At 36.8% G+C, this 576,716-nt stretch overlaps 1 protein-coding gene and 1 long non-coding RNA gene across 7 annotated transcripts; one reads left to right on the top strand and one right to left on the bottom strand.

The window, feature by feature from the left end:
• Nucleotides 1–108,067: 108,067 nt before the first annotated feature.
• LOC132417736 (uncharacterized) lies at nt 108,068–354,145 on the top strand. Of its 2 annotated transcripts, none has more exons than XR_009517915.1 (3): nt 108,068–108,098; nt 189,121–189,228; nt 354,007–354,145. It is a non-coding gene; the product is annotated as an uncharacterized lncRNA (long non-coding RNA). The 2 variants fall into 2 exon arrangements; XR_009517916.1 differs by lacking the exon at nt 354,007–354,145 and adding an exon at nt 338,934–338,950.
• TUSC3 (tumor suppressor candidate 3) lies at nt 148,029–331,087 on the bottom strand. 5 transcript variants are annotated; one of them, XM_060001508.1, is made up of 11 exons: nt 330,761–331,085; nt 269,696–269,865; nt 253,469–253,586; nt 248,950–249,090; nt 244,877–245,017; nt 224,720–224,809; nt 176,623–176,686; nt 165,444–165,518; nt 161,795–161,885; nt 155,045–155,107; nt 148,029–148,503 (listed from the first exon to the last, which is right to left on the bottom strand). In XM_060001508.1, the coding sequence occupies exons 1-10, from the start codon at nt 330,896–330,898 to the stop codon at nt 155,089–155,091; spliced, it is 1,047 nt and encodes a 348-aa protein (XP_059857491.1). In that variant the 5' UTR covers nt 330,899–331,085; the 3' UTR covers nt 148,029–148,503; nt 155,045–155,088. The 5 variants fall into 5 exon arrangements, 4 of the variants coding, with proteins under 4 accessions (XP_059857491.1, XP_059857492.1, XP_059857494.1 ...); XM_060001509.1 differs by lacking the exon at nt 155,045–155,107 and having other exon boundaries at nt 330,761–331,082; XM_060001510.1 differs by lacking the exons at nt 148,029–148,503; nt 155,045–155,107; nt 176,623–176,686 and having other exon boundaries at nt 330,761–331,086.
• Nucleotides 354,146–576,716: the final 222,571 nt, after the last annotated feature.

The raw sequence follows: 576,716 nt of genomic DNA, 5'->3' as shown, positions 1-576,716 counted from the left end.
TAATTTTTGCCAGTTTGATTATTGTGTGTCTTGTCATGTTTCTCCTTGGGTTTATCCTGTGTGGGACTCTGTGTGCTTCCTAGACTTAGGTGGCTATTTCCTTTCCCATGTTAGGGAAGTTTTTGACTATAATCTCTTCAAATATTTTCATGGGTCCTTTTTCTCTCTCTTCTCCTTCTGGGACCCCTATAATGTGAATGTTGTTGCATTTAATGTTGTCCCAGAGGTCTCTTAGGCTGTCTTCATTTCTTTTCATTCTGTTTTGTTTGTTCTGCAGCAGGGAATTCCACCATTCTGTCTTCCAGGTCACTTATCCGTCTTCTGCCTCAGTTATTCTGCTATTGATTCCTTCTAGTGTAGTTTTCATTTCAGTTATTATATTATTCATCTCTGTTTGTTTGTTCTTTAATTCTTCTAGATCTTTGTTAAACATTTCTTGCATCTTCTCGGTCTTTGCCTCCATTTTTTTCCCGAGGTCCTGGATCATCTTCACTGTCATTATTCTGAATTCTTTTTCTGGAAGATTACCTATCTCTGTTTCATTTTAGTAGTTTTTCTGGGGTTTTATCTTTTTCCTTCATCTGGTACATACCCCTCTGACTTTTCATCTTGTATGTCTTTCTGTGAATCAAGCCTCTGGATTTCTGACTTAGTTATGAAGAATCCTCCTTCCCAGGATTGTACAAGTAGAGTCTCAGTTTTTTTCCTAAAGTGTTTTGCTTTTGTTGTTTTATATTTTGCATTTAAATCTTTAAATGTAAGAGAGAACTAGATTTATTTTCTTCCAAATGGAGATAGAGTTGTGTCGTTATCATCATTACATAACCTGTTTAATTCTCTCTGAATCAATATAACATGATTTTTATATGTTGCCTTCACATATAGGGGAATAGGCTGAATTGTCTATTCTGTTAATCTAGCATCTGTCCCTAGGCTAATAATATATTGATTTCATTATGGTAGATTCATAATTCTTTCAAATACCTAGTAATGAATGTCCTTTAAACTGTTCTTTTCTTTCATAATTCTCTTAACACTATGATTGAGCATTTATCTTTTCATATAAATTTTAAAATAGTGTTGTCCAATTCCAAAAAGAATCATTCTGGTGGAATTCTAATTGAAATTGCATTAAACCTAGAGATTAATTTTGGAAGAAATAACATAACATAAGATTAAATCTTCTGCTCTGAAAACAAATATATCTTTCCAGTTCTTTCAGAATTTGCTTATTTACTTCAGTATTATTATTTATGTATAGCTTTCTTCCTATGAATCCTGTTAACTATTGTGAATAAAATGGTGGTTTATTTTATTTTATTGCATTTCCATTTTCAGATACTTACCGTTAGTAGGGATAAAATGTATTGGTATTTGTATGTTGTATGTTATAACGTTGCATATTAATCAGCCTGGGCTTAGTTAAATGGAGCTCCTCCTGAGCCCAGCTGTGCTCCCACCATGATTGCAGCACCTGGGCAGCTCTGCTTCAGCATGTTGGCTAATCAAAATCTCTTATTAATTATAGAAAATTTGGGTGTTTTTTTGTCCTTTTATCTGTTTGTTTCTAACTAAATGTGTTCTGGATATGTAAACATATCATCAGCAAAACAAAACTTCTCTCTTCTGATTTTTTTGTTTCTGGCATGCTGAATTCATTGATAGAGTTAGAGACTAGTGCTTTCTGTGTCCTGATTTTAATGACATGCTTTTACTGTTACATTATTTGCTATATCTGTGGGCCCCATTTGTCAACTCTGTGGCAGTGCTGTCTATCAGCTAGATATCACTGTAAAAATCACACCCAAACTTAGAAACTTAAAACAGTACCATGTATTTCCTTCACAATTCTACAGATTGTTGATTTAGGCTGGGCTCCATTGGTTGGTTTTATCTACTGGATCAGCTGGGCTCACACACATAACTGTAGTCACCGAGAGCTCTCTGCTTCTGTGATGTGCCTGGGTGTGAGGTGAGGTGACAGGAGTTACTCGCCTACACACCTCTCATGATCCAGCAGACTAACTTGGGCTCATCCCTGTGGTAGCTTTAGGCACCAAGGAAATCCACAGGCCAGCCTCTCTGTGTCACATTTGCTAATGCTCCTTTTCCAGAGCAGATCATTAAGGATAGTTTGGAGGGTATGTGTGAGCACTACCACGGGGCACCAATAGAAGGAAGAGAAAAGTTTGTGGCCATTTTTGCAGTCAACTACACGGTAAGCCCTTTAAAGACAGAAAGCAAATTGGAGGGTCTGCAAATTTTTATCTTGGGCCAGGAATGCTTAGAACAGATCCCCTGGATCTTTTAGGGTTTGGATGGAGAGTCTGCTCTCCTGTGAAAGGTGTGGGGAGGAGGGAATGGCTGTCTCCTTACTACAACAGGGGAGAAGCAACAGGTGAAGAACCAGCTTCCCTCATTATTCTCACATAGCACTTACTAATTATGAAGTTCTCAAACCTCTAGGAAAATTAGAAGACTGGAAACTACCTTCTCTTTTTGATTAACCTAGCTCTTGCCTGCATTGTTTAAAAGGGAGGGAAAATTGGAAGAGGGGAAAGCATCCTCCTTTAATTACCTCGCCTTTAGTCTGCTTTCATTAAAAGGGCAGGTGCTTTTTTGGTAGTCTCAGCTTATTGCAAACTGAGGCAAGGTTGAAAATTTGACATGCATGCATGTCAGGCCAGCGCAAGGGCAGCATGGTTTATGGGATGGCAAATGAATAGGGAATAGGCTCTTTTAAGAATACCAAAAATGCCCTGGAAGTATGACCAGACTTGGGGCTCATATATTAGGATTTTTCTCAAGTCTTTCTCTAAATGTGTGTCTCACTTCTTTTATAACTTGAAGAACAACCTCAACAAAAAACTCATTGTGTATCGCCTGAAAATTAGTCATTATGGTTTGCTTGAAAAACAGAAACCACAAGGATTTTTAAGTGGTTAATTTCTTTAGGGATACTGCTTTAAACAAATATTGTTCTACATTAAAAAGCACAAACTGTTTAAACTTCAAGGAATTTTAATATATGTATATGAATATTTTGATATGTATTGAACTTTAACTTCTTTTAAGTAACTCCTCCATGCTGACTTTGAACACGTGCTTCTGATACAGGTTTCCCATCATAGTAGTTTACCCTAGTGCCACAAGGAGGAGACCCAAATGGCACCCATCTGTTACCCAGTCGCTTTGGTTCAAAGAGAAATACATTCCAGGGAAAGAGAGTCCCCATCCATGTCTTCTTAAGCTATAACAATGATAGATTTCAAGATCACTTCCTTGTGAGGTCTTATAGAGAAGACAGTCTATGACAGTGAAGCCAACTGAACAGAAGCAGCTGGTGTGGGAGATGCTGAGAAAGCCTTTATGTTGTTGGAGTCCTTGTATCAGGGGTTCCTATATCCAGATCTGTCCTCACCTTTTTCTGTGATCTGCTTTTTGATGAGATAAGACATTAAATTCCGCATTTTGCTTAACTAATTCAAGTCTCATTTCTTTCCTAGGCAATGGAATTACTCTGAATAACATAATGGACATGCCAGTGTGCTTTAAATGTGAAAAAAAATTTCTACATTTTTTCCTTTCTGAGGGAGTGATTGGCTGTCCTTAAATCTATTTCTGTTTAATTGGTGTTTGTCCTTTCTAAATTGGGAAAGAGCTCCTGCACTGTACATTTCAAGGTCTTTGGGAGAGTTGTGTTGACACAGAGTCTCATGGTACCCGCTCAAAATCTACAGCTGTTGAGAACTTTCTGTGGAATACCTCGTTTCAAAGATGCTTGTTTACTGTTAATTTATCTGTCCTTGCATAAGGCTGAGAAAAATGCAATACTGTCTCTGTGGCAATTTACCCCTTTGTGGAATTGGTTTTGTTTTGCAGGAATTTGTCTCTGGGAGACTTTTTCCCCTCCTTATATATTAAGAGGATGAGGCAGTTAGTAAAGTCTGCCAAAAGTCCAGATTACAACTACTAAAGTTTCAGAGAGGCAGGCATGGCAGTTCCTCAAATACTCTGAACTAGCACTTTCCATCTGGCTTATTGTTTGTCAAACAAGTTTTTGTTTTGTTCTGTTTTTTAAATAAATGGCATATTCATAATAGAGAGTTTAATTCTTCACAATTTTGAAATTTTCTTACATGATATTATTCACTGGATCATGTGTGCATTGTTATTTTGTAGCCTAAATCTAAGTGGCTACATGGTTTATTTCCTTAATGGTTGTGCAAATACATCAATTTGTTTCATAGGCGGATATTTTATTCCATTAAAAAATTAGTGCATTTTCACTAAAATTAATATGTCTGCAACTTTTTGGTTTTTGTTAGTGTATTTTTGAACAACTCTGCAGTTGTAACAAAGATAGCTGGGAAATAATTTTAATAACATTGGGCACGTAATATGGCACTGTAATTAGGACGCTATAATCAGGAATATCTACCAGTGATCCACCGGTCTTTGGGCTACTGATTGATTCTTGGGGACCCAGGTTTTATGTGAAGATTTCATGGGCTTCTTGTCATTGTTTCCCAGAAGTTTCTGAATATGAGCGATCTATTTGTAAATTTGGTAAATATTTTGGTATTAATTTTATTCTGTTTCATTACATTCTTGACTGGCTTTGGGGAAATAGAGAAAATATTAAATTGGGGTAATAGGTATTTCTACATACCCAAAGGCCTCTGAGAAATTGGAATTAGGTTAAAATGTTAATCAGGAAATACTCAGATAGTAAAATCATCCATTTGTGACTGGTCTATTATTTCCAAAAGTAAGTCTTTTTTTTTTTTTTTTACCTTAATCCTTCTTTTGCATCCCCAGGGAACAAGCATTTTATTTTGGACCTCTTTTTCCTATGGATGAAAGAAAGATCTTTAAACCATTTCTTACAAAACTTCCTAGAAGTATAGATTGGCATAGATTTGGAGGTGGTATAAAAGGAGGTTGTCTGCATCAATTTGTCACAACAGTGTGCAGTTTGCCAATGGGATATTTGGTTAAGGTTAATAGGTATTGCAGTATGCTATTAAATGGAGGAGAAAGAATTAGCATTAGCACTGCCTGTGACAACAAACTGAGCAATGACACAATGACAAAAGGAAATAGATTCAAAAAGTAGGGCTCAAACAGAGGCACCTAAAGACCCAGAAGTCATACAGAGGAAAGAAGGTGAGAGAAAACTTTGTTTTCCTCTAAGGCCAGTACTTGACTAGATATGGGTAAATCAATTTACTTGTGATGCTAGGAGATTTCTGCCTTTGAATTCTTAGGTGTTTCAATAAGGGAATGACTGAACATTCTTTATATTTTCAGGAAGTTTGTGCAGTTTCAGATGATATAGATTTGTACTTATTGGAGCCAGTTTGATCACCCTTTTTTTCTCAAGGTGCTGCTTGTTCAGCAGTTCCAGGATTCCAGGGCCAGTGTCTCCACTGTTCACTTGGCATTGCCTCATGTTCATGGAGTGGCTGCCACAGCTTCAGCCATCACTTCTGCCTTCAAAGCTGGAAGGAGGTGGATAGGCTTTCTAAGCAGTACATTTAGAAAGCTGAGATAAACTGGGCACTTTCCAAGGAAAAAAAAACTTTCCCAGAACTTGCACTCTCCAAGAGAGTTTCACTTATTTTTACTGGCAAAAATTAGGTCATATTGCCAGCCCCGGCTGCAAGGAAGGCTGCAAAAGTGGGGAAACTGAATGTCATGATTCCCACAGCCCAATCAGGAAAAAGCAGTGCCTAAAGTGGAAATCTACTAAGGCGTATGCAATACAATATGTCTAGCATATAACATCATATACTTATATATATATATATATATATATATATATATATATAATATGCATATATTTACCTTAAGGTAGGATGTCTTTAAATAAATTGACATCTGCCTGATGACTAACCTTGGTCTGTTTCCTTCCCAGTATTCAAGTTAGAATGTCTCTGAAACAAACATGGCCCCAGACCCAGGTTTGGCAAACGTTTTCTTTAAGGGCTGTGTAGTAAATATTGCAGGCTTGGCAGCCACACCGCCTCTAACACAACTACTCAATCCTGTTGTAGTGCAAAGCAGCCATGAGCAATATATAAATGAAGGAGTGTGCTATAAAAAAAAACCCACTTCATTTATGGAATGAAATTTGAATTTCCTATAATTTTCTTGTGTCATGAACTATTATTCTTGATATCCTTTTCAACTATTTAAAAATGTAAAAGCTATTCTTAGTTCTCAAGCTTTACAAAAGCATGCTATGAGTTATAGTTTGCTGACCCTTGCCCTGAACTGTACACTTAGTAATAGGCACTCTAAACAAGAATATAAATGGAAAAGCGGGAAAATGTTTCAACTGTCTATTATATAATATCTAGAATTCGATGTTTGGCATGAGGCAGCAAGGAACGTGGCTATGGCCCTGAAGGATCCAGAATATTCCACTGTGGCATAAGGATTATTTTGAGCTGAAGACATTTGAAAATCAACAGCTGCAGGAAAAAGTTGGTATGGTTTTCTGAACGCCGCCTCCCATCTGCCTAAGAGCAGAGCCTCCCTAAAGAGTTCAACTGTGGTAAATCCCCTCCCCGGGAGTTTCTCGACCAAGGAAGATTGTCTCCTATCACTGAATAAGAAGTCATCTAGGGACTTCCCTGGCAGTCCAGTGGTTAAGACTGCGCTTCCAATGCAGGGGGTGTGGGTTCGATCCCTGGTCGGGGAACTAAGATCCCACATGCCGCGTGGCACCGTGGCCAAAAAAAAAAAAGTTATCTAAACAGATATTCTTTTCTCAAAACTATCATATCTCCCATCTATTCTCCCAAGGACCCATTTATCTTCCCTAGAAGTCACCTGTTTCCCTATAAATGCTCTTTCTTACACTCCCCTTCCCCTATCTAAAATCTAACTGCCTCTTTGAGCTACATTTTCTGTGAGCTCCCACATAAATAGATGAATAGACTTTGTTTTTTCTCTTGTTAATCTGCCTTTGTCGGTTTAATTCACAGGCTCCCAATTCTGAACCTAGAGGGTGGAGGAACAGTTTTTGCTCCCTGACAGCTCACAGCAACAGCAAATTTAAGAAGCGATTACTGGAATGACATCTAGATCCAGTCTTTCTCCCTGCTGTTGAGTGAAAAAATAATAATAATAATAATACACAACCTAAAAGTTGAGAATTATGTTTTATTGAGGACTTAACCCCAGGAGACAGCCTCTCAGATAGCTCGAGGGACTGTTCCAAGAGGTAAGGGAGAAACCAGGATATATAGGAGTTCTTGCAACAAAAATCAAGTAGTCAGAACATCGTAAGATTACTGTTAATTAAAGAAAAACAGAATACTCAAGTTAGTGAATTTAGCACTTTATATATGGGAAGATGCAAGAGTCTGGGCCCATTGAAATCATTCCTTTGATACGTACCTCAGCTGTCTGGGGCCAGTATCCTGCTTATCTCCATCCTGAATTCCCCTCAGGGTGCACAGCCAGGGCGGCTACAGTGACTGATGGCTTGATGCCAGGCAACATTCATTGCTTACTGGAATGGCAGGCAACGTTTTTTGTTCCCATATCCATTGGCTGTTATTTTATTAATTTTTCTTTTTTCATGAAGGGTGGTTGAACTATATGAAATTCCCGTTTAATATCAATGGAGGAGATCAGGTCATTTATTTCTCCTTAGATCCATACGTATGATGTTCTATAGTAGATTTCCTACATTTCAAACACCCTTAGATTCCTGGAATATATTCTACATGTTCATGTTACATTTTTACGCACATTTGAATTCTGTTTGCTAACAATCTATTTAGGATTTTTTGCACCAATATTCACAAGTGACATGGATCTGTGTTCCTTTTATGTGCAATCTTTACCAGTTTTAGAAATGAGTTTTCCATGATAAAAAGGGACTAATTCTGAGAGATGACTGTAAAATGTTACAAAGCATAAAGTTCTTTTTTTCCCTCTTCCTTGATGGTATGATATCCCCTCTGAGCTAAATGGGAGAAATACATGTCCTTCGCCCATGGTTACCAACAAAGAATCATGCCAACAGTAACATCACCTAGTTTTATAAGGTGGAACAGAGCTTCCCTGGAGGTGCAGAGGTTGAGAATCCACCTGCCAATGCAGAGGACACGGTTCGAGCCCTGGTCTGGGAAGATCCCACATGCCGTGGAGCAACTAAGCACATGCGCCACAACCACTGAGCCTGTGCGCTAGAGCCCGAGAGCCACAACTACTGAGCCCATGTGCCACAACTACTGAGCCTGTGCTCTAGAGCCCGTGAGCCACAACTACTGAAACCTGCGTGCCGCAACTATTGAAGTCTGCGTGCCCAGAGCCCGTGCTCGGCAACAAGAGAAGCCACCACAATGAGAAGCCCGCGCACCACAACGAAGAGTAGCCCCTTTTCGCCGCAATTAGAGAAAGCCCGTGCGCAGCAACGAAGACCCAACACTGTCAAAAATAAATAAATAAATAAAATAAATTTATAAGGCAGAACAACCTGTCTGTCTTAAGTTCCCTCAGGTCCCACGTGGGCCCCCCAGAATATCTCTCACAAAAATAATGTAATGTGACGTCAAATGCTAAAATGGATTTATACACATTTCCATCCTAATGGAAGGAGGTATCCAGCGTCTCATGTTCAGTCGGCAGTACTGAGGCTTTGGTGTTGGCCTTGCTCTTCAGATAAGCTGTGATCATTGGACCATGTTCCATTCGTGGGACATGGGAAAGAGAAAGGAATATTCCTAGGCGTTAACATGACGGAGGAAGATCAAGATTTTGGGGTGTGAGGAATTAGAGCTATTTTGCAAATGTACCTAAAGTAATTCCTTTTTCTTAAATTATGTCAATTATTTCTTAAATTGTGATTGCTTTCTCATGGACAAATTATTTGGCATCTATGGATTCATTTAGGATAAGCACTAATGAAATATATAGCATGTTATAACACCAGTATATTCTAATCATGCATATTTTTGTCTTATTTAAAGAACTTAACAAATATAAGTTGCATATATTTTACAAATGGTATTTCTTCCTTTTCCCATGATGAGCTGTTTTCGTGAGAATTCCTAGTTTAAAAGCTAAGTTTACAGTAATTGACTCATTATATTTTTGTACCGCAGAGACACAGTGCAACTTTGTTGTTTATACACAGCTCTTTTTCAGCTATGCCTGAAGATAATGTCATAATCACTGTCTGCAGGACCATCTTATAATAATCAACAATATTCAGTAAGTGTTCAGTCTCAAGTTATTTACATGGTAATAAAATCAATGAGGTGATTTCAAGAAGCAAGGAGTTGCTATGACTACTGTTTCCAAAGTTAGATGATATTAACCAAAAATTGATACCTTTTTTTCATCCTTTTCATCTTGGCCATATGGTCAGTAAAAACACAATGATTAAACAAATATTAGAACATAGATAGATACAGAAGAAGATAGATTTGGACAAATGCCTTCTGCCCTCCAGGACTGACTTGTGTTACTGGCCAAAATGTATGTATCAGGGATATCCCAGGGCCTGTAAGTGTTCATCGAAGGAAATTTCTTAGAAGAGAGAGAAGGTAAAGTAGTATATCCAAGGATATAAAACCTCTGGCTCCTCACAGAAGCTCGACCCAGAGAAAGAAGATAGAACCAGTGGTGTGAGTTACTGATACAGACTATCAGTTAGTGTTACTTTTTGTATTAAAAGACAGATGAAAAAAAGTATCTGGTTAATGTAGGGGAACAAAATTTGCCACCCCAGAATGTCTCTCTGGCATGCAGATTATTTTGAGCAGAAAACAATCAAGGCCTGAAAGACTCAGGAAGAAACTTTGACCTTCCCCCTAACTGCCTAGAGAATGTCCATAGAGAACCTGTTCCAAGAAGGGAGCATCGCCATAGACAACTATAGTATGAACTAGGTGTGTAGACAGGGAGGAACCCACCAAAGTCTGCTTGTTAAAATTCCTGTGTCCCACTGTCTCTGCAGGCCCAGCAGACATTTATGTACCAAACATTTGCTTTTCCATCTTCATGTCAGTTGCTTCATCCCCTTTGAAGTCCCAAATCACTACTCCCAACATCCTCTTTTGTCTTTAGCTGAAGATGGTGTTCAAGGTGAAGTCCTCAGCCATTTTGGCAAGTTACTCAGTTTGCCTGGGCCTCTCCTGTATATACATGCTATTAAGCTTCTGTGTGATTTTCTCCTGTTAATCTGTCTCATGTCAATTTAATTCATAGACCAGCCAGAAGAACCTAGAAGGGTAGAGGAAAATGTCTTCCTCCCCGACAAGATCATGAAAAATCAACTCCAGTTATTTATTTATTTATTTTTAAAGGAATTCCTTTATTTTTATTACCATTTTTTATTTATTTATTTTATTTTTGGCTGTGTTGGGTCTTCGTTTCTGTGCAAGGGCTTTTTCTAGTTGCGGCAAGCGGGGGGCCACTCTCCATCACGGTGCGCGGGCCTCTCACTATCGCGCCCTCTCTTGTCGGAGCACAGGCTCCAGACGCGCAGGCTCAGTAGTTGTGGCTCACCGGCCTAGTTGCTCCGCGGCATGTGGGATCCTCCCAGACCAGGGCTCGAACCCGTGTCCCCTGCATTAGCAGGCAGATTCTCAACCACTGCGCCACCAGGGAAGCCCTCCAGTTATTTTAAAATAAGTTTTAGGTAGGCTTTCCAGGGAATATTTACTTCTAATATTAATGAGAGTTTTAAACTGAGCAGCGTTTGTTTAAAAGCATATTTAAAAAATAATATGCAGGCATACCTCATTGTGGTTTGCTTTACTGTGCTTTGAAGATACTGCATTTTTCTTACAAAATGAAGGTTTGTGGCAACACTGTAGAGCGCGTCTGCAACAAAATCGGCACCATTTTCCAACAGCATCTGCTCACTTCATGTCTCTGTGTCACATTTTGGCAATCCTCACAATATTTCAAGACTTTCATTATTATTATATTTGTTATGGCGATCTGTGATGAGTGATCTTTTTTTATTGAAGTATAATTGATTTACAATATTGTGTTAGTTTCAAGTGTACAGCAGTGATTCAGCATTTTTTCTGATTATATTCCATTATAGGTTATTATAAGATATTGAATATAATTCCCTGTGCTATACAGTAAATCCTTGCTGTTGCTTATCTATTTTATGTACAGTAGTTTGTATCTGTTAATCCCATACTCCTAATATTACTGCTACAACTTGCTGAAGGCGCAGAGGATCGTTAGCATGTTTTAGTAATAAAGTATTGTTAAATTAAGGTATGTACATTATGTATTTAGACATAATGCTATTGCACATTAACAGATTATAGTATAGTGTAAACGTAACTTTTATATGCACTGGGAAACCAAAAAATTCATGTGACTCACTTTTGCTGTTATACTCACTTTATTGCTGTGGTCTGGAACAGAACCCGAAATATCTCCAAGGTGTGCCTCTATCAATGTTGTATTGTTCTCTAATTAAGATACAAGACATATTTTAAAGTAATGAAAATCATGTTTCTATAGGCTAATAGTTCCTTGACTCTCTCAGTTCTAAGAATACTTGACTCCGTTCCAGAAGCCCAAATTAACAGGCACAACCTAAGCTTTGTTATCACCCGGAAAGGACTTGCTAACATGAATATCCCAACCTCCATCCTTCCAGATTTTTGCCTCCTTACCACTACAGCTATTCTTCTACTTTAATTAGACTCTTAATTTCTCAATTCCTCCATTTTCATCCTATCATTTCCCTTTTATCTTCACTTTCTTCCTAATCCATTTGGTCTATCACCTCAACTACACCCTTCCCAATGTCCTGATTTCCCTTGTTTTCTGAGCCCTTCATAAAACCTGGCCTAGAAAAACACTCCAATCACAGATCTGCCTTCTGTGTATTCCTCCTGGTCTCCAGGCACTGCTGAAAAACTGTACATTCACAAGATCTGGTGCCACTGAAGCCAACAAGTCTAACTGGGCTTTTTACACTTCCCATCAATCCTTCTATATTTTCCTACTCAACTTCCTCTCCAAAGTGGCTATTTTAAAACTTGTCTCCTCTTCTCAGGCCCTCTATCCTCATCAACACCTCCTTTCTCTTGCCCTTGTTCGGCATAGACCCTAATCCTTTTTTATCTGTAGTTCAAGAACTTCCTAACTGGTCCCACGGCTTCCTGCCATGTCTCCTTTCAAACATATTGTTTCTAAATTTTCAGTGGGATCAGATTTAAAATTGCTCAGTGATTCTCCATTGCTATGGTGACAAAAATCCAAGTTTTCTAGGATGTGAAGAATTCTCTAAGTTACCTGCAGTTCCCAGATACGCCATCAATTTTTTTCTTTCTTTCTTTCTTCTTTTGCCTTCAAGACATTGAGCATACCTCTTCCTCTGCCTGTCAAAAATGAAAACAAGTTGCCCTAATCATCTGCCTCTTATTTAGGATTTTATTCAGATGTTACTTGTTTTAGGAAACCTTTTCTGATCTTCCTAAAGCTGGGCTGGCTCTTCCTTCTATTTCACCACATGCTACCATGGAATTTTTAAAAGGGAGATATTTCCTTTAAGATACAATGTGCCATTTCTCCAAGTTTCCAGATGCCAAAATAGCCTTTCTAATTTTAGAATTCTCTCCCCAAGTAACTTTTTTAAAATTGAAGTATAGTTGATTGACAATATTATATTAGTTTCAGGTATATAATATACTGATTCAACACCCAAGTGATTTTCAAGACTCTCCGTGGAAGGCTTACCTGTCTGTAAGCAGTCCTGGTGACTGCTTGATACTTTTGCCAGAAATCCTTCCTCCAAACCAAAGAAACTCATGTTTTCTTCTAACCAACTTCTTCAAGATGCTCTAAGTGTAGGCAAAAGCCACTCATTTAACTCCTTTAAAATAGAGTCAAGAATAATTTATGTTTAACAAACTTTACAAAATATTTGGGAATTAAAGAAATGCTTTGTCAGAAAGATACTCAGATTGCTTGTACTTCCTTTGGGGATCATATGCCCAGATCCGAACTCAAAAGGCTCTCTGACTTTCTTGCCTTTGATTTCAGGCCTCAGTTCCCCACAGCTCCAGAGAAAAGGACCTTCCTCTTTTTCCAAGACAGGGTCAGCTCATGTCCACCCCATTGTGATTAAAATATCCTTTTTGTGTGACACAGTCTCCGTGGTCCAAATAAGGCAATCAGACTGGTTGATGGTCATTTCCAGAAGTTTTTTTGTTTGTTTGTTAAACAGTCAGAAATAAATTAATGTATGTGTAATCAAATGCACTGAACCAATTCATGTTCATAATCCTCCCTCTAGTCAGGGAAAAGGAGGTCATATCTGCACAGCTTTTAGGACATGGTTGCCGTCTCATCCTCTTCTGTCAGTAAATATTTGAATGAGAGATATGCTCACCGCTCCCCATCCCCCGAGAACAAGTAAAAATTTTCAGAAAAAACCACACGTAAATTCACACTTAGGGGAAGAGGAAGTCTCCAACTCTACAGGGCTTTAATCCTTTCACAGGAACTCCTAGTTACTATTACATAAGATTCACTTTTAACTTCTCAAGCGGTCTGAAGCATCTCCATTGTTTCATTGCTGGTTTCACAGTTTTCTAAAAATAATGAGTAAATCTTTGTATGTGTTTGTGTAACACTTTCTTATAATTTTCTCAAAATAATTTTGTTCCAATAATGTCTCCACTTCTAGAGAGGAAATAAAAACCAGTAAGCAATTCTAAAAACTCTCCAGCTTCAAAAACTTGTCCCACTGAGTGCTTCATTAATTATATATAACACAGTATTATGACTTATTTGTTACTCTTCCATCTCTTACATTTTCCTGAGAACAAGGACCGTCATCCTGTTTCTTATCGTATCCCTCGCACTAGATATGGGGCTTGGCATATAGTGTGTTAAATAAATGGAAGGACAAATGGATAAAACTTTCAACTGCCTGATGTTCTAATGATTTATTTTTGCCACCCACAAATATCTCTGCCTCAGCTTTTTCTCCTCTTCTAGTCAAAGAAGTTGAGTCATCTTTCCTTCCTCCAGTTTCGAGCTAATTCTTCACCTCATACTCTGGATTCTCTCCTCCCTTGCTTCTCAGCCACTCGGATCCATCAGTGTTCCTTTATCTCACATATTTATACGGACTAAGCAATATACAGAATTTCAACTCTACTGGCTCCTTCTCTTACATAACTTTGCTAGAGTCTCCGCCTTCCTTAGCCCCTCCCCTTTTACTTCGCTCGCGAATTACATCCAGCCTTTCTTTCCTGTCTTGCAAAAGTAGACACCGTTCTTTGCATCTGTCTCCTCACTTGATTTTTACTCCTCAAGCCACCCCTGGAATTTGTTTGTTTTCCATTATCACCAGAGACTTCCTAGCAGCCAAACACAGTGTGTATTTTCAGTCCATTTTTTGCTCAACCTGTCTGCCCTATTGGGCGCTGTCGATTATCCTTACATTTTTCACAGTCTTCCCTCTTTTGGAACCCATAACACCGTGATGTCTTGGATTTCTTACTACGTCTCTACCTGCTCCTCCACAGCTTCATTTGAGGCTTCTCTTCTTCTGACTGATAGTTAAGTGTCAGTGTCCCCAAGGGTCCCCTTCTTGACCCTTTTCTCTTTCCATTCTCTCTCTAGTATAATTTCATCCTGTCACTCTCTGCCTGTGGCTTCCATAGGCAACATCCTTCCTGAATTCCTGAACATATATCCAGTTCCCTTCTAGCAGTCTCATATGCTTTGATAAACCACAACATCTCCAGCTCAACTTCTCTGCAGCTGAATTCATTATCATCCTTTGTAGCCCCACAGCTGTATCCCTAAATTCTCTGTCTGTTCGTTTTACATGCTCAGACACTGAAAGAAAGGAAAATAAATAAAACCCAGCATTAATTTGGGCTCTCACCTCTCTGTCATGATCTCTTTATTCCCTCTCAAATCGAATCCACTTTTCCAACATTCTAACTATTCCTCCAATGTACCTGTGTGTTCTCATTGCTACCCCTTTATCCATGCCCTCTTCATGGTCGACAAACATTGCAATATCTTGCTACCTTCTCTCCTTGCTTTCAGTTTCACTACCTCTAATCAGTTCTTCACTCTTTTGTCATTGCAGCTTTTCTAGACCATAAATCTTATGAGGTCGTATTCTTTCAAGAGCACTACAAAGTGTCGAGGATAGAAGCTGGCATATGAAGCTGTTTATGATCTGGTCTGACTACACACATCTCACACTTCACCCTCCTCCACGTTCCCCCATTTCTTGCTCTTCAACAAGACCTCCTCTCCCCCTCAAAAAAATCCATTGTCAAGTCACACCAAACTTTTTACCACCACCCATCCCCAGCCCCAGGAAGTCATGCTGTCCTTTGTTCAGAGATTTTGCTCGTGCCGATTCCTCTGGTTGTTCTTTCTACCTTTTTTATCTGACAAACTAGAGATTCAGCTCGATATTTACTTTTTCCAAGTAACCTCACTGACTCTTGGAGCTATATTAGGTGACATTCCACCTTCTTTTAGAGTACCCTATGCATGTTCTAACATAATATTTACCACAAGTTTTTACAATAAATTTTATTGTAATTTTATACTTCCCAGTAGAGTAGGAGTTTTTTGAGCTCAGAGGCTTTGCTTTTCCACTCAATATTCATGATGTCACATACAATGATGGGCACATAATAGGTACCCTGCAAATGCTTATTGAATGAAAGCAGACTTGTCTGAACCAGCAAATCTACTTAACTAGCCGTACTGTGTAGAATATTGGAAAGGAACAAAGATGCTAATGTTTTATTTGAGCCTTTGTTCCATTTTCCATGGAAAAATCCAAGGCTAACATAAGTGCCACAGGCCATCTTGCACAGGCCATTTAGAGTTTGAAATGTAACCCACCTATCCTCAATAGGGGATGTCGAGGGAACAGGGCTGGAAAAAAAAAGATGCATAAAGAATGTAGAATTCTCTCAATCCAAATTGTTTCTCATTGTTTATGGATGTACTGATTCATTCCTTATTCATTATTGAGCACCTACTGTATGCCAGATGTTGGTAAATGCCACGGTCCCTAGGATGAGTAAGACTGCCGTAGAGAAATTCATGATAGAGTAAAATATACTTACAAAGTAATTATTTAAAATATACATATGAATTAATAGAGACATTATTCCTCATATTCTTGTGAAAGTACAGTGAAAAGAGCACTCAACTAGGTGATAAGACCAAGTGGAAATTAAATGTTTAGGAAGTTGTCACGAGGGAAGTAATATTTGAGCACCGGAATGAGGTTGCCTGAAACATCACTCCGCTAACATTCCCCAAAACCACATCCCTCCATTTGCTCTGCTTACTGTTGCAGGCCCATGTAGCAAGCATCCCTTATCCACACCTTTATATCCACATCTTCAACTCACCTTTATAGTTATGTTTATATACTTGCAATTTTGTTAATTTTGTGTTCCCATAATTAGATTTTACAGCACCTTAAATACAGGCTCATATTTCCATAATCCTAATACTAAATTATGTCCCTGTGGGTGCTTATTAAATACTTATTAAATACTTAACGTTCCTACCATCATTAAATTGGAAGAGTCAGGTTCTACATTTGGTAATTTTCACTTTTTTATTAATTTATGAAATGGTAAATTATATTGTTTCTAATGTTCTCTAATTCATGTTCTGCTTTTTGATACATAATTATTCATTATAAATTATCTCTTCCTTCATAATTTCAATCGTTTAAGGGTACAGTATATAAATAGTATCAGCAAATAGCTTCTTAATTTGTTTCATATGTCAGGGGAGTAGGAAACTGCATTAAGATTCCTTAAATCCCAACAGAACGTCTACATAGAATAGACTGTTATCCTGTAAAGCCCTTAGTATCCTTCACAGTTTAGTAGAACTAATGAAGAAGCTGTAAGAGGACATAGCATAATAATATCAAAGAACTGGGTAATTAGATCAGCGAAAGCCAATCCAGATTCTACCAGTTGCTTTTACATGAGCTTGAGAAAGTTGTATAAATTCTCTGAGTCTCAGTTTTCTCATCTGTAAAGTAGGATGAATATGAAGATCAATAAACCAATGAGCAGAAAGCTCTTGGCAAAGTGCCTGGGCACACATGTATTAATGGCTAGTTATTGCTATTAGTGTTGTTATTTATAAACTAAGATTTCAGTATGATATCATAATTGTTGTGAAAGAAAATACAGGATTAAAGAGACTGCATACCTAATAGCACATATACTGCTTGTTTTATCATAAAATGCTACCTCCACAATCATATCAAGATTATTTTCATTCTGCAAAAGAAAAAGAAATATTGGTTGCAAAATTGACTGCACAACTTTACAGAGAAAACCACTTTCACCTGAGGCAAGTGAATGGTTATGAAGCATTTTGTTCACTTTAACAATTTCTCTACTAATGAAAGTGGAGTCTGATATATATATATATATATATATATATATATATATATATACAGATTAAAGTCAGTAGAACTTCAGTGAACAGATATTTCAGATGGCCACATCATACTTTTAAAGGAATAACTACCACATCATACTTTTAAAGGAATAACTATTTTGTAACTACAGTTACAAAATAGCAATTAGAGATATATGCTAGATTAGGAAAAAAAAGGAGTTAAGAAAAACTTTGCAAAGATACTTTTTCAATATGAGGTCAATCAACAACCTGTGACTGAATCTTCCAACCTTTGATGGCATATCTGGTACAAGTCAGACTGAAAAAAATAGACACCTCAACAGATAAGCTCTATAATTTTAATATGTTTATAGTAATAATACCTTTATGGATTAGATCATTTTATTAACAAGGGGGAAATATAGAAAATCAATTTTAATTTTTGTAGAAAATCACTTTGTATAGTGGAATAAATCCCAACTCCATGGCTATCTGTTTAGAGAGCTCATTACAAGTAAGATGAGGATTTGTAGCCTCAGACAAAGAGATCCTGGCTCCTATTAATCTTACTAAGGTTAACATGAGAATATCTAGACTTTCCCTTGTATGTTTTCTCTAGGGGAATTACCTTTTAAGTTCTTAAGGATCATAGTTTCTCTTCACACTTTTAAACTTCAAAAAAATGTTTTTATAATCTTACTTAAAGGTTTGGCCTACTAATTCACAAGTTCTTTAGAGCCTTTTCATATCTAAATTGTTCCATACCTAAACTGAAATGTATCTTCTTCTCAACTTTTATATAACAAAGTTTTATTTATCCATTAGATCACAAAGTTCAGAGAAGCTGACAAATCTTTCATATGCTTCCAGAGGAAAAAAAATCGAATTATGTAATTATGTCAATATCTTCTATTTTTTGTAAGCTATTTTAATGACATATTACCTAATATTTAAATTAGTTAATGTGGGAGAAAAGGTAAGCATTTAACTTCAATAAGGTTAATTTTTAATTCAAATAAATCTTTACTTTTCAGAGAGAGTACATTTAACTCCAAATGAGTGTTTGAATTATTATGGTTAAGGGGATGATGACATTCTCCATCCTTAAGTCTTCACTAAAAAATTATCAAACACTTCACTCCCAAGTGCCAAAATTATATTTATTAACAGTAATTAGTCATGATCAGGGTTATAGCCTTCATTTAATGAATATAAAAGTACAGTTCTTCTCCAGAACTAGTTTCTCTTCAAACCGTTATTTATTCAGTATTTCTTCAACATTTCTGTAAAAGAGAAGCTGAGGTCTCATGGAGGACTGGAGGGGGAGGGAGAGGAGGAGAGTTGGCGGTGGGAGGGGAGGGAGGACGCCTACTAAAGATAACTACACTCATCCTCTCTAGAATCCCAGCCACTCTGATTTGGTCCCCAAACTTGAATACAACAGCTTAGCAAAACAAGGAGAGTTAACCAATCCCACCCTTTAAAAAGGTTAGCAAACATCTCCTTTTATCTGAGCATTGCCCCAGACTCTGCTTTCTACTTCCCTACTCAAATATCTTGTCAAGGAATGCCTTCCCACTGTATATACAGCACTGTAACTAAAGTCTTGGCAAACCCTTTTTCCTACCTCCAGAGTCCAATGATGTTGTATTCCATCAACAGTGCTTTAGTGACACTTATGGATGATACCATGAAAGCTTACACAGCTAGCCCATCCCTTAATCCACTGCAGCTACACTACTCATTGACTTCCTAGAAACTTTCTCTACTTTGGCCACCATGATACCATAATCTCCTTATATGACAATCCATTTTAGGTTCCTTCACTATTTTCTATTCCCAGTTTCTGAATGTATTATTATATTCACCAACATTCTACTTCTAAACAAAATCTCCCTAGATAGACAGTCCACAAAGATCTGGGTTCTCCTCTCTTGTCTTTCTCTCCCCTTTAGTAAAGCTCATCTACTTTTTTTTTCTTGGCTGTTATCAACCCTTCCTCTGAGTTCTTAAGCTACAGACTTAATATTCTTTTCTCTGCTGGATTTTTACACTTGCATTCTCCAAAATGCCTGAAGCTGAACATGACCAAATAAATTCATAAACTTCCTTCTAAAACCTGCTTCTTGCCTTATTCCGATTCTGTAAATGGCTTCGACATCCCCAGCAGACTCAGATCAGGGTGGCCTCATACCCCTCCCACTATCTAACCTCCTGCATCCTATCCACACCCAATGTACTTCCTCCTTTTCATTTCCTCTACCTACTGGTGCTATAGCTTCAGTATTTCTTACCTACAGGCATTGTTGTCAGAATGACTCCTTTTAACCTCTTCCTTCCTTTAATCCCTTCTAAACTGCTGTCCAGTCTCTCTAAAGTACAGCTTGTTCAGGGATTCTCCACTGTCTACAGTTTAAAGTCTAAATGCCGTGTTGTTTCTAGCTGACACTTCCTTAGTGTGGATTTACCTGTATTCACCACCACTGCTCATTTCATAACCTAGGCTTGAGCTTTGAGAGAAATCCCTGCACTTTGCCTCCCACAAAGTTCCTCTTGCTCAGGCTAGATCCTGTAGCAGGAATGCTTTACCCCAGCTCTGAAGGCACGTTGAGGCATTTTTTGATTATCCTTCCTAACTCACCCCACCACAACCATTCAGTTACTCGGTAGAACCTGACTATTATTTGTTCATTTATAGTTTTTTTACATTTTGCAATTCTTTCTGAGTGTTCATTTGTTTATTCTACTTCCAGAGTTAAAGGAACTAAAGGTTTTTGTTTGTTTTTTGGTTTGCTTTTTGATTTTTTTAAAATCACCAATATATTTCCAGTATGAAGCAAGCTTGAAAAAGATGAAAATGTGTATTGTAGTTCTACTATGTGCTAGGTGTTGTATTCAGTGCAGTGAGATAATCTGGCTCCATGGTTTGGACTTTCAAACCATTTTTAATATGGTATTTTAATGATAATTATATTGACGTTGATAAACTTTCATCTAGAAGTCATTTTCTGGAAATAAGCTCCATTTAGCCAATTTAATTTTTTAGTAATTGATGCAAATTTCTCAGATTTTTCATTTTTATTATCTTACTAAAATTATTTGTATCAGTTTCAATTTTTTTCCCACTGAAGGTTTCTAACTAATGTTTGATTCTTATTCAATTTTCTGTCCATATCAAATTTTAAAGTATTACAGTTTTCTATTATACATTTGTTGGCCATTTTCTTCTGCTAAGTCCAACTCCTCTAGGTCATATGTAGCAATTTAAATGTTGTCTCGATTATTTGTTTCCTCTATTTTTCATCAATAACAAATATTAAAACTTGTAATTTTAGCCATGTTTAGTTTAATTTTTTGTTGATTATTACTAATGATATTTATTATGGGTTGGAAATAACTGATAATTTTACTGATTCATTAGGTAGGACATGAGAAAATATTGATTAATTTGGTGAGAGAGAAAGAGGGGGGGAAAGGAGAGAACAATCTGGAGACATTAACAAACCGACTCACAGGGAGGGACTCATCTACACAGAGAGAGGAGGATAGGCTGAGACATCTCTGGTCACCTTGAACTCTCATCTCTGTCTCCTTATCTCAGCAAGTCCATTGTGTTGGTTTGAGCTCCTGGCTTTGTGTGTGTGTGCACGTGCACACACTATGGTCCAGAAAATACCTCAGGGCAATTGTGGCACTTGCCTCATTTGTTTACTTTCTCTTAGGAATCACAATTCTGCATTGCCTATTGTCCAGTGTGTGAAACACTTATTTTATATATTTCATTCTTTGCAATTCTTTGCCGTGGAGGACTAGTTTGAAACTGGTTTCTGTAACATGGTTGAAAGCAGAAGTCATTTCCTCTGTTTCTGGCATGTCTTTTGCATTGGAGTCAGACTCTAGAATGAGTCTCAAAAGAGCTCATGGGAGCTTTGTGTGCACAGAAAGTTGAGTGGAATATGTGGTAGATTTCATGTCATTCAAATGGGTGAGGCTCAGCTAAGTGGAACAGTTCAGTCTATTTAGAGAAAATGGTTGACTCTTCTTAGGATGTGAAGATTGGCTGCCTGCCTTTCACTTTGGGGAAGACCATTGAGGGAAGATGGTGAGAGTCTCTCTCTACTCAGTACATCATTTTTCACTCACTCCCCTGTTTTCAGTCCATTGTTCCTGCTTCCCCTTGTGCCTGGTGTCCCTGAGTTAAGAGCCTTTCTGTTTTATCTTCTCTAGGGAATACACCCCACAACTCCTACTGCTGAGGGGGAGTATAATCATCTGGCTCCTTTGGGGTAGAGGAGATGTCTGTTGGCTCTACCTTCAAAAAATACCTAGAAACTAATGACATTCCAACACTTCCACAGCTACCAGTCCAGTCCTAGCCACCTGTCATGGTTAATGTTATGTGACTACTTGGTTAGGCTATGGTACCCAGTTATTTGGACAACCACCAGCGTAGATATTGCTGTGGAAGTATTTTTTAGATGTGGTTAAGCTTTAAATTAGTTGACTTTGAGTAAAGCAGATTACCCTCCATAATGTGAGTGGGCCTCATCCAATCTGATGAAGAAGATCTTAAGAGCAAAAACTGAAGTTTCCCAAAGAAGAAGCAATTCTTCCTCAAGTCTGTAATGTAGTAACCCTGCCTGATTTTCTACTTGATCTGGCCTGCCCTTCAGAATTTGGACTCAAGAGTGTAACATCAACTCTTACCTGAATGTCCAGCCTGCCAGCTTATGGATTTTGGAATTGCCAGCCACTATACTCATGTCAGTCAGTTCCTTAAAGTAAATCTCCCCCTTCCCCCCTTCCTCCCTCCTTCTCTCTATGTATATGTAGGTATATGTATGTATCCTATTGGTTCTATGTCTCTGGAGCATCCTAAGAGCCACCATCATTCCTCACCTGAATTTTCTTAACCACCTCAAAACTATTCTTCCTTCTCCCTCGCTTGATCCCTTACTGTCTACTCACCACTTAGCAGCTAGAATCATCTTTTTCAAACACAAGTCTCTATCTAGACTAGATGGGATAAAATGTAAACTCCTGACATTGGACAGAAGGACTCGCTCTAGCCCCTGCAAGCTGTCCAGCCTTACCTCTCATTATTCTAACTTCTGCTTAACCCACGCCAGCTATCCTGGCTTTCATCCATGTCTCTGCCACAGGAGATTTTCACTGGTTTCCATTGCTTAAAATGTTCTTCATCCAGTTCTTTACCCCCCATCCACTCTCTGCTCTGATATTATCTCCTCAAAGAGGCTGCCCCTAATTTACCCACTCACTGACCAAGCCCCTTCTCCACTACCACTAACCATCACTCCTTATTCCTTTATTATGCTTTATTTTGCTTCATGACACTTAATACAACCTGAAATTACATCACTTAGTTGTCGATCTACTTTCTGTTTTCTGTGTTTGTAACCAAAATGAAAGCCTCACAGGGGCAGAAAAGATGTCTTAGTCCCCATTTACGCTCAATGCCTAGAAAATATTTGGTATATAGTGATGGCTCTAATAAATATTCATTTAAATGAGTAAATGAATAGTCTTTGTCTGAAATTTTGTAACATGATGCTTTAATAATATAGTTATAGGGTTATTTCACCATCATTAGGCTGAATAACAAATTAAAGATAGTCTCCACTTGAAGCATATGTACATTATACAGAATGTGAATAGTTTAACATAAAATTATGTAAGAGAATTATTAAAGGAAACGCACCAGCTCATCGAACTTATCCCACATTCTAGGAATCTGTGGGCTTCAATGGTTTGACAAGTTCCCTGACATCTCATAGTCACAAGCACTTTATAAACCCACCAGAGCCTTTTCCCTCATTACATTTTCATCTCTCAGCAAGGGATAGAGTCCCATGTCTAAGTAACATTGAACCCAATTCTCCTTAAGGCTTAACTCAAGCCTCTTGTTCAGCTGAATAATTATGCCAGTCTTATCTTGATTTGCTGTCTATATTATCCAAATTGTCAACCAGTCAAGTGATTCCTAAGGCAGAACGTTTAGTGGTGAGAGAATGGGACTCAGAATCAAAATACTGACTCTGGTCCACACGTTACCCTGGTAAGCCATGCAAAACCAGGCCTCACGGAGCAGAACATGGTAAGTATAACCATTTGATCCATTCGAGTTGAGTGTGTGTACATGTAATTAGCATGTGCGTGTGTGTGTGTTTATGTGTAAAAGAGGAATAAAGAGAAAATCAAATAAGATACAAGGCACAGAAATACTTTGACAACTGGTACTTATAATATCAGAGTGAATCATTCCTGTTGAAGAATGAAGGACTAACACTCATGGAGGAACTCATATTCTAGGAACTTCTCTATGTGTTGACATCCATTATCCCAGATAATCCCACAGAAGCCACATGTGGTTGGCGTGACTGTCCTCATCATTGTGTATGTGAGCACACCGAGGCACACGGAGGCTGATGTGCCCAAGGAAACCCAGTTAGAAGGAGGACATCAGACTTCAGACTGAGCCAATCTGCCTCCAGAGTCTGCCAATCTGCCACCATATTATACTTTGCACAGACACAGCCTTAGAAGACATTTTGGATAATTTTTCCTTTTCAGTTCTCTATGAAATGAGATAAGGATGCGAGGTGCAGCATAGTGGCTGACTCATGGTAGGGTCCTTAAATATGAAAGTCTTTCCTTCCTTCCAGTTTACAAACCCGCCTCTTCTGCACTTGTTTCTCAGTAATCACGCAGGTTCTTCCCACAGGCACTGTTGGCCCCATTTGGTCACTCTACTGAGTTTAGGTTTGTCATATGATAGAGTTGGTGTACATATGTTTCATCTGAAAGAGTGGATAATCCTGAGAATAAATACTACTATTTTTGTTGTCATTTCTAATAACCAGGACCTGTGCTAAGTAATCGTTATACATAGTAACTCATTACAAAAAGGCTCGAAATTCCTGTGTTAAACATTTTTTCTTTATCTTTCTGGAATTGTTTTGATAAATGTTCCAACACTTTTTTTTTTTTAAAGTAGGAGTTTATTAATTAATTTATTTATTTTTGCTGTGTTGCGTCTTCATTTCTGTGCGAGGGCTTTCTGTAGTTGTGGCAAGCGGGGGCCACTCACTATCGCGACCGCTCTTGTTGCGGAGCACAGGCTCCAGAAACGCAGGCTCAGTAGTTGTGGCTCACGGGCCTAGTTGCTCCGCGGCATGTGGGATCTTCCCGGACCAGGGCTTGAACCCGTGTCCCATGCATTAGCAGGTGGATTCTCAACCACTGTGCCACCAGGGAAGCCCTCCAACACTTTTGTCCACCTTCTGGACTTGCTGATTGTCATGGGATGAGGGTTTGACAAGCAGAAAAGGAAATCTCTGCCGTCATTCTGCCAGCCCTCACTCCCCTCCCCAAACAGCCTTCAAAGTAAGCCAAAGGTAGGTTTATCCTCAATTCTTATTCAAAATGCAAGTTTTTACTTTTTTCTCGTGAACAAAACTAAGCATTTATTTCTCCCTGCCTACACCCGAGGAAATGACTCGCCGGGGGTTAGATCATATGTGGCCCCAAATCCCTTTGATCCCTTTGGTCATAGTTATTCCCAGGGAAAGAAAATCAGAGTATAAGTGAGTAATCTCTTCTTGGAGTGGGGTCTGGGGGGAGGGGTGGGGGGAGCAGGGTTTGATCTTCTTGGATATAGGTAACCTTCTTCAGATTCATTCTTTTTGCAAAAAATAAAACTGCAATAATGATTTTATGTTTCCCATTTTCCCCTTTTTTTCTGTGAAGTTTATTATTTCCACGTTAAAAGATTTTTTTGAGGGGACTTTTTTTTGCATTAACCACACTGTGATTCTGCAAAGCTACCCAAAGTCGGACACCATCAAAAGTCATAAATGTGCCCTATGAGTTCTGATTAAACAAAAGCTACGAAGCCCTAGTTATATACAAATATCTTAGGCAATAATGTTTATAAAGCTGTGTGCAATAAAACAAATGTAAACCGCACGTGCAGCATGAGAGTGATCAAAGGCTGCACAGGGACAACCACGTAGGGTCCGTTTGTCCCCAGAAGCCAACACCAGCCCGTCCCTGGAATCAGGCCACTTTTTTATACTCAGAAAAGAAAAAAGCTGAGGGAGAATAAAGCATCATCTTGCACAAAGCACATGACAGTCTACTATCTGTACAGTAGTTTTGTTCCTACCTACATCTGGAAGGGATTTGGGACTCTGATTGTAGAATTAGATATTAAGCTCTCTGAGCCAAGATCTGGTCCCTACCTAAGTTGCAAAGGCCAGGCATGCCCAGCACAGTGAATCTTAACCCAGGCGGCTCCATCAGCAGTCACTGGTGACAGCTTACCACAAAATCATAAGCAGCATTTTCTTTAAACCATGGATTTTAAAAGGACATCCAGAATCCTAGCAGCTTGCTCACCACTTACAAGAAGTCTAGAGAAAATGGAGGCGTTTTGAACCAAATCCCTACTTAGGAAGCCCTTTAGGGATATGCAGGTGCGTATGAGCCCTTCGAACCACTGAAGTCTCCAATTGGTCACAGATGCCAAATTAGCCTCCATCTTTGACATAGTGACCAAACAGAAGTTGGATAAAGTAACATCTTGATGTGAAATGACACTGCTGGGCATGGCGATGCCCCTATAATATATCCAGTTACATAAAAAATAGGAAATAGCAGGTTCTTATTGTTTTTCTCTAGGCTGAATGGTTTTCTTCTTTTTTAAAAAAAAACCAATATTCTGCATTTCTCCTTTGAATTGTCTATTATTTTAATTAGAGAACTGGGGAAATTTCTCTCCTGCTAAATCTTCCCATCCCTGTTGAATTCTAATGATTAGCTTTAAGCTGTCAGTACAGAAGTGATATTTGCCGCTGCCCCTGTCACGTGGGTGGTTTTTTTCCTCCACATCAAATCCAATTCCTTTTTTATTTTTGCTCTCAAGTGAGCAAATTAAGAAGAAGGTAAAAGGCATAAATTTTCATTACATTCCAGAAAAGGAAATTGTAAACTTATTACTTAAGCTCTACCAGGCAAATTAAATGGAAGGGAAGTCCTTATTACACCAGAAGGTTGGATAACTTTTTAACAATTGGGAAGAGTCCCTGAGAGTGTAAATACTCTAATTTCATACCTGACCCAAATATGTCAGGAGTGATATACCTTTTACATTTGAAGCATCGCTCTGTCTTATTGTAGAATGGAGTAGGCTGTATTTGAAGGCAAGTTTTTAAATAAAACTTTCTGGACTCCTTAAAATTCTGCTTTCTCATGATACACATGAGCTTGCTGTCTTTTCTTTAAACTTTTTTCTTCACCCACATTTCTCTCTTCAGTATATATTAAGTAGAATAGGCTCATTTTCCTAAGGGTATTTTTATTCCAAGTTTTAAAATTATAAATATGAGGTTTGCCATTTTTTTTGGCCACAATTGGTGGGAAAGCAATTATATGACAGAAAACATTGCAGTGAAGTGTCAATGGCAATATTGTATCATCTTCCCCCAAATAAGTTCAACGCACCTTCTGTCACCTGTAGCTATGAGTATGGTGATAAGGGCACGTATGCAGGCCACCATTACACAAGTTATTTTTCAAGCTCTCCCAAGATTGGTGCAAGATTTTATTCAGCAAAATTCACGTTGCCAACCCTTCTTTAGAAAACCTGCATCATATAAAATCAGTGTGTGCCGGTGACGTTCACCCACATTCTCCATCTGTGCATCTAAGTACTCTCAGTTAAGAGGAGAATTCTACTGAATTCAAATGTAATATAGTATATTTTATTACGTGGACTTTTTTTTCACATATGAGTTTATGTAAATTTAAAAGAAATACACTGAATTAATTATATGGTTCTTTAAAACACAAATTTGCCTGTGTTTTGTATGGATTTTTAATTTTTATTTTAACATGTTCTCTGGTGGGCATCACCATAGGCCATTTTAACTCGTGTTATATTTGTGACAACATGTATTCAGAGGGCAATGCTAGCTCGACTTTCAGCAGCACGTTAAATTTTAGAAATGTTAAGGAATTTAGTGATGACCCCCATTATCAAAAGAACTACTTAGGAATTATTTTTACTTCGTATATGAATTTTTAGAGACGGAATCTGGCTCTCCAAATTGTTAACTGTTGACATAGTAATGGTAGAAGAAATAAAACCATTTCATTTTACATTACTGTCTCTGAAGATCCACAAATATTTATATATGCCAATACTATTCACCCTAAGATATATGGAGTGAAAAAGTAACTCAACAAGTTTGTGATGTTTTATCAGTATTTGGGAAGGTCTGATATGGAAATATCTAGAATAGCCTTCTAACCGAAAACTCTTTTATATTCAGTTCCCATAGAGCCAATACAAACTTACCTTCATGGCTCCTACTCGCCTGTCTTTTTTCCTTTTTTCTAAGCTCCAAGATCGCAGTAAGGGGAACAGGGGATCCTGCATAGAACACAGAGACCAGGCTCCTCCCTGCTGTTGGCAGGAGTGTTCAGGCCTCACTATGTTCTCCAGACACTTCCTGGACTCTCACTTCACAACCCTTTACCTTGTTGTAAACACTTTCTCTTGCAAGTCTGGGTGCCGAGGCTCCAGTTCCAAGTAGCCCTTCTGGAGAAGGTATTGGTCAAAATCAATATTTTTTGGTTGTTGGTTTGTTGTTTGGTCATTTTGTTTTGTTTCAATAGGGTGAAATTTATTTTAGTCATCTGTCTTATTCAACTCACAAACATAATATTTGCTACATCCATACATTTTAGCAAGAGAAGTAAATAACAAACAAGAAATATGATTAAGCAAATTATATAACATTTTGTAGGGTAAAAAGTGCTATGAAGAAAAAGGTAAAAGAAAAGCTAGTTAAAAGGGATCCAGTCTTCAGGGTGAGGAGGTTACAATTTTTAATAGGGTGGTGAGGGAAGGCCTCAATAAAAAGTGACAGTTGAGCAAAGACTTCTTTTTAGTTATGATTCATCAAAGAAGGTGAATTCTGAGGTATGATAAATACCTGCAAGAAAACAGAATTAGTCAATTAGCTGGGTACAGCTAAATTACTGAATGTTTGGTATTCTGTGAGTGTAGACCTGGTTTTTTAATATGCTATGACAGGATACAATGAAACCATGCCCAACACATGCTCAGTACTAACTCCAAACAGACAGCGCCAGGTGACCAGAGCTAGTCACAGCACTTATTTTTAGGGAAGATTGCTCACCGAGAGAAAAGTTAATCTGTTGGCTCTAACTTGTAAATTTGACAACTAACTCCTTCTTTTGGTAAATACACACTTACTTTGGAAGGACCCAAGCAGATTTGTCTTCTCTTTTTTGGTATACTGTCTATCACTGAGAACCCCTTTCCTGTGTATTTAAAGATACAAAATTAGTACCTTCATCTCAAACCCACCAGATTCAATAATGGGAGCTACCACCTTGCAGAAGTTTTCCTCCGAAGTCCTGTGGTTCTTCACGTTTTCTCCCAATTAAAAATTCATATATCTGTTGGCAATTTTTTTAGCAAGTATACTCCGTTGAAAAGAAAATATAATCAGCGCTAAAGTTACTGGAAATGGACAGGTCAAGTGAACCTATTAGCTAATACATTTCTAGAAATGCATGCTGTTTTGGATGAGTTATTGATTTCAGCTGTAAACAGTCTATGGCTAACTTGCTTGTTTCATTTCTTAATGCTAACAGACTCATTTGTTAGAACCAGTATGCCACTTTAAAAAATACATTTGGAGGTGACTTTTGAGCACTTATCTGCCAGGTCTGTAAGTGTTTGGAGCATTAATTACAGAACTCATGAACAGCTATTAATGGATTTTCTCTCTCATAAAAGGAAGAGTCTATAGTCATACGACAAAACAATTACAGTTATTGTTATACTGACATCTCTAAAAGTATAGGGATGAGATGAAATGATGCTTCCTACTCATCAGAACAGACTTAAGCTGTGCTACTTTCTCTTCAGTTGTCCTTTACTATTCTTTTTATCTACTGACATGCCCTGGCATGAAATCTACTAAAATGAATTTGAATTGCATTTATTTATTACCCTGGGTTAGGAAATACTGCCAATCAGTAATAAGATCAAGATTAGAGAGAGACTTTTTTTTAACCTTTTGAAGTTTTTACCACCTGAAGTTTGGGGAAGCATGCTTCTGCTGTATTGTTCTGGTGACTAACCAATCTCCTCTATGACTAAGATGTGTTGCTTCTGGCTGTGGAATACAATGTAATGCGTTTTCAGCTTGTATGAAAGGTAAAGTCTATTTCTTGAGGACTCTTCCCATTACACCAGGTAGTGAAAATTTCAGTCTTCTATCGTGTGTCTGTGTATGTATATGCATATCTACACTTAAAAGTATTCTGGGTTTTGTGGACGGGATCGTTTAATTCTTCTGAAATAGTCTGTTTTGTCTTTTAAAACTATAGGTATTCCCCACAACCAATGTTTGCTTTCATTGCAGTGTCTAAAGAAACTCTCAGAAGATTCCTGGTAACATCCCAGACATATGAAGTAATGCCATTTTAGCAAGTTGGTAAATTTAAGTAGAGTTTAGCGTGTCTGTTCAAGTAAAATACGTACACTATACATTAAGCATACTTGAGGTCTAGAAAATAAAAGCCAAGAAAAGTACCTCAAGCCAGGCAGTAGTTTTCTCTTTTTGCAAACGTTTTGCTTCTTCTGCTCTTTTCTAGAGTGGAGTCTGCAACTGGCTCAAGAAAAGGTATTTAAATTCACAATCTCAGTGAGCAGTATTGCTCTAAGATTGAAAGGAATGTCTCTGAGGGGCCAAACTAAATATTGTGTGAAGAATTTATCTCTTGGGCAAATATTTCCCATTTTCAGTTTCTTACAGCTCAGTCCTCTCCAAGAAAGTTTCCTAATACTTCCATTTACAATTCGAGTGCTATTCCTGGCAGCATATCTGCCTCCTCGGACCACACACTTGTTCCTACCTTCCCATCCATGGGGTCATAGATAGCAGCATGAGTGGACAAAAAGCTTTCCCTGAATTTTGGACATATTATTATTAACTTGAGTGCAATGTTGAACAAGTAGAAAAAGAACTACTTCCCACTTACGTATTTAGTGTTCTCATATCTCGTTAATTTTTGACCCTTCCTTTGGGTGCTTAGTATTGCTGCATCATGAGTTTTATTGCTACGGTTTTTGTGTGTGATCATATTTCCAGGACAATGTGTATTTCAAGAGGTTACACCTAATTAGGTTACACCTAATCAGAGTTTACCAAAGCAGTGTCGTGTGTTCTTCACATGCATTCAGCACAGGGAATCAGGAAAGGAAGATATTTTTACTTCCATGTTACAATTGATAGTGGTGAGTCTAGGAATTCAAAGCTAATCCTTTTACTCCAAGTCTAAAATGCTTTCGACTACTTAGTACTCTCTGTTCTGATAATATATACTTTGCTTGATACAAACCAAGAAGCATTCAATTATAGACTGAAATGCAATTAATTTTCATGGCCAAAAGATCTCAATCTGTAAACTCAATTCCTGTTGAGATTACTTTCCTGAGATTCTTACTCTGGGAAAAAGCCAGCAGTATGCCTAAGGCAATATTTATTTCCAGTACCTCTTCAGAAGTGTCTTGCCCATCACTGTAACTAGTTACAGTCCCTAAATGCCAAACCTAACAAAGTTCACACAAGACCAGATGATAAGGAATACAGGCAGACCTCAGAGATATTGAGGGTTTTGTTTCAGACCACCACAATGAAGTGAACATTGTAATAAAACTAAGTCACATTAATTTTTTGATTTCCCAGTGCATATAAAAGTTGTTTACACTATACTGTAGTCTAGTAAGTGAGCAATAGCATTATGCCTAAAAAAAATGTATATACCTTAATTTTAAGGTATGTTATTGTTAAAATTCTAACCATCATCTGAGCCTTCAGCAAGTCTTAATCTTTTTGCTGGTGGAAGATTTGAAAAATTGCGAGAATTACCAAAATGTGACACAGAGACATGAAGTGAGAAAGTGCTGTTGGAAAAATGGCACAGATAGACTTGCTTAATGCAAGGTTGCCACAAACCTTCAATTTGTAAAAAATTTGCCATATTTGCAAAGTGCCGTAGAGAGAGGCACAATAGAATGAGGTCTGCCTGTACCTTCATGCCTATATATTAAAAAGCTGTATTCATATACCTATAAATATTAAATCTGTATTGAGAAGTTAGAATACGTATTCATTCATTAAATTTCACTAATGTACTCAATAAACCTTATCTGGTACCTTCCATATTCCCACATGGAAGTTTCTGGAATACTATCAAATATAAATATACTGTTGGGGTAAAACACTTGCTCCTTCCTGATGTCACAGCAGAGACACAATATTACCTCTGGTTATAAGTAACCAACAAACTCTGGCATAGAAAAGACAGAAATACTGAATTTGTATTCAGTGGTGGTTACTTTCAAAGGTTATATGTAATTATATAGGTTTAAGTTTATGATTTTAAAAGTTACCTGAGCTTTTATTTTGAAGCTCATTCTTTTTCTGAATATAGGAAGTATCATTTGCCTTTCCTGTGAATTGATGAAACCATTGATGAAACCAAATGAAGTTAAACTTACTTCTAAGACTCCCGGAGAGCCACAGTATGGCACGTTGTGTACTATCCCAATGACTGATTTCGTAAGTGAAAGAAGAAATATGTGAGAGTTTCTTCTAGTTTACATTGCCAAAACTGAAGCAAAACAGTGTATAGTATTATCAGTAGACCAGGCAAAAAATAAATCCACTTTTCCTCATACTCTGCCTCAAATTTCCAAGAAAGCAACATTTATTTTTCAAACCAGAAGAAGTATGTTTGACTAAAAATTCTCAGGCAAGAAGCAAAACATGAATCCCAAAGCCAGTAGCCCGTTCTGAAGGAAATACAGAAGATGAAAATCACAAAGGAATTACATCCTTATAATGATTATGGAATTTTGAGAGATGTTTTAAATGATAATACGGATTTGTTTATTTTGTTACACCTTACATTATTAAAATACAAAGCAACAAGATAACACGTATAAAAATAAACATCAATGAAATTTTAAAATAGCAAATATAGGAAAAAATCTATTTGAGTTTTTTATGAAACAACAACAAAATAACTTCTTTTTTTTAATTTATTTAATTTAGTTTTGGCTGCATTGGGTCTCCGTTGCTGCACGTGGGTTTTCTCTAGTTGCGGCGAGCAGGGGCTACTCTTCATTGCGTGCACAGGCTTCTCATTGAAGTGGCTTCTCGTGTTGCAGAGCATGGGCTCTAGGCACGCAGCCTTCAGAAGTTGTAGCACGCGGGCTCGGTAGTTGTGGCTTGTGGGCTCTAGAGCACAGGCTCAGTAGTTGTGGCACGTGGGCTTCAGTAGTTGTGGCTCACAGGCTCAGTAGTTGTGGCGTACAGGCTTAGTTGCTAGCATCATGTGGGCTCTTCCCGGACCAGGGCTCGAACCCGTGTCCCCTGCATTGGCAGGCGGATTCTTAACCACTGTGCCACCAGGGAAGCCCCCAAATAACTTCTAAGCTTAAGAAATTTAACAGTAAAGAACACCAGTCTATCAAGCAACAATATCTATAAAAGCTCTTTTAAACCTCATCAGGGTGGATAGTAATAAAGAGACAGAATATTTAATATGCCCTGAAGATCCTGAATAGGAGAAGCCTTGGCTGGAATATGTCAGATGGAATGTCGCCGCCGAGGAAGAGTGTGTGGGGTCCCAGCACGTGGAAGTGGCTGATAGACTCCCATGCACCACACCTCCTGCTGTTCACCCCTTGTGTCATCCCCTCCCCTTGAGTGTGGGCAGAATCTGTGACTTGTTTCTAACCCATAGAATATGGTAAAGGAGATGTGATGCCATTCCCGGGATTACGTTGCATCCTCTTGCTAGCAGGCTCTCCCTAGTCTCTGCTCTTTTTGACTTTGAAGATGTAAGCCACCACGAATAACCCTACAGCTGCAAGGAACTGGATGCTGCCAACAACCGTGCAAGAAGGGAAGCAGATGTCTCCCTAGATGAGCCTCAGATGAGAACCCAGCCCTCTATGATAACCTTGATTACAGCCTTGGAAGAGCCAAAGCAGAAGACCCAGCTAAGCTGTGCCGGGACTCCTGACCCACATAAGCCGTGAGCTAATAAATCTGCGTTGCATTAAGCTGCTTTATTTGTGGCAATTCATTGCACAGTGATAGATAACTAATATAATGGCATCTAGTCATTATAGGCATTAAAACATCTGTGCAAAAGAATCTACCTAAAATGTGTTATTCCAAATAATATTCAAATGCCTCCAGGTCTTACAGGCTTTGGGAGAGAGAGAAGTGGCATAAGTGTTAGTTCAATGTTTTTTTTCATTTAGACTTTAGTGAGGTTTGGGCTATACGAAATTCTATCCCATTTCCAGGAGACAGAGGAGGACAGACTTGGGCTGCAAAAGAGCCACATCTTGTTCTTCACGTTGCCCTTCCTCCCTCTCCCCACCAGCTCTCCCTGTGTCCTCCGGGTGATGGGGCACTAAGCTGTCCCTCTTTTTCCTAGTTTTTGCCTAGCTCCCTGGGCTCTGGCTCGCATGTTAAGCTCAGCTCCTCCAAACTTCATTGCTCATCAGCAGACTCTTTGGACAGAACAGGTAAGTGTATGGTGAGGTGTTAGAAGAACAACCAAAATATTTCAACAGTACTGCCAACCTGCTGACCTCCGGAAGACTTCAGGTGTTTTTTTGTTTGTTTTTTTTATCTTTAAGCCTCCACATCCTGAATCACACATTTACGGAACCCTAGCAGTAGCTGGAATGTCTATGGAATTGAATGAAAGATGTCACAGAGATTGATGGTAACATCTTTTCCCTTGTATGGCTTCACTGATTTTAAATCAAGTTGAGTACCGACCAGACTGTGGTGTGTGTCTGAGTTTAGAGGAAGCAGGAAGGATGAGTGGACCAAGAAGACAAACGGAGAGAGAATGAATAGAATGAGGTGCTGAGGTGAAATGATGGACAAAGCAGGGTTGATCAGTGTATCAGTGAACTAATCTCAGCTTCTTCCACGACCACTCAGTCCACCATTCATACCTGCTGCTGTCTGTGTGATTCGCTCAGAACCCCTGTGTGATTCGCTCTTCACTGACGCTCGTGACCCAAAGTTTGAAAACCTACTCGGTAATGAGGCCGGCATATCCTGAGTGATTACCAGATGCCAATTACTATACCACACTCTTTAAATATATGGTTTAATCCATTTAATCCTCACTACAGATTTTTAGCCTAACTTGACATGAGGGAATTGAGACAGAAAGAGGATTAAGAACAGCCTGAGCACCAGAGCTCCTAAAATGACGAGCATAGAAAGAAACCCAGGCAGTTGGACTCCAGGGACCAAGCTCTTGACCACATTCTATGAAAATCTTCAGGTTTCTCTGAAATGAGGGTTCCATTACCCTCAAAGCTGTACATGCTTCGGTTGGTTATTCTGTTTTACAAGACTTTCCTAAGACTATTAGGTTTATAATTTTCTTAAGGCATTAGCCTTGAAAATATTTCTGCCAGCGAAATTGTTTCATGCTTCTTGCACTAAAAACAATATACATTTCCATTTATTTTCATTATAAGACATAGCTTAGGATACACTAAATGTAAGTGTCTTTATACTAAAATGAAATTACATCAAAATAACACAGCTACAGAAGTTGTTCCCATTTCATTTTCAAGAAGCAAAAATTCTCATTATTCTAAGGGACATGGTCCTGAGATTGGGCACAAAAGTAAGGGAGTCCTAAGGCATGTTACCTTTTACTAGACGGAGCTACAGGTAAGTGCCTTTTACTCATACTTACAGCACCATTATTTACCAAAGATTTAATGGGCAGGTAAAAGATTCTGAACAGTGGTGACATGCTTTGCTCATTCACTTATGAGCTATCTGCTAATGCCAACAGAGATCAGACTCAGTGGAGAGAAAAGTGGTTGGTAAGATGAACAGGTCACACCATTGGAAAAGAAGATGTTGGAAAGAGCTGAGTCTATTTTTAACAGCTTCTGTCTCTAAAACACTGCTTCTCTCATTGCTGCTGGACACAGATTTGCCAAAGAAGCCACAATCAGAATTGGTCAAAACTAATGAGCTTTAGTGAATTCATTTGGATTAGAAGAAAAATGGTTTCAGAGACATAAATCCGGGAAAGCATCGCTGATTTCCAGATATAACTGAGCTGTGCCATGGGTTTAATGCAAAAAGTTTTCACCCCAGATTGTCTGTCTAGAGGTGATACATTATCTGATTGATTCAATTGTCCCAAAAGTCTGGTATTATGAGACATTTCTTCAACAGTCATTATTACCATTAATCACTGACAAATTTCTGTGAAATTCCTAGCATTTTAAAATATGTATATAGCATTACAATATACAGACATTTCCAATAGTGCTGTGGACTTTCTCATGACATATATATTTATTTATATACATATAATTCTGTCCAAGGTTGAAATATAACTATGCAATCATAATAAAATCAGAGAGCTCTTTAAGAAAATTTTCTAATTTTGTAAGTTTCCTTTTAAATCTGATTTGCATTATTATTATGGAAATTAAAATTTTACCAGTGTTTTCCTTTATTTATGTCATAGTGCACGGTGTACATTTCCCCATAAAAATCTATATTCTATTTTCCTCCTTTCAAAGACAAATATATTTTAATACAAAACTAGACTTTAAATAATAATAGTTTTATGCAAGAGAGCTAGCATATAAATATACTAGAAAGAATATTGATCAAAAACTAATGAATACAATTCCCGTGGCAATAAAATGTCAAGAAACTGGTACTGTTGATAAATGCTTATGAGAGGAGCTCTCATTTTTTTTCGGCAGCCAATAAAAAGATGCAGTTTCTTTAGAGAGAAATACAGTTTTCCCCAAGAACTCAAAGATTGTACTATTTTGTTTCTTATTTGTCAAACAAGAACTGAAGATTTCAGAGTAGGCACAAAACGAGTGAAAGTTTAAAACTGACAAAAATCACAGGAAAAAGGCTTGAGACAATAGGACTTAATCAAGTAACCAGGGACCTGGTAATACTCTGGGCCTAATTGTGGTCAACAGGGAGAGACTGGTTATTGAAGAGCTTCCATAGGAACCATGAGGAGAAGCCATCAGGCTGTGCCTCAGTTTGTGAAAGCAAAGAATGGGACCCGGTCATCTGTGAGACCTACAATTTGGAAATGTTGATCTCAAAAATTTGAAGAGAAAAGGACCATAAATCCTTGGCAAAAAACTCTTTAATGAAAACCCAGTAAGATTCAAAGGCTCTCAGACATTTTAAACATTAAAATTAATGTTTAATTTTAACCAAAATTGAAAATACTCCTGATGAAGGATGATACAAATATATCTAAAGTAAGATGCGCTGGCATCAGGGTCTTTGATGACTTGGATTTTTAATGAACGTGGGGAAATTTAAAGGAAAGGGAACAATAACAAATGACTAGAAAAATGTAAAACATATTGGTGCTTATCTCTATATGGTGGGGGTAATCTTGTGTGTGGTTTTTAATCCGTTGGTCTTTTCTATCTAAAAAATTTTCTACAGGAACTTACACTGCTTTTAAACTTGGAAATTAACAATAAATGTTATTTTTAAATGGAAATATAAGATCATCACCAAATACAGAGGGTGACACAAACATACAAGAATTGTACAAGGAAAGCTGAGATCCAATATGAACTTCTTTAGAGAAGGAAGGAAGAGAGGGAGGGAAGGAGGGAGGAAGATGTTAATCATAGAAACAGCAGGAAATAATAAGAAAAAAAATTAAAGCCAACTATCAACAGGATTGAGAGACAGATATTTGTTGGTGAGGAAAGAAATAGAAGTCCTCAATTCTTACTGTGTCTCTCTTTTTCAGTAAAGGAGGTTGATCTTTGTGTTAGAACAGGAAGAATAAATATTGAAATGAAGGCCTGGTCTGAGAGAAGAGACTCTTTCAAATGAGGTCAAGTCTTCCATCCCAAGGAAGGTTACTACTGATCAGAAGACAATCTATTGTATTTGAGCAGAAAAATGAATCAGATTTAGTTATAGAAATAGAATATAAATGTAAAGGTAGGGGTGCTATTGAAGGACACAGGTAAGTAGATTGGACTATATTTACAAGAATGAGATTCAATTGGTAGAGTTAATCTGATTGAGTTTATGTTTCTAAGACCCTCTCACAGTTGCCTTGGCAATGAGGCTCTGACTCATGCAGAGAGGAGAAAAGCAATGAACAATAATGTGGGCTTCAGCAGTGCATGTTCTAGTTAATTCTATTATCTCAGAACGTCAGAAAAAATATTTGGGAGAGGTTTGTGCTGCGGACACATGATGAGTTCAGGAATAAATTATAATGGATTCTAAATAAAAGAGAGTTTAGGGACGTCCCTGGTGGCGCAGTGGTTAAGAATCTGCCTGCCAATGCAGGGGACACGTGTTCAAGCCCTGGTCCGGGAAGATCCCACATGTCGCGGAGCAACTAAGCCCATGCGCCACAACTACTGAAACCCGCGGGCCTAGAGCCTGTGCTCTGCAACAAGAGAAGACACCGCAATGAGAAGCCCGTGCACCACAACAAAGAGTAGCCCCACTCGCCGCAACTAGAGAAAGCCTGCACGCAGCAACGAAGACCCAACACAGCCAAAAATAAAAAAATAATTAAAATTAAAAAAGAGTTTACTGAAAAATCTGCTGTCTGAAAAATCTCAAGTGCTCTAAATCTGTTCTGTCTACTGCAGGCGTGGTCATGGCACTAGTAAACTAGGTCTTCACTTGTCTCTCTTGCCTCTGCGAGCCCTCCTCGCTGTGCAGTGTTGTATGGGAAGGAACCTCAAATCTGGAAAGGGGTAGAGCTCGTTGTTTTTTTTTTTTTAATTTTTATTAGAGTACGGTTGATACAATGTGTTTCTGCTGTACAGCAAAGTGAATCAGTTATACATATACATAGATCCACTCTTTTTTAGATTCCTTTCCCATATAGGTCGTTAGAGTATTGAGTTCCCTGTGCTATACAGTAGGTCCTTATTAGCTATCTTTTCTATATATAGTAGTGTGTATATGTCAATCCCAATCTCCCAATTTATCCCTCCCCCCTCCTTTCCCCCCTTGGTAACCATAAGTTTGTTTTCTACATCTGTGACTCTATTACTGTTTTGTAAATAAGTTCATTTGTACCATTTTCTTAGATTAAAAAAAAAACCGGGGGGCGGGGGTAGAGCTCGTTTTACTGACAGCTTTGGATAACAAGCTTGAGTTACTTGCCAATATAGCAACTAGTTACCTTCATTTCTTTTCCTGTCCTCACTGCCACAAAGGAAGTTCAAAACCGCCTAGAAAGATTTGGAAAAGGAGTAATCGCAGAGCACTTATAAGTGAGATCTCACTGTCAGTTATTTTTGAGAAATCTTGGCAAATAAGAGAGGCACTTGGAGGCTGCACATTAGCAAATTTTAGTCCAATTTTACAAAATGGGGAGAAAAAATGGATTTCACAACCTGAGACTTCACCAATGACAGCTGTTCAAAATCTGTAATGGAATATCAAAAGAAAGGTGGATTGGAATAATCTGAAAGAGAAAGTATAGTGATGAGAGAACAGTTTGTGTCATACTCACTCAACTCATTTCTTTGTTTTGCTATCTAGCAGATAAAGAAAGTACTTTCTGTACTTCAGCAAAATTTTGATAAGGTTTCTCATTATTTTCTTGTACACAAAGCAGATTAATATAGCTTTGTCCGGGACTATTTAGAAACATTAAATAACTACATTCATGGAGTTTTGATCTTTGGAGTGATGTCAAATTGTAGAGAGATTTCTAGATGAGAATCCCATCTCCCTGTTCTCAGCCTCATATCCTTACATTTGTATTAAGAGAGATAGAGTAGGTTCATCAATATAAGAGTGGCATAAAGCTAGGAAGGATAGTTAATATATTAGAAGATCAAAATCTGAAAATACCATTAAAATTTGCACTGATAGGTTAAATCCCATAAGATGAACTTTACACATGAGAACAAAAAGCACTTGAATCCAAAAAAACCAATCATTACATTAAATAGATGAACAAGACACCATTTAGCATTAGCACATGTGAGGAATAACAGAATAATTTTAGTTAAGAGTAAGAATCATATGCATTAACAGGACTATTTTTAACCAGATATAACTTGAGAGACTTGAGAGAACTATAGTATTTAAGATATACCTCTTTTCACCTGCCTAGAGAAATATGCCTTTTATTTTTTTAATTGAAATATAGTTTCTGTACAATATTATATGTTCCTGGTGTACAGTATAATAGTGATTCACAATTTTTAAAGGTTATGCCACATTGTAGCTTATTTTATACCTAATAGTTTGTATCTCTTCATCCCCTACCCCTGTATTGCCTCTCTCCAGTGGTAACCACTAGTTTGTTTAGACGAACATTCCTGAAAACAGGCAGAGAGATGGAACGGTGTCTGGAGGGAAACCACCAAGTGGGATGAAGTTTAAAAGCCATGAGAAACAAAAATGTGCTTGAATTTGGATTGTTTATTTTGGAGGAGACTAAGGAATACATCCAAGTCATCTCCAAATATGCAAAGAATGATCATACAGAACAAGAGTTAGACTTTTGTTTTGACTGCTGCACAGCAAGTGGGATCTTAGTTCCCAGACCAGGGATCGAACCCGTGCCTCCTGCATTGGAAGGCAGAGTCTTAACCACTGGACCCCCAGGGATGTCCCCTAGACGTTTTTCTTTTTTGCCATAAATGATAACTGAGATCTGTAAGTAGAATCAACAATGTAGTAGACTTCATCCAATATAAGGAAAATCATTGCAACAGAGAGGTCAAAACAGAAAATCATTGCTTGGAGACAGAAAGTTCTATTCAATCACAGACCAAATAATTTGGCAAAGATGTTACAGAGAGGATTTAATTCTTCAATGGATAATTGTCAAATCTGGCTCATTTATGGAATCATCATGGGGTATATTTTAAATGACAGAGTCTAGATTTCTGTCCTCACCTACAGTTTCAGAGTTTCCAGGGCTGGGGAAGTTTGTATTTTTTAAAAGCATCCTAGGTGACTCAGATGATCATCGCAGTTTGACAAGCACTAGATCTCTCTAAGGTCTTTCCCAGTCAGATTTCTTGATCAAAGCAATCAAGTTAGTTGGTTGCCATCAAAGTCTGTGGTTAAAAAAAACAAACAAAGTAACCATTAATGAGAATGAAAATGAAGGGCATGAATATTATCTTACATCCTAGTTTTCTTATATAAAGTTTGACAGTACACAATGACATTTTAAGAAACATTTTTCAAATCTGTTTAGTGATAAAGTTTGTCATGTTTATGTTTCTTCCTAGATGTACATGTACAGGTAAGTAGGCATATGTATTTGTGACAATAATGTGGGTATTTTTTTTTTAACCATAAAGACTTGAATAAATTGTCCAAAGCTTCTATTGACATCTTAAACCGCTTTTATAATAGCCCATTTTAAAATGCGGGCTGTGGTCCATATATATTAATGCATTTAAACAAATGTTCATGAAATTTAATGTTCTTCCAAAGGAGTAAAATTAATTGGCAGCTGAAATTCTCAGTAAGAATTCTATGCAAATTATTATTCAGAATTTTGAAATGGTAATTTTATGTAAAGCTTGTATTTCTATAAGGAGTTTCACAGAACCATATTTTTAAAGAAAGAATTAAAGTACAAAATAAAAGCTTAGCCAAGGAGACCTCTTAAACTTACTTTAGAATATGACAGTTCTCTAAAATATTTTAAAGCACATGATAACACGCATTATTTTCTTTACTTTAAAAGTGTTGCAGAATTCCAAAAGCAGCCTAAGTGCTTCCTCTTAATTTGCATCTCCATAAACAAGGCAGATGGGTCAAGAGATGAAACATGTTTATGGAAGAAAATTGTGATAATTAGAAGAACAATTCAAGGGAAAGAAAATTTTCAAGACTTCAGCAGCAGAAAATGCACATTTCTGGCCATGCAGCACTGTGGGTAAGGAAGGGCACACCCTGCTTTATTGAGGGAGAAGATACTTCTGATTCACTGACCAAGCAATAGAATCAGGTTTCCCTTGTGAAAATGAAGTGCACTTAGAATACACCGAGGGCAAAATAAGGATTTCAGGGTGCAGAGACAAGGATGTGAAATTCAGTTTTTAAGGTTTTGTGTTTGCTGCTATCAGATATGTTATAGTGAACATTTTTACGGTAGAACAATTATATTACCAAATCACTGACGGTCAAAGAAAGGGGAGGAGAAAAACGCTGGTAATAGCTGTTACCTACTCTATGGTGAGAACTTTATAAACTATCAATTTAATATCCACAGCAGCTCTTAACAATAGGAAATGTTAACCTCATTTTACAAATGGGAAAACTGAGGCCCTGGCAGACCCCAGGATTTAGTTTTCAATTCAATCATAGAATTATGGGATGCCAGTCAATTACCCTTTCTCTATCACTGTGGGATCCCACACAGCTGGTGGCACGTTCTAGTCCATTCTAGACACTTGATTAATTCAAATCATACATAAATGTGCTGTTAATTTTAATGTTGTAAACTGTGGACTTGGACAGCAATTAAACTCTTGTGTGTGAGTTTCCTTATGCTAAAATACGGATGATGATAAACATATTCATTTATATAAGCCTAATTGATTGTTGCAACCTTACAAAGTGTGCATACTTATTATTCTTATTTTAGGATAAGGAAACTCACATACAGAAGGGGTAACAGCTGCCCAAGTTCACTTGGCTAAGGCGTGGAGCAAGATTCTGATTGTGAAAAGCTGACTTGAGAACCTGCACAAGGAGCTACTTTAACGTGTTGCCTCCTTAACACGGGTGTCTGCACAGGTGATATCAATAAAAGAAGCTGAAACGGCAGTTTTTTAAAAAGCATCCCTGAAGAGATGAGTAAGTGTAATTCAATATTTTATATCCTATGATGTCACCTACATATATATTGCATACATATATGTGTATAAGATTTTAGTGATAAACCAGTAATACAATTGTTACCAGAAATGCTTTCTTCATGTTTATGTCACCTCATTCTCCCAGCCCCTAGCTTTGCATACTTCCTTTTATTCTCATTCTCCTGCTCTGTGACATCTTTATACTAAGTAATTAGAAATGACAACCAAAAGGCCCTGTTGGATATGAGGCTTCAGAAGGGATTTTGAAAGGTTATTGGCCCATAGAATTGGAGAATTTGCACCTAAGCCCTATCAGCGCTGATGATCCGAAGGTGCTGCAAAGCCTGAATGGACTGGATGGCCAGCAAGTATAAACTTAGTCAAGATTTAAGACCATTGGGTCAAATAAATTATTCTGAGGCTTTATCAATAACAGAAATCACTGTAACTAGGTAGCTATTTAATCTCCCTTCTTTCTCCTCTGCTAATCTTACCAGGCTAGAAGTTTGTAGTCTCATCTAAATGCCAGTCAGCTAGAAAAGCGTTGCCAGCTGTGCTATACTACAGTATATATAGCTCAAAGGCATAAACAAGTTAAACAAAGCATCCTTACGTGTCAAAATTTACAATCACAGATTTACCTGAAGTATGCTTCGTTTCGTGTTTTTCTACTCAAGGCACTGGGGACCCTAATGAGCAAATTAAAAATTTTCACAGCTGAGATCGCTTTACTGGTTCTTCCCTCTGAGACTAAAGAAGAAAGCATTTTACTGGTATACCACTGCCATCTTAAAGCGTGCCCCTGTCTGTGAGTGGTCTCCAAGGCCAGAAGCAGGACCACGCCCTGACTGGGCTATTCACGGGGAGGCTGACTCCACCCTGGCCTTCGGGTTGCCGCAGAAGCCCTACCTGCAGGGAAGCAGTAGCCTCCGGGTGGCACATCCTGAAGCACTCCTGCCCGACCTTCAGCAGATTTTCACCCTTGCTGAACTTCATCAGACATCTTTTTAGTACAGACTTTGTGAGCTCAAGGAGACCTGTTTACTCAGCAGAAGGTACGGCTTGTGAGGATGACTGATCTTTTCTCTTTCAAAATGTAATGGAAAATGTAAAAGGGAGCTGTAATCTCAAAAGAAAATCTAAACAGGAACCAACACAGTGAAAAAGCCACGAGTTTATTTGATCAATCAAACACCAGTTCAGTGGGGGAGAAAAAACAACCCAAATCTAAAAAGCATCTGGCATATAAATTTTTAAAAACAAATGTAAACACCCACAAACTAAAGTTGATTGACTCAGATAGGTAACTTTTCATTTATTTTTGCTAGGGACATATAAAGGCACGCTAATAAGAAAGAAACACAAATTACTCTCCTAGGAAAATAAGAGTCACAATGAAGCACGTGACACTACTTAGAGTCTTACCTTCAAAAAACTGAAATTGAATCTGGTCAGGAATCTAGATCCAGCTGCCAGTTTATAGGAAATGCAGAGGACAGAGGACCGTATTAAATATATCTACCTATAGAGATGAGTTAGCAAAATCCAGATTGTGGGACTCAGCTGAACCTAGTTTCTTCGTCTTGTAAATTGCAAGGGGAAAACATGAAGGAGAAACAAAGATTCTTAAAAGCTAAACCAAGCAATTTCAAGGTATGAAACTTGTTTGAACAACCTGTGGGAAAAATATAGAAGATGTTGGAATATGGAAATGTTGACTGGGTATTTGATGCTTCTAAGGAATTATCGTTTTAGCAGGATAATTGTTTTCTTGGCTATGTTTATTTTTTTTTCCGACACTGCATTTTCTTCTTTGTAGCATTTCCATTTGGCTTTAAATATAACTGTAGATATATAGTTTCTTTATCTTTGCTGAAACTGCCCAACTGTTCACACGTGTTGTCCATCCTCTCCATTTACCTTATTTATTAGTTAATAAAGATTTATATATTTATCATTTTTAACCCTCTCTGATAATTTCAACCTCTGGGCAGCCCAGCCTAGGCTGGGCTGTAGCTGCATAGACCCTCTCTGGAGGATGGGTCTCTTTTTATTTCTTCTTCATGGTGTCTCATAATGTTTTATTGTATGCCAGACACTGTATATAAAATAGCAGTAAAAACTGAATTAAAGGCATCCCCTGTCTTGGGTTAAGCTTGCCCGTGTGGGTGGAGGGGATGTAGTCGCAGCTGAGTTGACCTCACCTGTGGTTGAAGTGGGTCTGGGCGTTCCTGTCGTCCTGGTTAGATTCAGTTCCTCATTGGCTTCAGACGTTGGGTGGGCAGTGTCAGAACCTCCTCTTAGGCAGGACTTGAAATCTGATTGACCAGGGAGTTTTTCTCCGTCCCTTTGCCCGGCCGTCAGCCTTCAGCGGAGCCAGGATGTAGATGGAGGGTCCCAGTCAGCTCTCCCTTCCCTCTCCCAGTCACTCCGAAGGGTCAGAGACACCTGTAGGGATTCTCGCAGCTCCTGCTCTGCCCCCAGCTTTCCACAGGCCCAGTGTGGCTTAGAGGACTCCCTCTCAGCACCGCTCTTCCCCTCCCCCATTCACCCCCCACCTCAGTCCCGCGCCCCGCTGTCGTGGCAACTCTAGCTCCTGCTTTGGAAGCTCTCTCTCAGTTCACCTGCCCTGCCTCCAATCTCCTGAATGAGCCCTTGATGAAGAACCATGGGAAAGAGTTGACAAGTGAGTCCTTTTTTTAAAATTTTTATTTTATATTGGAGTATAGTTGATTTACGATGTTGTGTTTCAGGTGTACATCTAAGTCATTCAGTTATACATATATCCATTCTTTTTCAAATTCTTTTTAGGTTATTATAGAATAGTGGGTAGAGTTCCCTGTGCTATACAGTAGGTCCTTGTTGATTATCTATTTTATATATAGTAGTGTGTGTATGTTCATCCCAATCTCCTAATTTATCCCTCCCCCCAACCCACGTTTCCCCTTTGGTAACTGTAAGGTTTTTTTCCCCCGAAGCCTGTGAGTCTGTTTCTGTTTTGTAAATGAGTTCACTTTGTATTATTATTTTTTTTAGATTCCACATGTAAGTGATATATGATATTTGTCTTTCTCTGTCTGACTTACTTCACTTACTATGATAATCTCTAGGTCCATCCATGTTGCTGCAAATGGCATTATTTCATTCTTTTTATGGCTGAGTAATATTCCATTGTATATATGTACCACATCTTCTTTATCCATTCCTCTGTTGATGGACATTTAGGTTGCTTCTATGTCTTGGCTATGGTGCTGCTATGAATATTGGGGTGCATGTATCTTTTCAAATTATGGTTTTTTCTGGATATATGCCCAGGAGTGGGATTGCTGGGTCATATGGTAGTTCTATTTTTAGTTTTTTAAGGAACCTCCATACTGTTCCCCATAGTGGCTGCACCAATTTACATTCCCACCAACGGTGCAAGAGGGTTGCCTTTTTCTCCACACCCTCTCCAGCATTTACTGTTTGTAGACTTACTGATGGTAGACACTCTGACCGGTGTGAGATGATACCTCATTGTAGTTTTGATTTGCGTTTCTCTAATAATTAGTGGTGTTTGACTGGGCTTCTAGGGATTGTAAACCATCAAGCAAGATTACATTCCGCCTTTAATAATTTAGTTGAGTCGTCAGCTGATATCTTTTTATCCTGTCTATGGTGGGTTTTGTTTTTTCCCTCCTCCCACTGCTCTGCCAAAAATCAAAGTAACCTTGATCTCTAGGCTTCTAAAGGGACCATTTTAGATTTTAATACCATTTATCCATTTTGTAGATTTTATTTTATTTAGATTACTTTGCAACCTTAGATATAACTTTTAAAATAGTTTTACAGAGTATGTAGTTTGTTCTTCATTTTAGAATAAGAGCCACATTGTCTGACAACTTTCTGTGTCTCCGGTACAAGTGGAAGTTCCCTGGTTGAATCTTTATTCTTTAGAGATACAGACTGAAACAAATGTGGAAGAAGTGTCATAATGTCTGGGAATTGCTTTAAAATAGTCCAGTGAGGGGACTTCCCTGGCGGTCCAGTGGTTAAGACTTCACCTTCCAATGCAGGGGGCACGGGTTCAATCCCTGGTTGGGGAGCTAAGATCCCACGTGCCTCGCAGCCAAAAAACCAAAACTTAAAACAGAAGCAATATTGTAAAAATTCAATAAAAACTTTAAAAATGGTCCACATCAGAAAAATCTTTAAAAAAAAAATAGCCCAGTGAGGTAGGAGGTGAGTGGGGTGCAAGTGAAATGAGCTAGTGTTGGTATCGCGTTGAGGACCTGGGTGTTAGGTAAATGGATGTTGATGCAACTATTCTCCCTACTTTTGTTTATGTTTGAATATATTGATAGTTTCCATAATAAAAAGCTTTTTAAAATGGATACTATAAAATTTTAATGCCTTGCCGGTGATGGGTCACAAAATTATCTCTAAGTTTTCCAGTGGCAAACACATAAAAGAAAATCTAGCCAGTTACAGAATTCAAAGTGTCAATAAAGAAATGGGGGGAGAGTAAATTTTCAAATGTTATCCTTTGTTTTAAGGCTACACAGAAATCTTTACTGAGGGTTCTCACAAAGAGAAAACTGGGAAAGGTAATAACAAAAAGATGTTCATAACAACGTCCTCTCAACACAAACAGTAATGAATTTCTTAGATCTTTTATTATAGCATCTTTCAATAAGGGTAGATGACATCACACAAAAGTATAAGTCAGCAAAGATAATTTAACAGATGACTCATAAACTTGCTGCACTTGCTCAGATTATCTGGGAAAACACACCAAGTTTCTTTCCTTCAACTGGTCCTCCCTAAATATTGTTTTTTTCCCTAGACTGAGCTCCCAACTAAAGGTGCTTAAGTATTCTTCTAACCTTCTCTTCCATCTCACCCCAGGACAGCCTCTGGGTTCATAGGGGAAATTTATGTAACATCATTAGGAAGGAAACAGAACATGTGGGCCTCCTGCTATCCTCTGGCTGCCATGGTGATATCTCATTCCTCTGTCTTCCACTCCTAATGTAACCCTTTATCCTTTCTCTGGCAGTTAGGATGATTGCTTTCAAACAACTCAGCCCTTTTATCTCTTGCTGGTTCTGTGACCTTATACCTGTATCCTGTAGACTTAGGCATTCAGTGGTCTACTCCTTTGACTGTGTTCCAGGTCCTCTAGCTCCAGGCTGCCATCATCATCATCTGGGGAAAAAACGACTCAATTCTCAACCACTGTCTCACCCCCATTCAGAGAGCATCTCTTACTGCATCTCTTTCCCCCTGAACCTAGCAAGTCCCCAGTTGGAAAAGAGAGATTTATCCCACGGCTTCTCTCTGTGGGAGCTCTCCACTCTTGCTCATTTGAAGTGATGCCATGGATTTAGAGTATCATGGAAATGACCAGAGAAGCGAGACAAAATTCTTTTTATCCCCTTATCTGCAAACATTGTACTTCTATCACCTTTGCCTCCTCCATCTTCTAATTCAACTCTGCTAGGAGGCAGGAACAAAATCCTTTCAGAGTCATTCTCTGCATGTATCTCCTTTCCCTTAGAGCCTTTCCCATCCCCAGGCAGGATTTTCATTTCAACCATAGACTTAATTCTTATTCTGAAATCTTTTCTACTCTATGATTAATTTTTTAAATGCTGTGCTCTAGTTCTCTAAGCCAAAGCCCAGTCATTCTGGACCAAGTTTAAATTTCCTGAATTTGATACATTTGACAAACATATTAAATGGTGGAATTCTAAAATATTTCCTTTTAGATTGGGAGTGAAACAAGGATGGTCATTATAATCAGTTTTTTCAACATTATACTGGTAGCCCTAATCAGTAAGGTAAGGAAAGAAAAGATAATAAAAAACATAAAGATTAGAAAGAAACGAATGAAACTGTATTTGGAGATGATATGACTGTGTATATACTGCGTATATAGAGAATCTACTTTTTAAAGAAACTATAAGAGTTTATTATAAAGTTTAATATGATTGTTGGATGTGTGGTTGATATACAAAAATTAATTGCATTTTAAGCACTAGAAACTAATAGAAAATAAAAATGTTTTAAAGTAGTATCAAATTTATAAAATAACTATCAATAAATCTAAAGAAATATGTGCCAGACCTCTTTGCAAAACACTATAAAACATTGAAAGGAATTGAAGAAGAAGAAAATAAATGGAAAGATAGTCCATACTCAGGCATTAGAAGTCATATTGAAAGATATCAGTTCTCCTCCAAATATATTTATTGCAATCCCAAATTCCCAACAGGAATTTTGCAAAAAACTGACAAACTAATTCTAAAAATTATATGAAAAAGTGTGTGGTCAAAAAAGCTGAGATACTCTTTAAATAGGATAGCAGTGTGTGAAGATTTGTTCCACTGGATATTAAAATACAATAAAGTTACAGGAATGAATATTGCATTGCACTGATGGAAGGATAGACAATTAGACCAATTTAGTAGTGATCAGAAACAAACCCAAATGTGTATTAACAACTTATTTATGATAAAGGTGGCACTGCAGAGTAGTAGGATAGGGAGGACTTTTAAATAAATGATCCTGGAATAATTGGACATTCATAAGTGGGACATTTTGAAAATCAATGCCTATCACATACCAAACACAAAAATCAATTCCAGGTGGATTTTTTAACCTCATAAGGAAGACAAATCATAGAGAATATTTTCATAAAATAAGCATGCTCCTTAAAAGAAACATTAAAAAATCAATAAACAGAATGGAAAAAATTGTTAGCTTTGCCATATTAAAACTAAGACTTTGTATTCATCAAAAGACAAAGTAAGAGATTTAAAGGGCAAGCCACATATAACTGACAAATGACCTCTGTCCAGAAGAAGACAAACAACCAAATAGAATGAACAAGAGACTCAGTTACTTAACAACAGTGGGTATCCAAACAGTCAATAAACATATGAATAGGTGCTCAATTTCACTAGTCACCCCAGAAATGCATATTAAAATTCCATGCGATACCATTACACACCCAGAATTAGTAAAAATGAAAAGAATGACAGCAAAAAATGTTGACAAGGATCTGGAACAAAAGGAATTTCCTACACTGTTGGTAAGATTGTATAAATTGGTACGACTATCTTGCAAAGTTGTTTGGCAGTATCTACAAAAGCAGAACATACGTGTAGTTTATAATCCAGCACCTCTATTCCTAGGTATGCATCCAGCAAATTGCTTGTGCCTGAAGGAGAATGATAAAAATTTTCATAATGGTATTGTTTGTAAGCTAAAACCAGGAAACATCCAAGATGTCCCTGAGCAGTAGAATGGATTAATATATGGTGTTATTTTTATCAGTAGAATATTATAGAAGAAAATTACATATGAATGAACTACCATTACACTCAACAAAATGACTGGCTCTCACAATCATAATGCTGAGAGCAAAATAAGCCTGCTACAAAAGATCAAGATCACATACTACATGACTCCATTTAACTATAGTATTTAGGGATACATGTTTGGGAGATAAAACTGTAAAGAAAAGCAAACGTTGTGGTTGCTTTTGTTGGAGAAGAAGGTAGGTAGTGATTGCAAAGGGGCATGAAGGGAGGTTGTCTGATGCTGGTAATATTCTCTTTTTTCATCTATCGTTGTAACACTAGTGTTTGCTTTGTGGTCACCTATTGAGTTATGCATTTTTGTTTTGTAAACTATTCCGTGTGTGAGCTATATTAAACACACACACACACTAGTGATTAACAGGAAAACTACATACTTGAATAAGTCTTTATATTTTGATGAAGAATTTAGCAGTGGGAAATTGAGTGGGAATAATGAAGTAAATATAATACAACCATTTGTAGTAAAGTGTATAATCAATTAGCCAAAAGTTCAATGAAAACAAACAAATCTTCTTTACCATAGTCAACTATGATTGAGACTTGTTCAAGTATGAGTAAAGCAAATATTACAGTTTATCCTGATGTTTTATAAATATATAAATATATGTTATATATTCAATAAATTAATGTTTTCATGAAAGTGGGCATTCAAAAAAAGGAACAGTTAGCATTTTAACTTGGAGAATAGATTCCATGAAGGCTTCTTGCAATGAAGGCAAATCCTTTAAGTAAATGCCAACTGAGTTAAAAAAAAAAAGTTCCTGAATGCATATGAAAATAACCATGAAAATGTGAAGTATAACCTGGTTTCATTTGGGGGAAAGGAAAGGAAGGAGAATATCACAGTCATTGAACATTCAAAAGAAATAGAAATGTTAAAAGTGATGGAGACTGAAGACATTTTCGGGCACATCCAGATGGAGAGCATAACTTGTGTGTGCAATGAAAGGAAGATGGGAGAACACAGCAATAAGATATTATGTTGAAAAGAAATTTATAAGGCAAATCCAGAAAAACTTGTCGAGAACATGTATCAATCAAGAAATTAAATATTTATTAAGTACCTGCTCTCTGCAAAGCACTATGCTAAATGCTAATGGATACAGAGATACATGTGTGTATGAGAGAGAGAAAGAGGGAGAGAGAGTGTGTGTGAACCACCACAGAAGCCAGGATACAATTATTCTGTTGTGAATATAAAGGAAATATGCTTTACTACGACTTATCTGAGGTAAGCAGAGAGAATTAGTGGAGAAAGTGAGATTTTTACTGGGCCTTTAAGAGAAACAGTAGAAGAAGGGCAAAAGCATGAAGGCAGAAAAGAACAAAAAAGAACAAAATGGAGAGAGATAAGATTGGAATGTTAAATTAGGAACATATATAAAAGAAATTTGTCAGACAAGCAATGTAACTTCTTTCTATGGGAAGCCATTGAAGTTTTTGAATGAAACAGTGTTATAAAATTCTTTTTGTTTTTATCTAATTATTTTTATATCACTAGATTTATTCCAAGACTAAGTTATTTAGCAATGTTTCTTTAATTTATATATTTTGATGCTAAAAGACAGTTTTGGGTACATAAATATTTGTGACTGTTTTTATTGTGGATAGCACATTTTACCAACATCATCATAGCTCTTTTATAATGCTTGGCCACAAATTCTATTTTATCTCTTACTATTTTTGTCAACCCAGCTTAGTTTACTGTATATTTTTCTATTTTATATTTGTAGATACCTTTATCTTTAGCCTTTGTTTCAGGAGTATTTCTTTAAACTCTACAGTTTCACTTGTTCAAGTACATGTGAGTCCTTGTGGTTTAAGATTTAATAAACATGCTTAGTCATGTGAATAGTTCAGTCCAGTTTCTTAGCTGTATTTCAACATTTCTGGCTTTTTGTAAATGCCGATTCTTTTCCCCCCCACTGTTTTTCACTAGACTGATCAAGTTGGTTTTCTTTTAGGAATTTCCTATAGGGATTTAAACTTTTTACATTGACTAAACAGAAATTTGGATGGATGGATGGAAATATTTAATATCATAAATATTTTTGACATTCCTCATGTTAATTTAAAATACAATCTTAGTATAAATCTCTATGAGATAATTTTTGGTGGGATGGACCTTGATATTTTTAGAAAGAAATTCCCCCTGAAAAAAAGTAAATGTACTAGTATAGAAAAGAAAATGTTGAAACAGAAGAAAGGTGCTTTACTATTTATAATATTAAATGTATCATGCCTAAGCAATTGGAACAAAAAAAATTAAATTATCTATCTTTAAATATAATTCCCAGGCAACCACTAATCTACTTTCTGTCTCTATGGATTTATCTATTTTTGACATTTCATACAAATGGAATCATACATTGTGTGGCTTTCTGTGTTTGCCTTCTTTCAGTTAGCAAAATGTTTTCAAGGTTTGTTCTCATTGTAGCAAGTATCAGCACTTCATTCCTTTTCATTGCTGAATAATATTGCGTTGTATTGATTACTACATTTATTTACCCATTTACCAGTTGATGGACATTTGAGTCATTTCCAATTTTGGCTATTATGAATACTGCTATAAACATTCATGTACTACATTCATGTGCTATAAACATTCATGGGGTTTTTTTGTTGTTGTTTTGTGGTACGCGGGCCTCTCACTGTTGTGGCCTCTCCGATTGCGGAGCACAGGCTCTGGACGTGCAGGCTCAGCGGCCATGGCTCACGGGCCCAGCCGCTCCACAGCATGTGGGATCTTCCTGGACCGGGACACGAACCCGTGTACCCCATCGGCAGGCAGACTCTCAACCACCGCGCCACCAGGGAAGCCCCATTCATGTATTTTATGTAGACAAATATGTTCAATTTCCAAGGAAATTGGGATATACCTAGAAGTAGAATTACTGGGTCATATAGCAACACTATGTTTAACATTTTGAGAAACTTCCAAACTGTTTTCCAAAATAGGTATGTGATTTTGGAATCCCAACAGCAATATAAGAGGGTTACAATTTCTCCAAATCCTCACCAACACTTGTTATTGTCTATCTTTTTTATTCTGATCATCAGAGTAGATACGAGGTGATATCTCATTGTGGTTTTGGTATGCATTTCCCTAATTATTGACGTTGATCATCTTTCTATGTGCTTTTATCTATTTGCATACCTTTTTTAGAGGAATGTGTATTCAAATATTTTGCCTGTTTTTTTACTCAGCATTTTGATTATGTCATCTCATATGTCATCTCCACAGTGTCTGATGAAAGGTCAGTTATTAAGGATGCCTTGTACATGCTGAGTCTTTTATTTAATAATTTTATGATTATCTGTGTCTTTTGACACTTTGACTTTTTGCCTAGTTGTTATCTTTGAGTCTATCCTACTTAGAATTTATTGATCTTCTTGAATGTGTAAATTAAGGTTTTTCATCCAATTTGGAAAGTTTGGGGCCATTATTTCTCCAAATATTCTCTCTGTTCCTTTCTAGTCTCTCTTTCTTGGACTTCATTATGTGTATGTTGGTATGCTTGATGGTAACCCACAGGTCTCTAAGTCTCTGTTCATTTTTCTTGGATAATTTCAATTAATTAAAGTTCAGGTTTGCCAATGCTTTCTTCTGCCTGCTCAAATCTGCCATTGTTTTCTGTATTAGTTTCCTAGTGTTGCTATTAAAAAGCACCATAAACTGAATGACCTAGACCACAGAAATGTATTGTCCACAAATCTGGGGACTAGAGATCTGAGATCAAGATGTTAACAGGATTGGTTCTTTCTGAGGTCTGTTAGAAGAATCTTTCCCATGCTTCTCTTCCCATCTGGTAGTTTGCCAGAAAGCTTTGATCTTCCTTGACTTGTAGACACCTCACCCCATCTTTACCTTGATGTTCACACAGGTTCTATAATTATGTCTGTCTGTCTCCAAATTTCCCCTTTCTATGAGGAAACCAATCATATTGGATAAGGGCTCACCCTAAGTCTCTTATTTTAACTAGATTACCTCTGTAAAGACCTTATTTCCCATTAAGGTTTCATTCTCAGGTACTAAGAGTGAGAACTACAACATATGAATTTGGGGTGGGAGCATGAGGGGATATAATTTAATCCATACCAAGACCTTCTAGCGATTTTTTTTTCATTTCATTATTGTTCTTTTCAACTACAGAATTTCCTTTCGTTTTTTTTTTATAATTTTTACCTTTTTATAGAAAATTTTCTTAGTGAGACATTATTCTTATTTTTTTACGTTTTTAGATATGGTTTAGTTTAGTTCTTTGAACTTATTTATAGTAACTGATTTAAAGCTTTTGTCTAGTAAATGATTACTCAGTTTCTATTGACTGTTTCTGTTTTTTTCCTCACTGTGTATGTGCCCTAATTTCCTGTTCCCTGTGTGCTTCATAATTTTTTTGTTGAGAACTAGACATTTAAAATAACACAATGTGTGGACTCTGTAGCAGACTCCTCAGCTGCCCCCACCAGATGTTGTTGCTGCTGGGTCTGTTTGTTTAGTGACTTTCCTGGATTAATTCTGTAAAATCTGCATTCTTTATCATGTGCATCCACCAAAGTCTCTGCTCAATTAGCTTATGGTTATCTGATGATTGGACAGAGATTTATGTAAATGTCTTGAACCCGTAAGCCTCCCAGGCTTTGCCAAGGGGCTCTGCATGTGTGTGTGTGCATGTGTTGGGGCATGCCTTCCATGCTTCTGCAGGCAGTTTACAACTCTGTCTTAGCCTTCATATCCAACCCGTGCAGAGTCTCATGGTCAAAAAGAGCTGAGATTTTAATGCCTTATGAAGTCTTCCCTTGGCATTCACATAGCCCTACATATGTGCATGGCCTTCAATATTTCCAGGAATATGACGGAGCTTTTCAAAGCCCCCTATCAACATTTCATTCCCCAGTCTTTCTTCCTAGGATTTTTTGGGTCAGTCTTCTGCTAATCCCAGTTGGTATTGCTCCCTCAGGCAGCTGTGATATTAAGCAGTTGCCATTGATATTTTTCAACAAATGCTCTAAGGATAGGGCTGTTCTCACAGAGTGAGTCCTGAGTCAGATCAAATAAAGACTCCGGGCTTTTCCAGAGAGCCACCAGACAGGGAAAATAGTAACAAATTTGTGGATATGGGCTTTTTGGAAAACTCCAGACCTATTCTGTTCCATCCTGTGGCTGCTACACTGCTGATTTTCATACCTACCATGGTTGTAAGACTATTAATTTTCTTTTTTTGTTTTTTAAGCTTTATTATACTTTATTCTGCATTTATTTAAAATTTTTTTTAATTGAAGTATATGTAGTGTACAATGTTAATTTCTGCTGTACAGCAAAGCAATTCAGTTATATATATGTACATTCTTTTTTTAAGTATTCTTTTCCATTATAGTTTATCATAGGATATTGAATATAGTTCTCTGTGCTATACAGTAGGACCTTGTTGTTTCTCCATTCTATATATAAAAGCTTACATCTGCTAACCTCAACCTCTCACTCCATCGCTTCCCCAACCCCCTTCCCCTTGGCAACCACCAATCTGTTCTCTATGTCTATGATTCTATTTCTATTTCATAGATAGGTTCATTTGTGTCATATTTTGGATTCCACATATAAGTGATATCCCATGGTATCTGTCTTTCTCTTTCTGACTTACTTCACATCATATGATAATCTCTAGTTATGTCCATGTTGCTGCAAATGGCATTATTTCATTCTTTTTAATGGCTGAGTAATATTCCATATATGTACCACACATTCCATATATGTACCACATCTTCTTTATCCACCTGTCGATGGACATTTAGGTTGTTTTCATGTCTTAGCTATTGTAAACAGTACTGCTATAAGCATAGGGGTGCATGTATCTTTTTGAATTATAGTTTTGTCTGGTTATATGGCCAGGAGTGGGATTGCTGGATCATATGATAATTCCATTTTTTAGTTTTCTGAGGAACCTCCATACTGTTTCCCATAGTGGCTGTACAAATTTACATTCCCACCAACAGTGTAGGAGGGTTCCCTTTCCTCCACAAGCTTTTTCCTCCAAAGGCTTTGACTTTTTGTCAAGGTTGGTTTTCTATGTATTCTATACATAGTAAGGAAATGAAACTTAAACACTGGAGTCAGTAAGAGCTGGAATCATATCTCAAATCCACCATGACTTACCAGCAGTAGGACTTTGAAAGAATTAGTAACATTTTCCTCAGTTTTGTAATTTGTAGAAGCTAATATCTCGGTTGTTTTCAGCATTAATAAAATAATGTATGCATATAATACATAATTCATATCTAATTAATGCTAGTTTTTCCCAAATGGTATTTAATGCCCAGTATTATCTCTCATAAGGCAAATTTGCTTTATTTTTTTCTAACTATACAAAAATATTAACTTTAAAACATATTATGGCTATTATAATAACCTTCAAGTTTGAAATATGTTTTTTAGATAGTTACATAACTTTGTGCAATTGACTACTCCTCTTCAAGTCTCAGTTCATTAATCTGAAAAAATGGAAGGATTACTTAAGAGTATTTCAAACTGCTTGCAAGCTGAGAATCTTTATCACGGTTCTCTTGGTTGCCTGAAACAGAAAACCACATAAATCTAGCTTAAACAAAAATATATTTTATTGAAAGTATACTCTGATGTATCACAAAACAAATGGAATGTTGAAAAACAGGACTAAGGAAGGGTGGGAACCGGGGGGTTCTAGAATCTCAGGAGAAGAAACCTGTAAATCTTTATTATTCTGCAGTTAACATGACTCCTTGTTGTGAATCTCTGTACCGCTCAATTCAAACTTTCTTGAGAAAGAATCTGATTTTCTCATCTTGTGTCTACCTCAGTTTCAAAGAGTGTTGGCTAAGAGATTAATATTAAGATAGCAGAAATATAACCATTGATATCTACTCCTACGGGAGGTGGGGGATGATTTTCAGAGAAGAGTAGTGAGCTGAATAGGTAGTCCTAATAAATTATCTTCTACAATTCACTTCTTGGAGATCCAAAACAGGTAGGCTCTTCTTTCTACACATGTGATTCTAAAAATGCACTCACTTATCATGATTCACCTCTCCAATGTACAAACAGAAATGCATGTGTCTCCTCCCCAAGAAAATACAATGAAAGGCCATAAATATTTTGCATCCAGAAGAGATGTCATTGAACAATTATTATTGGAGTCTATGATTTCCAGGTGATGTTCATTATCCCTTAGTTCCATTGCCAGCTGCTTTATTATTTGTAATCTATGGACTCCATAGTAAATTTAGTCACAAACAAGGGGAGAAAAATACATGTGTGGTTTATTTGTGAAGAGAGTTATTTTGTTCCTCTATAATCAATTTAATTCTCTCAAGTAATAAAAAATAAATACAATGTTATCCATAAGAATTTTTATGAAGTTTGACTTTCCAGTTTCAAAATATTCTGAAAAATATATCTATTCATTTATATTTTAACGTACTATACTAAAAAACTTTTAAAAATAGATCATATTGTATAGTCATAGGAAATACCAACATTAGCACACTTGAAAATAAAACACTACTTTAAAATAAACCATTTGATCATCTCTTCATCCCCCCCAATATTATATTTAAAGGGTAAAATGAATTAAAATAGGTGGAGAAAAAAATTGATTGCTAAGAAACCAAGCAGTAACCATTGAAAGACTCTTATCTGAAGAAAATCAATTATTAATTTTTCAAAAAAATAAACCTCCCTACCATCCATTTCTCATAGAGTCTTTGAGTTCTCATAAATTAAATGCAAATTTTCCCCTTTATAAAAACTATTGTCAACTTTATCATCATGATCAATATAAACTCATAATAGCAAACATATATTGTGCTCATATATACAACATATATTGAGTTGGTCAGAAAGTTCGGGTTTTTCCATAACATCTTAAAGAAAACCCTGAAGGAAATTTTTGGCCAACTCAATATATGAATAAATGCATTTTGAGGTTGAATGATAATCAACCAGTCAATATTCTTTCCCAGCCATCTTCAATCTTCCTCACTTTTCTAAACTGTCACCTATGCAGGATTCTTTGACCCTTGGCAGAATGGATTTCTCAGAAAGCCCAAACTCTTTGCCAGTAGAGCAGTTCTTAACATGGGCTGGAAACTGGACTTGCTCTGAGAGGTTTAAAAATTACTCATGCTTGAGCCCTATCTGTGGAGATTCTCATTTAATTGATCTAGAGTGTAGCCTGAACACTGGAAGTTTTAAAAGACCTTCAGCTGATTCTAATACAAAGATAAGAATGAGAACCATTGTGCCAGGAGACAGTTTTGAAAGGTTAGCTTTCAGTTCACCCATTCTTACAGTGAAGAAATTGCTGGGGTTTTCCCCTGTGAGTTGCACCTGGTGGGCTAGCAGCAATATAGCCAGAATCTTCAGAGGAAAAGGGAGGGACAAGTAGGGTATTAAAAAACAAGAACAAAAACCTTATCAGGGTGGGTCTGAGTGTCACCCAGATCAGGTATTATCATTGGCACCTTGATACTTCCTGGGGCCATGATAGCCAGAGAAATTTGTGCCCCTGGTTGTCAACTGCTGCCATGCCTCTTACTCTCATCTGTGTATGGTAGGTACATTCTTGTCCTACACTGAAGGAGGCGGTCCCCTTTGCCTGTATCTGCTGGTATGTTTCAGTCATCATCACTGGTGTGACAGCTACCCACTCGTTCAACCTCAGACTTTTTTTGGCTATATTTTCTACCAGTCTTTCTACTGCTTGGCCATGCGTGTGAGAGTAGCCATAGGTGACCGAAACATGAGTTGTTTGATTCAGTCACGTCTGCTTTCCTTCCTCTCAGAGATTGTCTCAAGTATGAGCATATGATACATTTCTAGCCAAAAAAAGACCTGAGAGAAATTTGCTGAGGGGCACAGAGGTTGCTTGGAAAGGTATTCTCCGTGAATAAACGAGATATATGGAAAGTCACTATTTTCTTTCACTGGACATTTTCACACCAGCCTGTGATTTACAGCATGTGGTAGCCGTCACACACCCAGAAAGAAGGTTCAGTCCTTAATGATATTCTTAAGCTGCTAACTTCACCTATTCTGAATACTCTGTACGTTAGGAACTTTTATAGTATGGAACAGTAATTCTTCTTTATTGCTTAAGCCATTTTAAATATGAGTTTTCTATAATATGGAAACAGAAGCATCCTAAAGGATAAAATCACTTCACAAATGGCATTACTAAAAAAGTGTGAAAAGTAGCAATAAATTAGCTCCATGATCTGGCTCACTAAATGATTTCAATTTTCTGTTCTGTTACATATTTACATTTTTTACTTTACATTAAAAGCGCAAAGACAGGAATTCTAAGTAAAACCTGGCCCATCACCTCATAATTCATTGTATTACACTTCATTTGTTCCAAGTGTTTTCCTAATCTTTAAAGTTCTTCACAAGAGAATTCTAACAGTTCCTCTGATAGCACAGTACAACCTCATTACTGTTCTAATGTTGACATTCAGGAAATATTTCCAAATCACGAAACAAAACAAAGCAAACACATATACAAACAAGATAAAAATAAAGAAATCCATCTTGCGTGGTTTCTACTTCCCGAAAGGGCAATATCTTGACCATCCCAATGAGTAAATATCTTATTTGAGACAGTCCTAACAAAGATCATTTTATGATATCCTATAGTTACTACGTGATAGGAAGTCAGTCTTTTATCTTCCTACATTTTAACTGACTTCATTATAGAATGGAAATACTTTTGCCTATATGGGTCTTGAAAAGGAATATAAAGTGTTTTCCTTGGCTGTGCTATTAGATATGAAGCTGTCTGAAGCCTGTCAATCTCTTGGGAGAATGTGACATGAAAAGCTTATGGGATGTATATGATGTGATAATAGTTCTCCTGCACCTGTGTAGTCCTCTCAATTCCACAGAAAGCTCAGAAAGACTCTACTTCCTTCAAACTTTCTGAAAAGTGCAGACTAGATTTTAAGAAAAAAATATTTGTGATTCCAGATCTTTTTGAAAATTCTTAAACAGGGGTAATGGATAGGACTTTGATAAGTTTATCTTGAAAACAATACAGAATAAGGTCATAGAGACCTAATGTCTTTAAAACCTTACGTACCCATATTACTAAGTAAAATTCTTTAGGCTTAAGGTGAATGATCCCAGATGAAGTTCATATCTTCAGGAAGGTGTGAAAAGCAGCATAAACAGCAAATATGTTGATAAATGTAACAAAAAAAAGTTATTTTTAAAGTTTCTTTAAAATACTGTTATTAACTGTTTGAAGCAAAAATAACAATAAATGGCAGGGTTTATAATACATAGAGAAAATACATATTAAATAGGTAAATGACAAAAGGAAATAAATGAAGTTATACTGTTATACAGTTTTTACTGTGGACTGTGATAAGTTGAGGCATATTTTAATCCCTAAAGAAACCACCAAGATTGTTAAAAAAAAAAAAAAGAAAAAAGGAATAACTAAAAATCCAATAGAAAAGAAAAAAATTGAATATTAGAATAAAAAACACTTGTTTAAAAGAAGTCAGGAAAGAAAGAATAAAGGGAAAAAGAGCGGATGAGACAAATAGGGAACAAATAGCAAGATGGTAGACTTTAAACCCAGTCATGGAACTCTGAAATAGGAAATTGGTACCCAGTTCACATTTATATCAATACAGTGGTGGTCTGCTATGAGTATTAGATCAGTGATAAGCAGTTAGTGCTTTTCTACCCACATTGTAGCAGCAATATTTTATTCTATGCACACCTTTGTAATTGTGTATTTCTTCTGGCAGCGACCCTTCCCCTCACTGTTACCATCTGCGTAGAAAAGCTGTCACTAATACACTGTTATGAAAAACCCACTGGCTACATTACCCAGCTTTCCAGAGAAGTCACGTTCTGATCCTTAAAATTTGAGAAGGTAGAAATGGAAGATTCTGATCTACTCTAGCCCTAAGTACAAGGAAATTTTAATTTGACCATTGATATGTTTCTACAAATCAGATTTGCACAGACCAGATGTTCAGCTTCAAAGTAAAATTATCTCCCTAAGAAAGAAACATGAAAAGTGGATGCTACATACATCTGTAAAAGGAACACTAGTTACCAGTTCTCTTCTGAGAATAAAGTAGAGGATAGAATAAATTTCAGTAAGGAAACACATAACTTTAATCTTGTTATACTAATATTTATTACACATTAATAAATTATTAAATTTATTCAGGTTGAACCTGGTTATTCTACTATAGCAAAAAACAAATAAAAAGATATGTAAGTTATTATTAATCAAATGTCAAATATAAGAAAATCAAGCTTGCTTTCCTGGTTATATGTATTGTAGTCTAAAAACATATTTACTTTTTCTAGCTTTTAGATCTTTCTTGATCATATTGGACTTTATGTAAACTAGAAATAATACTTTGTTGTTTTTAACCCATTGATTTTGGGGGGCCTGTTTGTTGGAACAGTTCACTCTGATACTGCCTAAATAATGTTTACTGATGGTAGACAATTTCACATTTTACAGTATGTTACTAATATATCAACTTGATTAGATATGAATTGATCATTTTCATAAATATGAAGTAGCTCTTCAAAAAAAGTGTCATCAATATTTTTATAAAACCAGCATGAATGAGAGTAACAAAGGAGATATGTCAGCTTTTGATGAGTAGTTCCTAATTCTCAACAAAGTAGCTATTGAAATAATCATAATATGGGAGCCCATGAGTGGGAAAGGGGTGAAAAAGTTCTAATTTAATAAGAGAACTGTTTTCTATGATTAACAAAAGTAAAAGCAACAAGGTTTTTTTTTTTTTTTTAACATCTTTATTGGGGTATAATTGCTTTACAATGGTGTGTTAGTTTCTGCTTTATAACAAAGTGAATCAGTTATACATATACATATGTTCCCATATCTCTTCCCAACAAGGTTTATTATGATAGTTTTTAAAGTAATGGGTGACGGTAATTTGTAAAAAGCTCAAATCTCATTGCTTGAAAAAGCCTATTAGTATGGCGGCCAGGTGATTGCTCCTCAGATAACATAGACTATGTATTGAAAAAGGAAGTAAAATTCAGCAATACTCAAGTCTGTGATTTTAGTTCCTCTAAGAAAAACTTTCTTCTTCTAAGAAGTGCTGTTTGAGAAGTTCTTCTTTCTCTTTTCTTGGCTTGTAATACATGACTATCAATGTGCTAAATGATAATAATAATGAGTTAAATAATGCCTCACTTTTGCAGGATTCTTGACCATCCATCCATTCATTTTGTTTTAGAAACTTTTTTATATGCTAGGCCTTGGGAATTTAGAAGCCAAAGAGACCCTGACATCAGGTGGCTAACAGTCTACTGGCAGGTAGTAGTTATGAAAAAAATCAGTATAAGGCATAATACTGGTAGTATATACTGAACAGAATATGCTTTCTCTATATATGGGAATGTACAAGATGGAGGGATTAATACTTCCTGGGTAGGAGTGAGAATATTGGAGAAAATTTTACCTTCACAAAATTGTGCTCTCCCCTTCTGCCTTTGGCATCTAATTCTAGCCCTCTTATGCTCTGAGTTCTTTCTGAAAGCCAAATTACTAGACAGATATTTTAAATACATTAAATTATTAAATATTCTGCAGACAATGTTTAAATCTCTGGTGAATTTGGAGATAATTTATGTAATTTTTCCCAAAATGCTTATACCTACAAATGTTACTACTGGCCAATTCCTCAAACCCTGGGGATTTTATTAGGTGTTCTAATCATAAGTGAGCAGAGAAGCTTTGCTCAAAGCCACTCAGTTCTGAGGGCTCGGAACATCTGATGAGGGTGGTGCTCAGAATCACACCCAAAGATGCCGATGGAGCTAGGAGTGAGATTTTTCTGCATTGATTTTCATCTCAGTTACAGCTTTTTCCTGGTCATCAAAAAATAAACAAACAAAAAAACTGGAAAGGAGAGAGAGAAGTGGGGGAGAAACAGACAGTGCACACACATCATCGCTTTTAAACTCTACAATGTCCATGTAGGTTTGATATCATTATTGCAATGCTACAGAAAGGAAAGCATCATTTAAACAATAAAATAATTTGGGAGTGACACAGATTAAACAAGTGGCAAGGACAAAGCTAGAATTGAAAGCAGGGGAGTCTGCCCAAAAGCCTCTTTCCAGGACCTTGGCACCATATTGCCTCCAAAGTGGCAGTAAATCTGCCAGAAGTCTGTGAAATCTGATGACAAATAAACCATCTTTGTCAATGCCATTGCCAGCCTTCGACATTTCCATGCGCTTGTCAATAGAAACGCTGCCGAACTGACTTTATTCCAGTGGCATACGTTTTTCATAGTGAAGCCAACTGACCATCCCTGAATATCTAAAAATCAGTGTCATCCTGAGTGTCTGATGCCAATGCACCTTTGCAGTCTTATGAAGAATAATGTATTGCTTAACTTTGTTAGGTGATTTAGATAAGGTTTGGAAAGATTAAGCACTTTGTTCAAGATTACAGAGCCACTGACAGATCCCACATACTGTTAGATTCCAAAGTCTATATTCCTTCCACTGTATTACATTCCCTCATTCACTACAGTAAAAATTCTACAGATCAGTATTTAAGCCAGTTATCACAAATAGCACAACTGCTAACAGCAAATAAATTTGTATGCAGTTTTGAGTAATCCTTTCATTTTCCTTCTCTAATAATAATCTGTAGTTTATACATGAGGGGAAAGTTGGTTTTATTTTGTTTTAATTGCCAGTCTGGGTAGGGGCCACAGTTGCAAAGCTCATAGAGCACGTTTGAAAGATCAAAATCTGGGACTCAGAGAGGTAGATGAAAGGAAACTTGTGAACCATGACTCAGCTAATTCACATCCAAGGACATTCGGTAGGAATGGTTGTTTCTTATGTTTATTGATGAAGTAGTCTGTCAAGAAAAAGAATGTGAGCTTCCCTAGCATCTGGCTGTTCTCTGGAGTTGAGCCTGCTTGGAAGCCCTCTTCAGATTGGAGGAGGGAAATAAATCTTGCGCAGAAATCTATTTGTGGACCCTGCCAAATAATTTTTGCCTTTGGGTTCTCCTATAGCATTAAAAAACCTGCAACAGTTCAAGAACTTCATTCCTTTTCATATAATTTATATTTTAAGAGGATTCAGAGGATTTCCTTGAGCCAGTTTAATTCAGCAGGGTCCAAGAACCAAAGATGAGAGTGTCAGGGACATCTTTTCTCATGGAGCAAAGCAGATGGGGCAGGTAGGGATTTCTGAATCCCAAATTCACCCTGCCACCCCATGAAGGCAGTCAATGTGAAGTTGAGGTAAATTTCAAATTAATTTTTCTTCTGATCTACCTAAAAATGCCACAGAAATTTGCATTAGACTGTGTAAAACAAAGAAGTAGGGTAGTGCTCAAGCTGTTCATATATTTCAGTTTAAAGCTATCTCATTTGTTTTAAGGTGATGTTTTCTGCAATCCCTTTCTTATTAATGATGTGATTACTTTAAATGAAGACCATGTACAGCAATAAATGGAAAAAATGAATACATACACTATTATTTTGTCCTTTTTGTTCATTGGGGAAATTTGTACTAAATTTGTCAGTGTCCATTTCTCTTTATAAAGGTAACATTTACATGATCAATTGCTATATTAGCAGGTGACATTTTGTTTGAGAGGAGAACTACATTATATATCTTTTCTTTTGGTTATGCAAATTCCAACAAAAGTAATTTGATGTTTTCTAATTCTCACCATTATATTTTTTAAAAAGTAATAATTTTGTTCAGCAGTGAATATGTATGAATAAAATTATTTTTCCCTATCTGAAAAATAGAGGTGGCTGCATGACTGTTTCAAGGTCCTTTACTGGATTTATTTTTATTTTCTTACTAAAACGTCTATTGTTAGATGACAATTCAGTTGCTTGTTAACTACTTGAGAAAAAGGCTATGAAAATATTTAAATGGATTTATAGTTTTATATCCTAAAATGAAGAGGTGAACAATTATAACTGTGCTGAGGAGAAGGCTGTGTCTCACTGGCTCCTCTTTCCTTCTCCTGCTAACTCTGGCATCTTGGACTTGGTGGTGATGCCGGACACTCGGCCTCTGTGCACCAGTGTCAAATCGAACCTTGGAGACAGAGGTTTATGTAAAGTAGAATAGAATAGCTTTATTGCTTTGCCAGGGAAAGGGGGACACAGGGGGCTCCTACCTCTCAAAAACTGTGGGTCCCAACCCAGGGGAGTTTGGTGAGGAGTTCTATGGCAATGGTTGAAGGGTGGGGTTGCTGATAAATTTAGGGTATGTGCAGGGCCTGCACTCCTTTAATCTGGTCTCAGGTAACCTCTTGATGAGCTTCTCTGGTTCCTTTAATCTGGTCTCAGGTTGTCTTCTCTGAAATGAGGAAGCTGACATCTTCCATTTGTTGGGTTTTAGATCTGTAAAGAGCTCAAAGATATTGCTATGTGTATCCCTTGAGGCAGAACCAGGACCCTGTCCCAAGGCTGCACCATTGTTTCTTGGCTGCCCCTCGCTTGTCTCTGCATCCCCTCCCTCCCCTGACTAGCAAATGTTCCAGTCTGCCCTTTGGAACTCAAGGAAGGTAATGGAGGCTGGAATCTGTTCCCTACAAACAAGGAACAGGGGACACAGAAAGGCTTCTGGCCCAGGAGCCCCACAGGGTCCTGCTCGATTTCACTGGCACTAAATGAAAGGGGGCTGAACTGCATTGACATGAGCATTTCCTGTGCAGCAGCTTGAGAGCAAATTCAGAATCTCACATACGTGCCTATCTTTCTTCTGTGAGTGTGAGGACAGGCTCTGACTTGACCCCCTAATAACCTACGGCATCTGTTTGTCAAATGATGGCCAGGTGAGAGGGCAGAGGGAAGTCAGCTAAAGCATGGGGGAAACATCTCTCCATCAAATCTAATAAGCACCAGCATGGGTTACTGAAGGTCTGTGGTGTTTAAAGTTGTTTAATGGGAGAGAATAAATGTTTGCTGACTTTATTTTTCATAAACTTGTTTGGACCCCAAAAGGCATTTTCTGTAGATGTCTTGTGACATAACAAAAATATTTGGCCCATGAATTGCCTGAAATAAGTTTCTAGACAAAAAGTACTAGAAACTCAACCTATCACAGGTAAAACATGGAGTGAGGTTTTTTGTTTGTTTTTAACAGAAGTGGACCTCTGTCCCCCCAGGCATAATGGTGACTCCCATGGCCTGAGGTGAGGACTCTGATGGTGGGAGGGTATGGGGTGGATCCCTCAGAGGATCAAAGAGTGAGAAGTTGTGGAAACACCTAGGAACATTGCTTGTCCTAGACAGTCCTTTTCTCATAATGCTCCAGGGATGGACTTGTCTTCCTCTCTTTTTTCTGGTGGTTGTAACATGGAGAGCCATAGCACAGAGGACCAGGGTCCTGGCTTTGGGCCAGATTGTCTGAGGTTTTATCCTGTTGCTTAATATGTATGTAATATGAGGCAAGTTTCTTAATCCCTCTATGCCTCAGTTTCTGCATCTATAAAAAAGGAATAATAATAACACCTACTTCAGGTTATTGTGATGATTGAGTTAATACCTATAAATGCTTAGAACATTGTCATATTGTTAGCACTCAGTAAGTGTTATCACCTTCCCCTCTTGCCACCTCAATCAATACCAGAAACAAATGTTTACTTCTCTTTGCTTTTTAAAACAGTAGATAAAATCAAGGTCATACGTGGATTTTTAAAAACAATTTCACTGTCCTCTTAGCTATGTCTGTATGCCCTTCTCCCATAAGGCAAGAAAATGAGACTTGGGCTAGAGTACTGGCAGGTTTGGTGCAGTGAATCAGATTTGAGTCAAGCCCGGGATCAGGGGAAGGAGGGAGAGTAGATAGGATGGGGCTGGGGATCATGGCAGGAAGTAGAGAAGCAGTGACAGAGCTGCAGGGCAAGGAAGAAACTCATGAGGGCTTCAAGTTTTCCTCCCCTCGTTCCTCATTGCCACCTGAACCACCCAGCACAGCTCCCTCGGACCAGCGCTAGGGTGAGATGAGAAGTAGGAAAATCAGGTGGTGGGATCCAAGACAAAGTAAGGCAGGGAGCAAGGGGAGGCATAAAGTGTAACATAGTTTTTTAAAAAATGAAAGTATAGCGATAAGAAGAGAGTAACTATTCAGAGGCCAAGAAATTTGAAGAGTGTAGTAAAGGGCAAAGAGGACGATGCTGTAGCTATCCACTATGCAGGGTGGCCTTTTATTCAGAAGCATCATACCTAAGTCTGGCTTATAAAATTTTGGAACTTACTGCTCCTAAAATGATATCCTGCACATAAGTCACAATGTAAAAATGAGTTATGTAATAAACTTTGAGCTGAGAGAGACTGTAAAAGTCAAAGTGAACCAAGATGGTTAAAGTGTTGATGGAGCAATGGTGCTTAAACTAGGTTTTAAACGAAAGAATTCTATATGTGTGCACCAGACTCAAGAGCTAGGATTTTCGTGTTGTATTTGGGAGAACTGAGAATGGTAAATATTGAGTGGAAATTCCGAACATGGTGAAGATAAGATAGGAAAACTAGACGCAGGTGACATTGAAAAGAACTTTGAACTGCAAGATGAAAGTTTCAAAAGACAATCGGTACACATGGAAAGCTGCTGAAATCTGAAGAAATCATAATCATAAATTAGCAACTGTTTGAATTAGCACTGCTGTAAGATATTACTTTCAATGCAATGGGGAGGTTAGATCAGAGGCAGAAGATGCTAGAAATACGTGTATTGAGGGAGCAATCAGAAAGCTAATATTGAAATGCTAACTGTAAAAATGGAGAGCAAGGGTCAATCCAAGGTGTCAGAGAAACATAGAAATGAAGAAGTCAGTTAACCTTGAACTGAGAGGTAGTGAAGAACTATATCTATAGCTCCAGGATTTGAGGTTAGAGTGGTCAAGGTTCAATCCTTGGTCAGGCTGCTCACCTGTTCTTTGTCAGTAGAAAATTACTTAAACTTCTCTGAGTGCAGTTTCTTTATCTGTAAAATGAGTCTAACAACATGCACCTCACAGTTGTTTGTGTGTGTGTGTTTGTGTATAAAAGTAATATGTAGAATTCATTCACTGTGATCCCTGATTACAGTAAATTGCTCAACAAATATTTGTCATCACGTCACTGTAATGCCCATAAAATAATGACCTGTTGTATATTGTCTTTTTTCTCTAGAATGTAAGATCCACAAATGCAGGGACTTTTGTCCTCAATGCACAAAGCACCCAGCACCTAGAATAGTGTCAAGCACAAAGCAGATACTAAATAAATAATGAGTTGAACGAATTACCTTTATGATTTGACGTTGGGAATTGGAAAAATAACAGGACTTTGGTCAAAATAGAGAAGTCGAAAGAGGAAACTATTTTGGATGTCAGATGACGAAACATATTTTTATAGATAATTAATTTTGAGCTGTCGTGAAAGCATTACCTTCCAGTAAGCACCATCCATTGCCTTATACATGTTACATCTGTTTACCGGGAACAATCAGTGAACCTTCCAGCGTCACCAGGATGTGGGAAAGAATGTGCTTGCCAGCTCTCATTACTCAGAAAGGACAGAGCTTCCTCAGTGTATGCAGGATTTGATAACAGTGAGAACACAGAGAACAGGAATTTGAGGGTTTCAGTTCACAGAAGCTAGTTTCATAGAAATGAAGCTGACCTCCTTCTGAAGAGTATCTGCCCCTTTCTGTCGCTTACAATTTTTTTTTGTTTCAATGTTATCTCAAGATTTTTGTTTAAATTTTTTTTACCGTAACCTTTTCAAATTAGTTGGTTATCACTCTCTGATATCTTCCTGAATTGCTTCATTCCATTCTTTTAATTAAGGCTGGCTGACAATTCAGGTCAGACAAATAGAATTTTTTAAAAGCCAATAATAATTCGTGGCTATTTAATTGAAATAGTGGGAAAGATTTGATAAGCCTGAACTTTTTCATATAGGGGTAAGGCTGAAAACAATATATGAGAAATGAGCAAATCAAGATAATACTTGAGCGATGAGTATGCTAATAGAAAAATATCACCAGTGAGTGAAATAAGTAGGAAATAATTACATAAATATCAACAAGTAACATGTGTTATACACTGAATAATATAACTAAACTGAAACAGCCATTTTTATAACCAACTGCGGGAGAACAAACCCAAAATGGAGAGATTTACTGAGAACAAATATTCACTTTGAGGTTAAAGGCACTGCCTCAACATTTCTGAGTGAAATAATACATTTTGTATGGCTACTAACATTACATAAAATAATTGATTTACTATTTAATTTCATAGTTTCAGAGCACCATAAACCTTATTGAAAGAGGCAGGTTGATTTGGACATTTCAGGGATGTAATGTTTGAAAATCAAGCTATGGCCAAGGATAAACAAGATCTAACAGCTTGATAAATCACTGTCACCGCTCCAGCAGGACAAAGATAGCAGATGTAGAAATAGAGGCCCCAAGGAGACAGAGGACATTGAAGATGAATGGTATCAAATGTTACCTTTAATGGAAAACAACTTGGACAGAATGCTTTAAGCACTCTGGTTGCTTTATTGCAACTTCCTTGAAACCCTTGTCTTGCTTTCCTTCACCACTTTCAGACTGATGCACCAGTCTGTACTCCACCGCTCTGGAGCTCAACACGGAGGTGAGCCACTCAAAGTCTATTTTTCCAAGATGTTTTGCTTTCTGTTTGAAGGCTTCGACCAAGAGAAGGCTATGGAATCAGAACAGTTCATTGTTTCAAGGCAGAGGGCAGAGTCACTCAGCTGATGGACACCACGCTGGGCTCTGCAAAGCCCCGTTCGTTACAACCCTCTTCGTCCTCCTCCTCCGGGCTCTCCACCAGCGTTTGCAAGTGTGAGAAGGAGACTCAAAGATGCAGAAGACCCTAGTCAAGGATGCCCAGTTGTAATCACACCTTGTTGCAGGGGAGATTGTACCTCCTCATGGATTTCTGAGGCGTTATATTTTTTATTTTATTGTACTTTATCTCCTACAAACTTAACCCAGTTCCTTTTCCCAGAGCCAAGCACATTGAATTGTCAGGTTCACCATGCAGAAACTTTCTTGTTTGGAAACTAACAGACCTTTCAAAGGAAGGTGTGTGTCTTTCATAAAATGAATTCTAAGGTGATAAAGTTTGTGCTTGTACAAGTCCCCTCTGTGAAATAAATGTTATTCTCAATGTATGATTTTAGAGATAAAATGATATATGCAATATAATCAACCCCAAATATTTTGCTAGAAGTAGAATAAGTTATATGACAGTTTCTAAAATGTCCCAAACTGAATGTTTGATTCTTGACCAAATGGAATATCTTTGATTTTTAAGCCCTGGAGGCTGTTACACAAATCGGAAATATTCTGTATTCCTATTGCTAACTAAAGAATAAATGTTTGACCTGTTACTTCATTAAAGAGTGTTCTGGGCATGGGAGGGATATAGAAATATATCATCTCTGCTTATAAAAAGCTTTCATCATCTCTGCTTATAAAAAGCTTTCCATTTAGGTAAAGAAGTAAGACTTGATACAAAAGAAAATACTATGTGGTACTCTGTGAGGTTAAGTGCTAGGTAAGTTCTAGGATTTAAAACAGGAAGTACCTTAGAGATCAAATAATTCAACCTCCTTGTTTTATGGAATATACATTTCGTCCCAGAGAAATCATCTCCGCATGGACATGGAAACCTACTCAAACCGATTTGTCCTAACCCCAGGTTGAGAGCTCCTGACCCCAGCTTTTCTCGTTATGCTGGCATCCTCTGGTTCACCAGAGACAGAGAACTTGCACTTACTTCCCTTGTCGAGTAGCTGAGGATGACCTTACAACAGGCCAGGGTCGGCAAGGAAAGTAAGAGGTGTGCTCCCAGCACCCACCTGCATTGAGTCCTAGAAAGGGAAAGGAAGGAAAAAGCAAGTTTACAAGTATTATCTGTCCCCTGTGTCCCACCGCACTCATCCATGGTTTATACTGCAGCCATTAATATTTGCTGAATGAAAGAATCAGTGATCTCCTTTATTTCTCACAACAGTCCTGCGAAGTGTGTTTATTCCTTCAGTAAGGACGTTGAGGCTATTTGCTCAGTCAGCAGCGTTTGCTCGTAGTCTCCGGAGTACCAGAGCTTGTGTGAAACACAGTGGTACAGAGAGACCGAACCACCACCTCAATCCCTACTCGATGAGAAAGCAGACATGTTGGAGAGTGAACTTCAAGAGTTGTGTGTACACTCTGCCTCGGAGCTTTATTCCGACAAACTCAGAGAAGTTATGTAACATTTTTAAGGTCACAAAGCTTAAAAGTGGAGTTAGCTTTCCAAATCAGAGCTTTTACAAAATACTTTAAAATCCCTGCTCTTTCTGTTACTACTCAGAGCATGCCCCGTGAAAGGGCAGCAGATAGAATCAGTTTGTGTTACAAAATGCAGTTGAGAAGAACGGAAGTCAGTGGGGACAGGAGCACAGAGGACAGAGGAAGAAATAGCCTGTATACATACTGTGTCCAGGACAAGGACATAGGGACAGCTGCTTAAAAGGGCTCAGACCTGGGCTTCCCTGGTGGCACAGTGGTTGAGAGTCCACCTGCCGATGCAGGGGACACGGGTTCGTGCCCCGGTCCGGGAAGATCCCACATGCCGTGGAGCGGCTGGACCCGTGAGCCATGGCCGCTGAGCCTGCGCGTCCGGAGCCTGTGCTCCGCAACGGGAGAGGCCACAACAGTGAGAGGCCCGCGTACCGCAAAAAAAAAAAAGGACTCAGACCTGAACACCTTGAGTGAGATATCTGTACCCAAAGAGAGAAGGTTGGAAAATGAGAAGCGGCTGGGAGAGCAATGGGTACTATTTCTAGCAGCCCCAAAATAAGAGAAGTGAATCAAGCATACCCAAGGCAACTTTTTCTTTGCTGCAAAATTGATATAAAAACATATTCTCTTCTCCCCTGTCTCATACATACCTCACATACACGCCGGCGATTCACAATTCTTCCTGTATACACGCCAGAACCCGGCGATTCACAATTCTTCCTGTTTCTCCGTCCTACCTTCAATCCCTGGCAATCCAGGCACACCTGTCTAGAAATCTCTTTGAAATGCATGGGATAGAATGAGGTATGAGGATATACTGACTTTCAGAAATCATGGGCCTTATTCTGTGCTTGCTCTACACTGGGGCTTACACTGGGGTACCCCAGCAGTTCCTCTTAGGGGTCAGGGCCTTCTCCTGTCAGTCTGAGAATTAAGCAGGTCTGTGGACTGTGGCGGAAAAAGCACATATTACATCATTTCCCTCCCCCAACTCTGGCTTAAATTTGTGAGCGCACAGGCTGTCTGCTGATGTTTCCTATGCTTAGGTGACACACACTTTAAAAAAACTGAGCTTGTGAACTTATGTCGGATGTCAAGGCAGGGGTTTCAACTGCTGTGTCCATAAGAACCACCGTGAAGAAGGAGTCTCGTCCTGAAGGCAGTTGTGTAACTCTCTCAGATGTGAACTGAAACACTGGCCTATAATGTTCAAATATATACATTCGTGTAGAGAAAGAAGGAAAATGGAAGAGTAGAGGGCTCGTGGGTATTGTGTCCACTTTTCCAGACTCCTAGAGCAGAACAAAATACTGCTCCCCACTAAACAATGACACGTCAAGACTTCAAATGGATCAGTTATTTCAAGGGATCCAATTTGCTCCAAACACATCCTGTGCCCTGAGAAAATGTGACTAAAGTATGAAACTGTAAGACTCACAGAAGCTTCAAGTAGTTTAGACAGAAAGGCGGATTTAGAGATCATCTGCTGCAGTGGTTATTAACCTTTCAGGGGAAGAAGAGAATCTGATAAAATTTGGGGACTCACTTCCTGGGGAAAAAAACCCCACAAAAGCACATTAATTCAGTTTGCATGCAATTTCAGGGAGCTCAGGGATTTCTTTAGCCCTTGCTACCAGAGGCAGAATTCTTGAGCTAGTGGAACCCTCAGTTAAATTAGAACCCCTCACTTTTCAGAGCTCTAGTGCCTCTCCCAGGGTTACCAGGTACCTGGTGCTGGAGCAGGACAGGGGCAGAGTAACCTAATACTTAGTGCACATCTAATTAGAGCTACCACGCAGATGACGGGAAGGCAGTATCTGAGGGATGTAAAATTGTCTCATAAATTAACCATCAGACTTTTTCTTCTTGTAATTCAAGACTATGCCCTACTGACACCATTTTAACCTTCTAGATGAGTTTAAATTACAAGAGAGTTTTAATTAGTTGCCCTAATTTCCATTTCCTAAGTTAGATATTCTGATCTACTGTTTCCCTTGTATTTTTTATTTTATTTTATTTTTGGTTATTTTGAAATGTCAAGATAATATATCTCTTTAAGGTAATATATCTCTTTAAGACCACTCTGATCACTCCAGGGACAGTTCCCAGGGTTTTAGGTATTCATACTGCTCTGTTATTGCTTTAAAGTAAAATGAGATTCTAGAATAAATAGGCTTTAAAATATCTGAGCTGATGTCACTTATATTGAAATTCATAGGATGCTAATCTGAAGTTGATGTTGTCAGGCTTTCTGAGAGGGAGGTGTGCTTATCTTAACAGATTTAAGGAATGACTTTCCTAGGACCAGTAGACAACTGGAGGTTATAAAGTTAGGAATCATTTAAATAATGGAGATTATCAGTATAATAATATGTAACCATAATCTCTGCTAGTTTAGCAACATCAATGAGCAGGAAAAAGAGACAGAGTTCTGTTATGGGCATGTGGTCTACCTTCCTCCAACTTCCTTCCTCTCTCATGTTCTTTGTCGGACAACAGCTGGGTTCATCACACCTTCCCTGTTTTATCCCGATCATGGAGGATTCTGCTAAATTGGGAAAAAGAAAAAAAACAAAAAGAGAGAGAGAGAGAGAGTATTGCTCCTTTAGAAATAGAATACATTGGGAAGATGAAACATTTACAGATTCCTTGAAATTGATTAGGACATTTGAGAAGATATACTAGAAATTAGATGTCCTTTCTACGCCCCAACAAAACAAAGAAATTTATTTACTAAACACAAACACCATAAGTAGTGCTTAAGAGAGGATTATCCTGAGACTTTATGCAGTGTTTGTGGAAGATTTGAGTAACGGTTTAAGACAGATCTTACGAGTACCTCAGATATTCAAGGGTAAAGCCGTCTCTCATAAGACATTTTGGTATCCTCAATGTTCAGTGTGAAGTCTGGCACCTAATAGGTGAGATATATATATATATATATGGTGTTGAATTGGTGTTTACCTGTGTCAGGTGATTTTGCAGGGGTGCCGAGAAGGCCTTATCTCTTCTATGCAACTGCCCCTCAGAATCTGAGACTCCACTGCTATTCGTTCATTCTTATAAGTTTTGCTTCTTACACTCATAATGTTTTTTTAATAATTAGTTAGAAAATAATCCTGAAAAACTTAGCATGCGTAACATGGTTTTGTCTCGTGACTGTCTAAGCGTGAAGATAATGTGCCACAGCTTTCTCCAGGTTTATTTGACCCAGAATCATTTTTCAAGAAACTTATTTCTTTGACTAGTTTGTACAGAATACCCCTTGGTAATGGATACTATGAACTAATTCACTCTAATGTATTATAGTTTTATGTCTATAACAAGGTTGGGGCAGGAGAATGCCTAGTATGTAGAGAAACCACATGATGATGTATTTGAAATAGTGAAAGGAAAGGAAAGAAAAATATCATGAGCATAAATGCCATCATTTTGCAGAGGATGGATCACTTCTCCTAAGCCCTCTCTCCTGGGACATATACCAATGTCCCTATGCTGCAGTGACTGCTAATAATGTTAACAACAATAACCATTAGAGCTTATGAACAGTGTCAAAAAACAGTATGAATCTTTTCTTGTTTCTGCTTGGTCAGGGCCTTCTGATCACACGTTGCTGGCAACCTGGCTGAAAGGACAAGTAAATGACAAAAGCCCTGAAAATTCAAGACAGTTAAGTCCCCCAGGGAGAGATACAGGTTTGTCTCTCCTGGAGCCATTTGTTTACATTCCAAAGGGTTGTAATCTCTTAAGGACTTTCCCTTCTTTTCTTCCTAGAGGGGATCTGTTTACTTTCTAGAGAAAGGTTTTCTCCGTCTCTTAGGAGGGCATCTAGTTCCTACATAAATTCTGAGACTGATAATTTCGGGGCTTCTCTCCTGTGCGCAAAGCCTGCTTTTGCACACACAATATCTGCCCTCATCATGTTGACCTACGAAGACCGGAGCACAGGAAACCGATGCTAGGATCACCAATAAGTAGATAATCAGCCTGCCTCTGATCCAGAAAGCTTGTGGTTACTGTCAAGATAAAATAAGTAAATATAGATAATAAAAGGCATCAAGCCTTTATTATGTCACAGTACTGGGCTAAGTGATCTATGGAAAATATTGTATTTAATCTTCACAGTAACCGTATGAGGTATGTATTAGGAATGATTTACGGATGAAAAGATTGAGGATCAGAACTAATATGTAATCAGCCTAAGGTCACTCTGCTCTTAATTAACTGGGATGGACTTAAGTCACACTGACGCTTAATCACTCTGTTAGGATGTAGCTTCTTGAGAGCAGGGATTTTATCTGTTTTGTTCATCCATGTATTGCCAATGCCTAGAAGAGTGCTAGGCACTCAGTGCATACTCAAGAAACATTTGTTGAATGATTGCTCCATTGCTGTCAGGAGTTAGGAACGTGGGTAACATTCTTGAAAAGCGAAATTTCAGGTGGCAATTTGCTTACAGCCATCCTACGGGATAATGATTTAATTTAACTATGCACACTCTTTTACAGTTTTCTCAGAAAAGATTAGGAAAATGTTTAAGACCTTAAAATAAGCCACAGGTAGAAAACACTTAGATTTGGTGTACATGGCTTATGTGTAAACTGAATTCATTCCAAATGGAGTAAAGAAAAAGCATTTGCATTACACACCAAAGAACAATGTTGTCTCATAACAGAGTAAAGATTAATTTCTTTTCATCATAATCAGTATAACAGTTTTCTAAAAGTAATAAAATTTAGTTCAGTTTGTCTAATTATATTAGAATAAAACTTACATGAACAAAATTTACATACACATAGAATTAAAGGGAGGATTTGGACCTTGGGTAGTAAATTTATTTACTGCACATTTCCATGTAAATCCATTAATTACTACAGTGAATTGTGTTAAAATGTGTAATCCAATCCCCAGTCTAGTCAACCTATAGAATCCTGAGTTTGGAACCATATCTCTGAACATATAGAAACTGAAACAAATGGATTTAAAATTTTTTTGAATAATAAGGTATAGCTCCATGCAATTTTAAGATTTACAGCAGCTGAAGAGCAGATGAACAATAAATTGGGACACTGGCTACATGGCTGTGATCATTAAACTAGGGAACAACTGCAGCTAATAAAAATATAAACAGAGGTTTTAATTGTACTAAAGGGACTCCTAGCACTGTTAGTAATGGATCTTGAAACATACAAAATAAATGTCTTCTAGCAACCACTTTCAATAAAACAGCAGACCAAAAAGAATTTTTTGCTTCAACCTAACCCATATATGCCCACTGTATTTGCATTAAGTTAGTAAACTTGCTTCTTATTAATTACATCCTTAACTAAGCTCAGGGACCTACATACATTTTTAATGATCACTTTAGCATTGGCATCCAGTTGGATGTATGATTAATTTAGAAAGACAGAGCCCATTACTGCTTCTTTCAAATAGTGAAAATCATGGGCATGATGGGATTTTCTCTGGATAAACATTCTAAAATTATTATCACATTTATTCTGATTCTATTTGAGCTGGATCTATTTCTTAATTCCAGACTGTAAAGCTATTGAGTGTTAATTAAAAATAATCTTACGAGACTTTAAAAATTAGAAACCTCTTCTACTTTTCTCCTCTTCTGTGCCTTGTTACAATCTTCTGCTTTTACTGTAATTACATTTTTAAATAATTTTGTCTATCAAATTTCTATGCTCTTTACTCCTGAACTTAGAGCTTATCTCTTACCAAATCTCTAACATTTTTCATTCTTTGCTTCTGCTCTCCAGAATTTTGTTTTTAAGTAAAGGTTCCCATTGAATGACATGTCAACTTCCTGAAGCTGTAAATGGGTCAAAATTTGGGTCTGAATGTGGAGGTGACTTTATCACTCAAAAATCTGAAGAGAGGTGATAGAAGGAAGTTGTTCATGGTCATTATATACAGCTGAGTCTGGAAACTGAACTATCTTGGCATTATAATTGTGGCTTTGATTAACATAGAAATCATCTAAAATTCTGAACCACGAAATATCTGAGGTGGCTTCCAGGTACTGATAATCTAAATGGGGTTATATGATCCAAGAGAGGACACACTGGTTGTATATACCTACAAATGCATGAAAGTGTATAAGTCTCAGAGGTAAGTAATGCACTCTGAGGTGCTAAACCAAATTCTTTGTTTATAATAATAGACAAGAGTACAAAGGCCAACAAGATATTTCCCGAGCACAAACAATGGGTTCTTTTAGACAATCCACATTTGCAGGAGGTAGTCTGTTGATGAGGCAAGAGGCAGAGACAGAGACTTTACATCATGAACAACTATAGAATTGACTAAATCTATCCACTGGCAAAGAAGTAACACATAAAGGAATAGCAGCTCATGACTAAAATTCCCACTAGTCTGGAACACAACCCTAGACTCTTCTTTTATACAAACTTCTGATAAAGATTTGGCTAAAGAAACACTGATTTTATTCAAAGATGAACAATAAAATGACCCCCAAATAAGATATCAACCAAGATACTACAGAAAAAGAAGAGGGTTGAAAAGCAAAAACAAACAGCAGGCAAAGAACACTCACCCAAAAATGGTTTTTACTGAGCAGATAAAAATTGCAATTAAATGTTTCTCATGAATTTAAAAACAATATCTCTGATGCAAGAGTACCAAGTAAAAACAGTATTTCAAGTAAGTGATAACAGGACACCAGAAAAAGATTAAATGTAGGCTGGGCTGGCAGATCTCAAAAAAGAAGTAGAAAAGGGGAAAAAAAAATCACAGAACTAAGGGAGAAATTGGAAGCAACCGAAGGATAATTGACACTGCTGAACACAGTAAGGAGCATGAAGGAAAAAAGGAGAGAATCAGCAAAATTAAGTAGAATTTAATAAAGAATTTAAGAGGGTAAAAGAAAATGATAGATTTGGAAGACAGGCAAATGAAATCCAATGTATATATAATTGATCTGATAAAAAGAAATAAGGACAATAATAAAGAATATATATTTAAATATGTAGTACAATAAAACTCTCCAAAAAAAAAAAGAAGAAGAAGAACAAGGCTTAAATTTACAGTTTGGAAAAGCCTATTGTGCCCTAAGGAAAAAGTGAATGAGAAAAATGACTTCAATAAATATCTTAATAAGTTACTTAATTAAAAAAGATATAATCCTTTTTCAAATCTCAGTTAAAATCAAAGTCACTAACAATAAAAAAATGTATTGCCATCCTCAGACTTATCCATCACAGCATTCAATGCTAGAAGGCAAGAGAACAATAGCTCCTAAGTATTTCTCAAGAAAATTCCTCATAGACTCAGAGAAACAATGATAAATGAATGAAAAAAATAAGACCTAAGTTATTGAACATACAAAAAAAGTTGGGTCTGTGTACCCTTCTTTCTTTCAGAATCAAGAAATGAGTGGAGAAACTATGACAAATGCTAATTGTTAATATTAAATAAATTCAGTTCTAAGATTCAAATAAATGTAGATTACAGTTGCATAACAGAATGCATGTCTTATAAACTTTTTTGATCTAGAAGTGGTGTAGATAAAAAATGGGGTGGGGAAGAGAGAGAAAGTGAGAGTCAATATAAATATACAAATTTATTAATCTTTTACAACTGGAATGAAAAATAGATTATTTAAAGTTAGTAAATCAAGTAATAAAGGTGGAAGTAAATCTGACAATAAAAATGTAAATACTTGGGACTATAAAATGAGATTATTTAAATGGTGGAAGGAGAATATAAGTAAATATATTAATATGCCGTAAGAAGTCAACTAAAAGAGTTTTAAAACCTAAAACTTTAATATGCCCTGCAAAGTCAAGCAAAGGAATCTTCAAAGTTTTCAAGAAGAAATCTGGATTAGAAGTAGTGGGAAAGAGTGGGCCAGGACAAGACAGAATAAGTGACAAGTGAGTGGGCCAAGCTTTCTGTCTCTGGTATCACAGTTGAACTGAAAAGTCAGATATCAGATAGTATCTTATACTTTGTTTTCCTAAATTTTTCTAAGGAAAATATTTCTTGTTTGCTAACATCTTATTCTTTTTTTGATCCCAAAGCAACGGGAAATGCATGCCTGTGTAATTTAGGTTCTCTAGGAAATAAGTAAAAAAATACAGTTCTCATTTGTTCACTATTTAATAAAATGAAAGCTTGGTAGCATATTTCAGCAATTGGAAAAGTTGCAAGAGCAGCATTTGGGGGGAAAAAAAAATCTCGTCAGCAGCCCAGAGTCAAATAGCATTCTATCAAATGGTAAAGGAAACCAGGACATTAACTAAAAGGTTTAAGAGTCTGTGGGCACCTACTGATTTTGAATTGTAGATTCAAAAATGGTATCAAAATCTGTATTAGTTTCCAGGAGGGCTGCTATAACAAAGGATCACAAACTAGGTGGCTTAGGACAACAGAACTTCTGGGGACCAGAAGTCAAATTGACAGTGGGGCCCTGCTCCCTCTGAGGCACCAGGGAAGGATCTGCTCCAGGCTTCTTGTCTGGTTTCTAGTAGCCTCGGGTGCCCCTTAGCTTGTAGGTGGCTGTCTTCTCCCTGTGTCTCTTCACATCATCCTTCCTGGAGTACCTGTCTGCCTCTGTGTCCAAATTTCCTCCTTTTCTGTAAGGACAACAGTCACATTGGATTAGAGCCTACCCTAAAGACCTCATTTAAACTTGATTAATTCTCTAAAGACCCGGTTTCCAAATAAAGTCTCATTCTGAGGTACTGGGTTCTAGGACTTAACTATATATTTTGGGGGATACAATTCAATCTCTAATGGTCTACCCACCCCCCACCCCCAAAATTCATGTCCTTCCCATGTGCAAAATACATTTACCCCACTCCAACATCCTGCAAAGTCTCCATCATTCCAGCATCAACTCATATCTAAACTTTATCAACATCATCAGCTCAAAGTCCCAAATTTCATCTTCTATATTATCCAAATCAGGTATGGGTGAAAATCAGGGTATGACTGGTCCTGAGGCAAATGATTAAGTTTACTGATAAAACTTATGAAGGACAGTCTGGCTTAGAGAAGAACTAAGCCTAAAAACCAAATGTACAAATTAGCAAATTCTGGGGGTAAAAAAATATGTTTTAAGTGCTAGAATGGTGAAGCCGTAGCAACAATTTCAAGCCTAAACTCTTTTCATCAAGATGAAACCTATCATGTTCTAGTTTTCAGAGGCCGTTTTTTTACTCATATTAACCTAGAAACAAGGTTTTATCTGTATACTAGTCAATGAGATCAATGAGAAAAATGTCATCTATCTAAGTATCACACAACAAAACCCACCTTCAACTCTTAGCAATATGCACTGAGCCTCTCTCAATCCACTCCATCCAGGCTGTTTCAAACTTGCACTCAGTGGTCTTCAAGCTTTTTTACAGAGGAAATTCCCTTCTCCTTTTTAAAAATAGAATATCTGTGAATACCAGGTATCACATTAGAGTTTGGTGGAATATAATTTGATAAATATTTTTCTAATCTATCTTAAGTAAACATTGTTCTTCCATAAACAGTATTTTTTTTTAGTCTTACATAAGTGAGAATTAAAGAATTCAGTATTACACACAAGATCTCATGCTCATTTTACAAATGTTCACCCTAAAGCCCAGTGTTATTCCATCAGTTATGATCGTACAGAGGGGTGTATTCAGGGTGCCTCATTTGCCTTTGTATCAGGAAGAGACAAGAGACAGGAGCATGCTAGTGTCAGAAGTGTGGGGACAAATTAAAAGGGAGAGACTGAATAGACAAATGGACGACGGCCAGACCAGGCCATAATAACAACAGCACTCGGACCACAAGCCCTGCAGCTGTCAGCCCAGAATGGTCAGGACCTGATCAAAGACTTGGACTTTTCTATTTTTCACCACTACTTCCTACTCAGGACCAACTAGAGAAAGCCAAGTAGTTCCTCAACCAATCACATAAGATGTGCCCTTTCTAGTTAGCTCATGTCCAACTTCCCCAGGCCAACAGCCTTCCGTCGCAGGGTACCCGAAGCCTTCCCTCTTTTCACCACAAAGCTTTCTCACTGCTCTCACTGCCTTTGAATCTCTGCTGAATGCAAGTGGTTGACTTCTGTGCTATAGCAATCTCTGAATACATAGCCCCTGCCTGTTTTTACTTGAGTGGTCTTCACTTATTTCCACAGAACACTTCACCTTATAAGCAGGGGAAAATGGCTCAGATAAAAATCCAGACCTGGGGTCATTTACTCTTGAGAGCATCAGGACACACCTCCCCGCCCCACACAAATGAGCAGTGTTCTCTAAGCAGCGCCATTATATTTATGTCTTGTGCACAATTACAAAGCTGGAAGATCCTTATTTTTTTGTTTGCTTTTTCAGGAAAGAACATACTGAAAAAGCAATGAGAATATTTTAGAAGTATTCACTTGTCACGTATTTACTATTTGGAAGCTGAAGAATGACTATGGTTGAAGTGTGACAGGTCAAATCCCATTTGCGCTCGAAAAAATCCCAGTGATCCAGGGTGACCCCATAAATTCCAAATGCCCACTGCTGCCAAAAATGTAATCTTACAGAACTACATTCCTAAGTGATCCCTAAAACTTTTCACAAAGTTACATGAACTCTGTTTAAATTAATCAGAGTCATGCATCATGTTTATACACTGTAGACTCTGAGCTCCATTCACAAGTCAACGTACCTGGACCTAGAAATACACTGTGAAGTGGGAAACATCACACTGATGACATTTTCTTAGCAGCTAAAACTGGGTCACATTTTCATTTTAATGTGTTCAAGTTTGTAAGTGAATTTTCCCAGGCAAAGAATTCTTTAAATGTGTTCAATCTTTCCTGAAGAGTTTAAAAAAAAAAAACGATTAAATGATTGAGTAATTGATCACTATGAATCATTTCATCAGAATCATTATACATTAAAGACAGTGAGCTTAAGGTAAAATAGCTAGGGTTTTACCAATAAAACAGTTGGGCAAACGACACATAAGAGGTTCTTTCTGCCTTGTAAACTTGATGTGTGTGTATCTCACAGAATCTGTAATACTTCAAGGCACATATCTGTATGCATGTCTTCCTTTTTCTAGTGGACCTTGATCTCCTTAAGAATAAAGACTGTGTCTTATGAGTGCTTGAGTATCCCAGCACTTGGCTGCCAGACTAAACATAGTAGGTTCTTAATAAATGTGGAATAAAAGAGTGAGTGAATGAATGAATGAAATTGTCATTGTCTTTACTCCCCTCCCTTGGTACTGACTAGAATTTCTGGCAGTGGGTATAAGGAGTGCCTGAGAGAACATAATAGCATGGCTATTTGTTTGGTAAAAGCTGAGTTCCCAGTCCAGTGAATATTAGCCTTGAAACTTTAAGTGAATAAACTGCAAAGAGGTTGAGCTGTGTTTCAAGTTTTTAGTTCACATAGTGAGAGTCAAACTTGTAGTTGAGCGCGGCAGAAATGGCAATCTAAGTGCATTTCACCAACAGGTACTAAAATTTTTCATTTCAATTTAAGAGAGGCAGGAAATGCTACACCTTGGGAGAATTAAGAGATTGGCTTAAAATTGTGTTGGAAATTTTGTGATAATTACATAGGAAAGATATAAATAAATAAATAAAATCAGTGAACATCTCCATAGATTTTTTAAGTGCCCCAGAGCACAGATTATATATATGAAGACTATTAGTTTATCCTCATGCCTTGTTGACGGATTTACCTTCTTTAGGAAAACATTGCTGGGAGTTAAGTATGTTCACTTGCACTCACTGTATGAACAGACATATGGAAAGTACCTTACTCGGGAGATTGTGGGGTGATTCATGTAACAGATAATAGTTGAACACTAATAATAACTAGATATCATTTGCTCCTGTGATTTATTTAGTTCTGTGAGACAACAGATCAATTCTCAGTTTGGCTCTGCCGTGAGTTAGGGCCACCATGTACTATTGAACTCCTTCCTCCTCCTTCTAAAACATGGGGTAACACTAGTTGATTGCAAAAACCTTTTCTTGCTCTATAATTTTAAATTCTTTGAGAACCAAAACTTTGTAACTTTAGAAAACATTGCTTCTTACATCTACTTTTTCTTAATCCTGAGTCAGTATGAGAAGGGCATCATATTCAGTTCTAGATTATATTCTCCCTTAATGGAAACCACAATAATAAATAACACTGTACAGAAAAGATTTGTAATAGAAAGATTCTGGTTATTTACTGCTCATATACCAATAACGTGGGCTGCTTTATTCTTTAATGAGCTGAACTTTCCAGTCTCAGTTTGATTTGGCTGTAGGATTAGAAACCTGATTTCTGCACTGTTATTTCAGATCTGATTGTTAATTCTCTCTAAATAATAGAAGTGTTTACATAGAAGTTATTATTCTCTCTAAATATTAGAAGCGTTCCAAACAGTTTACATTGGAAAAGTTTTACTTTGTCAAAGACTGCTTTTGTACTCTAGATATGTGCCTAAGAATTTTGTGAATTCAGATTTTTATAAAGCATATACTTCAAACACATAATGGTATCTTTTATTTGGAAGAATCTACAATAATAAGTAAGACTTACCCAAAATTCTGACTACAGTACATACAGTGTATGACTCTGCTCATTTTATGTGTTTGCTAAATGTATCATATTGTTATCTTTGAGTGTGTACATTTCAAGACTTGGTCTCTTTGTTCTCTGGTTGTGTGGAAACCAAAGTGCTAATGCTGTGGAGAAAGTAGGCGAGCCAGCCACCCAATACCGTGAACAACCTAAATCCTGTTTAATGTTTTCACAGTTGTGCTTATTCCACTACCTCATGCTTCCAAATAACAAACAGAGAAAAGCCCGACTGAGTTTTTAAAAGAGAGAGTCTGCAGCGACTGAGGGTCCCTTTCAGTTAATAACAAGATTATATGGGAATTATAGATGGACTTAATATGTTTCTTATAACAGAGAGTTCCAAATTACTAATTAGTAACTTCAGTTTCTGGCCTTCACCTCTTAGATTTTACTCTCCAGCAAAATAAATGAGAAGAACATTTGGGAGCAACAAAAACAGAAATAAAAAATTTAATTTTTCCTTTTCATGTATAACATCAGAGAGCTGGTAATGCTAGGTACTGTAAATCTCCAGTTCTGCTGGAAGCACAAACTTAGTCTAAACTACGGTTGTAAGTTCCTTATATATCATTTGAATGGCATGGAATTACGCACTGAGCGTCAGAACATGCAGCTACTCTGCGAGGGCTTTTAGTTAGTGGGAATTGCAAGTGTGTGAATAAGTATGTCATTTTCCAGGCATGAGAGGTTAAAATGCAGATAAAATCCTTCACTTAAAAGAGTTGTATGAGTGAACTGTTTGGGGAAAATCACCCTTGGGATAGGAGAGTCAGCCCTTCCAGGGCTCATTGCCAGTAGCTACCTATGCCGGGGTGCTCCCCAGATCTATCTTGTCCTATCATATCTCCCTTCTGAATTTATTATCTGAATGTTCACTGTGAGAATTATAAGTTATCAGATGGCATAAATTGAGGATTTGTTCTCAGGAGAATAAATTAAAATGTATTGCTATCTTTTCCATGATATTCTCATTATTCAAGTATTCCCAGCCTGTCCTTGAGTGGTGGTTGGCCCATATCAAGGAATGGAACTTTCCATTATGCCTCTTAAAACTCATCTTCAATCCTCTCCATGATCTAAATCTATTGAGATAATTTTGGAATCTGACTCATGAACTAGACAAGTTTATAGAAGCTCTCAGAGACCTCCCTCCAGGTTATATTTTTCCAAAGATGGCGGCTAACTGGGGAAATGCAGTCATTCGTCCTAACTGCCATTCATGTTGTAAGCTCACCAGATCCACTGGGCGAATTGCCTCAACTGAAATTTGGGTTCAGTATATCTAGTCCCTTTTTCTCTTTGTTGTGACAACTTTGCCAGAAGAGGCAATGAAGTTTGTCCCATGACCTGATATTTATGGGCCAGTGTTGGCACTTAAGGAGCACTTCCTCCACATTAAGCACCATATAAGACCACTTATTCTGGAGTTTTCCCTGAAAACAATGCCAAGTTTGCTATTCTATAATTTGTAGTGCTCACCTTTAAAAAACATTTAGTGATACTGTCTGCGAGTTCTTTAATAAGGGGCTGAGATGCAATTTATCTGAATCAAGGGATTTGAACTGTTGTTCAAAGGACAGGGAAAAGAAAGGCAGAATGCCCAAAGAAGTGGGATTCACTGAACATTAGAAAGATAACTCTAAGGTTTGCTCCGGGGATAGTTACAGATTAACCTGCGAGATTGCTGACAGGTACTGGTTCTACTTGTTCTTCCTATGGCCTTCCTTTTCCCTGCTTGAATTTCTCCTATATTTTGCTATTGGCTTAAGCTTCAAACACAAGTTTTTTATACTATTGTTCCATTCAAAAGTTTATAATAGTCACTAATGCTCTACTGTACTCAGGGAAAGCACACCTACCTCTTTTAAGGCTCTCTGGAATCTGACTCAGTCTTTCATATTAAATATTATTTCTTATTATTCCCTCCAGAAACTCCATTTGATTCAGGATACTGACTTTTTTACTGTCCCTTCCCCCTCACCTCCAGGAACCCTCCATGATTATGTCTCTGGATTTGGTCCTGCTCTTCCCCCTATGAGAATTCTCTCTACTGTCTCTTGAGTTATTAATATTCTATCCATCCTTCAGAACCACCTCCTGCATGATATCTTGCTTGAAGTTTCACAATCACTTTCCTCCTGAGATTTTTATGTACAAAGCATTTATTGGCAGTTTATTATTCAATTAACACTTTTTTAATATACCACATTATCTCATTATTTATAGCAATAGTTCTTTAATTATAGGAGCATTTAATTTGTGTTTTTATATACCATTTGTTTCATGATTTACTTTTTTATCAACTAAATGATAAACAATTTGTGGGTAACCAATATGTCTTATATTTCTCTCCTCCTCAGTAATCCTTAGCACAGAGCTAACTTTACTGTTATCATTAAGTTTATAGTAAATACGCAATATATATTCAAATTCTGGGCCATTGGGTTTTCAGCACACCTCTAGGTATTCATGAATATTTTTGTACAATCACTTCTCTGACAAAATTTCCCACTCTTTATATTTAACATTGTTGAAATTCTAAGTCCAAAGGTCACCTAGAATTGTGGGTTTGCTCAAGGGAAAAACTGGCTAAGGCAACTCTTCAGGTAACGGAAACAAACTAACAGAAAAGACAAATTATGTGGGTGTTCATGTGTAAAATTTTCACTCAGCTTCTGGGCAAATGGATATTTGTGGACTTGAATAAATTCAATCACTTAAAGTCCATCAGCATCAAAATCCCCTGAAAATCGACTAACTTTTGCCTTAAAAAGTATATTTATTAATGATGCATTGCATGGAGATGGTTAAAAATGAGGTATTGGTATTAACATCTTAGTTGATTGAAAACTGCATCTTATCACTTCTCCAATTTGGTACTCATGTTCAAATGTGAATTTGTTCCTGCAGAGGGTCAGGTAACACAAAAATATTTATTTTGGTGGACTTGTGTCTAAAAGAAAGATGCTTTTATTGTGAAACTCAAAAATACCACACACGTACTCTGTCACAGAAAAACTAAACATAACCACGTCAGTCAAAAAGTAAATTGAGTTCTTAATCTCAATTCTGGCAAGAGAAACCAACTAATGCTATATTAAACTAAATAAAATTGAAGCGTAAATTCTTTAAAAGAAGTACCAAAGGTACAGATACTATGCACATACTTTTCTAATATAGGACTAAAATAAAACAAAGGCATATATGTCCAGACACTGTTCTAAGTACTTTACGGAAACGATAGCAGTCACAAATCTACCTATTGCTATCTCTGAGTCTATTTCTTTAACAAAAAACAGATATATTAGAATAAAATACTATTTTATAAAATTGTGCCAGTTATGTCAATGTGTACATTCTCATTTCTTTCAGATTTTGATTTCTATAGAAATCGTAAAACAGACATTAAAAAGTCTTCTGAATGTTGCCACTTTCTACAACACCCTCTAAGTGTTTTTGCTGTTTGTGACTCCTTGGAAACTTTTCTTCTACAATCCTCTAGATGAAGGAACTCAGATGATTTACACTGAGTACTTATTTGTTTATAAGATTTATATTCATGGCAGCAAATACATTTCAACTTAAGATGCACTTTAATGCCTGCTGACAATACAATTAAAACTTCTCATCTAAGTTGGATGTCCCCAAAACCTTGACAAGAAAACCAATAAAAGTAGTCTTGCATCTTATGTCCTATTTCTTTGGAGAACAAAAGCAATGCAAATTAAGTCAATGAGAAACCATGGGCAAAATATTTTAATGGATCATCATCAAAGAGAACATAAAATCCTCTGTTCTTCAAATACCTATTGCTGTTTTTTTTCTTTTCTTTTTATTTTTAATCTTGCTGAAATCAGTAACTGGAGAACAGGTTTGGCCATTTTATGAAGGCTTTTGCTAGACATATGCGACATCCCTCAATGAAACTTGAAAACATAATTTACCCCAGATAGTTCTTTTAACAACCTTTACAACATCATCGAAGAACTATATGCTTAAAAAAAAAAAGTTCATTGAGCTGTGTGTTCACTTCCTCCACCCCCCACCTTGTCACTTGCTTTCTTTCCATACTTAAATTCAAAGGTCAATAATGATATTCACCTGGTGGCTCACACCCTCTACTTCCTCGCCTCACTTACTTTCTTGTGCTTCTCTGCAAACCCCAAGTATTGGTCAAATCCAGCTCTTTGCGCATTCTTCACACCATGCAGCTGAATGAATGTATCTGGAGAGAAACACACAACTATGCTGCCTGGTATCACTCTAATTTCCACGTCTACAGCCGACACTTTATGTGTTCACCAGATCACAGTTTCCTGTCCTTTTTCTCCCGGGCACATAGCTTGACCATCTCCTAATCTCCTCTGCAGCTAGCAGAAGATTTGGGGCTGATTTCTAGCCTTTGGAGTGTGAGCACATGGTATGTAAACCACTTACAGGTCCGACTCCTAAAAACCTAGGAAATTGACCAGGTCCTCTTTTCTCCTCTGCCGGATACAGGAAGAAATTTTAGTGAAGGACTTCGAAGTTGGAAATGGGTTGGGGAGGGGGAGTGGTTGAAGACACAAGCTAGAAAGATCCATCATACAAAGCACCTCTTTCCCCCACCCACCCCCTGCCCTTTGACCTCTCTGCAATGTGATAAGACAGAGGAAAACAAAAAGCCTTTATTTAGTTCTTAGATTAGGGAGCTGTTTGTTAGAGCCATCTGCTTACCCTTAATACCATTACCACAAACAACAGGCCCTTAATGAATCAAGACAACCAAGCTACTTTTCCCAGACGGCCTACACTTCCAGTCTTCGAAATGATTCTTTTATACCTTTTCCTCTTTCCTCAAATCTCCAGCACGCCTCTCCCTTCATTCTCTGCTGATGAGCGATCAAAGGAGAACTAAGCTCACCCTATCACACTGACCTGCTTACCAGCATCTGTATTCAGCTGCTTTCCCTAGAGTCAGTGCTCACATTTGAGATCTCCCTCCAGTATGCACTGGCCCCAGTGCCCTGTCACCTGCCCAAGGAGGTGAGAGTCTCCCATCTCTCTTGCAAAATCAGTTTCTTTCTATTAATTTTTTCTTAACCATATAACATGCTATTCTTTCTCTCATATTGACAGGAAAACTCCTAAATGTAGGTACTTATGCTTTCAACGTCCAATTCTTCTTTCAGATTTTCTCAAAGTTTCTCCAGTCACTGTTTTTTCCCCTCTGCTTCACTGAAGCTGCTCTTCTCTGATCCCCATGTTCTAACCTGTGGTCAGTTCTCTCAGCTTAGCTGGAAAAGGAGTAGCATGTGACATGGTTGGTTGGTTCCTCCTCTTGGCTTCCAGGCCCCTGCAATTTCATGGTTTTCTCCCTACCTTACGGCCTGCCTTCCTAGATCTGCCTCATCACTCTGATTTCTTATTGTGGGTCACTTGTGGGGCACAGTCTTTGATCCTTATCTCTGTCTACACTCACACGCTTGGAAGTCCAATACAGCCGTAACTTTACTGACACATCCCAAGTTTACATGCCATCTAGACTTCTATCCTGAACTCTTTTTATCCAACTCCCTACTTGACATGTTTACGTGAATGCTTTGTAAACATCTTAAACTGAGTATGTCCAAACTGAACTTCATATCTTCCATACCATTAACCTCCTCCACACACACTCTTTCTCCTCAGTTGATGACACTTCCATCTTTTCCACTCATTCAAGCCAAATTTTTGTAGTCATTCTTGATGCCTCTCTTTTTCTTTTACCTCATGTTCAGTCTCTCAGGAAATCCTGTTGGTTCTTCTTTCTCTGAATTCGTTCTGCTTCTCACCCTCCACCTGTAACCCTCTGATACCAGTAAGAATCACATCTGCCTGGATTATTTTAATACCCTTAGAGCAGGTTTCCCTACTTTCATCCTTACCTCCCGACCATCTATTCTCCAAATAAGAGCCAGAGTGACCATTTTAATATATAAATAAAACTTCCAAATTCTCTTCATTGAACCCTTCATTGTAGGGTTCAAAACTCTATGATGGCTTTCCATCTCTCTCAGAGTAAGAGGCTGAATATATAAGAGGACATGGGCAGACCATGTATGATGATAGAACTCTGACCTAAAAACTCTGTAGCAACTGCCCAGGGAGCCCAAACCACAGGTTCTGCAGTAACCCATCCAGGAAGCCATACCACAGCCTCTGTAGCAATTGGATCAGAATAGTCAGGACTTGCTCAAGGACGGAGAAATTCCCTACTTTTCACCCACCTGCTTCTAACTCAGGACCAACCATATATATGCCATTATATACATAAATTATGTAATATATATTCTATTGTAATTTATGTATTTTATGTCTACCCCCTCTACAATATGATGGTCATGAGGCATTTTTGTCTTTTGGTTACTATCATACCCTAGTGGATGGAAAAATGCTTCTCGTGTTCTCTGAATACTCCATTGCTTAGGTACCTTACACGGTTGACATGAAAAACACAGGTTTGAACTGCGTGGGTCCACTTACACATGGAATTTTTTCAATTGTAAACGCTACAGTGCTACACAGTCTGCACCAGATTGAATCCAAGGATGCAAAACCACAGATACATAGGGCTGACTATAAGTCATACGCAGATTTTCGACTGTGCCGAGTGTTGGTGCCTCTAATCTCCGCGTTGTTCAAGGGTCAACTGTACAACCTGTTTGTGTTGAGTGAGATATTCCAGAACATAATGATCTGTTTTCATGACATTGGAGCATAGCTAAATATTCATGTATCAATTCTCCATAGAGAAAATGAAGATTGCAGATTGCTTTTTCATAAACTTATTTATTTGTTTTTATTTTTGCCTTATTGGGTCTTTGTTGCTGTGCACAGGCTTTCTCTAGTTGTGGCGAGCAGGGGCTACCCTTCCTTGCGGAGCGCGGGCTTCTCATCGTCGGGGCTTCTCTTGCTGGGGAGCACGGGCTCTAGGCGCACAGGCTTCAGTAGTTGTGGCATGTGGGCTCAGTAGTTGTGGCGCACAGGCTTAGGCGCTCCGCGGCGTGTGGGATCTTCCTGGATCAGGGATGGAACCCGTGTCCCCTGCACTGGCAGGCGGATTCTTAACCACTGCGCCACCAGGGAAGCCCTGCAGATTACTTTTATCCCACATTGTAGCTTAATGGTTGAATATGAGGTGTATTTTGGTTTCATGCTCTGCAAAGTAAGTTTTTGCCATGATATTCAACATCTTCTATATAATGACTTGGTATGGGAGAAATATTTCAGAAGATAATCCTGTAAGCCAGAGGCCCTCAAACCATAGTGTGCATCAGAATCACCTGGAGAACCTATTAAAACACAGGTTTCTGGGCCCCCTTCCCAGAATTTCTGATTCAGTAGGTCTGAGACCTGACCTGACCATTTGCATTCCTAACAGGTTCTCAGGTGGTGCTACCGCTGCTGGTCCAGGGATCACACCTTGAGAATACTGTTCTAAGGCTCGCTACTAAAACTGTGATCCATGGGCCAGCAGCACAGGCATCACCTGGGAGCACGTTAGGAATTCAGAAGCCCGGCCTGTATCCCAGTACCATTTAATAAGAATTTGCATTTTAACTAGATGACTTAACAAGGTGCATTCTCCAGATGATCCTTATTCCTATTAGAGTTTGGAAAACATTAAAGTTCTAAAGAATAGGAGGGGTATAGGGTTGAATGTTTTCTGAAAGGCTGGGCAAAGTCCAGCACTGCCAGTTGTAAAGAAACCTGAATGGTGCAAATCTCTAGGTACACACACACACACACACACACACACACACACACACACACACTTTTTTGTAGTCTACAAAAACATTCTTTAAAAAGACAGTGTGCTGCAGGTGGGGAGGAACTTCAGCTTCCATGAAAGCACAATCAGCAACCCCTGTGACAGGCCAATCAGAAACAAGGAAGAGATCCTGGGGCAGTAGCCAGCCAACGCCAACACCCACATGCCTAGAAGTTGTTACAAATGAGAAGCTCTGGCAAACTTCCATCTCCCATCTCTGGCATTCTATCTCTTGGGGGATTTAAAAGACTTCTGCATGGACTGCTTCTGTTTTCCATGTTCTTAGTTGCATGAAAGAAGTAATAATGGCAGGTCTGAAAATGATAAGTTAAAGAATATTTCTCAACAATCAACTCAGGCTGGGGGCAGAAATGACCAAGGAATGGTATATATAGAAAGATGTTTTCTATCCCTTTGATTTTTCTTTGTCCAACGTCAAAAACTCTTATTTAGGGCTTCCCTGGTGGCACAGTGGTTGAGAGTCCGCCTGCCGATGCAGGGGACACGGGTTCGTGTCCCAGTCTGGGAGGATCCCACGTGCCACGGAGCCGCTGGGCCCGTGAGCCACGGCCGCTGAGCCTGTGCGTCCGGAGCCTGTGTTCCGCAACGGGAGAGGCCACAACAGTGAGAGGCCCGCGTACCGCAAAAAAAAAAAACAAAAAAAAAAAACCTCTTATTTATAGGAATAAACCATAAAAGACTCTCAAGAAAGGCTTAAATATCTGAGTAAATGTATCCATTTTATCCCCTGCTGCTTATGATACAGCATTTTTCAAAATGATTATGTTCTTTTTATGATTAATATTTTAAGATAAAATTCAGTATTAAAATGATAATGGGACAAAGCTTGTGACAAGAAGCCTGTGCAAAGCTATTAAGTTCCTTAGGGGACATGGTTTACTAGGTAGAGGAAGTTTACACTAAAGATAGTAGATAATTGTTATGTGCTCACTTCTTTTCTAATGCAGGTCAGAAAAGAAAGCATCCCTAATCTCTACAATAAAATATGGGCTAGTACTGTAATAGTATGTGGGTAAGCTAGTATGTGTAGGAGGCTTTAAAAAGATACTACTCTAAACAGTTTTTAAACTTATCTATTTTTTTGTGCTACTGAAATTTCCTGCCAATTTTTATTTTGGATTTTATTATTTGCTTATATTTAAGCTGCTTGGTTTAATTTTGTTTTTAGCATTTGGAAAAAAAATGTACAGTAGCTTGAACACTCAGTCTTTGCCAACCTCCACTGAGATCAAAGATTTCATTATAAATAAAGGAAAATGTATTGTCATATTAAATTCTTCAGTTCTCATTGCTGAATGTGACCTTTCTTTAATTATAAATGTTTTACTTGATTTCAGAAGTTACAATGTATGTTGAAAGAAGTTACAGATTTTTACAGTCATATATAGGCTTATAAAGTTATTTAATAGCCTTAGTAACAATAACAGATTTCATAGTGTTTTAAACTGCCTTGTATATGCCTATAAATTAGGATACTAATATTCAATTTACTAAGACATAAATCATTTCAATGAAATATTTCTTATTAGGCTTTACTTCTCTTTCCTGGAAAAGAATGATTAAAAATAGCCACAAAAAGTGCATAGCCTGAAAGAGAAATCTTATTTTCAAAAATGAAGCACTTTTTGAACAATTTGAAAATGACTAACCCCTCATTGTTCACTTGCTGCCGTGTTTATGAGGATCTAATGAGGGTAAATTTTGGAAGAAAGGAGTGAACATCAACATTGGCCTTGATCTTTTATTTAATTTTTCTCTGTCTTTTCCCAGCCAATATTTCCATGAGTTGTTTGTAAGGATCACATATTTAGCTAAAGATAAAGTGAATATTGTTTTTAATCCAGCAATTACTTACAGGTGACATAGTACACACATAATACTTGCTTACGCTTATTAATTTTTTAAAAAAATTATAATGCTGAATGACTACTGAGCATGACTGTGATTAGCAATTTTCTGCAACGTTTAGCCAAATCCTGGTTATGTGGTTATACAAATAGCTTTTCTTTGGAGAAGCTATGCTTCATTTGAGTTACCTGAGAAGTATATCTGCTGTCTGATTAGTGTTTCTCAGACTGACGACAGGGTGGATTATCTGACCAATGGAGATATATTTCTGGATCCAAAAAAAAAATAAAGTGATTAACCCTGTGTTTATTCAGTAGATGCAATCATAGCCATGCTTCAAATGAGGAAAAATAGGATTTTCCAGATAGGCCTCCAAATAGGGGGAACACCATTTACAAGAATGTCCTATCACTCTCTTCTCATCCAGGGAACCACACGGACTTTCATTTACATGGTGCAGGAAAACCAGCATGTTTCCTGCTGCAGGGTCATGATCTTCCCTTCTTCCCCTCCTCAGCATCTCTAGATGTCCAACTCAGCTCGGGGCTTCTGCTCTATAAAAGTTCACTATTCTTTAAACAATTCTACTCAAGGAGAGGCCATGTGAGGACACAGCAAGAAGGTGGCTGTCTACAAGTGAGGACGAGAGCTCTCACCAGACCCTGTGCATGCTGGCTCCCTGGTCTCAGCCTTGCAGCCTCCAGAGCAGTGAGAAAAAAAATGTCTCTTGTTTAAGGCCCCTTTTCTGTGGCATTTTGTTATGGCAGCCCAAGCAGACTAAGACACCATCCAATCCCAACTCTCTTAACAAATTTGAAGTTCAGTGAAGATTCCCAATCCTAAACACTTTCATTTAACCTCGCTCAAAGCATGAGGGATTAGTTCCTCTCTATAGTCTAACAGAGGTAGTAAGTATTCAATAAACAAGTATAATTTCTGGGGAAGGAAAATGTTTTATAGGAATTTCACATTATTCCTATTGTTTTCCATATTACAATATGTACAATTCATCTATGAGAAGGGGCACCTGAATCTTAGTGGAATTGGCTTGAGAACCACAGACAAGAAAGAAGAAACGTGTTAAATGCCTGGTGATTTTTGGGGCGCTTCGTGAGTAGAGTATGGGGTTTTACCCAGTGTCTCCCGTAGTTGCCTGCCTCTTTCTATTGCAGATTTAAATACGTTTAACGAATGTTGTGCTTAAAGTTAAACTGAGGTCGCAGGCATTCCTCATTCTACTCCTATGTGATGTGTCTTCAGAAAACTATGTGGATGGGTGAGAATCACATTTAATAGCACTGTAGTTTTCAGGCTCTAATACCTTCTCATGCAGACATGATTCAAGATTTTTCCCTAGGGAGAACATTTGATCAGAGCTGAAGGCTTAGGGGACAGATGAGAATTGCTAAGTGACTAAGAGCAAATGTAACTTCGGTTGGCCATGTCTTTCCAGGCTCCTCGTGGAGCCACCCCACTTTTCATCTGGAGGTTCTCTTGTAGCTCTTGAACCCTGTGAGGCAGGAAGAGGGTTCGCCCTTCACGGACCACTGCACCCAGCCTTCACAACTCTCTCAGGGCCCTGAGAGTACTTGACTTTCTCTGTGTTTGTGACCAAGTGGCCTGCCTCCAATTTACCCTGCCATCTACACATCCCGAGCTGTCATATTTACTAAAAGCTACAAGATCCCAAAATGGACAGGTCATTTTGTTTGATCTCCTGATGAAAGCGAGTTAAAAGGACTTAACAAGAAATCATAGCAGAGCTCAACAATTCCTACAATAAAATTTGTGAAGCTGTTTCATCACACAAATATTATTTCTTCAGTAAATACGCTTTCGGCAACCATGTGCTTTGTGGCATTTTCTTTAAACTGTCCCCCTCACTCCCCCCAAACTCCTTACCACCAGGATTTAGAGCACTAAACAACATAGTAAAAGTGTATCCCTGAAAAGTTAAGAAACACCACAGGTATCAGACTCGCTGAAGGGTTTAATGGACAGATTGACTTGCTATCTTCACTAAATGCCTCTCTTTGCAGCAATGTGGGAGTCTACGACAGCTTTGTGAACCATCAGGAATAATCGTAACTACAATTTTATTAGTAGCTGGGGGTTAGAGCTATATTTCCCCCACCTTCATTTTCAGGCAACTTTGCTGTGAACTTTTCTGCATCTTAATCTAGGAAATGAGCTCAGAGCACACACTTGCTATCCTGCACTAACGGTACACACTAGTCTGTCAGGCATTATTTACAGGAAATGCTTGATACTTGTTCTGTGCTTTCAGGATCTTACCAGTCAGACTTAACAGACTTTTTTTAGCCATACCCTTCAATGCAAATATTTACATTTAGTTAAGTGTTTTATTCCCTTCATACAGGAAACGTAACTTGAAAAGACAGAAACATTCGTACTTAGAAGAAACACTTGCAAAGCTGTGCATTTCAAATCTGTGAATTTGGCAAGTGTGTCTTTGTTGCCTTTAATTTCCTCCGTCTTCCTCTTTCTTTACCTGCGAGCCTTCCTCCTTCATCCTGGGACCCTCCAGGTTAGATGGTGAACACGGGAATGGCATACCTTAAACATCTCTCAAGCACCGGGATTTTTAAAAGACAACGAAGCCTCATGAGGGAATGGAAGTAAATTTTTTTTTGTGGGAATGATGTTTCCTGGCAGAGCAGAAGCAAACTATGTCTTTTCTGTGACACATAAATGCAACCCCATCTTTATTATTGGGACAACCTGACTGTGAATCGGTACTGAAATCAAACTAGTTGTATATTAGAAGGATGAGCTATACCAGACTTAGAGGCTTCTAAAAATAAGCTGTGGCTTAAGTCGAACTTGTTATTGACATTAGTATTTTGGAAGGACTCAGAATTGTTAAAAACAAGATAACAGGCCCAAAATGGAGTCTGCTAAGCCCCATGTCACCAAACGGAGACTTAATTACTGTTCCAGATCTCCGGGAAATGGAATCTTATACCAATCAGGACTGATCTATGCTGATTACCTGATCGGCTCTAGGGAGGCCACCTGCTGGAGAGACCCCTGCCATCTCTTGGAAGGAAAATAACCTTGCAATAACCGACCTGCTTTTTCGCCTGCTGCTCTCTGCCTATAAAATCTCTTGCCTTGTATAGCTCTTCGGAGCTCCTCTCTCTCTGCTAGATTGAAGGCTGCCCAATTCATGAATCATTGAACGAAGCCAATACAATCTTTAAAATTTACTCAAGTTGAATTTTGTGTTTTTAAAAAAGTGTAGTGTTTCAAGCCGTAGATTTTGAAAGAGAAAGAGCTGGTTGCACGGGTACAACCCAGGGTGAGTGGTTTCCCCTTTGCTCCATGTCGTTTTGGTTGTTGTTTATCTGTTAAATGGAAATGGCAGTACACACGTCTACCTCTCAGGCTTCTGTGGGAATTGAGTTGATGAAGAATGCAGAGTGCTCAGCACAGGCTCACACCGGGGAATGGTTTTCCCTGACCCAGGAAAAGGCGGCAGGGTCAGTGCTCCCTTCAAGAGAGGTTGAATTCAGTCTGAGAAGGTCATTAGCATTACTGAGGGGGTAATGGAGCGGGAATTATTTATTCCCTAGCAAGGAAAGAACTAAATATGAATACATCGAAACCTGCAGCACACGGCTTGTTTTCTTTCTCATCTTAGTCCTGCTCGACTGCTCCCTCAGGCCTTCCCTTCCCTCCCAACATTCTAGATTCCATGGTCCTTTAAAAACATACCCCGAAGGCTTCCCTGGTGGAGCAGTGGTTGAGAGTCCGCCTGCCGATGCAGGGGACACGGGTTCGTGCCCCGGTCCGGGAGGATCCCACGTGCCGCGGAGCGGCTAGGCCCGAGAGCCATGGCCGCTGAGCCTGCGCGTCCGGAGCCTGTGCTCCGCAACGGGAGAGGCCACAACAGTGAGAGGCCCGCGTACCGCAAAAAAATAAAAATAAAAATAAATATTTCTACATTCTATAGAGCAGGCTGGCAAGGGAGCAGGTAGCACAGGCTGGGGATAGGTAGTCATAAAAGCAGCATTGCTCTGAAGTAGCCTCATCCCCAGGAGAAAGCATTTGTTATGCAGTTTCCAAGTGGTGTTGTCAAGGAAAAGCTACAAAGAGCTAATGTGCCATGACTCTTGCATTTCTGTAAGTCTTGTGAGCAAGGCGTGGGTTGTTCTGTACCATCTATTCAAGGGACAGCCTTAGAGTGAGAGGTAGGGTCTCTGCAGCAAAGGACGTTTGCTTACAACCCTGGCAGATAGTGGAGTCTGTCCCTTGGAGCCAAGGGCAGACATGCTTACTGCCCGTTATACAAAATTGGGGCTCGGGGGTCCTCTCCTGTAGTACAACCCACAGCACTTGGAGGTGTCATCTGGCCCTCTTTGTGTCGCCCTGTGGGAACTGGCATGAAAATGCAGAGTCTGGGTACAGCTGTTGCTTTACATAATACACTGTCTTTCATCTCTGGCTGAGAGTTTCAGGGCAACCACCACCATCTGTGACACCGTGGCCGGCTAACTTGTCAACTTGCAAGTAGGGTAACATTTCAGACCCTTCACAGTCCTCGACAGTTCTGGTGATGAGGGTGGGATGCTGAGAAACAGATGCCTTTCTAGCAGATAAAGAGTGAGGACCTCACGGGCTGATTAACAAGATTCAACGGGGGTCCCTGGGAATTGGTAGTGAGATTGTTGACCAAATCCTGTGGGTAACTGGACAATAAATGGCCCTTCCCCCATTGTTCATTAATGAGGAGAGGTGGTCACAGGATGAGTACCCGGAAGCAGGTTTAAGAACCGCTGCCTGAGTGGTATGTCGTTTTGTAGTTAACTTTCCTGCAGACAGAGGAACTTCCTTGAGAACCTGGTGGCCGGCTCAGGCCCACTGCATCGTAACAAGGGCAGCTAGGAGTCATCCTGGCAGGCAAAGTTTCCTGACTCTTTCAGAAAATAGTTACAGACGAGTATGACTATGCCGAGTGCGAAAGGAGAGAGATTTAAGACTGCTCGAGAGCCAGCTAACTGCTAAAACCTGAGCTGCTTCCCGTGGACCCTGACGGGGTGGAGCTCGTTAGGGCAGAAAGGCAGCAGCTGGGCCTCTTTAAGCTCAATCACCTCTGAAACCCTTCCCGGCAACTGCAGGGCTGCTTGAGGGCAGCAGTGCGAGGACTCACACGTTTGCTTTTTGTCTTTTTGCCGTGGATTCTCGCTGCGATGAGGAAACGTTATCCCTCCCGAGCAGATTTCTCTGAGACAATGAAACTCCTGGGGAAACCATACAAGCGGCGCCGACTAGGATTCTGGATCTTACTGCCTGGAATTGGCTTTCTGATACCGATACCAGAGCCCCGCTGGAGAATGAGAAACTGACCCCAAGAAATTTAGGTAAATTCTTGCGGTCATCTCACCACCAAGGAAAACTTGCTCGTACTTTGAAATGAAGCAAGAGGCCGAGGTGTTCGCGCGGCAGCGGGGCCGCAGGTGCCCCGCGTTAAAGCGGGCGCCCTTAAAGGCCGCCGCGGCGGGAAGCAAGTGGGAGTCGGTCGCGCGTGCGCGCGCGGTCAGTCCCGGCTGGAAGGCAGGCCGCCGGCCAGGCTGCGTCCGGGGGTCTCGTCCCCCGATACAGGGCCCCGGGCCGGCCGAAAACACCCGAGGTTCACGTTGTCGAACCAGAGCGGCAACTGCACTGCTGGGAGCTGAAGGTAAGTACGAGGCCTCGAGTGATGGCCCGGGGCCTCTCTTTCTCTGCCCGCCATTCCTCACTCCTTCTGCCCCGACCTCAGCTACTTTAAGCAGAAAGAAGGTTAGACGTAGACTTGTGGTCTCCCTGCCCCCAAGGGGGAAGCAAAGACTCTTCGGGCCCACCTGAGTGTGCTTGGGGGTGTTGAAAGGGGAGGAATTCAAACTTTTACGAGGTTTTGGATAAAGGTGTCTCAGGTACTGTTCTACCCAGACCCATGGAAGGAAAAGGTGCTTAGAATCAGCTCCTCAGGTTCGGAAAGAGTTCAGGGTGGGACAGGGAAGCAGATGTGAACTTGCCAGCCTGTTCTGTTGATGGTTCTGTGTCTGAATGTCTAGTCACTGATGGGTGAGCGTTGTACTTCCTGTCCCGCAGGGCTGGGGGCAGTGCGCTAGACTGGCAGCAGTCGCGGGTAGAGGACTGAAAGTGCAACATAAAAACTGCCCCCAGCCTTCACCTTTGTCCTCCCCGGCTCTGGAAGAAATAGGGTGGCATTTCAGAAAGACAAAGGAAAACCGTAGGCTTGACCAAGGACTTAAAAGCAAAGAAGGGTAGGGAGAGATGCAGTAGCTGCATACAAGAGCCTTACGCTGTCTGCGGAAAGCGAGACGATAATTGGCCAATTATCACCAATTGAATTCAGCTGTTCCTCCCCTAGGCTGGCCAGTTGCTGGCTTTGGGAGAGTCGTTGAATCCTTTACACAGATTGGTAGCTCTTGGTGCGTCCTGTCCACTAAATGTCTAGGCCTGGTTTACTGATGGTTTCGCTGAGCTGAAACCCGCTAGTATAACTAGGCTGCTGCGGCTGTTTCCTCTCAGTGACGATTATGCAGAAAATAGGTGTGGCCACTGTGGTCAGTGGGCGTAACTTAAGGCCGTTCTTGGAGCTCTGGCTGCTCTAATACTTGGTGAACCTTGTTATATTTTTACTGACTCTTAGGCTGTTGTCAATGACATAGCCGTTTGGTTTGCCACTTGGAAAACTATAGAGTGGCAGATTAAAGATAGCCCTTTTGAGCTCAAGAACTGAGGAAATAATTCATAGCTGCTAATCAGACCTTCTGGGTCACTCATACAGAAACACAGTACAGCTTGTTCTCTAATGAGACCAAGAGCAATCAAGCCCCAGATTGTCACCCTTGCTTCCTAGATCCGTTGTGATACCAGGCGTGATAACACAGCCACCAGTGGAGACTGGGTACCAGGGAAAGAACACTTTTCTGATGCAGAGGCAAGTAATAGGAGCCAGGCTCATGACTTACGGAACTTAAACAGTTTGTCTCGAGGGAGGTCACATTTTTGGTGTGTTGCTCCAATCCACTCCTGAAAGGCTGACTACACTGAACTCTGGACCTCTTGGGACTATGGGTGGTGCTTCAGTACTGCTGATACATTTTCAGGTTGCATTGTTGCTGTTCCAGTCTGTTCTTCTGACCCTGTAGGGTAGACAAGTGCCACTCAGTTGATGGTATAAACCTAAGGGACAGGTTTGTTAACTGGAAAAAAAAAATGCACAACCTAAAAGGTGAGAATTATGTTTTATTTGGTGGACAAAACTGAGGACTTAAGCCGGGGACACAGCCTCTCAGAAGGCTCTGAGGGGCTGATCTGAAGAGGTAGGGAGGAGCAGGATATCTAGGAGTTTCGGCAACAAAGATCAGGTAGTCAGAACTTCAGAGACTGTTAAAGAAAACCCGACATCAAGTTAATGAATTGAGTGCTTTTCTATGTATGGGAACATGCAAAAGTCTGGGCTCAGCTGAAATCATTCCTTTGATAGGCACCTCAGCTATCTGGGGCCAGTATCCTGTGTTTTCTCATCCTGAGTCCCCTCAGGGTGCAAAGTGTGTGTGCGGGGGGGGGGGGGGGGGGGGAATGCCTGCAGTGGCTGATGGCTTGGTGGGCATCCTGTTTCTATCCTGAGTTCCATCAGGCCTCACAGTTGGGATGGCTGTAATGGGATGGCTTGATGGCTGCAACATCCTTTGTTTACTGACATTGCAGGCAACATTTGTTCACTCAACAAGTTGAACTCACTGTTAAACCCAAGTTCATGTGTCTGATGCATAGTGAGGCCCAGCACACCAATACGTCAGAGTTGGGAGCAGAGAAAGGTTTATTAATTGAGAGGGCATTGGACCGAGAAGATGGGAGACGTAGGTTTGTCTCAGATCCATCTCACAGGCTGGCCGGGGTGTAAGGTTTGTTAAGGCAAAAGGGGTGAAAGGGAGGGGGGCTCGGGGTGCATGACCAGCTTGTGCACGGCTCTGATTGATGCGTGTTTTGGGCATCACCGTCATCAACCTGGTTCCAACCAGACTGGCATCTAGTGATGGTGGTCAGCATATAGTCACCATCCTCCATGTGGGTCAAGGTCTTAGTTCCTGCAGAACTCAAAGACTGCCACGTGTATCCCTTGAAGAGGAACTAGGACTGTGTTTTATAGCCAAACTATTGTTTCTTGATTGCTTTTCCTTTCTTCCCACATTCCCTCACTTCCCTAATTAGTAACTGCTTAAATCTGCCCTTTGGAACTCAGGGAAGGTCTAGAAGCCTAAGGGCTTTTTCTACAAACTAGAAATGGAGAACACAGAAAGGCTTTTGTACCCAGGAGAGCCCCGCAGGGTCCTGCTTGGTTTCATGACCTCAAGCAGTCCCTGCAAAACAAGGATTGTTTGGAAACCCTAGTGTCCACCAGCCAACTGGGAGGCCCCATTGCGGAGCCTGGTAACCTTTGCCCCAGAACTGGAGTAGGTACCACTCAGCAACATTCTGAGTTATGTAAACACACTTTCCTTCTAGAGGTACCATGTCCTCCCAGGTCTATGCTTCTTGGGTGAAGACAAGAATTTCTTACCTCCTTCCTGAAGACACACCTTAGAGGTGGACTCACACCTTAAAAGTGGACCTCTCACATGACCTCAGGTCTTGTCAAAATTAGGCTGCTCTTGGTTAATCAAAGGAGCTTCCTGGAGGGGTAACTGACACATTATTTATATGCAGCCTGCAGGGAGTTAACTGTACATTGGGGATCTTCCATTTAGAAATAGGAGAATTTGTCTCTGATTTTAGCTGAAGTGACCAGTTTTGCAAACTTGACCCTGGAAGACCATACGTCAGTTTCAGCTCACTGGCCTGGGCTGTTACAGAAGACCAAATTGCCCTGTACTTTTCTGTTCATAGATCAAGGCAGGGTTTGTGCCAATTCTAATGCAACTCATTGTACTTGGCTTAATGTCTTGGGCCAAGTGGAAAGGTCGATACAGAAACCTAGAAAGCTACCTGATGTTCTAATGCAAACCCTGATGGCCTGTGGGATTTGTTCAGACAGTTGTTTCTGGGATTCTGGGGGCCATGGTCAAGGTCATTACTGACACTTAAAGTTCTGTTGCTAATAGTCTCAGTTAAACGCTGCCTAAGACACATGAAAGGGGTTGTCCCAGCCTGTCAGTCACATAGCAGAGTGGCTATCAGAGTGGCATATGGAAAATTCATCAGAAGCCAGGATGGTATAGAAACGAGGGGCAGGTGTCGTTGGGAGAGGACTCCTCATCGGTCTCTCTCATTTCTGCGCATCTTGTGACTCAGGCACCGACTTCCTTTCATTCTGGATTCTTCTAAAGGATGTTGGTACAGAAAGCAGCTATGGAAGATACAGGTTGTCTCTCTGGAGCAAAGGGCAGGCATATTTACTGACCAGTATAATAAAGGTGATGATGCCATTTGGAGCAAAGGGCAAACATGCTTACCGCTCTTTTTTTTTAAACTGGGTTCCAAAGTTTAGAGTTCCTCTGTAACCCACTGCATGTACAGGCATCATCCGGCCATCTTTGTGTTGCTTTCTGGGAATTGAAGCTCGGGAAACCAGCAGCAAATCCAGCTATTGTGGCTACTGCTATTGCTTTGATTAATAAACCATCCTTTATCTGTGATGAGGCATCTGATGTCGTCTTCTACATCCATGACACTGTGGCAGGCTACCTGTTAGCTTGCAGGCAGGATAAAATTCCAAATCCTTCACAATCCTTTTTTTTTTTTAAACATCTTTATTGGAGTATAATTGCTTTACAATGATGTGTTAGTTTCTGCTTTATAACAAAGTGAATCAGCTATACATATATCCCCATATCTTCACCGTTCTTAACAGTACATTCCAGTGAACTCAAATTATGTGTTAGACCTATTCCTTTATTTGAGAGGAATCATCAATTTTATATAATAAAAGTGTAACCTGATTTTCCAGTTAGAGAGGAAAAATGGAAGACCCAACAGTTAACTCTCTAGAACAGAGTTTGTTAGAAGAAACAAAACTTTTATACTGGCTGTGTTGTTAAATAGACAAAATTTACTCTCAACAAAAAGGCTGGGTCCTCAGAAAAATGTGATGGGCCAAGATGGGGGGGAAAAGACCAGGACGAAGGAGAGTGTGATTCTAAAGGACCGAGCCAGCGTTGAGGTCCCACCCAGATTCTGTAAGAGCCTTTATGCAGCAGAATGAAGAGTGTTCCAGAAGAGCTGCAGTGGAAACACACCGTTCATTGAGTATCTAGCAGAGGGAGAGAAGCATCCGGATACGGCAGGCATCACTCAGGGGCTGGGGAACACCATTGTCCCTTCTCTGACTCTTACTTCCTCAGGAGGAAGTATCTTGGACCATCCTCCCCCTCCCGCTGGGCTCTAGCCACACTGGTCTTCTCTGGTTTCCTCTAACACACCAAGCTTTTTTTCTTTAGAGGAGCCTTTGTACGACCTATTCCTTCTGCCTGGAATATTCCTTCCCATGACCTTTGTAAGACTAGTTCCTTCTTCCCTGCATTCCGTTCATTCAACCAACATTTAGTGACACTCTATATGTGCCAGTTTTTTCCCTACCCTGTGATGATAAAGCAATAAAAAGCAAAACCAAACAGAAAACAGGAAACTATTTAAAAAAGGTCTGTCCTTGTGGAAGTTGTATTCTAGTGGAGTGTGTAAGGGCAGACTATCTATATACTGTATAAATAAACGAACTATTTGGTGTTTCAAGTGACAAATTGGAAATGAGGAGAATGAAAGTTGCAAGGGAGATGGTGGGTGCCAGAGTTATAAATAGGGTGTAGGGAACATCTCACAAGAAACATTGAGATAAAGAACTCAGGAAGTGAGAGAGTGAGTCACAGAGAGATCTGGAGAAAGCTAGGTCAAGGCAGAAAAAAAAAAGTCAGAAGTGCAAAGGCCCGGAGGTGGAAGTGTGCTGTGCCAGGTTCAAAGAACAGCAAAGAAGCCGCTGTGGCTGGAGCAGCACGAGAGGGGGATGGAGGAGAAAGAAAGTCATAAAAGTACCAAGGCCAGATCTTGGTGGGCTTTACAGTCAGCATAAGGACATGGGCTGTTCCTCTGTATGGTGGGAAGCAGCGTTTCCACATGTGGCAGATTGGGATGATGACTGATCAGGGAGAGAAGGAAATGTGGCAGATGGAGGAGAGACGGGGGTGGGCTGAAGCCACATCTTAGGGTAAAGTTGAGGACACCTGATCTCCTGCAGGGGGGGAGGAGTAGCCTTATGTAGGAGCCCAGAAGGTTCATCTAGAGCAGCAGGAGAAAAGACAGCCTGAATGGGTAGACACAGAAGCTGGGGGCCTAGCGAATATCTCTTGTGATAACTTCTAATTCCTCAGTGAGATAAGCAGCAGGGGCCTCAGCAGAGAGTAAGAAAAGGATGTATTGGGGATTTGAAGACACAGTAGGTATGAAATGGAATAGGGAAAGGTCATACGATTGCAGTAATGTCAAGGGCCCCATAGAGGGCTGTGATCATGAATTTCAAATGAGATGCCTACACATGGTCATGTCTAGCTCCAGGCTAAATTCAGCTGTGGGTACAGATGTGAAGTAATTAGTCATCGTTCTTACCTCAACGTCAATGTTACTTCCTCAGAGAAGTCTCTCTTCCCCACTCGATATTGTCCACTCTGTGATGTCAGCCTATTTGAATTCTCTGCACAGCATGTGCCACTGTGTCTTTTTCTTGTTGATTTAGTTGCCTGGATGTTACTATTTCTCATAGGAAAATGTGAAAGCAGACATATTTTCTTTCTCATTCACTGCCAAGTATTAAACATTACTTGGTATATATTGTGTTCAATAAATATTGAATAAACGGTCACTTGCTATAAAGGTGTGCGTGTGTGTGCGTTAGAGGTTGGCTAATAGCAGACCCACTTGTTTTCTGAATCATAAGTCCAAGCTGGAACGTAGACATCTAGTCCATGAACCACAACTCTCATCCAAACAGGATTGATAACACAAATGGAAAACCTCTATAGCTTTCAAGAAAGGAAAGTCTTGGACAACACAATTCAGTATTTAATATTTTCATTCAGTAGGTGAGTTTTCATACTAGAAAACAAGAGGTTATGAAGGTTGGCCACATAGGTGATGCCATAGAACCAGATGTGTTGTTTAAAGTAGTTTATAGAGTGGTAGAACAGCGTGGAAGGATCTTACCGTGAAGGTAAGAAAAAAACATAGCTAAAGAAGACCCGTGACTTTGTCAAGAGGTCAAACTAGTAAATTTTTTAGACTGTGAATGGTGGGGCTTAAATGAGCTTCCTTGATGTATTACCTTCATTTTTTTTTTCGTGTGTGTAGGACAAGAGGAAAGGGAATGGTGGTGTATTTCAGCATTAGCAATGGTGTGAAAGTTATTGGGAGAAAATTAGGCCTCATGTAAAGGGGAAAAAATTTCTAACAGCTGGTCAACAGCAGAACGGTATTTCTCAAAATACTGGGCTTCCCGGTCCTGTTATCCAAACACGAACCAGATGAGGTGATCTTGTCCAGGTTTACAGTTCAATCCTTGCCAGGTATTCAGGTGGGCAGATCTGTGTATATATATTAATGTAAAAACAACTCAAAAAGTATGTTCTACCACTTTATACATAAATGACAGGATTACCACTGCTCACCATTACATATAATCAATCATACATTTAAAGGCACATTTGTGTGTGTGTATGTACATGTGTGTAACAAAGAAAGGGCTAGTTACCCAGTTTGCATGTTTTTATCATTCAGTTAGCATCTATACTAGCAAATGGACAAAGAAAAGGGCAGATGGATTTGGTGAAGGTAGTTCTTCTAGTGATTCTCATAAAGTACTGGGTTGGGGGAAGGTTGTGGATCTTTTCTCTAAGATAAAAGCACTGTTCTTTGCATCCCCGCTTCCATCACCTTGATTTTAGTTCATATTTTTGCCTTGAGTATTGTAGCTTCCTCCATGCCTGCCCCAACCTGATCGATTCTCCACATGGTAGTTAAAGAGCTGTTTCTAAAATACACATCTAACTGTGCTACTCCCCTGCTTAAGAACCTCCAGTGATGTGCCAGCAGACTCGGTATCGAGTCCTTCCGAAAGGCTTTCAGGCTCCCTCATGATATGAACACTACAGATGTCTCCACTCACATCCCTGGTCTCTCCTCTTCTCACCCATGAGATCTCCTCTACGTTCAACTAATTTTATATCCTCAAGTTTACCTTGATTCTCCTCAGGTTTGGGTTTCTTGCAGGAGTTCTCATTTATGTGCCTTGCCTGGAAAACTCCCACCATGCTTCAGGAATCACAAGGCATTTCACCAGCACCTCTGCCCTTCTACATGTTGGGTGTCCTTCTCGTGTACTCACGTAGGCCTATAATTTTCTTTTTCATTGCCATCTGCTTTTCTTTTTCCTTGTCATTTTTAAGCTCATCAAGAGCAGGGGCTGTATTTGTCACGTTCCTTACTGTAGCCTCAATGTCTGTCGTAGCATAGGCTCATGGTAACTGTGCAGTGTACCTTTGTTGAATGAATGCATTTTTGCTCTTTGTCATAGATTTGAAGTTGATTATGTTTTAATTATATATCTGCATATCTAATATATGATACTGTCACAGGTGATCTTTATTTTTGTTTTGTTAGGATGATTTGCATTTTCAGAATGTTTTTAATTCATAAAATTTCATGGCTTCATTATGTTAATGGCCTTAATTAGGTATCTGCATGAGATTCTCTATCAGCAAACTTGTGAGCTGTCTCGTAAGACTGGCTGATAAATCAAATGAGTCTACAATTAAAAGGCAAACATAACATTACCGAAGTGGATAGGTTTAGACAATAGGAAACACTGTGCGTGGAAGTGGTATTTTCTGTTACTTCCTTGTGCAGAGACCTAAGGCTTGCCTGTTCTTGGTCATGTGATCATATAGGGTACCAGGTCCGTTTTACGGTGTGCTAAATACTGCAGACAACCACTGAGACACAGGTACTCTCCTTCTCTGAGCCAGTGACACGAGGCACCTCAGTGGAATCCATGGTGGCAGGTATGAGTGACACAGAAAACACAAAGAGGTTTTTTGCCGAACACTCGGGGAAGATGGAGGTGATGCTATTCTTAGTTCCGGGAGTGCTTGAATGACACCAATTCTGTTTCCTTGAAATGGCAGGAGCTTTATTAGACAAGCATATGTGAAGCTAAGCCTGAGGGTAGGAATTCCTGGCAGCTGAGGAAAAGAGGAGGCTTGGTTTGCCGATGCCATCTACTTAGTTTTCCTAATAATCTAACACCTGCCAGTGAGACTCATCTCGTCTCCCCAGATAGCTGAAAATTGTAGAAACACCCAACAACAGCTTCTTTCAGGCCTCTCACTCTCTTGTAGGAGACTGACTTTCTAACTTACCTATTTGCTTTAAAATGAGGATGCCTGTCTCTCAGCGTTTCCTGGGTGCCTACAGCATTCTTGGCACACTCTGAAATCAATTTAATTAAACAACAGGCATCTGAGAGAAATGAACCTTTGACCTGCTAGAAACGTCAGTGAAGATTACTATCCGTTTCCAGATAGGCGGCCTGGGTAAGAGCTGATTAGCTTTTAACCAGCTTTAAAATTTAACTCCTAGGTAAGCATTTGCCTCCCCACAAGAGTGGAAGGAGGCCTGATGTGAAGTCATCATGATTTAGGTTAGTGTCTAGCTTATTTGGATTTAGTGGAGTTAGTTTAGACTAAGTTCTTTCAAATCAGAATTTTCTCCCACGTATTCTCGGCTGGTTTTCAAAGGTCCCTGCAGCCATGGTCTGTTCAAGCCCTGATCATCCCGTGAAGGCAGGTACTGGGTAGGGCAGAAGGGGACAGGTCAGACGGTTCAGGGGAGTTTAGAAGCGTTCTCCTGGAACGTACGTACCCCTCCTGAGTTACGCTTTATAGAAGAGAGAAAAGGAACATTCGCGGAACAGTGATTTACCTGTTGTGACTATATAACTCCATTCATCTCTCTGAATGGTAAATGGTGACCTTCCTTAACAAATGCTAGGGCTTATGAGTAAAATTCAACCTTAATTCAATCAAGCATTAATTCTTGGAAGAATGAGAAGGAATTATATGAACTGTGTTTTTAGTATTAAACCTGGGAAGTGGGTTCTATTTTCAGACACTCTCAGTCTGGGATAAAGGGGAATGACCAGTCTAGTGAGCGACATTTTTCGGTCAGATTGATTTTTGTTGTGTGTTAAGATCCAATACAGGAAGCAGCTCTTACGAGGTGAAAGCATCAAATTCTAATATTTTGGAAATACATATTACAAGAGAAAGAAGGGATTGGTTATAGTGAGAAAAATACACAGCAGTCACTGATACTGGTCTCATTATTCTAAGAAAGGTTTTCATTGGCAGTATAAAATCCTTCAATGTATTTTCTCGACAGTTTTACAAGACTTTGACCCCAATACAACAGGAAATATAATCAATGACAAATATATAATCTGGCAGGATTTCACACAGACCAAATCACCATCTACTTTGTCCATTGCCTTTCATATTTCTTGCCTAGCTTCATTGTCAAGGATTGGTTCTAATCCATTATCGACCAGTGCATTGATGTTTCATTATTCTATAATTAGTGTGTGTGATGCTGATAATGAAAACAACTTGCTTATCTTACTTTTAAAACCATGTTGAAAAAATATCTCAGAATTTAACATTACCTGGATTAATAATTTCTAAGGTAATTTATTTTTCTGAGACATAACTGATAGCCTGATTTTACCTCAGGAAAATAATAAATTAAGCCACAGAAGGATGAAATAAAAATTACATGAAATCTGAAATATCTGGAGAATGCCAAAGTTCTACATCTTGAGATGCAGTGTGGTGGGGTGATGGGATAAAAAGACAAGCAAAACATAAGAATGCAGCAAATAACAAGAGACCAAAATCCATTAAGCTTCGTGACTCCCTTTACACCTTCTCTGAATTCCATACCATATCATTCTACCCTAGTCTAATCTCTAACTGGTTTCTAGTATATTTTGAGTGTATTTATATGTGTTTGTGTGTGTGAAGACTAGTCTATTCATGATATATATAGAAATATATCATGCTTTTTTTCTCTATTTATAAATCAACAAAAGAAAGAAGAAATTTTTACTCTTGGAAATCCTTGTGATGAAACAGGAATCACCTATTTTCTTATCATCCTTCTGAATATGTTCCATCCATTTTTAACTTCTACATTCTATTATCTTTCATCTTAAAGACCTTAAAATATTTTTCCCTAAAAGTGGTCTGCACAGGGACATAGTATGCCTTTAAGATAAATGTTTCCAATTCATAAACATTTTGGGGGTAACATTTAGTAACTTACTCTTTCATTAAGATAGTGTCATAAGGTCTGAGTAAGTTTTGTTTCCAAAGATAGTTCACTTTTATCAGGGCCTACATTGGCTCTTGATAAAACCTGGATCAAAAATATGATATGCATGAAGAAACATTTCAGACATGGTATGAAGACAGATGTTTTCAATTTAGGATATAAATGAGACATTATAAATAGTATGAGAATAACTTGAAGTACCAGATAAATGTGCTGGGTAAATACCAGCCAGGAGTTTTAAAATAGAACAGTATCATTTTTCCGAAAAAGTTTCAGGAGTCCAGCAGAGCTAGACTGTGTGCTGTCTTCTCATCCCATTTAATAATGCATTAAAAATTTTTGGAAGCTTATTCTGAATCATACGAGAAAGCAAGTTTAGAGCTAGAAGGGACCTTCACTATTACCCAATGAAATCTTTCCTTTTACAGATTAGATCAATGGCTTCTCAGATGTGTATCTGATTTTTTTTCCAAGGTCACATGTGTCTGGTTATGATAGAAATATGATTAAAGTTTTTTAACCTCTAGTCTAGAGTTGAATTGGTGGTGGTGGATTTTCTTATTATTACTATTCTAAAGACACTGTCCAGTAAATCACACTTAGCATTTTGGAATTATCTTTATAGGTTCTGTTTGCATAGATGTTTTGTTATTTCTGTTTACTTCGTTGTAATAATTATGCACATATAATTTTTTATTTTAATCCTTTTTCATCTAAGCAGAGTTTTTGAACATATTTCACATCTTTATATCTTTATGAGGTTTTCTCTTTTTTTAATGAAAATCTATTTCTATAAGCATTGTAAAAGTAATATGAATGTGCATTGACAAAAATCAGGTAGGATACCCACCAAACTATGAACAAGGGCTACCTAGTGAAGGGGAGTAGTAAACAGGAGAGGATTTCACTCCTCACTACAAGTTGCTCTGCGTTGACGGGACCCTACGTGAGAAGTTAGTACATTTGCAAATAGAAAGACAGCTAGGTAAACACATGAAAATTATTCTCCTTATAACAATTTCAGCCAATTCAAAAATGGACGCAACTAACCATTATCAACTACCTGGTAGGTATACACCTTCCCAAACCTTTGAAAAATATATTTGGGTGGAATATTTCAGTTATTACTTTAGAGTAGCAAAAGAATTTGGCAAAAACCCATTCAGACAATGAATTGTATTAAAAAATGTAAAATTTCTCCTACTCTCCTTTCCCTGTCAACCTTCACCCTGTGTCCCAAGTATCATTCGCATTAAAATCCTTTAATCATTGCCTGTTGAATTTTTTTTTTTTCCTGATTACCACCATGTTTCTAAACGAGTTTATCTTCTAGTTATTGATTGGTCATCTTGAGGTAATATCAAGAGAAAAGCTCCCCCACTTCTGAACTGTCTCTGCTCTTGTTAATCTAGTAAGATCCTGACAACTTTCTGTCTTACTGAAATCAATTTTTAAATATTTCTCTGCTGTTGGTGATATCATTTCTGGTTATCAAGCCTGTTTCAGATTTATTTTTTTCTGCATGTAATGAAGTGTCAGGGGTCTTTTGAGAGGTGTGAAAGACATGTGCTTAATCCACCATCATAAACTGGAGTACAATATTAATTTTTTAAACTATAACCATTTTATCGTATAAAAAGCTTATTAGTGCTGGTGGCCAGTGTAATTACAGAAATAATTAATACAGAAATAATTATGTGTTAATTAAAATACGTATATTAATTTTTTAAAAGCTCAGGAATATGTAAAGAATTAACACTTAATTACCACTGAAATTAGATTGTAATTCATGTAGTAACATTAAATATTTTAGCTACTGGTGTTGGAAATTAGATCTTTACTAGATTAACACAGCATTATCCCTTTTTTGGAATGGTATAAAATAGTGCTAATTTGGCGTGAGGTAGTAAAATGAAGAGAATTCAAGGAACGTTGAGGGTTTGGGGTCCCTCCCCCCGCCCCAGGGGCAGATGGTGGTGGTGATAGTTGTTGTTGTCTTTAGAAAATCCAAATTTACCCTCTAATGTTCCTTAGTTGTTTCATGTTCTCTCCTTAGAAGGTAGAAACTATGCTCTTTGTAATGTTAATCACAACAAACATTAACTAAAATTGAAATATTGTAACTCTTTACATTTTTCTATGGAAATAGTACTAGATAAGTTTATTAGTCAGTATTTTCTTTCATCTTGGTTATGCCACTTGAGAATGCAGTTTTCTTTGATAGTAGGATAAAAATGAGTATAATTAAAGGGAAATTCCATAAAATAGTAATTTTAATTAAACACTTCTGCTTGTACAATATTTGGGGTAGAGGAATGGTTGAAGTTTACAGTAAAAATGCCAAGCAGCATTAGTGTCATAAGCAAAAGTTTATATTTGAATTAGAAAAACTCCTTATAAAAATTCAGATCCTCATATTTTAGTATCAACTTTTCACCTGTTCTTTTATTCTAATACTAGAATGCCGAAAAAGATGTAGACAATAAAACTGAACAACCTGAATTCTAGGAGTTCTAACTAATTTAGTCATTAAATGTTGAAGTACCTACTGTATGCCAGGCACATGAGATTTACTGGGTATATACTACAAGGATAAGTAAAAATATCTGTAGAGAGAGTTAGGGATGAACAGTAGTATATAGATTAGGGAGCCATTTATCAGGGACTAGGTGACTGACTGGATGTGGACGCGCCCCATCTGCTTTTATACCTGGCAGATGGTGATATTTAGTGAGATATAATCACAAGGGCTCACAGATTACTATATATATTTTAAATATTTCAAGGTATTTTATATATTAAATATATACAATATTTATATTAACACATATCCTTTTATTTAGAAGAGTATCATTCTAAACTGTGTCAGGATGTCTACTTTCTTGTTAAACCATGGAGATTATTTTGGGTTTTACATTGAATTTTTGCCATATACTAATTTTGAAGCCAGTAATTTAGGTGCCTTTTAGAAATAGCATCTACTAGATCTATTGAAGCACCTTAAAATAGCATCTACCAGATCAATTGAAGCACCTTAAAACAGAGGAATTACTACTCTGTAGATCAGTGAACTATAACAGAACTTTGTTCAAAGACTTTCTGTAATAAAATGTCTTACTCAGTTGCAACAACAAACCCAGGATCTAAAAGTCACTGTGTCTTTATTTCTTATCCTTCATAGTCATGGCTTTGTTTCTTTCCAAACACATGATCGCTTCCTTGACTGCACTCTCGCGTTTATTTGCCTCTCTGAGGCATTGTTAAAATCCGCTTTGGGTATGTTGCCTTGCACTCAGATGACAGTTGAAGACTGTGTGAATGGGATGCAAGAGAACACCATCTTTTCCTTTCAGTAAAACTCAGTGTCATCGGGTCTTCACCAGAGTACTGCTTGCTTTAGCTCTATGTGTCTGTGGCCTTTGACACTTGGCTCTTTTAGTCCCCAATACATCTGAGCCAAAATAATTCAAGGGATGATTTTGAGAGACTATGGTCTAAAAAGTAGTTCTATAAAAATTGGTATTTTGTGGTATGATTGAAGTAATCCTTTTATCATTAAATAGTATTGTGACCTTGAGCATCTTAAAAAGAAACTAAAAAACGTATCATAAAAGAGAAAAAATCCTAATTCCGTTACTCTGTGACAATTATTTAACATTTTCATCTATTTTCTTTTGCATATGTGCATATGGACAACTCTCTTGTTAAATGCTTTGAAGAAATTCTTAAATATTAATCGAAGCAAATGCTCTATTATCCTTTATATTAAAAATAATCTAATTATAATTTTAGTTGGAATTAGGAATAACTAACTTCTCTATATTGCCTACTCTTCCTAGCCAGGAACAAGGGCTCTCCATTTATTCTCCTATAATTTCTCCTTACAAAGAACCCACATAATTCTGTTTAGGATCAATTCCAAGTGTTCTTTTAAATTTTAATTTGGCATGGATAAGTTTCTTTTATTGAAGTATGGTTGATGTACAATATTATGTAAGTTACAGGTATACAATTTAGTGATTCACAATTTTTAAAGTTTATACTCCATTTATAGGTATTATAAAATATTGGCTATTTACCCAGTATATCCTTGCAGGTTATTTTTTTTTTTGCATTTTTGCATTTTATTTTATTTTTTTATACAGAAGGTTCTTATTAGTCATCAATTTTATACACATCAGTGTATACATGTCAATCCCAATCTCCCAGTTCATCACACACACACACCCCCCAGCGGCTTTCCACCCTTGGTGTCCATACGTTTGTTCTCTACATCTCTGTCTCTATTTGTGCCCTGCAACCCGGTTCATCTGTACCATTTTTCTAGGTTCCACATACATGCGTTAATATACGATATTTGTTTTTCTCTTTCTGACTTACTTCGCTCTGTATGACAGTCTCTAGATCCATTCATGTCTCAACAAATGACCAAATTTCATTCCTTTTTATGGCTGAGTAATACTCCATTGCATATAGGTACCACATCTTCTTTATCCATTCATCTGTTGATGGACATTTACATTGCTTCCATGACCTGGCTATTGTAAATAGTGCTGCAATGAACATTGGGGTGCATGTGTCTTTTTGAATTATGGTTTTCTCAGGGTATATGCCCAGTAGTGGAATTGCTGGGTTATGTGGTAGTATTTTTAGTTTTTTAAGGAACCTCCATACTGTTCTCCATAGTGGCTGTATCAATTTACATTCCCACCAACAGTGCAAGAGAGTTCCCTTTTCTCCACACCCTCTCCAGCATTTGTTGTTTGTAGATGATGTTCTGATGATGCCCATTCTAACTGGTGTGAGGTGATACCTCATTGTAGTTTTGATTTGCAGTTCTCTAATAGTTAGTGATGTTGAGCAGCTTTTCATGTGCTTCTTGGCCATCTGTATGTCTTTTGTGGAGAAATGTCTATTTAGGTCTTCTGCCCATTTTTGGATTGGGTTGTTTGTTTTTTTAAATATTGAGCTGCATGAGCTGTTTATATATTTTGGAGATTAATCTTTTGTCCGTTTATTTGTTTGCGAATATTTTCTCCCATTCTGAGGGTTGTCTTTTCGTCTTGTTTAAGGTTTCCGTTGCTTTGCAAAAGCTTTTAAGTTTCATTAGGTCCCACTTGTTTATTTTTGTTTTTATTTCCGTTACTCTAGGCGGTGGATCAAAAAATACCTTGCTGTGATTTCTGTCAAAGAGTGTTCTTCCTATGTTTCCTCTAAGAGTTTTATAGTGTCCAGTTTTACATTTTGGTCTCTAATCCATTTTGAGTTTATTTTCAGTATAGCGTTAGGGAGTGTTCTAATTTCATTCTTTTACATGTAGCTGTCCAGTTTTCCCAGCACCACTTATTGAAGAGACTGTCTTTTCTCCATTGTGTAACCTTGCCTCTTTTGCCATAGATTAGTTGACCATAGGTGCGTGGGTTTATCTCTGGGCTTTCAATTCTACTCCATTGATCTATGTTTCTGTTTTTGTGCCAGTACCATATTGTCTTGATGACTGTAGCTTTGTAGTATAGTCTGAAGTCAGGGAGTCTGATTCCTCCAGCACCATTTCTGTCCCTCAAGACTGCTTTGGCTCTTCAGGGTCTTTTGTGTCTCCATAGAGATTTTAAGATTTTGTTCTAGTTCTGTAAAAAAAAAAATGCCATTGGTAACTTGATAGGTATTGCATTGAATCTGTAGATTGCTTTGGGTAGTATAGTCATTTTCACAATATTGATTCTTCCAATCCAAGACCATGGTATATCTCTCCATCTGTTGGTATCATCTTTAATTTATTTCATCAGTGTCTTATAGTTTTCTGCATACAGGTCTTTTGTCTCCCTAAGTAGGTTTAATCCTAGGTATTTTATTCTTTTTGTTGCAGTGGTAAATGGAAGTGTTTCCTTAATTTCTCTTTCAGATTTTTCATCATTAGTGTATAGGAATGCAAGAGATTTCTATGCATTAATTTTGAATCCTGCAACTTTAGCAAGTTCATTGATTAGCTCTAGTAGTTTTCTGGTAGCATCTTTAGGATTCTCTGCAAACAGTGACAGTTTTACTTTTTCTTTTCCAATTTGTATTCCTTTTATTTCTTTTTCTTCTCTTATTTCCATTGCTACGACTTCCAAAACTATGTTGAATAATAGTGGTGAGAGTGGACATCCTTGTCTTCTTCCTGACGTTAGAGGAAATGCTTTCAATTTTTCACCATTGAAAATGATGTTCTCTGTGGGTTTGTTGATATGGGCTTTATTATGTTGAGGTAGGTTCCCTTTATGCCTACTTTCTGGAGAGTTTTTATCATAAATGTGTGTTGAATTTTGTCAAAAGCTTTTTCTGCATCTCTTGAGATGATCATATGGTTTTTATTCTTCAGTTTGTTAATATGGTGTATCACATTGATTGATTTGCATATATTGAAGAATCCTTGCATCCCTGGGATAAATCCCACTTGATTGTGGTGTATGATCCTTTTAATGCGTTGTTGGATTCTGTGTGCTAGTATTTTGTTGAGGATTTTTGCATCTATATTCATCAGTGATATTGGTCTATAATTTTCTTTTTTGTAGTATCTTTGTCTGGTTTTTGTATCAGGGTGATGGTGTCCTTATAGAATGAGTTTGGGAGTGTTCCTTCCTCTGCAATTTTTTGGAAGAGTTTGAGAAGGATGAGTGTTAGCTGTTCTCTAAATGTTTGATAGAATTCACCTGTGAAGCCATCTGGTCTTGGGCTTTTGTTTGTTGGAAGATTTTTAATCACAGTTTCAATTTCATTACTTGTGATTGGTCTGTTCATATTTTCTATTTCTTCCTGGTTCAGTCTTGGAAGGTTATACCTTTCTAAGAATTTGTGCATTTCTTCCAGGTTGTCCATTTTATTGGCATAGAGTTGCTTGTAGTAGTCTCTTAGGATGCTTTGTATTTCTGTGGTGTCTGTTGTAACTTCTCCTTTTTTGTTCCTAATTTTATTGATTTGAGTCCTCTCCCTCTTTTTCTTGATGATGAGTCTGGCTAATGGTTTATCAATTTTGTTTATCTTCTCAAAGAACAAGCTTTGTTTTATTGATCTTTGCTATCATTTTCTATGTTTGTATTTCATTTATTTCTGCTCTGATCTTTATGATTTCTTCTACTGACTTTGCGTTTTGTTTGTTCTTCTTTCTCTCATTCCTTTAGGTGTAAGGTTAGATTGTTTATTTGAGATTTTTCTTGTTTCTTGAGGTAGGCTTATATTGCTATAAACTTCCCTCTTAAAACTGCTTTTGCTGCATCCCATAGGTTTTGGATCATCGTGTTTTTGTTGTCATTTGTCTCTAGGTATTTTTTATATTTTATTTTTTAAAATTTATTTTTGGCTGTGGTGGGTCTTCCTTGCTGCACATGGGCTTTCTCTAGTTGTGGTGAGTGGGGGCTACTCTTCGTTTTGGTGCGCGGGCTTCTCATTGCTGTGGCTTCTCTTGTTGTGGAGCATGGGTTCTCCGTGCATGGGCTTCAGTAGGTGTGGCACGTGGGCTCAGAGGTTGTGGCTCACAGGCTGTAGAACACAGGCTCTGTAGTTGTGGCGCATGGGCTTAGTTGCTCTGCAGCTTGTGGGATCTTCCTGGACCAGGGATCGAACCCATGTCCCCTGCATTGGAAGGCAGATTCTTAACCACTGTACCACCAGGGAAGTCCTCTAGGTATTTTTAAATTTCCTCTTCGATTTCTTCAGTGATCTCTTGGATATTTAGTAACATATTGTTTAGCCTCCATGTGTTTGTGTTTTTTACGTTATTTTCCCTGTAATTTCTAATTTCATAGCATTTTGGTCAGAAAAGATGCTTGATAGGATTTCTGTTTTCTTAACTTTACCAAAGCTTGATTTGTGACCCAAGATGTGATCTGTCCTGGAGAATGTTCCATGTGCACTTGAGGAGAAAGTGTAATCTGCTGTTTTTGGATGCAGTGTCCTCTAAATATCAATTAAATCTATCTGGTCTATTGTGTCATTTAAAGCTTGTGTTTCCTTATTAATTTTCTGTTTGGATGATCTGTCCATTGGTGTAAATGAGTTGTTAAAGTCCCCCACTATTATTGTGTTACTGTTGATTTCCTCTTTTAGAGCCATTAGCAGTTGCCTTATGTATTGAGGTGCTCCTATGTTGGGTGCGTATATATTTATAATTGTTATATCTTCTTGGATCGATCCCTTGATCATTATGTAGTGTCCTTCCTTGTCTCTTGTAACATTCTTTATTTCGAAGTCTATTTTGTCTGATATGAGTATTGCTACTCCAGCTTTCTTTTGATTTCCATTTGCATGGAATATCTTTTTTCCATCCCCTCACTTTCAGTCTGTATGTCTCCCTAGGTCTGAAGTGGGTCTGTTGTAGACAGCATACATATGGGTCTTGTTTTTGTATCCATTCAGCGAGCCTGTGTCTTTTGGTTGGAGAATTTAAACCATTCACAGTTGAGGTAATTATTGATATGTATGTTCCTATTACTATTTTCTTAATTGTTATGGTTTTGTTTTTGTAGGTCCTTTTCTTTTCTTGTGTTTCCCACTTAGAGAAGTTCCTTTTGCATTTGTTGTAGAGCTGGTTTGGTGGTGCTGAATTCTCTTAGCTTTTGCTTGTGTGTAAAGGTTGTAATTTCTCCATTGAATCTGAATGAGATATTTGCCAGGTAGAGTAATCTTGGTTGTAGATTCTTCCCTTTCATCACTTTAAATATATCATGCCACTCCCTTCTGGTTTGCAGAGTTTCTGCCGAAAGATCACCTGTTAACCTTATGGGAGTTCCCTTGTATGTTATTTGTCATTTTTCCCTTGCTTTCAATAATTTTTCTTTGTCTTTAATTTTTGCCAATTTGATTACTATGTGCCTCGGCGTGTTTCTCCTTGGGTTTATCCTGCCTGGGACCCTCTGTGCCTCCTGCACTTGGATGGCTATTTCCTTTCCCATGTTAGGGACTTTTTCGTCTATAATCTCTTAAAATATTTTCTCAGGTCCTTTCTCTCTCTTTTCTTCTTCTGGGACCCCTATAATGTGAATGCTGTTGCATTTAATATTGTCCCAGAGGTCTCTTAGGCTGTCTTCATTTCTTTTCTATCTTTTTCTTTATTCTGTTCTGTGGCAGTGAATTCCACCATTCTGTCTTCCAGGTCACTTATCCGTTCTTCTGCCTCAGTTATTCTGCTATTGATTCCTTCCAGTGTATTTTTCATTTCAGTTATTGTATTGTTCATCTCTGTTTGTTCTTTAATCCTTCTAGATCTTTGTTAAACATTTCTTGTATCTTCTTGAACTTTGCCTCCATTCTTTTCCTCAGGTCCTGGATCATGTTCACTGTCATTATTCTGAATTCTTTTTCTGAAAGGTTGCCCATCTCTACTTCATTTAGTTGTTTTTCTGTGATTTTATCTTGTTCCTTCATCTGGTACATAGCCCTCTGCCTTTTCATCTTGTGTGTTTTTCTGTCAATGTGGTTTTTGTTCCACAGGCTGCAGGATTTTAGTTCTTCTTGCTTCTGCTGTGTGCCCTCTGGTGGATGAGGGTATCTAAGAGGCTTGTGCAAGTTTCCTGATGGGAGGGACTGGTGGTGGGTAGAGCTGGCTGTTGCTCTGGTGGGCATAGCTCCATAAAATTTTAATCAGCTTGTCTGCTGATGGGTGGGGCTGCGTTCCTTCCCTGTTGGTTGTTTGGCCTGAGGCGACCCAACACTGGAGCCTACCCAGCTCTTTGGTGGAGCTAATGGTGGACTCTGGGAGGGCTCATGCCAAGGAGTATCTCCCAGAACTTCTGCTGCCAGTGTCCTTGTCCTCATAGTGAGCCACAGCTGCCCCCCCCCCGCCTCTGCAGGAGACATCCAACACTAGCAGGTGGGTCTGGTTCAGTCTCCTGTGGGGTCACTGCTTCTTCCCCTGGGTCCCAATGTGTGCACTACTTTGTGTGTGCCCTCCAGTAGTGGAGTCTCTTTCCCCCAGTTCTGTCGGAATCCTGCAGTCAAATCCCACTAGCATTCAAAGTCTGATTCTCTAGGAATTCCTCCTCCCATTGCCAGACCCCCAGGTTGGGAAGCCTGACGTGGGGCTCAGAACCTTCACTCCATTGGGTGGACTTCTGTGGTATAAGTGTTCTCCAGTTTGTGAGTCACCCACCCAGCAGTTATGGGAATTGATTTCATTGTGATTCCATGCCTCCTACTGTCTCATTTTGGCTTCTCATTTGTCTTTGGATGTGGGGTATCCAAAAAATCATTGCCAAGACCTATGTCAAGCAATTTTTTTCCCCACTGTTTTCATCTAGGAATTTTTGGAATCATGTTTTATGATTAAGCCTCTGATCTATTTTGAGTTAAATTTGTGGGTGATGTAAGCTAAGGGTCCAATTTCATTCTTTTGCATGTGTTTACAAGTTGTTCCAGCACTTGTTGAAGAGACTGTTCTTTTCCTATTGGATGTTCTTGGATCCCTTGTCAAATATTATTTGAATCTAAATTCTGGGCTGTCTTCTGTTACATTGTTCTATGTGTCTGTTTTTATGCCACTACCATACTGTCTTAATTGCTGTAGTTTTGTAGTATAGTTTGAAATCAGGAAGTATGATGCCTCCAGCCTTGTTCTTCTTTGTCAGGATTGCTTTGTCTTTTCAGGGTCTTTTGTGGTTACATACAAATCTTAGGATTGTTTTTTCTATTTCTGTGAAGAATGCCATTGGAATTTTGATTGAACGTAATCCCTATTTATGGATGGCTTTGCATAATATGAACATGTAACAATATTAACTCTTCCAGTCCATGAACACAAAATGTCTTTTAATTTGTGTGTATCTTCATTGTTTTTCAGCAGAGCTTTGTAATTTTTGTTAGTATACAGATTTGTCACTTACTTTGTTAAATTTATTCCTAGGCAGTTTATTATTTTGATGCTGTTGTGAAATGTGATAGTTTTCTTTATTTCCTTTTCAGGTGTGTTGATAGCATATAGAAATACAAATAATTTCTGCAGGTTGATATTTATATCCCGCAATTTTAGTGAATTGTTGATTTAGTTCCAATAGTTTTTTGGTTGAGTCTTTGAGATTTTCTATATAAATAAATCATATCATTTGCCAACAAAGATAATTTTACTTCTTCCTTTTTGATGTGGATGTCTTTTCTTTTTCTTGCCTGATAGCTCTGGCTCGGACTTTCAGTACTATGTTGAATAAGAGTGATGAGAGTGTACATCCTTATCTTTTTCCTGCTCTTAGAGGAAAAGCTTTCAATTTTTCACCATTAAGTATAATGTTAGCTGTGGGTTTATTTTATATGGAGTTTATATGTTGAGGTATGTTCTCTCTATATCTCATTTGTAGAGGGTTTTTATAATGAAAAATGTATTTTGTGAAATGCTCTTTCTGTATCTATTGAAATGATTATGTGATATTTGTCTTAGTGTAGTGTATCACAATTAATAATTTGCATATTTTGAACTATCCTTGCATCTTAGAGATGAAACTCACTTGATGATGGTGTATGATCCTTTTAATGTACTGTTAAATTCAGTTTACTCATTTTTTATTGAGAATTTTTGCCTATATATCCATCAGGGATGTTAGTCTGTAATTTTTTTTCTCATAGTTTCCTTATATGGTTTTCATATGAGAGTAATACTGGTCTCATAAAATGACTTTTGAATTGTTCCCTCCTCTTCAGTTTTTTGGAGGAGTTGGAGAAGAATTGGCATTAATTATTTTAAAACTTGGTAGAATTCATCTATGAAACCATTTTGTCCTGGTGTTTTCTCTCTTGGGAGTTTTTTTTTTTTTTTTTTTTTAACTTCTTTGATTTCTTTGACCCACTGGTTGTAAGTAACATGTTTAATCTTCACATTTTTGTGTTTTTCTTCCCATTTTTTTCTTGTGATTTGTTTGTACTTTCATATTTATTATGGTTGAAGAAGATGCTTGATATGATTTTATTCTTCTTGAATTTGTTGAAACTTGTTTGGTAACCTAGCTTGTGATCTGTTCTGGAGAATGTACTGTGTAAACTTGAAGAATGTGTATTCTGATGCTTTTGGATGACATGTACTGTATATGTCTATTAAGTCAGTCTGATCTAATGAGTCATTTAAATCTGTTAATTTATTTTCTGTCTGGATGATCTATCCATTGATGTAAGTGAGGTGTTAATGTTTCCTACTATTGTAGTGCTTTCAATTTCTCATTTTAAGTCCATTAGTATCCATTAATATTTGCTACATTTTTCTTGGTGGTCTTCTGTTGGATAAATATACATTTATAGATATGATATCTTCTTGCTGAATTGACTGCTTCATGATTATGTAATGCCTTCTTTCCCCTTTATGATTATGTAATGCTGTCTTTGTCTTTTGTTAAAGAATCTGTTTTAAAGTCTATTTTGTATGATATGAATATTGCTTCCTTAGCTTTATTTTTATTTCCATTTGCATGGCATATCTTTTCCCATCTCTTCACTTTCAGTCTGTGTCTTTCTCTGAATTGAATCTCTTGTAGGCAGCATATAGATGGCTTTTGCTTTTTTATCCATTCAGCCACCCTATGGCTTTTGATTGGAGTATTTAGTTCATTTACATTTAAAGTGATTATTGATGGGTATGTAGCTTTTGGCCATTTTGTTACTTGTTTTCTGGTTTTTTGCAGTTCTTCTCTGTTCTTTCAGTCTCTTTCCTTGTGATTTGAGTTTTCTTTAGTGTTATAGTTGGGTTTCTTTCTCTTTGTTTATTGTATTTCTATTATAGGATTTTGGGTTGGTTACAATGAGGAGTGTGTATATATGTATTATGTACATATAATCTACCTGTTTTAAACAGTTATTTAAGTTCAAACACATTCTAAAAGCACTACATTTTTTACTAACTTCCCCCCACACCCATTTTGTTTGTGTCATATTTTACATCTTTATTTGTATCCCTTAACTGTTGACTGTAGTTATAGTTGATGTTTACAGTTTTCATCTTTTAACCTGTGTACCAGCTTAAGTGATTGATCCACTGTCTTTACTATATATGTACCTTTACCAGTGAGATTTTTTCCTTCATCTGTTAAAGCCTCTTCCTTTTCACTTAAAGAACACCCTTTAACATTTCTTGTAAGGCCAGTTTGATGGTGATGAACTCTTTTAGTTCTTCTTTGTCTGGGAAATTCAATATCTCCTTCAATTCTGAATGATAACTTTGCGAGTAGTGTATACTTGGTTGTGGGTTTTTCCTTTGAGCACTTTAAATATATAACGTCACTGTCTCTGGTTTGTAAAATTTCTGCTGAAAAATCAGCTGATGGCCTTATGGGTGTTCCCTTATATGTGACTCTTTGTGTTTTGCTGTCTTTAAAATTATCTCTTTATCTTTCACTTTTGCCATTTTAACTATGATATGTCTTGTCATAGATCTCTTTGGGTTCATCTTGTTTGGGACTCTGGCTTCCTGGACTTGGTATATTTTCTTCGGTTAGGGAAAGTTTAGCCATTATCTCATCAAATACATTTTCTGCCCTTTCCTCTCTTCTCCTTCTGGGACCCCTATAATGCAAACATTAGTACATTTGATGTTATCCCACAGATCACTTAAACTATCATTAAAGAAAAAAACAAACCTTTATTTTTGCTATTCTGATGGAGTGATTTCCACTATTTTATCTTCCAGTTTGCGAATGTGTTCTTCTGTATCACCTAATCTGCTATTAATGCTTTCTAGTGTATTTCTCATTTCACTTACTCTATTATTCATCTATGACTGGTTCTTTCTTATATTTTCAAGTTCTTTGTTAGAGTTCTCACTGTGTTCCTCTATTCTTTTTCTAAGCTCAATGAGTATTTTTATGACAATTTTTTGAATTCTTTTATCAAGCAAATTACTTACCTCTATTTCATTGGGTTTTCTCCCTGAGGTTTTATCTTGTTTATTTTGTTTGTAACATATACCTCTGACTTCTCATTTTGTTTGACATTTTCCTTTGTCTCTATTAAATTAAGCAAAGCAATTACCTGTCCCACTCTTGAACGCATGTCTTTGTGTGGGAGCATCCTTATACAGTCTCCATGTGCCCAGTAGCTTTGGTGGGAGAGCTGGATCTAAGGTGAGCATGGGCTGCATCTTTCCCCAGGGTGTGCTGGTGGCCACCACCTTGGTCAAATGTAGGCTGGAGCCACAGGGGCTAGAGCCAGAACCTGTTGCAAGTCAGGGCTTCTCCTTTGATATGATGGTGATCATTGCCCTATTGGGGATAGTGACAAGGCAACAATCAGGAGCAAGCTGCAGCTTCTCCCCAGTGCAAAAGCAGTCTTCACCTTGTCCTGAGTGAACTCCTCTTCTCCCTGGCACAATGGTAGTTGCTGCCTTGGCCAAGGGCAGAGCCAGGGCCCAGGGAGCTGGAGCCAGAACCCAGTGCAGGTTGGGGGTGCACTGGGGTAGTCCTGGCAGGCCAACCAGAGAACCAGGCAGTTTTTAATCTGCTGCCTCTGTGCTAAAACTGGGAGCAAGCAAGTCTGTGTGTGTACTCAAGAGCAGAATCTCAGTTTCCTGCAATCCTCCTGTAAGTCTCACTGGTTTTCAAACCAACCAAGGAGGCTTGTCTCTCCAGTGCTGGATCTCAGGGCTGGGGTGCCCAACGTGGAGCTTGAACCCCTTGGTCTTTAGGGAGGATCTCTGAGGCTGTGATATTCTCCTCTTCTTCCAGATCACCCACTGGGGATGTGGGTCTCAACTATATTACTTTTGCTCTCCTACCAGACTCCGTGTGGTTCTCTCTTTATAACCTTGGTTGTAGAAGAGCTGTTCTGCTAGTCTTTATGTTGATTTTAATGAGACTCAATATAGGTATAGTTGTAGTTTTGATGTTTGTTGAGGGAGGTGAGCTCAGCGTCTTCCTACTCTACCATCTTTATCCCACCCCTCTTAATGAGTTTTAAGAGTTTTTCATGTATTCTAGGTACAGGTCCTTTATCAGATACATGCTTTGCAAAGACTTTTTTTCTGGTCTGTGACTTATGTTTTCACTCTCTAAAGTATCTTTTGAAGAGTAGACATTATTTTTCTGTTTTATTTTTATTAATACTAAGAAAAATCTTTATTTTTTTATTGAAGTATAGTTGATTTACAATGTTTTAGTTTCTGGTATACAGTGGAGTGATTCAGTTATATACTATATATCTATATCTACATATATATATATTCTTTTTCAGATTCTTTTCCATTATAGGTTATTAAGATATTGAATATAGTTCCCTGTGCTATACAGTAGGACCTTGTTGTTTTATCTATTTTATACATAGCAGTGTGTATCTGCTAATTCCCAACTCCTAATTTATTCCTCCCCCTCCTTTCCCCTTTGGTAACCATAAGTTTGTTTTCTATGTCTGTGAGTCTGTTTGTGTTTTGTAAGTAAGTTCATTTGTATCATATTTTAGATTCCACACATAAGTGAAATCATATGATATTTGTCTTTGTCTGACTTACTTCACTAGGTCCATCCATGTTGCTGAAAATGGCATTATTTCATTCTTTTTTATGGCTGAATAGTATTTTATTGTGTTGATGGACGTTTAGGTTGCTAGCATGTCTTGGCTCTTGTATATAGTGCTGCTGTGAAAGTTGGGGCACATGTAATTTTTGAATTAGTTTTCTCTGGATATATGTTCAGGAGTGGGATTGCTAGATCATATGGTAGTTCTATTTTTAGTTTTTTGAAGAACCTCCATACCATTCTCCATAGTGGCTACACCAATTTACATTGCCACGAACAGTGTAGGAGGGTTCCCTTTTCTCCACACCTGCTCCAGCATTTATTGTTTGTGGACATTTTAATGATGGCCATTCTGACCGTGTGAGGTGATACCTCTTTGTAGTTTTGATTTGCATATCTCTGATAATTAACGATGTTGAGCATCTTTTCATGTACCTATTGGCCATCTATATGGTTTCTTTGGAGAAATGTCAGTGTAGGTTTTATGCCCACTTTTTTGATTGGGTGGTTTGTTTTTTTGTTATTGAGTTGTATGAAGTCTTTGTATATTTTGGAAATTAAGTCTTTGTCAGTTGCATTGTTTGCAAATATTTTCTGCCAGTCTGTAAATTCTTTTCATTTTGTTTATGATTTCCTAGACATTGATTTTAAATGAAGTCCAAGTTATTAATTTCATTTTTTATAGATCATAGTGCAATATCTATGAAATTGTTGTTTGTAATTTTGGGTCAAAGATTTTTTCCTAAAAGAGTTATATTTTAGGTTTTAAATTTAGGCCTGTGATCCACTTTAAGTTAACTTTGATCCATTCTTCACACCTTACATATAAATTAATTTTTAGACGTATGGATATCCAGTTGTTCAACATTTGCTGAGACTATCCTTTCTCCACTCTGTTGCCTTTGCAATTTTGTCAAACATCAGCTGTCCATATCTGTGGCCCTAATTATAGATTCCATTCTGTTCTGTTGATACATATCTTTATCTTTGTCCAAATTTGTCACTATTTTGATTACTGTAGTTTTATATTAAGTGTTAGAATCAATATCATTCTTTTTTTTCTTAAAGTTTTTTTGGCTATTTTAGGTCCTTTGCATTTTTATACCAATTTTGTAATTAGCTTGTCAATTTCTACCAAAAAAATAGCCGCCTGGAATTCTGATTCAGATTGCATTGAATTTATAGATATCTGGGGAGAAATGACATCTTAACAATATTGAGTCTTCCAATCTGTGAATGCAGTGTATCTCTTTAGATTTTCTTTAATTTCTCTCAGCAACATTTTAGGGTTTTTAGTGTAAAAATCTTGTATTCCTTTCACAAGATATATTCATAAGTATTTCATGTTTTGATAGTATTGTAAATGGCCTTTTGCCTCATTTCTGATGTCTTTTTTTATTACTTATATGTAGAAGTACAACTGATTTTGGTATATCGGTCTTGCATTCTATGGCTCTGTTAAGCTCATTAGTTCTAATAACTTTTTTGTGGTAAATTTTCTGGATTTCTACCTAGGCAATTATATGACCTTTGGAGATAGTTTCATTTAATCCTTTCTAATCTGAATGCCTTTTTATTTCATTTTCTCACCTAATGGTATTGGTTAAGACCTCTCTCTAGTGTATTATTGAAGATAAATGGTGGGAAAGACCATTCTTGTTTGTTTCTGATCTTACCAGGAAAGCATTAAAACTTTAACTGTAAGTATGACATTGACTGTATGGTTTCCATAGATACTCTAGACCAGGTTGAGGAGGTTCTCTTCAGCCTAGTTTGGTGAGAGTTCTAATCAGAAGTAGGTGTGATTTTTTTTTCCCCAGTGATCCTGAATTTACGGATGTTAAAACATACAATGACTTTTTTTCAATAATTTTTTAAGATTTGTTTTTTGATGTGGACCATTTTTATAAAGTCTTTATTGAATTTTTTACAATATTGCTTCTGTATTGTTTTGTTCTTTTGGCCACAGGGCATGTGGGATCTTAGCTCCCTGACCAGGGATCGAACCCACACCTCCTGCACTGGAAGGTGAAGTTTCAACCACTGGACTGCCAGGGAAGTCCCATATACAATGACTTTTATGTTTTTCAAAAATCATTATCTTCTTTAAAAATATTGAATTTAAAAAATAATGTTTTTTAATACCATTTTATCTAACCCTGGGAGTTGAGCACTTTTTACCACTCCTCCTCTTCTTAGTCATTACCAATGTGAGTTGTAGGGATAATGTATTAAGATTGTGATAACTAAAATTTTAATGTACTTACTGAAATTTTAAATGTATTAAGGATTTTTAAAAATCAATTGGTTTACTTATTTACAACAATGTTCACACAACTTTTTACATTTCACTGGTATCAATATTTATTGATCTCTTGTTCCTTTTTGTTCAAGTTCTTATATTTGATTAATCATATGGTTGAATAAAGAATATTTTTTGAGTAATTTTTTCCATGAAAAGTAATAGGCAATACATTTTGCCCTCACAGAGAAATTAAAACTGTCATACAATTAGATAGGCATAGAATTTAGGGTAACTACATGTTCCTTAAAACTCTAGAGTGATACTAGTTCAATTTCATCTCTTAATGTTATCAGGTCTTAAAATTCTTTACAGTTATCTGTTCATTTTAATTAGTTTTCTTTTCAGACTATAGAATTCCACCCCCCACGTTTGTCTTGAAATTAGTGATTTCTTGAGGATATATCTTGGGATTAATTTCTTCTATTAGCTTATTCTGTAACATGTTAAATCATTTAGCCTTCAAACTCAGATTATTTATTTAAAGTCCTTTTTTTTGGCTGCATTCGGTCTTTGCTGTACGTGGGCTTTCTCTAGTTGTGGTGAGCGGGGGCTGCTCTTTGCGGTGCGTGGGCTGTAGGCGTGCGGGCTTCAGTAATTGTGTCACATGGGCTTAGTAGTTGTGGTTTGCAGGCTCTAGAGTGCAGGCTCAGTAGTTGTGGCACACGGGCTTTGTTGCTTTGTGGCATGTGGGATCTTCCTGGACCAGGGCTCAAACCCGTGTCCCCTGCATTGGCAGGCAGACTCTTAACCACTGTGCCACCAGAGAAGCCCCAGATTATTTATTCAGTACAGGAAAGCTTTCTTCTATGATATATTTGATTACTACTTCAATTTCAGTTATGATAATCTTCCTTAAGAGCGTCTATTATTTTTTGACTGAATATTCATTTCTTTTTATGTCTTTGCTCACTGTTTTAGTGTCTTCATTCCCCTTGGGAACTCTTACAGTCTCAAATTTTTCTCTACCACACTGAGTTAATTTCCTACAGATTTGCCTCTATTAATCTCTTTTAGTTTATAATTGTTTTTTTCAATTTTTTTCCTACATAGTCTCACCACTGCCATCTCCTTTTGATCCTATACTGTATCTTAATCATGTCCCCTTTCATCTTCCTTTACACTGCTATGGACATGATCCTTTTTGTTGTCTGCATCTTATTGAAAACACAAATCAGCTTTCATTTTTCTATTTTTATTCAATTTACTAGTGAACATATTGGACAGTATAGCATCAAAATTCAATTAATAAATTGACTAAGTTGAAATTTGTGCAGCTCTTTAGACAAATTCCTTGAGTATGTCAAGGATCTAGCTAGTGTCAGAGTGTAATCTACAACAATATCATGAAAGTTTTTACTACCACTCTTAAATTCCAGAAGATCCATCAGCATGTCACTGAAATAATGAATCCCCTATTCAAGAATCTGCACCACTACTTCCATTCTTTATGCCTCTAATCTGTCTCACAGTCTGTCTAGGGGATGCTGGGATTCCAGGTTCAGAGTAGTTTATACCTGTTGGCGTACAAAGAAGAGTGGCAAAAGGCCAAGATTGATGGAAATATATGGAAGGCAAAGATACTTCTTCTATCTCTTGAAACTCTTCCAGAAATGTTCCTTCCCAACACCTGAGAGAAATTCTTGGACCCATAGAGACTATGAATTCCAAAGCAAAGATGGTGCTCACTAGACACTTGCATTCAAGTATAAACAGGAATAGGAGACAAAAGACAGAGCATTCTAACAATTTTTAGCATCTGGAAAGCAAACTTTATTAAGGAAAACTGATTGCACATGGATAAGAAAAGACTGGAAGGGAATTTAATAATTAGAAAGAAATGAGTTATTCTCCCTTGCCGTTGAGAACAAGGGTAAATGAAATTGGCTTAGAGAATAAAATGTTTTGTTTAAATATTGCAACATACTTTTTTATGTGTGGCTTTTATTACATCTTTCAAATATAAAAGTGACTCTTCTGAATATCTTTAAAAATAGATGATAGTTGTATGTGTTTGGAATTGCTTATCTAAAGGTGAGTAATAATACTTTATATAAACGACTACTCCCAATGTTTCAATATGGCCTTTTCACTTTTTTTTGATAGTATACTTCTTAATGGACGGTTTTTCCTTGTAAATTTGATGTAATAGTTCTTTCTGTGTAACAGAAGCTATTCTTAGACTCCATATTATTAAATATCATTAAATTTCTACTGATTTAATAATAGAAATCAAGGTTCTTTATTGGCAGTACACTTTCTAATTACAGGGTTTTGCTAGGATTGCTACCCTATTCTTCTCCGTCCTTTTCACACTCCAAGGATATAGCCTTTATCCAAGGTCCTGGTTTCTCACGCTGGAGACATATGCGTTTTTTCCCTTGATCCCATGGATCATGGTATTTCTTTATGGAAAATCGCAAATAGTATATACCATTACTCTTTTTCTACAAGTATTATGGAAAAAAGATAATGCTAAGGGTGGACTACTCCTAGTAACTTCCCAGGATGCACATGAGCATAACTGAAACAGAATATCCCAACCCCAGCCCTAATCCTGAAACATTATTAAAGTTAGCTTTTTGGAGAGGTAATATTCTAAAGCCCTGGGGGTTTAAGATTCAAATAGAAGTAATGTAAACTCAGAAAAACAAAACTTTTAAATGCCTCATTCTGTATTCATTGTTTGATAACTAACAACCCAAAGCAGAATAACATGCATAAGAAGTTTCTTGCTGGGCTTCCCTGGTGGCGCAGAGGTTGAGAGTCCACCTGCTGATGCAGGGGACATGGGTTCGTGCCCCGGTGCGGGAAGATCCCACATGCCACGGAGCGGCTGGGCCCGTGAGCCATGGCCGCGGAGCCTGTGCTCCACAACAGTGAGAGGCCTGCGTACCGCCAAAAAAAAAATTCTTGCTGTAACTTGCATTCCCAGATAATCACCTTTCTGAGGCCACTTATAGCCCCCTTTCTATAAGGTGAAGGTATATTTTGGGAAAAGTACTTTTGGAAATACACACATCTCTTATTTAGTATAAAAATCTAGGTAAATAATGATTTTTTAGGTGAATGGCATAAGGTACGTTTTATACTGTGCTCAGTGTGGTAACGATAAATGTTCGTAGCAGAATAAAAGAGAAAAGATGGTTGAACTTATAAAATCTTTGTTCATAGTTTTCTTCTTTGAATCAGGCCTGAATTTAGTCCCTTGGTGTAGTAGATGATTAGTCAGTAACATCTAATACAATATTAGAGCCCAAATATTTCTGCCTTATCTTTTTGTCTGTTATTCCCAGAACCCTAAAAAGACACCATTGAGGAAGATGGTTTGTTACTGGCAACACTTTCTCTTTCTCACTTAAGGCTGTTACCTTAGTGCTAATTACAGTTTCCAGAATGAGTACAATAAACCGACTTGTTATGGAAATCAGTAGCTTTGGTACCTGAGCAGTGATTCTTAACCGGGTGGGAGCAAGTTTTGTTAGCCACATTTTTTTGCCTCATTGTATTGGGCTCTGAATCTCCAAAGTGAGCACACATTGGGATTGGTGGGTGAAGGAGAAGGAAATGGTGTTCTTCAAATGCTCTTTTTGTTTGAGATTTAAGCACAGACTCCTTGCTGATCATTTCTAATCTGGTCCATCTACACTGAAGTTAGGTGAATTCCTTCAAGAAACTGACAAAACTGTACATCAGTAGCTTTACTTTTTCAGAACTTTCATGAATTTACACTTCCTGTGTCCCTATATATGTGTGTATGTGATACTTTAAAAGGGAATTTCAGAGAGAAGAAAAGAGGATGAATTGGGAACAGTTAGCCAGTAGGCATCACAGCCCATCAATCTTGGAGCATTTATTTTCCTCTGTGCTGTAGGCAACTATCAATACAGAATCTGTAGTTATACTTGCCTTACCAACTATAAGAAGCTGTAAGCCTCAAATAAGATAACATATGTGCAAACATTATAAAGAGTTAGAGGTGCCATATAAAAAGTTAGTATTATTTATTTATTTATTATAAATTTATTTATTTATTTTTGGCTGTGTTGGGTCTTCATTGCTGCACATGGGCTTTCTCTAGTTGTGGCGAGTGGGGGTTACTCTTCATTGTGGTGCGTGGGCTTCTCATTACGGTGGCTTCTGTTGCAGAGCACAGGCTCTAGGTGCGTGGGCTTCAGTAGTTGCAGCATGTGGGCTCAGTAGTTGTGGCCCACGGCCTTATTTGCTCCAAGGCATGTGGGATCTTCCCGGACCAGGGCTCGAACCCGTGTCCCCTGTATTGGCAGGCAGATTCTTAGCCACTGTGCCACCAGGGAAGTCCCAGAAGTTAGTATTATTTATATACTTTGAATCTGCTCGAGTTGTGGGACTCTGTGTTTCCTCCTTGATCCACTAACATCTAGCACAGCACAAGACTGAATTTAGATATTCAAGCTTATATTTAAGCAGCATACGTGGAGATGTAAGATCTTCTACCCATTAATTTTTGTGCCCTGTCACCAAGATAGGATAAAATTAAATCTCCCTTCATAAGTAATGAGGATTGAAGTAAAGGGAATAGGGACTGTGGGAAAGCCATAGAGGCAAGTTATGCCTTTCTTCGTGTTGGGAACAGCTTGGTAAAACCTCTCACCCTCCAATAAGTGTGTGATGGTAATCCTGTTACCTTGATTTTTTTCACATAATAAAGGCTTAATCTCACAGAGAGTTATAGAATTCTTTTGGAAGACATCACTTTAAATGATTATAATACCCAAAGAAGGCTTTAAAATAATGTATTTTGCAATGGTAGAGTGTAAGACCATTAAGAAGAAATATTTAAATGATAATATAGCTCATTGCCAATTAGAGACAATAGGAATGTGGCAAAAAGTACTACTAATAGGTCCCCGAAGAATGTTAAAAATGGATTTGAATATCTAGCACAGTGACACTAAATGTTAAAATTTCTTAAACACCAAATACTGATAATACAGAGAAGGTTAAAAAGCTGCATTGAACCTTGCAAATATGAATACATGGGCAAATAGCAAATCTAAATCCATGCGTTTTGAGTTAGGACTGAAATCTGAAAACAGTATATTGACACATCAAGTATTGCAAAGATGCTTCAGAAATAGTATTCCGTAAGTATCAAGCAACGGCCTCCTCTCCCAGAGGAGTGGCAAGCCACGTGCTCACACTTTCAGGAATTCGTCCTTTCATAAAGAAATCTAAAAACATGTGCTAAATATAGAAGTGCCTTCTTCCTTAGGGTTCGTAGAAAAAAAGTGTAGCTACATGATCATAGGTGAAAATGAGGCTCCAGAAATTAAAAAGCTTTATGAGAACTTTCAAAAGCTTCTCTTTATGAGAATGAATTTTTTTCATAATCAGCTGAAAAGATGCTGATATAAAAGCAATCACCAGTGAAGATATTCTTCAAGGCTACTGTCCCTTGCATAGTGATACACTAAACGTGTTGTACAATACAGAAACTACCAGGCATTTGAAAAGCAGTGAATTAGACAGGCACATCTTTTCTATATCTAAAAGTGGTATAGTAGAATTTCAGAAGAATTAAAGAAAAAGAATTGAAAAACAATCTCACACCCCTCCCCACCATTTAACTTGATTTCCTTTTTCTACATTGGTTTGATTATCTTGTTTTCTGCCCATTTTTCTCATGTTTTCCACACTGATCAACCTCTTTACGCCTATACAAAGGCACAATACAACAGGGAAACAAAGGCACATTCAGAAGCAATGCCTCTTTTGTATAAAAGAATTTTGCCTTTTTACCATTAAGGATATTTTATTTATATATACATATGTGTATATCTGTAAATCTACCTTTTTGGTCATTATGTACCTAATTTAGACTCTGAAAGTCCAGGTGATGGGACCATGTCTTCTTGAATAGCACTGGTTTTAGGTTGCCAAAAAAATTTTTTTTTAAATAGTTACATGTGTAATTTCTTTGTGGTGGTAAAAAAAAAACCCCATAAAATTTACCATTTTAACCATTTTAATGAGTATATCCAGTGTATTAATTACATCACAATGTTGTTCAACAATCACCACTATCTAGTTCCAGAGTATTTGTCACCCCAAAAGAAAACCCTAAACCCATTATGTAGTCATGCCCCATGTTTCTCCTGCCCCCCCGGCTTCTGGCTACCACTAATCTGCTCTCTATCTCTATAGATTTTTCTATTGTTGGCATTTCGTATAAATGGAATTGGCTTTTTGTGTCTGGATCCTTTCACTTAACATAATGTTTTCAAGGTTCATATCTTTTAGCGTGTATCAGCAATTCATTCCTTTTTATGGCTGAGTAATGTTTCATTGCATGGATACACGCATTTTGTTTATTCATTCATTAGCTAATGGCCATTTGGGTTGTTCCATCTGTTGATAATTATAAATAGTGCAGCTATGTAACTTCGTGTACACATTTTTGTTTGAACATCTGTTTTCAGTTCTTTGGGGTATATACTTAGGAGTGGAATTGCTGAGTCATATGGTAATTATATGTTTAATACATTGAGAAACCATTATATTGTTTCCAAAGCAGCTTATTCATTTGACATTCACACTAATAATGTGTGAATGTGCACTCCCACTTTTCCACATGCTTGCCAACACTTGTTCTTTTCCTTTTTAAATTGCAGCCTTTCTGGTAGGTGTGAAATGGTATCTCATTTTGACTTTGATTTAGCATTTGCCAAATAACTAATGACATTGAGCATCTTTTCATGTGTTTGTTGGCTGGTTTTGTATCTTTGTCCTAATGTTTACTCAAGTCTTTGCCTATTGTATTAGATTCTTAGGGCTCTTGCAACAAAGTACCACAAACTGGATGCCAAAAATGACAGAAATTCATGGCCTCCATGTTCTGGAGGTTAGAAGTCTAAAATGAAGGTGTTGGCAGGGCCATGTTCCCCCCGAAATCTTCAGGGGAATCTGTCCTTGTCTCTTCTTGGCTTCTGGTGGTTTGCTGGCAATGCTTAGCATTCTTTGACTTGTAGCTGCATCCTGCCAGTCCTCCATATGGAATTCTCCCTTTGTCTGTCTTCACATAGTTGCCTTTGTCTAAGGACACCAGTCTTATTGTATTAGGGGTCCACCCTATTACAGTATGACTTCATATTAACAAATTACATCTGCAGAAACTCTATTTCCAAACCAGCCCTTCCAGGGTACTGTTCTTAGGACTTTCATTTATCTTTCTTGGGTGGAACACAGTTCAACCGACAACATCCATTTTTATTTGGGACTTTATCTTTTTGTTATTGTAAAATTCTTTATTCTAGATATTAGATCCTTATTAGATTTGATATGCAGATATTTTCTCCAATTCTGTGGATTGTGTCTTCACTCCCTTGAAAATGTCTTTTGCACAAAAGTTTTTAATTTTGCTGAAGTCCAATTTATTTTTCTTGCTTGTGTTTTTGGTGCCATATCCAAGAAACCATTGCCAAATCTAAGATCATGAAGATTTAATGCCTATGCTTTCTTCTAAGAGTTTCAAGTTTTAGCTGTTATATTTAGGTCTTTGATCCATTTTGAGTTAGTTTTTTGTAAATGGCATGAGGTAAGTGTCCAACATCATTCTTTTGCCTGTGGGAATCCAGCTGTCCCATTATCACTTTTTGAAGAGACTATTCTGTCTTCATTGAAAGATTTTGGCACCCTTGTCAAAAGTTAAAAGAACAGAGACTAGAGTTATATTTTGGGGCTCTCAATTTTATTCTGTTCATCTGCATGTTTATCCTTATGCCAGTGCCTATTTGGGAGACCTTGTAGTTAGTTGTCAGTACCGATATTTCCATTACTGAAGCACTGAAGTAAGTTCCAAAATTGGGACATGTGAGTCTTCCAACTTTGTTCCTCTTTTTCAACATTGTTTTGGCTATTGAGGGCCCCTTGCAATTCCATGTGAATTTTGGAATCAGCTTGCTTATTTTTGCAAAAAGACCACTGGACTTTAATAGGGATTGTATTAAATTTGCAGATTGCTGTCTTAACAATATTGTTTTCCAATATAAGAGCACAGAATGTTTTTCCATTATTTAGGTCTTCTTTAATTTGTCGCAGCAAAGTTTTATATTTTTAGGTCCTTGATTAAAATTTATTCGAAAGTATCTTACTCTCCTTGATACTACCTTAAATGGAACTTTTAATAATTTCCATTTCAGATTGTTCATTGTTAATGTATAGAAATACCGCTGATTTTTGCGTGTTGATCATGTATCCTGTAGCTCTGAAATCATTTACTTTTTAAAAATTCTTTATGATATTTTTAATATATAAAGATCATGTCATCTGTTAATAGTTTTATGTCTTCATTTCAAATTTTGCTGTCTCATTTGTTTTTCTTGCTGAATTGTTCTGGCTAGAACATCTAGTACAGTGTTGAATAGAAGTGGTGAAAGGGGGTGTTCTCATGTTCCTTAAGGGGAAAGCTTTAAGTCTTTATTCAGTATGATGCTACTGTATATTTTTCATAAATGTCCTTTATCAAGCTGAAGAAGTTCTCTTCTAACTTGTAGTTTGTTGAGACTTTTTAAGAATGAAAATGTACTGAATTTTGCCAAATGATTTTTCTTCATCAACTAATAATACTGTGTAGCTTTCCTGCCTTCATTCTATTAATGTAGTCTATTACACTGAATTTTTTTAAATCAGTTAAACCACCTTTACATTGCTGGAATAAACCCCACTTGGTCATGCTGTATAAAACTTTTAATATGCTGTTGGATTAGATTTGCTAATATTTTGTCGAGGATTTCTGCATGCAGTCATAAGGGATACTGGTCTATAATTTTATTATAGTGTCTTTTCCTGGTTTTAGTATCAGTAAACGCTGGCCACATAAAATTAGTTAGGAAGTATTCCATTATCCATTTTTTGGGGAAGAGTTTAAGAACGATTAGTGTTCATTCTTCTTCATTGGTGAATTCTACCAAATGTTTGAAGCCATCTGGTATTGCATTTTTATTTATTGGGAGCTTTTTAAAAACTGATTTGATTTTCTTGTTATAGGTCTGTTCAGATTTTCTGTTATCTTCTTGATTCACTTTTGGTAGTTATATTTCTACAAATTTATCTATATCATCTAGGTTATCTAATTTGTAGTTGTACAGTTGTTTATAGTACTCTATAATTTCTGTAGGGTGTTAACATTCCCAATTTCATTTCTGATTTTAGTAATTAGAATTGTTTTTTTTTTTTTTTTTACTTAGTGAGTCTGAAAAGGTCATCAAAATTGACAAACCTTTAGCTAAAGAATCAAGCTTTGGTTTCCTTGACTTTTTCAACTGTTTCTCTATTCTCTATTTTGTTTGTTTCTCCTCTAGTTTTTTTTTTATTATTTCCTTCCTTCTGCTACATTTGGACTTAGATTGCTCTTCTTTCTCTAGTTCCTTAAGATGTAAAGTTATGATACTGATTTGAGATTTTAAAAAATATAGGCATTATCACTATAACTATTCCTCTAAGTATCGTTTTCACTGCACCCCATAAGTTTTGGCATAAAGTGTCTTTTTCTTCTTTTCAACTCCAGGTATTCTCTAATTTCCCTTGTAATATTTTTTTCCTTTGACCCATTGATTGCTTAACAGTGTGCTGTTTAATTCCGCATAGGGTTGACCCTTGAACAATGTAGGTTTGAACTGCACAAATCGACTTATACGCAGATTTTTCCATAGTACATAGTAAACAGTACTACATGGCCTGTGGTTGGTTGAATCCATGGACGTAGAGGAACCGTAGATACAGAGAGCTAACTATAAGTTATATGCAGATTAACACTGCCTTGTTTAAGTGTCAACTGTACTTGTGAGTTTTATAGTTTTCCTTCTGTTACTGAATTTTTAGTTTTTTTTAGTTTTATTCCATTGTGGTTGGAGAAGATACTTTGTATTATTTTGATATTTTAAAAGTTACTGAGACTTTCTAAAATAGTCTGTACTGGAGAATGTTAACATGTGAACTGGTGAAGAATGTGTATCATGGTGGTATTGGTGGAGTGTTGTATATATGTTAGAATTTACTGGCTTATAGCATTGTTTTTGTCCTCTATTTGCCTTTTTCTCTTTGGTTACCATTTGCATGGAATATCTTTTTCCACATATTCATTTTAGTATATTTGTGTCTTTGGATATAAAGTGAGTTTCTTATAGACAGCATATAGTTGGATATATTTTTTTAAATATTAAAAACATTTTATGGACAAAGGTATACATGAATGAACAACATTTTTATGTCTCTCAAACCTTTCTGAATATATTGGGTTATATATATAAACTTGGCGCCTCTAAGTAGAAGAATATTAGATATCAGCCTCAGAAAAGTACTTTTCTGCATGTACCATACCTTTTTTTTTTAAAAAAAGGTAACATTGGTTTGTAACATTATATAATGTACACAAGAAACATATATATCAACTTCTATATACACTGCAGTATGGTTACCACCAAAAGTTTAGTTTCCATCCATCACCATACAGTTGACCCCATTTCACCCTCCCCCACCCTGCTCCCTCTTTTCTTCTGGGAAGCATTAATCTGTTCTCTGTATCTATGTGTTTGTTTTGTTTATACATTTATTTTTTATATTCCACATGAGTGAAATTATATGGTATTTGCCTTACTCTGCTGGACTTATTTCACTTAGCATAATAGTCTCAAGCTCCATGTCATAAATGTCAAGATTTTATGATTTTTATGGTTGATTAGTATTCTCTTGTATATAGGCATGTATATATGTGTGTGTGTATACATACACAAACACACACACACATCTTTATCCATTCATCCATCTTGGATTGTGTCTATATCTTTCCATATTTTGGCTGTTGTAAATAATGCTGCAATGAACATAGAGGTGCATATATCTTTTCAAGTTAGTGGTTTTGTATCTTTAGATAAATACCCAAAAGTTGAATACCTCAATCATATAGTAGTTCTTACTTTTTTGAGGGACCTCCATAATGTTTTCCATAGCAGCTGCACCAATTTACAGTCCCACTAACATTATGTTTATGAGGGTTCCCTTTTCTCCACGTTCTTGCCAACACTTGTTATTTCTTGCGTTTTTGATAATAGCCACTCTGATGGGGGTGTGGTGATATCTCATTGTGGTTCTGATTTGCATTTTCCTAATAATTAGTGCTGAACATCTTTTCATGTGCCTGTTAGCCATCTGTGTCTTGGGAAAAATGTTTATTCAGATCTTCTGCCCATTTTTTTGATTGAATTGTTTGTTTTTGTTATGAGTTCTTTATATATTTGGAATATTAACTCCTTATCAGATATGACTTGCAAATATCTTCTCTCATTTGGTAGATCTTTTAATTTTGTTGATGATTTCCTTTACTGTGCAGAAGTTTTTAATTTGATATAGTCCGTTTGTTTATTTTTGCTTTTGCTTCCCTTGCCTGAGGAGACATATCCAGAAAGATATTGCTGAGACCTAAGTCAAAGAGCATACTGCCTATGTTTTCTTCTAGGAATTTTATATGGTTTTAGGTCTTATATTCACCTTTAATCCATTTTGAGTTAATTTTTATGTATGGTACAAAAAAATGTATTTTCCTTCTTTTTCATGTGGCTGTCCAGTTTTTCAACACCATTTATTGAAGAGGTAATCCTTTCTACACTGTATGTTCTTTGTTCCTCTGCTGTAAATTAATTGTCCTGCTGTATGTCTGGGCTTATTTCTGAGCTCTCAATTCTGTTCCATTGATCTTTATGTCTGTTCTTTTTTTTTTTTTTTTTTTTTTTTTGCTAATACCATGCTGTGTTGATTGCTATAGCTTTGTAGTATAATTTGCAATCAGGGAGTGTGATATCTCCAGCTTTCTTTTTTCTCAGAATTCCTTTAGCTATTCAAGTTCTTTTGTGGTTCCATACAAATTTTAGGATGTTTTGTTTTAAATCTGTAAAAAAAAAAAATGTCATTGGGATTTTGATAGCAATTTCACAGAATTTGTAGATTGCTTCAGGTAATATGGACATTTTAGTAATGTTAATTCTTCCAATCCATGAACACAAAATATTTTCCTGCTTCTTTGTGTCTTCAGTTTCTTTCAACAGTGTCTTAGAGTTTTTAGTGGACAGGTCTTTTACCACCTTTGTCCAATTTATTTTATTCTTTTTTGCTGTGACTGTAAATTGGATTGTTTTCTTAGTTTCTCTTCCAGTGAGTTCACTTTTAGTGTATAGAAGAGAAACATCTTTTTGTATATTGAATTTTATACCCTGAGACTTTGTATCCTTTTATTATTTTTATTGGTTTTTTGGTGGAGACTTTATGGTTTTCTATATATAAGATCATGTCATCTTTAGTGACAATTTTACTACTTTCTTTCCAATTTCAATGTTTATTTCTCTGTCTTGCCTAATTGGCCTGGCTAGTACTTCCAATACTATGTTGAGTAAGAGTGGCAAGAGTGGGCATCCTTTTCTTGTCCCTGATCTTAGAGGGACAGCCTTCAGTTTTTCACTGTTGAGTGTGATAGCTGTGGGTTTGTCATACATGGCCTTTATTATGTTTAGGTATTCTTCTATACCTGTTGTGAGTCTTTTAATCATAAATAAGTGTTGAATCTTGTCAAAAGCTTTTTCTGCATTACTGAGATGATCATACGCTTTTGTTTCATTTTGTGGTATATCATGTTGGTTGATTTGCAAATGTTGAACCATTCTTACATCACTGGAATAAATCCCACTTGATCATGGTGTATGATCTTTTAAATTTATTGTTGTGTTGTGTTTGCTAATTTCTTTTGAGTATTTTTGCATCGGTGTTGATGTCTGTGTTGTCCTTGTTTGGTTTTGGTACAAGGTAATGTTGGCCTTTTAAGATGAGTAGGAAGCATTCCCTCCTTTTCAATTTTTTGAAAACATTTGAGAAGGATAGGTAGTAAATCTTCTTTGAATGTTTGCTAGAATTCATCTGTGAAGCTGTCTGATCTTGGACTTTAATGTTTGGGGAGGTTTTTGATTACTCTTTCAATCTCGTTACTAGTATTGGTCTAGTCAGGTTTTCTATTCCTTGTTGATTTAGTTTTGGAAGTTTGTATAATTCTAAGAATTTATCCATTTCTTCCAGGTTGTCCAATTTGTTCATAGTATTCCTCATAATCTTTCATGTTACTTTTTTACCCACTATAATTTCTCCTCTACCATTTCTGATTTTTATTTATCTGAGCCTTCTCTCATTTTTTTTCTTAGTGAGTCTAGCTAAAACTTTGTCAATTTTATCTTTTCAAAGAACCAGCACTTAGTTTCACTGATCTTTTATATTATATGTTTAGGCTCTATTTCATTCTTTTCTGCTCTGATCTTTATTTCCTTCTTTTAGTAACTCTGGGCTTTTTGTTGTTGTTCTTTTTCTAGTTCCTTTATGTGTAAGGTTAGATTGTTGAGATCTTCTTGTTTCATGAGGTACGTCTGTATAGCTATAAATGTCCCTCTTAGTGCCACTTACGCTGTATCTCATAGATTTTGGTACCACATTTTCATTTTCACTTGTCTTCCGGTACTTTTTAAATTCTGCTTTGACTTCTTTGAGCCCATAGTTGTTCAGTAGCATATTGTTCACTTTCCACAGATTTGTGATTTTTTTTCCCAGCTTTCTTTATGCAGTTGATTTCTAGGTTTATTGGAAAAGATGCTTGATATAATTTCAATATATTAAATTTATTGAGACTTGTTTTGTATCTCAACATATGGTCTATCCTTGAGTGTTCCATGTGCACTTGAGAAGAATGTGTTCTACTGCAGAATGGACAGAATGTTGTGTGTAAGTCTATTAAGTCAATCTGGTCTAATGTATCGTTTAAGGCCACTGTTTCCTTCTTGACTTTCTGTCTGGATCATCTGTCCATTGATTTAAGTAGGGTGTCAAATTCCCCTACTATTATTTTGTTGCTGCCAAGGTCTCCTTTAAGACTGCTAATAATTGCTTTATATATTTTGATGCTCCTATGTTAGGTGCATATATGGTAATAAATGCTACATTTTCTTGATAAATTGTCCCTTTTATCATTATATAATGTCCATCTTTGTCTATTACCTTTTTTGGCTTGAAGTCTATCTTGTTTGATATGAGTATGGTTACACCTGCTTTCTTTTGGCTGCTATTTGTTTGGAGGATCATCTTCCACCCTTTCACTTTGAGCCAATGTTTGTCTTTAGAGCTGAGATTAGTCTTGTAGAGGCAGCTTATAGTTGGGTCTAATTTTTTTTTTAATCCATAAAGACACCCTATGTCTTTTGATTGGCAAGTTCAACTCATGTACATTTAGGGTGATTACTGATAAATGAGGACTTAGTACTGTCATTTTATTTTATGGTTGCTCTAAAACTCCACTGTTTTTCATTGTGTTTCTGCCATTTTAGTTTGGCGGTTTTCTGTTTTTTGTCAGTTTCTTCTTTTTTAGTATGTTGTGCCTCTGCTCTAAGTGTGTTTTGTGGTTATTAAGAGGTTTGTATAAAATAATAAACTAGTCCTTTGTCTGCTGATAGCATCTTCATTTGCCTATATGACTTCAGTCCTTTTCTTCCCCTTATGTTTTTGTTGTTTCAAACGATCCCTTTTTATTTTGTGAGTTTGTTACCAAATTGAAGTAGCTATGGTTATTTTTATAGCTTTTTTCTTTAATTTTTATGCTATAATTGTTTAACAACCTATCCTGATACAGAGTTTCAATTTTCGGAATCTGTCCATCTATGACTTTACTCAAAGTTTTATGTACTTTTGCCTTTTCATTTCAGGTAGAACTGCTTTCAATACTTCTTTATAGGGCGGGTCTAGTGGAGATTAACTCCTTCAGCTTTTGTTCATCTGGGAAATCCTCTATTTCCCCTTCACATCGAAGGATAACTTTGCTGGACAGAGTATTATTGGCTGACGGGTTTTTCTTTCGATACTTCAAGTCTGTCACTCCATTCTCTCCTGGCCTGTAGAGTTTCTGCTGGGAAATCAGCTGACAGCCTAATGGGGATTCCTTCATAGGTTACTGTCTTTTTTTCTCTTGCTGCCTTAAAAATGTTTTCTATGCCATTGACTTTTGCCAGTTGTAGTGTGTATCAGAGAAGCTCTTTTTTTCTGTTGAGATAATGAGGTGTTCTTTTAGCTTCATGGATTTTATATACAATTACTTCCCCAGGATTGGGAAGTTATCAGCAAATATTACCTTAACTCTCTGTGCCCTTCTTCTCCCTCTCTTTTCCTTCTGGGATATCCATTATTCTCATTTTGTCTTTACTAATAGAGTCAAATAGTTTATACAAAACTTCAGTTTTTTAAAAAAATACTCTCTCTTGTACTACCTGAATCATTTCTGGAGTTCTGTCTTAGATCAGACCTTGTGAAAGAGAAAATTAGCAACCTCAAATTTCCATTGCTTTCAAATATGTTCTTCATCTCATTTATTGAGTTCTTCAGCTCCAGAATTTGTTTGGTTCTTCTTTTTAGAGTTTCAATCTCTTTGGTAAAGTGTTCCTTCTGTTAATCTGATTCTTGAGCTCACTGAACTGCCTTTCTTACTTTTTTTGTAGCTTGTTTCTTCATGATAGCCATTTTGAATTCTCTCCGGTTCCAGTGTTCTGTGACTTGAAGTTTGGTTTCTGGAGATTTGTCATTTTATTTTTGTGACTGTTACCATGGTTTTTCATGGTGCTTGATGAGTTGTTCCTCTGCCGGCACATTTTGAAGTAGCAAATACCTTTCTTCTTTAGGTAAAGCTTGTCTTTTACTTTGATTCTAACAATTTAACACGTTGGTAGTTAGAGGCCTTTCTTTGTTTTCCAGTAGGTGGCCCTATAGCACAAGTAACTTGTTTCTTTTACCTGGTCTGCCTCTGGCTATATTTGAGAGTCAGTACTTTTTACTTCATGGTGTCTGACAGGTCTCTTACGTCTCATAGGCATTGCCCATTTTTCCTTCGTTCTTTTTGTTTTGTTTTTGTTCCTCAGACTGGATCATTTCAATTGATGTAGTTTCAAGTTCACTGATTCTTACATTTGTCTTTTCTGCTGTTGATTCCCTCTAATGAATTTTTCAATTCATTTATGGCATTTTTTAGCTTCAGAGTTTGTATTTGATTCCTTTTATAATTTCTATTTCTTTATTGATAGTCTCTATTTGAGACATTGTTTCAAATAGTTTCATTTAGTTGTTTATGGTTTTATTTACCTCTTTGAGTATATTAAAGACAGTTATAGTCTTTATCTAGTAAGTCCAATGTTTGTGCTTCCTCAGGGATAGTTTCTGCTAATTTTTTTCTTTCCTGTGAACAGACTATGTTTTCTTGTTGTATGCTTTTATTTTTTGAAACCGGTCATTCTTAATACTACAATATGGCAATTCTGGAAATTGAATTCTGCTCCCTCTTCAGAGTTTTTGTTGCTCGCTGTGGGTTGTAGTTTGGTGACTTTTCAAAATTGTTTTCGTAAAAACTCTATTCTTTATCAAGTGTGGCCTCTGAAGTTTCTGTTTCATTAGCTTAGTGGTCAGATAGTGGTGTGACAGCTTTCCTTAAATGCCTAGAGGCAAAAAGAAATAAAAGGAAACAAAAGAAAATACTATCCTGGTCTTTGCAGGTGGACTGTGTTGTGGTGCCCCTTCAACACGTGCCTAGGGTGTTTACAATTCTGCTTTAGCCTTCACTTCCTGCTTGGGCTTGGGTGTAAAGATCAGCAAGAGGTAAAAGCTTAAGGTCTTTCCAGATTTTTTATGAGGATGCATCCTGCCCTGGGTTATTGGCAGGTCCTTTTAGATTCCTTAGACTATGTGGGTGCTTTTCGAAGCCCTTATTACCCAAAGGATGTCACGCTCCAGTTTTCCTCCTAGGCTTTCAGCTGTGTCTGTTGTTGGTTTGTCCCAGCTATTATCTTTTGCCCAGGCAGCAGCATGTTCATTACCTTCAGAGTTTTAGAGAAACACCCTCTGTGTGTATCCCTTTTGCTACCCTGAGTAACTTCTGAGTTGGGTGAAACAAAGGCAAGACCCTTGCATCAGTTCTCCCAGGACCCTCCAGACAGGTCAAAACAAACACTGTTCTTTGGGAACAAGGTCTGTTCTGTTTCCTCCAGAACCAGGCACCCACACTAGGAACACAGGCTGCCATTTTTAAGATGCTGACTGAGGAGGAGGGTGGAGGAAGAGTAAGATGAAATGCCATTAAGCTATCCTCCTGGGTTTCAGTTGTTATGTTTGTTGTTTTAGCATTTATTTGGTTTCTGTAAGCCTTTAACTATTTCCCAGACTTTGAACAAAACTGATTTCTATCAGTTTTTGCCAGTTTTTTTAGTGTGGTAGGGGGTAGGTCCCTAGAGTTCTTCATTCTGCCATTTTTGTTGACATATATGCGTATTTTTAATGGAAGTAATGCACCAACATTTGGGTGAATGTGACATGATTTTCCTATTATAGTCTGAATATGTGATCTTTATTAAAACTTTGTGTACTTACACTCTAGTTAAGATATAAACGTTTGCATATATTTCAGAAATATAAGTAGATAAAGAGTATGGAAAATTAAAAAAATGACAGATGCTCATGAATTACATAAGGAAATTTAGGGGCTTATATGTACATACTTATTATACCCTTTGAGTGTAACTAGCTACTATGCTCATCCTTTCCCACTATTAGAAAAAGTACTATTAGATTATTGGTCAGACGCAGTATAGCTTACTGCTGGCGTATGAAAAGCATCTTGTTTTAATGTTTTAAACTTAATGTTCCTCAGAGTCCATGGAGTTCATTAAGTTTCTGAGAGGCCACTCAGATGTTTTGTCCCTAGATGCTACAGCTAATGTGTTTGCCCCTGTCACCAGTCCTTCTTAAAACATGATGTTTAACGTCTTTGGTATGTCATGCCTTATTTAGAATAACCACTCCCTTCATGTACCCTTAAAGAGGTTCTCATGATAGCAAGAAAGGGAATACTTGGCAAGCTCTTTGGTTACAAGATCTCATCTCCCCAAATTACCATGCTTGCTGAATTGTAACTGACAAGGATATTACTTCATGTGCTTAAAAAAAAAAAATTACAGTAAACACACAACACTATTGGGCTTACTCTTGTGAATATCTAATGCAAGGAAGAGTGTGCTAAGGAAAATGGAACACTTTATTCATCAGATGTTATTATAGATGAAATTTTTATATTAAGATTTAAACGGATTTTTACTCCTTTAGATGGAATTTTATATTAAGATTTTTCTCTCCAACTGAGTAGGAAAGTTAATTCCTCTTATTCTAACTGGAGATCATTAAGCATATAATACATTTTTTCTTTTGCGGTACACGGGCCTCTCACTGTTGTGGCCTCTCCCGTTGCGGAGCACAGGCTCCGGACGCACAGGCTCAGTGGCCATGGCTCACAGGCCTAGCCGCTCCGCGGCATGTGGGATCTTCCCGGACTGGGGCACGAACCCGTGTCCACTGCATCGGCAGGAGGACTCTCAACCACTGCGCCACCAGGGAAGCCCCCATATAATACATTTTTAAGGGAGTCTTGCATGCAGTGAATCTAGCTGAAGTGACACTGGAGGATATAACAGCACATACAAATTAATTTTTCAATTTAAAATATTTGGGAAAGGTAAAGATAATATATTTTGTATGTGATTTTCCACATGCTACATTCTGAAAGCAAACTACATTTGAGCCACTGTCTGTAGCACTCTCCAGTAACAACTTATTTTAAGGCAGAATTTTCCCTTTCCCTAAAGTAATAATTGTCTATAGAGAAGCCACATCTTTTTAAACTGAAATTCTGAAAAAAAATTGTTTTCATAGTTGGCATATTTTTAATATTTGGAGAAAATTATGGAATATAGGCTAGAATTTTTTTTTTTTTTTTTACTAATCTGAGATAGGGAAGTTTTCCTTACCTCAGTCACAGTGTCTGAGAACTCTCTGACTGTGGTCATGATTAAACATTATTAGGCTTTATACAGAGAGATTAGATGTTTGTTGTTAATAAGAATTTTGAGCTTTAAGGGGACAAACGTAAGTAACTGTAATTAATAAACATTTACTCGATGTAAAACTTGGCCTCAAGCTCCAATTTTGATGTTTGTGCTGAATAAACTTTAGAAAACAGAAAAGTACTAAATGGATTAAGATTTACAGGTCAAATGCTACCTAGATGTAGACATTAAACAAATTATTATGATCACTTACGGCTTTTCCATAAATGCCACTGCAATACTGAATTTATCAATCTGTGAACAGGAACTAGGGGAATGAATGTGATTTTTAATAATAGATTTTGGGAATATGTAATAATGTTAACATAGTGCAGAATTTACTTCGTAATTTTTGCTGAATATAATTGTGTTTTGAAAACATACCTTTCTTCCTGCTAGCACACATACTGCCCTGGGATTTAACTTCATATACCCTTGTAGGCTTTTATATTTCCCATTCTTTACTGAAGTTCATAGATACAAAACGGGTAGGGTCACTGGATATACACCTGGGTCCTGGTTTGAGACTACATAGGTGGAACTCTCAACTAACAAAGTTCACCATGGTTATTACTAAGATCTTAATGAAAATTAGATAACAAAGCCTAAAAAAAAAAAGTTTATTGAGCTGACTAAATAACTGTGTTTCTAAATCCTTCTTTAGGAAGCACCACAGAAAATAGAAATTCAGGTTTGAGAGTTTGAAAGCCCAGTTACAAGCTCTATTTTTTTTTTGTGGCTTTCAGCTTCCAGTACTTAAATAAGTCAGATAAAATTTACATTTCCTGTCTAAATTCCTGTCTAATTTACAGGGTTGATGTGAAGAAAAAAAATACCGTAACATATGGGAAAGTGCTTTATAAACTAAAATGCAATATACAAACATAATAATGGTTACACTCCTATATTTGATTTTCAAGAAAGCATCATTGAGTCCCTCATATTAGGATAACTAATCTATATCTAGGTCTGGGAATAAGGTTTTGATGGCATGCTTCTTCCATATAACACAAGGGCACAATGTCCATAGTGGGTTAGTTTTGTGGTTGTAAGTCTGGATTCTTGGGTGACACTTCTAAAGTTGGAGAAGAATTAATTCCTAGTTGTGGTGTGTTGCTTTCGTTGCCTGATGCCTTGAGGCATGTTGATTTAGTCATGTTGGCTTTACATTTTTATTCTGGGAAGGACCTCCACGTCCCAGGGTAGGTATCTGAGTAGTATTCATCCAGCTCCCTGTCCTACTTCCTTTACTTAATTATGATGAATAAGAACAAAACGCGGGCTTCCCTGGTGGCGCAGTGGTTGGGAGTCCGCCTGCCGATGCAGGGGACGTGGGTTCGTGCCCCGGTCCGGGGGGATCCCACGTGCCGCGGAGCAGCTGGGCCCAAGAGCCATGGCCGCTGAGCCTGTGCGTCCGGAGCCTGTGCTCCGCAACGGGAGATGCCACGGCATTGAGAGGCCCACGTACTGCAAACAAAACAAAACAAAAAACAAAAAAGAACAAAACGCTATTTGTAACCATACATGTCCTTTATACTGAAACTGCAGAAAGTATAATTTTTCAGTACATGACATATTTTCATGCATACATCTATGTCTGTGCAATCCCAAGAATGAAGATACATTTCATAGTTTTCCTTTACTAACATTGTGGTTTTCTTTCCTAGTGAGTGAACAGTTTAAAAGCATGAATTCATAACTGCATTGTCATTTATTTCAACCTATTGCATACAGTGAATATAATGTGCTTGAAAAACACTTCGATGATGCCTTTGTTCTTTCCATATTAAATTTAACCATCCATGTCTATGAATTAAGTTTACTAGGAAAACTCACGTTTAAAAAAACTGTACAAGAAACAGCTGGATTATCACAATCAGCAAGGAAATGAACTCAAGAATTTGAACTAGTATGTCAGGAACACTTTGTCTTCATGGTAAACATTCACTTTATGCAAATCCCACTCGGCTTCATTTAATTAAAAAGCTGAAAAAGAAAGAAAATTCTGGGCTGAAAATAAAGAAAACACCAAGTGCTTTTTATCCCATTCTAAATTACTACATGTAAATATAAAATAAAAATGTCACAGTTACATTATTTCACCTCATTCTAATTTTTATATCAGGGCAATTTCTCTGAACTAGTTCCTGTAATGGGATCAGGCTTGTGGTAAGAATAGGTCAGGGGTGGAAGCAGTTGTTTATAAGAACTTGAACTTGTGGTGTTTAAGTTTGAGTAACTTCTTTTTTTTTTTTTTTAAATAGTTGATTAACAATGTTGTGTTAGTTTCAGGTGTACAGCAAGGTGGTTCAATTATACATATACAGCTATCTCTTCTTTTTCGAATTCTTTTCCCATTTAGGTTATTACAGAATATTGAGCAGAGTTCCCTGTGCTATACAGTAGATCCTTGTTGGTTATCTGTTTTAAATATAGCAGTGTGTACATGTCAATCCTAATCTCCCAATGGGTAACTTCTGTCAGCCGTTCTCATTGTTAGCTAGACCATTAGTTAAATCGGCATTTAAACTGACAATGTAGGGGAACAAAAGGGAATGGATTGAAACACATATTTGGAGTGGGCCGTTTCAACGTCCTAAACAAAATATTTTTTTCTGGTTATTTAATCTACAATGCATTTCTTAAAATAACTAAAGACTTTTGAGGATTTTATAATTTCATTATATTGAACAGCCAAAAAAGAATATATTATAAATCATAATAAAAATATCATCAGATTCTGATGAAACAACACAAATATGTATTTCTGTATGTACATATAGAAATACAAGTAAAAAGTAACTATTTTTCCTTTTTTAACTTCCCTAAGCAAAACTTTAACCTATGAAAAGAAATTTATTTAAGTTTGTAAAATCGTGAGTCAATTTAAATAACATTCTTCAAGCTTTTGTTGGTTATTTGTACCTTTCTGCTAACAGGTAGCAACTTTTTCTTCTAAAGTCTTGACAACATAATTTTAGGACAACCAGAGATAAACCAATTCTTAACTAAATATTAAAAAAATATATTAATGGTTACTATAGTTGAAAAGCCATGTAGTTGGGAAAAAGTTCAAACTAGTAAGTTTAATACTTGAACATTTAAATTATAATATCCTAGGCATACGTTACTTCATCTTTCTGAACCTCGGTTTCCTCATTAGTGAAAAGAACGGTTGTTTTGGATGATTTCTAAAGTTCTTTCCAGTGCTAATATTTTATAATCTTGGTGATACTATATGCTAAAATTAAATACATGTATTATAAAACATTACATGAAACATTTAAACATATTTTAAATATGTTATCTATATTGGTTTACATTATATAATAAAGTAATTATGCAATACAAACTAACCTTTTTATTACCCTGTATCTGTTTCTGAGGAATTACTAAATTACAAGACAGAAATCATTGTGCTGATATCTAGGTGCAACTAGACATTGCTTCTAGTTTTTGAGATAACAAGTTATGACTTAAGTCCTGCAAGGGTAACCAATGCCATGAAGAGTCAGAAGTAAAATTCCTCAGAACATTAAGATACAGATGCTGTTCAATCCATATAATCCTTAACAACACTGATGGCAAAGCAGGTATATATGTCATGTGTAGATGAACACTTCGGCTTTCTCTGTCCTCAATTAAAAGACTGCCCTGAAGATAAAGCTGACTGAAGAATAAGGGTTAATGAAAAAAGAAAACCTGATCACAAAATATTTAAAACTATAAGTAAAGTTGAAAAACTTATAACTTAAAAGAAACCTGAGAGGGCTTCCCTGGTGGCACAGTGGTTGAGAGTCCTCCTGCTAATGCAGGGGACACGGGTTCGTGCCCCGGTCTGGGAAGATCCCACATGCCGCGGAGCTGCTGGGCCCGTGAGCCATGGCTGCTGAGCCTGCGCATCCGGAGCCTGTGCTCCGCAACGGGAGAGGCCACACAGCGAGAGGCCCGCATACCCCGCCCCCCCCCCACACAAAAAAAGAAACCTGAGAATTTATAGTTTCCTTTTTTTTGTTAAAAATAGTCCGCACATTTCCAGCGATGGAATACTAAAGATCACCTTTTAGCACTGCTAAAAGTATTACCATCATAAAAGCAAGAATAGTAATATGACCTTTATGGTCATTTTATACTTGCTAACTTTCTGGTGCTGGAAAGGTTAAAAAGGTTCTACAACTTTTTATATGTTGCTACATTCACAGGGTAAAAGGAACTTTGTATTTTCTTAATATTGAAATAGACTGAGAATCCTTAGTTACCAAGGTATTTGTTTATGCCAGGGTTTTTTCCAAACTGAAATATTTTTAGAAAACTGTTAAAATAATCTTTTTTTATATATTATTATGAAATGAGAAATACATATTTAATTTTGAACTAATCATTCTATTGTACTAAAATAAAAGTTTAATCTAGCAGAGTACTACCTAATTTATATTTAAAATAATCTTTTTCATAAAGAGTTATAAGCATTTGTTCAAGACAACGGAAATAACCTGAGGCACAGAAGTGTCAAATATTTTGTTAAAATGTTTCTTAGAAAAGTATGAACTATTATTCTCCAGGTAATCATTCAATAGTTCATGTTTGGTTTTATTTTTTTTATTATATAAATGTCCAAGTTGTATTCCAGTATGAATGTTTTATACTGATTTCATCACTCAAGAAATAAGTTCCCTCATTTCTATGTATCAGGGTCTGACATACTTTTTGCTCTTCTCACATTTACCTGTCTAATGTTGATGTATCATCTAATGGTTCTCATAGATTCATGCTTCTAATACTGTTTGGATAATAACTTTCCTAATAAGGCTTATTATAAAACATATACAATCCTTTTGTATCATACTTAAAAACGGTTGAATGCTAAAAACTGAATATATTCCTCTGATTTGGAATGTATTTTTTCAGTGTTGCAGTCTGTTTCCTCAGAGGGAGAAGCTGCCTTGGGTACCACAATCAACTTCTGTCTGGACTTCTGTCCACCTGCTGTCATGAATGAATCTCATGACAGTTCATGGTAGTCTATACATGGTAGTCTATACAGTTATAACACTGACTACTGTGGCTGGCTTATTCTCAAGTGAATACATGCCTGGTTAACCCTAACTCAGGTAGCAGTATAAGATGGATGCTACTTGGCAAGGGTATTGACCTGTACCCAGGAAGAACAGGTAGAGGCCAGGACCAGCAAATATGCCCCAGAAGCTCCCCTTCTCCTAGGCTAAAGGGATGCAAATATTCCCTTCTAGTGTGTAACTTTATTATTACTTAAAGTACATCAGGGATGCCGAGGGGCCTTGTATATACAAAGTCAAAGCACTTCTCCCTTTAAGGCTGGCTCTCTGCTAATGCTCCCTCACAATAGCAGATATTCAGGATTTAGATAAAAATGCAGTCCCTGACTTGCTGGGGAGTGATATTCCAAAAGTTCATAAACAAGCTTATTATTTGAAATCAAGTTTTTCTAGAGAAAGATTAGTTAAAGTAGTAACTATTTCCTCAAATTCAGGGCCCCCAGAAGTCTGCTTCAGTCAGTATTCAACAGGACTTACTGATCATCTACTGTGTAGAAGAATATTATGAATAGAAGGGTGTTGCAAGAAAAGGAATGATTGAAAGTCATGGCCGTTATGTTTCTTCTCTAGAGGAGAGAGACCTGGATACAATAAAGTATAACACAGTGACACACTTGATAAGATGGCAAAGAACAATTTAAACAAGCAAACAAAGGAAAAAACTGGGAACAAGTGAAATGAAGGGATAACAGCCTAAGCGAAAGGAGCTGATGGAGGAAAGACAAATTATGAGAACGGATTCCGTGTGCACCATACGGCTAAACCAGGAGTCAGCACACTGTGAATAAACTCTGCGGGCCGCAGGTCTCTCTCGGAACCACTAAACTAAGCTGCTCTAGGGCAAAAGCAGCCTAAGACGAGGCATAAACAAATGAATCTGGCTGTGTGCCAATAAAACTCTATTCATGGACACTGAACTTTGAATTTTATATAATTGTCACATCACAGTATTCCCTTTTTTCCAGTGATTTAAACCTTTCTTAGTTTACATGGCACACAAAAATTGGCAGTGGGCTAAATTTGGCCCAAAGGCAGTAGTTGCTAACCCTGCTCTAAACCACAAGGTACAGTGAAGACTGTGCTGGAAGATGAAACAGGTGGAACCAAACTTTAATATAACCCTTCCCTACGTTCAAAATGTATACAAGTCAGACTGCTGACATCCCAACTTGAGTGTTGGGATTATAAAAAATTTTATTCAGTTTCTTGATATTTTCTAGAAGGAACATGTATTAACTTTTCCTTCTTTCTGGTTAGCCATCAATGGATTTTGATGAAGCAGCAGCATAATCTGTGCATATCTTAAAAGATTCTGCATTATTCTCGAGTAAGTGATGGCTTATCGATGATAACGACTAAACACGGAGATAAATTAGGAGGCTGGGTGATATTCTGAAAAAGATACTAGGTATATAAATTAAGACAGCAGCAGTGGGAATAGCAAGTGTTGGAGACCAAACTGACTCCAAGGTTTCTACCTTGTATGATTATGAGAATAACAGTGTTGTAGGGAAAATGGGCAGGGCAGGAGACACAGGTTTGGAGCAGAGATGAGCTTGGCTTTGGGGTTGAGGGTGAGGTGTTAATGTGGTATTAAGGTCTGTTTCTAGATCTCAGGAGAAAGATCAGGATTTAACATGTATATTGGGGACTGAGAAGTAATCTAAAAGGAAAAAGGAAGGTCCAAGTGTGCCATGTTACAAAATCCAGGGCATAGCCTGTCCAAGAGGAGCTAGTTAGCTAAAGTCCTAGAAAGGTTACACGGGTTGCAGAATGAGAAGAGACATCTGGATTTGGTTATTGGGTGGCTACTGGAGACCCATATTACATGTAATATGTAATGTTTGTTCCTTTTCTCTTCCTGTGAAATATCTGAACAGGCACCAAATAGTGGTTTGCATTTTGTTTTGACTTCTCTTAATTAATTTATCTGTTCCCCAGTGTTTTAAAAAACCAGAATGTATGCGGTGCTCTTGAATGAATGAATTCTGCCCAATTGGGAGCAGGTTAAGTTCTCTACCAAGATCTTCAGCTGGACAGAATTTTCTTGTCTAATGTTCTCACTTGCTGTTCTCAAACTGGGAAAGAAGTCAGACCTCATGGTTACGTAATGGCACTCGGTCGCACAGAAATCACTTGTGTGGGTAAGGGGCAGCTGCTCTGATTTCATCTTGGAGCCAAAGAAGTGAACTCACTCCTGTTCCCCTGGCCTTGTAGCTAGTAGAACTTAATGAGTCACTGTTCTCAGGATTTTCTAACCTTTATATTCACAAGTGTTCTAAGGGGATGCGAGGGAGAAGTAGTTATGGCTGTCAGCCAGGCCTCTGCAGCCAAAAGCCCTGGGGCTCTCTTCTTTGTAACAGAAAATTACCAAATCCAGAAAAGTCTTCAGGTCTGAAGTACATGATCTAAAATAAAGCCCTAAAGAAATTCAGGACTTTATTAGGAGTTGGGAAAGGGATCTTTGGGAATGGAAACCTTTCTATTGATATACCTACAGTTACGCACAGTGAGAGCTGTCAAGTTTAACGACTGCTGAGGCCTCTTCTCTACAGCCTACACAGCGGGGCACTTTGGAAGAGTCTGGATAACGTTATTATTATACTAGGTGTGGTCAGAGACGTGGATGCTAGGTCTGGGGGGAAAAGACCAATAAAGCTAGTATGTGGAGTAAGGTGGGGGGACACGTGAACAACAGAACTTCTAGATCACAGGAGCTTCCTACTCTATCCTTCCTTTCAGGGGTTGCTGAGTGGTGGGGTTTCTGCCGGCGTAAGAAAGTTGTGTTTGCACAATAGAAATAACCCTCTAGAGCTTCCTTTGCTGTGTGTGTCTCTGCTCAGACCATGTGTTCTGAGGTTTGAGGGACTGCAGTGCGAAATCAAAAAACCTGGACTCTGAGTGTTCTATAAAAGTCACTTTGGATTTATATGCAGGTTCCTGGTATCTATTTCTGCAGTATCAAATATTGATTAAAAAATCAGTCCGTGTTTAGAAGACTTGTATTTTATTATTCTGGATATTAAAGCTTATATTGTTTGTTAGTGGAAAAGGCATTTGACTATACTTTTCCTCAGCAGAATTAAACATATTTCTGTCAACTGTTCTGCTTTCCTCCCTCAAGTAATAAAACAGAAGTAGCCAAATCGAATTAAATTTTGTTTGAAGTGGTGGGCATACGCATGCATACGAATATTATTGTTTAAAAAAATTTGTCAGTGGTTAAGTCCATGGGTCAAAGTCTATTGCTGGAAAACTTCATCTGAGGGCTTGTCCCTGTAGCAGCTAAGTACAACAGCGTAAGGCTGGGATACGAGCTCTCATAGTTCTAAGTTATCTTGCATTTGTAAAACAATAGTTGGCCACAACTTGTCTTACTTATGAGATAAATATTATGGTTGTTATCCGAAAGATGAGGAAAACTGAGGCTCAGAGAAGATGAAAAGACTTGCCTGCGGTTACAGTTTTAAAGTGCCACGGTCCAAATCACATCTTCTCACTCAAAGTCCAGATCACTTTCCAATACACCACAGTGAAATACAACAATATGGAGAAAATAGTCCTTAAGATTCGATTTCCATTTGTACAATAGTATTACAAAGATTTAGCACTGTATTCTTTATGTAGATAAGATAGGACACACACAGAAGTGCCGCTATAGCACTCCAGCTCTTCCCTGAACCACCTCTAAGTCTTTGGTCCTTTACGTCATTCTTCAAAGCTGGAACTCAGCATCAGAAAGGCAATCCCAGTGAAATTCTCATCAATGATACATATTGTGGATTGATCACCACACCATTTCTGTGTTTTATTTTTGTACGGCTCAAGATTGTGTTTTATATCCCTACAAATGAAAGATCTACATCTAAGTAAGATGTAGAAAGGAAAGTGATATTGTTACATAGTGTACGTCCTGGGATTTTTTGCCTTGCTGTGCTTGTTCACTAGCATACTTTTCTCAAAATTCATTAGGAATATCTTTCATGTCTACCTATTATTCTGTACTTTCCCTTACTGAATGTCAATCCTTTTTTTGGTTATCATCTCTCAAAGTAACCAAAGCCATCATGAATTATAAGTATCTTGTTAAGACAATGGAGTAGTTTCTATGTCCATTGTAAGCTTAATTAATACACATTTTTATATTTACTTTTGATGCCAGCCAGCTCAGGATCATTTTGAGGTTGCAATAAGTATCTTTAGAGCCCAGGTGTCTGGAATAATGTTTACACACTCCACACACCCCTCTGGGTGTGTGGAACAACCTGACAACTCCATGGCGTATCATGTGATGTGAATTCCACCTTCTGGAGTTGTGCACTGTGGCAAACCAATACCCTCCTCTCCATTATGTTTCTATCTTAATGGTTCCTGTTGCAGTTAGGTAAGGAATAAATAAAAAATGTTTTTGAATAAACATATTCAATTAACAAGTATATGATGAGCACCTACTATGTGCACAACACTTTGGAGATATAAAAAAGGCATTTCCAAGGACCTTCTCTAAAATACCTTACGATACTCTAGAATGAAAAGAACTGCAACACACAAAAGTTACATATGAATACTTAATGAAAAATGAAACATGGTAAGGTGCTACTGAATAACCAAGTGCTGAAATGGCTAGTACAGGCAAGAGGTAGGTTAAGTAATTACTTCTGAGAACCCACTACCTTTCAGGCACTACAAATTGATTATATAATTTATCCCCTCAAAATTCTCAGATAGGTATTAATTATTATGCCAAGTTTACAGATGAAGAAACAAGCTTAACAAAGCTGTTATCCAACCCCATAAAAACACTACTTTTAGAGGTGATGAAAACTGAGACTCAAAAGTTAAGTAACTCCAAGTCCCAAAGTTAGTGAAGAGAGAATGGAAGATTCAAACTTGGATCCGTGTGACTGCAGAGCCAGAGTTCTTATAACATACAAAATTATATACTGAATTTGAACTCAGATCTTGTGATTCTAAACATTATTTTTCCATTATACCATACCTCTCAAAGACAACCAAAGATTCGTAAACAGGAAACAAAATGATAGAATTACTAGAGAATGTTTCATGCTGTTTTCCTACTAAAACAGACTTGATATGTCAAATAGTTTTATAGAAATTTTTTGAAGAAAACTTTGAATCAGTGTGTCAGTGGAAAACAGTGGGAAAGTAATTACCCATAATGGAAGACTCTCATGTATGACCACTAGCATTTTACTCTTCTTAGAAAATGGAATAAGCCCTAAAGTTAATCTTTATTTAATACACAAGATGAATTCAGTGCTATCACTAGAATAAAATTCCTTCTTTTTCTGAACTATGGCTCAGATGGTAATTACATCAAATTCTTAATAATCTTTGATATTTCACTAATAATTTCAAGGGATTCGAGAGACGAATTAAGTTCATCAAAAGGTTCAGGGAAAATCTGTTCTTCACCAACTGAATCATGCAAATAAATACCAACAGTTGCCAGTCCCAAACTCGCTAACAACAACAACAAAAAGACAAAAAATAATTGTAAATCACTGTATTGTACACCTGTAACTTATATTGTACATCAACTATACATCAAAAAGAAAGAGAAAAAAAACCTCAAAACAACAACAAAAAAACCCAAAACAACAGTTGCTTAATCTTTAGCGTAAAAAACTCCTGCTTAGGAAAAATTAAATATAAATGTGTAAAATCTTTATATCAGAACTAATGAGAATAATTAGCATCAAAGAGTTATTGAGTAATTAATACTATGTGCCATTTACTAAGTACCAGGCAATGTGCTAAGTGATTTACATCATATAATCTTTACAAATATCAAAGTATGTAAACATTTCCCATTTACAAATGAGAGAACCAAGGTTTAGAAAAGTTACTTAACTTTCCCAAAGTCACTGAGCTAGTAACAGGTAGATCAGGGATTTAAATGAGGGAAGTTTGCTTATTGAAACTTAAAGATGATCTGGGAGAATTTAGTGATGGCATGAAACATGTTGATACTGTGGGGAAAAAACCCTTAAGACTAAAATGTGGGGACGATTTAAGGAAGTAGAGTAAACATATAACAGACTTTTATCCCTTTCAGCAAGTATATAGACCAAAAACAAAAAAAAATAGCAGTGTGAAGTACTCAGAAAATAGGAAGCGCATGAATGTTTAAGGTTTTGTGAGGTTTAAAATTAAAATAAAAATGAAAAGCAAAAAGATCATTCCTTATAGAAGAAATTAAAGGTTGTATATCAGACAATTCAAAATTGTGAGGAAATAAAAAATTAGTTTTAAAATAATTCTGGACATAGTTCTGTGCGTCAGAGGCATTTCTTGGTATAAAAGTTGTAATTCACAAACCTAAAACACAGATATCAAAGGCTACCAAAGGCCGGGGCATTACACCCAAGAGAGTACTTTGGCATTGGAGCCAAAGCCCCCGGCTAAAGGTGTTTTTCAGTTAGTAGATGGTGTTATGTTCAAATATGTATTTTCAGTAAAGGACATCTCTCGTCTTATCCAAAGTACTGGTATCATCTAAAGTAGGCAGAAGTGGGAGGTTTTTCCATTCTTTTTGAAGAAAACTGTTTATTTGTCCTGGCAGCTCATCTCAAAGTCAAGGAAATGGTCTTGGTTGAGAAAGTTTGTTTTTTTTTTTTTTTTGCAAGCCTACTTCAATGTATGTCTGGCACAAAGGATTGGATTGATTTGGCTCTTGGTCACCAGGGTTTATGATTCATTATACTAAGCACTAGCTCTCATTGAAGATGGGCATCCACAATGTCTTTTCAGAAGTACCCAGGCCAAGACATACCTCTGGAATATGGAATACCTTTCCTCTTGCTATAATGATGGTGTCGAGTATCTCATTTTCTCATTCCCTACAAACTACTTTTATCCAATAGGAGCAAGATTTGGTTTGTTTTTTATTTATCAAATACTATAATGCTGGTGCCACAGACACGTGCTTCTGGGAATGCAAAGTGCTCCTTCAGAATGTGGTACTATGTTCATAACTGACCAAGCCTCTCCCATAGGATAATTCAGTGGGAAATCGTCTCTTTTTCTTTTTTTATTAACATGTCATCTTTCAACTATTCCCAGAATTATTTCTCTTGTCCTTTCTTTCATTTATTCCCTCTCTCACTCTGGCTTTTGCGATCACCTTTGCTTTCTCTCCAGTGAACTAGTTGGACAGAAACTGTTTTCACTATACTGCCAGGTTTTTAGAACTTAGCTGAGGATTTATCCAAATCTCTGGTATATATACTCCCTCCAGTCCTTTTGGCAACACTTGCTCTTGATGTTAATCATCTATTTATTATCATAATCATTCGCAAGAGAACTGATAAAATTTCTGAGAAAAAACCTTATTCTGAAGGAAAATGATGCAGTGGATTAAAAACAAACCCCAAAGCAATACCTGCCATTACTAAAGTAACTCTGGCATATATGCACGTGTTAGACTAATAAGAGAATAAAGCTTTCCAGATGCAAAGTTGGTATTTTTTCTCATAATGCTCCCCTCTACCATATTTTGTTAGCTCAGGGGGATGCTGTAAATGTAATGAAGGGAACACATATAACCTATTCTATCAACCTGACAAGGCAAGAGAATTTGATGATGAATGATTGGAGAGCTATGAAGTAGGAGGGCTAGAAGGATTTATGGAAGCTTGATGAACGATGCATCACTGTATTCATGGAAAAGGTAGAATGCAGGAAAGCAGATACAAACAGAAGTTCTTAAGAGGCTGAAGAGAAATATTAGAAAGCTTTGAAGGGATATGGGAAGAGATGAATAAACTAAGAGAATGATTTAAAGTGGGCCGTGGAAGAGCTGGAACAGCGCAGCAAACAGTGGACTTTGCAAGAGTGGAGGCCAAAGCCAGAATCCTGCCTTCGTGTCTCTGTAATGACATGTCACAGTCTTTCGGTGCACTGGGTTTCCCAGGCTTTTTTGCTGAGCTCTGTTCTGAGTCTGTTTCTTGGCAGCTCCTCTTAGGGGTTTTCATCTAAACTATGTCAAATTTCATATTCACAAACCACTCTTGGGCGTGATTTCCATCTGACTCCTTACATCTCCACTTCCAGCCCCGTGAGGCCAGCTAACGGCAAGCCCAGTCCTTGTTTAGCCTGGTGGGCCCTTGGAAAGGGAGTGTGACTGTGACACAATAAGAATGGTTGATGCCACACTCATAAAGAAATAAGCATATACTCTGGTTCAGAAATGCTCACTATGAATATCTAGGGTGAGGCCTGGAATATGTATTTTGAAAAGCTTCCCAGGTGATTTACATGTCCACTCCTGCTAAAGAATCAGAGGATTAGAGATTTATACTACTAAATGACAATTACTTTTTGGGAAAAAAGGACAAACTTAAACTCTTCATATCATAACAAAATAGTGCTGTCAAATGTAACATTATTCTATGGAACGAGAAAAACAACTTTTCTCTACTTGTTCTAACATAGCAATATAATGACTAGGAAGATCTAGATAGGGGATGATATTCTTGTTAGATTTTGATGCTCTGATGTATAAGGAAAGCTGGAATTTGCTCTTTACCTTCCCCTATTTTCTGACCGTCAACTAAATAGGTTTTAAGAATCGCACAACATCCCTTACTATACTTCACCTTTTATTAAAGTAGACACCTTTCATGGACATGTAAATGCTGTAGGTTGAAATGAGTTAATTTAACTGTTTTTGACACGCTGAATAAAAACTTAAGAGAAATAGAAATACTCTTCTACAAATTCCATCAACAGAAAACATGCAAGTCAGACTAAGACTCCAGTCATACAGAACCGTGATTCTCAATCGTAGGGCAGGGGGAAAAAAAAGAACATGAACTTCATCTTTCCTGGGCGTTACTTAACCTGAGATTTGATTAGTCTGACTTCACATTTCAAAACCAAAATTAGACAGCCAATGTCAAGAATAAAATCAAGAAACTGAAGGCTTTAATTGCCTTTCTTATTACTCTTCTTGCCCTCAGAACTAATGTTTTTTAAAAATTCACTTACGCTGGAGGCAGGATTAAAGGTAGATGGCCTCACAGCTCAGATCTGATACTCACATTTCTTCCACTCCTTTAGTACATTTATTTTTAATGGGTGTGAGAAGAAGAGATTGGAAATGTGCCTCTGTCTGTATGAGAAAACAGAGAGGTAGGGCTGAAGCGTCTTACTCTTCATTGTAAGCCCAGAATCAGATCTCTGTCACGGGAATAGTTCTGTGCCCCAGAAAAAGCTATACATTGCTGCCATCACCTATGTAGAAACATTCTCTTAATATAATTGCTCAGTTCACGTGCAAAAGGGACGTAAGGTATGAGATTTTATTTTCTATCAATATATCATTAGTTCTACTATCTCAACAGAAAAGAGTTTTCAAAATCTCTAAGAAAGGAAATACAGAGCCTTTACTTATTAATTAGAGAGAAGGATGGGTTATTAGAAGGACTCCCTAGAGAAAGAGAAAGTGGAATATTTATTCCTTTCAGAGAAGCTGAGGGAGGAATATGGTCAAGAAGTGAATCTGCCTAATTCATGACCCGGACAACTCTAATCTGGCACATCAGTTGTATTTGCTTTAGTGAAAAGTATAGTTTGGTTATAATAACATCATTTTGGAATAAATTTTCAACATCTTTCCATCCCCAATTATGAAAATATGTTGGTAAAAATCTTAGGAGATATTCATTATACAACTTCCAGTGACCAGACGTTATTTTATCATTTAATTTTCCCTTTCAAGTTTGCTTTTATTGGGAAAAAAAAGCTAAAACTTTGCAGAATTCAAAAGATGCAAGTTACTGGACACTGAACAGTAGCTTTTATGAGAAAAAAATTTTGCAAATGAAGTAAAAATCATGATGGACAGGCAAACCAAGACAAGAAGAAATTTTGATAAATTCCACAAAATTTAAAACATTTTGCTATCTGTTTATGTACATATGTAATATGCATATAACATGTATCTCTAAAATAAAACTATGCTATGCTAGGCAGCAGGAACCATGCCTTATATCTCCTTCATATGGTCTATGCAGAACACATGGCAGGTGCTCAAAAACTTGCTTAACAGAGTTTAAAGTCACTTGGCAAATAAGTTAGCTACTTTATATTAATCCTTAAATATATATTAACCAATGAAATTCTATTTATTCTATTAGTTAAAAATGAAAACAGTCACATTAGTATAATGATATTACCTGTAAGGGTAGCCGTGGTACTTGGAACGAAATATTGAAAGTAGAAAACTGAAGAAGAAGACCACCAGGCCTAATCCCACTAGACAAATGACTAGAAAGAGACAGAAAACTCCATTGGTCTAGACACACACAACCCAAATGTTTATATTTTTTAAATGCATTCAGTTAATCACAGTATACTTACATGTAACAGTTCATGGCACACACAGGTACAACAAACCAGATAATCATTATTTTCCACATTCTTCTCAATGAAAATGTACTATTTGGGGTATGAAAACAACAAAAGTGATCTAAGTCTTCTGGTGGTTTTCTTCTCTCACAGAATTCCTACAAGTACTAAAATGCCCCCAGAGGGATCAGAACAAAACACAACAAAACATGTGATAAACCGCAAACAAGATTGTCAGCCCCTGCCTTGTGAACTACTGGCTATGTTAGCAGAGACATTTGCATTATTAGAATGTGCAGTAGAATTTTATTTTCAGATGCCATGGAATATTTACAGAGAAATGTAATTTTAGGTTATTGGCTAGATTATTGCCTCAGTAAAAGCCTGTTCCTTACAAATAACAGTTCGTCCCAGCGCACTGAAGGCTAGGAACAAAAGCTTGGGGAGTGAGAAAATATGAACTCTGTGACAGTCAAAGCAGGAGAAAATCCCCCTAAATAGCTGGTAATAGTGTCTCGGTATTACTGTTTGTTTGTTTTACAAAGGAACACACGGTGTATTTTACAGCAGAATGTGCTTAGGCTGTGGTCTAGGTTTTCAGCGTCACTTTGTCCAAGGCAAGTCGACAACAGGGAAATTTCTTTTCCTTTCTGTTATGGTTAGGAAGATTTTACTCTAAAGTAGATGACTAATCAAATATATATAATATACATAATAAAAATGTATGCAAATACATATATTGGATTTTAATTAAATAAGATACATTGCTATTAGTAAAATAAACAAAACATAAATGCTTAAAAATCTGAGCCAATTAAATGCAGGTATGTTTAGAATAAAAGAAAACAGGTATATTTAGAGAAATAGAAATTTATTTAAATCTGTTCTGTAAATAAGTAGAAATTAGTTCTCTTAATAAGAAATAGCTAACCGTTTCTTAAGAATAAAACATTTGTGCGATACTTGTATCCTTTCGTTAGTTTCAGGGAATTCTTTAAAAACACTGAAATATCTAATATAATTAATTATAAAAGAAAGGGGAAGACAAAAGAGATTAAACACACTAAGACAGACGGAAACAAGGAAGATTAAACGGTTCTATATGCTGCTATAGTGATGAAATACGATTTTTAACTTATTCTAGCATATAAATTAGACCAGGTTTAATTACAATCCTGGAAATCAGGGAGTAGGTAAGGTATGGCATTGTTAAAACATGGTCTAGAAATCTGTCAGTTTTCTTTCAACTCTGTAGGAATACCATTCTCTCAGTTTTGAGAACAAATTGCAAAAAGTCCTAAGTGTTTAATAGCAATGAGCTGCAGCCTCTGTGGCATTTCATTTCAGGTAACACTCATGAAGGTGAACTTCAAATGAATATTGGCAGAAAGCAAAGCAAAAACAGTTGCTGAATACCGCAGAAATGAAAAACACCTTTTTTTCCTGAGATTGTGGAATGTCCAAGTATGACAGACACTAGCCACTAGACATAGCAACTGTGCTTACAATAATCTTAGTAAACCCAGAATTAATGACATGATGCTTTACTTTCTACTTCCTACATTTGGCATTACCAAATACTTCTTCCTTTCCTCTGTCTTTTTCTCCAGAAGCTGAGTAAAACACTTTTTCACTCCCTTTGCCGCTTTTGGTAGCCTCATCTGATTGTGTTTGATGGAAAATAAGCCTCAAAACGTGATCAAGTAAGACAGAGTATATTACTTGATTCTATGCAGTGGAACAAAATGATGCTACTCAAGTACTCGCACGTGGGGGAGAGGACCCGAGACAGGAGTCAGTAATGACCCAACAAACCACTGCAGCCCATACGAGATAACATACTTGTGAGAAGAAAATGCTATGACGACACAGACGCATTCTGACCTGGGCAATAATAATCACAGTACTTGTATTATATCAAAAATAAAAATCACACTGGAGTCAAAAGGGATAATTTAAAAAATATATTTCCCATTCTCCACCCCTTCTGTCTGTTTCTCGCCCCCCCACGCACACACACGCACACACACTCACACACACACACAGACACACAAATAAATAAACTGGCAGTGGGTGGGGGCTGGAGTGATTATTTATATATATATAATTATAGACCTGCAATTTAAAAATTACATATTTCTTACTATTTTAATATGAAGGATACATGATAAATATATAAACACATAAGAATTTGTCCTTATAAATATTACTTGCCAGTCCCAAGAACGTCACATCCTTTATTCAAAACATAAATCATAAAATGATGTTCTGAGCAATGATTAACTAAAGAAAGTAATGCGTTCGTCGCTTGTGTAGTTTCTTTCTAACAGTGTATAGATGGCGTCATGGGAAAACAGAGGGTAGACTAAAGTGTCTGTTACATCCAAAACATTTCAACACTTAAGATACCTAAGAATTATATTTAGAAATCACTATGACTGATTTACATACATGTCACCATAACTAAAATTCCCATAAAAAATAAGTCTGGATTTTATTTTAAACTTCTTAATAAATTATGAGTCTTTTCCAGATGCCTGTGTTCCTCACGCATACATTCTGGGTTTTAAAAAGGGTTCAGAAATGCAAAGCATATTGAGAAAAATCTTAATTATAGGTTTCTGGAAGCATAATCGTAAGCTCACATGGGGACTTTATATTAATTACAGAAAGATCTGTGGCGGGAAATACTGAATGTAAGGCTGTCTGTTCTTTCCTAACCTCTCTCTGCTCCTCAGGGCAGAAGATTTTTCCCATGTGTTTTTTCCCTTTTCCTGCCAAATATATGTTACTTTATAAACATGTATTCTTTTTCTACAACTCCCTTCGAGGAACAGTTCTGTCAAAGGATAAAATGTAGTCACCTTGTTAAGACATAGTGCTGGGAGTTGGTAGAGTTGTAAATCTTGGAATATCATTGGAAAAGGCAAAGACACTGGAAAACATGGTATCACGAAATGCCCCCTTTCTAAATGTTGCTAAAAGGAGGTTTTGAAGGTAATCGGAAGTATAGTATTTCAGGGTACAAGATCTATGCAAAAACTTCTCTCTCTGAGTCTGTCCTTGAATGCATACCTGATTGTTGTGGCACAGGAAAACATATCATTAGCCAGTAAAACCTCTGAAGACTCTGCCCACAGAATTTTCCACCTCTTCCTGTAGGGTGGACATGACTACAGAGACTACAGCTTCAGCAGAGATGCGTCAGAGCACCCCAACCAAGGGTGAATAAGAGCTCTTCTTTATATCCAGTTCCACAGAAAATCACCCAGTCCCATTTTGGAAGAAATGTATTTTTAAGTATTTGCCACACACACATCCAAGAAACAGAAAAAAGTAAGGAACACCACAACTGTCTTCAAACCAGAACATTTCTTTAGAAGTTCATTTACAAAGGACTTTTATCTATTTCCCATTTGATTTAAATGAAGCTTAAGACTAAAACAGACTTAGAAAAATACCAACACAGAGACTTACTCCGTCTTTTTCCAACATCGCCTTTGGATGTTGCCGCTTCATTTAGAAGAACCATCCCCATGGTGATAGCAGCGTCTATAGTAGTTGTCAAGGAAACAGTAGAAATAGATGCAAATAAAATCTATTAATTTTTCTGGATCTGAACACAATGTGTTCTGTCCCAGAATGATTAAATTACAAATGCACACAGAGGTAAATGCAATTTATTCTCTTTATATAACATAAGATTACCACTCTTTGTGTATTTAAATATGCCTTAATTTTTAGACTGTATAACCTGAAACTTTGAGATTTTAAAGGTCTAATTCTAAATGCCCTTAAATTCCAGAACTTTCATAGTGCATATGAATTATAAACTCTCAAAACCAATAATGATATTTCACATTATACATAAAGGTATACACCAGTTACAATTAGAATAACAATTTATTGGCAATCATAGAAAATTAGAATATATTCAGCATGGGTCCAACCAACCAACCTCTGTTGGACGCATAATGCATCCAAGAGAAAAAGCCACTACCAGCCCCATGCAATACCATCTCCCTGCCCGACACACATGTATACCACGAAACTTTTAGGAAATCCACAATAACACAGTTTGAAAACCTCTGAAATTTAGATAATTACTAAGTTCTTTGTGTTTCAATCATGTCGTCATGGCCTGAAAGGACAAGGTAACAGAATGAATGTTTTGCACTAGAAGTATGTTAGTTTGTGGACTTTAAGGATTCATTATTCTTAAGGTGTTTTGGACAATTTACTGATATAAACTCCCTCGAGTCCAGAGTCATAGGAGGTTGTCAGTAATGATTGAAAAATTAAAAGCTTGTATCACTCAAACGGCGGATACACAGGGAATTTTGACTGCTTAACTTAGTTCTCTGGAGCAGGCTGATAGGACTGATGTAGATCCTTAATAAGGAATTAAATTAGGGTTCTCCTTTCATCTTTTTTTTGCCAACACCCTTTTATATTCATGTAAAATTCTAATCTATACATTTATGTACATATTTGATCTACTGAAAATTCATAGAGTTCTGGATTATTTTAACTATCACAGAAACATTTTTTATAAATATTCAAAATATAAATGACACTTAAAAATGATTTTATGTAGATAATATAAACGAAACAAATATTTCTTTTATGACACCATCTGCTCAGTAGCTTCCAAAATTCCTTTATAAAACTGGGGAAAATCACACTATTTTTATTTCTGGGGAAAACAAGTTTTAAAAGTTAAATGCTTTAAAATTTTAATGAGAGTAAAGCCATATATTCAATATTCTCAGGGTAAAACTGAATACATGAACACCCATGTGTACATAATATATGTGTGTGTGTATTATTAGTACACATAGACATAAATATGCACTTAGCGAGAAGTTATTAAGCAAATTATATTTTATTGGATATTAACTATGGTCACTCAAGTGTAACATATCCCTGTTAATATATCTTCATATGTGTTATTTTTACTACTGTCTCTCTGTAAATTGCTGCATTATTATGATGTAAACTATGTGACCTACATGCTGCTCATCTGATTGCTTTTGAACTTCACACAAATTCAAACAGTGTTGTTAAAAAAGTGTAAGATTTTTATACGAGTGTAACACATGTTATTGCTTCATCTTACTGATGGGCATTTGTTTCCAAATGTTTGCTATTTCAAATACTCCTACAAAGACTGTCTTTTCACATGTACACGTGCAATATTTTTCTAGGGTCTACACCTAGAGGTAGAGTTTTTGAGAGGCTGATATGGGTATTTTCAAATTTACTAGGTATGATCATATTCTGTAAAACAAGTAGTGTTAAGAGTTTCCATTTCTCTTAACATTGCTGAAGAAACGTTATGTTGGTATTGCTGAACTATTGATTTTATCTAATTGTTGAGTGGGGATCTGTATCAATAGTGAGTCTGAGTATCTTTCGATATGTTAATTCTTTTTTGTTTAATCTTTTGTGTAGTGCTTATTTGTCCATTTTTCCAAAAGCATACTTTTCTTATTAACTTAGAAAATGCTTCACTTTTTTCTGGATATGAATTGATTGAAGTGTTGCATATAGATTCTTCTACTTGTCTTCTAAATTTTTTAGTTATGCAGAAGGTTGGTGTTTTAGTATGGTCAAAATTATTATTCTTTTATGAGCTTTGGTTATTGTTTCTTGCTTATGAAATTAATTCCTACCCCTAAGTCTTAGAAATATTCTCTATCTTTTCTTAATTGAAATATACGATATTATGTTAGTTTCAGGTATACAACATAGTGTCTGGACATTTAAATACACTAGGAAATGATTGCCACCAGTAAATCTAGTAACTATCCCCTCCATACAAAATTACTACAATATTATCAACCATACTCCTTATGTTGTGTATTACATCCCCATGACTATTTTTAAAACTGTAAGCTTGTACCTCCTAATCTCCTTCACCTGTTTTGCCCAACCCATCACCCACCTGCCCTCTGGCAACCACCCTGTTCTCTGTATCTATGAGTCTGTTTTTGATTTGTTCTGTTTTGTTCATTTGTTTTTTAGATTCTGCATACAAATGAGATCATAAGGTATTTGTCTTTCTCTGACTTATTTCACTTAGTGTGATACTCTTCAGATCCATCCATGTTGTTGCAAATGGCAAGATTTCTTTTTATTTAATGGTTGAGTAATATGCCATTGTGTATATATACATATATATATGCACATATATATATGGTGTGTGTGTGTGTATACACACACATACACACACACACCATATCTTCTTTATCCATTCATCCATTGATGGTCACTTTGGTTGCTTCCATATCTTGCTTATTGTAAATAATGCTACAATGAACACAGGTGCATATATATTTCAGAATTAGTGTTTTTGTTTTCTTCAGGTAAATAAAATATCCAGAAGTAAAATTGCTGAATCATATGCTGGTTCTATTTTTAATTTTTTTGAGGCACTTCCATACTGTTTTCCATAGTGGCTGTGCCAAATTAGATTCCCACCAACAGTGCACAAGGGTTCTGTTTTCTCCACATCCTCGCCAACACTTGCTATTTATTAACTTCTTGATGATAGCCATTCTGATGGGTGTGAGGTGGTATCTTATCGTCGATTTTATTTGCGGTTTCTTGATGATTAGCGATGTAGAGCATCTTTTCATGTGTCTGTTGCCCATCATATGTCTTCCTTAGAAAAGAGGAAGTCCTCTTCAAGTCCTCTGCCCATTTTTTAATTAGGTTGTTTGCTTTTTGATACTGAGTTGTATGACTTCTTTATTATGATATTAACCCCTTATTGGATATATGATTTGCAAATATCTTCTCCCATTCAGTAGGCTACCTTTTCATTTTGTTGATGGTTTTTTTCAATGTGCAAAAGATTTTTAGTTTGATGTAGTCCCACTTGTTTGCTTTTGTTTCCCTTACCTGAGGAGACAGATCCAAAAAATTAACACTAAGACCTATGTCAAAGAGCATAGTGCCTATGTTTTCTTCTAGGAGTATTCTAGTTTCAGGTCTTTAATCCATTTTGAATCTATTTTTGTATATCGTGTGAGAAAGTGGTCCAGTTTCATTTTTAGCATGTAGCTGTCCAGTTTTCCCAACACCATTTATTAAAGGGGTAGTCTTTTCCCCATTGTATATTCTTGCCTCCTTTGTAGATTAACTGACCATAAGTGCACAGGTTTATTTCTGGGCTCTCTGTTCCACTGATCTATGTGTCCGTTTTTGTGCTCATACCATACTGTTTTTATAATATTACCATAGCTTTTTAATATAGTTTGATATCAGGGAGCATGATACCTCCAGCTTTGTCATTCTTTCTCAAGGTCGCTTTGGCTAATCAGGGTCTTTTGCAGTTCCATGCAAATTTTAGGATTATTTGTTCTAGTTCTGTGAAAAAATGCCATTAGTGTTTTGAAAGGAATTGCATTGAATCTGTAGATTGCCTTAGATAGTATGGACTTTCTAATATATCGTTAAAGTCAGTCAGGTAATGCCATTCTTCTCCTCAGAGCACTCTAATAGCTTTCCATCTCACTCTGAGTAAAATCTAAAGACCTCAAAATGACACCAAGGCTGTACCTGATTTATATCCTGACCCACTTCCTATACTTCTCTGCCCTTGATTGCTCTGACTTATGCCCTTGGTATTCTGCCAACAAGAGGAACCCCTCTGCCTCAGGATCTTTGCAACTGCTACCCCACTGCTTGAATACTCTTTCCCCCCAATGTCCATGTAACTCACTCCCTCACTTCCTTTAGGTTTTTGCTCCAATGACATCAGAGAAGCCTCCCTTGAACTCTGTACTTCTTTTTCCTGCTTTGTTTTTCTCTATTAACATTGTTTTTTTAAAGAAATTTTAGATTCCGTATCTTTTTTATTTACTTATTGTCTCTGTCCTGTCACTACAAATGTTAGCCCCCAAAGGGTAGGAACTTTGTTTTGTTCACTATCTTACCCAGTACCAACTACTCTTTGAACTACTCTTTGATGTATGTAGATACTGGAAGATCATTATTATCCTCGGTTTACAAACAAGGAAACTGAAGCCACCAGAGAGGTCCAAATAACTTGTGCAAAGCCACAAAGCTAGTGTCTAAAAGTTGGAAACCAAAAGAACATAGAAGGAATGAAGTAAGGATGATGAGAGGGTTAGATGAAAATAATGAGGGAGAAGCAAAGGAACAAAATAGCTAAATCTATTTTAACATAATGTATAAGCATAAAATTTTATGTCAAGTGAAAATGTTCAAAAACAATATAATCTCATCTCTTTAAAAATAAATAAGAGAAATGCAGGGAAAGAAAGATAATAAAAAGTTGAAAGCAACTGTCTTGGGGTAATGAGGTTGTTGTGGGTTTTTGTTTTCTACTATTCATATTCTACATAGCAGTAGTTTGCAAACTTTTTATCTAAAGGGCCAGAAAGTAAATATTTTGGGCTATGCAAGCTGTATGGTGTATTGTTACTACTCAACTCTGCTATTGTAGTGCAAAGTAATCATAGACAATACGCAAATGAAAAGGTGTGGCTGTGTTCCAATAAAACTTTATTTATAAAAATAGTAGACAGGGGCTTCCCTGGTGGCGCAGTGGTTGAGAATCCGCCCGCCAATGCAGGGGACGGGTTCGTGCCCTGGTCCGGGAAGATCCCACATGCTGCGGAGCGGCTAGGCCCGTGAGCCATGGCCGCTGAGCCTGTGCGTCCGGAGCCTGTGCTCCGCAACGGGAGAGGCCACGACAGTGAGAGAACTCCGTACCGCAAAGAAAAAAAAAAAAAAGACAGGCTGGATTTGGCCCTTGCTGGTCCTAGTTTGCCAACCCTTGCTATAGAGGATCTAAAAGACCATGCCAAAGATACTATAAACTATTATGTCTGAGAGGAAGTTAGCTTTGCTCTTATGTGAAAATAAAGAAATGAAAAACTTAGTAAACCCTTGTGTTATGATCTTGAAGTAGGAATTTTAAAGCAAAGGGATTACTAGATACAGGTGTTATGTACAACTCCAAGATAAAATATTTTATTAGAAAACAGCAGGGTCAGGAACCAAGTGTGAGTTTGTACTCAGAATGTTTCCCGCAAAAGTGAGTAGGCTTTAACAAGGAATGAGCTGTGAACCTACTTTAAACTTGATGGCTGTAATTAAGATATATGAATTAAACTAAAATGGCTTTAAACTTGCCAACCCCTCCTCTTTTATTTAAAGATACTTTTAAACTTAAGGACTTTGAGTATTGAGAATTATTTAGCTTAAGTTCTACTGTATCACTGAAAACAGTTTTGGCTAAAACTGTAGAGCCTACATAATACTTATCATTTCGGGAAAAAAAATCACATTGGTAACATAAACATTCTTAGATAAAGGACTGATTTATAGACAGAGGAATAAGCTTGAAGATTATCTGTCAGAGTTAATGTGTAGGTCTTCCTTCATTGGGTGGAAGGCTGAATGACTAAGGTCATTGAAAGGTCCTACAAATCTCTAAGAGATTCTGTGTCTGACTCTGGAATAACAGATGCTTTTCTGTCATTAAACTGATGGGTGTAACCATTTGACTATGCTTATAAAGAGTCTCAACATTAAAAGAGAATAAAAGAGATGTAAATATACACTAGATAAATTATAATGTTCTGAGACTTTTTCTATTGCTCTGAGATTGTTAATGCCTATGCCCACACACACACACACACACACACACACACACACACACACGCCCTTGTTCTACTTCATGTATTACTTTGCACATTTGCATTGATTAATATCATAGCAATATACACTCAACTACTGTGTACTCCCCAGTTTCTCTCTTTATCCTGTCAATCACCTTACCACGAAAAAAGTCAAAATATTGATATGATCCTACATAAAACAGAAGTTGCTGTTTGTGTAAATTATATACAAAACCCAGAGGCAGTGAGCATCCTACTGAACTGGTGACACAGACATTTGCATTACATTATAATCCAATCTCAACTGCACATGATGTTGGGTTTACTGTTGCTCCTAGGAAGAGAATCAGGATTGTCAATTTAAAGATAAATGCAAACAAATGTTGAAAAAAGTCAGCACATTATAGAAGACTTGGTCTTCTATCTAAATCTAAACTATCAACTTGCATCCGTCACTAATTTTCTTCTACAGTATGTTTCTCCTTGGATATAACACATTAAAATAAAAGAAATATTTGCTCTCTATCATAGATTGAAAACAAATCAGAGTAAAATCATACTCTTTCATAATAAATGGAAAACAAATATTTTTCTCATAGGAAAAGCAAATATGAACCATGTAAGAATACATGTTCTTAAATATTTTAAAACTGTTATTATTGCTAGTAAAACCTTTGCCTTTTATTTCAGAACTTTTACTTCCAATTGACACTAATCTCATGTCATCTTCTTGAGATTACAGAACTTAGAGGATATGCAGAATTAAGGGACAGGTCAGAATTTGTATACTTGACAGTATAAAGCCAATCCTGGAACTCATTCATGTGTCTTGTTTCACCTAGCACATATAACGTATCTTGGTGATTGAAATTTCTTAGCAAGGTATGGGAAGATATTCATTATCCAGCCAACTAACCTTTCATCAATCTGCCCTTCACAGTTTGAGAATACTCTCTCATTTTATGTTTTTGTACCTGTTGCACCTTCCACTGGAATATTCTCGCTCACTCATTCTCCACGTGGGGAGAAACCCTTTTTCTGCTGTATCAAAACCCAGCTGAAAAGTCCATTCAACTTCTGCAGGCATCAAGTTGCTCCTTCCAAGCACTGATTATAGGATCTGGCATACCAGATTAAAATGATTTCTCTATCAGTCTACCTTCTTGCAAACAGCAAATACCTTATATTTTCATTACATAACTAAATTAAAAATTAAAAAAATATTTTACTTGGAAAAATATAAAGGATTATATGAGTTAGTCTTAGTTCGTATATTCCTTATTAAAACGTCATAACATTTTTTTATTCCTTTTTAAAATAGTTTTCTCTCAAAGACTACTTAGGACTGTTCTCCCCCCGCACCCCCATAAGGTACTGAAATAAAACACTACTAAAAGGGAGAAAAATCTTACTTTTACTAAATGTGAATCAATAACCTATGATAGCAAATGAATCCATCTGTTGTTTCTTAGGTTTCTTTTCAATAAAATTTTGTATATAGCAATTGCATCTAATGATCTCGCTTACTAAATTAGGAAGAGAAAACCAAAAGGCATAAATGTTCTCTAAACAAAAAGCAACCACCTGGAATTTACCTTTTTTGTTGTTGTTGTTTAAAGAGAAAAAATATACATGCAAATTACAAAAAAATTACATGATAAGTTTAAACAATATCGGTAGACTCTGCCAAAGAAAAGTAAAATCATAAAGTATATATAAAAAAAGAAATTATTAGATACTGGCTTCTATTAAACTTTTACTGATAATTTTAATGAGTCCACCATTTTGAAAGACATTTTCTCTTTTCATAGATACCTGTAAATAAAAATAACAGGAGCGATAAAGCAACAAATAGTTACCAGTAGCAGAAAGAAAATAGGGGCTTTTAATTCTGCGTATTACTGTTAAAGCAATTATACTCCAATAAGGATGTTAAAAAAAAAAAAATCTACATGGAAGACTTCATAATGTTTGTGAAATTTCTTTGCATCCTAAATCTCAGCTTGATGTCAGTGAGCCAGGAAATGAAACCTTGGGGAATTCCTGCCATACAATGGAATGATGGTCTCAAACACACCTTTTCATTCCTTTTGCTAGGTACTCCTGATGTATTTATAGGCTGTTTGGAATAAAGTATACTGCTAAAATGCCACATCATGGATTGAAATCAGATAGAAAAGACAAAAAAAAAGTCCATACAAATAAGAACCAAAAAGTTACCTCCAGTACATATTCCCCCTTTTCTGGAGGTTCTCTTCTGTGGTTTCAGTTACCCACAGTCCAAAAACATCATATGGAAAATTCCAAAATAATTCGTAAGTTTTAAATTGAGATTTAAATGTCATTCTGAGTAGCATGATGCAATCTCACACCTTCCTGCCCTGTCCCACCCGGATGTCAATCATCCCTTTGTCCAGAGTATCCACGCCGCATTCACTACCCATTCATTTGTCACTTAGTAGCCATCTTGTTACCAGATAAACTGTCGTGGGATCACAGTGCTTGTGTTCAAGTGACCCTTTTTACTTAATAATGGCCTCAAAGCACAAGAGTAGTGATGCTGGCAGTTTGGATATTCTCTTACTGTGCCTGATGTATAAATTAACCTTTATCATAGGTATGTATGTATAGGAAAAATATAGTATATGTAGGGTTCGGTACTATCCACAGTTTCAGGCATCCACTGCGGGTGGTCTTGGAACGTATTTCCTATGGACTTGTGGGGGGATTACTGTACTGTGTTTTAACACAAATGTGTTTTACTTCATAAATTAACTTATATAATTAAAAGATAAATTAAGAGCAAATATGGCATTACCCTTAATTTTTTTAATAAGGATGAGATGTTCCTAGAAATGTATTTGCAAATATTTTATTTCCTCACCTCAATTCCCTCTAAATGTGCAGAAAGTATTAATCTCTTATCCTATGAAAGCTGGAAAAGAGAAACCACGTAGTTAACTTATCAAGATCACAAAATTTGAGAATGGAATTGGAAATACCTACATTTAAGTAAACAATCTGAGACAGACTAGAGCAAAAAATACTCATCATAGTACCTTCTTAATTGTGAAGCCACAAAGCACATAGGTAATTAAGTAAATGCAAGGAATGGGTTACAGATATGCACAGTTCCATGAAATGCACTCAAGTATGAGTAGCCAAGGATGAAAGGAATAAAAATGTTGAGAACTGATACAGAGGAAGAAGATGGTCGATGTTGTTTGGTGAGTTTCAAAAAGATAGTGTTTAGTTCCCCTCTAATAGAAAATGGAGTCTTAAAATCTCATTTAAAGCTTCATTTCCAAGGTCAGATTTTCCAAAGGTATCATTTTACTATCTTGTTAATTACACATGATTAATGGGCTCAGTGAATCACACTCCAGAAAAATTAATCCATTATGTTCCCAGTATAACCTTTAGAATTCTGATAAATACCACAGGACTATGTTTTTGTTTTGTTTGTTTTGTTTCTGGTCATCTACGCCTTTGCCAAATGTTAAAAGAATCAACCAGTAAATGTTTATGCATGGTATCTATGACCAGCAAAGTTTTGAGTGAGAAAGATGGGAAAAAATACAACAGGAAAAACCAAAGCCTTTAGTGAGTGCTAGATGGCTTCTTTGTGCTAGCTATCTCATATTCCACAGAGAGGTGCCGTGCGGTTAGTTTACTAAACCTGGTGTTACAAATGAGGAAGTTTGTGAGTTTCTTGAGAATTGGGAGTGCTTTTAAGAACTTCCCACTCCTTTCCTCCACTATAGTTAATACAAGTCTCAGTATATCCTGGCACCTGATGCACTGTCCAGAACATATTATGCAAGTAAAAGAGAACTAGAGGTGGCATATACATATTTGCTAGGTGGATTAAAGAGTGCACTGTTATAGCACAACAAAGTAATAAAATACAAAGCTTTAATGCTATTAAAAGATAGTCTTTTCCACCCAGAATAAAATTTAAAACTTCAAGATGTCATGACTGACACTTATTCATGAAATCCTATAAATAATAATACAATAATATATATAAAACCTGTACAACCAGTAGACTATTAAAAACAAAACAAAACAATTCTAATCCTAGTTCTTCCTCCAACCTAAGGCAAATCCATTAAATCTTGTCGGTTTTAGTTTTCCTAGCTATAAAATAAAGTTTTGGCCTAGGTGAGTCCTAAGAATCCTTAAAGGTTTAAATAGTTATGGTTACATCAAATACTGGAAAATTTGGTCTAGACTGCTTCATTTGAATATGAATCTCAGTAACCAGGAGAGTAATCAAATTTTATAAATGACACTATAAGGCACACTCTAAATCCCGATAATGACTCAACACTTTCAACACTGAATTTAACATACAAATATTTCCACAGGACTCACACAAATGTCAGTGTTCCCCCAAAGTACAGTCTTTTGCCCTAAAAGTAACCTTACTTCATTCTAGTAATATTTAGTTTTTAGACATGAACCTTACCTCTTTCCTATCCTGCTATCTTCTTTACCCTTCTACCTCTAAACCATAAATTGTACTGTTATCTGATTCATAACATTTAGTCTTCCATGTTCCAAAAAGATGTCGAATTATCCTAAATCTCCCTCTTCTCACTTACTATAATATTTAAGGGAACCAGTACTAAGATAATTTTTTTATCCTGCTTTTTATATCATAGGACACTTTTTTCTCCCCATTAAGATCCTAAAGGGGAAAACCATACAAACGTCACAAAAAACTCTAGCCAGAGATAATCAATGCAGAGCAAAAGCTATTCTTCATAATTCAGTAGTCAGTTAAAAAAAAAAAGAGAAAATTACAGTCTGTTAATGATTCAGAATTTAAAAAATTACAATGCAAGAAAAAATAATCAGCATAGGAATTAGAAAATTAGTCAAATGGTAAAGTTTAAAATTTAATGTCTTGAAAGTCTTGATATTAGAAAAAAATCAATTTGATAGCATGCAGCTTTGCTTTGTCCTTTTCAGTCCATCTGTGTTTTAAAGGATACTTAGTAGCAGAATAATGTGTGACTCTGCCACGAATTGAGCCTGGCTGCTCCCATGGATGTAGCTCTATAAAACAAGACAAAGAAGCGAAAATTACAATCCGGGCAAAAGCAGATGTTGGGTAGATTTTTTTCTTTGTATTGCATGTTTTATGCCTTGAAGATAAACAATGGATGAATCTATGAATTAAGCCTTTATTTATAGTTTTTGAATAAAATAATTATTAGTTATTTTTGAATAAAATAATTATAGTAAACTAGAAATAACAGATGAAAATGTTGCTGGCTGATGTAACTGTAAACTGTAGAAAGCAACCTAACATCAGAAGTAAACTTAATATAATTTGTTAAAAGGTTTTACCACAAACACATACGTACAATGTAATGATTCTTCCAGAGTTACTGTAAAATGTACTTAATATAAGCATAAGGTACAAATTAGAGCAACTAAGTCTAATGACTCTCCATCCTTCAAAGTAGGTAGAAAATGACCTATCAAAAGCTATATGACTCTTTTCCACATTATCAAAGTTTTAAAAATAAGGAGATAGCTTTATCAATGCATTCATTTTATTAGAGAATTTCAACTGATTTTTTTCAAAATATAATTACTATAATCGTTTAACCCCATTGAGAAATGTACAGTGTCCTATACCTAGTAAGAACTCTATTAGTTGATACCAGTCAGTTATAGAAATTTGACAAAAATCTCCATCCAGGATATTTTGCTGATTCCCACAGTATTTCTGCTTTAATGGAAAGAGTATTTAACTAGGAGTCGGAAAGTTATTCCATCTTGTCCTCAACCCTGGGCATGTCACCAAATCTCTCAGATTTTCAATATCACCTCATCTAGAAAACTAGGAACTGGATTAGATGATTCCTATGATCTTGCAGAAGCATATACAGTCTTGTGTATATTGTCATCAATTCTGTCTTGGTCGTGCAAAGGCTACTCTTGATACTCTGATCTAAACTGTCTTTGTTTCCATCTCTAATTTCTCAGTCATTTGTAGTGCAGCTGCCTCATCCAATGTTGTGTTTGGATATATTTTTAAATCACAGCTTCAAGCAAACTGACTAAAAAATAGCCGTTTCTGGTTTATTCACATTATAGCTTCTGAGGAATCCTATTATGCGTGTTTTCTTTTTATTCTATTAAATATTTACCAATCAATGACAGCAGTGTAGCAAGACAAATAAAATACTATAAGCCATGTGCTTGACATTACTTCATCTGATTAGAAACTAAGATCTTCAGAACTAAGAAATGAAGGTTTTATTCTAATAACTGTAACAGCATAGATAATAACAAATACAACCATACCAAGTGCTAATAACAACTACCATTTATCAAGCACTCGTGTTTAACACAAGCTCTACATGCAATATCATTTAATTCTAGTAACTGTAACAAAGTAGGTATGCTTTGGCATAAGTTCCTTACAAGAGAAAAAAAAGTGCTCACACCAATCCCAGAGAGATGTGATTCTGAATTCTGATCACTGAAAAAAATGTAACTTATTTAAAAAGAAGCATTTATGACACCAAGAAAATGGCAAATGAAGACTAAGGTTTGATAGTGCCTGCTGTTACCCAAATGACAGTTTCAGTTCAAGGTCAAATCCACAAAAGCACTTTTGGTCCCTTCTTTCATTTTTAAAGTACATGATTGCAGAATGAACCAAGAGCTTGTCAACAGCTAAAGGAAATGCTGTTGTGATTATAATTTACCATCTACATGAATTCTTTCTGTCCAGTCTTTTCATGCAGTTTGACTCAAATTAGTTATGAAATTTTATTTGCTCATTTTCTTTCCCCCTTCTTGCATACGTCATGAAAAATTACCTGTGTGAATCCTTTCAGCTTTTTTCAGTCCCTTATTTACTATCTCCCAGTACAAGAAGAGCAGACACTTGAAATTTAAGAAAATATTTAAGTGATAATCTCTCACTCGTCTAGCATATGACTCTCATTCTTTGCAACAGAAGTACTGCAATAGCAAAAAGAAGAAAACATGATGATTTATTATCAACATAAAATCAGAATGTAGGATGAAAATCCTGTATTTTCTTTGGCAACACTTCCAAGAAGTCAAGAGAGTTCCCTCATTGCTCTTAAATAAACTTATGTCTTTAAGTTTAAGTAATTAATTCTCATCCCTCCCACAAAAAAAAACAGAACACTTCTAAATAACAAATGGGTTAAAGAAGAAATCTCAAGAGACATTTAAAAATATTTCGACTAAATGAAAATGAAAAACAACTTATCAAAATTGTGGAATGTAATGAAAACAGTGCTTGGGGGATATTCATAGCATTGAATGCATATATTAGAAAAGAAGAAAGATCTGAAATCAGTAATCTAAGTTTCCACCCATAGAATGTACACCACCAAGAGTGAACTCTAAGGTAAACTATACACTTTGGGTGATTATGATGTGTCAGTGTAGGTTTGTCCTCGGTAAAAAAACAAACAAAAAAACAAAACCATTTTGGTGAGTGATATTGATAATGGGAGAGACTATAAATGTGTGAGGTCAGGGGATATATAAGCAATCTCAGTACCTTCCTCTCAACTTTGTTGTAAACCTAAAACTGATCTTAAAAAAATAAAGTCTTTTTAAAAAGAAAGAAAAAAAAAGTTAATCTTGCCTATTTAAGATTTGCCAGTAGAAGAGCCACTGCTTTCCTGATCAAAGCCTATAGACAATGAGGGATCCATTTTCTATATATGATAGAATCAATCCTTTTTTTTTTTTAACCATGTAACTCTAAATAAAGAAGATGCTATTTTAAGATATATTAGTTAGTAGGAATGCAGTAATGACACCCTAGGCCTGAGTCTCCTTGGTATGCCCAGGTACCCAGAACTAAAATGAAATCATCTTTATTATTTCCTTCTCAGTTTCTTTCTGAGAATACTAATATCCAGGAAGAGATTCTTTTGAACTATTAAGATATACTATCTTATTTATTTAGTGTTAAATTTAATAGAAGTACTTAAAGGTATTCTGTGATCTTCCCACTGTATGACACTATAATCTTGCTTAAGATGGAACCAATTACTTGAGTCTTACAGTAAAAACAAAGTGTGAGAGCACGCAGGTGGGCAGACGGGCAGGCAGGTGGGCTTCTGCTGGCAAATGGGAGTATCCGGGTCACCTGCTGGTGCACAAAACGAGTGGAAATCCCGAGGTACTTAGCACTCTGACATCCTAATAAAAGATTTCTCCATTTCTTGACAGTTACATATTCCTAGCCCTTTCCTTAGGGGTCCTCTTTTTATTCATCAAACTACATAAACTTCTCTGAGGTAGCACTAGTTCTTGCTAGGCTGCTACACCAAATGGCAGATGTGATATAGATGATTCAATAGCTAGGCGAAGTCCTCCTGGATTTACCTAAGAGATATAAATAGGTATTATCTATATCCTGGTGGCCAAGAATGCCACTGTGTTTGATTTCCCCAGGCTAGGAAGGGTATGATTGGTCTTAATCAAACCCTTCTCTACAAAAAGTTGTCAGCCCTGCTAGTACAGTGAAGAAATGGCTGTCCTTATGAGCTTGACCTGAATTACAGTGTCAATAAGACTGGTAGTTCACATATTGTAAAGGGGGGAGGGGAGGGGGAGAAAAAGTAATAAAACAGAACACCAAGAACAAAAAGCTCCAATCGATACTAAGGAAACCCTCAGCAGAATATGCTGAAATAGTTCATTATAATTGGCCCTCCCTAGAAGGTCAGCCAATGAGAACACAGAGTGCAGAGCTGGAAGACTCTGCAGATACTACAAAACAACCCTAAGCCCCAGACACTAGTAAGACAGCTGCTGGGGATAAACTATGTTTGGAGAAGCACCTTTTACTTTTTGAACAAAACTGATAATATGACTGATGAGAGAGCTTCTCATATTCACTGTGCTTTCAAAATGCTGAGGTAAAAAATGTGACAATGCAGTAAGACTAAGTTTCTTCCAAGTGTACGGCAAAAACTTAAAAGGCCCTATGACTCAGCTTCTAAGCAATTTTAGTAATTAATATTTTCCTGAGAACACATTTCTAGCCTTATTATAGATTTTCTTTTATTCACTAATGAAAGAAAATTTGAAATGCACAGTATAATTACTCTCATAGAATTTTTTTGGTAACTAAAGTAGTAAGTTCAAAATGAAAAGTTATGTTATATTCTTCATTTTAAAATCCAACAGAACAGCTTTTGATGTGAGATGAACTGAATATGTAAATCTACAATGCAAAAGTTTTGGTAACTCTGTCATATCAGATATATATGAAAAGTATAATTTAAAAAAAAATATGTGGGCTTTTTTCCTTTTTATCTTTGGGAAAAAAATCAACCATCAAGGAACATTACTATTCTCATGTCATTATTGTAAATGTAATCTAAAATTCAAGAACAACAACAAAACTAATGTAGCTTAAAATTTACGTGATTCTGTGTTAAAAATAAAATCACGCATTTCATATCACTGAATATTTTGCATCATCTGTGATTGGTGTAAGAAATGCATCCGGAACAGAGTTTCTCTTTTGCCCTATTCTAGCTTTGCAAATAAATTAAATGTTTTCCCCCAGGAAAGCCATTTAACCTCTCTTTAATTCATTTCCCTGGTACAGATCATTTTTTGTTACTTATGGGGCTACTAGGTGATAAAAAGATGGTATTATCAAGAAAAATCTATAAAATGCATTTAAACAAAAAATAAACAAGAAAAGGACCACTGTCTTTTGAAGCATAGTCTCTTATATTTTTCCTCTTTTTTGGCTTATCTGTGAAAATGGACATTCACATTTTCACTCTTAGTGCTCACATGATAATCTTTGATAATCCTATATATGGAAGCATCTTCACATGGATGAAAGTACCCTGGGTGGCTAGGCAATTTTTCCTTAATTATGAATCTTTTAGCATATCTATTAGATCATCCTTTGATCACCGTTCGTACTTGGTACTTTTTCCTGTCACTGCCTCACTGATTGAAACATGAGTAAAACACTGCTCAGTCTGGGTCCCAGTCATGCTGGACTACCTGCTATGACAGTTTTTCTAGTCCAGTTCTTCGGATGGCTTTAGTCCTTGAAACTTCTCTTATATTGTCTTAAGAATGACACTCGCTCTAAAGTTCACCTAATGCCAACTGCTTTAAAAGTCCAGTGTCATCCATTTTCTCCGAATGTCCAGGATCACTGCATTCTGATGAGCAAGCCTGGAAAACCTCTATGTCTTTGACATCAGAGACTTTATCTTGACATTTGATGTGAAATATAGCACAATGGTATGATAAATGAAACCTGTCTAAAAAATGAAAATGATGCTGATAAGGATTCAGATATTAGATCCATATAACACTGTTGACAGTACCACGGCTCTGCAGGCCTTGAGACTGGCTTTAACTAATGATGGATGCAACTGGTTGAGCCTGCTCATTTGGCAAGTGAGACATCAAATTCTTGGTGTGATTCTCTATTTCTTTAAGCTTAATATTTCAAGGCTTCAAAGTAATGGCATTCATCTGTATATTTAATCATTGTATACTAACAATGTGAATCCAGGTATATGAGAAGTATTTTGCATGTAGAGGCTAATATACAACTTCTGGTTCTTCCATAAAAACTTTATAGCACCAAACACAGCGATCATCTTCAACAGAAGTACCACACTGATGGCTGGGAACTCTGGCTAGAAACCAGGCTGCTAGCGGTGTGAGATGGGGCATGTTACTTAACCGACCTATGGTTCAGTTTCCGTATCAGTAAAGCAAGGATGCTGGAATAATTTAAAGCTTTAGAAAAGTATGACATGAAGTAAGCCTTCATTAAGTGTTGGCTGCTGTTATATTTATTTATTCAACTGGTATTTATTGAATGTCTAATATGTGATAGGTACATTTCTAGGCACTTGAGATAACAGTGAACAGAGCAAATATCCCTGGCCTCATGGGGTTTACAGTCTAGTGTTTGTGCACACATGTGTGTGTTGGGGAGAGAGCCAGAGAAAGACAAAAAAACAACATAAGTACATAATACACATATGTATATATAAATAATATAAAATTAATTGTATACAGTATTAGCGATACTGATTTTGAGGGAAGCACACACCAGGCAAAGGGAAATCATGGCTGGCGCAAAGGCCTTAAGGTAGAAATGTGTTCAGGGACCAGAAAGGTCAGTGTATTGGTGAGGCCTTAGATTTTACTCTGAGTCACATGGGAAGCCTTAATAGGTAAGTTCTGAGCAGAAGAGTAATGTGAGCTATGCTGAGAATAGAGTATAATGGAGCAAGGATAAAAGCAAAGAGATGAGATGGAGGTTACTACAGTAATCCAGATAGAAGATGCTGGTAGTGTAAAGCAGGTTGATGGTAGGTGATAACAAGTGATCTCACCCTGGATATATTTTGAAGGAAGAACAACAGCATTTCTTGTTTGCTGTGTGTTCTTATGCAAAAGGAGATCAAAACTTTATAACAGATATAATGTATAGTAAAAATTTAGTTATTTCAAAGTTCAAATTCATAGTAAATATATATATTCCAGTATTTATACTAATATATAGAACATTTACATTCAATTGGGAATACATGAATCTAAAACAAAATCTAGGTATTCATGGGTTTATTAAAATAAAGAGGTCATTAAAAATGGTAACATGTACTTTAATTAGTAAGGACTCTATAATTGAAATATAGAAAAGTTACATTATTTGTCCATGACGTTCTGTTCTCTTTTCACATTTTCTCCTTTGGATGATTCATACTCTTAAATTCAATAGCTCTTTCGTATGAAAGACTCCTTCTCAGGTCTATAGTGTCACATTTTATGGAGTAACTACTAATTGGATATATCTACTTGAATATCCCACTTGAATGTCCTAACACTCTAAAACCAAAATTTTTTCAAACAAATGTCAGTATTATCCACACAAAATAATTTATCTTTGCCAGACCTGCTAGACTTCTATGTTCCTGTCAACAATGCAACCATTCTTCTAATGACCAAGTTTCAACTTTAGCATTTATGTCTGCATCAATCATAGAGCCAGTGAACACTTCCTATTCTACATTTGCCATTTTTCTGTTACCTTGACACAACTGATTGTGTCTGAATGTTTATTATATCATGCTTGGATTACAGATGCTCTAATCTTTACACTCCAATCTCTCACTTCTAGCTAAATCTTCGAAAATCACCACTTTCATCAGTCTACTGCCCACAAAGCTTTGAAAATTTAAAATTGCTTAGAGGCCAAAGCCCTTGGCAATTAAGTCAAACACTTTTGAATCAACCAGTTAAGAAATCAAGCCAGCAACTGTCTACTCAGTACTTAAAAAAGATACTGTATTCCATAAAATGAGAAAACAAGTAAATATAAAACGTGGTGTTTTTGCTCAAAAGGAAACACAGTAACATTTGTATAAAGAGATCTCTAACCATATAGATAAAATAAAATGAGGGCAGTGTACTTAAAACACTCTAGAATTAGTAGACCAAGATTCGAGTCTGGGCTTGAGTTGCCTCCTTTGTAAATGGGGATAATAATAGAATCTTTCTTACTGAGGACTGCTATAGGATTGAACAGATCAGAAGTTAATAAAATTAGCTACTAAATTACATGGTATTTAGTAAGGACTATAATTTTGGCTATCAGTTTAGCTATGTGTTCAGTGAATTCTAGAGAAATATAAAAGGTGAAAATTACTGTAGGGTGAAATGGAAGGAAAAGACTCCAAAGATGGTTAACTGTAAACAGGGTATTTCGATGGAGATTATGTTGAGATAAATTAGGAACACTGGGAGAGGATTTTAATCAGGTAGACTGTGACAAGGAAATTAACAGAGGATGGGAAGGAGTTTAATCTTACTGGGAAGGGGTATGGAGGTAGACATGATTGGGATGCCACATTAAGTCCATTTATTCTCACACTATTTCTATTAAAAAAGATTACACCTCAGTGAAAAAAAAATTATGGCCCCCCCAAACATCCTATCCTCATTTCCACCTCTATATGGGTTCTTAAGGCTGTTCCATTGTTTTTTTTCCCTGACCCATATCAAGAAATGATCTTTATTCTTACTGGATAACCAAAATTCAGCTTGATTTAATGCCAACTCAAATTCTACCTCTTGTAATAAAATTTAATAATTAATTAATAAACAGTGAATGCTCTTAAACTATTATAATACTTACTGTCTATAACATTTAATCTGTATCTTAATCACATATGGATTTAGAATGTTAGGATTCTGGACTTAAAACTCACATGAATAACACTGTATCAGGAAAAAGGATATATCATTTATAGAATACAGAATATTTGTTATTTTTAAAAAAGAGAACAGGCTTCAAACACTTGCTTCTACATATTTTAAAGCAATTAAAATACAAAACGTATTTAAACCCTAAAGTGAAATGTAAAATGATTTTAGAACTCTGTATATGTAGTGTAATTCAGGAATTTTTTAAAAATCTAGAGCATCTATTAATAACTCCATATTTTTTAACATCTTAGATGAAGCTAACATATGAAGTTAAATTCCTCAAAATAGCATAAAGAACAGTTAAACTCTGGACATTTTATATATAAATCTTAGAGAAAAAGTGATGCTTTAAACAGCTATGTAGCATGAATGTTATTTAAAATTAATAAAATCAGAGTTTACTCTTTTCAGACTGAGACTGAAAAATATTGATATTTGGTGGTTATCAGTATGTACTATAAGCACATAATTTAAAAAATCATATTTCTCCAGATATTTCAAAAGTGTATTCCATCATTAGTAATTAATGTATTACAAATGTACTTGTGTATTAGTATTACAAGGGAGTATTTGTATACACTTAATGAATTTTTTACATATAAATTGGTTTTGTTGTATATAATTCCATTTTAAAAACACTGGCTTTTTCTTTATAGATTTAAAAAATCTTACATGAGAGCTTGCAAATATCAAAATGTGAACTTACCTTCACATACTGAGAGTTTGTGACACTATAAATATATACATTATGTAAAGACTAAAGCTTCTTCTAACTGTGCTTTCTCTCTTTTTTTAAAACTGGCTAATTCATAAGAAATTCTTCAGATTTGTTCTTAATCAGAAATACACAATAGGGGGAAAAAGGCACTCACAAATTTTGTATTTGGCTATTTAAGGCCAGTCAAAACTCATCTTATAGATTTAAGACTTTTGCACTTTTCTGTCAATTCTAAAGAGTTATATTTTCAAAGAAACATTATCTGGAAAAAACAAGCAGAAACAAATGAGAGTCTTTCCATCGTATCTGTAATAAAATTCTTCCATGAGTTTTTCACTTATAATCAGGAAGTACTTTTTTTTCAAAAACAGCCAGCACTGCTGGGAGAAATTTGAAATGACTTTTTACAAACACAAATTATACACACACACACGCACACACACACATATATATATATTTTTTTTGTACAAGTGGACATGTGTCGAAAAGCTTAGAAAAGCAACTGGAAAGATCTGCACAAAATTGTAAACCACTGTTAACTGTGGAACAAATTTTACAAGTTGAGAGAGGAGTATTAAAAAAGGAGGCTTACATATTTTCTTGTACATAGTTCTGTATTATTTGAATCTTTTACAATGTTTACAAAAATATTTGTGGATTATTTGGAGAACAATAAGTTCTTTTAAGGAAAGGCAAAATTTTTACTCTTGTCATCAAGTAGTTTATAATATTCTAGAACAGTATGAATTGCTTGCAAATGCTGTGGAAATGTCCATCTGATTTAACAACGTGGAAAGCCCTAGTGAACTTGGTGTGATTTTGAGGGGAGTGATGGGTGTACAGGAGCCAGACAGAAGGATGCTGGGAGTGACCAGAAATGAAGTGAGTTCATGGGCACAGACAACCTAAGAGAATAGAAGAAACTGAATTCAATGATACTGATTTCAAGTTTGAGAGCTTGGTTTTGGGAAATGTTACAAGTTTTGATGAGGTTTCAAGTAAATAGTTCCCAAATGAGCAGTTTAAGTGGAATGAATAGGTAGGTTATAGAATTTAAAGAGAAAAAAATGATCATATGAGGCTAGTGTGCTAAAAGAATCGACAGCATGGGTGTTCTGAACAAAGGGACTGAAAAAAAAAAATTATCATGTCTGAAGGCAGAAGAATGAATTAGATAACCTCTGAAGTCTTTTAAGACCCTCTAATCTTACTTTTCAATGAAGTTACTACGTGATTGTCTTCAATATTGTAAAAAATATTTTCCAAAAAGAATATCAATGACACAAAGAATATTCAATCCTAAGAAATAAAAATATAACATCATTTACATAAGTGCTACAAACCAACTTACTGGGATTTTTTTCCTCTTGAAAATATTAAAAAAAAATCAAGGGCTGCACAGTTCTAATTTATCCTACTTAATTGGAATTAATATATCATCTGGTGGCTATTGCAATGTTTTTTTTTTTTTTAACAAATCACAACAACACGTATTCATAAAGTTAGTTTCTTATTTATGGTTTCCTTTCAGTTCCTAAAAATAGTGAAAACCTGACTATCAAACTGGGGGGAGAAGGAAGGTATAAATTTAAAAACAAATTCTCAAATAGAATAACTAACTGTCAAGTAAAATTTCAAAAGCAGAAAACCTACTCAGTAAAAGATAAAATATATTGGCAATTAGCATCATCTTTATGGATATAAACAATCAAGGTACTATTGTCCACTTAAAGATATTTTCTTGAACAAACTAAACAAAACTCAGTCAAAACTGTTTACAGCTTTAATTTGCTTAGTAAACCAGGTCTGCACCATACAGTAGTGTACTTATCTAAAGATAATGTTAAATGATCACAAACTCTAAAATTGAGTCCTTTTTTTAGTGAAGTATAGTTGACTTACAATACTGTGTTAGTTTCAGGTATACAGCATAATGATTCAGGGTTTTTGCAGATTATATTCCATTATAGGTTATTAAAAGATATTGGGTATAATTCCTTGTGCTATACAGTATATCCTTGTTGCTTATCTATTTTATGTAGTTTGTATATATGAATTCCATATATATTGAGTCCTTAATTAATGCTTAAGGCAATTAAAAATATATGTACCTTTCTTTTCTTTAAAATGTAGTAAGCTATTTTATAAGAAAACCTTTTCGTTCAGAAAAAAATAAATTATCAATGGCAAAATGCTTTGAAATTTTTATCCTTTCAATCTTCCAAATAAGAAAAAAAAAAAGAAGAATCTTCTATGCCTAGTGGACTAATTCTGGAACCCTACAATAGAAGGGGGAGACTCCCAAAATATGATCTTAGGGCTTAAGGAGTTCAACACCGAGGAGAAACTTACAAGAATTCTTTAGAGGAAAATTTTTATGAATTTTTATTATGAAGGGGAAAGCTGGTACGGAGGGAAGATGACAAGAAAACAAAGGCAGGGAGAAGAAAAAGGAGGAAGTACCTTGGGGAATAATGCTTGTTACATCTGCATGACCAGGAGCAGGCCTGGACTGAGGCAGAAGTTCTGAAACTTCCTGTACATAAAACGCAGGAAACCCTTGACGGGTGGATTGAGGTGGATTAACTAGTGAATAAGTGGAGCAGCTTCTGGAATGCAGGCTACACTATATTTCCTGATCTGGTGCTGGTTATGTAGGTGTGTTCTCTTCATGAAAATTAAGCCACACACTTATGATCTGTGCACTTCCTTAAATTTATGTAATGTTTCTATTTAAAAAATCTCAGATGATAAGTAAATAAATTGGGAATCTTGCTACAAGGTACATTTCTGGATACCATTCTCTGGAATCTGCATTTTAACAAGTACCCTGGGGTATGCAGCCATTCCAGAACATAACTGAAAAAACAGTAGCTGAGAGGTTCAAAAGTAATTTCTTCATCCTCTCAGCAACTGCTTTCTCCAGCCACAGGCATTTCTGGGTATTCAACAAACCTGCTGATCTGAAACCCCTCTACTCTAGTTGGCCAGGAAGCAGCTGGATTACTGACTATAGACTTGGGGTCAGAACTCATTTCCATCCTTACTCTTTACTTATCTAGGCTTAAGATGCACCTGGCCCTGTACTAGATACCACAAAAATGAGAAAATCATAGCTTCTGCCTTCAAGAAGTTTATAATCTAGTTTTAATAACTATACATTACCTAACATACGAAACAAGCAAAAAATTAAGTGGCGTAAGTAGCAGCAAACAAAGCACTATAAAAGTAAGAGGAAGGATGGAGAAGCAAACAAGGCCTCTTGGAAGATAGCATCAAAACTAGATAAAACCTAAAGTAAAATGTCCACAGACAAGAGAAAAAAGAGGAAACGCTCCTGAACGGGAAGGTGGGGAGCACTATGGTAAGGACAGCGTGGACTGGATATGGGCTACTGGGAAGAAAGTAGTTAAAGTTGAGGCTAGAAATGCAGGCGGTCCCTACCTTTAGAGGGGTCTTGGATAAAACACAGAAATAACTATGCCTAATTTTAATTTTATAGGAATGAGAAGGTCACAGAGGACTTTTGAACAGGAAGGAGACGTGATTGTAAGTCACTTCAGGAAGCTGAATCCGCAAGCCAGATTTAATGCACCGCGACAAGATGAAGGTAAGTCAACATGCTGTATCACGGTGACTGTAAACCAAGGCTACACAGAGACATCTAGGTTCTCTTGCTGCTCTACTTGATCAAGCCGCTTAACCTCTCTGAGTCACAGTTTCCACTTGTAATTAGGGGATAATAGTGACTACTTCATATAAGGGTACTGTATACACTGAAGGAGGTAACATGTAAAGTTCCTAACATTAGAGGTAGTTGGTCATTGTGGTCCTCGTCGTCATCCACTTTTTCACATCACTCAAGTTTTTCCTGTGCTCTTAGATATGGTATTTTTAGATGGCTCACATGAGTTTGCCTGGAGCTAAATTCTGATGAGGAAAATAAAGGGTAAGGTAGAAGGGGGTAAAGTGAAGAAGGTATAAAAATACATGCAAGAAGTTCAGTATGCCAAAGAACTAAGATATATGTGAAATAGCCAAAAATATACAAAATACAACTAGTACTTGTTCTCATCCTCTCGTACTTGGATTTGGGTAAAAGCTTCCAGATTGGCTTTGATCCCTCTAATAAAATAACAGCACTGTATATGGCTGTCAAGATAATACAACTAAAGAAAATGTGTTTTCCCTCCCCCCGCAACTCCCAGTGGTAACCAATCTGCCTACCTAATGTTCCAAGACAGCTTATGTTGGTTTTACATATCCTAGATTTTTACGTATGCCTTTCCAAATTTAACACAGTCTAGTATTTGGTTGCCCTCTCTTTTCTAGTCAGGCTATCCATCCTCTTTTGAACCAACTTAAATATGACTTATCAAATCTAAATTCAGTACCACTTTTTTTTTTTAATTTTTATTTATTTATTTATACAGCAGGTTCTTATTAGTCATCTGTTTTATACATGTTAGTGTATATATGTCAATCCCAATCTCCCAATTCATCCCCCCCGTATCACCTTCTAAATGAGGCTTCTTATAGCACTCAACGTGACATAGATCCTTTTCTAACCTTAAACTCTGTAGTATGTTTAAGTCAGAATTACTAAGTTTATACCTGATTATATGTTGATTTGAATTATTTTCTGCTTCACTTTTATTAGTTTCATGACTCCAAATGTCTGGTAGAGTTCTTGAAACAGGACCATGGTTGTGCATATTTATCTCCAAAATACCTAGGATAATGTTAGAAAGTGTTCCTAAAAAACCGCTGATTGGGACTTCCCTGGAGGTCCAGTGGTTGGGACTTTGCCTTCTACTGCAGGGGTTTGGGTTTGATCCCTGGTCAGGGGGCTGGGAGCCCACATGCCTCCAGGCCAGGAAACCAAAACAGAGCAGAAGCAATGTTGTAACAAATTCAATAAAGACTTTAAAAATGGTCCACATCCAAAAAAAAAAAAAGTTAAAAAAAACCCTGCTGATTGACTGCTCAATGAAATTCTCCACCTAAAAATTTAATGTTGTATCTTTCCTCCCCCATGAACATTCTTAGTTATGTCATAGGCTATCAACTTGCCTCCCAAGCCAATCTCAAAATCACCCCAGTCCTGTCTTCTTAATTCTACTCATTTTACCAGGTATAAAGTTCTGTCATTACCAGTCTAGAGTCACTACCACACTTTTTGTTCAGGAACCCACTATCTGTTACCTCAGTCTTCAAACTAGTCTTCCAACCAACAGGTTTACATATCACTTCCCTAAAAAATACAAATCTACCCCTGGCCACTCAAAGACTTATAGGTTTCTAGCAGCCAAATGCCTACAGAAGACTGTCTAAACATCTTAGTGTAGCATACAAGGCTTTTCCAAATCTGTACCAAATCAAATTTCTTAGAATCACCTGAACAGTACTCAAAATTCACTCTATTTACTCTAAATTGATTACCCTGAGCCACCTAATAACTTTTCATGCCTCTGTGCCTTCAGGCATTTTCTTTATTATTGTACTTTGCCCACTGTAGTGGGTTGAATAGTGTCCCCACACAATTCGTGGCCACCCAGAAACTCACCACATGACCTTATTTGGAAATAGTGTCCTTGAAGATGTAATTAGCTAGGACTGGGATCGCACTGGATTAGGGTGGGCCCTAAATCCAAAAAGAGTATCCTTATAAGAGACAGAGAAACAGAAGGAGGTGATGTGAAGGTGAAGACAGAGATTGAAGTGATGCCTCCACAAGTCATGGAAGGCCAAGACTTGCCAGGAATCACCAGAAGCAAGGAGAGGGGCATGGGATGGTTTATCTCTCAGAAACTCCAGAAGGGAACCAACTTTGCCAATATCTTGGTTGCAGACTTTTGGTCTCCTGAACAGTGAGAGAACAAATTTCTGTTGTTTTAAGCTACCCAGTTTGTTGTACTTTGTTATGGCAGTTCTAGAAAATGAATTCACTCAGTTATCCACTTGTTGAAATCCTACTTTAAACTTAAAAGATCTGGGCTCTTTCATTTCTCTCTCCTCATCTCCTATAGATTCATCCAAGCGGTAAGCTGTTGCTCCATCTTTGCTCCCACAGAAATATATTGAAGCTTATGTCTGTCACTGAGTTGCATGGCTGTTGTCTATTTATGTCATTTCCCCTGTGGCTCTGGGAGCATATCGAGATTGATTTCCAGTATTTAGTGGTGCTTGACATAATAGAAACTTTATGCTAACTTTAGCAACTTTATAGGTTGCTAAAAGTATAGGTTTTAAGAAGTAACATAAGCCCTACAACTTACAAATTTTATATTGTATTCAATACTGTCATTACAATGCTTATTACAGAAGTTCAGGGTAGAAAAAGCCCAACACCTCAAACCTAATTTCAGATTTTTTAACATGTAAATATAAAGCTTTTGAGACTAGCTTGGCCAAAGCATTTTCCAGCTGTACATGCATTTACATTAACCTATTATCTAGGGTCAGTTACTCTGTGCACACACTGTGAAAGTAGCTGAATCTCAGAAAATAACACCATCCTATATAAAATTAGGTTAGTCTGACAGACTTTGACTGTAATAGTAAACAGTGGTGCTAAAGCTTTCAGAGACATAACCTGAAAACAAAATTAGTATGCAGAAAAAATATGGAGTCTAAAATTCATGAGATATACTTCTCTTATAGTTCACAAATGAGGATTTATAATTCATACGATTCAATGATCAGGACTAGCGTTTTTCTAGTTATCACTGTTTAATGTTTGGATGGCTGAATCAATTTCGTGACTTCACCTACGGTTTAATTTCCCAAATTTAAAAGCACGAAAGAGTGGAGTAAAGAGTAGAATAAAGATGACGACAATATATGCTTCTCTAGAAGTACTTTAGTTTCATGAAATGTTGAAATGGTTGTACAGTGCAAGAGTGTTCAGAAGATGTTCATGAACAGATTTTTGCACAATCAAGGGTTCAATGTGGTTTGTGTTGCATCCACGCAAAAGGCGTAATTATGATTTTACTGCCAAGTTATGAAATATTTATCATTGTATTAACACCTATCATATTGCAAACCACATTTTATAATATAAGCAATGTAAAATTGCTTACACTGTAAAAACAGTGGTAATAGTGATATCTTTTCTCCACTCCTGCAAACATAATTGCAGAATGGAAGCTTCTTCTACTGACATTTAAAACGCTTTTTAAGTAGTCACGTGATGATTCTGATATCTGTTTGATAAGTACAATGTCATGAAGAAAGTTTGAAGAATAATTTCTTTATAAGCTTACTTGGGAACAAGTATTTTATTACCTAATTAAATGTTTTTGTTAGAATATATATCATAAGAAATCTTTGTTCCATTTCCTGAGGAAAAAGCACCCCAAAATAGAATGCTGTTCATAAGAAATAACATTTTCTTCTTTTCATTTGCTTCCTTAACTGATCTATTGATAAAATAAATGCAAAGAATAATACACTAAGTTCTAAAATGAAAATAAGCAGCACATATACAATTATACATCAAAAGATACCATAAATATATGGTATAAGGTATATACATGGTATCTTTTTAAAATTTTTATTTTATACTGGTATAGTTCATTAACAATGTTGTGTTTCAGGTGTACAGCAAAGTGATTCAATTACACATATATATGTAACTATTCTTTCCCATTTAGGTTATTACAGAATATTGAACAAAATTTCCTATGTTATACAGTAGGTCCTGGTTGGTTATCTATTTTAAATATAGTAGTGTGTATATGTCAATCTCAAACTCCCAATTTATCCCTCCCCATCACCTTTCCCCTTTGGTAACTGTTAACTTTTTTTTCCCAAAGTCTGAGAGTCTGTTTCTGTTTTGAAAATAAGTTCATTTGTGTCTTTTTTTTTTGATTCCACACATAAGCCATATCATATTTGTCTTTCTCTGTCTGACTTGAAGTTCACTTAGTATGATAATCCTCAGGTCCATCCATGTTGCTGCAAATGGCATTATTTCATTCTTTTTAATGGCTGAGTAATACTCCACAGTATATATGTACCACATCTTCTTTATCCATTCCTGTCTATGGACATTTAGCTTGCTTCCATTTCTTGGCTATTGTAAACAGTGCTGCAATGAACACTGGGGTTCATGTATCCTTTCAAACCATGGTTTTCTCCAGATATATGCCCAGGAGTAGGATTTCTGGACCATATGGTAGCTCTACTTTTAGTCTTTTAAGGTACCTCCATACTGTTCTCCATAGTGGTGGTACCAATTTACATTCCCACCAACAGTGTAGGAGGATTCCCTTTTCTCCACACCCTCTCCAGTATTTATTGTTTGTAGACATTTTGATGATGCGATTCTGACTGGTGTGGTACTATCTCATTGTAGTTTTGATTTGCATTTCTCTAGTAATTAGCAACGTTGAGCAACTTTTCCATGTGCCTTTTGGCCATCTGTATGTGTTCTTTGTAGGAATCTCTGTTTAGGTCTTCTGCCCATTTTTGAATTTTTTTTTTTTTTTTTTTTGGAGATTAATCCCTAGTCAGTCACATCATTTGCAAATATTTGCTCCCATTCTGTGGGGTTGTCTTTTCATTTTGTTTATGGTTTCCTTTGCTGTGCAAAAGCTTTTGGGTTTAATTAGGTCCCATTTATTTATTTTTGTTTTTATTTCCATTATTCTGGGACATGGATTGAAAAAGATATTGGTGTGATTTATGTCAAAGAGTGTTCTTCCTATGTTTTCCTCTAAGAGTTTTATAGTATCAGGTCTTACATTCAGGTCTTTAATCCATTTTGAGTTTACTGTTGTGTATGGTGTTAAAGAATGCAGTTTCATTTTTTTTACATGTAGCTATCCAGTTTTCCCAGCACCATTTATTGAAGAGACTGTCTTTTCTCCATTGTATAGTCTTGCCTCCTTTGTCATAGATTAATTGACCATAGATGCATGGGTTTATTTCTGGGCTTTCTATCCTGTTCCACTGATCTATATTTCTGTTTTTGTGCCAGTACCATACTGTTTTGATGAATGTAGCTTTGTAGTATGCTCTGAACTCAGGGGGTCTGATTCCTCCAACTCCGTTTTTCTTTTTTAATATTGCTTTGGCTATTCAGGGTCTTTTCTGTTTCCATACAAATTTTAAGGTTCTTTTGTTCTAGATCTGCAAAACGTTGCCATTGGCAATTTGATAGGGATTGCACTGAATCTGTAGATTGCCTTGGGTAGTACAGTCATTTTGACAGTATTGATTCTTCTGATCCAAGAACATGGTATATTGTGCCATCTGTTTGCATCATCTTTGATTTCTTTCATTAGTGTCTTATAGTTTTTGGAGTACAGGTCTTTTGCCTCCCTAGGTAGGTTATTCCTAGGTATTTTATTCTTTTTGATATGATGGTAAATGGGATTGTTTCCTTAATTTCTCTTTCTGATCTTTTGTTGTTAGTGTATAGAAATGCAACAGATTTTGGTGTATTAATTTTGTATTCTGAAACTTTACTGAATTCATTGATGAGCTCTGGTAGTTTTCTGGTGGCATCTATATTTTCTGTGTATAGTATCATGTCATCTGCAGTGACAGTTTAACTTCTTTTCCAGTTTGGATTCCTTTTATTTCTTTTTCTTCTCTGATTGCTGTAGCTAGGACTTCCAAAACTATGTTGAATAAAAGTGGCTAGAGTGGACATCCTTGTCTTGTTTCTGATCTTAGAGGAAATGCTTTCAGTTTTTCACCACTGAGAATGATGTTTGCTGTGGGTCTGTCATATATGGTCTGTATTATGTTGAAGTATGTTCCCTCTATGCCCACTTTCTGGAGAGTTTTCATAAATTGGTGTTGAATTTTGTCAAAAGCTTTTTCTGCATCTATTGAGATGATCATATGGTTTTTATTCTTTAATTTGTTAATATGGTGTATCACATTGATTGATTTGTGTATACTGAAGAATCCTTGCATCCCTGGGATAAAGCCCACTTGATCATGGTGTATGATCCTTTTAATGTGTTGTTGGATTCTGTCTGCTGGTATTTTGTTGAGGACTTTTGCATCTATGTTCATCAGTGATATTGGTCGTAATTTTCTTTTTTTGTGATATCTTTGTCTGGTTTTAGTATGAGGGTGATGGTGGCTTCACAGAATGAGCTTGGGAGTATTTCTTCCTCTGCAATTTTTTGGAAGAGTTTGAGAAGGATGGGTGTTAGCTCTTCTCTAAAAGTTGGAAAGAATTCACCTGTGAAGCCATCTGGTCCTGGACTTCTGTTTATTGGAAGATTTTTAATTGCAGTTTCAATGTCATTACTTGTGATTGGTCTGTTTCTATTTTCTATTTCTTCCTGGTTCAGTCTTGGAAGGTTGTACCTTTCTTAGAACTTGTGCATTTCTTCCAGGTTGTCCATTTTATTAGCATATAGTTGCTTGTAATAGTCTCATGATCCTTTATATTCCTATGGTGTCAGTTCTAACTTCTCTTTTATCATTTCTAATTTTATTGATTTTAGCCCTCTCCCTTTTCTTGATGAGTCTGGCTAAAGGTTTATCAATTTTGTTTATCTTTTTTTAAAAAAAAAACAGCTTTAGTTTCATTGGTCTTTTCTGTTGTTTTCTTTGTCTCTTTCATTTATTTCTGCTCTGATCCTTATGATTTCTTTCCTTCTACTAACTGGATTTTCTTTGTTCTTTCTCTGGTTGCTTTAAGTGTAAGGTTAGGTTGTTTGCTTGAGATTTTTTTTATTTCCTGAGGTAAGATTGTATTGCTATAAACTTCCCTCTTAGAACTGCTTTTGCTGCTTCCCATAGGTTTTGGATCATTTTCATTTGTCTCTAGGTATTTTTTGATTTCCTCTTTGATTTCTTCAGTGATCCATTGGTTGTTTAGTAGAATACTGTTTAGCCTCCACGTGTTTGGTTTTTATAGTTTTTTTTCTTGCAGTTGATTTCTAATCTTGTAGCATTGTGGTCAGAAAAAAAGCCTGATATGATTTCAATTTCCATACATTTACTGAGGTTTGCTTTGTGGTCCAGCATGTGATCAATCCTGGAGAATGTTCCATGTGCACTTGAAAAGAATGTGTATTCTGCTTCTTTTGGATGGAATACTCTATAAATGTCAATTAAGTCCACAGGAGACCCTCCAATAGAAGCAGGTAGTTCTGGCCCAGGCTCTTATGAGGTCACTGCTTTTTCCCTTGGGTCCTGGTGCACACAAGACCTTGTGTGTGCTCTCCAAGAGTGGAGTTTCTGTTTCCCTCAGCCCTGTGAAATTCCTTCAATCAAACCCCACTGGACTTCAAAGCCAGATTCTCTGGGGGCTCCTCCTCCCATTGTCAGACCCCCCAGGCTAGGCAGCCTGATGTGGGGCTCGGAACTTTCACTCCAGTGGGAGACCCTCTGTGATATAATTATTTTCCAGTTTGTGGGTCACCCACCTGGTGGGTATCGGACTTGATTTTATCACGATTGCGTCCCTCCTACTGTCTCGTCCCTCCTAATGTCTCCAGCATTTTTTGTCAATGGTTGTTTGGCAGTTAGTTGTGACTTTGGTGGGGTTTTTTGTAAGAAGAGGTGAGTTCATGTCCTTCTACTCCGCCATCTTGTCTTTATCAGCTATGTGGTATCTTTTAATAGTCATCCCTGCTGTCCTGAAAATTCAGAGGCACACTGTGTACTCCTATGCTCAGTCAGGGGAATTGAGACAATAGGCAGGTAATGCTCCTGTCTCTAGATGAGAATCCAGTTCATTTAGGTACAAAAGATAACTGTTTCTGTTAGACTCAGTACTGAAATCTGGGAGAGATTCAACCACGTACAATGTGAGCATCTGAAAAAAGTGTACTTAATTGTCATCTAAAATTTAAGTTAACGACATTTAAGAAAACAGTAGGCAATGGAATGCCTTGAAGTTCATCTCTATTGAGTCACAGCACGGAGATTCAAGCTTTATGAGTAAGAAAGTGCATATGGAGTTTTACCTCATTATTAATAAGATGTGGAACATGACAGAGGGGATGACAGCAACAAGAGAAGCTATCATATCTAAGAAATATGACTGACTGAACATGACCCACCTGCCATCACCACTGGAGTGAAGCAGTACTACACAGAAGAGGCATGAAGACCTTGTTTTTCCTAATCTATCACACGGTCATGCTCAAGGAGGTTAGAGTGCAGTCTTCTGAGAAGGATTTATCAGAACAAGCTATCAACACTTGAAGGCAGTTTGGCAGTTCTATAATATTACCCCAAGAAATGGTTACATGAAGACTTTGTTCAAAGTTTATGTAAATTAATATATATGGCAGTAGTGTTAGGTGATCAAATCTAATGTAACAAATATTCATCTTGATTTCTAAAAATAGTTTCACAAAAATGAATAAATTCTGGATTACTTTTCTACAACCATTTAAGATGACTTCTTGCTTATATATTAATGTTTAGAATATTTAAACATTTGTAGTTTGCTTTTGTTCAAAGTAAATCTTTTGTTTTTTAAAACATATACACCACTATGAAGCTCTACTCACCATAAAAGCCAAAGAAAATATTCCAGCAGTATTGCTTTTTATCATCAAAATACTGTCTCTGCCCTCCTTCTTTGGAATAATTATTTTGATGATTATGGCTCTAATCCCTGCCTCTAAGAAGTAATGCATGATTCTGAGAAAAAAGTCATGCAACCAGGGCATTTTAAATGATCTCTAGAGGGATGGGTCATGAAAATATAAAGATGTAAATAATACACTAATGAAACAAAGCCATAAACTATGAGCTGCCAACTTGCTATGTGGCTTTGGGCAGATTATTTAACGTCTTTGGTTCCCAGATTCTTACCTAAAGTTTAAATGACTGGAGTAAGGATCCTTCCCATTACAGAATTCTATGGTAAAAGAGTTAAATTACATAGGAACAAACAATGTTCATTCTCTCTATTCCTAAGCATCATAAATCTGCAAAAGAAAAAGAGAAGGATGGAGGATGAGAGGAAAAGGGACAGACTGGGATAGAGGGTGAGTGCAGTAAGAAAAAGGAAGGAGCAAAGGGGAAGAGGAAGGAAAGGAAAGGAAATGTCCTCTAGCTGGCATTCACGCCTACCTTGGTACTGTTCTTAGAGTGTTTCTGAATGAAGGCACACCATTTGTGATGGGGAAATCCTGATTGTTAGTGTCCTACACGCTGCAGAACATTTTGCTTCTCTGATCCCTAGTCACTTTGAAACCAAAAATACCACCCGATACTTCCAAAGTGCACTTCTGTGTGGGGAAGGAGGACACATTTCTGCATGTGTCTTGTGGAGGACCAGTATTAGAATCCACTTTATTAGTAGCCCTAAAGTGAATGAAAACCAAGAACCAGTAAAGCTGCATGGCTGTCTTTTCAAAAAAAGTGATTCTTTTAAAATGTCAGTTCATCTCACTCCTCTGCTTAATATCCTCCAGTGGCTTCCACCCCACTTAGACGGAAGTCCAAAGTCCTCGCCATGGCTCACATATCCCTACAAGGGTACGTACAAGGTCTGCGAGCCAACCCACACCACCAGCCCTACCCCTGCTGTCACGCCAACCTCAGCCATCATGCTCTCCTTCACTCCCATCACTATAACTGCACTGGCTTCCTCGCTAGTCCAGAGAAATGTTAAACATATTTCCACCCCAGGGCCTTTATATTTGCCGTTCCTCCTTCTAGGTATTAGTATAAATCATGTTCTCACTTCCTTCAGGTCTCTGCTTAAATGACCCCTTTTCAGACAGGCCTTCTCAGAATGTTATGTAAAAAAGCATTCCCCGACCCTCCTATTGCTTGGCTTTATTTTTCTCAAACGGCTTATTACCACCTGACACATTTGCTTTTTACTCTGTTTCCCCCAGCTAAGTGGGAAGCTTTTAGAGGTCAGGAGCTTCATCTATTTTGTTCGCCCCTTAACTGTAGTGAGTAGCCAAGATTACTTAGCAGCCTGACTAGAACAGTATTAGTAGACACTCTTTAAACTTCTGTTGAATGAATAAACAAGTGAACGAATGAGGCTGCCAAAAACTTATTTTCAGTATCACTAATATAAAATACACAATGTTAAAAACAAGACTGAAACTTCAAACTCTCCAAGTCAAGTGCAACCCACAGTATGCGAAATTTGAAGAAATTCCCATTTAAAATAGATCAGAAAAAGAATGAGTAGTGTAGGGTAGTTGGAATACATTATTTATTTTAACCTCTATTTCCATTGTACTATATCCTGTAATTAATTAGGCTCCAGTCACATATCTCTTTAAAGTTTACAGCTATACTAGTGACCCCTGCTATTTCTTCTACAAAGTCCTTGAATTCAAAAAGAGTTTGGAAAGATGCTTCCTTCCCTAATAACAGCAAGCCAAGCAAGGAGAATGACATTTTGCCATCATTTGGGGAATCAACAAGCAAGAATCTCAGCAGTTCCACCCAGTACTAGGGTTGGAATGGAGCAAAAATAACAAGAGCATCAGTGCTCCTGCCTTTGCACAGCTGTTTTCAAAGAAGGACTAGCAGAGTCAGATGTGTGGTATCTCTCCCTGCCTAAGAGTTAATCACCGAAGAACAGAGATTTCTTTAAAAATATAAGAAAACCAAATACCGTCTATTCATTTGGGCTTCTACTGACAATGCTTTCTAATCTCTCTTTCTCAAACCACTAACTCTTTGAGGGGGCATTCCTTTAGAAATACAACTAGATTTTCTCTTTCAACTTGCAGAAGCGTGGTTTCTTCTTACACCAACTCATTACAAAAACATACATTCACTTTTAGATGGTACAGATCTGAAGCAAAGAGTAGCTATTCTCTTTTCAGTTAGTAACTAGGGACAGTGTACTTCCAAGTATCATGCACATAAACAGGTAGTTTCAACTCATCTCTCTGGTAACCCATGACCTGTCATCCTCAACTGTCCCTAGTAATGGTGAAACCAAATGAGCCATGAGTTTAAGTGTGATGAAGCTGTTAGAAAGCTCTGAGAAAGTTAGTTTTGTTTTTGTTGTTGTTCTTTAAGTATGTAAGTCTGGTACCCAGAAATAAATACTTCTCCTCCTCCCTGTTCAGAACATATCTAAAGAATAATATGCAAACTTGAATACTGCAGTTAAGAGCAGCACTGACAAATGAGAGTAAAACAGAGGATGGTAATTAGGACAGTGAGGACTTACACTCTGCCCCATGGTAACAGTTGAAGGAACTGGGAATAGGTTGCCTAGAAAAGAGTCCAGAATGATAACCCACCTCACATTTGTTCAGCTGATATATAGAACTTAGAAGGCACTTATTTTATGAGATTTCAGCAGGTGGGGCGGTGAGTACTAGTATTAGGCATTTCAAAGGAGCAGTCTTCAAACCAATATAAGAAATACCTTCCCAACAAATAAAGCTACAATTGGCTGTCTCATGAGAAAGCTAAGTTCCCTCTCATCTAAATTGTTTAAAAAGAGGTTCAAAAACTATGATTTAATATGGATCTTATAAAAGGGATTCTTACTCAAAGGATTCTGGCCTTGATAAACTTCTAGAATCCCTTCCATCTATAAGATCTATAAAAAGTCTGAAAATTAAATGCCAAACTGAAAAGTCTACAAAAATAAGCACCACCAGCCCCTGAAAACAAAATCTCTTTATTTTTACTCCAAATATACCATATTGATTCCTTATCTAATGGTTCTTCCGGTCTCATCATATCACTGTTACTGTGGTTGCAGCCTTAATAACTTGAAATTCATCAGCAAACTTTTAACTTATCCCTGAGAACTGAGACCATCTGTGTCAACATGACTTAGTAGTTTGTTCAAAGAAATCTTTGCCTGGCAAAGATAAGACTATAAACCAAAAAAACAACCTCACTGTTTGCTTCAGGTAGTTCTTACAGATCAATTTATCAGAGACAATAGTCTGCACACCTGAACAAACAGCTTAAAGATTTTCACCTCTAATGCACAGAAATCTCTTGCATTCCTATACACTAATAATGAAAAATCTGAAAGAGAAATTAAGAAAACACTCCCATTTACCATTGCAACAAAAAGAATAAAATACCTAGGAATAAACCTACCTAAGGAGACGAAAGAGCTGTATTCAGAAAACTATAAGACACTGATGAAGGAAATTAAAGATGATACAAACAGATGAAGGGGATATGCCATGTTCTTGGATTGGAAGAATCAACACTGTGAAAATGACTATACTACCCAAAGCAATCTACAGATTCAATGCAATCCCTATCAAACTACCAATGGCATTTTTCACAAAACTAGAACAAAAAATTTCACAATTTGTATGGAAACACAAAAGACCCCGAATAGCCAAAGCAATCCTGAGAAAGAAAAATGGAGCTGGGGGAATCAGGCTCCCTGACTTTAGACTATACTACAAAGCTACAGTAATAAAGACAGTATGGAACTGGCACAAAAACAGAAATATACATCAGTGGAACAGGATAGAAAGCCCAGAGATAAACCCACGCACGTATGGTCTCCTTATCTTTGATAAAGGAAGCAAGAATATACAATGGAAAAAAGACAGCCTCTTCAATAAGTGGTGCTGGGAAAATTGGACAGCTACATGTAAAAGAATGAAATTAGAACACTTCCTAACACCATACACAAAAATAAACTCCAAGTGGATTAAAGACCTAAATGTAAGGCCAGGCACTATAAAACTCTTAGAGGAAAACATAGGCAGAACACTCTAGGGCATAAATCACAGCAAGATCCTTTTTGACCCATTTCCTAGAGAAATGGAAATAAAAACAAAAACAAATGAGAGCTAATGAAACTTAAAAGCTTTTGCACAGCAAAGGAAACCATAAACAAGAGAAAAAGACAACCCTTAGAATGGGATAAAGTATTTGCAAATAAAGCAACTGACAAAGGATTAATCTCCAAAATTTACAAGCAGCTCATGCAGCTCAATATCCAAAAACCAAATGATGAAATCCAAAAATGGGCAGAAGACCTAAATAGACATTTCTCCAAAGAAGATATACAGATTGCCAACAAACACATTAAAGGATGATCAACATCACTAATCATTAGAGAAACGCAAATCAAAACTACAATGAGGTATCACCTCACATGGGTCAGAATGGCCATCATCAAAAAACATACAAACAATAAATGCTGGAGAGGGTGTGGAGGAAAGGGAACCCTCTTGCACTGTTGGTGGGAATGTACATTGATACAGCCACTATGGAAAACAGTATGGAGGTTCCTTAAAAAACTAAAAATAGAACTACCATACGACCCAGCAATCCCACTCCTGGGCATATACCCTGAGAAAACCGTAATTCAAAGAGAGTCATGTACCACAATGTTCACTGCAGCACTATTTACAGTAGCCAGGACATGGAAGCAACCTAAGTGTCCATCGACAGATGAATGGATAAAGAAGATGTGGCACTTATATACAATGGAATATTACTCAGCCATAAAAAGAAATGAAATTGAGTTATTTGTAGTGAAGTGGGTGGACCTAGAGTCTGTCATACAGAGTGAAGTGAGTCAGAGAAAAACACTGTATGCTAGCATATATATATGGAATGTAAAAAAAAAAAAGGTTCTGAAGAACCTAGGGGCAGGACAGGAATAAAGACGCAGATATAGAGGAAAGACTTGAGGACATGGGGAGGGGGAAGGGTAAGCTGGGACGAACTGAGAGCATGGCATTGACATACATACACTACCGAATGTAAAACAGATAGCTAGTGGGAAGTAGCCGCATAGCACAGGGAGATCAGCTCGGTGCTTTGTGACCACCTAGAGGGGTGGGATAGGGAGAGTGGGAGTGAGACGTAAGAGGGAAGAGATATGGGGATATATGTATATGTAGAGCTGATTCACTTTGTTATACAGCAGAAACAGAACGTTGTAAAGCAATTATAATCCAATAAAGATGTTAAAAAATTAAAGAAAAGATTTTCACCTCTAGGTGTCCAGGTAACCTATTCTGTAAAAATTTTGGTTAATTCAAATCAGCCACCTGCCTGGAAAAGCCCACCCTAAACCATTTGAGTTCATATCGCAAGATCCTATACATAGCCTACTTCTATTTCCTACTTCTGAGATACTGCAAAGGCATTCTTACTGTAGCAAGTTATAATACATTTAGCTTTGCTTTATTTAAACGGTTGTCTGATGACACTGTGGGGGGTTATACGTCTCCATGCACCAACCACCCCTACACCCCCAAAACACCTACTGTACAACTTCCTTCTTAAAACATTACTTTTTAAAAAATAATTTATTTATTTTGGCTGCGTTGGGTCTTTGTTGCTGTGTGTGGGCTTTCTCTAGTTGCATTGAGCAGGGGCTACTCTTAGTTACAGTGCGCGGGCTTCTCATTGCGGTGGCTTCTCTTGTTGCAGAGCAGGGGCTCTAGGTGCACAGGCTTCAGTAGTTGCCGCACGCAGGCTCAGTAGTTGTGGCTCACAGGCTCTAGAGCGCAGGCTCAGTAGTTGTGGCACACGGGCTTAGTTGTTCCGCGGCATGTGGGATCTTCCCGGACCAGGGCTCAAACCCGTGTTCCCTACATTGGCAGGCAGATTCTTAACCACTGTACCACCAGGAAAGTCCCTAAAACATTACTTTTAATATATTGTTCTATGGCTTAAAAGTTTTAATAGTAAAACTATATATACACACAGAGACACTCATAAATCATCTTCAATCTCAAAAACACTGTTAAGTAAAACTATATATATTACAGATATATACTCTGTAATTTTTTTCTTAAATTTTTAAGCACAGGCAAATTAATCTATGGCAATGGAAATCAAAACAGTGGCATCCTATGAGGGAGTGGGGTATAAATGGAAGCAGGCCTGAAGAAACCCACGGGGGGACACCAATAGTCTATATTTTGATTGTTACAGGAATATATACATGTATGAAAGCTTATCAAGTTGTACATTTAAGATCTGTATATTACCTTGTACACTTCCATAAAAAATTTGTAAAAGTCAATTTTAAAACCTGTGGTTATGGACAAGATGGAATGGACGTATTTCTCCTCATTCCTCATGCTAACTACTGCCCCAAACCCTGGATGTTATTTATATATAAAACAAACATAAGACTGAAAGGTAGGGAGAAGAACACATACAGGCTAGGGACCTCAGGAACCAAAGAACAATACAAGTTCCTTGGGGTTTCTTTGTACTGCTTACGTCCTGGAGTGGATGATACTGGAGAAGCTGGGAAGCCAGAAACGTTAATGGCCCAGACAGAACAAAAGCCTGCTCTTTCTAGCCAAAACAAAAAAAAACAAAAACAGGAAAGGGGCAGCCTCACAGTGCAAAACCATTTAGACAGACGTTCTCACGCCATGTCACACCACTCTTTCTGCACATACTCCCATGATTTCCTACTGCTCTTATGATTAAGAACAAATTACCACGAGGCTTTTAAGGTCCTCCATGATACAGCACCAAGGTATCTTTATAGTCTCAGTTCTCAACGTTCACAGACACTAATCACATCAAATTACTTTCTCTTCTCTGAATAAGGCATATGGCCTTTGTTCACTCTGTCCTATCTTGAATATATTTTCCACTTGCCCTTTAACTGACAGAATTTTATTTTTCCTACAGTACTCAGCCTGAGGGGAAAGGTCTGTCATTCCTTCTTACTCTCTGCTCACATATCACTTTGCCTTTATCATGATTATAGCTCTTGTCACACTGTATACAAAAATGGACTCTATGTTTTCCTGCATCCTTGACTAAACTGTGAAACTCGAGAATGCAAGAATTAAGCCCAGAATATTGTTACAATGCCAGAGCAACAGGGAGTGAAAAGCACACAGCAGTTATTTGTTGAACTGAACTGAAATGACTGAAATGTAAATATTTCTGTGGTATCGCATGATAACTTCAATTTTTTCTGGCTCAGTGCCACTGGTTTCCTAGACTTCGAGTTTACTTGGATCTGAGTGGATTTGGATATTTAAAATACCATCACCTAGGCTTACTGCTGTCACTGCAATCTTGTCCTTTTTTTTTGATCTCAGGAACATGCAAAGGACAAGGTATTCGATTTCTACAACTGATAACGGATTCTATTAAATTGTACACTATAAGTAGATTGTGATGTAGAATACCCTTTATGCTGACCCAAACCCTGCTTATAAAGAATGTGCTGGGATGATCTTTTATATGGGCTTTGTTGTTTGTGTAACTCTTGCTTCTATGCTATTTGTTGCAAGGACAGCCACTTAGTAAAGAAAAAACAAAAACCAAACACCTATTTTATAAGTTCTATTTCCCCTCTAAGTGCTTTATAAAACACAGAATTAGCTTTTCCTACTGCGTTAGTTACTGCCTAATACAAAGTCTATACTCTGAAAACCGCACTAAATCTAACAAGCCACAAAGTATTCCAGTGATGTGTCACACTAGTCCAAGAGAGGGAAAAAAGCCATGCACTATCACTATCTAAAATTCATTAGAAAATCCAACCATAATTAATAAGGAAGTAAGTTTCATTCTGAATTTAATCTTCTTTCTGGAGTAAGTAGCACTTTAAGTATTTTCTCTGCAGTATTTTTTCCAGCTTTACTGAGATATTAATTGACATATAACATTGTATAAGTTTTAATATGTTCAACCTGTTGATTTGATACACTTATACTGCAAAATGACTAACACTATAGCATTAGCTAATAACTCCATCACATCACATAATTACCATTTCTTCTCTGTGGTGAAAACATTTAAGATCTACTTTCTTCGCAATATATAATTATATAATATGGTATTGTTAACTATGTTCATTTCACTCTGCTGTAAATGATATCCCCAGGATATAAGATATTCTTCTAAGGTAGACATATAAGATACATACCTTATAACTGAAAGTTTATAACCTTTGACCAATATCTCCGTATTTCTCCCACCTTCAACCCCTGGTAACCACCACTCTACTCTGTTTCTCTAGGTTTGGCTTGTTTAGATTCCACATATGTTATACCATACTGTATTTGTCTTTATCTGTCTGGCTTACTGCACTAAGCATTGTACCCTCAAGGTTAATTCAAGTTTTCAAACGTGGCAGGATGTTCTCATGGTGGAATACTATTCCATTTTATATACATACATGTATATATATATCACATTTTATTTATCCATTCATCCACTGACATACATGCAGGTTGTTTCCCTATCTAGGCTTTTGCAGATGTATACCCAGAAGTGAAGTTGTTGGATCCTATGGTAGTTCTGTTTTTCATTTTTTGAGGAAACCCCATACTGTTTTCCATAGTGGCTGCACCAGTTTACATCCCCACCGAAAGTACACAAGGATGCCTTTTTCTCCACATACCTCGCTGACAACTTACCTCTTTTATTTCTGATGATAGCTATTCTGACAGGTGTGAGGTAATATCTCATCGTGGTTTTGATTTGCATTCCCCTGATGAGTAGCCATACTGAGTCGTCTCTGTTCACGTACCTTTAGGTCATTTGCATGCCTTCTTTGGAAAAATGTCTATTCAGTTCCTCTGCTCATTTTTTAATCAGGTTGTTTATGTTTTTGCTGTTAAGTTGTATGAATTCTTTATACATTTTGGATATCAACCTCTTATTGGATATAGAATTTGCAAATATTTTTCCCATTCTGTAGGTTGTCTTTCCATTTTGTTGATGATTTCTTTTGCTGTACAGAAACTCTTTAGTTTGATGTAGTCCTACTTACTCTGCTTTTGTTTCTTGTGATTTTGGTATTACATCCAGAAAATCATTGCAAAGATCATTGTCAACGATCTTTTTCCCAGTGTTTATTCTAGGAGTTTCATGGTTTCAGGCCTTAGGTTTAAGTCTTTAATCCGCTTCAAGTTAATTTTTGTGAGTGGTGTAAGAAAGGGGTCCAATTTCATTTTTTTGCCTGTGCTTATCTAGTTTTTCCAACACCATTTATTGAAGAGGATATCCGTTCCCCTCCGAGTATTCTATGGTCCTCTGTCAAATGTTAGCTGATCATATTTGCAAGGTTTTATTTATGGGCTCTCAAATTCTATTCTATTGATCTGTGTGTCTATTTTTATGCCAGTATCATACTGGCATAAAATTACTATAGCTCTGTAGTATAGTGTGAAATCAGGAAGTGTGACGTCTCCTGTTTTGTTTTCCTTTCTCAGAATTGCTTTGGCTATTCAGGGTCTTTCGCAGTTCCACATAAATTTTAGGATTTTTCTATTTTGTGAAAAATGCCACTGGAATTTTAAAAGGTATTGCATTGACTCTATAGATGGCTTTGGATAGTACGGACATTATAATACTAATTCTTCTGGTCCATAGCCATGGAATACCTTTCTATTTATTATGCTTTCTTCAATTTCTTTCATCAGCATCTTCAGTTTTCAGTATACAGTGTATATAGATCTTTCATTTCTTTGGTTAAATTTATTCACAAATTTTTTTGATAGTACTGTTAATAGGATTGTTTTCTTTCTTTCTTAGATATTTTATTGTGAATATATAGAAATGCAACTGGTTTTTATATTGTTGATTTTCTATCCTGCAGTTATACTGAATTTGTTGATTAGTTGTAACAGTTTTTTGGCAGAGTCATTAGTATTTTCTATACATTTTCATACCAGTGACAGAGTTTTACTTCCTCCTTTCTGATTTGGATGCTTTTATATTTCCCTTTCTTGACTGATTACTCTGGCTAGGCCTTCCAGTACTACACTGAACAGGAGTGATGAGAGTGGGCACCCTCGACTTGCTCCTGATCTCAGAGAAAAAGCTTTGAATATCTCACTGTTGAGTATGATATTGGTTATTAGTCATATGTGACCTTTTCCAGGTTTTTTCCTGTTATTGATTAATAGTTTCACAGCACTGTAGTCAGAAAAGATACTTGGCATGATTTCAGTATTCTTAAATTTGCGAAGACTAGTTTTGTGACGTATCATATGGTCTCTCCTGGAGAATGTTCCATGTGTGCTTGACAAGAATGTGTATTCTGCTGTTGGAGGGAATGTTCTATATATGTCTGTTAGGTCCATTTGGTCTAATGTATGGCTCAAGCCCAATGATCTCTTCTTGACTTTCTGTCTGGATGATCTATCCACTGTTGAAAGTGGGGTACTGAAGTCCCCTACTATTACTGTACTTTTGTCTGCTTCTTCCTTCAGATCTGTTTACTAATATACTTCTTCAAATATTAGTAAACTTAATGATCCCCTTATCATTATATTGATATAAAGACCTTCTTGTCTCGTTACTGCTTTTGGCTTAAAGTCTATTTTGTCTGATATAACTACCCCTGTTCTCTTTTGCCTTCTAATTTCATGCTATACCTTTTATCCATCCCTTCATGCTTAGCCTGTGTCCTTAAAGCTAAAGTGCATCTTTTGTAGGCTGCATATAGTTGGTGTTTTATTTTAACCATGCAGCCACTCGATGCTTTTTGATTATCAATACATTTATATTAAAAATAATTATTGATAGTAAGGACTCACTAATGTCATCTTCCTGTTTTCTGGCTGTTTTGTTGTTTCTTTGTTCTTTTCTTTGTCTTTATGCCTTCCTTTGTGAATTGATGATTTTCCATAATGATATGCTTTGATTCCCTTCTCTTTATCTTTTGTAAATCTACTGTAGGTTTTTGCTTTCTGGTTACCATGAGGCTTATATAAAACATTATATATATATATATATGTGTCCGTTTTACACTGATGACAATTTTATTTTGATCACATACAAAAACTCTAATCTTTTACTCCCTCTTTTGTTTTTGATGTCACATTTACATTTTTTTATATTATTTATACATTAAAAAATTGTTAAAGCTATAGCTTTTTTTTTTTTTTTTTTTTTGTGGTACGCGGGCCTCTCACTGTTGTGGCCTCTCCCATTGTGGAGCACAGGCTCTGGACACGCAGGCTCAGCAGCCATGGCTCACGGGCCCAGCCTCTCCGCGGCATGTGGGATCTTCCCGGACCGGGGCACGAACCCCTGTCCCCTGCACTGGCAGGCGGACTCTCAACCACTGTGCCACCAGGGAAGCCCGCTATAGCTATTTTTAATACTCTTGTCCTTTAACCTTTATACAAAAGTATCTAACACATCACCATATTACAGTGTTATTCTGAATCTGACTATATGTTTACTTTTACCAATATGTTGTACATTTTCATACGTTTCATGTTACTTTTGGCAAAGCTTGATGAACTCCTCTCAGTATTTCTGTAAGGTAGGTCTAGGGATGATCAATGCCCTGAATTACTAGGAAAAGCCTTTATCTTGCCTTCATTTATGAAAAACAACTTTGGGTGAAGTATTCTTGGTTGGCAGTTTCTTTCTTCTGCACTTTGAATATGTCACTCCTTTCTCTCCTGGACTGCAAGGTCTTTGCTGACAAATCTCTGATAGTCTTCTGGGGCTTACCATGTATAAGAAAATTTTTTTCTTACTACTTTTAAAATTCTTTGTCTCCAATTTCAGATAGTTTTGTTACAGTGCATCTTAGAGAAGATCTTTTAAGTTGAAATTTTGGGTTTACCTATTAGCTGTAGAACTTGGAAGTCCAAATATCTCCCCATATTTGGGAAGTTCTAAGCCATTCTTTCCTTTTTTTTTTTTTTTTGGCCATGCTGCGTGGCTTGTGAGAGCTTAGTTCCCCAACCAGGGAACCCGAACCTGGACCCTCAGCAGTGAAAACATGCGGTCCTTACCACTGGACTGCCAGGGAATTCCCTATTATTTCTTTAAATAAGCTTTCTATCCTTTCTTCTCCTTCTGGGACTTCAGTGATGCATACATCATTTCTCTTCATGGTGTTATGTCAGTCCCATAAGTTCTTTATTCCTTTTCATTCTTTTTTCTTTTTGTTCCTCTGACTTGATAATTAAAATTGATGTGTCTTCTAGCTCACTGATTCTTCTGTTTGGTCAAGTCTACATTTGAAGCTCTCTACTGAATTCTTCAGCATTGTATTCTTCAGCTCCAACCTTTCTGTTTGGTTCTACTTAATGTTTTCTATCTCATTGTTGAACTTCTCATTTTGTTCTTGTATCATTTTCCTGGTATTGTTAAATTATTTAACTGTGATTTCTTATAGCTCTTTGAGCATCTTTAGTGCAAGTATTCTGAATTCTTTGTTGGCAATTCCTGGATCTCTGTTTCTCTGGGGCCAGTTACAAGAGGTTTACTGTATTCTTTGGTGGGGCCATGTTTCCCTGATTCTTTGTGATCCCTGTAGACTTGCGTAGGTGTCTAAGTATTTTAAGCAGCAGTCACTCTTTCAGGCTTTATGAACTAACTTTGGGTGGGGCATAATAAAGCATGCTGTCATCCTGGGTCTAGTGGTCCAGACCACCAGGTGCGGGGCATGTGGTGGCACCAGGTATGCATGTGTGTGCGCACATGTGTGTGTGTGTGTGTCTGTGGTGGGACTCAGGCATAATACCGCTTCTGCTCAGGTTGCCGGACATGGAGGTCGGGGTTAGCAGGAATCTAGACTTGCATCTTGCATGACAGAGCCCTGAACTAACAGCCACCATGGCTCCCAGGTTCCTGTGAAGGTGGGGAGGGACTCAGACGGCTGGTGTCTTACACTTGTGCAGATGCAGAGGACTGTGATGGCTGCTGGTGCAGTGCTGGAGCTACAGCAGGGGTGGGGAGGAACTCAGGTGGCTAGTGTCAGCAAACATAAACACCTGTGGAGTGAAAGATGGCAAAACTTGCCGGGGGTCCCTGGTGGCTGTGCTGGCCATTGGCTTCATCAGTGGCAAAAGCTGCTGAGTCTGTCCTCCGAGCAGGCCTCTGCGAAATGCAGTTATGAGCACTGCGTATGTGCTGATAATAGTCCCTGCTTGTCCTCCTTGATCCTAGTTGGCTCTGTAAGTCTCAGCTTTGTTGGTGTGGGTGGTGTGAAGCTGAAGTTGCACAGGGCCCCAAGAGGATGAAGAAGCTGTTTGCTCACCCCACTCTTCCTTTTTAGGCACGGGGAATTCTTTCTAGCTAGGAAGTTCCTTCCTGGTGCTGAACAATGCCAGCATGGGGGTGGGATGATGCAGGCAAAACAAAGCTGTTTTCCTTCTCTTCTCATGAGATTATTTGCAGGGGTTTTGTTCCACTGTGTGGCTAAAACTTCCTAAGTGGACTTTCTAGGTTTTTATTTGTGGATAGCAGTCTAATAATTGATTTTTATGAGGCGCATGGGGGACTGGGAGCCTAGGATCTCCTATGTTGCTATTAGCACTTCTAAGTCATTAATTATCTCAGATCATATTACCCCTATTAATGCTAGATTTTATGACAGACTTTGATTACTGACAGCTGGAGACTTAAACACCAAGCAACTTGGATTTTTTTTAATAGCGTTAATGAAATAGAATAAAACGGGAGCTATGAAGGTTTGAAACTTTCCAGAACCATGGTGAATGTAGGAAGTGTTTGGAAAAATATACAAAGAAAAAACTTTCTCTAAGATGAGGATGTCTTGGGACTTCCCTGGCCGTCCAGTGGTTAAGACTTCACCTTCCAATGCAGGGGGTGTGGGTTCGATCCCTGGTCAGGGAGCTAAGATCCCACATGCCTCGTGGCCAAAAAACGAAAAACATAAAACAGAAGCAATACTGTAACAAATTCAATAAAGACTTTAAAAATGGTCCACATCAAAAAAAAAAAAAACTTTAAAATGAGAATGTCTTTAATAATGACTTAATAATCAGTAATGAAGTGTAGATTATAACTCAGTGAGGAGTTATTATAGTTAAATGATTGCTAGTTATATTTACAGTGTCTTTTAATAAACCTGTTAGTTTTTAAAAATACATTGAAGATGATCCATTCTTTCAGAACTTAATATATTAACCAATAAGCTAATTTATTGGTTATTACAGGAATAATGGCTTCTAGTCAACAAAACTAAAATATAAACACTATAAGAATATCATGAAGACATAACACGACAACAGATTTTTGTGAGATTTGATGTAGGACACAGTAATTTTGTTTCTTGGCAGAAATAAAATGTGGCTTTTCAGAGTAATTGCTTCTTTGGGAGAGAATTAAAGCATCTTTGCATTATTAACACAGCAGCTCTGCTAGTACATCCATTATAAAACTCATTTTAGGCATGAGGCTTATTTAGAATATTAGAAATTCAACAGTTTTTTTTAACATTACACTCAGGGATAAAGAAAAGATTAGAAGTTATAGTAGAGGCAAGCAATATTTAAAAATTGTTTTAAAACATTTTATGGTGTAGATTTTGTATTTCAATACACAGTTCGGGATAAACCCAAATCAGACAAGTCCAAACTTTTCAAATACATTAAACTTTAGTAAGGTAAGAAATAAACAATTACAACCTGTGTAAGTAAATTATTAATAGACTATTAGATATAATTGTATAGCTAGAAATAATTTCATAAGTAGTCATTTCTATACTGTATATGGTCAATGGTCTCCTAGTTAGTGAGCAGAACAAAATTAATTTAAAGCACTTATTTTCTCCGATCAACTTAAGAACAAGAAAATAAAAAACAAAACAAAAACTTTGACACTTTATAAATAGCTAGGAGAACACACACAACATTATTAGCCCAAATACAGAATAAAATGTACATAATTCATCAGGTTTGATCATTTTGTGTGTATGTTCTTTGGCTCGTTTATTCATTAATTCAACAAGTCTGTATAAGTCTTATAAAGAGAATTACACAGATAAGTAATATTCTCATTCTGTGGCCAAGGTAATTTCATTTTATTAGTGGAGATGATTATGCAAAAACTATATAAGACTGAGAAAAATGAATACGACAAAGAACTACCACGGCCATTCAGAATTGGAGAACTTTATATTCATCCAGGAGCATAAAGAAATGACTTCATGCAAAAAAGCAGCCCTTTTTTGGATGAGAGAGGAAGAGGGTTTTACAAGTACAGAAAAGGAGGAATGTCATCCCACAATTATAATACTTACAATAAAAGGAAATGTATTATGTGTACATTGTTAACAAGAATTAACAGAAAATAAAATACCTGACTCATTTTTCTACCTGAGTCCTATTCTAATACATCCTTTAGGCTATTTTTATTATTTAGCTAAAATGACACCAAAAGTTTAATAATATTTAGGGGGAGGGAAGAAATGAGTAAGAGAGAATGTACGGAAGGGGAGAGAGAAAGACATCTACTGTTCAAAATATTCAGCATGACTCCTCCAAGATAATGGGACATTTCTCCAATGCAGACCTATTGTTTCTTCCCCTTGAGGTTATTAATTATTCATAAACTATAGCATAATTTGGTCTATAGCATGACCAAATCACACTGGCATTTTTTTTTAATATAAGAGGGACACAGTATATTTGATTCTCTGTTTTGATAAATATATGTGACACATATGATGTGGTGTTTAAGGCTTTATGGGGAAAAAAGGTTACTTAAGTATACAGCAGCCCTAAAACTTATTTTAATGTAACCTAATACGTAAATTTTACACAAATTTTCTCATGGCTCCTAATCTTTATATCTAAAGGTGATGTGATAAGATGAATATTGAAATAATTTTTGAATGCTAATTTCATCCAAGTTTATAAAAAATTTATTTAAATCATTGATTAGCATTTTAAAGAATCAAAATATAATGATGTTGGAAAATACGCAATGAATAAGAAATATTCTGAGTTACCGAAATTTACATGCTCTTATTTTGAAGCTGTGGAGATATACCTCTAAAATGCTTTTTTAAAATTAGAATGTATATGCTTATTATGTTTAATATAATTGACTCAATTTTATTCATAGTATGAGAATAATTTCCTTGGTTTATAATGACCATAGGGGTCTATTTAGTCCATTATTCTTTGCAATGTACTCAATAATTTACCAAAGTTGGAAAAAAGTTATTTGCTAACTGGTTTGTATTATTTATCCCTTTCTCTGTGGGCAGGTCAGTTCTTCGTGCCTTTGCTTTTTTACTATTTTCTCTGAAATCACATTTACTCTGGATTCTCAGAATGTTTAACTGTATTAGATTAAATTTGACATTGTAAAACACATTCTCATTTTGTAGTATTATAATCCCTTTGGGTATGTGCTTCAAGGTTTTAATTACAAAGTACAAACAAAGCTCAGGAGGGAAGCCGCTGTTTTTCAGACATAGTTAACATTTTTGAAAGGCTAAAAATATAACTTGAGTTCCTATTTGCAAAGAAAGATTTATTCATCTATTCAGCTTTATTTTTATTTAATATCTGCCATGTGTGAAATGTTTTGATAGGTGGTAAGGATACAAATTACATGGTCCTTCTTAATTAATTGTCAGGGTTGTTAGTAGCTAAACAGTTGAAAGGAAGTAAAGGAGCAGTTTGGGTTGGCTTCAGAATTGGTAAAGGTCAGTGAGTTTAGGATCAAGAGTGATGATGAAAGTCAAAACCACATGTAGAGGGCAGAGAGAAGCAGCAATAGATGCCAGAGATATAGGCAAAGAGTCTTACCAATGGCCAACTAGACACAAAAAATTTTAAAATCAAAAGAAATAAAAAGATAAGGCAAAGCTTGCCAAGAGAGAAGACGCAAGGCCATAGCAACAGAGCAACCATGGTACTGAGGCAAACTTTTAAAACAGTTCAGTTTCTAATACCACACAATGCAATAATAAGCAGAGATTTAATGACCGAGACTTTGGGCAAACCCAGATCATACTGCATCTCTCTACTAGTCTATCAGCTCCATGATATAGCTGTACTACTAGGGCAGATACAGTACCTGGTATTGAATGGGCTCTCAACAAACATTTATTGGATGGAAAAATAAAGGAATGAATAAATGAAAAGGCAGACTCTCAATTCCAAACTCTACCATAAAATTTTTGCATACCTTTACCAATTATTATTCTCTTTCTGTTTTTTTTTTTTGTTTAAAATTTTTTGTTATATGTTGACATTCTCTTTGCTGGTGGTATGAAGATTATAATAAAACTCCTGAATATCCTAAATAAAATAATTGTATTTAGTTTAAATAAGCCTATACAATTTTCCACTTAGGACTAAAATATGTCCCTCAAAGAGCTAGTATATGCAAAATCCCTGAGGCATGAGAGTGTACAGCACTGGAGAAAGTGTAAGACTATTATGGCTACCTGAGACAAGTGCTACATTAACGATAAATTCTCGATTAAGCAGCATGCATTTCTGCAACAAAATGCTTTTGCATGTGCATGTAGAACACAGCTCTTAGCTACATTCACAACTGAAGTATAATGTAGTGAAAAATTTTGGATTATATATGGTAAACCCATAGCAACTCTCAGGCAGCAGCTAAAAGCCAAATCTTAAAAAAGAGGACAATATATTTATTTAGTTGGGAGTTATAATCTAAGCACAAGTTTATTTAACTGAATGCATCTCATTCAAGATTTTTTTTTTAACGACAGAAAATGTCTTTATGTCCCATGTAATCACACAGTTATACAGATTCCCTTTAGCTACACAGTAATGACTGTTTTTGTGATGACTTTCACGCCGTGAAGTAGACCATTAGTACTTGACTTGTGCCAATACATAGCAACTTAACAGTAACAAACAAACTTGCAAGTCAGCATAGTAACATACTGCCTGCACTATTAATTTAATTTACATTGTCTATATTCATTTACATTTAAGTTCAGTGTGGTGAAACTTACTCTGGTAACATCTGTAGATCCTTGTAGGCATGTGTTATTTCACAATTAATATGTGCAAATGTGAACAGTCACTGATATTACAAATATATATAATTTTTTAAAGCTAATAGCTAAGTAAAGACCCAACAACATACTCCACAGTCTTTTAAGCTTGTCTGATCCAATTAGCTCAGTCCAGAGAGAAAATTGAACTACTGAAGCTAGAATCAGAAGTTCAGAGCTGACACAGGCCCACTATATATCAGTTCTGTTGATGGCCACAAACTATCCACTGCTCAAACCAGTGTTGATCCTAAGGTGAATGAGGAGTGGGGATGGATAGCTGAGAGGACTGGAATGTATACCCCTTCCCGAAAATACAATTCAAAACACAGGCCCCGTTGACAGAGCATCAGTAACAAACCTTCTATAAAGGAGCAAATAATCTGTTCACCTACATAAGAATTGTTAAAATGTACAACAGGATAAAACAATTTCTGACAGATACTCTTAAATAAATATGTTTTTATAATTTTCCCTACAGGATTATCTACAAGACAAATATGATATTGACTTAAAAAATTATTCACAATTGGTGAGACATTTTGACTACTTGTTGCTATTGTTTTCAGAGCGTGGTATCTTAACACCATTTGAAAAGTATGTTTCTTCATGATTTTTTTCCTCTGTTTTGGAATCTACTAACAAAGAATAAACTCTTAGCATATTATGAGAAGCTGTAGTAGACACATCTACGAGGGCACTGCCCGTGCACCAGCCTGAAATCCACCAGTGCAGGGAAAGTAACGCCTTCCCCAGAGAAATAGCACTCAACAGTGACTGATGAGAGCTGGTATATGAATATCAATACCTTAGTTTCCCTCACCACTGGGGTGGGAAAATCCCTGTATGTGTTCCACACCAGCTCCCAGAGATCCCCAAGCAGTATTAAGCTTCAGTGGCCCAAAGCGCTCATGGGCTGGGTACGGCATCTTTTTTGACTGCCTTCCCTTCCTGAACTCAGTTTCCCGCTCCTTTCTCACGTTTGCCTCACCTCCAGCATGAGCTACTTTCATCTGATTTGTTGTCTTTGGGTCTGTTCTGGGAGGGACTCAGACTAAGACAGGAGTGTTTTCAACTTTTAAAAGCGCTTATACATCTATGATTATATTTTATCTCACAAACTACAAGGTAAGAAAAGCAGTATTAGTCCATCTTTTCTTATATTAAATGAGTCTAAGTAACTTCCACCCCTAGCGACACAACTGCTAAGAGGCAGAGCTTGGGAAGAACTCAAGCCCGTTCTCTTCCCATCTGTTTCTCTGCCTGTATACTTCAGGACAAGGCATAAACATGACTCCGTGGGCCTAAGAGTCATTTTTACTCTCTCTTATGTAAACATCTCTTGGTAAGCATATATAAAATGTCCAAGATTAAATAGCGTTTACTAAGATAGATTAAAGCAAACAATTATACCCAAAACATTTTCATATCAGTTATATTTAGTGATGGTGTTCCATATATACAATCCTCCCAAACATTAAACCACAGGTCAGTGTGATCCGAAGCACTCACTGGTTGCTTCAGTTAAAAAAAATTTTTTTTTAAGAAAGTCATCCTTTGGGTATAAATGCTAGATGGGATGGCCTTCTTGGCTACAAAATATATAAGAAAACAAAATTATATTTAAGATTCTCTGGAGCTTCTCATTTTCGACTCTGATGTCTGAGCCTGGTGCTTCCTTGCTGTGAGCAGTGTCCTCTGCACTGTAGGATGCTTAGCGGCATCCCTGGCTCCACCACTAGCTGCCAGTAGAGGGCAGCTGCCCCCACCGTTGTGACAACCAAAACTGTATCCAGAAACTACCAAATGTCCTCCGGGGGTGCCGGGAGGAGGGGGGCGGGGAGCCACATTCATCCCTCTTGGTATGATATGCGTTTCACAGCCCAAATATCCCTTCACTACTCCATGAGACAGCCAGTCTATAAGGGCAGTAAGGGTTAATGTGGCGTGGGGACAGAAACCACTTACACCTACCTTGAAATTTTACAAATGAGGAAAAGGTGAAGTCCTGGTAACATTTATCTAACGTTATAGGGTTCCAAAGTTAGCACGAGTGTAAGAAGTTAACAATGGGTGTGAAGCTTATGCTTCTGAAACATGACTTAATGCTGTTGCACAGAAAGAACCATGGCTTTTCATGTTTGGGGCCAACAAAGGAATCTGTTATCAGCTTGTCTTTCCCACTAGTAGCTCAATATAGCCCTGACAGCATAAGGCAGAACATGAAACCTCTGGTAAGATGAGAGGACGACATGGGAAGTAAAGCAATGTTTCTGGGGAATAAGTAGAATAAATATAAGCATACTGATGGCAACTTAAAGAGAACTCTGAGGAAGTTCACAAGCACAAAGAAACTATATGCCAATGTCCATTGCAATAAATTCAGATGTTAACAGAAGTTCTCCCATGCTTTGGGATTTGGGTTTAGTTAGCTCTACTTTGTAATTCTGTTGTTGGCTTTGCATTTTGATGAATCCCTATCAGTATTTAACAAGAAGGAAGGCAGAGGTGTATCATACCACCATCTTAACCCTGAAAAATCTCTCTTCACTTCTGTTTCACTGTCATCTTTTTATAGCATCACCTTAGGAATGTACATAGACCCATCCCCTTTGTTAAACTGTGTATATGTAGGTTTAAATCTACGGTATTTGCTTGATGCAAGAAAGGCTAGTCAATTCTCAGTGGCCTTTTAATCTCTCTGCTTATATTTTGAATGACTAGCCTAGCTTTTAATGTTCTGCATCTCATACTTCTCATAACTTTACAACTTAATGCAACAACATTCTCTGTAATCTATTACCTATAGGGAGACAGTTTACTTAACTACATAGTGTGTTCTTTCTCCTTGACATGAAACTACAAGGGGTTGCATTTATTGATACCTATTTTTTATAATTTTCTAAATTTCCATAGTGAGCATTTATTAATTTTATGATCAGAAAGTAAACTTTAAAAGCAAAAGTTGAAAGAGGAAGTCAAAGTATCATATTTTAAAGAATAATGAGAGGAACCAGATAATAGAAAAATACAGCCTGGAAGCTAATGACACATTCTAGGATTACACCTGGCCACGTATATCTTTAAGCCTCTAGGGTCTTATTAGGTCTTAGTCACTTTATTTAAAAGGACTGTGTTTGTCAAGGTTATGGAGGTTTCATGACATTTCACCCATATTTAATTAGTCAATCTCCCTGCAGAAAATAGTAGGTATCATTTCAGATTCATAGATTGCTCAGGGCCCTCAGACTCAGAATTTCTGTCAAAAATTTAAAATAGATTTTAGCATCAAGATCCAAACATTAACCACTGTTACTAACAACATTTATGTCTAAACTTTAAATATGTATTTTAAATATTTAGTCTAATTATTATCAACTTAGTCTTCGAATGACTCTCGATCATGTTACAAGATCCACCATTCTAATTCTGGCTTCTACTACTTGGACTATTATTTTTCCTCATTTGTAAAATACCTGCTCTCTGACCTCACAGTATTATGCTTAAAAGGTATAAAACTAGGTGTTACAACGCCAAATCCATTAAAAACTCCCATATACAGGAAAAACAGCAAATTAGGCAATTTTAAAAGTTTGACACAAAAGAACTCACCACCATCCAGAATTCTATTTAGAAACCGACTTCAGAAAAACCGGGGGGTGGGGGGGGTGGGGGAACAACCCAACTATTTCTGGAAACCATACAGACCTTCATAGTACAATTTTAAAGTATTTACAAAGTTAAGTTCACTTTAACATTGAAATACTTCTTCATAAACAATTTTAATACAAATTTCTTAAATCATCTAACATAAATCAAATAGTTGAAGCCAAACATATTTTAAAAATTAATTTAGAAAAAATGAACAAAAATTAGAATTCATTTAGCTGATATTTATGTGTAATAGCTACCTAAAAATAAGTCTTTAAAATGTAAATGGTTATTCAATTATGTTACAAATATGAAAACCACAGTAAACTTACTGTTTCATATACCTTACTCCACTAAATGTGCATTGGTCATAAGAATTAATGCCAAATTATAAAATTCCTTTATAAATATTCATAAGATACTCACTTTGTCATTTTATTCCATACCACTGAAAGAGATAAATAGCCTAATTATAGTTATTCTCAAAAACACAAATCCTACATGGTAATTTCTTTTTAGAAATACAGGTTAAAATATGAAGAAATTACCAAAGAAGGATAGTGCTAATTTTCAAGTTATATCTTGAAATTTAAACACATCTATTATAAAGAAAACCATTCACTATTATTATTCTAATGGACAGTCATTGTTTAAAGTATAATTCTGTACCAGTAACCACTTGATTTTATAAAGCAAAGTTAATCTTCTATTTTGTTCCAGTAATATGAAAACACATTATTATGCAAATCAATTCATTAAAACAAAAACAATTTTCTGTTTCAGTGTATGTTGACATTATGCATATTAAAAAGCAGGAAGGGAAGTTTTGCTAAAATACGTTAAAATGCAAAACAAGAAAAGAGCTATATACTAATGGGCAACATTCTCCTGCCCCTTTAACCTGCTTTTGTCTATACTGCTTAGTAAGTAACATCTTAGTAATTAACAGATCAGTCCAAAACCATATCCACATCTCTGGCCAAGAGCACACTCAAGCAATTGATTGTGCAGCAAGAAGCTCCTATATTTCCAAGACTTTCATGATTTTTTTCCTTCAATCCTAATACTTTATTCAAATGTAAGAAAACATGTTTTTATAAAATATGAGGGTGAAGAGTTTGGGACAAAATTCATTTCGTGAAGAGTTTGGGACAAAATTCATTTCTTTAAACAACCTGGTTATAGGTTTCAGTCTCATCATTTCTGTAACTTTTGATTAAGGTGCTGAAAAGCTAAAATACGTACCCTGAAAACTAGATGCACGTATGAAGGAAAAGTTTTTTTCTTTTAAAAATATAGAAAATTCTGTTTTCTTAATGTGTTCCTCTGGGCCATCACAGTACCTTTTCCTAAGGGCCATGCCAATCTCTACTTACAAAATAGTAATACAACAATGTGGAGGGGGCAAATAAAACATTTTCTAAATCAATAGAGAAAATTTCTTTCCAATCTAATCTAAACCTTAAAATAAGTGTTCCTGTCACATTAAGGTTACTAACTGGTATGCGGAATTAACAGTGACATGTTGATCCTATTATCATTCAGACTAGTGACAAAAAATAAATGGAAAGAATTAAGATAATACAATTCAAGAAACCAAAATCTCCTAGTGTAAGTCTTTATAATCATTTAATAAAACATTCATTGAGGACCAGCTGTATGTAAGTGTAAAGATGAAAAATAGCTTAAAAGAAACTCCCTATGTTAAGAATTTGATTAATACATAAAATATTAAAAAAATATTATTATAAAGGAATGCAGAGATACATAAATGGGCTAACTACATATTTATAAATGTGTAAAGGGAAGAAGAATTTCTAAGGTAATTAAGGAATGCATTTCAGAGGGTTGGCAAATTAGGTGGTATTTGAAGGATGGGCATGATTTGATAGAAATTCCAGGAATGGAAGCAGCAAAATAAAGCATATATTTAGGGGACAAGGGACAGTACAAATACACTAACACTGAGTTTCTCTGCAAAGGAGTAGAGGTCTTAGGCTGGAAAGGAAAATTACAATGGGCAAGTAATGGACAGCCACTTAGGATTTCCAATTTAACTGATAACTCTGGTCCACACATGTTAATATTATCAATATAGTCAAAGTATGCTTTAGGAGTATTCACCTAGTGGCCTAAAATACTCATTTGTGAAGTCTAGTGCCTAGCATACATTCAGTGAGCAATAGATGGCATCCACGTTGTCAATGTTACTGTAATCAGTGCAAATTTTTTTGGTGCTTACTCCAGTAAACGACGTGTGAGGGGATTAGAGTCTCATGATTTAGCAAAGTAATGGTTGAAATGGTAAGAAGATTACAGTGAGAATGAAGAGTGACAGAATACAACACTTTAAAATATGCCACTTTGGCCTAAGAATTATTTTAAGCTGAAGGCACTGAGAAGAAGCAGATACTAGAAAAGTTCTCTGCCTTCTCCAATCTGCCTAAAAGCAGGACATAAATTCACAACGGTGTCCCTCCTCCTTTCTCTACCAGCAAGGACATAGGTAGAGACAATCTACAGGTAGAGACAATCCTTGGAGACAACTTTAGATCCTTATCAATGGAGAAGGCAACCGCAAACTTAAATCTGCACACTACACCTCACTGTTGCTTGTCTTACTTTTCCTGGTCACTTCCACAACTGGCTTTCCCTCAATACCTTTCTTTCTGTCTGTAACTGAAGATGGCACTTAAGCCTGAGCTCTAAGCCACCTCTGAGAGTTATTCATTTTTCCCTATCTCCCATGTATACATGAGGTATACATGTTAATCACTTTGTTTTTCTCTTGTTATTCTGTCTTTTGTTACAGGGGCCTCAGCCAAAGACTCAGAACAGTAGAGGGAAAATTGTATTTTCTTTCCCTACATAAGCTAAAACATTTCACAAGAATGTTGATGAATTTTTCATATACTTTAACAAATGTATTTAAGCAAATAATAAAAAGCAATGCTTAATATGTTTATTTGCCTAAGAAATGTTATAAGAATATTAAAAGGCAGGAATAAAAATTTTATCAATTTCCAAATTTACACTTTTAAAGTATCATTAACACAATAGTGATCAAATCTTTGTGTCAGGCCCTCTTTATGAAATAGGAACATATCAGGGACCAAAGTGGATAAAAAGCCATGCTGTCAAGTGCTTATACCTTACTGGGGTCCTGGCAAAAGACAAACAACAGTAACACAAAATAGTAAATTATATAACGTGTTATAAGTGCTATGGAGAAGAAATTTAAAAAGGAAAGGAAGACAGTGAGTATGGGTATTGGGGAAGAGGATGAGAGAAAAGGACTACACTTTTAAATAGGATGGTCAGGAAGACTTGAAGATAAGGGGACAATTTATTGCTTGATAATTACTTCCAATTATTTTTTCTGTAAAATTAATTTTGAATATTAGACATTCAAATCACTTTTCTAATTAGTGACAGATTTAAAAAATACAGAGTACACATAACAAAAGACATGTCTGATTTACTACAGCATCTGATTATCCAGAGTCTAACTTTGACTCCATATTCTTGACACCTATAGAAGAAATCTGAAAATGTTGACAAAAATATGAGACCAAAATGGTTATTATATAGTATCAGTGACTGTAACTAGCAACCAGCCCTTAAAATCTAATTGAGCCATCAGGGTACATACAGTAAGTAAAGTGAACTATACCCCTATATTACAGTTCCACAAAGAAGTTCAAAGAAAGCCACAAACAATTTAGGAAGAAGAAATAACTTGTTAGCTTTTTTAATATTAAAGATATTTGAAGTACTGTAAGCAATGAAGAACAAACCTCATAAGCTTACATTATACATTTATATTTATAGAGAAATTATAACATGATTGGCCATGGGATAACTTTATTCCATTCAGAGCCACAATATTCAGAAATTAAGAATTTATTACCATTTTAGGTGTGATTCTGGTACTGTGGTTATGATTTTTTAAGAAAGCCTCATCTTTTAGAGGTACCTACTGAAATATTTATGTTTGAAATGAAATGATATTGGGCAGTTATTTCAAAAGAATCCAACAGCGGTAAAGAGAACTGGATGGGAGAATAGATGAAACAAGATTGGTTATGAACTGGTGATTAAGTTTGGTGATGAGTGCACGAGGGGTGTCATTATATTCTTCCCTCAAAATCTGTATAAAGAAAAAGCTAGAGAAAAAAGGCACATTTTAGAACAGTAATCTTCACCAACCTAATACTAAGCCTCAAAGACAGTATTCTGCAAAGTTGATCTATGACAATATTTCCCACCCACCAAAAGGAAAGGGAAGGCAGCAAAACAGTAGCAGTTACTAATGTAAATTTTGCTACTGATTCAACTACACACCAATTTCACTTTCAATTTTCTGGCAAACAGTTCCTGGCATCCTAATACAATGGCTTCAGGGTTCTTAATGATCTTCTGAGCTAAATTAAATTTATCATTGCTGGGACACTCGCTACAGACTGTTCCTATTTCCTCTTTTGGCATTACATATTATTGCCATAGCAGTCTGCAAAGTTGGAAAAATAATTTATGTGTATATATTTGATAAGTAGGTACACTGAAATTTTTTTAATCCATGCTAAAGCAGTCCTCACCCTAAAAAATATATATATATGTGCATGTTGTGTGTATGTACATGGTGAAGGTAGTAAATGAGAAGAGAAAGAACATATATTTCGATTTACAAATAGAATCCTTTCTCACTAAATGCTAAACATAATTTCGGATTCCTATGTAAACAGGATTAAAGTTCATAATACTGATGCACAGAACATGCACTTACCACCTGTCCATTGTGCGGGTTTTTATGAGCATATGGTGGTCCACGGATATGATTCCACATCTGGCCAGAAGTCATAGCAAAGACTATACACTGAAAAAACAGGGTACAATATTATAACATGTAAACTGAAAAATAAGAGAATACTGCATTCTTTAAAAAAAATGCTCATGAAACTATCTTTCAAATATCATGTAACAGCTCATCCATTAAAATCATTTTCATTTACTAACTATGGAACCTTCGGTAAGTTACTTTTCTTCTGCTTCTCAGATTTGATATCTATAAACTGGGGATACCAACTACGCTGATGACATACATTAATGGGTAAATAAATAAATTGGGTAACATATGTAAAGCATCTGGCATGGTGACTGATAATCTGATATGTCCTAACTAGAGCTAGTCAAAAGTACAGGTAAAACATGATGTTTTAGATATAGCCAGGAATAATTCACAGAAGCCATATTCCTGCTAGGTCTAGCAAAAAAAGGCTGCATTTGGAAAACTAATCTTAAAGATCCGAGACATTACAGAGATGGTGGGGGAGGAAACAGTATGAACCAGAGGTCACAGTCAATCACTGTAACTTACATGTAAGCATGTTTTGTTTAAATCATACATGCTTAAATTTACAAACATGGACATCTTTAGACTGAAATATGTCTTCAGGTTAAAACACTTCCTACTGTCTCAGAACTTGCCCAGCTCACTCTTTATTTGAACTGCCCACCTCTGGTAGGTAGCTATATCAACAAAGATTCAAGGTCAGAATGAGCAATGTGTGACTGGGGATCTAAACATACAAGATTTGCACAATTTTTAAAGGAGAAACGAGGATACAAAAGGGGAAAAGTAGGATGAGGCAAATTAATGGAGGATTTTTAAACCCAGAGAATAAATCTGAACTCTGTTTCATAACTTCTTGGGAACCACAATATTTCAAAAGAAAATAAAAATGATATAACAGGATTATAGAGATTAATCTGAATCCTTTCCACACTTTCTTGAGAATAACTCTGAAATAAACTGAAACTTCTTAAAAGTCAGATTTGACTTGTACATAGACTTTGCATAGATTGAGGTATTTCCGGAAAGTCAAGATTTTACAAAATATTTGCACTTTAAACTTAGAAGGTACATTAGAATTTAGGCCCGCAGTGAAACAAGAGAATGATGCACCACCTAAAAAGTCATTTAAAAATGTGAAATTGTTACGTGAGAAAAGTAAATTGTATATCTAATTTATAGGAGTGTCATGTCAGTGATTTAGAGAATATATTAAAGGTGATTATTCTGTAGATAGATTATAATACAGTAGTGTGAAAGGCAGAGTATATTTTAAAATCCAGGAAAAGATATATCTAGTGAATAAACACATTTATAGTATAAGCAAGTGACATTTTTGTTTTTAGTAGATGCTCAGTAATACTAGAGTTCTATCATTTTGGGGACCTAACCCTCATAGTCACTAAATCAGCACTGAAACTGTATGTATTTCTGGTTTTACTTTTACCTGTCTGCCTATTCCTTTTCTGCCTTCTACTGCTGCACTTGATATTCCTATTTCCAACTATGGTGGAAAAATAATGCATGATCAAGTCTGTATTTTAGAAGGATGGTACTAGTCACAGTATGGAGAATAGACTGGAGAAAAGTATAACTTGAGGCAGAGAAATCATTTTGGAGGCTGATGTATAAAAATGCTTGAGAGACTATAGTGGCCAATTCCATGGTAGTGACAGAATTGAGAGATCTGGACAAACAGGAGAAATATTTAAGAGATGGAATCAACAGACTTTGGTGAATGACTGATCTGATAGAAAATAGTCAAAATTAACCTCTGGGTTTCTGATTTGAGCAACAGTGTGTAGTTAGTGGTGACATCCAATGAGATACAGAATAAGGCAGAAGCATGTTAAGGGTGAAAGGGAAGAAGGTAACAAAGATTTGGAGCTCCCTCTGTTTTAATTATTATTTTTTTACAGTAGGTCCTTGTTTGTTACCTGTTTTAAAAATAGCAGTGTGTATATGTCAATCCCAAATTCCCAATCTATCCCCCCCACTCTTCCCCCCTGGTAACCATAAGTTTTTTTTGAAGTCTGCGAGTCGGTTTCTGTTTTGAAAATAAGTTCATTTATGTCATTTTTTTTAAGATTCCGCACATAAGCAATATCATATGATATTTGTCTTTGTCTGACTTACTTAGTATGATAATCTCCAGGTCCACTCATGTTGCTGCAAATGGCATTATTTCATTCTTTTTAATGGCTGAGTAATATTCCATTGTATATATGTATCACATCTTCTTTATCCATTCCTATGTTGATGGACATTTAAATTGCTTCCACATCTTGGCTATTGTAAACAGTGATGCAATGAACATTGGGTGCATGTATCCTTTTGAACCATGTTTTTCTCTAGATATATGTCCAGCAGTGGGATTACTGGATCACATGGTAGCTCTATTTTTAGTTTTTTAAGGAACCTCCCTACTGTTCTCCATAGTGGCTGTACCAATTTACATTCCCACCAGCAGTACAAGAGGGTTCCCTTTTCTCCACACCCTCTCCAGCATTTATTGTTTGTAGACTTTTTGATGATGGCCATTCTTACTGGTGTGAGGTGATATCTCACTGTAGTTTTGATTTGCATTTCTCTAATGATTAGTGATGTTGAGCAGTTTTTCATGTGCCTCTTGGCCATCTGTATGTCTTCTTTGGAGAAATGTCTATTTAGGTCTTCTGCCCATTTTTTGATTGGGTTGTTTGCTTTTTGGATATTGAGTCACGTGAGCTGTTTGTAAATTTTGGAGACTAATCCCTTTTTGGTTGCATCGTTTGTGAATATTTTCTCCCATTCGGTGGGTTGTCTTTTCGTTTTGTGGTTTCTTTGCTATGCGAAAGCTTTTGAGTTTAATTAGGTCCCATTTTTTATTTTTGTTTTTATTTCCATTACTCTAGGAGGTGGATCCAAAAAGATACTGCTGCAATTGATGTTGAAGAGTGTTCTGCCTATGTTTTCCTCTTATAGTATCCAGTCTTACATTTAGGTCTTTAATCCATTTTGAGATTTTTTTTGTGTATGGTGTTAAAGAATGTTCTAGTTTCGTTTTTTTACATGTAGCTGTCTGGTTTTCCCAGCACCATTTATTGAAGAGACTGTCTTTTCTCATTGTATAGTCTTGCCTCCTTGTTGTAGATTAACTGGCCATAGGTACACGGGTTTATTTCTGGGCTTTCTATCCTGTTCCACTGATCTGTATTTCTGTTTTGTGCCAGTACCATACTGTTTTGATGACTGTAGCTTTGTAGTATAGTCTGAAGTCAGGAAGCCTGATTCCTCCAGCTCCGTTTTTCTTTCTCAAGATTGCTTTGGCTATCAGGGTCTTTTGTGTCTCCATACAAATTTTAAGATTTTTTTTTTTAATCTAGTTCTGTGAAAAATGCCTTTGGTAATTGGATAGGGATTGCATCAAATCTGTAGATTGCCTTGGGGAGTTCATTTTTAAATAGGTTAACTCTAATGTACTTTCAAAACATCTTTGGAGAGTGAGATGTCTAAGAGACATTTACATATATATCTAATGACAGAGGTGTAGGGAAGAAAAACTACAGATCTGGGAATTGTCAGCACATAGTTGTTCACTGAAGTCATGGGAATAGATAAAATTGCTCAAGAAGAGTAAATAGGGTGAGAAAAATAGAAGGCCTAGAGGGCTAGAACACTGATGAATACTTGTAAGTTCATAAACTCAGACAGGAGCCTGCAAAGGAACCTGGGACACAGAAGTAGGAAGAAAATGAAGGTAGGAGATATAGTGTAACAGAAGCCAAGGATAGAATTTTGAAAAAGAAGAATGTGGTGGTCAAAAATGGTCAAACGCTGGGGAATGATCAAATACAAAACAACCTGAAAAGACTTATTTTTTCTTGACTATTCATTTGAGACACTGAAATACTTAAAAACTATAACCGTTAAAAAGAAGTTAAAAGACAGTAGTATCTATCGAATGACCTGCAACACTCTTAAGATCCACCACTGGTATGTTTAACGTACTTTGCCCAGCAGTATATCATAGTAGTTAAGGACGGAGGCTCTTAAATTAGAACACTTGAGTTTCAGATCTGTCTTGAGCACTTGGAGAAGTTCATCATTCTGGGCCTATAACATTAGGAGTATATTAGCATCAACCTTTTTAAGCTATGGAGGTTTAGTAAGTTATTATTTATCCCAATGCCCTCCACAACATTCCTAAATGGCACCGTGCCCCACACTCCTTAACTGGCTCTCTATGCTTCATTCAGGTCACTCTTCTTGCTCCACCCCCTCCATCCAGGAAGCAGTGCCTACGTTTACATCTTGTTAATGCCGTACCTGCCTAGGACTCCTACCTAACCAACCTCTCTACACTTGGGGTCTATGTATGGTTCTCTCTGAAGCCATTCCAGTTTAATTTACTCATTTGACAATTATTAACTGAGCATACCAAGTATTTACTGGATACTAGGAATATAGCAATGAATAAGATAAAGATAGTCCCTGCCCTTCAGTGAAAATCCTAAATAAGTGACATGTGCTCTGAATCATAAAAAATAAGTAGGTATTTCTCATTCATTCATTCAACATTTATATACTGAGAACCCACTATATATTCAAGAACTGTTTCAGAAGCCAAGAATAAAACAATGAACAAAAATATAAGGGGGGAAACTCCCCTCTTGGAGCTTACATTCTATAGGGAGAAAACAGACAGTAAAAAATTAAATCATATGAGAGACAATGATAAATGAACTGAGGAAAAGTAAAGCAGTGAAGGTGGAAAGAATTCATGAGAGAAGGGGTTGCAATACTAACGAGTGGTTGGGAGGGGCCTCTCCAAGGCAGTGGCATTTTCAGCAGAGATCTGATGATGTCTAAAAGCCATGTAAATACTTGGGGAAAGAGGGAAGAGCCAGTGAACCAGGCTCTACTGAAGGACAATGTCTGGCATCTTTTAGAAAGAGTAAAGAAGCCAAGACGACTGAAGGACAGTTGATGAGGAGAAATGGATAAATGAATAAGGTTGGTGAAGTAGTACAGGGCCAGATCCCAGAGCCTCCTGGGTTGGAATTTTGAAAATTAACCGTATGGTGGGTAAAGATGGAAGCTAGGATATAGTTAAAAGGCTACTGCAATAAGTGGATTAAGAAATAATTAGAGCTCAAACAAGGGTGGTAGGTATGGTGAGAAATCCTTGGAATCTGGACATATTTGGAAGGAAGAGTCAACAGGATTTTCTGAAAGATTAGATGTGGGGTATGGCAGGGAAGAAGTGGTAAAGGAAGACTATGAGATTTTTGACTTGAACATGAGAAGTCAAATGCTATGGGAGAATTAGGTCTGGGGCCTGAGATGGGGAGTCTGTCCTGTACCTGTTCATTTGGAGACACCCAGTAGACTTCCAGGTAGAGGTGCAGCATGAGCTAGTTGGATTTATCAGTCTGGAGTTTACAGGGAAGATCTGGCCCCAAGATAAAATTTAGGACTCAATAATAGTTAGACAGTATTTAACCTTTAAAGCTGGACACCAATTTAGTAAATATAAATAGAGATGACCAAGATCAGAACCCCCTGTTAAGACCAAAATAAGTGCAGAAGATAAAAAATGAATGAGCAAAGATGATTAAGAAGTAGCAGTCAAAGAAGTAAGGAAAATCACGAGTGTGGCCTCCTGGAAGACAAGTGATTCTGGATGAAGACATCAGTTCTGTAGATACAGAGAGAGCAGTAATATGAAGACCCAGAACTAAAAATTGAATTTATTTCCCTGGAAAATATTTGTGCCCTTGACTAGAGCATTTTCAATGGAACAGTGAGGCAAAAGCCTTATGAAAAAATAAGGAAACAATGTAGACAACTGTTTCAAGGAGTTTTGCTCTAAGAGGGATCAGGTAAATAGAACAATATCTCGAAGGGAAAATGGTGTCATGTCCCTTTAGGATGAATAAGGAGATGTTTGCACTGCTAACGAGAATGATTCAGTAATAAAAGAAAAAATTAGGATGACAAAGAAAGAGGGGAGAATTGTTGGAAAACTGTCACTGAATACATGAAATGCGATAAGATCTAGTACACAAGTGGGGGTGTTACTCTTAGATAAGAGCAGAAAAGGTTCAAGTAATACAGCAGTACACAGACTCCAAGGGGCTGTGCATAGAATGCAGTGACGGAAGGAGATCTGGGTACTCAAATGGGATAAAAGCAAATCTTCATTTTCACTATCTTCTAATATACCATTTCCTTCAACTATGAATGTAGTTGACAGATCACAGTAGTTTTAGCAGCACCTGTGATTTTCGTGAGGGAAATGTAAATATCTTCATACTATAACATTTTCATATTATAACAGTAACTATCTCAAAATATTGTTTATATTCAGACTACTTGAAAACTATGGTAGTTATTAGATCCACATGAGGTTTGGTGATTTAATGCATTAATAGGAAATATATATATTCCAATATTATAAATTTTACTTACACATAAGAGAAAATGCTCAAATTTTAAAATGAGATGTTAAAATTAAATAGCAATAGCTACACTATCTATGGTTTGCTACAGAAGTTTTAAAAAAAATTCATCTTAATACATGATTTATTCAAAATTCCAAGAAATGGTTCAATAAAAGAAAAGCCGGCTTAAACATGGTGTTTAAACATGAGTCATTTCAAGTAGTGACAGATGTATTTACAGTATTTATTTATAATTACACAGAGCTGTGGCACTTCTCACAACATACTAAACAAACATAAACTTCTAAAATGCAAAACGGCCCAGATTTATAGAAACTCTTTTTCTAAGTAAGTATAACTGATATTTCCTGTTTTGATTTTAACAACTGAAATGTCCAGTACTTCACTGCTCTCATTAGTTTGGAAATTTAAATTTTTGTAATTAACTTAACTAGAATTTTATTTATCTATTTACTAAAATATTCATGCAGAAAAGGACATGATTCATAAGGGTACATACAGTTCAATGAATTTTACATGAGCACTTGTAACCAACACTGAGATCAGGAAGTGGAATACTGTTAGAAAAACAGGTGTCCACTGATGCCTCTTCCTAATCATTACCTGCATAACCCTCCAAAGGGGTAAGGATATTTTTTTGAAAATGCTGCATCACAGAGTATGTGTATACCAGGCTTTAGTGGACTAACCAAACATTTCTCAGAACTTTCAACCAAATTTACACTCCAGCTAGCAGTGTTTCAGAGTTCTGGTCCACTCACATCCATACCAACAACTGGCATTATCTCTTCATGTGTGTGTGTGTATGTTCATCTTGGCTATCCTGGTAGAGGTGTGGCAGGCCATACTATAGTTTTTTTGTTTTGTTTTGTTTTTTTATTGTTGGCTGCATTGGATCTTCGTTGCTGTGCATGGGCTTTCTCTAGTTGTAGCGAGCAGGGGCTCCTCGTTGTGGTGTGCGGCTTCTCACTGCGGTGGCCTCTTGTTGCAGAGCACGAGCTCTCTAGGCATGCGGGCTTCAGTAGTTGCAGTAGTTGCAGTTCAGTAGTTGCAGGCTCTAGAGCACAAGCTTAGTAGTTGTGGCGCACGGGCTTAGTTGCTCTGTGGCATGTGGGATCTTCCCAGACCAGGGCTTGAATCCGTGTCCCCTGCATAGGCAGGCGGATTCTTAACCACTGTGCCACCAGGGAAGCCCTATACTGCAGTTTTATTTCAGAATATCCAGATGATTAACAAAGTTGAATATGTTTTCATATGTTTACTGAAATTTGAACGTTTTGGTAAAGTACCCAGCAAGTCTTTACTCCTCTTCAAAATTTGATTATCTGACTTTTGCTTATTGTTTTCTAAAAGTTCTTTATATATATAAAATAAGTAAGTATACACATAGCAAATAATCTTTACCAAGCTTGTGACTTGCCTTTTCATTTTCTTAATGGTATCTTTTGGCAAACAGAAGTTCTTAATTCACTGAAGTTCCGTTTACCAGTTATTTCTTCCATTATGGTCTGTTTCAAGAAATCTTTGCCAATCCAGCAATCATAAAGATAAATACCTATGTTTTCTTCTAAAAGTGTTAATGTTTACATTTCACACTGAGATGCACAACACACTGAGATTCACAATTCACCTTTTATTTTATTTGAGCTGTAACTGACATACATTATATTAGTTTCAGGTGTACAACATAATGGTTTGATATCTGTATATATGGGGAAATGATGACCACAGTAAGTCTAGTTTAACATCTGTCATCATACATATATAGACTTTCTTGTGATGAGAACATTTAAGATCTATTCTCTTAACAACTTTTAAATATGCAGTACCGTACTGACTATAGTTGCCATTGTTGTACATTACATCCCCAATAGTCATTTACTTTATAACTGAAGTTTGTACCTTTTGACACCCTGTGCCCATTTCACCTACTTGCACCACACACCCCCTCTTCTCTGTATCTCTCGTTTTGTTGGGGTTTTTTTTGGGGGGGGGGTTGCTCTTTTTGTTTTTGTCTTAGATTCCACATGTAAGCCTTTCTTCACTTGGTATTGGGTTGGCCAAAAAATTCGTTTGGTTTTAAGTACACATTCTTCAGTTTCACCAAGAACTTTACTGAACAACGTATTCACTAACCGAACGAACTTTCTGGCCGATCCAATATAATAATGCCTTCAAGGTCCACTTATGTTGTCACAAATGGCAAGATTTAATTTTTTAATGGTTGAATAATATTCATTGTATTTACCACAATGTCTTTATCCATTCATTGATGGACACTTAGACTGTTTCCATATCTTGGCTATTGTAAATAATGCTGCAATGAACATGGAGGTAAATATATACTAGTTTTTTTGTTTTCTTCTGATAAATATCTAGAAGAATTGCTAGATCATATAGTAGTTCTACTTTAATTTTTTAAGGAACCTCCATATGCTATTCCACAGTGGCTATACCAATTTACATTCTCACCAGTAGTGCATGAGGGTTCCAACACTTGTTATTTCTTGACATTTTAATAATAGCTATTCTTACAGGTGTCAAGTGACATTTCATGGTGGTTTTTATTTGCACTTCTCTGATGATCAGTAATACTGAGCATCTTTTCACATGTACCTGCACCATCTGTATCTCTTTAGGAAAATGTCTATTCAGATCCTCTGCCTATTTTTTAATTGACTTGTTTGTTGTTTTTACTACTGAGTTGTATGAGTTCTTTATATATCCTGGATATCAACCCCTTATCAAATACATGATTTGCAAATAGTTTCTTCCATTCAGGTTGCCTTTTCATTTTGTCGACCTTTGCTATGCAGAAGCTTTTCAGTTTGATGTAGTCCCACTTGTTTATTTTTGCTTGTTTTGCCTTGGTTTTTGATGTCAAATACAAAAACTTATCACCAAGAACAACATCAAAGAGCTTACCACCTAGGTTTTCTCCTGGGAGTTTTATGGTTTCAGGTCTTACATTCAACTCTTTTATCCATTTTGAGTTAATTTCTGTGTACAGGGTAACGGTAGGGGTCAAGTTTTATTCCTTTGCATGTGGCTGTCCAGTTTTCCCAATACCATTTATTGAAGAGACTGTCCTTCCCCAATGTATATTCTTGGCTACTTTGTCATAAATTAATTGACCACATATGTGTGTGTTTATTTCAGGGCTCTCTATTCTGTTCCATTGATCTGTATGTCCATTTTTATTCCAATACCATTATATTTTGATTACTACAGCTTTGTAATAAAGTTTGAAATCAGGGAGCATGATGCCTCCAACTTTGTTTTTAAGACTGATTTTGCTATTCAGGGTCTTTTATGGATCCATACAAACGTTAGGATTTCTTCGATTTCTGTGAATTTTGATAGGGATGGCACTGAATTTGTACATTGCTTTGGGTAGTATAATATTTGGTAGTTCATGTTAACAATACTCGTTCTTCCAATCCATGAGCATGATACAACTTTCCATTTACTTGTATCATCTTCAATTTCTTTCATCAATATCTTAATAGTTTTTGGTGTACAGTTCTCTCAACTCCTTGGTTAAACTTATTCCTAGGTATTTTATTCTTTTTGATGAACTGTAAATGGAATTGGTTTTTTAATTTCTCTGATAGTTTGATATTAGTATATGGAAATGCCACATAGTTCTATATATTGATTTTTTCTAGCCTGCAAATTTATTGAATTCATTTACTAATTGTAGTAGTTTTTTGGTGGAGTCTTCAGGGTTTTCTATATACAGTATTATGTTATCTGAAAATAGTGATGGTTTTACTTCTTCCTTTCTGATTTGGATGTCCTTTATTTCTTTTTCTTGCTTAATTGCTCTGACTAGGACTTTGAATATGTCAAATAAAAGTGGTGAGAGTGGACATCCTTGCTTTCTTCCTGATCTTAGAGGAAAAGCATTCAGCTTTTCACCACTGAGTACCATGGCAGCTGTGGGCTTGTCATGTAGGGCCTTTATTATGTTCCCTCTATTGAGAAATCTTATGATAAATGGAGTATAGAAGCTAGGTGGTCACTCCATGTACTGGATCTTCACATTGAGGCTTACTGGCGACTTTATAATAAGCAAAAAACTCAGACAACCACATTCAAATGCAAAAAAAAAAAAAGGCAGGTCCATCTATCTATGAGTAATTTTAAAATGTTCTTCGAGTTTAGTGAGAACATTATCTATCCTCCTGAAGGAAAATTAAGTGCTAGATTTATTAAGAAAAATATACCCTAAGAAGATATTAATTCATTATATTGTTGCTATACTCCTGACCCAAACAAAAATACACAGAAATAACGGACATACCTGTCTTCAAATGGGCAAATGATTCAATTGCCTGATGGGAAAAACTTTTTATTCAAACAAATATTATCAGCAATTATTTGCTTTTCACTTGGAAAGAGAACAAAATAATATGCCACAGAGATCGTACCTTTATGATATTACAAAGTACATAATTTTATTCAAGAAAAATTTGAAAGAAAAAGGAGCTTATTCCACTCTATTTGAAGTCAGAGCTGCCCTGACTTCAGAGCACTCACAAAACAATACATTTCTACTGATACACCATAATGTATAGACACCAAAGAACCTTTCAGGAATTGTGAAAATTGTGTAATAATATATATTAGTTTTTCATAAAACTAACATAATTAAACTGATATAATTTCTTTGAGACAGAAGAAACATTAAGGTATGTGAATCATCCTATAATGCAGAGCATCAGTGTTAAAAGGCAGAAAACAGCTTCTATCCTACTGAGATTTACTGTAATAATAAGGTTTGGGTTATTAGACCTTTTAAATGATGTTTTATCTTTCATGGTTTTAACTCGCAGATTCTTAGGATGTTTTTCTTTGTGTTTTTAATGAATGTAACTACTCCTCACACTCATATTTCTGGTTTGAAATGACAGCCATCTCTGAAGAGCATTAGCCTTCCATGAAGCTCTGCATTCAAGGGCTACAAAACATAACATTTTAACTCATTTTGATATTCCTAGTCAACATTTCTTCCTGAAGACCATAAACTATATATCTATCCTACACTCCCTGAAGTTATGTACCAGTGTAGTTCAATACTTTACTCAACCATTTTGCTTTAAACTCACCATGAAGTACGTACTGTGTATGCTTATTGTCCACCATCCTCCATCTTTAGGGGGTGGAGGAAGTTTGGAAAGCCAAGTTAAACCAAAACAGAACCAATGTATATTCAGCTCCATAAGCAATCATCAGTACCTATTAAATAGTAGTTAACAAGCACTTTTTTCCCCTTAGGAAGCATGAGACCAGGAAGTACTTACGAATACTCCTTTACCTATTTTTTTTTTAAACTCAAAACCAGGAAGCTCCAATGTCTATGTATGTTTCAACATTTCCATATGTTACCTCCCCTGTGCAACTGCAAGCTTTGTCTCTATCCTACACCCTAAAGCACTATGAATAGCCTTCTCTCCCCAGTATACATTTCATTCTTAATCCCGTGAGTCATAAACAATAATACGAATATGATAATGAAAAAGAAAAAAATTACCAGCCACAGAATACAGTCTAAGTAATCCCAGAAGTACTTCTGCACAGGTTCAGTGGTAAGACACAACTGCTAATTGTAGGTAGACTTGTTCTTTACTAAGAAGTGAGCATGTGGCTAGAAATTCTCTACCGAATTGTTTTTCTCATTATTTTCCTTTTGCATATAAATTTTTTCATTACAGAAGTGGTCTGCTGTTCTATAGTTCATTACTATTTTTATTTTAGGAGCTTTCATTTTACTGTGCAATCCAAGGCTTTCATCAGAGTTTCTACAAATCAGATGACAAGACTTTGCCAAAAATTATTTTAAAATATATTCTCATTTCCAAAGGAAAATGGGATATTGGTTGCTTTTAATAGACAGATGTTTAAGAATCTGAATAAATGCTTCAGCATTTTGGATAGCCTCTTAATTTGTAAGGATATCCCAAGAATAGGATTTAAAAAAAGACTGGAATTGAACAAATCCAGTTTTTCACTTGAAAATAGTTTTTCTTTATAAACAAAAATCAAGTTTGCAAGTTTGGGGTGGTAATGGTGACTATCAGACAGAAAATGGTAAAGGAGATTCAAATTATTTATCTGACCTCATTGTTTAAGTGACTTGAATAGTTTCATAAGCCATCAGCAGATAAGAAAAAAACCACACAAATGAACATTTTATATTCAGAGTAGTTTTCAAATGTATTGTTTGAAAACATGTCTGTTCTCTGCATCCTGTTACTGACTTCTGAAAGGCTGCCACTGGGGAGCAGATATACCTGCCCAGATTTCCTTCTCAAGTATGTGTTTGTGAATGTTAGAATATCTTCTGTTACGCCAAGCACATTAGCTTTCAAGGATTCAAAGAAGAAAAACAAATCTGCATGATGTAGCAGAGGTGCAAGAAAATTGATTGTTGGAGTACTAACATACATGCATCACATAAATGTTCTTAGGCATTTATTTACAGTCCTAATGGCTCACTGCATGCCCTGGGTTAAACATCCGGCATACGAGACACGTGCCCAGATTTAGAGAACCCAGCACTGTGAAAAGAATACAGAACTTGAAGTCAGACACACACACAGAATCAAATCCCAGTTAACCATTTTCTAGCTGTGTGAGCTTCTGCAAATTGAGTTTACTGAATCTTAGTTTCCTTGTTTAAGGATAATACAAATTCCTTTTCACAGTTATTATAGGGAATAAGCATATAAAACATACCCCAAAAGAAGGAAGCGATGCAGTAAACAGTAATGCCTGTTATTACTAACTTTCAACAATAATTCTGGGGCTCTTCTCAAGGAGAGAGAATAATGAAGAAGGCATGCTAATGTCATCTGAGTCCACGTCAGCCACAGGATTACATCTTAAGTAGACAGTTTTTTAGTAGACTGAAACAGTGACAAAATTTGGTATATTGATGTTGAAATACTACAGGAGTTTTAACTTTCCAACAACACTTTGAAAGAAGTGCTGTATTTTTACCCAGAAACTGGGTAGTTTTACTGAATGAGGCAACCTGAGCAAAACCCAAAACGCTTTGAAACGTAATGACTATGGTGACTGAGATCATCCATAGTATCCAGTTATACTAAACAGAGTATAAACTAATTCATCTCTTTTAACTCAATTACCAAAAAGTGAGAAAATATTAAGACACTTTCCTTGAAAACTCTTATCTTCCTTACTCTAAAAAATCCAAACTTCACATTTGTACTTCTCTATCTACCACAAAGCCATAGAGGTTCTCTGTGAATTTCTAGACTCTAGTTATTATTGCAGATGATGGGTGCTTTAAGATGATTTGCTTGGGCTGCTTATTAGTCTATCCTATCACATCCAACTCAGTCATAAACACCACTAATTCTTGGTTGAAAAGAAAAATGGAAGGAGGAAGGGCTACTGCAAGAAGGCAAAAGGAAAAAACTGACACTTAGCATATACATTTGTATGCATATATATTAAAGTTTCCTCTTTTGTTACTTTTATTTTTAAGAACCATTACTTTTCTTCTTCCTATTGGGAAAGAGACTATTTTCAATTATCTATTGAAATTGTTTACTAATGATTCTTGGGGACTGACTTTGAATTCAGAAAACTGTTCAACTCTAGTATTAATTTCATTATTGGTTCTCCATAAATTGTGATGACATTTCCATATGTCATACCATAGGCAAATCATATCTTAGGTAAATCTCTTTTTTTACACTTTTTTGTTCCCTGTATTTCTTTTTCTGTTCTTAGGCTTTGACTAAGACCACTAGTAAAATGATGAAAAGCAGGTGATTGTAGGCATCATTTTAAGTTATCACTACTAAGATATTTGCTAGAGATTTTAAGATACCCTTAACCTAATTAAGAAAGTTCACTTTCTTAATTCATCATGAATTAGCTAAATTTGGTTGGTAACACGTTTTCAAAAAACTTTTTGCTTCTATGTTCATAAGCAGCATTTGCCATATACCATGGCATACCCTGAAGGTGGTGAAAGTAAGCCTCTGTGACAGCTACTGGCACGTGCAGAAAGCCAGTCAACTCTGCAGGACTAGGAGAAAGGACACAAACTAGAGCATTCAGCAACACCCTAGGGAAAGTGAGCAAATGGGAGGCTATCAGCACCCAACCTAGCTTTACAAGATTGAGAGAAAGGATACAATCTTGAGTATGCCCACAAGACGGAACAGGCTTATCCACAGAAAAGATCTGAGAAAGCCTCAGAGTCCCTAACATGACTGAAGAAAGGAATTTCTCTCCCAAAGCCACCTAATTTTGGAAGAGGTACACTTCTTCAAATATGAAGAAAGCAATGCAAGACTTCAATTTCAAGGAACATGACACCATCAAAGGAGTACAATTTTCCAGTGACCAACTAATAAAGAATTCAAAATAGTTGTTTTAAGGAAGCTCAGTCAATGAGCTACAAGAAAACACACAAAGATAATTCCATAAAATCAGGAAAATAATACATGAACAAAATGAGAAGTTTAACAGAGAGATAGGATTCATAAAAAAGAACCAAATAGAAATTTGGGAGCTGAAGAATATGACAAATAAAATGAAAAATGCCATAGAGAATATCAACATCAGATTGGATCAACTGGAAGAAAGAATCTGTAGAGATCACTTGAAATTATCCAGTCAGGGGGAACAGAGAAAAGAATAGAAAAGAGTGACAAAAACCTACATAACTCTAAAAGGAACTATCTGTGCATTACTGGAGTCCCAGGAGAAAAGAAGAAAGGGGCAGAAAGTTTAAGAAATAATGCCTGATGAAAAGAACCCCCAAAACAGAATTAAATCTGAATTTTCAGAACTAGGAAACAAATACAACTGTCACTGAACAATATATTTTTAAAAATACTTATACATATGTATATTTACATAAAGGTCTTTATAAACATAGGAAAAAGTCAAAGGATTGCTTTGCTTATTAGAGGTTATCCCTAGGGAATGTCCCTTCCTGATGTAATTAAAATTGAGGGAAAAAAGATAGTTTTTAACAGCAGTAAAAGTAGACTTATTTTCAAAACTACTCTCTCTAAGCATATTTGCTAAACACAAACATGTGCACAATCCTGCCCTAATTTATTTTCTCCACTTTGCAAAATACTTTTCTCCCAGCATAGTACCACCAAATTTCAACCCTAAATCATCTTCTCCAAGATACACCCCCTTAAGGCTATCAGTGTATTTCTCAGCAGAAACCTTGCAAGCCAGGAGACAGTGGAATGAAGCATTAAAAATGCTACAAGAAAAAAAAAATGCCAACCAAGAGAACTTTACCTGGCCAAGTTATCCTTCAGGGATGAAGGATAGATAAAAACTTTCCCAGACAAACAAAAGGTAAGAAGTTCATCACCAATCGATTTGCCTGACAAGAAATACTGAAAAACATTCTTCATGCTAAACACACTGGTAAAGGCAAGTATATAGTCAAATTCAGAATACTCTAAAACTGTAATATGGTACTAGAAAACAGTTAATAAGATAACATTAATAAGTCCTTATCTACCAAAAGTTACTTTAAATATAAATGGATTAAGTTATCCAAACAAAAGGCACAGAGTGAACGAATGGATAAAAAAGGAAGACATAACTATATGCTGCCCTCAAGAATCTCACTTCAGCTTCAAGGAGACAAATAATTTCAAAAAAAGGGATGGAAAAAGATATTTCACACAAGTGGAAACCAAAAGAAAAAACAGAGTAGCTATGCACTCATCAAACAAAATAGACGTGAAGGAAAAAATGATTGCAAGTGACAAGGTAAATGAATAAAATGAAAGGGGAGACATTAAACTCATACTACAGAAATACAAAGGATTATAAGAGACTACTATGAACAACTGTACGCCAACAAATTGGATAACCTAGAAGAAACAGATAAACCCTTGAAACACAAACCTATCAAGACCAGATGGTTTCCCTGGAAAATACTACCACACATTTAAAGAAGAATTAATACCAATCCTTTTCAAACTCTTCCAAAAAATTAAAGAGGGAACACTCCCAAACTCATTGTATGAGGCCAGTATTACACCGATATGAAAAGATAAAGCTACAGATCAATATCCCTGCTGAATATACATGAAAAATTCTCAACAAAATACAGTAAACCAAATTCAACAGCACATTAAAAGAATCATACACCATTAACAAGTAGGATTTATCCCTGGGATGTAAAGACGATTCAACATCTGCAAATCAATCAATGAGATATATCAATTAACAAAATGAATAAAAATCACATGATAATAGAAAAAGCATTTGACAAAATTCCACATCCTTTCATGATAAAAACTCAATAAATTGGGTATAGAAAGAATGTACAACAACATGATAAAAGTCAGATACAATAAGCTCCCAACTAATATCATGTTCAACTGTGATAGGCTGGAAGCTTTCCCTCTAAGATCAGGAACAAGAAAGGGTGTCCTATCATCAATCTTATTCAACATAGTACTAAAGTACTATCTAGAGCAATTAGGCAAGAAAAAGAAATAGTGGATATTCAAATCAGAAAAGAAGTGAAACTGTGTTTGCAGATGATATGATCTTCCTAAAGACTGCACCAAAAAAGGGTTTGAACTAATCACTGATTTCTTCACTAAAGTTGCAGGATTCAAAATCAACATACAAGGACTTCCAAGGACTTTCCTGGTGGTGCAGTGGTTAAGAATCTGCCTGCCAATGCAGGGGACACAGGTTTGAGCCCTGGTCCAGGGAGATCCCACATGCCGTGGAGCAACTAAGCCCCTGTGCCACTGCTGGGCCCGTGTGCCACGACTACTGAAGCCCACACGCCTAGAGCCGATGCTCCACAACAGAGAAGCCACTGCAATGAGAAGCCTGCGCACCGCAACAAGGATTAGCGAAGAAAGCCCACATGCAGCAATGAAGACCCAACACAGCCAAATAACAAAACAAAACACAAAATCAGCATACAGAACTCAGTTGCATTTCTACACTAATAATAAATTATCCAAAAAAGAAATTTAAAAATCCCATTTACAACAGCATCAAAAACAGTTAAATTCTATTCCTAAGCATTTTATTAAGGAGGTGAAAGATCTGTGCATGACATTCATGAAAGAAATTAAAGAAAACAAATGGGAAGTATCTTGTGTCCAACTATAGATATCCAACTACCTAGATTGGAAGAATTAATATTGTTAATATGTCCACACTACCCAAAGCCATCTATAGATTCAATGCAATCATTATCAAAATTCCAATGGCATTTTTCACAAAATTGAAAAAACAATACAAAAATTCATATGGAACCACAAAATGATCCCAGATAGCCAAAGCAATACTGAGCAAAAAAAAAAAAAAAAAACACAAAGTGGGAAGCATCACATTTCCTGAAATCAAACTATATAACATAGCTACAGTAATCAAAACAGTATGGTACCACCATAAACCTCACATAAACCAATGGAATAGAACTGAGAGCTCAAATAACTAATGCATATGCCATCAATAAATATTTGACAAGAAAGCAAAGAATATACAGAATATACAAAGGGAAAGGACAGTCCCCTCAATAAACAGTGCTGGGAAAAGTGAATATTCACATACAAAATAATGTGAATAACTACTTCCTATCTTATACTACTCACAAAAATCAACTCAAAATGGATTCAAGATTTAAATATAAGACCTGAAACTGTAAAACTCCTAGAAGAAATATAGGGAAAAAGCTCCCTGACATTAGTCTTCACAGCAATATTTTGAATATGACACCAAAAGCTTTTCATTTTGTTGATGAGCTTTATAGATTCCCTTTACTGCTCCTTGAGCCAGAACCACAGATATCTTCTAGATATCTTTGCTCCACATGGCTCACTTTCAGCTTTCAATCTGAACTGAGTTTAAGTCAAGAAAAACCAAAATAGTAAACAAAAAATTATCAACCCTCAACATCTTCTAATTAGATGTCATTTTGAAAGCTGATGTTCTTACCTGATCTACCTGCTGACACTTTTTAAAAACATCAAATACTTGAGCCTTGCATTCTCTCCAGGTTTTATAGTTATATCACCAGGAGAAAAAGGTTGGCATATGTATAATGCCATCTTACCTATAAACAGTGTCATTTTTTAAAACCATGATTTCTGTCTTATAACTGACTAGCAATAATCCTTTACATATTCTGTGTGACAGCACATAGTCTGCTATTGCATTTTGATCCAAACTGACAATATCTGTCCTTTGATTGAGGTACTAAATCTGTTTATATTTAAAGTACATAAGTATATTGATATGATATGACTGATATGATGGTATTTAGGTCTGTCATTTTTTAAATTGTACTGGGTTTCTTGTGTTTTACTCCTCTGTTCCTCCTTTCATTCCTCCTTTGTGTTAATTATATATATTTAGTATTCCATTTTAATCACTATCTTAGCTTTCCAGCTAATCTCTTTGTATTATGTTTTCAATTGTTCCTCTGAGGATTACAATATGTATCTTAAACTCATCCCAGTCAAGTTAAAGTTGATATTGAACCACATCAGGTAAAATATAGGAACTTTTCAACAACATTGCTCAATTTATCCTTTAACATGCTATTGTCATGCACACACAACAAACCCACCAATCCATCAATGCAGTGTTATATTTTGCTTTAAACAGTCATATGTCTTTAAAATATAAAAAGCAAAGAGAAAAATACTAACCCACTATAATTAGGAAAACTCCATTTTCTAGTAAGAATTTAAGTCTGTTTGCATAATATAGATATTATCCTACCATTTATATTATTTTACACCAATATTTTTAATTAGTATAACTATTAAATATCAGATCTATCACTGAATATATTTTATTTATATGCTGTTCACATTTCCATTTTATTAGCTAATTATTTTTTTTAATTTAGCACAATCATAAAGGGAAGAAAAATTCTTTTAGTACAAACTGAAATAGGATCACGTTCACCTGGATTCTCCTAATAGTATCCTAACCAGGTCTCCTGATCCCAGACATACCCTTCAATTGATTGCCCACTGCTACCAAAGTGATCATTCTAAAACATAAATGATGTCACACACTCTAGGAAGCCTGTCATGACCTTTGTCACTCAAGATTAGGTGACCTTCCTACGATATTTTGTGCTTACCTCCATCACAGCATGTGTAACATTACACTGTATTTGTCTTCTGATTAGCTTGTATCCCCACGATGAATTACGTACAGGTAGGGTCTATGTCTTACCTTTATACCTCCAGTACCTAATAAACATCAGGAACATAGTAGAGACACAAGAAAAGAGTTGCTGGATAAAAACAACTGAATGAGTACATTTCCAACTGCTTCAGTTTGTAAGAGTCTCCAAACTACTAATTCTTAGTATATTTCTAAATGTATTCAACATACATTCATTTAGCACTTGTAATATGCCAAGTACACAGGGAAAGACATTATATTTTAATAGTGAAACGTAGAAGGAAGATAGCACAGTCTAGACTAACTGAACTTAAATTATATCACCTTCAGTCCTAAAAAGTTAATTCCTCTCATCCAGACTTGATTTCCATTATAGTAATAATCTGGCTCATTTTGTTAATATTATACAACTTATACCATTACACAAAGAAATAGGGTAAATGTGTTAACATACCAGAGATACCATGGCCCAACCAGTCTTGTTATAGATGAACTCCAAGTTGTTCCTTCTTAAATACAGCAAACCACCCACAAGTGACACTAACAAGGCCAAAGCAATGGTGCCAGAGTAGTTGGGTGGTCTGAAGACACGAATCTGCAAGAATACAATGAAAGTTTTTAAAGTTAAAGAAAAATATTAATCTTTTTCGCTGAACCATATTCTAGTCATTCCAGTCTTTTAACACAAATAATTCAGAAAGGTGTCACCTTACTTTTCATACCTGGAAATAACATTCCTTTTGCTCTTTATGAGTCAAAAAATACATGCCTTAAAACATCATGGCTATGTAACACGACTTGCTCTTAAGGTGCTTTTAGGTGAATACAGTTAAATATATGCAAAACCTACTTATATTCATCCCAGAGCTGTTCTGGTTCACCCATGGAACATGGAATCATCTAGTAAAAAGTAGAGGTGAGATGGGGGGGTATAATACTTGTATTATTTCGAATTGGAACTTTTTAAAAGGTTTTAATAGCTTTATTGAGCTATAATCCATATACCATACAATCCACCCTTTGAAAGTACACGATCCAATTTTTTTGTTAGCATATTCACAGGTATGTGCAACCATCACCACAGTCAGTATCAGAACATTTGAATCACTTCAAAAGGAAATCCCATACCCTTTAGCATTCACTCCCTTATTCCTCTCACCTTCCAACCTTAAGCAACCACTAATAACTCTACTGTCTGTCTCTATACATTTCCCTATTCTGGAATTTCATATAATATGTAGTCTTTTGTAACTGGCTTCTTTCACTTAGCATCATCTTTTCAAGGCTCATCCTTGTTGGAAAATGTGCCACTGCTTCATTCCTTTTTATGGCTGAATATTCCATTGTATGGATATCACATTCTGTTTATCCATTAATCACTTAATCAGTTGATGGGTATTTGGGTTGTTTCCACCTTGTGGCTATTATGAATAATGCTGCTATAAACATTCTTGTACACGTTCTTGTGTAGGTGTACGTTTTCATTTCTCTCAGGTATATACCTAGGAGTGGGATTGCTGGGTCACATAGAAACTCTATGTTTAATGGTTTGAGGAATTGTCAAACTGTTTACCAAAGTGGCTGCACTATTTTGCATTCCCACCAGTGGTGTATGTGGGTTCGTATTTCTCCACTTACTTGCCAGTGCTTATGACATCATTTCTTGATTCTAGCCACCCTAGTGGGTGTGAAGTGGTATCTCACTGTGGGTTTGATTTGCATTTTGCTGATAACTAATGATGTTGAGCATCTTTTTTGTACTTACTGGCCACTTATATACTTTCCTTGAAGAAATGTCTATTCACATCCTTTGCCCACTTTTTAATTGGGTGGCCTTTTTATCGGTTATTAAGAGTCCTACTTATATACTAGATATAAGTCCCTTATAAGAAAAATGATTTGCAAACACTTCTCCCATTCTTGGGTTGTCTTTTCAGTTTTTGATGGTAACTATCAAAGCATACAGACTACTTTTTTTAAAGTAGCTGTAATTTTCACAGACCTTGGTTCCAGTAACATTCCCCATGAGAGGAAACCAAGGCTCCTAGGAGAGATGGCTAACTGAGCACCGGGTAGAATACGTGTGTAGATACAAGATGATCCTGAGACATATTATGTCAGAAAGTAAGAAAGTGTTAATAGAAAATGATGGAGACATGTTACAAGGACAGGGAAGCCAGCATGAAGGGACACCCACTAGTCAAATCTAGAACAATTTTGGCACCAAAACATTTAGGCACAGTAATAACTTATAAACCACTGGAGGGAAAAAAAAGCAATTCATGAGTCTGTACCAATGAATGAGTAAGTGATAAAGAGGGGAGGACTCTTGCTTACAGCAGAATGCTATGAGCCAACTAGAAATATGGACAAAGTGCTAGAACTGGAACATCATCATTTTGCAACCATCATGATAAAAACTGGATCAGGCAAGGTTCATCAATGGATGCTAAATATTGACAAAATTTTGATGAGGAGTAAGATATTTGCATGATCTTAAGGTGTCTCCACATAGATAGCTTACTAATTAGAAAGTGGGGGGGGGGGGAGAATAGTAATTACATAATGGAGAAATGAAAGACACCATGATAAGATGTTCAAAATTAACATCACCAATGAGGGACAGAGGGCATCATGGGCTATACATGTAGTTAGAACAAAACATGACCTCTGTGGTATTGTGGTCAAGAATGCATTAGCAGAATCCAGTCAAAAAAAAAAAAACATCAGGCAAATCAAATAAGGATCATTCAGTTCAAAAAGTGCGAGAGGATTATATTCTTCAAGATGTCAAAGTTTTAGATAAGTTATGGAAATGTTCCAGGTTAAACAAGGTTAAACAAGGCTAAAGGACAAGTAAATTTAATACCTAACTCTAGACTGGATCTTGTACTGAAGGTGGGAAAATATTATTAAAGGATAGTATTAGGTCAACTGACAAAGCTAGAATATATACCATAGCTCAAATAGAAATATTATACCAGTATAAATCTGTGAAGGTGGTAACCGTACCATCTTCATGTATTTCTTAGGAGATGCAATTCACCTTAAAATGGTTCAGAAAAAGACCGTGTGTGGGTGTGTAAGTATGTGTGGAGAGACAGGGTGGAGGAGAGGTAAGAATAAGAATGGCAAAGCAAAAGTTGTAAAAAGTCAACACTATGTGAATCCTGATAAAGGGTATACACTGGAACTATTTATACTATTTTCATCTGTGGAACTTTTTAATTTGAAATTATTTATAAATAGATCCACATTTGTAAAAAAATATATATCTACTAACAATGTGTAAGTATGATAATAGGTTAGAATCATTTCTGATTAAAATTTAGTATTTCTTATAAAGAATTAATAGTACTTTTCCATATTACCTTTAATATTTTGTACCAAATAAATGATACATTGTAGAGCTGAATATTTGCCAAAACATTTCCAAAAAACTGATGAGTTAGGAAGTAAGTTTAGCCACCGAAATATCATTAATACCTATATTATTTTATTTACAATGACGGTAGTATAATATGAGAGACGTCTTTCTCAACTGAGAATGTGTTTACACCTTATGGTAAAAATCAATGCTTCTGAATTACTTCTAAGGTAAATATAATTTTAAAGTAGCTGGTTATAATTGTTCACCGTAGAACATTCTGGTGACATTAAGCGCTCCACACAGACATGAACTATCATCAACATTTTTGTTCATTTACTTGCTGAATAAACTGTCTATACATCTACACTCATATTTATGCTTTACTGAGTCATACTATAAATACTATTTTTCTAACCTACTTTTTCACTTGTTATACCTTAAGCTTCTTTCTACATCAGATATTCTTGCAAACCACTGTCTAGACTCTGGCACATTTAATTAGTCTCTTATTTTTACACATTTGATTTCTTTACGATTTTTTCCATTAAAATGAACTTTAAAATTTTTTTCCTATGGTTAAGAATTTAAATCATTCCTGATTATATCCTTAAGTTAAATTCCTTCAAGTGGAGTTATTAAGTTAAATTCCATAAAATAAAGACATGACACATACCATTAGAATAGTTACACCAATTTATAGTCCCAAGCACAGTATATGTCAGTGGCATTTTCTCACATGGCTCATGAAAAAGTGGGTATTATCCCATTTTTATTTGCTCAAAGGATAGTTAAAAATTATACATCTGGCTTTTTAATTAGAATTTCTTTGATTACTAAGACTGCTGAGCAACAGTCAGTATATTTTTTAGCCTGTGAAATTACTTTGTGCCTAACTTATGTATTCTTTAATGGTTGCCTAACTTATGTATTCTTTAATGGTTCCCTGATATTTTAAGAGCCATTATTTTAAAAACCATTTAAATTCACCTAACTCAAAGTTTAACTTACGGCTATCAGATGCAGTTTTCTTGAAGCAAGGAGAAATGTTCCATAGAGAAATTGAAAAAAAGAAAAAAAATCCTGTGGCTTTATTACAATGTTCTACCAAACCACACTAATTAGCCTGTTATTAAAACTGGTAGGGAATATGAACATACATGAACATCCGTCCTGTCAGCAATCCACTTTGCTAGTTGCTCAGCTGCAAATCCAATTCTTTGAAGGTCAAAAGTATCAGCTCTCTTGGGTCTGCCTTTTGGAGGAAAATGCATAAATGTAGGAGCAGAGTTCATGTTGAGCTGTAAAACATGAGATAAAACATACTAAATACAACATCCCACCAATCTTTATATATCCTTCATCTGACGTTTTATGGGGTTTTTTCCTGCATGAATTCTGGAAAGATAGCGTTTATTATGAAAATCCAAGTGGCTTTCCAGAGCTTAACTACTGTTTTTAGTCATCTTACTATATTGTTGAATAGAAAAGAACTTAGGGATTAGGCCAAGCTTGCCGAACCTTCACATTTAACATACATCATTCACATTCTCAGCTGCATCATCTATTTCATCGGCCATTTCCATCTTTATTTTCTAGAATTCTACAACTAAAGAATGAAATGGTTCAAAGTGCAAAATAGAAACACTGTAATTTGGTGGTACATGGACTGTTTTCACTTCTTAAGCAGTTATTAAAGAAAAAGGACCGGCATTTGATGAAAGATAAATATATCATGTAATTAATTTCAAGTATATTGACTTCTTTGTTAAAACTTTAAAGACTTTTGTTCAACTCCTCCATTATTTCAACTGTCTCAAAATGGTTATAGCTCATAACTATTTTCTAAAGGCAAGCTCCATTTGAAAAGTATACTGAATAAAACACTACTCTAGTATAAACAATATCATATCTAAAAACAAATATGAGGTTAATTTGCATTGAGGAGTAAACTGCAAAACATACATACAGATTAAACTCTTGCTGCCCAAGAATTATGAAAAATCTTTCAAATGAAAGGCAAAGAGATTTTTGGCCCTGACTTCCAATATATAGTTCAGAATTCCCCAATAATGAGAATAAAAAGCAAATTGAAGTAACAGCAAACATCAGATCATGCTTGCTGTCATCAAGGTAAAGATACAGCAGTACCAGCTGTGGGCCTGCATGTTACGGACATTAAGTAATTTTTATTAAATTGAACAGAACACAGTCACCAATTCCTCTCTTCCCTGTGATTTCTCCCCCTTCACATTTTGTTCATGTGTTTCCTGACAGATGCGCAAGAGATAGCTACAGCCAATATGTAAGCCAATATGTAAATGTAAGATTCAAGGGAGAGGAAGTACCCTGCATTAGAACAATCAGAAACTCCACGCTAAGACACTTCACATCCTAGAATTTTAGAGTTAAAAAAATACAATTCAAAGCTTTCATCCTAATTAAAACGTACAAATTCCCAAGGCTACACAAAGCAGGGTACAACACACTCCTGACTGCTAGTGCAGAGCACCTTCTAACACATCATTAACTTTTTGGCCTGCTGTCAGACACTTAGCCTCAGCCATCACACGGGAATCACATATAATTTACTTTCCAAACAAGTCTCCAACAAGCCAGAGATTGTCAAATTTCTTCACTTGTTCTTAATATCATATCCAGACACCACAGCGACAGTGCTTTAAAACATCAGTTTAGAGAGAGTACTTCAACAAAATGCGATTCAGTAGTTAGCAAGAAAGAAAACATACGCATTAAGAACCTTTTAGTAGTTCCCAAGTAAAACAAAATATACACTTCGCTATTTTTGTAATTATAATTCCCCATAAAAATCATTAGCAGCTATAACTTTTATGCAATGCTGCATTTTAAAATGAAAACTCTCATTGCTAAGCCAGGGGCTAGGTTTTGGAAAAACAAAGCAGTGCTGTGTTTGGAATTCTGCTGATTCAAAATTAACCTGAGGAAATTTTTCAATTAAAAACAATCTTGACTTCAACTCTTTTTTTTTTTTAAATAAATTTATTTATTTATTTTGGCTGTGTTGGGTCCTCATTTCTGTGTGAGGGCTTTCTCTAGTTGCGGCGAGCAGGGGCCACTCTTCATCGCGGTGCATGGGGCTCTCACTGTCGCACCCTCTTGTCGTGGAGCACAGGCTCCAGACGCGCAGGCTCAGTAGCTGTGGCTCATGGGCCCAGCTGCTCCGTGGCATGTGGGATCCTCCCAGACCAGGGCTCGAACCCGTGTCCCCTGCATTAGCAGGCAGACTCTCAACCACTGTGCCACCAGGGAAGCCCTTGACTTCAAGTCTTACATCTATGCCAAAGTTAAAAAAAATGTTTAAAGCATATAAAAGAACTCAACAATTATATCTAACAGTATATCTATGTTTATATACTGGCAGCCTATATAGTCAGTACCTAGCACAAAGGAAGGATTACTTTGTCCCACAATTTTGTTTGGTTTTCTTTAATCCGAATTAGCTACCAACATTTTAAAGATAGGGAAATTTCATATAAAAATTCATTATTTGGGTCTCTACTTGAAAAACAGATCTAGCTCCACTGGCCTGCATTTCTTCACTAGAGAGAGAGCTGAGCTGCATCTCCCTCACTGGGTCGGCTGGTCCTGTCCAGTCCACTGTAGCCCCACCCATGCCAGTGAAACCAACGGTCAGCTGCATGGCATTCTGCTGATTTTATTTCTTAACAGCAGTTAGGAAAAAAGTGAAATTTGAGTGTTTCCATTAAATATATATATATTTTTAAAAAGACCAAGAAAGATTTTGTTCTAATAAATATCAGAGGGAACATATTTAATTATTCAAGTGAAGAACTAATGTTTTTAATATACTAAGTATGTACATAAACAAAGATCCCATAATGAAACTAAACTCATGTAACTGGTTTCCCTCATTCAGCTTCCACGCCTGGCCAGGGTAGATGTTTGGGCTTGAAGCCTCTGCTCTAGCAATCAGACTGGACCTGGGTGACTGTTTTCTAAGATGGCAGAGAGGATTCATGTATATACTGAGTGAACATATATATTCATGTATATACCAAATGCTATATATATAGCACTACCATCTGATGATCTCTAAGGCCAAGTCTCCTGAGATTCTACACAGACGTATAAATTACATGAAAAAATATTTGGATGTTATAGTACTGTAATTTATCTTTACGAGGTTATTTGAAATTACACATTTATGTTTATGTGTTTTTCTTTATTTTTATATAATTAGCTCCCTAGTCTATAAGCTCCTTATGGGGAAGAGCTATGTATGTTTTTCTCACCAATTCAATAATACTTCTTGAATAGACAGACAAAAGGAAACATGCCCAAAAGGTAAAATAAATTTATAAGAAAAAAATAAATGAAGAATACTAATAGGAAAGCCCAAGGGTAAAGGGTATTGAAGGCAAAAGGAGAGAATTTATTCTATTCAACTAGAAACTGTCAAAGAAGAATGAATTATCAATCTGGAAGCAAGTAAGCAGAAACACTCACTAATGGACCATTTACAATTAGCTTGAGTCTTTACAGAACTAAATACTTTTCCATGACGTGGTAAAGAACTGCACCAGAGTGCCACATGTGAGAAAAATAAAATAGACCAAGATACCCAAACTAATCAATGCTGGGTATGGCACTAAGTTTTACATTTGAAAGGCATGATCAAGTAGTGATAAAGACAAGAAATTAATAACTGCAGGGTAACAGCAGGGATCAAGAAGCCAGACAGCTGAGCTCAAATTCTATCACCATTTTATTTTATTATCTCCATATACTAACTCTGTAACCTTGCACAAGTGATGTTAACCTCTCCATACCTTAATTTCCTCATCTATGAAATAGAGATAAAAACAACATATTTCGGGCTTCCCTGGTGGCGCACTGTTTGAGAATCCGCCTGCCGATGCAGGCGACACGGGTTCGTGCCCTGGTCCGGGAAGATCCCACATGCCGCGGAGCGGCTGGGCCCGTGAGCCATAGCCGCTGAGCCTGCGCGTCCGGAGCCTGTGCTCCACAACGGGAGAGGCCACAACAGTGAGAGGCCCGCGTACCACAACAAAACAAAACAAAAAAACATATTTCTCTTTGGATTGTTATGAAGCTAAATGAAAGAAAACACATGAAGTACTTAGAAGAGTCCTTGGACTTATAAGGACTCAATGTTAGCGATGATGATGTAATCACGACAAATTCCAACAGGACTGGTATCCTTATAGGAAGCAGGACGTGAGTCCCATTGGGTTAGGGTCCCATCCTTATGACCTCATATAACTTTAATTACCCCCTTAAAGGCCTTATATCCCCCCAAAGCAGCATAAAGGTTAAGTAAAACTTACACTGAATCTCATATAAAATTTCACAAATTTATGCAAAATACCACCCAAACCACATACAATTTATCAAAATAAGGCTAATGCATGTAAACTGCCACTGTATGCTGAAAAAACATACTTCCTCTATAATGGAAAAGTCAAAATGTGTTTATTCACTAATGGCAAAAACTATGTACTGATAAAGGTAACATTGACTGTAATTATTGTAATCATATCACATAATTAATAACTACTCATTGCATGCACTGAATTGTATTTTTATCTGGTAAACAGAGATGCGGCAATCTTAACTAACTCTATTAAATATGTTATTAAAACAAAACTCTTTTACCTGCTGAAAAACATCTGTTCCCTCATCGTAGTCCACCATACTGAAGAAGAGTTTGTTACAAAAAGCAGAGGAATAGCGCCACGAGTTAGCCAGTATTTGATATTCTTCGTTAGCTTGCCTGGTAAGGATAATGGGACAGAGTAGAAACATTATCAGTATTGAAACATTAACAAAGCTATTAATAAAACAGGTAATTCTGGGACAAGAGTTGGTCTGTTTTAGTATGAACTGCAAGCTAAGAGTAGATTTTATAGTTTAAACGGAGGTAAAAAAATAGAATATTCCATGAGGTAAAAATTATACAGAATTCAAACTTTATCATTCGTGAATAAAGGGTTACTGCATCACAGCCACACTGATTCCTTTACTTACTGCTATGTTTGCTATTACACTACATAAGGGCAGAGTGGAGGAGTTCTAATAGAAAGCGTGTGGGCAAAAAAGCCCATCCTGACCCTTTAAATAAGAAGCCCGACAACTCTTTTTACAGGGGAGAAAATCATTTTGTGCCGTCTCCTATACATATAACTTAAATCTTCTGATGATTTTTAGTAACAGGCACAGAGCAATTTTTAAGAATTTTGGAATTCACTTTAATGGAGAAATAAAAATCATGGATATATGTTTTAAAACTGTAAATACAGTTGTACTGCACCTTTATATATTCCATCTATCTAAAAATGCATTTACATTCACACCTAAAAGTAAGCAAAAATTTGAGTAGCTAAACCAAATGCCACAAACAAGCTCTTCTCTAAGAGCATATTTACTCCTATTTTGAATTTGTTTCTATTGGACATTTTGTTGATATGCCAGATACTAAACCTCTATAGTTAGGTGAAGGCAGGGAGTAGAAATAAAGAAACGGTGTTGTTAGAAGGATGTAGGTATAGTCATGGAAAAAGAAGCAACAGTGATTGCTAAAACTTTAATTTTAAAAAGAGGGGAGGGGGCTTCTTCCATACGGTTGACTACTCACAGGAGATCTGGGGAGTCTCTCCCAAAAGAAGTATAGATATAAAAAGGTATAACCCCACAGTCACAAAAAGACTTGGAGTGGAGTCAGCAGCAGATAAACGAGTTCAAGAACTATCTGGAAAACATAAGGCTAGTGGAAAAGTTTTGATGAAGGAACTTACAATCCCAGAGAAGGCTGCAGTAAAAGGAGAAGCTAGGAAAAATACTGGATTAGAAGCAGCAGAGATGCTGGCTCTGAGATTTCATCTTGCTAACGAGCTAGCCTATTACTGTTTCATGGATGCTGGCAGAAGCCATGAGACTCCTGGGTTAGAGACCTTATGGACTTTATTCTTCGTGTTTGTTTGCATCAGTTCCCCATGCCCCCAAGTTCATGGGGTAGCACAAAAGGCCCTTCCTGAATACCTGCACACACAGTTCACTGTGTCACAGGACAGCCATACTGAGTTTGGAGGACTTACTGTTTTTATAGCACATGATGATACATCCCATGCTTTGTTCAGTGAAACACATAATGTCACTCCTTAAGGCTTGTCACCGCACACACAACCCTTGGCATTCTTGGCATGCCCAGCAAGAACATGCAGGATCATCAAAGCCCATGGCAGGATGATCATACTGTTGCTTTTCCCAACAGTATTCACAAAAAAATAACAATGCCATATAAAAAAAAAAAAAAAAAAAGAGCAAGGAAAGTAAAAGAGCGAGCACTTATAAATAGAAAATATGATTTCTCAAATGAAACACCAATATTAGTAGGTAAGAGTTAAATAAAATTCAAAGAACAAAATGGACACAGGTGGACAATACTGGTGGGAGGAAGGAGAGACGTACCTAGGCATATAATCCAATAAGCCCAATCTTCACATAGAAGGAGCCCCAAAAAGAGAAGAGACAAAGGAAATTTTCTGGAAACATAATACAATTAAAGGAGACTAGGTATTCAAATTAAAATTACTTCCCAGGTTCTGAATAAGAGGAATAAGAAAAGACCAACATATTGTGATATTTTACAACACTAGAGGCTGGCAGATAACAGAATAACGCCTTCAGAGTTTTGAGGGCACGTTATTTTCAATCTAGAATTGTATATCAAGCCAAACGATTAAGTTTGAAATAAACACGTTTGAAAAAATGTAAGTCATATGAAATTACCTTAGGCTATAATTGATAGAAATGGTAAAAATGAGAGTGTGACAGAAGAACTGTAAGGAAGGTAAAAGGGCAACTAGAAATATGATGCAGTAGGAAAGGTGGAAGATGTGTAAGAAAGCTGTGATCCAACTACGAAGCTATGAAATACAAATCAGGACAGGAATTTACTTGGACTTCAAGATGAAGAGAACCGATTGTAAGCAACCATTACAATTAGAAAGAGTGGCACGATGCCCAGACTATCATTAAGGCACGTGTGGTCCTGCGACAGGAAAAACAACAACAAAATGAATCTAAAAGGCAAGGTCCAAAGAAGAAGAAAATTAAAATGTATCATAATCTTGATTGCTAGGTGATGGGAAAAGGCAGTCATTTTGAACATTTTCTTTTGCGTCAGGGAGGGGGTCATAAACAACAGCACTGTGGAAAAGGAACCATAATAAAAACCTACCACTTTGCAATTGATGCTATTTCTGTAGAAACAATAAGTCAACCTACAGACAGAGCACAGATGTAACGATGGTTACAGTACAGAATGTAAGAGCTATCAACTATGACAATACAGGATTGGTAGGTAAAAGGGAGGAAGAAGGTGTACTTGCTAATCTTCAACTTAGGGAATCAAGAGATATCACTTACACTTATGAACAAGAAATAGAAGAGCGCTATTTACTGTTTACAATAATAAAAACTATAAAAATGGTAAGGGGTGAGATGAGTTAAATCCTCACCTATTAGAGCCAGAAATGTAAAGATCAGGTCTACTGCATGAAATATATAAGACTAACACTTAGAGGTATGAAAAAAACACCAGAAGAAGAAAACACAAAGGAATAACAGTGATTGCCTGTGGCTAAGTCTGCAAATAAGTGAGTGCAAGGGCTAGGGACATTCTAGGCCCTTTTTTATTAACAAGGAGCACATAACAGTGCTATGATTAAAATATATTTAAGTGGGCTAAATATGAACAAGGCTATAATCTGAGGTCACTTAGCATAAAGACCTTAAGGGCACGTTTTAAGACAGCACAGTACAAAAACCGACCACTGTAAAGATCAGCCTGAGACTGCACTGTGCTCCCTTGGCAGAAAACTATATTGTATACATTCTGAATCTGTTCAAATGAAATAATTACAAACTTTTAAAACTTTGGTGGTTAAATAAGATTTAACCTGAGCACCTAACAGCAAGAAGTGAGCTAATCTCCAAGGTCTCTGTTTTCATGGAGTTGACGTTTTAGTGAGGAGACATGTAATAAACAACCAAATAAACAAATGAAAATCATTAAAAGGTAAGATATACACTGAGAAAAAAAATTCCATGGAATTGTATTACAGAAAACAATGGAGGATCTACTCAGATGACGCGGTCATAAAAGGCTTCTCAGATGAAGCGACACTAATGCTCAAATCCCAAGGATGAGAAAAAGCCATCGCTGAAAAGAGCTGGAGAACGGACATTTCAGAGAGCAGGAACAGCAAGCACGAGGGCTGGGAAGGGAAAGACTTCAAGGTACTGGAGAGATGAAGCTGTGATGTAAATGGGAACATGCTCTCTGTCTCCTGGAGGGATACACGCGGATTACATGGTTCACACCCTCCCTCATCTATTTAAAACAGTGCCTCACGGCTCCTCTTCGAACCCTAAATAAAAACAGAGTTAGGACCAATATGAGCCCTAAAATCTGAGTTGATTTTTGTCATATGGAATATAATGTTACAGGTAATTATTCATCATTGATTTTCAAAGAAAAAATGTATAGTAATGTCACACGGTGAATTGGCACTGACGATTAAGTAGATCTGAACATCTCTGTACTAATGAACCTTAAGAGACCAGTGCGGCCTTAAAAAAAAATCGTTAAAATGATAGCATAACAATTAAGAAAGCAGTTTATTTTTACACAAAAGGACATCTTACACAAAAGCACATTTTAACTTTTAAAATGAAACTTAGGGAAATGGCACATCTGCAAAAACTGGCATTCTTATGATAATGATGCTCTGAGAAATGAAAATGCTTCATTTTGAAAAATACACAGGAAAAATACTATCAAATTTTAGTATTCAACATCTGTGTATAGTATCTTATGGAATGACATAAGACTGGGATAATCTTGAACTTTTTTCCCTTATAATGTTATAACCTACCCCAGACCTATTAGAATCTACTAAGTATACATTCATTCACTCATTAATTCACTCCACAAATATATATTAGTGCCAACAATGTGTCAGGTAATGAAGGACTGAATAATAAGTTCAAGGGCCCTGACTTCAAGGAGAATACACTCTAGTGAGAAACTGATGCCTCACACAAGTATACACAAAATGTCAGATAGCTGGAAATACTCTGAAGAAAATAAAACGAGAAAATGTGATAAGTGGTATTGAGGGGTCAAAGAGGATGAATTCATTTTGCCTTCAAACTCTGTTTTCTACACCATCCACTTCCTCAGTTTAATTTCCTAATAATCAACTGTGGGTTCTATCCTCTGTTCCAAAGTCCTAAAGAGTTCCCCACTGCCTATATAACGAAGACCATGGGCAGAAGAGAAGACAAGAGCCCCTATCCCCTGGCCACAATTTACATATACAGTCTGTATCCATAGGAACATACCACATGCTCAAAGGGTCTCTCCGTTTTGTGACACCCTGTGTTCATTCTTTAAGCTTTAAATCATTAAATCCTCTGCTTAAAATGTCCTCCCTTCTTTCAAAAGCTTGCTCAAAAATGCCCCTCCCTCAGAAGCCACTTCAATTCTCTGTAATACTTCGGGCAACTGTCAGAAATGGAAATTCTCAGCTGCCGTGCAGCGCTGTTTATTTTATGCATATACTGTTCTGCTTATGCATACTATGTTTATGCAGTGATTGTTCGGTGGCTAGGCCTTAGTCCAGAATAGGTATTTAATAAAGGTTTGATGATGAATAATATACTTTCCTGAAGAGTCAATATATTACATATACCCTAAAACTAAATAATACTAAATTAGAGATTTTGAATTCTGGACAGTCTGACTAAAAGCCCACTTAGTCACATTTATGTCACAGGTTAATGTCTCTTTTAAGGCCAGTTTGCTTCACGGTATAGGTGGTCTTAGGAAGAAAAAAAGAAACACCTTAAATCTTTGTACCATCACAAATATATGCTATTTGTCAAAGGAATAGTGGTCTTGATTTGAAAGATTATAATGACTAAATCATCTCCTAACATCATGTTCCTAAATCAATTTCATATGAAATATAAAATCTAGATCTTAATCATCAGTGATGTTTATTCAGCGTTTTAATATATGCTACAATAATAAAACAGTATACCTCACAGTCTCCGCCTTTAAGAAGCTTGTCAGAGAACAGAATAGACACACACTAACACACAAGTAAGATACATATATTGAAAAAAGAATGCAGATTGTAGATGCTATACAGCATATAGAAGAGAATGGGATCACAGTGGATTGAGCAGCTGGACAAAGTGTGAATGTGAAAATATTCAGAAAAGAATGGAAGGACTAAAATTATAATAATCAAGGAAGGACAGGAAGAGAATATGAAGGCAACAGAAGCAGTATAAACAAAGACTACCCAGTCTGAAATGTATATTAGGTAGTCGAATAACAGAACTAAGTTTCATGTTAGAAAATAAGGAAAGAATAGACTGGAAGCTCTCTTCCAGGAGAAAGATAAATAAGATCTTGACTTTATTCTGTAAATAGTGAACAACTACTACAAGTGTTTTGAAAGAAGCAGATTATGCAAAATACTAATTAAGAAAGCTGTATCTGGCAACAGTGTGCATAATGTATTAGAGGAGGAGAAAATAAATGTTTGTAAACCACTCAGAATGTTACTATACTGGTCTAGTTGGGAAAATATATGCAGCTATTAAAATACTATATAAATGAAGATATGACCTATTTCTTACATATTCTCCTTTAGAATCTAGAGCACCAAAGCAACAAGAAAAATTTTCTACACATCTTGCTTCTAGTTAGGAATCTATCTGTTGGCATAAAGAATTCCAGGGGAGCTAAGCAAATTACATTTTTTCAACACAAATACCATACTCAGAGAAAACTTACTACTGACAAGGTAAATGGGGGCTTGCTTCTGTTGAAGGTAATTTAGTAGCAATAGGACTAGAGACCAGATCTGTTTGTCACTAGAAATAATTCAATAAGCCTGAGAAAAACATATTTCAATGTTGATGATATCTATTTAGGGTAAAAAAGATTGTTAGAAGGAATATGCCCCAATAACATAAACCCTGTTCTCTAAACTTAACTCCATTATCTCTTATCTCTCCATATTCCAACTTCCTCATGCGTAACAGGGGATAGAAGAAGCCTAACTAATGACAAAGAAAGTGACTGGCTTCTTGCATATGTTTGTGTCAGCTTAGACTAATGAGCAAAGGTGTCATTAATGCTTATTAGAACCCTTCAAACTTCACTGCCATCTGAAATTGAAAGCTGAAAACCACAAATGCTCCTAGCACTTAAATAAGCACATTTCCAACACTGTTAGCTAAAAAAGTACTTTCTGTTTTAATAGTTCATAGGAACATTAGAGATGTAACTTTATGAATGGAAGGAACACTGTAGATTTTCCTAATCTATTAACATGCAGCCTGAAGAGGGCAGTCAAGTTGCAGCAAAGCATCCAGGAAGGCCTAAGCAGTAACTGCAGGGCATGGTTCTGGGAAAACTCTTCTATTAAATCTTCTCAATTTTTTGTTATGGAAACAAGAAAAAAATCAATCCAAATGCTATAGCAGTTTATAATCCTTTTTAAAGTGTTGTGCAAAACTAAAAAGGATTATTAACTCATCCATAATTGTATATATTTAATATAGCTCCCATGATGAATGTAGTTTTTATCTTTTATGCCCTTGAAGGGATTTTTAAAGAAATATGGTTTCTCTTTTTAATGTTAATCAAACTTCCTGTAAGATTCATATTAAAATCTCTATGTATGCCTCTTATTTATATTTTTATGATAAATTATATATAGATATAACTATTGCATGGATATTCCAAAGTGTATCTTCATAAAACCTCAAATTATTCAATTTCTATAGATAGTGATATATATAGAGAGAGATCTGGTATGAGTGGAACCATCCATTACTTACAGTTCTGATACCCTGAAGAGAAAAAAACTGGTAAACAACACCCTGCACAGAGATTTCAACAGTGATTTCTCTCTGGTTGTGCTACAAATATTCAGGACCCTACTGAATATACTGAAATATATTAAATAGACCCAATGCCTCTGAAGAGCTGAAGAATCCACAGTTAACTACCACTTTGTAACTGGCTCTGTATAATTCACTACTTGCCAGATAAAGATATTGTGTCTATCACACCTATGTTTTCTGAGCATCTATTTTTTTCTTTGGAAAACAATTCTAACGTGAACATGCGATTCCAACACATATATTACAGCAAAAATGTATATGAACGTAAGAGATATTAAACTGTATATAACATGCATAGTAGCAACTCAGTTTATGAGTCAGCAGAATTTTTGTTCTCTTAAGAAAAATGATAATACTAACATACAAAAAAGCTTAACAGGTTGTATGCTAAGAAAACTGACACATAGCTAAAAGAAGAAAGGAACTGTGCAGAAATTAGGAAGTCTAGTTCATGATTTGTTTTCAGAGATCCTACTGGTGTTGTAATTCTAAAACTATTTTATATGCACTGAAAGGGAGAGCAAATGAGCAAATACACCAGTATTGCTGGGATCCAGGTTTTCATTTTGGAGAAAGGAGATAAAACTATGGAATAGGGAAAATAGAGGAAAAACCCTACAGTGTTAGCTTGGAATAGGAGAGATCCAGTTAAAGTCATAATTTATATATGTATGTATGTATGTATGTGTGTGCAGGTACACACATACACACATCCTAGCTCTATCTACTGAAAAAGGCTGCAAGCAATGATACTATCCCAGCAGCAAACAGTATAACTTGCCCAGTTCTTGCTTTCTAAATATCACTTCCTACCAAAAAGATGAAGGACTCCTTGAAAGAGGGAAGAGATATGGGAACATATGTATATGTATAACTGATTCACTTTGTTATAAAGCAGAAACTAACACACCATTGTAAAGCAATTATACCCCAATAAAGATGTAAAAAAAAAAAAAAAAATGCTTCTTGCAGTTCCATGACAGGGAAAGTATATAAAGTAGGCTTAGAATATTTTGTTGAGCCAGAAAGCAAAGACTAACCGAGGCATGTAAATGACACAGGAGTTGGTTTCCACTGATCAAATTTAGGGCAACTTGAACACTGAAGAAGAATAATCACAGCAACAGATTAGTAAATAAAAAAAAGAATCTTTGCATTGAGATACTCAGAAGGGCAAATGGAGGAAAGAAAAGCTCTCATTTATAGAAGAATACCAACTAATTAATGTTAAAGCAATGACAGAATGTTTAAAAATCACCCCTTCACAATCATCAATGTAATATCAAATTCAGACAGAGATGATCAATGGATATTACAATCACTGGGTAAAAAAGTGCCAAGAAACAGGATAGTCACGTTATCTCAAAGTGTCCCCCCTCTTAACCCATTCACCTCCCCAAACACTTACTACAAGGGAAAGATATACTTGTACAACAGAAAGATGTAATGATCACCACCTCGATCAAGTGATCGATCTCATCACTGGTGTTTGAAAGAACTAACAATATGTGCCTCCTGATAGGATGCAATAAGAAGTACACAAATAACTGCTATAGTACTTTTAAAAAAGCAGATTATGTCATTGAATTAATGCCATTTCACTTAAAAGGAATAATGGTATTCTGATTAGGTAAGAATGTCTTATTAAAATATGCAAACTGAAATATTTAGCAGTGATATTTCATGATGTCTACAAGTTAAAAGTACATTTGCTAGTATGTGACTCATTTTTTACTTATACTTAAAAGAATGTGAACAAAGAAGAACAAAGAGCATCTCTCATCACCCACCTCCACAGGGGTTAAGTCGCAGCCATTGCAGTCACCCACAGACAGTGTACCAAGAGGAGTTCAGGATGAAAAACAGGTGAGGCGCTCTGTGCTTTGGATAAACAGGCCCTTAGATAGTTAGACACATATCTCAGGAAGAATTTCAATGACCCGAGATGCTTGCATCTTCCCAGACATAGCAAAGCACTAAATCATTAACATACACCTGTTCTTTGGAATTATCAGTGATCTTTTACCAAGATGTGTGTCATTGCTTTTATCAAGACTGCATGTTATTTCCAAACCAAAAAAATTTGTAAACTGGCCCCTCCCCTACCTCTTCAGAGCAGTTTCCTCAAGACTAACTGAGTGGCTGTCTCCCAGGCTATATATAGTCCCCAGTAAGACCCTGAATAAAATGTAAACTCACAACCTTTATGTGTCTTTCTTGAAGGCAATGAGCAAAATCAAATGTGGCAAAATGTTATAATTAGTGAAATCTTGGCGAAGTGTTGACTGGTGTCTTTGTACTACTGTTTCAATTTTCTGTAGGTTTGAAATTATAAGATGGGTGACTAAATCTGGACTTTATGTACAAATAATATAGAAAACAGAGCTCAGAGAATGCTACAGTGTCACATAGATAATTAAAGTTCACTGAAAACATCCATTTATTCATTGTAAAAGAGTTGGGATTATCCAATCTGAGGAAGACACACCTAGGAGGAAATTTAATACAGTGAACTTAAATCACATCCCTTCGACCTAAAAAAATAATTAAACTAGACCGCATTCAGCAGTAACCCTAAAACATCATTTATATTAAACTGGTCATGGATTCAGTCAAGTCTGAAACAGTCCTCACGTATTAGCCAAGCCAGGCAAAGAATGTGTGAATGGCATGAGAGTTTGCCAGTCTTTGACAAAGAAGTGGAATACTTTGTCCAGGTAGCCAGACATATTAGAAAAACTTAAGAATTAAGGCCATAGAGAAATATTATCCAAGGACTAAAGGAAATAAGGGTTGTAATCCCAAAACCATTTAGAAAGCACCTACCAGTGCATTAAGAGATGGACACGGTAATTTTATCTATAAATGATTCTCACATTATGTGCTCACTTTAGAATTGAATCTCCTAAGAGATATGACTTCACTGTAATGAAACAAAAGGCTGATGAGCTCTTCCACATGGTCTTGGCCAGCTAACTCCAACTCACCAGCCCTTGCTATGAAATGCTAATCTGAACGAAAGCTTTTCATGATCTAATGAGTTTAAGGAATGCTGGCTGATGGATCCCTGCACTAAAAGATTAATAATCTTAGTTGGGAATGCAAAATGCAAATTACAGTTCACAGGGTAGGAACAATAATGAATATGTACACTTAAGGAAAGCATTAAACTTACTAGCTCTGGAGTCACAAATCCCAACCCTGACAGGTATTAGCTCTGTGACTTTGGGTAAATTATACAACCTCTCAGCTTTGATGTTGTCATCTAAAACATGGATTTTTCTCAGTCCTACCTTTTAGAGTAATGAGAATGACATGAGATATTATATATATAAATGACCTAACACAGGACTGCCCAAATAGTTTACACATAATAAACAATCATTTTATTTAGAGAAGAAAAGATGTTAGCCAGTTAATATCTAATATATCAACGTAATAATTTATTCTCCCTCCTCTTTAAAATACCTTTGTAATTACTAATCATTTTTTCATTTATTTGAAGTCCAACAACATATTAACCTCCAATACATTACCAAGCTTTGACTGTATGTGCACCCTGCTTGACTCTACATGTACTTTTTGATTTTCCTTCATCTGGATGTTTTTTCTTACATCTATTGAATGACAGTAATAACCTTAGAAGAGGTTATTTTGTTCTTAGAATTTTTAGCGAATTCTGGTAGAGATAAGTAACTTTGTGGTAGAATACATCTAAAAGATTTAGCAATTATGGGGAATATTCCTTACAGTACAATTAGATAAAGGAAGTTCGGAGTTAACACTTACGGGAGGTGAGAATTATATTGAGTAGTCCTAATTTAACAACTTTATCTGGCCAAGGAGTTTGATGTGTGCACTGAGGAAGGTGAGAATTGAATTCTGAGATTTGTGAAGAAACTGACTTTGTGAAAGAAGAGCAGAATGATTTGCTAAGAGGGCTTACAAGGAAGCCAATAGCTCATTCATCAGCCATTCAGCAAAGAAAAGCAACTGGAGAATCTTTGTGTCAGCTCTAGAAGAAAATTTCACTTTTTCTTAAAGAAAAGAAAAAAGCAGAAAAAGTCTCACAAAGGAAAGCACTAATCTTTTAAACTTATAGCTATGAACATTTCAATGACTCTACAGAATTATAAAAAAATTATAGCAGTATTATAGAAGTGGTCCCAAATTACACTGACACAGAAGGACCCACGAGAATTCAAGTTTTTAAACAAAAATGACTGCTGATGATAGAGTGCCTTTCTCAATGAATCTACAACTCCCTCTGAGGCACTTAATTTATAATACAGAATATAATTTGAATACTTTTTCTTGAAAAATTTTCTTGAAACTCCTCTTTACCTTTCCATCTTGGCTGTCCCCTTGAGATCTCTTTCATTCACTCTGCTCATATGGGTCACAATTGGTACTCTCTTGGCTCAATGACAGTAGATCTCAGACCACTTTTCAATCACAATTATTTAACAGATCCTCCTTTTAAATTTATATTATAAAATGTAATGTAAATCTATCAACCTCATCCAATAAACTCCAAGACATCCCTCTTTCAGCTCACTTAATATTTTTCCTCTCCAGTTCCATTAAAATCCTGAGTTATTTCGACATACATGTTTATAATCTAGACGAGACCCCAGCCTTATCATTCCTAAAGCTTCTCTATTATATCCACAATCATCTACATTATACTTTAGCAATTTACTCATTTATTTAATCAACTCTTTACAATTTCCTAATTTTCAACCCCGTCCTCCTTTCACACAAAACCTCTCCTTCACTCTTGTGAAAATCTAGCTTAATTGTATCACACCTAGTTTATCAGCTGTCCCCTGGCTTCTTTGACCCCCTAGCCAACTTTTAACCCACAGTTATACATTTCAGATATACTCTCACTAGCATTCTCAGAATATGTGCCGATTAATCCACTTCGTAGAATAAAGCAAACAGGTTAATCCCTATGGAGGGTGTTCTTGCTCCTAAATTGCTGAGTACTGGGGAAGAAATCACTTAATTCTATAGATTCTTCACTAAAAGTCTGAGTATTCTAGTTTCATAAAGGATCCTTGTCAATGCTATATGGTCATCCAAATAACTAATAAGGCTTCATCCATTCCCATTGTTCCTCAACGAAATTAAATTTTAAAAAGCTGTGAATCATGAACCTGCTTCTTAGCTTCCCTGTCTCTATACTGGATGCACACTAGAATTACCTAGAGCATGTTTTTTAAAATGTCAATGTGTTGACCCCCCCCCCCCGCAAAGAAAACCAATTAAACCAGAATGTCTAGGTATGGGAAGCACATTATCTGCTCTACACTTTTTATTTGCCTCTAAACCTTCATGGGCTCTTCCTTTCTCCTCTAACAACTTCACCATCATCTTGATCCATGAATTAACTTTTCCTAATAACTTCAATCTTTTTCTCTTGTAAATCTAAAACTACTCTAAAATTTAAAAGTTTATTACAAAAAAGACTGTAATAAACAAGTAAATAAAGGTTATTTTGAGCTAAGCGTCATTAAAAAATTGAGGGTCCATATTTAACCATTTAACAACATAATGCATTAAGTAAATTATTACTTAAAGGATATACCATTTAACAGTATGCTGTGGTTTATGTTATCAAAATATATACAATTATATGTAACTGTAAAATAAATACTTGGATAATAAAGTCTTTCTAGGTTACAGCTGCAAAAAATATAATAATCAATTAAATAGATTTCTTCATAACAGTGGTGAATACAGGAAATCAATATATTCAACTTTTAGAAGCAAAGAAATGATCTCCCTAAAATATATAAGGTATTGTAGGATGCCAGAGGACAGTTTATATTTTTGTGGAATCTGAACTGTTACACCAAATGCCAACTAAGATGGTATTTTTGCCTCAGGAGGGCTTTTCAGCACCCGTTAGATAAACATAAACATACCCTGTCCTTAATGCTAACCTAATTCTGACAAATGTTAATGTCCACTTAAGTACTGGTCCTCAAATTGATAGGAGGGGAACTCAGAATCATCTGAAATGGTGTTTTTCAAAATATTTTGCTTTTCATCTTTTCTACCCATTTTGAGCTATGTCCCAACATATACTCATTATTAGATTGTGATAAAATCTTTCATGAAAATTTCAGAATACTGAAATTACCTTTCTGCAAGCTAGTCTGAGAGAAATTGGTTTATTGTTTTCATTGGCCCATATTACTAATAATTTTGGTTTCCACTAAAGTTCAAAATGGTTTAGAAATCTAAAGTCTACAGATGATTATACAATGTGGAGAGTATGAATGTGTAGCTACAAGTGTTTGTTCTTGAAAAGAGAAAGTGTTCAGCCAAGAAGAAACAGAAAACCTGAATTGTCCTTAACAACTGAGGAGATGGAATACGTAATTTAAAATCTCCAGGTCAAGAAGACTTCACTGGAGAATTCTATCAAACATGTAAAGAAGAATTAACATAATTTCTAAAACTGTGGAATTTTACAAATCACTTCCAGAAAATAAATGAGATGGGAACATTTCCCAATACATTTTATGAGGTATCAGCGTGATACCAAAATTGGACAAAGACAGTATAAATAATGAAAAATACAGATCGATATCTGACATGAACTTAGATATAAAATACTTCAACAAAATATTAGCAAATAGAATTCAGCAATACATAAAAATAATATAATACAATCAAGTGGGATTTAGTCCAAAATGCAAAGCTGATTCAGCGATTGAAAATCCATCGATGTAATCTACCATATCAACATCCTAAAGAAGAAAGAACCTATCAATTGACTCCCCCAAATCTGACAAAATCCAACACCCATTCATGACAAAAGCTCTCAGTAAACTAGTTCCTCAACCTGATAGAGAACATCTACAAAACTCTTAAACCTAGTATCATACTTAGTGATGAAAGACTGAATCCTTTCTCCCAAAGATCAGATCAACAGTAAAACATAAAACTATAAAACTTTCAGAAAAACACAGAAGAGAAGGGCTTCCCTAGTGGTGCAGTGGTTGAGAGTCCGCCTGCCGACGCAGGGGACACGGGTTCGTGCCCTGGTCCGGGAAGATCCCACATGCCGCAGAGTGGCTGGGCCTGTGAGCCATGCGCGTCCGGAGCCTGTGCTCCGCAACGGGAGAGGCCACAACAGTGAGCGGCCCACATACCGCAAAACAAAACAAAACAAAAAAAACACAGAAGAGAAAAAAATAGAACTTTGTGATCTAGGGCTAGGCAAAGAGTTCAATTTGACAACAAAAGTAAGATCTGTAAAAGGGGAAACTGATAAATTGGACTCACTAAATTAAAATCTGCAAAAGACCTTGTTATGAGAATGAAAACACAAACCACAGACTAGGAGAAAATATTTAAAAACCACATATCTGACAAAGGACTAGTATCTACAATATATAAAGAACTCTCAAAATTCAGTAAAAAAAAATTCAAATAGAAATAGGCAAAAGAATGAAAGATATTTCACTAACGAGGTGATACACAGATGACAAAAAAGCAAACGAAAAGATGTTCAACACCATTACACTAGGGAAATGCAAAATAAAACCTCAAATTAAAACTATATACCCATGGAATGGCTAAAATAAAACAATGACAACACTGATGCTGGTGAGGATATGGAAAATCTAGGTCCTTCACACACCACTGGTGGGACTGTAAAATGATACAGCCACTCCAGAAAACATTTTAGCAGTTTCTGATAAAGCTAAACATGCAACTACCATTGCAATTCAGCCATCGGACTCTCTGGCCATATATCTCAGAGAAGTGAAAACTTAAGTTCACACAAAGCCTGTACAAGAATGTTCATAACAGTTGTATTTGTAATAGCGAAAAACTGGAAACAATCCAGGTGTCTTTTAACAGATGGATGGTTAAACAAACTGCATGCAGTACCTCCATACCATAGGATATTACTCGGTAATAAAAAGAATGAAGTACTGACAAAGACAACAACTTGGATGGATTTTGAAGGAGTTATGATAAGAAAAAAAAAGCCAAAGCCAAAAGGTCATATACTATATGATTCCACTTACATAACAGTCTTTAAATGATGAAATTACAGAAATAGAGAATAAATTCAGGAGGTGGGGAGATGGGGTGGGTGTGGCTAGAAAGGGCAACAGGAGGGATTCTTACTGTGATGGAACTGTTCTGTATCAATACCAATATCCTGTTTGTGAAACTGTGCTACAGTTTTACAAGATGTTAGCATTGGTGGGGGCGGTCACTGAGTAAAAGGTATATAGGATTTCTCTGTATTATTTCCTAGAATTGCATGTGAAACTACAATATCTCAAACTTAAAAAGTTTAATTTAAAATAAGCACTGTTGTATATATATTATATTTATACTTGTCCAAAACTTTCTTTGGTATGTTCCCACTGAAAAATATTTCATTCACTTCAAATCATATCATAGGAAGAAATTTCTATATCATAGGAAGAAATTTCTCATCATTAGAGGTACTGAAAAGTAAACAGACTTCCTTGAGTATGGCCTCTTGATTAAACTATTTAATCAGAGTATGTTTAAGGGGGCTACTTCATTGCCCCTAAGATATATGTAGGTGACCTACAAGGCAATATTTGAACCAAATTCTATAACATATGTACCTTTATACAGGACATAAAGATTAAAAAAATCTGTTTTATGATTACATGTGGATTGGTTAAATATTTTATACAATATAAAAATATTAGCCTATCAAAGTCATTTCCTAGAAAACAATGACTTTGAGCTTACATTTAAATGCACTTATAGTTGACTACAACATTGAACAAGTGTTTAATTCTATTATATACTTTTATCTTAACTCTAACAAACATATAATCATACAATAATAGTTTTTAATTTTTTAAATACATACATTACCTGCACACAGAACACTGCCGCTGCGGTTGAAGAGCAGTGAACATAACAATCATAGAATAGTTTCGAGGTGGTGTCTTTATAAATTTTCGGAATTTGTCACCATTCATTCGGAAGATTGAGCGCCTGGAGCTCCATTCCATCAGCTGTTCTACTTTCTCAGCTAAAAGATTCTGCAATAAACACAGGAATTTAAATTTACACAGGGTTAAAATTCTTCAGTTTGTACTTCAAGTACAAAGAATTACATGGGATTATATTTTACCTAAAATTTATTTCTGCTAAAAGTTCTTGTTTTGGTGAACAGTCATTGTTAACTGACCATATATGCATAAAATATTTCATCTATTTTTCCTAACAATTGTAAAAGTTTATAAAAATAGATGTCAAAAGTAAAATAGACTTTCACTTCCAGAAAGATAGAATACATATGCTTTTCCCTAATCCCCCACTAAAGACAGCTAAAAACTCTGGTCATATGAAAGACAAGCATAAGAAGGCTCTGAAAAGTGGGAAGAAGAAGGAAGGCTGGCTGGCGACCCCAAAATGAAGAGACCGTGGTGGTGAGTGCCCTGAGTTGTGTTTCGGCCTCACCCATCCCAGGCTGGTAGCCAGAAACATTGGCAATCCAAGAACACCAATGGACACAAACAAACAAAAACCCCAAGAAAAGCCTGCTCTCTTTACCCAAAGGACAAAAAAGGGTGACCTAGTAAGACAAAAACGAACTGCTCTGGTCTAGCCAAACACCACAGACGAAACACTGCCCTTCCACCACCGCCCTCGCTAGCAAGGGCAGAATGGGGAGCCTCAACCCAACTCTCAATTCCCCTCCAAGCATCAACATGCAAACAGCTTGGAGGGATCTCACGAAGAGGAAACTGAGCGAAAGACACATATGCACAAAAGAGCACTGCGTGATTCTACTTATAGTAAGATCAAAAACAGGAAAAAATCTACTGTGCTAAAAGTCAGGAATAGTGGCTTACTGCAGCAGGCACTGGGATGGTGGGAGGTGCAGTGAGGCGAAACGGTACCATGGAGGTGGGGGCTAGGAAGAGTCTCTTCCAGGGTGGGGTGACAGTGAAAGTAACACTCTAGCCTCTGTACAGAATGCTCTTAATCTTTAGATTGTCCATTTTACCTGAAAAAGTCTGAGAAGTAAAAAACTCTACAGGGTTGTATTCCTATAAGAAATTTGTTAGCCTTGGAAAATCAAGAAAGAATGAGTGGTCGGAAGAGAAGGGCTTCAACTGTGCCATTTAAGAAGGACTAAGGACCTAGGCACAGACAAAATCTTAATTGATGAGACGTATGACACCTGAGCACACCAAGCACAGTCTAAGAGTCCTGTACGAAAAGAAAAAGGGCTGCGCTCTGGTCACTACACACGAAAGCTTGGCCAAGACACTTCACCTCTCAGAACCTAGGGACTCGTCTATTAACATCTGACCTTCCAATACATACCTAGGTGATATACTGAGAGATGATAGGTAAAAACCTCTGTAAATTATAAAGTACTATAAAATACAAGGCAGTATTGGTAGAAGTATTGTTTTCACTATTGTTAGATAACAAAGGGTGATTTTACCACTATAATCCTATATGTAGTCTACAGTTCTTTTCCTGTCAAATTTCCTACATATTCTGAATATATATCAAAACACATGAGAACCACAGTTTTAATTCTGGCTATTACTGGAGAACTTGTGAAGAACATTATATTCAGATTAAATATTAGATGACAAAAAATAATGAGATATTTTCAAATAAAAGTCTATCTTTCTCTAGTTACAGTCTCAGAATATTAAGTGCTTTAGACATGCTAAGCGCCATGCTATGGACATCACATATGCTATCTTATTAAACTCACATAGCAACCATAGCAGCACAGCAATAATAAGCTTAATCCACAGAGGATGAAGCTGAAGTCTAAGGAACGGTAGCTCTCGCCACTGCCCTACCCTGAAGTGGTTTTACTTGCAACAGACTTTAAAAAGTACGCCAGTTACCTTAAACCAGCAAGTGACATCTCTAGTGAGCTCTCACTTTTACTCATCTGACAAGCCTCAAATCCCCCATTATTAGAGGAAAAGGTACTGCTGACCTATTGTTTGAGATAAAACACCTTACCATGGTAAGTGGTACAGAGGTTTATTAGTTTGGGTTTTTGTTGTTGTTTTTTTTTTAAAGAAACATTCTAATTTTAAAAAGGAGGTAAATCAATAATTTCTATATGTGGAGAAAATAGTCTTAGTAAACCAAATACATGTCTTTCCATGTGAAAAAAACATATAAACAGCAATAATTTCTGAAGATACTCAACTATATTAACAAATCAGATCTAGAAACAAAAAAATAAAAAGGGAAAGGTATTGTAAAACATAGCAGTCATGCACCTTAAAGATCTGTAGTAATACCAACAATAGCTAGCACTTATTGTGTGCTTACTATATGCTAGGCACTGTACGAAATGCTTTTCTTGTATAATGAATTCATCAATCCTCATAACAATCCTATGATGGGGGAATCATTGACATTTCAAGTTTAGAGACAAGGAAACAGAGGCACCAAGACATTAAGTAACCTGTCCGAGATTATAAAGCTAGTAAATGGTAGAACTGGGGATTCCCAGTCTTATTCCAAAGTACATACTCTAAACATCTATACACACTGCAGAATCTTACAGGTTTTAGAGGTTACAGAAAAATTCTTGCAACCAATAGCCTAATATTCAAATGAACACATTGCATTCAAAATAAAAATGTTAAGGCAATTCCCCGGTGGTCCAGTGGTTTGGACTCCACTCTCACTGCCAAGGGCCAGGGTTCAATCCCTGGTTAGGAAATTAAGATCCCATAAGCCATGCAGCACAGCCAAAAAAAAAAAAAAAAAAAAAAAAAGTAAGAGTCTGCATAATGAAGAAGGGACAACACTACTACATAAGGAAAGAGAAACCTCATCGCATCTTGAACTAGTCACCTTTGCAAAGAAAAAGAAATAAATGATCTAGGAAGGTAGGTTTTTAGGGCATCATGGTTGATTCAAACTTTCAAGAGCATTTTTTGTAAAGAAGGTTAAGTTAATTCTCAAAGGAAAATGTAACAAGGTGATGGAGTAGAAATACTCAGTAAGGACCAGAAATCTGATTAATGTGAATTCATGCTTTTAAAATCTACTAAGAAAGAATCACAGGTTGAGCTACAGTCCACAAATAGGGTTTATTCTATGTTGCATTTCTCTGTGACAGGCATGTGATTTTCTTTAAGGAGAAGGTTGGGTGCATCTGTTCCTTCAAAGTATTTCCCTTTTCAGGGCCATTTGTACCCCTCTTTGTTGGGAATTTTTCTTCATGCTACAGTTTCCCTTACCCAGGACTACCTCTAAGACTTCCCCACCTTCTCTGTCTGTGTGTCCCTTTTGGTCTCTTGAAGAGAGTGATGCTCATGAATCTCTCTTCCCACTGGAGAATAAAACCTGAAACGAAATCATGCCCAAGGGAATTCTGTGTAGTGAAGGGAGCATGGAAACATCCATAATATGGAACATAGTGCAACCTTTAAAAATTGAAAAGGCACCATATGTTCATTTTAAAAATAGAATTTAATGGCTCAAGTTTAAATGATGATTCTGTATTTGCATGCAGTGTGACTTGACCAAATTATTTCTCTGAATCTCATCTTCATCTATAAAATTGAAATAATATCTCACAAATTGGTAAAATTAAATGAGTTAATGTATGGAAAACTCCTAGCACAGCATCCGGAAACGTACAGGCACTCAAATTCTGTTCCCTTCTCCTCGGGTTAATTTCTATCAGCAACCTCAATCAGGTTGCTAAAAGAATAACTACAGAGGGAGTGTTTTTTTTAATCTTATTAGTACTTTAATCTCAAGAGTTACCAAATGTTCTCTGAGTACTTAGTACATAGCAAACATTGTGCTAAATTTCTAAACATGCATTGTGGATTACTAAATACATGACCAGCACTATGCTAAGTTTATGGAAAATGAAAGTACAACAGATCCTACTCTCAAGGCTTTACAGCAAATAAGCTCTAGCTTTAAAAAATATACGTTGCTTATATTGATGTGTTACGGCTGTGGCTCTGCTGTTAAATGGCTTAGTGCCAGCTCAGGAAAGGATGACACACAAGATCTTATTTCTGTGAACACTAACTGACTGGTAGCCGCTAATTTAAATTCAGTACAAAGCACAGTTTTGAAATCCACACTGATACTATCAGTAAAGAGGGTGTGAGCCGTTGAGTTTTGTCTGTTGCTGGCACAAGGCTGGGAAATAGAGACACAGATGCCATATATCTACCATTTCTAAAAGGAAAAAGAAATCTAAAATTTAGAATCTTCAAGGAAGAAACCCTGTCTTTACCTGTTACCTTGTAAAAATCATGGGCCAGCAGGTCCCACATATTAATGAAGGTAAGATACTCAGTCACACTAACTATAGGTGCCCAGCCCTCTATTTTTATCTTAATGTTTTTATAAAAACTGAATTGTAAGGCAATTCACTATTAATAAACTGGCATAATCGACATATGCCAGTCCCCAACATATGACATTACTCAATTTTTTTCTCAATTCATGTTTTTTTAACCAATTCATAACAAAAATACAAAGAAATGGTACATTTCACTAAACAACATGTAATGAAATTGTTCATTCCAAAGTGAAGCTTAAACAGGAAAAAAAAAAATCTCACTAATACTTTTATACCCATATTTTTTCCAGCATTTTATCCCTAGGTAAATTTTAATGATGACCAGATGCACCAAAACAAAGATATGTATGTGGTCTCTTGTCTTAAGAAAACATCTGCCAGAGGGATAGCTATTCATGTGTCTGTTCTAGTCACCTACGTAGTATTTACACCTACATAGTATTTGTTCAGGTGCCATATACACTACTATGTATAATATAGATAACTAATGAAAACCTGCTGTACAGCACAGGGAACTATAAAAAAAGAAAAAGACAAGTATTAGCATATAATGTACAACATAATAGAATTAACACTGCTGTATGTTCTATATGTAAATTATTAAGAGAGTAAATCCTAAGAGTTCTCATCACAAGGAAAAAAACTTTTTTTTTTTATCTTGTATCTATACGTGATGATGGATGTTCACTAGATTTACTGTGGTAATCATTTCATGACGCACATAAGTCAAATCATCATGCTGTGCACCTTAAACATATACAGTGCCATGTGTAAATTATATCTCAATAAAAATGGAAGGAAAAAATAGCCACACTAACTTGCTTACAATAATTCACAGGACATAAATTTGGAATGAGAATAAGAAGAACATGTTGAAGGTATCTCTTAGTGACCCACAGAAACTTCATGACCCTTCTGTCCTTCCTTGTATTTTATAGAAAGTCTCTGAGAGGAAAAGAGAGCTGTACTTTTCACAACTTGAATATCCAAGAGGTTCAATCAAAGCCCACTGACAAGGCAAAGAGAAGCAGCCAGATGCATATTTTTGCATTTGGGAGAAAAGTTAGCTTCAATTTCTACAATTATTTGATCCCCAAAATCCTTACTCATTTTCTTAATATCATGCCATTCTTCTCAGATTTGAATAAAATATAAGGGGCAATGAATGCTTCCAGAAATCAAAATATCAGAGATTATACCACCCCATGTATTGATAATTACAAAGTGTTCACTAAAGATCACCAACAGCCTTAAGGGCACTCAGCCTTAAGACCTCAATGAGCTACACAATAAATAGGACAAATACACCATTTTTATCAAAAATAAAAAATGCATACAGTACACATGCCATAAAGAGAGCAAAGATTCAAACAAAGGGTTAGGTAAGAACTCGGCAAATCATCGTACCTCTGCAGGAAATGTAATCTACACTCTACAGGAAAACCTCAACTATCATTACTTCAAAGGTGAAAAAGTGAGAGATTCAAAAATACATGAATCATACTGAGAGTTCTTTGATGTATTTAATATCAAGCTCTTTAAAAGTAAAGAAAGAAATACTGGAAAACCCCAGACCAATTCTTCCTCAGTGTAGATCCTAAAGAGAACCTGGCTGTGTAACTACAGAAAAGGGAACCCAGCCGGCTACCTAAGGCCAATACCAGCGCAGCTACAAGTTTATATGGGGGAGAGTGTTACATAAGTTTTTAAGTCCAACATGTTAAAGACAGTATCTAATTCAATTCAGAGCTGAATGAGAAATGTAGAAATAAAGTTATTGGTGAAAATATTTTTTCAAACGTTCATGCTTTTGTAGAAAGGATAGAACTTCAATTGATGGTGCTACAATATTCAATTAAGTGAACTTTTTCTAGAGACTCAGTAAAAATATTTCCAGTGACACTCTTTTAAGTAGTGACTTTATTAACCTGAACTCTCCCCAGAAAATTTCCCTAGGAAAAGATCCACATTTCCATGATTTTGTATCCTTCAAAGCATCCTGAGAACGGCTAGCTCCTGATTGGCCCTGAAGCTCCCTCTACATACACTGTGTATCTACTGAATGGAATCTGTAAAATTTTTAAGCTATAAACTAAGAATCTATAATTTATTATTCCTATTCAAATGTAACTTTAAAAAAAAGGATTTCTAACTTCAGTTTATCATAGATTCTTTGCTCTATTTTTTCACTGCTTTGAAAGTGCAAAGAGTATTATAAAAGCAACTGTTTCCCGAACTTGCATATTTATAGTATATATAATTGACATAACCATAAGAACTTAAAAAGTACTGTGGTCAAATTTAAAATTAATAATTCAAGAATTTAATATCAATTTTAATTATTCTAGGATTTCCTAATTCACAAAAATAGTAGTGCATTTACATAAACACATGAATATGAATTCTACAATGAAAAATATCAAAATGTTTTGTTCCATGAAAAACGAAAAACTTATCCCATGGCAGTAATAAATTTTAAGATTCCTAATGTTAAATGCCATTATACCTTAATTTTATTAGAGAAAACACAGAGACTATCACACGGTGTTTTGAAATATTTTGTATTTGGTACTAGTAGTAGTAACAACACTAGATTAATGAATGTATGGAATTATATAAATTCAGGTATACTAGGAAATACATCTCATCCCCAAAAAGTAAGGCCCTACACAAAAACATTGATACAAAATAATAAATTATTATCAGTGTGATGTAATCACATCTACTTTAACATACCCTAAAAAATAATTCCAAAGGAAAAAATCTGAACATAGTTATGTGATTAACAGCAATAAAAATAAAAAAGCCAGGAAATAAAGAGCATATTAAAACAATGAAATAATAGGGACTAGAATAATATATATGTGGTCTGTAACTAGTGAAAAAATTCTATTATAACATTAAGTGGAAAGGTAGAAGGCAAAGTTTATACTAACTACAACTAAATAACTACTAACTATCTACAGATAAATAAATCAAAGTCATGTAAATAGTCAAAAACTGTCTTTTTTAGAATCGGGAGTTATTCTGTTTTATTTTTTACTATAAAGTGAACACAGTTTGTTTTTTGTTTTTTTTTGGTTTGGGAGGAGGTTTTCTTAAATTCACGTGGGTTGTCTTTGTGACTTTTTCACTGTAAAACTGCTGAAGTACAATACTCTCCTGTCAAGAGACAACATCATTAGAAATGGGGACCATGATGTTTTCACTTGAAGGATCAAAATATGAAGTCATTTTAATATGGAACAATCATGACAAGGGCTAAATGAGCATCCCATTTTTATTCCACTATTGCATTAGTTTCTGAGACCTTCTTTCCTGAACTCCTTCATATCCTTCTGTTAGACATTTATTCTTGTATCAATATCCCACTGTAAAACAGGTACCAGATACAAAGAATAAGAGTAGCTGTATGAGCAGAGAAGAAAATCAACTTGAGACTGTATATAGCCATCGGGCCTTACTGCCTCGAGAGCAAAGATCCAGGCAGGATGGTCACTACCAGCATCAACAAGTATAGCAGATACCCTATTATAATAATGCATTATATCATAAAATAATCTGCTCTGTTCTAGAAGTGGTTGTATACAACTCTTCACTATTGAGAGCAACGTACTATGTGTTACAGCTGAAGAAAAGTTTTATTACAAGAATATGGAAAAATAAAAACATTATTCCATAAATTGCAAAATGAAGAGACGATTTTTTTCAGCAGGTTTATTCTTGAGTCATATAAATTTTTGATAGTAAAATTTGTGATGGTAAAATTATTAAAACCAAAAAAAATTAAATAGAATCCAACAGAAAGCAAGCCAAGAGGAAATCAAAGCTTCTAATGTACTTTAAAGCTTTCCTAAGTAGAATTTCGTCTACCAAATTACTTACAAATGGCAGGAGCAAGCCAAGTTTTTGGATAGAACAAAAGATCGGGTTTGGTCATTTCATATAAACAGTATACTATCAAAATTATCACAGCTACCTACTAACCGAAGTCTGTATTATTAGCAGAGACCCCAAAACTGGGGGCATTAAAACCTCCAAAGAAACTAATTACATGGGGCTTTACGTAGAAAACACTGAGTAGTATTAGAAACAATATTCTAACCTCACACCGTGCCTCCCTTTCCAGATAAGGGATACCTCTACTATTGTTCCATTTATCCCTATTATTATAGGGATAATAAAAGAACAATAGCATATTGAAATATATTGTTTATTAAAAGTATAAAAATAATGTAAGGTAACAAAGCAAGTAAAAAATTAATGAATTCAGTACAAATTAGACCCAGTCACAGAGGTGGGGGGACTACTTGAGGATAAAATCCAACCAAGAGATACATCAAAATAAAGAACTCAGGAAAGGAGAAGCTATGGATAAAATCCAACCAGAGGTGACTCAAAATGAAGAACTCAGGAAATAAACTGTGGTAAAAAACTAAATGTTGACTATAGTGTTTAATTTATTAAATACAAATACACTTAAGTATAAAACTAAGAATAATAAACAACTCCAGCAGCTATTGTTATAGACAGTCTGATCATCTTCATTTGCCTAGGAGCACCCAAGCTGTACTCGCTGTCCCTGCGTAATCATGAATAGTACCTCCTTTCTCTCTCACAAATATCCTTGTCTGGATACGTTATATGGTTGCTCAAGATTTACAACACTTGCGTTATGTTCCAAAATTAAAGAAAGTAATTTATCAAATATTTGGAGACAGGAAAGGGAATTTGGGAAGGAATGTAAGAGTACAAAGTTTCTACATCTTCTATAGCACATAGTTAATCAATATAGACTTTAAAACAGTACTATTTAAAATAGTAGTTAATCTATGCATGTAGACGCAAAGAAGGATACTTATTTCTGCAACTTACTTTAAAAAGATGGATGATAAATGATAGGATTGGACACATGATAAAGCAAGCACAGTAAAATGCTGATTGTAAAATCTGGGTGGTGGGTATTTTTGAGTATTCACTGTAAAATTCTTTCAACTTTTATAAAGGTTTAAAAATACTCATAATGTTGGAGGAAAATGAAATTCATCCAACATTAATGACAGTTGTTTTTAGGTGGTTAAATTGTTTTGTGAAATTTTTTTGCTCTCATCTGTGAACATTTCTATTTTGCTTTTTGTTACAGGGTATTATTTTACAAACGTCATTTTATAACCACAATGCTAGTTTTTTAAATAGTTGCCTATTATCAGCTACTTATCAGTTTCTACCACTAAATTATTAAAATAAACCCCAGAACTTAAAGCCCAGAACTGTGTCTCATTCATCGTGTCCCCCGTGCCCAGCCTGGTGCCTGCCTCATAGACAAATACTTGTATAACTTAAGTAATGGAACAATTTACTGGAAATGCAGAAACAGAATTAACATAGCTCTCTCATGGCTAACATAGTCGTTGGTCCAGACACTCTTTCCCCATCCCCTTGTGGCAGGAGAATTACTCTTTTAAAAACATTTGCTATTATGATCAGAGACAGCAACCCAAGATGAAAGCTGATCACTAAGACTTGGAAGTGGTATGTACATAAGGTCCCATATGTTTAGTGGTAATATTCATTTGGTAAAAATACTATAAAAACATTTTGTTTCCACTTCACATATGAATATAATATGTTATATTAAAAACACCACTGTAAAATATTAAGGTAAACAATATGGACATACATTGGTACAATCTTTCATGGTCACACTAATAATACATACAAAATTTTAATGCATGTACCGTTCAGTACAGCAATACCATTTCTAGGGATTTATCTTACAGAAAGAATCAGACAAGGCACACATGTTTATTCAAAAGGATACTCACTGCAGCACTGTTTATAATTGCAAATATTTGGAAATAATATGTGTGCCCATAAAAAGGAGATTGGTTAGATCATAATATGGTATGAAATGGAACATATTATAGTCATTAACAAGATGAGACAAACTTACTAAAGGAATAGTCACAACTTACCTTTAAGTAAATCCAAAAGGATTACTTATCACAACACTACGTAAAGAACTATTTCATATTTTAAAAATAAACATGTGCTATTCACTCATTAACTTATTTTACATACATGCTAAATATTAAAGGATATATAGTGAATTGATAATGGTTTATTTCTAGAGGTGAAGATTACAGGGGTGTATTTATTCTACTTTATTAGTTTCTATGTTATTTGAAATGTTTACCTGTATTACTTTATAAACAATAAAACAACAGTTATTGCCAATTGGAAAGAGACAGTGAAAGAGATATCCAAAAAAGAATAGTTAAAAAACAAGAAATTCTGATTTCTCTAGGAAGAAATGTGCAACACAGCCAGGGACTGCCTCGGTTACCCTGTGCATCTTTGCAGTTCCTTACTAACCTTCCTATCTATGGACTGAGTCCATGCTCTTGGAAGCTCTGTTCACTTCACTTCAATCTAATCCTTACTTTTTGGTCAGGTTGGTATTTGAGAAAATGAAGACGTTTCATTATATTCTAACTTGTGCAGTTACCATTACATTCATCCTTATTGACGAACACCTTAGTTCATTTCAGTGAAAATGACCTGGAGTATTTATCAAAAGTTCTTCTTCAATAACCAGGATTTTATGTATCTCTTTACTAAGAAAGTGAAGAAAGCAATCCCAGATATTTCTGATCTAACTTAGTGAACCATTAGAGAGAAGAGATACAAGAAACCAATATAAGCCCAACAAATAAAACCGTTTTCCTGGGTCTAGAAAGATAAAATTTTGAGCTTTTCTGGTGAAAAACATGCCAGAAATGGACAAATTAAGGGCTATTAAGTTATTGCAGAGTAGCACAGTCCTAACCACATTAACTGAGTTTCCATTCTGCTACCATAAACATCAACTGCTATTTAAAGGCTTACTTTTACAATCTAAATAGAAAAGCAAAAAGCAAACAAATACTTGCATTAGTCACAAAATATCAATAGTACAATTATGTACAGGAATAAGCTATATGTACCTGAAGCAAATGAAAGAAGTTAATCCCCTTTCAACTAATCTGTCTCTGTACCACTTCTTTTTTTATTACAATGTTTATTTATATACTATAATAAAATATTTCATCATAATCATTATTTTAAAATGTTTGAGAACTGTTTTAATTCTGAAAAGTACAAAGAATAACAAAGCAAACACCTATGTACCCGCAATCTGTAACTGATTATTATTAAGTTTGAGATTTTTTTTAACATAAAAATTTAAAACATTGCAGGTATATCTGAACTCTTTATCCCATCTTATTCTCCTCTCTCCCATTTAGGCAAAAGTGTTATTTCTTTTAAACCTATCTTTATTATCTACAGAGACACACAAAAACAGGTACATGAAATCATCAGCAATATGCAATATAGTTTTATATGTTTTTTAAATTAGCATAATATTTTCTAATTTCATACTGAAACTTTTAAGTCGAAGTTTTGTTTTAAAAACCTATGCCTGTTGGGCTTCCCTGGTGGCGCAGTGGTTGAGAGTCTGCCTGCCGATGCATGGGACACGGGTTCGTGCCCCGGTCCGGGAAGATCCCACATGCCGCGGAGCGGCTGGACCCGTGAGCCATGGCCGCTGAGCCTGTGCGTCCGGAGCCTGTGCTCCGCAACGTGAGAGGTCCGCGTACCGCAAAAAAAAAAAAAAAAAAAAAAAAAAAAAAAAGTCATTAAAAACCTATGCCTGTTGACCCATACAGGTGTAATCTATTTATTTCCATTGCTGGAGAGCATTTATAAGAATTCTAACCATTTATAAGATTTAAAAAAATTCTTATAAACAATGAACACCGTTCATGGTTTATAAACGCTCTCTGCAAGAGTTCTTAAACTGGGTCTCCACTGCTTCCATTGATTAGAAGTCAGGGAAACCATGAACTTGGAAAGGACGGAAAACATATCTTCATTTTCACAAATCTCTAACTAAAATTTATGATTTCAATTATAAATAGAGACAACAAACAGCACAGAATTAACAGTATCTGTGACTTTGTAACCAATAAAAATCAGGAATATTTTCCTCTTTCATTCTGCTTGTTGCTGATAGCTCTAGATATTGTTTATACTCCTCACTACTTTGAACTCAGTTATAAGACCTGTCATTAGATTCTTGTTATAAAATGACTTCACAAAAAAACAAACATTATTGAATCACATTTATATTTTGATAACAGTATTTCAGTGAGGTTATTATCTTTTGTATGTCTACATATTTTATTCATTTAAAAATTATTCTGCAAAGAAGTGCATAGACTTTACCAGACTGTCAAATTCGCCCACAGCACATAAAAAAGTTAGTAACCAATCGTAAGGCATTGCCAAATGGCTTATCCAAACTAATTATGCCAATTTAGACTCCCACCGACAATGTATGAGCTCCTATTTTCCCACATCTTTATCAACCCTACAGCTGTCAGACTTCTAAAAATTTCTTCCAGGCTGGTAAGTAACAAATAGCATCTCTTGTAGTTTTCATATCCCTCATGATCAAAGATATTATATGCATTTTAATATTTTAGTATGTTTACTAACCACTCAGGTTTCCTCTACGAACTGCCTGTGTGTGTGTATTGTTGCAAAGATGAGGCAATTTGCAGGAGACCACAGAGACAGCTACTTGTGCTGACTGACTGCAAACTCTACAGCGTATCAGAGACGCTGCATCACCTCCTCATTCCACCACGGGAAACTGCCTCTAATAAGCTCAACAATACTTTTAACAAGTGAGTGTAAAATGTGAAGCTGTAAAAACTACAATCCATTTGACAAATTGTGGGGAGATAAAACCTAGTAAATATTTTTCATCATATCTGTATTAAAGTTCATTTAATGGAGTTTTTTTTCCAGAGAAATCAAATTTTATCATGTATTCCACACAGACTCCACAGGAAATAAGTCATTCTGTGTAAACAGCAGGCAACAAAACAGTAAAATTACTAGTAAATGAAGTCCCGTATAATCCAAGGTGTTATGTAAAAGTAAATACTGATACTGCATTTCAGTTAATTCTGGAAACTAAAAAACAAACCACAATAAAAATAACCTATCATTGAATAAATTCTTACAAAGTATATGCAAACAAAGCAATTATATTCATAAAAACTGGTATGAAGCAAGCCACAAAATGCAATTCCTATAAGGTTACAGGTAGTCACAGTGCGTGTAGAAAAACAAATTTTTCAGAGAGAAAAACTGGCCCAAAGCATACATCAATGTAATAAATTGAAAGAATTCCAACATCATGTTCACACGTGTATTAAAATCAAATGTTTCAGTTAGTATACTGTGTATCACAGTTGAAAAAAATATAAATGAATCCTAAAAGAAATTCATACTTTAATGACTGGAACTAGAAATATGAGTATGTTTTTATCTTCAAATCTAGAAAAATCATTCCCAAGGTCTCAAAAGCCATCATTCCTTCAGAAATTCAGGCATTCTCTTCATCAGGAGCCTTAACTCCATTACAAACATCACCACTACCTTCAAAATACCACTCTGCACCTCTCTACTTCCTTCATAAAGTCTCCTCAGACTTAGCTTGAAGCTAACATTAAAGCAATGCCCCCCACTGCTACAGAACCACAGGTTTTATAAGTGGACAATAATAAATTTAAAGAGGAAATATTGAATTTAAATCTAAATTGTTACAGAAGCAACCCAAGTTCTAGTTCTGATGAGTTGTGTGGCCTGTGGCTTATTTTTTAAAAAAACAAAAAATTCTCCATAGAATGGGACCTCAGCCTTGCTCTAAAGTGTTGGGTTACCAGGCTCCACCACTAGGGGGGAGTATCACCACTATGGGCTTTCTTGCTCAACGGGCTAGCATCTCTCCAGATCCCTTCAATCTACTAACCTCTTTAAGCACTTAGACCTTCCACCCCTACTATGAGTATACATTGGTCAGAGAATAGTTTGGGGAAACATTTGTGTGTTGTTTTTTTGGGGGGGATGGGGGGTAATACATTTTATACACTTACAAATATAGACAGCCACTATAATTAATGAATAAATACAAATACTGCTTATTAAAATAGTCCTCTGAAATAGATTAAGACCTCATCCTCATAAGAATATTTCAGTTAATGAACCCACTTTAGGCCTGCTACCCATGGATACCATGGGAACAAATCCACTAATGACCTCCTGCAAAGTTAACCTATAATTTAGAATTCTGTAGTGTTACAGACCTGTAATTTTAATTACTTCTCTTGATTTCAGTAAACCTGTTTTTCCTGCTGAAATGGGGGGAAAAAAAGGTATTTCCACTAAACACATAAGGTATTTAACACAGTGCCACACACATAAACTCTCAATATGAATAATTATTAAGAAATTCAGATTAGTCATTTCTATTGTTGTGAAGCAATTTCACACTGATATTCCATTTATCTAATCTACCAGGGACACAATTCCTTTATCAGCAAGTTCAACAATGCTAACAAACACAAAAAAATTTCAGAATCTGTAATATATAGCAGGTAGCTGAACCCTCATTGAGAAGGTTCAAGAATGTGATTTCAGTTCTCAAATAGCAAAACAATATCCCATACCTCATATCTCACAACCGTTGCTGAGTCACCTCCTCAAATATTCATGTATGTTTTTATCCCTCTCTAACTGCCTATCCAATTCGTTTTAAAATAATCCATTAAGATAAAACAAACAGAAATAAAATTATACCTTCTATATGTCTAACAAACTTAAGAGTAAGAAAAATGATAAAAAATAAGGAAAACAAATTTATACACAAAATAAACTATAAGAATCATTATCCACCTCTAATTGTCCTTAAAGTTAATTATTAATAACATTCTTTTTATATTCTCTAAGGCTACCTAAATCCTAATCAAACTTGCTTATCCTTAAATACAAGGATTTTTTCCCCAATTCCATCATTCAGCATTTTTCTTAAATACTATTGCTACAGCAATATTATTTTCTTTTACTTTCATTGCAGATGTCAGTGTTCCCCTCCCCCATTGCCAGTTAAATGTTCTTCCATGGACTAACTATAGTTTTCTCTTTTTTAATTTAATTTTTATTTCATTTTAAAGTATAGTTGATTTTTTAAATTTTTATTTATTTATTTTAACATCTTTATTGGAGTATAATTGCTTTACAATGGTGTGTTAGTTTCTGCTATATAACAAAGTGAATCAGCTATACACACACATATGTCCCCATATCTCCTCCCTCTTGCGTCTCCCTCCCACCCTCCCTATCCCACCCCTCTAGGTGGTCACAAAGCACTGAGCTGATCTCCCTGTGCTATGTGGCTGCTTCCCACTAGCTATCTATTCTACATTTGGTAGTGTATATATGTTCATGCCACTCTCTCACTTTGTCCCAGCTTAACTATAGTTTTCTAATAGCAAATATATTTAGACAACAAGTTAGAATTTTATAGCTCAAATGCTTAACAAAACAATTTTTAAAACAAACACATTTGCAAGATGTATATATCCTGCATAGATGTGTGAAATCTTGTCCTAGCGTACTAAAATTATACATCTTTAAGAGGAACGTCAGGACAGGGGACGCAGGTTTGAGCCCTGGTCCGGGAAGATCCCACATGCCGCCGAGCAAGTAAGCCGGTGCGCCACAACTACTGAGCCCGCATGCTGCAACTACTGAAGCCTGCGCGCCTAGAGCCCGTGCTCCACAACAAGAGAAGCCACTGCAATGAGAAGCCCGTGCATGGCAACAAAGACCCAACGCAGCCAAAAAAAAAACACAAAAAAACAAAAAAAACCCCGACTTCCCTGGTGGCATAGTGGTTAAGAATCCGCCTGCCAATGCAGAGGACACGGGTTCAAGCCCTGGTCCAGGAAGATCCCACAAAAAGAAAAAAAAGTCATAACAAAAAGAAAAAAAAAAGTCATAAAAAATGGAAAATACTGATTATTTCATCTAACATGATGAGATGTCCTAAATCCTACAGCATAGATTAAATATCAAATCAACAGTAAAATCCTGAATTATATTTGTGTACTGGTTAAGAGTATTTTACTTTAAATTAAATGACTTTGAAAACCCTGCAAAGCTATTTCAAAATACGGAAATAAAAGAGGATGGAAAATCTACTTCAGTACTTTTACTTATGGTCCAACGTGCAATGGAACAAAATGTTAGTTTTGATTAACTATAAAATAGGGCAAAATTTATAACAGAATATCACATCTCTAGGTTGTAATAAACGTAAAGGTCATCTAACTCAATCAAAATTTCAGTAAAAAAAGGAATATTATCATGAACCTAAAACACATACAAGCAAGAAAAGCCAAAAGAAAAACTTTTTAATTAGTATTTGGAGGGTTGAGGGGAGGGGATGAGGTTTTGATTATAATAACAAGAATTACATAAAGTCTCAATTTATATTATACTCTCTGAATCCCCTCTTCAACCAGAAACTCTTGAAGTTTGGAAATAGCTAGATGCTCACAGCAATTAATTATCTTAAATGGAGAAAAACCAACAACCTTATATGAAAACTACTTCGAAACTATCAACGATGGGCCACAGCATTTCATGCTCACGTGTGTGTGTGTACATATATACATACATAAATGTTGATCAATAAACATTATTGAAATTATATATTATTATTGAAAAACAATGTTCAGTATCAACTAAAGGTTTTTTCCCCCATTACCAAATTAAAATGTCAATTGCTTTAAAAATCTAGGTCATACTTATTTCTGACAAATGATAAAGTATGAAATAGATGGCAAGAAGTTAGGATTTAGACATAAACTTTCAATACATGTCCTTAATTCCAATGTCAGATATCTGGTTTTCATTTTCCAAGAACACATTCATGAAAGTTTTTCTAACTGCTATCAGTGTAATTTCAATGTCAATTTCAATTTTATAAGGCTTGATCATTTAAAGAAATAATTAGCAGAGAATTTTATTTAACTCAGAATTCACTGTGCTAAAGAGAATAAAGAAAAAAAGAAACATGAATTTATCCAGTAATATCAAGCATAGTGACGAACTGAAACTAGTCAGGAACCCAGCACCTAATTGGCTCAAGAACAGTACAGAGTTTACCTTCAAAAAAGTTATCCAGATTATACGCAGACAAACCAAATGATATTGGTTCAGATCTCTTAGGCTCCAAGGGCCCCTGAGCCCCCGATATCAGTACAGACAACTCCTAGGCTGGATGAGAGAGACTTAAATTACCACCACTAAAATCTGCAGCAAATCTCTATTATTGAGTTAGCTCCTCTTCCCACCGTCATAATTCTGACCTTGAGCAAGGTGCTACCTCAACTCCGTATGTCACTTTTCATTATGTTTTGGACCTCTTCCTACTGTGCTACCCCTGGTGATATTCTCAGGCAACAATTCTTTCTTCTGCTGAACGGAACCGAACTGATGCAGTTTCTCCTAGCCTTCCACAACTAATTATTTACTTTCAACTGCTGCTAACTGAGCAAGCTTTTAACTGGACTATCAGCCCTGTCACCTACTGCACAGTCTCCATCCCAACCTGTAGGCCAATTCACTATGTTAAATTTAAAACTATCTTCTATTACTTGAAGTGATAATTGAGTATAATTAGAAGATATTTATTTCATGAAACATTCAGGGACAGGAGAAAAAGATTTATGAATAATAAAACTATGTTCAGTCCCAATCATAAAACTATATCCACTCATTTAAAGTAATGTAAATCCTCCCAATGCCCACACCCTATATCGCACTTTCAAAATCTCTTTACAAGTCAATGAAATTTGGGATTTTATAGGGGAAATATAACTATAACTGATGTATGAAGATATTAGCATAACAGAATACATAAAATTAAGGTTACAATTTATAGGGCATATTAATTGAAGTGTCAATACTTTTTTAGCAAAACACTTTTAAAAACATGGTATATTATTCTTTCTGTAAGCAATTATGCAAATAAAATCAACTTCTAAAAAGGCATCTATTTTAGAAACTTCATCTCATTATTACAGATAGATTATATGCTCCCAATTAGAACATGTGACTATAAAATGGAAAGGAATACTTAGGTATTTAAATGCCTTTTGTAAACTCCTTCTGAGAAAAGAAATGTTGTATTACCATAGGTGAGAGATTAGAAAACTGTGGAACTAAGTCTAGAGAATACTATCATCCTAGAGCTACTTTACACAGAACTTAAATTCTAAAGATCCTGAGAAATATATTAAAGATATACACTTGAAGCCTTTAATATCCAATTGGTCAAATTACAGTCATTCACTAAAATCATTAACTCTTTAAAGCATACCTTAAACTTATAACTGTCATTTTAATTCTTACAGCAAAGATAGGTAAAGTACAACTTGTAAGGATAAAAGAATTTAAGTCTACTTTGATTTCCATACACATACTAGAAAAGACCTCTACTTATTTTCGATAACTTTAGGGAAATATAAAGCTAAAATGAGAACTACACTGTATTGCACTCAGCTTAAAAATGACCAGCTCCCTTAAAAATTTCTCTTATCAACCTCACCATGCTTTTCAAAAAGCAATAACAAATGGAATACTTCCATCTCTGGCCAAGATAAGCCAACAGGGACTGTATTTACCCACCTACCTGAAACAAACCAAAGGCAAACACATATATGAAACAACAGTTTCTAAGACACTGGACATCAAGAAATAAGACAGTGATACTTATGGGACAGGAAGCAAACAAGGTGAGCCCTATGACTATTCTACCACACTGCCTTGAAAGAGATCCAAGGCTGAGGCACATAGGTGGAGCTCAGGTGACTCCCTGACTTACGGAGAAGGAGCTGCAAGTGCAGGTAACCAAGGCAGCTAGAATCGCAGACTAGAGTGCTAAAGAGAGCTGCAAAGAGAGAACCCTGGAGATCTACAGGTGCCCCCGCCCCGCTAAGTATTCAGCTGAGGGCTGATCAAAACTTGCATGTGAGGAAATTACCTGGAAAAAAGATCTATCTGAAAGGATAATGAAAACAGTATGCCGCACTCACAAGGGCCCAGAATAGTGCCTATTCCCACCAGCCACACCGAGAAGCTCCTAATTCACAAGGCACTGGGTGGGGTCACAGAGGGTCTTGTCTTAGTAGTGAGGAATAATTATCCCTAAACTGAATGCTGTTCTGGTATTGCCTAATAAAACTTATAATCAAGATCCATAAGGATCAAAAACACTTGCATCCCAGAACAAAGCTCAATGATACTGATAGGAATACAAAAATACAGCATCCAATAAGGTAAAATTTTAAATGTCTAGAATCCAATCAAATATTTCTAGGCATGCAAAAAAGCAGGAAAATACATTCTATAATTGGGAGAGAAATTAATCAAAACTGACCCAGAACTGACACAAATGTTAAAATTAGCACAAAAGCACATTACACTGTATTCAACATGCTCAAAATGCTAGATGTGAAAGACCCAAACTGAACTTCTAGAGATGAAAACTACAATATCTGAGATGAAAAATACAATGGGTGGGATTAATGGCAAATTACACATGCAGAAGAACATTACTGAACTTAAAGATGAAACAAAACTATCTAAAATGAAACAGAGAAAAGAAAGTAACAAAGATTGCACAGAAAATCAGTGAGATGTGGGGCAACTTTAAGTGGCCCAATAACTGTATAATAATAGTTTTAAGGATAAAAATATTTTTGAAGAAATAAATGGCTGAAATTTCCCAAGATTTGATGAAATCATGCATTCTAAGAAGTGCAAGATCACGTATGCACATATAAGAAGTGCAACGAATCCCAAACACAAGAAACCAAGAAAATTACACCAAAGCGCAGGACAAATTTCTCAAAACCAGTATCAGAGAGAAAATCCTAAAAATAGCCAGAGAAAAAGAAAGGCACACTAGATACAGAGGCACAAAGATAAGGATGACAGCAGATTTCTGTTTGGAAATAATGCCAGTGAGAAAACAGCAGAGTGACATCTCTAAAGTACTGACACAATATATATGATCATCCAAAATGTTTCTTATATATAGATCTTATAATAAATCCCAAAGTCTTTGTGCCAAATTTCCCAAATCAGGAAATTTTATGGCTCTAAAATGAAGCTCACTATTAAAAAAATGTTTTCAGGTTTGTTGTCCTTCACCCCTCAAACTTATCTTTAACATGTGAGTCAACAGACACACATCAACTCTGATTCTGAAGTAAATATCATTAGCACAAAAATAGCATGTTAACATTCATACCTTTCAAGAATAACGTATCACTAAAGTGTGACCTGGCATACCAGCATAGCTATTTAGGGCTTTGATTTCTTGAGTTTCTCTTACCTGAGTACATGAAAGGACTGAAAATAAACAAATGCCTTGATTTTGGGGAATTTAAAAAGGGCTTTCCCATGTCGGGAAACCTGGATTCAGAACATTATATTAAAATATATGTACATGTAACCAATGATTATTGTATTTTCATAAGTCACTTTAACAAAAGTTCTTCATCGAGTGCCTTCAATGGATACAATACTGTACTATGCCAAATTCTGGAAGTTAAAAAATTAGATACAGTTTCTGGCCTCAGGAATCATACAAGTTGGGGAGAAAAAAACATACATGTACAAAAACATCTCATAACATAGTACTATTAGCACATGACAAAGTTAGTGATATTGAATAATGAAAAGAAGAAGATCAGTATTGGCTATAGTAGTAAGAGGCAACTTCACAGAGTAGTTTAATGCTTTCACTACATCTTCAGAATTGGTAACATTTTGACTGATGGAGAAGAAAAGAAAAAGAGACAGTCATTAAAAGGCAAGGATGAGAACAGAAAAGGAGGGAGTAAATAATGATAACCAGTAGTGCCCAGGGCATAAAGAATAAAAGGATGAAAAGGATCTTGGGTACAGAAAGAAGAAAACCAATGAAAAGCAACAGAGTGACTTCAATACAATGGTGGAAACTGAGGAAAGACTGCAAGAAGTTAGGAAGGTATGGATAGTAGAGCTATGGTAAAAAATACATATATATATATCTATCTAACCATTGGAATTGTAACTGTATTATTAAATTAACCTTTGGGAACAACATGTGGCAAATCATAACTCAAGTGGTTTTTGGTTTTAAACAAATAATGAAACTCAAAGAGCAGATGATAATGTATACATAACTATTAATAACTTTAGAAAATATGTCTATGGAAGTATATAATAATGCTCTGACCATGCTACTGGCCTGGTGAAAATGTAGTTTACACCATTTTAATAAGTGATAAACATTGTTTAAAAGCACATTAATACATAATGAAGAGTTTCTGTTAATATTATCTATAGGCTAATAAATCCCCAAATGTCCATATCTCCGAGTCTGACCTTTCCTCAAACTCCAAACTCATAAAAATTGAGACATATTAAAAGTTGAGCTTATTTCAGCAAAACTCAATTTGTTTTTCTCATATTGAGTTGTATGAGCTGTCTATATACTTTGGATAGTAACCCCTTAAAGGTCACAGCATTTGAAAATATCTTCTCTCATTTCAGAAGGTTATCTTTTCATTATGTCGATGGTTTCCTTTGCTGTACAAATGCTTTAAATTAAGTCTCATATGTTTATTTTCGCTTCTGTTTCCTTGCTACAATTTATGTTGAAGAGTGTTCTATGTTTTCTTTTAGGAGTTTTACGGTTTCTGGTCTTACATTTAGGTCTTTAATCCATATTGAGTTTATTTTTTTTTAATATGGTATGAGAAAACGTTCTCATTTCATTCTCTCATATGTAGCTGTCCAGTTTTCCCATCACCACGAAAAGCAACTTTCTAGAACCTCATTGTCAGTTAATGGCAAAGCCATTTTTCAAGCTCAGGCTTCTTAAACAAAATCCAAGATTCTGTCCTGCCTCTATCATTGCCACCATAAAAATAACAAATTCTTCTTCAGCCAAATCAAATTTGTATTAAAAATGTGTAATTTCAGTTCTCTCAGAATACACATGCAACTAATTCAAAGGGCAAAATTTACTACTCTTTTTAATTTGATATCAGGATAAACACTAATAACGGTGGGGGGAAAAAATCTCAAGCTTCTTCATTTGATGAATCAATAATAAGATGTATCTTTGCAGAGGAGAAAGCAACAGAATAATCTAGAAGTATTTTGGAAGTGGTGAGGGTATGTAACTTTTCATACCCCTAATTTACTACCAAAAGACATACAGAAATCAGCCACATATAGTCAAGGAGTAGAGGTCCCCAAAAGAGTGAGTGTGGGACTGTTTCCCATATCAGTATCACCATAACAGCTGAAGAAACAAAATATCAAAATCTAAAGAAAACAGCTGTGAAAAATAACAAAGAAAACTACCATTGGGGTGAAGGAAAACTGACAAAATTTTTTAAACTACCACCTGGAGGGTAGGTAGCTCTCATTTTCTACCCCATCTAGTACACATAGTTCATATACTAAATTAGTAATTACATAACAAAGTTCTCAAGATTTAGAGAACCACATTTACAAGAACCTGAACTGATAAGTAATAAAACATTTTTGTATAAATTGAAAAGAAAATCCAGGATGACTAATTTTAAAATTCAAATATCCATGAATGTCATCTATCATCTACTTTATGATGACACAATAATATGTGACTGCCTAAGTACTAAGTCAGAGGCTTTTAACAGAACATTAATAGACTGGGGTCTAATCCAGACTTTAAATGGTAATCAGAAATTAAGAGATACATTGCGAAGTGAAAGCTATCCCACCAACAAGAGCAAGTTTACCTTAACGAAGGTTTATTAGTCCTTTCCTATTCCTTACTAGAGACAGTGAGATTTTATACTCATTTGCTTCGACATGGAAGTTTCCCCCCAGCTTTTCCCCAAGAGGCTCCAGAATCAGAAGAATCTGAATCATTCCTTGGCTCAACCATGAACTAACAGTGGAACAGTAACTACATTACTTAAGTTCTCTAAGGCTATTTGCCTCATTTGTAAGATGATAATAATGATGGTGATAAGTGACCTAACGAGAGGCAAATAAAATACATCTGTATCTTTTCTTTTGAGCTAAATTCAAATTTACACGTATTGTCCAAGTGATCTAAGGCTGCGAGCTTGGCATTATACACAGAATCTGAGTAGGACCTAATAAATATAGGTTGTAATAACATTAAGCTTACTGAACCAGCATACTACTTATGAATCTCAATGAAACAGCAGGCTTATTTTCTATCTCATGGTAAATGTAATATTAATTTAAAATTTAATTACCCACTTTAATCTTATGTTAAATTAACTCTGCTCCATACTACACTCTTCCCTCCTAAACTTCATCCTATATTTCTAATTGATCAGTCTACTAAAATCAGCCCACATTCCCATCATGTCCTATTCTATTCTCTCAAGTTCTTCTCAAACTTTAAGATGCATAAGGTGCTCAGGATCTCGCTAAAATGCAGATTCTGAAAATGTCTGGAATGTGAGCCTCAGATGCTACAGTTAAGCTCCCAGGTGAAGCTGATGTTGCTAATCCATGCGGCACACTTTATTTATTTTTTTACATCATTCTTGGAGTATAATTGCTTTACAATGGTGTGTTAGTTTCTGCCCCATAACAAAGTGAATCAGTTATACATATACATATGTTCCCATCTCTTCCCTCTTGCGTCTCCCTCCCTCCCACCCTCCCTATCCCACCCCTCCAGGCGGTCACAAAGCACCGAGCTGATCTCCCTGTGTTATGCGGCTGCTTCCCACTAGCTATCTATTTTACGTTTGGTAGTGTATATATGTCCATGCCACTCTCTCGCTTTGTCACAGCTTACCCTTCCCCCACCCCGTATCCTCAAGTCAATTCTCTAGTAGGTCTGTGTATTTATTTCTATCAAAAAATCTAGAAACAATAAATGCTGGAGAGGGTGTGGAGAAAAGGGAACACTCTTGCACTGCTGGTGGGAATATGAATTGCTAGAGCCACTATGGAGAACAGCATGGAGGTTCCTTAAAAAACTACAAATAGAACTACCATATGACCCAGCAATCCCACTACTGGGCATATACCCTGAGAAAACCATAATCCAAAAAGAGTCATGTACCAAAATGTTCATTGCAGCTCTATTTGCAATAGCCCAGAGATGGAAACAACCTAAGTGTCCATCATCGGATGAATGGATAAAGAAGATGTGGCATATATATACAATGGAATATTACTCAGCCATAAAAAGAAACGAAATTGAGCTATTTGTAGTGAGGTGGATGGACCTAGAGTCTGTCATACAGAGTGAAGTAAGTCAGAAAGAGAAAGACAAATACCGTATGCTAACACATATATATGGAATTTAAGAAAAAAAAATGTCATGAAGAACCACGTGGCACACTTTAAAAGCAAGGGTCAAAATACTTGCAGCCACCGAATAATCACCTGGGTTCCAGGAACCTAATCATCCCAGGACCTTGACTAATCCTTTAGCCCCCTACCACCCCACCCTCACATCTTCATCTTGTTTTACTGGCTCCTTCTGGTGTTCTCCCTACAGACAAGTTCCAGCCTCTCCCATTTAAAATAACAACAACAAAACTCCTCACTCCTTAACCCACAACATTCAATCCCCATACTTACACTTAAAGTTCCCAGCAAACTAAAGATGAACGAGCAAATCTGATGGACACTCTTCTGGCTTTACCTTATCTGAACACAGTATCTAGCACCATTAATCATTCCCTCCTTCAGATGTTTTTCCTAGTTTGAGACACCCCACGCTCCTAGCTCTCCTCATGCCTCCCCCTCACTACTTCTCAGTCTTCTTCACCACTGGTTCCCACCCCTCCGCCCCAGAATGCCGCTTCCTCTGGCCACCTGCTTTCTTCATTCTATATGAATTCATCTGGGTGAGTCCATCTACGTTCATGGCTTTAACTATCAGCTTAAACATTTATAACACCTATTATGGATCCTAAGTCTATACACTGCTCTCCTCAACCTTAAATGAAATTGCCAAGGACCTAAACTGCCATGTGTCTAAAGTTGAACCCATGTGGATCCTAACAGTTCGCACACCTGTATTCTTAATGCCAGTGAATTCACCAGTTGCCTAAGCCAGAAACACAGAATTCATTACACAGTCCCCATTCTCCTTCATTCCTTATATCCTGGTACCCATTCCACCTCCTAAAATGTTTGACTCTTATATCCTTCTCTCCATTCCTTTTACCGTAACACCAGCGGCCTTTCATTATCTTTTCCAAACTGATATTTTCATAACCTTGATTGGCCTTTGTTCCAAAAGTCTTATATTTAAAACATCTCCAACCCCAAATCCTTCCTCCACTAATGTGTGTTATCTTTCTAAAGGTAGATATGTAGTATCTCACATATCTGTATATTATCCTTCAATGTCTCCACATCTCCTACAATACAAATTTCAACTGCTTTGAATAACATTTCAGACCCTTAAAGCCTTGGTTTCCATTCATACTTGTCCAGCCTCACCTATGTTAATCCCAACAGAACTCTTAACTCTGCACATGCAAAAGGCCCCACCATTTGAAATTCCCTGAATTCATTATATTTTCAGATCGTACCTTTGTGAATCCTGTTCTCACCACCCGGGATTCTCCATTCACCTCCCGTCTCTCTCTCACACACACACACACACACACACACACTCTCTCTCTCTCTCAGTCACTCACTCCCTCCCTCCATATCCAACCTGCAGCCTTCATCAACTTGTCTAGCTCCTCCTTATGAGTCAAGACTAAATTCAATTACCATGCAGAGACATGGACTTATTCTTACGAGGTCATAAAGTGAATCTACCTAGCACTTACCATATTGTTTTTGTTAGTTTTTATATATGTCTCCCTCACTAAACAGAGTCTCTGAATGGGAGGTACCGTTAGATTCCCCCTCAACCTGTAAACTCCTGTAAGAGTGCTAGTACACATTTAATGAATGATCAATAAATTAAAACAAATAAAAGAATTATAATATAATTTTATATGTAATTGGAATCTTTTCCCACTTTTACAATATAAAAAGAAAACACACCCTTATTCTTGATCAGTTTGCCTTTAAGTCAATGCTTTTCTGAGATTAACAATTTTACAACTATTCACTAATACATCAATATATTTGTCCTCTACTCAAATTAACTATAATATGTTCATGAGGTTCACAATTAAAAATATGTTAAAGAAATATTAAATAAGGTTAGCATCAATTAAGCATCTAAGTATATTTAATTCCCACAAAAATACTAGTTATGCCACAGTGTCTGATCACACTTCCCATGAAGAGCTGTTTTTAACATTTCCTTACAAAATATTGCCATTAGTAGAGCGCAATCTAGTTACATCATTTGTTTTAAGATTTAATTCAGCTCATCTGCTTACTAAGGTAATACTCCCCTTCCTTCATCCCATTCCTGATTTTCCCCCTAAAACTGTATCCTCATTTAAGAGGAGTCTCTCCTCAATTAAGAGGGGCTTTTTTTTAATTTTATTTTTGGTTTGGAACATATAAATGGTTCGTACTTCATGTACATACTTTTTAAAGAACTGTCGAAGAAAGATAACAAAAAAAAAAATCCATTGTTTTGAAAATCCATTACCATTCCCCTTCACTAAAGAATATAACTGGCATTGGAGTAGATGTAATTTAATTAAAACTCCCACACAATAAGGCATATACAGTATCCCGACAGTTGATCACCACAGGTGGACACTTTGAGTAATAATTAGATTGTCAATATTGTAAATCAACTATACTTCAATAAAATAAATAAAAAATTAAGCCAAGATTTACAGAGAGAGATGTTACAGAGAAATTCTAAAGCATATTCAGAAAAAAAAAATTTTGCTCTTCAACTTCCCAGGATGGTATGGTCACAGGAAAAGGGAAACCACATCAGCAGTGACTCTCCTCCTACCAGATATGGTCATTGCTGTTAACCTACTCAATTGACATTACTTAATGATTCCTGACTAGGAAGTCATAAAACCCGTTTTAAGGATGTGAGGAAGCACAGCCCAGGATGTATCTTAATACAGTATCATCATCAGGCTTTGTTTCATTCATAGTTGTTTGCAATTGGTATACGGAATAATCTTTTTTGGGGGGGGTTGGGGGGGTAATTTTTTTGAATTTTATTACTGTAAGAATACTTGACATGAGATCTCCCCTCTTCACAAATTGTAATTCTATTACTGTTGACTACAGGCACAATGTTGTACAACAGATCTCTAGAGCTTATTCATCTTGCTTAACTGAAACTTTCTGCCCATTGATTAGTGACTCCCCATTCTCCCTCTCTCCCCAGTGCCAGACAACTATCATTTCACTCTTTGATTCTATGAATTTGACAATTTTAGATACTTCATATAAGAGGAATCATGGAGTAATTGTCTTTCGGTGACCAGAATTTCATTTAGCATATCCTCAAGGTTCATCCATGTTGTTATATACTCCTTTTTTTAGGCTGACTGTATACACCACACTTTCTTTATCCATTCATCTGTTAATGGACATTTAGGCTGACTCTACACCTTGTGTTTGGGAATAGTGCTGCAGTGAACATGGGAGTGCAGAGATCTCTTTTGAGATTATGATTTCAATTGTTCTGAAAAATTCCAAAGGTGAGATTGCTGGATCATATGGCAGTTATATTCTTAATTATTTGAGGAACCTGCATACTGTTTTTCATAGTGTCTACACCATTTTGCATTCTCATCAACAATATGCATTTCTATATACTAACAACAAACCATTTGAAAAGGAAATTAGGAAACCAATCCCATTTACAATAACACCAAAAAGAATAAAATACTTACAAATAAACTTATCTAAGGAGGTGGAAGACTTGCATAATGGAAACTACAAAACACTGAAGAAAGAAATTAAAGAAGGCACAAAAGGAAAGATACCTCTTATTCACAGATTGGAAGACAATATTGTTAAAATGTCCGTACTACCCAAAGTGATGTATGGATTCAATGCAATCCCTACCAAAATCCCAAATGGCATTTTTTGATAGAAATAGAAAAAACAATTCTACAATGTAAATGGAGCCACAGAAAACCACAGAGTCAAATCAATCCTGAGAAAGTAATCTTGATTGTCTTTCAAATGTTATTACATTGAATTTCAAGAACAGTTAAAAATCTTAACTTCAACATATCAACTGTGTATGCTTTAAACTCAAGAAATATGTGAAAAAAAGGGCAACTGTAAGAGAGTACAGATTATGGATGTTACTTTCCTATTTTTTTTTTTTTTTTTTTTTTTTTTTTTGGCGGTACGCGGGCCTCTCACTGCTGTAGCCTCTCCCGTTGCGGAGCACAGGCTCCGGACACGCAGGCTCAGCGGCCATGGCTCACGGACCCAGCCGCTCCGCGGCATGTGGGATCTTCCCACACCGGGGCACGAACCCGTGTCCCCTGCATCGGCAGGCGGACTCTCAACCACTGCGCCACCAGGGAAGCCCTACTTTCCTATTTTTAATTTTTTAATATTGTTATGCCATTTATTAATAAACAATTAAAATAATTTTAATACATACTACTAGTTTCAGTTGAGCCATTTTAGTGGGCCATACAACTGCCAAAGACCTGACCTCCCTTACCTGGGAGAAAATTCACCTTGGCGCTCCAGGTATACATGGAACAGTGAGAGAGGAGGAGAGGAGGGCACATCAATCTAGACTAGCAAATCAATCCTGGTATTCGGTGGAAAGAAAGCTTTCACAGTTGTATAAACCATAGCCTAGCTAGTTTGGTTTCAGTATATCCCACACTATCTCAAAGCTGAATTTTGATATTATGTTAACGATAGTTTGAAAACCATGGGAATTACAGAATGAGTAGAACCTAAAATCAAGGGGAAAAAAAAGGTCAGATTCATCACCAACTAGCTTATGGCATTATTTAGTCACTTAGCCTTCCATGAGTTAATTTCACCATCTATCAGATGCATAAAATATTTCTAAATGCTTTCTAGAATCAAGATTTCCAGAATGGCTGTGAAAAGGAGCTTGGCAGACTCTCTTCCTCAGCAAAAAAGAAGGAAACTGGTGAAAATTATCAAAAACAATCATTTAAAGTCTCTGGAAATTGACCTAAGGGCATGCAAAATATTGAAAAGCATCTCTTCAAGATAATCTACTGAATCCTGGTAAGAACAGCAGAGTTTGTGGCATCTGAGCCAGCCATGCTCCCATTCCCATTCCAGCTACGTGTTGCAAAAGTTCTATTCCGGGCAGACGAGTCTGAGAAGAAAAAGGAAGAGGCCCCTTTCCCTTGCCCAGCCCTGTTCACAGGGCATGAGGTGAAGGTTCTACACTAGGAGGGAAAAACTGAGAAGACCAGTGACTACCTTCCCCTACTAATTCCTACTCATGGGTAGAGGGGTTACTCAGGGAGAAACAGGCTCCATCTCCCCAAGCCCAGCTCCAAGACAACAAAACAGAGGCCCAATCAGGAAGAGAAGCCAGATGTGAGAACTGCCAGCTCTGCAGCACAGCCTGAGGTATTATGTAAGACAACAGAGATGACGTTGGCAAGCAATTAGAGAAAAATAATACACTGGTCAGAAATTTAACAGAGGGATTCAAGGAAAGAGGCAGCCAAAAAAAAGCCCTGCAAAGATTATACTCACCTTTTAACCATCTGGAAAGCTGCATGTATACAGGCAGACCTCAGAAATATTGTGCGTTTGGTTCCAGACCATCGCAATACAGTATCACAATAAAGGGAGTCGCACAAATTTTCTGGTTTCCCAGTGCACAGAAAATTTATGTTTACACTATACTGTAGTCTATTTAGTGTGCAGCAGCATTATATCTAAAAAAAAAACAATGCACATACCTTAATTTTAAAATATGTTATTGCTAAAAAATGCTAACCATCATCTGAGCTTTTAGCAGGTCATAATCTTTTTGCTAGCAGGTTTGAAATATTACAAGAGTTACCAAAATGTGACACAGAGACACAAAAAAAGCAAATGCTGATGGAAAAATCGCTGATAGACCTATCTGACGCAGCATTGCCACAATGTCATTTAATGGCTCATTGTCAGTTAATGGCTCAATAAAACGAGGAAGGTATGCCTGTACAGTATACTGCACATGCTCAGGAACCATTAGAAAAAGAACTTGCCAGCTGCTAACCCCTGGCTAAATGCAAAGAAGACATGAAAACTCCCTTAACTTTGAAAACATTCCTCAAACCACACACAGATCTACTGGCAAAGGATGGAAGACTTACTGGGTCTGGACTCTTAATCACAACCTCTAACCAATCACTGGCAATTCCTAGGTAGCCAAGCTTAAAACTAAAAACAAGGAGGAAAAAAACTAAGCATTAAAATCAGAGGTTGAATACTGCAGGGGAAAGAGACTCCACAGAATTAATCCAGGCAAGCCACTAAATAAATAAGCAAAAAAAATTAAAAGAACAAGAATAAGCTAGGGGACATGGGGGGTAGTCAGAATCCAGAACTGCTAAAATATCTAGTTTTCGATTAGAAGAAATACAGAGAAACAGAAAAGTGTGACCCTTGCACAACAGGAAAAAAAAAAAAAAAAAAGCAGGTGAGAGAAAAACCACCTCTGAGTGGGAACAAAGGTGTCAAGGTAACTATATAAGTATGTTCAAAGCACTAAAAAAACACATTTGAAGAATTAAAGAAAAAGAGGATGACAATAACTCATCAAATAAAGAATAAAGAAACAAACTCTAAAACAGAACCAAATGAACATCAGAGTTCAGAGCATGTTTCCTACCTCCAAAAATCTAAGCAGGAGCAAACTGTCCTGACTTGATTAACATCAAACAAAACAGTACTTTATTAACTCCAGGATCCACTGTGTAAGATGGTAAATTTGCTTTTTAAAAGCATCTAAACTAAAATATACCACTTAATGTTGTCCTTAAGAAATAACATCATTCAGGCTATTTGCATTAGACATGCTTGGGACAGCCCTGGTTTACTTCTGTTGCCATGGGTAACTACTGTGAGCGTCTCCTTTCATTCCCAAACAAGTTCCAATTCTGATGCTCACTTATATGGTCACCTAGCTATAGGTAACTTTACAAGTTATTTATAGCATCTTTAACTTTACTCTGTTTAATCTTTCATTATTTAATTGCCATTTAAAATGTTAATATGAATTTTTAGAAACTTAAGATAGAGTTGTAGATATTTAAAGTGTTCAAAATGCTCCTCCTTATAGCATGAAGATATATCCTCAACCAATTTGGGTACTCAGATAACAAAACAGAAATGTGTTAGGATAACAACAAAAAAAGAATTTATAAAAATTGGTTTAAGTCTCATTCTTCAGGAAAAAGAGGGTATTTAATTTAGCTCCATTTTCACACCCTTATAGAAAAAGCAGTGGATTCCTAATTACCTAGCAAAAGGAAGCTGGTCCATCAACAAAAGACTGAACTTATACTTCAGTCTTCCACAGTTAAGCAAGCAAGAGTTCTGCACATATCATTCAAAGACTCTGATGGCTGCTTTAATGGCAACTTTTGTGCTAAGTAGGTTCAAATAAATAAAGAACCAAAGTATAATCATAATTTTTAAATTTCAACAGGGAAAAGAAAAACTACACTCAGCCTCAAAATCTGAAATTTGTAATCTTATTCAGTTGCTATTATATCTATTTATAAGTAGTATCCATTTAAATACATAAATCATAAATTTCTGATTCACTTTTATAACCCTTTCTTAGATTTTAAATTCATTTTAACCTTGGGTGTAAAAGTATATTTTAAAAGTCTAAAATATGTATCATTTCCACCAAAAATTATGTATTTGTAAAAGAAGTACATCTCAAAGGAATTTTTGAAATAAAATATTATTCCCTTATTTAATGAAACAATATATGCACACACACATTAGATATTTAACTTCTTAATATTTCAATTAGTTGCCATGAAAAGATTATTGCCATTAAGAAGATAACAAGTTTAAATAAGCGCTGCAAAATAAAATCAAATTATTCCAGTTCAACAGTTTTTTAATACCGCATTGGCCACTTACTAGGAAGCCTTAGTCCTTTTAAAAAGTGTTAAGAATCAAATACAAAAAAAGAATGTTAAAAATTCCTGTTATTTCCTAATATAGAGTATATGTTTATATACAAAAGATATGTATATATATACACACAAAAATTATTCAGCTGATTGAATCTGTCCCATAAAATGTGCATTTAAAGACAATGTAGTATATTTTAAAAATCACTAATTGCTTTTGATGAGTAAGCTTACAGTAAATATAAAAATTTTCTAAACAATAAATTTTTTTAAATGTTTAATAAAAACTAAATATTCTGTAGGAAAAAAAACTCCCAGAAGTTAAACTATCTTTTCTACCTCAAAATAACCTTAAAATATAATAACACTAGGAAAGTTAGTTCCAGAGCAAGAAACAATCCTTACAACTAGAAGTACAGACCTTTCTCAACTTATTATGGGGTATGTCCCAAAAAAAACCCATCCTAAAATGAAAATATTATAAGTCGAAAATGCACTTAATACACGCAACCTACCAAACATCATAGCTTAGCCTTGCCTACCCTAAATGTGCTCAGAACACTTACATTAGCCTACAGTAGGACAAAATCACCTAACGCAAAGCCTATTTTACAATGAAGTATTGAATATTCCACATAATTTATTGAATAGGGTACTGAAAGTGAAAAACAGAATGTTTGTACGGGTACAGAATGGTTGTAAGTATATCAGTTGTTTACCCTGGAGATCACGAGTGGCTGCCTGAGAGCTGAGGCTCAAGGCCACTGCCCAGCATCACGAGAGAGTATCCTATCCTACCACGTAACATGAGACCAGGAAAAGACCAAAATTCAAAGTCCGGTTTCTACCTAGTGCGTACCGCTTTTCCACCATTGTAAAGCCAAAAAGTCGGAAGTCAAGCCACTGAAAGTCGGGGGCTGTATGAAATTAGACATGCTTATTAGATTCTAACTGGCTGATCCATCTGTTTGCAAGTAATTTACACCTAGATGAAAACCCATTTGGACAGAAAGTATAACATCTAGCTTAAAATAATATTTGATTGATCTACTTCTCTATGGTGGTTGCAAAGGACTGAATATTTGTGCCCCCTGCCCCCAAACTCACACGTTGAAATTCTTATGCCCAATGCCATAGTATTAGGAGGCAGAGCCTTTGGGAAGTAATTAGGTCATGAGGGTGGAGCCCTCAGGAACTGGATTAGTGTCTTTACATAAGGGACCTCAGAGAGCTCTCTTACCCTCTTTCTGCCGTGGGAAATACAATGACAAGTCAGCTATCTGCAACCCAGGAGAGGACTCTCACCAGGACCCCAACTATTCTGGCACCTATTCAGACTTCCAGCTTCCAGAACTGTGAGAATTAAATTTTTGTTGCTTATAATCCACCTAGTCTATGCTACTTTGTTACAGCACCCCAAAACGACTAATGCAGTGGTATAAATCCGCCAAATTCTCAAGAGGAATGAGACAACGTTAGTCACAAAACGAGCTCCAGCTCTTATGGAAAAAACTGTGAATAAAAACTCTAAAGTAAGCTCTGTGAGGCAGAGTTACCAGAAGAATTATCCACATATAAATTACTCTTGAGGCAGTGAAATGCTGCATTAAATCACATCTATTATCCAGGCCCACCTTAACCTACCTGCTAAGTGTAGGAAAGAACCTCCAGTTTTAAGAAAGGGCCTGAGCAAGAGAGACAATCTGATGAACACTAACTACCCTAGGGAAGAAATGAGAACAGGATGACAATGAAACACAGAAGAAAAGAAGTCGAGTACTAGAGAAAGAACAATGCCTCTTGACAATTTTACAACCTATGCAATTTTCCCATGCTCACCAAATTTATTTATAATCATAATCGTACACTTTTGGTAGCAACAGTGGGAATGCAGGAGGTTAAATCTCTGTAAACCTTGACGGTGGGGGTGGAGTGTGCACAAGAGCTATCAAGTGAGTGCACAAAAAACTAACAAGGACTAGGAAGCGGTTAACAGCTAGAATGCCAGTGAGGCGCTCTTCACAGGAGAATGCTGAACTTCCTAAGTCCGCCTATGCCAGATAAATGAGTCCCAAAAAAAAAAAAAAGGACTGGAAAAACTTCCAGAAACAAAATATCACCCCAAAATGGCAATGGAAATAGATAAATTACCTAAGAATTGGTTTAGCCAGCTTCTTCATTCTCTACCTTGTACTGTGAAGATAAGTGGTTTTTTTTTTTTTAATCCCTTATATTTAGAATTTCCAAGAAGTTGCAAGATGGCATGCACTTGGGAGAAAGATCTCCAAAATTTCTGTATATCCTGTCCTGGGACAGCTTTTCTTCTAGACTATCTTTTCAATAACGTTTGTAAAACAAATAGCCTGGGAAGCTAGAGACAGAGTTTCCCTTTGGGTCAGAGGAGAGATTTGCTTCCTAACCAGAATAATAAAGATATTTCTCCTACAGAGCAAAGGCTGGACAGGTTTGCTAGCTCCCCCATTAAAAGACAGAAGTTTCCTAAACTCAGGGTTCCTCAACTGTGACACAGCCCCAATGAGTACACAGCATCCACCAGGGCCTACCTCTGCATCACCCCATGGGATGTAAGGGGACGGACAGCCCATTCAAACCTGAAGGTCATACTGTCTGCTGGAGTAATAAACTACCTAAATCCATTTGAGCTCCCTGTCTCCTTCCAGAAGAATCTATGGAAGTGTGTGGCAAGCAGCTGTGGCAACCTAGCAGCTGTCACTACACTGTTCTCTAGAAACCATTTAATTGCTTGACATACACAAGCCCTGCATGGCTGAAGCTATCATAACTTTGGACGCGGCTGCTATGGAAGGCAGTATAGCTCAGATTCTCTTGGTTCTCAAACAGAATAACCCTAAGCACCCCAGGGGTGACTCGACAGTATGCCAAGAAAAACATGACACACCATCCTAAAGCAGTAGTTATATTCAACTGAGAGTACAAAAAAGAGACAATTACATTTTTTAAATAAAAAAATTAATAGATAATGGAATAGAAAGCAAAGTTTGCAGAGTGCTTTAATATAAAACATAAGATCACAAAAACAAACTGAAAAATCAGGTGGCTCCATGCTGCACCTATAGATCCCCAGAGGAACGCATCCATTCTTCTGCCTCAGTATGAGGAGTACAGATAGAGTCATAGTTAATTAAAAGGAACAGCTTGGAAGTCAATTCTGAATTTCAACATTGGCACAACTGCTAGCTGCATTATTCAGGGCAAATGACTTCAACTCTATTAAGCTCATCTGTAAAATAAAATTGTACCGGGTTGTTGTGGTGCTTAAATGAGGTAATACATATAAAAAACAGAACATGGCATATAGTGGGTATTTAATAAACGGTAGTTGTTATTGCTTTATTATAAATTATGTTGAAACATACCAACAAAATGTAAGTACTAGTGTCTGTTATAAGTAAATCTAAACAATTACATGTTTTTAAAATAATTTTCAAATTTCTTCTTCAAGCTCAAAACTACTAGTAGCTGCTGCTCAATGAAAAGTTTGAGATTTCTTCAGATTAATAAAGGAGGGAGAAAAAAACATAAGGCTGTATTTTAATTGATGTAGTTTCATATGTTGTAAGTATAGGTGACAGACTGCAAACCAGAGAATACAATCTTTTAACCAATTTCCGAAAAGCATCATTATGAAGATGAGTGAACATTCAATAGATGTGTTTCAGCACTCAATATGTGTGTGTGTGTCTGTGTAAAATATTGTTTTAACACTAGGAAAAGACTAAAACATGTGTTACCATGCTTTGTGAAATAAATAAATTACAGGGAAGACATATAATGTGCAAAATCAGAGTTTCACCATACTAAGAAAATTACGAAGACTTCAGTGTTATTGACAAGCTATAAACAATAAATGAGTAATGATAATGTGGGTACATTTTTATATCTATGGGCCTTTTCAAGAAAAATTTTCCACCAGTATTTTGTATATATAATCTAAAGTTCATTATTTACAAATACATGGATGCAAATAAACCTCTATTTTTAATGAAAATCAGTTGCTTAACTGATGAAAAGGCAGAACTAGTAGGGTAAAATTTTAAATCTGAGTTTAAAAATTAGAGAAATAAGCAGCACTAAAGCAACCAGATCAATACACAAAATCCTTGTGCAGCACAAAACAGATAATGAATCATACACAGGAGTGTAAACCGTGTTTAAATACAGAGAGAAAGAGAACTTTTTGATCAAAATTCCTATAAAATAAAATAAAATATTTTATTCCTATAAAATAAGAGAACTTTTTTGATCAAAATTTTCCTATAAAATAAGAGAACTTTTTGATCAAAATTCCTATAAAATAAAATAAAATATTTTATTCCTATAAAATAAAATAAAATTCCTATAAAATAAAATAAAATTCCTATAAAATAATTCCAATCAATCGATGAAAACATTAACTGTGTATCCACTTTAAAACCCTATCCCACTTGTGAGGTGACACGTCATAGCTAGCGCAGGGACAGTCCCAGTCTACTCCTGTTATCTCACCAAAATTATTAATTGCACCTTTTTTCACAAGTATCCTGGTTTGGACAATAAATTATATGATTACCCTACTTCTAAATACCTGGCTCCTTCTGGCCATAAGCTATTACCTTTGCCCTGGTGCAGATGTCAGGATGATTACACAGATATTCTGAGACAGATAAACTCAACTTTGTGAGTATGTATAATGTTGTTTCATTATCATTATGCTATAATTTGTTATCTCAAATTCATATAGTGAAATTTCCTGATTCTCACCTCAGTTAGTAGTCTTATTAAGGAGTATATATTTTGTATGAAAATAAATTGCCCATACATTTTCCAATAGGTACCAAGAAAGACTATATAAATGAAGGTAAGAAATTAGTGACTGAAAGAATAAAGTTGCTTACCTATCATACAGTACTTGTGCAAAATACAGAGGCATCTAGGACAAAAATATTTCAACAATTGTAATGGTGCAAATACACTTCTGTTTCACTTATTCTTAATCATATATAATAGCAATAAAAGAAATTAAGAAATTTAATTTGTATTCCTAGTTCTCAATATTTGCTCATCCAATACATAAGTAATCATACAGTACTCTTCAAAAATGATTTACCAAAAAATTGTGGAGTCTACAGAGTAGACATACAGATTGCCAACAAACACATGAAAAGATGCTCAACATCACTAATCATCAGAGAAATGCAAATCAAAACCACAATGAGGCATCACCTCACATGGGTCAGAATGGCCATCATCAAAAAATCTACAAACAATAAATGCTGGAGAGGGTGTGGAGAAAAGGGAACTCTTTTGCACTGTTGGTGGGAATGTAAATTGATACAGCCACTATGGAGAACAGTATGGAGGTTCCTCAAAGAACTAAAAATAGAACTACCATATGACCCAGCAATCCCACTACTGGGCATATACCCTGAGAAAATCACAATTCAAAAATAGTCATGTACCAAAATGTTCATTGCAGCTCTACTTACAATAGCCAGGACATGGAAACAACCTAAGTGTCCATCGACAGATGACTGGATCAAGACGATGTGGCACATATATACAATGGGATATTACTCAGCCATAAAAAGAAACGAAATTGAGTTATTTGTAGTGAGGTGGATGGACCTAGAGTCTGTCATGCCGAGTGCAGTAAGTTAGAAAGAGACAAACAAACACCGTATGTTAACACATATATATGGAATCTAAAGAAAAAAATGGTTGTGATGAACCTAGGGGCAGGACAGGAATAAAGATGTAGAGGAAAGACTTGAGGACACAGAGTGGGAAGGGGAGGGATGAAGTGAGAGAGTAGCATTGACATATATACACTACCAAATGTAAAATAAATAGCTAGTGGGAAGCAGCTGCATAGCACAGGGAGATCAGCTCGGTGCTTTGCGAAGACCTAGAGGGGTGGGATGAGGGGGAGGGGGTAGGACAGAAAGGGAAGGAGGGAGGCTCAAGAGGGAGGGGATATGGGGATATATGTATACTTATAGCTGATTCTCTTTGCTGTACAGCAGAAACTAACACAACATTGTAAAGCAATTATATTCCAATAAAGATATTAAAAAGAAAACTGTGGAGTCTAAAGCAGGTCTACTTGGATATATTTACTAAACAAATAGTTACGTCTTCCTGAATGACTAAAGAAAGTAGTCAACCAGAGTGCTTTACCAGAAAACCATGAGGTTAAAGTCTGGAACGGAATATAAGAAAAAAGTAAAGGATAAGGTAATCTCCATTTACTGAAAACTGGGAAAAAAAATATAAAAATACATGACGAAAGTTTACCCAAATTCAGAAATTAGAATTTATTCATATATTTTAAAATCTGTATCATCTTCTTAATGAAAGCTGAAATTATACATGGCTTTCATATTTACCAAAATGACTTTTATTAAAAATGACATAAACCTAATTCAATCTAGCCTGGACAAAAAGGGACTGTATAAGTACATATAACAAGGAAGGATGGAGATAAATCTGGTTTCAGGAATGACTACATCCAAGAACTTGACCGTGTTGTCGGTACTCCCTCCAGCCACAGGAGGGCAACAATTTTTATATCTAGAACAAAGACCAGCACTGAGTTAGCGTTCAAATATTTAGTGAATCTGTGAAAATCTCTTTGTTTATCTGCTTAGCTTCTGTATATTAGCATTTTTCATGCCAGCAGTGATAGGCAACCTAAAATCCCATCCTTCCAATTTCATACACAATCAGCAAGGCAAGCTACCAGTGCCATTTAGAAAATCTCAGTAAATGACTCTAGGTCACTCGCCCAAGCCTGTGGCAAATACAACAAGTGGGATGAGTGGTATGACCATCATGGCCTGGTAATATATTCACCCCTGTGGCCCTTAAAGAGGGGATTGTTAAGATGAAAACAAAGAGGAGGGAAAGGAGGGACAGCCTACAGAGGACAAAAAAAATAGGCACCACACCTTCTTTACTATGTCCTTTCTTACCAGCAACCCAAAGACAAGCAAGCCCTTCATCTCAGCAATTTCACAGCAGTTTTCTGTTCTATGTATGCCACAGGAGCGCCTCCTTACCTAAGTATTCAATATGCGCACACAAAAAATACAAAGTTGCATAGAGAGGAAAAAAGATCTACGGTATATTCACTAATGAACCATCCGTTTACAAAAGTAATGCCTATGCAGACGTCCATCCTCATTTCACCCCAGCACCTATCCCAACACACCATGTCACACTATTTTTTTGGTCATTATTACAATTCACTGCAATCTTATAAATGTCAAAAGATTTCATCAAGTTGATTTTTAAAACTGATGCAGAACTACTCAAATTACATGCAAAACCACTGACAAATGAGTGTCAGAATTATAATGAGTAACACATGAAAAGAGAAGACCAACTAGGAGGATGACATTAGGTACTTCAAAAGAGAATGATATGAATATCAAAGAACTGAGAGGCACCCCTGAGAAAAGTGGTAAACCTGAAAATATTTTTATGAAAATGACTTCCAGAATCATACTCCAAAAGTCAAGCATTAACTGAAGATGTCTGACTATGCTGTCATATAATTTTATTGAGAAAACTCACACCAAAAAATATGAGCACTTATTCATTCCTTGTTCATTCTAATAAATCATGACTACTTTCAATTAAAAGCTAAATTTTAAGCATATGATCAATTGAATAAATTTTTATAATTTTAATTTTAGATAATTTCCCTTCTTTAAAATACTGTTCATCATTTTAACTAGATTAATAAGCTGGCCTCTTTTCAATTACTATTTAATTTCAGTTAAGAGAGACCTTGTGTACCTAATGCTTGCCACTACTTAGAGTGTTAAACAAATACTTAAGTAAGCACCTGATCTGAGCAAGATACTAGACTAAGTTCTATGGGAGATTTGAAGGTGAGTAATATAAAGGACAGTATGCTAGTATTTGAGAGAAGAATTTTAAAATGTGCTGTGATAGCACTAGGAGAGTGATCAGTGGTGGCTAACTAAAGAAACAATAAGTTAGGAAATATTCTTTTTAATTGAAAAAATATTAAATTTAGTGCTCTTTTGAAAATAAAGCTTCCCCTACTGCCCTGAAGTACTCTTCAATTCTTTCATTAAAAGGAATGATAAGATGTGAAAGCTGAAAGGCATATCTGATCTAGCTCAACTCTAATTTTTTAACTAACAAAAGTACTGTGACCCAGAAAGTCAGAGTGGCTTAACCAAAAGGACAGGGTCAAGAGTTAAAAGAACTATGACTAGGGACTTCTGTGGTGGCGCAGTGGTTAAGAATCTGCCTGCCAATGCAGGGGACACGGGTTTGATTCCTGGTCCTGGAAGATCCCACATGCTGTGGAGCAACTAAGCTCATGCACCACGACTACTGAGCCTGTGCTCTAGAGCCCGTGACCCACAACTACCGAGCCCATGTGCCACAACTACTGCGCCTGCACTCTAGAGCCCCAAGCCACAACTACTGAGCCTGTGTGACACAACTACTGAAGCCCACACGTCTAGAGCCCGTTCTCCGCAGCGAGAAGCCACCACAATGAGAAGCCTGCGCACCACAACAAAGAGAAGCCCCCACTCGCCAGAACTAGAGAAAGCCTGTGCACAGCAACAAAGACCCAATGCAGCCAAAAATTTAAAAATAAATAAATAAATCTATTAAAAAAGAAAAAAAAGCTTAGAATGCCATTGAGAAGTGCAGGAGAAACTAAGGTAAGAAAAGCAGCTACCAACAATCTCAGAGCATGGGATTCTCAAGAGCTCACCTGGGGCTCTTAGATTTATTTCTTGAAGGCTTCCACCAAGTTTCTTCATCTGTAACAGCTAAGTGAGTAGTTGCAATGGGCTAAACAGTGTGCTCCCCTCCAATCCCTGCAAGATGTTCACATCCTAATTCCCCGAAACTCAGAGCATGTGACCTTACATGGTAAAAGGAACTGTGCAGATGTGATTAAGTAAAGAATCTTGAGATGAACAACAAGGTCCCACGGTATAGCACAGGCAACTATATTCAATATCCTGAGATAAATCATAATGGAAAAGACTATAAAAAAGAATATATATACATATATATTCAATATGTATAAGTGAATCACTGCTCTACAGCAGAAATTAACACATTGCAAATCAACTATACTTCAAATAAAAAAAGAATCTTGAAATGGGGAGATTATCCTACATTAGCCGAGTGGGCCCATTATAATCATTAGGGTTATAAAAGAGGGAGGCAAGAGGATCAGTCAATATAAGATGTAAGGATACATGCAAGAGGTTGGAGTGATACAGGTAAGAATCATAAAGAATTCAAGCAGCCTTTATAAGCTGAAAAACACAAGGAAATCGATTCTCCCCTCAGAGTTTCCAGAAGGAACACAATTCTTATTACTACACCTTGACTTTAGCCCAGTGAGACTGACTTCAGACTTCCGATCTCCGGCACTATATCTGTATTGTTGTAAGCCAGTAAGTTTGTGATAATTTGTTACAGTAACAATAGTAAGTGAACCCAGTGGTGTCCAGGACATTCCTGGCTGATGCTGCAAACATCTGCCCATGAATCTGCCTCAACTACTTCTAAAGAACAGTGCCCTCTCCCCCTTTCTACCTTTCAATTCGCAGAGGCAAAGTAACACAGACCCTCACAGGGAAGCTTGTGATACAATCCTGATGACTCTTCCAAACAGGGTAGTGGACGATCAGCATAAGCCAAGGGGCAATCTTTAAGGCCAGGCTAGAGATGACAGACATCACTTCCATTCACATTCCATTCACCATGACTTCGTCACATGGCCCTAAGTAAATGTAGAGGAGGCTGGGAAATGTAGTCTAGCTTGTGTCTATGAAGAAGAAAGAACTGATATGGTAAACAGCTCTGGCACAACAAACAATTTAGAAAAAATGTAATAAAATCTGATAAAAATATGAAAGCCACAGCAGGAAAGCAAGATGAGAAGTAGCTCTCTAAAAGCTGTTGACAACTATGCTTAGGTATATGCACAAACACAAGTCACTATTAAAAAGATATATGTATCTCTCAAAACAGTATAGGATAATACCATATAAATTGTCAATTTTATTAAGGCATTATCTTGATATTCTACACTATTCTGACTCAGTAATAAGAAAGTAGACAATGGATTCCATAGTATTACTTTTTTATAATACCAGTCTGTTAGCAGCTGAATGAAGGTAAGGTGCTAGTATGAATATTTCAAATGAGACAAGAAATCATTTTTATTTTATGTTTTAGCGGATAGTTAAATTGAAACAACATGACTATCCCAATTTAGGTATCTTCCCAATATTCTCTACAATATTATTAAGTGCAATTTATAAATGCAGGGTCCCTTGCTATGAGGCTAACAAAGATATATAAAGTAACAGCCATAAAAGTGGAAGAAACATCTGAACTTAATAATTTTTCTATTTTGAAACCCTGAGTAAATATCTGAGAGAGGAACAGTGATTTATCCTATAATGGGGTGAGTGGGAGGGAAACATTTCTATAAAGCAGTTAATGGAAGAAAATTTATTTTAAAAATATATTCCACTAAACAATTAAGTTTTAGGCAGATTGAAAATTTCTTTTTAATTTTTAATTTTAATTGTAAGTTTCCCATGTGAAAAAGAAAATAAAATGTCTATTACTCTTTGAACTTATTTATCAGTTTAACTGGTATCCTGAGGCTGCAAGATGAGTGAGCTGTTTATAAAGTAATTCTCATCATTTCCAACTACTTATTTTTGTGAATAACCATTTTCTCCTTACTATGCAATTTCAGAACTATGAGCTTTAAAAATCACTGATGGTTTCACTCCATCCTCAGAGGTTCAGCTTGTTCTTATTCTTCCCACCGTACAGCATCCTCCCTTCCCAATTGCTCTTGGACCACAAACTCCAGCAGCAAACACGCAGACAATATCCTTACTTCACCAGCCTCCACCATTACATAAAGTCGGATTCCTGTAACAAATCCAGATATGGATACATGCACATACATACATGCATGCTCATCTTCTTGAGCTCCTGCTTTTCTGATTGAACTCTGATACTTCCATTTTATTATCACTTCAATTTTATCACTTCAACTTTACAGCCTTACCAGAAGTCTTATATTAAATAATGTTGTCCTATACACTGACTATCATAACTGTTTATGGTGATTTTATAAGCCACCACTTAAAAATACGGAAAAATCTAAAAGTGCAAGCTCACCTACTTTACTAGGTAGAATTCTAAAAAAATCCCCAGAGACCCATAACCCTTATATAATTCCCTCCTCATGAGTATGGACAAGACTTGTGAACGTGACGGAACAGCACTTCTATAAGTATGTTACCTTATACGGCAAAGATGTACAAATGTAGTCAGTTAACTTGTAGTTACTCACAAGGGAGATTATACTGAGCGGGCCTGACCAAATTAGAGGAGCATTTCCAAAGTAAGTGAAGAGTCAGAGACATGAGCCTACTGGCTTGGAAGAAAGCAAACAGCCATGTTTTAAACTGACCATGGAGAGAGCCACACGGCTAGGACCTGAGGGTGGCCTTAAAGAGCCGAGAGAATACAGCCAGCAAGAAAATACGCAACTGGGTCCTTAAAACTGCCAGGAACTGAATTCTGCCAACAACCTGAGTAAGCCAAAAAGAGGATCTAGAGCTCCAGATGAAAATGCAGCCTAGCCACACCTGAACTTCAGCCACACCTGTGAGCCCCTAACAGAGAACCCAGACTTCTGACCTGTAGAAACGATGAGATTTTTTAAAATGAGTTATTTTTAGTCATTAAATTTGCAATAATTTACTATGCATTAATAGAAAACTAATACATTCACAAACCACCTTTGTATTTATAATAGCAGTGCCTCTGTGTTTTCTGAGTAAAATTACCTATTCTAGCTATTTAAAATGGGTAATTCTAGGCAAATTACCTAATACCTCTTCTAGCTATTTAAGACTGTATTCACTGTTCTAGACCTCCCCGTCCTACCAGCTTATTCCTCCTTCTTAGTCTACCTTCCATTTCACAGAGAAAACATCCATCTCTGCCAACGAAAGAACAAATGTGCCTGCAACTGCACCCGCTTCTTTTATCCATTTCTCCCACTGAAAGGCAAGAGACGTCAGTACTCCCTGGAACAATCCAAAGAGCTTAAATTACAGAGCACTAACAGCTCCAGATCTCAGTATTTAAAAAAATAATGGTGGATTTCTCCAACTTATGGGTTGGCAGGGAGACTCTGCGCATCCTATTCACTAGAGGACCCAGGCTGATACGGAACCCACTGCGTCAAACATTCCCAGTCACCGCACCAGAGGGAAAAAGACAATGGCAAGGCATGTAATGACCCTCGGAGCTTCTGCCTAGAACTGACATGTGACACATCTGCTCACAACTCATGGGCCAAAGTCAGTCTTGGGACCATGCCTGAGTTCACAAGAGTAGGAAAGTGCAATCCCATCACAGGCATGGAAGAAAACCCAAAACTACCTGTGAACAGCGCTGAGAACTACCACCACATTCGTGTATGAAGCTAATTCCACCTGCTGGTCTCCGCTTCCCACTCCTTGCTCCCATCCTCAGCCACCTGGCTCTACTTCAGTTATCTTCCCTCTCCATGTCAACCTCTTCTCCAGCTACCACTCACTTAACTCACCACCCATTCACAGCAAAAGTGCTTCATGAGAAGAGTTGGCTGTGTCTACTTCCTCACGACCCACTCATTCACTAACCCACTCACTCCCTTCTAGTTTCCACCCTAGCACTACAGTTAAACTGCTCCGCCTAAATCCAAAGGACTCTTTACAGTTTTTGTTTAGCCTGTCACCATTCGTCTCTGTTGACCTCTGTCTTGTTGAAACATTCCTCTCCTGTGACATCCACAATCTCCTGGGTTTCTTCCTAGTTCTCCAGCAGCGCAGTCTTGGTCTCTTTTGCACTTGCCTTCTGAAGGACAGTGAAATACTGCCATCCCTGAGGGTCTGCATTTGCTCCTCCTTTTCACTCTGTATACTCTGGCGCGGGGATTTTGAACCACCACCAAAAACTCAATTCCCATTGATGCTAATGATTTCCAAATCCATTTCATCTTCAGCCCAGATCATAGGTCCATATCCAGACATTCCACTGCCTCTCAAACACCTGTTTAGATTTCACATGGGCATCGCGCACATCCTTAAAAGTGAACATGTTATCTTCCTTCCAAAATCTCTTCCTTCTCCTGTTTCCCGTTTCAGTAAATAGAATTTCCCTTTTACCAAGAAATGTAGTCGTTATTCTTACCTCCTTTTCCCTCATCCCACACACAATCAACCACCAAGAACTGCCTCATCTGGCTCCCAGAACTCAAAACTCCAGTGATCATTCTGCATTCTCACTGCCACAACCTTCGACAAGTCATCACTGCCTCTCACATCCAGTTCTGCTGTAGCCTCTTGAGCAGACTGCTGCCCTTCCTCCAACTTCGCATCCCCACCTAAGCTAGTTTCCACAGCAGGCCCAGAGCAACCCTCCTAAATATAAACCTCATCCTCACCTCCAAGATAAAACCCTTCAGTTCCTCCCACGAACTTCAAGGTCAAGTCTAGACTCTAACATGGCTTGCAAGGTCCTTTGGGATTTGACTCTGGCTTCCATTCCAGCCTCAACCCTGCCACTCCCCCACCCTGTGCATTCTAAGCTGAGCCATGTCGAACTACTTTGAGTTTCCTGAACTTGTGTTTTTTCATACTTCTTGACCTTTACTAGTACTATTTCTTCTTCTTAGAATACTTCTCCCTTCATTAAGCCATTTCCTATGTGTATCTTCAGTTTTCAGCTGACCCCAATGTGCTAACATAACACCACGGCACCCAACAGTTCCCAGTTTATGCATTTCTCACACCATACTATAATTGCCTATTTTCCTGTCTGAATCTCCTACAGGACTATGAGCTATAGGATACATCAGGACAGTGGCTGTCTTGTTCACTACTTTACCTCCAAAATCCAGTATGGTGTCTGACATGTAGTATTCATCAACAAATATTTGTTGGCTAAAAGGAATGGTAGATCACATTTTAGAGAAATGTCAGTGACATGGCCCTTTATTCAGTAAGGTGCTGTATTTTAGGAAGATGACACTCAAATACACTTATTTTCTACCATTTATTTCAATACTATTATTTCTATTTAAAACAATCAAAATGGATGTAATATGAAAAACATTTACAACGTATTTAAGAAACCAATAAGCGACAATCATAAAACATAGAAGACTCATCTACTTTGGGCTTCTGTTATGATTATGGTGACACAGACCAGTAAGACTAGGAACTTCCCACACTAAAGAAGTTGAGATTTTAGTAACAAATCAGGAAAACAATACAGAAAGGTCCCTGGGATCATCTACTTACCACGACAGGATGGAATCCTGTGAAAATACATAAACCAAAGGACTGCAATCTGTGTAGAAAATGCCATAGGGCTAACCTAACCTAATTTTACATTAGTAGCTCTACAAAGAAAAGAGATACGAAGAAAAGGAAAACAACACCCTATTTCCCTCACCAATTCCTTTTTTAGATAATGAAATAGGTTTGTTTTATTCTGCTAATATGTATCTTGAACACTAGAGGCCAGTGCTAATGATTGTACTCAAATTACTACTTTTCTAGGTTTTCTTATCTATATGAATTACTGCAGATATAGCACCTATGCTGTATTCTGAATACTACAGCAATGTACAAAAATAGCTTATTGTTTTAATTTGTGGCTTTGTAGATTACATATTTGAAACAGGCAAATATAAGGCAAGTATAAATCTAATTGCTATCTGATAGGCAAATAAAAAGAACTGAAATAGCTCTGCCACAATTAGTTTTGGTTATCCTCTGTGGATCATATAACTCAAATTGTTGAAAACTAGTATTAGTTAAACTTCTTTATGATAAGGACACTGTAATCAAATAAGAGCAGAACTATTACTAAGATTCAACCTCTAAGACATAAAATTACCTTTGATATACAAAGAAACTACCATAAATCATTCTATTACCATATTTCATATAATCATACCATCTAGAAAGGATCTAAGCAAACGTTTAATCCAATAGTTTTTAACATTTTAAAAATCTAATATACGTTACAGATGCTCATGCCAGAAAAATCCATTTATGCCATAAATGAAAAACGTTTATAATTTCAGACAGCCAATGGGAAACTTTTCCTATTTTCCCCAGATTCAGACATCATGATCTTGTTCAATGTTCTCATTTTACAGCTGAACGAACTGATGCTTCAAAAGGTTAAGTGCCTTGCCCAAGAGCCCAGAGTTTATATCAAAGAAACTGGAACCCACGTATCATTTTTCAGAACTAACTTTCATAAAACCCTTAACATTTTGTAAAGTTCGCATTTTATTTCATTTCATCTTCAAAACAACCCTATGCGAGGAATTATCTCTAGTTTATAAAGAAGGAAATTGTGGTCCAAATAGATAATTTGTAAAGATAAACAATGGGGCTAGAATTCACATTACCTGCTTTTCTCATTCTAATTCCATTCTATAAGACTACCAAACAGTAAAATAAGAAAAAAGACAATGAGAAAGCAAATGACCAAACCAAATTATACAGAGTGTTACAGGCTTCATTAAACGCCAAAGAAAAGTGACAACTGAAATCAATAGCAAAGGGCTTCCCTGGTGGCGCAGTGGTTAAGAATCTGCCTGCCAGTGCAGGGGACAAGGGTTCAAGCCCTGGTCCGGGAAGATCCTACATGCCGCGGAGCAACTAAGCCCGCGCACCACAGCTACTAGCGGAGCTTGTGCTCTAGAGCCCACATGCCTACAGCCTGTGCTCTGCAACAAAAGAAGCCACTGCAATGAGAAGCCCACGCACCACAAAGACGATCCAGTGCAGCCAAAAATAAATAAATAAAACAAATAAATTTAAAAAAAATAAGAAATAGGGCTTCCCTGGTGGTGCAGTGGTTGAGAGTCCGCCTACCTATGCAGGGCACACACGTTCGTGCCCCGGTCCAGGAAGATCCCACATGCCGCGGAGCGGCTAGGCCCGTGAGCCATGGCTGCTGAGCCTGCGCTCTGCAACGGGAGAGGCCACAACAGTGAGAGGCCCGCGTACCGCAAAAATAAATAAATAAAATAGAAAATAAAATAAAATCAATAGCAAAAAAAAATAGTAGAGGTGATAGTGGTGTTCTAATAATCTATGCTATCCATCATTCTGGTATAAAGCCATGTAAGGGTCAAGTCACAAACGTCAAGGGTGGTGAGCTTTTGAAAAAAAGAAAGAGGAGTGATGTCAGCAACATGTCAGCATAAGTCAGCCCTCATTTTTATCCTTCCCTCCCCTCAACAACAAAAATTCAGCATCCATCCAAAAGCAAAAGTACCTCTGTAGGAGTCGTGGGATCCAGAAACCCAAATTGAACTGACTGGTGAAGTACTGTATCTGTCAAAGCAAACGTGCAAAGTCTGGAAAAGGAAACCACTTACTCAAATGTGCAGATACCAATGTAGGGAATCAAGGATCACGAAAAATCAGGTAAATATGACACCACCAAAAGAAACTAATAAAGCTCTAATAATGGATACTAAAAAAATGCAGATCTATGAACTGTCAGACAACCCTCTTAAAGAAGTTTAGTGACCTACAAGAACATGCAGACAGACAACTAAATGAAATTAGGAACACAATGCATCAACAAAACAAGAAGTAGAATAAACAGAAACTTTAAAAAAAACCCAAACAGAAATCCTGAAGTACAAAAATATAATAACTGATCAGAAGAATTCAATAGAGAGTTTCAAAACCAGACTCAACAATGGAAAAGAAAGAATCAGTGACCTGGAAGATAGGACAATTGAAATTATCCAGTCAGAAAAACAAAAAGAAAAAAGAATGAAAAAGAGTGAAGAAAGCCTATAGGAATTATGGGACACAATGAAAGGAACGATGTTTGCATTATGGGAATTCCAGAAGGAGAAGAGAAAGAAAAAGAGACAAAAAGTATAGTTAATGCAATAATAGCTGAAAACTTCACAAACCTGGGGAGAGAAACAGACCTCTAGTTCCAAGAGGTCCAAAGGACTGCAAATAGGTTAACCCCAAACAGGGCTACACTGAGCACCTGTCAAATGCTGTAAAAAGTCAAATAGGAAAAGTAACCATGATCAAATGGTTACTGCCAAATCTTTAATCATCTGAAGAAAGGAACGATGACATTTTCTCAAGAGCCAATTTAGTAGCAGAATCTGTCACATAGGAAAATTAAGTATTCATGAAAAATTATGCATATCAAATGCCTTTAAAAGTTTCTTTTGTAATGCCAAATCAACTTATGCTACTCATGAAAATTCACTTTGGAAACATAAAACAAACCACAGAACATCCTGCAGTCATTCACCAATATCAGCACCAAAGCTAACGTTCAATAAGCACTTACTATGTTCCAGGCACTATGCTAAGTATACTTTAGAGGATTATCTCATGTAAGGCTCACAACTCTATAGTAGGGAGTAACAAACTATCTCCACTTTACAGATAATTTAGAGAGATTAAGTATCTCGACCAAAGTAACTTTACTAAGCATTTACCAAGTACAAGGCACTATGCTTGAATATGGAAATACAGATACAAAAATAAACCCACAACCCTTCTCCTCAAAGGGCTTGTAGAACAACAGTAACGAGAGACAATAGGCAATAATTCACTTAAGTGCCATAAAGAATAAGCACAGACATCTATCTATCTGAGCCGGAGAAGGGGTACCCTGCTTAAGTTAACACTGGAAGGAAGCATGTAACAGTGGTGAGACAGAAAACAGGAGAGTCAGACAAAGGCTCACTCAGGAAAAGCACTCAAGAGCATGCAAAGAACGCTGGATTGCATCCTAGAGCCATGTAAAGAGCACCCCGCAAGACAGCATTGGCTAGGAAGTCCCAGGGGACGTCTTCAGCTGGGGTGAAGGAAGGGGTGTTAAAGAAAGTCACAACTGAGTAAACGTTTGAAACTAAGTGAATGTGCCCGGATTTCTGGCTCTGGCAAAGAGATGTATGACAAGGCTTTCCTCAGCATTAGGGACTGTAGGAAGCACTATTTGGGGAAGACAGGTGGAACAGAAACTTACATACTTTCATCATCCATGTAGGTTACAGAGTTCTGACTCTTGTGACTTAGGCTTCCCTTAGACTAATTTCATTTATTTAAACAGCTTCATAAAGAAACAGATGGCCTAATTTTATAAATTATGTTCTCAAAGGGGTCAAGTCTAAGCAGTATTAATAGGTTTGTTTTAGAGCTGCCAAACCAGTAATCATTTTGAAGTTTACAAAACAAGTACCCATGAAGTTCAGAAAAGATCAGCCATGAAAAGACAGAGGAAATGATAGTATACTTAAAGTAATAAAGAGGGGAGGGGCAGAGACAAGACAGCATTACTGAGCACGAGGATGCAGAAATAGCAACTCTGGAGGCAGGAAAACTCCCTCCTAGTCCCAGCTTTGTTATTTAGCCTGAAATCTGACTTTCCTGCTCTATCATTCTATAACGCAGTGTTTAAACACCACACACACACACACACACACACACACACACACACACACACACACACACACACACGACATTCGCTTTATGGTTTGGAATAGGCTCCAACATCAAAGCCTGTGACTCACGCTGCTCTCCGTAGGAAGCTATGCTGAATGAGTGCCATGATGATGGTGTTACACCTTGACTCAGCCACTCTTTCTCCCCACAAAGGCTCCAAGAGGAAAAATGCACAGGAAACAAGAGCAAGACACAGCAAAGCCACTCCACAAAGCATTGCACAAAGCCTGATCTTTGAGGAAGGTCCCAGTTTTTCTTTTGCTTAATCTTAACTCAGATGTTAACTAAAAGAACATTATTAAAACATGATCATTTTAAAAATAAAATTAAGTATCTTCCTGAATTTTATTTCGCATGTCTTTACAATGAAACTACGTACCAATCTATTACCTACACAAAAGCAAAAGGAATAAGTATTTCTTAAAAACATTCAAACAGAAAAAAGCATACAGCAAATACATCTTGGGCATACTTACTCTCTTCCACTCTGTTCTTGGGCTAATAGTTTTTAAAGCACATAATAAATTTATGCCCAATTTCTTTCCTACAACGTTTTGGACATAACTTTTGAATAGAGAATTTCAATTCATACAATAAAAACAAAGTTATTTTAGTAAAAGGAACATGAAAATGCACTTCAATGACACCAAAACATACACCAACTTCTAATACTGACAACTGATATTCAAAGACTGGGGACAGCTATACATACTTAAATGGTCCTCCACTAATATTTAATAACTAATTCACAAAGAGGGCCCGGTTACTAAAACATAATGTAGAAAGAGTTCTTTGGGGTAAGGCTGTAAACTGACAAGTTGTACAGTCACGGGTAAAACCCTTAATCCAAGAGGACCTTCCTCAGTAGAACGCTTTCAAATACAAAAAATCAGAAATTCAACTTGAAATGTCTTAAACAATAAGAAAGCTTATTAACTCATATAACAAGGAGTCCAGAGTTGAAGCATTTACAAGGCTAGTTAAGTCATGCCATCAAGTACCCATGTTCTTCCCAATTTTCTACTCCGCCAGCATAAACTTACTGGTTTCGCCCTCAGGCTTGTACTTTTTGTGATTACAAGATGGGTTCAACAATGCATCACATTCTCAAACACATATCCAAAGACAGGAAGAAAGAATTACCCCACTTTGGGTCCTTTATGAAGAAGGAGGAAACTTCCAAAAGCCCCACATAATTGTATCATGTGATCACTCCTAAACCAATAATTTGCAGGGTACTGGATAATCATGATAATCTTTGACTAATAAAAATGATTGCTTGGGGCTTGGGATAGTCCCAACTGCTCCTACTACTTAAATAAAACCAAGGTATACTGTTAACAAAGACAAAGGTAAGGCAAACAAAACTCTGTCACAATCACCAAGATACTGTGATGATTATAAACGATTTAGGTGAAATGCCTGGCATTCTATCTTCTATCAACTCTCCTGTTATGTTTTTTTTTCATTTCCTGAAATAAGCCTTATTTCCAACTCCCAAGTTTGTTAAATTCACTAAATTACAGGACAGTATCTCATTAAATTTAATATGAATAGTAAACAGATCTTACAATTTGTAATCAATCTTGTACCTTAAGTTTTACCACAAAAATCATATGAACTAACTTTCCAATAGTTTGCTTTGTTTCTAAGCAGAGAAGACACTGAACCACAATATTTCTCCAAAAGTTGAGTCAAATCATATTGACAGCAATATTAAGCCATCTCTAAAAATACACATCTAAAATAAACAGTTCCATTTAATAAAATCAGTACCACAATTTATCTAACCTATACTCAAGTGCCCCTTTTCATTAAAGATGGTTGAGTTCTCATAGTAACATACAGAGGAAAGAAAATTTCCTTTTCACTTCCAAACGTCAAACTAGTTAGGTATCTTGATATGAGCAACCAAAAATGTAATAACAATAAATGCTAGTAAAGACTCCTTTTTATTCTTAACTTTTTTCAACTCATTAATGGCTTCAGGATGCTATACTTCTAAGTTAGGACTTTTATCACAGATTGTGAAACACTCTGTAACATAAGTTCACTGTTGACACTGACCTTTTTCCTTCTGACATTAAACAGAGAAACAATCAGGCAAGCAGGCAGAGAGATAGACAGATATCAATTACTATGAAAAAAATACTGTCTATTTTTCTGAATAATATATTTGAAATTTTACTATTCAAACTAAATATTTATGTTTTACATATCTACGTATAATAGAGGAATCATATTTTTGCAAGATGCTCTCCTTAAATCTATGTATGACTCTGCAAGAAATTATGTGAAGTCAGCCTGTGTACAACGTGCAAAACGTAAGAGCTACAAAGATATAGTATTATATATGGCAAGTGATTACTTAAAAAAAAAAAAAAATGAGGTTAAAATTTGTTCCCCATAAAACAGCACTGTTGACAGCAATGAGAAAACAGATGGGCCAGATGGGCAGAGGAAAGGATTGAGAGTTCCCTTTTAGGTATGCTCAATTTTTTTTCTTTTTTGAATTTTATTTTATTTATTTTTTTATACAGCAGGTTCTTAGGCTCAATTTGAGAAGCTGCAGAAATCTTGCCAACAGACAGAATAAAAACTGGATAGAGACTGACGTAAATACTACCTATTTGGTCCACACATACTCATGCACACAGTGTTACATTTGTTCATGATCTAGCAGGAAAAGAGTTACTCCTATACTTAGCCAAAGGTAAATCTATCTTGGTGAAATTAGCATGATGCTCCAGGTGGAAGTCTTGTGGAAAGAAGCAATCGTCACATGGTCTAATACACCAAACAAACCTGGAGACTACTAAGGTAGTCACAGGCATACTGATCACACTCACATCCAAACTCACTGACTATTTAAGGCTAAAGAGAATATGCACAAGTAAATGCAGCCCAAAGCAGTTAACAAATAGCTGATGAATCTGTGGCTCAAGTTTCATGTTTCTGCCCTTTCCCTTTCTCTGTGTCTTCCACGTAGAAGAGAACACATATAGAAGGGGCTGAACATGCTGGTGTTTTGTGTATGTGGAGGAAAATATCCTGAAGTGTTCCCTTTTGACCCAGGTTAGATCCCTTGCGTAGGCAGACGGTTCATCACGGTTTCTACAAAACTTGCAAGGACAAGTACTGACTGACTTTGTTCTAGGCTATCTGTTCAAGGATGTTTGTGTAGCACACAGCTCTGCTAGACACTGTCCCTTCTAGAACAAAGATCAGGTTTGTTTACTTCCCAATTTAATAAAGATAGTGACTCCCTCTAAGGCTGAAGTCAAATACGTTTACTGCCCATCATGAAAGATTTGGGTTCCATAAGCTCAAGGTCCTCTCCTGCTCTGAAATTCACTACATTCGCAGGTGTCAGCTGGCCTGCATCACCAGCACAAACGCTGATACTCTGGCAATTCTATTACTGTAATAACCTGTCCGCCTGTGACCCAGTAATCCCATGCCTTCTGCCATTATCCATGAAACTGCGGCAGGCTAAGCCTCAAAGTTATTGACAAGCAGTTTTGGTCATTTTAAGTAAGACCTGTCATTCCCAATTACTCTTCAAGGAATTACTGTACACAAAAATCTAACTTAGCTGACACAGTTGCCTGACATCAGCATGACAGGTGTATGTGTATACATATCAAAGTATAATTACTATGTGTTTCTTTAAGTTGTGCTCATATGTTTACAAGCTATTTCTTCCACCTAAGTTCTCTGCTTAAAGGTAAAATCAAAATCCATCTCTTACCTCCATCCTCTCCCTATCATTTGCTAAGACACTAAAGTCTCTACTTCAAGGCTGTGCCACTAAAGAGTAACTGGATATATACATCTCAGTGTAAAGTGTGCTTATAGAAGTTATCTCAGAGGCAAATAATAACACTACTTCTCTCTTAAAATATATCTATGAGCTGCTACCTACATGTTGTAGCCTATTCGCTAATCATTTTCTTTGCAGAAAGTATAAATTATTATATTATAGTTGTCCTTCAGTATCCAAGGGGGATTGCTTCCAGGACCCCGGCAGATACCAAAATCTGAAACTGCTCAAGTCCCTCATGCTACAAAATAGTGTGGTACAGTCGGCCCTCTCTGTCTGCAGGTACAAGACCCCCGGATTTGAAGGGCTGACGGTAGCTGCTTTTGATGATGGTAAAGTCATTAAGTCCACTGGAAATCATTACAGAATTTGAGCTTTTATTCTACTATAAGAGGTCATTAGAGATTAAAACAATTCTGATAAGTGTTAACAATATAAGAAATAGAGAAACTGTCAAAATAATGGAAACCCATGATGCATCAGAAATGCAAATGATATACTACTAAGAAGCTAAAGTCTCCCACAAATCTGTATCACTTAACATGAGGATTCAAAACTCACTTAACATGACTTTATTCAATGTAATTAAGGAAACTGACTATAAAAATCTCCCGTCAATTTTCTGTACCTATTTAACTATTTCTCTTGACTATATTCTTAAATAAAGAATATGACAAAATTATTTTTTGATGAATGAAAATGTCTTCATTTAGAAACAGATATATACCTATATATGTAGACACACATACACAAATCCATGAATACTACCAATTCTTCCATGAGGTAAAATCTCCTCTTGGGAAGTTCTCAAGCAATGTTAGAGTTTGGAATTCTCAGTGTTTCATAATAAAATAAGTAATGAACATTTTATTCCATAAACTATACAATTTACAATTATTATAAAGTCAGTTTATTTAGCAAAAAATTTAATTTGAAAAAATTTTTTATCACATTTTAGGATCTCATTATCATGTCTATCTTTCATTTGAATAAAGAATACATAATAGCAGCTACCAAATTACTGATCATTTGTTATGCTCTAGGCATTGCACTAAACACTTTAAATACAGTCTTATTTAATCCCAATGACAACACTGAGATGTAAGTATTACACCTGTATTTTTAATTTTTTTTTTTTTTTTCCCGGTACGCGGGCCTCTCACTGTTGTGACCTCTCCCGTTGCGGAGCACAGGCTCCGGACGCGCAGGCTCAGCGGCCATGGCTCACGGGCCCAGCCGCTCCGCGGCATGTGGGATCTTCCCAGACCGGGGCACGAACTCACGTCCCCTGCATCGGCAGGCAGACTCCCAACCACTGCACCACCAGGGAAGCCCTATACCTGTATTTTTAAACAAAACTAAAATTCAGGGAAGTTAAGTGGTTTGATGTCAATTAGATAGGATATGAATTGTAACTGGACCATCAGTTCTATTCAAAAATCTATGGTGGTAACTATTACTGTCATAAATGTTACTTCCTTAAAAGCAACTAACGTCCAATTCCTGATTCCAGGTTCAACTTTACATTTCCATTTGCGTTCCCCAGAACAAAAGAATACACAATCCATGCCAAGTCAACTATTCCAGTACTTATGTTTGTAATATTTATTGTAGTAAATTAAGTTCCAGCTATTATATTTTCTGGCTCAATTGTGTCAAATCTTATACCCGGCAACAGGTTCTAAACTAAGCAAAAAAAAAAGCAGCAGCAGCCGCCACATTTGATCAAAACAACTCTGGAATATCCCTAGAAAAGTAACACACTCGTGACCAATATTTCCAAGAAAGAATGTTTTTCTTCCGGTATTGGAAGAGATCATAGTTCTTTTGTTTGTTTTTTTAAAGAAGATGTTGGGGGTAGGAGTTTATTAATTAGTTTATTTATTTTTGCTGTGTTGGGTCTTAGTTTCTGTGCGAGGGCTTTCTCTAGTTGTGGCAAGCGGGGGCCACTCTTCATTGTGGTGCGCGGGCCTCTCGCTATCGCGGCCTCTCTTATTGCGGAGCACAGGATCCAGACGCGCAGTAGTTGTGGCTCACGGGCCTAGTTGCTCTGCAGCATGTGGGATCCTCCCAGAACCCGTGTCCCCTGCATTAGCAGGCAGATTCTCAACCACTGTGCCACCAGGGAAGCTCGAGATCATAGTTTTTGAACTGAGTACCAGATACTGAACTAGACTGCATTTCAGAGACGTAAAGTATTAAACATATTTAATTAAGTATTAAATTACTTAATACTTAAATATGTTTAATAACATATTAATATGTTAATTAATGTTAATTAACAATTAATTTGTTGATATGTTAATTAATTATTAAACATATTTAACATAAAGTATTAAAACTTCTACTATATGTTATTTTGCTCTTTTCCTTAAATAAAATATGTGTATTCTACAATATCACCATGTAGTATCATTAGGCTCTCCTATTTAACAGAAATAAAAGTTTTGGAAGACATCCTTTTTAAATCCGCAACAATTTTCTCCCTAATTCTGCATTTTTAAAATAACCTTTATAAAATATATTTAATGGAAATAGATGTTATCACAATTTATAATTACACTAAATTAACAAATGTCACATGTTAAAGTAGTCTTACAATTGGAGATGCTAAGACGCTTTGAAGATGTACACTTTTTAGACTTCTTTTTGGGGCTTTTTTTTTTCCTCCCAACTGAAAGTTACCATGGTTACAATGATCTCTCTAGGAGATAAATCATCAGAATTTGCATGGAGTTCCTCATTGTTTTTAATGCCCTCTGCTCTGGTAAACTACACACACAAAAAACTACTTTTCAAATCTTCTCCCTTTCTCAAGAAAAACTATGCCCACAGCAAACATCATTCTCAATGGTGAAAAACTGAAAGCATTTCCTCTAAGATGAGAAAGAAGACAAAGATGTCCACTCTCGCCACTATTATTCAACATAGTTTTGGAAATCCTAGCCATGGAAATCAGAGAAGAAAAAGAAAAAAAAGGAATACATATTGTAAAAGAATAAGTAAAACTGTCACTCTCTGCAGATGACATGATACTATACATAGAGAATCCTAAAGATGCCACCAGAAAACTACTGGAGCTAATCAACGAATCTGGTAATGTTACAGGATACAAAATTAATGCACAGAAATTTCTTACATTCCTATACACTAAAAACAAAAGATCAGAAAGAGAAATTAAGGAAACAATCCCATTCACCATTGCAACAAAAAGAATAAAATACCTAGGAATAAACCTACCCAAGGAGGTAAAAGACCTGTACTCAGAAAACTATAAGACACTGATGAAAGAAATCAAAGATGACACAAACAGATGGAGAGATATACCATGTCCTTGTATTGGAAGAATCAATATTGTGAAAATGACTATACTACCCAAAGCAATCTACAGATTCAATACAATCCCTATCAAATTACCAATGGCATTTTTTACAGAACTAGAACAAAAAATCTTAAAACTTGTATGGAGATACAAAAGACCCCGAATAGCCAAAGCAATCTTGACGGGAAAAAACGGAGCTGGAGGAATCAGACTCCCTGACTTCAGACTGTACTACAAAGCTACAGTAATCAAGACAATATGGTACTGGCACAAAAACAGAAATATAGATCAATGGAACAGGATAGAAAGCCCAGAGATAAACCCACGCACCTATGGTCATCTAATCTATGACAAAAGAGGTAAGGATATACAATGGAGAAAAGACAGTCTCTTCAATACATGGTGCTGGGAAAACTGGAGAGCTATATGTAAACGAATGAAATTAGAACACTCCCTAACACCATACATAAAAATAACCTCAAAATGGATTAAAGACCTAAATGTAAGACCAGACACTATAAAACTCTTAGAGGAAAACATAGGAAGAACACTCTTCAACATAAATCACAGCAAGATCTTTTCTGACCCACCTCCTAGAGTAATGGAAATAAAAACAAAAATAAACAAATGGGACCTAATGAAACTTAAAAGCTTTTGCACAGCAAAGGAAACCATAAACAAGATGAAAAGACAACCATCAGAATGGGAGAAAATATTTGCAAATGAATCAATGAACAAAGGATTAACCTCCAAAATATATAAACAGCTCATGCACCTCAATTTTAAAAAAACAACCCAATTCAAAAATGGGCAGAAGACCTAAATAGATATTTCTCCAAAGAAGACAAACAGATGGCCAAGAGGCACATGAAAAGCTGATCAGTATCACTAATTATTAGAGAAATGCACATCGAAACTACAATAAGGTATCACCTCACACTGGTCAGAATGGCCATTATCAGAAAATCTACAAACAACAAATGTTGGAGAGGGTGTGGAGAAAAGGGCACCCTCTTGCACTGTTGGTGGGAATGCAAATCGATACAGCCACTATGGAGAACAGTCTGGAGGTTCCTTAAAAAACTAAAAACAGAATTACCATATGACCCAGCAATCCCACTACTGGGCATATACCCACAGAAAACCATAATTCAAAAAGACACACGCACCCCAGTGTTCACTGCAGCACTATTTACAAAGCCAGGTCATGGAAGCAACATAAATGTCCATCGACAGACGAATGGATAAAGAAGATGTGGTACATATATACAATGGAATATTATTCAGCCATAAAAAGGAACAAAATTGGGTCATTTGTAGAGACGTGGATGGACCTAGAGACTGTCATACAGAGTGAAGTAAGTCAGAAAGAGAAAAACAAATATCGTATATTAACTCATATATGTGGAACCTAGAAAAACGGTACAGATGAACCAGTTTGCAGGGCAGAAACTGAGACACAGATGTAGAGAACAAACGTATGGACACCAAGGGGGGAAAGCGGCGAGGCGTGGGGATGGTGGTGGGATGAATTGGGAGATTGGGATTGACATTTATACACTGATGTGTATAAAACTGATGACTAATAAGGACCTGCTGTATAAAAATAAATAAAATTAAATTTAAAAATATAAAAATAAATTTTAAATATGTTGGCAAGGTTCTAAGATAAAAAATTAAAAAAGAGAAAAACTATGAAATCTAAGAAATGTATATAAATACCAAATGCTAGGCAAAAAAATCGTTATATTTGTAAATACAGTCTTAATTTAACAGTGGTTCTTCATCAAACCTCTTACTATAACACCACTAATTTCACTAAGGCCTATTTTTATGTTAAAGTAAAAAAAAGTTAAAATAAAAAAGTTGAAGGCAAAATACTGAGTTCAGAGTTGTTTCAGGCAAGGAGTAAAGAGAAAGAGAATCAGAGTTACTTGTGTGTGAGGCTGTTTTTTCACTCTTTCCACCCAGCTGTCAAGAAAGTTGCGGTAATATTTGAAACCCGAATTAGAGCCACGTGTATGTAAATAAAACTTCACCAGGAAAAACTACTTGCAATTAATATGGAGAGACATTCTCACTAAAATGACGTACAATTAGAAACCTTACATTTCCAAAGTATTTTTTTTCTAATCCCACTAGATCAACCATCCAAGGTAGAGATGGATAACTGAAATTCACAAATAACTCTACAACTACTTTAAATACGGTCAGTTACTTCAATCCGCGTGCTCATCAGAGTTACTATAGGACTAAGATTGAAATCAGGTGATCTGAATTTCACAAATAAACTTGCGCAACCTAAATATGAGGTTATTCGCACAATTATACCTTGAGTTTAATATAAAGAAAAATATACAGCTTTAAAAATGTATATAAAATACAAAATAACTTTAAACACGGTCTCAATATGCTGTTGCCTCCTGAAACGGATAACGAAGAGAGCAGGGTAATAAACACAAAGGACAACTCGTTCCTATAGGTTTGAAATACTCCTAAACGGTATTTTCACATCCAACACACTCTTTTTTACTGACTCGACAGCCCCGAAACTCTGCCTTCAAGTAAGGGTCAAAAACGCTCCGTGTCTTAAAGGTGTGAGGCGCTAGGCGCACAAAAGACGATGCTTCGTTGTTTTTTGAGAAAGCACTGGGCAACCCCACTTTTGAAACTGTGGAGCCCAAAGGACTTGCGCAAAGGCCTCCCAACCTCTCCCCAAAACAGCCATCGCCCACACCTGGCGGCCCGGCTGCCTAGCAACGCGGGAAGGCTGCCTATGAACGCGGCCCGCCTGCCCGGACCCGTCCTGGCCCTCCCGGGAATGCCCAGAGGATTCATTCTACCTCCTTTTTCTTCTGTCCTCCACCGAGCTGGATGCAGAGAAGTAGCAGGAGGAGGAGAAAGGGAAAGCTCCCGGTGGGCAGATACCGCGGTCGCCGCCCCGCCTGCCTCCGGCGTGAAGGAGCGCCCCTGGCACCCATCGCCGCAGGGCCGTGTCTCCTCCACGCTCGGTAACCGTGTGCGCCCAGCTCCTACCGGCGCCCTACACCTGCCAGGCCAGCCGCCGGGAGCCCCCTGACCGTCCCCGCGTGGATGCCTGCGGCCTTGCCAGGGAGCCGGGAAGCACCGGAGGACGCGGAGGAGGTAACTGACGGAGCATCCGGTTCACTGGAAGAGGAGACCTGGAAAAGCCCGGGATGGGGCAGGAAGTGGGCGTGGCGAGGGAGCCGGAGCTTCCGTGCACGCCGCGCTGCGCTCTCGGCCGGACTCCATCCGGAGACCCCGGCAGCGGGGGGCGCGGCTTTCCACCTCGCCGATCTGAACCGTAGGCTGTCCTGCCACTGAAGCCAACACCCGGTCTCGGGAATATGCGAGGGTCCTGTTTATCCAACACTTTACCTGGAACCAGAGACAGACATAATTGCCTTCTTCGATGATGGAGAAGGGCTTTGAGGAATTAGTAAGGATCTGGCCCTTCTAGCTAATGGCAATCTGATCCCATTGGGACATTTTTACTCAACAGTAGTTCAAAGAACTGAGTGATATTGTGATAATAGACATCTTCTATGCCTGTCTAATTATTGTGAACATAGTTTCTTAGCACTTAACATAAACAAAAATCTAAAATAAGAAAGTGATACCGAATATTCTCATTCTAGAAATAATTCTTATCCACAGATGCATAAACTAATTTTTAAAAACTTTAATTATTTCTACAAGTAATGTTTTCCCAATACAATTTTGATTTTCCTGTTTATTACTGTTTTCTCAAACTCATAACACGTTATTTTGATTTGATCAATGCGGTACTACTAATAATGATAACTCAGTGCAAAACATAAATTTTAATATAGCCTCATGTCACAAAAGTTTGTTTATATCAAATTTCAATTTATACAACTCTTTGTCTGCATAGAAGAATGACTCTGAAGCATAAAAAGATCAATAAAAGACTTCCAAGCATAAAAAAGTATATATTAGGATAAAATTCTATCAGATTATACTGCCTGTGGGAGAGTAAATTGGTTTAACCACCTTGAAAAACTGTTTGGCAGTACGTGCTAAAGCTAAATACACCTACCCAAGACCCAAAAGTTCCACATAAACATACAGTCAGCACGTGATAGGTACCAATTTGTATAGCAGCTTTATTCATAAAAGCCCCAAGCTGGAAAAAGACCAAATATCCATCACAGTAAAATAGAGAAATAATTTGTGATATAGTAACACTATATATCAATAAAAACAAACTAATGACACTTATACATAATATGAATGAATTTTACAGCATAAAGATCCAGACACAAAATATATTGGGATTTGTAGAAATAAACAAAGATCAACCAAATGAGAACAGGCAAAGGCCTTTTATTCTGAACTTGCAATAACAAGTGAGTCAGCTGCCATCACCTGAGTTTGGGCAAAGACTCAAAGGTAGGCAGAAAAGTAGGAAACATTAGTAGTAGAAAAAGAGGAAGGCTTCAGCTGTGCTATGACTGGAGGCTGTGGACATGCGGGAAGCTGTAGGTGGGCTGATCAGAAGGGGGCACCTATGTGACTGTCTAGGGGTACATATTTAGCTTTCTCTAGTTGGTCTTAAGCTGGACGCAGGGACAAAAATTAGGGAAGCTGTCAGTTATTAATCAAGCCCTAGCCATTCAGGATCAATTATTACAGAAGTTATTGTTTGGTTTCCTAGATTGTTATTAAAGCTAGCAATCTGACTTCCTACTAGTCCAACTTACAGCAGCCTGGCTTATTGGGTTATGATAGATAAGGGGTTGGTTTCCTGGGTAGGCTGCTGCAGGTTGTGGATCCAAGCTCTATTTTTATATATGATCTGGCCATTGTTGGTTATTATATTTATTATCCCAGATTAGAAGTCAGGACAGTGGAAGAGGACCCAAGAGAGAAACCTGGGGTGCTAAAAATATTTTACAACCTATTTCTTGATCTGAATGCTGGCTATTAGTGTATATTCTTCGTAAAAATGTATTGAGCCAGAAACTTATGATGTATTTATGTGTATTATATTTCAATACAAAATTTACTTTTTAATAAAGAATTTTATGAAAAGCACATATTTAAAATCCTTGGAAGCAATAGAATGGAAATACAAGTTCAGGAGGGTACAAATGTAATATAAAATATTCAACCGTTAAAAAGAAGAGCTCCTTCTTGTTTTTTAGTTTTGTAATGGATAATGACGGCCATCATTTCCATACTTTGGGAATATTTAAAAGAATGCTGTGACTTATTTTTTAAATGTCAGTATCTATAACTTGTTGGAAATTTTAGTCTTTGCAGCTATTTAAACGTATGATGAGAATTTTTAGATATTTGCTTTAAAATGCACAGAAGGGTATCTAGTCTTCCATACTCTTTTAGAGGGATGTTATCAAAGCATTTTGAAGACCATATTTGTCCTGTTTCTGGCACAGAGCTCCTAAAACCCGTGGAATTTCCTAAGTGATGAGAGTGATAAAAGTGTCTTTTGTAACATTGATCAGGTGAGATGTGGAAAGCACCTAAGGATGGTGCTAGTTACCTGGAGAACTAACGAGGTGATGAAAGGGTTGAAGCTTTCAGTCTCAACACCTGACCTCTGGGGAGGGGAGAGCAGGAACTGGAGGTTGAATCAATCCCAGATGGTCAATGATTTAATCTATCATGCCTATGTAATGAATGTTTGAGTTCAGAGAGCTTCTGAGTTGGTGAACAGGTGGAGATCTCGGGGTGGGGGGCGGGGCGGAGAATGATGCACTGGGAGATAGCATGGAAGTTCTGCACCATTTATCTCATACATTTCTCTAGGCATCTCTTCTATGTGGCTGGTCCTGAGTTACATCCTTTTATAACAAACCAATAGCCTAATAAGTAAAATGTTTCCCTGATTCTCTGAGCCACTCTAGCAAATTAATAGAACCCAGGTCATTGGAACTTCCAATTTATGACTGTCAGAAGCACAGGTGTTAACCTGGGTTTGTGTCTGGAGTCTAAGGAGGGGTGGGAGGGTGAGGAGAGAGGAAGGGAGGTGTGCAGTCTTGTAGGGCTGAGGACTTAACTTGTGAGATCTGAGGCTATCTCCTATCTCTGGGGTAAATAGTGCCAAAATTGAGTTCAACTGTAGGACACCCGAGTGGTGTTTGAGAATTCCTGGTGCTATGGAAAAATCCTGCCACACATTGGAATTGGGTGCAGAATGTTTTCAGTGATCAGTGTTGCTTTATCTTTCTTACTTAAAAATACCCAGCACCCAAAGATTATTTTCTAAGTAGCTTAATCATATGTCTAAGTCTGCTGTTAATGCTACTCTCTGGTTATGGAAATGTGCTATATTTGTACTGTCTAATATGGTAGCCACTGGCCATATGTGACTGCTGAGCACTTGAACTGTGGTTAGTGCAACTGAGGAACTGAATGTTTATTTAATTTTAAGCAATTTAAATTTCAGTAGCTACAGTGGCTATTATAATAGTCACTACTGTCCTGAATAGTCCAAGGTCTTGAAGTTCGTTAAGAACCTGGAATATAATCTTAGTTAATACATTAAGTCCTCATGATTGGCAACATTGTAAGAATTTCATAAAATTAAACATTTAAAAAGATGTCCACTGTTTTCATTATGTATATATACATATATGTAGACACACATATATGTTTTCATATATGTTAATTAAAAAAATAATTACTTAAATCATAAATCATTTTAGGGAATTTAAACTGTGTGAAATTTAACCCTGATTTGTATAAATCTAAATATTGTGCTAATATTATTTTTATATGGTAAACTAAATCTAACAGACCCTTTAAATTATGCCAAAAGTTATTTCACATATTGGAACTAATATCTCTTTTTTTAAGCTCATAATTATAGTAATGAAGGCTAGTAAGTGCACACTGAAGCCTCTACAATTTTTAAAACAAATGTAACACCATAATGTTTTTCTTTTTTTTAAACAACTTTTAGTGTTTGCACTAGATATCCCCAAAGTGCATGTATACAAGAAATATGATTTTTCTAATCTGTTACTCTGTAGATTTCCCAAGCACAAGAAAAGGAGAGGGAGAATAACAGAAATAGAAAAATAAGAAGTGAGAAGAAGCCAACTTCCAACAAATATTAAATTATCACTGAAAAGAGCTAATTGTCTTCTCATTTGCAAGGAGAGGAGACAAAGTTTAGATGCAGGAAAACACATTTTGGCATATATACACAAAAGAGAGAAAGAGTGTTTGACAATTTTATCAAGCCATTCAGTTTAAAAGCCAGGGATTATTGTACCCTGAAGAAATGAAATGAAAGAGGAGTCTTCTACATTGAATAAAATAATCTCTTTGCTGTAGTCAAGACAATCTCCCCATGAGAGTTTCTTCCTCTTTTGTTCCAAGGGAGCTTTCAAATGAACATCTTGCTAATGTCAAAAGTTCCCCCAGCAGTCATTGCAGTTTCACATCGTCTCTGGGAAATTTCACCAGTCAGAGAGTAAGTCTATCTTATATTTAGAGAACATAAAGGAAAGAGGGGTTTGGCTTGAAAGAGTTGCAGAGTTAGATCAAGATGGCCCCATGAGAACTCCAGTGGTCAGTAACGTTGGTGTTTGTGCAAACTTGTATCTCTAAAACTTGCCCTGATCAGGAGCCAGAAAACCGCCCCCGACTCTGGGGATGAAACTACATAAATTATTTCTCACAAGACTGAGGGAAAACTCCTTACAAGTTTTTGAAATGGTGACCTAATGCATTTTTACTCAAAGAACATTAGTCTGTTGACACCTTCTGAACTCCTTTTTCAGCACTGGCTGAAAGATGGACTTATCAGGTCTATGTCCATCCCCTCCTTACAGACTTTTCTTCTTATAGAATAAACAAGCAGACCATAGAAGTGAATATGACAAGGCCAGAAAACAATTCACTGAGAAACAACATAAATCTGATCATATGACCAAAAAAGTCCCAAGAGAACTTGTTCTTAAGTAAACAAAAAACCCAATGCTGAAGAATCACAATGAAATAATAATCAGAGCTTAGTTCAGAGTGAAATTAACCTCCCATAAGTGGCCAGGGTGACACCTTGAACACTTGAGCAGGTAGAGATTTCAAAGGGGCCCAGTGTGTACCTTATTACTGAGTCTAGAGTCCTGGTCCAACAGTGAGGGTCTCGGCCCAACCTTAGTGGAACCTGAGTGTCTGTTAATATCCTCCAGCCAAAGAACACACCTGAAGTGGAACTAAGTTGAGTTTATTGGCTCATTGCAAACAAAGGAGATAGCTCATCATGAGGAACTGGGGGAATCTCAGTAAGACTGTTAGAAGAAACTGCTGTAGGATTTAGGCTTGTTTTTTAAATTTTTGGAAGGATTTTTAAAATATGGTTCTGCACTGGATTAGGAACTGTCAGAAACAGGGGCAAGTCCATGATGGTGTCTTAATCATTTCTGTCTAGAAGGTTAGAGGAACAAAGCAGAGCTAAAGATAAAATTGATCAGAAAAGGATGAGTCACTTACATCAGCTGAGATAGGGAACGTTTGGTCATTTTTGTGGTTTGTAATGTGCTCTTCTTTTTGTCTATGTTCTGACAAGATTATAACGGGACTCATTTTTGTCTTTCTCTGTCACAGTCACAGAGTGGCCTTGTGCAAGGTTGGTGTGTTCTGTGAAGTTTTTTTATAATTCAACAGAGGAAAACTAAGACCTGTTAGAACCAGAGGAATCCAAGCTGACTGGAGTCAGGAGCTAATTTGTTCTTCTCATCTTGAGCAAAATTATCTTAATTTCCTAATCAAAAAATCTATAGGATTCTTGTGAGGCTAAATTAAACAATACATATAAGGGAATTATTACAAAGCTCAGAATATATAAATTCTTTTTTTTTTTTTTTTTTTTTTTTTTTTTGTGGTACGCAGGCCTCTTACTGTTGTGGCCTCTCCCATTGCAGAGCACAGGCTCCGGACGCGCAGGCTCAGCAGCCATGGCTCACGGGCCCAGCCGCTCTTGGCATGTGGGATCTTCCCAGACTGGGGCACGAACCCATGTCCCCTGCATTGGCAAGCGGACTCTCAACCACTGAGCCACCAGGGAAGCCCTAAATTCTTAATAAATATTTGCTAGTGTCATGATTATCTTTTACCATTACATTGAAAATATGTTTCCCTCCTGCTGAATAGTAAATACTCTGAGGACAAGGACCGTGTTTAATTTATCTTTGTACTCGCTGCACCGATTACAGTGGAGTCCCTGGGAGCATGGGCACTGGGGCTAGACTCCTTCCTCTTCTTCTTAACTAGCTGTGTGATCTTACGCAGATTACATCACCTCTCTGTGTCTCAGCTTCTTTATTTGTAACATGAGGATAAGAATAAGACAATGACGATGAAAGAAGTGCATGCATGCCAATAATTTAGAACAGTACCTAAAACTTTGTAAATTCTAAAACATTGTAAATTCTATGTTATCTCCCACTGTGGTCCTAGGTGCTCAATAAATATTTAACTGAATCCAGACATGAACTCTACTCTACTAGATACTATAGGCATAGTCCTTGCCTAAGAAACATGGCTAGCAGAGCACAGGGAGATCAGCTTGGTGCTTTGCGGCCACCTAGAGGGGTGGGATAGGGAGGGTGGGAGCGGGGGAGATGCAAGAGGGAAGCGACATGGGAACATATGTATATGTATAACTGATTCACTTTGCTATAAAGCAGAAACTAACACACCAATGTAAAGCAATTATACTCCAATAAAGATGTAAAAAAAAAAAAAAAAAAGAAAGAAACATGGCTAGATATCCAGCAGGTTTCCACTGGAGAGAGGAGCTGATCAGTGTGGTGTCAAAGCATCCCGCTAGCTGCTGTGTGGAGGATAGACTACCAGGGCGCAAGAATGTGAACAGAGACTTCAGCCCCCTATTCCTAACACTGTGATGCAATACAGGAGAATAAAAACCTTTTCCCCCAGATCTGTTATACAGATGCCGCTATGTTACACAGAGGACAGTGTAAAGAGAAAACACCTAGAACTCCAAGAAACACGGTTTGAAAACCAGTTTGGAAACGTTAGGCATTAATATTTAATCCTAGCAGCCTTTTCTCATTTTCCTAAACATACTCATTCGTCAGACAGTATATCTAAGTAATTTTAGTATTTTTCAAACACTTGGCTATTTAAAACAAGTTTTCTATGCTGAGTGTTTCTTAGAAATATTCTAGAATAAAAATATTTTTTTATGTTATGATAAATTATACTCAATTATTTTTAAACTCTATCTTAGTAACTGAAATCTTGAAGTACTATGTCTACATAATCAACAGGAATTAGATTATTTTTATAGGTATTGTTAAACCTCAACCTAGTGCTACTTCGCATAGCATTAAAATATTCCCTTTTATTCATATAATTTAGTAGCATTTATAAAAATCCTTTGCATATGATCGTTTCATTGTTGTTAGATTTCCGCCCTAGAATATCTATCAAATTCAATATAAATTCGTATTTAAAACACAGTATTAAGGAATAGTCGAGTACAAGAGCCACCAAATGGAATTATGGTACTAAAGAGCATGCGCCTGTACAGTTACATTTTAGAACCTAATGTTTCTGTTGGGGATGTTTCCAGAAACATCCCTCAGCACATGATTTAATTATGTTGACTGTCTGGTTATCTCGAGCAGCATTTCACTTATTTGTTCAGCATGTTTCATGTATCAGGAGGGGCCAGTGGAGCATATGGTAGGGTCAAGAAATATAATTTCAAAGAACGGTGCATTGGTTAGTAACTGGGGGGCCACTGTGAGGACCAATGGGGAGGGCATCACTTTCTTAAATTCTTATAAATCAGATGCCCTGAGGTCAAAGTCCAAAATCTGGCTGTTTTTTGGCAGAATGCTTCCAGAGTATTCTAGACTCACTAAGACAATGCAATTCATCTTAATGAAATTATATACAAGGAAGATAGGGATATGGACAAATGATTGAAGCTATTGAATTCATGCAATCTGTAGCAATTTTCTTTTAAAGAGAAAAGAATCCAAGAGGGTCACAGGAGTGCGTGGAGAGTATCTCAGAGATTCTGAAATAATTGAAGAAGTGCTCTACAGAGCCAGGAAAACATTGGAAAGGAATCTATGAAGCCAGGTGAGCAGAAGAGATAATTTCACTCTCCTTATTATGGCAAACATATTGTCTGAGCTTGGACAGATGTGAGTTTGCTGCTGAATACTTAACAGGATTATTTTGATTTGTAGTTTTCATGGTTTAAAAATGCTGTAATTTGTTAGGATACAAGTGGCCAAGTTAACTTATTTTTACCTCTTTTCAATTATCTCTTCTTTTGAATTATATATAAAAGGTTAAATTGAACTTTAAAATGTAATGAGTAAACTATATACTGAATCTTCAGGTACATGGCTTTCGTCCTAATTTATTTCCTAAACTCACCAAATAAGGCACCTTATATGCCAATATTCATATGCCAATAATTTTATTTCACTGAATAAACGTTCATTTTTAACCCTGTCATTTTTCAAGGAAAGAAATAACGGGTAGCTTTTTTTTTAAAACACCACAAATGCTGAGCTAAGTATATATTTTTTCATATTGGCAAAATTAAGTATTTAGCTGAAATTATAATCAGCCATTAAGTTTTATTTGTAGAATATTATGACACATTCAGTTGATTTCCTGCAAGATTTCATCATCTATTCTAGGGGCTAAATTAGTTATTAAGAAATATGTCAAAGGATATTTCCTGGACTAAAACCAGGACTAATCAAAAAGCTCAAAATGTAAATACCCCAATTTATTAGTTAATGGGGTTTAATCCACACTGGTTTTATTACTAAAAGTCATTTTACTCATTAAATTATATGTAAATGAATATAGGGTAGGATGAGGGGAATGCATATGGAGCTTTCAAAGAAGGAGACAAAAAGCATTGTAACGCAGGGATTTATTTTGTGCAATGATATTGAAGCTGTAGCTCAGGAGCAAGCTGCAGGGACATTCATGCTTCTCACACAAAGGGGCTGATAATACGTGAACTAACAATTTTAAATCAACAAGAAATATATTTTCTTGATTTCTTGATGAAGTAAAACAGACCAATAGTTGATATCAATGTGGAAATTACAGTAAACTTTCAGTGACCTCGCATGATTAAAATGGAGAATCATCAGTTATTCAAAATAATTTTTTAAAATTTATTTATTATTTATTTTTGGCCGTGTTGGGTCTTCGTTGCTGCGCGCGGGCTTTCTCTGCTTGCGGCAAGCGGGGGCTACTCTTCGTTGCAGAGCACGGGCTCTAGGCGCACGGGCTTCAGTAGCTGCAGCACGCAGCCTCAGTAATTGTGGCTCGTGGGCTGTAGAGCACAGGCTCAGTAGTTGTGGCTTGTGGGCTCTAGAGCGCAGGCTCAGTAGCTGTGGCGCACGGGCTTAGTTGCTCCGCGACATGTGGGATCTTCCCGGACCAGGGCTCGAAGCCGTGTTCCCGGCATTGGCAGGTAGATTCTTAACCAGTGCACCACCAGGGAAGTTCCTCAAATTAATTTTTAAATGTTTCACACACTTTGCTTATGAATTCACACAGTTAAAAATTCCAATATGAAAAAAATAGACTTAATATGTAAATTGTGTCAAACATCATTTAGTAGTTATGATCCAGAAGCGTCTTCAACATCAAATGGTGGATTTATCATCATTATCAATATTTTATCTTTCCTTCCAATCCCTGCCGTGTGCTCTGTTTTCCTTAATTCTACTCCATTCTCACCCATCACTCAGGCTTCAGACCCTGAAACTCTAGCACTGGTCCTTATCATTTTATACAGGGACCCCTAAGATCACATTTCGACTAATTTCCCTCCATGTAGAATCTAATACACCACCAAAATGAATTTCCCCCAAGCAAAATTATATGTGTCACCCTTCTGCTTGGAAACCTTCATTGGCTCCCTAAAGCCAATATGATTAAATTTAAATTCCCCTAGTCCCGTGTTCTAGCCTTTGTCTTTCCTACCTGTCTCTTGCTACTTTTCTCATTACTTTGCTACCATTTGCTTTCCCCTTAGAGCCAAACACATCTAATTCCTCTACCCCCGCCCACTCCATGGTTTGCACCTCCGTCTTTGGCTCCCCGACTTTGGGGAGCCTTTCTATTCTACAAAGCTCAAATTCCCCTTTATCATTTAAGACCCAGTGCAAGTTCCTATTTCCCCAAAAAGCCTTCACAGAATCTTCTAGTCCACCTTGAACTCATTTTCTGAATTCTCTGCCTAGTCCTATCATTGGACAATTATTGATACACTGCAGCAGTTCTCAGACTTTTTGAACTCAGGATAACTTTACCCTCTTGAAAATGATTGCAGAACCAAAGAGCTTTTGATTATGTGGGCTGTATTGATCAATGTTTGCCATGTTCTAAATTAAAGCTGAGAAAAAATTTAAACAATTTATTTAACAATAAAAGTAAGTCAATCGCTTGTTAACATAAAATAACGTTTTTATTTTAAAAAGCAGTAGTGAAAAGGGTGACATTGTTTTACATTTTTGCCAATCTTGCTGTCTGGCTTAATAAAAGAGAGCTGTATTCTCACATTGATTCTACATTTAATCTGTTGTGATATCACAAATCACATATATGATGTGATATCATATAACTTCTAGAAAACTCCACTGCACACTCATGAGAGAATGGTAGTGAAAAGAGTTTCGCTATGGAATGACAGGGACAGAGTAAAGGGACAGTAGGTGATTAAAGAGTTAATCCCACTAGGGAATTGTAAGTAGAGAAAGAAGTATGGGAGACCCCTGTAAGTTAAGAATCACTCAAGAAAGCAGGTTTGCTTGCCCACAAAACCAAGCAGGCTTGCTTAGCAACAAAGCCATGCATAGAAGCATGTGACATGCCCCCCAAAAATAAAACAGTGGTGGCATGAGAACCACATCCTGCCCAGTGAGCCCAGTAAGTTAATGATTCCCAGGACACGGTCCTCCGTGCACACTGAAAACAAAAATATAAGGAAGGGCTTCCCTGGTGGCACAGTGGTTGAGAATCTGCCTGCTAACGCAGGGGACACGGGTTCGAGCCCTGGTCTGGGAGGATCCCACATGCCGCAGAGCAACTAGGCCCGTGAGCCACAACTACTGAGTCTGCGCGTCTGGAGCCTGTGCTCCGCAACAAGAGAGGCCGCGATAGTGAGAGGCCTGCGCACCGCGATGAAGAGTGGCCCCCGCTTGCTACAACTAGAGAAAGCCCTCGCACAGAAACAAAGACCCAACACAGCAAAAATTAATTAATTAATTAATAAACTCCTACCCACAACATCTTCTAAAAAAAAAAAAAAAATATATATATATATATATATATGGAAGAGGTGACATTATACTGAAACCTGAGATGATTTACCATATTTTAGTATACGTTACCACCTTTTTGCTCATTTCCATTGCACCAATCACAGTCCCAGTTTGACCATGTAGGGAGAAGAAATCTCCCCCACCCAACACAGAGGAGGAACTGATGATGGAAGCATGACTTCTACTCAAGAATGAGGAAGAAGGTGGTCTTCTCCCCCTCCCCACTTTTCCTTTGATAAAGTGATTCCTTTAAGTGATTAAAACTGTAGCCCACTAAGTTCTCAGGGCAGCACTCCCTTGCCCACCCAGTTGTACCTCTCACAAGCAGCCTATACTAATAAACTCTTTGCTTACCTATCACTCTGCCTCACTCTGAATTCTTTCTGTGCCAAGACAGAACCTACACTCTGCTAAGTCCCAAGATGCATTCTGTCAGTTTCAGAATTAAGCATAAGTTTGGGTATCTAAAAATGAGTCCTTCATTGGGTCTGTCTATGTCTATATCTACTTGCAAAAAAGTAAAAGGAAAAGAGAAGTCATATATGGTCACAATTATTTAAACACAGATTACCCTTTTTGTGGCTTTAAATCTCAAATAAACTTCCTTCCAATACTAATGCTGGGTATAACTTCCACAAAGTCTATTCTTAATTTAAGGAAAAAAAGTTGAATATAAGTTGAAGCAAAAGCCACTGATTTTACATAAATATAAGACATTATTTTTGTTATAAGTCCATAATATATTCCAAATTCAAAGGTAAATGATCTTAAAAATTAAGTCACAACTTACTCCTTTCCATTACATATGGTAACTGAGAATTAAGTCTATTAATTATCCCACAGTGTTCACTGTTATTATGGCTGGATGGTTATAAATTTGTTGAAAGGGATTATTTATAGTAAATAGGCTTACTATTATTTTAAATGCTAATTAACTCCTATTTAATATTTCTACTTTCAAGAGCATAATACTAAGTATGTGGTATGATCACAGCAGTTAACATAGGCAAAGAAAAAAGTTTTTTATTGAAGTGTTAGGATTATGGGTTAGTTTACTAGGAAATACACTTTAAAAAACCCAGCTTTTTAAAGTCAATTATCTGAGAAGCAAAATATTTGAGAAGCTGAAATACATTTACTATTTAATTGACAATTATTTAACATGCTACTCTAGGGAACACGACACATTGATGGGTGATCTTACATTTAAAATAAATGAAATAAGTCTTGTCTCTCAGAGAGCTTACATATTTTTTGGAAGACAAAGCAAGCACTCATGAAAGTTATATAAGGAATAAGTAATAATACAAGTGATACTGCAAAAGCCACTGTATATCGTGTAGTGGGAAATGGTAAACGTGAGCCCATGCCTTTATTATAGGACACTCAGACACCTCTGTGTGCCACTCCATTTCCTCACACCCTCCCCCGCTCAGTGATTACTTACTCCAGGTTTACACAGATGCACTGGGCAATGCTTCAACTCAGACTGTCTCACATAATTCTCACTTCCTGACTCAGGGTTTGCTTGATACTGCGGTAGAGATACCCACAGATGCAGGAGGATTAGTAGCATGGCGTAACCCTTGACAACTAGGAGATGAGAGACAATGGAGAGATGGTTCCCTATTACATCAACCTGGCAGATAATTCTGAGTCTTTCATAAAAGTCCTAAGGATTGAGGATTGAGCACCAGTCTCCCAGGTGATGCATCTTTGTATTTCTTTTCACCCTTTCCCTTTTCACTTCCACTGTCCCTCTCTCCTGCTACTTGAAATAATTTCCCAGATAATGGCCTGCACATAAGCCCTGAAATAGGACATTTGTGTGGATGAATTTGAGGATCTTAAGCCATCAGAAGAACCCTTGAGTTTGGCAGACATCATCCTCTTGCTAAAGGAAAGCAGCTTTCCGTTACCTGGAAACATTGCAAAAACCCTGCCTGAAGCCAGAGCTTCACAAGATGATGCTTTCTTCCTCACTGCCTCCAGCCCTATATCCTGGATCAGAGCTAAGCATAACTGGAATAGGAAATAGCCCCTGCTTTGGTAGGAAATAGCTTGAACACCAAAAGTATTCACCATCTGGTTAGCAGGTAGCCAGGAATATGTGGAACGCATGTGAGAGTGGAGCTTGAGCATGTTGGCCCAAAGTAACTAGAACAGTCTTAATAGTGGAGTATTTACTAATTTAAGAGCATTTACCCATGACTTGGGGTGCAATGTCCCAGTAAAGCCATTTGGAGCTGGTCCAAAGACTGGTGAAATGTTTCTTTGAAGCTTGGGCACAACAATGGTGTATAGTAAACGAGGTGGGGATTCCAGAAATGCCTTAGCAAGGTATTGCAGAAGGAGTCAGAGGCTAGGGAGGTGGGAATAGAGAACACATTTCTCATTTCCTGCCCCAGTGGCATGGGTTACCTGCAAGACCAGGTAGTCACTCGGCCACACACAACTTGAAAGTTCAGGGAAATTAAAGCCCTGGATTAGCCTTGGCCAATGAGGAAGGGGACCAATGAGAAAGAGTAAAGGGGACATCATTTTTGAGACTCATCTGTAAAGTACCTCAGAAGGTCCAGTGGGATGATGTGCCAGTCTCCAAGAGACAGGGCCAACTGGAGAACACATTCTTTGTAAAGAATTTCTCTCTTCCCTGTTTCATTCCCACTGCCCCTTACTCATTTCCTGCGATTAATTCCCAAATAAATTACCTGCACATAGCCTTTGCTTCAGGTTCTGCTTTGGCAATCGCTTTCATCATCTTATTGTAAATACTGGCTTACTTTTTCTCTCTCCCAACAAGACTATAAGAACAGGAATTTTCATTTATTCATTTCTACATCTACTGGCCTAGCACATAGTAAAACCTTACTGTAATTTAAAAAAATACATGACAGCATTTGTGGAAGATTGCCTGTGAGTAGAAGCAATAGCAGGTTGCAGGCTAGAATTAAATAGGTAGAGAGTAATATGAATGCATGAGCAAAATTATGGAGTGATAAACCCATGAATCTTCTCTATTATTTCTATCTCTCTGTATTTCCAGGTACATGCAATAAAAATTGTGTTTGTTATCATATAACACAGCGGTTTCATTCAATACAGAGGAAGGGGTGTTTCATGGCAACCTATAGGACTCTTTTGATTTTATAGAAATATAGATTGATACCATTTAAATAACAAGTAGCTGTAGGTAGCTAATTTTTTTTTTTTTTTTTTAGAATTGTACCAGGCACTGGACCAAGTGGTTCACGTGAATTATCTCATTGACAAATGAGGAAATGAAGGCTTTCAGAGGTTTAATATCTTACTCAAGGTCACACTGTTGCAAGTAAAATCCAGTTTTACTGTAGCCTCAATCTCAGTCTTCATGATGTTAAAGATATTTAAACATGTCTATCTACTTACAAAATCAGAAATCCTTATTGTCAGAGACCATGCTTCATTCTTTTTTTCTCTCTCAGTGTTGCCATAATGCCTCTCAAAAAGAGAGTGTTTGTTGAATTTGAATTCATCTAAAATTTGATTAACAAAGATATCATGTGATTAAAGAAAAATTAGGAGATGAAAGAATAGCAGGATGAAGAGGTTAACTGGATCATAAAAATCTCAGAGTCTATCTGAATCCAGTTAGGTATACAGGAGGCACAGAATATCCTAATTCTTTTATCCTTAAGTATCTCCAGGTTTTCCTTTTAAATATATTGAGAGCTATACTGGCTATAACCACATACCAAGATTCCATACTGAACAGGCTAGTCAACAAACTAGAGAATTTTTTTTTTTTTTTTTTTTTTTTTTTTTGCGGTACGCGGGCCTCTCACTGCTGTGGCCTCTCCCGCTGCGGAGCACAGGCTCCGGACGCGCAGGCTCAGCTGCCATGTCTCACGGGCCCAGCTGCTCCGCGGCATGTGGGATCTTCCCGGACCGGGGCACGAACCCGTGTCCCCTGCAACGGCAGGCGGACTCTCAACCACTGCGCCACCAGGGAAGCCCCGAGAATTTTTATACATAAAAATATTTTAAAATAGAGCCAAGCATCCACTTGCCTTTGATGGTAGATGTTGACCCTTCTACAACTATAAGATCACTGAGTCTATTGTAGCTTCAAGGCTCTGTAATTTATGAGTAATAAACTTGAAAGCCTATATAGCTACAACACAAGAACGAACTATGAAAAATGCTGACTATATAAAATATCCTCCTAGGATTAATACCAAAAGATATTAACGTCTTTACAGTCTTCAGTAAGTTTCAATTAGGGTTTTAGCTCCAAAAAAGTTTTTAAAACTATCCTAAAATTAGCCAAATAAGAGAATGAAATGCAATCATTATTCTCGCGCTCATGACTCCTACCTACATCATGCTTCAGCAGTTTAATTAAAGGATGGCCAATAAATCTTATGTCAGCAGATGTGTGTATGAGAGTGAGTAGGAAGCCAAGTCAATGAGCCAAAATACAGGATGACACAACATTGTCATAACAGTGTTTTGCTGTATAAGCAAATGCTATTTTGTGACTTATTTGCATAAGAGATTTCATTTATTGATTCAATTTTAGGATAGTCTTAGAGTGTCATGAGCATATTTTCAAATAGAGAAGAGAGGACAATATAATTTAGATTGATTCTTTTTTAAATTGAATTATTTCTTCATATTTAGATGCAAATTTGAGCATAAAACTTGTGTTTAGCTTTACGAAAAGATGAGGGATTATTAGCATTGCTCACTTTTTTTCTTTCTTTAAAAATTGTATTGAAGTATAGCTGATTTACAATGTTGTGTTAATTTCTTCTGTACAGCAAAGTGACTCAGTTATACATATTTTTCATATTCTTTTCTATTATGGTTTGTCACAGGATATGAAAATAGTTCCCTGTGCTATACAGTAGGACCTTGTTTTTATCCATCCTATATATAATAGTTTGCCTCTCTTAATCCCAACTCCCATTCCTTCCATCCCAGCATGGCTAATTTTAAATACTCTTTTAAGTAATTACTAACAGAACACCTGAGTAAACCTTTAGTGACATAAAGATGTTTTAACCCTTTATTTTTCTCTCAAAATTCAAATTTACTGCCATGACTAGTAACCACTCCTACACATATTTGGTTTATTTAATGTCTCTTTACAATATTGGGAAAAAAAAGAAAAGGACGTAAATATTATAAAAACTGAGGGTATCTTTTGATAAGAAGTGACTTGATGATACATTAATCCAATTCAATTAAAGAAATTCTTCTATTGAATATTTTATACATATTGTGTGTGTATATATATATATTATCTCTATATTAGATATATTATTATATCTATATGTTAGTTTTATCTATATAGTAACATTATATTAAAATAAGATATTATTATATAAATAGATATGTTAATGTATTATATGCATGTATATATCTTTCCTCCATTAAGAGAACAAAGAAAGATTTGAAAAGGGTTTGATAACATTTTTTATATTTCTCTTTATTTTCTCTGTATTTTTCTACTTTTTTCTCAATATCACACACTATAAGGATAAAACCATAACATGTATAATTTGAGATTATAGTAAATAATCTGACACCAGAAAATTAAGAGCATATTTTATTGTGTAAAAGACTCTCTTTCAAATGGTAAAAGGTAATAATTATAAAAATACTAACCAAATCATAAAGCTAGAAAAGATTCAAGAGATAAGCACAAGCAATATGCTAAGTGAAAGAAGCCAGAGATAAAAGGTCACACATTGTATGATTCCATGTATATGATTCCATGTATATCAAACCTAGAGAATGGGTAAATATATCGAGGCTGAAAATAGATTCATGGTTATCAGAAGGGAGGGTGGGGAATAACTGCTAATGCACAGAGATTTTTTTTTTTAACTTTGCGGTTATGAAAATGTTTTGGAATAGATAGTGGTGATGGTAAAAAAACTTTATGAACATAGTAATAACCACTAAATTATACACACTTTTAAAAGGGTAAATTTTATTGCATGTGAATTATGTATCAACTAGAAATAAAAATAAAATTTAAAATGGAGCCAAAAGACAGGACATCTACTCTTTTATTTCAAGATGACACACATCTTGGTGGAGATCTTTTAGTTATGTCCCAGGGGAAAAAAAACAAACAAGCACAAGATTTGGAAATACATAATTGAAGGTGAAATATTTAAGATACGTCTGATGTTTAACAATTGTTTACTGTGATGTTTGGCAACTGTGTAACATGCACCGTATAAAATGAAATATGAAGAAAGTCTCCCTTTGAGGTATATATTGTTGAATTTGATCATTTTGCCAGAAAGTACAATCATCCAATAGCTGTGTACAAAGCTTAAATGTGAATATTGTGGCTTTTTCTTGCCTCATAATAAATATTAGGATGTTCTCACAGCCCTGTATAGTGTAAGTTGTTATTCACCTTCACCCTAATAGGTGTGTGTGTCTATATATCTCCTCGTGTCTGACTTTGTGAGTATGTGTGCATGCGTGGTACATGGTAGCACAGGTAGGAATCGGGTGGAGGTCAGTTTGATGAGGGACATATGACACTGTACTGGTAAGGAGATCTGAGTTATTTTAGCTTTGGGAATAACTTTCTAATGACCTTACACAAATCAATATACTTCTTTGTTTTTAGTTTCTTCATCTCTAAAATAAAAGGATTGGGTTAAGAGAAATTATGGCAAATAGGTATAATCTCAAGTGACAATTCTGAGCTGCTGGTAGAGGCTCCCTGGAGTTCTTTGCTCAGAAGGAAGTCCAGTCTTCCAAGGAAAGTGGGAGTTTTGATTAATGACAGGTCACAGCTGAAAGGGTACAAGGGACTCTAAGCACTGATACCACGAACTAGATGATCTTTAAAGATCTTCATATTTCTAAAGTTCAATCACATTTTATTAAGATCTTTTCCCAGTTGCGATACAATTCAAATAACCATATTAAAAGAAGCATAGAATTAATCAGCTCACTCCCTAAAATTAAACTTAAATGATATAAACATTCTAACATTATATACTACTGTTAAAACCATAGACTCATTTGGAAATATATTCTTTGTAATGGATAACCCACATTTTTATATTTTGCCTGATTGTCTATTACTCATCCTTTTTATTCTTCAACAAACAATGAGGGAATAGTGAGTGACCTTTTATATTTCATAGAATTAATTGTCTAAATATAGCCTGTCTAAATCAGAAGCATTATTGCCCTCTGGTTAATGGTAGTGTGACTGTGAGAGCAAACACTTCACATAATGAATGGCAGAACAGAGAGTTTCATAGAGAAACCAAATTCTTTCAGCTCCAATTTATAAAGCTACCCACTTTAATTAAGAAAAGTAATCTGCATGGTAATAGAAACGCAAACCATTCTGGACGGGAAATCACCTGCTATAGTACCAAGAAGCTATATATGTATCAAGAGAAATACATAGAGCCCAAGTGTAACGTATTGTAAATGAATAATGCCATGAAGTAATCAAAGTGAGAAGCAGGTCTGCAACAAAGGAAGCTAGTAAACAAAATGAAATTGTCAGTAATTAAGGTCAGGTGAGAACATTGGAAACATTTTAATCACTTGCTTTAAAAAGTTGAAATAGATCATGAATTCTGTATATTGGTTGGCAATACATTCGTCTGTAATTGTTTTAATGGCCGCTCTATGCTGAATATATCAAGGACAGAGTATAGGAAATATATATGAATTCTAAAATCAATGAAGGAATTTGAGGCTGAGAGAGTGTAAGTCAACACGCAAGTAAGCGCCTGAGTCATAATTCTGAAGCCAGATCCACCTGATTCTGGAGCCCGATTCCAAAGGAATCATGAATACCACGCTATGTGATTACTTTCATATGTCTTTATAAAATAAATAAGATAAAGTGGCTTTTGAAAATATTATTATTAACATCAAATAAACATAAGTGTAAAAATAGTTTAATAGGACTTCCTTTGTGGCGCAGTGGTTAAGAATCTGCCTGCCAATGCAGGGGACATGGGTTCGAGCCCTGGTCCGGGAAGATCCCACATGCCAAAGATCAACTAAGCCCATGTGCCACAACACTGAGCCTGCGTGCCACAACTACTGAAGCCTGTGCGCTTAGAGCCCATGCTCCGCAACGAGAAGCCTCCACAATGAGAAGTCTGTGCACCACAACGACAAGTAACCCTGCTCCCCGCAACGAAGACCCAACACAGCCAAAAATTTAAAAAATGTAAATAGATAAATAAATTTATATAAAAAAGAGAATTCTTTTAAAAATAGTTTAATAAACAAATATAGGAAGCTATTCCATACCAAGAACCAAACACAGCAATTGAGTCCCTTGTTTCAGATTAGATATTGTCTTCATATTTTTAAATAATAGTGTATAATTCTCAATTTATCTCCAACAAATTAAATAGTACCTTTTGATTCTCCCCATGAAGAACAAAGAAAATGGAAATTTTAATTCTAACCACCAACTCCCCATCTCCCCATCTCCCCATCTATGGCCATTTTTAAAATGATTTTTTTTAATCCGTTACTATCAAGTTATTGTTTATCTATTACGTAGTTTTCCTTTCATGAATTACAACAATTATACTACATTTGTAGCTACCAAGTTATTTATACTTAATCTATGTTTCTTTGGATCTACTTCTGTTAATCAATTTTTATGTATTATGACACTCATTTGTGAGTTTCTAATTTTTACTTAATATGTGGGTGACTGTATTAAATTTTTAAGTAATATTTTCAGTTAGGTTCATGAGTATGATAGTTCACAATGTCCTGAAAGTTTAGGATTATTAGGAATCCTCTCTGGGCGAACACTTCTTGGGTCATGTGCTAGGGTTCTCCAGAGAAACAGAACCAAGCATACACATATATGCAATATACATATAATACGTATAGAGATGTGTGTGTGTGTGTGTGTGTGTGTGTGTGTGTGCGCGCGCAGATTTATTTTAAGGAATTGGCTCATGTGATTGTGGAGGCTTAGTGAACCCAAAATCTCATGGAGGAGGCTGGCAGCTGGACACTCAGGGAACAGTTGATATGTGAGTCCAAAGGCAGTCCACTGGTGGAATTCCTTCTTGTTCAGGGGAGATGTCTTTGTTCTATGAATGCCTTCAACTGATTGGATTAAGCCTACCCCATATTATGGAGCATAATGTACTTTACTCAAAGTCCATTGATTTAAATGTTAATTTCATCCAAAAGACACCTTCATGGAAATATCTAGAATAATGTTTGACCAAATATCTGTGCACTGTGGGCCAGCCAAATTGGCACACAAAACGAACCATCACAGTTTTTTTTTCTTCTACTGTGTTGACACTTTGATTCTCTCCTCTTCTTTCTCCTCCTCCTGATGCTTCTCCTTTTCCTTCATCTTCTTCATTCTCCCTCAGTGAGCTACTAGCTTTAATAGGGACAGAGTAAAGTGACGATGTAGGTGATTAAATAGTTAATCCCACTAGGGGATTGTAAATAGAGAAAAAAGTATGGGAGACCCCTGTAAGTTAATTATCATGCAAGAAAGCAGGTTTGCTTGCCCACAAAACCAAGCAGGCTTGCTTAGCTAAAAACCATGCAACAGAAGCATGAGACATGCCCCAAAACAATAAAACAATGGTAGCATGAGACCCATATCCTGCCCAGTGAGCCCAGTAAATTAATGATTCCTAGGACACGGTCCTCCTTGCACACTGAAAACAAAAATATAAGGAAGAAGTGACATTATACTGAAACCTGAGATGATTTACCATATTTTAGTATATGTTACCGCCTTTTTGCCCATTTCCATTGCGCCACGACAGTCCCAGTTTGACCATGTAGGGACAAGAAATCTCCCCCACCCGACACAGAGGAGGAACTGATGATGGATGCGTGAAGTCTACTCAAGAATGACGAAGAAAGTGGCCTTCTCCCCCTCCCCACTTTTCCTTTGATTATCAAACTGTAGGCCACTAAGTTCTGGGCACAGCACGCCCCACTTGCCCACTGGCTTGTAAGCCTCACAGCATCCTATTCTAATAAATCACTTCTTATCTATCATCTTGCCTCTGGCTGAATTCTTTCTCCTCTGAGATATAAAGAAATGAAGCTCCTTGGAGCTCCCCTTAATGCATTTCTGTGCATTTCAGTTTCTTTTTTCTGAATTCTTGCAAGGTTCCTTTTTTATACTTACATTATAAAACTCCCTTGACTGTGTTCTGGCGGATCTTATTAATTTTTTATTTATTTTCCTTTTTTTAGACATTGAAACTTTTCAGTCCCTACATTTAGGCTTTCTTTTCACTGGACCTTCTTTTCATAATATTTTAATTTTTTTTTCTGTTCCATTTTTCTGTTTTCTTCTGCACATAGCAGGTTGCCATTGTCTATTTACTTGTGATATTATGATTTATAAGAAATATATATTTCATTATTCTAATGACCAAAATATATCTCTCACATATATTTGGTCTTTATTCACAGTTCTTGGCTCGCAGCTCCTAAAACCCTTGGAATTTCCTAAGTGTTTGAGGGTAATAAAGGTGTCTTCTGTGTAAATGAAGTGACTTCTGGAAAGCACCTACAGAAGGGGGCTGGTTGCCAGGAGAACCAATCATGTGATTAGAAGGTTACAACTTTCTGCCCCACCACATGACCTCTGGGGAGGGGAAAAAGGAGGGGCTGGAGGGTGGATCACTTGCCAGTGGTCAATAATTTAATCAATCATGCCTATGTAATGAAGCCTCCATAAAACTGCAGAAGGACAGGGTTCAGAGAGTTTCTGGGTGGGTGAACACATGGAGGTGCTGGAGAGTGGCACCTGGAGAGGCCATGGAAGCTCTGTGCCCTTTCCCTATACCCCACTGTATTCATCTTTTCTGCCTGGCTCTTCCTGAGTTATATCCTTTTATAATAAACCAATAATCTAGTAAGTAAAATATCTTCTTGAGTTCTATAAGCCTCTCTCATGGTCTACCCATACTGCTTAACCTCTTCCTTCTGAGAAAGGACTCTTCATAGAACCCCCTGGTTGCTATCTTCTGCAACGCCAACCGAAATGTATGGTACACGCTTGTCAAGAACTGTGAAGGGTCTGGGATTTTTACAGTACTTGTAAGCAAAAAATTAGCTTACCACAGTTTCATGGATGCCGGCAAAGGACACAGACTCCTGGGTTAGAGACAAAGGACTTTATTATTTATGGCACAGTGGGCAGCATGAGCTTAGTGTTCGAATAGTTTCTTCTTGTCCTGCAAGTCTCACAAGGGCAAAACACAGGTCGTCCCAGGTGGCTACTATACGCACAGCTGAGCTGAAGAAACCACCAATCTATTAATAGGCTGAGAGCAAATCTGCATAAACTTTGCCTCAGAGGGAGAAATTATCTTTATTATTTTGGTGAAGAAGCAACTAGAACCTCAATCCTGATGGCAGACACTATGTCTATCTTCCAAAGTCTAGAACATAGATGTCAATTCTTCTTGCTCAGAAGAGGAAGAAAAACAAGCAATCCATGAAAAATTGTCTCCCAAAATCTTGACCTCATTGTTCAATTTGTTTCACATTTTAGGGTCTTAATTATTTGTGACCTCCCCCCATTTTTGTTCTTTGTTTGTTTGTTTTGGTACATTTTAATACTGAAAGTTACACAAGTGTCATTCTAATCCCTGGAGGATGGGATCTTCCTGATGATGAACCTGGTGAAAGATGCAGAAGTTCCTGATGACTATAAACTCTATTTTATCTTTCAGAATGGTGATCTAATCTCATTACAGAAGAGCTGCTGAGTAGTGAGAGGTCAACACTTTTCTCAGCACTGACAGGACCCCTCGACTGTATAATGGTGAAGAGTTACAGGCAAGAATGTATCCCTTTAGGGACCAAAGATGACCTACATAGATGATCATACCATCTACCTACTCTAAAGTGAGCCCCATCAGTCCCTGCTTTCTGTAACTACCTTGTTTTGCTGTAATCTGTCCTTCAGGCCTCATAAATCCAGAATTTAAAGCGGGAGTGTGGATGTTATCTCTTCCTAAATCAATAACTTGCCTGCCATGCAGCACTAATCCGAGATGTGCAAACATTTTTTGGTACAGTGTAGAGCCATTAGAGATTCAGGCATGCTCCTAGTGACACAGAAGGATGATTCAACTACAAGCAGATACAGGATTGATTGGAATATGAGAGATGATGAATTGAGAAATATTTTTACAACGTTGAATATGATATAAAAATTAACAACCTTATGTTTTCTTATACTGTTTGCCTCAAATAGAAAAAAATTCATTTTATTTTCAAAAACAGTGATACACGCACTTATTAAAAAATTAATACCAAAAGCACTTTGTTAAAATAATGCAATTGCTTGCACCCAATGTCTCTCAGCCAATTTTGGCCTCTCAGAAGCAACGATATTCAACTCTTTCAGCTACTTCTTTGGGGATTCTTGAAGTATAATTGACATAAATAAAATGAGTATTTTTAAAGCATAAAATCTGCAAGATTTTACATGTGTACACACTCATGAAACCATCACCATAATCAAGATAATGACCACATTAATCACCCACAAAACATTACTCATGCCCCTTTATAATCTCTTCCTCCTGTTCTATCCCTTTCTCTCTTATATTGATATCTCTGAGGTTTTAACTTGAATTTCACCAATGATTAATGATGGTGAACATCTTTTTCTGCCCTTAATTGAAGTACATCCACCATCTTTCATGAGGATCTGTTCAAATCATTTGCCTGTTTTTTTTTTTTTTTTTTGCGGTACGCGGGCCTCTCACTGTTGTGGCCTCTCCCGTTGCGGAGCAGGCTCCGGGCGCGCAGGCTCAGCGGCCATGGCTCACGGGTCCAGCCGCTCCGCGGCATGTGAGATCTTCCCGGACCAGGGCACGAACCCGTGTCCCCCGCATCGGCAGGTGGACTCTCAACCACTGCGCCACCAGGGAAGCCCTTTTGCCTGTTTTTTATTGGGCTTTTTTTTTTTTTCTATTATAGAATTTTGAGAGTCATTTACATATTTTGGGAACAGTTCCTTTGTCATATCCCAATCCATGGCTTATCTTTTCATTTTGTTAAGAGTGTCTTGCAAAGAAAAAAGTTCTTAATTTTGATGAAATCCATTTTAGTAATTTTTTATGAATCAAACTTTTGGTGTTATATCTAAAAACCTGTTGCCTTACCCAAGGTCCAAAAGATTTTCTCCATTGTTTTCTTCTAGAAGTTTTATAGTTTTAAAATTTAGGACTATGATCTATTTTGAGTTAATTTTTGTATATAGTATGAGATATTAATTGAAGTTTATTTTTTGCTTGTCAGGTCTAATTTTTCCATCACCATTCGTTAAACAGAATTTCCTTTTTTAATTAAATTGCCTTTGTACCTATGCCAAAAATCAGTTGACCATACATTTGTGGGTCTATTTCTGGAATCCCTCTCCTGTTTCATTGATTTATTTCTCTGTCTTTTCACAAATATCTCACAGTCCCAATTATTGTAGCTTTATAATCAGTTTTTTCCTTTTATTTATTTTTATTTTATTTTATTTTAAAAATAAATTTATTTATTTATTTTATTTTTGGCTGCTTTGGGTCTTTGTTGCTGCACGCAGACTTTCTCTAGTTGCAGCAAGCAGGGGCTACTCTTTTTTGTGGTGTGCAGGCTTCTCACTGTGGTGGCTTCTCTTGTTGTGGAGCATGGGCTCTACCTAGAACTTCAGTAGGCTTGTGTGGGCTTCAGTAGTTGTGGCTTGGAGGCTTTAGAGCACAGGCTCAGTAGTTGTGGTTCATGGGCTTAGTTGCTCCACGGCATGTGGGATCTTCCCAGACCAGGGCTCGAACCTGTGTCCCCTGCATTGGCAAGCAGATTCTTAACCACTGTGCCACCAGGGAATTCCCTATTTATTTTTTAAATTGAAGTATAGTTGATTTACAATACTATATTAGTTTCAGGTATACAGCATATTGAGTCAGTATTTTTGCAGATTATACTCCATTTCAAGTTATTATAAGACATAATCAGGGATTTCCCTGGTGGTCCAGTGGGTAAGACTCCATGCTCCCAATGCAGGGGGCCTGGGTTGAAACCCTGGTCGGGGAACTAGATCCTGCATGCATGCCGCCACTAAGAGTTCGCATGCTGCAACTAAAGATACTGCATGCTGCAACTAAGACCCAGTGCACCCTAAATAAATAAATAAAAGATATAATCGTTTTTTTAAATTACATAGTGAAAAATCTTTCAACATTGTCCCTGTTTATTAAAGTTGATCTTCCAGGTTCCTTGCATTTCCATATGAACTTTAAACTCAACTTGTCAATTTCTACAAAGTGCCTGCTAGAATCTTGATTGAGATTGCATTAAATCTATAGAAAAATTTAGGAACAATTGACATTTTAACAATATTGAGTCTTCTGATCCATGGACACAGTATATGTCTCCAGTCATTTAGATCTTCTTTAAGTACTCTCAGCACTGTCTTGTAGTTTTCAAAGTGTAAGTCTTGCACTTTTTTGTCATATTTATTTATAAGTTTTCATATTCTTGATATTATTATAATTTGTGGCATTGCTTTTTTATTTTGTGGTACGCGGGCCTCTCACTGCTGTGGCCTCTTCCGTTGTGGAGCACAGGCTCCGGACGCGCAGGCTCAGCGGCCATGGCTCACGGGCTCAGCCGCTCCGCGGCATGCGGGATCCTCCCGGACCAGGGCTCGAACCCGCGTCCCCCACATCCGCAGGCAGACTCCCAACTCCTGTGCCACCAGGGAAGCCCGTGGCATTGCTTTTTAAATTTCAGTTTCTAACTGTTCATTGCTAATGTATAGAAATAGAACTCATTTTTTTATATTGACTTTCATTTCTACAACCACGCTAAACACACTTATTAGTTCTAGTAGCTATTCTGTATATTTCATCACATTTTCTACATACTTAACTATATCATTTTCCAATAATGACCATTTACTTCTTCCTTTTCAATTTTTACGCCTTTTGTTTTTTATTCTTGCTTTATTGCACTGGATAGATGACCTTCCAGTACTATGTTGGTAATAGGGGACATTCTTGTCTTCTTCCTGAACTTAGGGGAAAGCATTCAGGCTTTCATTGAGTTTGATATTAGCTGTAAGTTTTTTGTGGATGCGCTTTATCAGGTAGAGGAAGTTCTATTCCTAGATTGCTGAATACTTTCCCAGGAATTGACGTTAATTTTTAAAAAATATTTTTCTGCATCTATGGAGAATATTAAAGGGTTTTCTTTTTTAGTTTGTTAATAAGGTGATTTGCATTTATTGAATTCACAAACATGAAAACAATTTTGCATTCTAGGAATGAACTTCCCCCCATTTACATAGTGATGCATAATTCTTTTTACACACAATGTCAAATTAAATTTGCTAAGATTTTATTTGGAATCTTTGCAGCCATAGTCATGAGGGATATTGGTCCTTGGTTTTATTTTCTTATAGTATCTTTGGTTATGTGATCAGGGTTATACTGACTTCATAGAATAAGTTGGGAAGTATTCCCTCCTCTTCAATTTTCTGGAAGAGTTAGTGTAAAATTTGTGTCATCTTTTCTTCAAAAATTTGATAAAATTTACCAGTAGAGCCATCTGGGTCTGGAGTTTCCTCTTCAGGAAAATTTTAAACTACAAATTCTTTTTTAAAAAAAAGATATAGAATTATTAGGTTATTTAGTTCTTCTTGAGTGAGTGTTGGTAGTTATCATTCAAGTAAATTGTCATTTCATATTAGTTGTTGAAATTATTGATGTACATTTGTACATAGTATTCCCCCATCATCACTTAAATACCTGTAATTTCTGTAATGATGTTACCGGTCTTCTTCCTGGTATTGGTAATTTGTATTTTTTGTTTTCCTGATCAGTCTTCTAGAAGTTTATCAATTTTATTGATCTTCACAAAGAACCAGCTTTCAGTTCCTTTGATTTTTTTTTCTTTTCTTATTTTTTTTCTGTTTTCTATTACTTTGGTTTCTACTTTGATCTCTGATATATCCTTACTGCTTACTTTGGGTTTAATTCTTTTCATTTCTAGATTTTTTAAGGTTTGAAGCTGAAGGCTTTGACTTGAGGTCTTTTTTTTTCTTTTTTTCAGTTATAGGTGTTGAAGGCCAAAAATATCTCACTAAGTACTGCATTAGCAGCAGCCCATGCTTTTGATATGTTGTATTTTCATTTCATTCAGCTCAAAATAGTTTTTAATTTCCATTTTAATTTCTTTTTTGACCTACACATTATTTAGAAATATGTTATTTGGCTTCCAAATAATGGGGGATATTCCAGATACATTTCTGTTATTCGTTTCTAATTCAATTCCATTTTGATAGAGAACGTACTTGGTATGAATGGGATCCTTTGAAATCTATTGAGCCATGATATACATTCAGAATATACTCTCTTGTAAATGTTCCATGTACACTTGAAAAAGTATGTGTATTCTCTTTTAAACTTATTTTTGTTTATAAACTTAATCAGTTCAGTTGTTTTCCCAGGGAAAAGCAAAACAAAATCTGAGTTATAATGCCCTAGTAAATAAATTTAGTCAAGTAGAAATTTACCCTACAAGTTTCCTGAAGATGATCACCACTGTTGAAACTTTACTAAATAGGACTCCATTCCAACTAACTTGGAAACTTTCAGACATGGAGCTTCTCTTTGCCTTGAGGTTTGATTTAAATCTGACTATTGAATTAAACTGGAAACTAGATATTTAAGAAGACAGAGGATGAATCAAATCTTGTTACTCCAAAGCACATATAAAATAAAAAGATTAGGACTTCCCTGGTGGTGCAGTGGTTAAGAATCCACCTGCCAATGCAGGGGACGGGTTTGAACCCTGGTCAGGGAAGATCCCATATGCCACGGAGCAATGAAGCCGGTGTACCATAACTACTGAGCCTGCGCTCTAGAGCCTGCAAGCCACAACTACTGAGCCCACATGCCACAACTACTGAAGGCTGTGCACCTAGAGCCCGTGCTCTGCAACAAGAGAAGCCACCACAATGAGAAGTTCACGCACCGCAACGAAGAGTAGCCCCTGCTCGCTGCAACTAGAGAAAGCCTGCATCCAGCAATGAAGACCCAATGCAGCCAAAAATAACTAAATAACTAAATTGATTTAAAAAAGATTAATTTTATTACTATCAACATGTTTGAACTGTCAACGCTTTCTCGAATCTCCTGTTTAGCATTACATAAACAGAAAATAACTTGTTAAAACATATATACATATGCATGTTTTGATCAAGTTGATCAACCAAAGCACAAGAAGATAGTCCCTTTGTGTATTCACATTCATCTCATTTCTAAATGATTATGTCAGTTAATTTACAGGGATGGAATGTGAACTTCAAGATGATTTGCATTTTAAAGATGAGATGAACCCCAGAGATATTAAAAATTACAAATCCAAAGTTAGGACTACAAGTTTGTTCTGATAATACCAAATCTGATGTTTTTGCACTGTTATATCACAATTTCAAATTTCACAGAGCATTAGATTAAAAAGAAAAGGAACCTGACATAGGGTGTTGCTGCTTATTTATTGACAAGTAAGTACATTAAAAAAGAAAACAAAAGTGGTCACTAATGTTCTCCAATATCCACGCTTCTCTTTCATTGGAAAAGAAACTTGATTTTTATCAGACCAAAGGATTTCACTCTTACCTGGGCCCTCAGTGTTCCTCAACTATTCTTTTCTCTTTCCCCATTGGCTTCTTCTCCAGTTCTCAAGAGAGTTTATCCACATCGTTCACAGCTTTCCCTAACTGTCCCTCTCATTCTGAGCCAATGCTCTTATCTTGAATTACAACTCTATCAATCAAGACTTGTACAACCTGGGGCAGTTACATAATTTCTTAAATTTTCAAATTCCTATTTGGTAAAATGGAGTCAGTAACAGTACCAACCCTGTTGGGAGGAATTAATTAAGGTAACACATTTAAAGCTCTATATTTATTTAATATAAAATGGGAAAGAGACAGTCTCTTCAAGTGGTGCTGGGAAAGTTGGACAGCTGCATGTAAATCAATGAAGTTAGAACACACCTTCACACTATGCACAAAAATAAACTCAAAATGGCTTAAAGACTTAAATAAGAGACAATAAGAGACAAGACACCATAAAACTCCTAGAAGAGATCATAGGCAAAACATTCTCTGACATAAATTCTACCAATGTTTTCTTAGGTCAGTCTCCCAAGGCAATAGAAATAAAAACAAAAATAAACAAACAGGACCTAATCAAACTTACAAGCTTTTGCACAGCAAAGGAAACTATAAACAAGATGAAAATTCAACCTATGGAATGGGAGAAACTATTTGCAAATGATGTGACTGACAAGGGCTTAATTTCCAAAATATATGAACTCATACAACTCAACAGCAAACAAACAAAAAAAACCCAATAGAAAATGGACAGAAGACCTAAATAGACATTTCTAAAAAGAAGTCGTACAGATGGCCAATAGGCACATGAAAAGATTCTCAACATCACTAATTATTAGACAAATGAAAATCAAAACTACAATGAGGGACCACTTCACACCGGTCAGAATGGCCATCATTAACAAGTCTACAAATAACAAATGCTGGAGAGGGTGTGGAGAAAAGGGAACCCTTCTACGCAGTTGGTGAAGTGTCAGTGGTACAGCCACTATGGAAAACAGTATGGAGTTTCCTCAGAAAACTAAAAATAGGATTACTATATGATCCAGCAATCCCACTCATGGGCATATATCTGGACATAACTATAATGCAAAAAGATACATGCATTCGTATGTTCATTGCAGCACTATTCACAATAGTCAAGGCATGGAAACAACCTAAATGTCCACTGAGAGATGAATGGATAAAGAAGATGTGGTACATATGTACAACAGAATACTACCCAGCCATAAAAAAGAATGAAATAATGCCATTTGCAGCAACATGGATGGACCTAGAGATTATCATACTGAGTGAAGTAAGTCAGAAAGAAAAAGACAAATACCATATGATACCACTTATATATGGAATCTAAACTATGCCACAAATGAACCTATCTATGAAATAGAAACAGACTCACAGACATAGAGAACAGACTTGTAGTTACCAAGGTGGGTAGGTGGGGGAGGGATGGACTGGGAGTTTGGGGTTAGTAGATACAAATTATTACATATAGAATGGATGGGCAACAAGGTCCTACCGTATAGCCCAGGGAACTATATTCAGTATCTTGGGACAAACTATAATGGAAAAGAATATATAAAAGAATGTACATATGTGTATAACTGATTCACTTTGCTGTACAGTAGAAATTAACACAACATTGTAAAGCAATTATACTCCAATAAAGATGTTGAAAAATAAAATAAAATAAAATAAAAAATAAGAAAAAATAAAAGAACGGAAGTCTAGATTCCTAAACTACCTTAATGTTTTGCCTTTGGACTACACACTTGTCTACAATCTCACTTCATCCCATTTAACCATTTTGTCAGTTTTCTCAGGAAGAGGCCTCCATCTCTAGTTTTAGCTAACCTGACCTTCTGCTTTTTCGATCATATGCCCTCCTTCCCTCTTTGAGATCTTGTCAATCATCCATCCCTCTTCTTCCCCACAGATTCCTTCACTTCAGTTAATGGAATATCCTCAATTCTGTCCCACAAAGAACGAATGCTCAAAGCAAGTTTCAGCTCATCCTACATTACTCTGGCTCACATACTATCTATTCTGTTAAGATTTGTTCACCTCCCTCCGTTCTGTCTGGCTTTACCTCTTTGTTAGGCAATTCCTCTCCTTTATTCCCTTTGCATGTTTATCACTTAACTGTAATTCTTTCTACTTCCTCCCCATCCCCCACCCAGTATTAACTCCAAGAAGGCAAAGACTTATTAGTTGAACCTTCAGCAGCTGTCAGATTCTCAGTACTTAGTGCTTGTGAAATAATTCTTGAATTAGAATATGAGAGGTTATAGAAATCATCCTCATTTACATCCATTTTCTTTGTCTTGTCTTTGTTCTTATAGATTCCTTTGACTTCAAAAGAGCATTATCTAACTTTTGAAAAATTTGATAAAACTGAGAAAGGGCAAAAACTCTTAATTTTCTGTAACTATAAAAAGAGCTGGAATCTAAAAGACACATGGAAGATGGATGTTTTCCCATTTTTTTTTTCCAGATCACCATCTGTCTGATTTTCAACAAATATTCCACTTTAAGAGAATTTTGGTAAGGCATGAACTATAAAGGGATCAGAGTTATGTATATGGAAGATATCTGAAAAAACAACCACCAATAGACACTTCTTCCTCCCAATTAAAAAGGACCCTGAGGCCAGGGAATTAAAATATGCAATAGGAGAAATCATGTTTAAAATGGTAAACTAAAGCTTACCTTATTATTCTTTCTGTCCCCGTAATGAATGCAGATGCCAAGTTCTTCTATAGTTTAGGTAATTTACTACGTGTTCCAGCATGAGATGGGAGTTACTCTCTTTTTTGCCCTCTCTTCACTCAAGGCATTTTTACAATTTTTGGTGCAGACTCTCTCATCTAGAAGCTATTGCAAACACTAGTACAGCAGCTTGCTGTGGACAGGGATCGTGGGTTGGTAAATTGATTCTTTAATTGTTTTTAACCTCTTCACTGTGTCCTATTGTTTGTGTGGCCAGATTAGGCAAGAATATATTCCTTAGGATTTTACAGAGATCTGTAATGAAGTGCTAGAAAGGAATGTTCTCCTTCAACCACTGGAAGCCTATATCGAATCTTTTCATGTGTTTACTATCAATCCTTGCTTCCTTTGAGGATTTAAAGCAAAAAAAAAAAAAAAGTAACTTTACAAATATAAAGTAGTGTAAATTAGTGTTCCCATTTTGGCATAGGATTCATCAGTTAAAAATATAGTTTTTCTGGCCCCTCTTTCAGCCCTACTAAATCAGATTTCCCACAGGAGAGGCCTGAGTACCTCTATTTTTACTTCATGAGTCTTAGGACAGAGAAGTTTGCAAAATTCTGTGGTAAAGGAAGCCACAGAATGGGAAGGAACAACTAGTGTGGCAATGGAACAGGCAATCAGGAAACGGTCTGTTGTTCACTGTTGAAGACTTTACCAACAGGAATAATAATGTTGCTAAGATTATGCACCAGCAATTAACACTCAAATTGACTGATAAAGAAATAGACATGGTACATTAAGTACAGACCTAAAAATATGTCAGAAAACAACTAGACTTGGCACAATGCCATAATAACAGACAAACCCCCTGGATATCAAATTATCAGAATAACATCCTAACTCCTTCTTTCCTCCCTTCTTCCTCCCTCCCTTCCTTCCTTCCTTCCTTCCTCCCTTTTTTCCTTCCTTCCTTCCTCTTCCCTCTCTTTCTTTTGAACTGACAGTGCACTTTCACTTACTGATATAGATGTCTTCTTTAGAAGAAATATTCTTAAAATATTTTATCACAGAAAAGTAGCTGTGGCAAAGGACATGAATCATATAAGGAAACAGTTGCAAAGTAAAGCCAGTTCTCATGTTGATAACTGAGATGATTTATTCCAACTGATGGATATTTTGTAGGCTTGGTGGATGGAAGGCAATCTGTCCTATTTTCATTATGTGGGAGCCAGATTTCCTCTTACCATATGGAAATAAGATTTTTATTATTTTGTTTAATGTTTAATGCATATTGAAATAGTATTGTTTAGGAAGTCTCTACCTATTTTGAAATGGAAAACACATGAATTACAGAAAAGAAAAAACAAACTTCAAAAATGTCGCTCAAAAATATTACCTTTAATAGAAGAATTTGGTTTGGCAACAGCAGACATAGTCCCAAAGAAAGAGCACTAACAATATGGTGTGATAGGAATGTATTTCCTTTTGAATAATTTAATAAACTGGTGTTAATAATAATGATGATAACTAATACTAATACTAACTTATCCTTGCTGAGGGCTTATAGCTACGTTGTCTCCGGCATTATGCTAAGTAATTTACATGGATTAATTTACTTCTCACAAAACCTCTATGAATTGGGAATTCTAATGATCTCACTATTTTACAGTCAAGGAAACTGAGGCTTACAAACTGAGAAAGCTGGCTAGTAGTAGAGCCAGCATTTGAACCCAGGCCCACATTATTAACCAGCACTCTGTAGAATTAAAGATTTGCCTTTGCTGGAAGCATTGCGTGCCAGACTGAAATCTAGCCTGAAGTGAGCAGTGGATGGGGAGATAAACTGTGTGCTCTTTTCTACAGAAATTCTTTTTATATCCATACCTCTTGGGTCTTATAACCCAGGCACATGAGGTTCTTAGTTATAAAGTGAAAGTTCAGTATCTAATCCCAAAAAGAGATTGGTACAGAATCGGTCAATAAGTACTATAATTATATGTTAAAGTCAGATTAATATAATTTCCAAAAATGATGAGCTAGTAAACTGACATATTATTTCCTATTTTTGCTCTAACAAATTATCACAATTTTGGTATCTTAGAACAATACAAATCCATCATTTCATAGTTTCGGGAAGTCAGGAGTCTACTGGGCTAAAATCAAATTGTCAGTACGGCTGGTTCCTCCTGGAGGCTCTAGGGGAGAATGCCTCCTTTTCTGGCTTCTAGAGGAAGATGCCTTCCTCCATCTTCGAAGCCAGCAGGATAGCATATTGAAATCTCTTTCTCTCTCAGACCTCTGATTCCACCAACACATCTCCCCTTCTCACTTTGGCCCTCCTGCCTCCCCCTTGTAAGGACCCTGTGATCGTGTTGAGCCCATCAGGATCATTCAGAGTAATCTCCCATCTTAAGAGCCTCAGCTTAATCACATCAGCAAAGTCTCTTTCCCATGTAAGGTAGCACGTTCACAGGTTCTGGAGTTTAGGATACAGCATCTTCAGAGGGCATTATTCAGCCTACCACAACAGGATTGATAAATTCAAAGACATTGTGTGTATATTTTATTTATCCTACAGAATCTTATTGCAGAAAAAGACTAATTTCTACTGATGGAGAAATTGAGGTCAAGAAAGAATAAGAGAGTGTTGAAAAATAGCTTAGGCTCTTCAAGTTTCTTTTAAAACCTTAAATTAGAAGAGAAAATGGAAACTACGTGACAGCATGTTTGCACACGAGCCAAGTGAAAATAAAAATAAGAGGCTGGCCTAGATAAGCAGTTGTGCAAAAATATACTCCCATTTCTTTTGCCATCCTAGATGCTTTTACTGATGAAACTTTTACAGTGATAAGATCATGCACTGACAATTCTTGTCTTTCGCAGAATCACTCAAAACGGCAAATTTTATGCATGCAGTCAAATTTACTGAAGCGTATGAATCCCTAGATTTAAAACTCACTCTGAGGGCACAGCACAGTAAATTTAAAAGACCCATGTCAAGGCATATTAGAGTAAAATTACAGACAGTAGGGCATAAAAGGAAGATCCTAGAAATATCCAGAAAGAAAAATGGCTCTCATGCAAGAATCAATCTCAGAATGGTACCAAATTTCGCTAACACTGGAAGTCAATGGAGAAATACCTTCAAAATTCTGACGTTTCTAAACTCAGCTAAATTATTGACCAGATGAAAAACAGAATGAAGACACCTTAAAAAATACAAACACTAAAAATAGTATCTAACTTGCACTCTCTTTGGGAAGGTACTGAAAGATGTGCTTCTGCAAAATGTAGGATAAAGAAGAGATAGAAAAAAACATAGGATCCAGGAAATGGTGATCCAGTAAAGGCACTCTAATAAAAGGAGGTTCCAATCAGGTTCCAGAGGGTGGAATTCTGGAAAGAGATTGCAGTGCTGAGAAGGCTGAGATAAATTACAGATTATATGATGTATTTGAGTTGGAAATATATTGCTTAGGTATTTGACAAATTAGTTGGGTCATTTGGGGGAAAACAGGAATGTATATATAAAACTAAGCAAGTGAAGAAATGATGGATATATAGACTCCAGCCAAAAAAAAGTACAAAGGAAGACACAAGCATAGTTTACTATTTGGCTTAAATGTGAACATTGTTTACATTGTCAAAATAATCTAAACTCTGCAGCTTTAACTAAAAATTGTGATGTAACTATATTGAGAGCGTGGATGTTGAAAAGATATAAGAAATGATGGCAGAAAGGAGTTCAATCCTCATAATAACATGAAACCAATAGACGATGACTAAAATTGAAATATCAAGGAATAGAATTATGAGCATAATTGTTTGGAAATATGGAGGTAAATACCAGAAGGAATAGACTAAAAGTGATAAGAGGTACTTCTACAGATCAATGCTGGAGGAAGGTGGGGACAGGTAGGATAAGAGTCTGCTGTTATTAAATATGTTTTCAAATACAATTTGCTTTTTAACTTTATACCAGAATAACTTAGACAGAAAGGAAAACTTTAAAAGAGCACTGGAAACAAATTAGTAAAGCAACCAGCATCCTATTAGGTATACAGTAAGCACTCAATAAGTATTCTCCGTCATTCTTATTGTTGCCCTTTTCTGGAGGGAGAAGACAGGAGTAGGAGGAGAGGTGAGTGCCTTGCAGACTCATTGACACTTTGGGTGCCTATGGGAGTCTTCCGTCTGGTTGAGGACGACTGCCACGCTCAACCTGGCTTCGTCCTCCCTGCTCCCAAATAGTGTACCAACTTGAAAGGATGAAAAGAAAATCTACCACCATTCCAGATTCAATATACATTTACTAAGCAGCTACTGTTTTCAAGGCACTAGTGATTCAAAGATGAATATGACACCATCCTGCTTTCCAATAACTGAAGACCTACTGAGCATTATAAAGGTGGCAAGTTTTGCTAATTGCTGAAGTGAAATATAAGCAAAGTGCCACGTGTGAACCAAAGAGAGAACAACTGGTCAAGATTTGCCTTCAAAGGTGGATTCATGGAGGAGGAGGTACATATTTTATTTAGGTCTTGAGAGTATCTTCATGGATTTCATTCAGAAATGGAGAAAAGGTACGGCCAAGAAGACAAGTTAAGCAGAGCCTCTAAAGGGAAAAAAATATGAGAGAAGCCTCATAGTTTTTTGTATGAAGGCACAGAGAGATTTCAACAGTTCTATATCTGATTTGGTGATGATAACATGGCTGTATCTCGATCTGACAAAACTCATTTAATTGCACACTTTAATCTTTGCATTGTATTGTATAGAAAGTATACCTCAATAAGGAAAATATATTAAAAAATAAAAATGTTAAAAAATTTCAGACATGAAAAGAGAGACAGAAAGAGAGAGATAGGAGAAAGGAAGAAGGAGGCTGGCTTGACATTGGAGAGATTGACACTGAATCCAGAAAGAAAGCATCAAGATGAAAGCAGCAATGGAACGTAGTGGTGGTATAATTGATAAGAAGAGATCTGAAACTGAGATGGGGCAGAGGTTAGGGAAGAGGAGAGACAGTGATTGGGCAGCAACAATGAACAAACAAGGAAAACACCTAGCTGACCTCCAGGCCCAGTTTCCAAAGGTCTGTGGGAAAAAATAAAGAGGCACCTGGATCGGCTGAGGTTTAATCAGGTAAGCAGAAACACTCTGAATGATGTGGAAATGAGAGAATTTATCATATGGCTTAGACCTTACACGTTGGTAAGAACGGGAAAAGAAGTCTATGGAAAGCTCTAGTGTTTGCATCTGGGATGGCTAAAAGTCGCTGTAGGTGAGCGGGGCCGACAACTGGGAGAAAAACCTTGAAGGGAGGAAAACAAGTAGAAGTGGAGGGTCACCAGAACCTGTATATTTTTCACTATTTCCAACGTTGACAACGCAGGTGACCTGCAGAAGATGGGAAAACCCAAAGCACTGGTTATTTCCAACACTCCACCTAATCTACACCTGCACTTGTGCAACTAATCGAAGTTGGAAAAAGACAAAACCATGTTGAGTGATTTAACTTCAAATTCATGGCTAGGAGCCTCAGGAAGATTCCTTGGCCACCATACTGTAGTTTTCTGGTCTATGCACTCTCCTAGAATACTATTTCATACCTACTCTTCTCTACTCAAATCTCCAACATTTTCTTATTTTCATTTTCAACTTTTGCTCTTACTTCCTACTTCACTGAGAAAATTGAAGCGATCAGAAGAAAACTTCCACAAACTCAACACCACATCTATTTATCTATTCAGTCTCTATTCTTATGATCTCTTCCCTCTGGAAGCTGTAATCTTAAGGTTGAAACCTATACTTTCAAATAAATCTCCCCCCTTTCTCTACTCAAATGCACCATCCAGTAATTTTGCATCCCCTTTCCCAGATTACCAATTTTTCCTCATTTAATAGGTAATTTTTTATCAGCCTACAAACGTACTTTTGTCCCTTCCACCTTAAAAAAAACAAAAAGAGAAAACCTGTTTCAAGTACACTTCCCTTTTAGCTACTATCCCATCTACTGGAGCAAAACATTTCAAAAGACAATAACTATAGACCTGTAATTGTTGCCTCTAAATCCTCTCCTCTCATTCTTTCTAGAACTTAACTGCGATTAGGCTTTAAATCCCATCACTCCAACCAATTGCTCTCGTCAAGGTCTCAGCCATTGGAAGACCATTGCTTATGGGTCTACAGCGTTTCTGTAAGTTTTGTGAGAAGAGGCACTGACTCTCTTTTCTAAAATATCTTTTAAGGATGTTTGTGTAGTGAACAACCTTGGATGATAGAAATAGTGTCTTTCTCTGGGACAAAAGTCAAGCAGGATTACTACTCATTATAAAAGTTTTGGATACCCTCGTTTAGGGATTTTTCTGCAGTGTAACCCACTGCCTGTGTACTCATTACCTGGCCCTCTTTACATCATCCTGTGGAAATTAGGGCTTGAGAACAAACACTGACACTCTGATTCATTTCTCCATCAAGTCTCTGCTCAAACTTAAACTTCTTAGAGATTTTTACAATGAATATCTCATTAATTTGAAAATAGCATCATCACACTTTTTAATCCCCCTTACCTTGCTCATTTGCCCCCCAGCACTTATCACATTTTCCACATTATATCATTTACTTATTTATTATGTTTATTGTTCATCGTCTACCTCCCTCATCTTCCTGGGGACAGAGATCTTTTTCTCGTTTGTTCACTGATATATTCCTAGTGTCTAAAACAGGGTCTGGCACATAGTAGATGCTCAATAACTATGTTAAAACAATGAGTAAATTCACATTTATTCTTGCTAGATTTCTACTCCCAGCTTCTTTTAATTCTGCTATGAAAATTTTCTATGCACACAAATCAAGGTTTTGAAAATTCATTCAAACCAAAATAGTAATTCTTAAGATTTAACGTAAGACACAAACATTGAAAAGAAATTGTCAGATGAATTTTCCAGCATTGTTTTTATTTTTCTCTGATTAAATTTTACACATTTGATAGAATTTGATGTAACTGCATGGTCATGAATAGAAATTTCTACTTCCCCTCTGTTCCACTCTTTAATGAATATCCTGCCTGCTAAACTACATCTAAGAATTTGCTTCACAGGGAATCCAAACTGACCAGTGATACTTGATGCCAGGAATGTTCTGAGAAAGCAGGAGCTAAAATGGGGTTTGGAGCTGCATCGCTCATTGACTGCTGGCAAAGAGGGCCCTAGAGCTGGTAGAAGGCAGAAAACAGATAGCCCCCCACACTAATTGTTAAAACCTTTACCAGTAGTGAATTGGTATAGTATGCAAATGGAAGGACTGAATTAGCTGGTGTAATGTATCATGAGTTTGAGGTTTATGGGAGAAATAATAAGTTTAAAGAAAGTAAGATGCTAAAATGGCCCAGCCCTCCCTATTCAAATAAGTCACTCCTTTTGGCTTCAAGGTAATGAGGCTTCTTCCATGCAAGATAACGTGTTCCGTCTTCAGGATCTGTTCCTATCCCCTACTTGGTCACTGGGTCAATAGCTAGGCTTAACTCACAAAGCAGCTCAGCTGGGAATGTGCTGAGAATGATAAGTGAGGAAAATGATTCTATATCTAAGGACACACAAGGCCTTGCTAGAAACATGCCAACAAAAGCCAAGAAAGTATACCCTTGAACTCAGGGTATTTGATCAAGAGGGCCAGTGCAGGGCTTCCTGGTGGTGCAGCGGTTGAGAGTCCACCTGCCGATGCAGGGGACACGGGTTTGTGCCCCGGTCCGGGAAGATCCCACATGCCGCTGAGCGGCTGGGCCCGTGAGCCATGGCCGCTGAGCCTGCGCGTCCGGAGCCGGTGCTCCGCAACGGGAGAGGCCACAACAGTGAGAGGCCCACGTACCTCAAAAAAAAAAAAAAAAAAAAAAGAGGGCCAGTGCATAAGGTTGGATAAAGGAAAGGTTATTAATTTGAGATCACTCTCCCAGAATACTGTATTTAACACTCTGGTAATGACCCTAGGAGATGGTGCAAATTTGCTAATAGGATGGCCCCCAGAAGCCTGGGGTAGTCAATGGCCTGGGCTAAGTGAGGATGAAGTGCCAGACGCTGCTTTGGCAGAGAACAGACAATGTGTTTACGGGCTCAGGGAAGCGGGCTGGCTACGTAAAGCCAAGAGGTGTACCAGGTGATTATGAGCCATAGGAAGACCCAGAGGGCACACCATTTACCAAAGCCACAGGAACGCTGCTGAGAGTGGCACCAGCATCACTGGGATTAGTGGTGGTGGTTCTCTGTAGGACAAGGCTGGTGATAAAAGAGGGTATTAGGGAGCTAGCAACACTAATAGCAACAGGACCATTGCTAGGGGATGACAGGCTTGGAGCAGTGGAGGAAACCTGGTAGGGTTACCTGTTGGAAGTAAGGTGGATGAAATTTTCATATTTAATTGCAAAGTAGGAGAAGCAGAAGTTCACTAATTTAATAGAGCATGAAGACCCTAGGGACAAAATAAGTGAGAAGTAAACAAAGATACATTCAATCTGTAAGAGCAAAAGAAACTAAAGGTGGATGATTATGAGTTCAAGGGCAATTTCTCCAATATAAAGCTCTAATGTTCTTCCCAGTTTCTCTACTGAGCCAGTTTTTGGAGCTGGAGCCCACTGATGAAAGAAAAAGCTGCTTTGCCTGGAATAATGACCCTGAAAGATTATGGCAAGTATACTTGGCAAAGGTTCCCATCCTTACCCAATAGGGACCAATTTCTTGGGTAGAATTGTACAGTAGAGACTGGGGAATACACAAACATATCAAGGGCTACAATATACAGAATCTGAGTTATCACTAACATCTGGAGAATGAAAGTGTCATCACAGAATCCTGCTAGAAACGGGGCATGTATGGGACAGGGGACCAGCTCCCATCCAGGTGTTCATCAAAGTCACCTCATTAAAACAAAAGACACTGCTATCACTCAGCAAATTCCAAGGGATTTAGGAGCTCTGTGTCAGAAACTGGGGCCAAAGACCAAATGTTAGAACACAAGACACTCTTAATGCTTTTATCACTTAGGAAATTACAAGAATTTTAGGAGGTCTGTGCCAGGAACTGGGAGCAGAGACCAATACATATATTTTCTATTATCTCACAGTTCTACGCACCTTTCTCTTCTAAGTTTCCCTCTAGAAGAGTGGTCTATTGGATTCTTGGAGGACCTTTTCACAGAATGTGTATGAATTGTGACTCCCAAGTAGCACAAGGAAAGGGCTGTAGCTGACACTGTGATGTGCTGCCCAGATCCCTCTTCAATGAAGTACTTGTTGCTCTAGATGCTAAAAAAGCTGCTGGGAAGCCCTTGGCAGCCAGACCTCTTCTGAAATTGCCTTGACCCCAGAAAGCCTCCTTGTCCAAGATCACAACCCTTCCTGATTAACCCACACCCAATGACAGACCTCAGAGTGACTGTGGCTACTCTGAAGAGGACCTTCTAGCCCGAGAATCCCTCATGGGGTCAGCTGAGGCTGGCATTTGTCCCACATCAGAATTCAACTTATCTCTCTGTTCATTTTTTCTTCTTCTTCTCCCTTCCACAGATACCCCTTAATAAATATCCTACATGCTAAACACCATCTCAGAGCCTGCTTCCCCCCAAAAGTTAATCTGTAACAGATATCTTAAGTATCCATTGATTAAAAAATGATAAAACTATATAAATTCAGTAACCGTTTGAATAAATTTGTTTTCTTAATCATACATATATGAAAATAGTAGTACATCTATGCTTGTGTACATTCCTTATTCTGCCTGTGGCAGGAATATGAGTTTGAGAACTGCTTGTAATAATTCTTTAGTCCAGTAGAGATATACTGCCCATAGGTTGGAAATTGGAATAGAGGTGTCTCATTGTTCCATAGGTATCTTTCATCTACGGTACATAATTTCATTACCTGTTAGATAGAACACTACTCCATGTCACTCATACAATTTAGACGGTAGACTCCAAATTAGACGATATGACATCCATATGACAACCATGAAGGGCTTTCGATTCAAAATTAATCGACTATATATGGCACAGGAAGACCACTTGAAGCAACACAGCCTAGTGGACACTGTGAGGACAGTAGCGGTGGCCGAGAGCAGGGCAGCTCGTGGCGCCTCAGGCTGGTATGGGGGGCTATTCTTGAACAAAGATCCAAGTATGTTACGAGTCTAAAGGGAAGGACGTGCAAATAATACCATGTTGTGTAAAGAGCGGCTGGACTTGTAAATCAAAGGGCAAATTTTATGGGCACAAATCACTGAAGAGGTTATGGCATATTTATTGGCCTTTTCAGTGAAAATCATTAGTATAGTCCTTCAGCTATGGAAAAGGGCAATATTTAGACATTTTATATCTTGGTTTCCAAACTCAATCAAAATAATGGTTATAACTGGCTAATTGATTACCTAATTGATTGGGTAAGTAACTACTAGGAAGGAAAATTATAACTTTTATATTCTAGATGTAAAATTAAGGTTGATGTGCTGCACTCAACTTTTTTTTTTTGCACTCATTTTCTTGATGTAATTGTTAGTTAGCCTTTAATATACAGTATTTTCTTTTCCTAACTGGATAGTTCAACTCCTAAGGGCAAGAACTACATTTTATATTTATTTAAAAATTTTATTAAACCTACCAGCAGCAAGTATTCAATAAATATTTAGTGCTTCATTTTTTTTAAAGTTGATGTCTCAAAGTAGGACCCATAGAATGTAGTAAATTAGTACAGAATCTGGAGTCAGACTAAGGTAGAATTTTTAGCTCTTTGATTCACTGTGTGACTTTGGATACGTTACTTAACCACTCTGTCTTAGTCTGTTAATAATAACTACCTTGCAGAACTTTTATGAGGATTAAAGATTATGTTTACCAAGCACCTAGCACTGTGTGTGGAACACAGCAAAGGTTCAGTAAATGGTAGCCACTGTAATCAGTTCTCTCTTTTTTACAATGTATTATAGGACTTGGTGAAGAGAAGAAAAATCAACTCCATTATTTTTGTACGCTTGTACATTTTGAATATTTTATATATATCCATGAGGATAAAACTTCATGGATATCATAACTAATGATATATTTAAAAATTTACATAATTTATGTCTAAAGTAATCTGCAAATCACTACGTAAAATCTCCTACCCAATGCATTATCTATAATGTTCCTAGGACCACCCAGTTTCTGTTTAAACACTTCCAGAAATAGGGTTTCTACCACCTCAAGTTTCAGTTTTGGGGCAGTTCTTAATATTAGAATACTTCATCTTTAGGGACTTCCCTGGTTAGTCCAGTGGCTAAGGCTCCTTCCAATGCAGGGGGCCCAGGTTCAATCCCTGGTCAGGGAACTAGATCCCACATGCCGCAGCTAAAGACCCCGCATGCCACAACAAATATCTCACGTGCAACAACTGAGACCCGGCGCAGCCAAATAAATAAATACATATTAAAAAAAAAAAAGAATGCTTCATCCTTAAGGTGAAAACAAATTAGGAAGATGGCGATCTTCCTCCTACTGGCCTTAATCCTGTCTTCTGGAACTGTGTAGAGGAGCCTTTATTGCATACAAGGTCTTCAAAGAACAAAATGGAAAGAATAGTAATACGGAGAAGCTAATGTTAACTGTCATATTCATATCATTAATATGAGGGGGAGGTCAATCGGGTAAGACGTCAAAGTGTGGGCATTTCTGAAGTTGCTGCTAACTCCTATTGCCCTTCATGTCATCACTCTGCCCAAATAGGATTCACACACCTATCCTCTGTGTTCCCACAGCCCCTGCACGTACCTACAGACCGATGAGCCCCTAGATGGTGGCAAAGAGACTTCCATGTGGTGAGTACTCAACACATATTTTACAAATAAATGAATGAATAAGGTAGATTAGGGGTAGAGGCACTTCAGGAAGCGGGAACCATGTGGAAAAACCTGAAAGTATGAGACTGCATAGTTATTTGAGGTAACTCTAGGTAGTTATATGCAATTAGCTGTACTAATGAATATTAAAGTTGTCGATATACAAAAAAAATCATTTAGAACGGTTAACACATGGGAACTGCTTAGAACAGAGCCTTGCATGTTGGCCCTGTTTTCTTTAGGTCATGTCTCTGGGTTGATGGGTAGCAGCTAAATATGCCTGTGGTTCCCAGAGGATGCTTAGCCCTGGTTTCTCCACCCTCTGACTTGTGAGTCAGCTGGACAGGGTACAGCACAGAAAGGTTAGGGACTTGCTTCCTAAGGACAGTCAGCCATATTTAGCAGAGTGTGTGTAAGCAGAGAGAGAATTCAGCGTGGAAGAGGTCTGTAATTCTACCTCTTCACTAGAAATCTGGCCTTGTCTTCGGGTTTCCCAGAGACTCATTCTGATTTGTAATACAGATCTAGCTAATGAAATTCTGAGAAAAATATCTCCTGCATTGTATTGTTTCGGTGAATTTCTTTCATTTTGCTAAGTAATATGAAACGATGTACTTTCTTTGATAAATATCATCCTTATTGCAGAAAAGAGTGATTTATTTTTTATCAGATATAAAACAAATCAGCACCTCTCTCAGACAAAGGATGGACTGTTTTATAAGAGGAGGAAACCAGCATGCCTATTATGTATACTTGGGCTGTCCTGGGCTTATTGGCCCTCAGGTCCACTCCTTTCTCTTGCCCTGTAGGGCTGGCCTCTGCAGGCTGCATTTCCCAGGCTTCATGTCAGCAAGCCTGCAGCTGGGTGCAGCCAATGGGAGGCACTGCTGGAAATTGCAGGGTGATATTAGGGTTGTGGAGGGAGCGGTGAAGAAGGAGAGGAGAAAGGTGGAGTGTTTTTCCTCCTCTTCATCCTCCCCCTGGGGCAGCTCTCTGGTGGGGGCCATATGCCTTCTCTGTGGTTCCAGCTCCCGGTGAAGTCCTGCCATGATTCTACCTTCATGTGGTTGTGATTCTGGCTCTTGCCCTTTGATAACGGTACCTCTTTTCTTTGTCTCTCCTGCCTAGGGGTGGTGATAGTTTCATGTTGGTCCTAATATCTGACATTACTCACCACCACCTATTTGGCTTTCTAGTCCTCCATCATCCATGTAAAAAAGAAATCTCTGTAATAGACTCCTTCTATTGTAAATACTTTTTGAGGGCTCTTTCTTTCTGATTAAAGCCTCATTGATACAATGTCTTAGTAAAGCAACACAAAAGAAAACATCTTTTCTTCTCACTGTGTCAGCACCAACAGAATGACAATATTTTATAATATATGATCATCTAATCATAACGGAATTAATCTTTACTACCTTATATGCCTGATTTTGGGGGAATAGAATAGGTTCTGATATAATGTATTTTGAATGGCTAGGAATCTTTAGAAACAATAATTGAAACTATGGGGGGCAGGAGTCTCAAAGTTAACATACTTATATTCCTAAAGAGGTTACCATAGTGACAGAAATATTTTAGAGATAAATGCATATATTCAAAGTTGATATTGAAGGAAAATTTTAAGTGACACAGGAAAAGGAAACTTCAATCAGGATGGATACAAAGTCAAAGAAACATACAAATTGTCTACTTTAGATCTTCCCTTCCCAAATGTGTATCATTTTACAGATAATGAAACTGATGCTCAGAAAAATTGATTTTCTAGAGGCCACACTGCTTAGATTAGAGCTAGGAGTAGAATTCAAGTCACTTGAATTCTGTACCACTTTTTAAAAAAATTTTGTTTATTTATTTATTTTTGTCTGCGTTGGGTCTTCATTGCTGCACGCGAGTTTTCTCTAGTTGCGGCGAGCGGGGGCTACTCCTCATTGCGGTGCGCGGACTTCTTATTGTGGTGGCTTCTCTTGTTGAGGAGCATGGGCTCTAGGCGCACGGGCTTCAGTATTTGTGGCACGTAGGCTCAGTAGTTGTGGCTCGCGGGCTCTAGAGCGCAGGCTCAGTAGTTGTGGCGCACAGGCTTAGTTGCTCCATGGCATGTGGGATCTTCCCAGACGAGAGATCGAACACGTGTCCCCTGCATTGGCAGGCGGATTCTTAACCACTGTGCCACCAGGGAAGTCCCAAGGTCACCTGCATTCTAGATGAACGTGTTTTCAACAACTCCATACTGCCAATCTTCTTTTTAGTGGAAAATATCTTTGTAAGCATATTGACTAGTCTAATGACAAGAACAATAAACTAAGACTAGATAAGAAATTTGGTAAAGTTTGCTTTGAAATTTAAGGGAATGGTGCCAAAAATATGTGACTATTGGAAGTATCTAACACGGAAGATAGAATTTAGGAAAAATAATAGGATAACTTGGAAAATGTTTTGTATGTAAATGTAGGAAGATAGAATTACTTAGGGAAATAAGTGCTTTAGCTTATGAAAGAAGCAAGATATGAAACAAGCTGAGAGGATTAAAATACACAAATAAAACTAAATAGATGATTAAATCAGGAAACTATTCCTCAAATATAGTAGGCAATAAAGAAAAAAAAAGAGATAGAATTTTATTGCTCTGCCAGAGAAGAAGGGAAACTAATAACAGATAATGGTATAAAAACTGAAGGTTTTCAATGTATACATTCCTGACACTTCAGTTATTTAAAAATAAAAAAAGTTAAAAATAAAATAAAACCCAACTATATGTTACTTTAAGAAAGCAATGACTGGGTGACTCACATTCCAATTATATTCAAAAGATGTAAGGCATAACTTAGTAGGAAAATATATACAGTACCTGGATATATCCCTATTATTAAGAGGCATACTTAAGGAACTACATTGTTATTAACTTCAAATTTTGAAATAAAAAATATAGAATAAATTCCTGAAAATTAATAAAAGAAAAATAATATGTTTATCTTAAATAATTGTAGAATAGTAAGAGAGGATTATTCTTGGAAATTACAGAATAATCAATCTAAAAAATATTACAACCAAGTACAGGCAGTCTCACTTTGTATAGCCTGGATATGCACAAATTTCAGTTACCACATTTTAGTTAAGTAACACCAGGCCCCTAGCAACACAGTTCAAGTTTCAGTTACCCTATATATTAACTATAAATAATTGCATAAAGGACAAAATTAGCTGATAGCTCTTCAGTCCACAAATCACCACATAAATAATAGATGTATATTATGATCAACAACCAATCATATCTCTTTTCTCAAAATCTGTGGCTAATTGATCACTGTGCATCTGTTATTCAGTTCCTGCCCAGACAGCAAAGTGTGTAGTTATGTTGCTTACTTGTTCCCCAATGATAAACCTATGTGACATTTTATGAAAATGGTAGTTGAAAGAGGGAATTAACCAATAAAGATGAAAGTGCAGCAAAGAAAACAAAAGTGATAACACTGGAAATGAGATGCACACTGAACAGTGGAATTACAATGGCTGGTAACGGTGATTTATAATTGCTGCCATTTGAAAGGCTCTAGTTATTGAGCCAGAAGAACTTGGTGACGGTGAAATTATAGACACAAAGGAGGAATGTGGTTGTGATAAAAGGGATAAAAGTGTCCTAGAGGAAGTGATGCTGGCAAAAAACTTCACTTTCAAGGTTCTCTTGGAGATATTTTCTGATACTGAAAGTGCAAAAGATAAGTAAATTACCTGATCCAAACTTAGAATGGAGCATTATGATTCTTTAAGGCATAGACAAGATGCTCACTCCAGTCATAAACTATACTGTGAGAAGAAAGCAAGTACTGTTCAAATTACTCTTGATAAGTTTTTTGCACAGAAATAAAACATGTCTCAATTTTCTAATGTTTTAAATTAGAAATTTATACATTTATAAATGTTTAAATTTATATCTAATGTTTAAATTTATACATTATAAAATGTATAAAATACACACTTCTTTTACTCTTTTTCACTTCCCTCTATATTTATAGCCAACAGTAAGAGTTCTTAATATTGACAAAATTTTTAATGGTCTTTGAACAATCATAAATTTTCCCATAGATTTTTAAGATTGCTTTGCATGGTTTCAGCTTGCACAGTCATCTTCATGACTCTGCATGACTTTGCAAAGCAAGAACTGCCTACATTAAGCAACTGGTTCGTATGTACCAAGAATAATATAGTATAATGCCTAATTATTTTTGTGAAGAACAAGGAGCTCAAGATTAATGTTGCATTTTATCTATCTCATTCCTACTATGGAATGAGAAAGGGATAGACATGTTAGATCTCATTTGACTGAACACTTAGATGTATCTCTCATAAATACTGTAACACTTATGGGGTTACTGAGTATTTACTGTGTGTCCTCTATTACACCAGAAAGTGTGGAGAAAATTAAAGAAGCTTTTACTTCAGTGGCTTCATAAAATAATCATAAATATAAATGAGCACAAATGAAGCAACTAGAGAACAATTAAGTGGTGAACTATGTTCATTTCTGATACAGAGTGATTGATGTGGTGTTATGCTTCCTGGGGAACTGGGCTCAGGGCAGAGTGGGGATTTGAGTTAAGAGGTGAATCATGAGATGGATTTGGAAAAGTGGAGACAATTATATTCTAAGAAGGAGATGCATTACATCAGCGTAAGATCATAAGTGGTTGTTGTCTCTGTCTGTGTGCCTAGTATCCCTAGGGCACGGAATAGCAAAGGAGTTTGCTAGAATACACCAATAAATACTTGGGAGTCCACAGATGAAAGAGAGCATAGATCTTCTGGAGCCAAATGTGTTACCCTCTGTAGGTCAGTGCCCAGGTCAGAACAAGAGAAGAATCAGTGTGAGAAAATAGAGGGTGAATTTACCACTTCCCAAGGACCACACAAAGTAGATGTTGAATTCCAAAGGCTAGAAAAAGAGACAGGAATTCGAAGGATAGCATAAACTCTAAGAATACTATTTTTGTACCTAACCTTATATTTACACTCCATCAGGAAATATATATTTCCTTTTAAGGAAGGCATCAATTCATAATTTCCAGTTGTATTTCACCCAGGACCTGAAGGTGGCAGCATTGCACTGGTGGGTTTAAATAAATGGGGGTAAGACAGATTAGAAGATTAGAAGGGGATAAGACAATTGTTGGCAGAGTATGAGAAAAAGGGCAGATAAATAATCATACTATGAAAAAGTGGATGGAATAACACTTAGTTTTCAAATGATAGCTCGTAGAAGATGATACATGATTCTCTAATTAACGGGAAGAGGGTCAGAGATAGTTTATCTAATATATTAGAGCAAAAGGGTCTGCACAGAGCTGCTTTATGTAATCATGAATAAGATTCTAGGAAATAAAAAGAAGTCAACTCCAAACAGTGAAAATCAGACTGGTCTTAGACTTTTCCACAGTAACGTTCACTGCAAGAAGGAGATGAAACAAAGTCTACTAACGAAAGAAAATCTGACTCTAAAATAGGCATAAATGTAGAAGGCAGATTTCCTTGAACATGAAGATCTCAGGTAATAGATCAGGGACGAGCCCCCATTAAAAAAAAAAAAAAACAACTACATGATGGTAACACTCCCAGCCAACCAAGAGGATCCAGAAACGGAAAGCGTGTGGCAAAGAGCTGGTGGAGAACACTGAATCCACTTAAGTCAAAAGCAAACAATTTGAAAAGTTTGGGTTGCGTAACCAAATATAAATATTAAAAATTTCACTAAAGTAGACATAATGTAACATATGTGACAGGATAGTGGGAGAGAAAAGAAGAACATATAGCCATGCTCATCGTCTCATCTTTTACAGTGGAGAAACAGCATGTAGTTAGAAGTCACAATGGTTTCCTTTATTCTTAACTTCAGAGGATTTTTTTAAGGAAATAATAACTCATTATTTAAAAATATGTATCTGAAAAATTAAATGTATTCAACTTTACTCCAGTTTTTCTTTTGTGAACTGTAATTAACAATAAAATTTAATACAATTTAACTTCAAAAGAATATATATGGTATTAACACATTTCTCCCTTCTCTCTTTTCTCTTGTTCAATATATATGAATAGAGATGGATCTTGTATGTTCTGCAAATGTTTAAGGTGGTTTTTAATCTGCGAGTGTTTGCAGTTTAAGATGATTTTTTTCCTTGACATTTTTATATGATTTGAATTTCTGTGTTTTGTACTGGTACTATTTTAATTTATTAAGGGTCATTGTGTGAAGTAATATGTACTCAAGGTACAAACTCTGGAACCCAAAAGAAAGTTGAAAAAGGAGAAAAAAGTCACTCATCCTATTATTTAAAGACACTGCAATTAAAATTGTGTTTCCTGGATTTTTCTAATTTTTTTCCTATTCCTAAGAATTTCAGTAGAAACAAATTTGTTATTATTTTGTGTATATTATGTGTTACTCTACCACAGTATTAATTTCCCATGTCATTATAAACTCTTCATAAGCACCCCTTTAATGATTGTATAATATTTCATTGTGTATATATACCGTAGTTTAGATTAAGTACATCTAAGACAGTTGAAAGGGCAATTACACAAATAGCCTTGAATATGCTGTAGTGGTTCAAACATATGATTAAAGGAACAGTGACTGGCATACTAATATTCAACTTCTTTCTGAATTATATTGATTTTTAACTATGAAATCACCAGTAGAAGCTATAACTTTTCTTTACATGTCTTGAAGAATAAGGTCTTGGAGAGTGACATTGAATGCACAAGACTCCTGGATTTAAGATGAAATATATAATTCATGACATTTTATATATCCATTTTATTAATCAATAAAATAATTTAATTTCTTATTTTCAGAGCCATTGTAAACAAAACAAGGGATCAGGTACTCAATTTTTACCTTTAGGGTATAAGGAATCACAGAGGATTTAATAGGACATCAATGATGTACATATATACGAATCAAAATAAACTGTATGCTACAAAAACAAATGATCCCCCGAATATTAGTGGCTTATATAAACAAAGATATATTTCTTGCTCACTATAGATATCCACAGAAGACAAGCTTCAGATAAGCTCTACATTATCTTTACTCTAGGATCCAGACTGTTAAAGAAGCATTTATCTTTAATAGTGCCCAAGGGAAAAGAGATCATGTGAGCCACAAGGTAGCCTTTAAAAGTTCTGCTTATATTTCATTGGCCAGACCAAGGACCAAGAGGTAAAGAGGTAGCAACGTATAATGACAACCGTTCCACAGGGAAGGGTACTGGAGTGAGGGAAAGTAGATTATTTGGCAGAAGAGTAGTTTAGTCATGTTATGGACTAAATTGTATACTCCTCCCACCAAATTTATGTCTTGAAATCCTAACTGCAAGTACCTTAGAATGTGTCTGCTTGGAGACAGGGCCAAAGAAGTAATTAAGCTTAAATGAGGTTGAATGGATGGGCTCTCATCCAACTGATAGGTGTCTTTATGAGAAGAGGAGATTAGGACACACGGACAGACACGAGGGGTGTGTGTGCACAGAGGGACAACCGTGTGAAAAGGGAGCAGGTGGGTGGCCACCTGCCAGCCATGGAGAGAGAGCTCAGAAGAAGCTACCCACACCAACCCCTTGATTTTGGACTCCTGGCCTGTGAGAAAATACATTTTTTGTTGTTTAAGCCACTCAGTCTGTTATGACAGCCCTAGCAAACCAAGGCATGTCAAGTATAACATATCTTCATGAAAGCTTCTGTGAATATTTTACTGATTTGTGTAGCGTTATGGAGCCTAATTCGGAAATAGGCAAGAAGGAGAAAAATAAGAAAAAAAAATAAAGCAGGAAAGCAAGGAGATAATTTAGCCATCATGTGATTTAGGACCTACAATTCTTTGACAATTTATATGAAAACACCATAGTGTATAACATACATTTCTCACTATACTTAGTTCTTGTAAACTGTCCAATGTGAAAAGTGAAATTGATTTTCGAAGTTAGTTAATTGATTGCAACTCGCTATTTGCAGAAGTAAACTATCTTTACAATAAAAATTTGATGTTAGGTTGTAGGTTTTTTGAGTCTCCATCCCAGGAAACTTAAAAAAAGGTGAGCTTGTGGGTGTGGGTGGACAACTAAATGGAGGCTTTCTGGGCAATGGAATTGGAAAATTCCAATTTTTGAGCACAACACAGAATAAATTCCTTTGTAAATAACATTTTACGAATATAAGTGAGCCCAGTGTTAAACCTTAATCTCTGAGGATTTACTGGCTTTGGTGATATAGCTACTGTGCTCCATAGAGGGGAAAAAAAATCACTTTAATCAATCAGTAAAAAGACCACAGTGTGTTAAAGTCAAAACACTCTGTAAACTTCTGAACTATTCAAAAAAGATAAGCTATAATAGAACATAAATGAATATAATACATTAAGAAATAAGACACATATTTTGGGTGACTAAATACATTTCCTAGGGTTTACTGTAGGTTTTCAAATTATTATACTCTGCTCAGTGTTCACACTGAATTAGACATTACTAACTTTTTTTTTCTTTAAATGGATTCTTTTCTTACATAAGAATATAAAACCTATTTGAAAAATCACACAATTACATAGTCATTCCTTGGGTACAGGCTGCACTTTGGTATGTTAAAAAAATTCACTTTATTCAGAATGAAATTTCTAAGTTGTAGCAAACAAGTATTGTAGGAATAATTTTAAAGATATTTTTGAAAGCTTGATGCACAGAAAGCCAAAAAATACCTCATTATGTTGTTAAAATTCTAGAAGTTCTACGCTATTGAGTTCTAAATGTTCATCAAACTGAGTTATCCTTGTTAGAACAATCTCATTAGAAAGGAATATATTCCAGAATCACTTAAACCTATCAGGGAAGAGAATTAATGCAACTATATCACCTAGACTTTCAGAGTGCATACATCCTGTTAATGCTAATTATATTTATAAAATGCAAATTACTTACTTCCCTTTGCTCTGTGTATTTATGTTAATGTGCACAATTTAAACGAAGGCAAAAACACACAAGCTGATAATGTTCATGTAAACTTAAAATGATCAGTTTATTTTAAAAAATAACTATTGTAATGGTGCATATCCCCCAATACTCTAAAGCTCCAATTTTCCAGTTTATTTATTTATACTTTTTCTTTCGACTCTATAAAAATGAAAGTATCTGTACAGGGTTAAATAGTTTCTGGTCTCTAAGTTTATCTAGGGGAATTTAAATATCACTTTTGGGATTTGGCTAAGAGGCTGAGAGATAAACGGAAAACTGACAGATGGGAAGAATAATATTGGTACTAATTAACTGAATATGAAGATGATACAACCTAAAAATTATCTCAAATGCTACCTTAACTAATAGGTAAGCACCATACAAGAGCACAGGGTAATAGTGCCCACCTCTGGGGACAGACTGATTTAGATTCTGTTCTTAGCTCTGTCCTTCATCAGTTCTATAACTTTAGGCAAGTTTCTTAACATCTCTAGACTCATCTATAAAAGGATCTAATAATCATATAAACCTCTCAGGGTTGTTGTGAAGATGACAGAGGATAATTTAAGCCCTCAGGGCTTAGCAGCAGTGCCTGGCAATATAATAATTGCTCAGTAAAATTAGCTATTATTATCATGTAGCAGCAAACCACATAGAAAGGGGACACATAAATGCAGTAGTTAGATCATATCAGTTGATAATTATCCAAACATTTAAGTAGCTAATAGCAAAATAAACTAAATGAATCTCTGTATCAACACATGACACAGAAGAGAGGGGTGGCTTGAAGATAGAAGAATGCGTTCTTGAACAGAGTGAACAGAGTCTGGCAGTGATGCTCAGGGTTGGAGTGGGATGAAAATGGGATGTGGGTGTGTGAGTACAGGGGAAGAATACAGCAGGTGAGATTATGAAATAAACCCCAAGTTCTAAACTACCCAAAATTCCTAGTTATTTCACTTATATTTAAATGTATTCTCATTTCTTTGAACATTCAGTTTTAAGTTTTTTCTACTATGCAGAAACAAACACACATAGTTACTAGTTTAAAAATATCACCACAAACCCACAGCTGTAAAATGATGCATTATTTTTTTTCCTGAATTTTCAATAAAGAAGTCAAATTCCAGGATGCATGCAGCTTTTCTTATACCTGTTCCATTTGTTACTCCTAGTGAAACTCAATGACTTTGTCAATGAAATTAGGTAAATTTGCTCAGTAGAACTGCAGGTTTTTTCTTGTTCTGTGAACCTATTAACTCTAAACCAATGCTTTGAGTGACAATGCCAACAAGACTTCAACTTGAAGAACAATTTCAGATGAAGCAAGCTTTTTTCATATAATGTTTCATATTAAAGTAAGAAGCCCCACTACTGGTTTTATGGATCCTGATCTGTATATCAAAACACCTGAGATATCAGTAGCCACCACAGGAAAGTTTGATTATTTTCAGAGATAACCTCAATGTTGAAATTATACCGTATACTGAAAATACCTATTCTCCAGATTGGTATAGAGAGTCATACAATTGCCTTCCAAATTCCAACAGAAGTTTTCAAATTTGCAACCTGATTCTAAAGGCTATATGGTAGAGCCAAGTTACAATACTAGGCATAACAACCTCACACCTGTCAGAATGGCTATCATCAAAAAGACCACAGATAACGAATGTTGGAGAGGATGTAGAGAAAAGGGAATCCTCCTTCACTATTGGTGGGAATGTAGTTTGGTACAGTCACTGTGAAAAACAGTATGGAAGCTTCTCAAAAAAAACTAAAGATATAAGTACCATATGACCAAGCAATTCCACTCCTGGGTATATATCCAAAAAACCAAATACACTAATTCGAAAAGATATGTGCACCCCAATGTTCATAGCAGCATTATTTACCATAGACAAGATACAGAAGCAACCTAAGCATCTATCAACAGATGAGTGGATAAAGATGTGGTATATATATACAACAGAATACTACTCAGCCATAAAAAAGAATGAAATTTTGCCATTTGTAACGACATGGATGGCCTTGGAAGGTATTACGCTAAGTGAAATGTCAGACAAAGACAAATACTCTATACTATTACTTATATATGGAATCTAAAAAATAAAACAAATGAAAGAATATAACAAAACAAATATACTCACAGATACAGAGAACAAACTAGAGGTTACCAGTGGGAGGAGGGGAGAGGGGAGGGGCAGGACAGGGGTCTGGGGTTAAGAAATACAAACTACTATGTATGAAATATATAAGCTACAAGGATATAATGTATAGCTCAGGGAATATAGTCACTTTTTTATAATAACTATATATGGAATATAATCTTTAAGAATTGTGAATCACGATGTCGTACATCTGAAACTTATATAATACAGTACATCAACTATACCTCAATTTAAAAAAAGGATAGTCATAACACTCTTGAATAAGAAGACAAAACCAGAGGAATTTCCCAGAGAGACATCAAGGCATATGATAAAGCTGTACTAACTCAGATAATGAGACCTTGCCTCATATTGATCAGTATATGAGAGCTCGTCTAAATAGGCTCATACGTATAAAGACATTTTCAATATCATGGAGTGGATGCCACAAATCACTAGGATAAAATAGCAGACCTGAACAACCTGTACTACACGAAAAAAAGAAAAATCAATTGGATTTCTACTTCAATTCAGATAGGGTGCTACAAAACACCACACAAACCTTTAAAAAATGATGTGGCAAAACTTCATTGGTGCTTTCTCTAACAGTAGCTAATCGTTTGGCCAATTATAGTAATATTTCAGACATTCAGGGAGGGCCCGTGTGACCCAATTCATTGGCTCAAACTTAAAATAACATTATTTGCACCCTGTGTAAATACCAATATTTCTGGTAAGGGTAACATTTTAATCCACTGAGTAACATTTATATCAATCACAGTGGGAGCTAAGTATATGAAAGTGGATTTTTATTGAGATAGGAGCAACAAAGACATCAAATAACCACATACTTTCTTGAAGGTCACTAAGAAATCAGTCCATTTTCAGTTTATAGCACTGTCTTTTCCAGAAGACTTTTAAACAAATCTGCCTATTAAGACAGTATTACTTTTTGGTTCCTTCCTTTGCAAGTATAAACTACATGGGCTTAGTTTTTTTTCATCCCTGACTGATAAACATGTTCAGGCAAATATTTCTGAAAACCAACTGTATAGATTAGTTCTTAGTAAGTCTAGGAAGTTGTGTCATTGATGCTATACCCAAGAAAAGGCTCAGTAATTTTTTGTCTCTTGAAATACTTTTCTGTATTTGAAGAATTTATAGAATTAAAACATTATTTCTCACATCAACCTGAGACTCAAATGATGTAATTTATTCAAGTTCACATCTCTTGTGAGGCTCACAGCTGAGATTAGAATCCAGGTCTGCCTGATTCCAAAGTTGGTATTTTTTCTACCACGTTTATCATTCATACACAGAAGGAATGAAATAGTGAAACAGAGTCATGCAGCTGATATAAATAACATTAATGTGAAAATGTGGTAAATTATTTCAGATTTTGCTTTAGGTATAGGTCCAGAGTTCATGAATAATTTCAGATACAGCTTCAGGGAACATAACTACAAACTAATGTATGTGTCTGATCAGTGAATATATGTCATCCTAGGCATAGGCATTCTGCCTAATTATATCTGTAATGCATTTATCATTTCATTGCATAAAATATTTGACCATATTTATGCAGCATAATAGATTTGACCTTGATGTTTAGTAGTAGAAATGTGGATAACTGGCTACGTGGAGTAAACAATTTTAAATTGACATCATTTCCAGTTTACAACTTGAGTCCCAGGACACTACCTTCTTGCCTACGTCCTTGTGTCATACTCAATATCACTAAAGTGAGCTTTATTTCAGAAGAAAATAATATGATTCACTTTGATGTCCCACTTGAAACAGAAAGTTGGGGCTTGATGAATACTTAGGAAGGACATTAAGATGATGAGAGAGGTTTTGACTACTTCGAATGTACTTTTGTCCATAATGGAAGGAATGGCCAGAGACAAAATTCAGACCTTCAAATATCACTTTCAAAAATGATTTGTTCATGGTTATATCACAAATTGATGTAAGTATGATATTGAATCTTTCGTTCAACCTCATGGATGACAAAGTTTTAGGAATTTATTTTATGTTCGTTTTTGTGGCCAATTATCCTTGATCTAAAAATATTTCACCATCTCTTAGGCTTTGAATTACAGAAATCATTTGAGGCAGACATTTTGGACGTTTACCACAGAAAAGCAAGTCAAGTTTTAGGCATAAGTTAGAGAGACCTTTATTTTGCTTTCTTTATATGGTATTTGAAACAAGCTAGTTCCAATTTGGAAAATTCCTCATAAATATTCCCATCAGAAATACACCAAAGATATTTTCTCAAAGCTAAGAATTATTTTATATATTTCTCATGTATTATTGAATAATTACAAATCTGTTCACTATAACTTGGTTGAATAGGGTAGCCTATTTTAATTAATTTTTCCTTGCGCACATAGCCAGAAGACACATTGAAATTACGAATTATGTTATTCAATTATGATATTAAATCAGTGGAACTAGAACGAAATTTCACAGTTGTAAATTTATAACGCTATGATTCATGAGGTCTTTTATGTGAATGTCCACTTCTTCCCTAAAAAATTGAGTAAACTTAAGATAGTTTCTCTCAGAGGTGAAGTGAAGAAAAAATTTTCATGGTAATGAATAGATAGAAAATATCTTCTTCCAGGGACAATAATACATTCTTTCAGAACAGCGTTTTTTAGTTTGCAAGTGGCCAGAAAATGAAAGTAACAACAATTGTTATAATGAATGAGCACCGGAGAGCAAATTTCATGCAAATTATTTTGCATCCGTTTCTCAATGAAACAGATAACACTACACTTGAGAGGCAATGTGATATTGTGAAAATAGTATGCTTTGGGAGTAATATAGAAGGTCTTTGGACTTCAAGGGCAGTAAATATTTTCTTATTGTTATGTTCCATCTTGCTGTTAATTCAATCAATCTTTTTCCATTAAGCAAATTTGATGTTATAGCAATTTTGACACTATTAAAACAATTTGCCACTTAAAATTGATAAGAGAATATAGGAAATGGGCAAATTTTAAAAAATTATTGGTTTGCCATTATCTTAAAGTTTGAAGAAAAATTAGCCTTTGGAGATAAAATATTAAAATAATCTCTAAAACTGCAGTACTGAAAAGTTCTATGTTTTCTTTGAAACGCTGTACTAAGCATTAGTACCATTGTTATTGTATTAATTATATTATGTGAAAAAAATAGTAGATCACTGCAAAGTTCAAAGGGCAAAACTTTTTCAGCAGTTGATGTGTTCCTCTTATTTCATCAGATAAAAGCAAAAGAGGTTGGAAGCTTGAGGCCGTTTGGTCTAGTCAGTACATAAGTCTGTTCACTACATTTCTAAGCAGATTTTATTTTTCCTAATGTATCTTGCATGTTTCTTAATTTTTCGTGGCTAATGTCATCCTGGAAGAGTTTCACAATTTTATTCTGTGGCTATTGTAAGCGCTCAGAGCTCAGCTATTTAGTTTGAATTTGAAGGATGTAGTAATGATAAGGATTTTTAACTTACCCTTGCACTATTGTAGAATTCTGAAAGCATTAAGAAAATGTAATACAGATGAAATACATTAGGACAATCATCTTATATTAAGAAATAAGCTCTACTCAGATATTAAAAGGTATACGTATAGCTCAAAACAGGACAGGCTTTGAGATCACAGAAAGAGGCAAAGCTTGTCTCTGCATCCTTTCGGCCGTGCCCTTTGGACATTCCCAGAAACAAGACACCTTATTTCTTCATGGAAACCAGTATCCATATTTCTAGTTTCATATTTTCTTCCACAGACATATCCTCAAGAACTCAGGACACAAACACCTTCTCTGCATACTAATCTATTTAATTCAGGTCTGCTGATGCATAAAATGAACACACTCTATTCAGAGAATAGGATAGTTCCAACTTGAATAGTAATGCCAGAATGGTAGTGTGAGAAGTAGACAGAATAATGGCTTCACAACCAGCTAGATCTATGTTTTAAACTCCTTCCAGCCACTACTAGCAAGTTGTTCACTTTTTTATGAATATCAGTTTTCTCATCTGTGAAATGGAGTTGTTGTGTGGACTAGAGAGCACATGGGGTATATATTGAAGCAGTGATGAAAGCTCCCATGAATTGCCCTGTGTGGTCCACAATGAATGACTCGACAGTGTGGATGACTTAGAGCTTTTTGATTGTGCTTCTCTAAGCAAAATGTGGAGTAAACAAAGGATCTTCATAGATACCAACCATACTAATGGATTTTTTTTTTTTTTTTTGCGGTACGCGGGCTTCTCACTGTTGTGGCCTCTCCCGTTGCAGATTAATGGATATTTTGATGATCTGAAAGCAGATCCCTAGGAGAGATTTCTATCCAGTATCATTTCCTAAATAGTTGCTATTTTCCTGAGAACTTGCTTTTTTGTTGTTGTTTATTTGTTTGTTTGTTTTTTGGTTTGTTTGCTTTTGCCTTGTGGGAACTTGAATTGATCAGGTTTCCCTTTTTGGGGGAAAAGTTTAGTATCAGAAGTGACATAAAACTATTAAATATGAATGTTGTTTGACTCTTTCATGGATTTAGTTTTTCTTCTATTCCTGTTTACTTTTCTTCTTTTGTCATAAATATATATATTTATATACATTTATATATACACACATATGTATGTATTCACATGCACACATATATATGATTTTTTCAATTATCTCTCTACCTAAATTTATACTATCTATATTATTTATACCATCATGTTGTATTTTAATTACAGTTTTAAGTTACATAATTTTTTCTGTAGGACAGTAATTAAAAGTAACTTGAAGTATTTTAAAAAGTAAAGTATTTATTATTTCACAAAATTATAGGGAAGAGTAAAGAACAGAAAAAAGGATAAAGTTTATTAGAAGGGCTGATTTAAAATATTGAGTGCATTACTGAGCACTGAATTCTTATTCCTCTTTCTATTTTAAATTCCAGTGAAAGAAATATGGTGCTGACTGTGAACTTGTTACCTTCTAATAAAACGGGTAGAGTTCTGTGGGAAAGGATATCTGATTATCTGTTCCCAGTGGATTATTTATTTATATTCTTACTAAAATTCCATAAAAATGTAGTACAGGATGAACATGTACAATATGGGAAAGTAGGACTGATAAATAGCCCGATGAAATGATCTAGAAGGAATTAATGACATTAGTGACAAAGACTCCTCTTTGACCAAACTTTGGTCAAAATCCTGTGAGCCCTCATCTAGACTAGACCTCAACCCTGGTCTTCTGTGTCTATGCCTGGTTTTGGTGTGAATCCCCTGATCCTTGATATGTGATCAACTTCTTCATCCCCAATCCTTGATATGTAAGTTTTTTGGTCTGTCTTTAGCAAGAAACAAATTAAACCAGTTTAGCAAGAATTCCACTATGCATGATGTCTCCTTTTAGTAATTTTTCATCCACTGATCCCTTCACTCTGCTTGTGGGTATAAATCTGTCTTTGTTTTATTCAGAGATGAGCTTGGTTCTCAGCTGAGTTCAACTGAACTGAAGTCTCTCTCCTCTACTACAACAGTTTGAATAAAAGCTGTCTTGCCATTTTTAACCAACGTCTGGAGAAAAATTTTTCTTTATACTAGTAAGCAATTAATTGATGCAATTACACACACACATTATCCAGGCTATAGCATACAATACATTGCATCTTTGCCTTATAAAATAGACCACTTAAAAGTAAGAAGAGGCTCCATATTGTTAAAGAAAAAATTATTCATGAAACTTGTTAATGAACAGTGAGGCTGACTTTATATAGGAGGGCTACTGCAATAGATACAGAGTCTACTGTATGGGGTTTTACAGTAGGGGGAGAGATTGGGCTCAACTACAAAGACAACAGGAAAAATGGAAAATTACAGCCAAGGAGCAGGGTGTGTGTGTGTGTGTGTGTGTGGCAGGGGGTGATCAGTGAATGGAAAATTACTAAGAGGAAACACCAGGAGTAAGGGGGTATTCTGGCTGAAATGACCTAACAGAATTTTTGCTGTAGGCAAGCTAGGGTGATTAGACACCACCTGGGGATGGTGGAAGGTGAGAAACCTGATCAGATACTGAGATTGATCAGATATTGAGAGTAGGGAAATCTGGCTAAACTGACTCAGCAGGATTCCTGCTAAAATTCGACAATGCAGAGATGAACATTGAAGCCCCAAATCCAGGACCAAGTTGAGAAGAGAGTTCAGAGGATCCTCATTAGAGTTGGGTCAAGAAGAGAATCTTTGTCAGTAGCTCCCAAATATCTGTTCTCTGACTCAGAAATTTAGAATTTATGATATATAAAGAGAATGATAAATGTTTTCCTGTATCCTTAAAAGAGTACCAAGTGAGGCAGGTAGATACCATTTCCTGTACCTCATCTCTCCATTTGTCAGTATTCTTCATCTTGAGAGAAACACAAAAATCCCAGCAAACTACTGGAAAGGAAGTAGAAGGAGAGTGCTGACAGAGAACATTCTGGGAACTTCAGACCCAGGAGAAGGGTAAGCTGGGAAATGTATTGTTTTCCTCTGCTATGTCAGTTTATATACCAGAAAACTGGGCAGTGGAGGAAAGCAGCAGATTAACTAGCAGAAAGCACAGTAGAAACAAGAAATTTGAAATGAAGCTATTAACATCAACAGCCCTTCCAGTGCAGGTCTGAGGACAGAGAGGAGGAACACGGAATGAGGAAAATTAAATGATCTCATGTCTGTATAGATCTCCTTGACTTAAGGGTGAGTAAGAATAAAAACTAACTGTAGGCTATTAAAATCATTGCAGAATAAGGAGAAAAAGTCTCTCCTGGTGGGGAAAAGCAAAACTCTAAAAATGATCTATTCCAGGATCTATTAAAAAATTCCAGGGAAATGTTTGTGATAATCTACAGACTGAAAAAAGATAATGGCCTGTTTAGAAAAGATGTAACAGGTCACATGGAGAGAACAAATTGAGATGAAAAGTGAACAAAATGGAAGTGTAGGTAACAGAATAGGACAACAAAAGGAGGTAAATAAAGTAAAATAAGGATCTGAAGTAAATAGCAACACTATTCAAATGGAAATTCAGACTTAAAGAATGGAAGGGTTTCTGATGAAAATTCAGTTGGTGATATGGAGGCAACTTAACACTGTTTCCTAACTGAAGAGGATGAAACATACAATTAAAATAATGAGATGAGATAACAGAGAATGTAGAGTGTTCTCTGCATAACAGATGTTCCTAAATTTAGTTCAAGACAAAGTATAAGGAGAAATCTGAAAAGCATCTATATTACTCTGTTAGGACTGACAAGGTTATTTCTGGTGAGGCCTCTCTTCCTAGCTTGCAGACAGCTGCCTTCTCACCGTGTCCTTACGGCATCTTCTCGCTGTACAGGTTATAAGAATCTCTGGATCTTTTCCTCTTATAAGGACACCAGTCTTACTGGATTAGAGCCCACCCTTATGACCTCATTTAACCTAACACCTCCAGAAAGGCCTTATCTCCAAATATAGTCACATTGGGGGTTAGGGCCCCAACCTATGAAGTTTGGAGGAGACACAATTCAGTCCATAACAATATCTATTCAGGAAAAAAAAAAAAATTCAACCCCCCCCCCCCCCGCAAACAACCAGTATCATACTTCAAGGGACGTACACTTAAAATTCAGAAGACAACAGAACAAGATCTGCGGAGTTTTGATGAGAAAATGCTATAACTCAATTTATATACCTGATAGTACTTCATGTGCTAGAAAAACAGAGACAAAAATTGAAAATAAATAAAAGCATGTGAATGAGGAAGAAATGGCATTAATGGAGATTAAAGATGCAAATTTAAATTACTGTTAGATACCTCATTATAAAACTAAAAATTAAAAAAAAGTTTTCTAAGAAGAAATTTTAAATATAATAGAATATTTCTAAATTGAAATGCTCAAAAACTGAAAAGTTTATGGTACAGGAGTAAGAAAAGAAGCAGTAAAAATGTAGCAAATGCTTTGTTTAAAATAGATTTGACACACAGCTTCTGTCACTTTGACACTCTTGATACTAACATGCTTCAGAAATATAGGCTAATGATTACCTTTGAAAAACATAAAGGCAATTATGCCACTTGTTCAGTTATTTTTATTTTTCCTATTTAGAGGACATTATGTTCACTTCTCTGCAGGAAATCAAATGTATGTGATGTAAAATGTCAAAAAATCATTACCAATACAAGAAATGTTAAGGAGGGCTTCCCTGGTGGCACAGTGGTTAAGAATCGGCCTGCCAATGCAGGGAACATGGGTTTGAGCCCTGGTCCGGGAGGATCCCACATGCAGCGGAGCAACTAAGCCTGTGCGCCACAACTGCTGAACCTGCGCTCTAGAGCCTGTGAGCCACAACTACTGAGCCCGAGTGCCACAACTACTGAAGCCTGCATGCCTAGAGCCCATGCACTGCAACAAGAGAAGCCCGCGTACAGCAACGAGGAGTAGCCCCCGCTCGCAGCAACAAAGACTCAAGGCAGCCAAAGAAAAAAAAAGTACCAATGTCATTAAAGGCCAAAGGAAACTAATTAAAAAAAAAAGAAAGAAAGAAACGTTAAGGGATTTCACACAAGAACATACAAAACCAGAGATAGCCTCATAATGTTTTAATGTATAGTTCAAAAAACAGTCATAAAGGATGAAGAGCTGCATTATTTGACATGGTAGCCCCTGGATACATGTGGTATCTAAATTTTAAAACATTTAAATTAATTAAAAATTAAAAGTGCAGTTCCTCAATTCCACTACATCAAGCAATCAACAGCCATGCATGGTTAGTGGTTACTGTATTGTATGGCATAGACACAGAACATTTCCATCATGGCAGAAAAGCCAACTGAACAGTACTGTTCTAAAGGGTATTATGCTGAAGGAAATAAGTCAGATGGAAAACGACACATCAAATGATTTTACTCAACTGTGGAATATAAAAAACAAACAAAAAACCAAAATTAATGAACAAACCGAACCTAACCGAACTGAACCAAACACACAGATACAAAGAACAAAGTAATGGTTACCAGAGAGAAAGAGGCAGGGAGAGAGGCAAATGGGTCAAGATGATCAACTGTATGAGAATGGATGGAAACTAAATTTTTGGTGGTGAGCACGCTGCAGTGTACAGAGAAGTAGAAACATAATGCTGTACACATGAAACATACAATGTTATAAACCAATGTTACCTCAAAAAAAAAATCTAAAAAGAAGAGTAAATAAATATTGATACAAGCTAAAAGGCACATATCAGAATCACCTTTGGAACTTTCTCCTATTTTAAGATGGACCTACTCAGTCCTTCACATGTTCTATTATTTGAAGAAAATAATAGGGCAGATGTGAAAAAAATGTACATAGAGTAGTGTCCATTATAGTATTATTTACAAGCTTGAAAGAGTCGATATAAAGCTTTGCCCAATAATATTACAGTGCTGGTTAAATAATGAGTATAACACTATCAGGCAAATATTAAAATGATTTAGACTTTTTAATTGAAGTGGAAGGATATTTATGATGCATTGTAAAAAAGAAAGAAAAGAGTAGTGCTAAAATGGATATATGACATAATTATATATATATACACACACACACACACACACACACACAAACTCATATAGAAAAGCTTAGGAGGATTTACTCTTAACAATATTTATCTCTGGGTAGTGGAATTTTAAAGTTTGTGTGTGTGTGTGTATTTACATGCTTATCAGTATTCTCTTTTTTTTTTTTAAAGCAAGAATCAGGGTTTTTTTTGTGTAATGAGTTTAAAAATTATTATTAAAAGGTAATTTAGAAAACTGCTGCTTTATACGTATTTGATACATACTTTATTTGGTGAACTGAGTATTTAGGGCTCTTTTTTCCCACTGAAAAGACTTTTTTTTTTAAATCACACAATGAATACATTCTTCTGGAGAGAGTTTCAATAACACTAAAGTTCTATCACATATCTTAATTACATGTAAACAGAAATTGACTCTGGCTGACTGTTTTAAGCAGGCAAGAAACTAATTAAAAGGATACTTAGGTAGCTCATAGACCCTCCAGGGAGCTACGCAGGCGTACTTAGAACCTCCAAAGCTGGAAGAAATGCCTGCATGGCCTATTGGGAGGACACTGCTGGAGTCTGCACGGGCGGCTTGGTTTGCTGACCCTGCAGGTAATGGACTGGGCACCACTTCTAGCATCTGCCACTCCAGGTTGAGAACGGCATCTGCCAGAGAGGACTCGCTACATACCCCTTTCCTGGACATCATTAACTCTTGATTCAAAATTCACTTGATGACCTTTGGTCATGAGTCCGCGTCCTCCCTGCAAAGGAAGGCTTGAGGAGCAAGTACGTGGCATTTTTAGCTTCTATAATGTGAGAAGGTTCTAGATCATGGGCAGCTCCAAAAGATGATGCTGTCTCACATGAGTGATTAGACTAAAATAGGAACGCACTCAACAGCATCACCATTGAACTCCTTCCCGCGCCTGTAGTAATTATGATAGGAACTTAATGGTAACAGTACTTTGTAGGACTTGAACCATGAAATTATTGAGGGTTTGCTATGTGCATAAAAAACACTTTTAAAAGTGTTTTAACCGTAAAATCACATTTAATTTCTACAAACGACCACATCAAGTAGTTCTTGTTAGTATCCCTATAAATTTAGCAACAGAGAAGTTGGGAAAATTGACCAGGGTCACAGCGCTGATGAGAAATATGACAAGATTTTAATCCAGTAAATTTGGTGCCAGAGCTCACATGCCGAAGTCTGCGGTTATGCTGCCTCCCATATCTTCAAAGAACTCTGCTGTGGTGATGATTTATATTTCCCTTAACCAGATTTATTAGAATATCTTTCCATGCCAGTAATAAAGTGAGAAAAAACTATCATTTTCCCATCAGTGTAGCTGCTTTATTTTACCTTGCTCAGGGTGAACCTGGGGATGTTTTTGCTTGTTTGGTTTATCTTGGACGTGAGGCTGTGATAGGCAGGCAAAATGTTAGGTTTTTTGTTTTTTTTGTTTTTTTTCAGGAAAGAAAACATTTGTCAACAATGGAACATTTTGTTTGCTGACTTTCTTCTCACTTCCCCTTCTTTCCAAACCTGTTTAAAAACGTTTTGAGCTCTTGGTTTAAATACTACATTTTCAAAGTCAAAAAGAAATTGGGATGAACTTGTAAATTAAATATCAGAAGATCCATCAGTTAAGGCAAAGGGGCAATGATTACCAATTCCTTTAATTATATGCATGTAGAAATTATTCTTTCCCTACCAGAGTAATAGTTTGCTAGTTGTAGATATCTACTTAAGTTCTACAACTTTCCCGAACTTTAAGAAAAGGCAAAACATATTACTAGGACTCCTTTTCAAATAGAGATACCATAGTATACAGGTGAACTACGTAACTAGAATTAGTGGCTAGGATAGAACGTAACATACACATAAGCTGGCGATTTTAGTATGCAGACATGGGTGACCACGTCCACCCATTTTGCTTTCTGTAAAGGTCAATGCATGGTTTATACAGGTGATTGCAGAAAAACTGCCAACTGGAATAATTTTTTTGAAGAATGCCTGTGTGTGTGACTTTACATTAGTATGCTAATAATTATTATAATTATTTCAAATTTTAATAATGTCCACAAACCATGAAAGCAATAGACTCTTCTTTCCCAATCATTCAAATAAATTGAATAAGTATGTATATTTATTCCATGTTCATTTCTCTCTCAATGACATTGCCTGTTTACTTTTACGGCACCAGCAAAATAGCATGTAGCTCCTTTCCTGTCAGCATCTTTCAAGAAAAAGTGATTTTCCATCAGACCTTTGACTTGTCAACTTGAGCAAAATGACTCCATGCAGCTGCTGCGAAGCATTTAACAAATCACTTTCTTTTCCCATCCAGTTGCAGATTCATTAGCTACGGTGGCCACATTTTCAACACATGCATAAATGCATGGATTTCTTGAATCACCAAGAGGTAGACAAACAGGATTTAAATATATTCATAGAACATTCTACTTGGGGCAATCACTTGGGACTTCATAAAATTACACAGAGGACTAATTCTCAGGAATAGGGTAACTATTTATTCCCAATGTGGAGCCTATAGATTATGTATAGATTATTTTAGCTACAGGATTCTGTTTTGTCTTTCCAGATTTTCTGTCAGGCATTGACGCTCTATCTAGCCTCCAGCCAGCTATTTGATTCAATTCCGTCATCTATCAGGAACACAACTTTCTCTGACTAGCTATTCCTTTCTTCTTTTAGGGTTCCTTTTATTTTGTAAAATCACTCAAATATTGCTGTAACTCAGAGGGAGCCCTTATTTTGTATGTTATGTAACCAGAAATAACTTTGAGAAGGAGGTATTGAACTTGCCTGCCCAATTCTTACAGTTAAGTAGGCAGAGTTGATTTGGAAAATTATATCCTAAGCCTGTCAGGATATAACTTAATCAATGATTCAATAAGCACGTTAATTGCCTTGTGTGTATTTTTCATACTAAATATAAACTTTTTTTCTGTACAATTTCCAACGTTGTGTAAAGCATATCAGTTTAAAATGTTAGAATATTCTCTTAGCCGCTAGTACTAGTTCCCTCTTTCAAGATGAATCCTGAAGGAATTAAAGAGGAAAAAGACCAAGAATACCATGGGAAACCCTTAAGGCAACGGGTGGTGGGAGCAAGCAGGGTGTTTTGAGATAACTGGAAGGTGACGACTTTGACCTGGGGGAGGAGACAGGCTCAATGGGCTAAGGCAGAGTAGAATGGTGAGATAACTGGAAGGTGATGACTTTGACCTGGGGGAGGAGACAGCCTCAAAGGGCTAAGGCAGAATAGAATGGTGAGATAACTGGAAGGTGATGACTTTGACCTGGGGGAGGAGACAGCCTCAATGGGCTAAGGCAGAGTAGAATGGTGAGACAACTGGAAGGTGATGACTTTGACCTGGGGGTGGAGACAGCCTCAATGGGCTAAGGCAGAGTAGAATGGTAAAGAAGACATTTGTCCTGTTCCTGCCTCTCTACACTACCGCCTTGAGATAGACACCTGTGAATGAAGATCCCAGAAAAATAAGTTCATACTAACTGATCACTAGCATTTACTTCCCATCCCTTTTTCTCCAAAGTCTCAGGGCTGGCAAATCATGAACTAAGGAGAATCTAATGTGGCTTCTCTCTGGGAAGTGAAGAGAAAATTCCTAATCTGTAGATCTGTTTTATAGACTGAGGAGCCAGTGGCTGGCTTTCTGATGCCTGGGTTTCTTCATCATAGGGCCAATAGGTTAAAATGATATTTGAGAAGTATAACTATTTAAAAGAGGAAAGAAGGCATATCGGACTATGGAATTTCATTAGGAGCAGACATATTAGAAAGATGAATTGAGAATATGTTCACTGCAGCACTATTTACAATAGCCAGGACATGGAAGCAACCTAAATGACCATCAACAGAGGACTGGATAAAGAAGATGTGGTACATATATACAATGGAATATTACTCAGCCATAAAAAAGAACAAAATTGGGTCATTTGTAGAGATATGGATGGACCTAGAGAGTGTCATACAGAGTGAAGTAAGTCAGAAAGAGAAAAAGAAATACCGTATATTAATGCATATATGTGGAATCTAGAAAAATGGTATAGATGACCTTATTTACAAAGCAGAAATAGAGACACAGATGTAGAGAACAAATGTATGGATACCAAGAGGAAAAGGGGGGTGGTGGGAGGAATTGGGAGACTGGGATGACATATATACACTATTGATACTCTGTATTAAATAGATAACTATTGAGAACAGACTGTATAGCACAGGGAACTCTACTTAATACTCTGTGGTGACCTGAATGGGAAGAAAATCCAAAAAAGAGGGGATATATGTATATGTATAGCTGATTCATTTTGCTGTACAGTAGAAACTACCACAACATTGTAAAGCAACTATACTCCAATAAAAATTAATTAAAAAAAAAAACGAGCCAAATGAAACGTTCTAAAAGTTATTAGGAAGGGATTAGACATAAGTCTATGAACAAGAAAACATGAGAAAAGACCAAACATAAATATCAGGCCTAATTTTTTTGAACAATTGCACAACATATATGAACTAAATACCAAAAACATAAAATTGAAGAATGAAATAATGCGTTGGAAGTCTAAATTGAGAAAATCTTCTAGAATGAGTTGGGAGATTTTTTTTCAGTATAGAGCCAGAGAGTAGACTTTTCGTTTTGTGGCCACAGATGGCCTCTGTCATATATAGGCATGCCTCATTCCATTGTGCTTTGCTTTATTGTGCTTTACATTTTTTACAAAACGAAGGTTTGTGGCAACCTTACATGGAGCAAGTCTATTGGCACCATTTTTTCAACAGCGTTTGCTTACTTTGTGTCTCTGTGTCACATTTTGGTAATTCTCACAATATTTTAAACTTTTCCGTTATTATTATATTTGTTACGGTGATCTGTGATCAGTGATCGCTGATATTACTATTGTAATTGTTTTTGGGTGCTGTGAACAGCATCCATGTAAAATGGCAAACTTAATCCATGAATGTTGCCTGTATTCTGATTGCTCCACCAACTAGCCATTCTCCCATCTCTCTCCTTCTCCTTAGGCCTCCCTATTCCCTGAAACACAGCAATATTGAAATTAAGCCAAGTAATAACCCTACAATGTCCCTAAGTGCTCAAGTGAAAGGAAGAGTCATGTGTCTCCCACCTTAAATCAAAATCTAGAAATGACTAAGCTTAGGGGGAAGGCAGGCTGAAAGCTAAGACAGGCCAAAAGCTAGGCCTCTTTTGCAAACAATTAGCTAAGTTGTGAATGAAAAGGAAAAGTTCTTGAAGGAAATTAAAAGTGCAACTCCAGTAAACACAGGAATGATAAGAAAGTGAAACAGTCTTAATGCTGATATGGAGAACGTTGTAGTGATCTGGACAAAAGATCAAAACAGTCACAACATTGCCTTAAACCAAAGCCCAATCCAGAGCAAGGACCTAACTCTCTTCAATTCTACAAAGGCTGAGAGAGGTGAGGAAGCTGCAGAAGAAGAGTTTGGAGGTTTAAGAAAAGAATCTGTCTCCATAACGAAAAAGCAAAATGTGAAGCAGCAAGTGCTGATGCAGAAGTTGCAGCAAGTTATCCAGAAGATCTAGCTAAAATAACTAATGAAGGGGGTTACACTAAACCACAGATCTTCAATGTAGACGAAACAGACTTTTATTAGAAGACAATGCCACCTAAGACTCTAGGAATTTCATAGCTAGAAAGGAGAAGTCAATGCCTGACTTCAAACCTTCAAAGGACAAGCTGACTCTTTTGTTAGGGGCTAATGTAGCTGGTGAGTTTAAGTTGAAGCCAATGCTCATTTTATCATTCTGAAAATCCTAGAGCCTTTAAGAATTATGCTAAATCGATTCTGCCTATGCTTTATAAATGCAACAGCAAAGTCTGGATGATAACACATCTATTTACAACATGGTTTACCAAATATTTTAAGCCCGATATTGAGAACTACTTCTCAGAAAAAAAGATTCCTTTCAAAACATTACTGCTCATTGGCAATGCACCTGGTCACCCAACAACTATGAGGGAGATGTATAAGATGAATGTTGTCATGCCTGTTAACAAAATACCTGTTCTTCAGTCCATGGATCAAGGAGTCATTTTGACTTTCAAGCTTTATTATTTAAGAAATACATTTCAAAAGGTTATAGCTGACATAGGTAGTGATTCCTCTGAGGAATCTGGGCAAAGTCAATAGAAAACCTTCTGAAAAGGATTCACCACTCTAGATGCCATTAAGAAGATTTGTGATTCACGGGAAAAGATCAAAATATCCACATTCACTGGAGTTTGGAAGAAGGTGATTCCAACCCTCATGGATAACTTTGAGGGATGCTAGACTTCAGTGGAGGAAGTAACTGCAGATGTGGTGGAAATAGGAAGAGAACTAGAATTAGAAGTAGAGCCTGAAGATGTGACTGAATTGCTGCAATCTCATGAACTTTAACAGATGAGGATTTGCTTCTTATGGATGAGCAAAGAAAGTGGTTCTTGAGATGAAATCAACTTCTGGTGAAGATGCTGTGAAGACTGTTGAAATGACAACAAAGGATTTAGAATGTTACATAAACTTAGTTGATAAAGCAGCAGCAGAGTCTGAGAGAACTGAATCCAAGTTTGAAACAAGCTCTACTGTGGGCAAAACACTATCAAACAGCACGGCATGCTACAAAGAAATTGCTTCATGAAAGGAAGGGTCAAACAATGCAGCAAACTTCGTTGTTGCTTTTTTTTTTTAACTTTTTATTTTATGTTGGAATATAGTTGGTTAACAATGTTGTGATAGTTTCAGGTGTACAGCAAAGTGGTTCAGTTATACATATACATGTATTTATTCTTTTTCAAATTCTTTTCCCATTTAAGTTGCTGCATAATATTGAGCAAAGTTCCCTGTGCTAAACAGTAGGTTCTTGTTGGTTATCTATCTTAAACATAGCAGTGTGTACATGTCAATCCCAAAGTCGCTAACTATCCCTTCCCCCCGGCCCGCCCTGTAACTATAAGTTCGTTCTCTAAGTCTGTGAGTCTGTTTCTGTTTTGTAAATAAGTTCACTTGTATCATTTCTTTTTAGGTTCTGCATATAAGTGATATCATTTGATATTTGTCTTTCTCTGTCTGACTTACTTCACTCAGTATGACAATCTCTAGGTCCATCCATGTTGCTGCAAATCGCATTATTTCATTCCTTTTTATGGCTGAGTAGTATTCCACTGTATATATGTACCACAACTTCTTTATCCACTCCTCTGTCGATGGACATTTAGGTTGCTCCCATGTCATGGCTACTGTGAACAGTACTGCAGTGAACACTGGGGTGCGTGCATCCTTGCCTTATTATAAGAAATTGTCACAGCTGCCCCAACCTTCAGCAACTATGACCCTGACCAGTCAGCAGCCATCAACACTGAGGCAAGACTCTTCAGTGGCAAAAGGATTACAACTCACTGAAGGCTCATATGATGGTTAGCATCTTTTTTTAGCAATAATGTATTTTTAAATTAAGGTATGTACTTTGTTTTTTAGACATAATATTATTTTACCCCTAACAGACTATAGTATAGTGTAAACATAACTTTTATCAAAAAAATTTGTGACTCTCTTTATTGCAATAGTGGTCTGGAACCAAACCCACAATATCTCTGTGGTACGTCCGTATATATTAAAAAAAAAAAAACTATTTAAAAATGGAAAAACCATTCTCAGCCTGTGGTTATACAGAAACAGGCTTTATGTCAATTTGGCCCATAGTCTGATAACATTTCAACCAGAAGGAAGAAGAAAAGTAAACTGAAGAGAAAACAGAAAAGACCATTCTAAAATATACATGGAAATGTAAGTTAATAATAGCCAGATACCACAGAAGAATAAGGGCACTTATGGTCAGTTAATCTATGACAAAGGAGGCAAGAACATAAAATGGAGGAAAGACAGTCTCTTCAATAAATGGTGCTGGGGAAACTGGAGAGCTACATGTAAAAGAATGAAATTAGAACACCATATACAAAGTAAACTCAAAATGGATTAAAGCCCTAATGTAAGACTGCATACTATAAACCTCCTAGAGGAAAACAGGCAGAACACTCTCTGATATAAATTGCAGAAATATTTTTTTGGATCCATCTCCTAGAGTAATGGAAATAAAAACAAAAAGAAACATATGGGACCGAATTAAACGTAAAAGCTTTTGCACAGCAAAGGAAACCATAAAGGAAACAAAAAGACAGCCTACAGAATGGGAGAAAACATTTGCAAACAATGTTACTGACAAGGGATTAATTTCCAAAATATACAAACAACACATACAGCTTAATATTAAAACAACAAACAACCCAATCAAAAAAATGGGCAGAAGACCTAAACAGACATTTCTCCAAAGAAGACATACAGATGGTCAACAGCACATGAAAAGATGCTCAATATCACTACTTGTTAGAGAAATGCAAATCAAACTACAATAAGGTATCACCTCACACCAGTCAGAATGGCCATCAATAAAAAGTCTACAAATAATAAATGCTGGAGAGGGAATGGAGAAAAAGGAACCCTCCTAACACTGTTGGTGGGAATGTAAATGGATACAGCCACTGTGGAGAACAGTTTGGAGGTTCCTTAAAAAACTAAAAATAGGGCTTCCCTGGTGACGCAGTGGTTGAGAGTCCGCCTGCCAATGCAGGGGACACAGGTTCGTGCCCCGGTCCGGGAAGATCCCACATGCCGCGGAGTGGCTGGGCCCGTGAGCCATGGCTGCTGAGCCTGCGCGTCTGGAGCCTGTGTTCCGCAACGGGAGAGGCCACAACAGTGAGAGGCCCGTGTACCACAAAATAAAAAAAAAAAACAAAAAATAGAGCTACCATATGATCCTGCAATCCCACTCCTGGGCATATATCCAGAAAAAATCTAATTTGAAAATATAAATGCACCCCAATGTTCACTACAGCATTATTTACAATAGCCAATACATGGAAGCAACCTAAATGTCCATCGACAGTTGAATGGATAAAGAAGATGTGATATATATGTACAATGGAATATACTCAGCCATAATGAAGAATGAAATAGTGCCATTTGCAGCAACATGAATGGACCTAGAGATTGTCATGGTGAGTGAAGTAAGTCATACAAAGATAAATATCATAATATCACTTATATGCAGAATATAAGAAATGATACAAATGAACTTATTTACAAAACAGAAATAGACTCATAGACATAGAAAACAAACTTATGGTTACCAAAGGGGATAGCGGGGGGGGCAGATAACTTAGGAGTTTGGGATTAACATATACTTACTACTATATATAAAATAGGTAAACAACAGGGACCTACTGTATAGCACCGGGAACTATATTCATTGTCTTGTAATAACCTACAATGGAAAAGAATCTGAAGAAGAATATATATCTATATTCTTTATATATATATATATATATATATATATATATAACTGAATCACTTTGCTGTACACTTGAAACTAACACAATGTTGTAAATTAACTATACTTCAATAAATAAAAGAACACGCACACCCAAAAAGAAAGTGTGTTGCTTAGGTAGAAAACAGTTGTCTGTGGAACAAAATAGCGAGCCTAGAAATAGAGCCATTTGTCTATGAAAGGTTGATATAGACAGAGGGAGGGAAAAGAGGAATTCTTCAAGAAATAAAACTGGAAAAAAAGAGTTGTCCATATAGATAAAGACAAAATAGGATTCCTGTCTCAGAGGTGGGTTTACGAGAAGTAAACCAAAAAAAGGAGAACAAGAAAAAGGAAGAGGAAGAAGAGAAGGAGAGAAATCAACATCTTTAAAATTCTTAAAAGAAAATGTGTTGTGTATCTTTAAGATCTAGTGGCAGAAAAATATTTCTAAATAAGATTCAAAAGACATTGTCTCAAATAAGAAAATAGACATAATTAATTCTATTAAAATAAAACATTTATTTACATTTATCACTTTTATGAAAGTGATAAGACAATTATGAGTTGACAGAAGATATTCATGATTCAGAAAACCAGCAAAGGGGCCGGGGTAAGATGGCGGAAGAGTAAGACGCGGAGATCACCTTCCTCCCCACAGATACATCAGGAATACATCTACACTTGGAACAACTCCTACAGAACACCTACTGAACGCTGGCAGAAGACCTCAGACCTCCTAAAAGGCAAGAAACTCCCCACGCACCTGGGTAGGGTAAAATAAAAAAAAAATAAACAGAGACAAAAGAATAGGGACGGGACCTGCACCAGTGGGAGGGAGCTGTGAAGGAGGAAAGGTTTCCACACACTAGGAGCCCCTTCGCGGGCAGAGACTGCAGGTGGCAGAGTGGGGGAAGCTTCAGAGCCGCGGAGGAGAGCACAGCAACAGGGGTGTGGAGGGCAAAGCGGAGAGATTCCCGCACAGAGGATCGGTGCCGACAAGCACTCACCAGCCCGAGAGGCTTGTCTGCTCACCCGCCGGGGCGGGCGGGGCTGGGAGCTGAGGCTCGGGCTTCGGTCGGATCCCAGGGAGAGGACTGGGGTTAGTGGCGTGAACACAGCCTGCAGGAGGTTAGTGCACCATGGCTAGCGGAGAGGGAGTCCGGGAAAAAGTCTGGACCTGCCGAAGAGGCAAGAGACATTTTCTTCCCTCTTTGTTTCCTGGTGCGTGAGGAGAAGGGATTAAGAGCGCTGCTTAAAGGAGCTCCAGAGACGGGCGTGAGCCGCGGCTAACAGCGCGGACCTCAGAGACGGGCATGAGATGCTAAGGCTGCTGCTGCCGCCACCAAGAAGACTGTGAGCAAACACAGGTCACTCTCCACACCTCCCTTCCGGGGAGCCAGTACAGCCCGCCACTGCTAGGGTCCTGGGATCCAGGGACAACTTCCCCGGGAGAACGCACGGCGCGCCTCACGCTGGTGCAACGTCCCGCCGGCTTCTGCCGCTGCTGGCTCACCCCGCACTCCGTGCCCCTCCCTCCCCCGGCCTGAGTGAGCCGGAGCCCCCGAATCAGCGGCTCCTTTAACCCCGTCCTGTCTGAGTGAAGAACAGACGCCCTCCGGCGACCTACACGCAGAGGCAGGGCCAAATCCAAAGCTGAACCCCGGGAGCTGTGCGAACAAAGAAGAGAAAGGGAAATCTCGCCCAGCAGCCTCAGGAGCAGCGGATTAAATCTCCACAATCAACTTGATGTACCCTGCATCTGTGGAATACATGAATAGACAACCAATCATCCCAAATTGAGGAGGTGGACTTTGAGAGCAAGATTTATGACTTTTTCCCCTTTTCCTCTTTTTGTGAGTGTGTATGTGTATGCTTCTGTATGAGATTTTGTCTGTATAGCTTTGCTTCCACCATTTGTCCTAGGGTTCTATCTGTCCGTTTTTGTTTTCTACTTAAAAATAATTTATTTTTCTTAATAATTATTTTTTATTTAATTTTACCTTACTTTATTTTCTTTTCTCTTTCTTTCTTTCTTTCTTTCTTTCTTCCTCCCTCTCTTTCTTTCTTTCTTTCTTTCTTTCTTTCTTTCTTTCTTTCCTTCTTTCTTTCTTTTCTTTCTACTTTTTCTCCCTTTTATTCTGAGCCATGTGGATGAAAGGTTCTTGGTGCTGCAGCCAGGAGTCAGTGCTGTGCCTCTGAGGTGGCAGAGCCAACTTGAGGACACTGGTCCTCAAGAGACCTCCCAGCTCCACGTAATATCAAATGGCGAAAATCTCCCAGAGATCTTCATCTCAACACCAACACCCAGCTTCATTCAACGACCAGCAAGCTACAGTGCTGGACACCCTATGCTAAACAACTAGCAAGACAGGAACACAACCCCACCCATTAGCAGAGAGGCCGCCTAAAATTATAATAAGTCCACAGACACCCCAAAATACACCACCAGACGTGGACCTCCCCACCAGAAAGACAAGATCCAGCCTCATCCACCAGAACACAGGCACTAGTCCCTTCCACCAGGAAGCCTACACAACGCACTGAACCAACTTTAGCCACTGGGGACAGACACCAAAAACAATGGGGACTACAAACCTGCAGCCTGCAAAAAGGAGACTCCAAACACAGTTAGATAAGCAAAATGAGAAGACAGAAAAACACACAGCAGATGAAGGAGCAAGATAAAAACCCACCAGACCTGACAAATGAAGAGGAAATAGGCAGCCTACCTGAAAAAGAATTCAGAATAATGATAGTAAAGATGATCCAAAATCTTGGAAATAGAATAGAGAAAATGCAAGAAACATTTAACAAGGACCTAGAAGAGCTAAAGAGGAAACAAGCAACAATCAACAACACAATAAATGAAATTAAAAATACTCCAGAAGGGATCAATAGCAGAATAACTGAGGCAGAAGAACGGATAAGTGACCTGGAAGATAAAATAGTGGAAATAACTACTGCAGAGAAGAATAAAGAAGAAAGAATGAAAAGAACTGAGGACAGTCTCAGAGACCTCTGGGACAACATTAAACACACCAACATTCGAATTACAGGGGTTCCAGAAGAGGAAGAGAAAAAGAAAGGGACTGAGAAAATATTTGAAGAGATTATAGTTGAAAATTTCCCTAATATGGGAAAGGAAATAGTTAATCAAGTCCAGGAAGCACAGAGAGTCCCATACAGAATAAATCCAAGGAGAAACATGCCAAGACACATATTAATCAAACTGTCAAAAATTAAGTACAAAGAAAGCATATTAAAAGCAGCAAGGGAAAAACAACAAATTACACACAAGGGAATCCCCATAAGGTTAACAGCTGATCTCTCAGCAGAAATCCTACAAGCCAGAAGGGAGTGGCAGGACATACTGAAAGTGATGAAGGAGAAAAACCTGCAACCAAGAGTACTCTACCCAGCAAGGATCTCATTCAGATTTGATGGAGAAATTACAACCTTTACAGACAAACAAAAGCTGAGAGAGTTCAGCACCACCAAACCAGCTTTACAACAACTGCTAAAGGAACTTCTCTAGACAAGAAATACAACAGAAGGAAAAGACCTATAATAACGAACCCAAAACAATTAAGAAAATGGGAATGGGAACATACATATCGATAATTACCTTAAATGTAAATGGACCAAATGCTCCCACCAAAAGACACAGATTGGCTGAATGGATACAAAAACAAGACCCTTATATATGCTGTCTACAAGAGACCTACTTCAGACCTAGAGACACATACAGACTGAAAGTAAGGGGATGGAAAAAGATATTCCATGCAAATGGAAACCAAAAGAAAGCTGGAGTAGCAATTCTCATATCAGACAAAATAGACTTTAAAATAAGGACTATTAGAAGAGACAAAGAAGGACACTACATAATGATCAAGGGATCGATCCAAGAAGAAGATATAACAATTGTAAATATTTATGCACCCAACATAGGAGCACCTCAATACATAAGGCAAATACTAACAGCCATAAAAGGGGAAATCGACAGTAACACATTCATAGTAGGGGACTTTAACACCCCACTTTCACGAATGGACAGATCATCCAAAACGAAAATAAATAAGGAAACACAAGCTTTAAATGATACATTAAACGAGATGGACTTAATTGATATTTATAGGACACTCCATCCAAAAACAACAGAATACACATTTTTCTCAAGTGCTCATGGAACATTCTCCAGGATAGATCATATCTTGGGTCACAAATCAAGCCTTGGTAAATTTAAGAAAATTGAAATTGTATCAAGTATCTTTTCCGACCACAACGCCATGAGACTAGATATCAATTACAGGAAAAGATCTGTAAAAAATACAAACCCATGGAGGCTAAACAATACACTACTTAATAATGAAGTGATCACTGAAGAAATCAAAGAGGAAATAAAAAAAATACCTAGAAACAAATGACAATGGAGACACAACGACCCAAAACCTATGGGATGCAGCAAAAGCAGTTCTAAGGGGGAATTTTATAGCAATACAAGCCCACCTTAAGAAGCAGGAAACATCTCGAATAAACAACCTAACATGGCACCTAAAGCAATTAGAGAATGAAGAACAAAAAAACCCCAAAGCTACCAGAAGGAAAGAAATCATAAAAATCAGATCAGAAATAAATGAAAAAGAAATGAAGGAAACAATAGCAAAGATCAATAAAACTAAAAGCTGGTTCTTTGAGAAGATAAACAAAATAGATAAACCACTAGCCAGACTCATCAAGAAAAAAAGGGAGAAGACTCAAATCAATAGAATTAGAAATGAAAAAGGAGAAGTAACAACTGACACTGCAGAAATACAAAAGATCATGAGAGATTACTACAAGCAACTCTAGGCCAATAAAATGGACAATCTGGAAGAAATGGAAAAATTCTTAGAAATGCACAACCTGCCAAGACTGAATCAGGAAGAAACAGAAAATATGAACAGACCAATCACAAGCACTGAAATTGAAACTGTGATTAAAAATCTTCCAAAAAACAAAAGCCCAGGACCAGATGGCTTCACAGGCGAATTCTGTCAAACATTTAGAGAAGAGCTAACACCTATCCTTCTCAAACTCTTCCAAAATATAGCAGAGGGAGGAACACTCCCAAATTCATTCTATGAGGCCACCATCACCTTGATACCAAAACCAGACAAGGATGTCACAAAGAAAGAAAACTACAGGCCAATATCACTGATGAACATAGATGCAAAAATCCTCAACAAAACACTAGCAAACAGAATCCAACAGCACATTAAAAGGATTATACGCCATGATCAAGTGGGGTTTATTCCAGGAATGCAAGGATTCTTCAATATACGCAAATCTATCAATGTGATAAACCATATTAACAAATTGAAGGAGAAAAACCATATGGTCATCTCAATAGATGCGGAGAAAGCTTTTGACAAAATTCAACACCGATTTATGATAAAAACCCTGCAGAAAGTAGGCATAGAGGGAACTTTCCTCAACATAATAAAGGCCATATATGACAAGCCCACAGCCAACATCATCCTCAATGGTGAAAAACTGAAAGCATTTCCACTAAGATCAGGAACAAGACAAGGTTGCCCACTCTCACCACTCTTATTCAACATAGTTTTGGAAGTTTTAGCCACAGCAATCAGAGAAGAAAAGGAAATAAAAGGAATCCAAATCGGAAAAGAAGAAGTAAAGCTGTCACTCTTTGCAGATGACATGATACTATACATAGACAATCCTAAAGATGCTACCAGAAAACTACTAGAGCTAATCAACGAATTTGGTAAAGTAGCAGGATACAAAATTAATGCACAGAAATCCCTGGCATTCCTATATACTAATGATGAAAAATCTGAAAGTGAAATCAAGAAAACACTCCCATTTACCATTGCAACAAAAAGAAAAAAATATCTAGGAATAAACCTACCTAAGGAGACAAAAGACCTGTATGCAGAAAATTATAAGACACTGATGAAAAAAATTAAAGCTGATACAAATAGATGGAGAGATATACCATGTTCTTGGATTGGAAGAATCAACATTGTGAAAATGACTCTACTACCCAAAGCAATCTATAGATTCAGTGCAATCCCTATCAAACTACCACTGGCATTTTTCACAGAACTAGAACAAAAAATTTTGCAATTTGTTTGGAAACACAAAAGACCCCGAATAGCCAAAGCAATCTTGAGAACAAAAAAAGGAGCTCGAGGAATCAGGCTCCCTGACTTCAGACTATACTACAAAGCTACAGTAATCAAGACAGTACGGTACTGGCACAAAAACAGAAAGATAGATCAATGGAACAGGATAGAAAGCCCAGAGATAAACCCATGCACATATGGACACCTTATCTTTGATAAAGGAGGCAGAAATGTACAGTGGAGAAAGGACAGCCTCTTCAATAAGTGGTGCTGGGGAAACTGGACAGGTACATGTAAAAGTATGAGATTAGATCACTCCCTAACACCATACACAAAAGTAAGCTCAAAATGGATTAAAGACCTAAATGTAAGGCCAGAAACTATCAAACTCTTAGAGGAAAACATAGGAAGAACACTCTATGACATAAATCACAGCAAGATCCTTTCTGACCCACCTCCTAGAGTAATGGAAATAAAAACAAAAATAAACAAATGGGACCTAATGAAACTTCAAAGCTTTTGCACAGCAAAGGAAACCATAAACAAGACCAAAAGACAACCCTCAGAATGGGAGAAAATATTTGCAAATGAAGCAACCTACAAAGGATTAATTTCTAAAATTTACAAGCAGCTCATGCAGCTCAATAACAAAAAAACAAACAACCCAATCCAAAAATGGGCAGAAGAGCTAAATAGACATTTCTTCAAAGAAGATATACAGACTGCTAACAAACACATGAAAGAATGCTCAACATCATTAATCATTAGAGAAATGCAAATCAGAACTACAATGAGATATCATCTCACACCAGTCAGAATGGCCATCATCAAAAAATCTAGAAACAATAAATGCTGGAGAGGGTGTGGAGAAAAGGGAACCCTCTTGCACTGCTGGTGGGAATGTGAATTGGTACAGCCACTATGGAGAACAGTATGGAGGTTCCTTAAAAAACTACAAATAGAACTACCATATGATCCAGCAATCCCACTACTGGGCATATACCCTGAGAAAACCAAAATTCAAAAAGAGTCATGTACCAAAATGTTCATTGCAGCTCTATTTACAATAGCCCGGAGATGGAAACAACCTAAGTGCCCATCATCGGATGAATGGATAAAGAAGATGTGGCACATATATACAATGGAATATTACTCAGCCATAAAAAGAAACGAAATTGAGCTATTTGTAATGAGGTGGATAGACCTAGAGTCTGTCATACAGAGTGAAGTAAGTCAGAAAGAAAAAGACAAATACCATATGCTAACACATATATATGGAATTTTAGGAAAAAAAATGTCATGAAGAACCTAAGGGTAAGACAGGAATAAAGACGCAGACCTACTGGAGAACGGACTTGAGGATATGGGGAGGGGGAAGGGTGAGCTGTGACAGGGCAAGAGAGAGTCATGGACATATACACACTAACAAACTTAAGGTAGATAGCTAGTGGGAAGCAGCCACATGGCACAGGGTTATTGGCTCGGTGCTTTGTGACAGCCTGGAGGGGTGGGATAGGGAGGGTGGGAGGGAGGGAGACGCAAGAGGGAAGACATATGGGAACATATGTTTATGTATGACTGATTCACTTTGTTATAATGCAGAAACTAACACACCATTGTAAAGCAATTATACCCCAATAAAGATGTTAAAAAAAAAAAAATTTGACCAGTAATAATATGTAATCAGTAAAACGCAAAAGAAGCCCATGATCTTTTCTATGGTCAAAATTTAAAAGCTGCACAAAACCAAGTTTGGGGGATCATATGTATTTACATGTACACACCCTATGACCCAGTTATTTCTGCAACCAAGAGACATTTTTGCACCCATGCATCAATAGAGATGTACAGAAATTTCACAGCAGTGTTGTTCACAATAGCAAAACCCTGGAACCAATTCAAAAGTCCATTACAGGAAGGTGAAAAATCGCATTATATTCACAAACCAGAATAATTTACAACATTCAAGTTATGGGTGAATCTTAGCTATATAATATTAATTAAAAAACAGGTTCCAGATAATATCATACAGCCTGACACACTTTCTATAAAATTTATAAAAATGCTAATGTTTAACAGCACATGGTACGCGGGCCCCTCACTGTCGTGGCCTCTCCTGTTGCGGAGCACATGCTCCGGACGCGCAGGCTCAGCGGCCATGGCTCACGGGCCCAGCCGCTCTGCGGCATGTGGTATCCTCCCGGACCGGGACACAAACTCGTGTCCCCTGCATCGGCAGGCGGATTCTCAACCACTGCGCCACCAGGGAAGCCCTTAACAGCACACTTTTAAGGAATACATCTAGATGCATTAATACCATGTAAAATGGAAAGCAAGGGAATGGGGAGTATGGAATTCAGGATGGGGGTTACCTGTAGTGGGGGAAGTAGAGGGACGGGTTGGGGTCGAAATCATGCGGCAAAGTGTAGGCTAAAGGTCAAGGTCCTCACTTTTGTTTGGGATGATGTACTTGCAGGTGCTTATTTTGTCATTACAAATAGCCAGTTAAATAAAATCAGGCCATGTAGGGGCCAATGATGAGTGTGCCATGTATCAATAATTAAGATGAATCTATAACCCAACTCTTACACTGTAGGTCCAATTTAAAAGAGTTAGAGTGCATATCCTTCCTCCCAATTTTTTAAATAAGAACTAATTTTCTATAGAATTTAGAGTGATAATTAACTTGGGACTGAAAACTATCCATCTGTAGGAAAGAAACATCAGTTTGTATTTGCTAGGACAAAAGCCAATTCCTTCTAGGTAATATTTTTTAAATGTCTTAGCTTTGCAGATGACAAAGCATTAATACGTAAGTTCCTGTACTTGGGAAAGCTTGTTCTGAGACTACTAGTTCCATAAGCCCAAGGACACTAAATGGGTTTAAGCTCAAGAGTGAGTCTTGGTAAGTGTTAAAAGCAGACCTAGTCTTGCTTTTCCTGATACAAATTTAACTTGAATTTTTTCACCAAATAAACCAGGTTCATTTTTATTAAATACATACTGGGGTAACTAACCTTCATTTATGATTTCCCCAAATGTTCTACATCTGATATTTCCTTGAGTATCTACATTCATAGCCTTATCACTCAGTTTTATGTTTTGTAGATTTGAAAAAAGCTCTGGAAATATCCCTGACATGACAAAATTTCATCAGTATGATATTTATCATACTTAGCTTTAAGCTGTCAACAAACTCCTAGTTGAATTAGTATTAGTTTGCATTCAGTAATGGTGTTGACTTTCTAGTTCTGAAAATTCTTCAGTTCTAAAGTGATAACAGAAATTGTTTCACGTATTTATTTTCTTGCTATTAATGACTCAGTATTCTTGCTCTGTTGGGAATGGAAAAAACTCTTTTTTTAATAACGAATTAACATAGACATTTGTTTGTATGTCAAATTAAAGGATGCAAAAAAAATAACAGGTGTGTATATATGCTCAAATTAAAAGATTAAAATTATATAAGGTTTTATTTTAAAAATAAATTTACTTACTTCAATATAAAGAAAAGGGTTATGAAAATATAACCCAGGTACTTGGAAGTTATAGTGAAATCATGAAGGTAAAAAGTGAATGGGTGGCTGAAGTGTGGCTAACATTCCTTCAGGCGATGGTACCGGCATCAAATCTTTGGCCGTAATTGTTTTCTTTCTTCACTTTCTTTTGAGAAAATTGTATTATAAGACCCCTAGATTCTACGAAATATCAATGTTTCTTTAACAGATGAAAAGTGTTTAAGGGCCATGGCTATTAGGTTAATAAGAGAACCTGGTCCAAGCTGCACAATAATAAATATTTAGTGCATGCCCAATGTCAGGCCTAATTCTGAACGCTCTGCATGTTTTAAATAATTTCATCCTCACATCAGTTCTATGAGGCAGAACATTTTTGCAAATTATATATCTGTTTTCACTTTTTAGATGAGGAAGGCGAGATGCAGCAGGGCTAAAGAGATCGGCCATGGTGACAAAGGCAGGATTTGAATCTATGCAAACTGGATCATAATCTTTACGTGATGACTACCTTTTGAAGTTATCTCCTTTATGTTATTAAATTCATTTTCAGAATTCAGAATGCTGTTTCTCCAGAAGAATCTAAGTATTGCTGCCTTAACAAACTGCATTATTTTGAATAGAAGCCAACACTGTGTTTAAACCAGGACTTTTTCTTAACAGACATGGCAAAAAGTTGGGTTAGAGGCCTTTCCTTCTTAAAATTCTGTCTCTTTTACTGGCCTGTGGTGGTACTGGTATCTCTTTCCCTGCTTGACAATTTACCTTTGCACCTGTACAAAGCTGTTAATGCTCTGGTTTCAGAAATACAGTCCAACAATGAGCAGAAGGGATGCTGTTCTCTTATCGATAATTCTGAGTCACTAACTCCTTGGATCAGAGAAGCCAAGGGAAAGACAATTTACTTCTTTTCTAGCAAGTGTGAAACAAGTCCAAAACCAATTTCTCAACTGTAAATGGGTAGTAAAGGGAGACAATAAAAAGAATGTTTTTGGTAGTAACTTCAATTCTTTTCTTTTTTTTCTCTTTTCTTTTCCTTTCCTCTCTCCCTCTCTCTGGTTTACAGACATTTAGGAGACTACTGTTTTGATCCATCAACACATAAGTATTGCAACTCAGTAGCAACTGTATAAAATATATGGAATAAAATCTTTTATCAGGAGACCAGTTGACTACAAATTATTTAGCCTGAATTTTAAAATACCTTATACATATTGGTAAGAATAAAAATACATGCTGTTATTTTAGCTACAATTAGAGAGGGCTTCCACTCCATGATTCAGATAATAAACTAGGCTCAGAGGGGATTTTTTATGGGCTTAGAATAGCGGCAATATGAATATTAGTAATTGTCTTGGTCAAAATTATAATAAAAGCATTTATTTTTGGCACCAAAATTGGACTGGATAAACTTATCCGATTGTGCACTTCATGTTATTCCCCTTTTATATGCTCTTAATTAGGAAGCAGCTGGTGAATGAACACCTGAGTGGCAGGAAGGTAGTAGGATGGGATAATAGCTCTTCATATTGTTTAATGGGCTGTACTGAAACAACTTTTTCAGATCATGAAACCTTTTGATTATTACCAAATAATTAGTGCTGCAAAGCACCATTAAGTTATCTTTTTCATTCACCTGCATTAAAGAGGATATCAAGGCAAAACTCACACGGCTTGGCTTATCTTCTGCTGTCAGAGATGGTTATCAGTTTATAGTCTCTCTAAAACCATGATGATTATGTTGCTGCGGTTTATACTCGTTATCAAGTACCCCAGAGTTTACTATGACATCACATCTTTTCAAAACTACACTTATAAAGTTCTATTATTTCCTTCCCATTAAGCTCTACTTGCCTTTTTGATCATTAGTGCACTTGGGCATTTCTTTAGTAGTGTACAGTTTTATGAATGAAGGAACTGTTGGACTTGTGAAAAGGATTCCTGAAGTTGCTATAAGGTGCTATTTAGTAAGAATCTGTCAAACTGTACTCTAAAATCCTCAGCGTTAATCAAGCCGTAAGCATATACAGTCAGCTGGTGCATGGCAAATTGGTCAGTATGATTTACTGGTTACCAAGATTATTGATTCTTCCAGATAAGAACTGGAGTTTATTTAACTACTGTGTATCTCAACAGAGCAGATATGGAGCGACTAATGTCAGCCAGGTTGATGGTTCCGCTTACAGAGTTGAGTCTCGTTAAATAGGCCCAAGAATGAAATAAACATAGACTCAAGCTACAAGCACTTGATAATTCAGGAGGGACCATAATATGTATACAAATAGCTATGCACCACAGGATGTGATTTGATCCATTAATTAACTAACTCAACAAATATTTCTTGAGTCCTTATTAAGTGTCAAACAATATTCTAAACCTAGGCATAACAGCACTAAACAGTGAGAGAAAAATCTTTGTTTTCATGATGCTTTCTCTCAAGTGATCTATTTGAAGCATGAAAAAAATATATGTGTTAAGATAAAGTTAGCCAATATTTAAATATGATTGCATATTTATTAATATACTATTTTTTCAACAAATAAATTTTAATCTACCTCCTTTTACCAGTAAGTTTTACTTTTTCAGTTGAAGATATGGAACCTTCACATTTAACCAAAGCAAGTGTATAATAGAGTTCTAAACTTTGATTTTCTGCAAAGCAAATGGGCTTATAACCCATTTTATTTGTAGGCAGTTTCTTATCCCTCAGTGATACCTTCGTGAGGCATACAATGGCTCTTTTCTCTGCCCAAAACTTGGTCATGATTGATATCTTCTAGGAATTCTTGAAAATTTGTAAGACAAGTTTCAGTTTTACACTGAATGTAAGAAATCTTCCATTGTCAGATGGGTTGTTATTTTTGCATAGTATTATGAAAGCAGAAACACCCAAGGTAGGATATCAAAGGGCCTCACAATTAAGTGTAAGAGAAAATATAGATGAAACCAATATGAGGAAAGAGAGAGCAAGGAAACGTACATGTCTCAATCCTAGTACCATGTAGTAGGAGGAAAAAAAGTGTATCTCCTCTGAGAATTTGAACCACAACCAGATTTGTGTTCTGAATTCACACCACCAACGTGGTCCAAAAGCTCATGAAGAAGTTTTAATTTAAATTGGTCTCAGTGTATTCCAACAATGATGGAAGGACACTGCAGATTATAAAATGCAAACTGATTTAACAAATGTTAAAATGTTTAAAAAATACACCTTATATTCAATAAAATGCGATCAAAGTGTTGCTGCATAAAACTGCATTTAGTGTCCCTGATAGCGAGTTCTCAGATCGGGAAGTCAAGATCATGGAGGAGTTTCACTTGCAAACATCTTTCATCAACACGTGCTTAAAATAAGCCATAACATTTTGAAATTAAAGCTCAAACATAGGGACTTACCTGGCGGTCCAGTGGTTAAGACTCTGCACTTCCACTGCAGGGGACTTGGGTTCAACCCCTGCTTGGGGAACTAAGATCCGGCATGAAGCGCTGTGTGGTCAAAAAAATAAATAAAGCTCAAACATAAAGGTCCTTTATGAAATAGTTACTTCTCTGCAGTGCATATCTATTCATTTGTCTTAAATGGCTTGTATGCTGAATTGGTCAGTTTTCTCTTGGGCCTGCTTTAGGTTCTAGGTGCCCTCAAAGTTAACAAGCATTTGTTCATTTTTTGTCACAATCCACTTAGTGGCCCCTAGTTCAGTACGCAATACGCAGGGAACACTCAACAGATATTAAAATGAATTAAATCTGTGTTTTGTAATGTTTTGGTTTATAGTACAAATCTCTCAAAAAAAAACATTATTAGAGTAACTTGATAAAAACTCAAATTCAAAATTTTTTGTCTGGGGGAACTTTTGAATTTGTAAACTTTAGTATATACTTCTTTTACTGCCTGGGAACAATACCTAACATTATAAATAGTCAAATAGTGTTACATTAGTTTACCTAAACAAACTGTAATGAAATCACTATTTTTCTGAAAGGCGCATCTTTAAAGTTGTTTTTCTCTTCAAGGTAACATCTTTTCTACCAGGGCCTAATTGTAGCAGACACATTCCTTTGGAACAATTTCAGTACACCTAAAGAACTCTTTACATCAAGAGGAAATCACTTAAAAATTACCTTTCTCTAGAGAATCTCTTTGGGACTGAAATAGTTTTTTATGTTGCACAGAATCTTAATATTCAAAGTAATTATATGACTTTATATACTTTAGAACCTTATATGAGTTAACTCAGTATTTCAGAATTATAAAAGCCTAAATTTACAGTCAAAGAGGTGCATTCGATATAGGGAAAATGTTTATATAAAAATTTAAAAAATGGTTCTTAGCTAACTTTTTCAGTAAAATTCAATATTGCGTGCACAATTAAGCTATTAAGAATCTTGAAAGAGTTTTTATTCTTAACGTTTGAGTTGAGACTTCCAGTCTTGTTTCAACTCACATACTAGTTATCTAACTTAAACAATTAAACTAGTTACCTAACTTAAACAGGGCATTTCTCAAATGTTCTTTTGAACTTGTGAATAGTGGAAGAAGGCAAGTATTACTCGCTTTTTTATGTTTCCTTTTGTTGTTGTTTTGTTTTCAAATGAGTCATTCTTTTTAAATTCACTGTTTCCTTTTCTGGTTTTCCTACAGGGGAGTGTACTTTTCCCTGTCATGATGGAATTCTCAATTGTTCCACTTTTGATTTGTCACTGCAAGGGGCATTGATCATTGAACATGGCTGCTCTTGTCTCCTTATGTAAAAGACTTCTTCCCTTTAGTTAAAGGACTTAGTTTCTAATATTTAAATTCATGACTTCACCTTCCTTTTGATTGTAACTTCATTGACATTTGTGAAATGCTTTTCCCTTTATATGCAGGAAAGGATAGACAAGGACACGTGTACAATTTTGGCTACACGGTTTAAGAGCTTGGAATATTTGGAAAGGATTCAGAAAAGACATTGATGAAGAAGTAGTGAAATAAAATCTATGGGGAAATGATTAAAAGGCAACATTGATAGGTTTTTTTTTTAAGGGTAGTCAACAATGTTTAATGTGCATTACGATGATATTCTACTTGGGATTCATTCTTATCTCATTCTAAGGTACCAAATAGAAAAGTTTTCTAGTCAAAAAATTGTGAGTGTGAAAACTTCTCTATTGATTTTCTTCTCTCATAATAACCTTTCTCTCTTAGATGCAGTCAACAGCTTGGTTTGAAAGCATGATGTGAAGGAATTTGAGTGAACCCATTCTAATCAGAATCAATTACAGGAAACTACAAATACAGCCTTATAGCATAACTCTGCTTTAGGCTAAGACACTTTCTAATTCCTCAGTCTTGTGGTTACAGTTCTTTGCACTAATTTATCTTGCTTTCACCTCCCTAGTCCTTAAAAAATAAAGTCTTTCCTTCCTTGCACCTTAGGAACACACCTATTTGGCTTCCCATGGAAACTGCTGCCAGTATGGTAAGTTCCTTCATCAAAATCAGCAAGTGGTCCATGGCTTTGACTTTATTCCTCCTTGACGTCTTTGACCCGCTAAAGTCCTTGTATGTGTAATCAATCATCTGAAATTATATTTCTTCTCTGTCTCTCTCTCTCTTTTTTTTTATCGCTCTACTGTTTTTCAGTACCCTGCATTTTATTTTAGATAAATCTGCTTCTTACTTAGGACTTATTATCCGCAATATCTTCCTACAATATTCCTTAGAGTCCAAAAATATAACTTACTCTCTTTGCCATGGAAAAAGCTTGTAATTTCTTGTTATACATATTAAAACATTTGAATCTAGATTTGTTGGCAAGATGGTGGTGTCAATATAAGAATGTATTACAAAACAGAAGATAATTCATAAATAGGTAAAATATAATGTAAATAGAGTAAATTTAGATAATATAACATAGATTGGTAATTAAAAAGATGATGGATATCATGTGCCTATCATATATATATTAAAAATTTTTTTATACAGCAGGTTCTTATTAGTCATCAATTTTATACACATCAGTGTATACATGTCAATCCCAATCACCCAATTCATCACCCCACACCACCCCCACCCCTCCACCGCTTTTCCCCCTTGGTGTCCATACCTTTGTTCTCTACATCTGTGTTTCGATTTCTGACCTGCAAACCGGTTCATCTGTACCATTTTTCTAGGTTCCACATATATGCGTTAATATATTTGTTTTTCTCTTTCTGACTTACTTCACTCTGTATGACGCTCTAGATCCATCCATGTCTCAACAAATGACCCAGATTCATTCCTTTTTATGGCTGAGTAATATTCCATTGTATATATGTATCACATCTTCTTTATCCATTTGTCTGTCGATGGGCATTTAGGTTGCTTCCATGACCTGGCTATTGTACATAGCGCTGCAATGAACATTGGGTGCATGTGTCTTTTTGAATTATGGTCTTCTGTGGGTATATGCCCAGTAGTGGGATTGCTGGGTCATATGGTAATTCTATTTTTAGTTTTTTAAGGAACCTCCATACTGTTCTCCATAGTGGCTGTATCAATTTACATTCCCACCAACAGTGCAAGAGGGTTCCCTTTTATCCACACCCTCTCCAGCATTTGTTGTTTGTAGATTTTCTGATGATGCCCATTCTAACTGCTGTGAGGTGATACCTCATTGTAGTTTTGATTTACATTTCTCTAATACTTAGTGATCTTGAGCAGCTTTTCATGTGCTTCTTGGCCACCTGTATGTCTTCTTTGGAGAAATGCCTATTTAGGTGTTGTGTCCATTTTTGGATTAGGTTGTTTGTTTTTCTAATATTGAGGTGCATGAGCTGTTTATATATTTTGGAGATTAATCCTTTGTCCATTGATTCATGTGCAAATATTTTCTCCCATTCTGAGGGTTGTCTTTTTGTCTTGTTTATGGTTTCCTTTTCTGTGTAAAAGCTTTGAACTTTCATTAGGTCCCATTTGTTTTTGTTTTTATTTCCATTACTCTAGGAGGTGGATCAAAAAGATCTTGCTGTGATTTATGTCCAAGAGTGTTTTTCCTATGTTTTCCTCTAAGGCTTTTATAGTGTCTGGTTTTACATTTAGGTCTCTAATCTATTTTGAGTTTATTTTTGTGTATGGTGTTAGGGAGTGTTCTAATTTCTTTCTTTTGCATGTAGCTGTCCTCTTCTCCCAGCACCATTTATTGAAAAGACTGTCTTTTCTCCACTGTATATCCTTGCCTCCTTTGTCATACATTAGTTGACCACAGGTGTGTGGGTTTATCTCTGGGCTTTCTATCTTGTTCCATTGATTTATGTTTCTGTTTTTGTGCCAGTACAATATTGTCTTGATTGCTGTAGCTTTGTAGTATAGTCTGAAGTCAGGGAGTCTGATCCCTCCAGCTCCGTTTTTTTTCCCTCAAGACTGCTTTGGCTCTTCGGGGTTTTTTGTGTCTCCATACAAATTTTAAGATTTTTTGTTCTAGTTCCGTAAAAAATGCCATTGGTAATTTGAGAGGGATTACATTGAATCTGTAGATTGCTTTGGGTAGTATAGTCATTTTCTCAATATTGATTGCTCCAATCCACAAACATGGTATATCTCTCCACCTCTTGGTATCATCTTTCATTAGTGTCTTATAGTTTTCTGCATACAGGTCTTTTGTCTCCCTAGGTAGGTTTATTCCTAGGTATTTTATTCTTTTTGTTGCAGTGGTTAATGGGAGTGTTTCCTTAATTTCTCTTTCAGATTTTTCATCATTAGTGTATAGGAATGCAAGAGATTTCTGTGCATTAATTTTGTATCCTGCAAATTTACCGAATTCATTGATTAGCTCTAGTAGTTTTCTGGTGGCATCTTTAGGATTCTCTATGTATAGTATCATGTCATTGCCAACCGTGAGAGTTTTACTTCTTATTTGCCAATTTCTATTCCTTTTATTTCTTTTTCTTCTCTGATTACTATGGCTAGGACTTCCAAAACTATGTTGAATAATAGTGGTGAGAGTGGACAGTCTTGTCTTGTTCCTGATCTTAGAGGAAATGCTTTCAGTTTTTCACCATTGAAAACAATGTTTGCTGTGAGTTTGTCGTACATGGCCTTTATTATGTTGAGGTAGGTTCCCTCTATGCCCACTTTCTGGAGAGTTTTTATCATAAATCAGTGTTGAATTTTGTCAAAAGCTTTTTCTGCATCTATTGACATGATCATATGGTTTTTATCCTTTAATTGGTTAATATGGTGTATCACATTGATTGATTTGTGTATATTGAAGAATCCCTGCATCCCTGGGATAAATCCCACTTGATCATGTTGTATGATCCTTTTAATGTGTTGTTGGATTCTGTTTACTAGTATTTTGTTGAGGCTTTTTGCATCTATATTCATCAGTGATATTGGTCTGTAATTTTCTTTTTTTGTAGTATCTTTGTCTGGTTTTGGTATCAGCGTGATGGTGGACTCAGATACTGAGTTTGGGAGTGCTCCTTCCTCTGCAACTTTTTGGAAGAGTTTGAGAAGGATGGGTCTTAGGTCTTCTCTGAATGTTTGATAGAATTCACCTGTGAAGCCATCTAGTCCCGAACTTCTGTTTGTTGGAAGATTTTTAATCACAGTTTCAATTTCATTACTTGTGATTAGTCTGTTCATATTTTCTATTTCTTCCTGGTTCAGTCTTGGAAGGTTATACCTTTCTAAGAAATTGTCCATTTCTTCCAGGTTGTCCATTTTATTGGCATAGAGTTGCTTGTAGTGGTCTCTTAGGATGTTTTGTATTTCTGCGGTGTCTGTCATAACTCCTCGTTTTTTATTTCTAATTTTATTGATTTGAGTCCTCTCCCTCTTTTTCTTGATGATGAGTCTGGCTAATGGTTTATCAATTTTGTTTATCTTCTCAAAGAACAAGATTTTAATTTTATTGATCTTTGCTACTGTTTTCTTTGTTTCTATTTCATTTATTTCTGCTCTGATCTTTGTAATTTCTTCCCTCCTGCTAACTCTGTATTTTCTTTGTTCTTCTTTCTCTAGTTTCTTTAGGTGTAAGGTTAGATTGTTTATTTGAGACTTTTGTTTCTTGAGGTAGGCTTGTATAGCTATAAACTTCCCTCTTAGAACTGCTTTGGCTGCATCCCATAGGTTTTGGATCGTCGTGTTTTCCTTGTCATTTGTCTCTAGGTATTTTTTGATTTCCTCTTTGATTTCTTCAGTGAGCTCTTGGTTATTTAGTAACATATTGTTTAGCCTCCATGTGCTTGTGTTTTTTACGTTTCTTGAGCCCTTGATCATTATGTAGTGTCCTTCTTTGTCTCTTGTAATAGTCTTTATTTTAAAGTCTATTTTGTCTGATATGAGAATTGCTACTCCAGCTTTCTTTTGATTTCCATTTGAATGGAATATCTTTTTCCATCCCCTCACTTTCAGTCTGTATGTGTCCCTAGATCTGAAGTGGGTCTCTTGTGGACAGCATACATAAGGGTCTTGTTTTTGTATCTATTCAGGAAGCCTGTGTCTTTTGGTTGGAGCATTTAATCCATTCACGTTTAAGGTAATTGTCGATATGTATGTTCCTATTACCATTTTCATAATTGTTTTGGGTTTGATTTTGTAGGTCCTTTTCTTCTCTTGTGTTTCTCACTTAGAGAAGTTCCTTTAGCATTTGTTGTAGAGCTGGTTTGGTGGTGCTGAATTCTCTTAGCTTTTGCTTGTCTGTAAAGCTTTTGATTTCTCCATCAAATCTGAATGACATCCTTGCTGGGTAGAGTTATGTTGGTTGTAGGTTCTTCCCTTTCATCACTTTAAGTGTATCATGCCACTCCCTTCTGGCTTGTAGAGTTTCTGCTGAGAAATCAACTGTTAACCTTATGGGAGTTCCTTTGTATGTTACTTGTCATTTTTCCCTTGCTGCTTTCAATAATTTTTCTTTGTTCTTAATTTTTGCCTGTTTGATTATTATGTGTCTCAGTGTGTTTCTCCTTGGGCTTATCCTGTATGGGACTCGCTGTGCTTCCTGGACTTGGGTGGTTATTTTCTTTCCCATGTTAGAGAAGTTTTCGACTATAATCCCTTCAAATATTTTCTTGGGTCCTTTCTCTCTCTCTTCTCCTTCTGGGACCCCCTATAATGCGAATGTTGTTGCATTTAATGTTGTCCCAGAGGTCTCTTAGGCTGTCTCCATTTCTTTTCATTCTTTTTTCTTTATTGTGTTCTGCAGCAGTGAATTCCACCATTCTGTCTTCCAGGTCACTTATCCATTCTTCTGCCTCAGTTATTCTGCTATTGATTCCTTCTAGTGTAGTTTTCATTTCAGTTATTGTATTGTTCATCTCTGTTTGTTTGTTCTTTAATTCTTGTAGGTCTTTGTCAAAGATTTCTTGCATCTTCTCGAGCTTTGCCTCCATTCTTTTTCTGAGGTCCTGGATCATCTTCACTATCAGTATTCTGAATTGTTTTTCTGGAAGGTTGCCCACCTCCACTTCATTTAGTTGTTTTTCTGGGGTTTTATCTTGTTCCTTCATCTGGAACATAGCCCTCTGCCTTTTCATCTTGTCTATCTTTCTGTGAATGTGGTTTTTGTTCCACAGGCTGCAGGACTGTAGTTCTTCTTGCTTCTGCTGTCTGCCCTCTCATGTGCAGTGAAGTATTTCTCCTAAATGTATGAAACCATGTGGAAAAGCAAAACTGAAGACTATTGTGTAATTATCTTCCTGAGAGAAGCAGAATGTTCCTCCTTCCTCCTCCATGCAGGAGAGAAGAAGACAAATGCCCTGGTAGAATCCCACAGAAGACCCTTTTGTCTCAGAGGTTAAAATTGTGTTTTCCTAAGAGATGGAAGCTCACAGGGAATTGAGAGGCTAATGAAGCATCTCCATTTTACTACCTAGCACCTCTGTGGACAAAAACATTTCATCAGGTGCATTAAGAGTGAACTACCTCAAAAACAAAAAGACCAGGCATTGCCATGGACCTTTCTCCAATGGTACTATCTATATTTATGCAGAGAGATGACTCATGATCATAGCTCTGCCAGGGATGAGAGGTTCATTTTCCTTCCCACTCTTTCAAATTAGTAAGGGTATGTACTGTCAAACTTTTTTCCCCTTAAATTCAGATCTGATGTTTTCTTTAGGAAATATTTGAGTTTTGAAGTAATGCTCATCTTGGTGATAAGTAATTCATTTTTTGCCAGCTTATACCACAACCCCAGACTAGCATGGGAGCTTCTTAGAAAAGAATGAAGAAGCAAAGACAAATGACAGTGAGTGTGCAAAAGATCCTTCATATCAGTAGAAGGGTTTCAAGAGATTTAGCTCTTCTGAATATATACCTTAAGATATATTCACAAAATATTTTAACTCTGTTTTCAAATATAATACAAAATTAAATGCTGGAAAGGGTGTGGAGAAAAGGGAACCCTCCTACACTGTTGGTGGGAATGTAAATTGGTACAACCATTTTGGAGAATAGTACAGAGGTTCCTAAAAAACTAAATATTGAACTACCATATAATCCAGCAATCTCTCTCCTGAGCATATATCTGGAGAAAACCATAATTTGAAAAGATACATGCACCCCAGTGTTCATTGCAGCACTATTCACAATAGCTAAGACATGGAAGCAACCTAAATGTCCATCAACAGATTAATGGATAAGGAAGATGTGGTACATATATACAATGGAATATTACTCAGCCATAGAACGGAATGAGATAGTGCCATTTGCAGCAACATGGATGGACCTAGAGATTAGCAAATTAAGTGAAGGAAGTCAGACAGAGAAAGACAAATATCATATGATATCACTTATATGCAGAATATAAGAAATGATACCAATGAGCTTATTTACAAAACAGAAATAGACTCACAGACATAGGAAACAAACTTATGGTTACCAAAGGGGATAGCAAGGAGTGGGGGATAAATAAGGAGTTTGGGATTAACATATACACACTACTATATATAAAATAGATAAACAGCAAGGACCTACTATATAGCACAGGGAACTATATTCAATATCTTGTAATAACCTATAATGGAAAAAATCTTAAAAATGTTGACATGTATATGTATAACTGATTCACTTTCCTGGACACCTGAAACTAACACAACATTGTAAATCAACTATATTCCAAAAAAAAAAGAAAGAAAAGACTAAAGAAATTAGTTTCCATGAAAGTCTTCAGTGAAAAGGGAATAATCTGAGTTAAGTAAAGAATGCAGAAAGATGAAAAACTCAGATGCTGAATAAAAAATAATGAAGGAGGCAGATGAATCGATTTGACCCAGAAGAAAAGTAATTAATAAAAGGTAAAGACAAGCCACACAGATTCCCCTAGAACAAAGAGGGAAAAATGAGACTCAGGATCAGAGGATAATAATAAAATACACATCTGATCCTGTAGATTATAAGCTTCTCAAGAGATAATTAAACAATTGGAACCACAAAGTCATGATCCATGAAAAAAAATTGAAAACCTGGACTTCATTAAAATTAAAAATTTCTACCTTGTGAAAGACTCTGTCAAAAGAGTCAGAAGATAAGCTACAGATTGTGAGAAAATATTTGCAAAAGACACATCTGAAAAAGGACTGTTATCCAAAATATACACAGAACTCTTAAAACTCAACAATAAGAAAATGAACAACCTGATTCAAAAATGGACAAAAGACCTGAAATGACACCTCACCAAAGAAGATATATAGAGGCAGATAAATTTACGGAAAGATGTTCAATATCATATGTCATTAGGGAGTTGCAAATTTAAACAGTCAGATACCACTACGCATCTACTGGAATGGCCAACATCAAAAACCCTGTCAACATCAAATGCTGGAGAGAATGTGGAGCAACAGCATTCACTGCATGTGGAAATGCAAATTGGTACAAACTCTTTGGAAGGCAGTTTGACAGCCTCTTATAAAATTAAACATATTCTTACCATATGATGCTCCTTGATATTTCTCCAAATGACTTGAAAATTTATGTCCACATAAAAACATGTGCAAGGATATTTATAGCAGCTTTATTCATAATTGTCAAAGTTGGAAGCAACCAAGATGTCCTTCAGTAAGTGAATGGATAAATAAACAGTGGCATATTCAGACAACAGAATATTAGTCAGTACTTAAAAAGAAGTGAGTTATCAAGCCATGAAAAGACATAGAGGAATCTTAAATTCATATTACTATGTGAAAGAACCCAGCCTGAAAAGGCTACATACTGTATGATTCCAATCATATGACATTTTGGAAAAGGCAACTATGAAGACAGAAAAAAGATCAGCTGTTTTCAGGGGTTAGGGAGGAGGGAGGAATGAGTAGGCAGAAAGCAAAGGATTTTCAGGGTGAAGCCATTCTCTACGATACTACAATGGTGGAATATGTCACTATACATTTGTCCAAACTCATAGAATGTACAACACCAAGAGTGAACTCTAATGTAATCTATGGGCCTTGGGTGATGACGTGTCAGTGTAGGTTCATCGATTTTATAAATGTTGATGGTGGGGAGGTCGTGCGTGTGAGGGGACAGGGGTATGTGGGAATTCTCTGTACTTTCTCCTCCATTTTGTTGGGAATCTAAAACTGCTCTTAAGTCTATTAATTTAAAAATATAGAAGAAACCATTTCTAACCTAAAAATTTCAGTGGAGTTTACTGCTATGTAAGGATGATAGTTGTATAACTTGACTACCTGTATTTTATCTCTACTCTGTCAATATCAGCAGCAAATTCCTAAAGAACAACCAAAAAATGTTCCAGTTTTCTGACTCTAAGCACATAATAAGCAGAACTGACCACCTAGATGAGGTACCTATCCTTGAGAGAGGTAGAGGTATCACAGTGGAAAACACCCAGAGACAATGATGTTGGTGATTTCTGGATGGCTGGAATGAGTAAGAGAGGATCATTTAATCTGAATATTTAAAGGAATATATTTGCATATCTTGACTGTGATTTGTGATGCAGAATAAATTGATCTTTGTGGGAGGGTATTGGTGATCAGGCAACCTGGCATAACCCCTGTCCTTTTACAGGCACAGATAACTAGTGCAGAATTTTCTAGCCACAAGAACAAGGCGATGAGAGATTTGTCTGAATAAAAGGTAGAGACTAATATAATCTTTGGCTTTGGTCCACAGGGCCTCAGCATTTAGCCTCTTGAATTTCAAGCCCTGATGGCTCAGACTCAGCACCACTTTGAACTTATATGCAAACATCTGTTCCCCAAGGTCTCCCCACAGTGCCTGAGGGATGAGTTTTCCAGGCAACATGTATTCTCTACTTGAAAAACCATCTCTCTTGTCTTCTGCATCTTCTATCCCCCAAGTAAAGAAATCTCCCTTCTCTCAGTCCAGAAGTCTTCCCTTAATTTTTGTCATAGGATTCTGGCACCTCTTTGGAGAGGAAATTTCACCTTGCTGCATATCCAATCAGAGGCTGCTCAAGCACTCTTAAGGAAAGAAGAATCACAGCTGTGAAGGTTGGTAGCATAACAAATTTATAGTTTCCAAACTCAACCAGGCCCTGAATATGGCTTAGCAATTTTTTCACTGGTTTCCTTCTGACATTCCTCATTGCAAATTAAAAACTTTACTACTCCATTTAATCCCCATCTCCTCGCTAGCAGGAGATGATCTTTCATTTTAATCATGCTATTCCTTTGCCTACCTTGGCAAAGCTTAATTACTCATAAAGAGATCTCAGTTCTGCCTCTTTTTCCAAGCAAACGTTTTGATCTCCACAAGTGGAATTGAGCACTTCTAGCCCTAAGGAAATAGCATGTTTTTAATACCTTTGTTATAGCACCATCATTGATATAATCGCTTTGCACATGTCTACTCACCCCCAGAAGCTAGTAACAAAGGGGGTGCACTGGCTATTTTTTATTCAGCTTTGCATCCCTAAGGCTGAACACCGCAGTGCTGGGCACATGGAGAGCTGGAGTAGGCAGATGGTACTTTTGTTTGCCCAGAAAATTTGATTTGGGAAATCACATTTATTCCACTTCCTATTGGTTTTCTAGGTTATTATTTAGAGTATTGTAGTTTTTCCTCCCTCCCTCCCTTTAGACATAGTCCGATTTGGTTAGTCATGTCTTATTTTGAGACTGATAAACAAATATTGGGAGAGGGAAGAAACCTTCCCATTTGCTAGACTTGCTAAGTTGAGATGATGTCTTCCTGGAGCTGCCAATGACTGTCATCTCTGATGGGGTAAGAAAGAGAAAAATGAAGATATTCCCAGAAACATCTGGGGTTAATAAGAAGTCCTAAACACCCTCTCCCAACAGGGATCAAAAATGACCTCAGAAATGGCAATTTCTAGTCCTTTCCCTATTATGAGGGCTCATGAGGGCAGGAAGGTCTGTGGAGCTCAGAAACATACCCATTTATCTCAGGCAGACTTCATAAAGGAGAGGGTAAAGGTAAACCTCTGACTTGTTCTTTCACTTGGAGTGTGTCTACCTACTCCCCTGGGAGGGTCCAGAGTGGACGCTTGGAGGGACTTGCACTCCTAGTGATGGTCAGTAGCTACATCAGACCTACTCTCCTACTGAGGACAATTAGAAAATCAGACTAAAATTTAACAAACACTGGGAGCAAACAAGGAGTTGAAAAATTATTGGGTCAAGATTCAGATACAGATGGATATTGAGAGAAGCAAATTTAGAATTTAAAGATAACAATAATTACACGTGTCATTATAAGAAAAAATAAAATCAAACTAGTTAAAACTAAATTGGAATTTTTTGGATGATGTAACTCTGGGCATGTGTCACCCTATCATAATGCCAAATATGCCCGTATTTCATGGTTTCAGGTGATGTGCAGACCTCATTCTCTTTGCCTTTCAGCTCGGTTTAGTGAACAGGTACCTATAGAGTTCAGTACCTGCTATGTTCTTTGTTCGTTGTCTCATGAGTGCAGAGAACTGACAAAAATCCCCTTCTGTATGGAGCTTGCATTCCAGTTGGGAAATAGAGACAATAACAAATAAATATAATAAATAAATTAACTTTATAGTTGATTAGATGGAAATAAGTGATACCAAAAGATAGAATGAAGTAAGGGGACTGGGAGTGCAGGTTGTTATTTTAAATAGGTTGCTTGGGGATACTTTTTTGAGCAGGTGATACTTGAGCAAAGACTTGAAGAAGGTGAAGGAATTGGCAATTAGGATATCCGAAAGATCGTTTCAGAGAATAATGGCCCTAACATAGTGGGTGCTTTATGTCTTCTTTGAATAAATAGAGATTAGTAGAAATTCAATCAGAAGGTAATAAAGAGTCAGATGTCCTTGTAGGTCCTTGTTGGCTGTTGTGAGGACCTTGGCTTTTACTTTCAATGAGATGGGGGCTACTGGAGGGGCAGAGGAGTGACAAGATCTAACTTTTGTTTTTAAAAGGATCACTCTGGCTGCTGTTGAGAACAGGCTGTAGAGGAGTCAATGTTGGAAGTAGCAAGACCACTCTGAAAATCACTGGGGAGGAATCCAGCTAATTGATGATGGTATCTCCAACCATGCATGGAGATGATGACAAGAGATACTTAGTCCACATAGGATTTGAAGGCCGTCAGGATTTTATGATTGATCAGATAGTAAATCTATGAAGAACCAAGGAAGACTCTCAGAATTTTAGCTTGAGTAACTGGAAGGATAGACTTGCTATCAAGTAAGATAGGGAAGAATATAAATGGAATACTTTGGGAAAGGGAGCCAAAACTAGTAGTTCCGTTTCGGACATATTAATTTGGATACAGCTATGCCACATCCTAGCAGATGTTGAGTAGGCAGTTGTATATACAAGTCTAGAGCTCAGGATAGAAATCTTGGCAGGAGATTAAAAAAAAAATTAGAGTCATTTGCATATAAAGGGTATGAAATCAAAGAGACTAGATGAAATCACCAAGAGATTGTGTGTTGTTAAAGAAGAATAGAAGATAAAAGACTGAGCCCTAGGCCAATCCAAAGTTAAGACACTAGGGAGATAAGCAAGCATCCATGGAAGAGACAGAATTAGTGACCCATAAGGTCAGCTGAAGGAGGGTTTATAGGGCCAGGGGAAGAAAGTGTATCAGTGAAGAGGGAGTGGACACCATTGTTAAAATCTGCTGAACAATGAGGTCACTGCTCACCTTGACAAAGGCACTGTTTGGAAGCGTGCAAGAGAAGCCTGACTGGACATGGTTGGAGAGACAATAGAAAGAAGTGAGGTAAAGAGAAGTTATAATCTTTCGAGGAGTTTTGTAGGGAAGAGGAGCAGACAAATGGGGTGGTAGCTGGTGGGAAAAATGAGGTCAGAGGATACAGAAACAGATCCCACATTACTTTTACTTAATGTGACCTTTTTAAAAGCCAAAGATTTATCACTAAAACATAACTTTTCAAAGGTGAATTTTCAAAGGCCAGGACAAAACTCCATTTAGTGTGTATAAGCTTGGTTAAAATGTTATCTTTTGCCACATTACATTAAAAAAAACCTAATATATTGATTACAAGCTACCTACTGATATATTTTATTTTTTGATGGAAAAAAACTGCAATATATTGACCTTTACCTGGTGATTTTAATTGAATACGTGGAACACTTCAAGAGATCCAAGAATATGGATTTATAAAAGATAGTATAAATGCTCTGCAAAAACGTAAAATTTCTCAATGTATTTACAATGCATTGTGCTAAATGATCTTTTTCTCCATTGTACTTTGCACAAAATTGAATATATATGATATTAAACACATACCCTCATTTATTAGATGAGGAAAGTGATGCTTAGTTACATACAAAAGGCAAGTTGTAGAAGACTGTACATATACTATAGTCTCCTTTCTAAAACTTCAGCTTAAATTCTAGATGTTACGGACGAAAATCTTTGGCATTTATGTTTATATTAGTTCTTTACATTCATTGCTTTGCATTATTTCATGCATATATATCCCTAGACTGGAAACTTTTTGAAAGGAAGAACTTTTGTATTGCTACTTCTTTTCCATATGTGCATCACACCAAATTTGGTACCATATGTGTTCAACAAATATTTGCAAAATTTATGAATAAACACCCTAAGATATTATGACTGCTACCTCCTAATTAAAGCAAAGAGTAAAAATCAGAAGATAACTGACTTTAGTTATAAGATATAAAAAACTCAAACTGGACTCAGTTCAGTCATCTCCATCAGCTGCTCAATCATCTCCATCAGCTGCTTTTCTCCCTCTTACAATTAAATCACTGTGATGCTTGACAATTTTTGAAAGTATTTTTAATCTTTTTTTTGCCATATCTTTTATCATGAGACAGAAAGCTTTTTTCCTTTCTCACAGTTACCCTTCAGAGCCTTTGTTCACTGGGATAAGACAGAAGGACTTCTTTACACAAGGAGGTCAAAGGAAATATTTGGAAAAAGGGAAATGTATAATCATTCTCTCTTAGGATGCTAGAATGAAATTTAGCAGCAATGTACTTTTCATGTTTAGTTTTTAATTTTACCTCTTTAGTATTGGCCAAAACCCAGCTCTGGGCTCTTAAACTTACTGTCTTTACTCTCATTATACCCACTCCTTTCCTGCTATTTCACATTCCTTCTCATTGCCTTTTGGTGCCAAATTTATTAATTTTTATTTTCTGACATAAAAGCTGCTGATTCCTAACTGTTCCCCTTCCCTATCTATCATTAGTGTTTCTTGACAGTCCTGTGGGGCTAATGACAGCTTTGTAAAATAAACTTGTCACACGTAGCAGTAGTTGGAGAAATGATACTTGAAGTAAATACCTGTAAAGACCTAAAACTTTTAGGACTCTGGCAGATGAAAATGGTTTTGTTTGGAAAAACAGTATAATCTGAGTCGGCAAATGTCTATTCAGAAAGTACCCTTTGTTGACATTCCTCAGCCTGTCCACATAGGAAGATCACCTCTCTCTCTATAACAGGAAAGACAAGCTATGCGCGTATTGCTAATAGGTTACCAAGGGAGCTGACCCAACCACAGGAAGCCTGAACGTGTTTAATGATGAATTTTATAGTAGGCACTCAGGGACTGCTGTAGACTAGCTTACTCATTGTGTTTATTTGTAACTGAGTCTCAGTTTCTTTCTCTTCAACATGAAATAGTACATTGCTTTCTCCTTTTTTTTTTTTATTGAGTAGGAAATTCTCATAACTGTCTATCAAATGGAACAGACACCTGAAAGCTTTTGTTTTCAAGTGTTATAAAATGTCACAGTTTCCCAGGCGTATAGAGTTTTAATAATTGGTTCTGTAATGTTGCTAAGAACTTCCCCACATTGCACAAATATTGGCAGGTTTCCACACCTTCCTCCCTTTCCTCCACTTAATTGAGATAGCTTCATACTGAGAAAGGACAAAAAGACCACAGTCTTATTTAACAGTACGACAACTTAACCATAAGCCAACACTCATCAGGAACATTCACTGAAGGTACTACAGCTGGCCACATCACAGTCTGTCTCACCAACTGTGTGAAGGATAGCCCTCAGATGATGGCTGCTTACACATTACACATTGTATGGGTAGAGCTATTTCCCACCTAGTACACGTTTACTCTAACTCATTCTTTACATTCTTCCCTGGAATAAACATTCTAAGTCCTAACTAAGTAAAAATCTTGCAGTAGCTTGTGATGACATGACTCCTTAGCTAGACATACATGAGTTTACAGGGAAGGACCCAAGTCTATGTTGTAGCCTCATCTCCTGACACTGATCTCATGTAGTCCATGCAACATCAGACTGAGCTCACTCACTGTGACTGCAGTCTGTTCTCTTTGCCTGATGTTCTTCCCCTCCTTTTGTATTTGGTGAATTTTTGCCTACTTTCAGCTCAAATATTGACACCACTCTGAAGCCTTTCCTTTTTCATGCAGAATTAGTCATTCCCTCATTTCTGTCACCATATATATGCCCCTTATAGCATCACATTGCCATAAATAGTTATTTGCCTGTTCCTCCACCCAAGAGTCAAAATTAGAGCTTATACGTGGTTTGTCCAGCCCCAAGCACAGTGCTTGGGTATCATGAAGGCTCCTCAATGTTTAGTGAATGGGCGGCTCCTGTTAGTATTTTTGTTTTAGTGTTATTTCATAAAATACTACTCCCTTGTATCTGGAATACTTTTCTTCAAATATTTTATTAAATAAAATAGCATATAATTTGGGATGCCCTTTTTGTCTTAAGAACTTGAAGTTGACACATGGATGTAGAATTATAAAAAAAAGAAAGGATGGTGAATGATAATTGGCCAATTCCATGACTGTGGATTATACTATACATCCTACGTGGAAAAGTGCTCTCCCTGCAAGTCACATAAGAGGCATCAGTTCTCTAGAGAAGCAATAAAATATCCTTCCCTAGTGTTTAGGAACCTTGAATGTCACAAAGCTCTTCTTATGGGCTAAATGAAATCTTTCTTAATGAAGTTTAATTCTGTTTCTTGGTTCATTCCTCAAGGATAATTGATAGTGGCTGAGTCTTATCAGTCAATTAACAAATAAGCAAGTGCTATTTATTGAGTTCTTACTACATGGTCACCACTGTAATTACAAAATTGGGAAACCTAAGATGTATAAGACATCATGATTTTCCTGTTGCAGTTTCAATTTTCTTCTGAGATGCTACATGGAAAAATCATTCAATCATTAATCCAAAAATGTTTATTGAGAATCTGATTTGTTCCAGGGACTGGAACAAAGGGACTAGAGTTACAGAAAGAAGACCTGATCTCTGCAAGAAATGCAGAAATAGAGTTTATTCTCTCCCCAAATTTACCCTTCCTATTATGAACACTTGCACTAAAATGTCATAAGTTTTGTTTGAAGCATGGTTGCTGACCATATTCTGTAGCTATAGTAGAGGTCATGCGTACTAGAGTAGCATTGATTGTTGCATGTATCAATTATGTGTTGCCACGATAATACTATATAACAAACACCCGCCAAACTTAGTAGATTAAAGCAATAATGATTTATTATTACTCTCAAATTTATGGGTAAGTTGATTCTGCTGAGCGGGGCACTCTAAGGCTTACCTATGTACCTTTGGTTAGCTGTAGGTTGGCTAGGTGACTCTGCTGACATTGACTGGGCTCTCTTACTTGTCTAGGGTCTCACCTAAGACAAATGACTAGGCTTTGCTTAATGTGTCTCATCCTCCAGCAACCTAGCCTGAGCATGTTGACATGTTAGCAAGGCAAAGGCAGAAGAGGCAGATGAAGAGAGAAAGAGCAGAAATGTGGAAGGAATTTTTCAAAACTTAACTTGAATCGCATTTATTCCATTGGCCAAAGCAAGTGACTTGGCCAAGCTCAGCATCAGAGTATATACTAATGGGCATAGACACAGAAAGACATAAAAAATGTGTCCACTAACACCATGAATCTGCCACAATAGAGTAGCTAAGGCTTGAGAGGTGGGTTCCAAGCCAAAGTGACCAGAATGCTTATGTTAAAGATTTTCCAATCCTTTGCCCCTTCGAATGCAGGAGGTATTGGAGGTTGAGTTGATCTTACTTATACAGATGATGATCTGATGGATATGACTGTAGAATCACTAATTGCACATAAGCATCCTTGCAACAAGTGAGTTTTCCGGGCAAAGACAGAGGCTATGGGAGTATGAAGAACCCACCTATATCACAAATCTGTTTTCAAAGTTCATGTCTATAGTTTAGCAATAAAGACATTTCTCTGCTCCAGCTCCTGCCTGTATGGTTCTTTTTGGAAGAGCAATTTCCCATTATCGCACATAGTTGAGGGGCCGTCATGCCTAAAAGGCCTGAATTACTGGCATTGTTCAAGTTACATACTGTTATGGGTTGCATTGGATCCTCCAAAAAGATATGTTGAAGATCTAACCCTCATTATTTCAGAAGGCTCTCTTATTTGGAAACAGTGTCATTATAGATGCAATTAGTTAAGATGAGATTATACTGGAGTAGGTACGATAGACCCTTATTTCAATATAATTAATGTCCTTATAAGAAGAGGAGAGAGGGCTTCTCTGGCGGCGCAGTGGTTGAGAGTCTGCCTGCCGATGCAGGGGACACGGGTTTGTGCCCCGGTCCGGGAAGATCCCACATGCCGCGGAGCAGCTGGGCCCGTGAGCCATGGCCACTGAGCCTGTACGTCCAGAGCCTGTGCTCCGCAACAAGAGAGGCCACAGCCGTGAGAGGCCCGCGTACCGCAAAAAAAAAAAAAAAGAAGAGGAGAGAGAACCATAGAGAGGAGAACGCCCCGTGAAGGTACAGAGAAACACAGGGAGAAGACAACCATGAGATGACAGAGGCAGAGGTTGGAGTCAAGGAATACCAAGGATTGCTAATAACCTCCAGAAGCTAGGAGAGAGGCATGGAACAGATTCTCCCTCAGAGGTCTCAGAAGGAGCCAACCCTGCTGACCCTTTGATTTCAGAAATCTAGCCTCCAAAGCTGTGAGAGAATACATTTCTGTTGTTTTAAGCCAACCAGTTTGTGCAAGTGTCTTTGGAATTGGGTCATGGGTAGGATTAGCCCCAGGAGAGCTGTTCTGGGTGAGGTACCAGTGCCCAAAGCTCTCCAGAACTAGAACCCCCAGTTCCTCTTCCTCTTCTGTGACCAACTCTCTATGGCATAGCTTTAAAAAAATTCTCAAAACTCATGTCTTATTGAGGCTATTCTCCCAGGATTATTGGAGCCAATTGCTGTGCACCTCTGTTTCTAAGAGACTGCCAAACGCAGCGATCCCAGGGTGACTGACCCGTTCTAACTTTACTGTGACATTTTTGGTTACTATTCTGACTTAAAAAAATCACACATTTATTCTCCGAGCACCCCAGTAGGGCTGCTTGCTAACTACCCATCTAAATAATTTTACCTTGTGAGGCTTTAAGCACGTCCCATGCCCTTCTGCATCCCCTCAAGCACTGTAGGCACTACAGGGTACTTCTGTTCTCTAACTCCTTCAGCCTTTATTACAAGGACCCCCAGGAGCGCCTGCTGGCCCATCTTGCTCTCTTGTGATCATCAGGGATGAGGATTCTTGTTTTACACCCCCTAGAAGAAGCCTTCACTTCTTTCTATATTCCCAAGGTGCCTAGCACACTGTCAGGAGTGTACTGGCGCTCTCCACCGGGTGATGAACTGATTCTTGACCTTTCTGTCAGGCAAGCAGTTGTCATAAATCCATGGAGAAAGTTCTCTGGAGCTTTATTGGTGGTGGTGGCGTGGGGAGATGAATTAAAGGGAGGAAAAGCATTACACAGAGCTGGCAAGGCAGCTGTCTTTATGCTCCAAGTACTATCTGTCCCAGCCATTGACCAAAGGGCCCTGGAATGATTTCCATTAGAGTCACTTCTCAGTGATGTTTGAGGGATACTGGATTCTAACTGGTAAATAGGAGATGGAACATATTGGGGAGTTGGCCCAGGAGACATGTTACCTAGTGTAAGTACTAACTCTTTGTTCTAGTTGTAAAGCACAGCGCGCAGAGGGAGGGGGGATGGGGAAGGGAGGTTTCCGGCAAGGGGAGGTAGAGGTCTGGGGAAAACAATCCCCCTTTGTTCCAGCAGCAGCCTCTGAATGACCGGAAGCAGTTGAGGGGTCTCTAGGGAGAAAGGAGTTCAATCAGCACGAAGGTATCAAAAGTGAAAAGGTAGAGTAAGATGTGGAGGAACCAACTTTGCCAATTTCTTAGGCTGATCTCTGGTTGGAGACCTGGGGTGTTTCTCTCCCCAGTTTGGTCTGACAGGTGAGCAGGTACGTCTGGATTTCTGCTTCATCCATGAAAGATTTCATATTATAGAAAATATACTACGAATACTTAATTTTTTTTTTTTTTTTTTAACAGAGCCCAGGGAGCTTTTCACAGAAGCGATTAAAAAAACCTCTCCAGCTTTGATCCACTCCTTTGCAATGTTTTGGTTTTAAATCAGACACGAGTCCTCTATAAAAATAGCAAGCAAATTTCACAACCACAGACATACATTTTAAAGTGTAAATGTTCTTAAATTATATTTAGACTAAATCAGGATTAGCTTCATGTTTTTAAGTAAAAAAGCCTCCTATAAATTATGAATATATTTTGATTTGGAGTAAGTAAATGACTTTTAAGCAAAGCAAAGTATTTTTATGCCAACATGAAACTTTACTATAAGAAAGGTACTTTTTGGTGCCAGTGTTTTTCTTCTTGTTTAAGTATGAAGAAATGTTACATCTTTGAAACAGCAGGTAACCCTTGAAGCACTGACACTGCTTAACAAGCGACACATCGAGGCATTTCAGGTTTGGATCGTTTGGAAATAATCTCACGAGGTTAAGGACTCTGGAAGTGAAGGCCTCTGATTTAAAGGGATTTTAGTGTTTGCCCAGGTCTCTGTTTCACGGAAACTGTGGTTTGAAACAACATGGCTCAAGCAAGATAGAGAATCTGCAACCTGTAAAACCCAGGCAGATAAGATGCTCTAAATCCTTAAAAGAGCTGTGGTGAGTAACAAGCTCTTGGACATTCAATCATTTTATCCTGTTGATGTCGTGTTACCTGGTAACCACCTTAACTATTTAAGTATCTATATAGATACTATATAGATACTTAAATATAGATACTTAAGTATCTATTTTCCTAGATACTCCGAGAAATTAGAAAATAACAACGGAACATTTCTTCTATGGTACTATTCAACCATCAGCCAAGAGATTGAAGAAATCTTGTTTGAAGACCCTACCCCTAAAACCGCTAAGACCCTACCCCTAAAACTGCTAAGACCCTACCCCTAAAACCGCTAAGACCTCTTTACTGCTCCAAGTCTAAAACAACCGCGAAGGAGATCACCAAGAAAATGAACACGTCTTGCTTTAGAAATTATAAATTAAGATGCAAATGCTTACTAGACTGAGCGATGGATTTTTCAGTGACCAGCCCCTTAGCTAATCATATTAAATCACAGGTGCTAAGTGGGCAGGCCATTTCCCTCCAAAGGAAGATGGCTCACCAGAAAAATCCCTCCTGGCTATTTTGTAAGCCTCATACAATTCCCTCTGTTTTCCTGACATTTGCTTTTCACACCTCAACCAGCTTCTTGTCTTGTTTAGGATCCCCGTGGAGTCAATGTGAAGGCAGAGTGAGAGGAGGAAGGTGCCCAGTTGTTAGGCAGTGGCCAGTAAGGATGACCTACATTTCTGCTCCCAACGGTTGAGCTTACCAACTTGGAGTGAGACTGTGTAGGTCATTGCAAAGAGTGTAAGACACAGAACTTGTCTACAAGAAAAGAATTTTCAAGAGGCTTTGGAAATAGTTCCTCCTACTGAAAGAAAGGCGCTATCTCTGAAGGAAAGAAAAGAGAAAGCTTTAGAAATAAAGCGTGAATTCCCTTCTATGTGTTTCGATTCTTAAGTCTGCAGGGAAACAAGGCAGCAGGGAGCATCTACACGCAGGATGATGAAGAAGGCAAGCAGGGGGAGATTACCACTCATTACACACTTGACATTAATTAAACGTCTTTTAAATAAAGAAGGTGTTAGATTACTTTTCTATTGCAGGCAATATTTACATTAATTATGCCAAATGCCGAAACTGTTTTCTATAACCAAGTCATCTGCGCTTGTAATCAACTCATGCGTTTTGGAGACCAACAGGTTAGGTTAGCAGAGGATGCTAGCAGGCTTTCCTCTGTGCATGTGAAATTAAAACGCGCTGCTTGAGAGAGCTAGTCCTTCGTTTCCACATCAGATAACCCTCCCGTTTCTTTCTCCCCTGTGGAATCATCGGTGAGCACGATTCTGCTGAAGCACACTGGGGTGAGGACTTAAGTCCTCCACTCTCAGCTTGTGGCCTGGAATGTTATTTCCTGGGGCTGCAACTCTGACCAAGGGCTGATGGTTTACATAAATTGCAGGTGACTCTGGCAGTGTCCTTACTGTTTTATTATTGGTCTCCTGTACCAATTGATTTGCAATGCTTCTAATTTTGCACCTGGTAAGATGGCAATGGATATCATTCCATAGAACCCATGCTCCCCTGCCCCCTCCTCCATCCAGGCACCTAGACCTCCTTCCAGGCACCTGTACCCACCTTATTCCTTCTCCCTGTAGATCTTTGCACATGCCAACTTCTAGACCTGGAAAGCTATTCCTTCCTCACTTTGCCTAGTTTCCTCTATTATATCTTCCCATAGGCCCATGAGTCTTTTTTTTACAGGACAGCACAATGACAATTATACATTTGTAGTGTGATTATTTGACTAACTCCATTTCTCCTATTAACATATGAGCCTCTCAGGGACAGGGGTGTGTCTATTCTTCTCCACCAATATATCTCAGGATCTCCCATTGATCTCAGAGGGCCTGGCATAAAGAAGGTCTATAAAAATACACGTGGAGTAAATTTAATATATGAGTGGAGTGGATGAATGAATGAAAATAAAACCCACACATATTGCATCCATCCAAATTATACTTCTTATAATATTCACTGGTCTTTCGATATTTTGATTACCTTCTTCCCATCATTTGAGAGAGGTCAAGGGCCAACTCCTTCATGATGTGGTTTTTAACTATTAAATCCTCACCTAATCCCTTCTTTCTCCAAATTTCACATATCATGGATATACATGCCTTGTATTTATGGTAGGTTTTCCCCCTACATCTGTAAACTTTGTCTTCCTTAACAGATTGCAGGTTTATGATGACACAGAGATACTTTCTACCACGCTAAGCACAGCGTCTGACACATAGAAGATGCACAAATAAATTTGATCTATTTCTGGAATCATTGAGATTCTATCTCAAGCTATCTGAAGCAATATATTTATGGCTATGAGGATAACTACTCCACTCTTTCAAAAATGGATTGGGCTGGGTTAGGAAAGAAGGATGGGGATAATGGCACAGTGAGAAAGACTGTATCTGTCTAGGTCTAGTCAGGAAAACGTAAACCACACCAGTTATTTTAACAAATACCTGAACACAGGGAATTGGCTAAACAGGTATGAGAGAGCTGAAAAAGTGAAATGGGGGGCACTAAGACAGCACAGAGATAGTAAACACAGGCAGCAATTACCATCCTCAGGGTTGGAAACAACGTGAAAAAGTTGAGACCATTAGGATCTAGAAGCTTGGAGAAGGCACTCAGTGAAGCTGGGACTCAGAGTCTACAGCTCATCTGGTGCTGGTACACCAGAGAGGTCCCAAGGAGTCTGGTTCTGGGTGTGAGAAGAAGGTTGGAAACTGGAACCAACTGCTCCTGGAACAACCAGCTGCTGCTGGGGCGACGCTGATAAGAACAGGGAGCATCCACTGGTCCCCTCTCCCTCCACCTGCCTTCTAGTCTCATCCCGATGGCAGAACTTAGCAGCTGAGAAAAGAAACATGTACTTTGTCTCAGCTGTAGCATCACACAGTAGAGTATAGATGGGAAGGCTTAGAGCTGAGAGACAACAGCTTCAAAACTGACACAGCAGGTTAGAGGAAGAACGAAAACTCCTGTTACGATAAACTGTCAAGAATGCAGATATTTGGCAAAATATATGTAACATAGTAATCCTTATTTAAGTGATAATTCAGGATTTTTAAAAAATGACTTTTTATTACCTAGTTTTAAAATTGATCACTCTGATATGAGAACAACCTAAGAATCCATTGATAGATGAATAGATAAAGAAGATGTGATATATATGTACAATGGAACACAATTCAGCCATAAAAAATGTAATTCTGCAATTTATGACAACATGGATGGACCTTGAGGGTATAATGCTAAGTGAAACAGTCATATGGAGAAAGACAAATACCATGTGATTCCACTCATAAGTGGCATCTAAAACCAAACCAAACCAAACCAATGAACAAACGAAGTAAAACAAAAACAAACTCGTAGGTACAGCAAACAATTAATGGCTACCAAAGGCAATGGGGGTTTGAGGGGTGGGAAAAATGAAGGAAGGGGGTCAACTGTATGGTGATGGATGGAAACTAGATTTGTGGTGGTGATTACTGTAATGTATATAGATATTGAACTATAATGCTGTATACCTAGAACTTATATAATAAAAAATTTTAATGAAATTGATCACTTCACATAATTATTATTTTGGGACTAGTTTATTACCCTTTCCACAGAATCATAATTAGTAAATTATCTCACCTTGAAGTATCTGGGGAAGAGAAGTTTCTAGTTTCTAGCCCCTCTAAGCCTTCCTGGCCATTCTCTGTTCCTGATGCCCTTCTACCCTCCATCCCTCAACATACTCACCCCAAATCCAATCTCCACCTTTCCCTGCTTTACCCTGTGCCCCAGAAGGTTGACAGCTAGGGACTTAACACCCATACTTTCTTGCCACGTGGATTCCAATTGGATTGGTCAGTGGTATATATGAGCAGATCAGAGGAGAGGATGAGAGAGACATTGGGATACATTTTCCTGACCTTGAACCTCATTTGGTTGTATTTCTGGCAGTGGCTGCCATCTCTTCTTGATTACCACACCTGTTGTGTGGTCCCTTTCCATGGCTTCAGTACTCACTGGGTTCCAATTATATTATTTCTTCTCCTTAACCTTTTTCTTCTAAAGGTAGCAGTGGCTTTCTTCTCTTGGTCTCTGAGCACCACAAATTCTCTGTCCATTCCCTTAGTACTGTCCCTGCCTCTATAAGTTTTCCTTTCTTTAAAATCTTTTGAATCATTGGAATTAGATTCTGTTTACTGGTAAACCTGAGTGATTCATAGGTGCATGGAAGCATCATCTAGGTGCCAGTTGCAACATCAGAAATAATGTATAGGCTTCATATATTTATTTGTGTGACTCTTGATAAATGTTTGTTTTAATTATTGGAGCATAAGCTACATGAGGGCAGGGATGATGATTGTACCCCTCACTATATTCCCAGCAAATAACACTGCATCACACAGAATAGTAGATAAATATTAGTTAATGAGTGATTTCATCCATTCAATAAATATTTATTGCATTTATTATATACTATGTACATTAACTGACATTGGGAGTACTATAGTAGGGAGGCAAGGGGCTATGTGGAAGAGGTCTCATGATAAAGGAATTGAGAATTATGGTGGAATAGCTGGCTGTGTTTGGAGTTACTTTGGATGGGTGGTCAGGGAGTGTCTCTTTGTGAAAGGTGATACTTGAACAAAAACTCAAATAAGGAGCAAGCAAACTAAATGAAATGAGAGATGAACAGCTTCCACTAAAACCTGCAATAGCCAAGCGTACTACCATGGAAAATCATCAGTTCACAAAGAAAGACAGCAAGAAAAGAAGAAAGAAACAAGGGAACTATAAGACAGCCAGGAAAGAATTAATAAGATGACATTAATAAGTCCTTACCTATCAATAATTACTTTAAATGTAGATGGATTAAATTCTTCAGTCAAAAGGCATAGAGTGGCTGAACATGTTAAAAAAACAAGACCCAATTATATTCTGCTTACAAGAGATTCACTTCAGCTTTAAGGACTCTCACTGGCTCAAAGTGCAGGAGAGGAAAAATGTATTCCACACAAATGTAAACCGAAAGAGAGCAGGGGTAGCTATATTATATCATATCAGACAAAGTAGACTTGAAGTCAAAAACTGTAAAAAGAGACAATGAAGGTCACTACATAATGATAAAGGATCAATTCACCAGGTGGATATAACAATTAAAAATATATTTTTTTCCTCTAAGTTTATAAACAAGAGAAGGGTCCTGACTATCTAACTCCTATTCAACATAGTCCTGGAAGTCTTAGTCAAAGGTATTTGGCAAGAAAGAGGAATAAGTGGCAACCACATCAGAAAGGAAAAAGTAAAATTGTCTGTCTGCAGACAATATGATCTTATATAGAGAAAAATTCTAAAGATTCCACAAAAAGACCCTGTCACAACTAATAAACAAGTTCAGTAAAGTTGCAGGTTATGAAATCAACATACAAAAATCAGTTGCATTTCTATATACTAATAATAAATTTTCTATCTGAAAAAGAAATAAAGAAAACCATCCCATTTATAATAGCATTAAAAATAATAAAATACTTAGGAACAAATTTAACCAAGGAGGTGAAAGACCTGTACATTCAAAACTTTAAGACACTGATGAAAGAAACTGAAGAAGGCACAAATAAATGAAAAATATCCTGTGTTCATCGATTGGAGGAATTAATATTGTTAAAGTGCCCAAACTGCCCAAAGGCATCTAGAGATTCAATGTAAACCCTATCAAAATTTCAGCAAAATTTTTCACAGAAATAGAAAAAAAAATTACCAAAATTTGTATGAAACCACAAAAGATTCCAAATAGCCAAAGCCATCCTGAGAAGGAGAAACAAAGCAGGAGGCACACACTTCCCGATTTCAATCTTTATTACAAAGCTATAGTATGGTATTGATATAAAAACAGACACATAGACCAATGGAACAGAACCAATAGTCTAGAAATAAAACCACGAATATATGGTCAACTATATGGTCAACTAATAGTTGACATGGGGGCCAAGAATATTCGATGGGGAAAGTTGATAATTGGTGTTAGTAAAACTGAATATTCACATGCAAAAGAATGAAATTGGACTCCTATCTTTCATCATTCACAAAAACTTAACTGTAAATGGATGAAAGACTTAAATGTAAAACCTAAAACCATAAAACTCCTATAACAAAACACAGGGAAAAATACCTTGACATTGGTCTTGGCAATGATTTCTTTGATAAGCAACAAAGCAAAATCAAGCGAGGCTGCAACAAACTACAAAGTGAATGCACAGCAAAAGAAATAGTCAACAAAATGAAAAGATAACCTATAGAATTGGAGAAAATATTTGTAAATCATCTATTTGATAAGGGGTTAATCTTCAAAATATATAAGGAATTTGTACAACTCCATAGCAGAAAAACAATCTGATGAAAAATGGGCAGAGGTTTTGAACAGACATTTTTCCAAGGAAGACATACAAATGGCCAACAGGTACATGAAAAGATGTTTGACATCACTAATTGTCAAGGAAATGCAAATCAAACCCCAAATGAGCTATCACCGCACACCTGTTACAATGTTATCACCAAAAAGAGCAAACATAACAAGTGTTGGTGAGGGTGTGGAGAAACGGGAACCCTTGTGCACTGTTGGTGGGAATGTAAACTGCTACGTTCACTATGAAAAAAGAGTATGGAGTTTCCTCCAAAAACTAAAAATAGAACTACTATATGATCCAGCAGTCCCACCTGTGGGTATATATACTGAGGAAATGAAATCACTATTTAAAGAGATATCTACACCACCACGTTCATTGAAGCATTATTCAAAATAGCTAAGACATGGAAACAACCTAAGTGTCTGTCACGGATGAATGAATAAAGAAGATGTACTATGTGTGTGTGTGTGTGTATGTGTGTATATATATATATATACACACATACACACACACACACACACACACACACACAATGGAATATTATTCAGCCATAAGAGAGAAGGAAATCTTGCCATTTGTGACAACATGATTAGACCTTGAGGGCATTATGCTAAGCAAAACAAGTCAAACAGAGGAAGAAAAATAGCGTATGTCCTCCTTTATATGTGGAATCTAAGAAAGCAGAAACCATAGAAATAGAAAGTAGAATGGTGGTTGCCAGGGACTGAGCTGGTGGAGGAATTGGAGAGATGTTGGTCAAGGTGTAGACCCTCCAGCTATAGGATGAATAAGTTCTAAGGTGAATAAGGCATGCTGGCTTTAGTTAATAATACTGCATAATATACTTGAAAGTCGCTAAGACTGTAGATCTTAAATGCTATAAACACACACCAAAAAAATGGTAATTATGTGAGGTGATAGAGGTGTTGACCAATGTTATTGTGGTGTTTCATAACATATATGTGTATCAAATCATCACACTGTACACCTTAAACTTACATATGTTATAGGTCAATTATTTTTCAGTAGAGCTGGAGAAATATAATTTTTTTTTTTTTCTGTACGCCGGCCTCTCACTGTTGTGGCCTCTCCCGTTGCGGAGCACAGGCTCCAGATCTTCTATAAACCCTAATTGCCACTTTTGCATGGTTTTTGTTTGCCAGGACCTGCGGGTTTCTATGTCTCCTGGGATATCCTGAGTGTGAGGTAACATACTTCCCAAACTAGCTATAAACAACCCAACCAGCCCTTGGCCTTCTAAGATTGTGGGTGAAATTTAAACCTGAGCGTCACAGTCAGAATTAGAGCCAGAATATACTGAGTGTTATACATTCTCCTATCCACAATATTGTTTCAGACTTTGCAAAATGGTATCTAATTTCATCATATGTCTTCCCACAGTGCCAGGGATGTAAGGCTCTACATACCAGAAGGAAAGGTAGACTGGATTTTAGAACTAGATAGAGAAGAAGCTTCATTGTATTTAGGGCATAAATCACAAGTGTGGCCTAAGTATTGATAATGCATCAGTTTATTTTATAATAAATAAAAAATGCTTAGAGGTGATGGAGTGCTTTTCATCCAGAGAGCATTTTATGAACATTGACTAATTTATCATTATTTGCAAGCCAATTAATTTTCACTACCCCAAGGTAGAAATTGTAATTACACCAGACTGGCAGATGGGAAAAAAGAAATTGGGGAGAGAGTAAAGAAGAATTGTGAGTTTGATAGTCCTGAATTACATGGATATTTACTGTTCAATTTAAATACCATACAATAAAATTTGCAGTGGATATTTTGGTAAGACACTATTTCAGGTCTTACCTGAAATAGGTAAGGTCCCCAACATACTCTCATCTTCCCTTCCTCCTTCACTTTTTTATTTTACTTATTTTTTATTTATTTTTTATTTTTGCAGTATGCGGGCCTCTCACTGTTGTGGCCTCTCCCGTTGCGGAGCACAGGCTCCGGATGCGCAGGCTCAGCGGCCATGGCTCACGGGCCCAGCCGCTCCGCGGCATGTAGGATCTTCCCGGACCGGGGCACGAACCCGTGTCCCCTGCATCGGCAGGCGGACTCCCAACCACTGCGCCACCAGGGAAGCCCTTCACTTATTTATTTACTCAATTAATCCCTTTAACAAATGTTTCTTGAGCACTGTGTTAGGTATTAAAAATATAAACTTAGGTACGACATATTAGTAGTTCTTAAGAAGCTCAGGGTCCTCTAAACGAAACAAGTATGTAAGCAAATAATGGCCAAGTGGTGTTGTAGGGACTATCAGATAAGCAAGAAGTGACTTACCAAATTGAAACAGGGAATTGAGGACAGTAAAATCTTCCCAGGTAAAGATGTTGCTTCCACTGAGTCTTGAGGGATGACTGATATTTATTATACAGATATGGTGGCAAAGGGTAGCCCAGACAGAAGAAACGTTATGCTTGAAAATTCAGATGTATGAAAGATCACAAACTTTTAAGGGGACACAAGCAATTCTTAAGGGCTATGATACAAGTATAGGTTGAAAGTGCAGGAGGATATAAAATTAGAAGGTAGACAGGAACAATATCATTGTGGCATGTGAGTTAGACGTTAACCTGAAGGCAAATGGGATGTAATATTATTATTTCAGAGTCTTTTAAAAATTCTTGTCCAGTAATCTGAAGCAGGATCTGAGAATCTATGTTTTAAGCAAAAACCCCTAATTCTTCAGATGCAGGTGACCTTTGGCTATGCTTTGAGAAATTGATATAGGTGATGGTGAGTTATTGAAGGAACTTCTGTAAGAAAACATAATCAGATTTATATTTTAGAACAATAATTCTGATAGTAATGTGAAGGATGGATTAGGAGAGGCTGCAAATGAGGCAAAAGTTGGGAGGGGAGACTGAAATCTACTTTAACTGTTCAAGAAGGAAAGAGGGCAGTTTGATCTAAAGTAGCTGAGAGGGTTTAGGAAGGAGAGGTTAATTTGGAGGATATTTAGGAAGAGGACTGGGGATTGATTTAAGGTGAGGGGATGGAGAAAAAAGAGTTTAGGATTACTCCTAAGTTTTTAAAAAACAAGGTGATACAATCGTTCTGGAAGGAGAGAACATTTCCACTTACACTTACTGCCTCCTAAGTCTGTGCTTGAAGAAAACAAATTTGTGTTTAAAACTTAGATGTGCTCATGATCTGTGTGGAGCAAAATTAATGGCTACGATGGGCTGCAATTCCACCATTTGAATAACAAGAAAGATGAAGTCATTTTTTTTGTTGGATTGTAAAAGGGAGACACCAAAGTCAGGACGACTAGTTAGTTGGCTGTTAGGATTATCAGTGAGGTTATGAATGTCATTGTAATAAACAATAGGCGGGGAATCAAAATTTTAAAATATTTCAAAAGAAGAGTTGACAGGGTTTTACTGCTGGTTAAAGATGGTTAATGAGGGAGATGAAAGAGAAAATTAATATTTCAAGCCAAATATTGGAAAGAAGTTGAAGTTGATGATGAAACAGAGTAATTGATAAAGAGGAGAGTGGGATAAAGGGTGGGTGAGCAGCTGGGTTTAATTTTGGGTTCAAATAATGACCTCGAGCTGTTAGTGGGGTATTCAAGGGAATGAAGACTCAATAGGCACTTGAAGCTACTGAACCGGATCTCAGATGAAAGGTTTATGTACCCGTTGCACTGACCTCAGGCCCTAATCATGACACTGCTTCAGGATGAGAAGCTGGAATTACTACCAGTTACTGTACAGTGGCCAGCTAGTCCGTGGGTTTGTCAGAGGTCACAGCTATTTACAACACTGGAAAATCTGCCTCCTGTTGATTTCCTTCCAATTGCTGAAATAAGAATAGTGTAGGATATTAATCAAGAATATGTGTGTAATATTCTTGGAGGTGAATCCTTTCTTGTTCTTACATAGAAAGTCTGTAACTCAGAGTTCTTTTTCTTTTGTATTCCACCAGCAGCAGTAACTAAATAACTGTCTTCAAAAACATATGTGTTTAGATGAGTTCTTCAAGGCGAAAGTTAACCTCAAACCTACAGGGATAAACCTCAAATGATTTCCTGTTTCAAATGAAAGAAAGGGTTGAGAGACTTATCTAAGCACAGGTCATTTAGAGTGGACTTACATACCAATATAAACATAGTTTTAACCACTTCTAATTTCTTTGCTTACAAAATTCATATTCATCCTTATGCCAAGTTAAATTGTCTATCCTATATAGATTGAAAATGATAAAGAATGCCGCCAGAATCTAATTACTGATTATGGGACTTAGGACAAGCAGTTATAGGAAAGGCTATTTCATAGTTACTTTATGTTTTTTTTTTTTTTTCAGAAGGAAGGAAACTTACTCCATTCTCAACCTGGTGAAACATTTACAGTGCAAATGCATTGGTACTGTGGGTTTGCTAGTGATAATATCTTCTCTAGTGAATTCCAATTATTCTTTTCCAGGCTATTTTGAAAGAACTGTAAGTCTGTTTCACGGTCTCCATGTTTTCAAAGTGGTTTCCACTAATTTATTTCAATCCAAATTAGAACTTTTTGACCTGGCTTTAGCTATTTCAGACAATCAAGGGGCATAACTGCGAATACTTCAATTAGCAAATGAAAACAAATTACTGTAGATTTTAAAACTCACTTGTTTTCTATCTAAAGAATTTCTATGAATAAGCCATGAAAGGAATTTCTAAAAACATTTACCAGCTGAGCAAGTGTTACATGCTTGTTCTCTGATGACATCTTGACCCCAAAACTGCAATGGGAAAGCAATTTACCGATAAGAACCTATAGATCACCGTCTATAATCATGGGCTTGAAACCAGAGAACCCTCCTTTATGTGTATTAGAGTAATTTTGTTGAATGAATGAATCTTCCCCATTTCTTATTTAAAGAATTTACTAAAACTTTTTTGAATTTTATTTTGCTGTTTATACATTTCTGTACAAATCCCTAAATTAGTGAGAAAGCAATGATGCTACAAATCCCTATTTTACATTTCATATCACAGTGTAAACCACCTTCACATACATGATCTCATTTGTACTTTAGGTGCAAGATACTCAATGGTACAAATACCACACTAGTGAATTTGTGTTTCAGATATTTTCCATATGCTTCACAGAAATCTTAATTCAGACTGACTACATATGTGCACTCCAGCATTAATCAACAGGCCATTAATCTTAATAACTTTGATGTGTTGTTACTGCACGTCAAGTAGATAAAAAATGGTGACGACCACTTAATATAGGATAGCATGCTGCTCACCATGTCGTTTGGGCTCTGTCTCACGTAATCTTGTAGTTGTGAATTCATATTGGAGGTTCTCATCATTTGAAAGAGAAAAAAACGATGGGTAACCCATTATTTGTATACCTGTAACTATATGAGCAATGATAAATTTTAATAGGATCATACTTGGTATATTAGCTAAATATAAGGAATGAAATTTACTGGAAATTACCTATAGATAACTCTTGATTAGACTCAAAAGATGTTACAGTTTTTGCAATATTCCTGGACACAGACTACTACAAAGCCATGTGCTAAGCATGATGGGAAATATAAACTAGAGCAAACCCCTTGATATTCTCGAGGTATTTACTCTGTGTCTATATAAACTTTAATTTTAGTGATAACTGTTTTTCTTATCTTGGGGCCCATGGGTGATCCTCAGGGATCTGTAAAATCTTGAACTTGTGCGAAAAATTGTGTTTATATATAAAAACATTTTTCTGAGATGAGTACTGTTTCATCAATTCGCCAAAGTTTTCTTAATCTCAAAGGGGTTGAGAACTACTGAACTAGATATATAATTTCCTTCATAAAATACAGGAAATGACTTTCATACCTGTAATGAATATATAAATATGAATCTAAAGTAATTTAAATAACAAATACCAGGATTTTCTGTTGAATAATACTTCTGTCAAAGTAAGAAAACTCGCAGTCTCAATTTTCTTTCCAGTTTTAGCTCTCGCTTGTTATGTGCTTACTGTTCTGGCTGCAGCAGTCACTGTAACAGTTTCACAAATCTCTTATTTCCATGCAAAGTATATGGTACCCTATCTACATCATCGATTTGATTCACTATCAATTTCAACATTTCACTTTGTTTTTTAATCTAAAGATCTCGACTGTGTTTAAACTGGCACAACGAATTGGCTTTATTTTCAAAATCATTTTAAAAGAATCACTTCACAGGATTTTTTATATATAGGGTGGTGGGTGGAGAACACAAAAACCTGCATTGAGACATGGATGCTGGGCAGTTACATAAGTTTCCTCATTACCTAAGTAACTTGCTTCTGCACAGCAATCTTACATCATATACTATTCAAATTTTACTTTAGAAAAAGTGCATCTTATGTGACTCATTACTTCTCTGTGTCTCTCATAATAGTTGAAATGATAAAGCTAAATCCAGGAAGACAGTGGTCTTCTGTAGTCCTAAAGTAATGAGATGACTGTAAATAATGACTGATTAAGAAATAAACAACAACTAAATGACAATTGGCAGTAAAATAAAAATAATCTCTTTCGGTTTTAAAATGAGCTCTGATGGCAATTCCAAAGTGGAATTTTTAAAAATGTTTTCAACAATGGTAACCACGTTATAATAAATATGTAGATACTCCCTAGGTTTTACTTTAAAGAAAAGTATCTATTGCATATACAGATACAATGTTTTGTTTAAAGGAAAATTATCCTAGAAAGGTTATGAAGAAGAACCATAGCATTTCAAATATTTGGGGATGACTTCCTCTGGTGAAATAGTGATGGTAAATATTGAGAGATACAATTAGATCTGAGCTTTGAAAATTTCTAGGGTAGGGAGAGTGGAGAAGAGTATACAGAATAAATACATGCCCAGAGGAAGGAAAATGCCAGACATTTCAACATGATAATATGTTTGCTTTGAGCTATTTGTGTAGGAAAGTAAGAAACAATAATTCTGGAAAATTAGGTTGAGATCATGTCGTAAAGTCTAATTCCAAATCTTCTGGGCATTTTGTACCCACCAAGGTTAAGATTGTTTTTTTCCTTTGACCCCTAGTAACACTTTGTATCTGTACTATTCATAAGCATTTATTATTTATAGCTTTTTACCATCAGACACCTTTTCATATATGTCATTTCTCCAACTAGATTGTAAGTTTTTTTTCAACGGAAGAGCCCCTTTTACCTTTGTTTGCAAGCTGTGTGGCCTAAGTTTTCAGCATATTATAGTTAACCAAACAAATACGTGTGTGTGGATAGAAAACTGTCTTGTACTTTTGAAAAGTTATCAATGTTGCAGAATCAATCTATATAGCACAATCCCCACCTTACTCTCTTCAATCACATTCAGGAACAAGGAAGTATTACATGGTATAGGAGAAAGATTACTAGCTTAGGTTTATATTCAGGGTTCTAATTCCAGTTATATTACTCACTTTCTTCTGGACCTAGGCTTCCTGGATCCTCTGCTGTCTCATTTTTAAAGTTGGGTTATTACTATCTGTCTTTTATTTTAAAAGAATTTTCTCACAGTTAGAGCTGACCAATAACAAAAAAGGTAGAGTACTTTAAATAAGAGATGGATGACCACATGCCTGACAGGGTGTAGAAAGGACTGCCCTGCACAAGAGAGAACCTCTGCAGTCCCAGCGAACTTAAAGATTGCATAATTTCATTATTTTAAGTGATAAACAGCAAAAGCTCGACAAATAATGACAGTAGCTGCAGGTCAAAGGCTGATCTTTAATCCAATACTGTGAAAAAAGAACATTTGAGCACACTCTGGTCTGCTAAGCCACGTTGGTGTAAAGACAACAGTCATAAAGATTCAGGGCAAGGAACTGTAACGATTAACCTCTCTGGATGGAAATTTCTTCACCTGTAAAATAGAAGAGATGGCGTGGCAACCATCAAAGATGCTTCTAATTCTAAGCTTGTTTGGAATTCTTCAGCTCCTAAATCGTTTCTGCTGGAAAAATGGGGGAAAGTCTAATTTTGCCCTCTCTTGGTGGAATAGCAGAGCTGGCTTGCGCAGCCTGGCCAGAGGAGATTGTTAAATTACCACGAGTTTAGTAAGCCAGTTGACATCACGTTGGTAGCTGGAAATGAGCCAGCTTACACCACAGAAATCAGCAGCTCTACAAATCAGGACCCCTCCCCAAGAGTTGGCTTTTTTAAACTTTTCCCAGCCCATCATTGGTCTTACTTGATCATGCCATCCTGAAAGTGAGAATTATTCCGCTGTGGATAGCAAAAAGGATAGAAGACTGCCATGACTGCTTGGGAATACTGTAGCATAAGAGAATACCCAACAGGAACAAGGCATTGTGGTCAGAAAACAGAAGGCATTTAGGTAGGGGAGAACAGACTTCTGACATGAACGACTACAAAGTACAGACTTGTTAAGAGACTCTGAGTAGTAGTCCTGATACCACAACGCAAATGTGGCAGGGGACATTGAGTCCACTTAACAAGCTTAATTAATACAATATGTAATTGTTTATATTCAAATTAAAAGCATAGATTCTATTGTTATTCATCTGAGTATGGGTATGATAGTTCTATCAACATATTTTAATAATTAGTCTGGTTAGCAGATATATTTTTTTTTTACTCTTTTTTTAATTGAAGTATAGTTGATTTACAATGTCATGTTAGTTTCAGCATGAGTTCATGATTGTCACATCTGGTAATCTTATGACATTTTTTTCCCTCAAAATCTATTTCTTTATGGTCAAAATTACATTATAATATTTTTTCCTACAGTTTTGTTATTTTATTTTCAAGAATACTTGAGTTTCGTTTGAAAATCTTAGACCATTATATTTTCAAGTGGAAACAGTCTGGGCCAATAGAAATCAATATAAATAACTAACTTTTAATATGTTCTTGCTACATCCCAGACCTTGTGCTGGATTTTATATAAATGTTATTTAATGTATACAGCAACCCAATGAGGTAGGTACTTGTTATGTGCTGAATCGTGTGTTTCTCTAAATCATACGTTGATGTCCAAACCCGCAATACATCAGAATGTGACTGTATTTGGAGATAGGCCTTTAAAGAGGTAATCAAGGTAAAATGAAGTCACTTGGTGGGCCCTAATCCAGCAAGAGTGGTGTTTCTATGCATTATCAACACACAGACAGGCAAACATGTGAAGACAAAGGGAGAAGATGGCCATCTACAAGCCAAGAAGAGAGCCCTCAGAATTAAACCAACCCTGCTGACACCTTGACCTTGGATTTCTAGCCTCAAAAATTGTGGGAAAAAATTTTATTGTTTAAGCCACCCAGTCTATGTTATTTTGTTATGGTAGCCCCAGTAGACCAGTAAAGTACTATTATTATTTCCATTTACATATGAATAATCTAAGGTTTAAAGAGATTAGACAAAGTGTCACATGAATAGAAAGTGATTGAGTAGAGACAGACTATAGTTATTTGCTAAGCAAATATCTCTTTATCACATACCATGTACCAGGCACTATTATATCTAAAGGTGCAAATGTTGTAAAAAATTCCAAAAATAGATCAGGATTAAGGCTTCCAAACTGTTAATAGTTGTATAGTCCTTGCATCAAAGTCAAGCACTGTGAAATCATTGTACATGTGCCTGTTGACAGTGATGGTGTTCTCAGGATTCCTGCCATGTCCGTCCTGGCGTTACAAGTGTATTTTTACTCACTGTCCCCATTGTTCTGAGAAACACAGGGAAGACAAACAAATCCTTTGCCAAACAAAAAAAAAAAAGAAGGAATTCTTCACAAAGTTGGGAGATTCTCTTTAACACTGTTTTAGAGCTTCCCATTATATATTAATTAACATATTAAAGATTCTAGAGTAAGGAAATGTCTTTATCTTTGTCTAAACCTGTGTCTCCTAACTTGACTGGTCATAAGAACTTCATTTTCTGCAACAGCTATTTACATTCTGTAGCACTAGTGTTCCTCAGTACATATTAAAAACATGCTCACCTAGAGGGAAGAGATATGGGAACATATGTATATGTATAACTGATTCACTTTGTTATAAAGCAGAAACTAACACACCATTGTAAAGCAATTATAATCCAATAAAGATGTTAAAACAAACAAACAAACAAAAAAAACATGCTCACCTAGAAGCGATGGAGGCATTAGCTAGAGCCACAGTGGTAATCAGACTGCAATATATAAGTGCATCAAATCAACACATTGGACATCTTAAACTTATACAAGGTTATATGTCAATTATATCTCAATAAAGCTGGAAAAAGTGCTCACAGAGGTAACAGGCTCTTTGAAGTAAGAGGGTGTTAATACTGAATCTTCTATTTCACAATTAGGTATTTGAACTGAATTTAAAAAATTAGAAACCCATTATAATTTATATCATTATTTTAAAATCTCACAAATACCAAGCATACATGTTCAGTCCAAACTAAGAATTTCTAAATCTACAAACAATAAATTCTGGAGAGGGTGTGGAGAAAAGGGAACCCTCTTGCACTGTTGGTGGGAATCTAAATTGATACAGCCACTATGGAGAACCATATGGAGGTTCCTTAAAAAACTACAAATAGAACTACCATATGACCCAGCAATCCCACTACTGGGCATATATCCAGAGAAAACCATAACTCAAAAAGACACGTGCACCCCAATGTTCATTGAAGCACTATTTACAATAGCTAGGTCATGGAAGCAACCTAAATGTCCATCAATAGACGAATGGATAAAGAAGATGTGGTACATATATACAATGGAATATTACTGAACCATAAAAAGGAACGAAACTGGGTCATTTGTAGAGACGTGGATGGACCTAGGGACTGTCATACAGAGTGAAGTAAGTCAGAAAGAGAAAAACAAATATCGTATATTAATGCATATATGTGGAATCTAGAAAAATGGTACAGATGAACCATTTGCAAGGTTTGCAAGGCAGAAATAGAGATACAGATGTAGAGAACAAATGTATGGACACCAAGGGGGGAAAGCGGGGGGTGGGTGGTGGGATGAACTGGGAGATTGGGATTGACTTATATACACTAATATGTATAAAATAGATAACTAATAAGAACAAAAAAAAGAATTTCTAAAAAGCAGTTTATGTTTAAATGGGAAAAATATTAAGCATGGTTATATGCAGTACAAATTAGATGTAACAAAACAAACTTACATCTACATCTGAGGATCAGCTGTATCAAACTCATTAATCTGAATGAAAAGTTTAAAAATTTTCAACACAATAATTTTCATGTTTTTCCATTGCATCTAAGATAATGCTATCTCTATGACACAGGGGATGAGGACATATTTTGTTGAAAGCTAAATATGGTAAAAAAAAATACGTGGGTATTACCTGGCATCTTATGCCTCATCTTTAAAATTGATTTTCAGAGAAAATCTGTAAGCTAACAGTAATTTTCTAAGCTATAACATGTTAGGGGTAGCTAGGCAAATGACTTGAAAAACCCAGAGAAATTGTGGTTGGGTAATTTTTTTAGAATCTGTAAATATCACATTCTACTTGTTTCTACGTCTGCCTGTATTTACAAACACCAGCTCCATCTCACAGGCAGACTTAACCTGTGTTCTTTCCGAGGTTGGTGGGTCCAGCATCAGTCCTGTGCTCAATGATTTTGAAATGACATTACTTCACACATGTCTTATTTAAGAAAATTCAGAAATTTAAAAGGAGAAATTAAGACTCATTCATTTTGGGGACTTCCCTGGTGGTCCAGTGGTAAAGAATCCGCCTTCCAATGCAGGGGACATGGGTTTGACCCCTGGTCAGGGAACTAAGATCCCACATGCCACAGGGCAACTAAGCCCGCGTGCCACAACTACTGAGCTCACACACCTCAACTAGAGCCCTCCTGCTGCAAACTACAAAGCCCACGTGCTCTGTAGCCCTCGCGGCACAACTAGAGAAGAGAAAACCTGCACTCCACAACCAGAGAGAAGCCCGTGCCACAACAAAAGATCCTGCGCGCCACAAGACACTGATGCAGCCAAAAATAAATAAATCTTAAAAAAAAAAAGACATTCATTTTACAAGACATTGCAAACTCAAAAAAAAAAAATCATTTTAAAGAGAAACCAATTGTAAGTTTTCCTTATATATCCTTTCAAATATAGCCCAATTTACACAGAACTTTCCAAGAAAGTATTTGTTGCTTAGAGTGAGGTACATCATCATAATATTAGATTTTCTCCCATAATTATTTTGCATATATTCAGTTATATTTAGCCTTTAGGGCACAGAAACTTACTTAGATGATTTTAAAGTTATAATTATTTTGTGCCATAGATAGAATTTTAATTAATGGGATAACCCCACACAGTCTAAATTATGATCTTTACTATATTGCAATGGTTATATATTTGAGGAAAGGACTAAAAGTATTTAAAAATAAATGCCTTGAGTAATTAGAGATAAAATATTCATGTATGTAGAAGTAATTTAATGCCTTCTAAGGCAATGGTGTTTTTTGTAGATCAGAGAATGCTAATGTGATACTAGTTGTAAACAATTCTCTTATACATATTAATAGTCCCTAATAAGAAACTAGATTACATGCTATTTTAATAAATTATAACAGTATTCTTTACATTACATAATGGTTAAATACAGAGAATAATTATTTTTAAAAAATGATTAAAATTCAGACATATTTCCTTAAAGTAATTTTAAACCTAATTACTGCGTTTTGAGCTTTCTTTTTCTTTATCTATTAATGTGATTACCTAAATTTCACTTACTTACATGTAGGCAAAGAGACATATATAAATGAAAATACCTCTAGAGTATATAGAACTTGATAGAAAGCTAAGTCCTGTGTAACCTAATTACATTTTATAATAATAAAATTTTAATAAAAAATTGGAAGATACTCTGTTAGAGTAGTTTTTTGGTTTTGCTAAGGAAAAAAACTACATCTTTTGCTTAATATATTTCAATGCTTACCTTTTTTTCCTGAAATTGCAAAAAATGTATTTAAAATATTGTTTATTTTTTGGTTTAAGAATTTTTAGAAACATTTCTGATGGGGCATGTTGCTAATTTGAAAATGGAATTACTCAAACAAGGATAGATTTTTTGTTTGTTGCTTGTTTGTTTTTTATGTTAGATTTTCCATGGGCTGGATTTCATGTTAAAGAAAATAACAAAGAAACAAAAAAAATCAATGTTTCCTAGGTCTTCCTCAGTTCTAGAGTAAATATAAATTTTTGTCTGTCCAGCATTCCATTTGGGGGAAATCACCTGTTCCCCTTCCTAGAGATAGCCTGCCCCATCATGTGACCCTGATGTGTTTACACTGCACCTCACCTCAGGCTCTTAGGGAGGGGCCCCTCATTAGTTTAAATGCTAAATTTGGCTTTTAAAAAAAATTCTCTTTCATCCTTTAAGACCTAGAACAAGAGCCAAACACTCCATAAAGCATTACCCGGCTCCCTCGGGCAGAAGGAACCACTTCTTCCACTTGTTTATGTGTCTCTAAATTCTGAATTTTAAACTTTAAGTTCTGAATTCATTGTATGTGAAGCATAGCCTTGTGTAATCTTCATGCACGTCTTGGTGTGGTGTTTAGCTGATAGTAAGCTCTCAAATATTGGTTGGATGAATAGCTGCTTTGACACCAGCCAGGTAGAATGAGCTCACCGTAGATCTTTGGTATTGTAAAGGGCAGCTCAGAGAAAGACTTGCTCTCACCAGTGTTAGCAGATCAAAAGGGGAATCGACGCTGAGTTCAGACATGTATATCAGAGAGATCTCTGAGCAAGGACTCCTTCAAAAGGACCAAACACATCATTGAGGTTTGCTTCAGAAGTGTGACAACTCCTGTCCATTCCAGAGGGGGGGGGAAAAAAAAGATGAAGAAGAAAAGCCCAGCTATGATGAAATGCTAATGGACAGCTGAACTTGACCAAGGACAGTTCTCAACTTGCAACTATTTCTTAGTAGGGTGGTGAGTATAAAGGCAACAGTAGCATAGAACTCTCCATGGAAAATTATGAAAAGCCAGCTGTTAAGGGGTGTGTGAGAGAAAGAGTGTTCTAAGACTCGTCAGAGAAGCCAGTGCAGGCAACCCTTCAACTGAGAGCACTCAGCTTAAAAAGACACAGAAAGAAAATAATGTCATAATAGGAGATGCGCCTCAAATTAGAATTTGTACAACATTTTGCCAGAGCTATTTTAGCTTAACACACTCTCAATAAGGCTCTCCAGTTTTTGGTGTGGTTTATTCCGGGTATAACCACCACTGGCGGATGTGGTGAAGAGGGGTCCCAAGTTCTCATTGGCTGGTTTTCCTCCAGTAACGCTCAGTAAGATGCTTGCTGCATGCTCTACTTTTTGTCCTGAAAAATGGCTCAATTTTTGAGTCTGCAGAACTTTATCTAATCTGAGTAGTCAATCCTGTTTCTATCTCTTGTCAGCTACACTCTGAGAGTTCACTGTTTATTCTAGCTTGGATTTTTAAAATCTCTTTTATTTAGCTCCTTTTGAATAAGAAGGTCACTTTTTCCTTGGGGTTCAAGCTAAAAACAACCTCCACCTCCCTTGGTTAATGCTATGACACTGCTCATGAACTAAGTTAATCATCCCAACCAGTGATGACAGTTATAATTTAGCACTTCACACCAACAGCAATACAGGAATGAACAAATTTCCATCAGGATACTAAAAGAAAACCATCAATCTAGTGTAAATTTTCATAGTTTTAAGCTTTGTATATACACTGGAGTTAAGAGGACAATTCCTTTCTTCAGCTTAGGTAATTAAAGCTCCAAGGCTACTTTTCCTAGAAGACTTGATTTTTCCTCACCTGCTGTTCCCTGCCACACTTTATCATGTTATTTCAAAACTGCTTAATTTTCTCAGTTTACTTTATCTACATTCATAAGACTTGTTAACTGAAGCTCAATTTCAAAACACTTGCATAATATTAATTCCTCTAATATTTATTGAGTGCCTTCAGGGTGCACAGAATTATATTCTGCATAAGCTGCTTGGGGAGGAGACTTGGGGCTGGGAGAGGAGAGCCCTTACCTTTGCCTGGAGCCCTGGTATACAAGTATACTGACATAAAAGAAGAGATAGGGAACATTACTAACAAAGGTCAACAACTTTGATCATAGAAGTTCAGAAACTGTGCTGGAAAGGGAGAGGTTAAATTTGATAGCATGATGTAGTTTGACAGAATTTGATCTGGATTTTCTAAGTAACTAAGAAATTATTAATGCAAATTTCCCATAATATAGGTTCAGCTTTCACTGCATTTTAACAAGAGCTTATTTTTCTTCCACCTCATCTTTTGACGCTCCAGAAGCCATTCCGTTGCCAGGAAACAGACTGACAAATCACTAGCAAGCACATTTTACAAGACTAGCACATACCTCACAGCTGATGATAGTTTTGTAAAAACATTCCTGAGTTTTTAAAGGGTTTCATTTATAGTAAGCTGTAATAAAATTAATGTGAGTTATTCTCAGATAGTTAATAAATAAAAGACATGTAAATCATGAAAATGGATACTAATCATAGCAGTATCTCTCCAGAGATTAATAGAAATGAAACAACCAATGGCATCATTCACCCTTACACACACACACACACACACTTCACATCATCTGTGTAACAGAAGGCCACAGATTCTGCTGAAATTAGAATCTCCCTGGTTGTATTAGTTGCTTGGGCTGCCATCACAAAATACCACAGACTGGGAGGCTTAAACCATAGAAACGTATCTTCTCACTGTTCTAAGGGCTTGAAGCCCAAGATCTAGGTGTCTGCAGGTTTGGTTTCTCTGTGTCCTCACATGACCTGTCTCCTTAGTGAGTAGATTCCTTGTGTTTCTTCTGCTTCTTATAATATAAGGACCCAAGTCATATTGGATTAGGGCCCAACCCTTGTGACTCATTTAACCCTTGTCACCCCTTTAAAGGCTCTATCTCAAATACAGTCACATTCTGAGGTACTAGGGGTGAGGGCTTGAACATACGAATTTGGGGGAGGGACACAATTCATTGCATAACCGTGGTGGTTGTTTGCATTGACCTGTAAATCAGTGAATACTCCCGGGCAGTTTTAAACATTATGTTGTAACATTGCATTGGGGTGTGTTTCTAAAGATGCTGAGGGGCAAAGGCAAATAAATGACCCCCTTGGAATGTGTGACCTCTTTCTCTAGCAGCCCATAAATATTTTGCACAAAAGGAGATGGAGTTATTCATTTCTAGAATAAGGGAAAAGTTCATTGTGCCTTATTGCTGTAGGACTTGCCTATACAACATCTATCCTAATGTTTTTTACTAGCTATTTTTAGCATGTACCTAGTTGTTGAGGGGAGGCGCTATAACGACAAAGAGACATTTGGCTGAGAACTAGAACTTGTGGAGTTTAGTGTCTGCCAAAACCACTGGGTAGGAGGTGACTGGAATTTCGGTGGGATATATCAATGACAGGGTAGGGATGCAATAGGGGTGGAGGGGGAGAAGGGGGGACTGCAGAATGACTTGAACCTGAGTCTTAAGTCTTCCTGGTTGCGTGACCTTGATTAAACTAAGTTTCTTCAGTCTCCATTGTATCACACTGAATTTGATCTGGATCTTCTAAGAGCGTTAGATATGAGAAATGGTAAATTTCTAGAAAAATAACAGTAGTCTCTACCCCAAAGTGAGCTCATTATTTCTACCAAGCCCCATCTTAATATCCGTCTATATTTACTTCCTAAAGTATTTTGTAATCTCCCTTCATTAACTGTGAATTATAAGCATTTATTAAGTGTCTACTGTTTACCAGCACTAAACAGACTGTTGGATATATAAAACGAATGAATGCATATTTTCTGTTCTCAATAAGCTTGTCTATTCTATTGATGGAAAGGGCATATAGATAGTTTCCTACATATTGCTTGCATTGAACATTTACATATAGTACCTAAATTAAATTCAAATAACTAGTAAAACTTGAGTGTCTACTCTGTGCTAAGCCCTATGTTAGGAGCCAGGGTTACAAAGACCGTGGCACTTGGGGAAGAATTTATTGACTTTGTTCTTATTCAAAGCACTAACATTAGATATTAAAAATTCTAAACTCATATATGTCAGTTTATTCTCTATTTATACACTTCAGTCAATCACATATTTGCATCATTTTTATTTTATGAAAATCATTTAGTCATTTCAAAGTGTTTCATAGTGTTAAGATATTTATGAAATCCCATTACATTTCTGGTAATATTCATTTTGTATGGATTTGCTCCAAAATTAGTCTACAGAGCACGATAGTAGAAATTAAGAGTGCTTTTAATTAGGTAAAGCTTTCTGTTCAAATTGCACTTTACAGAAATCATTTTGTGCCATAGGCTATATGTCAACAAGTGACTTCTTGGATATAGGGGCTGCCATTCAATCATTCAACAAAAACTGAATACTTATTGTTTACTGGAAACTATGCTAGGCGCCCTCTTCTGGTGACTGCAAGATAGGCACAACCAGGAATGACATCTGCTTTCATGGAAAGTACAATGATCTTTTTCTGTTTTTAAATGACCACTGAATAAAATTATTAAAAGATAACATTTAATAATGTAACACAAAGTATTCAATTGTGTAATTCATTTAATATATTGGTATTTTCAAATTAATTTAATCTTCGCAGCTTTATTTTTTTGCCCCCTTCAATCTACACTAAGCTTTATGCATGTGGTCCTGTACACAATTGCAGTGCCCAATGTTCCCAGCAGATGGCGATATATGGGGAATGACAGCTGCACCTGAGCCAAGTCTTCCCTTTCTCAGCCTTCATTTCAACTTGGTCGCTTTCTAACAAGACTATAAACTTATCTCAGAAACTGACTAAATGCTTGGAGTATATTGAACTTATCTGATAGGGCTCATAAAGCTTTGTTTACATCTGTAAGATCCATGCATTTGAAGTGCCTAATATGAGAAAGGGGAATTAGATTTCCACTCTTTCATTTCCCTGAATTAGTATAAAAATAATCAACGTGCATTTAGGGAGGATTAAAATTTAAGCCTTCTGTACAATTCATTTTAAAGGTAGATTGTTTTTGCTTTTATTCTAACCGTACAAATCCATACAAGAAATGAAAAATATTATAGTGATTAACATAAAACTCATGTAATTTTGTTTGGGAGAGAAAGATAGAATGACATTACTGAAAGAGCTATAAAATAAATATTATAAGAATACAGAGTAGCTATTTGATTAGAAATTGATCTTAGACGGTTTGACCTACTTTTCTCTGAATTAAATGCAGCCCCTGAAGGTATTTTGGACACATGCAGCGCTTTTAGAAATACAGTTATCTATTCTTTTTCTTTAAAATCTTTAAAGCTGCTTTCTTAAAATGCTATATTTTGAATTTCATTCTCTTAAAAAAACCTCTGTCACAGACAATAGTATATCATTCAGACAGGTAAAAGAGAATGAGTAAATTATGGAAAGTAGAAATTGCTTGAAAGATAGAGTATTATTAAAATAAAACATTAATAAATTTTTGCCAGGATTTTTGCTGATTTGTGCTATTCAATTTTCCCACAGTTGGGAGTATAGGAGTTAGATATTGTACAAGTTCAAGTGGAAAATCAGGCTCTGGCTTGATCACATTCACAGCTGAAGGAGAGCAATGTATGCCTGTCTATGGAAGGCTTGCCTCTGAAGAGGACTCATGAACTGGAATTTATTACCTGATTTTATCAACATACCAAAAGAAGATCCATCTCTTTGAGATGGACTCATTAACCAAACCCCTGGGACAGAAGTATGAAAATCTAATGTCAATTTATTTCATTCACAATGAGAAGTTCAATTCTCACAGAAAGTGGGAAACTTGTAATGGATCATGTAATTTTCTCTCTGTAGGCAGAATTACTTGAGAGGCCAAATTATCATCACAAGGTTTCCTTGTGATTATGTCTTTTAAGACATTGTTTAAGACATTTTGGTTCTTCTAAAATAGCAATAAATTTGAAGCTTCATGATAACAAGAAATCTGAAGATCAGTCAAAATGTAATGATGCTACTTCTTCATTCTCTATTCAGAACAATATTACCAGATATCAATCAACAGCAAAATGCGTAAATCAACTATTGTACATTCATACCATAAATTATTACACACAATGAAAATGATTAAACCAAAGCTACATGTAACACATGCTAAATCTCACAGATGCATACTGTTACATGTATTATGACTCCATTTTCATAAAAGTAAAAATAGAAAATACTGTATAGTTATGGACTACATACTTAGATGTCAAAGCTTCCTTTATGTATAAAGTAAGTAGAAAAATAATCATTTCAAACATTAGGAGAGGATTTGCTTCTAGGGAGAAAGAGTCCAAGGTGGGGAAGTGTGTGTTGGCAATGCTCCCTTTTTTTCTTTTTTTAACTGAGTCTGGGTTACACGGATATTCGTTAAACTGTACATTTTTGTTTTATGCTCTTTTCTGTATCTAACAGATTGAGCCATGTAAAACATCATTTTTTGATACACAAAATAGCAATTTTGTATAGTTTGACCTAATAAGTTATATTTTATCAATTAAAACTTATATTACTGGGCTTCCCTGGTGGCGCAGTGGTTGAGAGTCCGCCTGCCGATGCAGGGGTCACGGGTTCGTGCCCCGGTACGGGAAGATCCCACATGCCGCGGAGCGGCTGGGCCCGCGAGCCATGGCCGCTGAGCCTGCGCGTCCGGAGCCTGTGCTCCGCAACGGGAGAGGCCACACAGTGAGAGGCCCGCGTACCGCAAAAAAAAAAACAAAAACAAAAACAAAAAAAACAAAAAAAAAAACATATTACTTAATATACTATCTGCATCTATACAGATGGTTAGGTAAATGAATAGTAATAGAAATGTATATATACATGATTTTCTTGTATACATACATATTTCCTTGTTCTGTCAATTGAGAGGGTCTAGAAGCAACGACACCCCAGTAGCAGTGAACACACCTAACACCGTAATCAAGGTCTTTAACACCATTATCCAATAAAAGTAACCAAGGATCCCTGGAGAAATAGCTGATTATAGGACCAAAGCTGGAAATGTACAAGATGAGCCTAGAGTATCTTACAGTGCCAGAACATAAGGAAATGCTCAAACACACACACACAAACACACACACAAACACATACACAGTGATGGGGTTAAGTCAAAGGGACATAAGAGTCAACTAAAATAGCTCCCAATGGCCAAAACTAAAACAATTTGAGCAACAAAATAAATTAAGTCATATTGGATTATAACTCTGATTATAAAATACATATCCATGATCCATGCTCATATAAATGAATGATTGAATGAATAAATAAATGAGAGAGAATAGACAACTACCCCATTTAGAAGAATTACATATACTTCATGCAGATACTCCACCCTCAAGGGGAGGGGGAAGCATAACTCCCCATTCCTTAAGTACTGCGCACAAAGGTTTTAAAATATTGTTTAACTCAGAGGTAGTCCTAATTTTGGTTCTTTTAAAATAGAAATGAATTTGATCCCTCAGTCTGGTGATCAAGGTCGACATCAACAGTAATAAGTTGTGTGGGTAGCATGTACCCTTGACAGGATGTGATGAGAATGGTACTTTATCCCTGTATTCTTCCTTTCCCAAACCCATAATCCCAGTCTAACTATGAAAAAAAAAATCAGATAAATCCCAATTGAGAGATACTCTACAAAGTATCAAAACTGTCAAGGTCATAAAAAACATGAAAAGTCTGAGCAACTGTCATAGCCAACATTAGCCTAAGAAGAGATGATGACTAAATGGAATGTGATAACCTGAATGAGATCCTGGAACAGAGAAAGGGCATTAGGGAAAAACTAATGAAATCTGAATAAAGCATGGACTTTAATTAATAATAATATATTGGGGCTTCCCTGGTGGCGCAGTGGTTGAGAATCTGCCTGCCAATTCAGGGGACACGGGTTCGAGCTCTGGTCTGGGAAGATCTCACGTGCCGCGGAGCAACTAGGCCCGTGAGCCACAATTACTGAGCCTGCGCGTCTGGAGCCTGTGCTCTGCAACAAGAGAGGCCGTGATAGTGAGAGGCCCCTGCACCGCGATGAAGAGTGGCCCCCACTTGCCGCAACTAGAGAAAGCCCTCGCACAGAAACGAAGACCCAACACAGCCATAAATAAATAAATAAATAAAACTTAAAAAGAAAAGAATATATTAATACTGGTTTATTGATTACGACAAATGCACCATACTAATGTGGGTATTTTAATGGGGGAATCTAGGTGTGGAGTTTATATGAATACTCTGTACTATCTTTGCAATTTTTCTGTAAATCTAAAACTGTCCTAAAATAAGAGTTAAATAAGTTGCCATATGCTCTTTTTTTCCCCTGAATATCTGAACAAATTAGTACTTCTCACTTTTGGGGGTACTACACAGAAAGCATTGCCCATAACTGGACATATTTTTCAAAGCAGGGAGGAGTTTTGACATTATTTGTAAATTATTTGATTGGTTGTGGTAAAGTCCAATTGAAACTTCATTACAATGCAATGGGCAGAACACTTACTGATTCTTGTCAGCAAAATTAAACAATTCATTCAGTCAAGTCATGGTCAAAAGGGATTGATAACACACCCAATTCTGAGAGGGGGATTGATCAACCCGGAGGGCTTCTGTGATAACAGGGCTGGGAGAAATAGGGTCATTTTAATGTCCCTTCATTGGCTCAGCAATATTGGGCGGAAGTAAATATTTCAAAAGGCTCCAGAGCCTCTGAATAAAAATATTCAGGCAGTGGGACCAAAGCCAGTTTTTCTTACTTGCAGATAGAATTTTGTGTACCTAGGTGGAGATAGCTGAAGTATGTTGCCAATTTTCAAATTCACCTCAGTTGATATTCTATCTCCTCAAACTACTGCAAGGAGTGTGGGAGGGGATGGTCAAGCTGGGTGGCCAGAGTTTATCATTATTAGATGTGACCATGAGGACTGAAATACCCTTAGAAAAATGAGTATCTGTGTAGGACATACAGTGAGACTGAGGATGCTTATATGCAGGAAGTGGAATTGTCAGAGGGAATATATAAATAGGTGATGAGTCCCATGAGGAGATGATCAAAGTGGTGCAGAATTCTTTAGATACAAGAAGAGTTGTTCTTCTTTTTGCATTGGTCAGACCATAGCTGAGGCCTGTACTCACTTCAGGGCAACACTGTTTAAAAGGGCCACAGACACATTGACCTGTGTTAAAGGAAAGCAAACGGGGAAATGAGAGAACTAGGAACCATGATATTATAGGAGGAAACATGAGGTATTTCTAGTTTGAGGGAAAGGCATGGTTTCTATTTTCAGGATTTTTAGAGTTGTTATGATAAAGAAGGATTAGACTTATCTTATGTTGCCCCAGGTAGATCCAAGTAGTAATAGGTCAAAGTTACCGGAAAACAGATTTTGGAATCCTGTAAGGAACCAATTTCTAATAGAACTTTTGGGAGATAGGTTAGGCTATCTTACAGTGTAGTGAGATGCTCGTCTCTGCAACTTTCTAGGCAAAAGCTAAACAACTTCTTGAGAATGTTGAGAAAGGCAGTCATTCAGAATGTAGCCAGGTGATGGTATAAAGAAGGACAAGAGGTATGTGAAGTGCAGGGGACGAGAAGACATGCTTCTGTATCTGCAAGTCACCGTGAATAGGCGATTCAGCAACCACGATGCATGAGGGCAAGGCAATGCAGGATATTGTTAGTTAGGGTTCTCCAGAGAACAAATCCTAAGATCTGCAGTTGGCAAGCCAGAGACCAGGAGAGCCAATGATGTGGTTCAGTCTGAAGGCAAGCAAACTCAAGACCCAGGAAAAGCTGATGTTTCAGCCTTCAACTGATTGGATGAGGCCCACCCACATTAGAGAGGGCAATCTGCTTTACTCAATCTACCAATTTAAATGTTAAACTCATCTAAAAACACCCTTACATAAACACCCAAAATAATGTTTGATCCAATATCTGGGCACCTGATGGCCCAGTCAAGTTGACACATAAAACTAACCATCACAGATACAAGCCACTAGGAGATGAAGTTCTGGATCAAGGCAATAGGCAAGAGTCCTAGACTAGCTGAATTGGCCTAGGGTGAAGGAGGCATAGAGGGGATGATGGAGGAGGGAGGTGATGAATATCAGTTATGGATTTGGGGCCAGCTAGGCAAGAGGGCTGTTATTAATAACCTCACATCCTTTCAGGTATTGTGGCTGGCCACCACCAAAGGCTTGGGTTTAACAGAGGGAACAAGTGGATCTAAGAAGTGAAAGTGGTGCATTCTTGTGAGCACATACCAAATCCTCTTAGCTTTTCTCTTACATCCACCACTCTTGGGGAGACCAGTATTACACAGCTTCATGCACGTACAACATGACACCTCCTTGTGGTTTCTTTGTTGCCACAGCTTAGATGCCCACAGCAACCTACCTGGCACTCTTACACACATAAACAAGAAAGGCAGATGAGTCAATGCCCTGAGGCCACTCTCAACCAGTGAGGGGCAGGGGCGGGGACACTGATGGATAGATGCTTTTCCCTTTCATTTCCCTTATGAGATGTACTTCATAAGCCTCCTCAGAAGAATTCTCAGGATTCAGCATGAGCCCCCAAGAGTTGTGGCCAACTTGAAGGCACATTCTTTCCTGTTTTACTCACCTTGACTTTTACTATTGCTCCCTGAAATCACTTTGCTCAGGTTCTGCTTTCCTAGGGAAGCCAGACCAAGACACCACCTTCATTCTTACAACTGTGTGAAGAACCAAACTGGTTTCCTTATCGTTTTCTGAATATATTGGTCCTACATTTCTTCCAGGTATTCCACCATTTGCATACTTCTTCAGTTTTCTGAAGGTAAGTAATGCCCATGCCAACGTAAAAATGTTCTAAAGAGGGTAAGACTGAAGCAAGAGCCATTTACATTCTCTGGTCTCTTTTCATCTGAACTCTCCTCCACCTTGGAATCATTTGTGGTGGGCGTTACGTAAATTCAATATCCCACATTCGCCAGAGAGGCTAGAGATTCTAAGCTTCTGATATCCTTTTAACATTCTTGCCTATTAGGGTCTGATCCAGTGAATTTGTTATTTCAACCCTTCTATCACCCTGGCATACCTTGCATTATTCCCAAACTCCAGAAACAAGAAATACAGGATCTATCCTGAAAGTTTGGTAGCATTCTCTTTCAGTGTATTTTCGTTCACATTTTAGGGCAGGGATGACAGTTCAAGCTGCAGAACCTGTAAAATTAATGTTTTTGTTAAAGTGTTCAACTGCACAGTTTAGAAGGAAAAAGGGCTTTAGGTTTTTCTGTAGGTATCTTGATACTGCCTCTGGCCCCCCAAATAGTGTCCACTTTATATTCACAGATTTCTTTCTAAAATGGTTGCCATTCTCAAGACAAGGATTAGCAACAATGTTTATAGCAAATAGTCAAAAATAGAATCCATTATGTAACTATATAATACGGAAATTTGGAGTGAAGACGGCATATGTTTTAAATTTGAGAGCTATCCAAGTGTAAATGCCTTATATTTATGCTATACTAAAATACCCTTTCATGGGGAATTCTGTGCAACCGAACTGATCAACAGTGTATGCATTTAAAACTGATACACTTATAGCATAATTATTATAAGTGTGTCATATACAAAATGAATATCTCTAAATGTAGTATCAAATTCTTAATGATTCCAAATCTACTTTCTCACTTTGTTCTGTACACTTGTAAAGATTTGGTGACTTGAAGCTTGGAAAAGAAAGGCAGAAACTGTTCAGTTACCAGGTTATACCAACTAGAAGTGCTGAGTCAGTAAAAACAACCCCTAAAATTCATGACTAGTTCGTTGTCCAATGAGCTCCAGGACAGTATAATTTGCGGGGGGTGATATCAGGGTAAGAAAAATTCATATCAATAAAATCAAAAATGTATTGCTATCTTTTGATATTTTGGAAAGCAATGCCAGTTTTGTGCCAAAAGTTATGTCTAGCAATATCTAAGTATTCTAGGTAATAAGCTGCATATTTTTCAGTGTCTCATTAGAATAATTCTAGTTACACTTTCCTTGGCCTAAACACCAGATTTTAAAATATTAATAAAAGCTCTTTAAGTGAAACTCATATTGGAACATTTGAAACTCAAGTTTTAATTAAATATTAAATTCTAACGTAAGGGGAAAGAGCTGGTAAAGTTGGACCATTACCGTGATCTATGAATGAGAATTTAGCAGTATTAATTTTTCTCCTTCCTCCCCTTGCTCTCATATTCTCTCCTTCCTACACTTTTTCCTGCTGGTGGCTTCAACAACAGAGATTTATTGTCTCAGTTCTGGAGGCTGGAAGTCCAAGATCAAAGTGTTGGCAGGGTTGACTTCTCCTGAGGCCTCTCTCCTTGGCTTGCAAAAGGCAGCCTTCTTGCTGTATCCTCACATGGCCTTTCGTCCATGCACAAGCATCCCTGATGTCTCTTCCTCTTCTTAAAAGGGCATCAGTCCTATTGGATTAGGGCCCCACACTACGACTTCATTCAACCTTGATTACCTCTTTAAAGGCCTTATCTCCAAATACAGTTACATTGGGGGTTAAGGCTTCAACATACAAATTTTGGCAGGGGGAACATAATTCAGCCCCTAATATATATGTAAGCAGGAGTTCATCAATAAGTTTTCTATTCCCTTATGACTACATAATTTTCTCTAGCAAATTATGAAACTGAAGAAGTAAATGCAACAGAAATTTTACTGAAGGAAATAAAATCAATATCCTAGATAATGTATGTTGCTATGTTCACAAGGCCCCAACTTGGCTGATCTGTGAGTTAGATAAAGTTTATTTCTAATGTTCTTCTTCTCTTCTTGCACCTTCTTTCAACATTGGTCTCTCCAGTAAACTTGTTCTTCTGCCAATGCCTTATTTTCTTGTGACTCATCTATCTTGGCTTTCCAATTGAGGACCTAACTTGTCCCCAGCCTCTACAATCAGTGTCTACCAATTTAAAAAAAAATATCCAATTGAAACAAATCTTTATTTTCTATATAACCATTTAGCATTATTTGACAATCTTCACATTTCTCTCTCACTTGCCCACTCATTCATTTTTCTTTCAGTTCCCCAGTCACATCTTTGCCTCCTTCCTCTCTTCCTACAGCCAATCTACTCTGTTTCATTGATTCCACAGTGTACAATTCCCCCCACATCTTACATCTCTGAAATTGTGCTTCTTACAATCAATGGTGTGTCATCTTTTATTAACTGGCAGGTTTTTCGTTCTAGTGCTATATAAAATGATATACTTTAAATCAATGGAATTGTAGATTCCATGAAATACAATACTGTCGCATCTAGTAGATTGTATAACCTCATATCTTTGAAATATGCCCCCCTTTCTCCATTTCCTCTGCCACTTCTCAAGGTCACACTACTATCATTTCTCCTGAGGATGATTGCAACAGTCTCATCACTTCTAGTATAGTTCACTAGTCACCGGGGTTACCCTTTACCCCCAATTGTCTACTTTGAAACTAAAATAATCTTTTAAAGTGAAATTCTAATTTTGTCTTCCCCTTCATTTGAATGACTTCCTGTTGCTCACAGGGTGAAAAACAGACTCCTTACTATGGCTTACAGGCTTCTGCATCAATCTAACCTATGTGTAACTCTCAATAGTTTCTTTATCTCATTTTGTGATACGCAGATGCACTGAATTTATTCCAATGTTTCAAACATGCCTTTTTGCTTTCCTCAGAGACTACACACACTAGCTTCCCAGCCCACTCCCTTTCACTAGCTATCTCTTTCTCATCTCTCAAGTTTCACCTAGACATTAGTTCTTCCATGAAATTCCCCTGACCTCCCCAAGTGCAGGTTAAAGATGCCTCTTCTATAACGTTTGATAATTCTCCAATGAGCATTTACTTCTGTTTGAATTCCCTATTTGTCTCTGGAATAGGGTAAATTGTATATTTATTCCTATGATTTGTATTTCTTTTGTTTCATTTCCCTTCTTCCAGTAAGAAGTCAGATCCTTTGCGTATTCTTTGCTTTGGGCATTTTTATAGGGCTAAAAAAGCTTCTGTTTTGTAAAACCTAAACTCATTGAAGAGATTAAGATATAAATGACTTTAGGACAGCCTTGGGAATGAAGGTGATTTCCCTCTGTGCACGCTGCAAGAAGTGAGGACTTGCTCCTTATTCACTGAAAGCATCCAAGAAAAGTGCCGATTTCAGAGCCTTGCACTGTGACACCTAGGAAAACTGATTCCTAGACACAGGGGTCCCCAGCCTCATCTAAAATTCTAGGGCCCAAGGAAGATATATACAGATACATTAGAGAAGGGGGCATGAGGTGGGAGACCACATGGAATGAGCCAATGGGACCTGATGCACATGGCCAGATATAGAAAAGAGGGTTACCTCTGGAGATGGGGTGGGAAGGTGGATGAGAGCAATGACATACTGAGCTTCTTGCCACACTGTTGAGGTGAGGACTATGAAACAGATTTAGCCTGATTAAAGAAAATTAAAGAATGCTATGTATCTTGCATGGTCAACTTTGTGGACTGAGATTCAAATTCATAATGTCTGCATCTTCTACCACACTTTCAGGGCATTTCTCTTCTGCTCCTCTATCTTGTTATTTATTTATTCATTCCTTTACTTATTTCTCAAATCCTTTTTGCATCCACTAATATGATCATGGGATTTTTCTTTTTTAGTCTGTTGACGTAATAAGTAACATTAGTTGATTGTTGAAGGTTGAACCAGCATTTCATACCTGGGATAAATCCCACTTGTTCTTGATGTATAAATCTCACTACACTTTTTTGGATTCAATTTGTTAATATTTTGTTGATTTTTGCGTCTATGTTCATGAGAGATATTGTCTGTAGTTCTCTTTCCTTAAACTGTCTTTGTTTTGTTTTGTTATTAGGCTAATGCTGGCCTTATAGAATGAATTAGGATGTATTCTCTCTGTTTCTATTCTCTGAAAGAGACTGTAGAGGATTGGTGTATTTCTCCCCTAAATGATTGATAGAATTCATCAGTGAACCCAGCAGGGCCTGGTGCTTTCTGTTTGGGAAGGTTATTACATATTGATTTAACCTCTTTAATCAATAGAGGCCTATTCAGACCATCTGTTTCTTCTGAGTTCTGGAAGATTGTGTCTTTCAGGAAATTGAAACTGAAATTCAAATATCAAATTTGTGGGCAAAGAGTAAGTCAACTTGGTTGATAGTGTTGATCATCAGTTCACTAAAGCTCTGTTTATATTTTTTCAGGCTTTTTTTTTGTCCTCTCTATGTTTCATTTTGGATAGTTTACTTGACATTGCTATGTCTTTCAGTTTCATAATTGTTTTTTCTGCAATTTCTAAACTGCCGTTAATCTCATCTAGTTCATTTTTAAAATTAATTTTTAATTTTTAAAGCAGTTTTACTTTCATAGCAAAATTGAGCAGAAAGTACAGAGAATTCCTCCATGCTCTCACCCCTCCCTGAAAGCCTTCCCACCGTCAATATCTCTCTCCAGCATAGTACATTTGTTATAATTAATGAACCATCATTGATACATCATTATCAACTGAAGTCATAGTATATATTATGGTTCGTTATTTGTATTGTGCCTTCTGTGGTTTTTGACAGATGTATAATGACACACACCCACCCTTACTGTATCATACAGAATAGTTTCACTTCCCCAAAAGTCCCCTGTGCTCCACCTATTCCTCTGGTTTATCCTTTCCTGTCCCCCAACCCCAAGTCCTCAGCAACTACTGATTTTTTTTTAATTGAGATATAATTGACATATAACATTGCATTAATTTTAGGTGTACAACATAATGATTTGATACATGTATATACTATAAAACAATTACCACAGTAAGTTTAGTTAATATCTCTAACCACACAGTTACAAAATTTTCTTTTCTTGTGATGAGAACTTTTAAGATCTACTCTCTTAGCAACGTTCAAATATACAAAACAATATTGTTAACTATAGTCACAATGCTGGACATCACATCCCCAGGACTAATATATCTTGTAACTGGAAGTTTGTACCTTCTGACTCCCTCATGCATTTTACCCATTCCCCACCCTTGCCTCTGGCAACCACCCATTTGTTCTATGACTAACTTTTTTTTTTATTCCACATGTAAGTGAGATCATACAATATTTGTCTTTGTCTGTCTATTTAATTTAGCATCTGCTTATCTATCTTGAGAGCTTTTCTTGTCTTCCTCCTTCCCTCCCTCCCTTCTTCCCTTTTTATCTACCTCAAGAAAAATCTTATAATTCTTAATTCCTGAGTTAAAAAGTATTTTAAAAGATTAAGGAGATATCCCAGGGTTGCCCCTGGTTCCAGACATATTTCACCCTGACTGGATTGGATCTTGGAAGAGAAAAAGGACAATAGTGGCATAACAGGTGAAATTTGAAAAAGCTCCATCATTTAGTTACTAGCACTACACCAGTGTTAATTTCTTGGTTTTGATTATTGTGCTAAAGTTATGTAGGTTGGTAACATCAGAGGAAGATGAATGAAGAGTATATATGAACTCTCTGTACTATTTTAAAATTTTTTCTTTGAAAGATATAGGGCTTTAGTGTTTTTCTATTAGATTCTGTGTTGGATTTGCCTGTTATTGACATTCATATAATATGTGTCTTTTTGTGACTGGTTTCTTTCACTTGGTGTAATGTTTTCAAGGTTCATCACTATTGTAACATGTCTGAATACTTCATTCCTTTTTACAGTTGAATAACACTCCACTGTATGGATATACCACATTTGTTTATCCATTCATCAGCTGATGGGCATTGGGCTGTTTCCTATTTTAGTCATGATGAATAATGCTACTATGAACATTCGCATGAATGTTTTTGTGTGGAGATATGTTTTCCATTTTCTTAGGTATATACCTAGAAGTAGAATTGTAGTTCATGTGGTAACTCTATGTTTAATACTTTGAAGAAAGTTCAAACTCTTCCAAAATGGCTTCACCATTTTATATTTCCACTAGCAACATGGAGGTTCCAATTTCTACGTATCCTTCTAAGCACTTATAATTGTCTGTCTTTCTACTTTTAGCCATCCTACTGGGTATGAAGTGATATATCTCATTGAGGGTTTGACTTGCATTTCCCTAATGACTAATGATGTTGACCATCTTTTCATGTACTTATTGGCCACTTACATATCTTTTTCGGAGTAATGGCTATTCAGATCATTTGCCCATTTTAAAATTGGATTACTTGTTTCTGTTTTTGAGTTATAAGGATTTTTTATATATTCAAAACAAAAGTCCCTTATCTAATATATTACTTGCAAATATTTTCCCTTCTTCTGTGAGTTTTTTTATTTTCTTTATGGTGTCTTTTGAAGCACAAAGTTCGTAATTTTTAAAAAGAATTTTATTGGAGTATAGTTGCTTTACAATGTTTTGTTAGTTTCTGCTGTACAACAAAGTGAATCAGTTCTACATATACACATATATACTCTTCTTTAGATTTCCTTCCCATTTAGGTCACCACAGAGCAGTGCGTAAAAAGTTTGTAATTTTGATACTAATTTATCTATTTTTTATTTTTTTACTTGAGTTTCAGTGTCGTATTAAAAAAAAACATTGCTAAATCCAAGGTCATGTAGATTTACTACTATGTTTTCTTCTAAATGTTTTATAGTTTTAGCTATTACATTTAGACCAATGATTCATTTTGAGTTAATTCTGGTATATGGTGTGAAGTAGGGGGTCCAATTTAATTCTTTTGCATGTGGATATCCAGTTGTCCCAATGCCATTTGTTGAAAAGATTTCTTTGTGATATTTTTTCTATTTTTCTGTTAGTGTAAAATTATTTCAAAATAAAAAGTAAATAAAAAGATAAATAAATAAAATTTTGACTTTAAGGACTACCTCTTGCCTCAGATTCTGGAATCTCATCTCCCCTATGATTCTAGGGAGTCCAGAGTCATGAGAGTATGTCCTATGGGCATCTCAAAGATACTCATGTCTGCCTTACCAGTACAACCTTTTCTTTTGCCCAACCAAAGGGCCATCCATGAAACATAAGAGGGAAGGAGAGAATCTTCCACTTTCATGTAATAAATCCATTCTCACAATCCCACCTCTCTGAGACTTTCGATCTGTTTCTTAGTGCTCTACCAAGCAATTCTCTAATTTCTACCTCATTTACTATAGCCCATTATCACGTCCAAGCTTCAAAAAGCCATACCAGCAGTGTATTAGGCTATGTTGCAAGTATTCTTTTTTTTTTTTTTTGCGGTACGCGGGCCTCTCACTGTTGTGGCCTCTCCCGTTGCAGAGCACAGGCTCCGGACGCGCAGGCTCAGCGGCCATGGCTCACGGGCCCAGCCGCTCCGCGGCATGTGGGATCTTCCCGGACCGGGGCACGAACCCGCGTCCCCTGCATCGGCAGGTGGACTCCCAACCACTGCGCCACCAGGGAAGCCCTGTTGCAAGTATTCTTGCTATAAGGTTGAACACTGAATTATTTCAATAAATTCTCCCTTAACCATCCTATATTCTACACCTACCTAGTCGAAAGCCGTCTCACATACATTTCCAAGGATCCTGCTGGTACGTGTTAGCCAGGTCCTATATTTCTTTCATTTTATAAACATTTCCTTCTGTACTATAAATTGTTTTCCTGCTCAGGCTGTGCTGAGCCCTGATCTTGGTTATTTTCCTGGAGGCAGTGGGGAATTCTGGAAGCAGATGCTGAGGAGGATTAGCATTATATCTCAAGATATTTGCCAAATGTTTAGATTTCCAGGTAAGGGAAGGCTATTCTCCTTTATTAGGAACTAGGTAACTTAATTAAATAAATAATTCGTTTACTCAACAAGTACTTTTTTTTTTTTTGCGGTACACGGGCCTCTCACTGTTGTGGCCTCTCCCGTGTGGAGCACAGGCTTTGGACACGCAGGCTCAGCGGCCATGGCTCACGGGCCCAGCCGCTCCACAGCATGTGGGATCTTCCCGGACTGGGGCACGAACCCGTGTCCCCTGTATCGGCAGGTGGACTCTCAATCACTGCGCCACCAGGGAAGCCCCAACAAGTACTTTTGAGTCATTACAACTCCCAGGGACTGTTTTTTTTTTCCTTTTTTTTTTTTCCTCGTTTTCTGGAGATTAATGTCTTCTGTTAGAGGTAACAGGTTTTTTTACTGCCTGCCAAAATTCCCTAAGAACAATTAACTATTGATTTCATCTTTTGTAACTGGATTTACTCAGTGGTTTAAACTTTAAAGTTAATGTAGTCCTTACAGACGAACAGGAAATCAAATAGAAATGTGGTTTTATCAATATATTTAACAAGACCTTACCCCTGGTCAGTCTTAACTATTGTTATGAATTCATAGTGTATCCTGTGTGTTCACTAAGGAAGCAATTGTGTAACAAGAGAAAATTAGTTGAGAAAAGAAATAAGAGCATTAAACCCTTGTAAATATATAATTACTGAACTGATATGGAAAAGACATAATAAATCCAGACTCTGAGATATTGATAAGGAAGCAGCTATTCAAAGTTAACTCTGGGAGTGTGCTAGTTTTCAAATGCCTTTTTCTTCTCTTACCATATCTCTAGAATTACTCTCAAATAGTGAAGGAAAAGAGGTGGGGAGGGGGAAAAATCCTGTATTGGAGAAACAGAAGAATTTACGAAAGGATATTCAATGTCATCCTTACTTACCCTCAGTAACCTAAGAAATATGATAATGTAAAAGGGGCCAGTATTCTTGACTTATTTTTGACCCATGGGAATAATTTTCTTTCAGTACAGTACTCATAGTCATTTTTTCCCCATGTATCTAAATTGGAGAATTAATCATAACCTATGCAATAAGCAGTTTCTTTTCAGCCATAGGGTGCATTTGAGGCTATACTTTGAAGAGTTCAGAAGATTCATTTTTCTGTTTTTGCTTCTGGTTGTCATCAAGAGTAGCTCTCTTTATCACTCTGGCTCACACTGAAGTTTTCACTTCAACCAACTTTTGAAAGGGTCATAGATGGAAGAGCAGCAATGTTAACTACACCAGCTTACAAGGGATATAAATGTGAATCTCTCACTTCATAAGAAATAATCTATTTGGAAATTTGTGTTTTCTCTCCCTGCAACCCTGCACTCTTCTAACAAGTTAGGCTGCCACAGTTCTATAGTAAAGATATAGATATGTAGGTATGTGCATGTGGGTATGTATACATATATGTGCGTATATACATACACACACATCTCTATCTTCATCTCCATCTCTGTCTGCTGACCACCCCAGTTCAGAGAAAGACACCATTTTTACTAACAGCAAAAATGGCAGTCAGAGCAACATCTTGCCTCAAATTCCCATGTCCTAATACCCATCAGAGTGATGTGATAAGGACTTATGATATATATAGCAGGTTTAGGTGAGAGGGCCTAAAATTGGCAGACTCTGAGTTTTTATGGGGCTGCTGGAGGTGGATATTACTCAGGACCTTGGAATTTAAGAAAGTATGCTCTAAGGAAATGTGGGGAGAGGCATCTCTAGATCTACTACCCTAGAATACAGGGTATTCTTTCTGGGGAGAGAAAGAAGGCTTATTCTCAGCTCATTAACTCAACAAGAATTCTGTTAAATGTTGTAAAACGTGTATCTATCTTAAGAAAAAATTGAGTAAACTGTTTTGAAAAAATACTATATATTTTTTCTTATTGCATTTCTGTTTTCATTTTCTTTAAAAAACAGACCCATGATTGGTTCTCAGTGAGGCATGACCATGCAAATTAGATTAAATTCAATAGTTACTGATTATTTACTACATCTAGGTGATATAGGCTCTAAACTTATAAGTATTTATAATGTGTTCCTTGTATGCTTGTAGGCCAAAATACAAGGATAAAAATATGTAATTCTATAAAGTTTGGAAGTTCTTTTTCAATTAAACAAACAAACAAAAAATAACACTAGAGAGCAAGCTTAAGAATACAGAAATGTCAGGTCTTGAGTAAACAAAGACAAAATTCAGACCATTTTATGTGGAAGTTTTAGAAAGTACTTATTTCTAGAGTATGAGATTTACTCTTTGACTTATTTAAAGATACCATATGTTTATTACACAATAATAAATTCACAGTAGGCATATTCAAAAGAACGTTTATGTATACACTACAAGAGGTTGTTATCATAGGCGATTCTAACCATATTATCAACATGTAATATGATTCTGAATACAGGCATCCAAGATACCAATAATGTATAATCCGAAAAGAAATTGTAACTTATAAATGTTCATATTTCTTTAGTAGTGACAATGTACAGATGTCACTGCTGTACTATAATACTAACATAATGTTCTCATTTTAAGAGTTTCTTGCAAAGCTCTCAATAATTTTACTATTTTATTTTTTAAGATGTATTTGCACTTTAAGTTATATGTTTAAAAATTATTTTTCTATAAAGTCACAATAGCTTCAGAACAAAGCTGTATAAAATTCTTTGAACTAATTGACAATTAAATCCTAACATATTTACCGTGGTAGCAACAAAGTGCATAGATATAACAAAAAGGCATGATACATGGTATTATACTTTTGGGAATTCTTGTGCAGGCTCATTGGAAAGTAATTTGGCTCAAATCCCTTTTCTCTCACTAGCATAAGCCTGCATATTTTAGCATTTAATAAGAGTATTCAACAAGTTCCCTTTTCACACAATACAAGTTAAATGATAACAATGACTATATGTATCAACTTGTTAATGAGATATTTTCATTAAATTCAATAATTTAGTGGATTGTATCTAACCAGCAGTAACCCTGTACCTCACTTTCCTTACTCAGTAAGACAGAGACAGAAAGGAAAACTCCTATAAGGTCACAGAAAGACTTCCTCAATGTTTCTTTTTATATTTTCGCAGAAAGATGAAGCAAAGGGAAACTGTACTTTATCTGTGCCAGGGTATCCCAGGGTATCCCCAGGGGATTTGCATATGAAATCTTGTTTAATCCTTTGATGTGTCTACAATATTATGTGATCCTACAGACCAGGAAATTGAGGGTTCAAGAAGCTAGTCATCCCAGCCAATCTAGGGAATGGAAGTCATCCTAGATTCCTCCTACTTTCCTCCACATACAAACAAGTAGGCTCTAGCTATTTTCATCTCCTCAATAAATTTTTAACCCCTATTCTCCTATTCTGCTAGTTAGGTTTTTATCTTATTTTGTCTCACGTAATGCAATAGCTTCCTATCTAGTCTCTCTAACTCCAGTCTTCATCTGCAAACCAACCACTAAAAATATTGATAGAGTACTTTATTTAAAATACAAATCAGAAAATGTCATTTCCTTTCTTATACCCCTGTAGTATCAAGCCCAGGTTTCTAAGCATGGCATACAAATACTTCCACGCATGGATTCTAACAATCTCTCTACTTCCACGCATGGATTCTAACAATCTCTTTACAACTACTCTCTCACATTGTATGCTTTAATAAAATAGAAATGTTGGTTGTTCCTGTTCAACAAGGGCAAGGAAAACTACTTTATCCTTGCCCTTGGTATTCACTATATGCAACAACCTTTCTTCTCATATCTCTGTACTTAGATAACTCTTAGACTTCCTTTTAGATGTCATCCTCTCCAGGAAGATGTGGATCCTTTTTTAAACTAAGTGTTCCTCCTATATATTTCATAGCATCCTGTGACTAGCTCTACAATCACACTTACTGATTGTTCCAAATTATTCTCTCTATATAAAATAAAATAAAATCTCCAAATAAAATCTCTCTATATATAATTGAAAATCCGTGTTATTGAGAAATGTACAGTTAGGGATATAACATTATTATTCAATGTGATTATGCTTTCATAAATCCGTCATGGTCTTTATTAGGATTCCCTCTGGGTTCAGTAAATTTAGGACTCTGACTACCTTCTGACTACCTGAATAAAAATGTCAGTAACTCATAAAAATTAATAAATCATTAGCTCCTTTACACGAAGAGAAATCCAAGTTATTTTAATTTTTATCATTATGGAAAAACTGTACCAGTTAAAAATATTGAAATGTCTTTGATTCCTCAAATATTTTTTCTAAGTTATATTTAATGTAAAACTGAATATCTAAATTGGAATGAAAAAACTTGTCTCTTTGATTGGATCTAAGATTGGGAATCAATAGGTCCATTTGTCTCCTAAGGCCACCCATGGAGAACTTTCAGGAAAACCTAGGATTCCACAGCATGCTGTTTGAGAATTATTGATTTATTGCAGCCTACCACTTTCTGCTTAAATTATAATGCATCTTAAAATAATATTTTCTTATTTTCTAAATATTGCCATTTATTTTATAATAGTTTGACACATGGTTTATGTAAACTCAGACTCATATCTTGAAAGAATATATGGGGGTGATGTCAGGAAGATGGTGGACTCCAGGCCATTGTTCCCCCATGGAGATATGAATAAACAACAATAAATGGACCAAAACACCTTTGTGAGAACTCTAGATACTAGTTAAAAAAGCTGTAGCAATCAAGTGAACACTACATAGTAGCTGAAAGCTTCAAGAAAAAAAAAAAAATATATATATATATATTTATTTATCATAAATCCTTCCTATCAGTGATTACTTTAAGTGTAAATGGATTAAACTCCCCAATGAAAAGATATATTTTGAGTAAATGGATTACAAAAACAGACTCTAGTTATACTCTTTCTACAGGGACTTGCTTTAGACATAAGGATACACATAGGCTGAAAGTGGAAGGATGGAAAAAGATATTCCACGCAAATAGTAACCAACAGAGAGTGGGCTGGCTATACAAATATCAGACAAAATGGACTTCCAGTCAAAAACTGTTACCAGAGACAGGACATTATATAAAAAAGGGGGCAATTGACCAAGAAGATATAACAATTATAACTGTATATGCACCAAACATCAGAGCTTCTAAATATATGAGACAAACATTGACATAACTGAAGGGAGAAACAGACAACAACACAATAATAGCAAGAGAATTTAATACTACACTTTCAAAATAGATAGAATAATCGATAAGGAAATAAATTTGACTAATACTAGAGAACATTCAGACCTAACAGGCATATAGAACACTCCACCCAACAACATCAGAATACAGATTCTTCTCAAGTGCACATGAAATATTCTTCAATATAGACTTAACAAAGCTGTTAATTAAGTCTTAATTAATTATAAAACACTAAAAGCATGCAAGCTATCTTTGCCGACCACAATGTATTGGAACTAGAAATCAGTAGTAGAAATAAAACTGGAAAATCCACTGTCAAATAACCACTGGGTTAAAGGAGAAATCACAAAGGAAATTAGAAAATATTTTGAGACAAATGATATGAAAACATAACATATCAAAACTTATAAAATGCAATGAAAGCAGTACCAAGAGGGAAATTATAACTGCAAATGCTTACCTTAAGAAAGAATAAAGATCTCAGATCAACAACCTACTTTACACCTTAACTAGCTGAAGAAGAAAAAACTAAGCCCAAAACTATCAGAGGAAAAACATAATAAATAATAGAGCAGAGACAAATAAAACAGAGAAAATAAAAACAACAGAGAAAAAACAATAAGATGAAGAAGTAGGTTTTTGAAAATATCAACAAACATTTAGCTACATTAACTAAGAAAAAAACAAAGAGTAAAATAACTGAAATCAAAAATTAAAGATGGGGCCTTACAACTGATCTTAGAGAAATGAAAAGGATCATAAGGGAATACTATGAAATATTATAACATATGCCAAATTAGATTACCTAGGTGAAGTGTATAAATTCCTAGAAAAACACAACCTACCAAGACTAAATCCTGAAGAAAGAAAAATACAAACAAACCTACATCTAGTAAGGAGACTGAATCAGAAATCAAAAACCTCCTAACAAAGAAAAGCCTAGGAACAGATGACTTCACATATTTAAGTAAGAATTAATACTAATCCTCCTCAAATTATTCCAAAAACTTGAAGTGGAGAGAATATTTACAAACTCATTCTGTGAGGTTAGTATTACCCTGATACCAAAGCCAGAAAAGAGTCTGCAACAAAACTATAGACCAATATCCCTATGAACAATGATGCAAAAATCCTCAACAAAAATACTAGCAAATTGAATTCAATCACCCATCAAAAGGATTATACACCATAACGAGTGGGATTTATTGAAGAAATGCAAGGATAGTTCAACATACAAAAATCAATCATTGTAATTATAACATTAACAGAATAACAAAAAAATGATCATCTCAATTGATGTAGAGAAAGCATTTGACAAAATTCAACAGTATTTCGTGATAAAAGTGCTCAACAAACTAGCAATAGAAGGAAACTACTTCAACATAATAAAAGCTGTATATGAAAAGTCCACAGCTAACATCATACTTAATGGTGAAAGACTGAAAGCTTTCAGGAGCAAGACAAGGATCTTTGCTTTTGTCACTTCTACTCAACAAAATATTTGGAGGTCCTATCCAGAGCAGTTAGGCAAGAATAAAGAAGTATTCTAAATTGGAAAAAACAGTAAAATTATTTCTATTCATAGATAACATGGTCTTATATGTAGAAAAAATGTATTTAGCAAAGTAGCAGAATACAAAGTTAACACACTAGAATCCACTGTATTTTCATACACTAACAATGAGTAATCTGAAAAGGATATTAAGAAAAGACATCCATTTATAATAATATCAAAAATAATGAATTACTTAAGAATAAACTTAAGCAAAAAAGCAAAAGACTTGTACACTAAAAACTACAAACCTTGCTGAAAGACATCACAAATGGAAAGACATCCTATGCTCATGGATCAGAAAGCTTAATATTGTCAACTTGTCAGTACTTCCAAAAGTGATCCACAGATTTAATGCAACCCATATAAAAATCCCAATGGCCTTTTTTACAAATTTCATGTGTAATCTCAAGGTACTCTGAGTAGCCAAAACAATCTTGAAAAAGAAATGTAAAGTTGAGAGTCTCACATTTCCTGAATCAAAACTTACTGCAGATCTACAGTAATCAAAAAAGTGTGGAACCAGCATAAAGACAGACATACAGAACAATAGAACAGAATTAAGAGTCTAGGTAAACCCTCACATATACGGTCAAATGCTTTTTTGACAAGGGTGCCAAAACCATTCAGCAGGAAAGGGCAGTCTTTTCAACATGTAGTTCTGGGAAAATGAGACATCCACGTGAAAAAAAATAAGTTATATTCTTATCTCTTATCACATATAAAAATTAAAAATGGGTCAAAGACCCACATGCAAAACCTAAAACTATAAAACTCTTAGAAAAAAATAGGGGAAAGCTTCATGACATTGGATTTTCACTGATTTCTTGAATATGGCACAAAAGCACAGGCAACAAAGGTGAAAATAAATTGGAATACATCAAAACAAAAAAAAATTCTGTGAGTCAAAGGATACATCAACAGAGTGAAAAGGCAACCTACAGAATGGCAGAAATATTTGTAAATCATACATCTGATAAGAGGTTAATATCCAGAATATATATAGAACTTCTACAATTCAACAACAACAAAAACAAATATCCCTATTAAAAAATTAGCAATGGACTTTAATAGATATTTTTCCAAAGAAGACATACAAATGGTCAAAAAGCATATGAAATGATGCTCAACATCACTAATCATTAGGGGAATACAAATCAAAACCACAATGAGATATTTCTTCACTTCCATGTGGATAACTGCTACAAAAAAAAGACAGAAAATAACAAATGTTGACAAGGATGTGGGAAAATTGAACCCTTGTACACTGTTGTTGGAAATGTAAAATGGTGCAGCTGCTATGGAAAACAGTATGGCAGTTCTTCAAAAAATTAAAAAAAAAATTATCTTATGACCTAGCAAATTCTACTTCTGGGTTGTAGCCAGAAGAATTGAATTTTGAGTCTCAAAGAGATATTTGGAAAACTATGTTCACGGCAGCATCATTTATAACATCCAAAGGGTGAGAGCAACCAAAGTTTCCACTGATGGACAAAATGTGGTATATACACATAATGACTATTATTCATCCTTAAAAAGGAAGGGAATTCTGACACATGGTACAATATGGACGAATCTTGAGGACATTATGCTAAGTTAAAAAATCTAGTCACACACAAATATTGTATGATTTCACTTATATGAGTTATCTAATACAGTCAAATTCTCAGGAATAGAAAGTAAAATGGTGGTTTCCTGAGGCTGGGGTGAAGGGAAAATGAGGAGTTGTTTTAAACAAGTATAGGTTTTTTTAAGATGAAAAAGTTCTAGATATCTGTTATACAACAATGTGACTATACCTAACACTATTGAACTGTACACTTAAAAATGATCAAGATGGTAGATTTAAGATGTATGTATATTATCACAATAAAAAATTAAGATGTATAAATCCACAGCCTATATTAAACAGTACATCAGAAATAACTAACATATTATTTATGTATCTTCTAAAAAATTTACTATAATTTATAAAATTCCTAAATAGCATTTAATAATTATTACAAACAATTTCATAGGGAGTTGGAGATATGCAATATATCTTTGTTTTCAAATTTCTGAATCTCCATTTCAACTGGGAAATCTATAATTGTTTTTGAGACACTGTGGGCTTCTTTATGGCCATTTGAATTTGGTCTTTTTCTTACTGTATTCTACATTCTGATTGTTTTCCTGTATTCATTATATGTACTTATTCAAACTGACATACTACTCCAACTCTTAATACTGAATTGCCTATCCTAGGTTTCTCACCTTTTTTTTTTTTTTGCTTATCTATACTCACTTTTCACTTCAAAATATTTGACTTTATATTACTAGAAAATTTTCCTCTACTGTAACCCACGTGACTGTCCTTAGGTTCTCTAGCTTTCTTTAGATCATTTTCACTTTCCCATTTGGATGAAGATATCCTGATTCCTCATCATACATATGGTTGGAAAACTAGCATTTTTTCCAGTAACTCTTAGGAATTTCATTGGCAGCATGTTTTTCCTAGTCCCATTTTATTCTGGTATCCTATTCATGCTGAATTCTCTGTTAAGTATTCCACCTGGTGTTGTGCTTTCTCTCCGCTAAGTGGAAGCAGATGAGCAAGGCTGTATTTCTTCGATTTTCACAAAATCACGGTCGTAAAGCAGTTTCATACAGCAGATTTTATAGCTAACTCGTAAGTCACACCCAGCCACTTCACACCCAGTGAAGATTCATTACTGCTCTTCTTAAAACTCCTTCGGCTGTTTCTGCTAAACAGAATTTACTTTTGGATAAATTTCCTTACACCCTTTTTGTCCTTGCAGGGACATGATCCCTGCTCCCCACACATTTTTCCTTCTCTGGTCTTTCCTCCTTCTCATTTGTCAGGTCCTCATACCTTCAGGCTGAATCCTACAAGCACTTCCTCTCACTTAAAATTTTTTGCAACATCTAATTTTAGTCATAATTTTAAAAATACTGAAGTATAATATATGTATAGAAAAGTGCACAGATCTTTAAAGTATAGATCAATGAATTATCATAAAAGGAACACATCTGTGTGACCACCACTTAAGTCAAAAAACAAAATGTTATCAGTCCCTGAAAGCCCCCATTATATTCAAATTCCTCACCCTTCTTCCTCCTCTGAGGTAACTACTACCCTGACTTTTAACTCTGTGGAAGATTTATCTGTTTATTTAATCTTTTAACTTTGTCAAAATGAAGTCATCACTATGTATTCTGTTTGTCTGGATTGCTTTGATCAATATTTTTTGTGAGATTATTCCATGTATTTTTTTTTTTTTTTTTTTGCGGTACACGGGCCTCTCACTGCTGTGGCCTCTCTCGTTGCGGAGCACAGGCTCCGGACGTGCAGGCTCAGCGGCCATGGCTCACGGGCCCAGCCGCTCTACGGCATGTGGGATCCTCCCGGACCGGGGCACGAACCCGTGTCCCCTGCATCGGCAGGCGGACTCTCAACCACTGCGCCACCAGGGAAGCCCTATTCCATGTTTTTGTATGAAGTTGTAGTTCTTCCATTTTCTTTGCTCAACATAATTTATTTAGCTATCATGCAGTTGATGGATAGTTGGGTAGTTCATACTTTGGAACTATTATGAATAATGACACATGGAATTCATTTTCATATCTTTTGGTTCACATATACAGGCATTTCAGCTCAGTAGAGGCCCAGAAATGGAATTCCCAGGCCCTACGGTACATATAGGTTCACAGTTATTAGCCAATGCTAAACAGTTTTCCAAAGAAGTTGTACAAATTTACTCCCATCAATAATGTATGAGATTTCCAGTTGCTCTGCATTTTCTCCAAACACTTTATATCTTTCATCTTTCTCAATTTATTTATCTGGGGGGGCATACAGTAGTATCACTTTGTGGTTTTAATTTGTATATCCCTGATGATTAATGAGGCTGAGTATCTTTTCATGTACTTTTTGGCCACTTGGATAACCTCTTCTGTGAAGCACCTGTTCTTATCTCTTGTCCATTCCTCTATCAGTGTGCCTGTTTTTTCTTATCGTTTTGTAGAAGTTCTTTATATATTCTGAACATTACTCGTTTGAGAGTTTTACATGTTTCAATATCTTTTACCCATGATTTTCCTTTTAAATAACTTTTTATTAAAATAGCATATACATAGAAAAAGTATATAAATTGCATCTATACAGCTTTCTGAATTTTGACTATGGGACACAACCATATTACCAACATAATGTTTAAAGAACAGATTATAGCCATCTGTGTATGCAACCAACAATTTATGCTGTGACATGTTTTCATTCTTATTTACTTTCTCATTTTCATTAAATTTCTCCCTTGATGTGTTATTTATAAGTGACTAATTTCCAAATGTTTGGAGATTTAATATTATCTTTTTGTATTGATTTCTAGCTTAATTGCAGTGTGGCAAACAATATACTCTTTCATGTTTTCCTTTTGAAATTCCCTTTGAATCCAACTTTATGAACCAGATGATAATTAGTTTTTGTGATTGTTCCATGTGAACTTGAAAAAAGTATATTCATTCTGCAATTGTTGGAGCAGCGCACTATATGTCAACAAGATTCATTCTGTTAATTGTGTTGTTCAAGTTTCCTATTTTTTTCCTGCTTGTTCTAACAGTTGCTGACATGGGTGTATAAAATGCTCACTGTGATTGTTAATTTGACTCTTTAATTTCTAAGTATGTCAATGTTTGCTTTACATGTTTGAAATCACATTGTTATTCATGTATATAGAAATTTATAATTATTTTATTTTCCAAGTGAATAAATTATTTTTTTATTATAAAACATCTCTTTTTATATCTAGTGGTGACTTTTGCCTTAACATCTACTTTGAAATTTGGAGACTTCAGCCACTTGTGGATGCTGTTTTCATCCTTTTTTTCTATGTGTATATGTGTGTATGCATGTGTATGTGTGTGTATTTTTAAATCTTATAATAAACTATTATAATTACTTTACATAATTATTATTCACTTAAATTTAAACACAAAATCCTTCTTTCTTTTGCTATTTGTCTGACCCTGTATCTTTGAGTTTTCATCTAGGATAAATTTTCTTCTATCTGAGAACACTTACTACAGACTCATTAATACAAGTATATTTGTTAAAAGTTCCATCACCTTTTATTTGTTTAAAGTGTCTTTGTTTCAACTTCCTTTTAAAATGATATTTTGCTCAGTATAGAATTTTAGATTGGCAATTGTTTTAGTTCATCACTATTAAAATATAATTCCATTGGCTTCTGACTTACTTGTTTTGAAGCATCAGCTAACGGTTTATTTCTATGCAAACTTCCAAGTATTTCTCTTTGTCATTTTTTTCAGCAATTTTATTATTATATATATCTGTAGCAGATTAAATAGTGTCTCCCCGAAAATTCATATCTACCCAGAACGTCAGTATATGATCTTATTTGGAAATAGGTCTTTGCAAATGTAATTAGGATAAGGATAAAGATGAGATCATATTGGATTAGGACAGGCCCTAGATCCAATGGGAATGTCCTTATAATCGACAGAAAAGGACACACAGAGGCAGAGAGAAGGCCATGTGAAAAAATAGACAGAGATTTTAATGATGAAGCCATGAGCCAAGGAATGTCAAGAATTGCTGGGAGAAATCAGAAGCTAGGAAATAGCAAAGGAGACTTTCTATAGGGTCTTCTGGGGGAGCGTAGCCCTACTGACACCTTGATTTCAGACTTCTGGCCTCAGTAACAGGGAGATAATAAATTTATGTTGGCTGAAGCTACTAAGTTTGTGGTAATTTTTTATCAAAGTTCTAGGAAAATAATTCAATACTTAAGAGAGTGTGTGTGTGTGTGTTTATATGTGTGTTTTCTAATAGGGATATGTAGATACCTCTCGAAACTGTAGTTTAATGACTTGTCAGAATTAATACATTCTCGGGCATTCTTTTCAAATATTTCTGATCTTGTACCTTTCTTCTCAATCTGGGACTCTAGTTGCACACATGTAAGACATTTTCACCATACCCACATATGACTCAAACACTTCCTATATTTTGTATACATTCTGTTCTCTGTGTTTCACTATGAATATGCTAATCTTAGAAATCTCCCAGTTAACCAAAGTTCTCTTCAGTTGTCTAATATACTAAACCTATCCGTGAGTTTTTAATCTCAGTTTTCACATTTTTCAGTTTTGAGTTTACACTTGGTTCCTATTTATAGCTTTGTAGCTTACAGTACTCTGTGAAAATTCTTAATGATATATTTTAATTCCTTGGGCATATTAAGCAAAATTGTTTTAAAATTCTGTGTGATATCTCCTTTTTCTGGATTCTTTGTAGGTGTGATTTCTGATTTCTTTGTGGATGTGATTATATGTCATGTTGTTTTCTTTGGTTTTAACTAACATGGTCTTATCTTCTCATATGCTGGTATTTTTATTGAGTGCTCACCATGGTATAGGAAAAAAATTAGAAGTAATTTGAGGCTCTGGATGATGTTTTCTTTCTCCAGAGAGCAATGGTGTTGGCTTCTGGTTGGCTGTTACTTAAGGGAGAGTTGTAGCATAGATAATCTTAATCAATCAACACTTGAGATTCAAAACTAGCTTTTAGTTTTGCTTATTGAATTTTCAGGTCAGCCTTTCTTAAATGTTTAACTTGTTGGGTTTATCAACCATCTTTTTGGTGGCTCTAAAATTTACTTTTTCTTCTTCTAGTTCCATGAGTCTTTTGAAACCTATGGTCAACTTCCAGTCTCTTAGTATCTGCTTCAGTTTCAGTAGAAACATCTGGAGGAAAAGCAGCTCCAAATGCTGGGTTAACTTCTCTGGGTTCTTTTCTCCTGCCTGATTTGTTCAAAACATATTGCATAGTTTCTCTGAAAAAGGAGGTTGGTCTGAACCATCTCATCTACCATGCTTGAAGTGAAGCTCCTGCCTTTTCATTTTACCGTAATACAAAGTAATTTTTGCCTCTATCATCTACTTGTCTAAGGGTTTAACTTCACATTGCCAAAAATTAATTAACATGCTTTACTTAAAAAATACAAAAAAGTCAATTGTTTCAGACTTTACTGTTTAGCAGCACTAGGTCTCTGATATTTCAGATATCACATCTATGTCCATCTAAGTGGAAGGAAGACATACAAGCCTTTATTTATTCCATTAATATGAATTATGCTATCCTTACAGGAAGCAGAAAGAACTAGTTTGTTGCTTTTTGGCGCTAAAAGAGTAACCAGTTTTTTCCTCTGGCTAGATCAATGGTAAATTTATCAAGGGCAAGGGTAGTTATCTTAATGCTTCTTTTTACATATTAACCATCCAATAAGTAGTTGTTGAATGAATAAACACATGAAACAAAAACTGAGGCAGTGCTACCTGTCAAGCGCACCACTGAAATAGTATTTTAGAGTTCCAGAGCACAAGGAGTTGGAGGTTACTTGACTGTCTTTGAAATGCTACCCATGAAAGACAACCATTTTCTTCTTATTAGGAAGTAAAAGAGAAATCAGGAAACATTTGATAATCTGACAATTAGACAATTTTATATTTGTCATGTGCTCAGTTGTATCATGTGAGTGATATGAAGAGGAAAGTTTTTTTTTCTCTTCTTAGGCTCAATGAAAATTATATTTAATTTCACATTATGTTAGGCATTAATTTATTTCCACATCATGATTTCATAAGGCATACAGTTATAGAAGGAAAAAGAATTTTCAAAAGTTTTGGGTAGGTTAATACATAACTTTATGTAGATATGGTTATACAAACTGGGTTGAATATAAACTTACTTCAATAATAAGAAGGGATATCTAACATCTTCTAAAGTGAGGCAAATAATATATGTGAAAGTACATGAAAAGAATAAATCTCAGACATTAGTCTGAGAAGAATTTACTTTGCTAATGTCATACATATACATATACATAAATATGTATGTTATACATACATATTTACTTTGCTAAGGCACACTGTAATGCAATTAAATAAAAGAACACTATTTCAAGCCTACTGACAGTTCAACTCATTTGTTAATTTAAAGTCTTCAAATCAGAATTTGGATGCATCGACAGGCTTAGGGGTAAAATTATGGTGTTGTATCATTTCTTAGAGAACACAAAAAAATTCTAAAACGCGACAGCACTTAGTTAAATGACATAGTACCCTACTTAAGCTTAGGCTTGGATATGTTGTCAGTTATTAAAGCTTGATTTATGATAACTATGCCTCCCCACATACCCAAATTATCTTATGGTGTTTTTCAACTTCCTTTCTATTGTGATATGCAAACTGAAGCTTATTAAGTGACAAGAGAAATTCAAGGACAGAAAACCAACACATGTAGAAGCACGATGTGACAAAAATACAACCTGAGATTTTCTCTAGGATTACCTCTAACTTAGATGGGATAACTGAAACAAAGAACAAGTCTTTGGATATTAGCTACCCTAAATTAAAATTAAAGATAAACCAGATGATTTTAATGTTCTTTCCACTTGTGGAGAATCTCATGACAAGACTAAGCTGAGTACTGTTCCCAGGACTGAGTATGTGAAGAGGCGGGGAGAGGCCAGGAGCTACACTCATAGCTTTCTTTGTACATGGGAGGAACGTCCTCAGAGGTAGTGAAGAAACATCTCTCTCTTTTTTTAAATTGACATTATTTCTACTGAAATTTTATTTTATTATTTTATTTTTATACAATTTTTCAAGATTACACTCCATTTACAGTTATTACAAAATATTGGCTATATTCCCCACGTTGTAAAATACAACCTCATAGCCTATCTTATACCCAATAGTTTGTACCTCTTACTCCTGTACCTCAATATTTTCCCTCCCCGCTTCCCTCTCCCCACTGGTAACCACTAGTTTGTTCTCTATATCTGTAGAAGTTTGCTTCTTTTTTGTTATACTCACTAGTTTGTTGTATTTTTTAGATTCCACAAATAAATGATACCACAGTATATGTCTTTGTCTGTCTGACTTATTTCACTTAGCATAATGCCCTCCAAGTCCATCCATGTTGCTGCAGATGGCAAGATTTTGTTCTTTTTTATGGCTGAGTGGTATACCATTGTATATGTATACCACATCTTCCTTATCCATTCATCTGTTGATGGACACTTAGGTTCGTTCCATATCTTGGTAATTGTAAATAATGCTGCTATGAATGTTGGGGTGCACATATCTTTTCAAATTAGTGTTTTTGTTTTTTTCAGATATATATCCAGGAGTGGAATAAGAAACATCTTTCTTTAATATCAGCTTCTGCCCCTCTCCAGATTTCCAATTCCACAGCTGCGGAGTATTAATTGGACACTGTATTTGTAAATTACTTTTACTCTCTGCTGGTTTATACGTTTCCATAAACTTCCACTCTCAAAGTACTTATGGGGTGATTAAGTACATGTAATATGTATTTTTAAAAATTCTTTTTGGGGGAATAATTACCTAGCAAATGGCTCTGTTAAGGTACAATATTAAAAAGTGGTGCTTCATTGCAACAGTTACTAAAAAAAACCCAACACTGTCCTCAAAAATGTGCTCTACCAAAAAAGCTCTCATAGTTCATTTGGATAGCCTCTATCTTGCTTAGTTTGCAAGATTTGCTCTTACACACTAAAGCATTAATAACATACAGTAAATTTCCACTCATTTGCAAGCCTTTCTAGTAAGCAATAATGTATTTGTGATTTTAATTGCAAATTGTGCCCTTAGAACCCCCCCATAAATATTTTCTTAGTGAAGTGCTGCAAGAGCATATGCATCTTTTTTGCCAGTCAGTATAATATTTGCATTTAAGTAATACTATATGTGATAGAAGCATGCAAATTTCTGCATTGAAATTTTCATTTGTCCTCACTATTTTTTCTAGGAAGACAAGTCATACTACAAATCTCGATAATTTAACTCAAAGAGACACTGCTCTTCTAAGACAAAAGACCTGTCCCAGATGTGACATATGACTAGGTGACTAGACATTTTGGTTTGCCCAGGACAGGTCTGGTTTTTGCCAGTTGTCTTAGCATAATTATTAATAGTCCTCTCTCTCATTCATATAAAGTATCTAGGGCTTGAATAGTAAATTATACAGTCATCCTATATACAAATATAGTATTTGAACAAGATTTATGACAAATCATATATGAAGGTCTACACTCACAAATAGTTAGATCTCAGGCTTAAATCATAGTAAATTTAACTAAAAGTAAGCATTTCTTGGGAGAAAATATTTGTAAACTATATGTATGATAAAAACTATATGCAAACTATATGTCTGATAAAACTATATGTCTGATAAACTATGTTTGATAAACTATATGTCTGATAAACTATATGTCTGATAACTATATGTCTGATAAAAACTATATGCAAACTATATGTCTGATAAAAACTGTATGTCTGATAAAACTGTATGTCTGATAAAAACTATATGCAAACTATATGTCTGATAAAACTATATGTCTGATAAACTATATGTCTGATAACTATATGTCTGATAAAAACTATATGCAAACTATATGTCTGATAAAAACTATATGCAAACTGTATGTCTGATAAAAATATTTGCAAACTATATGTCTATATGTTTGTAAAGGAGACATATAAATGGCCAATAGGTATATGAAAAGATGTTCAACGTCACTAATCATCAGGGAAATGCAAATCAAAATCACAATAAGATATCTTATTGTTGTTATCTTATTCTTGTTGAGATAGTTATCAAAAAGTCAGAAGTAAAATGTTGGTAAGTATGTGGAGAAAATGAGTATGTGAGTATTTTTTCACTGTTGGTAGAAATGTAACTTGTACAGCCGTTACGGTAAACAGTATGGAGGTTCCTCCAAAAATTAAAATTAGAACTACCATATGATCCAACAATCATATCCAGAGGAAACAGAATAAGGATCTCAAAGAGATATCTGTACTCCCATATTCACTGAAGCATTATTCATAGTAACCAAGACAACCTAAGGGTCTGTCAGCAGATGAATGGATAAAGAAAATGTGATCTATACATATACATATATATAATTTAATATTATGGAATGGAATTTATAATGTATATATAATAGAATATTACTCAGCCTTTAAAAAAAAGGAAATCCATTTGTTGAAAATATTACCCTTTCCCCATTGAATGGCCTTGATATCCTTGTTGAAAATCCATTGGCCATATACCTGAGGTTTATTTCTGGGCCTCTATTTTATTCCATTTGTCTATTTGTCCTTATCCTAGTACCACACTGTTTTTGATTACTTTCATAATCTTTTATAGCTTTGTAGTAAGTTTTGAAATCAGGAAATGTGAGTTTTCCAGTTTTGTTCTTTTTTAAGATTGTTTGACTATTCAGAGCCCTTTGATATTCCATATGAAAATTAGGATGGGTTTTTCTATTTCTGCAAAAAACGCCATTGGGATTTTGACAGGAATTGCATAGAATCTGTAGAGTGATTTGGGTAATACTGTCATCTTAACAATATTAGGTCTTCCCTTACAGAAACACAGGCTGTCTTTCCACTTATTTATGTATTCTTTATTTTATTTCAGCAATGTTTTATATTTTTCAGTATAACAAGTTCATGCCTCCTTGGTAAAATTTATTCTAAATATTTTATTCTTTTGGATACAATTGTATGGGGAGTTGTTTTCTTAATTTCCCTTTTGGATTGTTCATGTATAGAAATGTATCTTTTTGTCTGGGGGTGTGGGGATGGTGGTGGGATGAATTGGGTGATTGGGATTGACATGTATACACTGATGTGTATAAAATTGATGACTAATAAGAACCTGCTGTATTAAAAAAACAGAAATGTATCTTTTTTTAACACCTTTATTGGAGTATAATTGCTTTACATTGCTGTGTTAGTTTCTGCTATACAACACAGTGAATCAGTTATACTTATACATATATCCCCATATCCCCTCCCTCTTGCGTCTCCTTCCCACCCTCCCTATCCCACCCCTCTAGGTGGTCACAAAGAACCGAGCTGGTCTCCCTGTGCTATGTGGCTGCTTCCCACTAGCTATCTGTTTTACGTTTGGTAGTGTATATATGTCCATGCCACTCTCTCACTTCATCCCAGCTTACCCTTCCCCCTCCCTGTGTCCTCAAGTCCATTCTCTATGTCTGCATCTTTATTTCTGTCCTGCCCCTAGGTTCTTCAAAACTATTTTTTTTTTTAGATTCCATATATATGTGTTAGCATATGGTATTTGTTTTTCTCTTTCTGATTTACTTCACTCTGTATGACAGATACTAGGTCCATCCAACTCACTACAAATAACTCAATTTCATTTCTTTTTATGGCTGACTAAGATTCCATTGTATATATGTGCCACGTCTTCTTTACCCATTCATCTGTCGATGGACACTTAGGTTGCTTCCATGTCCTGGGTAATGTAAATAGTGTTGCAATGAACATTGTGGTACATGTCTCTTTCTGAATTATGGTTTTCTCAGGGTATATGCCCAGTAGTGGGATTGCTGGGTCATATGGTAGTTCGATTTTTAGTTTTTTAAGGAACCTCCATACTGTTCTCCATAGTGGCTGCATCAGTTTACATTCCCACCAACAGTGCAAGAGGGTTCCCTTTTCTCCACACCCTCTCCAGCATTTATTGTTTGTAGATTTTTTGATGATGAGAAATACATCTTTTTGTATTGATTTTATATTCTGCAAGATTGCTAAATTTATTAGCTTTAATAGTATTTTTGTGGAATCAGGATTTTCTACACAGGAGAGCATGTTATCTGCAAACAGGATGATTTTACTTCTTCCTTTCCAATCTAGGTGTGGTTTTGTTTTTCATGCCTAATTTCTCTAGCTAGAATTTCCAATACCACACTGAATATTAGTGGCAGAAGTGGCACCCTTGTCTTGTTCCTTATCATAGGGTCTTTTACCATTGAGTATGATGTTAGCTGTGTGAATATAATTTAGTTTTAAAAATTAACTTTATAATTCTTAGAAAAAGAATTTTATGATGCTTAAAATGAAGTTGAAATATTGTTCATAGTTTCAGCTTGAGAACTCTTTTTGTAGATTTGTCTAGATTTATCAAGAAAGAAATAATTAAGCTCCTGGTTTCTGGAAAACACAACTGGACAAATAATACTTACAAAAATACTTGTTGGTGTCTGAGAAATGATCAGATAACATTGACCTGGGATAGCAATAAGTGTCTTTTCCAGTTGACATTTGCCAGAAAATTTAATCTGTGAATGGGACAAGGATGAAGGATGAATTCTAGAAACAAAGCACATCAAACACACACACCCCGAAAATCCTTCTTCTTACATTAAACATATTTTAAGAAAAATTTTCTCTTAAGTTATTGGAGGAAGCCTCTGATACTAAGAGCAATAAATAGCTTAATAGATTTTAATGTGTAAGGTGAGTTGATTTAATAGTTGTTTCCCAGCCATTACTATCACTATTTCAATACTTTATCATTAGGCACTCTTCATATAGGGGCTTGGCCATCTTGCTGCACACACTGAGTAGTTTGTCAAACAGTGAACAGTTGAGAAAATATTTTCTCTATGTCTTTGGACTGTCATAAAACAAAACCAAAAACCATCATCATTTGAAGTAATGAAGGAACTCAACCACAGTTCTTTTGATTTTTAAAAAATAACTATTTTTGCCTACATTAAGAAAATACTAAAGAAACCAGGCATTTTAAGCATGATTTTATCTTTAACAGATAAATGCATCTTTTTTGCGGTACGAGGGTCTCTCACCGTTGCGGCCTCTCCTGCTGCGGAGCACAGGCTCCGGACGCGCAGGCCCAGCGGCCATGGCTCACGGGCCCAGCCGCTCCGAGGCACGTGGGATCTTCCCGGCCCGGGGCATGAACCCGTATCCCCTGCATCGGCAGGTGGACTCTCAACCACTGCGCCACCAGGGAAGCCCAGATAAATGCATCTTTGAAGAAATCATCCGTATTGTATTACCACTGAATTAAAGAAGCTATTTTTTATATGCCTCCGGTTAATTTTTTTTTCAGCTTTATGTATGCAGTGAGAAGACTGAAGAATTAAATACAGTTTATTAATAAAAAAAATAAGTTCAAGCTAAAAAAAAGCCATGTCTAAATGTTTGGATGTTGAAGAAGTGATTTATCATTGTGTGGAAGGTTAAACCGCATGACCTCTTTAAATCATTCCAATTCTAAATTCCGCAATTTAAGAAATTGCCATTGTGTTTAACTGTTTGGTAGGATCCAATTATCCATCCTGTCAGGACCTTTGTGAACCCAGCAAAAATTATGCAAACTTGTAATGAGTGTTAACAAGGAGTTGGGTAACCCCTTTATCTGGCATGAGGAAATTCTTTAATAATACTAGGGTGATACAGTTGCCTTAATTGCCTGAGCAATGTCATTTGAAGTTAACCAAGTGCATATGAACATATAAGGCACTGCACAGAAAATAAAGATGAACGAACTACATCCTAGACTTATATTATTCACAGGAAGCTAAATACAGACCACCAGTTTCATGAATTTACTGCTAAGTTTCCAGTTTAACTAAGTGTCAAGAAACAAGATGAAAATAATTACACCTTTAGTCAAAATGACTCTAGAATGTCTATTTTATGCAACCATGTAGTTTTCCTGATACATACAATTATGTGTATGTATGCATATAAGCTATTAAATAAAATAGCTTTTTAAAATTACTTTTATGTACATATATATGGTTCTGTTTGTATAACACATATGGGTAAATTAGTCTTCAATTTCTAAAATCTGATTATTGTATGAGTTATATTAGACAGAGTAACCATGTCAAGTTTGGCATAATGAAATAATACTTTGTCAAAAAATGACAATCCATTAAAAATGAATATAAAATGAGTCTGTCTCATATAGGAGCTTAAGTATCAATACCAAGTAGAGAAAGATGGAAAAAATAGCAACTTGTGTCAGTGTAGATCCTATAAATTATTAGTTTAAAATCATTATTACTGTTATTGCTATTTACCACCAGTGAGTAGGAAGGAGCTTTAGAGTGCCATTTTACATGTTGATTTTGATCACATGATGGTGATAGCTGTTGTGATGATGCTGTAGTAGGTGAAAGACCCAAAGATCATGAAGATAGAATCACTCAGGAAGGTGCTTATGGGTGAGATTGACCTTCATCTGGACCTCAAATAACTGGTAGAATTTGGATAACCACAGAAAACTCAGAAATCCTACCACTCTGAATGAATTTAAAACAATATTTTTATGTTTTTATTTTTCAAATGGCTTAATTTCTTATCTGATTATAAAAGTAAGGATCACATAAGGACATGGGTGGTGAGGCTATGAGTTTGGTGTGTATGTGTTGGGGAGAAATAGAAATTTTACATTTAAAACTATTTATACATGAACTCTGTATTGATGGATATCAAATAATTACTGGTCAATTGAAAAATTATATATAGGCAATGTAATAATTTGACCATGCTTTCTTATCTAAAGTATACAGAATTATACTATATTATAGTCAGGATATATAGCTGAGAAATCAACATAATTTTGCAGGACTGAAAGAAGTGCAAGTTCACCATCTCAAAAAAGATCTCATTTGGGAACCCAGATTTATGGAAGCAGCTTCAACTGAGTGACTAAGAGTCATATGAAATCTCCTGGAATCATTACTTTCTACTTACAGGTTCAGTCTTATACACATAAATTTTAAATTCATGAAGTTGGGAGTATTTCTGCACAAGGCCTTGTATGACAAGGTACTGAGCAACACTTTACCTGGGCCTTGAGTACCTGATAAATTTTATGATTTATGAATGCAACATGTGATTGCAGAATGCAGTACATAATGTATTAGGAGCAATCAAAGTGGTAATGCAGGCTCATTTAGCCTGATCTGAGTCCATTTCTCAGCATGGTGCTGTGGAATCAGAACAGAGGATATTTCCCCAGATACCCTTGGGCATCATGTAGGAAACTATTTGGATCAGTTGCAAAGAAGCATCCTAAAATAAATAAATAAATAAAGAGATTTAAAAAGTAATTATTAATAATTTGGTGTATGTTCTTTTACTTTCTCTGCCTGTCTCTGACTCTATCTCTCTGTCTCTCCCTCTCTATCTACACACACACGCACATACACACACACACACACACTTATACCTAGTCACATATGAATAGAAATAAAGTGGATTAAATGATACAGTCTGTTTGCTAAATAGCTTTAAATGATCAAGGGCATGTTTCAATGTTAAAATATTGGGGTCTGCATCATTTAAAAGTAATTTTGAACTTCTCTTTCCTTCCATCATACTGGCCTGATAAAAACCCCAACCTCGGTTTAATGCATAATTATCTGCTCTGCATGTGCAGAATGTGTTTGGAGAAAACACAACCACGGGGACTGTGCTTACTTTAAATGTATGGCTACAAATCTCAGGAAGGTACTCAGTACTGCCTTGGCACATGTAACTGTACTGCCTTGGTTAACTCAGTCTTTTATTTTGATGAATCCACTATTTTGCACATTCTTCTCTCTCCAGCTTCCATCCACTTCTCTTTAGAAACAATCAGAAGAAAACCTCGTATTCCTTCTACCACAGATGCCCAAACTAATAGCAGTTAAATCCAAATATTCTGTTTCCTCACCCATCACAGTGGGTCATCATTATGGCCAAACTCCACTTGAACACTGGATCCCTTGCCCTGCTTTCTACTTAAGGTCTTTGCTCCTACAATTCTCTTTTTTTCCTCCAGTATCATCAGCTTTTTCCTCCCTAATTAATGGATCATTTCCACCAACATATAAACCTGATGAAATGTTTTCAATCTTAGGAAAACACTCCTCCTTTTCATTATATCCCCTACTCCAGCTACCACTTCATTTTTCTTCTCCTCTTTCTAGCAAAATCTCTTGCAGAAATTGTCTATATTATGTCTCCACATCCTCAATATCTTTTTTATTTTTAACTTGAACCCACTCAGTTTAAGCTTTTCTTTGCCCATCTATTGTTTGAAGTTCACCAATGGACTTCATGTTGCCAGACTGAAGGTTCAGTTATGAGTCCTCACTAACTTGACCTCCCATTGATATTTGATTACCCCTCCTTCCTGGAGCACATTCTTCACTTTGTTACGAGGGACACTGCCTACTTCTGTTTCCTCCCAGCTCACCTGATGCTAATTCTTAGTCTCATTGCTAGAACCTCTTCCTTTTTCTTTCCTCTAAATGCTAGCTTGCTCCAGGGTCCCATTTCTCCACAGGAGAAACCTTCTCCATAGGCTTTCTTATCTCCACTTATTCCTTAGATGATTTCATCCATTCTTAAGGCTTTACCTATATGTATATGCTAAAGATTCACAGGAATCTTCTTCTTGAACTTTAAACTCAAATATCCAGCTGTCACTTGACATGTCTCTTTGGATAGCCCACAGTTCACATGTTTCAAACTGAACTTTTGATGTCTTACCCTTTCTCCCTCACTAAATTTTTTGGGCAGACACTGATAATTTCTACTCAGTTTCCATTCAGCCTTTTTAACCTACAGAATCTTGATTACGTTCAAGACTGGCAATGTGCTCAGCTGAAATTTCCCACTTGCCCAGAACTATGTCATATAGGCAACCCTAGCCTCCATAAAAAGGATGAGGGAAGAGTCCCTTTTATTCTAGTCTCTGGAATAATGTGCATAGTACAGGGATTAACTGTTCACTGAACGATATGATAAAACTAACCCATAAATCTGATTGCACTTCGTTGGGTATGCATGTGTTTGTGGTAGAGAGTTAAATTAGATTCATCTTAAAGGAGAATATGTAATAAGTATCCATTTACATTTGGGTGCAAAACATTCATTGTGAATGACTAAAACATGAGGAAGAAATAATTTTTTCAGTATATTTGTGAAGAACAGCTAAACTGGCTAGACAGGGTGTACAACTGTTTGGAATACACACATAAATGGTATAATGTGCCCATTTCCTGGTACAGTGGACACTCAATAAGAACTTAACAACCATAACGTGATTTACCTTAATATCTTCAAGGCTACAATTGTCCATAGAAACGGTCATTCAGAAGTTTACTTCAGTTTTTTAAGACTTTACTTTTTTAGAGCACTTTTATGTTTATAAGAAAATTGAGAGGAAGTGTGGAGATTTCCCATACACCCCTGCCCCCGCACACGCAGAGCATCCCCCATTATCAACCTCACTCACCAAAATGGTACTTTTTTGTTTTTGCAGTACGCCTCCCACTGCTGTGGCCTCTCCCGTTGCGGAGCACAGGCTCCGGACGTGCAGGCTCAGCGGCCATGGCTCACGGGCCCAGCCGCTCCGCGGCACGTGGGATCTTCCCAGACCAGGGCACGAACCCGTGTCCCCTGCATCGGCAGGCGGACTCCCAACCACTACGCCACCAGGGAAGACCCGGTACCTTTTTTTTAAACCAAAGATGAATCTACACTAACACATCATGCTCGCTCAAAGTCCATAGTTTACTTTAGAGTTCACTCTTGGGGTTGTACATGCCAAGGATTTGAACAAATGTATAATGATGCATATCAATATTTAAAATATCCTACAGAGTGTGTACACTGCCCTAAATTCCTCTCTGCTCTGCCTTCTCATCTTTGCCTTCTATCCATGCAGCCACTGATCTTTGTATCATTTCCATGGTTTTCCTTTTTCCAAAATGTTATATAGTTGGAATCATACAGTAGTATGTAGCCTTATCAGATCATATTCTTTCCCTTAGTAATAGGCATGACTTTTTGTGGCTTGAAAACTCATTATTTTAGTGCTGAATAATATTCCATTGTGTGGATAAACCACAGTTTAACCATTTACCTACTGAGGGACATCTTGGTGACTTTCAAGTTTTTGGCAATTATGTATAAAGGTGCTACAAACATCTGAAGGCAGGTTTTTGTGTGGACATAAGTTTTCGACTCCTTTGGGTAAATATCAAGGTGTGCATGGCTGTATTGAATGGTAAGAGTATGTTTTAATTTTGTAAGAAACTGCCAAAATGTCTTCCAAAGTGGCTGTACCATTTTGTATTCCTACCAACTGTTGCACATCCTTGTCAGCATTTGGTGTTGTCAGGTTTCCAGATTTTGGCCATTCTAATAGATGTGTAACCGTATCTCATTGTTTTAGTTTGCATTTCCCTGATGACATATGATGTGGAGCATTTTTTCGTACGCTTATTTGCCATCTTTATATCTTATCTGGTGAGGTATCTGTTAAGGTCTTTGGCCCATATTTTAATCAGGTTTTTTTTTTTCCCTTACCATGGTATTTAAAGAGTTCTTTGCTCATTTTGGATAATAGCACTTTGTCAGATGTGTCTTTTACAAGTATTTTCTCCCAGTCTGTGTCTTGCCTTCTAACTCTTTTGATGTTGTCTCTCACAAATCAGAAAATTCTAATTTTAATGAAGTCCAGTTTATCAATTCTTTCTTTAATGGATTATGTATGTCTTTGGTGTTTTATCTAAAGAGGCCCAAGGTCATGCAGGTTTTCACCTATGCTATCTTCTAAGAGTTTTTGGTTCTGTGTTTTACATTTAGGGACATGGTATATTTTGAGTTGGTTTTTGTGAAGGATGTAAGGTCTGTGCCTAGATTCATTTTTGCATGTGGATGACCTGTTGTTCCAGAACCATTTGTTGAAGAGACTTTGCTTCATTGTGTTGCCTTTGCTCTTTGCCAAAAATCAGTTGACTATATTTATGGGAGTCTGTTCTCTGGGTTCTTTATTCTGTTCTATCTAATTCTGATCAATTATTATCTGATGTAAACCTGAATTTTTTCTTTTTTATACATTATGTCTCTTTAGGGCCACAGGGTTCTTATGGACCTTAACATGATATATGATTGGAATTTGGATTTCTTTCATGGTTATAACTTCTAAAGTGTTTTACTGAATAACTTGGATGGCTAAATGTTGTAATTGCCATTGATGCCAAAGCAATTGTATATATTTAAAGAAGTAAACTATGTAGAATAAGAGTGGCAGTCTCGGTCAATTGTGTGCTGATCAACAATACTTGCCAAATTTAAGCGTGTAGAAAAGGACTTTTAGAAAGTTGAGAAAGCTTTTAATTATAGAAAACATTCTAAAGAAACTACACTGCAAAAGAGGAGATTTAAAACCAAAATGGGAGCTGTCTTCAAATAAGAGAAGAGCTGTTCTTTGGAAGAACAGAAGAGACTTTATCTACAATGCCTCAAGGGCAGAACTGGTGCCCCTGTATGAAGCCACCAGTATGGCTGATGGATTGTTTCAACAAGAGGAAGAGTCAAAATATCTGAAAATAGAATAGGCTGCTTTCAGAGATTGTGAATTGAAGGGATTTAAGAATCAGACAGGGAATAGGATTAGACTGTCTCTAACATTTATTCAAACTCTGAGAATCTGTGCTTCTGTGAAGTTTAAGACTTGTACATTATCTGGTACATAATGCCGTTAATGAAAGGGAATATTGAAACCAGTAGCTGGCAATATTTTCTTTACCCACATCCACGTTAATAAGGTTATCACAGTGCAGTCATATTACTGCAATTTATTATGACTTTCTAATATTGATGATTAGGAAAAAAAAGTCAAGTCCTAAGTCACAGATGGAGCAGGGAATTAGGAGGGTCATGCCTGTATTGTTTGGAGAGATGACACTGTTGGGAAAGGCATCTATAATTAGGTCATTTTACAAAGAATGCAAATCCACTTTAATCTCATCCTCTCCTGTCTTTTCCTTTATTATTATAACCCATTCCAGTTTCCTACCTTCTTTTCCTTCCTACTCCCAATAACGCAGTAGAATAGAAGGAATGCTTTTCTTTTCTCCTGTTATCTACCCTTTCATATTAAGCATGAAAACATTTGATGTTTTAATAAAGCTTTGTTTTATTCAACATATGTTTATTGAGCACATACTATGGGCCCAGAACTCTACTAGGAATTTAGGATATAACAATGAATGTAATAGACAAACACTTGGCAGTTCTTAGTTTAGGGGTTGGGAGAGGGAGAACATACACTAAGTAAACAGAATAAACAGGTAAATGATTATATATACTAGAAGGTGATAAGTGCTTTAGCTATAAGACAAAGTTGACCAGGATAAAGGCAGTCAGTAGGACAAGTAGGTACTTATGGGTGGTTTGCTGGGCAGGTGGTAGTAAATAGGGTGGTTACCGTAGGCCTTTCTCTTATTGAAAAGGTGAGGTTTGAGCAAAGACTTAAGGAGAGGGATTTTAACCAAGAAGATATCTAAGGGAAGAATATCCCAGATGGAGGAAATAGCTGGGTCAAATGCTCTTTAAAATAGCCATTTTTGAAATTATAAATTTAATGTCCATTAAATTAAAAATGAAATCTATAATGAAAGAATGCAAATTCCTGCAAGGATGGTAGCAAGTGATCTCTGACTTTGTAGCATTTGACAACCAGGAAGTTGTTCTTACACTGATTCCCAACATTACCAGCTCTTACTATGTTTTGTTGGGTTGTTTATTCTGACTTGGTCTGGGAGATGGCTCCTCCCTCTGATTCATTGGCCTATGTGGTTAATGTTGGTCATTTTTGTAAAGATGAATGAGTTGTTAGATAATTAGAATATAGAAGAATTATCCATGGACAAAATAAGTCCATACAAACATAGTTAAAGGCATGATCAGACTTAATTGATCATGGTGAACATGTCAAGTGGCCAAATGGGAAATTTAAATACACATAGAGCTATAAATTTAGGAGGAAAAAGACACTAAACAAATACAATTCTGGGCACAGCTCACAATGCACAGATATAACACAAGAACCTAGGAGCTATAAGAGCAGAAAACTATAGTGATAAATCACAGTTAAGAAAACTAGCATGAGAATTGAGTATGGTAAAATAGTAATATTGAATTTAAATATAATGTGGTGACCTTTCTTACTATGTCTTGGATTTTACAATGAATAAGGACCAAGAAAAGCTTGCTATGGTTTGGATTTCATCCACATAGAGTTTGGATTAACTTATCTTTCCACCCCAATTTTCTCAGAGGCTGTATTTTATAGCTTTGCAGTTGAGTGCCAAAAGGTGATTAAAATTCAACTAATAAAAAAAGAAAGAAATTTGGGTGATCTGGTCTGAATGAAGTAGGCTGGGGAATGATTTGATTGCTCTTAATCAGATAATGGGAACTAGACTATTTATATTTCCTCACACTATAGAGTAAGTGGAAGTCCATACATTTTCTCTAGAAGATTTTAAAGAAATGAGTTCCATGCCTAATGTATTTTCAGATGTAGGCTGGGTTGGAGTTTATTTTTATTTTTATTTTTTTAATTTTTTTTTTTTGCGGTACGCGGGCCTCTCACTGTTGTGGTCTCTCCCGTTGCGGAGCACAGGCTCCGGACGCGCAGGCTCAGCGGCCATGGCTCACGGGCCCAGCTGCTCCGCGGCATGTGGGATCTTCCCGGACCGGGGCATGAACCCGTGTCCCCTGCATCGGCAGGCAGACTCTCAACCACTGTGCCACCAGGGAAGCCCTGGAGTTTATTAAAAGTTGGGTGGGGTGGGATTTATTAAGTGGTCTCTCAATATACCACCCATTTCTGTGATAGAGAGTTAATTTTTCTTAACCCTTTTAAAATAGAGTCTGTTCAGTTTTTCAATATATATTCTATTTTTTTAACATCTTTATTGGAGTATGATTGCTTTACAATGGTGTGTTTCTTTCTGCTTTATAACAAAGTGAATCAGCTATACATATACATATATCCCCATATCTCCTCTCTCTTGCGTCTCCCTCCCTCCTACCCTCCCTATCCCACCCCTCTAGGTGGTCACAAAGCACTCAAGATATATTCTTTTTGGTGACGTTAGTTTCTTGCTCGTGTTATTTTAAAATTAAGGTTACCAATATTGAGGTCAAATTCTCTCACTGATAAATACTAATATATCAATTTTCAGGTTTCAGCATTATTCCTCTCATGATATAAGACAACTGAAGATTGTCCCAAGTTATACAAAATCAATAGGTTCAGAGGACAAGTTAATTATCACAAAATAGTTATTTTTAATAATACAGGTTTGCTCTTCTAATCTTGTTACCAATGACTTAAGGAAAAATGACCTAAACAAGAAAATAGCTGTCTAAATCTATATTTGTATCTATATTTATATGGCTATATATATATTTTATTTGTATGTATATATATTTATATATATGCATGACTGTGTACATATACATACACTTAAAGGTAGAAAGAAATGGAGTAATGTAAAATGTATCTCTCCAATCAATAGTGTAAGAAAAAATGTATTTTCAAATCTATTCATTCTCTTTTAAAGTCAAATACCAAGAGCATGGAGATATATAGAGTTCAGAATAGGTAAAACTCTAATTTTGGGTAATAAATATACGAAAGCTGAATATTGCCTACTGAGTTAATGACACAGTTAAAGGAAGAAGAGAGATATTTGGAAACACACTCCATTTTTAAAATATCTGCTTGTTTTCTTATTCCAAGGAAAATAGATATCTCTAAGTTTAAAAGAAGATGACAGCATTCAGATAATGTCAACTATAATCCTAATGGGATTCTGGAATGGTATATAAATATATCAATAGTAAAGGGCTGTGAAGACCTTATTAGTTAGGCTTAAGCTTGAATGTAAAAGAACTGACTGGGTGAAAGCTATTCCTAGGAGACTGTAGTCAAGGAAATCATTTTGTGTAGTCAGTTTCTTATGCTAATAAATAACCTGATATAAAGAAGAAGAAAAAATGCACAGTACTACATACAAGTGGAATATAACTTACAATAGTTAATTTTTATTAAGTTTGTGACTATCAGGTATTAGGTCTAAAATAGTGGAAAGTGATCTTTTGTGAAAATTCACTTAAAAGAGTTTTATAAGAGAGAACATTGGCAAGCATCAATTTTTAAGACTTTTAAACTTAATCTGTGACGCCCATAATTAAAAAACATTCAAAGACTAGGCATTTGTTTTGTTTTTTCTTACTATCAGCCACAAGTCAAATATTTTAAAAAGTGAATAATAATACTAAATGTAGGTAATTTGAAGAGAGTAAAAATCATATACGAATAGACAATATTCTTATTTTTTTAAGTAAGTTAATTATTCCCATATAAGTGAGCTTCTAACTAAAATTATCCAGATTTACAACATTATTTATCATCAGTTGATTTTTTTTCTTCTTTTCTTCCTTGCCTCCTTCCTTCTTTCCTTCCTTATATAATTTATAATTTACTATGGACTTAATCTTTGTGTTCCTCCAAAATTCATATACTGAAATCCTAATCTTCAATGTGATGATATTTGGGAGTGGAGACTTTGGGAGGTTATTAGGTCATGAGCGTGGAGCCCTCATGAATGGGATTAGTGTCTTCATCAAAGAGACCCCGGAGAGCTAGCTCACTCTCTTTCTGCCATGTGAAGATGCAAGACATCCACAGTGTGCAACCAGAAGAGGGCTCTCATCAGAACCTGACCAAGCTGGCACCGTGATTGGACTTCAGCCTCCAGAACTATGAGAAATAAATTTCTGTTGTTTACAAGCCATCTGATTTATGGCATTTGGTTGTGGCAGCCCAAACTGAATAAGATATATTTTCATACTGAATATTCCATTTACTAAAGTTCAAAACAAAACACACCCAATCTATGGTGTTAGAACTAAAGAGAGTGGTTATCTTTGCAGGGCAGGGTGGTTATGATTGGGAGGCCATGAGTATAGCTTCTGGGATGTTGATATATTCTTGTTCAATTGAATCTTATGCAATTCTTGACATAGGCAGAGGTTACAATAATGGATTTATTTTGTATGATTACTTGAGCTATATAACTGATTCAACACATCTTTTTTTTTTTTTTTTTTTTGAGAGTCTACGATGTACCAAACATTGAACGAGACTTTGGATTTAGAACATCACAGATGACAGACACTGTCCCTATCATCATGGAGTGTACAATCTAGTAGTGAGAAAGGCAACTAAACACATCATTACAAGACAGTGGGATCTGTGCACATGGGAAACAATAGTGGTGGCCCCCAAATTTGAATGTGGTATGGAATATAGCAAAAACTTTATGTTAAAACTTGAAAGAGTCATACCATTTTTACTTGAAAAGAAGTTTGCAACCATGTTCCATTAGAGGAAATAACACGTACATGGGCCTAGAAATGGGAAAGTACATTGGTCTTTTAGCTAACTGAAATTTGTATAGATGTGCGTAAGACCTAAGTCGTCCTCTCAAGACATAGAAATATTCAATTTTTTCCTTTGCAACTACATTTGTAACTTCTTCTTAATATATTTTATATACTGGAAATGTATAAGCCTTTTCTCTTCAGCTAGTCTACTGATTAAATTGCAGGCTAAGCTTGTACAAAAAAGACCCCAAAATACAGTTGTTTAAAGAGATAAAAATGTATTTATCTGATATGTGTTAGCCCAGAATTTGGTGGTAATTTAAGGCAAGAAAGCAGCTCTGATTCCAGAAAGCTTTTCAGTGATCTAATTTCTTCCATCTTATTTTTCCCAGAATATAGTCTTCATTTGCCTTGTTACCACTGACTCAGTTCCTTCTAGTCCATGGGAAGAAAGAGAGATAAAGATTGTGGCAAACAATTTTCTTTTGAGGAAATGATGTGGAAGTTTTATACATCATTTCCACGCTCATCTGCCACTAGTAATCTCATGGTCAGATGGCTGCACTTAGCTGCAAGGGAGGCTGGAATGTGTTGTCCTAGCAGGATGTCTCTGTGCTCAGCTAAAACTCTATTATAAAAGAAGAAGGGCAGAAGGAACTGGGGAAAAACTAGCAGCCTATCATGACTAATCATTTTTAAAGCCCCTTTGTGACTGTGAGAAAATATCATGAATCAAACATGGGTCAATAGGTGGGAGATCCCCAGAGACCTTTCATATAAAAATTAAATGTTTCTATTTTATTTTAAAACAGTTTGGAGTCTTTTATGACTTGTAGTCAAGGAGTATACATTTTCATTTTAGAAAAGTATGCTCTGGATGCAGGTTAGGGAAAACACCAGAGGGAAGGAGACAAATTCTGAAGCACTGGCAGGAATCTGGTTGATATATTATGGTGACCTGAACTAAAGAAATTAGTAGTGAATACAGGAGGTCAGATGGAGAGAAATCTATGAGGTAAAATGATTAAATACATGCTCATCAATAAGATGTGAGGACAGAAAGTTTAGGGGTAAATAATAATGACAAGGCTATATAGGATGGATGAGTTGTCACCTGTCAGTACACAGAAGGAGAGTGAAAAAGATGAGATTAATGTAGCACACAGAAAACTTCAATCACTGTGCTAATTAGACAAAACTGTGGAAATAGATTCAGCCCAAAGGCATCTGTTCAGGACTCTGTTTTAGAGTGAAGAAGGGAACCTAGAATGGGATCCCAAGGAAAGCCAACATTTCAGGGTAGACGGAAAAGGGAAAGCTGTGTTCACTGACAACTATTGGCCAATAATTGATCAAAGTCACATAAACCTCATTTACCAAATACCACCTCACAGAATAGTAAGTCACTGATTCTCTATGTACTGCTGATTTGTTAAACTCAGTTTGGTAAAAATCTTGTCCATTTGTGCACCCACATTTTATAACAATTTCATTTTGTTGAAGATATCCAAAGAATCAGTCTTTAATTGCTAAAAAAGGATATTGCTACTATGTGATTTGAAGTTAAGTAAATTAGGAGGGAAGAAAACTGGGAGTTTAGTGTCATGTAATATTTAAATGGAGAGAGTGTTTCATAGGGAAGGTCTGCTCAAGCAGTGTCAATGCTCAGAGTTCACAATGACCTTGCATGACGATGTATCATGAAGAATAGGAATTACTTAATTCCTATCTGCATTTCTGTATAGTCTCTGAGGCTACAATGAGAATTCCCTAAAAGTAACTTAGCTTAAGGACAGATGCTGGATCTGGTGGCAGGAGCTCATAACCCTTCAACCATTTTGCCAACCACCTTGGTCCACTGCCACTCACCACGCCAGGTCTCTCTGATCTAGAGTGAAATGGAATTCTGGGGGGTCAGTCATTTTATCCACCTACACTGAGTGGAAAGCTAGGTACCACTGTATGATTCTATAGGCTTCTATCTTATAGAAATTTATCGATTTTCAAAAAAAACTCTTGCGAATTTTTTCATACTTTCACATTTAAAAAATTCTTCCATCATTTCCATGGGATTGTATTTCCAGCACACTTCATTCTTTTCTCTAGATCCATATTTCTATCTGATATCAGTTTACTTGTGCCTGAAGGACTTCCTTAAACATTTCTTAACAGTGTAGTCTGATGATGGTAAATCCTTTCAGCTTTCAAATGTCTGAAAATATGTTATTACAATTTTATTTTGGGAATATACTTTCACTGAGTTTAAAATTCTAGGTTGAAAACTTTTTCTTTCAGTCCTCTAGAGATGTGCTCTATTGTTTCAGGCATTTTTTTCCCAAAAAATGCTATCATTATTTTGCTTTTCTGTACATAACATGCCTTTTTATTTTGTATGCTTTTGAGATTTCTTGGTTTTTAGCAGTCTGATTATGATTCATCTTGGTTTTCTTCATATTCCTTGCACTAAAGGGCTGAGCTTCGTAGATCCATCAGTACAGGTTAATTTTTACTTTGCATATCAGGAAGGTGAGGAAGGCCCTATCTGATGGCTGCCTCTTTTTTTGTGAAGTAAGAGGTTGTTCATCTATTGTGAATGAGCTCAAAGCAGTGTGTCAGAAGTCTGAAGAGATGAAAAATATTTACTGTGAAAAATGTAAGGGTCTTGTGGATATTTACGACTGCTAATGTGTAGTTTTCATTAGTCTCAAGCTTTTGTTATGTTCTCAAGCAGTTCTTTCCTTTTCTGATGTGGGCATCAAGGAGACAGTTGGAAAAAATTAAGATATAAAATTTGCCAGTTGATATACCCTGAGAAAACCATTCAAGAAGAGTCATGTACCACAATGTTCATTGCAGCTCTATTTACAATAGCCAGGACATGGAAGCAACCTAATTGTCCATTGACAGATGAACGGATAAAGAAGATGTGGCACATATATACAATGGAATATTACTCAGCCATAAAAAGAAATGGAACTGAGTTATTTGTAGTGAGGTGGATGGACCTAGAGTCTGTCATACAGAGTGATGTAAGTCAGAAAGAGAGAAACAAATACCATATACTAACACATATATATGGAATTAAAAAAAAGGAAAAGGTTATGAAGAACCTAGGGGCAGGACAGGAATAAAGACGCAGACATAGAGAATGGACTTGAGGACACAGGGAGGGAGAAGGGTAAGCTGGGATGAAGTGAGAGAGTGGCACGGACATATATACACTACCAAACGTAAAATAGATAGCTAGTGGGAAGCAGCCGCATAGCACAGGGAGACCAGCTCGGTGCTTTATGACCACCTAGAGGGGTGGGATAGGGAGGGTGGGAGGGAGATGCAAGAGGGAGGGGATATGGGGATATATGTATATGTATAGCTGATTCACTTTGTTATAAAGCAGAAGCTAACACACCATTGTAAAGCAATTATACTCCAATGAAGATGTTTAAAAAAAAATTGCCAGTTGAAAGATGGTCTATTCAATTTATATTAAATAGAGAAGGAAATGAACAGAAGAGGGAGTTGAATGAGGAGAAATTTAAGGAGGTAAAAAATGATAGATTCTGAGGTGATGAAGGAATAGGTATAGATGCACAATTCAGAGATCTAAAAGATTAGGAATCTAGGGATAAAATATGGAATTAAGCACTTCAGAGTTGCCGCAGTTCTGTGCTATGGCATGATCCAGAATGCAGCCATGAGACAGCACTGCTAAAGACATGTGGAGATGGGCTCTCCAAGAGGTTAAAAGGCAGAGAATAGAAGAGATGATCCACATGAAGGTTGAAAGCACCCAGTGTATTAACCGGTGCTTTGGGTTGAAAAGAAAATCAGAGAACCAGGTGTCACATCGTTACTAAATCAGGTGGAGTTCTAGGCGTTCAGTAGTTGGTCATCAAGGAAGAGAAGTAGACTGTGGTAGAGAGAGATGGAGGGGCCTTGAAAGGAACACAGGTTTTACAGGATGGTGGAGAAATAACAGGAGGAGAAATGGGAAGGTGAGAGTGCTCACTCCCAACATCTAAAGCAAGGGATGTGGGACATGGCTGAATGAGCAGACTCACTTGAAGGGGGATCATCTCTCAAATGGATAGAAAATGAAGTCAAAAGAATCAGCATTCTGTTTTATTGGTTAAAACATATTCTGGATGGAGCAGGTCATAGCACAAATGAATGAAAAAAAAGAATGAAGAAGAAAAATAAATCATATGGAGAAAAGTACTCCAGAAAACGGAAGAATATATTACATCTGCAGTAAGAGGATGATGATAATTTGGAAAAAAATTTCTCATAGAACACTATGAGAAAACATCAAGAAAATGTTTGATGTTTTAAAGTGCAACAAGATATGGACTCTATTAGATAAAAAGGGGAACATTTCAAGGATACCCCAAATATGAAAACAAGAAGCCACTGCAATGAGAAGCCCGTGCACCGCAATGACGAGTAGCCCCCGCTCGTCGCAACTAGAGAAAGCCTGCGCGCAGCAACAAAGACCCAATGCAGCCAAAAATAAATAAATTAAAATAAATTAAAAATTAAAAAAGAAAATCCACATTGGAGTCAGTAAATTGAATGTGTATGAAAAATGGACCAGAGAAAACAGAAAAAAATGATAATAAATGTGAAAGAAGAGTAATTTCTTCAATTAGGTTGAAAGGGCTCCCTGTGCTCCAGAAAAAAGAAAAGTATGAATAAAAATATCTAAGAGAAAGTCTTGAATTAGAAGGATGTAAGCATCTCAGCAGAGAACCTGGTCACCCCCGTTTATACAGGTTTTGCGTTTTGGTTGATTTTTTTTTTCTGCATGCATTTTTATATTTTAAAAATTCTGGTAGTAAACACATTCATTTTATGATTAAAAACTCATGATTTAAAAAATGAGTGGAAAAGAAATGCCAAAAGTGTAAGTAGGCTTCTACGTAAATACTGAAAAAATTTCTAGAAAACTGCATTTTTATTTTAGGTTTTGTTCAGCAAAGAAATAAATACTTGCTTCATAAACAGTTGAGAGTTGTTTGATAGCTGTGGAAATCTCCCTCTCTGAAATAAAGAGTATACAGCACAAGTTATTAAGTGGTGAAGTGGATATCATCACATAGTCTGTGAAAAGACCTTTTAGTGTTATGGGAAAGTATCTTTACCTAATAGAAATGGGCTCATTTATTGTTTGGGAGTGCACCAAAGTTTGCTTCATTCCTATCAGATATCAAGGTCAACACTATTATTTCCAGTTAAACCCTACCGAGTTCTCATTGAACGTTAAATAAAAGTCACCTTGTTTCACTGTAGCTACCACAGTGATATTAAGAAGGTGGCAAAGTCTAAATCTGAAGTCTTTAAAAAGGTTTATTTATTTTACTGCCTCTGATACAGAGCAGCACTGACTTCCAAACTGAGATTTAGAGTCCTCTGAACACTGGGAACCAAACTCATATGTAAATAAACATTCTTCAGTAAATATCAGAATGTTTCCCTCCTCAGAAAGAAACCCTTCAGAAAGACAACTGAAAGGATTAAATGAGGGAAAATGTTTTTGTATTATTTAAAACAGAGTAGAAAACTATGTTGGAGGATAGGAATCTACAGGATGAGTTGGAAAATATTTATCCCTAAAAAACTTCAAGTATTTGGGGGAAAGGACCTGAGAATAGAATATAGTATCAGACTTGCATGCTGTTAGTGGATAAACTAAATGACCTAAAACACTTTTCACATCAGTTGTCATTTCTTGTAATATTCTTTTGTTTACAAAAATGGCAAGAGCACAGAGCTTCCTGTCACTGTTTCCAATGATTTTATTCTATGACTGAGAAATAACTACCCAAAAAGTTTTTGTAAGAGGAATTTAGAAGGGCTTCTTAATCCCCCCCCAAAAAAATACAATCCTCCTTTTTCAGTTAAGAACGTGGCAAAATACTATATCAGAAGCATCTAGGGGTTCTTATCTGCCATTTGCTGGAATGTCAGATTTAATGTGGTCTCTCTTTCTCCTGAGATGTTCAACGTTTTTTTTAACAGTTTATAATCTCATTAATTTTCTCAAAATCCCTGTGAGCTATGATACTGATATTATTCTCTTAAAGTGAAAGAATTTGAGGCAGAGCTACAAAATGACTGATGATAAAGCAGCAAAAAACCCCTGCTTGGGCTTCCCTGGTGGCGCAGTGGTTGGGAGTCCGCCTGCCGATGCAGGGGACACGGGTTCGTGCGCCGGTCCGGGAAGATCCTACATGCCGCAGAGCGGCTGGGCCCGTGAGCCATGGCCGCTGAGCCTGCGCGTCCAGAGCCTGTGCTCCGCAACGGGAGAGGCCACAACAGTGAGAGGCCTGCGTGCCGCAAATAAGAAACAAAAAAAAGCCCTGCTTATACAACCTCAGACAATCGGTGTGGACACTCAAGTAACGAAACTCAGCTTGTTCTTCTTTTTGAATGAGTCTCCTGGTGCTATCAGCAGTCTGTTTTAAAGGTCTCTGGGAATGTGGAGAAGCGAGCACTAACTGGAGATGTAGGTCAGCTCAGGAAATAAAATGTTATTTGCATGATTTCCTTTCTCCGTATTTCTGTGAAGCTCTATCTTCTTCCTAATTTTTAGCATGTTAGAATTTACAGATAAGAGTTAAAGATAAAATGGAAATGTATAGATGGGCAGAATAGATGGGCAACTGGAAAATTACCTATTTTCAGAAAAATTGGTTTTTAGTCTTATTTTAGAGATAAAACAACTGAAGCCCTGAAGTAGATGACTTTTTTTCTTAGATCCCTAGTTTTATTGGACAGCATCTTATACGGAGGGAAGGCATATGAGTTGAAGCCTTAAAGGAATCTGCCTAGATTAGTGAAAATGGGAAAAATAAAAAGAAAGGAAAGGAGTTTAAGATCCAAAATAGAGCGAGCGAAATCCTATTTACGGACTTCCCTGGCAGTCCAGTGGTTAAGACTTCTTCTTCAAATGAAGGAGGTGTGGGTTCGATCCCTGGTCAGGGAGCCAAGATCCCACATGCCTCTCGGCCAGAAAACCAAAGCAATATCGTAACAAATTTAATAAAGACTTTAAAAAATGTTCCACATCAAAAATATCTTTAAAAAAAAGAAATCCTATTTAGAATTTTTTCCTATTTTTACTGAAATTCATTTTAACAAATGATAGCTACTACTATTCATTGAACATGACGTGACATGGACTATTTTAAGGGCTTTACCCATATTAACTCATGTAACCTGAACAAATCCCAAGAGGTAGCCATTGTAATTTCCCCCCACTTTATAGATGAGAAAACTGAGGAAAATGAAATTATGTGTTTTGCCTGAAGTTGAATGTGGGGCAACGTAGTTAGCCTTGCCCCAGGACCTGCATTCTTAATGGCTGTGACATACTACGTCTCTAACGCTAAAAGATCATTTCTTTATATTGTGGTTAACACTGCTTCCAGTTCTGTGGAAGAGGCACCAAACACTGTGATGCTTTCTCTGACAGCTCATGGGGTTAAAATATAGCTTGGCAACTATCAAAGGCATTCTCCAGGTGTATCACCAATGCGGTTAGACTCGACTACTCCATAGGAACGACAGAGAAGAGGAGCCAAAAGCATCTTGCCCATGGCAAATCAGCAGCTGTGATAATTTGAGGTGGAAAGGTTTATCAGCTGTGTGGGTTTCTGGGACCTAATGTGCAGTAGATATAGATAGATGGATGGAAAGACAGACAAATGATAGATCCATAGATCGATAGATCAATAGGTAGATAGATAGATTCTGCCCAATACATTTATTTGGCTGCCATTCACATGAAAGCTCAAATCTTTCTACTCTGGGTAAACCTGCTTTATTTTAACCATTCAACATTTCCCGAGACACTATCCTTTGTTCAGATGAAACAGCATTTGAACAAAACAATAGGGCATCACTCACTCTTGGAGCCCCACAGACATGCAGTGGCTGCTTCTACTGGGAGAGAAAGTCAGAGAACAGAAGGGTCCACCCACTTGACTGCTCCTACTGAGGTACAGAAACGTATCCCTGTGTATTGGTCCCTCACTGTCTTTTTGTTCATGGTTCCTGGGGCCTCTCTGGAGTTGCTTCTACTTTTGTTGGCTGTACTTTCTGGACTCTTAGAATCTGGGCTACTGTTTTCCTCTTTAATTTATTACTCTCTGCACTTAGTTTTGTGTATATTCTTTACGCTTTCTGGTCCTCAGAAATTAAACTATAGTACTATTTAAAAAAGTATCTTTCAATTATTTCTAGGGTTTTGTGCTGAGGAAAGAGAACTCAGTGTGCACTTGTCTGCCATATGAAAAGTGAAAACTGATATCTCCACTGTTAAAAAGTGTTTTTGAAAATGCTGCTTTGAAACTGTGTTCAGACCCTGAAATATAGGCCTTGGAATTTATTAGTGTACTTATTTTTTTCACGCTTTGATTGGCCACAAGCAATTTGAAGTCAATCCTGGGTAAAACAGGTGATTAAATAGAATAAAAACATTATTGGCAGAAAAGGAAGTTAAAGAGTGGCATGGCCGTATAGTCATGAGACTGATTTTCTTTCTGAAGGTAGAGTTAATGCTCAGCATATCAGAATCCTCACTTATTTATTGGCTCATTTATTGTATTTGTTCAGTAAATATTTATTATGTGCCATATATTTGTATGTATTATTTAGGCATGTATGTTCCCTGATCATTTTGAAAAATATTACAGTTGAACATACAACCCCAGAGTCTTTATGGGTATAGAGTGTTTACAGAATACTTCTGTCTCCCAGGAGCACTGCCATTCAAGGATACTTTTCAGTTGCAATATTATCTCCAGAAAAAATACAGTGAGATTTTTGTATTACCCTATTATTAACAAACTTACTTTCACAAAGCTATAATGAAATCATATTCTCTGTAATTCAGAGACATTCATGTTATCGCTACTAAACTCTTCAACCACGCTCAGAGTACAAGAATTACAAAATCTTGTCCTTTGCAGTTGTCTCAGCTAAAAGTTAAACTCCTAAATTACTTATCCATGATGTCTAGTTGGTAAGTTGTGACTGTATAGCGTTTTCTTTTATCTCATAGTATCTTTATTAGTGGGTTTGACCAATGCAGAGCTAAGACCTCAAGAGTTTCTGCTATTTTCCTCAAGTGTTAAAATGGCATTTGTGGCCCTAATAGCCTCAAAATTCTGACATCTGAGTTTTCTGTTTTTTCTCCAGTAAAAAAATTATCCTGGTGGAAATGTTTTCTATCTCACACTCCACATATGGAATCCAGATGTACAATGTGTAAAAGAAATAACATTAGTGTTTTAATAAGTTGATAGTTAAGGAGACTATAAAGATACTGGCTTCTAAGAAAGTTTTATAAAGAACATTGTCACTCATATTTTGAGTGATATGGTAACAGAATTATGCATGTATATATGAATATGTTATGTATATGTATAGAATTTATGTAAACTGTCTGATTAATTAGCTCTGCACTAGAGGTTAGTATTTTACTAAAACATTTTACTCCTGTTTTCACTATGGCTTACTATAGAAAGCTGTTTAAAATATACATTAATTGATTCTTTTCTGTGTGAAAAAATCATGAAACTGATAATTTGCTGCTAGTTTTCTTTTACTTTGTTACCAGAACAGCTTAAGCTTGATAAATAACTTACTCTTTATTTGATAAAGAATAACTTAAAAATGATAATGTACAATCTTAACCACCTATCCTCTGCAAAAACAATGTAAGGGAAGAAATCCAATATTAACCATCAATACAACGAGTAGTGTTAAATAATGCAGAAATCAAAGAAATTATTTAGATAAGTCATGTCTTATATAGTAAGACTTTCATAGTAAAAAGAAAAAAAAAAAAAAGCATTTATCAGCCAATCTAGACAACCACAATAATTCCCTACTTTGCTAAGATAGGTTTAAGATTCAGCAATCTCTAACTTTCAGATTATTCTTTTTTTTTTTTTTTTTTTTTTTTTTTTGCGGTACGCGGGCCTCTCACTGTTGTGGCCTCTCCCGTTGCGGGGCACAGGCTCCGGACGCGCAGGCTCCGCGGCCATGGCTCACGGGCCCAGCGGCTCCACGGCATGTGGGATCTTCCCGGCCGGGGCACGAACCCGTGTCCTGTGCATCGGCAGGCGGACTCTCAACCACTACGCCACCAGGGAGGCCCCAGATTATTCTTTTTTAAAAATATTTATTTATTTATTTGGTTGTGGCGGGTCTTAGTTGTGGCAGGTAGGCTCCTTAGTTGTGGCATGCAAACTCTTAGTTGCGGCATGTGTGTGGGATCTAGTTCCCTGAGTAGGGATCAAACCTGGGCCCACTGCATTGGGAGTGTGGAATCTTATCCACCGTGCTACCAGGGAAGTCCCTCAGATTTTTCTTAAATGTTGTACTTTGAAATTTCCAACGACATCAAATACTTCTACGTTTGACCACTCAAATTCATGGTTTCAGTGTAAATTTGAAGTTACTAATCTATTTCATAATATTTATAATAATTTGAAGGTTAAGTTTATCTTGCTTCTTGGCTCGGATTACTTTTAATTTGCCTAGTATATTAAAAATTGGTGGTGCACTGGTTAAGACTTCGTGCTTCCACTGCAGGGGGCACGGGTTCAACCCCTGGTTGGAGAACTAAGATTCCACGTGCCACGCAGCACGGCCAAAAAAATAAATTAAATTAAATTAAAAAAAAAATAGTATTGCTAGCAAAAGGCCAATAGTGTAAATGGGGTACCTCCCTTATTTAAGTGCAGCTATTAAACTATGGCCAACTTTAGTGAATATATTCAAGGAACTATATGTAACACAAGGTAGTGCTTGGATTCTTTGTTTTCCCCAGGCTTTAGTGGACAGTGTAAAGATTTAGAGGGTTTTTGAGAATCATTTACTAAATTCTTTCTGGTTGCATTGAAAGAGCACCCCTTTCTCAGTACAAGACTCCCATTGCCTATCGGGGCTGAGAAGGTTTTTCTGGAATAGTGGAATGGTATCCTTTACCATTTGGAATCAGAGAGAAGGACGCAGAGCAAGGAGAGAGTGCAGTGTTCGTGAGGATAGCCTGTCTCCTTGCCTTCCCTCCTACAGGGGTGATGAGAGGTGTGACCATCTGGCTTTCTTCCCTCAAGCTAAGGGATTGAGGCATCAGAAGAATCATTCTTAAAGGGATAGGCTGCCATCTCTGCTGGAAATCTGCTCAGCCCCAAGGCTACTAGTTTGCCCTGATGCTGCCAGAGGAGTGACAGATGCGGAGAGATGGCATAGGGGGTTGCTGAGTCAGAGGGGGGAGAAAAGACTACCTCCTCAAGTTCCCAGGCCCTGAGGCAGGTGGAAGATGGCTTCTGCTCGTGACACAGACCCCAATGTGATGAAATTGCATGGGAACACTATAGGATGACAAAGACCCTGGCCCCTCAAAGCAATGAAGGATGGGGGCTGCCCAATGAGGATCAGCCAGAAAACGCAGCTGAGGCTTCCCAGCGCCCTCAGTGTCTAGGGAGGCTGATTGGGATTGAGTCCTGGCTGGACAACGGGGCCCCTTGAGTCCCCTGCTCTTCCTCAACAAACATGATCTAATCAAAGGGACAGCAGTGTAACCATGACACTCTCCCGAGGAGAACTCTCTCTGCTCTAGTGCCACATGGGTCAGTGCAGGGAAGAATTGGAGGGGGGATGGGGATGAAGGGGGGTAAAGAAGAGAGCAGACCAAGAAGAGAACTTTGTTTTGACGAGGATTTTGAGGTTTTTAAATAAAAGAAGCAAAGACTTTAAAACTAAAAGTGATAAACATTTAAGAAGTGGATTGATTTGTCTTTAAGGAAGCTCAATACCCAGGGAAAGAGTGAATAGAACTAAAGTGGTAACAACTGTTGAAAAAAATACCCCAAATCTTGTGGTTACTTTTCAAGTGTAGACTATTAGAGATGGGAGGACCTTAGAGACAACAACTTTCTCCTCTTTGAATGACTAACCCACAGTCTCTGCTCAATAGATACTGCTGAACAAATGAATCCTCATAATTTACCAACTAAGTATTTTCTCTAAATTCAGTTAGTAGGACGTGTCAGAAGAAAGCCAGGTGATCATCCTGGAACCATGTTACTTGATTCTCAGTCCAGTACTTTTTTAGCTTTAAAGTTAAGTTATATCTAAATTTGGATATAAACACTGTCTAGATTACTTTTTATTTTTTTAATTTTTTAAAAGGGCTTCAAAATCTTGGCTTTTTATTTATTTATTTATTTATTTATTTATTTATGGCTGTGTTGGGTCTTCATTTCTGTGCGAGGGCTTTCTCTAGTTGTGGAAAGCGGGGACCACTCTTCATCGCGGTGCGCGGGCCTCTCACTGTCGCGGCCTCTCTTGTTGCGGAGCACAGGCTCCAGACGCGCAGGCTCAGTAGTTGTGGCTCACGGGCCTAGTTGCTCCGCGGCATGTGGGATGTTCCCAGACCAGGGCTCGAACCCTTGTCCTCTGCATTAGCAGGCAGATTCTCAACCACTGCGCCACCAGGGAAGCCCTAGATTACTTTTTAGATCTGAATTAAAATGCTACATTAAAGACCTGAACTGTGGAGATTTTATAAATGACAGAATCTTCTGGACTTTGCTTTTCGATCATTGCTAACTTACATGGTTTAGTTAGAAAAACACAGGGACCACTTTATATCCTCCTGAAGAAAATCTTGGGTGTCATTCAAGGCTTCTCTGACTCTGCCTTGTGTATGATCGATGTCTTCTTAAGAAATACCATCAGTTACTACGACAATGTGAAGATGCAGAACTTTTTGGATGGTTCAAATTTAGAAACATTGGCATTAAGAGTTCCTGAATGTCCATCACAAGAATCTCTGATCAAATTAAAAGCTTATGGAGAGCAAAATAACTTTTCATTATACGGGGAAACAGTTCTGGGGTTCCTTGTTACATTTTTGAAGAACAATGAGTAAAAATATTAAGTAAAATGGGACATTTGTATTATCCTGTTGGTGAACAGAGCAGGATAGGAAGATAATATAACTGAACACACTCTGATGATATTAGCAAAAACGTTTGGCAAGCCAAACTTGCAGGACCCTAGAGATACCGAAGATGAACTGTTAATGGACACGTCATTAATTCTGCACTCTGTACTTCCATTTTTGCAGAAAAGCACATCCATAGACACTACAGACGACTTATATGGTTACTGACAAAAATGTATCCAGCAAAGTAAGTGGTGTGATATGTCCTGATCATTGCCACTACCAGCTTTCTTACTCCTAGAAGGAGTTCATGGTTTGGAAAATTTGAAATTCTGGCACACTGTGTGATCTCCTTAGCGCTCCATCTGCTGACGGTAACCTGTGCAGATGTCTATGTGCCATTGTCCTTCTTGCAACAGTGAGTTGATTGCAATTGCTATACAGTGGATAGGCTATACAACTGCAAAGGCTATACAATGGATAATTGACAACATAAATGATGCACATACTTGTGAATTTTATAAATTAAATTCTACCTTTTATGGAGCATACAAATAGAATTAAAGTGATAATAACTTTCAGTAACAGATAATTCAGACACTTTTAACCACATTGCTAGACTGATTTAATTGCAAATATCCTCAAGGCTATTCTCAAAGCTCTATTATGTAAGATCATAGAGGAATTTTTCCAATATAATATATATATATTTTTGTAAATGGAAACTCTCAGAAGGAAAAGTTGATTTAAAAATAAATTTCTATAATACAAAATCAAATTTCATGCAATTTGTTCCTATGACTGATTTAAATACTTAGAGTTCCAATCCAGCCACTTTATTTATGAGCCTTCTGCTCTATGGAAACCACAGGAGGTAGCAGATGTTACTTAGGAAAAAGGCAAAACCAGCCAGTGTAGAGAGACAAAGCTTTCCCCAAACCTATGAAATTCCTTCAAATAAAATTTTGGTCTAGTTCTCTTATTCCTATTTCTTCCAACTTTAAATGTAGAGTGTCAGGAATGGTGTCACCACTAGTTGTATGTCTGAGATGAGTATCTGAGGACCTTGTTCCTGGTGAACAGGTTTCAAGCATTTATCAAGAAGTAGAGAGTGAGTAATAGAATATTATCATTTACTCTGTACGATATATTTTATTAATTGTGGCTCCTTACCTTTCAGGAAGTAGTAGAGAAGTCAGAGATAAGTTGGGGACAAATAAATATGACTATTCATTATGAAAAAGCATCACTGTCAGGATGGTTATCAAGTACTTTCCAGGTGGAGGACCATATACTAAAGAGTAAACATGGTCCCATCACTACAAGAGATGGTATCATCCAAAAACCAATATAAGTAAATAGATCATAGCTTAATAACCGATGATTGAAGTGTAAGTCTTGTGTACAGGCTGCATTGTTAGCTGAAGTTATTCTGGAAGAAAGCAAGCATGTCCTCCCTTGGTAACCACAACTGAGGGACAAAATAAGGATTGGATTGGTCTGAATAAGATATATTTTTACTGGTCTTTTGTCACTGTGTACTGAACGTAGATGACATATAATGACAAATTCAACTTTAATTGTTTGAATCACCTAATCATATATTTGAGAAATTGAAATTGCATGCCTTTTATATATCCAGCACTGTGTTAGGTGCTAGGGGTAGCGTGATGAGGCTGACAAAGCTTAAAAGCTAGTGTGTGAGATAGAAAAATAAGTAAATAAATAAGCACTAAAATGCCAGGTACTAAGAAGGGCTCTGCAGAGAAATAACAGAGTGTAATGAAGTAAACAGTGACCAGAGGCAGCTTTAAGACTGAGTTGTAATGTCACTTAAGTATATTTAAACAGAAATCTGAATAGTAAAGAGGAACCGTGGTGAAGGGGACTTCCTGGCAGAGGGAATAGACGCTATAAAGACTGTAAGGTGAGAAGATCTTAGAAACGTCTAATAACAAGAAGAAGGGGTGAATGGTCACCAATGAGGCTGGGTGTGTCATCAGGGGAATCATCACAGAGGATTATGCAGGGCATGGTGAGGACTTTGGATTTTATTATCAATTCAAAGGGATTCACTGCAGGGCTTTAATCCAAAGAGAAACAATTTTGTATTTGGGCTTTAAAAGGATTGTTTTGGCTGCTTTGTGGAGAACAGTTTGTTAGGGGATGAGGGTGGCAACAGAACCAGAATCCAGCATTCCATTGCTGTAGTCCAGTTGAAACATGAGGGTGGAAGTGAAGATGCCATTTCCAGCTTCAGAATAGGTGCTAGAATGACAGTAGGTGGGCTCTGTGGATGAATTAGGTGTGGGTGATACAGGGGGTGGAGGGAAAGGGTATCAAGGATGGTTTCTAGGCTCTTGGCTTGAGCAGCTTGGGATGGCCGTGTAGGTGAGTGTAATGGGAAATTCTAGGAAGGAGCAGGCTCAAAGGTTTGGTTTTGAAATGGAGATGTCAGATATGCAGCTGAATATAATGAAAATAATGAAATTAAGAGGTGATGAAAGAGCTGGAGAAATAGCTTTGAGGGTCATGTACAGACATGATATGCAAAGCCTTGGCACTGGACATTACTGATACAGGGAAGAAAAAGCGGCACAGGACCATGTCTTGGGTCACTTCAAAATTTAGTGGCCAAGTAGAAGTGGATGCAGCCAGCAAAGGAGTTGCGGAGAGTCACCCTTTCTCTCTCCATTTTGGCCCAATTGCATCATGACATTACTCTGGGTCTTGGCCCAGAAGAGGGAGGATCTTACTTCTAATCACAACTTATCAATGTTTAAGCTCACTCACGTGATCACCCCTGCTGAATTTCCCACCTTTATCATAACATTTTAGCCCTTCATTTCTCTTCATTAATAAAGGTTTTCATGTTCTGTTCTGTTTGTTTGTTTCCCTTCCTACTCTGGTCATAATCACAATACCTTTATCAGAAATATAGAATTCCTGACTCTCCTGAATTTCTCTTGTGCAGCCCTAGAGTCCCCAGCTCTGGATGAGTTTTATCACTTGATTTCATTGTTCCTTGTCCTAAACTGAGGAGCATTCCTTCAGTAATTCATAAAAGCATCTTGGAGCATCCACTACCAATGCTTCGTATCTTAACATAACTGATGGGCTTGAGATGTGAGCTCTGTCCATTCCTAGGCAGTTTTCTATTTGCCCCTTATTGACTGTCAATCCTACCAATCATCATCGTTTTCCAAAAATATGTCCCATTACTTTTTAGCTCTACCTCAATTACTTGTTCCCTCACTCTCAGAAGATGTTGCTTCTATTTTAATTTGATCATGACAACATTTCTTCTGAATCCTTATAACTTTATGTGCCTTCCATTCAAATCCTTCCATTCTTTCAGTATTCTTTCATTTTGACCAGTTCCAACACATGTGCTCTATATCCCCATTCCTTTATTTTCTCTTAGTAATGTGCTTTGTGAATGACTCTCCCAGATCTCATTTCTAGCATATATTTCTTTTTTGTATGAGTATTGCCACCCTCTGCCTGCAAACACAAGTATTCCTCTCTCTTGAAACAATCTTTCCTTCAAGGTACCATTCTTCATTTCTTGTCTTCCTTGCCACACATCTTGAAAAAGTGGTTTACACTTGCCTCTCACACTCATTGCCACCTTTCCACCTATTATCATTTAATTCGTAGCCCACCACTTTAATGACTCCCTAATCACCGATTCTTCCCTAACCTTCCAAGTTTTCCTCCTCTTTCCTTTGTGCACCTGGTAACAACCTCCGCCTTCCTTTGTAAGTTTCCCTTGTTTCCAGAACAGTAACCTATTTTTCCCACTTATTTTTAACTTTTTCTTTCTTGTGCTTGATCTTCCTACTTTCTCTACATTCTATTTATTATGTTTTGCTTAAGTTTAATTTTTACTGTTACTGTTGTTGTCGTCGTCATCATCATCATCGTTGTCATCATCTCCTCTTTTCTATGTTCACAATCTGTTCACCCCCATGGTCTCCTCTTTTCAGACATGCTCTCTACAGAGTGCTTCTCTTGCATTTCTAGCTGTCAGATCTACTTCTATATTCTGCTGGATTTTTTATTAGTACATTAAACCGAACCGATATAAAAGTGAACTCACTCTATTTTCTCCAAACAGATTCTTTCTCTAGACTTTGAAATTTTGATTTATAATAGTATCATTCTTTTAGTTACTAGGGCCGGAAACTGTTGGAGACATAGTTGTGTTTTTTGCTGTTGCTCACACTTCCCAGTCATTTCACCAACTGGCCACTTTTTTAGATTCAAAATCCTTTCATCTTTATCTCTGGACATTGTCTTGCCTGTCTATTCTCTTTGCCAATTGCTAGTCCCTCTAGCTTGAACGTGTGCACAGTTTCCTGGGTTACCTTTGATACTCCCATTGATTCATGATATAATTTATATATCCATTCCAATTTTTTACATATAACATCCATATGAATCTTCCCTAAGCACAGAATTAATCATTTAATTCTCCAATGCAAAATGGTTTTCCATTTCCCTAATAAATTAAATTATATACATCCAATCCAAAATATGATTACAATTTCCCTTTCCAAACTTATGTCCATTACTTCTTTTTGTGTGTATTTTCCATTGACATTACCATATGCATCAAACTCTAAATACTCTTTGCATTTTTTCAAAACATATTCATTTATTAATTTTTTATACTATTACCTCTGCCTGGTGTATTTCATTTTCTGTCTCTATTTATTGAAACTTTAAAATTGCCCTTTTATGTGAAGCCCTCCCTGATTTCTCCTGACTTCTGAAACTAGAAGTGTTTGCCTCTCTTGAAAAAGTCACTTTCTAATTAAAAGCAAGACAGAAACTGGAGACGTGTTAACAGGTAAACTAGGTGATCATCTGATCTGAAAGGGTAAATGGTAAAGCCAAGGTCAATTACTGGGTCTCTTAAACATAGATACTCTATACTAAATGGGGGCAGTTAATTCTATTGTATTGGGAAATATAAGAAAGCAGTAAACTAAATAATGCAGCAGAGATGATGTACTGTCTTGAATTCTAGTTAACTGTGTTGTCCTTGTTTTCATCTCCTCTCCCTTTTTTTTACAATAACAAAGACAACAATTCTGATATCCTTTTCCATAATAGTGACTCTGACTCATCATGGCACTCATTGATTGAGACAGGAATGGGTCAGTAACATCGCCACAGCAGGGAACATATTCAAATCTTAGTAAAGGTGTCATGAATAGATTAAAGAAGACGCACGTCCACTCTCCCACTCAACTCCCCCCGCCACCACCACCCCCCACCCCCCCCCCCCCCGGCCAAAATACCCGCTATTGTATATTATGTCTTATACGAAATGATAAACGTTTTGAAGGCAGGTATTATCCATTCTTGCATCTTCCGGATCACAAAATACAGTATATGGCACATAGTTGAGACTAAAATAATCTCTGTTATGATTGGATGAATAGGCGATTTGGATAAAAAAGTTCCACATAGTTTCCTTAATTACAGAATTAGGGTAATTTTTCCTACTTGAATATAATGTAAGATCTTCATTTATAAGGCTTGAGGGCAGATACCATGATTTCATACTTCCTTCTGAGAATTATTTAACAAAATATCTCATTCTTCTCTCTTACTTATTGGAAAATTGAAGCCTGGAAAATCATAATTTTAATAATTGACAATGGAGTATAATTTTATTCCAGGCACTAGAGTCTCCTAATTTTTAAATTACTTTTCTTTGGTGAATATGATGAGATCTTAAAGAGGGAAGAGAAGAAAATATGAATGAGTGTAGCTGATTGCTTAAGATTCTTATTAAAGGGAAATTTATGCCTTATACAAATTATTTTGTTAAGAGACAAAGTGAAATATTTGACAAAGTATCTCAACCAATATTTCATTTTCTTTTCAAAAACAATTTGATATCTATCAAAAGACAAGTCTAGGAAAAAATATAAAAGGGACTTAGTTTAAATGACGTATTTTTAAGGAAGTATTAATAAAAATATCTGTGAACTTCTATCAAGCCCAAGATGTAATAAAAACATCCCTCTTGACAAGCAAATTTTATATTATTTCTAATCTCAGACACATGTTAAAGAGTAATACTAAAATAATATCAACGATTTGAGGTCCCACTCTGTATCAGGCACTTTTCTTAGTATACTGCATACCCTATATTATTGGGTTATTAATGCTACCAAATGCTTTACTTATATTATCTCTAATAGCTCAACAACTTTACAATGAAAATATTGTTATCTTCACTAGACATAATAAAACAATAAAGCTCTTATAAATTAGTGCCAGACTAGATATGGATATAAGTGTGCCTAACTCCGAAGATTTTTATGTCATCACAAAGAGAATATTTTCCAATTGTCCTGCAGGATTTGATGTAGAATGCTGTGATAAGTCTTAAGTATTCTATCTTCTCTTTTGCTTTCTTCTATGTTTAGATATAAGTCAAGTAAAAGTAGGGTTAACAAGAGATGACTTATTGTCCACCAGTGAAGAAGCTTTCCTGTATAAACAGTTCTCTTGTTATACTATTACATCCATTTTGATTTGAATATTTTTAATAAAATGCTTCATACTCTCTCTCTCATACACACCACACACACGTGCATATGCAAGGTATGTTTTGCATAGTTAGAATTCCAAAAATAGGGACAAGAAACCTGGATATAAGTATTTCTTAAAGAGACAGGAACACAAACAAAATGTAGGCAAAAATTCAAAATCTCCAGTATAAAAAAAAGGTAGAATTTTTACTATACAAGTGCTCCAAAAATAAGAACATCCAAAAAGCTACCAAGTTCTACCAAACCACTTGAAGAAAGCACTTGCTATGTGCTGTTGCCTCATACACTGCATCTGAGTGAACCCATCTGTTATTAACAGATGTTTAGTTGCCGAAGAGAGGAATTAAGGCTCATGATTTACGGTGAAATGATATTATATAAAGCCATGCTTTATGTCATCATTTCTGAATTGATAACTATAACCATAAATTGGCCCAAGTCAAACGGTGACTCTTTTGAAGGGGTTGATAAGAAAAGAATCAATAGAGCAGGTGTTTATAGGGTTTGCCAGAAGAAGGCAAGGGATATTTTAGATGTCTCAGTCAAGAGAAGTCATTCAATAATTCATGTGCATAAATAGAAATATGTTGTTTAGTTACATGATGTTTGTTCATCTGCCTTTGTATGTGTGGCATCCTAAAATGGAACAAACTATTGGGGTCTATTAATAGGGCCTTCTGTACGGTAGAGATCTAAAATTAGAGAATCCACTGTTCACACTCACGAGCATGGATCTTGCAGCCCTGCTTTTCTTCATTAGATCATAGCACTAAATCTGTCACTGTGACCCTGTCTTAGTCCACTTGGGATGCTGTAGCAAAAGCACCATAAATTGGGTGGCTTACAAGTAACAGAAACTTATCCTCACAGTTCTGGAGGATGGGAAATCCAAGTCTACACTGGCAGACTTGGTGTCAATGATGACCATCTTCCTACTGTAATTTCACGTGGCAAGAGTGAGGGATCTCTTTGAGATCTCTTTCATAAGGGCACAAATCCCATTCATGAGGGATCCACCTTCATGACCTAATCACCTTCCACTTCCTAATACCATTACATTGGGGTTAAGATTTCAACATATCAATTTTGGGAGGACACAAACATTCAGACCATAGTAGTCTCTATATAAATAAGATTCATATAACACAGTACAATTACATGAGTCAGGTGGAGGTTGTGCATTGTACGTAGAACTAACATAGATAAATTACTTAATGATTTTACATCCACTTCGAGTTTAGAATATTTGGATAATAGTAAGTAGATTATAGACCTACATGCACTGTTGGGATGCTTAAATATAGCCTCTATCTGAGGGCATTATATTGCTAAACACAGACCTAACCGAATATGTTGATAAGGTCACATGATCTCTACGTATTTATTTTCCCAGAAGAAAAATACCAGTAGTTTATGGATTTTAAAAACTTATTGGTTTTATTTCAGAACAGTGGTTTTGAAAATGTATTCCTGAGGAATAGTGATTCTGTAAGTTGTTAGTAAACATTAGGTGAAAACTGGATTCTGAGGATAAATATATTTGAGAGAATATGGTAAGAAAAGTATCTTGCAGGACTTCTTAGAACTTTTAAAATGCTAATGAGGGGTGTGCTGGCTCTGGGTGTGAGTGTAAGCATGCCCATCCTGTCTCTCTTACTGAATGTAGCTTCAAAAATAAGGCAGAATGCATGGAGCAGCTATTTGAGATCTCTTAAAAGTAAATAGTAGCAGATGGATTGGGGAAGAAGGCCAGAATCAAAGTACCACCGAAATAGCTGTGAGTTTACCATTTTCACCCCTGTTGTGTCTACTGGCCTGGAGTCAAGGCATGTGGAATGCTTGAGCGGACTTCTGTGTGGACAAAAGGAGTCCCAGGAGAAGTCCTCTAGTTTACATTTGAGGAGTAGGAAAGGGATCCTCTGGCAGTGACAGTGGGAACAGCAGGGACTTGCAGTCATCTACAGTTATGAAGAAAAGGAAGCTGCCTCTCCATTCAGAGGAGCTGTGGGCCAAGAGGATGGGAATGAAATTTTTTATTTTTTTTTCTCTGTCCTGCTCCTTGGCTTCAGACATGAATTAATTTAAGGCAAGTATATAGCAGAGCAAGGTAAATCAAGTCCCCGCTTTGTGACCAAAGGTCCAGAAAAGGGAGCCCTAAGGGGAACAAAAGTACCAGGGAGAGCACAGAGTTCAGAAAAGTGACCCAATAAAGTTGTTAATGAATTCCTGTGCTCAGTCCAGAGCTACACATGCAGGGATCTAATCGTACACAATGTACCAAAGACTTTGAGAACTGTACTAAGTGACAGACTATCATTCAAGCCTCGGAAGGGCCACAGGTGCTGCATACAGGGGACAGACTGTAAAACAGTGCAGAGACATCCAAAATACAAATGGCATTGAAACGATAATACACAAAAAAGGCTGATCTGAATATGTGGCTGGAACCAAACCGTGTTTATGATTTGTTAAAACACAAATATCAACATTCTCCAAAGGATTTAAACCAGTCTCAAAAGATAATATTTAAAATGTGTAAGATACAGACCAAACCTGCTTGGCGTACAATACCTACGAACAATTTGAAATGAATAGGGGAGGTTTGGGGGTTGGTAAAAAGAGTAGGTGGGCTTTTTCTGTTCCTATACAGGCTCAATCTATAAGACAAGTTGTACCAGTTGTCCTCAATTTGTAGGACAGTTGTTTTTAATTCCTCAAAGAATTGGGTTGCAACCTGAATGATATTAAGACATTGACCCATCCATCCAACTACATTATTTTCAATTTGCTTTTTTATATCAGAGAGCTCTTCAACTAAGACTGAAATCAAGATTCCTATGTTCTAGATTTAGAGCTGTTTGTCTTTGGAATGTTTTCTTTTCCTCTGGGTACACGGTGTCATTTAGCTTAGGGCAAAGGCCTAAAGACAAGTTCCCATCAGGCTCTGAATATCATCTTCCAATTTGGCCAACTTCTGACCATAGAGCTACTTAAAAAAAAAAAAAATGCTTTCAAATATCTTGTCAGGTTTTAGCCAGTACAAATAGTAAATATTCATGGAAGCACTGAATGAGCTTATGGACGAAAGAGGCAACCCCCAAAAGAATGCAAAAGACACTACTCGCCCAAGATCCAGAGCCATTCCCCAAAATAGCCAAAAGAAAGACTTCGACAATTCCCCTGAGAGCTGGCAACAGTTGGTAGGACCGTAATCACAAATGAAGTGCAACCCACACTTCTGTTCAACCATATTTTCGGAACCCCAATGTGACAGTTGAGCAGTGTGTGTACATAAGAGCTGACAACCTGCAAGTCCCAGGCAGGCAGAGAGCCAAGCCAAGCTCTGAGGACACAAAAGGAGCCAAACAAGAAGGCAGTATCTGTTCCTAGGAATAAAGGTTTGGCAACCAATGGGTACCCCAAAACCAAATGCATAGGAGTCTGGATTTAGAAAGGAGGAAACAGTGTGAAATTTTACTTTCCTCTCTTAATGGGACACTACAGAGATCAGGGAAAGCTGACTCCGATAAGAATTCTCACCCTTTTCCAGCTTCTGCCAGTTTTCCCAGGATCCCATCTACAGGCTCTGGAGAGAGTAAGGTTTAAAGTGGAGAGCGTAACTCAGAATCTGGTAAGATTTTCCATTAATATTAATTTTAGTTTCTCCTTGACTATTTAAGCGGTTTACCAGGGAATCTCTTGGGAGTCCCACTGACCCTGGGAGGGCCCACATGGGGGCATTTAAGTTGGTGTGGAAGAATTTGACAAAACCTTCGAGAACCATCTTTCTTCCAGTATCCTAGTTGATTGAAGATGAAACACCAATTTCTGGTCCAATGTTTTGATGATGGAGCCCTGGGAAGGTGCAGCAGGGGAAGCCCAAGTGTTTTAGGTTTCTAGCCTTGGAGCTGTTGCAGTTGTCAGGCCACTAACTGGGTGGCCTCTTGTTTTCAGTCTTATGGTATCTTCAAAGTGGGTAGGTAATTCAGAAACAGGACCAGTAGAATGAACATCAAGTAAAGGAGGAGAGGGGGAGTAGTAAGGGTCAGGTCGGTCTCCTGTCTTTTCTTTCAGGTACCTCTTGCATTTTTAATTTTTCCTTAGCCTTTGTGATGAAACTTTCAGTGAAACTCTTTTGGAATCTTGAAGCCTATTGGAAGCTTCTGCGTGTCAATTAAAACATTCTGTTTGATTTGGGAAAACTCACTTTCAAGTTCCCTTTTTAAATGAATAAGTTTGTCTAATTGGAACATTCCCAGTTGTAATTCTAGACTGTCTTTATAAGACTTCGCTATATTTGTTGATAGCTACAGCTTCTTGGCCCACGGTTCTTTGACGTAAAAGAAGCAGGTGTGCCAGAAGGTGCTGTGCTCAACTCTTTGAAACATGAGGATCCTATTTTGTTAGCTCAGTGTTGGGTCTCAGAGCTAAATTAATACTTAAAAGGGATGTGCCACTGGGTTGGGGATTATTTTGTGATGCTTTACGGTGTACGTTGTCACGTGGAAATTTTCTTAAGGTGTTGATCTAGCCCTTCTGTGACCAACTTATCTGAGCATAAGAGTCTTAGAGTTAGGTGGTGAGCCCTCTAACAGGTTTAAGTGCTCTATCCATGCCCAATTGCGTGGATTTGGCTTCCGAGATTTCCATTAGCAACAGATCTAATATTCCTTCCACGAGATTTCTTTACTGTATTGGATGCCCTGATGACTTTTAATAGACTGGCTTGTACCTACTTAGGATTTGATTTTGATGTTCAAAACAATCTGAATTCCTTGTCTTAATTTATTTTCCCAAGTTTCCCAGCAGTTTATGTTATGGACTTGACTTTGAGGCTTCGTGAGTCCCCTAAGGACTGCCACCCATTGTGAACTCCCAGTATAACTCTCCCAGAACTTTTCTGGGAATTTTAATACACCCCAGGATCTTTCCAGAGCCCCAGAAACTTCCTGAGAAATAAGTAAATAAATAAAAATAGTTTTTTTTTTTAAATAAAGTTTTTTTTGGATCAGAGAGCTTCACACAAGGGAGCAGAGCTCAAATCCGAGTGACTTACCCCAGCCCTCCAAAATGATGAGAGGAACAGTGAACTCAAAGAGATCTTGCCCAGGTGTCATAGGCTGTTAGCAGTCAGATTCAAATCCCATTCTTCATCGTCAAAAACTGTTTAAAAAATGGAAACAAATTTAGGTGATACAACAAACATTAACACTTCATGAAGTGGACAGTCTCCTGTGGAAAACTGCAAAATGGGGTGGAAGGCAGGATGCTTTTATAGGATAATGAATAAAGAAAAAGAAAGAGACAAATAGAAAATGTCTGATGGGCCGGGGTCACAGAGTCAACCTTGTCTGGGGTGAGAAGGCCTAGAGTTGGTTTGGCATCGGGGGATTGGCTGACTGGATATACTGTGTTTCTGGTCAAGGGGAGCATTTTCAGGGACACAAAAGTTTTCTAAGTTCTGGTTTGCCGACCTGTCACCCCAGGCAGAAGTGGCTTCATCTTGGGTTCAGAAAGTTATTTCAACACAGGTGAGTTGTCATAATCTCATTTGAAATGTGTGCTGAAGCTGTAAGATAACTGATCATCCATTATTCTAGGCGAATAAGGGTTTAAATGGAATTCAACATTTGTTCAGGCATTAGTTTTACTGTCCATAAATAACAGAAAGACAATCGAGAAAAGGGAGGCCACGAATGAGACATAAAATCTCCTGTTGGCTTTATGCCTAGAACTAATGAAGGAAAAAGAAGGTGGGCCAAAATGAACAATAATTCAAAAGGGCCAGCTGCATATCCTCTAATTGATTTTATTCACAGGGTTCATAACCCTGAGATATCAGAACTTGTGACCAAAATTAGGGTGGGTCAAGTCCACAGCAGAGGTGTCACCTTGGGCACTATGCACATCAGAAACTTAGGTAGAAAATAAATTACACACACACACACACACACACACACACACACAAAGTAATTTCTTGATAGTGACATTGGCCTAGTCTAGCAGCAGCCAACTTCCTGTCTTTTACCAGCATAGATAGTGACATTGGCCTAGTCTAGCGGCAGCCAACTTCCTGTCTTTTACCAGCATACATAGTGACATTGGCCTAGTCTAGCGGCAGCCAACTTCCTGTCTTTTACCAGCATAGATAGTGACATTGGCCTAGTCTAGCAGCAGCCAACTTCCTGTCCTTTACCAGCATATTTGGCCCAAGAGTTACAATCCAAGACTGATGGCACTTTCCTTCATAATGTGAGTCATGGTAGAAAAAAAAAGGCTTTTGAAAAACTACTCAATTTTTTCTGATACTCTCAAATAATTAGTTATTGCTCTACAGAAAAAAAAAAACCATTAAAACAAGCCGTGGCAACTACTTATATTTATCAACTCAATTAATTTACTTAGCTTTCAATGTTAAAAAATTATCCCTCCTTCTAAATAATCTCTGATAATCTCCTAATACTTGCATATGTTAGGAAAATAAAAAAAAAACAAGAGGTATGATTTTAAGATCTGGTTTGCAATTAGGGGCCACAACCATAATACTGTGAAGGACATGTTAAGCATATTTTTGTTAGAAGAGAAAGTGAAATGTAGAACATTGTTTTTAACTCTTCATTTCCTTTAGTTTACGGGGAAGGTTTACACATGTTTTGCAGTACTTGTTCCATACAATGCTTTGTGTTTCCTTCCTCCACAGATTCTTCCTTCCATTTAGAAAATGTTGTAAAAAAGCAGACATGCAGGGGAGCCATGTGTGCTTGGCAGTAGTATTTCATCCTTTCCTAACTTCAGTTCCCTTACCTATAAGGTAGAAAATAATTTCTGTCCTGCCTACATCACCAAGTTATTGTGAGGATCCAATGAACTTACTGCACTTCATAAATTAAGATACCATAAAAATCTGGATTCATAGCGTCATCACAATTGTTACCTCTTTTATATTCTCCACCATTCCATGCCTATCCAAATACCACTTTATTTTTTTTTTTAAGTATTTATTTATTTATTTTGGCTGTGGCGGGTCTTAGCTGCTTCACGCGGGATCTTCATTGCAGCATGTGGACTCTTAGTTGCGGCATGCATGTGGGATCCAGTTCCCCGACTAGGGATCAAACCTGGGCCCCCTGCATTGGGAGCATGGAGTCTTTATACCACTTTAATTAAAATTGCTTTGTCAAAGTTTATTTCTATGTGAACTTTACATTTATGAATTGTCCCTTTAATCCTTTTGTTTGGATTGCTTCTCTAAGGGTTCATACTGATAGAAGAATGTGTGTAAATGAATGTATAAGATATCAAAGCATCTACGGCAGTGCTCTGTACATCGCTTGAATTCAATAAATGTTCATTACAGGAACCCATGAACCCCAGTGCGAGGGCAGATGTGTCCATTCCCTGCTGAAGCCTTCACTGGTTGTTTGCTGCCCAATCTAGAGCTGGGAGAGAAAACACTGGAGCAAGACCACCTGGGTCATATCCCAACTCACTCAATTCTCAGTTGCATAATCTTGGGCAAGTGACCTAAACTTCTTCGCACCCTGTGCAGCTGGTTGAAGGATAGGCACACGGTAAGTGCTTAACGGGCATTTGCTGTTAGTGGACATGATGGAAACCTATAGCAAGATTTTGCATGATTTGGCCACTACGTAGCTTATCTTGACTATTCTACAACCCCTGCCCCTCCACACCCTGTCCACACACACACATTTTGAGCCCAGCCATACCTGCTTTCATTAAATTCTTGGATCATGGACCTTGGACTACTTTATCCTGCCTTAAGGCATTGCTTTGTCATCGACTTGGACTAGTCTTTCCACTTCCTAATTCCTACTTGTCTTTCAGAGCTCACGTAAAATGTCACTTCCCTGGGGATGTCTTCCTTAATTTACAAGATTGGGTCAAGTCTTCCTGTTAGTTAACATGATTTCCTGTACTTCTTTTTCGGGGCACTTATCACAAGTATCATGAAATAATTAATTTTGCAAGTCACTCTTTATCATCCGTTCTGCTAAAATTCTGTCTTACTTACTTCTGTATTCCTAGAGCTTAGCACAGGGTCCAATAAATTTTGTGGAAGGTATGAGTATAAGAATAAGTAATCAAACCACTGGGCAATCTCAAAGGCTCAACTTTCATTAAAAAAAAGGCAAATTTTAAAATGTCAAACAACCATGGTTTAGAGTACATTTAAATTGTAAATACCAATTGAGCTAATACATGAAAAAGAACCTGGTATCTAGTTAATACTCTGCAAATTTAAAGGATTATTGTGATTACTATTATCCAGTATCATTCAATTTCCTTCAGACCAAAACAAAAACAGTTCATGACCTGTAAAATTTCCTGTATAATCCATGCTCCCCAGAAATGATGGAGGCTGGGGAAAGGCTATCCCAAAGATGTCCATATACAGTATAGTTTTGGAAAATGAGCAGGTTGTTCAGAATATTTCTATAGCACACTTTGGAGGAAGCATAGTAGATAATTATTAAATAACACACCACTAGACTAAATTAGACTTGAACAAACTGATCAACCTCCCTTTCAAGGAAGAGATTTGAACAGGTTTTCATTAACATCTGGTATTTCCCAACTCACTTTTCTCATTATTAAAGCCAATAAATGGCTCAGGTTGAGATTACTCTCAGAGGGTCTTTAGATGAGAATTGACCAGATCTATTTATTACTTGGCTTTCCAAATGTTGCCCAAAATATCCTTTGGTAGTCAATGCATGACTAGCATTCTAGAACCTATTAAGAACAGAATTTGGAATCTGCTCCGCTCTAGGCTTCATTCCTAGTGGAAACTCTGTTAATTAATTTGCTAAGAAACCTTTTATACAAGAGACCTATTTAAAATATTCATTCCTCCTTGAAATTCCATTCAAGTAAGAAGTTTGCCCTTGCAGATAAACTTGTCTCTTTTTTCTCTGATTAATCATGAATTCTGCATAATTCAAAATATTTTCATTTGTTCTTTTGCTTTTGATACAATCTTGACTGACTGCAGCCACTAACTTACACTAATTTTCCATGAATATCTATATATTTTCCACTTGCTGAAAATTTCATTCTATGCTCTGTGTAATTGCCCTGTATAATATACTGTCAAATCTTGTAAGGAGACTCAAAATCAAGCAAACATATGTCGATTCTAATTTAAAAACAAGGAAACAAAAAAACTAACATTAACGCTGTACAATGCCTTTTGTACATAGGTGGTAAGTCCAAGCTCCAGACATTTCCTAAGTTTGCTTCATGTTTAATAAAGCTTTAAGAAAACATATTAGTTACTTTCTTTTTCTGACATGTAATAACAATTTCGATAAAAATATATGTTATGATTTTTTTCTGAAGCGTCAGGAAAGGGACATCACGGTGGTTTACTAGCTCTTAACTCCAGCAGGATTCTTTCCTTGTCCTCTTTTATATTGACTTGTCCTCAAGGATACGCCTCATTTCCAAGATGTATGGTATGCAACCAACCAACCACGTAGCAACTGACACCACAGAGCCAAGGAGATGCTGTCTGGAGGTAGAGCAATGAACTTTCCTCTTTCCCTTTCTTACAAATTACAGAAAAATGGCAGGGGATCCTGGCAGAACAGAAATACAGTGTGATTTGCGGTCAGTCAGTGATAGGTTTGGATCCTAATTACTCTACTAACTACCATGAAATTAGCCAAGATTCTTGACTTCTCTGTGCCTCAGTATCTTCTCAGTTAAATCCTGGTCACGCTGTTATGAGCATTACATGAAATCATGTGTATGAATAGCCAGCCAGAGAGTAGGTGATTTCAAGGATTGGTTATTGGTGATAGTGCTGTTGCTAAGAGCATTGGTGATCTCTGCACGTCCTCTTTACTCTCTCCTCAGTGAGGTGAAATGAGGATGCAGGGGCTTTTGTGGTTCCAACATGGAACAAACTAAAATAAAATCCTAACTCAAAACAAACCAATAAGCCAACCAGTAAGAATCCTAGTATCTTTTCACTTATATGCACCACATTGGAGGCTTAAAAAAATTACCATGTAATAAACCCACTAGCCACAACGGGTCGAGGAGGAAACGTAAGCTTCTTTCACCAGTGTAACCTTTCTCTTGGGCTCCTCCCAGGTCTTTGCCCTCACTGTGCCCCCTGGGTGTCTGGAGTCCTTCCTGGAGTCTTTACTCCAGGATCCAGTCTCTCTACACAAGGCTCTCTGTTAGTTAAGTTGACAAACTCACTTTCGGTGTGGTATTAATGGCTCACAGTGGATTTCTAGAGTGACCTTCCAGGTGACATTTGCATTTAAGTAAGAATTTTGGCAAATAGAGCAGACAGCATTTTGGAATATGGGTCATTTTTGGTTTTACTGTGGCAACATTTACCAAAGGATTTTTTTAACTGAATATTAATTATAAGAGATACTGATGGAACTGGAGAAACAATGATCAAATACATTGTGGAGACACTAGGTTAAACAAAATTAAGTAGATTTATACTATGCAAAGCCTTTAATCAGCCATGTGCCTTGTGTACCAGGAGACACTGGATTATGCAAAATCACTAAGTGGGCAACAATTTATCGAGCACTTCCTGCGTATCAGGCACTGGTCAGTAGGTGCTGGTGATACAGTGTCAAGGCAGGTAAGATCCTTGCTCTCATGAAGCTGACAACCCAGTGTTAAGGCTTGTGGGGGGTGGAGAGGGGAGCAGAAAATGAATATGTCAACAAGTACATAAACCAGGCACTTTGAGAGAATGTTAGCTTTTAAGGAGGAAATAAAATACAGTGATACGGTAGAAATTAACTGGTGAGAAAAGGCTACTTTAGATGCAGTGGTCTGGAAACTTCTCTGACTGAGAAGAAAGAGCTCTACAGAGTTCTGAAAGTGGGAGGGGGGGATGAGCTTGGCATGTTCACTGTATATAACATTGACTTTGGAAATCGCTTTCCCTGAACTTCACAGAAGAATAGTGTTACACAGAAAATTTTGAGAAAGAGTGCTCTATAGTTTAGGCATCCTTACATTGTTAAGTCCCTCTCTGTCTCCCGCTATCACCTGTGAGGTGGGCTGAAATACCTATCTCAGTGAAACGTTAGAAGATTTTTAAAAAGAGCCACACAGAATGTTTGGTACAAGTAGATACTCAAAACCTATTAATTTCTTTTCACTCTCTCACATTGAAAATCGTCTAGAAAGGAGATATTTAATGCTTAGTGCTATATATCTGCACTGTTTACCAGTCTCTACTGTTAAGTATTATTGCTAATTTGTTCATGCTGTAATCACTTAATCTTATTATTAATAAAATCTGATTTTATACTAGCAATATCAGAGAGAGAAAAGTAAGTGTAAAGCTGTAAAATGCATAAATACCATAATAAAAGATAAATTCTTTTTTCCCCACCAAATGGCATCCTCAGAAAATTACCACCGGGTTCAGATAAAATCCTAGAGTAACATACATTTTTTTTCCTGAAAGTGAGTTTTAATCATAAATACATGTATTAGTAAATACAGAAGGCATTCTAAATATAATTATAGAGGACCACTTGTTCTGTTAACCCTATAGAAAGAAATATGATCCTGGGTTATCTAAATTAAATCGAGTTTCTTACTTAAGAAAAAGGAAAGGGTATTAATTTTTCAATCTGTTCAAGAGGAAAACGTTAGGTGAACTTTTTTAGTGACTCATTTTCCACAGTTTCAGAGGGAAAAAAAGTTGGAAATGGAGTAGGTTTTAAACGTGAACAGAAAATTATCTGTCAAAACAAATACTTTCATATGACTTAGAAAGGACCTATTTAAAGGAATTATAGAGATATCTGTCTAAAAGATTTTAATCTTAAACGTACAGTATTAACATGTTTCACACCTTTTATTTCCATTATTATAGGCAACTTAGAGGTAAAATAAGATTATGCTTAAGTAATTTGTTTTCATCTTTGCTGCCACAGAATTCATAGGGGGATTTTTGATGGGCAAATTAGTTAAATATGGATAAATGAGTACAATGGAAATGGAAGGGCTAGTGTGATAAAGCAAAGTTGTAAAATGACTAAGGCTTTTAAAAAATAAAATACTGCCTGCTCATCATTTAAATACAAAACAGTACAGAAATGTAGAAAGGGAAAAGTCTTCCATAGTCCCCCAACCCACATTACCACTTTGGAGGGATAGTCATTAGTGAGAGCATATTTTGAATGCTTCAAAATATCAAATATTTTTTACACAAATGGGTGTACTATTAAACATAATATTCTTCATCTTTTTTTAACTTTTCAATATATTTTGGAAAATGTTTCTATCAGACACAGAGCCTAGCTTCTCCTATTAATGATACCTGGTTTCTACTTAATAGATTTGTAATAATTTGTTTAGCTAATCTCCAATTAGGGTGGGCATTTAATTGTGTCTATTGTTTTGCTTTCGCAAAAAATGCTATTCTTTTTTTTTTTTTTTTTTGGCTGCCCCTTAGTTCCGTGGCCAGGGATCGAACCCAGGCCCTGGCAGTGAAAACGCAGAGTTGTAACCACTGGACCACCAGGGAATTCCCCCCACAAACAATGCTATTCTGAAATTATATTTACAAGCACTACCATGTTGTCTGTTGGTTGCTTTCCCTAACATCTGCCCAGCAGTATGTAGAACTAGGCAGTATAGTCTACAGAAGAAGTGGCTAGAACACACTTGCATGAAAATAGCTGCAACTGAGTGGGTCAGACAGTAAGAATCAGGAGAGGAATGAGGACGCGGGCTTTGCCATACTACCTCATTCTGTAAAGCTGTTACACGTGGAGTACTTTAACTGTTTTCATACTTTTTCACTTGCAAGTCCATTGACATACTTGGAAGTAATTTTGTACCATCAGAACATTGAAGGTAAATCCTAAACTAAAGGACATTGGATAAGCACATTTCAAGTTTTTCTACCCTCTTTCTCCAGTGCGCAAACACACACACACACATACACACACACACACACACACTCTCACTAAAACCACCACTGCCATCACCTATCACTTTGGTAGGCCTCAGTACAGGGGCTACACACACACACACACACACACACACACACACACACACACACCCCCCACTCACTAAAACCACCACTGCCATCGCCTATCACTTTGGTATGCCTCAGTACAGGGGCTAGTCTATCGTGAGAACAGCTTCCGGCGGAAGTGTCTTTCTACACATATTTTGGCACCTCTTTTTGTGACACCATCCCCACCCCCACGTTTTTCAGTCCCACTTCTAGAGACGACAGTTCTCTAACTTGAATTGTGTTAGTGGGTGTTAGAGCCATACAAGAGAATGCTTCCTAAGCAATATCTGTGTTGTGCATGCAATTCAACGACTATAAATTATGCAGCTACCATATAGGAAATAAATGAGTAAGGTAGAGTTCCCTACACTGGAGAAGCTCATAGTATAATAAGAAGGTGGCTGTAAAAGGGGATGGAATATAACAAGTTCAGAATCCGCTAAAATAAAGGAAAGGGAAGAGGAACGCTGCTTAACGAACTGCCAGCAAAATTTGGTAGAGATACACAGGAGAGAGACTTCCGGGATACACAGGAGAGAGACTTCCGGGATACACAGGAGAGAGAGACTTCCGGGATACACAGGAGAGAGAGACTTCCGGGATACACAGGAGAGAGAGACTTCCCGGATACACAGGAGAGAGAGACTTCCGGGTGCTGGTGTTAGAAACAATTGATGAAGAATCTGGCAACTTACCTAGGTCTCGAGGATTCAAATATTTGTTTTTTTAGGAAAGGTATGAGAAGCAGCCATTCTAAACTGAGGAATAACATGAGTCAAAGGTGGGTATCAGGAAACTCTGAATGCAGAGCGATGAGTGCTCCAGTTCTGCAGGAATGTAGGATGAAGAAGAGTGGTGGGAGAGTGGGTAGCAGGGAATTTGGCCCTCAAGGAGAAGTGTGGTCTTTGTCATGGCTCCTGGAGGTAACCTCTAAACCCTTGGATAGAAGTGTCTTTGTTAATCATGGGGGGTCTCATAGACCCTTGTTGATAGTTTATGCTAAGGGTTGGCTTATGCTAGGCCCCTGGATAGTATCTGCTCACAAAATGACTTAGGATGGGGCTTGCCACACCAGAAGGACCAGTGATGTGATTAGAGCATTGAGACTTGGGGGCACATATCACTGGCCTGACCTCCACAGAGGGAAAGGGGGCTGGAGACTGAGTTCGACCACACGGGCAATGATCCAGTCAAATGTGCCTACGTTATGAAGCCTCAATAAAAACTTTGGACCCTGAAGCTCCAGTGAGCTCTCTGGCTTCCTAGTTCTCTGTGTGTATTCTCTCACCTCAATGCCAGAAGATAACTTATGCTGAGGGTGACTGAAGCTTTGCACTTGGAGCCCTCCTAGATTCTGCCCTATATGTCTCTTCTTTTAGCTAGTTCAAACTTATATTCTTGGCAGAGAGAAATGTAGAAAGGAGAGTTGCTGTCATATTGTTAACGACCTTGATTGAGGCTGAGAAATAATAAATATGATATGTAATAAAAATAATTAAAGTTTTGAGCTGAGCAGTGGTATGTTATGATGTTCTCTCTCTCTGCATGTGTGTGTGCGTGTGTGTGTGTGTGTAATTTTGAACTGGTGGAGAAAATTGACTTAAAGGCAGAGGAGAATGAAGATAAGGAAAATAGTTGGGAGACTTATATTAGTTTTATTTTGCTACTGTAACAAACACAGCAAATACACTTAGCAGCCTAATATAACAAGAATCTGTTATCTCACAATTCTGTAGACCAAAAGCAAGGTGTCATCAAGGCTGCATTCTTTCCACAAGGCTCCAGGGAAAAATCTGCTTTGGGGCTCATTCAGGTGGTTGGCAGAATTGTAGTCCTTGGGGTTGTAAGACTGAGGTCCCTGTTTCCTTGCTGGCTGTTGCTCAGGGAACCATTCTCATCTTCTAGAAGCCAACTGCATCTCCTGGCTTTATCTTCAAAGGCAGTAACAAGGGGTCAAGTCTCTCTCATGCTTTGAATTCCTCCTGCTTCTTGCCTGTCTGATATCTTTGACTGACTCTTCTGCTTCCCTCTCCCACTTTTAAGTGCCCATGTGATAATGTTGGGTACATTCAGATAATCAAGATAACCTCTTTAAGGATGGCATATTAGCCACCTTAATCCTACCTGCAAAGTCTATTTTGCCACAAAAGGTAAAGAGTGTGACATCAAGGGATGAAGATTATGGAGCCAAAATCCTGCCTACAGCAGAAATGAAATGAAAGTGGTGGCCATGGAAATGTAAAGGAGTAGAGAACAAATGAGACATTGTAGAATTGTACAGCTAGGGACTGTTATCTGATTGGATGTGAAGAACAAATAGAGGGGAAGCTCAGAAGTGATGCTCAGGGTTCAACAATAGGAGATCGAAAAACTAGTGATGACAATAATATTGATTAGTTATGGTGAAGTTGATCAGTTGTGCTTTAGAGTTTGAGATGCTCATAGGCTATCTAATTGGAAATGGCCAGTAGGAAATTGATAATAAAGGATTCTGTCCTGGGAAAGGGTAAGCTTATAAATAAATATTCAGGACTCACCCATGTAAAGCTCGTAATTTAAATTGTAGAAATGGATAAGAGAAAAATATGGGTTCAGAACAAAACTGGGTGGAATGTGTACAGTTGTGGACTGAAGGAGAAAATATTACTACACACCATCTCTTCTAGATTATTAAATAGTTGCATAAATGTTTGTCTTGCCTACACTCTTACTCCATGCTCCAAATCATGCTCTAAAACATCTACACAAATTATTATTATAAATCTATAAACATTTAGTGTTTCTATCTCCCTCCTAAACACAAGGTTCTTAGGGTGCTTTAAAATCCATATATATATATATATATATATATATATATATATATATATATATATATATTGCTTCCTGGAGATTTACTTTTATCAAAAACCAATTATTAGTTTTACTATCAACTATTAATTAAATTTTCTAACATAATTTTATCAATGTCTTCATTTATTGATGTTCTTTTAGTCTCATATTATCCCTCTGGGCATACGTTATTAAAAAAAATATTTGAGAAGATGCAAGAAATGTTTAACAAAGACCTAGAAGAATTAAGGAACAAACAAACGGAGATGAACAATACAATAACTGAAATAAAAACTACACTAGAAGGAATCAATAGCAGAATAACTGAGGCAGAATAACGGATAAGTGACCTGGAAGACAAAATGGTGGAATTCACTGCTGCAGAACAGAATAAAGAAAAAAGAATGAAAAGAAATGAAGACAGCCTAAGAGACTTCTGGGACAATATTAAACGCAACAACATTCACATTATAGGGGTCCCAGAAGAAGAGAGAGATAAAGGACCAGAGAAAATATTTGAAGAGATTATAGTCAAAAAATTCCCTAACATGGGAAAGGAAACAGCCATCCAAGTCCAGGAAGCACAGCAAGTCCCACACAGGATAAATCCAAGGAGAAACACGCTGAGACACATAGTAATAAAATTGGCAAAAATTAAAGACAAAGAAAAATTATTGAAAGCAGCAAGGGAAAAATGACAAATACCATACAAGGGAACACCCATAAGGTTAACAGGTGATTTCTCAGCAGACTCTACAAGTAAGAAGGAAGTGGCATGATATACTTAAAGTGATGAAAGGGAAGAACCTACAACCAACATAACTCTACCCAGCAAGGATCTCATTCAGATTTGATGGGGAAATCAAAAGCTTTACAGAAAAGCAAAAGCTAAGAGAATTCAGCACCACCAAATCAGCTCTACAACAAATGCTAAAGGAATTTCTCTAAGTGAGAAACACAAGAGAAGAAAAGGACCTACAAAAACAAACCCAAAACAATTAAGAAAATGGTCAGAGGAACATACATATTGATAATTACCTTAAACATGAATGGATTAAAAGCTCCAACCAAAAGACCCAGGCTTGCTGAATGGATACAAAAACAAGACCCATATATATGCTGTCTACAAGAGACCCACTTCAGACCTAGGGACACATACAGACTGAAAGTGAGGGATTGGAAAAAGATATTCCATGCAAATGGAAATCAAAAGAAAGCTGGAGTATCAATACTCATATCAGATAAAATAGATTTTAAAATAAAGAATGTTGCAAGAGACAAGGAAGGACACTACGTAATGATCAAGGGATCAATCCAAGAAGAAGATATAACAATTATAAATATATATGCACCCAACATAGGAGCCACCTCAATGCATAAGGCAACTGCTAACAGCTATAAAAGAGGAAATCGACAGTAACACAATAAGAGTGGGGGACGTTAACACCTCACTTAAACTGATGGACAGATCATCCAAAATGAAAATAGATAAGGAAACAGAAGCATTAAATGACACAACAGACCAGATAGATTTAATTGAATTTTATAGGACATTACATCCCAAAACAGTAGATTACACTTTCTTCTCAAGTGCGCATGGAACATTCTCCAGGATAGATCACATCTTGGGTCACAAATCAAGCCTCAGTAAATTTAAGAAAATTGAAATCATATCAAGCATCTTTTCTGATCACAACGCTATGAGATTTGAAATGAATTACAGGGGAAAAAACGTAAAAAACACAAACACATGGAGGCTAAACAATACGTTACTAAGTAACCAAGAGATCACTGAAGAAATCGAAGATGAAATAAAAAAATACCTAGAGACAAATGACAATGAAAACACGATGATCCAAAACCTATACGATGCAGCAAAAGCAGTTCTAAGAGGGAAGTTTATAGCTATACAGGCCTACCTCAAGAAACAAGAAAAATCACAAACAATCTAAACTTACACTTAAAGGAACTAGAGAAGGAAGAACAAACAAAACCGAAAGTTAGCAGAAGGAAAGAAATCATAAAGATCAGAGCAGAAATAAATGAAATGGAAACAAAGAAAACAATAGCAAAGATCAATAAAACTAAAAGCTCGTTCTTTGAGAAGATAAACAAAATTGATAAATCATTAGCCAGACTAATCAAGAAAAAGAGGGAGAGGACTCAAATCAATAAAATTAGAAATAAAAAAGGAGAAGTTGCAACAGACACTGTAGAAATGCAAAGCATCCTAAGAGACTACTACAAGCAATTCTAGGCCAATAAAGTGGACAACCTGGAAGAAATGGACAAACTCTTAGAAAGGTATAGCCTTCCAAGACTGAACCAGGAATAAATAGAAAATATGAACAGACCAATCAAAAGAAATGAAATTGAAACTGTGATTAAAAATCTTCCAACAAGCAAAAGCCCAGGACCAGATGGCTTCACAGGTGAATTCTATCAAACATTTAGAGAAGAGTTAACACCCATCCTTCTCAAACTCTTCCAAAAAACTGTGGAGGAAAGAACACTCCCAAATGCATTCTAAGAGGCCACCATCACCCTGATACCAAAACTAGACAAGGATACTACAAAAAAAGAAAATTACAGACCAATATAACTGATGAATATAGACGCAAAAATCCTCAACAAAATACTAGCAAACAGAATCCAAAAACACATTAAAAGGATCATACACCATGATCAAGTGGGATTTATCCCAGAGATGAAAGTATTCTTCACTATACGCAAATCAATGTGATACACCATATTAAGAAATTGAAGATTAAAAACCATATGATCGTCTCATAGATTCAGAAAAAGCTTTTGACAAAATTCAACACCCATTTATGATAAAAACTCTCTGGAAAGTGGGCATAGAGGGAACCTACCTTAACATAATAAAGGCCATATACAACAAACCCACAGCAAACATCATTCTCAATGGTGAAAAACTGAAAGCATTTTCTCTAAGATCTGGAACAAGACAAGGATGTCCACTCTCACCACTATTATTCAACATAGTTTTGGAAGTCCTAGCCACAGCAATCAGAGAAGAAAAAGAAATAAAAGGAATACAAATTGGAAAAGAAGAAGTAAAACTGTATCTGTTGGCAGATGACATGATACTATACATAGAGAATTCTAAAGATGCCACCAGAAAACTACTACAGCTAATCAATGAATTTGGTAAAGTTGCTGGATACAAAATTAATGCACAGAAATCTCTTGCATTCCTATACACTAATGATGAAAAATCTGAAAGAGAAATTAAGGAAACACTCCCATTTACCACTGCAACAAAAAGAATAAAATACCTAGGAATAAACCTACCTAGGGAGACAAAAGACCTGTATGCAGAAAACTATAAGACACCAATGAAAGAAATTAAAGATGATGCCAACAGATGAGAGATAAACCATGTTCCTGGATTGGAAGAATCAACACTGTGAAAATGACTATACTACCCAAAGCAATCTACAGATTCAATGCAATCCCTCTCAAATTACCAGTGACATTTTTTACAGAACTAGAACAAAAAATCTTAAAATTTGTATGGAGACACAAAAGGTCCAAAGCAGTTTTGAGGGAAAAAAACGGAGCTGGAGGAATCAGACTCCCTGACTTCAGACTATACTATACAGCTACAGTAATCAAGACAATATGGTACTGGCACAAAAACAGAAACATAGATCAATGGCAGAAGATAGAAAGCACAGAGATAAACCCATGCACCTATGGTCAACTAATCTACGACAAAGGAGGCAAGGATATACCATGGAGAAACAACAGTCTCTTCAATAAGTGTTGCTGGGGAAACTGGACAGCTACATGTAAAAGAATGAAATCAGAACACTCCCTAACACCGTTCACAAAAATAAAATCAAAATTGATTAGAGACCTAAATGTAAGACTGGACACTATAAAACCCTTAGAGGAAAACATAGGAAGAACACTCTTTGACATAAATCACAGCAAGATCTTTTTTGATCCACCTCCTAGAGTAATGGAAATAAAAAGAAAAATGAACAAATGGGACCTAATGAAACTTAAAAGCTTTTGCACAGCAAAAGAAATCGTAAACAAGACAAAAAGACAACCCTCAGAATGGGAGAAAATATTTGTAAACGAATCAATGGACAAAGGATTAATCTCCAACATATACAAACAGCTCATGGAGCTCAATATTAAAAAATCCAACAACCCAATCCAAAATGGGCAGAAGACATAAATAGACATTTCTCCAAAGAAGACATACAGATGGCCAAGAAGCACGTGAAAAGCTGCTCAATATCACTAATTATTAGAGAAATGCAAATTAAAAGTACAATGAGGTATCACCTCACACCAGCTAGTATGGGCATCATCAGAAAATCTACAAACAACAAATGCTGGAGAGGGTGTGGATAAAATGGAACCCTCTTGCACTGTTGGTGGGAATGTAAACTGATACAGCCACTATGGAGAACAGTATGGAGGTTCCTTAAAAAATTAAAAATAGAATTACCATATGACTCAGCAATCTCACTACTGGGCATATACCCACAGAAATCCATAATTCAAAAAGACACATGCACCCCAATGTTCATTGCAGCACTATTTACAATAGCCAGGTCATGGAAGCAACCTAAATGCCCATCGACTGACGAATGGACAAAGAAGATGTGGTACCTATATGCAATGGAATATTACTCAGCCATAAAAAGGAACAAAATTGGGCCATTTGTTGAGACGTAGATGGATTTAGAGACTGTCATACAGAGTGAAGTAAGCCAGAAAGGGAGAAACAAATATCGTATATTAACACATGTATGTGGAACCTAGAAAATTGGTACAGATGAACCAGTTTGCCGGGCAGAAGTTGAGCCACAGATATAGAGAACAAACGTATGGACACCAAAGGGGGAAAGCTGCGGGGTTTGGGGATGGTGGTGTGATGAATTGGGCGATGGGGACTGACATGTATACACTGATGTGTATAAAATTGATGACCAATAAGAACCTGCTGTATAAAAAAATAAATAAAATTCAAAAATTAAAAAAAAATTTGAATGAGGATCTGTGAGCTGTAAACTCTCTTACTTAGTGTTTTTGCGTTTGAAATGTCTTTATTTTGCCTTTTGCTCTAAAATAACTATTTAGATGAGTGTAACACTGTGTTCTTTTCTCTTAGTACTTTGAAGATACTGTTCTATTATTTTTTAGTTTTTATTATTGCTGTTACGAAGTCAGCTTCAGGCTAATTTGTGATCCTTTGTAGGTAATCTTTTTCCCTATGGTAAATTTCAAGAATTTTTAACAAAAATCTTTGATGATTTGAAGTTTTACAAGGTTGTGCCTATGTCTGAATTTATGTTTATATGCCATTCAGTTCCTGTAGCCAACGTTTGAGCTGAGATGCTTTTTTTAAAAAATATTCTGGAAAACTCTCAATTCTGCTATTGACAGGTATAGCTTCTCTGTTATTCTCTCTTCTTTTCTTCTGAAACTGATTGAATATACTTTGCAGTCTTTTAATCATCTAACCATATAACCTAATTGCACTTTTCATATTTATTACCTCCTTATCTGTGAATAGATTTTTGGGTACCTATTATTACTTTTTTTCTTTTCTCTTCAATCAGGTCTAGCTTTGAGTTTATCTCTTATGTAGCTCTTTAATTCAAAGGTTATTATTCATTTTTAAGATTTCTAAATTTTCATACCCATTTTTGTTTATTACAAGCTGATTTTTCAAGGATTTTAGCTTTATTTTTATCTTGTTGAGCTTTATGTACATACTTATTTTAAAATCTTTCTTTTCAGTTGAGTTGATTTCATGATCTGATTTTTAATTCTGTTATCTATTTTTATTAGCTTTTGCTTGTTTAATGTTTTGAAGTTGTCATTTGTGGAGTAATCTTGAGTGTTCATTTTCTTTTCTCCTTTCTGTCTTCGTAGCTATCTAGTTGGTTTTTAGTTTTGTATATGCTTCTCCTGCTCTCTCTTACCATTGACACTCAGGCCAGAGTCACATCTTATAACAGCTGTTTTATGGCTCTGGGTATATCAAGGATGTGGTCACCAAACTCTCAGCTGCCTTGGCTAGGTCCTGGTCAATAGACTATGTCTTTGTCTTACAACTTCTGTAGGTTCACAGTTTTCTGTAGTCATAGTGTATTAGTTTTCTAGGGTTGCCTTAGCAAAGTACCACAAATTAGGTGAATTAAACAGCAGAAGTTCATTGTCTCACAATTCTGGGTCCTATAAATCTGAGACCAAGATGTTGACATTGTTGGTTCTCTATGAGTGCTCTAAGGAAGAATCTGTTCCATGCCTCTTCTCTAGCTTTTTGTGGTTTCCTGGCAATCTTTGGCACGCCTTGAATTTTAGAAGCATCAGATCATCACTGCTTTCACCTGCACATGGTTTTCTCCCTGTGTGCATGTCTCCAAAATTTCCCCTTTTTATCAGGACACCAGTCATATTAGATTAGGGCCCACCCCACCTTAATGACCTCATTTTAACTTGATTGCTTCAAGGTACTAGGGGTTAGGACCTCAACATATGCATTTGGGGGGGGGGGACACAATTTGATCCATAACACATACCCACAGGAAATTTTCCTTGAAGGCACCCCCTTTTTATCTTTTTTAACTTCCCTATGCTGCTGACTTTAAGCTACAAACCTAGCTTCAGACCCTCTTCTCAAGTGGAGCGTTGTGGTTGTCTTTGACTCACAAGAGCTGACCTTGGATGCAAAGTGGAGTAAATTCTTAGCTTCAGCTATTTTTGTTATGTATTTTCAGTTGCCTTTCAATTTTTTAATCTAGAGTTATTATATGTTGGGTATAAAGAAGATATGTTGAAGTATGAACTAACACCAAGTTGATGCATATTTCTAGTTCAATTGCCCTAAGAATACTAAATGAATCATACTTTTGGAACTAAAGTTCACATAAAACACATACAATCAAAGTAACTTTGGAAAAATAAGAACGACAGGAGAATGGAACTAACATGAACAGCTAGATATTAAAATGTATTCCAAAACTTAGTTATTAAAACAATATGGTACTGACAAGAAGACAAATCAGTAGAACAAACTGCAAAGCTCAGAAATAGACCCATGTCCATGGAAATATTTTGGAGATATTCTTGGGGTACAATTAAAATCAGCAGAACAAATATGGGTTACTCAATAAGTGAATATATTTGGTTAACTATTTGGAAAGATGAAGTACGAATGCTACTTCATGCCTCTCAACACGATGATAATTCAATATTAAAAATGAATAAAATTACTTGAAAATATAGCTGAATATTAATTAGAACATGGTTGAAAGGTGATTTTTTTAAAGGAATAATAAAAGAGAAAGAAACCACAAAGAGGAAAAGAGACACATTAAAACAACTAATAAATAAAGGAAACAATAAACTATAAATTAGGAAACTCTAAATATGTGGAGAATACTTTCAAAACCCTAAGAATGGGATTAGAGTACCCACTGGAAAAGTGGGTGGTCATTTTATTAAAGAGAGCGAAAACAATAATGAAAATAATACAAAGTAAAACAAAGATGAAAGAAATACAAACAAAAGTAGACCAAGGACATTCATACATTTGCTGTTAGGAGTTAAACTGAAACAGTCATTCTGAAGGGTAACTTTACAACATGAAACAGAATATTTATACCCATCAAATTTGCATGTTCTGTGAATTTACACCAAGGAAAAAGAAATCAAATATGTGCACAGTTTACTGTATAAGATTATTCATCAAAGTATTAAATATAGCAAAAGGATATATAGTGGAAATGTGAGATATATGACTTATTAAATTATTAATGGCACATCTATGAGATATAATGATGAAACTAAAAATCATGTTGTAGAAGAATATTTACTGATTTGAAGATACATCCCATGAAAAAAATCATGTTCAAAATATCACAAATGTGTGTATATACATATATATATATCTGAAAAAATATATACCAATGTTTCCTTTTGTCTGGGTTATCTTTGGATAATAGGATTATGTGTGATTTTTACTCCTTGATTTTATTTTTGCACTTTAAAAACCTTTCTGCGGGCTTCCCTGGTGGCGCAGTGGTTAAGAATCCACCTGCCAATGACTGCCAATGCAGGTTCCAGCCCTGGCCCGGGAAGATCCCACATGCCGCAGAGCAACTAAGCCCGTGTGCCACAACTACTCTACCTGTGCTCTAGAGCTCCTGTGCCACAACTACTGAGCCCGTGTGCCACAACTACCGAAGCCCATGTGCCTAGAGCCCGTGCTCCGCAACAAGAGAAGCCACCGCAATGGGAAGTCCACGCACCGCAATGAAGAGTAGTCCCCTCTCGCCGCAACTAGAGAAAGCCTGGGCACAGCAAAGAAGACGCAACGCAACCAAAAAATAAAATAAAATAAAATAAAAACCTTTCTGCATAAACTATACACATCTTTTGTGATGAGACTAAAATAACAAGTTTTACAAAAACCACTGTCAAAAATTTTTTCCTTATTTTTAAACCAAACCTCTCATGTTACTGTCAAGATAATTTTTTTCCCTTTTTTTATCTGCAGTGGAGATACAGAACAAGTAACTACTATTTTTGTGCAGAATATCACCTATACATTACAAACCTCAGGTATTTTAGGACTGTTTTAAAATTGCCTTCAACGTTCTTGTTTTTTGAGTAAATTAATCAATTCTTCCAGAATTTTACCTTATGTATTATTTTCAAGCCTTTCCTATCACTATGGATTCACTGAACTTTCTGAACTCTTAGATAACCAAAAGTCTTTATTACAGAATCAGATAAAATAGAACACGTGAAAAACTGTCAATATGGCAAATTGGAGATCTGCTCCAGAGAAATACCATAATGGAAAGTCAGTGGTTAATGGTAAGAATGTGTCCCCTAGCACTTTTGTGCATCCAGGCCATCCTGTATGGATGTCTCCTGGCAACAAATGGTACTCTTGGTGCAGAAAGAGTTGATGTAGCTTCCCAATGCACCTAATTTATTTCCGCAGACTGTTTTATTCACTTCTAGAATTTGGCCTATCATTATACAGGTCCTTTTGCTAATAGTATTAGAAAAAAAGAACAAAAAAACTATTTTCATTTTCTTATAGTTTACTGACATAATTATTTATTTTTCTGCTGTCCACAAATCAAGTTAGTTTAGTGCAGAAATTCTCATTTTGGGAGATTTTGAGGATTATCATTTCGGGCATGTTATAGACTGCTCTGTGAACGCAGCCTGGTTAAACTAACATTTCTGCCAGCCCTGAAATTTGAATGATGTTATAGAGAAAAACAGGTTGGTTTGTTAAAAACAAATTTATTGACCTTGACATACACATCTGGTAACTTCATAAAGTTAGAACCAATCCATCATTGGATTATGGAACTATTGTTAGAATAGGCAAATAAATTAAAATATATATTGCATGAAACATTAATATATTTTTAAGAAACACAATGGATTTGGAATGCATCCAGTTTTTCATTTAATGCCGTTTCATTTGATGCCATATTGCAATGATATGAAGGATTACTAGATTTGTTTATATAAGGACACCACAATACATATTTAGATAAATATCTATTATTAGATTTCAAGTTCTGCAACTAGTTAGCAGCTTACACAGAAATATCTCAATTAACCTCATCTTTCATGCCAATCTGTGATGCTTTATATATTTGAGACGGAGTCTTCCAAACCAGAAAATAATCCCTGATTATAAATTAAGCCCCTTTCAAAGCAGCATGTAATATTTGAGACCACGATATTTCTATTTAAGAAACAGAAATATTAGTTTGGATTGTGTGGCTAAGAATGTAACCCTCATTTTTATGAGATAGATATAATGTTTTCTTGTGTACTCATCAACTCTTAGAATGTTGCTTATTGATTCTTAAAATATTTTTTCACAAGTAAAAGGTTCAACGCATAGAGATTTATACATCGTGAAAAGTTTGGTGCTATAAAGTTGGACAAAGAATTATTTTATACCTTTAGCACTTTGGGTATTGGATGCTGTGCTTCTATGTATCCACTCTGCTGTAACTTTATATGTAAGTCATTGTGCCGGTTAAAGATAACCTAAGAATGGTCTTTCTTTACAAAGAAATCTTCATGAGTTTTTGTATAAACTCAAATGGCTTTTTCCCCCCATACATTGTATAACCTTGAGCATGGACACTGAGCGTTATCTTTTAAGAAATGATAATACTCAGTGTTTTAGAATTTCTGGCGGCGTAGGAGGAGGTCATCAAGAGGACATGACCGCCAGACGACCCCTGAGCGCTCTCTTTCTCACTCGTGTCCTTGCAAAGTACGCTCCACCCACCCTTTCCACAGCTGGAGCCATTTTCCAGGATGTAAGCTTGAGAGAGTAATGTGTTACTGAGACCATCTGTACGGTATACCTGACTGAACACCAAAAAGGTCTCCCTATAAACTGTTAGGATTATGGCGGGCCGATTCCGAGACTCAATTTTCGTCACCCAAGACAAGCCTTGTTTGTAAGTTTCCTTATTAAACCTGCCACCCGCCAATCTGGAGCGGTTTGTCTCTTTCTTTTTTGGGGGGTGGGGGCGTGGGGAATTTCAGATTTCACCTGGGAAGCTCCCGAGGTTTTGAACCAAAGGGCAGTGATATAAATTTGAAATGTTCTGAGTGTCTTTGAGCTTTGTGGTTTCTTGCTGCCTTGAACTTTTGAGTATAACTGTGCATGTCTGAACAAGTTCCCCGCGTTTGTCTTACCTTCTCATGAAGAAGCCAGAAAACTTGCTTCCCATCTTCCTCGGAGGCTGGAGCCCAGACATGTGCCCTCATTTCCTCCAGGCATGTCAGCAGGAGAGTCCAACGTGGAAGTAAGCAGTCTGAGGAAGGATGTCCTGCGCAGAATCCATTTTTGGGGGTGCGGGGGGTGGGGCGTGACGAGGGCAGGCACCTCCGGCTTGAGTGATGGTGGTGGGTGTCTGGTCTGTGTCCGACTGCAGGAGCGGCATTCCGGCAAACACCGGGAGCAGTGGAGTAGTGAAGTACTCAGGTTCTTTGCCACAAATTTAAAAAACCTGTGGTACCTGCAGCTTGTTAGTAGGAGTGCCCGTGGCAGTTGATTTTCTCGTTACCCTTGGGCGGCGTGGCTCAGAGCATTTTGTTTTCAAAGTTTAGTCTTAAGCCTGGTTCTCCAACCCTCTCAACTAATCTTTAGCCATTAAACTTTCTTCCTTTCTTTCTTTCTATCTCTCTCTTTCTCCCCTCCCTCTCTCCCCCCTCCCTCTCTCCCCCCCTCCCTTCCTCTGTCTCTGTCTGTCTGTCTGTCTCTCTCTCTTTCTTGCTTGCTTGACCAGACACACTCAGCTTCTGTGGTTTCAACTGAGAATCCTGCCACAGATCTTTTTTTTTTTGCGGTACGCGGGCCTCTCACTGTTGTGGCCTCTCCCGTTGCGGAGCACAGGCTCCGGACGCGCAGGCCCAGCGGCCATGGCTCACGGGCCCAGCCGCTCCGCCGGGGCACGAGCCCGCGTCCCCTGCATTGGCAGGCAGACTCTCAACCACTGCGCCACCAGGGAAGCCCATTTTTAATTGCTCTCTTATTGTGAAATTTTTTTTTTTTATGCTTAGACACCTGATTTTATCTCCTCTCTTAGCATACCAACTTATACTTTTGAAACCTTTTTTTTACTGGTTATCGTAGAGTTTCCCTTACACTTTTTTAACCATTCCAAATCCATCTTCAATTAAAACTATCCTGATTCATGGGTAGTGCAGGTACTTTATACGTGAGTGTTCCTAATATCTCCCTTCAGTGTCTTATAATATTTCTGCCATTTATACACTTACTCATATGCTATAATTGCACAAAAATGCACTATTGCTATTACTATTTTAAATAATCAGTTATCTTGTAGCTCAATAAAGAATAAGAAAAATGATAGATTTAATTTTACCTTAATTTATTGCTTTTCCATACATAGCTCTTCCTTTCTTTGTAAGATGAGTTTCTGAACTGCGTTTTTTCCTTTCTACCTAAAGAACTTCTTTTAACAGTTCTTGCAAGGAAAGTCTAGTGGCAATGAATTCCCTCAGTTTTTTGTTTGTTTGTTTGCCAGAGATGTCTTTATTTCTCTCTCACATTTGAGGAGAATTTTGCTGGATATAGAGTTCTACGTGTTTGTTTGTTTTTTTCTTTTTTCAACGCTTTAAACATTTCATTCCACTCTCCATTAGAGCCCTTGGCATGTTAACCATAAGTATTTTCATTTCTGTTTTATAATTCCAAAGTCTGTGTCATATCTCAGTCTTAATCTGATGATTTCTTTGTCTCTTCAGGATTTATTTATTTATTTTTGATGTTATTTTTTGGTACATATTGTTATTTTTATTAGTAGCTAGATGTGTTTCATGGAGTAATGGGAACTAAGGTAAATAGATCTTTATCATGAGGATTTTTGTTAATCTGGTTAGGAGTTGAGCTGTGTTGAGTGTTTGCTGTAGCTGTAGGTAGGAGAGGCTTAAAATCCCTTTAGTGTACTTATTTTTGTTTCTCCTCTTGACTTTGGGCTTCCCTAAGAAATCCTTCTTTTAAAAAAATTCTTTTAATTAAAAAAAAGATTTATTATTTATTTAATTAATTTAATTTTGGCTGCATCGGGTCTTAGTTGCAGCACTTGGGATCTTCCTTGAGGCATGTGGGATCTTCTGTTGCAGCGCATAGGATCTGCATTGTGATGCATGGGCTTCTCTCTCGTTGAGGTATGTGGGTTTTCTCTTCTCTAGTGTGGTGCGCAGGCTCCAGGGCACATAGGCTCTGTAGTTGCGGCGCGTGGGCTCTGTAGTTTGCAGCACGTGGTCTCTAGTTGAGGCGCACAAGCTCAGTAGTTGTGGTGCATGGGCTTATTTGCTCCCCAGCTGTGTGGGATCCGAGTTCCCTGACCAGGGATGGAACCTGCATCCCCTGCATTGTAAGGCGGTTTCTTTACCGCTGGACCACCAGGGAAGTACCTAAGTTTTTAATTAAAAAAAAATTTTTATTGGAGTACAGTTGCTTTACAGTGTTGTGCTAGTTTCTGCTCTACAGCAAAGTGAATCAGCTATATGTTTACATACATCCGATTTTTTCTGGAAGGAAATCCTTCTTAGAGTCCGAGGCTTGCAGCTCTTTCAGCTGTAATCCACGGTTATTCTGTTGGAGCCCTGTGTGTAGTGGTGAGGTGTGGGCAGAGGAAGCACTGCATAGTCTTGTGATTGAATCTTTTAGTGGGGCCTGTTTCCCACCTTCACAAGTTGTTGCTCTCATACTATAGCTTTTACCCCTTGAGGTGAGACAGGAAGGATAAAGAAGCCTGGATTGGGAGAAATGCCCTCCCCCCAGGTAAAACAAGGCTCTGTCGAAGTTTTCTCCCCTGGAGGGTAAGCTTTTGTTATGGAGAACACTGGCTTTATTTCCTAATCATTACCCCTTTCTCCCCCCCCCCCCCCCCCCCCCCCCCCCCCCCCCCCCCGCCAGACCCAAGAGAGAATCCTTCTTCACCATAAGATCCTGGTGGGTTTCCCAGAGGTAAAATTCACAAATATATGAGGTCCCGTTTAAAAGTGAAGTCCCTGGAGTTTTTCACTGTCATGGTGGTTTACACTCAGCCTTCAGCAGTTTGTTAAAATTACCAGTTAAGTGTTCCTGCTATTTTATATTTCGAGTGGCTTCTGCTCCAGGTAAGCAGCTATCACTGTGACTCTCCCGGTTCACCTGTCTCTCCAGATTTAGGAGTGACTAACTGTCCTGCAACCACAGTTTTCTGATGTGTCCAATAAAAGTCACTGATTTTTAGTTTGTTAGAGTTTTCTTATTTTAAGGGTGGGAGTGACAACTTCCAAGCTCTTGCCATGTTGTAGCTGAAACCATATATCCCTGGATTTACTTTTTTTTTTTTTTTTTGCGGTACGCGGGCCTCTCACTGCTGTGGCCTCTCCCGTTGCGGAGCACAGGCTCCGGACGCGCAGGCTCAGCGGCCATGGCTCACGGGCCCAGCCGCTCCGCGGCATGTGGGATCTTCCCGGACCGGGGCACGAACCCGTGTTCCCTGCATTGGCAGGTGGGCTCTCAACCACTGTGCCACCAGGGAAGGCCTACTGTTCTTTATTCAACACTATTACCCAGAGTAAAAGCCTAAGTCTGCACAATGGCCGAAAATGCCTATTAGCTCTCTGATCTCACCTCCTTGTTATCTTCCCCTCATAACTTCCCTCTGTCTATGGCTTTCTTGCTGTTTCTTGAACACATTATGTGTGTTCTCATTGTAGAACTTTTGTACTGGCTATTCCTTCTGCCTGAACTGTTTTTTATTCCTAATAAATGCATGTGTAACTCTCTTGCCTCCTTCATCTCAATTAGACCTACCTTGACCACCTTGTTTAATTTCTAACTTGCCCTCCCCTTGTTTTCTTTATCCCTGTTAATCCAATCTTCTTTCTTTTCTCCTGAGTCACTTTCCATGCTAACATGCTAATAATTTACTCATTTATATTTTTAAATTATTTATTGTCTATTGTCTCCTGCTAGAATGTAAGTTTGAGGAAGGTGGTATCTTTCCAGATTTTGTCCCATGATAGAACCAGAGCATCTAGAGCCCTGTAGGTGCTTGCTATACTGTGGTTGAATGAAGGAATGATCAAGCCTTTATACTGTGCTAATTCGATGTCCCAGGCACTGTGCTAGGGAAAATGATGATGAATTAGACATAGGTCTTGCACTTGATAAAGAGACCAGTGAAAGACATGACACTGGTAGTAAAAAAGAATATGGTTTGGAGAGTGTTGAGGAAAAAACGATGCATATCTAAACTAGAGCTATGGCAGTGGAAATGATTTAAGGATAAAATTTGGAGAAATATTCATAGGAAAAACTAAAGAAGTTTTGGCAATTGATTGGATGGTAGAGCATGAAGGAGAAACATGTAAAAATAATTCAGATATTTCTAAATTGTGATTAGCAATGCGGGGAAATAAACACACTTAGGAAGTGAATATATAGACTCAATTATATATATGTTAAATATAAGATTCTGGTGGTATGTTCAGGGGTTGATGTTAAATATGATATAAATGGAGAACATGAGAGAAAGATCTGAGCTGCAGATGTAAATCTGAGGGTCATTACTATTTTGGATATTTTCAGAGATGGGGAAAGTGAAGTGGATCTAAATGAGCAGAGAGGACACTGAGAACAGCAGTTTGAAAGGAAAAGAAAGACCTGTGAAGGAGAGAATGGCAAGATGAGCCTGGAAAGGTAAGAGAAAAATCAAAGAAGAAAGGTTTAGGCAAGGAGCAGGAAATAGTGACAACGTTTGCAGAGACATGCACACACCATGCAGAGATTAAATGACAGTACATTATCTGAAATATATCAACTTAGAACTTATATATCCCAGTTTAAAAATAGATGTGTTTGAAAGACATGTGTGCCTATGATTTTGGGAGGAAAGAGTTTTAGTAGCATATGATTGATTGCAGTTCAGAAAATTCAGTCATAAAAGCTCCATGTACTCTTTGCTATATTGCAATATCATGCAGTGCTTATTATTTAATTTGGAAAGATTCTAGAAAGGATATGTTTTCATGAGCTGTCGGTTGATGGATTTATAGTGTGAAGAGTGCATCTTTCTATTTGATAGAAAACGTATATCTATATGCGCTTTAAGTATATGCAAATGTGTATGTACAGGTCTTTTATCTATACATAGAGAAATGAGTGCCACTGAGGGTGATTCAGTTATTTTGTTTAATACAGTGTGATACTAGTTTCCTGGAGGAATTTGCCAGCCTTAATAATGAGGCGTATTGCTCTGAATGTTTAGTATGAATGTGAAATATTGATTATCTTTATTTCCTTGGACATTTAAAAGCTTTTCATGAAGAAAGGTAGTATGCCTTTACTGAACATTATAATGTATATCTTTATGAGTGTCAATGTTTATATGTTAAACTTCATTATGTGGGGGCTCCATAAAAATACCTTATGCTTCTGGCATCTGGATTTTCACTTAATTTGTGGCTGTTTTCTCCATGTATATTACTGACTGAGAGGATAATAACGGGAAGAACACATATTGTTAATATTTCTTATTCTATCATTGGAGAGATTCTAATCCTGGCTTTGGCACTTTCTGCTTTAGATAATTCTATTTATGTATGCATCTGCGTTTTTTTTTTTTTTTTGTTTTGTTTTGTTTTATAAAAGGAAGGTTTGCCAACATTGTCTTTATGGTCTCTGTCCAGTTTTTAAAAATTTTATGCTTCTGCAAGATGGTATGCAGAAAAGTCAAAGGCGTTAAGTGTTCCTTTTGTGCTTTGTTATGAACATTCCTCCAATAATTTGCTGGAACACAGTGTCTGGAGATGAATATTTGGAATAATTTGTGTTGTTTGCCTTGACCATTCTATTTCTGACCTAATGGGTTGTTTAACTATTAGGAGGTGTTCCCATTAGAGGCTTTTACTTTGGCAAAGGGCTGGCTTTTGTTAATAGTCGCAGGGCTTTTTTACTAGATCTGAGACAATGTTAAGAGCTCAGGGCCTGAGAGGTAGATGGTTCTCAATGAGTGTTTGTGAAGGAATACACCAGTGGGTGGGTGGACCTATGGGGTGTGATGAGCACAGGCGCGAATAAATATGCCACCTGCATTGACCTCCCACACCTATGAATTTCTTTATAGTTTAACAACATATATTTATGTAATTAAATAATATTAACCATATTAATATCTTATTCAGTTTTACATTTTTGCACTTAAGTCTATGGAACTAGACTCTGAATGCATGTATGTATACATTAATTTCAGTGTTAATGTAATTGTGTGTTATTCTGTATTTTGTTTTGGTTACAACCAACAAGTGTGTAAAATATTCCCTAGAGTCTTGTGTTAGAGAATGCCAGCGCTCACACAGCTCCTTTCCAGCCACATAGCAATACTGCACTTCCCAGGCTCCTCCGCAGTTAGGCAGGGCTATGGGACCACATTCTGGTCAATGCAGTGTGAACAGAAGTGGTGTACACCATTTCCTGGCTTATTCCCAGGAGTCTCCCCAATGCCCATCCCTTTTCCTTAACTCCTAGCTGGAAACACCTAAAATGTGGTATTGGCTTATCCATGACGAGGGATCAGATATCAGACACTTAAAGCCTGGAGAGCCCTGTTATAGCAGGTAAAAATCTGGTAAGACTGTTGCCAGTGATAGTCTGGAAGGCAGATCTACTGAGCTTTCAGCATAAGAGGAAAAAGTTGGAAAAATGTTTGTAGTGTGCATTCACTAAAATTAGCTGCCTTTGGCAAAGTATTGTAAGGAAGAGATGTAAGGAATAGAGACAGTCTAGAAATTTAAGGCACCAAAAAGATAGAAATATCAACTGCTCTGAGGCCCCACAATGTAAGAGATAAAAATTTTAAGAAGCTTTGTGTGGCAAAGGGTCAGCAAAATTTTTCAGTTTAATAAACTTGAACAGATTTGTGGCAAAACTCAGATTAAGGGTGGTCTTCCAGCCAAGTCTACTGTCCCTACGTCATCATGTAAGTCACCCATTAGTTTAACAAAGGGGACACTAAGAAGGAAGCAAAGATGTAATGCACATCTGAGAGTTTTATCTTGGAAAGAAATTTGGATGTGGTCATGGACACATGAAATTAAACGGAAGGAAATAGATTGTAAGCCTACTAATAATTTGAGGGAATTTCACTGCCAAAGAAACAACCTTTAATATTGGATGTTCCAACTGCAAAACAACTGAGATTTTGTTACATGTTGAATTGTGTCCCCTCCAAGATTCACATGTTGAAACTCTAGCCCCCAGTACCTCAACATGTGATTGTATTTGGAGATAGAGCCCTTAAAGAGGTGATTAGGTTAAGATGAGGCCATTTGGTGGGCCCTAGCCCAATCTGACTGAGACCTTATAATGATAAGAAATTGGGACACACAAAGAGACATAAGGATACACACATACATATGAAGACACAGTGGGCAGGCAGCCCACTGCAGGTCAAGGAGAGATGTCTGGAGCAGGTCTTTCCCTCACATCTCTCAGAAGAAACCAAAATGCTGACACCTTGATCTGACACCTTGAGCTCAAACTTCTAGCCTCCAGAACTGTGAGAAAATACATTTATTTAGCTACCAGCGGGTGATATCTTGTTATGGTAGCTCTAGAAAATGAATACAGCTCCCAAATTATCTCCAGCAGGAAGTGGCTTGCAAAAGTGTCCCAGCCCTTAAGGAGAGCTTACTCCTCAGCACCCTTATCAGATGTGGACAAGAAGAATGATAAATGCAGAATAAACTCCTAGGGTGTGCAGACAAAACAACTTATAAAATATATTTAGAAAATGTATTTTTGTGAAATTAGTTTTTAATGAAGATATAGAAAATTTGTATTTTGCTTCCAGGTCAGAAAAACAGGTAGAAAAATAGGTTTACAACTTTACCATATGATTAAGAACAATACAGTAACAAAGAATTATGAAAGTGATTATAACATGAGCTACAATTTACCTTAGACGGAGACTACTTCTAAAATGGATTATTGAAAGAAAAATCTAGAAGGGTGTTTCATTCTGTCTTTAATGTTCAGACCTCTAGTCAACATGCATTTTATCCATATGTACTTTACAAATCAAAACAAAAATAATCACAGATAAAAATTGTCTTTATTCTCTAGATGGAAGAAATTAACATGCCCAGTTATGTTTTTAGGGAATTTTGCCCTTTCAAACATACATTTCCAAATGCATCAACTTTGAAAAATAAGGATGTTTGCAATCTTTATTATGAATACATTCTGAGGAGCATCAGGAAAACAAGCCAAATCTTGAAGTATTCAAAGAGGAAGGTGACTGCATTCAGAGCAGGAAGTTTAAGGAAAAAGCTAAGGACCCCGCGTTTGGGAAGGAACCTTCTTGTCTAAAAGTCATTGCCAAGCATATGAAATTTTATTTGCAATTAGGGCAAAGATAGATATTCCTGGGCTCTTTAGAAAACCTCTTGTCATGGTGACATATGGCATTAGTCAGGCTGCGGCTTACGGAGAATTACTCTCAGTCCAATATCAAGAGTACATCAGTTTATGTAACGAAATTGTCACGCATAACTAAGCTTTTAAAAAACTCAAATACGTGCTCCCTAACTGGGTCCTCTCAACAGTCATAAATGGGTAGACTATGAAAAGAACCCAGGTGGTATCATGCTGCATGGGCTTCAATGTTGCTATGGCTGATTAAGCAGTTTGGGGACCACTCGATGTAAGCATAGTTTGTCATCCAAGATAGATGATTCCAGCTAACTCACGGCTGCATAGGCCTCCACTTTGCCTTCCTGCTTTATTTTTTTATTTTAAGCAAGTTAACGACAGTTTTAAACACTACAGAATTGTACTTATTTCTTAATTTTTAATGTTTTCATTCTGTGTTCTTGGAGAACTTTAAAGTATTTCATATACAATAAGAATGTTAACAATGACCAAAAGACCAAAATTCTCCTTGGAGAAAATTGTCAAAATTTTAAAGATCCATGACAACACTACATATTGATGGTAGTAGGAAACTGATTGCCAAAAGATACTAGTAAAATTCAACTTTGGAAAGTCTTTGGACCCTACCCCTTCTGCAAAAGTAAGAAAGAATTGAAAAAAAAAACTCAATCAAAATCTTATTATTTAGGGATACCAAATTGTTTAGAAATCAACTTTATAGCTAGGTAATTCCTTAAGGTACATATCGTAAGAGATTAACTTATTAAATATAATTCCATTCATTTAATCTTTATTTTATTTTGTTTAGTGCAGGCATGGGAATAAAAAGAGAAGAAATTTCACATTAACTAATTTCCTAAAAACAAGTTTCAAAGAACAATTGTATGCCAGCAAACAACAGAAAAAACAATAATGTTCTATTTTATGGTATTATTCTTTGTTATTCTCAGAATAGGAAAAATTCCAAACTAGAAGTTAATTGAAAGTAAGGGACTTGTTTTAGAATTTAATCACCCTAAGTATTTTCTACCAGATTCCTTAGTATTTTTTTTTTTTCTACTCCGAAATTACTCCATCCAAGGCCGATGCTACTTTCAGTTCCTCCTGGCTATTCAGATCATTTTTTTAGAATCAATTACTGTTTTACTCAATCTCTCACCAAATCCATGGCCCTGTCCCTCATATGTCTCCATTTCTTGTTAGAGTGATGCCAGTAGAACACATCGAAAGACTGACAGTTCATAAAGATTTTATTGTAGGTATTATATTGGTTTATCACTGTGTATATGGCGATGACCTAAGAGTCTCAGGTTCTTCTGCTGAAATAAAAAATATTTTCAGAAAAGTCACTTTCCGTCCAAAGGGTTAGTTTAAAAAATTAATATTAAGCCTGTTTATAGAGATTAGTTTTGCTAAAGAATTGAGCTCTTGAAATTAAATGAACTAACTTATACAGTCAATATACATAATGAAAGCCAAAGGCTTTCCTTTTTTTCCTAATAGTAAAAGATTTTGGGTCTGAGGGTGAAGGTTGCAATTTAACAGATTCTGCAGTTGTATTTTATTTGGTGTGTGGTTATAATTTTAGGGTTCACTGTCTCTGACCTTTTAAAGCTTCTATGTAAACTGATAATCATTTCTGATGGGAAAGTGCACTGAGGATCAACAGTGCCTTTGGGTTGAAGAGTTCGACATCGTTCTTCCCCATTTATTTGTGTTTATATAATAGTAATGCGATATTCTTTGGTGCTGGCATGTTTCTCTTTTGTTTTAATTATTACTGTATTATAGTGTTAACTGCTATGCATTTGTTGTGAACTTTAATTCAAGTTTTGATCAGGCTTTTTTTTTTTCCGTAGATTTGTTATGTTTCTAATTCTTATATGCCATATGAAGTTTAACACTGATGTGGGTTGTTTTTAAAATTTCCAACTATAATTACCAATGTTCATGACTCTGAGCTGCACTAAATAATGGTTTGGGGGATGCTTTTAAAACTGTTAGCATTAATCACAAATCTCTAAATTCTGCAAAGAAAATTCTCCATTATCTTTGATAAACTAATCTATGCTATACAAAGCATGTGTATTCTCATGACTGAGGTACTTTTAAAATCATATGTGGCTAAATAATTAAGTATAATTTTAACTAAATATATGCAGTTGCCTGTAGTTTTCGCCGTTAAATCTAAAAGGAATGGGAGATGTGTTCCCAGTTTCGATTTTTTAGTAGCTTTAATTCTATATTCTGGCTTCTTGTTTATGGCCAAAAGCCATAAACAGGCATGTCTTTGTCCTCTTATTCTCTTTATCCTTTGCTTTCTCTTGTTGTCTGAGCTAATCCTATTTTTCTTTTCCTTTTTTTTTCTTGAAGAAAATTTTGAGTAGGAACATGACCTAGGTTGAAGTTGAGCAGAAATTATTGTAACATAATTTCAACATTGATTTTTTTTAAATAAAAAATATACATCTATGTTATAATAAAGGTTATCATTTGTGGGAAGAGCCAAAGGATATCCTTTCCACTACATCACACTATTAAATGCTAATAGCTCGTTTAATTTATTATTCCTCATCTATTCACATAAAAACAGTTGCATTTCTTATATAAAAATAAAAACAACCAAGTATTTTATATTTTCTGAATTTTCTAGTGCATATTTTTAAAACATCATGGAGTGAAGAGTAACATTTTTGAGAAATAAACCTTTTCTGTGACAAGTGTCTAGATCATATGAATACAAATGCTAATCACTAGAAGCTAACTGGGGCAACTATGTAAATAAGTTATTACTCTCTTTTAATGAATCATAACACATTACTTATCCCTTTAATAATTACAGAAAATGTAAATAAAATATGATCTTACTATGTAGTACACTAAGATACACAAAATATAAAGCATTAAAATTTTAAATTTGGCTCGAGATTTGGGAGAGGGGAATATAAAGGCCTATAAAATTGAAAATTGTAGAAGGGTTTTTCAGGCATATACGATGAATAAAAATTATATTGTCTATTAGAAAAAAAGGAATCTTTCTGTTTCCCACTTGTGTAAATTAGTTAAAATAAAGAAGCTCCTAATGACTTGTGTACATTTCCTTTGATACCTTATGGTAGAAGGGGACATTGATGAATGTGTCCACGGATGAGTGATCCTGAAATGTAACATCTCATGACCTGCAGGTGTTTCCAAACTGCCTTCCCCCTGCTTGGGGGCTGTAATTGCTATTTGCAGTTTGCCTGTGAATTATACATCTTTGCTAAAATTGAATCTTGCTTCTTCCACATACCCTGCCATGTGCCAACTTGATCTCCTGGAGCAGCCATGGGTAGCTGTTCTTCATCTTAATGTTGTGATTTCAGGACATCTAGATAATATTCTTTAACTCAGTTCGCTTCTCCATCTTTCCATTGCCTTATTTCAAATTTATTTAAAGTTATTTCATTTTCTTACATTGTCTCCCTTAATCACATGCCAGTTGAAGTGGAATCAGGTCCTGATTGCTTTGAAAGGTTATATAAATATATTTCAGAAAACCATATTTTGTGATCAATTTCATTTTTTAATTTTAGGCGTATTTAGCTTAATGAATTTGCATAGGAATTCATGAAATAGTAAAAGACTTGAAGTCTCTTGCTTTGTAGACATTTAATTAGACTCAAATTTGGAAGTGATTTCGGAAATCACTTATAGTTTCTGTAGCTCATATAATGTCAGTCTGGTCAACATCAAATGTTGGATATAGTTTCATATTACTAAAGATTTATTAGGGCTTCCCTGGTGGCACAGTGGTTGAGAGTCCGCCTGCCGATGCGGGAGACACGGGTTCCTGCCCTGGTCTGGGAAGATCCCACATGCCGCGGAGCGGCTGAGCCCATGAGCCATGGCCTCTGAGCCTGCGCGTCCGGAGCCTGTGCTGCGCAACGGGAGAGGCCGCAGCAGTGAGAGGCCCGCGTACCGCAAAAAAAAAAAAAAAAAATTATTAAAGTCGTTATATATGACTATATACAACTTTAAAAAATATGGTTAAGCTTATCCTTTATTATTTAGTACAATATCACTTCTTCCAACTATAATTTTATGCCTTACTAAGAAACTTTCTGGAGTCTCCCCTTTCTGAATAGTGTTCAGACATTAATGTTTATTTTTGCCGATATCTTTCTTGAACTGTGTTTTCACAATTGCACATTTTAAAGTTATCTCAGAGATAGTATCACTTTGTTAATGTGCTCAAAATAAATGTGCTGATTATATTCAATTTTCTAAAGTTAAGCAATAACAAGTTGATAGGGAATGTAAAATTACTTTATATGGAAAAAACTTGACTTTTAAAAAACATACGTAATGATGTTTATTAATGTTCTATTATTGATCATTGCTAGAAAAGATCTTTTTTAGACATACATTTTACATAAGTTCATTCATTCTCCACCTGCAGCCTTATTATTTTTCATCATGTATTAATAAAATAATTATACAAAGTGAACATTTAAAATTTATTTTGAGAACTTGAAATTCAGCTCCACTAATTATGGACTGTTGGCTACTTGATGCTAGCCTTGAAAGCTGTAGGTACAAGTCAAAATTTGAAGGAAAGCTAGCTTTGATAAGTTTAAGGAATAGACTAGGTGAAAACTGAAGAACTCTGCATGCTTGATTATAAAGCTGAGCTACAGACTGGGAGGGGAAGAAGTGGTCTTTGCATGTTGAGGAGTGAGGGAGTCATGGAGGTTTTTCCACAGTAATGAAATAACTGTAAAAGATTTATCTGTTCCAGACATATTTGTGGACTTATATTGTGCTAAATTCTTGGGATATATTGGCGAATAAGAAAGGTATAGAATTTGCCCTCCAGAGCTTATAGTCAGTCTGCTAGAGGAGACAGACAAAAAGATAACAGATGCGCACATGGAATAATGGGAAAGCAAGTAACTGCCACAAAGAGATGACAGAGGAGGGGAAGGTCTGAGGGATCCACCTGAGGAAAATCCTCTCTGAAGAGATGGCTTTAGTTTCATGAAGCATGAGGGTTAAACATGCAAAGAGCAGAGGGAGAGAGAGCAGTGGTCCTGACTGAGGGACAAGAGCTGGTGTTAAAGAGCCAGTGGCAAAAAAAAAAACGGCAGGTGGGCGGGGTAGACCAGGGCTGGAGCAGAGTGAGGGAAGAAGGCGAAAATAAAGTCAGAGAGGCTGGCCGGGAGACAGGAGCCTAGACACATCGAGTGCCCATGTAAATCCAAAACAAAAAAAATTCTTTTTAGAAACACAAGTAATTATTTATTCAGTTATTTTCTGAATCTGAAAACATTTTTAAGTCTCACCAGTTTATGTGACATAATAAAATAAGAGGAGACTGTTTAAATCCCTTCAAATTCCAGCTTTCATAAGTGAAATAAGTCAGAGAAAGACAAATACTGTATCATAACCAATTATATGTGGAATCTAAAAAGAACAACAAACTAGTGACTGTGACATAAAAGAAACAGACTCACAGATATAGAGAACACACATTTATCTGTTCCAGTGGTTTACACAGTGAGGAAAAGGAAGGGGGGAGGGGCAATATAGGGGTAGGGGACTTAAGAGGTACAAAATATTATGTATTAAATAAGCTACAAGGATATATTGTACAACACGGAATATAGCTGATATCTTATAATAACTGTAAGTGGAATATAACCTTTAAAAATTATGAATCACTCTGTTATACACCTATAACACATAATATTGTACAACTATACTTCAATGAAAAATATTTTTAAAAAGTCAAGCTTGTTTTACACTAAGACCTTCAAATGAAGAAAATGAGACCTTTCCCCACATCTACACCCTACAGGTTAAGCATACTCACCTGTCAGGATCTATTTAAAAAATAATTTTTCTGATAAAAGATTGCTTTCTCCTAAGCATCAGCACAGGACATTTCCTCTGTTTGTCACTTTCTTTCAAAGTCTTACGTTTAAAAAAAAAAGTCGCTGACACTGAAAGCTGCAGTGATGTAAAGCAAAGACGTGTATGATGCACTCATGCGTTTCTCCCAGATCTATGGGAACAAGATGAGGCAACATGCGAGACGAATTAAAAGGCTCGTCGCCTAGTGGATTCTGGGCAGAGGACAGTCTTTAAGACCCAGCAGCATAGTATTTGTCTGGAGAGGAGTTGTTGCTTTTTGACAGATGAGAGAAATCCCCTTAGTGCTGGCTGTGGGAAGAGAGAAGTGAAGTCAGTCCCCTGGTGGTGAAGTCCAGTAAAACAGCGAAGCAGGAGGAAAATTTTTCTCTTCCTCTCTGGCTTTTCTCTCTCTCTCTCTCTCTTTTTTCTCCTCTGTAGGAGCCACCTCCTATTCTCTCAACTCTTTTAGCATAACCTTCAAAGGAGAACGTTCCCTTCAGACTTGATCATCTTGTTTTCCCCACTGAGAGAATACCTCGTAGCTGCAAGACATTTTTTAAGTCTATGCAGGACTTCGGGGATTTGGTTATCCTGCCGCGGAAATTGATCATTGCTGAAGCTTGGGACTCACAGTGTGCTAAATTAGCTACCAGAGTAAGCCTGACCGAGGAAGGCTTTTATCATATACTCTTCTGTTCAGTTTGAACACATTTGCTTGAAATTTGCCGCATGATGCTGTCCAGGGAAGCAGCTTTTTTTCTTGGGATGCAGCAATTCGCTGGTTTCTAAGCTTATTGCAGAAGAAGAAAAAATCTTAGAGTGGATTTTCCCCCGCCCCCCTTCGCGCCCCCCGCTTGATTCCACTGAGCTGTGTTGCACCGCGGTAAAGATCACCTGTCACTAAATCTTTGAGGAAGTAAAACAAAGTGAATTATAATTATTATTTATTTATTTTTATTATTTTTAACCGGCGGAGGCGGCGTGATCACGGAGAATGAGACTGAGAGATGCTGCCAGGGCTTGGAGGAGGATAAAGCTGAGTTTAGGCTGGAAACTAAAAGACTGATTGTTTTTTGGTACAACTTGCCCGGTTCCTCTTCACTTCCTTTAGTTTCGCTTCATGGACAGATCAACAAACCTGGACATTGAGGAACTCAAGGTACGTGATGTTCGGGGCTGGCGTCGTTCCTTCCTTCCTGGCCCTCGCCTGCTCTCTTGCTCTCCTGTCTGTCTTTTTTCTCTGCCTCTTCCTTGCGCTGCTGGAATAGTTAGTGGCCCCGTGGGACGGCGAGTGGGCATTTGGGGTGAAGTGTACCCGGGCGCCCCTCCTAGGGCCGAGGACGAGCATGGAGGGCGGCTTTCTGGAGTTCGGCGTGCACTCTCGGGCCAGGTACCCCCCCCCCCCCCCCAACGCTTGCTCCTGCTCCTCCCGGCCACAGCCATCCTGTCCTCCCCTCGTCAGTTACAGCAGCACTTTGGGTACCAGACCCGGCGCCGCGTGCCCGTTAACCTCGCCCGGGAAACGGAGGCGGCGGGCGGCACAGTCCCTGCCCGCTGTCGCCTGGTTGCCCAGCAAAGTTGCCCGAGCTGCGCGGCCACTTTGCCTCCTCTTCCCGCTCCGAGCTGCTTGTCCCCTGGCCCGACACGGGGCCAGCCTCTTTCCGCTCAGAAATTCTCAGTACAGAGGCGTCTGCAGCGACGTCTCGTTATCATTCCGGCTCTTCATGAGACCCCTTTCTCCCGCGAGCACTGACACGGTCTCAGCCACAGTTGCATGGCCCTGGGCGCGAACTCGTGTGCAGTGGGGGGACCCGCTGCAATCGAAGGGACTGGAGAGGTTCCCCCGCTGGCCCGGGGGACGCGAGCACAGCGAACGTGCCTGCCCTGAGCACCCAGCGCAGAGCGGGCCTGGGGGAGTAGGGAGGGGCTGGGGAGGCGGGAGTGGATCTGGGCTGAAAGGAGTGGGGCGGGAAGCGGTACCCAGGGAGATTCTGTGCATCCTTCCCACTGTCGGAGAAAGAGCTGTCCTGACCCGCGCGGAACCCACTCTGCCCCCACCGCTCCGCTGGGTCCTCTCAAGGCACCCTCTCCCTCCCGGGTCCCCGGCTCCACAGAGAGGGGTTGGCTGGCAGGCGCGTTCAGGCTGACAGTATACCCCTCTGTCTGTGGGCACGGCTTTAAGAAAGCGATGAGCACCGCTGCAGTGCCCATTAAAATTTTTTTTAAAAAAAATCAGCAAACCACAAAATCATTTAAATGTCCCGCTCACTGTAAATGAGAAAACAGGAAAGGGGGCAGTGCTTGGGAGCATCCTTTCTTTTTATTCTTCCCTCTTCTTTACCCGCAGGCATTTTCTACCCTCTACTCCATTGCTTCAGGGGATTATTTGACACTAGAGATCAGTTCAGATGGACTCTGTTCAGGTGAGGACTTTCAGACGTATCCTCACCAACTGGGGAAACTTCGCTAGCAGAGGTTTTCCCAGAAATGTCAGGAAAATGGGTTTGCCCAGTAAGAGGAAAGAGCTGGAGAAATCCCCTGTAGAGGGCAAAAGCCTCGCGTCTGCAGCCTGCTCTCTGCCCTGGCCACAGCGCATGAGCTTGCCCACCCAGTAGCCCAGTTCTCCTGGAACGTGCACCCCAAATCTCCTGGTGCTCTAAATTGCATATTAGGGAAAGGAGGCACAGAGAGAGAATTGGCCCTGCCACCCATTGTAGTTGAAGGTGGGGTGGAGGAAGATAATTAGAAGAACTAAGACACCCCTTCATTTAAGACTCGGGGTTTGTTGGAAAAAGCAAATAGGGAGGAGACATATTTGTTGCCCTAGTTAAAGTTGGGGAACAATAAGTTTCTGTGTTACGGCCAAGGTCACCATCCGTAGACCTTGGCCTGGAAAAGAGGTCTCCTATTACCCGTATACTAAGGTAGGACGCAATGCCTTTGTGTTTGAAAGGATCTCTTGCTGCCTTTTCCCAAGCATCCCAGTCTCTTGGGAGCGAGGTACATGAACAACATTTGTGATGTACATTTCGTGCAGAAGCAGAGTATCCAGATTATTTTTTTTTTGTTAAAAATAGAATATGGTACAGAGACAAGCTTTTGCTCATGGGAAATGGAAGGGAAAAATGATTTGGGGTGATCACTTTCCCTGATATTCCATTAGTTTCCTACCAGCTTATCCCCCTCTGAACCCTGGCATCACTAAATTTTTTAAATCAGTGAAAGAGCAAACCCACGGTGGAAACTTCTGTCAGTTTAGTAGAAGATCCCAGCTTGCATTCACTCAGGGCTTCTCACAGCCAGAATGTGCTAGACTCAGTAGAAACTGGAAGAGCCTGTGTGTAAGGGAACATTTGGGCAATGACCTACGGGGAAGAAATGAAGGAATGTCAGAGGCAAAGATGTGTTGAGGGTGCTGAAAAATTATGTGAGGGCCACGATGCTGTGGAAAGTCAAAACTGGCAAGAGAGGAAAGGTAGTCAAACCTTACTAGAAAACATTGAGATCCTCCAGTTTGAGAAATAAAATTGGTGTTGTCATGTTTTTGACTACACTCCTGGAACAAGGAGGCTTTAAAACACTTACACTCTGGCATATATACACTTTGCAGAGATGGGTGCACTGCATGTGGAAAAACTTGTCTGGATTTCCTCTTATCAGCAGAATCCATTGGCTTGGGTTTTCTAGACCATCCCAGTTGAAGTTATTTTCTGGTGGCTTCTTGCTGAAGAGTCCCTCATGTGGAGAGAGGGGAGAAAAAAGCTGGGGATACTTATTTTTGACATTATTTGCTTTTTGGCTTTTCTGCCTGTGATCCAAGGATGCTCCAAGGATGCTCACTTTGAGACAGATTTGCATAAGTACTTTAGTTTCTGAGATGCTTTAAATACATGAAAAGGAAAACAGTGTTCACTGGGATTTGATGGATAAATAAATGTACATAATACTATAAGAATTCCATTTAGCTTAGTTTTAGGTCATTAAAGGAAGATTCTGCTAACTCTTCATCTATGTGCCAGACTATTTTCTCTTTATGAGATTTTTAACAGAGAGTATATGTATTTTTTTGCTATGCTGCATGTGTGGATATGGATTTTTAAAACTGCTGTTTAGTAAATAGTATTACTTTTTGCAAGTTTTTAAACTGAAGGTAAGCTTCAATAATTAAGTGTTAAGCTATTGCTGTCATTATCATAAGACTAAATTTAATCTGCATATTAAAAGATTTACTGGTGGGAAACTAACATATACTTATTTGTATAAAACTTGCAAATGAAGACATGCATGTTTCATCTTCTCTTCTGCACACACGTGCCTGATGAAACAGATCAGTGGCGAAGGGAGCGAGTTGTCATTCAAAGAATTCTGGTCTTTCTTTTCCCTTTGATCTCTATCTGTTTCTTTCTCCAATAAATGTATAACTTTACTCTGGATTTTGCCCTGGTGTTTGTTTTCAAGAAGAAACAACATCAAACAACTCAGCATATGGGTGACTGCTTTGGAAATGTGAGTGCTAATGAATATTGATATTAAGGAAGGTACCCTCTGTCCTGGAATATCTCTGAGTTACAGAGTACTCTTAGTAGTTGATATTTAAAAGAATAACTTTAGCTTTTATTTTAGCCCCGGGGTTGCCCTCTTTTAAACTACATATCTTAGGCACTGGAACACAGAATGCCACTAATTTGTAGAGCTGGCACTTATACATTTGCTTTTTGTAGTGTTTATTTGTAAGAGATATTAGGCTGAGTAAATGGTATGTTTAAGTAACACATATGTCTTTGGCGATTCTTTTACTTAGCTTTTGAAATATGTTTTAATTCACTTGTATTTAGCAATCAAGAAATTAAGCTTTCAGATGCTAAGTGTATATTTGTGGATAACTGTAATTTGCTTTGAGATCAAAAACATAAAACACATCAGGAGTATAGTACAATTTTTGCAGTATTATACCAGCTGTTATTTATTTATTTGTCAGGACTGTTCCCACTGAAGGAAATGGGATGATTAGCTAGAAGTTAAAAGTTAAAATGGAATTTTTCCATTACGTGTAGAACATAAACAGTATGCTTCTGGAATATTTTCTTAATTATCAATTAAGGTACAAAATTATAAACTATATAGTTGTAAACTATATAGTTAATCCTGAGGTGCATGAGACAACTTTTCAATAAATATAATTGTACTTGTTTGAGTTAATTAAATATAGTTCAGTCACTGTTGTTTAATTTCATCTCTTTCATTTAAATAAAATTCCATTTACCAAGAGCTTGAAACTTGCAAGGTAAAAGCTTCCCTGAATAATACAACTGGGTCATTAAGAAAGTACACGGTGAGAAATGATAATCTAGCTAAAGAATGCATAGGCGTTTAAACAAGTGGTTGATTGAAAAATGCTGAGGTCTAAAACCAAGTCTCATAGTACATTCTTCTACAATTTCAATCAAGTAAGAGAGTTGGCACTTAGAAGAATTCTAAAAATGTTTTTTTTTTTTTTTTTGCTTCATCAATAAACCACTCAGCCCAGGAAAGTCGGCTTACTGCAGTGTAGGAGGGTTTGTGATGCGTGTAAGTAGGTGGTATTTTTTTGTTAGTCATTCCATAGTGAAAAATAGTACTCTCCAACAAACATCATAATTTTAGCAACCTGCCTTATATATTCATTTCTTGGCTTAGAATAAGGAAACATAATTGTGAGTACTGAATTATTTGACCTCTTTCACATCTAAATGAATTATAACTTTTGTCCATCCAGGTCAAGTTCCAATTCTCTTTTGATAACAGGGACCAGTCACAAAGATGGAGAAACAGTTAACCTTGATTTCTTTGTGTGCAGAGTGTAGACTTGTTTCACTGAAGTTAAAGTAAACTTCAAGTAGCCCTAGGGAAACATTCATTCTTTTATATGACTAGGAGGGATGAGGGAACATTTTTGATATAAGTGGAAAGAGAATTAAGAAAAATACCTTTGAGGGAAGTTGTGCAAATGATAATTTTAGACATATTCAGTGGGCCACTGTCATCACCAAGTGTATATTTCAATCTCTGTACTGGCTATTATAGTTTTGCTGATCTCCAGACTTTACCAATTGAAAATACATCAAATTTTGAAGGCCCAGTAAAAAAGAATATTTTAGGATTTATGAACTCAAAATCATAGCTACACAAGATGGCTTCATGCTGTAAGACAATAAATCAACATGCGTCTTTGGGGTCTTGCCTTTTATATAATATTTAGTGAGGTGTTTCTTGTACTGTATTGGAATTTCAGCTAAAATACGATTTAGCAGAGCTTACAACTTTAAGTTCTTAAGGAAAATGACCATGTACTTTTGTTCAAATCTCTGTGAAGTGTTTGAGTATATGCATTTAAATAGGTAACTGTATAAATGAATAAATGTTTTGTGTCAAAATACAAGTTTTTAATTGTTTAGAATTGTGCTTGATTTGTGACAAAATTCTTAGCTTCTAAATCTCTATGTGACTAAAAGTGAGCTACCTCATTTTATACAAGTACAGATTTTAACATACTAACATCTAAGTTTTTATTTTACTCTAAGTCTTTTCTTTTTCTTGGCAAATGTTTAGAAGCATGAGGTAATCTTATATCCTCAGTGAAACTTTTTAGAGACTTCTAGGCCAACCACAGAATGAACAAACTTAAGGATTACCATCCCTCCAAGAGAATTACAGAGACTCCCATCCTAAAAATTAAAAACTGTGCTAGTGTCTTGAGAGATTTTTTGATACTCCTAAATTACATTTTCGTAGATTGACTGAAAAATGCTGTAAGCCCTTATCCGATCTTAGAACATTTATACTGCTTTGTTGGAATTAAATAGGTTATCTAGAGTGGTCTATGCCAAGTTGAGATCAGAAATCTTTTTTAAAAAAAGGATTTCATTATGTAGCCAGAAGAGCTTTAATTGCCATGGCAATGCCCATCAGTGAAACAGGAGCTGAAGCTTCAGCCTTAGATATTAATTGAAACAATCACCCCACACCAAAATGGAGTTCAGTGGCATTTGGAAGTCAGAAACACCCCAACGTACTAAATCTCTCACTCCAAATCTAACAGCTTGTAACCTTTAAGGGGATTGATTGGTAAGGTGGGAAGGGCACAGATCTTGTTGAAGGAGTACTTAGAAGACCTTGTTTAAACCCTGGCTTTGCCATCAACCAGAGGTGGCCCCTTGGGTGTATCATACGTTTCTCAGGTGATGGTGGTATTGCAAGGTAGGAATTGGATTTGGTTCCTGGGTTTTGTTGTAATCATTTTTAGCCACAGCTAAAGAACCTGTTCAAACAGAATTTTCTAAACAAGTGCAATATCTAATACCAATAAAAGGGGAGCAGTTCTGGCGGGGGCAGGAGAGGTTAGGGGCTCTGTCTAACCCACTTCCCCTTTGCCCCTGCACTTGACCCCAGGACATTGCCTAGAACTGTAAGACTGAGGAACACAAAGTAAAAACCTCAGGACCAGTTGATCTCTATCTTCCAAGTCTGAGAGTCTAGGGCTCTGAATACTTTTTTGAGAATGACATTTTGGTGCCCTCCTGGGAGAAAACCATT

This window comes from Delphinus delphis, chromosome 21 (assembly GCF_949987515.2).
Source record: "Delphinus delphis chromosome 21, mDelDel1.2, whole genome shotgun sequence".
Lineage (NCBI taxonomy): Eukaryota > Metazoa > Chordata > Mammalia > Artiodactyla > Delphinidae > Delphinus > Delphinus delphis.
Note: the sequence above shows the minus strand (reverse complement) of the source record. Positions and strands in the feature narration are given on the sequence as shown.

What these genes read in the sequence shown, in the direction of transcription:
- TUSC3 (XM_060001508.1), bottom strand. Translation starts at nt 330,898, where the DNA reads ATGGGTGCCAGGGGCGCTCCTTCACGCCGGAGGCAGGCGGGGCGGCGA. An exon ending in CTGACAGGACGGATGTTCAT is followed by an intron (nt 245,018 to 248,949) that starts GTATGTTCATAT and finishes GTATTCTTGCAG; the next exon opens with ATTCGTGTCTTCAGACCACC. An exon ending in GTTGGGCCATGGTATCTCTG is followed by an intron (nt 224,810 to 244,876) that starts GTATGTTAACAC and finishes CTGTTTTTTCAG; the next exon opens with TGTATAGTCTTTGCTATGAC.